At 41.9% G+C, this 517,536-nt stretch overlaps 35 protein-coding genes and 1 long non-coding RNA gene across 61 annotated transcripts; 18 read left to right on the plus strand and 18 right to left on the minus strand.

Moving 5' to 3' along the window:
* Window positions 1-116,314: 116,314 nt before the first annotated feature.
* Window positions 116,315-129,095, plus strand: cUnh14orf180 (chromosome Un C14orf180 homolog). Of its 2 annotated transcripts, XM_084014229.1 has the most exons (11): window positions 116,315-116,344; window positions 116,543-116,770; window positions 117,497-117,527; window positions 120,412-120,498; window positions 122,149-122,263; window positions 123,902-123,932; window positions 124,037-124,145; window positions 126,012-126,175; window positions 126,343-126,475; window positions 126,971-126,997; window positions 127,360-129,095. In XM_084014229.1, the coding sequence occupies exons 1-11, from the start codon at window positions 116,330-116,332 to the stop codon at window positions 127,563-127,565; spliced, it is 1,146 nt and encodes a 381-aa protein (XP_083870355.1). In that variant the 5' UTR covers window positions 116,315-116,329; the 3' UTR covers window positions 127,566-129,095. The 2 variants fall into 2 exon arrangements, with proteins under 2 accessions (XP_083870355.1, XP_083870356.1); XM_084014230.1 differs by lacking the exon at window positions 126,971-126,997.
* A 131-nt stretch (window positions 129,096-129,226) lies between these two features.
* Window positions 129,227-131,404, minus strand: LOC311016506 (transmembrane protein 179-like). The gene is made up of 4 exons (XM_084014231.1): window positions 131,061-131,404; window positions 130,517-130,654; window positions 130,353-130,431; window positions 129,227-130,273 (listed from the first exon to the last, which is right to left on the minus strand). The coding sequence occupies exons 1-4, from the start codon at window positions 131,360-131,362 to the stop codon at window positions 130,100-130,102; spliced, it is 693 nt and encodes a 230-aa protein (XP_083870357.1). The 5' UTR covers window positions 131,363-131,404; the 3' UTR covers window positions 129,227-130,099.
* Window positions 131,405-133,484: 2,080 nt separating this feature from the next.
* On the minus strand, window positions 133,485-142,322 carry LOC311016489 (uncharacterized protein). Of its 3 annotated transcripts, none has more exons than XM_084014203.1 (20): window positions 142,075-142,322; window positions 141,840-141,936; window positions 141,656-141,745; window positions 141,429-141,572; window positions 141,244-141,351; window positions 141,079-141,160; window positions 140,793-140,982; window positions 140,512-140,655; window positions 139,960-140,150; window positions 139,745-139,880; window positions 139,618-139,666; window positions 139,388-139,529; window positions 138,971-139,133; window positions 138,556-138,880; window positions 138,361-138,466; window positions 138,159-138,268; window positions 137,888-138,063; window positions 137,316-137,802; window positions 135,851-135,957; window positions 133,485-133,976 (listed from the first exon to the last, which is right to left on the minus strand). In XM_084014203.1, exons 2-20 carry the CDS (start codon window positions 141,928-141,930, stop codon window positions 133,866-133,868), a joined length of 2,952 nt encoding a protein of 983 aa, XP_083870329.1. In that variant the 5' UTR covers window positions 141,931-141,936; window positions 142,075-142,322; the 3' UTR covers window positions 133,485-133,865. The 3 variants fall into 3 exon arrangements, with proteins under 3 accessions (XP_083870329.1, XP_083870330.1, XP_083870331.1); XM_084014204.1 differs by having other exon boundaries at window positions 137,337-137,802; window positions 142,075-142,321; XM_084014205.1 differs by lacking the exons at window positions 141,429-141,572; window positions 141,656-141,745; window positions 141,840-141,936; window positions 142,075-142,322 and having other exon boundaries at window positions 141,079-141,158.
* Window positions 142,323-143,025: 703 nt separating this feature from the next.
* LOC311016517 (photoreceptor outer segment membrane glycoprotein 2-like) lies at window positions 143,026-146,799 on the plus strand. Its single transcript, XM_084014247.1, has 4 exons — window positions 143,026-143,162; window positions 143,453-144,253; window positions 144,755-145,001; window positions 145,645-146,799. The coding sequence occupies exons 2-4, from the start codon at window positions 143,673-143,675 to the stop codon at window positions 145,915-145,917; spliced, it is 1,101 nt and encodes a 366-aa protein (XP_083870373.1). The 5' UTR covers window positions 143,026-143,162; window positions 143,453-143,672; the 3' UTR covers window positions 145,918-146,799.
* Window positions 146,800-147,417: 618 nt separating this feature from the next.
* ubr1 (ubiquitin protein ligase E3 component n-recognin 1) lies at window positions 147,418-162,592 on the minus strand. Of its 2 annotated transcripts, none has more exons than XM_084014246.1 (47): window positions 162,469-162,592; window positions 160,884-161,143; window positions 160,065-160,143; window positions 159,720-159,824; window positions 158,526-158,653; window positions 158,298-158,436; window positions 158,111-158,173; window positions 157,869-157,992; window positions 157,643-157,750; window positions 157,459-157,547; window positions 157,273-157,371; window positions 156,985-157,142; window positions 156,801-156,900; window positions 156,578-156,706; window positions 156,254-156,434; window positions 156,103-156,161; window positions 155,884-155,994; window positions 155,724-155,789; window positions 155,524-155,625; window positions 155,365-155,428; window positions 155,152-155,276; window positions 155,007-155,059; window positions 154,814-154,916; window positions 154,677-154,725; window positions 154,416-154,570; window positions 154,215-154,314; window positions 153,994-154,097; window positions 153,798-153,878; window positions 153,075-153,256; window positions 152,778-152,986; window positions 152,550-152,649; window positions 152,287-152,439; window positions 152,102-152,202; window positions 151,704-151,803; window positions 151,472-151,620; window positions 151,327-151,382; window positions 151,155-151,251; window positions 150,986-151,053; window positions 150,656-150,803; window positions 150,470-150,554; window positions 149,847-149,983; window positions 149,658-149,766; window positions 149,506-149,562; window positions 149,338-149,415; window positions 149,071-149,241; window positions 148,755-148,856; window positions 147,418-148,400 (listed from the first exon to the last, which is right to left on the minus strand). In XM_084014246.1, the coding sequence occupies exons 1-47, from the start codon at window positions 162,511-162,513 to the stop codon at window positions 148,259-148,261; spliced, it is 5,223 nt and encodes a 1,740-aa protein (XP_083870372.1). In that variant the 5' UTR covers window positions 162,514-162,592; the 3' UTR covers window positions 147,418-148,258. The 2 variants fall into 2 exon arrangements, with proteins under 2 accessions (XP_083870372.1, XP_083870371.1); XM_084014245.1 differs by having other exon boundaries at window positions 159,714-159,824.
* A 386-nt stretch (window positions 162,593-162,978) lies between these two features.
* Window positions 162,979-167,466, plus strand: atxn3 (ataxin 3). The gene is made up of 11 exons (XM_084013567.1): window positions 162,979-163,089; window positions 163,628-163,792; window positions 163,881-163,925; window positions 164,024-164,109; window positions 164,199-164,265; window positions 164,341-164,428; window positions 164,510-164,639; window positions 164,736-164,899; window positions 165,047-165,188; window positions 165,464-165,528; window positions 165,614-167,466. Exons 1-11 carry the CDS (start codon window positions 163,066-163,068, stop codon window positions 165,664-165,666), a joined length of 1,029 nt encoding a protein of 342 aa, XP_083869693.1. The 5' UTR covers window positions 162,979-163,065; the 3' UTR covers window positions 165,667-167,466.
* Window positions 167,467-168,026: 560 nt separating this feature from the next.
* serpina10b (serpin peptidase inhibitor, clade A (alpha-1 antiproteinase, antitrypsin), member 10b) lies at window positions 168,027-170,095 on the plus strand. Its single transcript, XM_084013245.1, has 5 exons — window positions 168,027-168,158; window positions 168,336-168,962; window positions 169,048-169,321; window positions 169,528-169,675; window positions 169,763-170,095. The coding sequence occupies exons 1-5, from the start codon at window positions 168,122-168,124 to the stop codon at window positions 169,952-169,954; spliced, it is 1,278 nt and encodes a 425-aa protein (XP_083869371.1). The 5' UTR covers window positions 168,027-168,121; the 3' UTR covers window positions 169,955-170,095.
* Window positions 170,096-170,739: 644 nt separating this feature from the next.
* On the plus strand, window positions 170,740-175,325 carry ddx24 (DEAD (Asp-Glu-Ala-Asp) box helicase 24; the record flags this gene model as incomplete). Of its 4 annotated transcripts, none has more annotated exons than XM_084012929.1 (10): window positions 170,740-170,835; window positions 171,043-171,328; window positions 171,392-172,025; window positions 172,116-172,577; window positions 172,668-172,821; window positions 173,201-173,713; window positions 174,208-174,283; window positions 174,553-174,741; window positions 174,832-174,961; window positions 175,057-175,325. In XM_084012929.1, the coding sequence occupies exons 2-10, from the start codon at window positions 171,047-171,049 to the stop codon at window positions 175,323-175,325; spliced, it is 2,709 nt and encodes a 902-aa protein (XP_083869055.1). In that variant the 5' UTR covers window positions 170,740-170,835; window positions 171,043-171,046. The 4 variants fall into 4 exon arrangements, with proteins under 4 accessions (XP_083869055.1, XP_083869056.1, XP_083869053.1 ...); XM_084012930.1 differs by having other exon boundaries at window positions 171,413-172,025; XM_084012927.1 differs by having other exon boundaries at window positions 171,043-172,025.
* A 260-nt stretch (window positions 175,326-175,585) lies between these two features.
* On the minus strand, window positions 175,586-177,234 carry LOC311015586 (ubiquitin thioesterase OTUB2-like). The gene is made up of 5 exons (XM_084012936.1): window positions 176,967-177,234; window positions 176,743-176,861; window positions 176,576-176,660; window positions 175,915-176,106; window positions 175,586-175,795 (listed from the first exon to the last, which is right to left on the minus strand). The coding sequence occupies exons 1-5, from the start codon at window positions 177,048-177,050 to the stop codon at window positions 175,589-175,591; spliced, it is 687 nt and encodes a 228-aa protein (XP_083869062.1). The 5' UTR covers window positions 177,051-177,234; the 3' UTR covers window positions 175,586-175,588.
* Window positions 177,235-177,657: 423 nt separating this feature from the next.
* On the minus strand, window positions 177,658-180,268 carry ccdc197 (coiled-coil domain containing 197). Its single transcript, XM_084012934.1, has 9 exons — window positions 180,127-180,268; window positions 179,996-180,041; window positions 179,674-179,850; window positions 179,424-179,581; window positions 179,254-179,336; window positions 178,977-179,149; window positions 178,778-178,888; window positions 178,572-178,688; window positions 177,658-178,498 (listed from the first exon to the last, which is right to left on the minus strand). Exons 1-9 carry the CDS (start codon window positions 180,231-180,233, stop codon window positions 178,313-178,315), a joined length of 1,158 nt encoding a protein of 385 aa, XP_083869060.1. The 5' UTR covers window positions 180,234-180,268; the 3' UTR covers window positions 177,658-178,312.
* A 196-nt stretch (window positions 180,269-180,464) lies between these two features.
* Window positions 180,465-186,719, plus strand: LOC311015582 (ankyrin repeat and SOCS box protein 2-like). 3 transcript variants are annotated; one of them, XM_084012932.1, is made up of 9 exons: window positions 180,465-181,721; window positions 182,230-182,428; window positions 184,153-184,322; window positions 184,495-184,650; window positions 184,731-184,976; window positions 185,061-185,232; window positions 185,377-185,980; window positions 186,066-186,219; window positions 186,347-186,719. In XM_084012932.1, the coding sequence occupies exons 2-9, from the start codon at window positions 182,307-182,309 to the stop codon at window positions 186,475-186,477; spliced, it is 1,755 nt and encodes a 584-aa protein (XP_083869058.1). In that variant the 5' UTR covers window positions 180,465-181,721; window positions 182,230-182,306; the 3' UTR covers window positions 186,478-186,719. The 3 variants fall into 3 exon arrangements, with proteins under 3 accessions (XP_083869058.1, XP_083869059.1, XP_083869057.1); XM_084012933.1 differs by lacking the exon at window positions 180,465-181,721 and having other exon boundaries at window positions 181,888-182,428; XM_084012931.1 differs by lacking the exons at window positions 180,465-181,721; window positions 182,230-182,428 and adding an exon at window positions 183,638-183,866 and having other exon boundaries at window positions 186,347-186,718.
* A 71-nt stretch (window positions 186,720-186,790) lies between these two features.
* LOC311015584 (protein FAM181A-like) lies at window positions 186,791-188,382 on the minus strand. Its single transcript, XM_084012935.1, has 2 exons — window positions 188,085-188,382; window positions 186,791-187,971 (listed from the first exon to the last, which is right to left on the minus strand). The coding sequence occupies exon 2, from the start codon at window positions 187,908-187,910 to the stop codon at window positions 187,149-187,151; it is 762 nt and encodes a 253-aa protein (XP_083869061.1). The 5' UTR covers window positions 187,911-187,971; window positions 188,085-188,382; the 3' UTR covers window positions 186,791-187,148.
* A 4,248-nt stretch (window positions 188,383-192,630) lies between these two features.
* On the plus strand, window positions 192,631-203,955 carry prima1 (proline rich membrane anchor 1). The gene is made up of 4 exons (XM_084012895.1): window positions 192,631-193,115; window positions 193,990-194,131; window positions 196,511-196,643; window positions 201,501-203,955. The coding sequence occupies exons 1-4, from the start codon at window positions 192,834-192,836 to the stop codon at window positions 201,598-201,600; spliced, it is 657 nt and encodes a 218-aa protein (XP_083869021.1). The 5' UTR covers window positions 192,631-192,833; the 3' UTR covers window positions 201,601-203,955.
* Window positions 203,956-206,228: 2,273 nt separating this feature from the next.
* Window positions 206,229-236,265, minus strand: unc79 (unc-79 homolog, NALCN channel complex subunit). 6 transcript variants are annotated; one of them, XM_084012874.1, is made up of 51 exons: window positions 236,139-236,265; window positions 234,590-234,710; window positions 231,040-231,353; window positions 230,123-230,293; window positions 229,816-229,911; window positions 229,664-229,719; window positions 229,088-229,217; window positions 228,910-228,974; window positions 227,583-227,671; window positions 227,182-227,222; window positions 226,777-226,805; window positions 225,392-225,621; window positions 224,994-225,165; window positions 224,626-224,856; window positions 224,150-224,340; window positions 223,570-223,693; window positions 222,769-222,909; window positions 222,150-222,365; window positions 221,598-221,825; window positions 221,227-221,368; window positions 220,472-220,551; window positions 220,221-220,369; window positions 219,979-220,136; window positions 218,537-218,718; window positions 218,243-218,444; window positions 217,920-218,102; window positions 217,190-217,258; window positions 216,441-216,730; window positions 216,125-216,307; window positions 215,799-215,961; window positions 215,385-215,534; window positions 214,037-215,290; window positions 213,053-213,154; window positions 212,480-212,596; window positions 212,194-212,296; window positions 211,972-212,112; window positions 211,807-211,845; window positions 211,576-211,688; window positions 211,226-211,311; window positions 210,654-210,827; window positions 210,285-210,353; window positions 210,085-210,195; window positions 208,744-208,848; window positions 208,561-208,638; window positions 208,344-208,433; window positions 208,068-208,243; window positions 207,618-207,801; window positions 207,307-207,510; window positions 207,084-207,161; window positions 206,958-206,999; window positions 206,229-206,847 (listed from the first exon to the last, which is right to left on the minus strand). In XM_084012874.1, the coding sequence occupies exons 1-51, from the start codon at window positions 236,158-236,160 to the stop codon at window positions 206,659-206,661; spliced, it is 8,073 nt and encodes a 2,690-aa protein (XP_083869000.1). In that variant the 5' UTR covers window positions 236,161-236,265; the 3' UTR covers window positions 206,229-206,658. The 6 variants fall into 6 exon arrangements, with proteins under 6 accessions (XP_083869000.1, XP_083868999.1, XP_083868998.1 ...); XM_084012873.1 differs by having other exon boundaries at window positions 216,441-216,742; XM_084012872.1 differs by having other exon boundaries at window positions 216,441-216,778.
* Window positions 236,266-237,201: 936 nt separating this feature from the next.
* On the minus strand, window positions 237,202-238,125 carry LOC311015565. The gene is made up of 2 exons (XR_014597364.1): window positions 237,989-238,125; window positions 237,202-237,373 (listed from the first exon to the last, which is right to left on the minus strand). It is a non-coding gene; the product is annotated as an uncharacterized lncRNA (long non-coding RNA).
* Window positions 238,126-239,640: 1,515 nt separating this feature from the next.
* On the plus strand, window positions 239,641-260,099 carry btbd7 (BTB (POZ) domain containing 7). 4 transcript variants are annotated; one of them, XM_084012879.1, is made up of 12 exons: window positions 239,641-239,968; window positions 241,534-241,662; window positions 245,284-245,499; window positions 247,450-248,583; window positions 252,998-253,206; window positions 253,756-253,831; window positions 254,737-254,897; window positions 254,999-255,142; window positions 255,617-255,806; window positions 255,949-256,127; window positions 256,287-256,691; window positions 256,849-260,099. In XM_084012879.1, the coding sequence occupies exons 3-12, from the start codon at window positions 245,418-245,420 to the stop codon at window positions 257,623-257,625; spliced, it is 3,357 nt and encodes a 1,118-aa protein (XP_083869005.1). In that variant the 5' UTR covers window positions 239,641-239,968; window positions 241,534-241,662; window positions 245,284-245,417; the 3' UTR covers window positions 257,626-260,099. The 4 variants fall into 4 exon arrangements, with proteins under 4 accessions (XP_083869005.1, XP_083869006.1, XP_083869007.1 ...); XM_084012880.1 differs by having other exon boundaries at window positions 239,641-239,924; XM_084012881.1 differs by lacking the exon at window positions 241,534-241,662.
* Window positions 260,100-260,236: 137 nt separating this feature from the next.
* On the minus strand, window positions 260,237-264,702 carry LOC311015557 (putative E3 ubiquitin-protein ligase UBR7). Its single transcript, XM_084012886.1, has 11 exons — window positions 264,502-264,702; window positions 264,078-264,211; window positions 263,921-263,981; window positions 263,743-263,838; window positions 263,573-263,626; window positions 263,352-263,457; window positions 263,077-263,234; window positions 261,316-261,510; window positions 261,014-261,170; window positions 260,849-260,910; window positions 260,237-260,740 (listed from the first exon to the last, which is right to left on the minus strand). Exons 1-11 carry the CDS (start codon window positions 264,616-264,618, stop codon window positions 260,657-260,659), a joined length of 1,224 nt encoding a protein of 407 aa, XP_083869012.1. The 5' UTR covers window positions 264,619-264,702; the 3' UTR covers window positions 260,237-260,656.
* Window positions 264,703-266,136: 1,434 nt separating this feature from the next.
* On the plus strand, window positions 266,137-294,032 carry LOC311015558 (inositol-tetrakisphosphate 1-kinase-like). Its single transcript, XM_084012887.1, has 11 exons — window positions 266,137-266,323; window positions 266,826-266,975; window positions 270,850-270,874; window positions 277,606-277,731; window positions 282,197-282,314; window positions 288,546-288,644; window positions 288,761-288,801; window positions 289,109-289,274; window positions 290,481-290,548; window positions 290,630-290,792; window positions 291,531-294,032. The coding sequence occupies exons 2-11, from the start codon at window positions 266,881-266,883 to the stop codon at window positions 291,848-291,850; spliced, it is 1,221 nt and encodes a 406-aa protein (XP_083869013.1). The 5' UTR covers window positions 266,137-266,323; window positions 266,826-266,880; the 3' UTR covers window positions 291,851-294,032.
* A 428-nt stretch (window positions 294,033-294,460) lies between these two features.
* plk4 (polo-like kinase 4) lies at window positions 294,461-300,864 on the minus strand. The gene is made up of 15 exons (XM_084012883.1): window positions 300,680-300,864; window positions 299,752-299,847; window positions 299,307-299,402; window positions 298,662-298,776; window positions 297,574-298,549; window positions 297,398-297,489; window positions 296,635-296,972; window positions 296,434-296,538; window positions 296,195-296,297; window positions 295,933-296,082; window positions 295,593-295,821; window positions 295,400-295,502; window positions 295,147-295,284; window positions 294,955-295,061; window positions 294,461-294,847 (listed from the first exon to the last, which is right to left on the minus strand). Exons 1-15 carry the CDS (start codon window positions 300,707-300,709, stop codon window positions 294,736-294,738), a joined length of 2,790 nt encoding a protein of 929 aa, XP_083869009.1. The 5' UTR covers window positions 300,710-300,864; the 3' UTR covers window positions 294,461-294,735.
* Window positions 300,865-302,081: 1,217 nt separating this feature from the next.
* On the minus strand, window positions 302,082-308,988 carry hspa4l (heat shock protein 4 like). Its single transcript, XM_084012884.1, has 19 exons — window positions 308,569-308,988; window positions 307,570-307,627; window positions 307,330-307,470; window positions 307,059-307,181; window positions 306,875-306,974; window positions 306,564-306,697; window positions 306,236-306,480; window positions 306,072-306,148; window positions 305,837-305,988; window positions 305,616-305,722; window positions 305,295-305,428; window positions 304,886-305,082; window positions 304,675-304,749; window positions 304,295-304,438; window positions 303,775-303,900; window positions 303,589-303,696; window positions 303,316-303,435; window positions 303,017-303,178; window positions 302,082-302,929 (listed from the first exon to the last, which is right to left on the minus strand). The coding sequence occupies exons 1-19, from the start codon at window positions 308,673-308,675 to the stop codon at window positions 302,741-302,743; spliced, it is 2,499 nt and encodes an 832-aa protein (XP_083869010.1). The 5' UTR covers window positions 308,676-308,988; the 3' UTR covers window positions 302,082-302,740.
* A 1,706-nt stretch (window positions 308,989-310,694) lies between these two features.
* On the plus strand, window positions 310,695-313,541 carry chmp3 (charged multivesicular body protein 3). Its single transcript, XM_084012894.1, has 6 exons — window positions 310,695-310,844; window positions 311,377-311,437; window positions 311,732-311,911; window positions 312,043-312,164; window positions 312,287-312,401; window positions 312,538-313,541. Exons 1-6 carry the CDS (start codon window positions 310,800-310,802, stop codon window positions 312,675-312,677), a joined length of 663 nt encoding a protein of 220 aa, XP_083869020.1. The 5' UTR covers window positions 310,695-310,799; the 3' UTR covers window positions 312,678-313,541.
* A 1,082-nt stretch (window positions 313,542-314,623) lies between these two features.
* Window positions 314,624-322,717, plus strand: reep1 (receptor accessory protein 1). Of its 3 annotated transcripts, none has more exons than XM_084012889.1 (8): window positions 314,624-314,738; window positions 316,265-316,337; window positions 316,453-316,529; window positions 316,669-316,789; window positions 317,196-317,309; window positions 317,564-317,723; window positions 319,174-319,424; window positions 320,600-322,717. In XM_084012889.1, exons 1-8 carry the CDS (start codon window positions 314,707-314,709, stop codon window positions 320,669-320,671), a joined length of 900 nt encoding a protein of 299 aa, XP_083869015.1. In that variant the 5' UTR covers window positions 314,624-314,706; the 3' UTR covers window positions 320,672-322,717. The 3 variants fall into 3 exon arrangements, with proteins under 3 accessions (XP_083869015.1, XP_083869016.1, XP_083869017.1); XM_084012890.1 differs by having other exon boundaries at window positions 319,342-319,424; XM_084012891.1 differs by lacking the exon at window positions 319,174-319,424.
* Window positions 322,718-322,785: 68 nt separating this feature from the next.
* On the minus strand, window positions 322,786-324,542 carry mrpl35 (mitochondrial ribosomal protein L35). The gene is made up of 4 exons (XM_084012896.1): window positions 324,487-324,542; window positions 324,117-324,282; window positions 323,628-323,772; window positions 322,786-323,055 (listed from the first exon to the last, which is right to left on the minus strand). Exons 1-4 carry the CDS (start codon window positions 324,515-324,517, stop codon window positions 322,867-322,869), a joined length of 531 nt encoding a protein of 176 aa, XP_083869022.1. The 5' UTR covers window positions 324,518-324,542; the 3' UTR covers window positions 322,786-322,866.
* Window positions 324,543-325,910: 1,368 nt separating this feature from the next.
* LOC311015559 (uncharacterized protein) lies at window positions 325,911-331,830 on the minus strand. Its single transcript, XM_084012888.1, has 9 exons — window positions 331,659-331,830; window positions 330,082-330,255; window positions 329,820-329,958; window positions 329,613-329,701; window positions 329,281-329,344; window positions 328,161-328,249; window positions 327,942-328,054; window positions 327,682-327,838; window positions 325,911-326,648 (listed from the first exon to the last, which is right to left on the minus strand). The coding sequence occupies exons 1-9, from the start codon at window positions 331,705-331,707 to the stop codon at window positions 326,491-326,493; spliced, it is 1,032 nt and encodes a 343-aa protein (XP_083869014.1). The 5' UTR covers window positions 331,708-331,830; the 3' UTR covers window positions 325,911-326,490.
* Window positions 331,831-332,268: 438 nt separating this feature from the next.
* On the minus strand, window positions 332,269-336,151 carry cfap99 (cilia and flagella associated protein 99). Its single transcript, XM_084012885.1, has 15 exons — window positions 335,992-336,151; window positions 335,763-335,907; window positions 335,575-335,669; window positions 335,374-335,480; window positions 335,116-335,293; window positions 334,896-334,976; window positions 334,612-334,680; window positions 334,350-334,436; window positions 334,150-334,238; window positions 333,837-334,041; window positions 333,516-333,657; window positions 333,269-333,420; window positions 332,974-333,179; window positions 332,682-332,874; window positions 332,269-332,560 (listed from the first exon to the last, which is right to left on the minus strand). The coding sequence occupies exons 1-15, from the start codon at window positions 336,103-336,105 to the stop codon at window positions 332,468-332,470; spliced, it is 1,956 nt and encodes a 651-aa protein (XP_083869011.1). The 5' UTR covers window positions 336,106-336,151; the 3' UTR covers window positions 332,269-332,467.
* Window positions 336,152-337,871: 1,720 nt separating this feature from the next.
* On the plus strand, window positions 337,872-359,770 carry zfyve28 (zinc finger, FYVE domain containing 28). Of its 3 annotated transcripts, none has more exons than XM_084014265.1 (14): window positions 337,872-338,233; window positions 350,783-350,923; window positions 353,435-353,572; window positions 353,753-353,955; window positions 354,082-354,171; window positions 354,323-354,412; window positions 354,498-354,599; window positions 354,714-356,261; window positions 356,540-356,635; window positions 356,791-356,954; window positions 357,043-357,159; window positions 357,412-357,516; window positions 357,645-357,748; window positions 357,889-359,770. In XM_084014265.1, the coding sequence occupies exons 1-14, from the start codon at window positions 338,198-338,200 to the stop codon at window positions 358,018-358,020; spliced, it is 3,066 nt and encodes a 1,021-aa protein (XP_083870391.1). In that variant the 5' UTR covers window positions 337,872-338,197; the 3' UTR covers window positions 358,021-359,770. The 3 variants fall into 3 exon arrangements, with proteins under 3 accessions (XP_083870391.1, XP_083870392.1, XP_083870393.1); XM_084014266.1 differs by having other exon boundaries at window positions 357,415-357,516; XM_084014267.1 differs by lacking the exon at window positions 356,540-356,635.
* A 1,586-nt stretch (window positions 359,771-361,356) lies between these two features.
* Window positions 361,357-386,873, plus strand: LOC311016311 (fibroblast growth factor receptor-like 1). Its single transcript, XM_084013935.1, has 7 exons — window positions 361,357-361,647; window positions 362,288-362,383; window positions 377,426-377,698; window positions 383,374-383,460; window positions 383,580-383,864; window positions 384,578-384,931; window positions 385,298-386,873. Exons 2-7 carry the CDS (start codon window positions 362,299-362,301, stop codon window positions 385,744-385,746), a joined length of 1,533 nt encoding a protein of 510 aa, XP_083870061.1. The 5' UTR covers window positions 361,357-361,647; window positions 362,288-362,298; the 3' UTR covers window positions 385,747-386,873.
* Window positions 386,874-387,636: 763 nt separating this feature from the next.
* tacc3 (transforming, acidic coiled-coil containing protein 3) lies at window positions 387,637-394,272 on the minus strand. The gene is made up of 17 exons (XM_084012990.1): window positions 394,155-394,272; window positions 392,713-392,878; window positions 392,221-392,345; window positions 392,099-392,142; window positions 390,541-392,014; window positions 390,373-390,427; window positions 390,149-390,287; window positions 389,958-390,016; window positions 389,730-389,866; window positions 389,490-389,562; window positions 389,251-389,379; window positions 388,710-388,777; window positions 388,577-388,620; window positions 388,332-388,492; window positions 388,135-388,241; window positions 387,931-388,051; window positions 387,637-387,845 (listed from the first exon to the last, which is right to left on the minus strand). Exons 2-17 carry the CDS (start codon window positions 392,875-392,877, stop codon window positions 387,780-387,782), a joined length of 2,967 nt encoding a protein of 988 aa, XP_083869116.1. The 5' UTR covers window position 392,878; window positions 394,155-394,272; the 3' UTR covers window positions 387,637-387,779.
* An 830-nt stretch (window positions 394,273-395,102) lies between these two features.
* On the plus strand, window positions 395,103-406,422 carry kif15 (kinesin family member 15). The gene is made up of 35 exons (XM_084013755.1): window positions 395,103-395,229; window positions 395,551-395,581; window positions 395,875-396,061; window positions 396,201-396,277; window positions 396,398-396,435; window positions 396,532-396,629; window positions 396,726-396,905; window positions 397,196-397,405; window positions 397,503-397,628; window positions 397,887-398,009; window positions 398,120-398,267; window positions 399,334-399,413; window positions 399,517-399,726; window positions 400,179-400,356; window positions 400,451-400,592; window positions 400,777-400,918; window positions 401,112-401,279; window positions 401,366-401,494; window positions 401,599-401,704; window positions 401,852-402,017; window positions 402,104-402,254; window positions 402,341-402,426; window positions 402,523-402,601; window positions 402,691-402,777; window positions 402,877-402,981; window positions 403,087-403,209; window positions 403,488-403,634; window positions 403,734-403,820; window positions 404,163-404,327; window positions 404,551-404,651; window positions 404,752-404,818; window positions 404,903-404,940; window positions 405,056-405,188; window positions 405,680-405,811; window positions 405,922-406,422. Exons 1-35 carry the CDS (start codon window positions 395,211-395,213, stop codon window positions 405,994-405,996), a joined length of 4,134 nt encoding a protein of 1,377 aa, XP_083869881.1. The 5' UTR covers window positions 395,103-395,210; the 3' UTR covers window positions 405,997-406,422.
* Window positions 406,423-406,432: 10 nt separating this feature from the next.
* Window positions 406,433-425,121, plus strand: tdrd9 (tudor domain containing 9). Its single transcript, XM_084013757.1, has 35 exons — window positions 406,433-406,777; window positions 411,712-411,794; window positions 411,907-411,974; window positions 412,495-412,716; window positions 413,645-413,767; window positions 413,974-414,054; window positions 414,137-414,301; window positions 414,405-414,508; window positions 414,591-414,710; window positions 414,834-414,918; window positions 414,996-415,053; window positions 415,249-415,353; window positions 415,423-415,520; window positions 415,741-415,872; window positions 416,201-416,363; window positions 416,521-416,584; window positions 416,939-417,002; window positions 417,113-417,157; window positions 417,621-417,674; window positions 417,953-418,069; window positions 418,174-418,281; window positions 418,602-418,702; window positions 418,960-419,130; window positions 420,004-420,115; window positions 420,217-420,432; window positions 420,829-420,918; window positions 421,021-421,278; window positions 421,808-421,975; window positions 422,184-422,254; window positions 422,360-422,469; window positions 423,574-423,670; window positions 423,757-423,895; window positions 424,425-424,543; window positions 424,638-424,710; window positions 424,810-425,121. Exons 1-35 carry the CDS (start codon window positions 406,650-406,652, stop codon window positions 424,906-424,908), a joined length of 4,011 nt encoding a protein of 1,336 aa, XP_083869883.1. The 5' UTR covers window positions 406,433-406,649; the 3' UTR covers window positions 424,909-425,121.
* On the minus strand, window positions 407,858-410,978 carry rd3l (RD3 like). The gene is made up of 3 exons (XM_084013756.1): window positions 410,692-410,978; window positions 409,519-409,849; window positions 407,858-408,466 (listed from the first exon to the last, which is right to left on the minus strand). Exons 2-3 carry the CDS (start codon window positions 409,821-409,823, stop codon window positions 408,109-408,111), a joined length of 663 nt encoding a protein of 220 aa, XP_083869882.1. The 5' UTR covers window positions 409,824-409,849; window positions 410,692-410,978; the 3' UTR covers window positions 407,858-408,108.
* A 141-nt stretch (window positions 425,122-425,262) lies between the features above and the next one.
* On the minus strand, window positions 425,263-443,535 carry rtn1a (reticulon 1a). 3 transcript variants are annotated; one of them, XM_084014213.1, is made up of 9 exons: window positions 443,093-443,535; window positions 435,934-436,641; window positions 434,998-435,684; window positions 427,477-427,684; window positions 427,242-427,380; window positions 427,013-427,082; window positions 426,584-426,630; window positions 426,438-426,496; window positions 425,263-426,247 (listed from the first exon to the last, which is right to left on the minus strand). In XM_084014213.1, the coding sequence occupies exons 1-9, from the start codon at window positions 443,313-443,315 to the stop codon at window positions 426,205-426,207; spliced, it is 2,184 nt and encodes a 727-aa protein (XP_083870339.1). In that variant the 5' UTR covers window positions 443,316-443,535; the 3' UTR covers window positions 425,263-426,204. The 3 variants fall into 3 exon arrangements, with proteins under 3 accessions (XP_083870339.1, XP_083870340.1, XP_083870341.1); XM_084014214.1 differs by lacking the exons at window positions 434,998-435,684; window positions 435,934-436,641; window positions 443,093-443,535 and adding an exon at window positions 432,459-432,710; XM_084014215.1 differs by lacking the exons at window positions 434,998-435,684; window positions 435,934-436,641; window positions 443,093-443,535 and adding an exon at window positions 429,490-429,643.
* Window positions 443,536-444,497: 962 nt separating this feature from the next.
* On the plus strand, window positions 444,498-457,980 carry lrrc9 (leucine rich repeat containing 9; the record flags this gene model as incomplete). Its single annotated transcript, XM_084013314.1, has 31 exons — window positions 444,498-444,830; window positions 444,980-445,120; window positions 445,354-445,417; window positions 445,503-445,573; window positions 446,399-446,581; window positions 446,991-447,146; window positions 447,256-447,464; window positions 447,581-447,712; window positions 447,836-448,015; window positions 448,120-448,237; window positions 448,508-448,625; window positions 448,715-448,855; window positions 448,940-449,067; window positions 449,178-449,336; window positions 449,419-449,538; window positions 449,708-449,899; window positions 449,984-450,109; window positions 450,260-450,400; window positions 450,585-450,762; window positions 450,870-451,090; window positions 451,189-451,311; window positions 451,411-451,541; window positions 451,658-451,766; window positions 451,836-451,975; window positions 452,408-452,544; window positions 452,995-453,212; window positions 454,048-454,116; window positions 455,001-455,126; window positions 456,262-456,451; window positions 456,689-456,845; window positions 456,931-457,980. 31 exons carry the CDS (start codon window positions 444,498-444,500, stop codon window positions 456,962-456,964), a joined length of 4,545 nt encoding a protein of 1,514 aa, XP_083869440.1. The 3' UTR covers window positions 456,965-457,980.
* A 3,444-nt stretch (window positions 457,981-461,424) lies between these two features.
* pcnx4 (pecanex 4) lies at window positions 461,425-470,780 on the plus strand. Its single transcript, XM_084013106.1, has 11 exons — window positions 461,425-461,565; window positions 462,500-463,274; window positions 463,381-463,560; window positions 464,126-464,664; window positions 464,793-464,893; window positions 465,179-465,301; window positions 466,352-466,712; window positions 468,136-468,239; window positions 468,327-469,432; window positions 469,556-469,742; window positions 469,916-470,780. Exons 2-11 carry the CDS (start codon window positions 462,577-462,579, stop codon window positions 470,165-470,167), a joined length of 3,651 nt encoding a protein of 1,216 aa, XP_083869232.1. The 5' UTR covers window positions 461,425-461,565; window positions 462,500-462,576; the 3' UTR covers window positions 470,168-470,780.
* A 134-nt stretch (window positions 470,781-470,914) lies between these two features.
* On the minus strand, window positions 470,915-474,874 carry dhrs7 (dehydrogenase/reductase (SDR family) member 7). The gene is made up of 7 exons (XM_084013107.1): window positions 474,664-474,874; window positions 473,832-473,984; window positions 473,597-473,703; window positions 473,148-473,387; window positions 472,744-472,866; window positions 472,430-472,645; window positions 470,915-471,318 (listed from the first exon to the last, which is right to left on the minus strand). The coding sequence occupies exons 1-7, from the start codon at window positions 474,791-474,793 to the stop codon at window positions 471,277-471,279; spliced, it is 1,011 nt and encodes a 336-aa protein (XP_083869233.1). The 5' UTR covers window positions 474,794-474,874; the 3' UTR covers window positions 470,915-471,276.
* A 2,182-nt stretch (window positions 474,875-477,056) lies between these two features.
* Window positions 477,057-497,651, plus strand: ppm1aa (protein phosphatase, Mg2+/Mn2+ dependent, 1Aa). 3 transcript variants are annotated; one of them, XM_084012658.1, is made up of 6 exons: window positions 477,057-477,074; window positions 478,298-479,151; window positions 479,256-479,373; window positions 482,561-482,672; window positions 482,786-482,843; window positions 497,601-497,651. In XM_084012658.1, exons 2-6 carry the CDS (start codon window positions 478,315-478,317, stop codon window positions 497,634-497,636), a joined length of 1,161 nt encoding a protein of 386 aa, XP_083868784.1. In that variant the 5' UTR covers window positions 477,057-477,074; window positions 478,298-478,314; the 3' UTR covers window positions 497,637-497,651. The 3 variants fall into 3 exon arrangements, with proteins under 3 accessions (XP_083868784.1, XP_083868786.1, XP_083868785.1); XM_084012660.1 differs by lacking the exon at window positions 477,057-477,074 and adding an exon at window positions 477,115-477,333; XM_084012659.1 differs by lacking the exons at window positions 477,057-477,074; window positions 497,601-497,651 and adding an exon at window positions 487,386-487,943.
* Window positions 497,652-517,536: the final 19,885 nt, after the last annotated feature.

Raw genomic sequence — 517,536 nt, forward strand, 5'->3', positions numbered from 1 at the left:
TTTTATCTGAAGTAATAAACGTTTGATCCCAAACCCCTTTAACAAACGCATGTTTAAAATAACAAGTTACAGTCTGCCTCTTGACCAGTCGATGTCATTTGATGGTTTTCTAACTGCATTAGACAAATTATAGAAACAGGTGAAGCAGACAGAATACAGAGGTTCAGTTTCAGTTTGATGACAACCTTTGAAGTCGAACACAACCACCATGAGATATGGCATTCTTGACTGGCCCCTCTCGTGTGCTCACACTTGTTGCCGACACGATGACCCTTGTCCACAGCTCGACAACGTATGGTCGCCACCAGTCGCTCCATGTCAACAACGTCATCTCTCGGCAGTCTGACTTAGCAACTGCAGCTTTCATCTCGGTCACTTAAAAGTCTAACCTCTTTGACCTGTCAGAGGCACACACATCCACTCTCGCCACACCCCGAGGGGAGGACCTCTCACCACTGCGATAATGAGCCGGACTGCTGAAACACAGTATGGGCTTTTGGACGAGAGTGACAGAGATTAGGAGTAAGCTTGGATCTGTGCCATTGTATGAATACACATTTCTGTTATCCTTCTGAAGTAGTGAATAGACTTAACTTATATAAGAAGTGGACTTAGACATCATGACCTCACCCATTGGTTTAACTGCCCTTTTGAGGCCTCGAGTTCAGCATTTTGGCCATCGCCATCTTGGTTTTATGCAACGAGAGGCGACATGAGAGGGTGTAGCTAAATTCAACTGAACACTGAAGTGAGAAGTAGGGTCATTGTTTCATAGAATTATATACAATTTGCCTTTTTTTCAACCTGAGTCGTCAGCCCCTGCTGGCTGTGAGAAAGACTGCAAGTTTAAGGCACGTCAGCATTGGCAGACCCAGAGGTTGCAGCTAATACTGTGAATAACTTATTATGTTTGTGGGTGTAAATATCAAAAGATGCATGACTTTTATTCTACAGAAGCTACTACAGTTATACAAATTCCCAAAGGTATTAAAATCACAGAGCCTAGTAACTAGCCTCCTTTTTTTATGATTGTACTGTAGAAATAATAACTATTTAGTCGGCTGTAGCGAGAACCGTTTTTACGACAAAGTGCCTGCTATTTATTTTGTTCTGTGGTACAAGAAAGTAATTTGACTTTGCTTCTTGTTGTTACAGTAATGAAACTGGATGGAAACCCCTCTGAGGGTAGAACAAAACATAATGTCCTTGACAACGCTCAGCCCGTGTCTTTTCCAAATGAAGAAACAAGACATTGTTCAGTATAACAGCAGTGAGATTATTTCTGGTGCAAATTTCCCCAAGGTAATGTTCATTGTGTTTTAGTATATGTTGTTCCATAGCAACCCAGATGAAATGGTTTTATTGATTTCCTCAGGAGCAAATTAGGCCTCGACTATCCATGCAATTCACCCTGCACTGCCTCTGTTGCTCTATGAGCAAGCTTCGACAGATATTTCTTCCTCCTCTTTAATTACCACTGGTTACCTGGATGGCATGGCACGCAGAGAGTGGCCCTCGTAATTAGCCGTCAGCTGTTTTAAGGCACAGCTCATTGATTAGGTCATGATCGCTAATAGGACGTGAAAACCTACTGCCTTCTCTATTGATATAGACGAGAATGAATGGCGGTTTTAAATTGCCGCCAGACCTAGAGTTAAGTATTTAAATAGGCAAATGCGTAATATCAGTGTTTCACAATCCCATCTGAACATGTATAATGCACCTACTGGGGAACCCATTTATTATTTTTGGCCATATTTACAGGAAAAATAAATGTCTTAACAGCAGTTTATACATCAGATTTATATACTTTTTGCGTACCTCTTCACTGCGGTGTACAGTAAACCAGATCCTCTTGTGCATAGATGCCACCAAAACAATAGCATATAAGCTTCTGATGAATGCCAGCCAATCTAAATCATTTTTAAAAGATGGTTAAACTGCAGTGGTACTCATTAGATGTTGAGCCATATTGATCATTTAAATATAAACGCCCCTAACAACTATCATCTCTAAGCTTGTATCCTGTGCGAGTTGCAACAATGTAAGGTTTAGGTTCATTTGCACATTGAATATCCGGACCTCAGCGTGCTGTTTCTTTGTTCATAATCATTGGTCCTCACTCTGGGAATGTGACCAGTCTGGATGAACAGGTGTGCCAGTGCCTACAGGCATGTGAACTCAGGGACTCAGCAGCTCCGCCATCCACACTTTGTGCTCGGGAGACTTTTGGTGGACGTGTGGCAGTGCCTCCTCCTTCCATCTCCGCAGCTCCCTAAACACAGTTGTTCATGAATATGGATGGCAGGCAAGGCTCCCTGGCATCATTAACGTGCCACAAGCCCATATAAATCACATCACCATAAAACCTCCAAATGCTCTGATAGAGAAGGTAACACAATAAATACCAGCAGAAGTCAAGAACGCAAACAATTCTCGAGGAGAAACACTTGTGCCTATAGTTTCTATTTCTGCAGATTTGATTGGCTGCTATATTACGTTGCACTTGTGTGGTGCTGTTAACAGCCCAAAAGCTCTCATGTGACAAGGCTGGATACAGTTGCATGCAGACACAGTTTATGTTGGCTGAGATGTTGACAGGCACTTATGTACAGCTGCAATAGACTTTAACCCACAGAAAACTCCCTCCTCTCAGCACGGAGAAGAAAAGCCCTGATGTCTTTTACTTTGAAAAATGAGGGCACATATTAAACTCTCAGGTATCTCTTTTGTTGAAGTACTGTATGACATGGATTATAGGGTATAGAGTATGATGGTAACGTAATAACGTAATGTACAAAGTAGATGGTTGTTCCAGTATTAGTTGTCCAGTTCAAAGTTGTATATGTATTAGTTAAATCTGACAAAAGATGTATGTGTGTATGTGTATAATTTATTTATTTCTATGAAAATTAATTTCCCTCGTTTTCTCTCTGTGGAAAGAATGATGGGATAAAAGCACATTTAAATGGCACAAGCAGCAGCTGGACTTTGCACTGAGGACATTTTGACTGTCTGCTGGCAGCCATGAAACACACACGAATGCTTCGTGTGTATTGTAGCCCATTTTAAAAGACCTTCTAACCATCTGTACTGTTCTTGAATAGGAACCTTTACGACTTGGTTCGTGATACACATACAATAGCACTGCATCAAAAAACCCTGCCTCGTCCTCGTTCAAGGAGACCGACTGCACTGACAAAGCAGGGATGCTGCTGCAGAGAAGACAGGGTTGTCCTTCAAAAAAAGTTTCTCCTGGCCCAACTTTAGCCATGCTACAGTGCAACATCCTCTAACCTTGAGCTTTGTTTATACACGCGCGAGACACCATGGCGTGGGCTTCCATAGATGGTGTGTGAGCCACAAGCATGCAATTTAATGCAATTTTAATGTTCAACGTGTTCTCCGCTGTAAAATACTCACCAGGGGGTACGAACAAGATATACTGTGGAAAAGCAAGAAGTCAGTGAGTGTTACTGCAGAACATTAGTTTAAACACATTATCCAACATGGCTACATGCACTGCCCGGGAGCAGTTTTTTGCTGAGGCAGAATGAATCTGCTCGTGGCTATTAAAACTACACGGCGATGCAAAAGGAGAGCTGATTTGTGCTGTTGATGAGGAAATTCACTAAAGCTACTTTTGCATGTCGACTCCCTGTTTCTGAATGGCATTGAACCATACATGGAGGGAGTCCGTTTACGAGAGAAACTGGCTGTAACGAATAACTGTAAGGATCCTGTTGTTGCTAGCTAGCTAGCCAGCTACTACCTAGCTACTTGAAATGTAGCTGATAAATGCTCCATTTTCTCCAGTTGAGTCCAAATGCAGGTTAAATAAAATCCTCCTCTGTTTATAGTTATATTACTAGCATTAACATTTAATATATTGCACATTTCAACACTGTGGGACTAATAAAGGATTATCTTAACATGATTCAAGTTTAAATGTTTGTTTTGCACTATGAAATACTAATACTAGTATAGTATATTAATAACATTAGTGAAGCCTGATCTTTATTTGCAACTGTGTAGAAATATTGAGGATAAACAGGTTAAACATGCTAAAAAACCAAACTGTGCTGCATTCAGCTATTGAATTTCATGTCAAGAATGAAGCTTCCAGCTATTTGGTACATTGTAGAACTGTTTTATATTTAATGAGTTCCATATTTTGTTTAATGATTAGGAGGACATTTGCTGTCCATTGATGAGACAGCATCTGAGGAGGAGTGTACGTCTGTTAGATGTGTGTATCTGAATAATGCCGCCTTTAAATAGCAGGAAGATACTGTGCTTCTACGACTTTAGGCCAGGTGTTTGTTAGTCAATGGCGCGATTGCTTTCTGTTACCTCAACATAGCAGTGCACCACCAATGTGCGTGGCCACACCGCATTTTAAGACCGACATGCTCATGTGTGCACAGATGGGCAAGTTCATTTGCAACTTGCACAACGTGGGCGCTGGGTGTGAAAATGACAACTGCGTCGGTCTGAAACAAGCAATGATAGTTTTTTTTTGTTTCATGGACACAGGAGTAACTACAGGGGGACTAATTCTCTGCACCACAAAAGCGAACACATGTTGTGCCTGCTATTTTGTATTTTTTTCTGTGACAGTACACCCCTGCAAACTTCAAACAGACCCCCATATCCAAAACACGAGGTACTCTGAGTTTGACTTTTTGCCGTGTTTGATGAGTGACTGAGAAACCCCCCCGCCCTCAATCCACACATGAATATGGAGTAGCAGGGCCTCGATGAGGCAGGCAGGCATTTCCTCTCTTCTCAGAGTTACTTCAGACAAGGTTCCTGGTGGGGGGTCTGAAGTGGATTCTGGGGGCATGACAATGCCAGCCATCTTCACAAACCTGGCCCTTTTTTGTCTTTGCAGAGAAGCCATGCAAGATGTATTGTTTTCACCCAGCAAAGACGGCTGATGGATAAATATTTTTGAAGCATGCGTTTAAAGAGACAGGAGGGATGGTGCCTTAGCTTTGTGCTGGAACTTTTTTCCTGTCTGCCTCTTTCTCTGCAATAACAAGGTACTACAGATGACTCAAATACACTGTACTGATTTCTCCTCCCTAATCAATCGAAGATGTATGGAGAATTATTCAATAGGCTGGTACATGCTTGAACATGGGGCTGCAGCACTTTGATCTTTCATGAGATAATTCATACAAGTGGAAGTTGTATTTTCTCAGCTAACATTGCGTTACATTTAAAATTATATCTCTATGAAACACTACTTAAGACTTAAACAGTGCTAGATATGAGAAGGAACTACAATTATCCCTCAAAACATCAAAGTTGCGTAAACATTTTTTTAATTGGCAGATGTTTTATCTTAAAACGTGAAAATTACTATTGATAAAAAAACCACAATATCAAATAATTTCAAACTGGAATTCTAACCTTACAGAATCTCTTTCTGTTGAGCTGCTTCCCTATAATAAAGCAACGATGAAGAGCTCATTACTAATGCTATATACTTCATTTTAAAGCAGCTGTGAAACCAAGATGACTAATGTTTTATTTTGATGCATCAATTCTTTTGTCACTTTAGTTTCATGTTTTATCAGGCTCTGATTTCCTCGGGGACTTTGCACACTAGCACATCATCCATTTAGAGCTGTGCAAATTCAGGCGAATTTTCTGAAAACGATAGCCTGTAACTCAATTTAGACAACTTAAGAGCATTGCTCACCCACTTCATACAGAATTAGATTAACAGTAGGCGAATGCTGATATTAACCAAGTGATGTAATTACAACTACAGGTTTGGTGCTAAAGCAATTATCAAGCTGACTGAATATTCCCAAATCAGATCAAGATGGTGAACTTCCACCCCTATGAATTGAATAAAGCATAATTTATCTCGCACAGCTACACCTCACTTTGCCTTTGACTCGCCTTTTATGGTAAGATTAATATTCTGAGATCTTTCATTGACATCCACTTAAACCCACCTTTGTCATAACTTTGCTCCACAGGCTATATCTCATTCAATAAATTATATTTCATCTCTTTTTTTATTGATGCAGGCATGGATCATGTGGCAGGGCTGTACATCCTATAGCAGATATTTGACTAAATCCCAAACTAAATCGGATTACGGAAAAAGCCAAAACATTAAGCAAACAGTTCATTATTTTTTGATGAGTGAGCTATTCCTTTAGGAGAGGTGAGTAAAGTCTTGTCTTGGAGCTAATTTGAGGGTGGGCCCTTGTACATAGGTCATTATTATTGCTCTAGGTCAGGATTATGGAAACTCTAAGGCTAAGATATGCAGAGGGACGGAGGAAGTTTGAGCACGGATTGACTCTTTAATGTAATTACACCCGCTAAGGGGAGAGCGGATGACAGAAGTGGACTGGGAATTTGAGAGAGGGACGTGACAGCCTCACAATAGAGTGTCAGCAGACCTGTCTCTCAGGGTTGAGGGTCGGTCTCATGGCCTCGGGCCAGGCACAAGAGATTAAAACATACTGGCCATAGGGCCTGGAAACAGCACACCCTGGAATTGGAATAATGGGACACGAGGATGATGCATATAATTCATTGTCATTCTCGTGCTTTGCCCTCGGCTTGAAGCACATCCGCTGCGTTGACTTCCATACAAATTCTGCAGACGTTTTTGTTGCACACAATTTAAGCAAAATTGAGAATGTGGAAGTGTGTAATCGATGCATATTGTTGTTTGAGACTTTGGGCAAAGCTTGTTATTTTCTGTCAGGTGTGATTTCCAGGATAGACAATGTAGCTTTTACTTCTTGACATGCGAGCAAAGAATTGATTGCCCACTCTGGAGTTGGCACTCCCTCACACAGAAAAAGAGAGCAGGGAGAAAGAAAGGCCCTTTGATGAAAGGACTGAACCCAGCCCCCCACTTTCACTCTTTCCCTCCCTCCTCCTCTTCCTTGCCCTGTGGAGTTAATCTGGCAAAGAGGAGGCAGCAACAGCCAATTTACACAAGCAGCAGCAGCTTTTTTTTATGCTGTGCCTTCTCTTTCGCTCGCCGTGCGTGTGTCTCCACCCCCATCCACCTCTCTGTTCTTTGTGTGTATGGTTGCTTGCCCATGTTTGTGTGTGCGCTGTCTGTGTTATTCTGCATGCATTGGGCGGAGGAATAATACGAGTACAGTAAGGTGAAAGACAGTCCAACCCCTGAGGCTGGCAACACCTGCCTCGCACAAGCTGTGCAGCTGAGGTGTCATGGCACAGGTATTGCCTCCTACCTTCACCCGTTCTCATGTGCCCCCACTTATTGTACAATCTGTCACTTCTAGTAGCCGCCTACCTTTACCTTTCTTTGTTTGTTTCCATTCCGTCCTCATTCTGATTCCAGCCTTTGTGACTTCCTTTTGAACAAAGGTAAGACAACAAATGAACAGTTCTCCATGATTGAGCCCCGCCCTCCCACCTCCCCTTCATTTATACACATGCATACACAAACACACACTGATGTCGGTGAGCGTCCCTTTTGGGCACCTATGCGTATCCGACTCAACTGTGCTCCAGCAAAAGAGGAAAAAATTGGATTAAACATGTTTCAATTATCAACAGGGCGTATACAGCAATACAATTAAAAGCCTGAATGACGCTCATGACAGATTGATATAGGTGTTAATCAACAGTGTTTACTCGGTTTATCAGTGTATTTGAACAGTTATCACATTAACACAAACTCATATTAAAGAATATAAAAAAGTTATATTAGTGAGGTGCTTGTTTCTGCTTCCTGCTACATTCTGTTCAATAAATCCTTTGGCCACACTGATTCTCTTAGTAGTTTTCATAGTTTTAAATCAAATCCAAACGGTCTGGGCCATCAGCTTTTCTCATCCAAGCTTGACCAGATCAATTAAACCAAAGTTCACCTCAGCAGGATGTCAATTATCTGGTGTGGCTGTGCGTGCATCTGAGCTGTGATGGTAATGGGAAATGATGGGACATAGAATTTGATTTTTCACCTTTTTTTTCCATCTCAATATTTTGAGACAATAATGTCCTACTAATATGTACAGAGACTTGTCTGGCACAATATCCATGGCAGCAGAAGTTATTGTTGGATAAATGAGAATGAATGAGCGTGATGATCAATGGTCCTTTATGGTGAATCACAGCAAATAGGAAGATACTGATGGAGTGTAATGTTTGCGTCAGAGCTGTCACTGGCTTTATTTCCACCGTTCTCCAATTTACACAATCCACATGAATGAGAATTAAAGTTGAATACAGGCCTGTGTCTGCTCCAAGCAGTAGATCATTGATGACCTTGGCTAGAGCAGTGTCTATTCTGCATAGGGAGCAGAAACCAGACAGAACATTTTCAAAGATTTAATTGTTATTCATCAAAGAAATCCGAGTGGTAACAAGTTTCTCTAACATCTTTGATACAAATGTCAGCTTGGAGATGAGTCTAACATTACTCTAGACAGACCTAGAGAAGCCTTCTTTAAAAGGGGGTAAACGATGGCATGTTTAATATTGGCTTGAAAATACCAGTTGAGAGAGAGAGAGCAGTTCATAATAGCTAACATATCAGGATCTCTGAAATGTCTGAAATGCAGCTTTTAAAAAACAGGTATAATGCAATCTGAAGGGTTGGTGGGTTTTGATAGTGCAACAATGCATTCCAGGGGGGGGACAGACATTTCACTGAAGTGGGTTAAAGTAGAAGGTGGGCAGGCCAGTGTTGAAGTGCTGGTGAACCATTAATTAATTAATTAATTATTATTATTATTAATTCTATTTGATTCCTGATTTCTACAACCAATGGTGATGATTTCATCCGCTGCAGTGCGCTCCACAGCTTGCAGCCGACCACGAGTGAAGTCTGGCCCTCTCCTCTGCGCTCCAGGGTGCAGACAGCGCTTTGATTTGAGTTAGTTAATATCTTTTACAACTGAAAGGTGCTTATGGAATAGTTATGGCCCAATAGCATAAATAACTGGTTTGAATTATTTATGGTAAGGTGGAGCTATAAGTAACGTTTGATATGAAGTGAAATTAAATGCGAGAGAGAAATCATTATTTAATATCTACAAACTGGCTTCAATTCACCACCTCATTATCTGCTTTGCAAATTTCCCATCTCCATAATCCTGTCAAATTAGTTTTTATGGATCACAACTTTTGCTTAGGAAGAGCGTACACCTTTTTCAGGTCTTGTTTTCTGCTCCACAACGGTTAGGAATGAGACCAGACCCAGAACAGTTCTCTTATAGGTAATTGTGCTCATTTTTTTTTGTTCTGTGTTTTATTTTGTGTAAGATTTATTTTTTTGTTGTTACCATTGACAACCAAGAAACCATGACTGCAGTGTTAAATATACTCCAGATAGATGTAGTTTTCCCGCTGATGATCTGCCTCTCCTAAGATGTTGGTCAAATGTGCAGGAGACCAGTCTCATTCTAATTTAGACAATGATGCATCAGCACTTTGTGTGCCCCGGGTCAATAAAGGTCTGCTAGCACCTCTCGCAGCCTGTCAGAGTCAATAGACTGGCTGACATGACATGTCCTCCACCAGTGATTGAATTACTGGCCATTTGTCTGCCATGATTGTCTTGCTGTCATATCAACTTTAATCTCGTTGTGGATGCTGCCGATCATATCTTCATCAGATGTGACAAAGGAGTAAAAGTACATTTTGTAGTGACATTAGGTTTTTCTTTGTTACATAATTTGTGTATATCTATACGATACTATATATGACCAATTTGAAATATTAAGTACCATGATGACATATACAGACTTCTAATAAGGAACTGGTAATGTTCCGTAGAAAAGGACATTCAGTTTTCTGATTCCTGTGTGGTTTTAGTTGCAAGTCTCCATTTAAAAGAACAGTATAATTAGATTTTTGTAAAATGAAGGTTGTGCTGATGAAGTCCTCATTATGTTGACAATGATTTCCCATCATACTTTGCATCGCTGTACACTGTTGGCAGAAGCTAGGTGAGCCTATCAAAATGCCCAAACACACACAGCATGTTGCAGTGTAAATAGGTTTCATTGTATTGCACACAGAATCAATGTAATGTGTATGTTTCTAGTTGCTGCACCACATTTCCAGTGAATTAATTACCTACAATGCGCAGTATGTAGAAATTACCATGATGGAGTTGCGTGGACTGAATTACGATTAGTATGAGTAAATAAATAAGTCACTGGGGATATGAACTGAAAGGAAGGCTCTCAGAATTGCTTACATTTACAATGGAGTATTGGCCTAAGATGAACAAGAGTGTTTATATTTTGTGTTTATTGCGACCTGTACACTCATGTAAATTGTCTTAAAGTATTCTTGAACATAATCACAGCCCCTAGTTGTTCTAAAATATATTTACATTTCATAAGGAAAGCATATGAATTGCCACTGAATGAATGCCACTGGCTGAGACTTTAAATTCATGCTATTGCCAAGAGTTAATGTTGCTTTTGTCCTCTTACATGCCTGGTGTTATACTCCAAGAATACTAAGACAAACCATAGAATTGTTAATAATTCAGTCATGGTGGAATATGCATGCTTTTCTCTCATAGACTACTTAAAATGCACAGACTGAGACTCTTCAAATATTGATTTTCTCCCTCTCTTCAATTGTGTTTTTATGCAGGGAACCTCCTATTTAGCGCTGCCTGTGACACATGAAACAAAGGAGTGTGAAAAGGTAGGAAGGTTACAATAATAAATCTGTATCTTGTTGACTCTTCATCTAGTGTCCCTTTATGCTTTAGCTCAATGTTTGCCTCAGTTCTGACAACCAAAATGCTAATGTTCTTGGCTTTCTGTCATATAACAACACATAAATTCCATCTAACAGGATTAAGCAGCTCACTAATCTAACCACAGTAACTGCATCGCATGTGTAAATTTAGTTTTACAGCCTGTCGGGCCTTAGCGAGATGCTTGGTGGCACAACTTGAGAGGAACTCCTTGATGGCTATAATTCATCTGCTGCGGTTTTCAAATCCTCGTAGTTCACCTTGCTCCTCTGATCTGGACCCGGCCTGGCACGTATTATTTAGCAGGGAGATGAATGGCCGATTGGGCGTTGCTCATGTGTCATGGTGTAAGTCATGATAAATAACAGGAGAAGACTGACAGGTCACAGGACAGTAAAGAGTAGAGATATCAACATCAACACAGGCTCAACCAACCGCAATGTAATTTTGCAAGTCGTTAAATCACTGCCAGAGAAATATGAGTCCAAGGTTATTGAGCGCAGCGTGAGTGATGGGGACTTGGAGTGGTCCACGAGGCTCAAGTTGCTGCGGAAATGAGATTTAACACTGTGTCATGTCATAGACTTTTGCAGAGCAGAGGAGAAAAAAATCTGAGTGGAACTGAATTGTATCCGTTGACGCAATGTTTGAGATGTTTAGTGCGTTATATTGGTTGAAATTATGGACTGAAATTTGATCTGAAAATGAATCAACCCAGTAATGCTTCACCAGCGCTGCGTATTCTCTAAAGCAGGGCCTTTTTATTTACGAGGATGTTGTCTTTATTCCGATGGAGATCAACCATCTACTACATAATGGGGAAGGAGAAAGGAAGGGTGAGGCGATAGGGGTTGAAGATGTGAGGTGGAGGGGGGAGGGCGGGGTACACCATCCAATTTGTGATGGACCAGATGCTGTACCCTCAAGCGAGGTATTTTACCCCAAACGGTACCTGTAAAAACTCCATCTGTTGAAATGGGCCCTCGAATATGTCAGCACTAGCTGAAGGCTCTCTTGCTGTGCTCGAGCTGGCTGTCTGGCTCTGAGGATCATGTGTTGTCAGCTGTACCCCATGGGCTGAGAAAGGGAGAGAGATGCTGCTATGGCAGTCTGACAGCAGGGCTGTGGCAGCCGCAGCCTGTACCATCTCTCCAAGAGCCCAAGAGGGGAAGGGGGGAGTGGGGGGGGCGCAGAGAGGGAAAAAGAGATCCTATCATAACATGGAGCCCATGATGTTGAATGTCAGTGTGGTGGAGTGATTGCAAATCATCTCTTCTGAATGTCAGCGAGATACCATATGCATACCGGTGCAACATTTGCACTCTTTTGATGAAAATAATGGACGGCGAGCTTTTGGATGGATGGTGTCACCAGCTGATGTGTTCTCTGATGCTGGCGAAAAGTCAATAGGTTTTACAGGTGCAAACAAGTGTGTACGACTCTGCACACAATATGTATTTAAATTGGCGTACACATTTTTAATGCTATTAGGGCTTGTCTTGAAAATTGGCCTTTCGGTGTGTAGGTTACAATAATTCAGAGAGCATCGGCCCCGCAGCTTGCTCAAAGGAAGCCTGGGGCGTAGTCTCACATTGTATGATGATGTGAGTACTTGTAAACTGTGCTGCATGAAATTACAAACGTCTAATTCTTTTTTTTTGTATATGTGTTTTGTGGTTTATCTTGATTAGGGGAATAATGGAATGACAAAAATCACGGGATGGATCGTATCACCGTTTTGAGTCATGGATTGGATCAGAAGAAAAAATGCCTAATTTGCATTTATTGTTGCTAGTACAGATTGAGCCATATTGAATGATACAGATTGTTGTTTTGCTATAGCAGCTGGTATACAAGGCTTCAGACTATTTTATTTTAACCATAGACTGTCAAAAAAATTGTCTCAGATATTTGTATTGTGATGGGTAAAATCATAATACTTCCTTTAAAAAAAAAAAAAACAACAACAAAGAACTAAACATTGCAGTATAAGATATCTGTGAAGGAGGCAATTATCAAAAGAACATTACAAAGTACAGAGTGAGCAACGGAACAGCCAGTTTGTCTGTCCCTGAACTCTTAAAGTCAGGAACATATGATCTCACTTAACTCCTAACCATAAGATATTTAAAGAAGTGTCATTGTGGGAGCACATATTTATCTGGGAGCTGTTGGAAGGATGCAAACGCCCCTTCCATGTATAGGTCACCAACGCTAGATATTCCCATTCCCCTCCATGCATAAAAGCACCATCTGAATTGGAAGGAGCGAATGAGAGATTTGCTACTATGGGTAGTAAGAAAGACCTTGTACTGAGAAGGAAATTATGAAAAGTATTTATTTTGTTGAAAAATTAAGTTTTAAATTTAAATTGGCAAGAGCCAATCCTAAGCCTAAGCCCCCCAGAGTTGGTGGTTGATGAAATGTGGAAAGATGAATCAAGGAGTTTTTGGTGAGTTTTATTTTTCTGTCTGTTTTATGATTTGGTAAAACATTTTTTCGAAGGAGTCTTGTGTATTTAGAGAGTGACAGAGCTGCTGTTTCTGTTTAAACCAAAAGGATTTTACTCTTTAACAATCTATCTCTTTAAGGATCCCCTTTTTTATCTCTATTACTCAACTCATAATAATGCTAGTACAAATTGTAAAGGACTTAAGGGGAGACTAAAGCAAGAACCACTCTGATCAGTGACTCGAGGATGTGCTGCTGAATGACCACACGTTCCAAGCCTCCGATTCCTCCGCACTGGGAGGCAAAACATCACCTGCAATTTTCCATCCAGTCTCACTTGATTTAACCTAGCAATTTCACTCTTATTCAAAATGTCCATCTTTATAAAAAACTATAGATGCAACTTAGCTATCTTACATGTCAAGTGAAATGGCGCCATAGTCGGGGTAAATGAGGTTTCCTCCCCATCGCTGCAGTAGTAAATTGGTAATCTGTACACTGTGGTTCTGGGTCACCCCACAGTGATCCGGAGCTGAGACTGGTGATAGCCAGACATCTGTCCTCCGTCTGTCCTTGGAGGACATTTATACCCCCGCTAGCAAAAACTGATATTCATTTCATTTGCAAATGAGGTCAAATTGTAGGATGAAATCTGGAGACTGCACAGCCGACAAATGGATGTTTTCATATTCTAACTTTACTTTCTCTTACTTTTTTCATACAGGACCACATCAGATTCAGGAAACACTCCTAACTTCACATAAAAGTGTTGATGACCAGCATAAACATGATCAATGCCACATGTGCGTAAATGGCCGTGTGTTCACGAGTATTGTAAATTAGCATAATTAACGCCCCAATAATACCAATAAACCAAGTCCTGCTTTCAGAGATCCATAAAGAAAAGTCTATAATTTTTTTTATAGTTCCAGCAGCACAATCAAGGGACCTGCTAAAGCCAAGGACTGGGGAGAGATAACCAATGCTGTCAATGCTGAGGGTTGTACTGTTTCTAAGATAAAGAAGAAATGTTTTGATTTGAAAAATGTCTCGCCACAGCGAGGTGATGGATGACTGCATGTCGTTTTGTAGTTTGAGACATTCATATTGATATGGTAGTGAAAAAACAGGGATAAAATATAAATGTATATTTAACTTTGGACTACTTTTAAATTGTGTTCATACCTAAGAGAAAATTCTGATCTGTTTGTACGAGTTGTTCTTGCATTAGGCCCATTGTCTACAATTGACTTACATTTTGTTGTGGTTTTCAACTATTTGAAACACTTCTCATTAGAAGTAGTTTTCACACCTGCAGCAGTTCTGTGCATGTGTGTTTGTGTGGAAATAATCAATCCCCATAGCAGTAATCAATGGAGGGAGAAGTATGCAGTAATTTAGTTAATTAAAAGCTGGGGGCCATCAGACAAGACAGGGTGTTAGATCTCCATTTTAGAGGTAGCATAATTATGTGCTATACTTTGTAAAATGGCTGATAGGAATTTCCTGCCTGGGCAAGAGAACTCTGAATATTCATCAGGCATTGTTAAACGGTGTTTGTAGACATATTGCCACTTCGGGAGATTTATTCTCGCTCTTTGGTTACTCATCCAAAGAGGCATTAGTGGGAAACAATTCCATGGGCCGCAGTGTTAAACATAGTATTGTGTGTGCATGTTAACAACTGTACAGAAGCATGTCTTCAGACATTCAAACAACAAGAAATTAGAGGGGCTCCAGCAATGTGGCAGCCATCCTGGCAAGAAAAAACGCCAATTAGCAGTGATCTGTTGAAGCTAAGTGGACTTAGAGTGATAGCAAATCAAACAGGAACACGAGGGATGAATTCTCTCTAATTTGGAGTCATTTTGATGGGCAACCTGAGCATGGTGGAGCATATGGCAGACAATTCCGGTGTGTTTTGATAGTGTTCATAAACAGAGACCATTGCCATGCTTCATTTCAACCCAAGTGCACTTTGCTAAAGATAAATGCAGCATAGAAAAAACGAGGGGGTGTAAATTGGTCTGTAATTGCGTTCTCCAGGGAAAAACCTGCACACAAATCTTGTCCCATATGCATTTGCTATGTAACACCCACACATATATGTGCAAGTTATCTGCACTATTTGCTTTCAAACACTTTAATGCAAATGACAATCTTGTTCTACCTATTTTTCAAAAACACCTCTCATACCTTAACATTACAGAATAAAGTGAAAAAGAACTAAAATGTGTCTACTTTATCAGACTTGAACCACATCAACTACAGTAATGCTGTTATGATGATGTCATCCAGTTTACTCATTCGGTGTCCCAGATTATAGTTTTGGACTGTAAGATTACTGTTAGGCCTGATGAAGGCTGTAGTGTCTTCAGGTACCTGAGACTCATCTGTTTTTACAGTGGCTTTAATTCATTACAAGACTTTGATTACAGCTCCAATTATATATAATATATAATAAAATAATCAAGTGCAAATATCTCCCAGGTGTGTGTGGAACTACATCTGCTGTATTGTGTGATTGAATGACAACCAACCTAGACACTAATGGGCTATAACGGATCGTAAAACATACTTTAATGAAACTCAAAAACAAGCTGTGATTTATGCAAGCAATTGATTTGAATTTGTCTTATTGGACTGCTCACAATCTAGCCAAAAAAGTATCACTGCAAATATGCAAGGTCCTTGATAGAGAGGTGCACAGTTGCTCAATCACTCAAGGACATATACACATGATTAATTCTCATCTTATGACTATAATAACTGCATATATAGCTTTTTATAAACATTTTCACCAGTGAGCGTACAGATGAACACTTGGGCAATTTCTGTGACTGGTTCAAGGTGATCCTTCTCCATGGGAGGAGCGCTGCAGGGCATGCCAGTCTGACTTTATGTGTGGCTGTCACTCTCTGTTTGAGTTGTTCATAAAACATGATGGATATTGTAATTATTTTGCCAGTTCATGGGCTGACATGCCAACGTTGGTGCAGAAATCTGTGTTGGGAAAACTAAGATGAATTGCAGCTTCCCCCTATCCTTCTCTTTTTTATAATGTCATTAAATATCCTGTTTGTTTGCCTGTGTACGGAGTGTTTTCTATGGCACCAAGGGTGAGACAGCTGGACCACGGCCTTGTTTCCATGTCTTCAATCCACCCCACAGTGAAGTACCTGTACCATGTCTACTTTGATCAAATCTCTGTCGCGGTAGGCCCTGTGCATCCACTTCATCATCCTGCCCCTCTAATGGAAAGCGGGGCTATGACACACATGGTACAGTCCTTCTACAAGGTTTTAATTAAAAGACCTGCTTCAGAGGAGGGCGGCTCAGAGGGTGAGAGGTGGACCATAGGGTGAGGGACATCTGCCCTCACAAGCACAAAGACAGATGGACACCTTTTGTGGGGTCCTTTTAATGCTAATTAATATGGTGATAAGGTGTATGATGACCAGTTACCTGGTCTTAAAAGATAAGGATGGTGATATCTTATCTCTGTTATTGTCAACAAATAATATGTTTATATATGTTTATATTTAATATTAAATATTGGTCACAAATATAGTTTTATCGTTATAAAATGTTGGACAACTGGTGGGCGTATTTTTCAACAAATGTTACTCAAACAAGAGTAAATTGTTTACTCGTTGGGGACTATTTTCAGCAGTGGGTTAATACGCAAGTTTTGTCTCAATGTTTTTTTAGTAGGATCAAATAATTGTTGGTTGTGGTCTTTTCATGAGATTTGTTGGCAACTACAAGACAAATGTGTCATTATATTACACAGCAGGCATACTGCCCCTTTTAATTATAATCAACTCTACAAATTAATCTCTAATTTTATGATGTGATCTGACAATATATTCCATTTCCATCAAATATTAATGTTGTTTTTGTGCAGCAGTCCGTTTAGAATTATAATTGTGCAAGAAAATAAGATAATATTAGCGATGGTGGTTTTCCTGTTTTATGATGTAAAACATATATGGTGAGATTATCACATTATTAATTCATAAGATCTTCAGATGAATAATAGATTCTGTCCTTTGAGACCAGTGCCCTTGTTATTGAGAGAATTCCAGATCACATCAGGCCAGCACGTTTTCCTTTGGTGTCTTACCGGAAAGCCTTTTTCAAAACTGGCCAATGATCCATCATGTTGCCTTGGTTTGCACGCGTTATACATCATCATATTGGATGTTGTGGATTTTCTGTACTGTAAATTCTGAATTTCTGTAGCAGAGTCAGTCTTAGAGAAGGGTGACTCGACCCCCATTTTTGTTCCGCAGCAAGCTGGAATTAATTCAGGGTTTCATTCGGGCTGATGAATCGTGAACCTGATAAACATTTCACTACTTCTATATTTATATTACTAAGAAAATAATTACTCTCATTCTGTATGAAATATGTGATTATCATACTTGGTAATGTTTGAATGATACACTCTACATTAAGATCTACTGTTTAAAATGGCATTAATTAAACAACCGCTACATTTCAATTATTTCCACTTGTGGGTACGAACGGCCCCGAGCAAACGGGAGGCTGTGCCCTATGCATCTTGGGTATGAGAGCCTGAATAATCAAGATAATTATCTCCCTCAGCAACAGGGTTTTTTTTTTTTTTCAAAAGGAATTACCATAAAACATTGCTAATTTTAATGGGAGACCTAATGCAACTCAAATAATTATAGCAAGATAGGATGAGGGTGGAGAAGTTGAGAGATGCTTGAATCGTTCACCACCATTTAGAGGAAGAGGAGGGGGAGGAGATAGTGGTTTGTATATCAAAAAATGGAGCCTGTCATTAATTTATTCTGCTGAAATCCTGTATAGCAGGAAATAGTTAGTAATCAGTTAGTGAAATCATGTGATCACTCACCTAGTAAATTATTAGCTGTCTTTTATAGATTGTATTGTCTCCTCTTCTATGATAGATCTGTAGAAAAGGCATTATTTTGTAAGATGAATATGTTCCGTTGGTCATCTTTTCCCTTTTCTTTCACACACAAACATGGCCAAAAAGGTCAACCAATGAATCTAACCACAAACCACCATAAATGACCAAAACCAATTTTGCAGAATAATCCACAACACTATCAGTGTGGGGTGACCATACGTCTATGCTGTGATACATGACTGTGGTGGAAATAAACTCTTAATGTTGTCCCACAGTCAAGGAAACAGAATTCATGGTGAAGTTGTTCTCATTTACCCTCTTTTTTTTATTCTCAGTTGGTTTCTGGTGATTTGTTGAGTTTGTGTTTGGTGACATGTAATGCTAACGGAGTCCCTTTTGTTTTTCCCCTTCCTCTCTGTTCCCCTCCAGCTCTTGAGGCAATGATAAACAGCTCAGCTGCAAACACTGCATCGTTTCACCCTGAGGAGAATTTGAACCCGATAGGGAAATTTCTGCCAGCCTCACTTGGATAAAGGTTTTTACATGCAATCTTCTTTTCAACGTCTTTGCCATATCTTCTTAGGATTGTACAATCAAAAGAAGTCATTGTTTTTTCACAAGATCAAAGGTCATCAGAGAAGTGCTTTAACCCAGTCACTCATCGCTGACAGACCTGATCTTCAGTGAACGTGAGTTCTAAGTTGGAGACGAGCCCCCGAAGGCGTCAGATTCCAGAGCTGAGCTCACAATATCAATTCACCCCTTAATGAAGCTGCTGTAATCACACCCGTGCAGGATGGTCGTCTCTCATTAGCACTCCGGTTGGAGGAATGCTGTGCAACTCTTTGATGTTGTCAAAGATTCTCACCACTGTGTTCAGAACAAAGAGCGTCTTCCCCCTAAGATGAGGGGAGGAGGACGCTTCCTTCTGCTGCGCTGAGGATGTCAGGAAAGTGTTTGAGATATGGAACCCTTTGTTTTGGTTCCAAAACAAATTATAGAAAAACCCTGAATAGGATGTGATTTGTTCTGGGGAACCTAGTTTGAAAGGATGAATGGTAACCTAATATGAAAATGCACAGCACTTTTCCTCAGACAGAAATAAGTGTGTTGTCCCTGTAATGGTCTAGTGACCTGTACAGGTTGGTTTATGCCGAGGACCCTGAATGTGAATCAGGGATAGCTGGATGGATGAGAAGATAGTTGCTCACAGATGTCTAAATCACTTGTATGGCAGTTTTCTAAATGTTTTTGAACCGGAGGCATCTGAGAGGCATACCTGGCATTTGATAAGGCTCTGTTCTCAGGACCCGTTTGAAACAGGATCTTGTTTTCCACACTTTGGCACTCACTTCTCATGGCTGCTGTCTGGAGATAACACCGGGGCAAGAGTCGCCAACCTAATGCCACAGAGCAACTGGAGAAAGGCTAAGAAATGGGAGAAGGCAAGACAGGGAAAGCAGAGATTGTGAGGGAGTATGGGGCTAACTTATTTTCTCGACTCTGATTATCTGGAGGGCTTTGGTCACACATGGGAGCTTCCTACGTTACTGCTGATTAAAAGGCACCACAGCTCTCCTGCCTTTAGCAGAGCGGCTGCAGGGAATTATACCAACCCTTTTCTTTTTGACTTTCCTAATTGTCTGCGTACCTGTTGGGCAGTGGAAGTTACTCAGGCGCACACTGTTTACTCCCGGTTTCAAAGGAAACCTTTACAAGTGTATAAAATATTGACATGTAACTTACTTTTACTCATAAGAGGAAAGTAACCATTTGATAAAGCTAGCTTAAAAAGCTTGTTTCAGTCTGAGTTTGCTATGCTTTAATCTGATGTGAACCGAGGTAATGGATGCTCTTGGCTGCGACGGTCAGGGATCAATGCTCTCTGGATAGATCATCTGCCAGTGACCAAACACACCAGTGCACACGTTAGACCGGCATAATTACACCAGGAGGAAATCAACTCTCAGCTGAGGGAAATCAAGGTTTTAATTTAATTAAAGATAAGACTGCACACAATGCGATGCAATGTGTAGGTCTTTAGGCTTTACAAGGTGGCCCAGGCTTGGCATCTCCCTAGAGGAAAATTAAACATTGACTGCTTTACTGTTAACATGGAGATCTATGGGCTCTGCCACATAGTAGAGGTAAATGCTCTGTCTTTGAATAATCAGATGGACATAATAGTCCGGATTTTGAGCGACATTCCTGCAGATTGGTTTTCCCTTACGTTAATCTGCCTTCAGAATTTCAATCTCATCAGCGAGCTTTGAAAGTGCCTCAAAATAACTCTATTGACAGATGGCAGACCTGAGACCTGCCGTGAACAGAGACAATCATTTTATCCCCGTGGAAAGAAAAGTCTCATTTAAATATTTTTGCTCTCCCCCGCCTGCTGTGAAGCAGAATGCATTAAACACACATTCACAAACAGTCAAAACTTACACTCATGTTAGCGCTTGGATTGGAACGTCCATGAATGTCTGATGTTTGTGTACTTCTGATTAATTGCTAAGTAGGATGTGTTTCCACTATGTTTTCTTTGGTTGAATAGAATTTACAGCTTTAGATTCAAAATGTGTAGATCTCTAATGATTTGATCAAGAATTTTGTCCTCGCCATCTGTTTAAAGACATTTTTGAAAAACTACACTTATGTGTATATCCAGCATTAATGGTGGCACTAGCAGTGTGAGAGCCTGAGCTGCTGCTCTAATGTGGCTTTCTGCTAGTTAACCAGACCTTTAGAACCAGAGCGGAGCCCTGGATTTTACAGCTCTCAGTAGACAAGCAGGCTATCGATAGAGAGCAGGAGACTCCTCTGAATTCTGATTACAGGCACTTTGTGACACCTGGGGGACTGGGAAGGATGTCTTTAAACCTGTCATAAATATTCACAGCAACTTAATTGTGCGTGCTGAAGTGATATAAAGACCCAGCAGCAACACACTTCTGGGGGGATTGATGCCACAGAACGCAGTACTTTGGCACCACACTTGGACTCGACTTGTGAGAAACTCACAGGAACAGTCCGTGTCGTGACAAATTCCCAGTGTACAGTTTGCTCTGTTACACATTCATGGCTCCGGCCTCCTGCCTGCTGGTGCTGCCTTTCCTGAGTCCACCTCTCACCTTGCTCACCATTGTTCCTCCTTCATGCCCCCCTCCCCAGTTCTTTATTGACTCTTTCACTAATTGCAGCCTGCATAAACAAAGCATGGAGGGGACTTGGCAGTATAAAATGCTCAGATAATTAGTTTTGCAGGGGGGGGGAGGACTGTGTCCGTGGACATTGATCTGATGGTTTGCTGAATTGAATGCGTGAGGGAGGGTCTCCCGTGGTGCTGACAGGTAGCCTGTCTCATGGATCATAGCCCCTCGTCAATACTACTCCCCCTCTCCAGTGGTCTGCTGTGGAGCATTTTGTTGAATGACACAGGTGCCCATTGATCTGGGGTAATGCAAGGGAGGCATTTGTCCTAATTCAACATTATGTCAGTGTATTTTCATTGGTTTCTATTCTGTCGTCTTCTTTTGCCAACCTTGCATCATGTTTTCATTAGTGAAAACAGCTCTTGGGTAAAAACTGTAGAAGTAGATCTATCAACTGATCAACTCTGAAAAAGGTCTTCTGGTGAAATTGTCTTCAGTCATGTTGGCTTTGTTGTACTGCAGGTATTTTGTTGGTGGGGGTGGTCTTCAGCATTGCGTGACACGCACCAGCAAAATGTAAATGAGACTTATTGAACTCAAATTCAAAGAAGACTGGTTCCTAACATGTCCTCCCAGCAAGGAACCTCAAATCTAAATGACCTCTTATAGCCTACACTTCTACACGTCTATCTAATCATATGAACAATCCATTAAAAAAGTAGGATACCTTTAGCATACAGGCACATTGAACGTGTATGGCACTTTGTATGTAAAAACAAATAAAATAGGGACTAGCATGATGATGAGAATCTTCTCCTTTTAGAAAAAGTGCATTCCGGGAAGATTATTATTCTCTTCAATAAATCAGAAATGTATGTTGTCTCCAGGAGAACCGTTAATCGGTCTAGTCCAGCATTTGGTGATACCAACTCAAAAGGGTTATTTTTCTCCTCTGGAAATATAGGAGAGGGAGCGGTTTGCATCGTGGCGTATGCTAGGTGTAGAAGGAATAAAGATGATGATGATGGGAGTGTTGGGGTGCAGGTGCATCGAGAGCAACGGAGGTGACCTTGGCCATGGTGGCGACCGCAGAGAGGAGCCAGCCATCTGTCTTGGGCCATTAGGAGGTGACCCAGCATCATTGTTTAGTCTGACTGGGTACACTGGGGTTACTGGGAGGGCCAGACCTCCCGGGTGGGGAATAGAATGGGGTGTCTGAGCTTTGTGAACACTGACTTTAAAGAGAATAAAGATATAGACCAAAAGTCTACAATAAATGATGCCCTGAAATGTTCAAACAAGCTGTTATCAACTCTATTATTTTGAGAGAATACATGTATGAAAGATAAGAACTTCAACATCTCACAGTCCACGTCTGTGGACACAGAAAAGCCCTTCCCATAATTATAAGTCTGTCATTTTGATGTGGCACCCCATAACCCTTTACCAGTTTGTGAGGCATTTTAATGAAAGCATGAAGAGAAGAAGTGATTTTGGACATCATTTGCTCTCTGACTCGATTCAAAGTGGGCTTTTAATCTCCATTTTATATAAAAACTGTCATTTTTGTGTCAGTTCACCCCTGTTCTGTTCAGGCCTGTAATGATGGTGGAAAACATTTGCACTCCTGTTCCAGCCTGGTTTAAAAAAAATAATCATATTGAAACATCTGGAAATATATTGACTTTTTGGGCTTTCTTATTGGTTAGGGTTAGGGTTAGACAATGACAATGATAACATGTGGATGTTCTGCAGGTATGTTGGAGCCATGTTCCGGGGAGCGGGTTTAATGACACCTCTGAGTCAGTTAACATTTAGATGAGGGGAAACTCTGGGTTTTCAGTTTCAGAAACAGAGGTAACTTCAACTCTGGGTCAGTTACCATGGTAACTGACTCTGTGAACCTACCCTGCGTGCTGGCAGGTTTTCTTGAACAAACCCTGAGTTTTTTTCTCAGTCTCCTCCCTCTTACAGTGCCAGACGTGCTGTTTTATTTTCCTCATTGATTAAGTCCTTATAAAAGTAGTGCAGGTTTACTGTTAGACACAATCTCATTCTTGGTTGGATAATCGCGTTTTACTACTTTTATGTGTTAGCGTTTTTGCCCTCGCATTCAAATTTGTCAAGTCACCCTCAGCTCAGAATAAATCTTCTGCTTGTCCTTTCTTTTGCGAGTCGAAGTTCTTTTTTAAATGTATAATGCTGTGACTCAGACAGACAGCTGTGTGTTGATGTCTAGCATTGACTTCACATAATTCCTATAATTCTGGAGATAATATTCCTGAGCAAGATTGTGGTGCAGCTGCAGAACGTGGTTTGAAAGTACATTTTATTTAAGTAGGCTTTGATCTGTATATTTTATTTTTCATATTCACTTTGCGTCCGTCAGATTAAAGCTAAATGTAATGTGGACTACAGCCTAATACACAGTCAGATTCCACCACTTTATCATCTGTTAAAGAAACGTTAGTCTTGTAAATTATGAATTAATGGCCAACACTGAATAAAGCTTTATTATGTTCATTTATTGGCGCTTTTCCCTGCTTTGATTCAGGCTCTTTTGTCAAGATAAATGTGCACAGTCAATATATAGCATAAATATTAGTGTTTTATTTACCTGTTACCATGGTCAATTGTGGTACTGGAGCTCCATTGATGATGCAGATTTCATTCACCATGCATAACTCAGAGTGAAAAAACTCTAATCAGCTGTTCTCGAACTGATAACTCATCTCACGGTTAGTCATCTCAGACTTAAGGGTTAGGCTTAGACTTTGTTAAACCTGCTTTAGAAATGTAATATTTTCAAACATTGAAATTATAATAATTTTGGAAATGTCTTCCTGTCTTTTGAGGTCTCCAGGGCCCTGGACCAAATGGGGTACTTGTACCCAGACAAAGACCTTTTTGATGAAGCAGTCAGTCTGACGGGGACATGGCAGGCTTGCAATCAAGGTGTTGGATGATAGGAGGGCCATAATGTCTGCGCTTTCAGTTTAATCACAACCTCATAGCTCAAGTTTTACTTGGCAGTTTCAATCACCATCCCTGTATCCTTTCACACAAGGCATGACCCTCTCAGCTTACCCCTCTCATATTCTTCATTCTAATGACAAGTTTCACTTCTCACCTCATGCTCATTAGTCACCTTTGTAAGCAATAACACCATTGCAGCAGGGTCTATAAATTCACAGGGATATGGCCACATAAATGAGTGGCTTTTTTTGTAATGCTGTCACATAAAGCCAGGCCGGTCTGTGTGACTATGACCACAGTGCAGCTGTTTCATACTCTTGAAGCATGATTAGTTAAAAAGGAAAATGGAGTCATTATTATGTGTTAATCACACTGACTTCAAAGGCTGAGCTTTCAACTTCCTGGACTTGGAAGTCTAAGAAGAGGTTGCAAATATGAGTGAGGTCAGAGGTCGTGGCGGAGCTGTGGTCTGTCTGCTGCTTAGCAGATAAAGAGTGACAGGGGCAGCAACTAGCAAGAGCCTCATGAAAGTCACCATAAAATAGGTTTACAGCTTTGCATAGTAAAATGGGCCTCTTCACATCTCTTTACTCTGTCTGCGGTGTAATGACATTGAGTGCTACAATACCAACACACACCAGGGTCGGATGAGAGCAAATGAGAGGGAGGCTGAGCAGCTACGCCTCGCTGATATGGCTAAGCCTGGCTCATTCCTGTCACTTCCTCTGTTTTATAGGGAAACTTTCTGATTAATTGGTGCTGTGACTCCATTTAAATTGGAGCACTCCTTATTGAGTTTGAAATAATGTGGCCTTTTGTTTGACCCGTATCACAGATAAAAAAAAAACAGCATCCTTTTTCTCAGACTCATTTTCAACACGTCACAATTAATTACACCAGCATGTCGGCGTCGGCACTCTCCAAAAATAAAGGGAGGGGAAATTACGGTCAAACAGCGAGTTTCCATTGTTACAGTAGCATGTTATATACTTATTCGGACAAGTGTGCATACTATGAAGGAGAGTAAACATTGTTTTGGTTGCTTGGTACTAGAGCCCGACCAATATATCGGCAGGCCGATATTATCGGCAGGCCGATATTATCGGCCGATATTAGGCATTTTCCAAACTATCGGTATTGGAATTTATAATGGCCGATAAATGAATATTTTCAAAATAAAATAAAAACGGACGAAACACCCTTATAGAACTTAACAGAATTTGGCTCCAGTCTTGTTCGAAGTTATATTTATGAATCTTACCGTCTTTTAATACTGGTAACTTTGTGTTTGGTTGTTGTTGTTATTGTGTTTTTGTTCAAAGGACTTTAAGTTTTATATCTTACATTTGTATTTGTATACATTTTATTTATCAGAACTTTAATATATTTTGATGTTCCTCTGTTCTGTTGTGACAATAAAATAAACAAGTTTATATTTAAACTGCATTATCATATTATTTTAGTGAAGACTCATAAATAACTACAAATAACTATCAGATTTTTAAATCAACAAACATTTGTATCGGTATCGGCCTTCAAAATCCTTTATCTGTCGGGCTCTACTTGGTACTGCATCATTGTTATAGGTGCACTATAAGGAGGAATCGTCAGGTTGAATGAAAAGCAAACATGTATTTCTACCATTGTATATACTTTATGTTGCCATGTCCTGCACCTTTAGCCTTAAATGTGTGCAGCGACATTGGTTTCTTTAAGCTGATATGTCTGAGAAATAGTTAATTTCATGGTTGGCACACAGTGCACCACCCCCCTCTGCATTGAGTGAGGGTTAAGCCCGTATAAATGCATAGATTTCTAGAACAGCACATAGCTCTGACATTCTCTGGCTGCTCTGGGTCCAGCATGTGTGAAATGGTGTGTGTTGAATTCCATTCTTATTCTTTTAGCATGGCTAGCACCCCTTTTGATTTTTTTAAGGCTCCATTACCCTTTCACACTTGACTATGTTTAAAGGCAAAATGTATGTAAAGGGCTGCCAGTATATCGGAGAAAATGACAGTTTTGTTATTTATGTTTGAATACACAGTGGCATTGGTGTGATGTGCCCCTTTTTAGATGAGAATATGTAAACCAATTAGATTTGCTTTAAATAAAATGTGGATTTAAAATGTAATTGTGACATTTAAAAGCAAAAGGGAGGGAAAAACACATTGATGCAGTGGAGAAGTTGTTGTCTTGATTGGACAGTTTTATGTCTTGGATTGAAATTTATAGCTGCATAACCTACTACACTTCAATCCAAGGCAAGTATGAAAGCTGCTCATAGTGAAGCAGTGTTGCTATTAAATTAACGTGTCCGTGACCCTCGTGGCCAGCCCACAGATGGACATCCATCCACAACACACTGTGTCCTTTGACCGTAATCTTGACTCTTGACCAGGGTCATTGAACTTGACAGGTTCCCGACCTTGTGGAAGATGGAACGTGGAAGACATGAGGTTCACACTGACCCTGGCTTTTAGCACAAGTGATTTTTATATGCACTTCCACCTGACACTGACAGATGAAGAGCTCTCTTTTCTTTTGGGGGACGCAGACAACAATAACAGTAACGGGGCGCTCATTTATTCTGGGTGCCATCTATTTTCATCCTTACTTGATTTTTAATACATAAAATTAAAATGTTTCATGTAAAATTGGCAGATATTAATAAGAATTGGCAAATCCTACACACAGAAATAGGCTACCTCTCTGATTATTGTGTGTTCAGATAAAAATAACATTTGAAATGTGTTGATGCCAGACACTGGCAAACCGAAAGACAGCACAATATGAAACAGATGCCACCACAGATGGAGGCTAAACAGGCACATAACTTCCTGTTACAAAGCAGAACTGTCACTCGCAGCAGTAAATGATTATTGTGTTTGTGGCAGGGATTCAGAGCCTGGTGTCTCGTGGGTTTCATGGCATTCTGTACATCTGTCTTACTGCGGAAAATAGAAAATCTTTACCATGACTTTTGATATAGTCCATTCGACACACAAAGGTGGAAATAATTTCTGCCGTTTGATTTCTACTTCTACTATCTGTGGATCAAACTTATGAATCCTCCAGCAATAGAACAACGTTGCTGTACACGAGAGCTTCATACTGTTGTGCTAGACAAAGGCATTATTTATTAGGAATGATCAGTTTATGTAATGATTTGTGCATTAATTAGCATTTCTGTGTTTTTTGGTGCATAGTCTCAGAAGCCGCATTTAGAGATTATCACTTAATAATTAAAGCTTCAGCTAAAATCTTTTATCCTGTATGAGGATCATGTAATGAGTTCAGTGCATCTCTGTGGTCTGACTTTAATATGTTCACCTTAAGACTCACCTCTCCTCCAGTGGGAGGGTTGTATGCAGGACGTTTTGATTAACTGCCAGCTGAAATATGAGATTACAATAACTGTCATCCTGTCTCTGTATTTATTATGCAGAGTGTTAATATTTTTGGCTACTGTGTGTTCAGGGAGGATGTGTGTGGGGTACGTGAGACAAGGTCTGGGGCTGTCACCTATTGAGGGAGCCCAAGGGAGCACAGGCAGTGATTTACACTCTGGCAGGACAACCACAGTCTTCAGCAGGGTGTGTTATGACATGTAATCACAGATAGCCTTTTGGTGTTGCTGTTTCTCTTTGTCTCCATCCCCCGTCTCTCCCCCTGCAACCCTATGGCTATATGGTTTACTTGAAGATTTTGGAGGCGCTTTGTTTAACTGCGTTTCATGCCATTTGTAGTAGTAGAAGTACACACAAAAAGTTAGGAAAATTTGGCTTTCGCATGAAATTCATGACAAATGTCAAGATTTCACGATACAGTGCTATTTTATCATGAAAGTAGGGCATTTAAGTAGAAACATGCAATGGTGATTTCCTCATCTCAAGCAATTTATTGAAACAAAAGCCAGCAACAGTGGTGGGTTTACCACAACAAAACATGTCCATGTCTCAATACCTTGTCATGTGGCCAAAGGACGTCCACTTCTCTGCCTTTCTGTTACTCCTCCAGTCTCTCTGTGTCTGGCGAGGTACTGTTGATCAACTGTTAGGTGTCGTCTTGGTCTCATGATGTTGAAATGTGACCAGCCTGATGAAGAGGACTGTTTAAATACCATTTCTAATTGAACCAGAAAATCGATTGGTCGTTTTATGTATCAAACCTCTGTTGTGAATTTTGCCATTCAGCTTCTTGTTAGAGAACAGCAAGTTGTGCAAAAAGTAATGAGACATTGAACAGTTGGACATGTGCATTCAAAAGTTTAGAGAAGGTCAAATGAAGTTCAACTTTAAAGGTTATAGTGCGTTTTAGGTTCATCCTGAAATTTCACCTTAAACCAAATATCCCTAACCTTTTGTGAGTAGTGTATGTGTGATGGTATAGATACTTCCAGATCTGCATCTTTTTAAGTAGTATAGAAATCATGTCTTGAACTGTACATTTGTCCATCTTTCACATCATTGTTTAACCTTTATTCAATTACCTGATGTTTAATACCTTTCATAATGCTTTAGTATGTTGGTCTGCATCAGCCGGTAGTGCTATGTGTCTCTGACTGCCATCTCCTCTTTGCAGATCACTCTTCATGGAGCCATGGTTTGGCCCTGAGTCTAGACACAGCCAGCTCTCAACCCGGAGCCTGTCTTCTCCTCTGATCTGCTGACTCACTCTGCACATAGCCAACCATTCAGTCCAGGAGGGAGAAATACCAGGAAGAGGTAAATGTGTAGCTGAGAGGCTTGGAGACGATAGGTTCAGCAGTACAGAAGGTTTGCTGTGTTTTTTTTTTTTAAGCAAAGGGGCAGGCACTCAGGGGTTACAAACACCCACGCACAAATATTTTAGTGTGCAGACAAATATTTTAGTGTGGGTGCTTGTAAATGGAACACACATACAGAGAAATAGACACAGGAGGGAGGGAGAACATATTTTCTGTTTTCCATGCCCTGGGCGTTAGACATACCAGGAGCGACAGAAATCTTGCCAAGTGGGATAAGATCATAAAACTGCAAGGCACTCTCCTCTCATTTTGAACTAAATGGATAAAATGGTGTCAGCATGTTACTGCGAGCCCCTCCGGATCCCAAATGCTGGCAGGACTATAAACTAAAGCAGTTACTCCATGACAAGACAACGAAGCCTTTCCCATCAAGAACGCTTTCATTTGAAAAGGTATAGCAATTGCATGCTAATCACAGAAAATAAGGAAAGCTGGGAACTATTGACAAAATATTATATTATTTTATTACTATTTTTATACTTTTTTGAGGAATGAATTAATACGACGAACAGTTAGATAAAGCACAACTGTATCATTACTTCGCTCAACCACAAGTTAACTGTAATCAAGGGAACCTCAAAAGCCCTGAACAGACAAATTAAAGCTACTGTTTGTCAGGATATCCAATGATCTACAGCTACATACAGCTATACAGTGTAAGAAAAACATTTTAGTATTCTGTTCTGGTGGATCGGAGATATACTGACTAGTGAAGCAGAGGGGTGGCTTACAATGTATTGATTTTGAACAAGGCTCCCATAGGCTCTTCTATTACAGTGGCCTCTTTGGTAAATACTGTTACAGTCGGTTGTTTGAAGAGGTGTTGATAGAAAATTCCCTGTTGCGTTGTAAAGGAGTGCTCTGTTTAATTCCTTCTCCTCAGTTTCGCTGATCCTGTTCCATTTCATTTCAATTACCGCCAGCCCTTCTGTCTGCGCCATGGGTAGAAATGTTGAAATTTTCTAACTCGTTAGGTTTTGCGTTAACCTCCGGGACCAAAAGGGTCAGGTGTCACTTCATGGTCTGGGCATAGATGAGAAAGGGAGCAGGTGAAAGAAAGGAGAAGAGTGATGATGGTTAACTGGATTAAAGGACATCTCAAGGTGTTAGATTCTGTCAGATCGAGGTGTCAGTTAGCAATCTATGTCGTGGTCACTGTTTGGTGAAAAAGCCTCTGAGTCACCGTGAAATGGTTGTTGTGTCTCATCCTATTACTGAAACACATTACAGACTTCTGCACCATACAAAATACATCGTTGATTGTCAAAGTAAGATTGTTCACCAAATGTTTCTGCTGCATCCATCCTACATTATAAAACATCTGCGCTAGATCCATAATCCCTCAAATACTTTTCAACAAGCTTCCTGTAAACGGTTATTCCCTCGAGGCATCAAACTCGGTGTCTTCACTCTTGTTCTCTGCTTTTCTGTCATTTTGGTTTTGACAGTGCTGTGGTGTGCTTACACTGTAGCTGAAGGCAAGCTTAAACTCCACGTGCTGGCTCTCCACGAGGCCACGCAATTATCTGAAGGTTGATGGCAGAGCTCGAGTCTGACACATCCTGCGTCACCATGTTGAGTCTCAGTGCTGGGTGCGGATGGAAGCTACCTCTCAAGAACGTCCCCTGAAGGCACAATGCAACAGCAGCATGAAGATCAGCTGTTACGGCCATTTTTAGCATTAATTACAGAAAAGACACTCTCACACACGTATGTTTTCTTTCTATTTTGTGTCATTATCAACTTCAGCTAAATCTACTCTATTAAATGAAATGCTGTTCATAGGGGTATGTGCTTGTGTGGATTTGGGAAGGATAAAGGTGGAATCCGTCTTGCACCATCTGTGAAATGGACTCATGTGTTTGAGTGGCACCTGCTCGTCAGAGAGTTGCTGCAAAAAAATCTTGCTGCATTCGGGGAAGGCAGTACTCCACCTGCATGCCAATCAGGCTAATCCCCTCCACCGACATGCACTCGCACACAAACATGTGCTTGCACTCTCTCACTCTCTTCTCCGGTGTTTCTTCTGCAGCGTATCCCCTGTAGGTATGGACACACATGGCCACCGCAACATCCAGTCATGCTTTGACGACGCTTGCAAACAGGCACTAATTACATCGTCGCTGTGTGTACTTTGCTTTCGGTGTGGCGGATATCACTATGTTTTGTCAGTGGGATACATAGCAGTAAACTGACACCGACACTATTTAATGTCTGCTCACTCTGGCATGGCTGCCAGCATTGATTTACCCACTCTCACGTTGTTGGATGCGTGTCATACAGGATTTTGTTTTTCTGTTATTTAAAGTAGCTGGCATCTATACAGAAACACTTCCATCAATGAAAAAGGATAGGAGGGAACATGAGGGATTCTGTCTGCTGTTTTTAAAGCTATTGATTTACACAAGAGGAGCTGTGAAACAGACCTTTACCCAAGCTTCTGATCATCTGTGGTGTGTGTGTAGGCGTACTTGCTGGAGGAGTGTGTGTGTGATCATACAAGCATGCTCTCATGCATCTGCTTGACTGTTTTTATATGTATGCGAAATAACAGAAGTCTGAAAAAAGGGGCTTGTGAACAACTGTGTCAGCACCAGGAGCTCAGCTCGGCGCACACAAAGCACAAGCCCATTCTCCTGAGCATCTTCTCTGATCTCTGTTTTCTCTGTCATGTCAGTACAGTAACAGGTGTCCCACCTAAGGCAAAAACACTGTATCACCGTCTCCCCCTTTATCTTTCTGTAGTTATCTATTGCTGCAGCTCTCTGGGATAAAGTGGGAACATCACAACGTATTTGGTACCCAGGCTATGTCTTTGTCATGCTCTTCCACTGTGCGGCATAGTTTCATGGGAATAACCACATGGTGCTGCCTGATTTGGTCACATTCCCAGTAATGCACTCATGCTGGTCTCGCTGGATGAACAGAAGGTCAGGACATGTCACAACACTGTGTAATGCTGGCGACAGCGCCAGGCGGTGCCACGCACTGCAGACCAGATCAAGTGTATCAGCCCAGTACCTGGTTTAGGTGACTCACGTTTGTGTGTGTGTGTTAGTTTGTTCTACTAGTCATGTGGGGACCTGTTAATCTTTTTTCTAAAGCCAAATGGGGACAATTGCAAACCCCTATAATGTAAATCATCGTATTTATGAGTAAAGCCTCAGTTTAAGGTTAGGGTAAGGGTCAGGAATTGGCTGGTGAGGGTTCAAGTAAGCCTCAAGGAAATTAATGTAAGTCAGGGTAATGTCCCCAAAAGTCATAAAAAATGTGTGTGTCTGTCTGTGTGTGCTTTAGTGATTTTTATTAGATTTTATTCATCAAGGTATCACATAGAGAGCCTGCTCAGTGTAAATCTTTATTGCAAATTGGATTTGATCTGTGATATCATCTACCATGCCTAATGGTAGATGTGAGATTTCACAATGACTACAAATTACATGGTGGAATGTGACATTAACATGAAAATGAGACGATAAGGAGAGAAGAGTCTGCTATTATTTTTGAAGAAAACTGTGACAGAAATGCATCTCTTCCTTCCTCTGTTTACATTGTGCGCCGTAAGAGTCATCACGCTATGTGTTTCAGCCTGTCCTTATACCTCTGCACCCACTTCCCTCCTCCACATTCCTGCTCTCTGAAGCAGGTAGTCTGCCTGGGAAACAATAGAGCCTCTCTCCCTTGATTAAACACGGTAAGGTTAATTTACATTTCAGCGCTGTTTGACAGTAGGATGTGTCTTTCACGGGAAGCTGACATCATTATCTGTCTGACCAACCTCATTCTCATGTATTAGATATGCAATTTTTGTGAACATGATTATGAAATGTTAAAAAAAGTAATATCGTCAAACATTAGTCTGTTCCTTTTTGAATGCATTCATTTGTAGTTTTATGTCCTTGCATAAATAGAAAAAAGGTCAGATTTCCACCTTTCATACATGTTTGCCCTCTTAATATATCATACCAGTGTTACTGCATGTCATTGTCCATTGACAACGTCACCAACCTAGATCGTTTGTTTTCTTATGTCTGGTCCGTATTCAATAAACGTTGCAGAAAGTTTAGTTTAAACCCACCTCCTCATTAAAAGCCCCCTTCTAGCTCAAATTACAGTCGCTAATTAGATTCTGGTAAGAAACTATTTTTCCATCACTACATTTTTTAAACTTTCAGCTCAATGGCTTTCTTGGTATTGTTGTGTTTGACAGCTCAGAGGGCAGAACCAAAGTATAAAGGAGGTCAACGATTAGCTGACAGACTTATGTGAATTACAGGCTCAAACTGATACGGCTCAACATTTGCCATAAATTAATAATTTTCAACTTCTCCCAGTACGTCTTCTTCATATTCATAATCAAACATGTTGTGAAGTTCTTCTCTGAACAGTATGTTCTCTGAATTGAATTGTGGATCGTAAACCAACGTTGAGCAGCATCTCATACAAGCTTGTTTATCTCACCGCCTGCTGGTCCAATCAGAGCCAGCCAGAGAACTTTTGGCCAATGGGATGCAGCCAAAGGAACATGTGCAAAAAGAGTGTGCTTGTTATTGAGGTCGGCGTACGCTGCAATGAGACTCTTTGACTTGATACCGACTAGCTCCACCCGGGCCACTTACGTAGACTGGAAGCAGCCAGACATTAATAAGAAGATCACCCAGAACCTGCTTCTAGATTTGGACGCAGAGGTGATTTGATATCAATGCACACATTTGAATGGCTTTGATTAGAGTTATACAGTTATTTTAGATTGAATATGCAATGCATTCTCACAAAGTTGAATTATACCCACCGACTTAACAGTCTCTTAGAGTGTTTTAACACACAGCATCTTTTTACTGTGGAAAAAACAAGAAGCTAGAGAATGTATTTTTCATGTCCCTGGTTTTCCTACATCTTTACAAATGTTGGGTCATCCAATATTTTTAAAATTAGTTAGTGATTATGCCTTAATTAGAAGCATTGACAATCAGACGGAAGAAAGGAAGCGTAGCTCTGCCCCAAATCAGTTAAGTGGAGGAAGTTAATGATGCAGTCAAATCCCTCTCAAACCGGGTAGACGGGGACATAATGACCCATGAATACACAAATCATGGTTAAGTCCACGTGTGAATACATCGAAGACAGCATATATTTTTAAAATCTGATATTGCTTTCTGATTTACAGACGGTAAACTAAAGAAATAATCAGCAACTAAAGGCAACATTTCTAGCATATGGCACAGTATTGAATGTTATCTTGTCGCCAATGTAGTGTGTTTGGATAGAATGTCAAACTGTAATTGTTTGGTCATGTTTTTTTTGGCATTTTACAGAAAAGAAAATTGATATCTGCAGATTCAGCCTAAACTGACTCATTGTGCCCATACAGGGATTTCAAAAAGGAAAAAAAAACTTAAATCAAGGTCTGCTAAAAATGTCTTCCTACTAACTATAGGTTCTGTTGACGTTGCAGCACTGTTGTGTCCTAATTACCTTCAGTTAGATGAACAGTTTGCTTCCCGGGCATTAAACTAATAATAGCCTGAGCATTGTGAAGGCAAACACCACCTGGCAAATGTCACAGCCAAGTCAAGTGACAGAGGGGAGGGCCACGTTTACGTTGAATCAGCCGTAATTTTGGTTGATTGAGATATTACACACTAATTGTGTCTGCATTCATGGGATCCATTCTATGCAAACTGAAGCATTACTCCAGAGAAGCACTTAAGCAAAGCAGCATATTTTTTAATTATTTTCTCAATTGCTTGTTTGTTTCTGGAATTACAACTCAACTGTCAGGAAGAGGACGTACATTTAAGCAGTACTCAGGAATCAAACTAATTGTTCTAGAAATTGGCCAGAGATGGGTGTTTTTTTTTTCCCCCTTCCCCCTATATCTCATCTGAAGCCAGTCAATAAACAATCTGCATAACTTTACCGCATCAATATTTAATGTGCCAGCTAAAGGTCTCCCCTCCTACAGGTTGCAGTCAGTCTGCGTCTGTGGCGAATTTCAAAGTAGTAAACATCAAACCCAAACAGTCCCGAGGGCTTTTACCGGCATGTGTGTCTGTAAGTGTGCATGCGTGTTTGTCTGTGTGTATGCATAATGAAAAATGTTTGTGTTTAATGTTTTCCATTGTACTTTGCGAGTGTGCCTATGTGTGTGTGGGTGTTTCCATACATCAGAGAGAGAGAGAGAGAGAGAGAGAGAGGCCTCAAAGCCCCACCAGACCAGTAGGAACGATCTGCTCCCCCAAATTGCTTACAGCCGGTCTATCAGTGGGGAGGGGAAAAAATGGGGGTGAATTTTTAACGACGAAAACAAATGAGCCAACACAGGCACACAATTAGAGGGAAGTCATGGCTATGTGTCGTCTTTAGATGAGCAACATGATGGCCTCTTTACCCCTAGCGGGGGTAAAGCCCTGCCCCAGGAGATGGCTCATTAGGACTGGGGAGGGGAGGGGAGGAGGGGCTGCTGACAGTCAAAAGAATGGGCGTGGAGAGAGGGGGGAGCTGCCACTCAGGGAGAAGAGGGGCTCGGCTAAAGTCCTCTCATAACAAGGGTCATTCTGATTCTGTGGAAGACATTAGCTCATGGTGCGCCGCGCTGCTGCTAAATCATCATGTCGCACAAAGGACAGCTGCCATAAGGGCTGCATTAACTCCAGTGGCGAAATATTGCCTCATCAATTTGGATACTTTGTATTGCAATAAATTGTATTGTCTTTCATCTTTTGGCATTCTATTCATAGTTAAATCTCATATCATGTTTGAATATTGTGTAATATGTGTTTTTTTCTATTTACTGATATTTTCTGACCACACGTGTCTAATAAATAAAACATGTGAGGCTACAGAGAATTCACACAAACCATATGAGGAAAAATAACATTCCACTGATCATCACAAGAAGAGAAATATTATCTCGAAATTCAGAATGTTTGTCGATCAACAATCTTAAAAACACACGTCAATTAGGATTAATGAATTGTAATTCAGGAATGTCACTTACAGAGTTGGTTTTCATCACTGATACAATCATTAGATGATACATCTCATTAATCATGATATGGGCGTCACAGATCAAGCTGTTTTTAATTGGGTGCATTTGGACTCTGCGAGAGGGCTTTCAGAATCGCAGCACAAAGAAGAATGGGAAGTGTAAACAGGAAATGTAGCGTATGCTTTATCAGATTGTGTTGCTGGAAGGATGAGGTGAATGTGATCTCCGTCACAAAAGCCTTTGTTCAGTGGGCGCAGCAGCTTTTGGTCCCATTATGGAACTGTACATGTAGCGCACTCCTGGGTCTTTCAAAGCTGGAAGAGTGCCACCAGATGGTTAAGCGCAGAAGTGAAGAAGTCATTTTCCACCCTGCATCTTGTTTAATGATCCAGTGTATTGTATCTCATTCTGCCAATAATATAAACTAACTCACTGCTCATTACAATAGTGCTAATCACAAAAATGCATGTTTTCTGTATCGATACAGTTATGCATCTATATTCTGGAGCTCATAAACATTATTAAATGAAAAGTAAACTGATTGATTGCTTGGTAGATATACTCTTTGAGATTATATTTGACTGAAGACAGACTTTAGTTTGGTAACAGAATATGAATGATCGCAGCTCACGAGATGTTGTTATAAGAGCTCCCTGTAGAAAACAGGTATTTAATGATTTATCAAATGATTTGTCTTTGAGAATGACCGCCATGCTTTACTTCTCTGCTGATCAAAGGAACTAAACCCAGACCAATTAATTTGTTTTCTTTCCCTCTTGTTGAATTACCCTGTGCTGCTGTATTCAACAGCATTTGCATACTGGGTATTAGCTTTGGAACAAACTGGGCTTCATACAAACAATTGCATACAGCTTAATTTCAGCAGCTAATTGAGAATCGGGTAAGCATCTCTAATCTGTTAAACAAAAAGAAATGGTATTTCCTCATCCAATTAATATTCTCAGTTTAGCTAATTAAAATCCAAACAAGAGTATACACTAGTGAGTTATGTGTGAGACTGACAGGAGTTTAGCACGCTCATAATGAGACCACCTGGAGCTATGTAGAAAGTAACAATAAGGACTTATGGGCCATTCTGTGTGTGTTTTTTTATTTTTTTTAATTAATGTAATTTAAAGCATCGGTTAAAAAGTAGTTTACAGAACTCTTTTGGAAAGATCTTTCATAAAGATATTCCCAGAAGCCATAATAACTGTGGAAATTTGTATAAAGTTAAATTTAAACCATTTAACTTCAGCGCCTTGCCAACCGTGTTCTCCTGACATCTCCTTAAAATCATCATAACCGTATTATCTCACCATGAAAGATAAGTAGTGTAAAGTTAAGTGTTAGAAAGGCTTCTTTTCATCAAATGGATGCTGGGTGTCTTTGTGACTCTCACCCTGGCGGACACTACACATCTACTGTGAATCAAAGCTAAGTGCCATTTTCTCAGTTCAAATGGAAATGGATGTGGGAAGCCATTCATGCTTTGTTTCCAGGCTCACAGGCTCTTTATTTCATCTTGTAGCTTTTCACCGGTCAAAGTTGGACTCATTTAACAGCCATGATGTCTCATTGAATCTCACAGGAAAAAATCTGTTTGATTTTCCCATCCTTGTATAAAATCTCCTAGTTTCAAGGGTCCCTTTCTAACTGATGTTTCAGCGATCTCAACAGCTCAATAGTCATTATTGCTGTTTTGTTGTGGTGCACTTTCAAGGACACATACTGCACAGCAAGTTTATGTCTAACACTCTCGGCTCCTGACCTTGGACGGAATGGCTACCCCCTCTATCAATCACCAACTCAACCAAGAACATGAGAAAATGATTCTGCTAACAACATTATCGCAGCACTTGTTCACATCTCATTGATTTGACAAAAACCATCACTCATGTGTCATTTGGTTCAGTGCTCTATTGTAGAAGGGCGCACAAAAGATTGCATACTATAGTGGTCTCCAGTGATTTAAGACCCATTTCTTCTTGCACTTTTAAATTAAGACCAAAATCCCATGTAGTGTTAGGACAAATATTCACTTAAAATAGAGCAACGCAGCACAGTAACCTCAGAAATCTGATAATGTGCTGAGTCCAGCGTTCATATCAAACATATGACTTGGAGGACTTGCCAGAGAGAGGTTGAAATCAATGCGGCAGAGATGTTATTTTGGATCAAACTCCAGAAACAGAGTCCCTTACACTTCAATACCAACAATTTTAATATTTTTTTCCCAGCAAAATTTGTGTGAGCAGTGTCCAGTCAGGTCATAGGGGAAAAATGTGCCACGTCACTGAAAGAAAGTCTTTCCACCATTCTATTTATAAGACGGATGCTCCAATTGGCCTGTCAAAAACAGAAAATGCTTTTAATGTTTTGATTAATAATTTATCACAGCAGCGCCACACCCCCGATGCTCCATCTCTGACATAAAGGCCACAAAGCGCTCTGTTTTTCTAGGGGACAGTGGCACACGCCTACTCCCCCGCGGGACACTGATGTCACACTATTCATCATCGCCTATTGAGAGGTGATGAGGGAACGGGTTCACCTATGAGGCTCCGCAGCGGTGGCTCCCTGGAGAGCCTTCCCGCCCTCGCGTCCCCTCTGCAGTGTCCCAGGGGAGGTTTCAATTAAACCGCCTGAATGTTTGGGACATTTTAATCCCCCTTCCACCTCGTTTATCTCTGCATCCACACCGCTAGAGCCCAGACAGTGGAAGAGTGCATCCGCGGATAAAACCATCTCTGTGTTCACTTTGTGTACTCGTCTTCTGTTTGGAGATTAAAGGCGTAGTGTGTATGGGATTAGCCTTATTGTGCCCATTTACAGGCCGTATAGAGAGAGTGTGTTTCCAGAATACATTTTTGACACCGCAGGTTTTCTTAGGGTGGCGGCAAGGCCGAACATCATGTTTAACCTGTAAAGAAAAGTGAAGCCCTCCTCAGGGTTATTCATATTTTCTTTCAAAGCTCATTTTTTTCACTTATTTGATAGTGAGAAAGACGGACATAAAAAGCAGGGGAGAGAGAGGGGTTGACATGCAGCAAAAGGCCTTGGGCCAGACTCAAATCCTTGACACTGCGGTGAGGACTCTGACCACTGAGCTACCAGGATTCCTTCCAGAATAATAATAATAATAATACATCACTACATGTCAAAGTCAACTTGTTTAATTCAGACCCCAATTTTGGACCTTCTAATGTGCCCCTCCAATGTATTTACTAATAATACCCTGATACCTCTTGGCAAAGTGCACCTTTATATGCACCATGGAGCAAGTAAAATAGTTTTTTTTTTTAAAGAATTTACTAACTTCTACTTAGTCTTTGCTATAACATAAATAAAAGATGCCTATGTGCTCTCCGAAAACAGCCCCACCCACCTTTCAGGCAAAAAAATATCGCAATATCCCACCCTGCTGTGTGTATAACAATATTTAGCAGAGTGCTGTTAAAGCTTGATTCAGCTATGGAACAGGAAAGGATAAAACTCCACCCACACTTACATTAGTTGAGAATGTCTAAATAAATTGACTACTGAGTTTCAAGTCGTACATCATGGGAAGCATTATCAGGAAACTACTTTTTTTATTACAAGTCATCTATATGTCAGACATGATTTGACATCTGCCATAATTTATCCACTTGACTCCACTAGAAAAGTTGTACGTGCTACTTTGGTACCTGACTTCAGAGAGGTTTCTAGGCAATAACAGGATGTCTGCTCAGCCTGACTTAGAGCTCTTCTCAGGGTCATTAAATATTCAAGCTGAGATTGACATGTTTGTGAGAGGGAGAAAATTGATTTGATGACCTTTTAGCAATCACATTTTTAAGACTTGAGCTTGGCTTGGCTTGACTTGCGTCTCATATAATTGACTTGATGGTTTTACAGTGCCTGTGCGTGTGGAGACCGTCTTCGGCTGGTGATTTTCTGAGGAGCAGCTTGTTAATGGTCAATTGATTAGGGGTTAATGGGAGTATTGATTGAGGTGATCCAGAATGTAAATTTTTCATGTGTTGTTCTGAAGTCAAACTAAGGGGCTGGCGTGTCTGTGCAGGTCATGTGTTAAATGTACATCGTTAGTGTTCAACTTTCAGCTCCTCACTCAACTGCCAACTGAAGTGTGAGGAGATTAGGGCTGAAGAAAATTAACCGGAGCAATCTTCTGTGTAATCATTGAGTTCCTATCACGATCACCACACTTTTGTATTTTGCGGTGCTCATTAAAAACGACTCGTATTCTTGTTCTGTGCCGTCGCCATGCATTGTAGAAAGGTTATATCTTTTTTGATGGAAGTGTTTGTTTGTTTCTAGTCCAGTAGCAGAGACGCATGCATTTCCTCTGAGCTTTTTGAGCATGCATCGTTGCGTAAATCGATACTCAACGTATCTGTTCTGTTCATTTGCACTTTCCAATTCACAGTCTAATGCGCTTCATCAATGAGACCGACCTGGCGTAGAAAACAGCTGCAGCATTAAAGGGAATTAATTGTTAATACCCTTTTATCTCAAAGGAACTACATACAAACACAAACAATCAGATCATTTTTGTATTGTTTCCGTTTTGTAATTTTAAACCGCTCCATTCTGCCTCCCTCTAAATATACGTTTTGTCTACCAGTCTGCGTGGCAGACGGAGAACCATCTAAAGACAATCAACGTGTCTTTGGTAAAGGATGAGAATGTCCGGGAGCCAGAGAGATTCATCACTCATCAGACACTGTTAGTGAAATTTAGGAGCTTAATTTTGTCATTCTGGGCGGTTGATACAGCCAGTGATTCAACATAGTTATACCAGAGACTGATGTCTCCTCTATAACTGATGGGCACACGGGCAGCAATTTCTCAAAGAGAGGGATGGTCTCTTCTGCTGGAGTTAATGATGTCATACGGATGGTTTGTTCTACCCTTGGTTTTATTGTCAATGTAAAACGGTATAGAAGAAAACTTGTGATGAAGCAATTGCTTGAAAACGTCACAAACTTGATAATTGATTATTATCATTCATCAAAAAAATTCTGTCACCAGCATCTCAAATGTGAGAAGTTGCTGCTATTCTCTGTTTTATATGATTGTAAAGTCGATATCTGGAGTTTTGAGAAAATCAGCAATTTGAAGACATGGCCTAGGGCTCTGGGAAGATGGATATCTTCTTCTATTCTGTATTTTTGCCGACTAAATTATGATCAGTCAGTAACTATGAACATGGCCTCAGTTGCCAGTTTATTCGGTACACATATGCAGTTTAATAATCGTATTTCAATAAATCCTACCTTCATGAAGATTATAAAGTTCAGTTTTTTCTTTTTGGGAAGCTGTAAATTGTAGTGCTGTTTAATTGTACACGACAGGTGTTTCTATTATTTTGTCCACCCCATTTATGGAGAGGGAAGGCTATATTACAGAAACGCCCCTCTGTAGAATGTAATTCTAGTCGAATCAGCAAGCTCTCAAACAAAACAACAAAACCTGGACAGTATCCATGTTTGTGAAGGATTTAAAGCAGGGCTGTATGCTACTCATTCTATCTACAGTAGGTTTACCTCATAATACATTGGCAGCTGAGTATATGGGCATATTATAAGGTTGCGACCCGAAACAAAACGAGGGAAAAAAACACATTTTGTTAAATGCATTTCCATAAGCTGATATGTAGAGAGGACTCCATGCAGATGCTGCATGATGCCATATAAGTATAATTTGACTACAGCTGGGCAGTGATCTGATTGGACAATGTGACTGCAGTCTCCAGCTGAAAAGATGACTTGCTGGACAAATCCATTTTGACATTGCCCAGGGCTTAAGATATAAATGTGGTTGATCCTCATATTGCTGTTCTGCTTGTACCTGGATCTCCATATTAATAAGCTAATTACTGGGCAGCCGGCTTGGCGGTCTGCGTGTGCCTCAGTCAGAGGTCTGGCCCTGAATGGGCAGCATCCTCTGCCAGTAGACTGCAGACAGCTGGCTGTGTAGTGTGCTTTTCCAGAGATGTCAGAAGAATCCTCCTCTAATCCTTGGCTCCCCTGCTGGGAGCCTGTTGTTGGAGAGGCATCACACAGAACATATGACACTGTTGATAAGAGGGACTCCATGCGATTTAGGCAAATTAAAAAAGGATCACTTTGGGTTATGAGCTAACCGTTGTCAGGACGTTATCGCTCTCAATACGATACTTATTCTAAGATGGTTTGGTGACACTGATAGCGTCTGACTGTCACTGGAGGTTTCTCGCGAAGCAAGTGCAGCATGTCATGAAGTGGAGGGGATAGACGCTGCTTGGATTTAATAATTTATACTCCTCATCCCAGTCAGGATGAAGTGTGTGTCATTCAGAGGTGTGAATGGAGTCGGATCTCAGGGGGATTGCGGTTGAATTCTCCTGCTAGACCAACAGAAAGAAAAGGCTTTCCACATGATTTACCATGAAGTGCATTCAGACGGTACAGAAAGATCCTCTGTGTCCACTGATTTGTATCGTATCATAGCACTGCGTGGCAGTCAAGTGAATGTCTGTGCCCTATATTGGAAAATCATGAGTAGTATCTGAAAGAAATTGCCCGTTGGTGGCCTTTTTGTTTTGCGTTGATTTAAATTTGTAAGTTCTATTAGCAGTGGGATCAGATAAGCCGTACAGTGGAAACAGTCTGGGAGCACTGTGCTAATTGCTCTGCGGTGAGATAAGCATCTTGGAAGAGCTCCAGATGTGAATTATGAGCACAGTCAGATTTAACTACCTACACACCAGTGTGACTTTGAACGCGTGGAGGTCGGACCTGGGAAATATTTTATATTTTGGCAAAACAGACCCCTGCCTACTGTATACAGAACCACACACACAGATCTAAATAGATACACACCAAGTGGGTGGTAGAATATGATTTTCACCTGGCGAGCAGCAGCTGCATCAATCTCTGTGGGGGGGGAAAATGAGACTCATCAAGATTAGAGCGATGAGTTTAATTCACCGGTGGGCTTGTGGAAAATGATATAACATGTTTGATATTCCCAATAATAAGGGGGAAAAATGCTATAAACCTTTTTATTCTGAAGTGCCGAGGGAGATGGAGGAGGTAGCTTACTCTATAACTCATACACGATACAAAAAGCCCTCTGTACTGCTTTGTAAAGAATGAGGTATTCACAAAAAGAGTACATTAATGCCAGGTATAGGAATTATATCAGAGAAGACCCTGTGAATTAATTGTACCTTTTAAAATAGTCCCGTTTGAATAAAAAACTATATGATATATAACATATGTAATATATGATTCTTTGATACATCCCTGGTATTTAAAAAAAATGATCCAAGCCAGCATAAAAGCTTGTGTATCACAGACATGCACCGTGTACAGTCTGGTAGATACCAGGAGAATAAAGAAAGGTGGGTTCGGCAGTCTGATTGATTTGGCTGTAACAGTGACAACGGGCCTCCCCTGTGTTTCTCTTCGCATAATTCTTTGATTAATGCTGTGCATCCCAAAATCGCTCCGCTGCAACACAAAATCAAATTAAATCACCTGGATACAATCTGTAATTGATTGGAAACGTCAAAGACGAGGGGCAATGTCATTAATAATTTTTCAAAAAATGTGGATTAAGTGATTTCTTTTTACATTCAGTTTATTTGGCCCATAATGCATTTCATCATGCTGCCGGGTGGTATCAGGATCTCACATCTAAAGTATCAGTGGTGAATATCATCTTTCTTCTGTGACTCCCTATTTCACACTGACGGATGCATGTGTCACCGCTCCCTACAGGCCAAATTCAGATGCATGTTCCATTGTTGTTGGTTGTTGTGTACCAAATCAGAAGCCACAGCTCACTAAAGCATTAAATGAAGGCACTGTAGACCTCTATCCACTTCACAGTGTATGACTTTGTTTCAAATCAATACTGTAAATTATTGAAGGCACGGGATGGGGATATGCCAAATGATATTCATTGAAGGGAATCATGTTCCCCTGGGCTGTCAATAAAGCAGCGCATGTTCTTTCACTCCACACCTCTTGGCAAGCCTTTTGTGGAATCGGAAATTCCTACTTTGTCAGATTGTATTTTTCATGAATAACAATTACAGAGTTTCATAATTCCTTTCATGCATGAGTATACCTCCTCAGTGATTGATCTTCATAAATCTCCCTTCCTACCTTCCTATCCCTGTGATAAGCTGACAATGCACAGTAACACATAATACATCAGGAGCCTAAAGGTGTGTCTGTTTGTCCTATGTCAGGCTCTGCAGAATCAGGTACTATTCCACGCCCCACGCCGGCGACAGCCGTGGTGGAAGGCATTATGTGTCTGGGTTTTTGTCTGTCTGTATGTAGATCTTGCAGATATCTCAGGAATGCCTGGAGGAAATTATTTCAAATCGGGCACAGACGTCCTCTTGGACTTGAGGATGAACTGATTTGATTTTGGTGGTCAAAGGTCAAGGTCAATGAGACTTAACAAAACATATTTTTGGCCATAATTTAAGAATTCATGTGCTAATTATGCCAATTTGTGTCCCGTTATCCTGTCTTTAGGAGCCGTGATCTCAGAAATTAGAATTATTGTTTTGTTCTTTCAAGCAACCCAAAGTAATCTGACTTTCCAAAATGGGCATTGTATAACACTGAAATTAATATCCTATACAAGCCTTGATTTTTAACCCCTTCCTCTATGTCAGCGAGTAAAATCATGTCTTTTTTTTGTTGCGTTGACATGCTTTGAGTCAGGAATGCTTAAGATAATGTGTGGAATCATTAGTATCTGCCATGTCAGCGGCAGCGTGAGTCACCTTCCACTGAGCAGGTTCAGGTTTGATGAGTACCCCTCAAGCTCTGCTGACCCACCTTTTTTGAGACTCTATGCAAGGTAAACAAGTGCAATATATTCTGGGCTGTGAAGGTCCGACAGTTCCTTCACTGATGTCTGACAACCATTATTATTCTAGCTGTCAGTATTACACACATAAGTGAGCAGATGATGCCTCCTGAGAAGTAGTATTTTGATAGAGCCATCAATATACACATCCGTGGCCTCATTCAGTCCCTCACACCTTGTTCGTGTGTGTGTGTGTGTGTGTGTGTGTGTGTGTGTGTGTGTGTGTGTGTGTGTGTGTGTGTGTGTGTGTGTGTGTGTGTGTGTGTGTGTGTGTGTGTGTGTGTGTGTGTGTGTGTGTGTGTGTGTGTGTGTGTGTGTGTGTGTGTGTGTGTGTGTGTGTGTGTGTGTGTGTGTTCTGGGAAGGAGGGAGGTCAATGAATAAATCGACAGAGTGTGACATCTTTTGAGTGCTTTCTTCTGGAAATGGGTGACCGTGTGTGTGTGTGAGTGCGCCCCATGTACCCCGTCTTTATCAGAACATCATCATCGACTCTCACTATTACAGGCACTTTAGTGTCATGGTTTACTCGTCCTGATAGTTTGTCCTAAAGTTGAGTGAAAATTCTAAATATGAATATGGCGAGGAGATTCTTAGTAGGAGAATATCTCTTTGCATCATTATTTTTAAGGATCTAGATGTGTGGGCTGATGGCAAGCGCAGCATCAGGCTATATCTTCATTTTCTTTCTAAAATCCCTGTTCTCCTTGTACCTGAATTGGATTGTGTAATCATCATCTCCTGCAAGAGGTGCTTGCCACGTGCTGTTATACACGTTATTTACTCTCAAGCATTTTTCTTCTGCCTCGCTCTCTTTCTTCACCCTTTGTCCCCTTCCATGTGGAGGAGATAATTTCTTGTTTTTTCTCTGCACCCATCTCGAGTAAATCCCGGCTGATAGTTTAATGGCCCTAAGACGTGTGGGTATAGAGTCTATAGAGCGATGCCTGATAGCTGCCTGACAGATGAGCAATGGAGAAGGGATTGAAAGGAATGGGAGATGTGTGTGAAATGTGTGAAATATGTAACCAAGTTCAATCCAGGACACAGCAGGAAGGAAAAAGGGCAGGAAATAATGTCGACCAATAATCTCAATGTTAAGCTCCCTCAAAGTGACTGGGATGCCTTCAGTACTAACATAGTTTGTGAAGGGAGAAATGTCACTCTTATTAAAGGTATAGTTTGACATTTTGGAATATGGTGATGGTAAAGGTTGATACCGCTCTGTCATTTCTCAAGTCTAAATGTTCTGTTAATATTTACTGGCTTAACTCTACAGCCTCTCAAATGTGAGTGCACCACTTTTTATTCTTCTTTTCTTTTTTCTATCATTGCCAGACGGACATAACGTAATATGGGCTTTAATAATGTCTGACATTATGGTGTCTGAACAAGCAATTGATTATATAGGGCCAGGAAATAGTCCTGCAAAGACACCTTTTTTGGACAAATTAAACAAATGATATATTCAGTGTCAATTAGTGAGTAGTTTTAGAAACGCAGGTGCAGATTATGTAACCTTTGGACAGAGCAAGGCTGGCCGTTTCCACCTGTTTCTGATCTTTATGTTAAACTAAGATGGCATACTGTACGCTGCAGGCCAAGAAACTAAATAAGCATTAATGTCAAGAGATGTCTTTGAAGTATTCCGTGTGCCAATATAACCAATAAGGACATTTGAAGAAAGATATAACATTTCTTTCAATATGGCTTTACTAATTCCATAAAACACTGCCACAAACTAGCAAAGGATAACATTAACATAGAAATCCAAACCTGATTTTACTGCGCTGCAATAACAGGGTTTTAAGAGGGATTTGCATTGTTTAACGTTCTCACTCAGCAGCTCATTTTGGCTTAACACATGCAGAGTGACAGCTTTGGCCCAACATGCATCTAATCTCAGTTATGCTGTGCACATCAGCGCCTTATACTCCACCACACCGTGGAGATGAGCCGATGATGGTTTGATGATTCCAGTGAAACTTTCTGGATCCAGGGTCCTGTAACTTTTTGTATGTGGTCATGTTTGTGTGAGTCAGAAAAACCATGATGAGTGCAGTGTGTGTTTTTCCCATTGAGGTAATTGTTAGGGAGCAAATCTGTAACAGATTTTAAAAAAAGTATGTCCTCACCAATGAGCACAACTGGAGGCCCATGTTGTTTAACAGAAGGAATTCCTTTTGAAGTTTATTAGCTTTGTAAATGGCTTTATTATTCTTTGATCCCTTACGGGAGAAAGCACAGTAAGCTTTACTGTAAAGGCAAACTAGCATTACTAGATAACGTCAAGGCATGTCAACTGCATTGTTATGTTCGGGTTTGTGTTCCCGTCTTTGCAGGTAATTTAGTATTCAGATATTACATTATTGTGGCATTTGTGTTGGCTGCGATCCAGTTAGAGATCCAGGATTGCTGTGAGTGTGTTCTCTATGTGTCCCGTGAAGAAACGCTCAATCCCCCAGCTGTGTCAGAAACATGCAACTTGTCTCCAATGTTTTGGGATGCTGTCATTTCTATTTCTAATAAGAATTTAATACACATTCCACACATAATTCAACTCAATGTTGATCATTACAATGATCCTTCATTAGCTTTAGCATTCGGTCCTGAATGAACTTTTGCACGTTGAACACACTTTAGGTAATTTACTATAATTAAAAGTTTAAGGGCTTATTCGACTGGGAAATAAAGCAAGACTACAGGGCATCGAGTTTCATATCTATTTTGTAAATGGATATTTAATTGTTTGAGTGAATAATAACGGCATTTAAAGATTAGCATCACTTGGCTCACGTCCAAATATGTAGCAGTGTGACTCTCCTGCTCGTTCTTTGGTCTGAATGTCAGCGAGGACATCTTTAGCCCCAGCTCAGACCCCCTGCTGATTTCACGCAGTAAAGTCATAAGATTCAATTTGGTTTCGGAAATGATGCGCTGGTACCGTGGCTCCCATTCAAGGCAGCCTGGTTTTTAATTACCGTTAATTACAATTTGCATAAAGCTTTTTAGCAAACGACTCCTGAAGCGCCTGTAATAATTATACATGTAAATGAATGCCTGTCTGATAAAAGGTTTGAGTGTGTGTGTGTGTGTGTGTGTGTGTGTGTGTGTGTGTGCGTGTGTGTGTGTGTGTGCGCGCTAAATAAAAAAAAAAGGGATCTGCTTATAAAAAGCCATCTGATAGGTGGAAGTCAAATGGAAAAGAGCAAAATGAACGTGGTTCCCGTTTGTTCGGGAATGTGGCACAACCACTAAGGAGTGTTTATTTGCTCAGATGTTGTTTACAAAGAGCGGAGAAGGGGTTGTGTTCGTCACATCTCCTGAAACCCAATACATGTATTTTGCAAATGAAAAAATGAAAAAATGAAAAAGTGCAAAGAAACGTGGTGGAAGGCAAATATTATAATAAACAATAGTGGAAATAGTGAGTGTAGAGCATATTTTTGTTGGATGTTAATGTTTTTCTTTTTATGTCAAATATTGAATGCTTTTAACAGTCAGCATTGAACATTTGAAATTTGCCACACGTGTATTGTTACACTGTCTAAATCTGGGTAATCCAGTGTAAATATTGATTTCGTATGAATGTGCTTAAAAAGACCAGGAGGACTATTTATCCTCAACCACATCTAAACTTTTCACCATGAACTAAGCCCAAAATGTAATCTTGTTTGTCATATTGTGTGTAGACTCTCACCTCATCTACTCGTCACCTCCTCCTGCGCCATCGGGCTTCATATTGTAAATAGGAAACAAACGAGATACCTCCATCACTAGCCAATCAGCGCCGCTAATAGGAGATAGCCTTCACTCAGGTTTTCATCAGCCGTATGTCTATGCCAAACGCTGTAGTTAAAAGGTGACACTAAATAAATTGGGCTGCGCTGAGATAACCGCGACTGAAAACTGAAATCGCATTTGATGGCAGTCATTAGCTCGGCTTGTTGGCCGAATACATCATGCTGTCACAATTTTGGCCCGCAGAACCTATTAAATGCCATTAGTGAGGAGCATTTAAAGGCAGCAAATTGCCCAATTTCTTTTTACACAGGTCTCTGCATTAGTGTCTTCAACAGGTTTACTTGGTCATGGATTGTGAACTGTAAACACTGTATATCTTTAGATTTTGGCATACACTCAAATTAACATGGCAGTGCACTGCAGTCCAAATGCAAATCTAACAATCCAATCCACTCAGAAAGTATACTTAAAATCACAAGGCACACCTGCTGCCAATAATTGTTTTGTTATTTTGAAACATAAGAGGTTTTCTACTACTAGCCCTACTTTGCATATGGTGCTAACAGGTCACCCTTGGTGCATGCAAATGAAATGACATTTAAAGCGTGTCTCAATTTCTGAATCTTAACAACAGAGTTTGACATTCATAACAGCCTCATGGATTCCTGGAAGTCATCCCTTATCGCCAACCAATGGCTTTGTGCTTGAACTTCTTTGACATGGCTGATAAACAAGACAGATCTGACAGAGAGGAGCCTCTGTGGAGGCGATGTCGCCATGTGAACCTCTTTGGCCCCTTGTCCCATGTCACTGTTTGCAATGCCATGGTGACAGCCACTGTCAGGGGAGGAGCCTGCGACCTTTGCTTAACTAATGGATCCTTCATCATCCCCTGTGCCACTAGCATGAGCCCTGTGTTTATTGCTCTTTATTTTAAATTAAATCCACAGCAGTGCCCATCCATCATGCTCACCCATGACCTTTACTGGAGGTGATGACTTGGCCCAGGAGAAGGCAGTGTGCAGCTTTTAAGCGGCCGACCACATCAGAAGAGACAGTTTCTTTGAACTATGTTGCTGTCTCGAGCCCCTTTCACACTGCCTTCTCGTTGCGGGTTTATCACTTCTTTTTTATGCCACCGTCCACACGGATCTTTTGTAAACGCACTTTTGAAACCAGGTCCCAGGGTGAAAAAGTAAAAAAAGGCGCCCCTGTGTTTCATATTCATGTGTACAGCAATTACGCATACGATAATGTCATCACCCCACCCCTCGACCCTCTAGCCCAGTGTTACTCATTGCTCGGCTCGCTAGCCTCTTGCAGCTCGCCGTTATACGGCGTTGATGTGGTACATGTCACGCCCTCTCTGGTTTCGCAAAGCTGGGATCTTGTGTAAAAGAAGACACTAGCCCCCTAGACGGCCTTTTCGTTGCAGGAGTATTCCGGCATTATTCCGCCCCGTCGTCAGTGTAAACGATTGCCAAAGCGGAAAGGCGTTACAGAATATTCCGCCTCTGAGACGGCAATGGAGTTGATACGGCGTGCTATCTAAAGCCCTCCAAGCACCCGAGGCGGAAAAGACATGTTGTAGTGAATCAGTGTAAACAGGGCGACACGCTGCCGGAGGATTTAAGCTCAAAGCGCACATCCGAAGACGATAAAATGGGTACTTGCTCCTACGAGGCCGCCGTTTTACGCATCCACATGTTTATGATGCAAAGCAACTTCACTTGTTGAGTCGTCTAAATATGCGAGACGAGCAAAAGTTCACCTTTTGTAGTTGTTTTCATACATCGAGCTAATCAGAATTACGACGCTCATTGAATACGTCACGCAGTCGATGAGTCCTTATCTTAACGCTGCGGTTCACGGCATATTTCAACTCTCCTGTCTAAAAGGGGCTGTTGCACCATTACACCAACCGTATTGAGGGGTCTTCTTTTAAATTAAATTGTATGTATAGTGTCATATAACTACAGAAGTTATCTCTTTTTCAGAGTCAATACATTTTCAAAGTCCCAACATCACCCAGGAGAAAGTGTTACAACCCAACAGTGGCGAGATAAAACTGCCATAACAGACTTTTAGGCAGAAATCTGCTGCAGTCCAGGGTCTTGGGTTCCATCTGCCTTTGGTGTTGCTAGTAGAATTAGTAGTAATATTAACAGTCTGTGTTTATGGCAGAATCGTAATCGTAAGCTCTTGATTTTGTTGACGGAACTTATTAAGTTATTTCAAATCAGAACCAAGTCTAAGAGATGCCTGTCAGGCTATGCATGTATTTTTATGCATGAGCCCAGTTGCATCATAATTTGCTGGCTGTCCAGGTTTTAAAATATCAAAAAATCTGAACTGACATTCCACAAAATGTCTACAATCTTTTTTGTCGACCTTGAGCAAGAACATTTGGAAAGTTTGGAAATGAAGTGTGCATTGTTATGACTGCACTGATTTGTTTTTATCAGTGAACGAGAGCATTAGAGATCCCACCTATGGATACACTGTTTAGGAGCCGCAGCAAGAATTCTCTTTGAAATGAGCAGGTCAACTCAACCTTTCGTTTTTGCAGTCGAGTGATGTCCTAAATCGTTGGGAATGCTGATCGTTGCTGTACTTTGGTTTCCTTGCTGTATAAGAGAGCCCCAGTACTCCATGAAGATTCCCTCATTCCCCTGGCTCTACTGTAATAAAACCACATCAGCGCTTCAGGCTTTCTCAGCAAAATTGAGGGGCTAGAAGACAGTGCTTCCTTACTCCTTTGCTGTACTTCCCTCCAGTAAGACCGTAGTTATGTTCTATCCATCAGCACCTTTAATAGCTGTCTTATAGTGATCTAAAGATAAACACAGCGTACTTAGTTTCCTTGAATCAAAGAAAACATATCCGACAGAGTGATATAATGTGAGCGCTGCATTTTATTTAAGACCGAACATCTAATGGGACTTTTTCATCTCTTTAAAAGTGAGAACCTTTTTGCTTTTACGATAAGTATCCATTTTCCCTTTTGCAAATTGTTAAAATTGCAATCTTTAACTTTATTTTTCTGTGAAAGGATTTTTTTTTTTTGCCTTCACACACCAGGTTGTAAAAGCTAAGTGTTCTATGATGCAGAGTGCTTTTACTGTGCTTTTTTATATCAAATGGAACTCAAAGAAAAAGAACAAATTACAGTATATATTTGAGTGGTTTGATGTCAGATTGGAGGTTACAATTATACCTGTGTGGTGCAGTGATTTCATCCATAAAGCCCACTTTGCGGTGCTTTTGGGGGGTAGCGAGAAGTCATTATCTCTGTTAATGGAAATGTGTACAATGGAAAGCAAGATAATAATTGACAGAAAGCTGTGCATTTATCCCAGTCATCGCTGGGATGTGGAGAATTCTGTTTTTCTCATAAAAATCCCCTCGGGCTCTACTGAATGCTGCTGCTGTTCCAGCTGGTGCTGTGAAAAACAAATGTAACACAAATAGGAGCTTTCTGCTTTGCCTTCGTATGAGTTATCAGCTTGCAGATGAAGAGAAGTTCTCTTAAGTGCAAAAGCAACTAGAAAGAGAGGATGTTTTTAATAATGTAATGTGACAGGTTGAACAGTGGCTCTGGCTGTATAGCTATGGGTGTTGTTCATTGGAGCATGACTGCAGATGAAAGAACCTGGTGGAAGCTTCCGTCAGTCACATTTTAAAGAGCCTGCAGAACGATGAGCCAACAAATCAATAGCCCATCATCTGCACCATCAGGAGCTGAAGTTATAAAACACTCTTAATAAAAAACAGTCCAGTCTGACTGACTGTAAACCGCTGTCCACAGAAACGTTGACATTCAGCGTTATGAATGAGAGGAAATAATGCCACAAAAAATGACATTATGATGGCAGCTCTCTCTGTTTCTCAGGCACAATCTTCTGCAACAGTGTTTCTCTTAGGAAACTCATGAAAAAAGCTTTTTTTTCCAAGCTTTTGGCATTAGACATACAGTAAACTGAGAGGCTATTTGGAAAATCACCATAGAACCTGTAACATGTAAATAAAAAAACATTAAATTAGAGCATTATAAGCGTCATAAAAATAGGAGTTATTGCAGTGCTGTTGCATTGGATTTCATTAAATTGCTCAAATGCTACTTAATAACTGTAAGTGGTGTTGTTTCAGTTCATTGCAGGAGTAATTTGCAATAATATACAGTGCGAGGTATGTGCATAAAACCCTTTGAGATTTGTTTCTTGTTTTGTCGTACATGTCATTTTCAGTTTACAGTTCTCTAAATGATGCAACGCTCCACAAAATGTTAAGAATTCCTTGTAAAGGGCTTGTTCAGGCTCCCTGCTAAAGGCTAAATATTCAATGAATATTTTTCATTACCGTATATGGCTTTTTATTACTAATTTGCTATTCCTTTTAAGAGCTTGTTGCAAATTGCTTTATGTTTACAAGCCCATAGGTCAGTGGCTCCAAGGTCAGATTTATTGTTGAAAATTGAAACTAATGAATATGCGAAACAGAGTAAAAACCTTCCATAGTGCATATGTCCTTTTATGAGCCCCAGCAACCCCAGAATTAATCAGTGATTACAAGGTAATTTAAAATTGACAGATATCTGTTTTTCTCTGCAGTGGGATAAAATGTTTTCTGTGTGTTATGAGTGCAAATATTTTTGCCTTTTATACAGTTTTTAAGATTGTTAAATCATGCTAGACATGGAATATATTGCTTTCCTATTAAAAGTGTAATCTTTTTAAGTTAAAATCAAGTCAGATTAAAGAATATTCAACAAATAGATGAGAAATGACTTTTGTAGGAATAGTCTTTGAAAAAACTGATATAAAAAGGTCACACTGATTATATTACTTTTGTTAAAAAAAAAAACTGATATAAAAAGGTCACACTGATGGTCAGATATTGAGCTTGATATAGTGTCTTTATTTAAAACTGGCTAACCGCTATTGGAAATAATTTGAAATCCAAATATATATAAATATGATGTGTCTGCTGTTATTTTCGATGCATTGGTAAAAAGATATCAGAACAGGTCTGATAAGCCAGACACTGCAACAGAACACAGAGATCCCCAAAGCTTATAGGGCTGTCACCCTCACCTTTGGTGTAATCTCTCCGACCGTGGAGCTGGCATGTCTGTGCGGATGAGTCGGAGCGATAGCTGTCTGCTCTTATCTGACAGGATTTGGTCTGCTGGGAGACATTTGGCTGCATGGGAAATGGAGGCAGCCCAGTGGAGCTGACCATAACTCACCGTATGGTGTGTCCTGATGACCCCATGGCTCAGTCAGCACAGTACAATCACAGAAACACACACACACACACACACAAGGGCAGATACAGTAGATATACTACACACAATAACAAAGATAGTCCTACTGAAACATAAAGCCAGGTGGCCATGTTCTTCTTTGTTCTCTGAGCTGTATCTCTCTCCCCTATCAGCACTTTTTGCTGTCTTACCATAATGGACTCGCCTGGGATTTAAACGTGAGGTCAACACCTCGTTCCCAGACTCATCAGGATACAGGATATTGAAACAGATAAATGAAAAGGAGCTGAGGGATAGAGCGATGTCTCGGCTGTAGATTGTCTTTAAAAAGTGGTCCAGGCACACAAATGCAATATTCCAGGAGGACACGTGGAGATATATTGTCCTTTGAGTGATTGGGATGCTTACTGTAGCTTTAAGGCACAGAATGGCCGATCTTATCTCGTACGTTGGTTCTGCTATATTACCGTCGTGTCAGAATCAATTTTGCTGCAAAGTAACGTAACCTCTATGTGTTTCTATCAGTCAGATATAAACTGGCAAATTATACAGTAAAAATATCCTTTTATTCTGGGTTATAGTGTATAAAGACTGCATGAGAAGCCCAAATGTACTACTTGTGAAAATGGACATGACATCAGACATTTCTTTTTATTATTAATATCCATGAGAAACACTAAAATGCAACAACACTGTAGAGAGATTGCTATTTAATGAACTGTCTGGCTTAACTACCTCCTACCTTGCATAGGGAACACATTGGTCAGAGGTAATGAAATCAAAAGGGTAAAATGGGAACTACAGTATACTCCTTTGGCAGACACACCAGCCAAGACACTAAAAGGATCCAACACAGTCTTACAACATTATGAGTTGGCTGTATAAACCTCACAATAACACCTTCATGTCTCCACCCCCCATGATACAATGTATAATTTCGTTTTTTTTCCAAGAGTAAGATGTCAATGTGCTTCTTGGAACGGTTGTTTACATGACAGCATAGGCAAACCTGTCCTATTGTTCTCGGCCATGTTAGTTCCCAAGAATGTTGCTTGTACTCAGGCTCATTATAACTCATGCCCCGCAGCTCAATGATCCTCCTGACAAGGGATTCTGGGCTGGTTTGGTAGGGGGGGGAAAGGGTGCTGAATAATTTGTACGTCGAGCATGTATTCAGGTGAAACGGGAGAAGTGCGCACACACATCTGATCTGGCACAGGGCCAGAACCTTATGGGGGGAAGAGAGACGGAGGCTGAAAGGTCTAAGTGTTTCCTCCTTAGATCCAGTTTTAATGACACGATGCTCTGTGTATCCCTCTCTTGTGACCCTGGATGACCTGTTGCTGTTGTTTTACCATGAAGAGGAAAAATACTTACGTTTAGATTCATGTACTGTGCTGCAGTCCCTCACTTAACCTCAGGTCAGATATGTCTACTGTACAAATGCATCATTTAGAGCCTAGCTTTGGTTTAACATTGCAGCTGACACTGTAATGACACATCTTTAAGCATCAGCTTTTAATATCTTCTCGCTCTCTTCTCCTCAGTGCAGCCAACTGAACCATAACCTGAGTTATAGTAGTGAATAAGGTGTATATTCTATGGACTCTGTTCTATTTCTCCACTGAAATATCTCCCCATGCGGAGTCTTTAAAGCCAGAATAGCATTCTGCTGCTGCAGACCTCTGTACGTAGGTGTATGACTACAAATAACAAGAACTAAGAACTTGTGTAGGTTTAGACAACAAAGCCACTTAGTTAGGTTGAGGAAATACATCACGGTTGGGCTGAATATAAGTAAAACGTAAGTAGCATAACATCAGTATGGAAAAAAAGTCACAAACACCACATACGTATCTTGAAAATAACATCAACAACACTTTGGGACATGAACTCTGACCTCAAAGTCCGGTGTTTGTGTACCCGGCCCGTGTGGTCATTATACTGTGTCATCACTCTAGCAGAGCATTTTGGTGGAGCATCTAATAATGACATGAATGGAATGACTTGAAAGGCTGCTACATCTCATACAGATGCTAAAGGGTGCCTTCTGTATCGGAAGCCAGGGATTTTTTTTTATTATTTTGGGGTACGTGGCAGGCTAAAAGCACGATTTAATCAACGCAGTATTTACAATCACTTACTACTGTGTGTTTTCTTGAGGCCCTCTCAAAGAAAAGCTCTTCCTCCTATCATACATGCCATCATCATTAGTACTGCTTGACAGATATCTTGCTGCTGTTTCACAAGTCTGCATGAGGAACAGTGTCAGCTGTTGCCTACTTACTAACTGTTGGCTAACAGTAGTACATGCTGCCACTGTAGCAGTAGCTGTAATAATTGGGCAGGGATTTCTTCCTCCCAGTCTAGGGCATAAGGGTTACTATTCATGGTAATAACCTGGGCTATTAGCCTGTGGAATCACAGCTAATAAGACCCCATCTGCATTGGCACCACAGACCCCCAACAGCGGACATAGAGTCACAAACGCTCTCTGTGCTCTTAAGAAGCCCAGAGGTTTCAGTTAGCTTCTTCAGGGCCTGTGTCTCTAAGCTGGAAGGAGATCTCCTGATGTGTTTCCTGATATTTTGTGGTGATGTCTGCAGGATAACAGCAGCCACATGTCTGACTGGCAACAGGATCGGGAGATCCGCTGTTAGACAGTACCGACCCCTCGGCTCCTTGTTGATTGAATTCTCCCATGTCCAGAGGGTGTAATTAGTAGACGGGTCACAGAAGGTCCAGTGATGCCTGTTACCCCCAGTGGGGCACAAATGACCCATCATCTGCTGTGACCATAACGTGTGTCGGAGGAGCGTTGATGACAGGCAGCCAGCAGTCGTCATCATCATCATCATCATCATCATCATTATCAATGCCGCCACCAAACATTAGAAGATTACATGAATGTTTGCTGATGTCACAAATGGGGGCTTTAATTTTCAAAGTCATTATATTTGCAGATAAATATTTAAAAACAACTGCTTTTCTATTTATCATCTGATCCTAACATCTCAAAGTCCACCACTGAGCGCCATCGCATTTTCAATCACTAATTGTTGCCGAGATGTTTCCATTTTGTAACGTGTTTGTGAATTCTAGGTGTGGTGTGATCAAATCCCAATGGGGATCGAAGGCTTGACAAAGCAGCACGTGTGACCCCCGCCCCCAGCTGCTGCTTGCATACAGCGTAATTGGAAAGTGTTTATGCGCAGTTGACATTTAGATATTTGAACAGGCTTTCCCATAATCCTAGAGGGGAAATGGTGAATCTCCTTTATTGGTTTGTGACATTTATTCACAGTGTGCCATAGTACTAGGTGCTATATGGTGAAATATTATACGACTATGTTAGTATGTGTTGCTTCTTTCTACGGACTGTGCCGTTTGAAACGGGAATGAAGGCAGAAATACTTTTCTCTGAATGATTTGGAGTGTCTGGTGACGAAGATGCTTTCAACTGGTTTTACTTGTGTATAATATGTGATACACTAATGTGTTTCAAACACATTAACAATATCTACATATGCAGTTTTTATTCTATGACTATAACATTTCTTTGGATTCAGAGGGGAGAGGAGGACACACACGGATCATAAGTACTAAGTTCAGAGAGAGGGCACGCTGCTTAAAGCCAGCGGCATCGCAGCCAGTTCTGTCTACTTTTGGTGCACGTAATATCTTGTGCTGTTTAAATGAACCTTTGCTCCCTATTCCACCACTGATGGTACAAAGAGCTGTACTGAGACGGCTATTGGTATTTGAGGGATGATGATAACCTAACAAAAATGGGCTAATTCTATTCAACTGTTTTTGAATTAACTTCAATATTTTTGTACTGTTAAATTAATCCCAAGTCAATTTATTTTAGGTCTACAAATTCACTGACACAGCAGTCAAATATTTTATTGGATAAAATGTTCATGATAAACATAGAGGAAGATGACCAAAAACTGAATAAAAATAAATAAAATGCAAAAACCATAGATAGATCCTTGAAGTTTGAAGGTGCATTTACAGGTACATAACTCCAGCTCTAGCCAGGTGTGGTGCCTTCTTCTATCCCCCAATCTCTGTCCACCTCTCTGAGTTAAGACTTGTCTTTAAAAAGTAGCTGAAAAAATGTTTTTGTGTTCCTAGCTGTTTCAAAAATGTATATCCTTCAGAATCCACCTTCATTTTCCTGGACTTGCAACTATAAACCATACAGACTTTCGTATCGGTCTACTATCATATGTCTGATGATTTCCTTTGTGTAGCATCAAACAAAAGCAGCCCTACATAAAACACTGTCATGGCAGAACTGTGACTAATGCATTTCATAAGGAAATTTCTTTCAAAGATATGACCTACATATTCAAACGTACGAACGTGTGAATGACTTGTTGTCATTGTGATAATGACTGCCAATTTATCAATCATCAGGTCGTTAGTACAAAGGTTCGAAAAAAGGGAAATTGTTGCAGGCTGTTTTGGAAAAGACAGTTGCCAAGTTGTAAATCAGTAAGTAAATGAAAGCAGCTCCTGTTTCATTATGGGTGCACGCTCTCTAATAAATCTGTCCGAGGGAATAGTTGTGTATGCACCCAGTTCCCATAGAGCTTTTTATTTCTTCTCCCTTTCATGATGATAATCATAACATTTTGGCACAGAAGATGCCTTAACATGAATTCACCTCTTTCCATATTTAGTTAATGATCTGTTTTATTCAGTTAAAGTCCTCAATTTCAACTGCGATTTCTGGGTCACCTGTGCTCATCTTACTTTTTTTGCTTGATGTTCCATAAAAACAACAACTCATTTGAGACACTATGGCTACACTTAAATGTGACTTTGATGCTCCAGTGTCTGATTTCCTCCTATCTTCCTTTTTCTTCCTCTCCCATGTGGGGTGAAGATTATGCGAGACCTACGTTTGATAAATTGTCCAGATTGTGCCCACATGTGATCCACACCAACATCAGATCCAAACTCGATGTGAGACTCAGCAAGTAGTCTGGCTGATTGGATCCCAACGCGACCAGGATCTGATCTCGGAGCGTATACAGACTTGCCTTTTAATGCTTCCTGGCATGATCGGATGAGAAAAGTCGCAAGTGTAACCACGGCCTATTATGGGTGTGCTACTTGAAAAACCCTTCAAATGCAAGTGGAGTTTTTCCCCCCGAGAGCATCCACAGATATGATATACACTTGTATTTTCAATTGTTTGTTGTTTTTTTTCACCCTGACTAATGTCCAGGTCTGTACTGGCAGCCTCATCGCTCTGCAGCCCCGCTTTACAGCACAGCAGCCAAGACGCAGCACATAACAAAGAGCGATGATTACATAGCGGTCCATAGCTATTACCCAAGAGGTGGAAAACATGAGCCATTCCAAGCAGAAGCCCTTCAGTTCACCACCACCGCTGGCCCTGCATTTCCTCACAGCTTGGGCTGTTCTTCCCAGAAACACTGACCACTAATGATAGTGGAGCAACACCTGAGCATCCTGAATGACGGCATGCACAGGCTCTCAGGGGAAGGACACTTCCATAATATAATTCAGATGAATGGGTTGGCAGCTTTCCTTTCCTGAATTTCCGGCTACAGTATCCTCCTCCGGCTGTTGTCATATAGCACTCTGGTTTGTAGCCAAACAACGGCATTGCCATACCTGAAAGAGGGTTTAAATATTCTGTAGGGCATACAGATCAATACACTGTGTCAACTGAGTTAAAATTGATGCGTATGGAAATACACTAAATATATCATTTTTGTATAGTGTATTGACACTCCTGTAAATTTGTGATCGCTGGTGCTGTTGTATGATGACTCATGGGCTATTGGTCGGAAATCACATCGATTAAATGCTGGGTCCAATTAAGGAGATGGCCTCCACGTAACAGATAGTTTGTAATGGATAGAAGCAAATAGTTTTATTGTTTTGAAACGTCCATAATTTAGCGGTAAATTATCCTCAATTATTGACAGATTATTCTGCATGTTTTGTCCCAGCTGATTTCCCCTGAGAAGCAAACAGGCTGCATAGAAAGATAATCCTCTGCACCCATCCGAGTTCAATTTAAATGTATTCTGTTTGACTGAGATGTGTATAATCAAACGGAGAGCCGTTTGTGACATTCAGGCTAATTTAACCAAAGAATTCCATTTTACTTCAGAAGATAGATCAAACATCTTTTCAATTCAGTAATTGATATAAAAACAACATTATGATTTGGTCCTCATATAATATTTAAGCAGTAAATTATAGGATAGCATATGTGAACACCCCTGCCAGTTAAAGATATCCAAGGGTCATGGTAAAAGAAATGGCTTCAACTACTGAATGATAATGAAAAGTGCAGAGCACTGGGTGTTATTAGCACTGGAGACTAAATTGCCTCCAGCTGGACACCCATGTCTGATAGTGAGAGTGGATGGCTCACGGAGCACTCCTTTTGGAGCACTGATTGACACGCGAATGCAATTTATGTGTTTGTATGGCACTCATTGGGACTTCTGAGTACACAACATGGTACCTCTGTGACATCCTGCTGCTCGAAGATCCGTAATGGGCATTTTTCAGTATCTCATTATATGCACATACTGTATGTACACAAAACTAGTTATCCCTCATATAACAGTACATTGGACAGGTGCATGGTCTAGCCCAGTGTTACTCATGAGCCTCTTGCGGCTCGCCAAGCCTCAATTTGTGACTCGCATCAGATCTGGAAAAATCTGGGGAATGATTGACAAGAAATTAGAATTAGAACTACTAGGAAGTTATTTCAGTAAATTTCGTAATTTTGATTCATCAACCACATGATTAGAGACCATTTGATGGAAATAATGCTCTAAAGTTGTAAAACAGAATTTAAAACAATTTAAATGGAAAACATGGAATTTGGGAAAAAATAAAACAGAATCTGGTAAAATAAGCAGATTTCATAGGGCCCTAATTACATATACTGTATGTTAGGTGGGATGACAAATAAGTAAGCAGATAGTTGGAGATGGCTTTTGTGATTTTGCAGTTGGTGGCTCTCCTGTGGACTTTCTTTTAAGTGTGGCTCTACTGGAAAAATAGTGAGTAGCACTGCTCTAGAGTATAATAGCCCCTGCAGTATGTATCTGCTTACTTGCTTTACTGTAACTCCTGCATCTGTACTGTGAGGAAACACATGCAAATGCAAAAACAGTTAAGAAAACCCCCAAAAATCCATTAGAAAAGTCGACTTGTTGAGCCGCTTTAGAACATTTCTAATTTACATTGCCCTGAGGAATGTTAATATTTACATTAATCTTTGTCTACATCATTATATTAATTTCATATATTAAATTCAGCTGGCATTCATTTCATGATTACAGGAACATTTGGCGATGAATTGGTCTCGTCTGGATCCCATTTTTCTCAGGTGATACACATCACCGGGAATTGAATTAAACTTCCCTGATTATGCAGAGCAGGATTTCTGGTACATGGCTTGAAGCAAGTGTAAACATTGCCATATTGTGGCTCAGTGAGAGTCTCTGTACATTGTGTGCGATGTTTATCAGCTCCTCTGAGCTGCAGTGCTCTGGCGTCTTGGAGACTCCTGCCGCTGTCACTTGCTGGGATCAGCCAAGCCCAGATTAATCTAGGAGGCATAGCGTGAGGTTCCCCTTGCATTTTTTGCTCTGTTGAAAACGTGATAAGAAATTCACAATCCCCCCCCCCAATCATAATTTAGAACCGCAGAGGAATTCTACAGTAATGAGTTTCTTCCAAGGCCATTTGATTGCCGTTTTTCAGGTGGAAGATGGATATGGTGAGGATGCGAGTCCCTAAAGGCCCCAAGGCTATAGTCACTACACAGTCTGATTTAAAAGCCGACTTCTGCAGACTGAAAAGCAGACGACTGGCTAATGGGAAGAACCCATGGAGACGTAGGGCCGAGATAAAATGAGAGCAGGAGGAGAAAAAGAAGACTGTGAAAAAAGAGGGAAGAGCAGGGAAAGTGCTTGCAACTCCCCCGTGACACACAGAATGAGCATCGATCAAGGGAAGTGTGTGTTAGTGTCCGCTACTTCTGAGCAGAGTCACTCACTTGTGAATAGTGTGAACCTCAACCAGCCAGAATGCACCATGTGGGTCTGCTCTCATAACGGGTGTCAAGAAGTCCACTTCCTGCTGCTTTTAACACCAAGCTAAAACTACAGTGAACGCTATACTCCCCATCCATGTCTAATTTCTCCATTATTGCTAAAACCATAAGAGGATTTGCCAACATTGCATCAGGTTAGGTAAGGGTGCTGTTAAAGAAAGCAATCCATCTCTGAGACTTGCGTCAGCTGTCATTATCAGGGGGTTTGTCTGTTCTTGTCAGGAAGATGCTGGGAACAGGCCTTCAGAGGCCCATGGGTAAATCTGTCCATGCTCCTGATTCACTGGGCCATAAACATTGCAGGGACTTTGTGATTACAGGGCTTCAGTTTGAGCTATCTGGGTTTGGGTTGGGTGCAGGTCGGAGGGAAGTGCCAGGTTGCTGTGAAAGGATCCTCTCATAGAGGACAGGTACCGACACCACTAACTGTGGAGGGGGAGGCGCTGCATGATAGAACAGGACCTGAGGTTACCATCTGCACAGGCAATGACACCTTAACAAGATGGCACATTTGTAATTATCATTCAAGACTATCATTATCTATTGCATGAGCTGGGTTTTCATCCAAACCATCACACTTTTTCTGTAACCCAGCAGGTATTTTCATATGGCATAGTTTTACACACGGTAAAGTCTTCCTCCGGGGTAAGGGGAACTATCTTGCAGATACTCCTGCAAGTGAACTCTCTGAGCTGTAGCTTAAGCAAAACTATTATAGAAAAATAATTTCACAATCATTCACTCTATACCCCAGAGCGCTTTAGTTTGTATTAAAAACAAACTACACTGTTTTACACTGTTTGCTGTAAAAACTGATTCAAATTTTTTCTATAGAGTAAGACAGATCCAATTATTAAACCTGCTTATTCAAGTTTTAAAGTCTACACTGTTGATCACATATCAATGAAACACCTGTATCATAATAGTGTACCTTTGTTATTGAGTGCTAAAGACTATGATCACAAGTTATGGGGTGGATGAACATACTGCTAAATATGTGAAAGTTAAGTGGAAGAGGCAGTCGGTACTGCATCATGTGGTTGAGGTCACCACACAGAAAGGGTAACGAATTGAAAATCAATTTAAGGTTTTATGGCCGTTGAGCCAGGAAATATGATGTCTCCAAGGGTCATACAGTGAATGGACTGAATACCTGCTTTTGTTTGACTTAGTACCTCAAAGGAACATGTGCAGTATAATCATGGACACATTGCCCAGACTGGTAATAGCACAAAGGAACTCGCTTTAAGTGTCCATTTAAGCAAAGCTAGATACTTTTTATGACTGCAACAGATGCCATGCTAAATGATCTCAACATAAGAAACTCCTCCTCCCCCTTCACAGTGACGGCCTCTTTTCTCCAAATGGTCATTTTGACACCAATCAGCAGCATGTAGTGTGCCAGGAAACCCTGGATCGCTTCTTCCTTCTATTTGCCATCTCTCCATCTCTGCTTTGGCTTGTTTGTATTGGACACACGAAGCAGCGTTTTGCTGGATGGCAGCTGCGGAGCCCTGTACAGTAATCGTCCTTGACAGAGTGAGAGAGGAGAGTTCGAGTGGTGGAGCTCAGCATTGGGCTGGCCGTGTCAGTCATGTTGCTCCAACCAACCGGGCTGAAATAGATCGGCCAGAGCCGCAGTCGGAATAAAGTGACTCCTCTGTAATGGCCTGTCGCCACACCATTCTCTAGGTGACAGTATACATTTCCAAGAGTGGCAAACGCTCAGCCTCCAGTTGGTTGGTTGTTTGTGGCAGTTTGATTAAAAAGAGATCTATTTAGTACAACAAAACTATTTTTTAATGATACATATAACAGTTTCTATATTCAAATTCTAGATTTTCTGCATTTGTTTTTAATTCCAGACCTAAAAAAAACGTACATTATCGTTCTTGAGTCTGCTCTGGCATGACAATGACTGTGGATCAATATGTCTGACATATCTCAGCAACCATTTGACATTTAATGTGTTGCAGATATTCATGATCCCCGGAGGATGAGTCCTAATGATTTGGTCATGGCGTGACCTTTTATCTAGTTCCACCAGCGGGCCAACATTTTCACTTATCGAGTATCAGCTGTGTGGATGGAACATTTTGTATAGACATTCATGGTCCACAGAGGATACATTAATATGACTCTGTTGATTAGCAGACATTTCCTCTACAGGCACCATGAAATTCACATTGAGGTTGTTGGGAAAAATGATTGAATCATAAAAAAAAATTCCATGGAAGATTTCTATGACTCCATTATGTCATTTGTTTTACTACCATAATCCCATTTTGCCATCAATCTCATGCCTGCTCTGGGCCTAAATAATGTTGTTTTTACAGCACTGTAGATATAGCAGGGCAAGTCTCGGATATGTTGGCTTTATCTTCTTTGTGTGTCCATTTCTCTCTTTAGAATATCATTACTGGGGCAGAGACACAGGGAGCCATCAGTACGTGGGTGTAGGTGACCTCGTCTCTCCCCGCTGTGATTGTTTGTTGACAGGTCCTGTTCACGGCACGAGTGAGCAGTGATAAGAATCAGTGCGGGAGCCCGTGCACTGCAGATAGAACGACCCGCCGCAGTGAATCCGGGGAGGGTGACACATCTGACATCGAGATTCACTTTCTTTTTAATAATGTTTATAGAGGGAAGCAATGAGATGTTTTCATCCACCTAAAACAACAAAAACAGAGACACTCAACCCTAAAGACTGACTTTCACTCCGCTATTACCGTCTTATCTTGAGCCAACGAGGATGCGATAGGGGGAAATTACCTACTGATAGAGACAAAGGCTGTTTGTGTACTGTTCCCTAGCACAGGTTAGAGGATTCGGTTACTGTTCTGCTCTTGCTGCTGTGGCAGAGGAGGACACATCACTCTGTGTCACCGTGTTGGGTGGAGGGCGAGATGACAACATCACTTCCAGGCAGGAAGGAACTTGCTGGGGGAACATGCGTGAGGCAGAAGGCCGCTGAACACGCGTGAACATTAACACAAACACTGCCAGTCAAAATGACTGATTACCTCGGAGTGCGTGCTGTGAAAAGTCAATTCAGCATTCAAACCCCCTCTATCCCCCAGCCTTTACATGCTGGCCCACCAGCCTCCGTGCTCCCTGGGGTGTTCAAAATGTATAATCATTAAAATACGACCAGTGGTCGGCCTTCATTGTAATTTCTGCAGCGTAGTTTGAGACTCCTTGCGCCTAAGCTGTTGCCATCAGTCTTCCACAGCCACACCTACAAGAGAGAATGCATGTTTTTAAATGTTCCTTAGCTCCCTCGCTCCCTCTGTATTTATAGCCTTTTTTTTCTACTGGAGGAGGACTAGCTGTCCTCAAACTGCCCTTCACACCTGCAGAAACACTAGAATATCCCACAGTGCCACCACACAGCCAGATCCTGACATATCACATAGTCTTTTGTGAACTCCCTCATTCATGGATACTGCACAGCATCCTTTTAAATATTTAGGGGGGGAAACACTATACATATTATAGATGAGTCGGCACAAACCCTCTCTAAGAAGTATGGTTCACCACCATTGTATTTATTGTGTAATGTATGTTTATTTTTAAATATGAGGAAGATTTCTGCAACTACTTAGTAATATTAGCATCGTTTTGGCTCTCAAACTGGTGTTCAGCTCGGACATGCTGACAGTTATCTAATTGGATCTTAGGTGGGCTGACCAAGGATACACTGTAGTAACAGAACAGTTGCTATAAGAACATTATTAAAAAAACATTTTTTACATTTGAGGAAATACTGTTTAAAGCTGTCTTCTGAGAGTTAGAGAGAGCACAGATTTATCTTAAATATGAGAATTGTAGCTAATAAGCTTCTTTCCTGAAATGTTGAACTAGTCCTTTTAGAGAAGCCATGTTATAGTTACCTATATTGATATAATTCCAGTGTAAAGGTATTGAATATTTTTGGCAGGTCCACCTACGTATATTTGCTTTTCCTAAATTCTAGGGATGCAAATTTCCTCAATTGATCATTAGCAGCAATTAAAGACAGAATGAAATGTGCTTTAATCCACTTTAGTACTGACTTGTAGCTTATTTGCATTTACTAAGGTTTTACACGGAGGAGTAGAGGACGTTCAACTAAACCACATGGTCAACTCTTTATATTGTTACAGTTCAAATTTCTATTTCTCTGCTTTCCTGTTCATTTTGTATCCTTTGACACATGAGCCCTCAAAGAACTGACAGCGTATTGGGGTTTAATTTAATTTCCATTGTGATCCTCGTCGCCCCATATTGTTGCAATGTAAAACAACTCTTTAATTTCATGTCCATATGGCTTCTCTCAGTGGCTGTTTGCCTAAAGCCCTTTCCCAGTGACCGTGTCAAACTGCCTTCCGCAGATCATGGACCTTTGACAGGAGAGTAGATTGCATGTATTTATATGTCCCTGAAAAAAATCAGCAGTCTGTTGCCTGAGGGTTTGGTTGCCTACAATAACCTTCATGATTGTTGGAGAGGGAAATGTGTCACACTCATCTGTCAACATGAACAAAAGGAATGTTGTTTCAGGTTTCAAATGGTAGTGTACAGTAAATAAAGTCTTCAGGCCAGGGCTGCTGTCTTAGTCACCCTATCCATCTGCCTCCACATCTTGGATACTGGGTAAGCAGTATACTGTTATACTGCCTTAACTATCTGCCAGTTAGGTGAATTATAGTCTCAACTAAAACCACAAATTCTGATGCAAACTCATTCTGAGGAGCTCCTGAGAGGGGAAATAGCAGCTTTTATCTATATGATGTCCCTCTGCATCTCCTCCCCCATGCATCCTCTCTCTTCCAGTCTGACAGTGTAATCATGGACCACAACAGCGTTTTATGGGGGCTTCTTCAATAACCACCACACCACTTGACCTCTGTGAGTCCCCCAAAGGCACCACCGCCTGCAGCCACACCCCACCTCTGCCTCGAGACCAGGTTGACTGTCCCCTCAGCCGAACTCCCTCCTTCCTCCCCAAACATTCCCCTAGGCTCCATCCTCCTATGCTGACATGCTCAGATGCTCCAGTAATGTCATGTAGGTGTAAAGGTCATGCCTGACCTGTCAGGGTGCATCGGGCCTCAGCCCTAAAGGCATTCTTTGGGGACCACAGCAAGGCGTGCCTGTCTCCCTGTCAGTCATTACTCTCCACTAAAAGATTGAGTAACCACATGTCAGAGTTTAGACTTGTTGTCACCGTGTTGCGTTTGACACATGTAACTGATACTTTACTACTGGAAGTTATCCATCTAAGCTAATTAAACTTTCGGGTAAAAAAGCAATAAATTACGAGGCCAGACGTTTCCTCACGGACACATGGTTTTAGTCTGATTGATTTCTTCTAGAAATCTGAAGGGACTTTACCAGAACAAAGATCCAGTGGGTGATGGAAACTTGCTGCATGGGGGATGTTTGAAGAAAAAGATCAATTACTGTTTGGAGACATACTGTGCTGTGTTGCCTTTGGAAATGAAGTGGAGATCAAAGCTAAGGAGGTAAGGATTTCTTTCTTCAGCGCCTTCCACATCCCTCTGCTTGACCATTTTAGCATACACACACACACAGGATATCGAAGCAGCCTATAGCTTCTGTACTGAGGCCTTTGTTTTGTAACCCTCTCTTTCTGCACTAAGGATTATGAGTACTTGTCAGTATTTGCAGGAAAAAAACACCCCTGCTGTGTCTTTATGCAAAGCTTTAAAAATAGTTCACTAAGATGAGCAAAACTCAGAAAATCGTATTACAATAACATAATATCAGAACAGCTCGGCACGTACCTGTGTATGCTCTGCAACGCTGCCTATTAATAATTCAATATCGTTTTACAATCCTGTTCTTTTTGCAAAGTATCAGACAAATCTCTGTTTCTTCTCCACATGAAATGCTGTTTTTCAACTGTCTGATTCGTTATGACTATGAATAGTTTGTCTAATGACTGCACAAGAGGTGGTAGCGCCTTGGCACAAAGGCCCAAGTCGCCCCTGTTGAGAGCTGTTTGAGACCGAGTTTCTGTTAGTCAATACAATGAATGCAGAGCCAGATCCTGGCGGAGTGGTTGGGGGCTGAGAAAGTCAGCAGTCCCGGCGATGCTTGATGTACACAGGATGTGGGCCTGAATGTATGTGTTCTCTTTGGGTATATGTCTCCATTTGTGTGTGTGTGTGTGTGTGTGTGCGTGTGTGTGTGTGTGTGTGTGTGTGAGACAGACTCCCGGTGATTGATAGGGATGTTTCTATTTCCTCTGGACCTTCCTGACAGACCATCCATCCTTAAACAATTTGGCAGTGCCCTCAGAGCCGGAGATGGCCGAGAGAAAGGATGGGCCACACAACTGACAGTAGCTTTAATGAAAGACTCATCGGAGGCTCCAGGCAACCAGGAGGCGAGCGGTTTCACTGTCTGGGATGGATGGAAGAATAACATGCTGTCAGGTACGGGTGGCTTTTGAAGCAGGAGGACTTCATGAGATCCTGTAGGCAACAAGTATCGGGGTGGCAGAGCTCTGGTCAAGCATGGACGCTTTGGAAATGAAGCCCTTTGTCTGAAGATCACTGGTGATGGAGTAGTGTCATTTGAAATGGTCGGACAGGGAAATGGGAGGTAATTGCTGGGCACCTTACAGAGGCCATTCAGCTGATGATAGCAGGGCAAATTTGATATAGAAAACTGAATAGTTATTGTCTAATAGGAGCTAATATTTGGTGAAATGCTACAAGCTGAATTGTGATTCAGTTGTAAATCCTCCTTCGGTGAGATGGATAGTATGCTGGATATGTTGGAATCACAGCATGTCTGGTAGCACACTGGGTCGTCTGTATACATTCCAAGTTAAACCTGTGAGAAAAAGCTTTGGGCTGCTGTCATGGAGATTTATAGGGCGCAGCTGCACAGAGTTGTCTTTGGTCTCGGTGTCAGCCCTGTTACGGCAACCTAACCTCTTAGCACTGGCCGACTCTCTGTGATGGATGGATGTGTTTAAGTCAGGTTAAAAGTCCACTTCCAGTCACTGGCCTGGGCGACCAGACTTTAATCTTGAACCCTGCTAGGCTGCCCGTGATATAGCTGTTCCTTGGCCTGATGAACAAAGTGAGGAGGCTTGCTCCGCCGAGTCCAGGCTGGATGATGAAACCGTTGGCTCCTGTCCCACTCCTCAGATTGCCCACTCTGATCACTGTGCTCTGATCACGGCCATTGTGCACAATTACATTAGCTGTCCCTCTCCACTAATAAGCCTGGCAAATGCATGTGAACGATGCAGCGGAGTCACTGTAACAGACTCCCAAATTTGTTTTGACTCTCTGGAGTCATCTCCTTGTTGTAAGTCATCGCTTTCGTGTTTTTTCTCGAGAGCTGGCTGTGTTGTTTCCTGGTGGGAGCGGGCCACTGACAAAGCCAGGTAATAAAGGCGGCATTAGCAGGCCAATTAGGCTCCAGACCTGCTTCGGCAGAACAAATCATTTCATCACGTCTTTCACAATAGGGCATCGTGGCTCTTCTGAGTAGCTGTATTTCATAGCCAATTTCCTGGCCTCTGCTGTATTCACCAACTTTGGTCAATAAATCTCCCCTCATATCCATATTTATTGAGCTGAGAGTCGGAGGCCGGGAGTGCCGGGGCCCAGATAATGAAGACAATGTTTCAGCGTGGATTCAAATCCCTCTGTGAGGTTTAACACATCCCACTGATACTCATTCTACTACAGCCTGATGCGTACACAGGCCTTGTAAAACTGACTTGATGTCAGCACCGTGTCTTGGCTGTCAGAAATGCAATAAATTACTTTGACTTACAGTAGTGTGTTTGTTCATTCTCGTTTCTTGATTCAGTAAAGAAAAAACGTCCAGACCTCCATAAAGTACTCTGTATTTAGTGTGGAATGTATTCTGTATATATAAATATATTGTCTTGGTGTGTGTTGGGGCATTTGTTAGTCTCAAATAATTCTTGATGGAAACCACCTGCAATAGACACATGTGAACTGCTGTGTCCTCCCAGGAATGTGAGGAGTGTGAGATCCGCAGACCTGCCCTGATTGGATTTGGCAGAATTCAATCTTACAGTATCTTTGAGTGGAGATAAGCGGCATGGTTTTATAGTCGGTGTATGCCATCAGCATCCACACATCCATGCATGGCTGGTCCTGCTCTCACTATAAGAAAACGGATTGGTGTCTTAGCCTTTCAGTCTTTTTCTCCTCCATGCCTCTTCTGTTTTCCAACCCCGTCTCTGAGGAAGGTCACCTGAAGGAGGTAATCCCTATTCCTCTCTGTTTTCTCTCTCTCTTTTCATCTGAGGGGATTTGTGGCCAGCGCTGGAGCCCATCGACTGATCAGCAAAGCAAGAACCAGCACACAAACGGAGAAGCAGAGGGGAACAGCTCGATGCATGAGATTGCTGCCTTTTATCCCCTCGGTGTGAATAGCAAAATAAGTGCCTCACTATAAAGCTTAAGGCGGTGCTGAGATTTGAAATATGTATGAGTTGCGGTTTTCTAATATATTGTGCAAACTTACTTATAGGATGTGACCAGCATGTCGTGTGTGTGTGTGTGTGTGTGTGTGTGTGTGTGTGTGTGTGTGTGTGTGTGTGTGTGTGTTCTGGCTGCATTCTGAGAGGAAACCCAGGGGATCAGAAGCTGTATTTACATCAGCTGTTTTCTGGTAGATGTATGCCTTTTGTATAATTTGTTGACATCCTGTGTGTGCGTGTCTGTGGAGGATACAGCTGGAGAGCTCCACAGGGAAACGCCGCCTGCTGGGATGTATAGCTGTTGCGTGTGGCTGTGTGTACAGTCGCCGTTTGACCGGAGCTGTGCCTCAAAGCTTCCTTGTGCACTCGTTCAACCACAAGCAACATTTACCCCCCAGCGTGTGAGAATTTAGCGAACTCGGAAGCGATAATGTAATCACCACTAGACATCGGTTGTTTTCCCCAACTAGATTGTCGGAGCCATTTGCCGGCCTCCACTCAGCACAATGACTGATGGGATAGTAAAAAAAAATGAATCGCCTCCGCGGGGGAGGAAGGCTCGCCATCAGAGTTATGCTAGTGAGGCACATTACCCTCCTCTGTATATAATGAGACATATTTAAAACGGCAATCATCCCATCCTTTGAACTCTGGGTCACAGTGTGGAATCAATCCCTCAGGTGATTGAAAAGAAAGGCCATATGTGTGTAAGACTGAGCATATTAACCAAGGTCACACCCGCCGCACACGCTGTCTGCATGCGGATGTTCCCTCAGAATTGCTGAGCACGATTCAATCTGCGGCTTAGAATCACATTCAGACTCTAAATCATCGGTCAGGTCATTAAGTGGACAGCGGGTCTTTCTCTGCACTGTTTCTTTCAATTGAATTGGAGTATTATTCTGGATAATTTGGTTTGGAGATTAGCACTTCATTCTGGCTACAGTGTCCATAATTGCTTTAGCATGCACAAGGAAGGAACATTGGAGAGAGACATTTCAGTGGATGATTCATTCATGTCTGCAGAGCATTCGCTAAAAATGCATTATTTTTTATATATTTAAAGCATTACATTGTTGTATTTCATAATTTAGATTTATTCTAATTCTAATTAATCAGAGCATGTACTAAAATATTAAGTCATGAAGGCGCTTGCCTGTTTCTCCTTTGAGTTTTAGTATGTGTCAGTTGTGATTTGACACCGAAGTTGAGACGTTTCAGTCGTGATCTATGGTGGGAATCCATAAATACTTCTATGTGGGGTACTCCCGAATCACTGTTTCTTCATACGTATGAGAGATTTGCAGCTATAAAAGATTCACGTGGCTGTCGATGTCAGTTTTATATTTCCATACGGGTGGCAGCGAACACAATCAATCCATCATTCACTGTCACTGATATTGGCCAGGGAACTTTCATAACTGCATCAGTGAACCTTGAGCTGTTATGAAATAGATTCAGGGTTCAACGTTAATGTTGATGATGTCAAAAGTCAATGTTACTTGCCCTGATACAAATTGTTTTATTTATTGTTGGTTATCAAATAACAACAAAGACCAAAGTTAATTGTCATTTATTCTTTATGTAAGAGCCTACATCCTCTAGAGCCACCCAACTAAACTCCTGTTTCCAGGATAATTGAAAAGCTCGCTGGCGTTTCAGCTCATAAACATCGTCTTTACCCGATGCCTTCGTCTCCTGAGTGCCTGTACTGTGCAAAAGTAATTCTTACAAGCAAGATGGCTCACTCCTTACCTACTACCAACATCATCAACTTAAAAAAACCAATGGGTTTCATCATTTAAAACCATTGTGTTGGTTGATTTACAAGCCTGGCATGGCAATTGAATTATTGTTGAGCCCTAGAATCAAATACACCCTGCTTCAGTCTATGTTTCATGTAAAGTTATCATTCTTTTATTGTATGTATGTTTTCTGAAGTGAGTAGTGTGTGATAAACAGTTTACTGATACTGTAGATGTCTGAGAAATTAAAGTGATCTCAAAGGGATGTACCAAATGTGTGCATGAGTGTTAGCACTCTTTTTACCTTCGACATAGAAGATTATAAATCTATAGTATTTCCAGGCAGTTATTTGACATATTAGACAATTCCTCATTCGATTATATTACTTAATCCCTAAACCTTCTTCACATTTTGTTATCTAGGTGATTTAATCTTGCTGTGTGCCGATAGTCAAGTAGCATTATATACCGTCTGTTTTAAGGAAAAGTCCATTTCACTCTACCCAAGCAGTCCATATATACCAAACATTTGACGCTAATGACAATTGAGGAAGACGTTAAGCCTCTGCAATGTCTGATAAGAAGACGATAATGATGCAAGCATATAAATAATTGTGTAAAGGTGTTACCGCATGCATAGCTAATTAAGCAAGAGGGAGATAAAAGACTTGATTTTAGTAGAGGTCAGCGTCTGATGCTACTGGAAGAGGAAGAATGCATTGCTTCATCAAAAAAAGGCAAACCAACCAGGCAGCAAAATTCAAACAAAAATACTCGAGCCATCAGCGGTTTAAGCTGATCTCTTTGAATAATTCCCCTGCTTAGTGTAAGCTAATGAGTGAACACTGTGGAGTCTTAGCTCTCTGTTGGATAGGAAAGTCACAGTGACACATACACATCCACATCTCTGGAGATAAATCCTTGCCGAGTGAGCGGCCATCATGAAAACAGAAAGCTATACTACTGTGATAATGAACTGACAAGACCTGCTCCGCTACTGCACTCCCATAAACCCCAGCGGCAATTTATGAGTGCAGAGTGACCAGAACACCTCCGCCTGCTTCCACAGATAACTACCATAACCTTGCAGATCGCGGCTGTGGTGTCAGCTAAATGAGATGAGAGAGTCTGTTGAAAACATGCCGTGGGACTGCCGGGCGCACAGAGGTCAGTGGACTGACAAAAGCTCATATTTGACCAAGATGCCACCGTCATCCGTTGACTGTGCAGTAAAGGCTTTCCTCACTGTGACATTTTAAATGTCTCCTGGAATGACTGCCAGAGAAACAGCATGTAAAATATATGATATATAAAATGATATAATATTGAACATTCAGTTAGATGAACTTTCAGCCGGAGGACAGTGATTTCAATTATTCAGGGGAATGTAATTACAGACCTCACCATCCAGTGCTATGCCACAAGCAAAGATCATCCAGGGTCTGTTTTTATTGATATTCTCATTTCTGCCCCGGTCAGGGATTTCAGCAATTCTATGCCACAGATCTGCTGAACACAATTACGGCAGTGCCTCCCAGGAGGTGTTGGACACATAGAAGGCCTGGATAACAAGGCCATACTAAATTAGTAATATGGTAAATAAAACACTAGTAGGATGGAAATTCCAATATGCCAGGCCCTGGAGTCACAGAAAGGTTTAGAGGATCCGTGGGGTCTAACAAACATGTTGTGAGTGTTATTGATCTAGGATTGCCTAGGTAACCGAGGGGCCGCTGATATTACACACTCTCCTGACTTCTGTGTTTCGTTTGGAGTGAAATTATTGGGCTTTCAGAAGTGACCTGTTTCTGAATTTAATATGAGTGGGGTGAGGGATTTCATCTGCCTCACTAAAAAGTATTTTGATGCAATAAAATTGTACACACCATTAAAGCGCAACACTTTGGGAAATAATTGTATTCACTTTAGTGCAGAGAGTGTGAATGACAAAATTGATACCACTCATTTGTACGTAAATATGGCGCTACCACCAGCATCCGACTAGCTTAGCTTAGCACGGAGACCCGAAACGAGGGCAAACAGCTAGCCTGGCTCATCCATTCTTTCAATTAAATAGTTCTTTATTGCAGTATTTGTGGTGTCATGTACTTCAAGTCATAATGTGGGACTGCCAAATCTGAAAGCGAGACCGACTTGAATGTTGAAACCTTTAGTTTTACCCTCTGATTAGCTCTTGGGAATTTCCCATCAGTCTGTGTTAGGGTGATTACAGGGGAAAAGCCTTGAATCTCTAAATTGCCTTTGCCAATCTTGGCTCCCTGTTGTTATTGTTATTTAAAAGTAGCAATTGGATTTGATGCAAAGGAAGGAGGAGTTGAAAACAATGAGTGTCCATTATTGCAAGCAGTCTGCCTGCAGTGCACTGGGCATATTTTTTGTGGCATTAGAGGAGATCCTCATTGTGTTGTTGGTTTTTTTTACCTTGTACTCCCTCCATTAATACAAATAAAATGACATTATGCAGCCTTGCATGAAAATGTAATCTTACTTTTATACCATCAGTGGATGCTTTGGTTGATTCAGGACGTCGTCAGCGCCCGTGTTACCCAGGTTACTCGGGTGATAGACCTTGAGAGCCCCAGCACCGTAGCAGGTATCAGCCCTCTGTTTTTTTAGGCAATAATATCACTCCAATATGCAGCTTATGTCTGCGCTCACCTTCCAGCAGCCCATGCCTCTCTTTCCACTTTGCTTGCAGTGGCAGTGGAGATGAAATACTAGCCCCTAGAAAGCCATTTGGCACCTAATTGAGCAATCCTATTACTTTTCTCTCCCTTTAGACTGTGACTTTCATTGCTTCAAAGAGATGGTTGGAAGCGGGTGTAAATGATTGTTACAGTAGGTGTGAGTATATGTGTATTTAGGTAACTTTGTTGTGATAGCGTGTGTGTGTGTGTGTGTGTGTGTGTGTGTGTGTGTGTGTGTGTCCATCTGTGGGCACTCTCATCGCCTCTCCTCACCTGAGCTACCTCAAATATTAAACATTGATTGAGTTCAGAGATGAACCACATTCACCAGAGTAGACTCACTCTTAACTCCTCGCGTGGCGGCTCACGGAAAACCAATTCGCTATTTATGACCCAGGACATTACTTGTGGGCAGAAAACCGCCTTTGGTTGCATTTTCTTTAAATCCCAATGCATCTTCAAGAAAATATTATGGTGGTTTCCTCAGATTATGTATGTACAACAAACAATCCTATAAAGTATTTTATAGGCAACTCTGTCATGATTTTGGCACTGTGAGCTAAAAAAAAACACATTTCTGGGGCGTAATTCAACAGTTAATTTACTAATTCTGACAATTTCACACAAATATGAAATAGGATAAGATGCTGAAGTGATGACATCTGGACAGACATGTAAATCGCAACATGACTGATTGGAAGAAAGTACAACCAGGAAGCAGTAATTCTCTTTCACAATTTGGGCAGAGTGCATTAGAGCGACCACAAGTCTCAGACAAACAACATCATTAGCATAGAGCGTCTAACACCTGCTCATTTAGTCAACATCAACATCTGGACTCTTCCATAACAAAGATTCTGCAGAGTCTAAGAATCATGGCGTCAGTAAGGCTCGGATGTTGAGCTTCTTCTTTGTTATCTTTTAAAGTAGCCCTGACTACCTGTGGAAAAACATATAGGCTTGACACATGGTGGTTAATAAATTCCTAATACTGTTTCAGCTGAATCAAGTGGATGTAACTCGTAATTTCCTTTGAAGATGTAAATGACAAGTGATTAGTTCAATATTTCTTCTTGGGATTTCCATAATTAGAGTCCCTGACCAGAATCTTATTTAAATCTTTTGCGGTGTAAGATATGCGCAGACATTCTCTCGGAGATGATTAAATTATCTTCAATCAGCATTTAACCAGTGGGGCAGTAATCTGGGAATTGGAAATGGAATCTCTTGGGGATATGTCTTCCCTTTGTAGGGTGATGTACGCGTTGGCTTTATGCATGTGCATACTTGTGTGTCTGACTGGCTACGTGTGTGCTTCTCATTCCTCTTTGGATCAGTTGTTAGCTTCTCTAATTTTTGGACATGCTGGAAGGAGTGGGGGGAACAAAAGTGTGGAGGTGCATATTGAAGTCATGTGGGTTTTTACTTCAGTTTGACATATTAACCATTCAGATGGAAAACATTTCTTCAAATCACGTTTATTTAAAAAAAGAAACATTTTGGCTTAGCTGTAAAAACACTATTATAATTGCATGTTGCACGTAAAAAAAATGTTTTAAGAAAGGATACAAATAGAAATTTAGTAAAATGAATGTGATGTTATAATCTGTTTCATAGATCCATGCAATGAAGCAGAGCATTGCAGAACTGCTCCTTCAAGCTAAGAGATGGTGTCTATTAGTGCTCCTGCTAGACCATATGACTAATGTTGCATTCTCATGCGTGCTCTGGTTTTATCTCTGTCTCCATAGGGGACCATCAGGGCTTTAGATGGTGTGGCTACCATAGAGCAGCTGCCCATGCCCCGCTCCTCCTTTTGTCCTCCGTTTTATATAATCAAATAAATCACAGAGAATGGAAAAATGGACCTGTCTTTTTTTTCCTGTAGAAATAGCTGGTCCTGTCAAGCGCACAGCCCACCTTGCTGCATAATTCAACAGCCTTGATTAGTTTTAAATTTCCCAGGTTTATTTATTCTATTTAAATGTGCTGTGAGTTCCTAGTCATTGTGGATTGTTCTGAATAGGAATGCGGGTCCTTGCTCATTTGGCTTGTTTGAATTCCGAACAATGCAGAGCTGCACTATGGATGACTGCTTTCAGCTTCAATTTATTTGAACAATATAAATGATTTTGACTCAGCTCATTTCCTTTGCCCGTGGCTGCTAATGTCTTGATCCATCTATAGATAGCCTCGAACCTCTAATTACGCACCGTGCTATTGATGTATTAGCTCTCATTCAGTGACAGAAAAAAAGACTGGACTTCTAAATTGAATCGTCACCTCTACTCTCCCTGAAACATTAATGCCATTGCTTCAGCAAAAATATCCCTCAGTCTTTTCTGAACTAACTCACTTAATCCAAACCTCTTCAGGGTTGATGCCTGGGATTAATCGTTGAATTTGAAGGAAAAGCTATAGCAAAGTGTTGGGCCTCTGTGCACCCCACAGTGTTTTTGTGTTTTCACTCCAGGTCGGGGCTATAGAGGGCCAGCTTTGTCTCCAGGGGACCCAACAGATTTGGGTCTTATCAGACCCAGCAGCCTTGTTCATGGGCCACAGAGCGACTGTGGGCCTGGAGCTGCCCACATACTGGGACTGCTGCTCGCCCTGCTGGGCCTGGTGTGTCTGCCTAAGACCCCAAGCAAAACGTTGCAGAGGCTGCTGCCCAAGCAATGCCTGGTTATATAAATACTAACCACAGCAAACTTTACTTCTGCAGTCAAAATCCCTCATTTCCCAATAATATACTGTAAACATATTTGATCATAGACTTACTTATACATGAAAATAACCTATTAGAGGGAGGGGAATATGTCCAGTGGTAAAGCCATCACTGGTTATCATGTAGATGAAAACACACATTTGCAGTCTGGTCCGGTGGCTCTGGGAGCGTTTTGGGGCATCAATTATTTCAACCATTTGCTCATGGGCTGTGATTGTAGCGGAACAGGGGACAATGTTTATTCATGCGGTCATGCATTGGCGGCCTTTCACCTGTGCACATATCTGCTGAATATTTATTTCTGCACATCCCCCAAATCCAGCGATCCCAAGATACGCAGAAAATCTCAGCTAAGACCCCCTGCTAGGCTAAATCTGAAGATGCAACCCCCCCAAAATGTTTTACTCACACTGACACCATGACTTCATATCAGTGAAGCCGGGTGAATCTTTTTAACTGACAAATATCTGATCTAAACTAAACGTTGAGTTTCCGAACAGAGGAACACCATCAAACGAAGACATTGGTCCAGTTTAAAAAGGTTTTTTTTACTCCAATTTCAAAGTCATCCCATGTGCAAATACTGCTTTAAAAAAAAACTGTTTTCTAAAAAAACTACTTAATAGATAAACAACACGCCTGGAGTTTCCTCGCCCTGTCTGTCTGCATGTTGGCCCATGCTGGGAGTGATAATGGCTGGACATGATTCTTTCTCTGGCAGTCAGCTGCTCCCTGTGCTGAGCCGGGGAAAAGGATGGGGCCAGAGGAATAGGGCGTGGTGCCGTGTGCACAGTGCTGACAGCTGAGCTGGTCACTGTCCAGGAACAAAACCATCATTTATGGATTACCTTGTGTAACCCGACCCGGTGAGTTTTATAAACCATGAGGACATTAAATGAGCCTCCATCTGCATGAGAGAGGACATGCTGAATGAATGTCTGAGTAATAATGGTAACAAACAACTGACTCCTTGCTAACCCCCTCCCCAAACCAGCAATTATCAACATCCAATCATATCTGACATCACAAATGTTATTAGGCACAACAGGTCTATCAAGCTTAACAAACAAAGCTGCAAACTTTAGTATGTCTGGCAAACTACTTTATTGTCTACAGCAGTAAACTGACCCATCATAACTCCCCAGCAGTGTTTCCAACTATATTGTTTTGTGGGGCTCCAGGTTATGTAAAAGCTCCAATCACGATAGCATCGGTCTAGCATTTCACCATTGTTTGGGGACTGTTCCTGGATGCTTTGTACGTATCATTATAGTACTATGCCAGAGTGCAGGCTAACATTAGCGGCTCTGTACTAGTTCATCAGACTTGAGGATGTACAATATTTGCTACACTCATTGGTCCACCCAAATTATGAATGCCCTTTCTCTTAAGACAAAAGGAAACGTACTGTAGAGAAAAAAAAGTACAATAACGTGATGACTTTTTTCCTGGTAAATGGATTTTTGGCTTCAGTCTTTAAACACAATGACATGTATTTTGCTTCGGGTTACCATATTTTCAAACCCCCAAGCATGCACATTTTCCGGTGTTCAGGTGTTTCAGGTGTTTTCAATAGGGTGGGGGAATACAGAGCACACCTTTCAACACCATGGACAGTGCCTCTGTAGACTGAGAATTGTGTTTTTTTTTTCAGATAACCGTCTACAGTAATAATATTATTATTTTAATTGTTGTGAAAACAATTTGGTTAATGAATGAGTACGTTTTTTTTTATAGTTTTTCATGACTCAGGACACCCAGCGTGAAACAGGGACAATCTCAAACAGCTGGACACATTTAGCATTTAACCAATGAATGGAGCTAATGTTACCTTAATTGGCTAGCTAATACAGATGATTAAATCTACTCGCCATAGTCATAATTTAACCTACAAATTAGAAGCCTAGTTTTTTCTACCTCTGTCTTAAATCAAGGACTCAATATTTTGAAAATTATTACAAATGTCCAGTGGTTAATCCACCTAGGAACATGCATAAACTCACATTTTCTTTTGCAGATTACCTTAAAATGATTCCAAAATGCTTTATTTGGCAACCCGACTTATGAAATGCAGTGCTATTCTATTTTTCCCCCCCTCCTGAGTCTACCACGACTCACATCTGTTGCTTATAATTGGAGGGAGACGTTTTCGCCAACTGTTTATTCTCCTCCATTTCTTTCTTCCTGTGAGCATGTGTGATGTGCAATTCCTGGGAGAGGCCAAACTGGTTAAGGATCACTGCCGGGGGACTCGCTTTGCTCAGGTTGCCAGAAAACAGCCGTTTCATCTCCGGTGCGTTGAAGCAGTGCGGGTTAGCAGGGAAGGCAGATCAAAAGCTGGGCAACAGTTAAGGTGACAATGACAGAGTTGCCTATATAAATACTAACACACAAACCTTTGGTAAGGTCTACTGACAGTGGTATGGACATTATCTTAAACACCCAGAAACAAGATACATAATAATGTCAATTTTCTATATGGTTTTTAAAATCGAGATGTATAGAAAAATTAAAAGGAGGGTGTATTTAGAGCACGAGGCCAAATTTAAGAAGGGAAGTGGGAGCTGCCACCAGATGTGAGAGCATTAATTACTCCTAATCAAAGGCTGTGCCAGCCTGGTGACAGTGGCAGGCATGCAGGAGACACTCAAGGTCATTAGTGGCACACACACACACACACACACACACACACACACACACACAGATGCACACATGCCAGCAAATGCATGTTGTGTCTGAGACTGAGTTTGTGAGAGAGTTATGTGAAGATACTGTTTCACTTCATGAAAATAACTCCACATTTTGAGCAAACTGGTCCTGAAAAATGCATGATCCTGTCTTATGTCACGGCATTGTAGCTTAAAATATTCCTCAATGTCCACGGATTCCGAATCCTATTGATCCGCTTTCCACAAGCCTGAAAATGTTTTGGGGAAAGAAAAAAAACAGGGGAAATAAGTAGCCTAATTAAGTGTATGAGAGTTCTTGCCTCAGTCTGTTAATGGTGACATGGTTCTGTGGAGCCAGTGTTTTTCTACAGCTTTAAGAGGATTACAGGTTGTTTGTTACGGCTGCTGTCTGGGTAATGGTGATAAGACAGAGCAAGCGTGTTGCAGGTGAAACAGTCACTGCAGGCGAGGTGAGATGACTCCTTGGCCACAGCAGCAAGGACGAGCACAAGTGCCATAATGTGCCACAAGTTGTTTTCAGTCGATAATTTTAAAAAAAAGTATTCATTGTTTTTTTTTGTAGCCTGCTTTTTTTTATTTTGGGGATATTTGTATACTAAATTGGACAAAGGAAAGTATTAACTGACAATCTGGGTGATGAGATAAACTTGACGTGCTGTCATATTTGCAGTAGAAACTAATTGTCAACACATGACTGTCATATTGTGATTTCTTGTGAAGATGATGTAGTTAACATATAAGCATACAAACCGTTGCAGAGTGTTATGTTCACATCCAGCATATACAGAGCAACATTAGCATTAATTTGGAGAGATTTTTCCTATATTTTTACTTCTTAAGTTCTGCTTTTTTGTTTCCATTGACTCCTGAATTATCTGGCTCATTAGCAGCTAAATGCTGCACTGTTCACTAGCTAGTCGCTAACATTGACTACTTGCAAGATAAGGTAATTGAAATGGATCAAAACTGCAAAGGTGAGGGCCGAAAACCAAAACAATGAGCTGAAAAATGCTCACTGGAAGTAACTAATTTAATTAAAGTTGTTTGATCCATTGGTAATATACAGTTTACATATTGATTACAGCTCCTGTAATACTAGTGTGTGATTATTACTTGTCAATTCACATTCAAGCCAGTCATATGCTGTCTATTATAGATAATGGCACCGGTTGTGGGTAATGGTAGTATGTGCTCAATTGCTTTGGTATGGGACTCACCTGATATCTAGCCTGTGATATCCACTGAAATAAAACAGTCATGCAAATTCTGTCTGATGGATGTCCTGCATTTACCAGCTCAGTTGAGCAGAAGCACAAATAGATGGAGAGTGGTGGTGACTGTCATCATTACAGCTTCTCCTTTTTGCCGGCTCCCTGGGGGCCGCCGTATCATTGGGCTCACTCCACTGCTAATAGCCCTGTCTAAGAGCTAGCAAGGCACCTTTTCGGAGGTAATGCTCCCTGCTGCAATTTAGCTTGCCATTCAACTGTGGCATGTCCTGAGCATTGCAGGAAATTACTGCAGAGTGCTGATGTGGGGAATTTCCCCCCCCCCCCCGAAGAATATATCTTTTTGCAGACAGTCAGGATTATGAATGATGCATGCAGAACAAGTCAATCAGTCTACCATATGCCTTGAGATAAGTATGTGTGTGTGTGTTTGCATGTAACACACGTACATGCACCCAGTGTGGCCCCCAGTGTTTTCTGCTGAGCACACAACAAATGCCAAGTAATCAAAATTCCAACAACGTCCTACTGCAACCTCTCCTCTATCACCCATGTCCCTGAAATCTGACATGGTGCTTTACATGTGTGTGAATTTTAACCAGTTTCCAGAGCTTGTGAATGCTCCAGTCTATTTTCACCTCTCATTGACCCTGCAGACAGAGCAGGGAGCACTGTAAAATCCCCTCAGCCACCTCAGTTAGGCTTGGCTGAGTAAAGAAGGAGAGCTCTCTTTGACTGCTCAGCCTGTGGATTACTCCTCAATATGGGATTACGCTCCAATGAATGAGTGCAGACACAATACCGGCAGCTTAGCTCTGAACTATACAACAGAGATTTGGTTATAGAGCTGCAATAGAATATCTGCTGATCTGGTATCAATTGGCACAGACCTGCGCTGCTTACTGTCGTTTCACACTCATTTATTTTTTTTGCCATAATCAAGGTCTCTCAAGAAACCTACTTAATGAGATGCCATGTCTCCAGGATTTATAATCCTGACTGACAGGGTGTTTGATAGCCTCACTCCACGATGTAATTGTGTGTCTGTGTGCTTGAAATATCTGTCACAGTTTCAGTAAAAAGGAAGACTGACTTTAATGGCGGAGAGGCTGGTTTCAAGAACGTCGGCACCTGCTCTGTCTTTTGACTGCCGTGAATTCCACACTACCGGTTTTGTGCTGTTTTGCATTTCAGCCATTCTGCACTCTGATTGCCTCGTGGAGGGGGTCAAGGAAATTGAGAATTTAAATTCAATGAAGCAGTCAATAAACCATCAACATTATCGCTATGTCTGGGTTGGATAGGCTATTAGCCATGCTCTCTTTTGGGTTAAAGGGGTGATAATAAAGATCTCCACTGACCCATAGCACTAAATGACTATGATGTACTGTATCTACAGTCCTCTAAAGCATTGGAATGGGATAATAGTGCCTCACTAGACATTTATGTCAAATCATTGCCTTTATTTATTAACTTAATTATTGCAATCCAATGGTCACCTAAAGACTTTGATTATAGTCATATTAATTAAGAGTACATACTTATTTTACGCTGCACAATGAGCAGTTAAAATAAAAGAAATAATGCAGCCGAACCAGAGATGTTATCATTTCTATTCCATGCATTCCTCTTCCTTGTCAAAACCTGCTGTCTCCATTACCCACAATGCAACTCCATCACCAACAGTTCAGCCAGAGATTCGGGTGTGTGAAGCTAGTTGCTAGTAGCTGCTAGTTTCAAGCACGGCAACACTGTGCTCACGTTGGTTGCATCTCTAAAGTCATCCAGAGATGAACAACTTTGCCCAAGAAAGATGGTTTCTTCTGAAGCTCGATGGAGCCATGACAGGTTCAAAATATAGGATTGGTGTCTAACAACTATGCATAAAACATATGTTTTTCTCATGAGATAAATGTGTGAAGTCTCCGTATTAACAATTCTCTTTTACACGATGGACGGTGTTTTTAGTATTTATAATTAATACGTTCTTGACGTTGAGTTATGGTATTTTAAGGATTTGTTTGTGATGCCAACTCTGACATTTGTTTTAAAGTTAACCTCTTTCTTACATCAGTAACGTCACAAACATATTGATTTATTTAGAATGATGCTTGACATACTCTGCTGTGTGCTGTGTGGGTTGCACAGCTTAAAAACTTAACTTCTGGTTTCATCCCAGTAAAAGCATTTTAAACCACCATTGAAAGAAGGTAACATGTCAGAATTTCTTCAGCATTTTTTCAGGATGAATGTCATATTTGATATTTCATCCAATAAAATGTCAAAAGCTTATGAATGCTACAATATGACAAGTAGTGTACAGCACAAACTAAAGCTATTCTAGTATATCTGATGAGTAAATGGACAAGTGTCAAGAGTTACCATCACCTTCCTAAAAATAGAGAAAACAAGATGTTGCTCCAAATATTTGCCATTTTTATCTGAGGATTCAAGCGCTACTGTAAACGAGTTTCCGTTTATTTCTTGAGCATGCACAAACCTTAATGTTCTTATATTGAATGGCTCATACTGTAAAGAATACACACATAATATTCAAGCATATATCCAGAAGGTAATTCTAACTTTTTTCCCTACTGCCACCACTCTTTGTGTGAAGCGAGGCTGCTACGTGTTCCAGACTTCCCCCGGTGCTGAAGGAGGTAGACTTGATAATGATCTTCCCATCTAACTCGGTACGACAGCAATTTTTCACAAAATGTCAGAGCGTTCCTTTAAACTGACTTCCGCTTCCAGACTGGTGCAGTGACCAGACTTGCTGTCAGTGTTTCAGATCCAGGTGTGGTGTAACTGCTTCTGACCACAAATGAACCTGAGACAGTCGGGTACCAGTATGCTTGTTCACTGTCTCACATCAAACGTGGGATTTGTGGTTGAAAGTGGTATCAGAGAATCGAGAGACAAAAAAACGACTGTTGGAGAGCTCACCACCTTCTCTTTCTCACTCCTTCCTTTGATGTCTGTATTTCTCAATCACCCCGGCCGTCGTCTTCTCCCATCCAAACGGCGCTCTCTGCACGGTTTACGACCCACCCTCCCCATGTTCCTTCATCCCTCCAACCACTTCAGCAGATTTCAAAATCGTTTTGCATCCGGAGTTTATCACTCGTGATATGCCCTTTAAGAAGAAAGGAGAAAAAAACCCTCCATTAATTGTGCATATAAAGAATAATGAAGAGGTGCAGAGTTATCCTTCCGAGGTAGCTCAGGCCCTCCCTTTTGGTCACATAAAGGATCCAACTCAAAAGCAAGAGCAGAGGACCTTTGTGGTGCAAATGATGTTGCCTCTGAGAAAGGTAGCCTGTAGGCTTTTTTCCCTCCTTTTTTTCCTTTTTTTTTTTTTACATTTTATTATATCCAGATCTTGTACAACAAGCACCCCGCACTGTGAAATGTTGACTACAACAATGTCATTTTACAGAAAGCGCTCATGTAGCATATGTAACTTGTTTTTTTTTACTTCATATCTGCATCATATTCCATTTTAACATTTACTGCATCATGTGCCTCCTCTTCTTGCTCCACACACCACCACATGCGAATGAGTGTAACTCCTCATTATCATATAATTAATACGAAATTTAGATGAAGTCATGGGAAGCTAATAGCCTGTCATTCTGTTTGCCTAACACTCCCCTGATTTGAACCAACTGAAGCAGAATAAGCAAATGAAAATGTTGCATAATGAGGTAAAATATCACCTGGCAAGTGCACATCATAGGAGCATGATTGATTTCACTCCTACCCCTAGTCCTACCTGGCCTCCATGCTTCTAGACCCTGAACAGACAGCCTTTAAAAAGAACGCCTATAAACCTTTTGCATTAGTTCTTAAACCTTGAATGCTTCAAAGGTATCCTACACCTTATAATATTGAAATTGTTGCAGTCTGTTATTGTTATTTGATATACATTTTAATTGTCTTGGGTCCTGCGTCTTCTTGGGCCATTTATTGTTTTTCATATATGTATCCATACTGTATGTCTCTCTAGACTGCAATTGAGATGCTGAGATTCCCCCAGTGATATTGAATTGCAATGGGATTGAATTGAATGTATAAGGGAAGCCTCTACGAACAGGGGATTTTAAAATAACAGTCCAAAAGCACAGATTCCCCATTTGCTGCCGTCTGTCCATTTAATTTCCAAGCACCGGGTTCGAAAAATGGTATTCATATCTCTGAAATTGAATCTCAGGTGTCTCAGAAAACTTCTTGTGACATCTGGTTCTCTCCCCATATTTTTCTGCAAAGACATAGGTGGACAGCATACCAAATCAATCTGTGCAGTAACGCTGCAAACAGGAGAAACAGACTGTCGTTTGGCATTCCATCCTTCTGGCAGTCATAGAAAATCTGCCTTCAATCCCATTAAGCCTTAAGTTTCTCATATCATAATGATGCACTAATGCTTCACGCCGGCATCTGTAGCCTCGACTTCAACACAGACAGGTGTAGTCGAGTTAACCTCATAATCCAGTTGGAGGTAATGAGTGGAGGATGAGTTCATCTGTCATTCCCCATTTTGTTCACGTCAGCCTCCATCCATAAAACAATCAGTCAGGTGGACTCGTAGGGCAGTTGGTTTTGCCCACAGAGTGGCTGTGTTTTTAATGGCTGCTCGTTACTCATTCCCTGAGATTAACATATAATTCCCCGCACTGACACACTACCCCATTTATTTTAGATTAATACTGAAAATGCTGCAGGTTAGGGTAATGCGTGAACTCCTACTGTGAATGAAGCGCCTCACGGAGATGGAGGTTTGGAGGTACTCACAGGACAGCTGTCTCCACCCAGTGGCCACTTTGAGAATGTGATGTGGAAGCTCAATGCAAAGATGCATTGGAAATGGGTTTGACTCTGAATGATGATATGTTTCCATACGGTTGCATAATATTACTCATCTGACCCTTCAATACTTCTTACTTTCTCTCTCTCCCTCCTTCTCTGTCCCTTATTATTTCTCCGTATCCCTCCCTTGATGTCCCTAAGTCCGCGCCCGTAAACCCACTCGGGTGTGCCTAATGAACAGCATTCATCAAAGTCCCTTCCCTTTGATCAGAGCAAACCCACCATGCCATGCCTTGCTCCCTCCTCCCCTCCGTACTGTAGCCGTACACACTCCCTGTAAGCATCCGCACTCATAAGTCTTCATGTTCAAACGGAACAAGTGTTCGCACTACGCGACTCATTAGAAGACTGGCCTCTGCTTGTAATGCTTCTTCAGTGCGGCGCTTGTTACTTGATGATGGACTGCATCTCCGTACCACTAGCTGCGTCAGACGTGAGGCAACATGCATCTTAAAACAATTAGCCACAGAGGGTTGCAAGAGTATTTCCTTGCACATTCTTATAGCATAGTGTACTGAAGGTTTGGGCCGTGGACCTGCACATTCAAAGAGCCGCCTGCAGCCTCTCCAATCAGCTGTGGAGCCATTATGCCCCATCTAGTTTCCCATTGAGCAAATGAGGCTAAAGGAGAACGGAAAGAGTTTGACAAATTGTCAAGTGGTCCAAGGCTCAGGACAGGTGCAGGATGGCAGGATACATCTATTAGGTAGTTTAACAGTTACCCTTCGTTGCACACTCACACCCACCACGACCTCCACCTCCACCAATAATCTGACTCCACTCCACCATTAGCATTCATCAAGCTGTGAAGAGGGAGTGATGGTGGTCTGCAGCTGGAGGTGGTGTCATGTCTGGCAAGCGGAGCCATCGCTTGTCCGGCCAAACCCCCTAACAAGGATGGAGATACATGACATTAAATTAAGTGAGGAACAGGCAAGCCCAATGAGTAGGAACCACTAGGAACTTCTAATACCATCAATACCATGATTATTGTCATATTCTGGGCGCACCGTGTCAAATCAGAACACGTGTAAAGACAAGAACGAGTGAACACAATCTAAGAGACACATTATAACTGTTATAATCAGAATATTGTTTACCGTGATATTTTCACAATGATCGTAGATAGAAAGTTGTGAGTGCAGCTTTAGTCTAGAAGCAGAAATGTGCAGCATTGAACACATCCCTTACGTGTGTGTGTGTGTGTGTGTGTGTGTGTGTGTGTGTGTGTGTGTGTGTGTGTGTGTGTGTGTATATACACGTGAAGGACAGGGACATCTAGATCTGTTTAATGACTCCATGTTCTTGTAAACTGGTATCCAAAGGGTAAAAGCATAAATTCCGCTTTTTTATTAGATCCTGCACCGAAACCACATTGAAGCTGACAATATATCCAATAGGAACCGCTGGCGAGTCCCTCTAACAGCCCTGGTTGTACTGAGATAGGACAAGCTATTAAAATCATAAATAGAAAGGTTCTAATGAAATATCAATTAGGCCATAAGAGAAGGCCAATGCTACGTTTATGAGGACAGAGCTCATTAAGAGGACTGCTGGCAACGCGGTGAGATCACTTTGTAATTCTCCACTGATAATCCAATTAGTCCACAATGGATTTCTCCTGGTTGAGAAATCTTTGTTATTGGAGTAAAGTTTCTCTGCACAGGGGACGTATAAATCTCAGAAGCTCCTTAAAGATCAATTATGATGTCCTAATGGTGGCCGTAATCATGATTTGTACTTAATAATCATAGATTTTTAGTGAGTGATATGATGTATCCATAGTCCTGTGTGTCATTCTGATGGACTTCCTTTTTGTCTGAAGCTGACTTCAGCTTCTTGTTCCAATCCTGTTGCTCATATTTCTCCATGCCTGTTATTTCAAGGGAGAGGATTTTGATAGTGTTGACTCTGGGAATAATCACGTCTGCAATTTTTGATATTTCAGCACTTGGCATGGCAGACAATAAGAAAACATCTATTTTTAATCAGGCCTGTGGTTTTTTTTTCTCCCCTCGCTCACTGACCTTCAGTCCGTGAAAATTCAACTCAATAATTCAGTACGCTCTGCATTTCCCTTCCCCTTTGGTACACACACACACACACACACACACACACACACACACACACACACACACACACACACACACACACATGATGGGTTCAGGCAGTATGATATATGGATTGTGATTGCTGCTCATGGGGAATGTGTTTTCCTCCTGACAGCTGACTTGTACTTTCGCCTGCATTTTGTTTTCGATTACATTTATTTTCCTTTCTGTGTTTTGCTCCTCCTTATCTCCCTCAGCTGTGGCGCTGGCTACACAGTGGCTTTAAGCACACACATCCCGGTTAGCCCATTCCTTTCATTTTCCAAAGTAGGGATCAGAGAGTTGATCTAATTGACTTGAATTTGGGCGCATGTTTTGCATGGGAAGATGTGTGTTTTATTTATGCTATAAACCCTTGCTATTGGATCACGTACTTCCCTTTATAATTCACTGATGCATCATATTCACTTGGATTTGATGCACCGCACCACACACTTGAAATGTTTTCATCAATTATACATGCAGTCGAGCTGATCCATTTTTGTATTGCACAACCCTTGGCCATGTCTGTTTCCTGTTTAATTTCACACCTGACCGTCCCAGATCTGAACAGAAGTGCTGCAGTCTACCTCCGCTTTCTATTAATCTATAGCAGACAGCACGATCTCCCAGTGTCAATCCACTCGGATTCATCCATGACCTACTGTAACAGTATCCATCACTGCAACGGTGTGTCTGCTAGTCTGAAAATACAGAGTGTTGAGAGGATTGGTATCACATTTCTTTCGTTCTTTTCTCATGTTGACGTGTAGACAATAATCAACACCATTCTCTGTGCCATGTATTATTAATAAACACCAATATTGCAGAAATATGCAAGTAGTTGTGACTGTAGATTTAAAACATTTTGTTTGGAACTACTTTTTCACAGTGAAACCTTCAAACAAAATACTTTATTCACAATTTCACCATTGTCCTTAATGTTGATTCAGAACAATTAAGAACTTCACCTTTTGGTGGTAGACAGTAGACACGTCTGTGTGGAAGAACAGAGCAAAAAGCTCATTAGTGAAATACTTTATGTATGTCTCCTTTTGACAAAGTGCAGAGTCGCAGCTGCTCAGTGTAAATGAAGGTCTGCACTTTTGAATTTCCCAGCTGAACTTTTAAACTTTACTTTAAAATTGTCTCAAGGTAAAAAGCTACTCACTGCTCCTACGTCTCTCTGCGTTCACATTGAATTTATAGTGAGTGCACGTTTGCAGTCGCATACAAATTGATCTGATCCCGGCTTGGTTTCGCTTTTTCATATATTGAGAATACGAGGTGAAATGCAAATTCCCATTTGAGTGGAAAGGAAAAATGGAGATGATGGTCTTTGTACTGAATAAGCTGAATGCTGAAATAGATCATCTGAATAATAATATTCACAAAGAGTTACACGAGCACGTTGACAGCCCCACCACAACTCACCTGGAGCCAATTCCGGTCTTTGTGAGTTGGTATCAGGAGGCCAACCTTCGTGTTTAATTGATGGTTCGGGATGAGCTTCCTGTTTATGTGGAGGTGTTCCATGTCATTAAAGAGGCAGAAAGCTTTGGTGGTGAGTTTCCCTACAGTTATTGTTTTCAAAGATGCTACATCAGCAAACACTTCTGTCAGTGATTGACACACAGCTGCACCATCAGAAGTTGATTTTTTTCTTCACTTACCATTGAAAGTCATCTTAAATGCAATTAATGGCAAATTGTTTGTTCTAAAGAGCTGTTCAGAAAGCTGCTGAGAGCAATGGTTAACTTCATGTTTCAGAATTGATTTGCTTACTATGATGATAGGTGAGCATTTCGTGGAGGTAAATCCACTCACAAGTTGTATAAGATGAATTAAAGTACCTTAACTTTAATTTTGTTAAATGTTGTGTTGATTTTGGTAGTCTATGTGGACAAAACTGGTTCTGTTTCTGAGCACCAGAGTCGTTTTAGGATACCTAATTTTCCTGCAGCATGGTTTGACAGTCTGCCACATGCAGTCCCGGTCCTGGTTCTTCCTTCCCTCAGGGGGCCCAGCAATACAGCCTGAGCCTCTCCTGACAAGCACTTTATGTTTAGGAGTTTCTCCTAATTCCGCCAGTTAGGAGCTGTTAGATTTAAGATATTTTGTCAAGACAGCCCATGTTTTATTAAAACTGTCAAATTCAGCTGTGTGTCTTTGGAATTGGATTTCAATTAGACTCGACAGCTATTCCAACTTAATCATATTTTTACAATTTAATAATCCCTTTAGTCAAATTAGAGTCTGTGAAGGAATCTTGAACCCTATGAGTTCATAAGACTTGAATACCTGCCTCCTTATGGTGTAATAGGCCTTTCTATGAATATAAATTGCATTTCTGAAGAAATGTACAATGCAGGTTATGATTCAGAAACGTATAGGTTACTGCCCATGTCAATGTATTGCCTATAGTTACATGCTTTACGTTATTTGAAAGATATCCATTGGTCAAGGTGAAAATACATACAGCAGCTTCTCATCCATGTGACGGCTAACATCTCCGGTTGATTCCTGAACAGATTCTGCAGTCTTCATTGTGTATTTCCATCTCAATCCCTGACGTTTTATAGAGGCTTTAATGCCCATATGGTCGAGGATATATTCCAGGTCCCTTCTGCAACTTCTCCACAGACCCTCATAAAATCTACCCCTCCGGGGACAAACCGTGAAACACCAGAAGACATTTGGAGACCTGAGAGGAAATTTGATAGTTCATGCTCCACAGAGGATGACTGGAAATACACTTTCTGCATTTTGTGTTTGTGACACTTCTTGATGCTGGGTAAAGGGCCTGTCACCCTAATTTCCTTCATCTCTAGACTCAGTCAATACCAATTTAGATTTGATCAATACTTCACTCTCGGCTTATGAATTTGTGTCCATGGGGCCACAAAAAGAAAGTGATTGAGTGGAGTTAGTTTTCTGTAGGTTTTAGGGACTCGGAGCATAAGCTTACATTAACAGCTGTTTTTAGATGTGATTCATTTGCATAGTGTTTCTTAATAGCAAATAGTTTGCTTACATTGTCTTTAGCATCGTTAATTAATTCCCCCCTACATGGCCCTCATTTACTTAACCAAAATACAGATTCAGAATCAGACTTGTTGACATTTCTTGGAATATAGAAAAACATTTTTAGGTATAATTTGAACGAAAACGGCAACTTGGCCTAACTAAAGCTAAATTATAGAGATGTTGTTTACAACGGAAGCATATGTTTATTCATTTATTTAAATTTTGTATAGCACAGATGATTTTTACACCAGTTATAAAAGAGCCCAACAGAAATAATTGCTGGAGGGGAGGAGACATAATTGCCAGTCTGACAATGTGAACCCCCTCTTTCATCTCGCACATTATTTTACATCTACAGTCGGCAAGCTGCTGAATGAAACATCGGCGACAATATTATCTGAAATTGAACTCCGGGGTTGGTGCATGAGCGTTCCTACTATCGTCAGTTGGAGATGGGATTGACCCTGGAAGATAAATGGAGCTTTGTAATTATGTGTCTTTATCAGGTCCAGGCAGCCTAGTGCTGAAAGAAGTCATCTGAGCCGTGCCCTTGTCATCTCTACATGAATTGCACGCTGGCCATGAAGCACGATGCCAGCGTGGCCCCGTGGCACCGTGACAGGAAAGGTGCCTTTTAGGGTCTCGTCCTCCTATCTGATGCTCGCAAGATGGCACAATTTCATGTGACAACAGGTTACACAGGCTTCTTCGCATCAACAAACCACATCGGAGCAGATTTTTTAATATATATTGCACAAAATGTAAAGGCGTTTTCACTTGCAGGAAATATATTTATATATAGTTGCAGTTCTGCTACCTGTGATCTGCTTTCAAACACTGTTAAACCTGTGTGGCTTAATGGAGACCCTGTATGCCCCAACTAGTGGTTGAGCTGATTTGACCCACTATCACTCGCTTCTTGAGTGCAGTCTCACACACACACACACACACACACACAGGAAGCAGCCATCGTGTTTGATGCATGTGATTTGAGCTGACAGCGACACACTTAGTGTTCGCCAACGAGCCGCTCTGGCTGTCAGTAGGGGCACCGCGGCAACAGGATGCTCCTTCTACACTGTGTTAGAGCACTGTGCTGAAAAAACAGGACTTGGGAAATGCAGTCCGCTCCCCGAGTACAGCAGATTGAGTTGCTGGAACAAATGACATCATCAAGATCCCTGTGTGGACGGACGCACATACAGACTTTTACAAAGATGAAATCAATAATGGATAAGAACAGCATACGATGCGGAAGAGAACCCGCGGTATAGTTCTGCCTGATGTTTCCAGTGTTCCTGTAGATTTTGAACTGAGAGAGTTGAGTTACAGTAAACGTGTGTATTGCTTTATATCATAGTGAATGGCACATCTTTTTTGTTCACCTCTAATCCGTTTTGCTACAGAGATCTTTCGCCTCCTCCCTCCTTGGCTTATCTGTACCTGAGTAAAGGTGACAGGCCACTTTCCTGCAGCCAAAGCCAACAATGAAGCATGAGCTGAGCTTCAAAAACACACTGTGTGATGATACTTTGTAAAGATGAAAACCGTTTGAAGTGCAGGGAGAAAACAAAGGCCTATTTAGACCACACTTATTTTCCATCAAATGCCTCAAACCACATGGGGTTTCCCTTCTGCAAAGTAGCACTTCTCAAATTACCAATAGATTTGGAGGAAACATAACCATTCTCTTGGATATATTAGCTGTGTAATAACCCCTCTTTATCCCTGACTATCAGCTGAGTGCGAAGACACCCATTGAGATCAACACAAGCATGATTAGGCTATGAGCGTCTAGTCTTTTTCATAACACATTTTGAGGGGGCTCATTCCACTCCAGCTTGTCTTTGAGATAATGTCCTATTTAATTAGAAATTGGAGATATCGCATTGTTTTTTAATGAGAGGAGCACTTTACCAGAGCATATGAGGCATCAGAGAATCATACACAAGAAGGATAATGGCTGCATCCGAGGGCTTGAGGGATTCAGACTAGATGCATTTTCGCTCAACTGCTCTTTATTCCCCATTCTCTATTCTCAGAATGCTCTCCTCCAATATATCTTAACACGGAGATAGGGAGCACTTCAGGTGTAAAGTCCCAGATTCAATCATTACCATATCTATTTGAATGCTTTTTTCCCAATATTTCCTTTTGTCTTTGCTCTAAAAAGGTGCGCAGACGTACAGGATAATACTATTTCACCCTTGTATAATCTCCTTTGTACTGTGATTTCTGTCTCGGGCACAGCAGCAGGGTGGTATGCAAATGCTACGTGTTTGCTTGGGGAGAACATGGGAGGAGAGCGTTGAGCCATGAAAGCTGCATGGTGCAAGTTTTTCAGCAGGTCTTTAAATGGCTCTGCCAGCTCAGTGGTACGCTCAGGGGCTTTGACCTTATACCGTGTCACTGTCATGTGGTGAAGGGACGCAGAAATGCCTCTCAGAGATCAAGGCTTCATTGAAAGCACCAAAAATGGTTTTTATTTCTGTATCCAGAAGAAATGAAGCAAGCGGAACAGTCCTTCAAAGAGCTGTATTGGGGTGTTAAGGTCGCTAAATGCACCTCCGTCTGCCGATGCATCTCGGTTAAATAGGCCAGTTAATGACTTGTCAGCTGACAAAGGTTAATGGATGATGTATCAGTGGAGCAAAGGATAATTTATATTCTTAGGGGAAAGGTATGCACATTTAGATTTCATATGTGATTAGCAGCAGCAGCCAAGTGGAAACTATTCCAAGTGCTTAGTATTTTTTAGGCTGTAAACAGGATTTGAAAAAAATAATGAGGCTAATATGTAACATCTTGAGATGTTCTGCCCACACAGTTCACATGGAAAAATCTTGAGACGATTAAAACTTTACTCTTTTATTGATTACTCATTATTGTTGTTATTGTTTCCACCACTCATGTTCCCACTTTACCCATCTTGCATCAGGCAAAGCTAAGCTAACCGGGTGCAGGCTGTAGCCCGACATGTCTGATGCTCTTCTCATCTAACTATTGGCAAGAAATGATTCCCATAAAATAGCCTTTAAAAGACGCACCTTTTTACAGTAAATATAAACTCTCAGCCCCAAATGCTTTGAAACAAAATACAGAAGACATGGCCTCAGTGCCAATTGTGAGGTATGGAGAATTAAAGCTGTGCAGATGAATGTGTGAAAGCGTGCTATATTCCCACCGTGGTGCAGGAAGCTCCTCACATGTGATCTGTACTTGGTGAGGTGTGAGATATAGATGCTGTCAACGTAGTAAGAATTCTGTCAGGATGTCAGAAGGCTTGCTGCTAATGGGAACTGTGCTATCATCGCCGTAGCGTCCCACAGGCTCTAAAACGTCAATGACAGCATTGTGACTTGAATAAGAAATGTCCCTGTGAGGTGCGTGGCTTGAGCCATCAAACTGTGATCACTTGTAGTTGCAGGCAGAGGATAGATAAACCAGGGCAGCAGCCCCTGACAAGGTGCTGACAGATACTCCGCTTCGCCCCACACCACATTCCTGTGATTTGTCACTCACTGACACCATTGTGTCACCACTTCATGGGGAAATAAAATATAATTGACACGTGTCCCGGACAGAGAAATAACAAATGATAGTATTTTTTAAAACTACGCAATTACTTTAACTGTGTAAAAGTCAGATATTCATTCAGCTGCAGATCCTATGAATCCAATCGACATAGAGTAAGACGTCTGATGAGGATTTTAGCTATAAAATTCCATTTTCTTCCAGTTTTACATTTTTATTTTAGTTTTAAGGAATATTCTGGGAATCTAAATGGCATGCACTGCAAATCACTTCAGGAGAAACTCATACTTGACATCAAATTTCCTGTTTTGATTTGCATTGTAAACACCTTATTATCTGGATTTTGGACTCAGCCACCGCTTGTGTTTAGCCATCTGAATTTGATCTTTATATCGACATTTCCAGTGTGTGTGAGAGAAAATGTACTCCATGTACTCTTTTAGAGTCTGCAGAATGCTTCGCTTTTGCGAAGGGAAGTGTAAAACCGTGGTTCTGCAAGGCTGGTCACACGGACACAAGCTGACAGACAATCGTGATGTGGAATCTTGACTTTAGAAAATACCACATTTTCTCCAGCAGTACAGCAAACCATCGGCGTGTTGACTGCTGCCAAAAACAGCCACAAGCATCATCACAGCAGCCTTGACAATGACACGTGTTTATGTTGTGTATCTACAGGGTTAGGTAATAATGAGTGGGACAGAATATGATAAATGTCATTTCAGCCCGGAAGACAAATATTGTTATTTTTAATTGCAGTGCAAACATGAACAATTTGGTACAATTTAATCGTTTACGGATATTTATCAGGACTCGGGACACTCTAGTCCTCTAGTCACTACTTTAGAGGTGCTGATAAATACATTTACTTATCGTTGGACAGAGGCATCCCCATTTACATTCATCAGGCTCCTGGCTAGGTTTATATTCACCTTACAATAATGATAAAGGGATCTACCTTCTCAATTAATTTTCGTCAAGAAAGTGTATTTTACAAAATGTCAAACGATTCCTTTAATGGTTTGGCTTTTTGGTCCACTCTATTGACTTGAGTGTTCACTTTAGTGACCTGACTTCTGGGCTTTGTCTCCTCTGGCCCTGCCTCCCTTCAGTAAAGGCCTTCTCCACTGGCTGACACTGTTGGCTCTGTTAAGATTAGATTTGAATTTATGAAGATTGCCTCACCTGGAGCAGTGCTGTAATCTATGCCACTGTAGTAATTCACGTTTAGGCCTTCATTTCCAATGCGGTCCAGAGGAGCCATATTTCACCATGACAATGTAATCACAGTTCCACATTAAAAAGTCATTATTGTTTAAAATCGGGGGCCTGGCTGAGAAAACACTGACTATACTATAACTGTCTTTGCCATTCACATGGATGTTTACCCAAGAACAGAGGGCAGCGTGATTTAAATGCACGCTTACAACCTTATTGATCACAAGGGAGATTGAACACACACACACGCAGAGTAATATCATTGTCCGATGGATCCACTTGTGCTTTTTGTGCTGATTAGCAGGTAATCTCAGTAACAAGCTTTGATCCCTGCAGATTAGCAGAAGGATAAGTACACAACATGTTTGTTCTGATATCTTAGACATGCTATAATCCATTTCTGCTCTATTGCCCAGTGGTCTTAGTTGTGAAGTTTTCATGTAATTTTCTCTATTTAGCTTTAATAAAAGCCAGCTTTGCTTAATGCTAGAGGTCAGGCTATGGGCTTTATGAAGTAATGGATCCGATTAGGTGTTTTTTTATCTGGAAAACCAAAACATGCTGCTTATTAAAACAGGCTTTTAGAGAATTTTTTCAAACAATTGCTTATTAATGGTCCTTGTTTTCCAGTTAGTAACTCTCACCAGCTTCCAGCTGTTACTCCTGAATCTCATTTAATAACGTGTTGAGGGGGTTGAGCTTTTCATCTTGATTTCATTGCATTGACAGAAGGAAGAGGGAGTCATTTCTTCAATATAAGCCTGGATAAGTCCTCAGGCGTTGCATTTTACAGTTGACTGCTCAGCGCGCAAGACTAGCTTTGATCCCGACCCTGCAGGTCCTTGTCCCTGGCTCGACAAGGTAAAATTAAAGAAGAAAGAAATGGTAGACTCATCGTATGTGATCTTGATATCATCTTTCATGTTTGAAATCATGTCTTGCGGGAGTTAACTTAAAGAGATTGTGTTTTTGTGCATGTAAGTCATTTTAGATCAAGTCCGTGGTTGTAGTTCTTTCTTTTCTTTCTTTGTGCACATAAAGTGTATTGTTGAGCCCCACCCTGACCTTATCAGGATGCATTCATTGGTGAACCATTATTGAACTCCCTCTTGGCCCAGACTATAATCAGCATGATTTCAGTGAGGATCAATAACTTCTTTTCATGTCTAACACTTTTCACTATTTTTTTTTTTTTTTCACAAATCAATAGGGTGCGTGATGTGTTGTTCTGCTACCACCTCCCCATCCTCACACCAGTGCAACACATTACATCATTCAGCTTCTACTGGTTCCTGTCAAAATGACCCATACACGCGGTGACGTCTTCTCTTTCTTCGGGCCCCTGTGAACGATTTCTTCCAAACAATACATTTACTAAATACAGTTGATTTGAAAAGGAGATTAAAATTGCAACGTTATCACAGAAATTTCACGGTAGAAGAGCCATTCTTCCCTGGAAAAACCTCCTGTATGAAGTCATCCCTCACAGAGACTTTGATCATTTTAAATCCATTTCAACATAAAACCATGTCTTTAGTATTACAGCTGTATTATTTCTGCAATAGAAAGGCAATGTGGTTTCTCTGAAATGCATATCCGACAGCAGATCAGTGGGGATTGCAGAGCCTTTGTTAGTGCTGAAGCTTTGTTTTCCTCTAGATTTATGATCGTTGCAGGGAGTTGGCAGGAGCTTGTGTGATTACTGCTAACACACTGATTTATACCTCACTTTTAATTATCTGAGGGAGTCTGCAGCTTGCTGATGCCAATACACCCCTTCTTTTGGGACCAGGAGGGGGAAAGGAGCCGTCTCTGGTTTCCACCCCACCCATCCCCTCCCTGTCTGTGGTATAGGACCTGAACAGGGATCCACTGCACTTCTGGCAGCATCCCAGTCCTCCCCAGAGCAGAGCAGACGGATGTCTCTGACATTCATACACAGTGTGGGATCTGAAAGGAGGCTTTATGGAAATATGAAGCTGCTGTCCACTGGACATGTAACTCTAACTAACACTCCCCACCGTCCTATAAATTATATGGTTGTGAGAGTCACACAAATCACTTCCCCAAGCCCCATTTTCTCGACTTACACTCTACTTTTTCTTTTTTTATGGAGTCCTCTGCTGTGAAATTATAATGGCCAGGTCTCATGTCAGCAACAAGCTAGAGATTTTCCCAACTCATTTAATATTCCGTTTTCATACATGGCGCTTAGGATTTGACAAATCTATTAGTGTCTTAACTGTGCTCTTAATTCTGAAAGTTAATTGCATAGGGACGCAACAAGTGACAGGTTAAGTCATTCCAAACACCATTCCCATGATTCATGGCTTAATTGGCATGCCAACATACTGTAAGACTTTGTTTATTACTGGGAGCAGAAAGACTTGAGGGCCATTAAATATTTGGTAACAAGATGTGCATTATGAAATTAAATTAAGAAATCTATAGAGTCGTACTGGTCAAAGATCTCACTTCATTAACTACCCTCCAGATTAAACCCGCATGGAATGGAATAAGTATGCAAAAATACTAGTAGGCTTCACACTTGTTGTAGTTGGACCCTTAAGCAAATTAAAGCCTCATTAACTCAGTGATTTAAGTTGACTAATGATGTATATTTAAGTATATATCCCGGGTGAAGACAGCTAATTCATTGCTATCTTCCTCTTTACGATTTTTAGTCCCAATTACAGTTTTTCTTTCTAAATCCATAACTACTGTTTTGTGTTATTTGAGCCTTAAAAGCAGAGGAATTAGATTTAAATGGTTTTCCATGTAAATGTAATTTTGGAAACTCTGAGGACATCACATCATGAAAACAGATACATTTGTAATGACGTTTGAAGTGACGTCTCTATCATAACCGTCATGATTATAATTGAACAGCCTGAATGCTGCGCACAGAGGGACATGTCCTGGATTTAAGGAGGGTTAATTTTGAGCAGGACTGTTTTGTCTTTTCTAATTATTTTTAATGTCCTTCATTAAGCTGTCCCTTGGGGGAGGATTGCAGTCCTCTGTCTGTTTGGACCTCATATCAGCAGCCAGGCTGACTCCCCATTAATCCTCCTATTGTCCCATAGACCTGCTATGTGCCTTCCCCTCCAATGAACGACACAATGGAGCAACCATGAGAGGACGTTCAAGAGTTGAAGAGATGCAGCAAACAATGTCATATTTGTCATTCCTCTAGATGCCATTTCCCACAATTTAAATAAATGTGGAGCTGCAAAAGTAGTTCATAAACTAACAATAAAACTGAACAGATGTAAATCCACTAATGTCAGCAATATATAATCAGGAAAATTGGTATATAACGGAAATGTCTCAATTCATAATACAGATTTTTTTCATTTGTTTTAAGAAAATAAATGTAGACTTAGCATTTGATTTAATTATTTGTTAAGATAAATACTTTTTTTTAGGTCACTTTCCAATACTGCTGCTATCTGAGCCCTGGGATATGCAGACGACAGCAGACACGGGGAGTTGTGGATCTTGCATCGTCACACTCATCATTCTCATTTCCTCCTATAGTCTCTCCATCCCATTTTTTTTTTTTTCATCATTTTCCGTGTCTGTCTCCCCGTTTCAATCCACTTCAATCCTATTCAAAATCGTATCGTTGAAAATCAATGTCAGGCATATCAACTGATTAGATCAGTGGACGGGGCTCTGTTGTATGAGCAGGTGTGGCATCCGAGGGACTCTTCTGCAGCTCCTCCACATTGGGGGGGGTGTAATGTGATTAGAGGAGTCTGCAGGACCTCACACATGAGATGTGGTGATCTGATTAGGGGGGAAAAGGACACTGTAACTTTTAGAGGCCTGTGACTGCGAACACTCCCATGACCACACTGAAGCGTTTTCCCTGTAACAAAACGCAACCTAAGCAGAAATTCTCATTTTGACCCTGGGTTTGCAGTTTCACATCTTGGTATCGCTGTTCCTCGCTGTCCTAACCCACTCACAAAAGGCTAGGTGTGTGAGGTGAAGGTGGTGGGCATGGGGGGGGGGGGATGGTGGTGTCACATTGATGGATTAGTCCGCTCATTGCTAGCTCCAGCGATTAGGTCAGCGGCCCAAGAGACAGCAACGCGTCTTCTGTGAAACGCTGATGCTAGACTTACTTACCGATTAGAAGTCCCTGCATCGCTGCCAAGCGGCCGCTGCTTCACCGAGCTGCAGTGAATGATACAGCGGTCCCCCATCAGAGAGGAGGGCAACAGACTTCAGTCTGGGCCGTTTATTTGGTCAAATCTGCCCTCTCTGAGGAGGGCCTGAAGCTGACACATCCTCTCTGTTCAAAGCCCATATCCTCTCAACACATGCACGCCTCCTTTCTTTTCTTTCTGTGTAAGTGAGAAAGTGCGGCGTGGCGACAAAGGCTCCCACACCCATATTACCGCTCAGCTCTCGCAACGCCATCCTCTTTCACAATAATGCCATTCCCCTCTCCCCAGCAGCCCACTTTCATTTGTTCAGTAGTGAATTCTCTGGCTGTTAAACTGAAGGATTGACTGTGGTGCTTGTCAAGCTTTTATCTTTTGCCCTGATTCATTTTCATTTCCTCTATGAAAGAGAGGAGAGAGCGGCATCCAGTGCCATTATTTTTGCCCGAGACAAGCCGATCTCACCACAGAATCCAAAGACGTATCCTCTTGCGTGAGTCACACCATTGTTTCTCAAAGACATTGCAACATTACTGTACTAAGAGAAATGATTGCAGTGGAATTTTATGGACTGTTACAGTGAGAGCGATGGATCTGGTGACCACAAAGTAATGACGTCTATCTGCCCCACACCACCGGGTTTAACAATACAGAAGTGTGATTACAGACGAAAAACTGTTTATTTCCGTCATATTACTGCTTCAGAAATTACACTACTTTGTTCTCCATAATAACCTCATCCTCTATAAAAGGACCATTACGTAACTTAAGTAGCTTGTCTCCTTCAGTTTAAAGGACGGTCATTTTCTAATGGCCGGGTTCTGTTTTTGCTGTTTCCAGCATCTTTTTAATGAAAGAGCCAGAATGATTTTTCCAGAGATGTCCAATTGCCTTATTAGACTCTTTATCATCAGTAAAATTACAAGCAGGAGATCCTTGCAGTTCATTGCTCCCCTCTTCTGTTTCCGTAGCATAAAAACGGTCAAACGGTAGGTATTATTCTGGAAATTCATAATTATATGAAGAGGATTTGTTTCTCTGCATATTGAACAGTCAAGCCTAGCGTCCCCATATTGATGCGCCGGACAGAAAACAAAAGGATGTGAATGAGGGGAACTCCAGCTGTAGTAAAAGCCTCAGCCATGGAGACTGCCACCACTGCAGCTTCATAAAGATAAGAAGACAGGTGTTTTCTATCCTCTCCAGCCCACACACACACACACACACACACACACACACACACACACACACACACACACACACGCACACACACACACACACACACACACACACACACACACACACGCACACACACACACACTTCTTTGGATGGATGCCTTTTATGGCTCACATCACTTAGAAATACACTTCTATTTCGCCTGATTGTTGTTGCCTGCTGGGCAGTTATCGTGCTATTGTCATTGTTACATTGGTGGAACTAATAGATCTGATAGGAGTGTGGTGGTGCCAAGCCCCATGCATGTGAATACAATGCTGTTGTGTGTAGGTTTATGTGGCTTTGGTGTAGAGCCGCATGCGCTCAATTTTCCAAATCATTTATGATAAACGCTACAGATGTTGTAATTAAAAGACAGAAATGTATCCTCGTGATAAGCTGAGATACTTTGTATGACAAAAGCTGATTGTATTACTATATCAATATTGTACAAATGAACAAATACACTGTGGATGTGATAAAGACGGCCCCCTTACATGTTTTAAAGAAGACTCGTCTGCCCTCTTCAGGCCTAGGAAATAATTTGGAAATTCAAGCTGCCAGTGTTGGTAGATGATCAGATTCTGAATGTCAGAAAACCTAATTAACCCAACAGGTGTGGTGGCGCAGCATTGGGTGTATCTCACTAGACGTACTCCACCCCAACAACCCCCCCCCCCACCCCTCGCCATATTTTTCCTTTCCGTTTGAGGCCCTGAGGGGAAATATCTAACTGAACTCACCAGGTAACTTATTTGCAATTAGATTTGTTTTATTTGCCCCATTTCTCCCCAACAGCATCTGTAGCTGCTGCCAATTATTCCCTCCGTCAAAAGGAAGTGCAGAACAGATCTGGTTCTCTCTCTCTCTCTCTCTCTCTCTCTCTCTCTCTCTCTCTCTCTCTCTCTCTCTCTGTCTCTCTCTCTGTGGACAGAAAAGGGAATAAAGCTACATTGTGGATGTGCAGCAGTGCATCTATAATTTGTGACAATTCCCATCCAGGGGAAGGGATCCTCTGGGGGACTTCCAGGAAATTACACCTTGCTCTGTTATCACTCCATCCTCCCTGAGCCTGTTGAGCTTCCCACTTCCTCACCAACTTCCCCCCCCCCCACCCACACTGCAACTGACACAGTTACTCTCCCAGCATTTGCCACCAAAATGTTACAGCAGCCCAGTTTTTTGAAAAGCCATTTCATTTTTCACTCTTGTCTCGGCCTTGCAGTAATGTGCTCCTATCACTCCACAAGGTTCCATCTGTAAAACACATTCAACCCAATACTCACTGGCCTTCTGCGACCTCAGACGGCAGATGCAATTATGGCGGTCCTCATGACCTACTGAACCGCACTGCCAGACTGCTTTTAGAGTCTGGTACTGTGCTGAATACCCACCATGGAGGTTTCCCTCTCCGGTCCCTTCAGGATTTAATTTAAAATATGACATCATTGTCAGCCAGAAGGCAAAGATGGATCCTTAATGGTTGTCAAATCGTAAATACAATCTTACTCATAGTACAATACTTACTGATTTGTACAGGCATGTAGAGCAAAGCTGAAAATGTCAGTTCTTTCAGTTAGGATTATACACAGACCCCCTCGATCTCTGGTCCAGGGCCACGTAAGGTCTGGCAGTAAGCTGTGCGATTCTATAGAGATATTTATGTACAATCCAGTGGGACAGTTTCAGGGTCATGGAAGGTGGGAATCAGGAATAGTCTTACAGTAGATTGCTCTCCAGCGAGGGTTTCGGTAAGCGCAGGTCGTGCTGAGGTTTCCCTCATATTGGGTCCATTCTCTTCTGACGAGAAGTTAATCAGGCAAGAGGCATGGTAAACCCACATATTGGCTGGTGAGCAGGAAGTGACTTGAAAGTTAAATGCTTGGCTTTAGAATAAAGACAAAGAATAAATCAAGGAGGAAAGGTGTTTCCATGCCAGGAAATCTTGTGTGTAAATGAAGCGTACATCTAGACCCTCAAGTGGATCAGTCAGGAGAGGTTTTCCACAAGAGACTGCTATAAAATGAGTTTCTTCAACTCCTGTTGTGTTAAATCCTGGAGATATTTAGTGTGGCTATGTAGATGGAAATGTCAGAGTTGGTGGTCCATTTGGTCTTGGTTGATTTCCCACATGATGACTTTGGTGAAATGTCTGTTATTGGAAGACTTGTAATGAAATTTGGTTCAGACAACCTTTTCTCCCTCAGGGTTGCATTCTAATAACTTCGATGATCCACTGACTAGCACACGTTTGCATGCTAACACAGTAAACTGGATGGAGAACATGGTAAACACTATGCCTGCTAAATGCCTGCATGTTAGCATTGGCACTTATTAGCATGCTGACATTAGCATTTAGCTCAGAGCACAATGAATAATACATCCTCACAGAGCTGCTGGCATGGCTGTAAACTATTAGTCTTGTTTTAATTCAGGTGGAGATTTTAAAATGTTGGCAAATATGACTGAATTTTAAAGTAACATGTAAACGGATTGTTATAGGCATAGATTATTTCTATCTTTTACAGCCAAAATACACATACTGGGTTTGAATATTTGAATTGAATCCAAAAACATTGAACATAGCCGAGTGTGTTTAAGTGAACCTGCGGGGACATTTTAAGCGAAAGGCAGGTAACAACCTGTTTCAGACCAGGAGAATGTGCTGTGACTGAATTTACACGGTTAACCTACAACAGTGACTACAACAATACAGTAATGCAGTCGTTAGTAGCAGGAAAGGAATGCAGGATGTTTACATTTCTAATGTGAGTTCATGCCACAGCCGCTCTGTACAGTAAACAATACCACACAGAGTAAGTCTGGACAGGTCTTTTGTTGGTTTTGTGTATTTGTCCGTGGGTATAACCCTCTCCTCATGATTTGGCAGTGAAGTATTGAAATTATACCAGAAAGCAGCATGTGTTTGGGATACATCCTCCAGTAATAAAACCAGCATTGCATGATAATTATCATGGATTTTACAATATGCCTGCATTTCTGCTGGAGGGGAAATTGTCAAGCGTTTGCAGATGAATTCTGCTTTTTATTAGCTCACAGTAAAACACTGCCTCACTATCTTAGATGTAATACAATAGCCCAGCTTTATAGTCGAGGGAACTTGCAATAAAAAAATAAATGCATCGGTGGTTGCATACTAATGTAATGTGCAACATAATGCATATTATACAGTATGTACTCAGGGTTTTTTAATGTTTTTTTATTTTGTTTTATATGTAATTAATGTCCAGATGGCTCACAGTGAAGATGCTGACCGGGTTTTTCACACTGATACTGTTAACATCCCTGTTACAGATACTTGTGAACAAGTGAGCCACGTAACATATGGCACAGAACTCTACAGTTTTCTTCCTGAATTTTGACACACAAAGTGATTCTTCACAGTTCCATCTTCAAAATATTCAGGTAGCTTGATTTTTGCTTGCAGTCGGAGCTTAATAAGATATATATAACTCGTATTCTTGAAGACAAAGGGAACGACTACTCAATGTTCCTTATGTGCATTAAAAATAAATTCCTGCTATGCATCATGGCCGACTGAACTAAGGAATGGCTTTCTTTTTATATCCCTTAAAAAGACATGAAAAACCAACTACAGGGCACTTGTGGCTAATTATTTCAAACTTTTATAGCAGACACAAATGCACTAGCAGCTCTTTCCAGTCAGCCACGTGTTTTAAATTTACTGCACGGAAGGTAATTCTGCAGTTTTAGTACGTTTTACCTTTTATATTGTATGGCAGGAAAAGCAGCAGTACATCCTAAGACTCACAGGAGCAGCAGGTTAGTCTCTCTGGCTGTCTGTTGGCAGCCTGTCAGAATGAGCCATGGCAGAGCAGGTGGGCTTGTCCCACCACGGAGATGTATGCATCAGGAAGCTGTAAATCCTCCACTGCCTTCTATTTGTTTACGCCTCCTGTTTCCCGCCAAACAAACTACTAGATTTCCCATGAGAGATCCCAGCCCCCGCGCGACGTCCTCAGTGGACATGCTTTACGGGCGTCACAGTCAGATGAAAACAGTTAAAACACCATTTTTAAAAAAGGTGTGTTTGTGTGGAGGGGCGAGCAAGGCTTAGATACAGCTCAATTATTAGCACAAAATGAGAGGACGTGCTATAAATCGGCATGCCGATCGTGCCTGTCGTTCCTTTGAATAAATACCCTCATTCATTTTCGCAGACAAGCAATTATGCTCAAATTTTATTTTTAATCCATCTCCTGATTCATGCATCAAAACCTAGGACACCAGGGCAGGTGGGGAAGGAGTGGGAGCTGCCGTGGGATGGGAAAGCAAATTTGTCAAACCAATGATGCTAATACTACATGCGCAGTATATGTATAGTACAATATTACTCATCCAATAACACGTATAATGGGGATCAGGTGGATTTTCCACTTGTTGCTTGATACCATGTTAAAATGTCAGGCTTCTAATTTTCTGCTCTCCTTTACTATGGGATTATCGTTCATATTTTTTTTTTTTTGTATCTGAATACAACCTTTTCTTTGGTGAGATTTCCAGCTCGATCGCAGTAAAAGGATAATCAAATTATGTCAAAGCTGCCATACCAGATGGATTTTGTTAATTAGGTGCATTGAAACGTCATCAAAAGCTCCTCATTATATTTTTTTTCTACACTGGTTTGCGATAGCTACGTCCGGGTTACATCTTGCCTTAACCTCGTGTGTGGGTGTGTGAATGTGAACCTAATATTTGAGTTTTATGTCTCCGTGCCAGAATGTTTTATTAACATGGCGCCTCACAGACGAGTTGACGTATTTCACCAGTGAAGGACGTGACCCTGGTTGTTTATTTCCCATGATGAAATTGTCCAGAGTGTTGATGACTCCGTAAATAAACAGTTCATGGAGCAGTAGCTCTTGGCTTCCGGTGACCAATGTAATCATTAATGTGTAATCATCGAAGGGCAGGTGGCTATACAGGTGTCCTGCAGCTTTTCTATTGTCACAATTCAAGGAGACTTAAGAACACCACCTGCATCAACTCCACTTGAGGGACAGCGCCAGCTTGTCTCAGGGTGTCATTTATACATCTAAAAATCCAATTTTTTAAGTGAGCTACTACCCCCACCCCATCACTTTCAGAGTCATTTCTGTTCAGAACGGTCCCTCACCACCACCAAACAAAAAACTGGACAATTGGATAGCTAAGGCAGCAAAGGACAACACTCTTTAGTAGAAGAATATATTTCAGTCATAAAGTCTATATGCTATATTTAATTTTTTTGCTAAGAAATGTAAATACAGCCTCATCTCAGTCTCAGTTTTCTATCATTAAACTAAATGCAATTATTGGGTTACTCATTCAAAATATGGGGATTTTTATTTGGGTAATGACATTTCAGTTATAGCCTGCTTATAGAAGGAATAAGATCAGCATTATTATAATGTGTTATTTGCAGGGTCAGTATAAATATAGGCTCTCCACTTCTGAAATCAAACCTATGTCTTTGTTCCTCCCTCTTACATCTAATCCCGACTGGCTACAAGACAGACCAACATCTTCTCTCACATCAAAAATCCAACAATCTCCTTGCCGTGGAAGGCACGCATCATTGGGGCCTCACAGACCCAATTACACCCAATAAGCAGACCTGGTCATACAGAATTGAATCTAATTTATGTACAATTAATGGACACCATGTGGCAGGAGCTGTCTGCTAACACCAGAACAGCTGAAACCGGGGCTACGACCCAGAAACAGGAAGTCTGGTAACTGCAACTGTGGCATTCATTAGTGATTTCTCTTCTTGTTCTTCCTTCCATTTAGAAAGTCTTTTGTTTCACAATGACCTCAAGCCATTATCATCTTTTGAGAGTACATTAGTACTGTAGAGATATTGGAAAATAGCTTATTGACCACCAATCACATTGTGCCGTTTTAATTGAGCTCTGCATGTTCTATAAGTCACCATGTGATGTAGTTTTCTACCCCAGCCACCTCGCCATGCTTTGTCAGCACAATTTACTACCTATAGATCCATTGTATGGACAATCTATAAAGTCCTCCCTCCTCATCATGCCCACGCAGCTGTTAGAAACTGTGTTGCATAGGGAGAAATTAAAGGGCCAAGCAAACAGGGATCTATAAACATATTATGTCCTGTTGTTAATGGAAATGTCATCAGCAGAAATTTCACAGCTCTATTGAGCGATGAGCCAATTTCCCTGACTCTCTGTAAACCACTCGCATGTAAAACGACTGGAAATGCCCAGGATCGAGTGTGTACAGTAGCACCAGTTTGCCACCAAAAACAAAACTACCAAATTTTCCGAGCAATTAAATTTAAAAGCCTCTTATCCTGGTTTCGAATCGACCATAATAAAAAAGGAATTTGAGAGTAGAAGTGAAGAGCTTGTCTTGGAGGATGAATAATGACACATAAACATTTACTGTGTGTGGCCAGTCCTTCTCTGCCCTTCCACAATAACCCCCCCCCCCCCCCCACACACACACACACACACACACACACACACACCACCACCTATTGAGTTATCATGGAGAGAGCTGTGTGCTTCTGAAGCCTGTATCAGTGGTTGATTGACCGTGACACTGACCGCCGAGGCAGCACCACCACACGGTCATGGACATTTCTGTGGGTCACTGAATGGCGAAAGAGACAAAACGCTTGACCTTTAATTTCGGCATCGACGTCCCTTTAAATCTGTGATTCCTTTCCTGTGATATGAAGTCCTAAAGAACAGCGTTGCACTAAAAAGCAGGAGTTGTTTTCAGAGGGATGTTTTGCTCATCTAGACTATGCTACTCTGATCAACGGTAATATCCAACAAATTACCATTTTACTGGCATGTAATAAAAGTGGAGATGAAATGGGCTCTGCACAGAGCTTCAGTTGATCAGATTAGGAGCATGCAGTGCTCCCTGAGCTGAGCTCACAACACAGACAAAAGTAAAACACACATTTATTACATTTAACAAGACATCAACAGCTGAGAGGTAAGCAGCTCCGTGATGCTGCTCATGTGCTCACATTAACAGTGCTGACATGCTGATGTTCAGAAGGTACAGTATTTACCATGTTCCCCATGTATGTGTAAGTATGATATTTGCTAATGAGCACTAAAAAAAACTACAGGTGGTGGGAATGTCATTAGTTTTGCAGCTTTTTGCTCATAAACTTGTTGTTGATGGTGGCAAATCAGGGAAATTATTACAAATTACCCTGAGGGAACATGAATGTGTGTGTGTGTGCCAAATTGCATGGCGATCCATCCAGTAGCTGTTGAGACATTTCACTAAAAATCCACATTGTCAACCTCATGGTAGCACTAGAGAGAGATAATAAGAGGATCACATCCATCCAAATCCAAACGACTAGCTTGGTTGAAAATAAAAGAAATTGGCTTCAGTTATCTGATTCAATTTGATCTGTATAGCCCAAAATCACAAATTTGCCTCAGAGGTCTGTACAATCTGTACATGTTTGCTAAGCGAATAAGGAAAAGGAAGAAACCTCCGGGAGAGCAATTTAGGGGGAATGCCCTCCCAAGATAGAAAGTGTAATATATTTCATGTGTTCAGAATAAAAACATAATGAAATTACAACATAGTCAATCCATACGACAGAAATAATACATATAATGAGAGCAGTAGTAAGGTAATACATGCTTGTGTGTGTAAAATAAGTGAAAATAACTATGCTGTCAAAATATTAATGTTTTTTATGAACAGGAATTTGATTTAAAAATACATTTAATCAGATCTCGGTTCAAGACACATATTTCTATTACAAGCATTCCCAGTGGTTTGTTTGCAGTTGCTTCGAGGCTTAATTCCCATTGCAGTTGACTTCCTATAATATAAATTACTTAAGATTTGCCATGCAAAACTGTGTCAGTATTTGCTCTTACTTCGGAAAACCACATTAGTGTGATTCTATGAACATGAGCAGCTTTTCAGTAATGAGTAATAACCCACAGTAGCTCTGCTGTGGCTGCTATGTGGTTCTTTGTGGCTCAATTCAGACTCCTAGTGGAGAAAACTGAAAACAGCCTTACTGTTTTCCCCCCTCACCTCCGATTCAGCTGTCTGTCCTGTAGACTGTCTGTTTGTACTCGCCTTGTACCGGAAAAATCACTGGGCTTTGCTGTTGTTGTGAAAACCCTCCCAGATCTCATCATTATTTCCTCACTCACACCTTGAGGGGGGGGGGGGGGAAGCAGCCAAATGCATCCACTTTGATGGAGTGGCCCACACCTGCATGATTGCACAGGAAGAGGGGGAACATGGGAGAAAGAAAACGGTGAAATGATGAGCAGCAACAATGCTGGCTAGGCTGCAGGTGTCTTGTTGACACTCGAGCCTTATCGACAGGTTGCATGCAGTCTATTTTGAATTCAGTGCAGACATTAACCTTGTGACCTATTGCACAACTAGAGCGACGCTTCACTAGACGTATATCAGTTGGCATGGCAACCTCCTTGTTGTTGATGCTATGTGAACACATCTAAATCATAAAAGATTTACATGAGTATACTGTGAGCTGGACATCAGGTACTACAGAAGCTAGCTGATACAACTGCACCCAAGGCTGATCTGCTGATTTTTTGATGATCTCGGAGGGTTATTATCTCCCGTTTTGACCATGTGGTGTAAAGCAGGGTGAAATAGGGTTATGCCTAAGGTCTGAGATCTTGTGACTGTAAGCATCGTGATGTCTCTTTCAGAGGGAGTGAGCCGCTGTGAGTGTCACTGTTCCTATCATCATCATCATCTCATAAGCATTTAGAAAGCGCTGAGACATCACAATAGAAGAGAGCAGAATAGAACGAGAGCTTCCAGGACGGAGATGTAAGTGATGGTAAGTGATAGAGGAGTATCAGAGGACGAGTGGGAGGGAATGACAATCTCAAACAGCAGTCAGATCTGAGTGGTTGTCACCAGTGAGTTACATGTGACATATCAATTTAACAGTAGGATTAGAGTGCGTGTTCTCTCTTAGCCCCCCACACAGAGAGAAGAAACCCTGACTCTCCTCCTGCAGACGGATGTCCTCGTACTCCGAGGGAGTGAGACAGCAGGACCTTTAAGGATTTAAAGCATCAATCACTTCTCTCAGGTGATTACAGTTTTACCTCTTTTACTCACATCAACAGGCAGATTATTCAGGCAGATTCTTGTGTGACAGGTTGTTGGCATGCATGAATACAGGAGTACTAGCACCTGTGATGTATATTGAGTACATCCATCCATCCATCCATTTTCTTCCGCTTATCCGGTACCGGGTCGCGGGGGCAGCTGCCTGAGCAGGGACGCCCAGACTTCCCTCTCCCCGGACACTTCCCCTAGCTCCTCCGGGAGGACCCCAAGGCGTTCCCAGGCCAGCCGGGTGACATAGTCACTCCAGCGTGTCCTGGGTCTTCCTCGGGGTCTCCTCCCGGTGGGGCATGCCTGGAACACCTCCCGAGGGAGGCGTCCAGGGGGCATCCGATGCAGATGCCCGAGCCACCTCAACTGGCTCCTCTCGATGTGGAGGAGCAGCGGCTCTACTCCGAGCTCCCCCCGTGTGACGGAGCTCCTCACCCTATCTCTAAGGGAGCGCCCCGCCACCCTGCGGAGGAAGCTCATTTCGGCCGCTTGTATCCGGGATCTTATTCTTTCGGTCATGACCCAAAGTTCATGACCATAGGTGAGGGTAGGAACGTAGATTGACCGGTAAACCGAGAGCTTCGCCTTTCGGCTTAGCTCTCTCTTTACCACGACGGACCGATACAGCGACCGCATTACTGCAGCCGCTGCACCGATCCGCCTGTCAATCTCGCGTTCCATCCTTCCCTCACTCGTGAACAAGACCCCAAGATACTTAAACTCCTCCACTTGAGGCAGGAACTCCCCCTCAACCTGGAGGTACATGTTGTACTTAAATACAATTTTGAAATACTTGTATTTTAATGGACTATTTCCATGTCATGTTACTTCTTCATTATATTTCAGAAGGAAATATTGTATTTTTTTTGACTCAAATAGAATTATTTATCAGCTATGGTTACTATTTGCTTTAATATTGCATTCAAAATATTCAATCAAATGTTCAGATATGATTCATTATTATAGATTACAGGCCCTACCTACAAAGGTGTTTTGACTTGACTGCTTATGTTTTAGTTACGCAACGCTACATATGCTGGGATCAAAGTGCTGGAAAATCTCTGATGAGTTTTGAATGAACCCATGAAGTCTCCCCTTGTTGCATAAGATGTTAAATTGTGTCTCAGGACACTTCTCATCTCTTTCAGGACTCCATATTATTAGACTCTAAATTTTACATAATGAGTACTTTTATCTTTGATACTCAAAGTACATTTTGCTGGTAATACTTATGTACTTCTACTCAAATATTCTATGCAAGTGTTTTTATATTATAGAATCGCTACATATTTGGCTAATTTTATAGTATATCCTGTCTGAATATACTAGTATTCACCCTCTGACTGAAATGCTTCTTTTTTAGCACCTGTCTCTATAAGCCCCCCTCCCAAAAAGCCCACTCCACTCTGATCGGCTTGCAGGAAATAAATGGCGCACCTTTGCAAAGGTAGTTCTCAAGCCATGGCTGGTATATTGTAAAGCTTTGTTGAAAACAGTCACTCAGACTTTTTATCATCCATAAATTGTCCACTAGAGGGTGCAAGAGAGGAGCAAATGATAGTGAGACCAGCGAATGTGTCTATAAGGCATTCCCTTTAATCAACAGTTCTTAATGAACTGATTTTAACATACCGTAATGAAGCATCATAAACCAGCTTTAGAGGCTGTTTTCATTAAGCAGATAAAGATCTTTGTTCACAAGGTTAGTCATGCTCAGTGTGTAGTAGACTATGTACTGTATGTGACCCTTTCACAGTGAATCAGCAGTTATAACGGCCACATGATCTATGATTCATAGAATGTTCTGCTCATAACTGAAGCACTGCTGGAATGAGATCTGACCAAAAAGAAATCATAAAGAGTGATGTATAGATGAAGCTCGAGCTTAGCCGGGGGATTTGCGTTACTGTTTACCTGAACAGTGTTTGTCAGTAAAAGTCACTGGGTCAGATAATTGAGTAAAAAGAGACAGATGGTGGCAGCATTTACTGCTGATTACATGAAGGTCATAAACTGCCTTTCAGTAGCTGGTGTTGTCAGGTCCAAGCCTATTAAACTGCCAGAGCCTGAATCTTAAAGGGATGGAGAGTGGAGGGGTTTAAACAGTGGGCCAAAACTAAAGACTCCAACATCCAAAGTTCAGGCGTACAATATGAATATCTTACCAAGGATGGTTTCATGTCTGTAACGGTGCATGTCCCCCCCCAACGTTTAGATTCAGAAGACTGCAGGATCTCTGCATGGCTTATATCAAAAAGAGTACTTGATCTTCTCCTCGCATCACTGTAGCGAGGGATGTAGCTGCTGTCACTCATACAGAGTAAAATATTCCATACCAGAGGCCTCTAGGCTACAGCAAAATTGCATAGAGTAGCTGTATGTGCACAATGCAGGAAATATAAATAGTATATGCTGATGTAGGGCCATGCGCAGTGTTGTGAAAATGACACGAGGACACAGGAGAGGCAGCGTTTTTCTGTAAACCTGCTGGACAATGCAAAATGCATAATTCTGACAAATGGTTTATGGGATCGCGAAGATATATGACCTTATGGGAAGCCAAAAGAAGAGGAAATGTGCAAATATCCAACTATCCGGGCTCTGCAAACTTCTGACTGTGGAGATTTTTCTAAAAACAGAAGGCGACCTTTGATTTAACCCTCGGATAAAGTCTTGTACTTATTAATTAATATACTGGAGGAATACTGTGATATTAACACCAGCTCAAGATGTATTCAATGTAGCACAATATAAATATAGATTACACAAAGAGCACTAATGGAATGTATTGAGGTTTGCTATGCAATGACTAAACTTGATAACAGTGTAATATGTGGATAAGACACTGTTTCATTCTACTCTGCATTCTGATGCAGAGCTCACCATTCATTTGCATTAGTGTGTTGTATTGGTTTCCCTGGGATTGCATGCTGTGGAGAGTGTTTACTGATCACACTGATGTATTTGTCCAGCAACTACGCAGGACAGACGATCAATATTCCAATTACAGGTAGATTTCTGTTCTTGCATTGTAGAATACCAGCCATCAGTCAAAATCTGTGTCAAGATGACTGTCAGTTCATGTGCAAACATACGCTTAGAGCAGGATGTGAACCAATGACCTACAGCTTAAAGATGTGTGGTTCATTCACAAATGTCTAAATAAAATGATGCCATGATGGATTCCGTGACACAAAACTATATCTGCTTTGGAGTATTGACTGACTGACCAAACTAATATATGGACCAACTGTGTACTACCAGTAATTTGTTTATATGTATACATATTTTGTGTCTTCTTCTATATATTTTCCCCCTTTCTTTTTTGTCTCACTTTATTTCATTCATTGTGTTTTGTATGTTGCTATATATGCTAAACTGAGGTCATAAGGGCACTACTAGATCTTACGCAAACAGCCCCTCCCAACTTGGACTGCTCCACGTATTCTTCAATCTGATTGGCTCAGCCTGACCCTGGGCCGGGTCACTTACTTCCCTCTGATGTTACACAGCAAAAACGAAAAAATGTTGAAACGAAAAAAGGTAGTCAAGATGAGAAAGAAATGGGTAATTTAAAAAAAAATTTGAACAATGCACTCTCAGATCAATATTTAGGCTATCATTAGTGTATATACCACTATGCCATATACAAAACAAACAAAAACTTGTTTTGATTCTGTATAACAATGATAGGCCTATTTAATTCTCATTTTCATTTCTAGGAACAAGAGACATTAGATAGGGGAGAGACATGTTAGAATGCACCAGAATGCGGGAAATTGCTTTTACGTAATTAAAAATTTTATGGAGGAGGAGCCCCAGACCCACCCCCCCTAAACAGGACACATCCCCCACATATCAAATGTTGCTGACGCCCCTGAATGTGTGTCTGAAGGGGTAAAAGTGACTGAATGTAGTGTAAAGTGCCTTGAGTCGCTAGAAAGGCACATGCAATCTATTTACCATCTATCTCTGAAATCTTGCAGCTGTGGTGACATTTATAAAATGCCATATCTTTTTTTTTTTTTTAAAGTGACTTCCAAAAATTGGTATCATTAAACCTCGGATTTCTCTCAAAGTAACCTAAACCTAACAAGCACAACAACACAATGACATCTTGAAATACACATAACTGTATTGTCATCATATCAGAGATTGCAGGTTTTTTCACGTTGAAAGGGGTCCGGTCCTGCTTGGATGGGTTTCCTGTTGCATGGCTGTTGTCAGATGTCGTTAACATGATGACAAGAACATCCCGTGCCGCCTCCTCTCAGCTGATGTGTGTCTGTTCAGCTTGACTGGCCTGTAATGAGGAGATGGAGCCCACACTCTTTTTCAATTCAGACTGAACACTGAGAGTCGGCCAGTGGCCTTCCAGATCAATCACATCAGATGCTTTGCTTACTTTCTCCCTGGATTCTGACTCACCTCTACTGACGCCACAGTTAAGTGAGGAAAAAAAATCACCTGTCTGTTTTCTCCAGTTGTCCAGTTAGAGGAGATAAAGCAACCCTGCATCTGCAAGATGCTTAGTCCAAAATAAAAGTTTAATGCTCTTTGATCCCCCTCCCGTCCACTACAAACCCCATCTTGCCTAGCTAGGTGCATCGGACACTAATGGAGACTGACTCTGCCCGTTTGCTTTGTGTTGCCCCATGCATTTCCTCCAGCTACTGCTCTCCGTCCAAACGGAGGGAGGGCGGGGAGGAGTGCAGCTCTTAAAGTCGAGACTCATTCATGATCCTCTGGATCATCCGTGGATCAAGTGCTATGGTTGTATCTCCTCTTCTGCTTTTCCTCTCTTCCCCCCCAGGCACAGATTGGCCGCACATTAATGTTGATTAGCAGAGTGTGAAGGGAAGTGAGCACACATCCAGACGAGGCACTCCTTGTGAATAAATATTTGTCATCCTTGTTTGGATAGTGAGGAGTGCTTTCCCTCTATCTCATAGATAGATTGGCCGTTCCTAAAGACCCTATGTTTGTGACTGCTGTCTGGTTTTTTGAGACTTTACAAAAGCGTGTTTTTCCCTGAGGTCGTGTGAAACGTCCTCACACTATGTCGGTGCATAATTCTTATGCACTCCTCATTTATAAATCATAAGTGGGGCAATAATTATCTCACACACTGCATATACATAATGCACTGCTCTGTGAATACATAAAAGCAGGGAAAATATAGGTCAAAATACTAAATTAAATATTATTCTATAATACTACATTTACAGAATATTTACTATATATGGTTTTCATCATCAACACCTACAGCATTGCAATTTCCCTTTTCAAGGACTGGAGAGAAACCCAATGCACAGAACACACGCTGGCAGAACTACTGTACATGAGCAGAGCCGTGATTGGCCAGCAGCTCTGCCACTCAAACAGCAAATACTCCCCAACGACTTCCTCCGTCCTCCTTTCCTGGTGCAGCCTGGGAGGAGGGAGGGGAATGGATCTTTTCTGTGTGAGTCGCCGGAGCTCCCTCAGCTTGCTTCTTACCACCTGTCCTTGACTTAGAGTGCTCGTACGAGACTGAGAAGAAGCCGTGCTGCTCGCTCCTCCCTCTGGCTGCTCTCTGTCTGTGTTTATGTGAGCAGCTGCATTTTCTTTTTAACCTTTTCTTTCTGTGTGCTGCTGTTTCTTTCTACCTGTGGTGCTTCAGTGGAGTGTCGAAGCGAGAAACGTCGGCTGGTGGAGCTCTGATGGGAGGCAGCGCTGGCTCTGGCTGGGACTGGGGATGCTGAACAGGGGGAGGGAGGGCCTGTTCGAGCTGGGACAGCAGCTCCAGCAGCAGGGGGAGTATCAGGCCGCCCTCCACTGCTTCCTCAGCTGCCTGTTGGGACTGACCCATGTGCAAAGCTTCACCTATCTGCCCAACTGCCTGCACCAGGTGAGCCAGATGCCTCAAGACTGGAGACACACACACACACACACACACACATTTGTCTCCCTTTCTTTGTCCTACACCCACATACTAACATGCATGTTTATAACATGCTTCCATAAAATCTGCTCTATCGTGTATTTGCACAGCTGCATGAACAGATTTCTCCTTTCGAGCATCATAAACGATCACGCAGGTCCCATTCAACCTTGATGTCACTGACAGCAATGTCAAATCTTACAGTAGTCCATCATGTGTCCCTGTGTTGACACTGTTCCATCGTTTCAGGGTGAGTGGGACTGATAGCGTGCATGCTGCTAGATGAGCTGTCGGACTCATCACGTGTACACTGTAACAGTCACGTCGTTAAAGATACTGTAGGATCCAGCTCATGTCTGTCCCGTTGTGTGTGGGATTTGGTGTTCGTTGAGGTCACAGGCTTTATGGCACTGTGTAGCCAGGCCAAAGTCTTTGCAGATTACATAGTGGGGCCATTTTCCAAGGCTGCCATTTAAATTGTGTTTAGTAATGCCTGAAAGAATGTCCCTGATGTCAAAACAAACTCCGGGACTTTGGAACGCGTGGCACGTGTTTGACCGAAGCAATAGTGTTGTGAAGGGAGCAGAAGTACTTGTTATGACAGCCCATGACATCATACACACGCACACTCGGGAATGCTGTTGAAAATGAATGATCGAATAATTAATCCTGTCCCTTGTCTGTGCTTTACAGATCGCAGAACTCTTCATCACTGAAAAGAATTGTATCTTTTACTGACCCAGGGAAAGCCTCACGACTCATTTCTCTTCTGATACTTTTACTTTCACCGTCCCTTCAGGACTCTTAACTGTTAGCAAGCGGGCGAACTACAAAACTAGTTTTCTCTTTCTGCGACGTGAACACGCAGAGGATTGTCTGTGATGGAATGCGTGGCAAACTCCCGGCACAATGAAAGATGTAGACCCTTTATGGAAAGCAGTGTAAACGGAGGGGGATGAGTGGATGTCTCTGGACAAGTTCATAATCACACGTTTGTCCCAGAATGCAATACGTTTTGTGCGCAGCTCAGGCTGTGTGGCCGTCTCTTAAGAGGATTTGTAGGCTCTTATCGCTGCACAACAGAGCGGAAGAGCACTAATTAACCTGTATGTGCACCGACTAGCCCGTTCACCGCCACCTCACTGCTTCTATAAACTATAGCGCTATAGGACATAGAGATAATGGAGAGGTGCTGCGTTTCAGGATATATTACCTCTGTGGCTCTTCTCCCTGTTACTGAGACACACAAACACTTAACTTGCCAGCTCAGGTTTTCTATCTCAGCAAGGCTTACTGTCAATTTTCCAAAATAGGTCGATTTACTGAGGTCCCCTTCATCAATAGCTATCAGGACTCTTCTCAGCATGGACCGGTATCTACTTAAGTCCAGCATCTACCATGACAGGGCTCAATAATTTTAACGTACAGCACTTTATTACATAACGTCATCAATAATAATGTTTTTTTGTCATGTCAAACTGTGGCATAAATGTTATGGGTGTAGTTACCGTGTTACATAATTTTACTTTATAGCCATGAAAATGTAATTACATCATACATCGAGATTTTGTAAGTATAATTCATAATGTACTGACAAACTATGATATTTATTATTTTTATTAATACTATCATTGTGCACAGAGAATGAAAGTATGTGGTCATTTTCCATAATTGAGAAGAAAAAATAGTTCAATTTTCATAGTTCTCATGAGCATCATGAGCTGAAGTAGGGATGTGGTGGTTTTAGTCATGGTCCTCTAGGGAGGTGAAGGGTCAGCGTGCTCAAACTGGGAGAGGATATGGGAACTTTTGGTTTTCACACAAATGTTTATGACAACAGAAGGCTCGGTGTCTCCTCATATTTTGTCTGTGTGGCGGTCTAACCAAATTTCACGATTAGGTAATAAAGCTGAATTGACCGTAGTCAAAGCTTGATGTATGGTTATCAGAGCTGGCAGCAGCTACAAGTGACCTTTGTCCAAAGCCACGGCTGCTGTGTATTTACTGAAACGGTTTCATGCAAAGTGCTGACCCAGACAATTTGACTTTAGACTCAAACAAAGAGGAGTATGAGATGCAAATCCAGGCACATTGTATATTTACATTGTTAAAGTTGTTATGCAGAGCAGAAAGAGTAGTCATTCAGTCATATTTCATCACATTATATATATAGTAATGCTACTGACTAGAGTATTTTATTTCAGGGCACCCTTAGGTGAGTTGGTCAGCACGTGTCTTTGAAGGTGCCGGTGTTAATGCACGTTCTTGTGGAGTTTTGTGTGCGTAGAGTGGAGCACACATTCTCTGGAGAGGATTGTGTGAAGTTCCTGGTTGTAGCGTTGTTGTGGTCCAGCCAGGTTAAAAATAGCAGGCAGACCTTTAATGATGGCTGTTGCCCTAATCCTCCCTCCCAGATGGTCCAGCTCACACTCCCCTTATTCCCTGCTGCCAGGTGGCTCCTCTAGATTTGTCCAAAACATCACATTTGTGCTACGCAATAAAAATAGGGAGTTCCACTTTATTATTAAAAATGCCGGGTTTGATGACAGGACTTGCTTTGCCATCTCTTACTGTACTGTACAGTAAATTATTCAGATGTACAGCCACTAATAGCTTTTCAACATCCACCATCTATTTTAGTATCATGTGCTGCTCATCAGACCTAAACATTTTTAATGTTTAATCGTCTTTTCTGTATCTGTCTTTATCTGTCCTGTCCTTTTGTTGAGGATCGTATGTACAATAGGATTTGAACTGGTGGATCTGTGCCTGTCCTGCAACCCTGATCATTATTCTCCAGGTGACAAAAAATGAAGGAAACCAGCCGTTGTTGTTTTCAGTTCAAAGCTTAACTGAAAATCTACTGTCCATCTTTCCAACCCTTATTATAAAAAGTAGATATTTAGTTTTATGTAAGATATATTAAGGTATAATGGGCAAATTAGGTGAAGAATGAAACCAGAATGTCATTTATAGCGTTTTAAACATGGGACATCTGGTGTTAAGTAGGACATTAAGACAGGCAGGGCTGTGTTTATTTTAGGCATTCTCCTTCCCATTGGTCTCTAAATTCACCTGACAAGCATCAATGGTGTCATTTTACAGCGGGGCGGACTCTCAGTTCGCAGAATGCTTTAGACAAAGTGAAGAGGCTCTATTTTTAGGATTCTTTTTATAGGGAGTCTTTTCATGGAAACAAAAGTGGCATTCAGATCATTTAAAAGGAGTCGGTCCAAAACACAAAAACAAAATGCACTAAAACAGGAATATGATATGAGGCAGTGAGGTTTAATCAGATGCTATACTGTGTCCTTTTGTTCAGCATTTAGGATTTGTTTTGCATCACAGTTGCTCCGTACGAAAACCCCAAATCGGCAGGGAAGCTGTGGCACGTTGAAATCTGCATTGCAACATCCAGACCTCACCATCAACAATCTGCTTTGAATGATTACATATTCTGTTTTGCCTGGAGGGCTCAGTCATGAGAGGGATGGAAAAAAACAAAAACAAAAAACAGCGCTGAGCTGGGCAACAAGGCTGTTTTTAACTCTCCAACAACTGACTAATCCCGTTGACAACTGAGACAGATCCTTCACCTATATAAACAGATGAGAAGGCCCTCCAGTTCATCCAGGCTGAGAAAATGTTCTACGAGGTGGCGTTGATCGAGCTCACGGCTCTTCATGGCAGCACAGGCAAGTACTTTTGATATGAAGCTATGGATGAATACTTCTGGGAATATACTGTAAGTGCATATACAGTACGCATGTATCACATGTATATCATGCAGCCTTTGATGAGTCATCTTCTTTGAGTTTGAATGTCTTTTGGTAATGCTTTGTTTATTTGACTAACTTATAGGTAACACTGAGATATTGTTCATTTTTTATTTGATTCAAATTAATTGCTAAATCATATGTCTATAGAGGAATCAGAGTATTTTAGTCGGTGCACAGCAGATCAGCTGAAAGTATAAAAATGTGAATATATGAAACTTGTTACAGGCGAGTTCATTTATAATTCAGTAGAAGAAGAAGTTTTAAAAGAGATACAAAGAATTTGGAAATCATATTTACTTGAGTTTAACTGGAGCAGTTATTTTAAGAATATTCTCTGTTCTCAAAACATTGTCTAAATTTGTACCAAATTCCAAGTTTTCCTGACTTTAAGGATACAATTATTTAAGGGTTGAAGGGTGTGTAATGCAAAATAACATGGAATCAAAATTTCAATTCATTTTTTCATTTCATTTTGAGGGTTTATCAAGGCATCACATGCACTGACGCATTGGCAGACAGACTGTGTATTTAGTGAGCAGCTCTCCAACGTGACTTTTGTTTAACCTGCATCTACAAAACAACCCGCAAACAATACAATATAAAGACACCCTATCCTGTTAACTCACTGAGCTAATATGAAATGACGTCCCGTTCTACCCAAGTGCGTCTTTGTTTATAATATACCTGGCGGAGCTGTTAGCCCGCATTCGGAGCGAGGTCGCTCGTTCATCACCCGCTGCTCCAGACGTCTGGCCTTCCTCTGTATCTGCTGCTGAGGCGGCGGCGGCAGCAGCAGAGCGTGGGCACAGTGGAGGAGAACGGGGACAGACGTGGTAGAAGACAAATGGCCACACTTTGCACCATCTCATTAAGAACTGTGTGTCGCCATAGAATACTGAAGCTCCTGATTCAGCACTCGCTTGGATTGAACGCTGGACTTCCAGGGGCAGAGCTGGCACGCTTACAAGCTGTCTTTCCTCAAACGTAGCCCGTCTCGATATTTCCCCCGTGACAGCTCACATCACTCTAATGTTGTGGGTTTTGTAATGCAAACAAAAGACTTTACCTGTTAAATAAATCAGTGTAACTTACAACAATTTATTTGCACTGGCTTGTGGCATGGACTGCAAGCTGAACTCAATTCCACCTCCATTATTGTCTGCAAGTGTGTGTGTGTGTGTGTGTGTGTGCGGTGTGTACAGTACACGTTGCATGTTTGTGGTGTGTCACCGTGTGTCTCAGTGTTACAGTGTGGGCGTGGTGAGTGTGTTGTTTGACTCCCTTATCCGCTCTCTCCTGCCCTTATCTCTGCTCTCTTGTCTCCGGTCCTCAGTTGGCTCCACTCTGCTGTCTGGGCTTAGAGTCCGCAGCAGTGCTAGACAGGCTGATAGCCAGATACCCAGGGCTTTTTAGGTTTTATTTTTCAAACTGTGCAGCGCCACAGAGGGAAAGCGCTCAAAGGACAGTGAGGCGAGAGGAATAGACAGAAAGGCGAGCACAGAGGGAGAGACTGAGTGCTTTGCTGGCGGGCTGACTGTGATTCCATGCCCTGTGTTTGTGTAACAGGGCCTCAGGAGGAGGCGACGCTGGGCTCTGCGGGATGGAGCGAGGAGCTTTCGGAGCAGGCCTCCCAGGCACAGCACCTCGAGCGGCTGGCCCAGCTCTGCATCATGAGCAAACAGTAGGTAAAACTGTGTCCTGCTGTAGCTTCTGTTGTGGTGTAATTCGTGGTGGTTACATGTTCTGTGACTTTTTACTTTTGCATTTCTGCATTTGACCCTTCGTCGTCATTTCACAGAGCTGTGAAAATGGTGGAAACAATATATTTGCATTTGTGTCTCTTATCAGATTTATGCCGAAAGCAGCCGCTCTGAGCAATAAAATGCTAATTTGTTCATAAAGTCAAACCCTGAGTTTAACTCATATATATACTATATAAGTATATCTCAGACTGATATCATCTTGTGATAATTAACGCACGGTCACTAACAAAATTATTTGGCTTGCTTAGGATACATTTGTGCAACAGATTGCTTTTATTACCATGTCATGGTTATTTGTCGTGTTTTAATATTAATCATTGACAAAATGAGAAATGGGATAATAATGTATCCATGTCCACTTGCACGTACACACATCGGCCATTCTGGAATGGAAATGATTCGAACCAGATAAACTCTGGCTCCAAGTCTTTTTTTTTTTGCTAGAGTTGAATTTCCCTGTAGATGTGGAGAAAAGAGACACCGCACTTTACGTGAGTGTTTCAGAAGAAACGCCTTAACTGGATCTGGAGTCTCCTGTTGCAGGGGTACTTTGTTAGGCCGTAGCATGCACCTACTTTTTGTGCCTCTGTTGTCATTGTTGGGATTAGGCCATTTAACCTGATTGCCAGAGAGGGTGACAGAGGGTGGAAGGCTTGTTTGACGGAGGGCTGGTCAGAGAGCTTCACTAAGGCAGGGAGCATATAGTGGAGATGGTACTGACTATTGGTTAATAACTAAATAAGAACAAGCAGGAATTTGATTCCACTCTTCAAAATGAGGAACATAAAAACCCAGATTAACTTTGTTATCTATCAGTGGGGAAATCTTAATGCCCAAAAGCTCTTACTACCTCCAACATAAGCCTCAATCCGAGTCTTTCTGTCCTTCAGACAGGAAGTTGTTACTCCCTGACTCTCTCAGAGATGTCGTAGGAAGTCCTTTGGGCCTGCGAAGGGCTTTTCTGTCTTTTGCCGATCCGATTTCCCCTGAAAAGGACGTTCTAAAGCAGAGCAAACTGACACCTGGCCATTACTAATTGAAGGGAAGTGTGGGTTTGGAGCAGCAAAGACGACATCTGTCACACTAAACAGAGCTTGCTCTACATCTATAGGCACACGTGAGGGTGATGAATGTCCTTGGCCGGCTTTCTAGGGCAGATATGAATGGAACGGCTGGCAGATTCTCAATGTGCCACATCGTAGCTTAGCACTAAGCAGAAGAGTAGTGGAAGGTCAGTAAACCAACCTGTGAGCGCCATGCCGTCTGTAATTCATCCCGGAGAATAGAAAGGGGCAGTCAGGCTGGCAGAAATAGACGGGTTTCCACTTCCTCCATCAGGCGCCTGAGAACCTGCAGCCCTGCTCTCTGTCTAATCACAGCATGCGCATGTTTGGATTTCTCATGCAGCTGTAACCGATACGCTCGGCTGGCTGTGCAGCACACGCCACTACATTTGATTAAGGTCAGGTGTTGTTGTCTTCGAAAAATGTTTGCGTTTCAATGGAAGAAGAATGTAGTGTATTGTTAAACGGTGCAATCTTTCCTTCTCCTTTCAGGCCACACCTTGCTCTAGAATACAGCGGTAAGGTATGTACATCATTCTCCAGATTCTTTTTTTCACAAACGGAAAAAGTTTATGGCACTCATGCGTCAACTTCAGATCTCTGCTGTCTGTTTTATTAATCTGCCAGGCTGCAAAGATCCACCAGAGGGCCTTTGGTAATGACCACCCTATTACTGCCAGAAGCCTGGAGCTTATGGCCACCGTCTATGCTGAGATTGGCAAGACTGAATATTCAGGTAAACACTCACCTGGGATGATTGACTACTGCCATCCTGATACAGGATGCTTTAGAGAGCACACAGCACGGTGAGAATGTGGTTTAAAGCAAATCAGTTAGCCTTCGAACCATGTCAACCCTTGAAAACGTTAAATTAATAAACACTTGCAGTCACGTCGGACATGGGAGTGCTTTTATGCAGATGCTAAAGAAAAGAAAGCTTTGTGACAGTTTGAGGGCGGCGTTTTTTCCGTACAGTATGTCTGCTTGGCTTGCATTAAGAGGGAGGAACTCTCTAAACTCGCAGCATTTTTGTGAGAACTGCTGTGGTGTAAAAAGCAATATTCACAAAGCAGCCTCTCTGTCGAGTCAGCTTTCAGAGGCAGTGGTGCTGAACAGGGCGCGCTACAGGGAGACAGGAGTGTACAGCCTATAAAGACAGATTTACAACACTCCTTGTTGTTCTCCTCATATGGTGGTCAACGTGTTTGGTTCTATGGTGAGAAGGTGCAGGGTCAGAGCGCTTTTATCTGTTGTTGCAGATCAGGACACACAGGAGTTGCTTTGTGTGTACGACCTTTTATTTTGTACTGTACACACTCTTTGGCCCACACTAAGGCGCTTCATGTTTAACAGGTTACAGCCCTCTTCTCCTAAATACAGTTCCCTGTAATCTCCCTGTCACCCTCCCTCAGCTAACAAACTACGTGTGTGTTTGAAAGTCCAATTCGTTTGTCAACTGTAGTGCGTCATGTAGAAGTGTATGTTAACATTTATAAACTATAAGGGAACAGTCATTTTAACAATATCCACCAAATTCTATTTTAGATATCATGGTAATGAATAACTAGGAATAGGGGGAGGCTGAAACTACTCTCCTTTCAGAAAAAAGTTTCTTTATTATTTATTTATTTATTTATTTTAAAGTTTACAGTCTCTTATGAAATATGTCCCTAAATATATGACCCCTGATTTTATTTTGGTTGAATTATCTTCAAAACAACTAGCTGGAGTAATAGATAGGAAGTATTCACATTTGTATTTACCATTATTATTATTATTATTATTATTATTATTATTATTGTTATTGTTATTGTTACTGCTTATGTTGACATGAGCTTGAGCAGTTTCTTTCTGTCTTATAAAAACTGAAATGATCTCTCAGGAACATGTTAATCTATGTCGACTGATGCATCAGCCAGCATTGACAGACAGACAAGAGGAAGGCAACTTTATTTGTATAGCACATGTCATACATTCATTCAAGGCAGACTCAAAGTGCTTCACATCATAACATGTCATACAATAAAGTGACAAAAAAATAGAAGAAAAATAAAGGTAAAATTAAAATGCATTACAGAAAGACAAGGAGAATAAAAACATATTTGCAATAATTAAAAACAGTAGTAAGAAATATGAAATCCTTTCAAATAATTAATAATAATAAATAATAATAAATAATAATAATAATAATAATAAAATAAGGAGGAGCAACCAGAATAAGGCTCATTTTACCTCTTTTTTTTTTTTTTTACTTTTGGAGAAATAGATCTTTTTAAGAAACAAAGTTTGGAGATTATGACAAGATTTTTTTCTGAGATCCTGGAATAGTAAATAACAAAGCTTTTAGTGGAAATATATTGGGGGGAAGCAAGAAAACCGGATGTTTTTGACTATTTTTGCATCAGTCTGTGTAACTGAGTAAGCAGTGCTGTACCTGGTGCTGACAGAGTTAACGCTGGTATCTTCTCTAAGAAACATTTGCATATTTAACTTTGTATGTTTAACATCGCCTCAGTGTCTGTCTTCAGAGCAGGCTGCAGGCTGCACCTGTGTGAAGTAGCAGCAGGCATCTACTCATGTGTGGACATGGTCCTCTTATTAGACTCCCTGGGGCAGTGTGTGTCTGCACTCTCCAAGCGCTTCGCTGCTGCAGAGTCCATCAGAGACACCGTCAACTGTATTCCTCATTCCCACCACGAGAAACACTCAGAGGTCCGCCACAGAAAGGACGCCCACCATCAACAGGAGGACGCGCTGAAAGCTAAGGTACTGTCAACAACACCTGCGGGTATCTTCATGTGTAACGATGGCTAGGAGCTGTTTGCTTGTAAAAAAAAAAAAATCTGTGCCTTCCAGCTGTTTCTTGTCGGTCTTTTGAATTTTATCAGGAGCTTTGTTTTGGATACACTCATCCTCAGCTGTGTGTGATGCAGGTCGCCAACGGCAAAGTCCCCACCTCCATTCTGAAGAGGCCGAGCCCCATCTATGGGTCAGACACGGAACCCGGCCACAGACGGAAAGGCGAGCGGAGGGTTCGATTCAGGGAGCCAGAGACCACAGTGCATGGTGAGAAAACAAACAGGGAAACAAGTGTCACATGACCAGGCACAGATGTGTTTATGCTAAGAGAACATGCTGCCCTCTGGTGCTTTCACACCTCCACCAAACCGTCCCAGTGACTTCATAGCACACATATTTTCTTCATGTACATGCTTTACACGTACAGAAGGGTGAATGAAATCCAAATTTGCCCTCAACCCATATGTAACGTCCGTGTATGCACTTAGCAGTAAAGAGAAAGGAGAAGATGCTTTACAACATCCCAAGATTGCATCGTAAACTCTTATCCTTCGGGGATTAAGTACTATTTAAAAATAATGTAATGCTGTTGGACTTCCAAACATGAACAAGTGATTTACTCTTCCTAATTAATTATGCATGCAAATGAGGCACCATGGAGTCTGTTCCAGAGAGATAGTGGAGTCTATGAGGTGCAGCAGCTGGCTGTAAGCTGCTGTACATCACAGAGGTTGACTGGCCTCTTTTCTGTCGGCTTCACAGACTTTCCTTACTCTGACTGTTTAGGTGGTAAGTCTGTCTCCAAGTGTCTCATTCACTGCATTAATGTGCATGAGAAAATGTATTTTTAACTTTAAAAAATATTTAGTTTAATTGTTTGTTTGTTTTTTTAACTGTCACTTTTGATTGACTTTGTTGCCTGTCATGCAAAATGGAGTTAAAGCCGCTCACTGTCACCGTTTCTTTTCTCTTTTTAACGGAGTTTGAAACACAGAGTGCGCCTCCACTACACTGCATATAAATAGTCATTTTAAATCAAAACTTGACTCTCTAGTCTTGACTTTGTTAAGTCATCTGTGTGTATGTGCCAACTCAAATGATCATTTACAAATCAAAATAGTAAGAAACCGGTTTTGTGTTTTTGCTCGTAGCCTATGAGACGGCACCGTCCCGCCCCCACCTCGCCCTGTTCACTTGCCTCTTCCTGCTGATGTCATTCCTGGGTGTGGCCATGTACTGCACAGACCGGCGGCGCCCGCAGCGACTGTGCGAAGAGCTGGAGGACGCTCTGGCTGTCTACCTGCTGCATATGAAACAGCTCCTGTGGGGCTGCTGGATATGGCTGACCATGCAGTGACTGAGACCGTCCACAGGGGGAGACATGGAGCCTCCTTTATTTTTTTCAGATCCCTCTTTTTTCCTATCTCTGAAGCCCAGGACTACAAACACCTCAGCCCTTTGGCCAGGCTCCCGAAGGGAAAAATGTGTAATCCCAGAAATATGTAGCTTCCATGTCTTTATGTACATATGTGCTAAGGTGGTGATGCCACTCCTTATTGAAGCTATGATTTTGCACATCTGCAATGTTAATGCTCACATATACCGCTCCCTTATTCACCCCCAGCCATTCAGTTTTGCAAGTCATGACACAGTCTGTTGTATGTGAGTGAATGCTACCATGGAATGCACACATTTATTTATGTTCCAATACATGATATGTGTACATCAGATATTACACAAAACTGAATGTGTATATATGGTTCAATATACTATGGACACAATATTCAGACTTGTAATTGCACATATATGAATGTAGAGATGTTTGGAAGTCGCTTTGATCGCCAAAGCGTACATTCAAGAGGAGGCGAACGGAAGCACAAACGTGTGATCTGTTGGATAACGATCAGAGAGGAAGAAAACATAGGGCTGCATCACTTCACAGCACCAGGCTGACGGCAGAAAATCACCTCTTTCTTTACAGACTGCCTGGTCTTCTGTATGACTGACTGTCTTCTGCTCCACTGAGGAGAAAATCTGCAGCACAATGTTATGAATTTCCTCACCGTATCTAACATCGAAGAGAATATACTCTGAAAAACTGAAATAATACTAATGCTTTTGACAGTGTTCCTCTTTATAACCGCTTGAATCCCACAAAATACCCTTTATCCTAAATGTTATTTATTCTTCTATACTGTATATCTGCATCTACGCAAATATCCAACTTTCAATTAGTTTAGATTTTTTAACTTTTTGTTACATGTTACATTTCTATTTAAGGTAATATTCAGGTTTTAACCGTGATGTCAAATGCTCATCAAGCTTTGGACAAACGTATGGATGGACAAATACTTGCAATACATACAAAAAAGCAAAAAAAACAATATTCATTACCACACTTATATGAGGCCAAACAGAAATGTTGTTGTATGATTCCCTTTTATCAAATGAAGCAAAAAATAATAATAATAAAAAAAATTCAAACCACACAACTTGATTTTGGTAATCAAAGGGCACAGTGATGCACATCCCACAGACCTCATTATGAGCAATAACACACATCGCATAGTTTCAAGTAAAACATTGTTCTTTATATAACAGGTTTCAGGGAACTTAGAAGGAACATTGGATTTTGGAGTTTTTTGCATTTGAATGTCAAAGCAATATAAGGCTAATAACGCCCGTAACCTAAATCACCATTAGCAATAAAACAGCGCCCAATAAACTCATGTCCTGCATAGGGCGCATTTAGCTTAGAAGCTGCATTTCACAGCCATCCAGACGTTTATGGTCACTTTGTAAGAAGTGCCTTTTATGTAGCGTTTTCTTAGTTCCAACCGTTTTATGATTTCAGTTGTTTGGAATAAAACTGTCATTGCCTATCAAAGTGGAGCAGATGATGCGCTTTCTTCCTGTAAAGGCTGACGAGGAGTGAATGTGTGATGTGTTTGCAACAGGGGGGCGAAAGATGCATGCGGGTACATTTGTGCGTCTACTCACAGTAATACAGTATATTGGTTTGTAGCCTATAAAGTGTGAAGGAGAAGCCTGAGATACTATATGGCACCGGATAGGATTTGTTTTTATTCCACATAGATTGCTTAAAGCATTATCCTATTCCTCTATGATGCTGTACTGATAGACTAGCACCTCTTTGATGTGCATATAATTCATCTCTCTAACTTAAAGCACTTTTGGACCAGTTGCCTGATACATGAATGTCTGAGCTACAATTTGTCATTTTTATAAAACACCTTTTATATCTGCTGATAAATGTGTGAAAACACTGCAACAGCACGCATCTTTTTTACTTTGCAGCAGCATGCAAAGAATGAATCGCTTCATCAGGATGCGTCGCACATCCTACCAGAAGAAAGGAAATGTCCTTGGGAACACATTTATTGGTGTATAAAACTAAATAACATCCCTTTACATCTAAAAACCACCACCCTATTAATTTGTCATGCATTCGGTCCATGCAGAAGATTCACAAAGACATGATCCATCAGCCAATCTGTCCAACCCATTAATACTGTGTTGCTAAATAGGAGTTGAGCAAAACTGGGTATACATTTCCATTAAATGGTTTGAATATAGTCGGAGCTGAACTATGGCTGTGTGTGTGGGAGAGGAATGCACACAGGGGATGAATAAAGTCAATAAAGCAGCATTCCTCAAGGATTGATAACCATTGTAAGATTTTGTGAGGGAAAATTGATTACCTTTGGAGAAGAAAGCTAAAAGCTTCTGATTGATTCAATCGATGATCAATGGGAGCAAACGCTAATTTGATTGTCTACGGAGGCAAACATTGGTGCTTCTCATGGAAGGCAGGAAGGACTGTACGCGTGGGTGCGAGGGAGTGTGTGTGCTCGTGTGTCCGTCTGGTTTCTAGATCAGGCCCGTCCTGAAGTCAGAGTTGCGGTGTGAGGAGCGGCCGAGTAGCAGATCCTTCTCGTGGATCAGGCTGTCCAGCAGGTCTTCTTGTCTGTAGTTGTGGTAGACCTTCAGGAAGGCCATCACTGCAATCCCAAGCCAGGTGAGCCACGCAGCCCACAGGCCAAACTGAAGGACGGAAGGCAATCGTTCTAAATATGACCGAGATTCAGGATTTTTCTGTCTTGAACAATATCAACAGTCTTACCTGAGCTATAGCAAACTGGTCGTAGAAAGCGGAGTTGTCCAGGCCGAGTTCGAGATCGGTGTCCTGCAGCTCCTCGCAGCTAAAACACGACACACATGAGTTGGCATTTAAGAGGAATACTGCACTGTATCATGAAGAGTTCAGTTTGAGTGCTGCTCTCTCACCTGCTGGGCATGGTCCCTGCCTCTGTGACGGAGTCACACCACATGTTGAAGCCCACGCTGACGATGGTGCTGGACAGGAAGACTGTGAACACCACCAGGGAGCTGATCAGCAGGTTGAGGAAAGCGTTGAAGGTGGAGCTGCAGAATGAAGAAAGGATTAAAACTCTGCTTAACTTAATGTATAAATGAATTAAAAATGTGACTATAAACACAGTTATCACACAGCATGATCAACTTGTTGACAGGTTTGAAATACTGTATTGTGAGCCACATTTTTTTATTTTTCAAAGGCAACACAAGTCCCTCCATCTTTATAATGGACGACGACAGTGACGAGTCGTTTTATAGGCTCATTCTATGGCGTTTATCATCAGAGCACAGTTTGTATTACATGCAGCCTGTAATTCTTCCAGAATAGCGCGCACATAAGGGCGTGGGGTATAGACAGGACATGTTTACATTGAGCCGTTAGTGGTATAAAGCATGTCAGCTTATTTCGGGTTATTGAATTGCGTTGAACAAGCACAAGTGAACGGTCACTCACTCGTCGTGTCCTTTGCACAGGAAGAAGAGCAGCCTCCATGCTTGCACTGCGGACAGGATGAGGGACGCGATCCCCACGAAAGTGATGAAGCTGCAGGAGGACTCGGGTCCCCACTCCTCCACGATGAAGCGCTGCTTCGACACGGTGATGTTCTCGTTCTGCCACATCCCCCGCGTGAACAGCAGGCATTTCCCCCCGAAATCCTCCGTGTTTTCAGACAGAGGCACCACGGCGATGAAGCCGAACACGAAGGCTAAAAAATACAGGATGCACTGGGCGAAAATTAAATTGTCGAGGGCCATTTTTGTTTTTTACTGTGCGCTTCTTCTGCTCTCTGCGTGCTGGAGAAACTGCGGCTGCGCAGTGGAGGCAGCGACCGAGCAGAGGCGCAGCATCCGATGTTCTGCTGCAAGTTAATGAGCAGGATGAGGCCTTCAGGGCTCTCCCGTCTTCTCTACATCCAGGCTGTTGGGATCTGTTGGGATTTTTTGTATATATATATATATATATATATATATATTTAAAAAAAAAAAAAATTATATATATATATATATATATATATAGAACAGCTTATCTTATATATTTTAACACCATCACATACAAGTTGTGTTTCCGCTTCTTCAATCTCTTCATTGAAGCTTTATGTTTACAATGAGACACATTTTAAATCTACACTATTCCGTTTATATGTTTTGTGCCTTATTTTATTAGTGCAAATTCCTTAAAATGAAACCTGCCATATTTGCTGTTTTTGGAAACCTTATTAGCCATTATTTAAATTCTAAATCATTGTTTAAAGTCCTATAAATTTGTACTGAGCTAAATGTTAAAAGGTTAAATGTTGTTTTATGGTAGGTTAGATAACGGTGCAGCTCTTCAGATGTTCATTCAGTGGCGTTAATGCAATCATGCTCTTGTATACACACACACACACACACAGTGCACTCACAATTGAGAGTAATGGTTTGTTTATACATGGTGACAGTCCTTAAGGAAGTGCAGGTAGCTGTCACAAGCATCTGACACGCTTCACTGAGCCCATCTGGTGAGCTGGCCAAGGTGTCTTTCACCCTTCCTGGCCAGCCAGTCTCAGCGCTGCTCACAGTGCCCTCCAGTGGGCAAGGCACCTGCAGAGTCACACAATCATTGCCTCGGTGTAGAGATGCAGCATGCAAAATGTTGGGGTGAAAAACCATCAGTTCATGTCTTCAAAAAGCTTTCTTTTTTAATAGAAAATGTAAAAAAAAAAAAATTCTGTTTAAAAACTTTAGATATCAATAGTTAAACATCAAAGTGGGGCTAAACATATTATTATTATTACAGTAGTTTCCTAGGAAACACTTCATGCAACACAAAGACAAGTATTTATACAAGAGCTTTCCAGGCATCAGACGGCAATTTGTATCCATCATAGAAACTGCAGCGTTTTGCATCCTCTCCCTTGCACATGATTTATGTGTCATTTTGCTCCACCGCAGCACTCTGATTTCCATGATGTTATCAACGGTTAGATTAGCTTGAGTCATGGTGTGTGTGTGTGTGTGCTTGTGCACGTGTTTGGTCTTGGTGTGCTTAGCATCATTTTTACTTATGTTTCATGCTTCTTGGCCATTATTTTTGCTCTGGCAGATCTTTATTCTTGGGTTTATGATAAATGATCCAGGTGACTATTTCCTGTAACAAATCACTTTAGACCATTCTGTTGATGCATTATCACTGGAGTATTGTACTGCTGGTGAAACACCATTGTAACCCTTTTCCAATAGAAAAAAATCAAAGTAAAGAAAAGCAAAAAGTAAAATAAAACGTGGAAGGAACCATATGCAGCCATGCTCATGCTGTCTCTGGCTGGACTTCATCAGGGTCAGAGATGCTGCTACACCTGCAAGGTCACAGGGAAAGGCCCACCAACTCCATAAGGCATTCTTTCTTACAAAACAGGAGATTACATGCACATCTTCACAAACAGAACTCCAAACCACACTTTTAAATAATACAGCATGTGTGGGCTTGTGAACTGGGGGACCCAGGGGAGACCCAGAGGAGAAGTGTGTCAAGCTGAAATATGTGTTAAGTTATTCAGCCCCCGAACAAGCCACTGGGGGAGGGAGGTAGGAGGATGCTAACCCAAATGCACTCCCTTGGCTCTGTGCAAATATGGGGAGCGATGGGCAGCAGAAAAGCATTGGGAGGTCATCCATTTTTCATGAGATCCAGTGGCAGCAAAGCAAACATCCTTTTTTTTTTCAAGAGAAAAATAACAAGAATCTAAAGTGAAGAACAATTTTCAAGGACACCATCACTGCATTTTAAATGTTTATGTTTCAAATAGCACAAAATGCATAGTTGTGACCAGGTAATACAAATACACAATATAAGCAACTAGTGTGTGTGTGTATATATATATATATATATATATATATATACATATTATAAATATATTCCTGAGAAATTAATTGAGTGTTTCTGACATGGTATTACTGAGGGAGAACAAGGGTGTGGCAGGGCAATATCATCAGGTAGGAAAGGTTGCTGATAGAAGTAGAAGCTGTCAGAACAATCTGACCAGTTGATTAATGACGAAGGGAAGATGGATAACGTCAAGGTGAAAGTCTATGTGATCATCAAGCCTGCCGTATGATCAGCAAGTTCATTTTGGTGTGAGCTAATCCTTACAAATCCAGATTTGTATCCAAATATTTCTGAATCAAAAGAAAAGATCCATCACGTTAAAAGCCTTAGAGATATTTAGAAAATAGATTTAATTCAGTTCAGTGTCCTTTGTGTCATAGATGTGCTAAATATTTATGCTCTCTTCACTCGTTTTCCTTTCCTTAATATTGTTCTCCCGCCTCGTATGGCCCCTTGTGAACCCTTCACCAAATGACTCCAACCTGCAGGCTCCTCTTTGTCTGCCTGTAACAAAAAACAAAAGCAAAAACAGACACAATTACAGCCTCATATCCTGGGCAGTGATGTGAAGGACCTGATGAAATATCCTGTACCCATTAATCTTTCCCCAGGGGGGCTCAGGAGACTGGGAGCACTGATTAAATGCTCCTAATACAAGCCATTCGTCTCCCCTCGGATCTTCAATGTTTCAACATGCTACACTACTACGCCCCGCCTCTCTGTGTGCAAATATTGGAATTTTCATAAAGAACATCAACAATATTACATTTTTTAATATAATTTCAAACAGACATGATCTCTTTGTGATTTGATTCTTTGATTTGGTCAATTACTTTCTTTTCCACCATGAATATCTTAGTTACTCCATCCATCCATTGTTATCCTCTTATCCGGGGCCGGGTCACAGGGCTAGCAGGCGTAGGAGGGCAACGCTTTCCATCTCCTTCTGGGGGACCCGAGGCATTCCCAGGCTAGCTGGACTATATAATCCCTCCAGCGTTTTCTGGGTCTACCCCGGGGCCGCTTCCCAGTTGGACGTGCCTGGAACACCTGTAGCAGGAGGTGTCCAGGAGGCATCCTGATTAGATGCTCCTTTCAATGCGAAGGAGCAGCAACTCTACTCTCTACAGCCCACCGGTTTCCGGCAGAGCACTATGGCCTCGGACTTGGAGGTACACCTTCTGACCACAACTCCTAGCAGCCGTTTCCATAATGGAAGCTTTGAACATAGTCCACTCAGATTCCATGGCCAATCTGGTTGCCCCCGACAACACAGCCCCCAGGGTCACTGGGGCACACAAACCCCTCCACCACGCTAAGGTGGCGATTTAATGGAGGGGATCTTATTTACTGTGCACTGTTCATATAGGAATAGATACATATTAGTTTAATTAATAACTTTGTTTAATATCCTTATTTTGTTATCTTTACATCATTATCTTGGCATTAAATAATGTCGCTTCGATCGGCCAGGAAAGGTGCGTCTTAAACTCATTTTCACACATTAGTTTTGGACAAAAGCGTCTGCTAAATGCCCTAAGCATTAGTCATTAATATCTCTCTGTCTGCCAATTAAGTATATCCTACACTGCATCATCTCTGACCTTGATGAACAATTAGATAAAACTAATGGCACTTTTTTCAAAACACCCCCCTGCAAACACACTCACACTGAGACTGCGAGTTAATGGATGTAACGCCTTCGCTACAAACATGCACTGTACAACCAAAGTAGATCGGCCGTGAGAGACACAAATTGTTTGTACAGTATAGGGTACTCAGGCCTGAGGTATAATCATCATAAATTAACATGGCCTAATTACGTTTCACCTGCCAAAGCTCCATATGGTCCCCAATTCTGAACAAAACAATTAGGTGACTGCATCCCAATCAAACAATTATCCAATTAAACTCCAGTAAAACAATTACCTGCTCATATCCACGCAATGATATTACAGTGCTTAGCAGTGTAATGTTCAGGTCGATGCACAAAGGTAAATATTAAAAGGTGACTATGTTTTGACAAATAAATAATCACATCTGTCTCTGTATGTTAAGTCACAATACAATTGATTCAAATCCCCTGAAACACTGCCTTCAAAAAAGACGCCATTAGACGCCGCAGGCAGAGATCCTAAAAGCCTTGGTGTTAATGCTGGAGGACAGGATAAAGAAGGATGAAAGGTAGTAAAGAGGGCACTTGCTGGGTTGTGATGAAGCAAAATCCCCAGGGACTAGAAATGAGATCATCCAAATCAAAGGAGGCTGTCAAGCTTCTTGACTGGAATAATAGTGACCCCTACTGGCTAGTCTTTTATCTTCTTATGGTATAATACACCCAGCTTCGATGTACAGTACCTATCATTAGAAGAAAGTACCTGTTTGCCATCTCTGCTATCTCCTTTTTGCTTTGCAGTGAAGTCCTGGAGGTTCACTAGACTGTAGGAAAATGCTTGGCCGAGTACAAGAGAAGGCCTCTTATTATCTGTGAATAAACAAAAACAAAACTGTAAATATCAAAGTGTTACATTTCAGGTGTAAGGATCTATTGCTGCATAAAAACAGGGAAACAGCCTGACACTATCCTTTTAATTTTATGCAACATTGCTCCACTGTCTTTATCTTTAACCCTTGTCCCAGTGACAAGGTTGGGGCATCAGTGTGGGGCAATAGGCCGTGGATCCCTGAGGCCCAGTGGTGATCAGCACATTGAGCAGATGGAGGGAGGTCTGTTTGCAGTGGTAGACAGTTCACCCCCATAGAAAGTGTGGAGGAGGGGGGGGAAGGGGTTGTTTTATGGAAGACCAACTGCTGCAGCAAGGTTACGGGAAACAGTCTCTGACACTTCACTTCCTTCCTTCCAGTCTCCCTCTACAGCAGCCAGGATACACGTCAGTGTATGTTACTGTGTCCTGCACTCTGCAGTGACCTTTGACAATACACTACAACATTTAAATCAGTTTACTATGTTGTTGAAAATAAGGTCATGATATAGTGGGGCGGATGGATGGAAGATGTAAAAATGTCATGATATAGAAGATGTGTGAGACAGTAAATTTGAGAGTATATAGAGTTGAATTTTTCAGTGAGGATATAATTCAGATTCAAAATAATAAATTCAATTTCTAATTATGCTAAACAGATTTCAATGCAATCACTCAAGTTGAGCAATTCAGATTAAAATATTAATGATAGTTCAGTTTGTAGTGACACAAATGTCTGCCCATGTAAAAATGTCAATATATAGCATACCGTAAAAAAAAGTGATAGTAATGTATGTTAAAAGAAAAGTCTTAAAATAGTCACACTAAAGTAAGCCATAAAATATAATAAAATACAAATTCATAGTATTGTCATAAAAATGTAAATAGTATAATATCACAGTATGATATATCATAAAAATATAATTAAAAAGTCCTAGTCAAGTGTATCCAAAAAAGCATAGTATTGTATGCCATGAAATGTATGACATTTAGTATGTGGTAAAAAATAAATGTCATTAAAAAGTCATACTATTATATGCCACACAAAATGTCAAGAAAATAGCATAGTGCCATTACAAACTTGAGTATAGTATGTTCTAAAATGTAATAAAAAATATAGTATACCATAAAGAATGTAATGGTATAGTATGCCATAATAAATGTCAGTTAAGTATGACATTGTACGGCATATATCATGAAACATGATGTATGCTATACTAAAAACATCATAGTATAGTATGCTATAAAAATGTCATAGTATAGTAGGTTGTAGAAAAAATGGCACAAAACAGTCATAACATAGTGTCATAAAAAATACCATAGTATACTATTTCATAAAAATGTCATAATACAGACAAACCTGCAAACATATTGTCTTCACCTGGTTTGATAGCTGCTCCTGTCTCTGCAGCAGGTAGAAAGCCAGTAGGAGCTCTACAGGTTTCAAGGTCCTCTTTCCACCACGTGCCCTTTTTGCAATGATCGAGCCAGGTTGAGGTGCTCCGGTCGCGGGGTTCCTCCACATTTATCTGGGCTTTGGGGGAGCTTTCATTGGTGGTGTAAGGAACAGAGGTGGTCATGATGTTGCAAGTTAAGCTAGGGGGCAGTGAGCTTTCCGAGATCTGAAGCTGTGTGGGGAAAATAGAGCTGCACACGGGGGGGAGAGGGGCGCTGTCCTGCTGACTAGTATCTGCTGAGGTCCTTGAACTACTCTTTATAGGATCCTCTGACAGAAGGCTCTGGTGAAGGTCAGTCAGCGGGTCCTGAGTGGTTCCAGACAGAGCACAGGAGAGGCCTTGACCTAAGCATTCCACTGTGTCCTCTTGCTGGTGTTGCTCATCAGTTTTCTGGGCACATACAGTAAAAAGGTATTACACATTAAGAGTCCCATTTTGAGTGTGTATTGTTAAGCTAAAGGGACTTCCTGCCTACCTGATGAAGCTCCTTTTCCAGGAAACGGTCAGATGTCGCTGCTTCACTCAAACTGTAAATCTGTGAAGGGATGCAGTCTGATTGTTCTAATAGGTTGAGTGACAATGCAAAGCTCCACAGATCAGTGACATCTGGGGGACTGTGAGCGATTTCTTCTTTACAGCAGGCCACTTTCTCTGCAGATTAAAGTGCATGCAGTGGAGTGAACATTCAGTAAAGCACAATTCTGCGTGAAACATTTGTGTCCCTCCAGCTGGATGCACCTACCCACCATAGTCAGGTAAAAGGAAGCTGTGACTCTCCACCTGGGACTCACAGACGGAGGACACTGATTGGCTGACCTCATTCCGGTAGAAATGAGGGGTAAGATATTCCGTGTAACTGGACCAAATAAAAATATATAACTCAGTTTCAACTCACTCACCAGTGTTAAGTGCACCATAAGTATAGTGTGAGATAAGATGACCTCTGACCTCTTGTTTCCAGGATGGGATTTATCCATGGAAGGTGCTGAAACTGCATCAAAACTGTGAAAGTCTTTGCTTGAGAAAACATCAGTCTCGACATCTTCTTCTCCCTCTAGGAAAGAGTGGAAGTCTCTCTTCAAATTAAGTCTGCCTCTAACGTGATTTGTAAAATAATGTGAATAAAATTCAACACAAGCTTACCCTCTGCAGAAAGCACCAGCGCTACCAAAACGTCTTCGTTGCTCAGAAGAAGAGGGTCTGTGGCGCCATCTAGTGTCGTCGTCGGCTCAGGGCAATCTGACAAGGTATCACTTGATGAAGTGGTTCGGCTCTCTTCTCCTTCCTCCTCTTCCCTGCTTTGGTTCTCTCCGTCGGTGAGGAAAGTGGAGATCCTCTGCAGAGTCAAGGTACTTTCATAAACATAAGGATGGTCCCATCTCAACAGAGGCAAAGAGGCTGAGGTGAAGGAGTAGACGGACTCGGAGCTCAGATCCTCGGAAGAAATGTGCTCTGGTGATGCAGGTTGCTGCTGAGAAAAGAACCGTTGTAAAGGGCAGGGATCATTAGTTATCTATACCTTTTGTGGGCATTTATTAGGGACACTGACAATGCATACATTATGGACAAGCTGTTCTTCTTCTGGTTCATCTGTATGTGCTGTTTCTTCAACCATGTCCAATGGGGAGGGGCTGGGCGCGAGATGACGGAGAGCCTGGGTTGACAGAAACAACTCTTTGCTGTTGGATTTCCTCTCTGTGTGCTCTGGCCAAACCACCTCACTAGAATAAAGAACACGGAGAAATGCTCTGTTCCCTGAGCTACTGAACATATTTTACCATAATTCAACCTGTGTTGTGGGTATGTGTGTATAAATATGGGTGCAGGTTATCTGATGTCTTTCGGTTATGTTGTGCTGTATAATGTTGTATAATATATATGTGCCTATGTATTTATGTGAGACTCTGTAAAGACTGTGGCATACATTTCCTTGGAAAAGCACAATAAAGAATCTGTCCACATACAAACTCAGTACCTTATCTTGGGATGTGGCTTTCTCACTTCCATCACAGCCTTTTTGATGAGTTGGACTATCTCCTCTTGTGACAGCGTGTTGATTCGCTGAGCCTGATATAGGTTGGCAGACAGCGGACAGGGTGGCCTTCCTGCTGACTGGTCTTATAAAAAGAAATCTCATGGTTAAATATAATGCACTTTAATCTGTCCTGATGCAATGTAGTAGTGTATTCATTAAGTCTGCCTTACCTTTCTTCATCAGTGACCCTGTAGTCCCATTTACAATGTCCCCTTTACCCTGATAGAAAAATGTTTAGGGGGAAAGGTCATTTCGAGGCTCAATGTCTTTTGCTGTATTAAAAAGACATTCACCTACATTGTATTCTGCAGGGATGCACTTTAAAGCCTCTGCACACAGTCCAAATCCATCACAAGCCTGGAGGAAGTACGCGACCATGTTGTTGCTTTCTGTGTGGCCTCTCTTCAGCAGAGCCCAGGCTTCAGACACACAACTGGAGACCAACAACGAACAATAAGACCATTAGTGCGGATTCGACACGACGAGCAAGCGATTACGATACCAGAGGTTACCTGTTTTGAAGTAGCACATCTGTATAGAGCTTAGCATCCTCAACGCTCTCTATTGCCGGTCTGGTCCAGTGGAGGTACCTTAATGCCAACTGAGGCTGCTTCCTCGTTAGCAAACAGTCGATGATGCACCGATGCTGCCAGGAGAGACAAGGAGCAGCAGCCCTGGGGCTCAGCAATAAGTCAATGGAGGCCTGAGTAGGATGTAGGACATAAAGTAAACACATTTTTTTGACTGACATTTTAAAAATGTTGTCTCCTAACATCCATGATATATAAAAACATCAGTTACACCTTCTACTTGTTAACAAGAAATGCCCTGTATTATCATCCAGAAAGCATCTCCTCTAAGCGAGGTACACCGTAAATTCATCACCAATGAGTGGCAAGCGGAGCGTTATTGCATTCATTTTACATGATACTCAAGTGGCCCATTAGTGTCACCTGCAGACAATAATGGCTGCTGAAACAAGGACACTAATGTAATCAATAGGATGGTTAACTGGCCCTCGAGTCACACTCAATTGGACTTAATTTCGGTTCTTAGTTATGTACCTTGATGAGTCCATGATCAAGCATCCAGAAGGCCCTGATTTGTTGGGAAAAGCTGGAAGGAATAGTGAAAGCAAGGCAGAAAGACTGGAGGAGGTCGTCTTTGGGCTGCAAGAAGTTGGCCATATCCAGGACAAAGTACATGAGCTGTGATACATATAGGTTAGGATGGAATAACCTGAATCACATATACAGTATTTATCTAGAATAAACCAGAATATACAGAAGAAAAAGTATAGTGTGCAGTATATTCCATAGAAATTGTTGTTAATGTATTTGGATACAAGCGCTCGGACAGACATATTGTCGATATGAGGCACCAGCACAAGCTTTAGCAGAGCCTGTAGATTCGGAGGAGGGTAGCACTGGTCTATGCGGGATTCAGAAGTCCAAATGCACCCATGTTGTCTGTCCAGCTGAGTCACCATACCCTGTATCAAAGACCTAAATCTCTCTATTCCTCCCTCCTCCCACCTAGTAAGATGATAGAAATAAAGAGAGAAATTTTAGCAGGAGAAAAATAAGTACAGTGGCTCAGAATTCCTCCGTCATGTAAGAGTCAAGACTTACCCAGGTTTCTCGAGGCAAGCTTTCCCATGAAAGTGATCCATTTCCTTCCACATCTGAGAGATGCGTTTCACCTCGTGAGCCTCTGACAGCAACAGCAGAAAACACAAAAATTAGACACGGCATCACAGTTCATCACCTCAACATAATGTGTGATCATATCTGTACCATGGTACTTAGGTAGAAGTCCCATGATGCCCCACCACTGAACCAGCCGCCCCAGCCAGATGTGTTGCTTCAGGGCCCTGTGTTCTCGGTTCCAGCAGGACCCCACACCTACATAAAAACACTTTTGAATCCTAGTCAATTCTAGTGGACATGTCAACCAAACCGTGGTGTTCTGAAGTGTGTACCGTGCCAGAGGTGGGCAGAACCGAACCGCCTTCTTGCCAACTGGACCAACGTGAGCAAGTTCCTCAGTCTCTGGAGCAGCATGTGCACTCTGGTGAAAGAGCTGCGGTCCAGAAACATCCACAGGCTCTGGGAATGGTTGAAACCTGTGGGAAGACAAAAGAATTATAAAAAAAAAAGATTCTCAGTGTACTTTCAGATTGAAGTTGATGAAAGAACACCTTCTTACACAGTGATAATAACTCCTTTTTAGCAAGCTCTGATGTCTTCTGGAGCCAACAGCTGAAAGTCGGGAGGATTTCCTTCACATCAGCTTCACCTGCAGCAACGTATTCATGGATAAATGGAAGAGGGTGTTTAACAAGCAATAGCCAGAATTAAAATGTTTTGGTAGTCAAATGCTCCTGATGTACCTTTAGCTGTAAGCTCCTGCAGCCAGTGGATGATGGCTCTTATGTTGTTGCTGGCTAAAGCTTCAGACCACTGGCCCTCTCTATCCAACATGATGCCCTAAGACAGAGAAAACAGTTTCCATAATTAGATCCATGGGTTGCGCAAGAACAGATTAAAGCATTAATGCGGTAGTTATTATTAGGAGGATCCTCTGAGGAGAAAATTGTTAAGATTTGTTGATTTTCGAGTACTTACTTGAGATGTGGTTATTTTTGCTGGTAGCTCCACTCTTGTTCAGACAAGTTCCACTCTGTGCAGCGGTCTGTGTCCTGTCTGCCGTGTGGATTACTGGTGGCTACGGCAACATTCTCTTCTTACACAAGCTACTTTAGTACATGTTAATCCACTAATCTCACTCTCAGTTAACATTTCATTGGTTGATTTGCAGTGTGGCTGTGAGTGTGTATGTGTGTGTGTTGGAAATAGAAAAGCTATGAACAGCATGTTTGAGATGATGGCGGGAGGTGAAAATTAACTTCTGATATGACAGAGGGAGGAAGGGTGCCCTGTTCCAGCTTAACCCTTTAAGGCATTTGGCACTCTTGGCCACACCCCAGTTAATGATGTCACAACACACGTGTTGTTTTTTTCACAGGCTAAAAAACACCACATGCCTAGAAAGTTGAAGAATGATAAGTTGATTATTTAAATGAATTAGACATTTGAAAACATCACCTAGGGCTGTCGTAAAACTATAGCTGATATTTTACACTTTTGAAAAAAATACATTTTACAGGGAAAAAAATATGAATCAAGATTGCATGCATGCATTTAGTTTATGACCTTTATATTTTCTTCTCTAGATCTTGTGTTTGAGGACATGTTGACGTATTATTTGAAAAATAATTAAATCATTTTTCTGAACATAGTATAATATTCATAGTATTCAATTGTATTTGTGATTACAAGATGGCTTAATTAAAATGTGTACTTGTGATAATGCTGTAGATACTGCAGATTAAATATAAAATATCACTTTTTCAGAATGTGCAGTTAGATGTTCCCTCACAGCGCTGGGACAGTCAGATTTGCGTAGGTGGCAGAAGGTTGGACCAAATCCGTCTTGGGCCCAGAGGGCTGATTAATGACTAAAGAGGATTAGGAGGAGGGTCAGGACTTGGTTACTATCTCACCGATGCTGCCGTGGCTGCCCTCCTACTATCTGTGTCACTACAACCACTCGCCTCTCGCAGGAATAAATCAGAGGATGTAACCAGGAAAACAAACTGAAAACGTGAGGATGAGGATGCCAGATGTTCAAGGTGAATGCTGACCTGGATACGGTAGGCACATTGGGCTTCTTAGATTCTGTTTCACCAGTTATTCCGTACATTTTATATTAAGGAGCTTTGTCTGGAAAGACATGACAGAACATTTGAATTTAAAAGGGAAATATGTATTTTTAAACCAGATTACATCTTGTCGAACTTTCTCAGTTTGTCTCACATGTACAATGCTTCCTGTTTACATAAAACTGGTCACATGTCATTGTATTTTGTGTTTTCCATTCAAATAACCTGTGCTATCATGTGAGAAAGTTTGTTTTCATACTCTCACTATTGTATTCTCACAGACCTGCCTGAATCTACAGTGCAACCATAATGCAGCGTCCACAAGATATCGATCAAGACTACCAGGCTAAGCTGCTTATTAGAGGACCGTCAAAGAACTATACAACCAATCCGTCTTCCATTGGTCCCCCACACCCCCTGGAGGATAACCAGTTCCTCTCCCCTGCTTTACCTGTGTAATCCCTCCTGGACTTCAAAGAAAAGACAGAGGAGAAATATACGATGGCGGTGTTGAGGCTGAAGTTCACTAAGACCAAGAGAGACAAGCTGGCTCAGGTGCTTTGGATTCTGAACTGGATCTCAGTGGTGACTGGGATCATCCTGTTCAGCCTGGGTCTCTTCCTCAAGGTGGAGATCAATAAGCGAGGAGAGCTGATGGCCGGGAGGGACATCCAGTACATGCCAAACATGCTGATATCTGTGGGCCTCATCGCCTGTGCCATAAACTTCCTGGGGGGGAAGATCTGCTATGACTGTGTGGACACCACCAAGTTCTTGCGCTGGAAGCTGATCATGCTGCCCTACATAATATGCACGTTCTTCTTCACCTTCTGTGTGCTGGTGGGGGCTCTGATGTGTTACAGCATGCGTGGGGAGCTCGAGGAATCTCTGAACCTGGGGCTGACAGAGGCCATCAGGTTTTATAAGGACACGGACACACCAGGACGATGCTTCCTGAAGCGAACTGTGGACATATTGCAAATAGAGTTCCAGTGCTGTGGGAACAATGGCTATAAAGACTGGTTTCAAATCCAATGGATCAGCAACCGGTACCTGGATATGTCACAAAAAGAGGTGGTGGAGTAAGTGTAAACTACAGAATGAAGTCACTGATTTTGTTAGGAGTATATTCACACTTAAAGCTATGATCTACGATTTGGAATTTAAAAAAAAATCCATTCAGTCTATCAGCTGTAGGCCTGCATAGAAATTGACCAATGGGAGCAATTGCTCCGGAAGGCTCCCATTGGCTCGTACCCTCCATCCAATCCCCAAAACTCCAAAGATTATATAAACAACCCCCCATTATCTCAGAATGTGTTGGTATAACTTGTTTCATTCTTAATAAGTAATACAGAAATATTGGGAATATTTAGAATGAGTAAAAATTATAAGATCCTTCGCTGCTCTTCTAAAAAAAAAAGTGAGACTAACATCCTTTCAGCAGGATGCTTTTTCACTTCCCCCTTCAAAATACTAACTTTATTACAGTCCCACACAATGACACACTAGGGTCGAGTCTTTTACACACTGGTGCGTAAAAAGCATTAAGCTAAGCTTCTTATTCTTTTCCTGCTTTCTAGCCGACTACGGAGTAACGTGCAGGGGAAGTACCTGATGGACGGAGTCCCCTTCAGCTGCTGCAACATCAACTCCCCTCGGCCCTGCATCCAGCAGCAGATCACCAACAACTCTGCTCACTTCAACTACGAGCACCAGACGGAGGAGCTGAATCTGTGGGCGAAGGGGTGTCGCCAGGCGCTGCTGGACCACTTCACCCACATCACGCAGTCCATTGGCCTCACGGTCCTCATCGCCTGGCTGTTTGAGGTGAGATACGGGTTGATAGCAACGTTCTGTCTCCATGGCGACATTAAAGGGGTTAACGTTAGTACAGCATATGTGGGAAACGTTTTGGGCCAGCCTACATAACATTTGTGATAGCATTGCCATACCAAGTGACCCAAAATGAGGCAGTGTCGCTTGGGACTGAAGACTCATGTAAGAAGTTTGAAAATGCAATGTGATGGTGATAGAAAGAACTGAGCTCACCAGACCTGTTTGTGTTAAAGCTAGGTTTATGCTTGTCGTCGTGTCCCCAAATTCTGCTACCATAACACACCTGAATCTCTGACCTAATGTCTGCAGTCCAGTTGCATTGTAGGTATTGTAGGCGCTAGAGGTTTGACAAGCAAGAATGGTTATGCTGCGTAACTTTTTTAACTACTTTTTAGCTGTAATACTGTTTTTTTGTTGTGTTTTTTTACTTTTTTACTATACTTTTTTTTTTTTATAATATACTTTTTAATGCATATGAGCTGAGCTCCCACAGAGTGAGGACTGGCTCCCAGTATCTGAAAATACAGCAGCCTAATATTTTAATTACAAACTGGTACATCATCAATTTAAGGGGTTATGATTTGTGTCCACGTTTTGTGTGGTGTTGTCACTAATATGTATCTGTGTGTTTTAGCTGTCAGTGTTGACAGGGGTTCGTTACCTCCAGACCTCCCTTGAAAATGTGCTGAGACAGGGTGACCTCAATTCAGAGTCTGATGGCTGGCTGCTAGAAAACAGCTTCATGGAAACTGCCCGCATCAACCTGAACATCATTAAGAGCCTTGGCAAGAGCAACCAGATAGACACAGCCAACAACGGAGACCCCAACATTAACGTTCCCTCCACCTCTAAAGCACACTATGGCCCGGACAATGTGCCACCGAAGGAAATACCTGAAGCCAGTTGACCTCTCGGGTCTCAGTGAACAGCATCCCCTTAAGGCTCAATAAAAAGCCTCCTCAAAAAGGAGTTTTCACATTTTTTTTGTAATTTGAAAATTACAATTAAGAAATACCTATACAACAATGTTTTTGTGTGTGGAAACGAAAGTATATTATGGGAAATATCACCACAAATTGACAACTGTACTGTAATCTGTTGTTTACAAATGATATCTTGTTGCCTGTATATCGTGGTTTTGTCACGAGTTTCATACACCCGTCAGTTGTAACACTGAATTCAAAACTAACTTGAAATGTATTGTATGATCAAGACAAATTAGTGATGTGGTCAGACCTGATTTTGCCTCAAAGTATGATAGAAAATGCAATGAAGAGTTTATCGTTACTGAAGCAAGAAGTCTAGTCTAGTGGCAAGGTGCTTTGGTTTCAAGCTCAATAGGTCTTGCAATGTAAAACCAGGGAGCTTGATGTTTACATAGTTCAGGGAGTGAAGATCAATGGAACCTTTCTGTGCATTTTACCAGACTAAGGACGTTGTATCAATGTGATAAATAGAGTATGTGCATGCTTTTACATTAGTCTGAAGCACATAACCAGACAGGAATCTAATAGATTGCTCATAACAACACATCATTCATCTTCAGAATGTTTAAGCCATCACTACAATGACTAATGTGCCTCAGCAATGCCACCATGGTCTTATGAAAACACCTCAGTCATTTTCACTGGGATGAGCTACCAAAAACCCTTCTGAGCTAGTAACTAGAGTGAGTAATTTGGCTTTTATTATTTGTAATTGTTTTTTTAAAAGGCTCCAAACCAGAACATTGAAAACTAGGGAACTATATCGTACTTTGTTTTAATGATTAAGCCTTCAACATATTGGCTGGTGGCAAAACATTATCTTTTGGTCAGAGGAAGTCATATTAAAGCTTTGGGGGAAATAAAGAAACATAAAGGAATGCGGCCTATTTTTACTCACTTTATGGATGCTATTGACCAAAAATAAATCATTATTTTATTCTATGAGTGAGCAACCAAGAGATGTGTATTCAATGAAACCAATCAGATCCCGTAGCACATTAGATATTATTGACACTACCGTACTCAGATTAATTCAGGGCACAGGAGCAGTTCATCGGTATATAGGCTCTTTATTTTTTATAGCCTGGAAGTCATAAAGGACTGTGAAACAACACAAAAAGGAGGACATTTTATATTCACACATTTTCCTGAAAAGGCTGAGTGATAATAAATGGAGTAACTGAAAAGATATCATATACACTACCCTTTTTCAATAAAATTCAATAAAAAGTAAATTTCCTTCTTAAATAGAATATTGAAAGGTTTTTTTTTTTAACTACATTTCAATTTGTGTTAAATGGATTACCACCACAGATATGTGACTATTATATGTAATAATCTGTCCCGCAATGGTCCCCTCTGTACATTTTAATCATTACAAACATACAGTGGATATCTGATGATCACTTTGGCCTCATAGGTTGTTTTTTTGTAAAAGGGCATATACTATAGTATGTTAGCGATGTTTTCATGTAATTCACTGTCAAAATGTGGCTGAAATATTCAGAAAACTTTATAGTGTCAAAATGTCTGCTTATCATTAAATGTTACTCTATATTAGGACATTATGGATGCAGGCTACTGTATATTTTTCCCAGAATACATTGTTGATCTAACTTTGAAAATAATGTATATTCTATACATTTTGTATCCATTACATAGGCTTCTATATGCGAGTACAGATGGCACCACGTGGCTCCATGATTCGGATCATCTACATAGTTAACAGGCAAAATAAAAAATGGGTGAGACGTCTGACCATGCCTAATTTTCAAATGAAAGTATCCTCCAAAACATCATTATAACTTATAACAAGTAATACTTTCTAACACCAAAAAGAGAATGCAGAAAATTCACAGCATTACTGAGAGAAATCAAAATATATAAACTGATAACTGAAACATGTTGGTGTGTATCGGATGTTTGTCTTTATTTGAATGAGCCTCTTTGCAAATAACATTTTTCTAGCAGAAACTCATTCTCACAGCAGACAATCAAATTAAAACAAGGCTACTTGGGTTTACTCATTACTCATCACCCTCCAATATTCTTCCTCTTTTGAGTGTACCGCCTCTCTAGACTCCAGCAGGGGGGGTCATCAGGGAGGGATTGGCTGCTCAGGAAGGGTCGTTTGTGTTTATGTGTGTGCATGCGTGTCTGTGTGTGTGTGTGTGTGTGTGTGTGTGTGTGTGTGCGTGCACATTAGGAGCCCTGGAGCAGATTGTGCTCTTTACTTCCTGGCCACCACAGCTGGAGCAGTCATCACAACATCTGCCACTCAAAGGCAAACATAACATTGACCACTTCGAGGCTGCGCGCGATTTCTTCCAGGATGCAGTGCTGCTGCCACAGCTGGTTCAGCTTCCTGTAGCGCTCTGGGCAAAGGTGCAATGGATTGCCCCTTCTAGAAGTAAAAAAAAAAAAATCAGAGGGCCTGGTTTAGTCAAAGGTTTGTCCAAGAAACACAAAATACATTCGATATGATGAAATAATGTACTTTATGGCCATACATTACCTCCAGAAGCAGTTTCAAATGATTTATATGATAATTTGACTTAATTACAGTGTGTAACTGATTAAAAGCACCACGGGTGTCAGACCTGAAGTTCTGTATAAAACACTAATTTTCTGCAAATGGAGGAGATGGTAGCTTAAATGGCAGCTGTTACTCATTTGCCCTTAAGAGGGCAACATGTCTACATTTGCAATTCTAAGTAGAAGTTCTAACAGTTCAGCATCTGGAAAAGAAGATTCTTACCCGAGGTGAGGATCAGTCTCCCCATAATCGTCCAAGTAAGGAGCAGGATATGTACTTCCTCGAGTCTTACTGGCCATCAGCACAATTTCACACTCTCTTATCCTGTCAACATGAAAACAGACTTCAACAAACTACAACTACTGATAATGTAATCTATGCACACGGATCTGGAAAGCCAATATGTTTCGGTTGCATGTGTGATCTTTGGTGGTTAATACCCTCGCATAGCTTGACAAGCTATTGCTGTACTTCTGTTGCCAAAGTGTGCACACTAATGTCTGTCATCATTGTTTACAAACTGTAAAAGGCCAACCACCTGAGGAACATGCCCACTCCAGCACCACAGGTTGCAGCGTGGGCAGTGCACGCTCCCACATCTTCTCCATCCAGCTGGCTGAGACAGCAGGAGCTCTGAGAACACAGCATGGCCCCACAAAACAGGCACAGGGTCGGATGCTTCCTGTCATCATCTGTAGACTTGGGGCACCTGAGGAATAAGTACCGTGGAGACAAGCAGGTTGGACATCTAGCAGATTTTTTTTTTTACTGAAATGTGGTGAAAGGACTTCAATTCCTCACTTACTGAAAATGGCTGGCTTGATTGAGGAGAGCACTGTAATCCTCAGGAAGCTCGATCAAACGATTACTTCTCCTGGGGTATCTGGAGAAAGCGTTAATTGATTATTTATAAGGAGATGTTTTTTGTCCAAAATTAAAGTGGTACTGATGGAATTCAAAGGCCAAAGTTTACCTGACTGTCTGGATTTTGCCTTTCAGGGCTTTGGTTACAGCTGGGTTCACACACCACCTACGGAAAAAAAAGCATAGTCATAGAACTGTTCAGCTCCAGTAAATATGAAAAGATAACTGATCAAATACACTGACTTTGCCTCTATCACCTACCTTTGCAGCAGTGAAGTAACAGTGTCTCTGTGTTCCTGGAAGAGCTGGAACACATTGGTGGGAAGTGCCAAGTAGCTGCATAGCGCCTCCATCTGTCCTTGAGAGGTAACTGCAAAGAGCCAAAACACCAGCTTGAGTTAATTAAATCATTATATGCAATATGTTAGAATGACATAAAACTTCACCTACCAGCAGTACTGAAAAGCTCTTCTGGAGGCTGAACTCCTGTAAGGCAATTGAAAAAGAGAGCAGCACAGCGCAGGAAAGGTTCGATTCCTCTCTTCACTCTTTCTGCCACAGAGCTGCCGGACACATCTGGAATAAGCCTGATGAGCAAACCACAGAACAATCTGTCAAACTAAGCTGAAGTCAACAGTCCTGTGTGCATCTCTGGGCATGCAGCATGGAACAAGAAGCAATGTTTGTCTCTACTGAGAGGGCATGTGTTTCCATTACAAACAGGCAAGGTCGATTTCCTGTCAAGTGTGATTATGAAGTGGGATAATAAAAAATAACTTTCCCGCTCTGCCTGCCACATCAAAATGTTCACTCAGCGAAAATGCTGGTGGTTGTGTTCATAGAGGAGTATGGATGGTGTATTATGTTGGCAGGTTGTGTGTACAGTTTGTTCCCTGATTAAAGGACAGCCTTAACAATGGCAATGGTTTATATGTTAAATTTGTATATGTAGTACGGGCAATTAAACCAATAAATTATACATGGTGATATCTAATTATATTCCAATGTTAACCAAAAAAAGAACATTCTGCTCTTGTATTTTGCCTGAAAAATAATAGAATGATGAGAAACACCTTTCAGTATGTTGTGACACTGTAGAGTAAATCTCTGCTGCTGCTCTCGTCTCTTCTGTCTCCTCTCCGGCTACTGCAGGGAAATCTAGACGGACATTACACAATTATTTAATCATCTTTGTTATTGAACAGGATTCTGGAATAGTTCGGTAAATGAACCAGAATGTGTGGTTTTGCTGTTTGTACCTGTAGAGGAAAGGAGGACCTGCAGCATGTGAGCCATGGTGACCAGATGCAGGATGTGCAGGTGGTTGTAGGCAGAGCTGACAGCGGACGGCTGTAAGTCTACAGCCTCCTCCTGATACAGTGCAGGTATAGACAACACCAACCCCACCTAAAAAGACACACACCATTAACACAAAAAGCATATATTATAATCTAAAAATCATGTACATTTTCACAATTTGAATGCATCCATTAATAATAATGATTATCATTACAATAGTTGTATTCATCAACTGTAATTTGAGAGATGAGTCCATTGTTCTCAGGCTGTTCCCTCAAGGGTAAACCTACCATAAGATGGAAGAAGTCCACTTCCAGAAGAGAAGGGCTGTTCTTTCTGCCCATAACTGGAAGCAACACTGGGGAAAGACGTTGGAGTTGTGACCACAAGGCAAATGGACAGTAAGCTGTACAATTATATCCAATCAATAAATGTATGTATCCTTAAATGGTGATATACCTCCCAGCATTTCGGTGAAATGCCTTTGAATGACAGCCTGGGAGCTCTTAAGTCTCTGAGCTGCTGAAAACTGAACGATTGCCTTCAGACCTGCAAGCTAAAATAGGGAAACGTTTAAAACTGATGTCTGACCAAGTCATGATAGTTATTAACTAGTCATGAGGCATCCAACCTGTCTGTTTTGTAAGGACCCAAAGAGTGGCTTGCCCTCTTCCTGCAATACGTTTTCTGTGAAGAGGTGCAAACACATTTAGAGGATTGCAAAAGCATGAAAAGGGGCAGAATGACACAACAAAGCCTTTTATCTCTTATAGTACCTATGGCCTGAATCGTGAAGGCACATGTGTTCCAAGCCATGAGGGGCACACGTGGGCACAGCTCATTGGGTGCCGTCTGCAGTCCCACCCTGTGAACGGTGGTGGCACAAACGACCAGCATCTCCACTATGCTGTCTGAGAACTTCCTCCTAAAAAACACAGTAGCAGAGAATTCAAGATCCTGTGCTATGTATACGTGAGGAGCACTGAAGGTGCTGACAGGTTAACTCACGGTTCTTGTACTCCATAGCTGAGAATGGATCTGAAGTCTGGCTGGCCCTCTCCACACAGCCCTGTGTCCCCGTCAACACTACTGCCTTCTGTGTTGCAATCTGAGAGAAAAATCATAATTTATCTCAACAACTAGGCATAACGACATTTGATGGCAATTATAAGTAACTACTGAAGCAAAAGAGTAAGAGCAGATATTAAATGTTGTGGTAAGAAGGATTGGCTTTTATTTGCTAGTCTCTGCATGAATGTGTTTTTCAGTCTGACACAAAGACACTACAAGCCAAAGAGCTGCAATGGCCGAACCTAAAAACCTCTAACACACAACAGCAATGCCACATACCTTTCCATGTGCCATTGCTGTTCACATCATTGTATGTTGAGTATATATCTTCTCACCATTATCCTGAGTGACTGACTTGAGTCCTTTAATCCTGGCAGTGATAATCTGGATCCAGCGAGGAAGAGTCAAATGCTGTCCAATTATTTCTGCATTTTCACTGTAGACAGGAAACAAACATTCAAATAACTGCTATGCAATAGTCCATTGCAGAGTGGCCTGGTAGATGGTGGACTGGACTTACTAGTTGAACGTTAGCGTTTCAAACGGGATGAGGGGGACAACAGTGTTGCACAGAGACTTGCACAAGGGACACAAGTACTCCCCGTTCTCCAGGTCGATGATCAGCTCAGCATGGAGCCGGTTCCTGGTCATATTTTGAACAGCCTCAAAATATCTGAAAGAATCGAGACAGCAAAATGTCAAAATAAGTTTTATTGTGCCTCCAATTGGACCACACAAATCACTGAAATAATAATTATGTTTAAATGTGTTGTTATAACTTACTTCTGCCAACATGTGGCATGCATGACATGTCCACAGCTGCCAGTGTGGGTTCCAACTGCCAGTTCAGGAGGCATGAAGAGAGGATATGATGTCCCTATCCCTTTAAGACGTAAATACAATGCACATACAGTATGAGTCACATGATGTCACACATCTGATTCCCCCCCACCCCACATCAATTTGCAGGTTTTTACAATCCAATGAAATGACTAGTGAGTGGAGACTGACCATCTGCTCTATTGGCCGGTATCTTCCCTCGGCACTGTGTCAGCACTGTGGACCTCTGGACACACGCAGTCAGCACCATGGCTGGAGCCTGGGCCACGACTTCCTGTTCTTCCTGGCAAAGAATGCAGGTGAGCACCTCCCTCTCGGCCGGAGAGGACCCTCGCTGGGGACCGATGGCTATACACAGCTCCCCGTGATCCATGGCACAGCTAGAGGAATAAACACATCAGTTTGGTTTCCATCTTGATCTCAAGCTAACAAAACACACATTGATTATTTTGAAACGGTCCGCCGAACCTCTCAGTGGTTGTAACGGACTCTCCCTGTGTCCCGCTCTCAGGCATGTTGTCATACAGCATCTTGTTTGACTCGATGAAGTTTTTCTGCATCGCCGACATCTGGGCCATAATCTTCTGCCGGTGGAGTTTGGCTGCCTCTGCCTTTCTTTTGCGCTCAGCTTTCTCTTTGTCCTGAACACTCTGAAAGAACAAGTCAGACAGTAAACCTTCTTAATACTGAGAAGATCCCAAATGCATTTACATGTTTTGTTATTTCTCATAATTGAATGACTGACAGCTATATTGTGTTTCACACCTTGAACTCAGGTCCTATTAGGACAAAATTAATGGTAAATTGTCGGTGGGATGCTGCAACACACTCTTAGCTCTGATCTCTACAAGGTGCCTTTTAGTTTACATGATTGTTTATTTGGTATTTTGATACTTTTTTAAATGTTGTTTTAACATTCCTTGAAATATAGACAACTACATTTGTATTGTTGAAGGACATAAAGCTCTCTTAAATCTGTTATTTCATCTGCACCCATTAAACTGTCCAACTTTCTTGTTAAGATTGGGCAGAACTCTCTTTGAAAAAAGCCCAGTTGCTCATAATCACTGTGGCAGTATAGAACTTAACTTACTTAACGTACTCATGCAGAATAGTGCAGGCAAATGTCAAGTAAAGTCAATTGTATCTGTAAATGCACATTATTTTATTCATCATTCATTGTTCTTTTACCTCCTCTGGTTTGGTTGTATCCACACTCATGGAGGTTGTTGGACTGGAATTCTCTCGCAGACATTTGACAATCTCAAACATCTGGCAGAAAAACATTCATTGAAAATGGTGACGGTAATTGGAAAATAAATGTATCAGTCTTCAAAAATGATTGAAACTGTTATGTGAAAACATTTCATGTTGCTGAATTGCCTACCTGTAGAACCCATTTGACCATGTCCTTTTGAGCTTCCAGGGAAGGAACAGCCTTAATCTTTGACAACAAAAGGAAGACTGACTTGCCGTGTTCTGAGCCAATTCCTGGAACAGAATTACATTGTTGTCACAAAATCCACATAAACACTTTATAGCTTTGAAAATTGATGAACAGTAAGTGAATGATGAAAACATCACACAAAACAATTTGTTTTCACTCACTGCGGGCCTTGAGACTGAAATCAAAGGTCACTTCGTCCACAGAGCAATCCTCGAGCTGTGATTTCTCTTCAAGCAAGGCCTGACCTATCAAGTGCAGGGCCTGTGTGGTAAATGGATGCATTGTTACTGCAAGTAACAAAAGGCAAAGGCCAAGCATGGCGGACTCTGTAAAAGAAAAAAGCACATTAAAGTAAAGTGTACCCTCTGGATCATGGCTTCTGTCCAATGCGTGGCCTGGTCCTCTGCAGCTCTCTGCAGGGTGCGTCTCAGGACGTGGATGATAATGTCGCAGCAGAGCAGGTGCACTATGCTGGAGAAAGGTGGGCAGAAGGCTGGCGGCACCGGAGGACGCAGAGCTGAGAATACAACACAAACAGAGGGAATGTTAGTAAGCAACTGGAGTACAGATTATCACATCTTTGCGTTATGCAGAGGCCCGTGCAGAGCAAAGGTATGGATCACCTTTATCACTGCCCTCCTGAGACCTCCTCTTCTTCTGAGACTCTTCTGCCTTCAAAGAGTAAACGATAAGAATTAAATGGGGGAATATTCAACAAAAATTGTGTCAATTTAATGTAAAACCGATAAGGTTGCATTACCTTGCTATGCTGTGATCTTGAATAATGGTAGAAGAAAGGGTTGAATTCTACCAGACGCTCTTTCTTTACTCCATACAGTCCATGCCCTGACACTCCTGGTTTTCTAAAAACAGAAGCAGAAAAGACAGATTAAACCCACTCTGAAACGACTATTAAGATAAAACTCATAGGCTCTTTCACAGGATTTACATACTTGAAGGTGGCAACTTTGGTAATTACAGTCTCCAGGCCCGTTTCATTGCTCTCCTACACAGACACAAAATTTTGAACTTGTTTTCAAATGATTATTCATGAAAAACGAAGAAATTATGATTTAGACAGTGTACGTTTTTTCTTACGTTGTCCGGCAGACCCTTGACCAGGCTACTATGAGCCATGGGCTCGATGCACAGCAGGTGGATAACCTCCCTCATGGTCACATCCTCCTTGGTCACGCGACTGACTCCGGGGAGATAGCGCTCACCTGGAAACACAACCCTAGTCAGACACTATAGTATGGTACATATCCAACCATTTAACCCAAGATTGATTAGTAGAATGTGACACTGCACCAATGATGACGATAAGGAGGTACAACATCTCTTCTGTCAAGCGGTTCCACTGTATCAGTTCATCCTGCAAATTGTGTTACATTTCATCACTAAGAGGAGCATTTTTAATGGCACAACAACCATTTTTTTTTTCTGAAAGATTATTAGGGTGTTGCTTACCTGGTCTTTGCTTGAACAACTTCCATTAAAATAGTCAAAGAGCTCAAATCTCAACAGGACCAGTATGAGGAAGTGGTTGGGATCCATTTTGGAAGCAGCGATCTGTGAACATTTTGTGGGGAGGGTCATATATAACCATATAGTGTATGTATAAAAAAAGATGTGAGAGAATGAAAAAAAAATCTCAAAATGGCACCAACCTGGAGCATGAGAATGTCCTTATCGTACATCTCATCCCTGCATTTCACATCCTGATAATAGTAGACCTGATAATGTGAACCAACAATTAATTCACTTGTCATTAACAGAAGAGCATACAGACTAAAAACATGTCTTGACCAGCCAAGGAATGTAGTCTACCTGGCTGACTAATGACAGCCCGTTTCTCCGCCACATTTCAGCTGAAACCTGTGCAGCCAGCACCACGCAGCGCAGAGGATGCTCTGCCAGCTGGGTGTAGTCAAAGTTCTCCTGCAACAGAAAGGAAAACCTTAACTTTCTAATGCAAACAGTGGAAGTTAAGCTCATTAATAAACACAATAACACAGCACACACTGGATACTGAAACAAGCAGCTTACACTTAGAGGATCATCCAGCCGCTCAACTGCCCCGGTTCTGCACAGAAGTACATACAAGCCTGGGGACCACAATGTACAGAGAAGTGAGTTCACGGTAACAGAAAAATACCAATACATCAGACTCAAGCATCGGAAATAGATGTTCTCCCACCAGCCAGTAGCCTGGAGATGGGAAGATGTATGCTGACAGGCTCCTGAGACACTTTGTATGGACGAACGTGGAGGATGTGCTTGCACATGTAGTAGTCAGTGGCCTCCCGATGGAAGGGCTGGTTGCTGCACTGCATCAGGACTTTGTGGCACTCTTCAAACGCACGCAGCAAAATCTCGTCCTGATGGGGGAAACAAGCAAGAATTGACCACAGCTATTCACTCCTCGCCTTTTTAACTTCTGTCTATTTTCAGAGAATGCACAGGTTTATAGTTATGCTCTCTCTATTTGTGGGATAACTTGATTAGTTGATGGACAACTTACATCTGAGGAACACCAGTCCTGAAACATAGCAAGAGTGTGGCGAAGCTGGATCTGAAGAGAAAAGCCGGCCTCCCATTCTGGTTCCACCGCAATGTGTTGACCAAACTGGCGCTTCACCTCCTCCATACCCTGATATAGGAAAGTCAAAGGCAGCCAGGGATCATTCGATATAAATATAATAATAATAATTGTTATTATTATAATAACAAGAAGAAATGATTACCTGCATGCATTTGAGAAACCCAAGAAAGACTTTGAATCCCTCTATGAACTCTCTCCGCAGTTCTTCGGTCCATACTGAGGGTTTACTGATCAGAATATACCTGAGAGACAGAAGTCACATCTTAGATAAAGACCAAAAAAATGAGGAAGGAAGAGTGAAATAACGTCGGAGCCTGTTTAATGACCTGAGGTCGTGGAAGATGACCTGGATGCGTGTGAACTTGTCGGAGTTGTAGCCGAGGAAAAAGAAGCGGTTGTTGTCATCCAGATGTTCACGCAGCAAGTCCATGACCGTATCGACGATCACTTTGATGACATTGCTTTCTTCAATGAGTTGTCTGGCCTAGAAGAGGAACAGGAATGCGAGGGCAGAGATTCATATTAAGGCACATATATATAAGATCTTCTTAAAGTAGCTCAAATATTAAAAGACATAACATTTATCCAACTATGACCAAACAAAAAATACTTACCAATGTGGGTACAGTAAATATCTGCACAGAGAGAGCAGTGATGGATATACTCCTCTCGTGGTCATCAATTATGAAGTCCTTTTGCAACTGCTTATAGTGCTGAAAACACAAAGAATGGGTACGTATTAATTAAAGCAGGTGAAAGAATTGCAAAAAAAATCCCCCCAAAAATCCATATTTTTTTACCTTTGTAAACTCAATTGCAAAAAGCCTCTTGAAATCTGTCTCCATTAGCATGCTACAGAAAATCAGTTCATGTACTATCTTGCGAGCTCCTTGAGGAAAGAAGAAAAAAAACCTTCACGTTAGTGTCACGCAGAATCGAGTGGAGATAAAGCTTTTAGCCAAAATCAAACTCGGATCTACTTGCCTTTGAACATCCTGCCATCGTGCAGCATGAGTCTGCTGATGAGGCAAGGCTGGTCTCTACCCGTGTTGGTCTCTAGAGCCACCTGACAGAAGGCCTGTCTGAAGCCCACTGCACAAGACACACATAGGTGCCCAGTCACATGAAATGTTTTCTATAAATGGTACATGTCAAAGGTGCACAATCAAGGGTTACGGTTAGGGTTTGGGTGGTGCAAGTATGACAGCACCTGAGTAACCGATGATCTTTTGGAACCAGGGGCCAAGGCGCAGGACAAACGTTTGATGAGCCATTACTGCTGCGTGAAGGATCTCCACACGCAGCGGCTGCAGGGAAATGTGCTCGGAGTTGGACTGCAACACAGCAGTGAAGGATTTAGAGCTCATTTAGAAATGCAAAACTGGAGAATAAGAATTTCAGATTCAAGACTTAACGTTACTGCTAAATGTCTGGTGTCTCTATGGCGTTTACCCTAATGAGATCTTTTGCTTGCTGGCAGGAACGCAGGGTGCCTCTCTTTACTGCCCGCCGACCCTGTGCAACAATAATCACATAATGGCATAATCTGCAATAGATTTGATGAGTGCAATTATGGAACCTGGTTCAAATCAGCTAATGCCTGACCAAATTATAAGCAAATGGAATAAAAAAAAAATACCTCTTTGTCAATAAGTGCTGTGTGTGTCTGTGCTTCAGCCTGATCACAGTTAACAGAACGCTGTAGGGTGTAGATCACATGGTCGTAGGAGTGGTGCTCATCATTGTACAGTACACAGTAGTAGGCATTGTCTTTAGTCCTGCATGGATGGAGAAATACACTATCAAAGTTAAGTTGGGTTCTTTGCACATGGATTTATGTGTTTGCATATGTTTAAACGTGCCATACCGGGGCTGGAGCTCTGCTGGTAGCTCAAGGTTCTCCTCCCACACCAAGAAGTCGGTGACGTAATGCAGGAGTATCCGGAACAGCCTCTCAGCGCGCTCGTATATCTCTGGCTCCAAAACACACTCATCCTGCATAAAATGTGAATATCACACGGGACGCACGTTAGAGCACAACAAAAACACTGAAGGTTTTGTCTTCAACACTGAACCTACCTGAACTCATTTTATATCGCTACATGTGAAAGCGTCCTTTCAGATGTGGACAGCATTTGTTGCAATAACCTTTATTAATTCCCTATTTCCTGTATTGCCAGCATTGACTGTACAATAGGACAAGCAACTGGACTAAATATTTGCTTAACAAGAGCTTAACAGGCAGACAGAGCAGTGCAGTTAATATCAAATCCCCTGGGAGCAAACATTCCACACAGCAGCTAAGTATTTCATTTAAATGTCTGCCATTTAACACACAAACCAAACAAAACAGAGTGAGTCCGTGTAGCAGTCTCCATGTCACACTAATGTGTGAGAACCAGCACTGGAATCTACCACAATCTAAACAAAAAGGGGTCTAAATCCGCACGATGGGCTTTCATGTTCAGCGTGGAGATGGGTTCATGGTCATGTGATGCATCACTACTTGTTAAACACACGTTTGGATCTGGAGTTAAGACACAAAGCAGCCTGCCAGTGCCAGTGATGTCGCTGTTAATAGGAGCACCTGCTGTTTACGGAAAACAGGCACAGAGCCGTCAAGCCTGAGCAGGATCTTATCGGAGAAAAGCCCAAACACTGTGATTAGCAAAGAAAGGCCTGACAAACAACTGCTGAGCAGTACAATCCATCCACAAAATGTGTCCCAAGGGTTTAGTAGAAGGTGTAAACGCAATACATCCCTCAACACTTTAATTTAAGCAATTGTAGGAAGACGACTCTCAAACAGTCTAACCGATGACTGTTTTCCACCAGCTTTTAATCCCCTCAAACTCTCTTAACCTAGTTATTCATTTTCTCAGTTGGTGCGGGTCAACAAAGTGCTTTTCTTTCTCGTTTCCGGATCCAAAGCCACAGCCAACAGAGCAGCATCCAGGACTGAGATGGGAAAATAAGCATTCTGGGGTTCACTGACACAGAATGGGAGAAGTACACCCCTCCCACGTCCCTCTTTCCGCTCTATTATGTAACTCACCGTTACCATGGCAGTAGCTGCCCCGGGGTCGTGTTTGGAGCAACAGGGGCCAATCTTCCAGGCTTCTACATCTCCACAATCACAAAAGCCCCCGCCTGATGACGCATGCATCTGGGAAAATATGTACATATGTTACATTACTATGGGAGAGTAATGGTTACACACACACAAGTATTAAATTGGTCAATTGCTTCAGCTGTGGAAATGCTTTGTTAAGTAACTATAATGATTTGATGAATCAATCATATATAAAGAAGAACAAAATGATTTCCCATTATTCCCATTTATCCAATGGGGAAGAAGCTGACCCCCCCCCCCCCCCCCCCCCCCCCAGCTTATACTGACACCAACCTTGTAACGATGGCTTTTGTGCACACTATCCTGGAAGCAGTCCATGCAGAGGACACAAGTGGGATCTATTGCACAATCCCTGCAATAAATTGAAAAGGATTTTTTACTTGATGGAGCAAATGACAACAAAAGCATATTACAGTATCTGAGGCTGACTACATGACACTTACTTAATTCAATGTAAACATCTAGTGTAAAGTTGATGAGCTAATTAACTTTAGTTTATTTGTGTTAATATGGATTCACTTTTAAGGTAACATGCACACAAAAATATAAAACTGAGACCCTTTATTTGTCTTTTTCTGCCGATATTATGTTATTGATCGGTGGTACCCGGATGATCACCCTGCAGCTAGCTGACATAAGGGAGGTGAATCAGGCAGTAATGCAGGTTACCATCTACCTGTATAATTAATACCAATATTTTCCAAGTCATTTTGCTTGATGCACATCATTTTTGCCCTCCTTATTGCAGACAATATCAAGTCTCTCCTGAAGTGAAATTAACATATGACATACATATGAATTATTGTCCTATGGTGTATGCTCTTTATTAAGATAAAGTACTAAATGGCAGGGCTGTAGTACTGGAGTTGGCACGTGAGACCACTTTTTTTTAAAGTCTTGCACTCAGCTATTAAGAACTGCCAGTTGTTCCTGGTTGCAGATTTGGGATCAGCTGTACAGAATACATCTCTGCAGCACAACACTATTTCATTTCCAATGGTATTTTAACACTCATTTCACCTTTAAAAACATTAAACCTTCTGCAATTTCAGAATTTCAGTCGGCCATATTGTGATATGGTTCTATTCAGACCTGCAGGAGTAGACGGTCTCTCCCTCTTTGAAGACACGTCCACAGAGCTGAGAGGAGCTGCTACCCTGCTTGAGCTTCTCCAGACCCTCCTGGGGATCCTCTCCAAACAGGAAGCACTCGAGAGGGTGGAGGAGTCGGTTCTGCATGAGCTCCTCTTCCTCCTGAGGGCTGGACTCCTTCTTCAGGCAGAAGATCTGTGGCACCTGCTCCTTCAGGTAGCGGAACAGCTCCACCCTGCTGTCTGCAGCCTCCAGCCATTTCTGAAGGACAACAGAGAAGGGCATGACTGTTTCACACAGTCTCAAGACTAACCACATTTAACAGCCACGATTCTCATGTTGACACAGACACAGATAAATATTAACTCTAGCAAAGCATCATGTTTACCAATCAATTAAACTTCAAGTCTTGGTTAAATAGCATTAAATTAAAAATATTATGATGAAAATGTTTGCAATAAAGGTTATTTTGTACTGACTGCTGATGCTCCAACTAACTAAGCAGAGCTTTCACGCACCACAAACAGCCCCGCCTCAAAGTGAAAAAGATTAAGTGAGATAAATAAATAAGAATTACCAACAGATTTCTTAATATCTGAAGTTATTAATAAGGAATTAGCCACACTGTTTCCTGTGGATGTCTGCCAAATTATTGACGCTCACTTCAACACTTCCTGTACTGGCTGGCAGCTGGATGAAAAGCACAAAGTACACAGGGTAGTTTTTACGGGTGGAAATTGACATATGTGTAGCAAGATTAACTTAAATCGTAAAAGTCAAAAAGAGTGTTATTTTGGGTACCATCAGGAAAAAAATCCAGTTTAGGTAATTCACTGTTTGAGGCCTAAAATAGTAAGTGTGAATGAAACGAGGACCAACTTCTTTAAATATTAAAGGGTCAAACCAGTAGACCTTCTACAGAATAGCAACCACCAGCATTATTGAGATGATAACAAAAGGTGAAAATGAACTTCTGCACATTGAACGTGGAGACTCGAGTCACACTAGATATCAAAACATATTCAGGTTTTATAGTGTTGGTTCTGCCAGGTTTAGGCCAAGTCTTCTACAAACAATGGCAGTCATTTCTGTGTTCTGTTTGTTGTACGTCCATCAAGTGGATTCAACAGCAAGCGTTAATATCCAGTGTCAGGAAATCATATCCAGGTGGACAACAGCTTGTGACTGACAAAGTGAAACTGTCGGGACAATGGTGCCCAAAATGTCCAAATTAACGGAAAACTCACGACGAAGGGCTTTGGACAGAGCGCCCACCAAAATACCACAGGATGGAGATTAACACACTAGGGACAACACCTCCATTGCCTTTTTACCCGCCTGTATTATGTTCTCTAACAAGTACTGACCGCAAAACCGAAACATGATGAGCAGTACACGGCAGACTGTTTGAAACGTTAAGGTAGCTAGCACACGAGCTAACCGCGAATGCTAGCCTGGTGAATAGATGCCCTTTAACTGCACGGTCAAACTATTTTTTACAACGGACCTAACAAATTATATCTCAGTGTTTTGTCCGCGAGTCTCAGTAACAACTGTCAGCTATATTAGCTCTTTGAAAATCATACCTTGCTGAGCTCCAGCCCGTCTAAGGATTTATCACCCTCCGCCATATTCCATTTGCCGTAAAGGAGGGGGTATCACTAGGAGACTGTACCGCTTGTAATCAAAACCTTTTGCGACGTTATTAGACCATAGAATACTCTGAGGCTGTTAGTGTAGTTGAGCACTCATTGCCTAATTCATTACACAAATGGGATTCGTATGTGAAAAATTTAGCGTTTTTTCTTCTTATATTAGCAATATGCCTCTGGTCAAAACAAACATTTTGTAAACAAAAAAATCTGCTGCACTCGCCCCCTGGTGGTAGTCTTTAGATTATTCATACGTGATATGGCAATTATAAGGTGACGTTTTGAGTCCAGCTGTAATATTTTTGTAATATGTTGTTATATTAGGGGATACAGTGTATGTGTAGTAGTTGCATTGCTCTTTGTGCTGCATACAGTCAGTGATTTAAATGTCACTGATAAGGATTTGAACGTCGACAGCGCAGGTAGGATCCAGGCCACTAGAGGGCGATCGTTGAGATTGTCCCTTCTTTCCATGGCGACGACTGTTGCGGGGCTAAGGGTCAGAGTTGAGTGTTTGACAGAAAGCCGAATATGGATTCTATATTTCATGAGAAAGTAAGTTAAAAACCTTTTCATTTAATATATGAACCCCCAAGTAACCTGTCGTGTTTATTCGGAGAGACTTGGACCTTCTGCCGACGATTTGTTTACTGGCGCTATCTAGCCAATGTTGAGAGATGTTGGCAGTATTGTTGCCCAGACAGCTAAAATGTTAACTGCACCTGCTAACGTTAGTCAGAGATCATGAAAAGTTTATTTTCAGCCAGGAGAAACACATGTAGAACGTTCTCGAACAGCCGCAAACATTGTATTTCTGTCGGGTTGGTCAACCAACTGGCTTATCGTTGATATCTGGTCTTTATAAGACGTATTAAGAATAGTTGTGTGTTGTTCACGCAAGCTAGCTGTGTTATGTAGCTAACTTAGCTCTTATGTGTATGACTGTAACCGTGGGGACCAAATCCATCACGTTTTAGCATTGACGTTAGTTAATGCCATGCCCATGAAGCTACATTAAAAAGATTTCATCATGCTAACGTGTTAGAAGTGTAAACTGCGCCGTCTTATAAATAACTAATCCTTTTATTTGTAGCAAGAGGGCTCTCTCTGCGCCCAACACTGTCTCAACAACCTCCTGCAGGGTGAGTATTTCACGCCTGTGGACCTGTCCTCCATTGCTCATCAGCTTGATGAAGAGGAGAGAATGAGGATGGCTGAGGGAGGCATGGCCAGTGATGAGTATAGGACCTTTTTACAGGTGAGGAGATATACAAGTGCATTTTAGTTTTTAAGGCATTCCTTTAACACACCGTTTCTAACGTTATGTTCTGTGAATGTGTTTCTAGCAACCGTCTGGCAACATGGATGACAGCGGGTTCTTTTCAATACAAGTGAGAGAGTCCCCTTTTTTATTGTTACTTAATTACAGATCAATAATCATCATACATTTGTAATATAAATTCCCTTGTCTGTCATCTAATTCCGCTAGGTAATTAGCAATGCACTGAGAGTGTGGGGCTTGGAGCTAATCCTTTTCAACAGCCGGGAGTACCAGAGCCTGATGATTAATCCAATGTAAAGTTTGCAAGACTTTATTGAGTAATGTCTCTTGACTTGAAACCTTGAAGTTGATGGTGACAGCTATTCCTACTTTCATGTTTCAGAAATGAGAAAGCCTTTATTTGCAACTACAAGGAGCACTGGTTTACTATACGCAAACTTGGACAACAGGTATGAGGCACTTTTCATCATAAATAATGATAAAAACAGCTTGATTTACTAAAAACACTATGATTTCCATTGCAGTGGTTTAACTTGAATTCACTGTTGACTGGACCGGAGTTGATATCAGACACATATCTAGCCCTTTTCCTGGCACAGTTACAACAAGAAGGTATTGTAAACCTGACATTTATTATATTCTATGTTTAGTTATTGCAAAGCAGAAATCATTCTAAAAGTTGAATTCATGCAGGTTATTCCATATTCGTGATCCGAGGAAACCTCCCTGAGTGTGAAGCAGAGCAGATCCTTGGGATTATGAGGGTGCAGCAGCAGCAGCGACCAAGGCTTATTGGAGAGGATGAAGCCCAGACAAGTGCAGGGTATGAACTATATGCTGTGTGTGCAGACAGTACAATATGGAGTATGCTTCACATTGTTTACTTGTGGTAGCTGATTATGTTTTTTACTGTGAGCAGCAGGTCAGCAGCTCTGAATCAGACAGAGATGGCCTTTGGTGTGGAGGATGAGGTTGTGGATGAAGATGAAGAGCTGAAGAAAGCTCTGGCACTCAGCAGACAGGACATAGATGTGGAAGATGAAGAAGCTGATCTTCGCAGGGCCATACAGCTTAGCATGCAAGGTAAATGATAGGGTGTTAAAAATATAAGACCGTTTCTTTTCTTTGTCAAGATGAAATGAGGATGAATTAATGATTTAATAAATTACCATTGATCATATCAATGAGTACATTTTATTGTAAATGGAACTTTTGTTTTTATTGTAACAGGAGCAGTGATGAGCAACAAGTCCTCAGAGTCTGAAATGGTAAACATGAAATCAGGGAATGCTGCTGGAGGACAAAGAGGAGGCCAGAATGAGACACTCACAGCCGAGGAACTGCGGAAGAGGAGACAAGCCTATTTTGATCGGTAGGTTTAACCACATTGCCTGATGAATGCTTAACAGGGGGTTGGACACAATATTATAAACACTTATTAGCAATTCAGTCCAATAATCCTGCGATAAGCACTGCTTTGTGAAATGTTATGGTGTAAATGTATCCTCATTTAGGACTTTTTTGAGGCCATCATGTTTGTTGTTGAATTTAATTTATAGTTAGAACTGGTATTCATGATATTGTGATTGAGTAAACGGTAAAGAAATGCATGGATTCTGATGCAAAAGATCTCCGTTGACTTCTTAGGCAGCAGCAACAAGCTCAGCCGAACATTCCTCAACAACAAGACACAAAACCATCAGGTGGCTCAGGTATGAACATCTATGGATTTGATCAAAAAGTGTATCAGAGAAAGACATGAAATATACTAATTTAAGCCCTCTGCCCCTCATTCAGGATCAGTAGACACTGGCTCTGAAGAGGACCAACAACCAAAGCCCAGCCAGTGAAGGCGTTCAAGGTCTGCTGAGGTTGTTTACCAGCTGCCAGGATTGGCGACCCCATACAGGGGTAGTTTTGCTCCTTCCTCTAACCTTTTGCACATGCGAACATGAGGACAGTCAGAAGGCTGACACGTCTCCCCTGATTAGTTCGCTGACGGGCTATAGAGAAGAGAACAACGAAAAGGAAAAAGGCATCAGTTAGTCCAGTCTAACTGACCACAGAACTCATGATGCAGTTAATCCAAGTTTGCAATTGCCTTTTTACCATGGCGCCTTCTATTTCTATTGTACACTTTTTTATTCTCAGTTTTTTTTTTCTCTGCAAGAGATTGAAAGGGAGCTTCAGCATACAAAGGGTGTGTTTACTTGTTTGGGGATGAATACATACAGAGATGGGTGTTCTGTGAAAGCCAGGGAAGACCAATGTTAGGACCACAGATTAAAGTTTGATAGATAATGACTAACTTTACATTGGACTTGCATTTGTTGGAAATAATACACGATTCCAACACGGCCCCACCAGAACACCACGGTAGTTGTGACACAATTTCTTGAAGTGAAATATCTTTTAGCCAGCTGCATTAACACGTGTGGGTCATTTATTCCTGGCTTCATCAATCATTTTACTTGTGAACGTCTAAGCGTGAATTCCCAAGGTATTTAGAAAACAACATGTTTTTGATGTTGTGGCTTTGTTAGTACCTTTAAGTGTATAAGTAGGCATAATGAAACGTAAGGTTACACTGCTCATGCACTTAATTCTATGGGTGTTTCATCCATCTTTGGTGGACGGTGAACAAAATAATTCTATAGAACTATTTGCTGAATCTAAGATGCTTTTGACTGACGCATAGTTTTCATATCTTGGCCATAATAAGTAAACATGTAACGGGGAACAAATAAGCAATCTGTAAAAGGCATGAATCTGCAGCTGATAGATAAATACATAGTTAATTTTTCCAGCACAGTATGATCTCTTAAAACCAAAAAAGTTTGACGTGTGCAGCCAGCAACTCCGTATGTTGTTCCTCCTCATCATCAGTATTTAACATGAACCGAATACATAAAGAAAATAAATGATCATTCTCTCTTTAATGTCTACAAACAGTGGATAGTTTTACCCTGAAATTCTTTTTTTTTTTTTAAATTGCACTGATTTGACTTAACCTGTATTCCAGTAATACTTAGAGCAATGTTGTATGGATTAGTTGTAAAAAATATACATTAATTTGCACTGATGTTGCCTTGAGTTAAACCCATGGAAGCCATCAGCTGGTCGATGACCCCAAAATAATGAGAATAATGGGCGACTTTTATTTAACCTCACCATTTGTATAATTTAAGATCCAAAGATGGAGCAGAACATCACACACGAGTCACCGTGCTTACTCTTGGAAGAGTTTGTTCTCTTGGTGATGATGTTGCAACACACAACCACATTACAGCATTAAAATGGAGTTTGTTTACAGTTATCATGTTTTCTGGAACCAAATGACAGTTCAGCATGGATATGTCTTGACGCCTCCACAAATATATTGGATGTCATGCAACGTTTGACTTCTTGTGCTGGACGACTTCAAGAAAATTCCATGATTTCACGTTGGAACTGTCTTTTCTATTTAAAATGCACTTGCAAGAGTATAATATGTTGGTAGTTGGCTTTTTATCATTGCCTTATTTTCACTCACTACATTCTCACAATAAGTACTTGTCATTTTTCTTATATTCCATGTTACCATAGCACGTTCTTTCATTTAATGTATTAGTTCTTGTTCCAGGATTAAAGTGACATTCACTCCTCCTGAAGTTTGTCATGTCTCAGTTTTTTTTAACGCAGTTGACTAATAAGAGGCGGGAGACATAGTGTCTCAAAATAACAACTTAATATCTCAGAATAATACTACGCTAAGTCAGTTTTTTGAGATATGAGAGCATTATTTTGACAATGTATCATTATTTTGAGATTAGTCCATTTTTTGGGATCCTATCATAATTGTTTAGGTATTAACTCAATATTTTAAGTTTCTTGTTATTTTGAGATACTAAGTCAATATTTTTGGGATACTATGTCATTATTTGTTAGCTTTAAAGTCAATATTTTTGATAAACGCTCATTATTTGAGTTAGTAAGTCATTATTTTTAGAACGTTTCTGTTTTTTCTGACAGTGGCGAAAATGGGCTTTTCATAGAAATGAACACTATTTTTTTGACGAATGGCTTTTTTTTTCTTTTTCTTTTTTTTAGCTACGCGTTTTGCATATTATTGCGTCATCAGATGTGTGCGCTTGATTGCCATCACGTGCGTCTTCAATCACCTGGCTCGAAAAGAAAGTTCTTATGACATCGCCAACAGAGAAATGGCCCTGATGTTCCACAAACAGCTCAGACACAGCAGACGGCGTGTCGTAGTTAATATGTAACGACCAGAGTACACTTGCACTTTGTTTCACCAAATAGTAGATGGAGCTTTCAGAAGGGATCTTTCACAAGCTGAATGGTACGTATGACAGTTAGTCCGTCTTAGAATGAATACTTTTGAGTCGGATCTATTTAAAAACTGAGTTAACTCAAATAAGTTTGGTGGTTATTTAAAGCCTTAATGCACCTGATCATTTTATAGCAGATGGATTTGTTAAATTATCTTCATTAATATCTGCATCTCTGCATGTTTCAGGTTGTGCCATGACAACTCCAAATATGGTGTTACACAAAATGAAGATGGGATTCATTTTCATTATAGCCTACATGTGCTTCCTTGCTCCTGTCCACCAAGCGCGCAAACCAAGCGCCACCATCTCCGGTCTTTCCTTCCAAAACATGGACTTCGCCATGAACCTGTACAGGAAGATATCCTCCTCTCACGACAAGAACATCTTTTTCTCCCCCCTGAGCATCTCCAGCAGCTTTGCTGCTCTCTTAATGGCTTCTGATGGTGACACGCGCAAGGAAATACTGAAGGGACTCAACCTGGAGCAGCTGGAGCGGGCCGACCAGCCAGAACTGATCCCAGCACTCTTTCAACTCCTTAACGAGAACATCAAACAAAATGGATCACTAAAACTGGACCAAGGCATGGCCCTGTTTATGCGCGAGGAGTTTGCGGTGGAGGATGTATTTAAAGACCAGATCAAGACGTTTTTTGACGCTGATATTAAAAGTGTAGACTTTGCGGACACAAAGGGGAGTATCAACTTCATTAATGAGTATATCAAGAACAAGACTCAGGACAAAGTGAGAGATATGATTTCCACCCTGGAACCATTGACTCAACTCATGTTAATCAATACAATTTTCTTTCAGGGTAAGTTGGATCACTCCTTTTTGTAGTTTCGAACTTCCTCTGGGGTCGTTAATATAACATCTCAATGATATCATTCCCTCCACAGGAACCTGGCAGCAGACTTTCAACCCCAATTTCACAAACACTGCACCGTTCTACATCGATAACTATAATATTGTGCAAGTGCAAATGATGTTTATGGAGGATAAGTTCTACTCTATGGAAGATGTTGACCTCGGGGCCAGAGTGTTGACGCTACCATATCAGGAAGGTGTTTCCATGCTCATCCTGCTTCCCAACAGAGGCATGGACTACACTGTAATTGATGATGGGATCACTGCGAAGAGGTTCCTCAGCTGGATTAGAAGGCTGCACAAAACGTAAGTGCCTAATGTAACTGTGGAACATGTTTTACATTCAATACATATTTTCTATGTTTGGTTTATTTTAGCCATTAAGCACTTTTATGACATTTTCCCCAGAAAAATGTTTTCAAAACTCAATAAATAAACACTATCACATAGCTACAGCAACAGATAACAAGTGAGTCTACTCAACATGGCTGGCTGTATCTTCATGTTCACAGCAAACTGGAAGTCAACCTGCCCAAATTCAAGATGGAAGAGTCTTATTCCCTGCAAAATCTTCTACCAGATATGGGCATGGCCAGTATCTTCAGTAGTTCGGCCAATTTTACAAAGCTGAGTAAGGAAGGAGGTCTCAAAGTGTCAGAGGTTAGTATTCACTTTCACCTGTAACAGTACTTGCATGTTTCAATCTCTGCAGATATATATTTTTGAATCTCTATTGTAAAATCCCAGGTGTTGCACAAGGCTGTGATCGAGGTGGACGAGGCCGGGACCACTGCAGCAGCTGCTACAGCAATTGGCATTATTCCGTATTCCTTGCCCAGGACCTTCACTGTCAACAGACCGTTTTTCTTCTTCATATATCACGAAGCCACAAACTGCCTGCTGTTCATGGGGAGGGTGATTGACCCTACCAAAAACTAGCAGACATGACGGGGCTGTTTGCGTCCTGCACAAAGGACTGTGTTGATTTAAAGGCTGATGCATTTTTAAATCTTAAATTTAAAATGTGGGTATGTGCCTTTTCTGTAAGCCTATGCCTATATGTGGTGCTTATTAATAAATAATTTTCATTATTGCATCTTTTCTTTGGGATTTAATCACATCCTTTCAGCTCTTGGATAAAGATGTAAGTAAAAGGCGTACTAAGTGAGGGCCGTGTATATACATGTGAGCACCAGCACAGTGACACTTCAGCTTTTTGCCTCTTTGACCTTTATCCCCAACAGAATATTTATTGACATTTGCAGACTTGATGGATTATTGGGAAAAAAAACACGAACCAATAATAAATAAATAAATTATAACTAATAATTATAATAATAATTTATAATCATTTGACTCACAACCCTGATTGCTTCTTAGAAAATGAGAAACATGACCCTTTATTAATGCCTTAACATTTATGGGAACTTGGGTGATAAATCATGTGATGGCTCGCCAACAAAATACTTTTCAATGGCATTATAGAGGGGTTGCATCATAACTGGTGTATAAAAAATCTAGCATCATTATTATTAATAATCATTAAAGGTGGCTTATATGAAAGCAGTGCTAACATATAGAGATGTGAGAAATGTCTTTTTTAATTTTTTTTTTTATAAGAAAATAGGATTTTAATCAACATAGGACGAAGTATTACTGCCAGTGAAGAACAAATGAGAAGTCCCTTTACCTGCTGTTCGACTAATAAAGTTTTTTTCAAACCACGTGATCAACACTGTCATGGCTGCGCCCTCGTGTCGTGCATGGTTGTTATCATTTGGAACAACGTTTTGACACGTTTAAACCCCCAGGCAGCCAAGGTAGTACTGTTTGTGTCATTGTTTTTACTAATAGTTGTTGTATTGCTGTAAATACTTTGCTAAGCCAACAGGGTCTGATCTTTCGGAGTAGTTTTTACATAACGTTAGTATCGCGGCACAGAGCTGCCAGCTAACTTTACTTACTTAGCTTACTTAGCTTGACGGAGGCAATTGAATATATTCGCGTAACTCGGTATTTATTTGTAGGAAAATGAAGACGCAGAAGATGAAGCCCGGAAACAAGCGTCTGTCCTCCGGACTGCTAAAAAAGTACAAACGGAGCATCCACGTGAAGGGCAAATGGGCAGCTATAGAGCTCGACCCCAGCCTCTTCTCCGAGGAGGGCATGGAGGGTCTGGTGTGTTTTGAAGAACTGACAAATTACAGCCTGGTAGACTCTGACAAGGCTGCGGCGAAAGCAGCAAAGGAACTGGAAAAGAAGGTGAAGAAGAAGAAGGAGAAGAAGAAAACGAAGAAAAGGAAAGCCAGCGAGGTAGAGGCGGCTGGAGCAGAGGTAGAGGCGGCTGGAGCAGAGGGAGAGGCGGCTGGAGTAGAGGTAGAGGCGGCTGGAGTAGAGGGAGAGGCGCCTGGAGTAGAGGCAGACGAGGGGAGCAAAGAGGGAGAGAAAACAGCTGAACCGGCCAAGAAAAAAGCCAAAAAGAAGAAGAAAAATAAGAAATTGACTGCAAAGGAATCCAGCCAACCAGATGAAACACCTGTCAAAGTTACACAGAAGGACGGAGCTGCAGATGAAACGCCTACAAAAGACGCTTCAAAAGACACTGCGGTTGATTCAGGACCTGATGTTCGGTCAAAACTCACAAAGAAGAGCAACAAAAAGAAGAAAAAGAAGCAGAAGCAGCAGGTAGCAAATGATCAAATCCCAGAGGCAAAGCCAAACCAGGAGCCTCCATCAGAACTTCCGGCTGTGGAAGAAGGAAAGTCCAATCAAGAGAAAGTGACCAAACTCCCCAAAAGTAAAAAGCAGATCAAGAATTGGACAAATGCAGCAAATTCTGGCTCTACTGACCAAAATGCTGATGTGAGTGCATGGAACGACCTGTTCGTTCCCTCCCTTGTGCTAAAGGCCCTGAGCAGTCTTGGATTTAGCTCACCAAGCCCGATACAAGCCTTGGCTTTACCTCCAGCTATCAGGGATCGCATGGATATACTGGGGGCGGCTGAAACAGGTAAGAAACAAAATAACCTTTGTTTTTGTCCCATAATAATATGTTCTCATATTTCCAGAGGAGATGCTAATGTGAGCGCTGTCATTACAGGAAGTGGGAAGACACTGGCTTTTGGTATTCCCATGATCCATACCATCCTGGAGTGGAAGAACGGGCCGGAAAAACCTGTTGATGACGACAGTGAAGTAACCCCAAAGGCTGAGAGTTTATATTTACCAGCTGTAGATGAGTCCACAGTGGAAGAAGAAGAGGAGGAGGACCACATGGAGGCTGAGGGAGAGGAGGCTGACAGCGTGACAGAGCAGGATCAAGTTGACACAGATGAACACGACAGTGAAGACGACATTGAAGATGACGATCAGAAGCTCGGGTGTGTTAAAGTCATCGAAAATGTAGAGTTTGACTTTGACCCCACCACTGAAGCAGCAGCAGCAGAAGAAGAAGAACCTGCAGGAGGTCGGAGGCAGCCTCTGCTTGGGCTGGTGCTCACTCCCACCAGGGAGCTTGCTGTTCAGGTCAAGCACCATATTGATGCTGTCGCAAAATTTACAGGCAAGTCATCAACATTTTATGTTTACCTGAATAAAAAAATATAGACAGAATTATGAATGTGATGATACTCAAGATTTTACTGCTCTGTAGACATAAAAACAGCCATCATTGTGGGCGGAATGGCCCAAGAGAAACAGAGGAGGATGCTAAAGCGAAGACCAGAGATCGTTATCGCCACCCCAGGACGTCTGTGGGACTTGATCCAGGAGAAGCATCCACATCTGGAGAATTTAAGACAGCTCAGGTAAGTCACAATTCACACCTCCGTCTTATATGGTTTGGCAATATGGCAAAAACCAGTATGGCAATATCTTATTATTTATCTTATTATAGATACGGCAAATATAGAGTTGAATTATCAGATTCAGTATATTAAATGCTGTTGGTAACTATTTCATGTGTTCTGTTAGGGGTTTCCACATTGTGTAAAGATTCAGAGAGTATTTCTTTTTCTCAAGCTTGATGTAGTTCAGAAACATTTTGGGAAATATTGGGAATTTGACTTCACAACAGAAAGGAATATAAAAAGGTTTCATATTTCTATACTGCAGATAATTCACAGAGGTGTCTTAAATTTCTTCATTTACCTTTCATCAACTAACCATGGTTGTGTTATTCCAAAGGTGCCTTGTCATTGATGAAGCGGATCGCATGGTGGAGAGAGGCCACTTTGCCGAGCTGGACAATCTGCTGGAGATGCTGAACACCGTGCACTTTAATCCCAAGAGGCAGACGTTTGTGTTCTCTGCCACTCTGACCATGACCCGCAGCCTGCCCATCCGCGTCCTGCAGAAGAAGAAGAGGAAGGTGGACCAGAGGGGCATGCTGGAAGTTCTTATCGAGAAAATGGGCATCAAGTCCAAACCCAAAATCATCGACCTGACCAGGAAGGAGGCAACTGTGGAGACCCTGACTGAGACCCGAATCCATTGTCAGAAGGAGGAGAAGGACTTCTACCTTTATTACTTTTTGCTTCAGTATCCTGGCCGCACCATGGTGTTTGCCAACAGTATAGACTGTATCAAGAGACTGAACTCCCTGCTAGTTATCTTGGACTGTGCGCCACTGCCTCTTCATGCCAACATGCACCAGAAACAGCGCCTCAAAAACCTGGAACGGTTTGCTGAGAGGGAGAGGTGAGTTTTGCACGAGCTTGCAGTAAAAGTCTGAAACTGTTTTCCTCAAGTTAGGTTGGTTATTGTGTCCCTATGATGAAATATAAAAACCGGTTAGCTACGGCCTTCAGGCTTTTTCCGTTATGCACGGAAAGTCCTGCGTTATGTTTCCCATGACTAGTTCCTTTGTTGAGTTTCATAATCATGCATATTTAGAGAATACACAAGTTTGCACTCCTCAAAGGTGGAGAAACGGCTCGAGTGCACTTTGATTTGTCTCTACATGTGCTTGTGTTGCAGCATGTTTGGCAAGGTCTCTCTTAGTTAACAAAAAAACAAAAAGTGGAAGTTGAACTAAATAATTATACATTGAGATGTAATTAGTTTAAGCACATGACACGTTTATTTCTGCATGTTTGAGTTGTCACTTCCCTTGACATATATTCAACTTAAAACGTGACCATTTACTCATTGCTTACTGACCTGACACTTGAATTACAACATTTCATTCACAGTTGTGTTCTGCTGACTACTGACGTGGCAGCGAGAGGACTGGATGTCCCCAATGTTCAGCATGTCATTCACTACCAGGTAAGCCATGAGTATCGTCCTATATAAACTAGGTTACTAATGCCGAGCCATAGTGCAGGAGATGCTTTACTGTTATGCTGCATGTTGGTTACAGCTGTCAGAATTGGTTTTACTTTGCCAGATATGTGATTTGTAAGAGTTCAGCTGCATAGCCGTTAACATAAGTTGTGTATTACAGGCTGTTCTATGTAGTATATGCATAAAGAAAGCCTTGGTGTAGCTGGTACCTGGTGTAATTATTTCTAATGGCGTTCTCCTGTGAACATCAGGTTCCCAGGACATCTGAGACTTACGTCCATCGGAGTGGCAGGACGGCCAGAGCCACCAAAGAGGGTCTGAGTTTGCTGCTAATAGGCCCAGACGACATGATGAACTTCAAAAAGATCTACAAGGCTCTCGGGAAGGACGAGGACCTTCCCATGTTCCCCATAGAGACCAAGTGCATGGAAGCCATCAAGGTGAGATCCAGCATTCGATCCTGCCTTTACGGGACATTGAAGAGATTATATTCGATTGTTCATCGTTGAGTGCATTCATCCACCATTCAGGAGCGGGTTAACTTGGCCAGACAGATAGAGAAGATCGAGTTCCACAACAGCAAGGAGAAACAGCACAACTCCTGGTTCAAACAAGCAGCATTGGCCCTGGAGGTGGACCTGGATGAAGAGCTTTTAATTGGTGAGACTGACATGACACAAAATCTCTTGTAACAGGTTCCCTTTATTTAAAAATGTTAGAGTACAAACAACTGAATATGCTTTATATGTCCACAGGCAGAGGAAATGACGAGGAAGGTGACAGAGAGCAGCAGAGGGTGGTAAAGGGGATGAAAAAGCATCTGAAGCATTTGGTCTCCCAGCCTATATTCAAGAATGGGATTAAGACAAAGTACCCCACTCAAATGGGAAAGCTGCCCCTGCCTCTGACTGGGAGGGGAAATGCCCTGACCAGTATTTCAATGCAAAAGAAGAAACAGGATTTAAAGAAAAGTGCTACACCACAGCAAAAAAAACATAAGCAGAAGAGTGAGCAGCAGCAGTGACGTGTTATTGGAATGTGTATTTAGAGAGGCCATCTTTGATACGATTTATGTAATTGTTGATATATGTATTTTTTACATAAATGACTTTCAAATCATTTAAATACTTATTGCACAAGGTGCAAAACTGTATTTCCAAATGGTCCAAACTCTGTACACTGCAAGACTATAAAAATCTGTTTTCTCAAGTGTCCTAAAGCCCAGTTGGGATTTATTCAACCAAAGTCATTTTTCCTGAGTCGAGCCGAGTCCCCGTGGATCTCTGGTCAGTGTTGCGGTCGCGGGTAGAGAATATTATAATGTGATGTTTGGTAGAGGAGGTGCAGGGAGGGTTCGCCACCCTCGGGAATGACATGGTGAGCCAACTGCTGTTCGTCCCCCTCCAGAGAGACGATGTGGATGCAACTATCCAGGGCCTGCGACAGAGCTACGATGTCCACGTGGTTACACTCCATCGCCATGGCCTCCACTTCCTGAATGAAGGGAGCAAAGACGTTACCACACCTGACGGTTGTGTTCCCATCACTCATCGTTTGCAGAACTAGGATCTACTACTTTTCTCACTAGATGGCGGCAACACTTCGTTACTCACTTGCTGACAGTAGACCAGCAAATTGGGCGCCTCCACGAACTTGCAGAAGAAGTCGGCCTGGTTTTGCAGGTGTGCTGAGGTGAGCAGCCTGAGATACTGCACCACGCTGTCAGACGTCCTCTGCTCATTGAAGAGCCTGAGCAGCGTGTCGTCCTGCTCGTCGGCCTGGCACTGCTCCACAACGTTAATGACCTGCAGGAGAACACAAAGTAGTTCTCACACGTTGGTTTGACTAGTTCTACAAGTGGGCCTCGGATACTTTGACTTCCAGTCCCCTGCACCTTTTTAGGCAGAGATCTAGTAGCATGAGTAGACATGGGACCAATTGGTTTTGACTTGCACCACTTTGATCTGGATTACAGAGAACCTTCATGAGCAGCGGGGACGTGTTGCCAGATCAGAAGATAGCTTTTGTATGTTATTTGGTTCAGCAGCTGAAAATCACCACAACATTTTCACTCTTTATACGCCTTTATGGGTGTATTATGTCAAACGCACTTCCTTTTGTGGGAGCATTGTTGTGGCCTACCCAAAGCACCAAACTTACCACAGTCATGAGGGTCACTGAGTTGTTTTTCTTTCCCAGGCTTATTAGAACTCGTACTTTACTGACCCAATAAGTAAATAAAAAGTGTGACCGTAAAAGAAATGCTTAATTTACTGTGTTCAGGTGGCGTTTGAAGGAACTCTCGTCAAATCCCGCCGAGGCGAAGTCTTCGCAGGTTTGAACCATTTTCTCTTTGAACCTGGAAGTGAAAGCAGTCAGACGAGAACACCTTAAACTTGACGTGGCCCCAGTCTAGAGATGTGGTAGTAACGAGAACCGACCTCTGCAAAGCCCTGGCGTTTTGTAGGACCGACTCCAAGTGTGCGAAGCCGAGGGCTCTGTAGAAGCAGTTTCCATCTCCACGCACTTGTCGGACGGCGGAGAACTGGCCGCTTAAATCCTAACAAAGGACAATGATTGGGGTTATTATTATGCGGCGGGCAGTTGTTGAGCTACGAGGGATGGACATGAGTCATGACCACACCACCCCAACTTAATGCCCTACTTTATATTTGGCCTCCGGCGTTTGCTCGGGAAACAGCGAAGAAATGTCGTCTCGGCATGAGACGAGGCTGCCTGCCTCCTCCATCTGTCGACAAAACAAACACTTGGACTTCTTTCAGAGTTAACGGGATTCCGCGGTCGACCGTCCGCGCGACGAACTGTCGAAGCACAACACCATGGAAACGACGTAAAACACCCGAGTTTACAGTTTAGCAAGAATCCGCGCACGAGAGCTGTGCGTCAAAACGTTGTTGCAATCTGATTTCCATTTTTCTTAAAACCGGATGTTTGCAGATACCACGTGCTCCTGTTAAAGGGACAGTACAGGGTTTAGCTGAATGCTGATGCTGGAACTAGAAAACATGGCAACTTCTGTTACAAATAGAAATATTACTCTTATAAAATGTATTATCAGCCAATATTAGTAGAGTATAAAGTTATCAAAGTAAGTGCATTATAATGTATCTGATGTAAACTACTTTATACATAATAATGCATCATATTTATCTGTTTATATGTTTTAAATCTAAGTGACAAGCAGCTGAACTATAGCTGTCACATTATTGTTATAGTAAGTAAAAAAATGTCTAATAACGTATGGAGTATGAAGTAGCATAAAATGAAATGACTCCAGTAAAGTACAAAAGGGTCATTTCAAAATGTATTTGAGTAAATACCTGACAATCAAGAAGATTACAACAGCAAATTACTGACAATAATAAACCCCTAAAAAGTATGTCTCGATGTGTTTTGCTACTTTTACTGTGTTGCCTGGAGGAGCAGCATTGCAACATAGCTGGTGATCACTGTTCGCACGCAAGGGCTTTAAAAACACATGTCTGACAACGTGAAGCAAGCCAGAATGAGAAGTTTGCTTTTTCTGCAATAAAGGACTTACAACAGGAGAGTCAGATTCTGAAAGAAGCACCATATTTATTGCATTTAACTGATAGAAATTGCATGGATACCATTGCATGTACCATTTTGATGGGTATTCCTTCCTGTCTGATGCACATTCTCAAAATTCCAATGCTTGATGCTACACTTGATTATACCTCATTTTCAAAATCGTTTTGAAATTGTAAGTGCACAATTTGGTGCTTAGCATTATGAACACTCAAAACACATCAATATCTTAACACAAGGTTCCTTCAATTGTTTTTCCCAGAGTTTTAATTTCCACGCATCTTGCATTTTTCATGATCAAATGTAGTTTAATTAAGTTTTCATACTTGTTATGGTGTATATTTGCCTTATTAAACGACCAAGGTGAAAAACCAAATTACACACTCAACACATGTAATTTCTGTAAGCAGTGATAACGTGGCAAGTTCTAAAAGATCTTCATCAACTCATTGTTTCACTCTTTCTACTGACTTTACTTGAACTTTTGATTTGTTTTTTAGGATCGATGATTTTCGTTGACCCCTTCTCTCTTTTGTCCGTCAGAGCTGTTCGACTCATCATGGCGGACCCCGACTCCATCAGTCTCCTCGCTCTCCTCTCTGTGTCGGCCTTGTCCAGGATGTATTCCTGAAATCATACTCTTAGTCAGTTCAAAGGTAGGTAAAGGAACATGTTATACTACGAGTGACTAAGTTATTACCTTCACCATGTCCATCATTGTCAATATATTCATGTTTTCCAGGGGTCCATATGTTGCTATGTAACACTGCTCTGCAAGGTTGTTGATGGCCATTAGCAAGCAACCCACTTCCTCGACCTGATGATGGCACATTTGACAGCGTTTCTATACAAAACATCTGCAAATGAGCTGAGGATCAGTTCCAACTCATAATCTTGAACGCATACCTTCTCTCTGGACAGGCCTTGCTCCATCAGCAGGTTGGCCTCCGCCTGCTTGTTTTTCTCTTTGAGGGTTTCTAACTCACCCTGGAGTTCAGACAGTTCCTTACTGGCCATCTGCAACACACATGAAAACTCTTAACGGGTTGTCGAGCACTGCCAATGGCAGAAACATTTGCAGTGAATATCTGCGTGTGTGTCTGACCAATGTTTTAACACTGTGCTCCTGCTTCATGATCTGCAGTTGTCGCTGCCGCTGCTCCACCTCCTCCTCCAGGCGCCCCAAACGCAGCAGCAGCTCCCGGTGGGTGACGGACAGGGTCTCGTGCCGCCAAATGATGGGCATAACCGAAGATTCAGACCCATTGTCAAGGTAAGCTGAAAGAGAGCGTGTAGTTTGGTCCATATAGCCAGTGTGTATTAACTTAAAACAGAACAGGTTTGTGTAAAAGTGTGGAAGAATAGAAGTCAGTTTAACTCACTACTGGGGAGATAATCCAGCGTTTTCATCAAGTAGTCCTCATAGATTTTGTATTTTGACATCCTCTCTTTTAGAATGTGCTGTCTGTGAATTGAAATACGGCAAAACTGAGGTTAAAAATGACTTAATGAGCAGGATCTTCACATCAAGGCTTTGGTTGAGAGTTCTCACCTGGCTCTAAGCTGTTTCAACTCCTCCGTGAGTTCTTCTATCGTTCTCTGCTTTGAAATGTTAAACTCACGTGCAGCCTCATACTTCTTAAGGGCCCGGCGTCGCTTCACTTCATTTTCAGCCACAAACTTCTCAAACTTCATCACCCTCTCTTTAGTCTGGGTGGAAATACAAACCTCAACGTCATTTGTTTTAGGACAATGTCAGCAGTGAACACTCTTTCAAGTAGTTTCAAGGGGTTTCACTTCACCTGCTGTTGTTTTATTTCCAGTTCAGACCTTCTCCGAGCCAGAGCCTCCACACAGTTCTTAAATTCCTGCCGTTTAAGTGTCAGTTGCTGGTCCACCTCGTGCAACTCAGCCTGTTTCTTCAGAACCAGGGTCTTTTGCAAAGTGTTCACTCCTCCCTCAAGGACTCTGCTTGAAGTCTAAACACATTTTTTACATTTTTTTAAACACTAAAGCAATTTGTATACCCACATGTCTTAAAAAGCCACACTTTCATTTATTGTATTATTATTTTTATTTCGTGCACATGTTATATTTATTGCATGCTTACTTATTCTGTCTTACCTCTGTCACAACAGGTATGTGGTTGACATTTTCCTCCTTTCTGTGTCTGAGGAGAAATAGATTTTCAGTAATCAATAGCTTTATAAACGCTGTCTTCCATTACATAATAAAAAAGCACAGGCGTGAATTACCTGGTGTCCTCCGGTTGTGTTACAAAAATGTTTCTTATTCTGTTTTCCATCGTCAGTTTTAGACGGGGGTCGCTGCTATCTAAGGCTGGAAGGGAAGAAGTCATCATGTTTTTTCTGTTTGTTTGTTTGTTTTTGCAGGTTTATTATCCGGTAATCCTGGCGAGTAAACACGTCCTGCAGTTATTCCACGTTCGGACGACCAGAAGAACGGCAGTCTTTTCCCGGATGTTTTCCTGGTTTTGTGGAGCTGTTGCCTGGGAACACACGGCGAGACAACAGGGAATGTCCCGGGATCGTTTCTCCGTTGTCATGGCAACTGCCAAAGAGGCGGTTCTGTTGTACCGACTGAATGGGAGGCATAGAAATGAGATCGTTACAGGGAGAAACGAGGAGAAAATGAAGAGCGCTCACTCCGATATAATCCCCGTGAACCGTGGAGCGAATCCAAAACTCTACCTAATCTGTCGAATTAACCAGTAAAATATGTCCCACATTGAACCCAAGTGATAAATAGCATAATAATAACAATAATAATAATTTAAAACTTTCTATTGAAAATCCCATTCAGCCACCATAAGATAGTCTTTGTGTCATGAACATGAAAACAGTCCTCTGGGGTTACGCTCGAGGCCTACATCTGATCAGCCAAGGTCAAAGGTCAAAGTGAAGTCACAAAAACATAACACACACTCTGTGAAAAATGTCTATTATTATTGTGTTGAATAGAGAACAAAGCTTCATGTAAAGAGCACATTTGAACTTGCCATATTGTAATGATTTAACTTGTTGCAATGAAACCCCACTCCTCAGTTTTACCACTATGTTCTCTTATCTTCTTAAATAACAGCCGTGCACTAAAACCCACTTTTATGATGGTTATAATGTTCCGTTTTTTGTTGGAAACTAGAGAAGCGTTCTATCAACTTCCATTGTTAATGAGGGCAGAGGGATTAATATGGATTTTAGATCCACTATTTTGGATCTAATATATATGGAATAAACATATCTTAAATAAAGCATCACGCTGGTGCCAATGTACAACTTGTTTTTACACATTTATTGAGGATTAATTAGAGATATATAGGCCTAATACATTGGGTGTATTTTTAGAAGTAGGAACTAACAAATAACAGTGTGTCTGCAGTTCCTGTCACATGTTAAGTGATCATAAAAGTACTAAATTATTATTTGTTTTGTGGGTTCTGCTTTTTGTAGAACTACCTGGATTCAAAGAATTGGAAATCGAAAGAAGAATTTTCGCAACGTAAATTTGTCTTGCCAAATAAATGTGTGGCCAAAATTTGGAAACTGCGTCCGAGCCAGTCTACCCGGTCTAGTTCCTCCAGCTGTAAACAGACACGCTGACAGACTTGTTTGGGGTGAAGTAAACCTGAAGCCACTTCCAGTTTAGCTGCAGGAAGCATGTTAAACAGACGCGTCAGAAGAAGGGATTATGAAACAAACATCCCCTGTCATTGTTGTGTGCATTTGTCACACTTCATTCATGCAATAGAGCTGCAGAAGGATACTTCTCCACATGCATTTGCAATGTTCAAGCCATTTCTGTGAATGACGAAGAGGAACACTGTCGCGTGGTGAGTTGAAGTCTTTGAATTACAGTTGAGGGTTTCCAGACAATATTTAAAACTGTTTTACACTTGGTCAGCCAAAGTGTGCTCCTCTTTATGTGTATGTTTTATCGTTAAACAGTATCTTCTTGAACAAGTCATCTTTGAGCAAATAAACGGTAGCTTAGACTTTCTGCTGCATAACTTGGTGTGACACTACACACGACCTCACCTCAGCATTGCCTCTGGAGCAGCAGAAACAAGTGGAATCAAACCCAGTTGAACATGCCCTTAAAAGGCATCCATCCCCATTGCCTGAGCTGCTGCTCGCTGATGTCTGCCAGTGCAGATTTCAACTCCGTCAAATGAGCTGGTCTCTAATCCACACAGTATGACTGTAGAGTGTGTGTGTGTGTATTACACTGTGTGTGATGGTGCGTGAGCTTTTCCTTTAGGAGACTTTGCAGACCTGTTTTACATTTGCTGCTGTAAGTGTTCTGACTTTGGTTTTCTCATCGGTTATATGGACCATCAGCCTCGTTTCTGGTCTATGAAGAAGACACGCTGGTGGATGTCCCCGTCCTCAGACTGGACAGCACATCTCCTCCTGTGATGATCGAAGTCAGTAGATCCAGGTCTCTCTACCAGAGACTAAATAGTGATATCAAAGACAGGCTGGCTGTCTTCTCCCTGAGTCTCCACACTTCAGCTAACTCAACTGTAAACTGGCTCAGGTGAGGAAACATGATATTACTTTTTAAGGCACTTTTTAAAATCAGCAGTATAGTAAGCTCATGCCCATGAGATATATAAATAAATAATAAAACAATCCTGAGATATCCCTTTGACAAAACTAATAGTCGTTCTTAAAGTAATATGTTTTTAAATGGCACGTTATTAGTTGTCACAACAATAAATCAGCATGAATAGTTTTCTGTGCTGAATATTTGAAGTACAAACATTGGTGTTGGTTAAATTGTTTGAATATGTGTTGGCTTAGCTCAGTGGGGAGGGGGAGAAATAAGATAGATATATAAGTTATAATACGATTTACTCTCCTTGTAATATAACATTTTTACAGGTTGAATCGTTGCTCGACAGTATTTAAGTAGTTAACATAATAAAAATGATATTCCATTATCATCCGTTTTTACTGTAAGAGCATGCAGATGCATTAGCAGGTTTAAACTCCTCCTGCTATTACTTTAATTTCCTGTAGATGCCATAGATGAGTATGTGTTCTGTCAATGTAAAAACCCTCCCTCTTGTGGAGAAATACAGCTGCTAAAAGTGAATTAGTGAGGCAGTTAGAAAACCAAAAGGTGCTTCACGTTTTAGAAAAAAGGCCATGAACATGAATAATTATGTAATTGTGCCCATGTGACTCAAAGCAATAGGGAAAGACATGACCCTTAAATCTTTTAGGTGGCATATCAGGGGAAATCACTGTCTTAGGACAAGAGAAGCTTGTCTCGGAAAATTGAATTTTTTTTTACAGATTTCCTCATATTTGTGTGTCTTCCAGCAGGTGAATCAGGTGAAGCAGGTCCCAGTCTTTCTAAAATGGTAACTAGCCCTGGTTAGGCTCTATATTCTAGTTGTATGTTCACATAGTAAGATTCACACAAAGGTCAGGACTGCAGTCAGTGGCATTCAAAATTGAGTAGTGTCATGAATAATGGTGGGTCCATCTTTAATCTCCTGTACACATTGTAAACCATCACTTCATGTTTTCCCTCTTAGTCCTATATTGTTCCAAAAAAACCTTTAAGTGAGTGTTTTTTTTATTATGCTATCTGCTTGTTTAATGTGGAAACCAGCCAATGACATAATGGCTCCGTGCGAAGAAAGACATCCCGTCTGTATTATCTCCAGTGCTGTTCGCCTTATCTCTGCATGTCCGAGTCATATATGGATAAACCCGTCAGCCCGCCGCCTGACTATAGTCCCAAAATAATCTGAGGCGGCACAGCTGAGCTCCGCTCGGCGCTGCGCGAGGAGAGCACAGCCGAGAAAGACTCTCTCGTCCACAGTAATGACGAAATTCGTCTATTCCGAGTACCTGTCTCAGTTCCGTAACGCGGGAGGGAAATGTAAGAACGTTGTGTCGCGACTGCGAGGAGATGGGAGGAGAGGAGGAGACGCTCACAGCGACGTAACGTCAGAACCGGAGTGAGTCTTTTGTTATCGTGGCCTGTTCGACGCGGGGGGCTGCGCGCGCGCGCATTTGGGGGGGTCCATGTATTCAAATGCATGTATATGTATATGAGTCCGACAGGTTTGATCTTGATTAATTTAATGATGTATCACACCACTTAAAAATGCTTATTTAAATTAATTGAATCCCCTAAAAAATCATGATGATGTGAGATTTGCATCCAAACTACAACCGTTTGTCTAAAATGATACGTTGCATTTATGTATTAGTCAATTAAGGTGTTTTCTCTCTCTTTTTAAGGGATGTTGAGCCGGTGGTCTTTGCCATCAGGAGAGGGGATGTTAAGGCTGTTAATGATCTGGCAACATCCGCTCCTCTCAGCCTGCTGAAGGAGAACAACGACGGGTGGATACCTCTGCACGATGCTGCCTTCTGTGGACAGACGGAGTGCTTGAAGATCATACTGAGGGGTATGACACTGAAATCTTTACTGAGGGTCCCAAACGGTTGCTCAGTTTACTCACAAAAGACAAAAACACAGATCTATTCAAAGAGGTGTTTTTGATGCTCTTTTTGCAGATTCTCAAAATGCTAAAGGAGCCGCCTGACTGGTTTGTGTAATATGTGTGTTTTCTGCTCCAGCCCATCCAGCCTCGGTAGACAAACGGACCCTGCAGGAGCAGACGGCCCTGCTGCTCGCTGTGTCTTGTGAACACTCGTCATGTGTGCGGTGCCTTCTGGAGACAGGCGCCGACCCTGACATCAGCAGCAAGAACAAAGAAACCCCTTTGTACAAAGGTGCAGCTCAAATCAATTGGATCCAACTGAACTATTTAAGGAAACATGCGTGGATAACCAAAACAAATGTCTTTCTGTAGCCTGTGAGTTAGGGGATGTGGACATGGCGAGCCTCCTCCTGTCCTATGGGGCCACTGCGAACCAGCGGTGTGGTCAGGGATGGACGGCCCTCCACGAGGCTGTATCCAGGAACAACACAGACATCTGTGAGATGCTATTAAGAGCCGGGGCCGCAATCAATCCACCGAATACCTACAGCATCACACCACTCATTGTAGCAGCTCAGCGAGGAAAGACGAGGGCGCTCTGCTACCTTATTGGGAAAGGTACTTTTCTGCACACAATATTCCCCTTCTCATGGTTTTGAAGCCCATTTCGAGGTTATGAAGCAACAATGCTTTTTTCTGCAGGTGCAGATGTGAACATGCAGACGTGTGATGGTGTCACAGCGCTGCACGAGGCCAGTAAGAATGGCCACGCCGAATGCGTTGCAGTGCTGTTGACTAAAAACGCAGATGCCAACAAACCCACCAACTCAGGACTGCTGCCGCTGCATATTGCTGCCCAGTTTGGACACCCAGAGTAAGGACTATAACATGTTATGATTGTATTATTGTAAATGATGAAGTGTGGTACCATCAAGTGGTGATGGTGAATGGAGATAAGAGTGGAAACTGCTTTATATTTGTCGTCTTTATGTGTTTTGTGTCCTCACTTTGTGTCCAGGATCGCGTCCCTTCTTGTCCCAGTGACGAGTCGAGCCAGGCTCCGCCACAGTTGTGTCAGCCCCCTCCACCTGGCAGCAGAGCACAACAGACACGCTGTGGCAGCTGTGCTACTCAAGACAGGTGCGGACGTAAACGCCACACTGGCCCACAGTCACTCCGTCCAGTACGCTGATCGCCGAGCGACAGCCCTCTACTTTGCGATTGCCAACGGCAGCACCACGACAGCGGAGGTGCTACTGAACGCCGGCGCCAGACTGGACCTGGATCCGGTCAGTCCTCTGCTGATGGCCGTGCGGCAGGGCTCTGGCAGCACTGTGTCCTTACTGCTGGAGAGAGGGGCTGACGTCAACGCCAGAATCCCCTCTTATGCCACCACGTTCCCGGCTGTTGTTGCACTCTGCATGAGCAATCTGCCTCTGCTCAAGTGTCTTTTGGACAATGGCTGTGATGCCCTCTCCTGTTTTACTTGTACATACGGCTGCGCTTCTCACCCGACAGCAGGAGGATCCCACATAAGAACTGCTGGTAGCAATGGACATGTTTTGCAGAATGACAATACGCTTCCTTTATACAGCAGCGAGCCGCCAGAAAGAGCAACACAGGTGTGAAAATGAGCGAAAACAGTGTCATGGATTTCACAATAACTGGAATGTTCATTATAAGTTTTTCTGATTTTCTCCTCTTCAGTTCTGTGAGTGGATCTCAACGTCGGTCATGTGTAAATGGGCAGGACCAATCATAGACCTGCTGCTGGAGCATGTGGGTCATGTTCAGCTATGCAGCAAGCTCACCGAACTGCTGGACGGCCGAGAAGAGTGGCTCGCTGTGAAGAGGAAGTCATGTAAGCGTCTGACAAAATCATCCTGACATGCAAACATGTCTTTTTCTGTCTTTCACTTCCTCACACATGCAAACAAAGCACATTTTTTTCAATATGAAAGCAACAATCCTCTGTGTCTCGTCAACAGCGTCACCTCGTCCACTGCTGCACCTTTGCAGATTCACGATTCGAACCCAGATGAGGAGCCACAGACTGAAATCCCTCACAAGTCTACCTCTGCCAGACAGACTGATCAGATACCTGCGCCTGGCTGACTGACTTTAAAATGAACTTCAAGCAATATAGGCATAGGTGTGACTATATTTATCATTCTGTGTTTCTTTTTTTAGTGGCGTCTCCTATCTTTAATCTGTAAATGCAATCCTCAATGTGTAAAATATCTATTTATAACATGTAAAAATGTGACAGTACGTTTCTTTTTATCTATCTCAGAGTGTTTTGTAGTTTCACAGAAACCCTCCATGAAAGTAAAAAATAATCTAATGCCCAGAGGAGTTCTTGAGGGAAGTTGAATCGTTTATTTAAAAATAAAAGTCATTGTTTCAAATGCCTATCAAACATTACTTTGACAAAGGAAAAGCAATCTATGTCCCACAATCTATTCTCATAGTTGAAAGAGAAAACTAAAAACAGGACGTTCTTCATTCACTTCGTGACTTTTGATGCTGAAAAAGAGCAGTCATCCTCTGCAGGAACCTAAAAGTAGAAACCTTTTAACTTACTGTCAGTTTTCAGATACTTTGAAAGGCATCAGACTGGCATGAAAGTCAACACGAGTGCAAATTAGTCCTTTAGATTTAAACAATAAAAATAGATGAAGCGTCACAGTAAGTGCTTGATGAAGTGTCTCGTGTTGAAACGTCGGCAGATGAAAACTGTTTTGTCCTATTTACACATTTCCTGTGTGACTGCTCCATTAGCAGGGGGGGTTAAATGAACCCAAACACACTGAAGATCGGTGACTGGACGGTGGGCTTGGTCGGGATGGGTTTGACCACAACGTGCGTGTGAATGTTCTGTCCGTAAGGATGCTCGGGTCTCTCTGTCTCTGCTGCCTTGCTCCACAGTCCCAGGGGCGGATGGGGGACGACAATGTGACTGTGGAGGATCTGGTGTCCGTGGTACTGGAAGGGGCAGCAGCTGCACACGCTCACGCAGTGGTGAGAGCTCAGGTCCAATTTCAGCAACTCTTTCTCCGCAGAGCTGCGTCGACTGGACGCAGACAGAGTCGCCTTTGCGTCATCGTAACTCCTTTTCCTCTTTTCAGTGTCACTGCCCTCTGGTGTGCCTGCGTGGTTCCCTCTCAGTCCCGAATGTGAGTTAGTTTGGGTCAACTTAGGTTCCTCCCAAAACGAAGCCGGTAGTTGGCGTTCCCTCATAGGCACCTGCTCCCCTGCGCTCCCCGCGTTCTCCGCGCACTGAGCGTCCGAGCCGGGCTTCTCTGCGACCTTCGCACTCTGGTGAACGGTCCCCACCGGTTTGGCGCAGCCGTACTCCGCAGACCTGTGCGTGTGGCATCTCGGGACTCTGGAGTACTTCTGAGAGAAACGTTTCAGTTGTTTCTGCAGGTATTTCCTGTGATCCACGGAGCGTCGGCACGGAGCCGACTTGTCCAAGGCCGCTTTGATGTCGCTGGACGCCAAATTGACAAAATTCAACAACGTCTTGACCTCACTGTCTGCGTTCGCCATTTTTCAAAAAAGGTTTTGATCACATCAGTCCATGTTGGTGCTATAAATCCAACAACAAGATCTAAAAGGAAACCAGAAACACAGTTTAGGCTTTGCGTAATTGCGCATTTTTCTGTTATAGGAATTCTGCAACAAGCCTAAATTAAATGTGATATATTTTTTCAGATAACTCACCACTGCTGGATGAATCCAGACTCTCTCGACGCCGCAGTCCAATACTTTTCTCCAAGCTGCAGTAGGAGCACTTCAACAAGTTGAATGAATATAAACTCCTTGTAGTTATGGTGCTTCCCTTGAACCAATCAGCGACCCCAGGCCCCTCACAATGCACCCCAATCAGCCTCCAAGCGCCCCGGTATCGAATTCTTCACCATTGCAAATTGTTGTCATGGAGACCTGGAAAAGGCCGCGGAGGGGATGCGATATTTCTCCGACACGGTGATTTCCGCGCGTTGGCAAAATATCTCCTAAAATCCAGAGTGTGCATGAATAAAAAATGAGTGGAAGTTTTGCTCGAATATATACATTCTTACTTTATTCTGGAGCTGGTAAAGTTGGGTCTTTAACATAGATACCCTTCATACCCTCCCCAAGAGTGATGTCAGCTGTAGGATTGGGGGGGGGGGGGGGGGATCTAAAGAGTGCATAACCATGGAAAGGGTCTTGAACGCTCAAGAATCTTGTCTTTCTGTTTGCCCCCTCAATCGAGCGACACAAAGGCTGAATTACTCATTCAAACCTCGCGGAACAAAGGGAAAGGAGCTGGATAGCACTCCTGCATTTGTAGTCAAACATTTAGAGACTTAAATCGAGTCGTCATGAAGGAGAAAGAGTCGGACAAAGCCCATAGAATTGCCATCAGCAAACATTTTCCTGTGTCATATTATGGGGTCTCCATGGCTCCCTCTGGCCCGCGGACAATAGCACAAGTTTGCACACTCGAATACTGTCACCCTGCCAACGGCAACAAGGGCCCAAAACAGGACAATCCCCAAGAGAAAGCATGGGCTCCGCGGGGAAGGTTGCAATGGAGGAGGAAAAGGGGGACTTGTGAAATGCTAATTGAGCTTCATCCCCTTATTGAAGGGAGAGAAGAGTACCTATCGTCCCATTGAAGCGCAGCAGCGGCGGAATGAGATGTGAGGAAACTGTTTGTCTGGTAAGTAACACCTCATGCGTGTGCACTACCCTTACCTCGACCACTCTAGCACCAGGATAGAGGGCTTTTTCCAAACCAATCTGCAGTCTACGAGGCTTCAGGTCATTTATTCCGAGCGAGCTGCATCCAACATGATTGATTGCCTCATTCACTCCGTTTGGGGTTGTCTGAGGAGAGCCCTGCAGGTTTATGTGTGCTGGGGGACTGGGTCTATCTTTTTAGGCGGTGCATCCCTCTTGTTCTGGAGAGGCAATGGGACTCTATTGTCCCCCTCTCTCCGTCTTGCCTTCACCTCTCTGTTCGGCTGAAAAGGCCAATTAACAATGGGGCTCCCCTCCCCTGGCCTGTCACCCCACTCCTGTGCTTTTGAAGTGAGGAAGAAAAAGGAAAGAGGAAGCATAGTGGCAGCCACAAATCCACGTGACAACGTCCTTGTGCTGAGACAGGTGGATGTGTTTTTGAGCGTTTGAGGTGTTTGACGGATTGAGCTGATTTATGGAACTTCTGAAAAAACACTCGAATCAAATGACGAGATCACTCTATTTACCTCTCCACTTGAATCCAACTTAAGAGGGTCATGGGAGTCTGCCTTCACACACCATCAATCCATCAAGTCACTTTAACTGCATGCATGTGTGCACCAAAGATAACTTGCATATCTTTGGTGCACATGCAACCACCACACCCACACACACATATTTATGTTTGCTCTCTCTCTCTATTTAAAAAATATATATATATTTTAATTGTGACAAAGTGACAAAACTCTACATGTAGATATAAAATAAGTACAGAAGGCTTCACAATAAATCGAAATTGACTCTAAAAAAAAGTCAGCAAAACAAAAAATGTGTGAGACACCAATGCAATTTCTGCCCTTTTCACTACTTAATTTACCCACTTGCTCCAGTGATCTGTTAATAGGGCACCTTTCACAGTATGTGTTGCCATACTTCCCCACTAGATGGCAATCTAGCTCTACAATAATACAGCAAAGCTAAGTTGCTACAATATAAGAGAAAGATAGTAAAGATAGATGAAGTGGAGTTAATTTTCTGTGAACATTAATATTCCTTAAATGATAAAGGCTATTACAAGCTCTATTTGTCTGATGCAAGTATTTTGGGGCTCCATTTGTTTTTGCAGAATTGCTGATTAAGTACCTCAGCAAGAACACTAACACTGTAAGACCACGGTAATTTTATTAAGATGTTTTCTTATCTGAGTTTAAAAGGGGGCTGTGATGTATGTTGTGGCAGACTGCTGCTAGTTGGAATGAGGTGAGGCAGCAGGAAGGAACCAGGAGGATGTAGCGCTTTCCTCTTGTCAGATAATCAATACTGGGACAGACTGTAGGAGAGGATGGACGACCTGAACCGCCAGGCACACTCTATACGCCAAATCCAGGCTTGTTGTATACTTCAAAAACTAAAAAAAAAAAAAAAAAAAAAAAATCCCTGCATTGTATGAGCAAAGGCAGTTCAGCAGCAGATGTGGATTTTCCACTCTAAAAGTCATCCAGAGCTCTTGTGCATTAGCTCACCCCATTACTGTCTGTGAAGAGCTTTTTGATAGGCAAGCGATGTGATAAATGCTCAGTGGCACCGAAAGGCTGTAGGCGAGATGCTGAATCCATTGATCTTAATCCAAAGTTGTTTGAATAGTTGGCTTGGATGCATGTTTGAGTTACAATATTTGGAATAAGCAGCGTGTGACACAATTGGCTGTCACTTCTGTCATTTGAAAACCACAAGCGATACTTGCAAACACAAGTCCTTTGGGCAAAGCAAGTGATTGTGGATTTACGAAAAACACAAGTAAACGATGAGAATGGCACACAGGCCGAGCAGCGTGCTGGTGTAGTGAGTGGAGAAGATTACCTCAAAACGGCTTCACCATCATCCCTGTTGAAGTGCCTTTTGAACAGTGTGAGGGACAGTGCTGGGGCTGCACAACAAATATCCCTGTAGAGGAAAGTATACTGTGCAGAGCTTCAACTAATCATTCATTTCAGAATGAATGAAAGTCTATATAATGTCAGAGAACAGTGCCCAATGCCCTTTTCCCAACTCCAAATTCCTTGGTTTGTCCAATCAAAAGTCCAAAACAGAAAATATATTAAATTTACAATTATATAAGCCAAAAATAAAGTAACCAATTCATTTTCTGTTATCCCCTAATCAATCACTGATCAATAAAGTAACCCATTGGGACTTTTTGTTTTATAAATGTGAAAATGTAAAATGTAAAATGCTATTCTTCTACCTCCTTATTAATGTCACTTAAAAGGAGCACCGAGGTCCGCCCCCCCCCCCCCCACTGCCAGTTATGTGTTTTAGTCAATTCAGTAAACTGTGAATGTCACGTTGGCTAGCAAGTACCCTGAACAGGGCTGTGCGGTCATTTCATAACTGTGCCTTGTGAAGACCACCAACAATATTATGCAACTCTGCTCCTCTGGAAAAAAATAAAAAATACACATATATATACTCTTTGCACTCATACAGCATCACCTATTATAAATACATATCATGTATCAAATTCAGCTCGGGTTTAAAAATAAACATCTACTAAATATCTTATAAATGCATATTTTGCTGTTGAGGTTTTGGCGGTAGATGCCAGGTTACATCAGGATTGTTTAGCCTATATCTCAGCCCACTTTTGGGACATTGGACCGCGCAGAGTTTTTAGCAGGCACACAGCACATGAAACACTGTTTTCACTTGGTAGGCGTCTAACTCTCTCTCTCTCTCTCTCTCTCTCTCTCTCTCTCTCTCTCTCTCTCTCTCTCTCTCTCTCTCATTTCTTCATTGGCATTTCAGGAAAGTTTCGGTAACAATGTTACCAAAGCATCACAATATATATAATTTGTCCAAATATTAGGAAAGTACACAATAAACAGTAATACATAATAACATATCTCTCTCTCTCCCCCCTCCCCCTCTCTCTCCCTCCACTTGGCTTTAATTCGGTCTAGTAGGCTCCGCGTCATCCTCACGGACTCGCATCCACGCGTCGTGGGCTCTAGCCTACTTTCTGCCCGAACCACTAAAAAAACATAAACAAGCAAACAAAAACAAACAAAGCCTAGTTGACATAACCAACGCCTACATACTACATAACCTCCCCCCCCCGTGTGCGTGTGTGTTTTTGGGAGGGAGGGAGGGGGGGGGGGGGGGGGGGGGGGACTTTTAGAGGAGCGGGGGGTGAATTTGTTTGAGCACAAGCTGATGTGAGCGCTGCATCAAGTGCGCGGTGGTGATGCTCCCGTATAAAGCAGCCCGCTGTATTTTGGCACAGAGGGGGACGCGTCAGTTTAACCCTCGGCTCTGCCCTCCGGACTCGCCCATCCAGTCTTCAGCGTAGAGAAGTTGAGGGGATGCGTGATTCCGTTGCGAGGAATCCTGCCGCACTATATTCCTGAGGATCTGTCTCTCTGTTCGGCTTTTATTTATTATTATTTCTCTCTCTCTCTCTCTCTCTCTCTCTCTCTCTCTCTCTCTCTCTCTCTCTCTCTCTCTCTCTCTCTTTTTTTTCTCTCTTCAACTTCGATGGCTTGAGTGGCCCATTTGCACTCATGCTCGCAGCCGAGGAGGGATGTAAGGTACGGGCCGTCCACCGCCCTCACATTGCACGGGAGTACAGCGGCGTGATTCAGGTCGCTATCTGAGTGCCGTTAAGAAAAACAACTACTTTCGAGATGTGAATTATCGAGATTTTTTTTTTTTCCCCCCACTCATTCCACCTGGCTCGCCTGTCCTATGCTATCGACAACGGGATTTCAAGAGGAAAATGATTGTGGCATAAACTATTTCTGGAGACTCTTGGCACAGATATCGCCGCCGAACTGGACAGGGTGGATGGTTATTTCTCAAACAGTTCAAGCCTATGTATACTGCATCCGTGTGTTGGAATCGCTGCCTAGTGTCTTCGAGAACAGCGCAAGAGGAATGCTGGTCCAAGATCTAATGCCATTTACTTTAAGTTTTTGGCCTTTTTTCTTCGGTCATTGCCTCCTCTCACTGTTTTTACTCTCATGCCAGGTAAGGATCGCGTTCAGGCGCGCCGCTTGGCATTTTACGCATGATAAGATGTTACACGAATAGGAACAGGAGTTTGACTTACAGATGGATAGGAACTATATGCAACTGATTTCAAGTAACTTGTGCACCCGTGATGCTACAATCAACGTGCGATGCATTGCTCTGTGTGTTTACACTAGATGTTGGGATTACCAGTCGGGAAATACTGTCAGGCATCCGTGTGTAGAGTTTCCAGTAAGGCATGAGAAATATAGCTGCAGAACACACACACACACACACACACACACACACACACACACACACACACACACACACACACACACACACACACGCAGCTCCCTCGTAGTGGGAACATGGAGCTGTGTTTTTTATGATAACAATATTCAGTTATCCCACCAGGATCCCTGCAGCAGGCATATGTTAGTGATGAGTATTCTAACCTCTGCCCCCGTGCTGCTGCCTACAGATAGTGGTGAGCTGTTCACACGCACGCAGTGTTGCCAGGGTTCATGTGTAATGTGATCCGCTTGAGTTTCCAAGTCCACCCACGCACACTCCTCGGGGCAGCCTGCTGCCCACTCTGTTGGTGGGTGGTTTCTTACAGGCAGCGGGGCTGCAGCCATAGACGTGCTACTATTCTGCATCTACATATATATACACGGCAGCCCCGGTGACAACAACACCGTGATTACTAAAAGAATGCTGAGAGGATATCCACAGTGCTGCTAACCGAGAGGCTGCTGAGTGTTCAAGCATCCCCATTTGTGCCGCACAGTGATTTGCTGATGGCACTCATGAGTAATGCACTGAAGGGCAGCGCCTCAGTCGTTTCAATGCCTCTCTCCCTCTCTCTCTTTCTCTCCCTCACCATAAGGGAGAACTCCAGAGGTCATGCTCACGGACTGTGGCGGAGAAAGTTAGCGAACAGTGCCAGCTGGCATGCCCCTGTAGAAGATACCCTCCCCTCCCTCCCCCGCCGCCTCCACCGCCTCCCCCACGGCTACTGGGCACCGCAGGTAAGACTCACAGCTTTGCACTCCCCGGGTTTTTCACACCCGTCTCGCTCCAAACCTGTCTGTCTCACTCTCAGTCTGCTCTCACCCCACAGTTGGATCTCATTCCCCGGCCAAACGCAGGTGTCAAGCAACTAGTTAGTCTGAATGAACTGTTTTTGACGTCAAGTGTTCCCTCCCCCCCTCCCCCCCTCCCCAGATTACTGTGTGAGCGCCCATGCATGGGCACTGTTTTGCACGTGTGCGTCTGTTCGTGTTGGAGAGCCAGCAGGATGTTGACAGCTGAATACAGGACTAATTTATGCCGGGTCTGACCTTGGGGAGTTCCCAGCTGCCTGTGAAATCCATGCCTGCTGGGCTGCCAAGCTCAGTGGTTCAGTGGTAGGGTTTCCCCCCCGGAGGACCCCTGATAATACACAGATGAGTTAATTAAATTAGCTTTAACTCGATGGAGATAAGGGGCTAATGAAGCAGCCCAGTAGTTTTAGCTTTGTTTTGAAGTTGAGCTGGGGGCAATAGGGGTGTGTGTGTGTGTGTGTGTGGTTTGCGTGTTGGTGCTTTTATACAACAAGTGTGCATATCTGTGTGGGTCTGCTGCCTGTTGCAGCACATTTTCCCTCCAACACTCTCTTGAGATGGTAAATCCATTGACAGATAGGCGAACATATTTCACAAGGCGGCCCGCTGAAAGTTGATATGATTTGTATGTAGTCTCAAGCTCACCCTAATGAACAGCGCGCTGAAATATTGGACAGGCGTTGCTGATGATGCAGCCGTCCTGAGCTATTACTGTGACTCTTTAGAATCACTCACCCCGAGCCCTTAATATTATGAGTAGGGAGGAGCACTAAATCATCACAGTCTCAACAGGCAGCAGTGTAAAGGCTTTAATCAATCACTTCCAATGATTTCTTTCTGTCTGGTCAATTTCAATGACCCAACCACCACCACCACCACCACCACCATGTGAGCCACCTTTCCTGAGTTATTCTGTAAACGTTGGGCGCTGCATAAATGCTGTCAGGACCATCTGACTGTAAACGAAGGCGGGGGTTTGAATGCCCAATTACAGCCAACGCATGAGTGGAACTCAGAAAGCATCCATAAACAGCAGTGTGTCACGATAAATATGATAAGCAGGCCAATTTTTATTCCTTTTCAACTTTACACAGAAATGTTTGGAGAGGGTGGAGACATGAATAATTCATTTCAAGGGATTTTTTTTACCCCTGCACTTCTCAATTTAATCTATACAGGCGCATAATTATCTTGATATTGCTTCGGTAGCCCTAATTTGCAAAACGGTTAGAGCTGAAACTTCGCTTTAAACTGTAGTCTTTAAAAATGCATTGAATATGCATAGCTAATGTGGAAAAACTGGGACAGTGACAGAGACCTTATCTATCTGCTAAAAGTCCCCCCAAAAAAAGTGACATAAATGTGCACTCTTAAGTAAGTCTGTGTGTGCTAAAAATGGTTTCCGAAGTCCTTCAAAGGAGCATGCTTTATCACAATGAAGTAGATCCTTAACCACTGACTGAATTAAATCCTACAGCCGTTGAAAAAAAATAAAAAATGCAGGATTAAAAAATGGAAGTTTGGCTGAGAGGAGCTTTTAAATTCATAGTGACTTATGACGTGGTGTGCTGTACCGGGGAGAGCCGTGCCTTGTAATTTGCTCCGTAGAAATGTGCTGTGGTGGAAAATAGTCCACGGCATTACGAAGGAGTATTTGTTGCTATGGTGTAAATCCTTCCTCTCATTCATAACAAACTGTAAATTCAGGAGCTGTGATATTTACAGCAGAGTGTATTTTCTCAGATAGATAGATAGATAGATGGATAGATAGATAGATAGATAGATAGATAGATAGATAGATAGATAGATAGATAGATAGATAGATAGATAGATAGATAGATAGATAGATAGATAGATTTATAGATGCTGAGAGAGCATTAAATGCTGCAGAAAGAGGAGAGAAGTTCTGCATTCCAGACATGAAGTTGCTGATGCACATTATGTTATACAACGTTCCTAGTGAGTGGTCTTACACCACAAATCTAATGTGGAAAGAGCAGGAGGTTCCTGCAACAGTAATTGGTGCGGACAAGAGTGCTGGTGTAAGGAAGGCTGACTGGACCTTAAATGATTCATAGTGTCGGGTTGGATATCTTTGAACGTTGAACCTAAGACCTACAGAACAGGCGAGGACACGGCTACTTCCCGACACAGGGCAGGGGGGGATAAATCACTCCCATGCTGCTCTGTCATCTGATTGAACTAATAATGGTGAATGTTTTTTCTGCTTTGTTTTACATTCTACTCATTCTCTTATTCGGCATCCAAATCTCTTTCCTCCCGCCCCTTCTCTTCTGTTCTAAGTGGCAGAGCCCATGGTGCCCATGATGAGGCCCTGGTGGATGGAGATGGACATTGTCGTGCTCGGAACGGTGGGCTGCGCCTCAGTCGTCTTCCTGCTCTCAGCCATCATCATCTGCTACAAGGCCATCAAGAGGTTGGATGTCACTTTTCTCTTCTCCACTTATCCCTTGACATATATTTTTCAAGCGAGGACAAATTGAAATAGGAACTGTTATAGGCAAGCTGCTCAACATATCATGTGTAATCTGACCCGTGTGAGACTGCACGATCGCCTCCTGTCTTTGTGTGTGATGACCCTGTCATCACCCTGCACGGGTCACTGTGAGGTCAGAGTTTAGATAATGGAGTGGGCTGTAAATGTCACCGAGGAAGATCCACTACACTGAGTCACGTCCTGTAACTTAACGTATCGAGCTGCATGAAGACCCACCTTTTTACGATTACTGTGTTGATTTTTGCATTTGCATAAGTGTCTGACGTTTCCTAGAGCAGCAGCTGGATTCACGAAAGTGAAAGCAAGGAGCAGAGCAGAGGAATCCCAAGACGCCGCTGTTGCAGCAGGAACTGTCCCCCCCCCCCCCCCCCCCCCCCATTTGGCTTATAAGAGAAAAGGCTGCGTGAGGTTTTAGCCTGCAGCACAGCCCAGACCCAATTCTCTGTGTGACATTCAGGCGGCACGGTGTCACACATGCGCTCTGACATCCGTGTTAATGTTCGCAGACATTTAACAAAGACACACACATGCACGGAGAGGCATGCAGAGGAGACGGCTTGCGAGCACCCATCCATAAACTCACAACGTCTTTACATACATAGATGTGTCATCTTGGCATATTCACACATGCTATAAAATATGGCATGAACATCGTCTCTCACACACCCATGGGAGCCACAGATGCGTGTGCTAAATCAGGAGCTACTTCTGTGTTTTATTAACGCGTGTTTAAATTGATTTAGTATCATACCTTATTATATTTATGGAATTGTATTAAGCCTGCATGCCAGATATGGCTTTCCTCAGCAGAACTCAATTTCTCCTTTCTTTAAACAACAAATAGGCAAAGTCAGGCAGCGGAAGTAATGGGTGGTTGGCTCAGGAATTCATTATGGCAATCCTCCAGCCCCCTGTGTAGCCAAGGGGCACCTTTTTTAATGCAGCAGTGGTAAGAAAGTGTTGTTGCAATACGGGCTCTAGCCCCAAACCCAAGTCATTATTTATGAATTAATTTGCGCAGTCATTCAGTCGCAGGCCACATCTTTTATACATGCAAGCGGGTCGTGTCCTGAAGCTCTGTGGGCTCTAGACTGCAGACTTTGTGCCACGCCAGGCTGCCCTCCACTCTGAATGAGAAAGGGGGGAAAAATACACAGGTCCAGCCAGACTGGCCTCATTAGACATTCATTAGTCACCGGCCAATAGGAGAACGACAAAATGCGATTCCTTTATCATTTATCACGGCTGCTCTAGTCGTCCATCGCTCCCGAGTGGAAGCGGAGAGGAAACAACACAGCGAAAAGGATGGAGAGGAAAAAAAAAATGTTGTCTACGAAAGCAAGCAAAGGCAATAATTGAGCGTCTTAGTCAATAACAGTGTGAGACAGGGTTTGTCAGTGAGAATAACACAGCCAGTTATATATAGCCCTTCCAGCCCCCCAGTGCTTCGGGCTTTCCCAATGAAAATCAGCTGGCCGAGGGCCAAGGCCTGAGCACCACAGACAGCAGTGGAGCTAGCTGTGTGGGTCCCAGCCCTCCTGGCCTTTTGTGATTTTTTATAATCTTTGTCTGCCAGTCATGTGTCAGAAGCAAAAGGGCCGGAAAGGAAAAAACACTCGCATACAATTCTATTCAGAGTCCAGAGCACCAGGGAGGCTGGTGTGTGCAAGCATAGAGAAGAGGATTCAGACACACGCTGCGTTCCAGTGTTGCTGTGCCATCCGAAGCAAAAAGACATGATGCTGCAGTCCAGGCTGTCAGCCGTCCAAGAAGCCAAAACAAACAAAACTCCAACCAACTGACTAATGAAGCTCGATGCTTTTTCCCAATCACTTAGCGCTCTGGGAGGCTTGTCCAAAGACAGATAATACATCACAGCTGCTCCTGTCCAAGGGCAATAAAGTATAACCAAAATACTCAACCAGAGAAAAGGGGAACTACTTGTCGGGGTTTCAAATCCAATATTTGCTGATGCATTATTAATCTGGTTTATTTTCAAAAATGACTATATCAGCACCATCAAGACTGGTGTTTTACAGTCTGTTTTTAATATGTTTTCTTTGAACCATAGCATGTTCCTCTCATTTCCAGATGGCTGGAGTGACTGTAAACAGCTCGACACATGTCCCAATTTCGCCACGATCCATTCCCCAAACTTCAAACCGGGGAATGTGCGCTGTGATTGCACAGCTTTGATATGAAATATTCATCTAACCTGTGAAATGTTGTGTTGCCACCTGCCATGTGTCAACAGCATGGCATTTATTATTGAAGGCCTGGTTAGAAGTTGGTTCGAGGCCCCCGGTGCTTTGCCCTGTGTGGTGGCCCCAAAGCGACATGGTCAGTCTGAGCAGAGATTACGTCCTGTGAGAAATACACAGGGCACCTTCCAGCAGGCTGTAGATCACCAGTGTCAGCTGGCTTTTTTACAACATAACAGATGAAATACTGACCCGTCGGAAATATTCAAATTAAGAAACGAGGGAGCTGAAAGGATGTTGCATAACTTTAAACGAATATCGACCCAGTTGACTGTTTATTCCGAGTAGAAGAATTCCCAGACTGGCTGTAAACACCGGCGTCTGTCACTTTGTGAAAACTTTGGTATATCCCAACTCCCCGAGCTGCAGGTGCATCAGCCAATCATCATCCCCACGGCACAATGTGTTTCCACCCGGGGGCTGGACACTTTCTATTCTGAGGCTTTCCCAGGGCCCCAGGGGGACACAGCAAGAAGCATCTGTCCTACATGGCAGGCAGGCATCCCTGGCGTCCACAGCCATACGACCGCTCCCAGCTGACAGAGTCCCACAGGACGTCTGAGTCACTGCCTCTCCTTTTTGGTTTATAACTTTGCTCAAGAGCCTCGCAATCACCTCCAACAACAGATTAAATGCAGTGTGCGATGTTCACTAAAGAATTGTCACGCATTTTGGCAACAGTTTCAGTCATCTAGGAAATATTAAAACAAATATCATAATCAATCAATCTGAAGTACTCAGTCTGTAAAATGGCAAAGAAAGTACAGTTAAAAGTAAGGACAGTATTATTTCCATAAATGTTATTGACAACTTGATAACGAGAGCCCACAGACATTTATTGGTCATTGGTCATAAACCAGAGTTACTGCAGTTCATCCTGGATGGATGTCTGCACCAAATTTCATGGCAATCCATCCGATTGTATTTCATGAAAAACAACACATTTCAAACACATGGTAAACAGCTGTTGATATATTTCAGTCCAAAGTGGTGGACTAACAGACCATTCCTGGAGCCATGTTGCTATCTTTGCAAATATAATACCGAGGCAGACTATGGGTGTTTATTGTTCAGCCCGAAACGCTTTAAAGACCTGTGAAGACTCTGAGAGTGACTTATTTGACAGATATGTGGAACACAGGAGGTGAAGGGGCGGAGGTGGTTCACTGCACTGAAATGACAGCTGAAAAACAGCTGAAAAGCAGCCAAGACAGGAGCAGTTATGAAACCTGACAGCAACAAGATGGTTGAATAACAGGTGCGGCAGAATCAGATTGGCTTAAGTGTGAGGGAGCAACGAAAAAAAAGTAAGCAGACAAAATGAGTTTACAGCAGGGGGAAATGAGCGCGTGCATGAAAAATGCACATTTACTGGACTATCGATCCTCCTATCCTGCAATTTTGAAGCTCATATGGTGCAGTTTTCCTGATATCTTGTCAAAGGTGTTGATTCAATACAGTGGTAAGATTTTAAATCAATGGATATAATAGAGAAAATATAACGCAATAGCCTATAAGAGCAGCTGTCTTAAAATAAGTCTACAATCATGGTATACTGGCATACGTTAAAATCTCGTTCAAAAATAGTTATTATCCTCAACAAAAAAACGAAAGAAAATAAATGTAGTGTTTGTTGCAGAGCTGTTCTATAAGATTGCATTATGTGGAGTATGAGTCATTTCAGCCTGTAAGGATTCCCTCGCTGCACGATGGCCGACAAGTGAAAAGATTTGCACTGGACTGGACTGGGAATGACTGTTCATCAAAGTTGGACTGGCCAGCCAGTGCTTTCAGGGGAGGGGAGGGGAGAGGAGACGCCGAGCTAAGATGTCGCTCAAGGGTCCTCTGTGGCAATGGAGGCATAGTACAGTGTTGAGTGGGACAATGACTGTACTAACTGTATTCAGATCTGTCTCTGAGTTACATAAGCCTAAGCAGGGGAGAGCAGCTGAGGGGGTCGGTGCAGAAGCCACAGTACACTGGACAAATATAATAACCACAAAGGCACAGAGGAGTGCATGAAAAGGGCTGCATTGAATGATACCGCTCTTCACAGGCCAGCAGCAGCAGCAGCAGCACAGGGATCATGTGTTGCAGCTTCACTTTGCACCACATCGTACTCACAGAAAGGACAGGAGTACTCCAGATCAACCGGTGTTGAGACGTTATGTATTGATGATATTCCCGAGTTGTTTTGACAGCCACACGCGTACTCATTACTTGGAGGGAAGATTGCGTCCACCAGTCAGAGTAGGTAATTGCCTTATCCCCGGTGTTGCGATGTGTCTTTCTCTCTCCCGTCTCCTTCGCAAAAAGTGACCTTTGAACACTGAGCTTATTAGAAAGGATGGCCGAGGCCGACGTGTCCACCCAGAGCAGCCTGAGAAATCAAATCAGCCTAAAGGTTAACAGTCTAGAAACTCTGTGTAATGGCATGGCCTTCAGCTGAAGGCAACCTGTGACCCACATTCGTCAAGGAATTTGTCTTTTACTTTCTGAAAATGTTCCTTCGCAGGAAACCACTACGAAAAGAAGAGAACGGGACGAGTCGCGGGGAATATGCCATGAGCATCCGTAACAAGAAGGCCATGGGTACGAACAACACTGTGGTATAGACTACTCTCCTGGTAGACGCAGGAAGTGACATCACCATTACCATATCTCCCCCCCCTGCCCTCCCCTCCCTCCATACAACAATCCCTTCTCACCCCAGAATGCAACAGGGTTTTGCCCAAGATTTTTTTCGAGTAGGTAAACCTTTCCTCTTTGCTTGGCATGTTGCCCGGACTGAAGACACCATTCAGCTCAAGAGGAGCTGCAAAAGATGGAAGGGAGAAAAAAAAATGAAGTCAGAAAGGACGGAGAGGAAAATCTACAAACCCCCATGGTGTCGCAAGTGGCACAGCAGGCTGAACATTATGCTCTTAGTAACAGCAAGTGTTGCTGACAGGCTGGTTGGCTGCTGGCTGGAGAGGGACCGTCTGCCAGTCTGCCGCAGATCCAGACCTCACACACGGTTGACAACTGCAATGGAACAACAGACAATACAGCATCCACGCAGTCCCGAGAGCGGCCAGACAAGGACGAGCCCATAACACACAATAAATAATGTGCATGTTGTTTTTACAGAGAATGCAACATTTTTTTATATTCCGATCCCCTGTCCATCTTTTGTTCTGCATTTTTTGAGACGGATGCTTTGTGAGAGGCGTGGTGTTCCTGTCGGCTCGGAGATGTGGATTCATCTGACTATGCAATTTAAAGAAATCCATATAAAAAAAAAAAAAAAAAAAAAAAAAGGCGGAGCCACGATATCAACATGGGACGTTCTGGTTATTTTACCATGCCAAAAATGCCACAGAGGACTTAGGCTCAATGTAATATACTTCACTCATTCATCGAATTATTTGCTCAATTTATTTACTTACTTATCTACCTTTTGAATTTATTTTTCTACTTGAAAGAAAAAAAAACTTGTCTTGTAAGTTACTCACGTCTTTACGAATCTTGGAACATATTGATGAATTCTTTTTATTTCTCGATAGCTCTGTTTTTTAAGTGAATCATTTATAAACCATATCATTCATTCGTGATGCTCCGATGCTTTAAGCCTGCTGTCAGTTTGTTGAGACGCTGATGCAGAAAAAGAACGCTCGCTCTGCAAAGAGTTTTTGGTATGAGTTGTTTTGTCTCTGGGTGTTTCTCTGTTTTCCCCGAGACTTCCGGGGTCTCTATGATGTGCTATGTGAATGTGTGTTATTTCTGTGCTGCATCATATGCCAGTCCCCATTTTGGATTTCTTATTTCAAGGCAAGCACCCCCCCTGAAAGTTAAACCTGCTATCACAAGACACTCAGTTGAATCTGGTTGTTTCAGAGTTTTGGGGGTTCAGTTAGATGCCTTCAGCCATGCTTTGTTTGAAGTCGACAATCTTCATTTTTCTATCTGTCAAGAAGGGCTTAGCCCATCGCTATAGAAACAGGGGACATGAGCCCAGGGCTGACCTTGTGACTGGTGAGAGACAGGAGACTTAGCCAATAGCCGGAGATCAGGTTGCACAGAGGATGGCCTCAGCAGGGATGTGTGTGACTCAGTGCTGTCACAGGCATCCTCCACATCCCTGCTGGAACAACACAACTGAGCTGAACTGGAGCATCACTCAACACTGCTTTTATACGTTAAATCTGTGTGTGTGCGTGCGTGTGTGTGTGTGTGTGTGTGTGTGTGTGTGTGTGTGTGTGTGTGTGTGTGTGTGTGTGCGTGTGTGTGTGTGTGTGTGTGTGTTTGTCTGTGTGTAAGTGTGCATGCAGATGAGTGTTCTCAGTGAGAGTGGGCTGTACTCTGTGGCTGTCAGTTAAGTATAGATATTGGCTAAACTGTGGAAATTTGGAAAAACACATGCTTGCAACTAAACATACACAGATATTAGCTAACAGTATACCCCACCATGTACCTATATGAGAGAAACGAAGGATGCATGAATGTACATATTGATATTTAAATATCTGCCTTCTGGACTGTTAATGTACAGTGTAACAGAACATATGTTTCTACATAGTAAAACTTAAACAATGTGCTACCATTTAGAATTATGTCAGTGTTGTCATGTTGATGGAGCAAGCCATTAATGTATATATGGCAATCAATAGTACATACACAATGTATGCATTATACAAAAACAGATAGAAATATGTGCATAAGTTTGCTGAGTTTTTCAGTTGTAAATAAAACTGTACATAACAACAGACCTGCTGCCAAATGTGTTCCAAGAGGTATGTGTGCAAATGTATGTGGCCTGTGCGTGGCAAAGGGGTTAGCCTGTGCTGAGCTGCCCCCCCCCCACACACACACACACACACGCACACACCAATGTTCTCAGTCTGTCTCACACAGTGCATCTTTAATGAACTGCAATTATCTAGCATATTGCTCTCCATGGGGCATAATGACACCAATAAGAAAATGTATAGGTTGCATATTGTGCACGCTATGGGCTCCATAAATGATCGTGTGAAGGATTTCTGCTGCTGCAGCAACAAAACAAGTTGCTGTTCAAATAAAAGGAATCTAAAACTAATAGATGGTAGATTAAAAATCACCGCTGTTAATTTAATTTCTCACATGAAATCATATAGACATTTTTCCCATTCCTATTTTAATTTGCACATCACAAAACTGTAGTTAATGATGTGAAACAAACAAGTGGGACAAACCTGTACTACAGGCCGACGCCGAGGAGCACTGAAGAGGAATGTCAATGAATTATAATGTGAATGAGGGACCGTAGAGTAGTTTGCCTGCCCTGCTTTGGATGTGCCACTTGATGGTAATGCCAATGGACACTCTTAGCAATTTAAACATTCATGCATTGTCCAGCCAAGGCGCTGTGGATTTCACTGTAATAAAAGCAATGTGACAGCACTAGGCGGGGGGGACCAGGGATTGTCACTGTCCCAACAAGCTTTGTGAGGCTCTCAGAAGGTATTTCTGTCGAGCAAAGGGGTGATACACACATCCTGAAAGATGAGCATTCTTGAGCTTGTTTCTGTAGAAAACACGACTGCAGCCTCGCTCAACCTGCTCTTTAATCAAGAAATGTCACCAACGCACACACCTTGGCGATACACCACGCCGGTGCATGTGTGTCGGTCTGTATGGGAGCTCCCAAAGTCCTTTCAAAGTTGACCTTCATAATCTTTGAGGGCCCACTCACACCCTCTCTGCCTGAGAGGCTTTTGGTCAGCTTTAATTACCCTCACAACCTCCAGCTGCCTGCTCATCAGGTCAGCGCTCCCATATGGTCCTCCAGGAGGCGGCAGGCAGGCAGGCAGGGGCGGGGAAAGTGCTGGATACCTGTGGGACACTGATTACATAAGCTGCTGCTAATGAGAGAGGTTCTTTGGGAAAGGGCTGCGAGTTCAAACGATCACAACGGTGGCAGTGGCTGACAGATGCAGCCCCAGAGCAAGGGGGACGTGATTACACACACACACACACACACACACACACATACAGAGAGAGAGAGAGAGAGAGAGAGAGAGAGAGAGACAGACACCTGTGCCCATGCTGGAATACATGCACATGCACACACACACACACACACACACACACACACACACACACACACACACACACACACCCAGCATCACTTTAATACACACTCACACACAAAGGCACACAGCAGGAGAGGGGCTCTTTGATGAGCCAAGACTAGAGGTTGATGAGAAGGGGCACTGCAGCCTGATTCAGCTAGCTTGGGGTCACCAGGGAGTGTGTGTGTGTGTGTGTGTGTGTGTGTGTGTGTGTGTGTGTGTGTGTGTGTGTGTGTGTGTGTGTGTTCATTAGTCACATTGTGTGATATCATTACACTAGTGACTCATTTGGCATACACCTCTCAACATGGGTCCTCTTACACGTGCAGTGGCTAATTTCTTTTATGTATTTATTATTATTTAATTATTATTTAATTTTTTTTAAATAAAGGCAAATCAAATTTGACTTATTTTTACCCAATAAAGCAATTACTTCTCGCAGAATACATTTATATCATCGGATTTAATTCATCTTAAAGCCTGATAATGAAATCCCTGCAGCAGTGAAGATCAAAACAAAGATTAATGTGCTGTTCGGCATTCTAGCCCTGCTGTCATGTCATCTGTTATTCTCAGACAAGAGCTTCGTGGTAATGCGGTTAGACCTCACAACAATGCTTAATCACAACAAACCACATTAGGCCAAAGGTAATTGTGTTTGCTTGGTATATGCGTGGGCCAATCTGTTTCGCTGCTGCCAATGAAGAGGGGCATGGAGAAGTAGGGGGGGGGCTTTCCACTTTGGGGCAGGGAGGGGGGGGTACAACCGAAATAGTCTTGTTTACCTCCAATGTCTGGCTCCACCTTATCGAGTTAAAAAGCTGCTGCGGCAACTCAGATTGGCCTCTGATTGAGCCGAGATCTGATGGCGAGAGGCAGCATGACTGACAGTCCGACAAGGATCTCAGACGGGAGCTGAGTAATGCGTGTCATTTTCCCGGGCACACCTGAGGCTCAATTTCTCGTCCAGGAGACTAAACGAGAGAGACGATTTTATCGCCCTGCCATCTGCATTATGGTAAACTGGACATTTGCCACATCAGGAAGGACATCAAAGGGCAGTAAATGTCACATTTGAATTTTGAATGGGACCGCAATTGATATGAAATAACAAAAGTGTTCTCAACGTTTAGAAAAAACGTACTTTTTATTATCCAGCTTTCAACCAAGCAACTTATAAAGTGATAGAATATGAATATAACAGAGTGAGCATATCTAAGATTCAACAAGCATTTGCTTTCACACCCTCACTATTACTAACATGGGTCTATAGAAATTATCTCCGTCATCTACAGACTCTTCAAATCTGTTGAATACAACAGTTAGGCACCTGATGCAATTATCCCACATAAGCCTGCCAGACCTTTAATTATCAGCTCCAGTGACATTACTTTACAATAGCATAGATTTACTGTACATATGCAAGTGTTATAATAAAGTTGCTGAGAATGATCCAAATGAATCACACCATCAGTTTACAGAAGAGTCCTTTTTTTTGGTCAGAGGGTTCAGCCAGAGAGGATGCGCCCAGACTGGACCCAGGCCGGATCGAGACCGGACCCAAGGCAAACAGAGAGCAGGTCACATGGGGTAAAACTGCGAGGCAGCCTCAGACGACTGGATCTCCACCTGAGCCATCTTGAACTGAGTGCACTGCAGCCATTTGCGCAGAGCAAACGGAGGGGCTCCGGAGGTCTGGCCCTGCAGACACTGGTGGTTCACACGGTTCTGGATGGCCTGGAGACGCAACTGCAGCCCCGCGGACAGATGCTGATGAAGCAAGGAAGGGAAGATGAGCGAATGTCATAGTCTGAAATCATCTAACAAGTTGATATTTACTTGCTTATTATTAATCTGTACGTTTTTTTATTTATACTTGCCTTAAGGTTTGACTGAATCATGGGTAGCCACATAGGGATTAACTATAGGAAAGAATGAGATTAGGTATTAGGTTACATGTTAAGGTGATATAAACTGAGCAGAAAATATCAGAATGGACAGCAAACCTTAACAAAGATGGTTGAGTTGCACTCCTGCAGGGCTTCCATCAAACTAATGACATGAAGACACACCATCTCTACCATCTGAGAGAAAAAATGCCATCAGTCAAAACTTGGATTTTATATAACATATTTAGTTATGTAAAAAGGAAATTAATACAAAGGTTGAAGGTTTTCCAGGCACCTTGTTCCGTCCTTAGCTGCCTTAAACATGAGGCAGAGCACTCACCACTTTATTGTGGGCCATGAGCTGCAGGATGCTGGGTGTAACCCGACTCCAGAACTCCAGGCCTGTGAGGATGGCGTTGGAGGAAAATTCGGTCTGGTTCTGGTTCTGCAGGGACGGGGCAGCGGCCGCCTGCTCGCAGTAGATGGTCCACAGCTGGGCGAACATGAAGGCGTGGAACAGAGAGCACATGTGCAGCACCGACGTCTGGGGACAGAGATCAAGAACAAAGCAGAAAAGGCCAGAGAGGTGGTTATAGATCATATTAACTAAAACTGGGTGGGGTCACTTAAAGGGATTTGTTTCCGCCAGACCTTTGACTGTTCCGGAAAACCAATGAGGATCACTATCAGATGATCTGCGATGTGGGAGCCGGCATCGAGGGGGATGGGCATACAAGAGGTGGAGCCCTGGTGCAGGGCACAGTGTGTCAGGGAGCCCAATAGTAGCCAGGACAGCTGACGAATGTGGGACACACACTCGATGAATTCTTTTGGTCTGCAGAGAGAAAAACGTTAAAATTCAGTTTCACAAAAAAATGACGTTATCCTCATACTTCTCAGGATTATACTCAATGGTTCACCATCAGTTAGCCTTGCTAACATTTGGTTGGTCCGCCCAAGTTACATACAAACAGTTATTTTTCTCATTGACGAATAGCTCACAAATTGGACGAATCAAGATATTACAAGAGATTTATGAGTGGATAAATCTGTTTTTATGATATTTGGATGGACTGACATCTGTAGTTTTGTCATACTTACCCTTGTTGCATGGTGGAGGGCGGATGATAAAGCCAGGGAAGATAGCGGACCACAGCTTTGTTATCACGGTGATTGCCTTTGCTGATCTCCATGGCAGCGACTTGTGCCAAGCCCACTTTCAGGTTCCCTCCGAACGTATCTTCATGCAGCGGCTGACAGCAAGCCTTCATATGACTCTATTTGAAGCACCGAAAAGATAAGCCCCAATAATAAGCACAGTATTGGGGAAAAACTCTTCATATGAACAAAATACTCCACGAGGACATGGAGACTTACTTTAAGTTTGGTTAGCGTGTGCATATCTGCAATGAAGTCCAGGAGCTCACTTATGTACTGTCTCATGCATTCCATGGCTGCTGTTGTGCACTGTGGAGAACAGCAACACAAACAGTTTATCCTTGAGGAGGAATCACAGTGGGATCTATCGTTATTTCCTGCTGTTTTATGAGGCTAATTCTAATAAGATCCAAACACACATCGACGAGAGTCTTACCCCCGGCAGCGTTAAGATCATGTGCTTTTGGATGATGGTGGATTCTGCTAGCCGTGTACCGATATCTGCACAAACAAACTGAGAAATTTCCACAGAAGGTTTTGAGATTTGTATCCAGGATTGAACCGCTGTGATTCATTTGGCTCTTGTAAATTGAAGTGCATAAAATATATATTTTTTTACCTGGACCAGCAGTAACAAGTTTGTGTCAGGCAGAGGAGATTTGAACTTGAGAGCCTGCAGAAGCTCTAACACCACAATGCGGGACATGTAGAACTTATCTCTCTCCTGGATGCGAGGAGATAGAAAGTGGAGTAAATGTACTGATGCAGCAAGACTGCCTTTTTCTATTATCACTCTCCCTTACTCATGCTGCGAGGAGAGCATAAACTCTGTAGCCTGAATAGAGGGGGAAGGACAGGCAGCGAGAGGGGAGGGAGGCAAGGCAGGGAGACAGAGAATAGACAGAGAATAGTGAAGCTGAGGAGTAGATTTAGGCCAGTCCAGATCTCTCCTCCCAGAGTCCCAGGCAGCTCAGATGAGGCTGTCAGGCTGCCTTCTCCCTCCCTGAGGACAGGCTGCTCTCTTTGTTCATCCCTTCCACACAAAGCCCAGCTGCCTGTTTACAAACCACACTGTCATCTTCTGGCTTCCACTTTGCCTCTTTCTTTCTCTATGCAGTCATGTTTGCTTATGTTAGGCGCAGGCACACGCTGCTCCGCTCTTACAGAATGCAGAGTTGCTTCCCCGACTCGCACTGCGTGGCTTTGTTAATGCGCATACCTGTACGTAGGCACTCTCATAATCAAAAGTTAATGGAGCATGTCCGTTTGGTAAATAGCAAATCATAGGCTGTCCTTAAGCTAGAGGGCCCAGTCGCATTTGGCGTACAGTGCAGTGACTAACGCTGCATGGTGACAAACTTTAGTAGGTTTAGAGAACCTGACTATGTGTCCTTAAAACCTGCCCTCCAAAGATAACCACGCTTCCCAGAAACCTCACCACTCCATAAAACAGCTGCAAAGGACGGGTTCCAAAAGCAATTGCTCATAGTGACTCTGGGTTTTGAGAAGCGGATATTATACGGTGAGGAATTAAAGAGGATGTAGAAAATCAATACTGCAGGAGACATAAAGCATGCAGCGCTGACAGTGGTGGAGGACCCGAGGATCCATCTGGCCCAACAGTGCAGACAGCCCTGGCTCCATCTCTGTCTGAGACAGCCACTCAGAAAACACACCGTAGCCTAGCACACCAACTAATCATGTTAATCAATACTAGCTGATTGCCTACTTAATCATCGGCGACACATGGCCACATTTCTGGCTGACTGGAGAGCCAGGGAAGTAGGTGTATCACCAAAAGAGATGAGCAAGAGGCCTGAGAACAGGAGCTCAACATTTTTTTTTTTTTTTTTACATAGCAGATTAGTTTAAAAGGTTTAACTCTTTCAACGCCAGATGACAACACAGGCCTTATTCCTACAAATGAAACTCGATTCACACATAAACACACTCAGGCTACCTTGTTGAAGCCTTTGTAACACAGTCCACATAGTTCGACGAGGTAGGAGAGGCTGAACATGCCATACTGGATGACAAAGCTCAGCAGCTTAGAGAAAGGCTCCAGTAGACTCTGTAGGGTGGAGGAAGAGGAAGGGTTTGATATAAAAGACCAGAATTCAGACATATCAGTAAATATAACTCTGCCCCGGGCTGGCTTACCCGGGTTGCATTTGTGGTTGGGATTTTCAACAGACAAATGATGATCCTCAAACTGGAATCCATGGGGCACTAATGAGACACACAGATTGCAAAAAGAATAAAAACAGACACTCTTGACTGTCGGTAGGTTTTAAAATGTTGAAAATCATTGCATAGTGCACAGCTATATTCCTGGACTTTACATTTGCAGTGATAAATTGATTAGAGTTCATTAATTTGACCTCCAAGGTCAAAAGCGTCAGAGTCATATCAATTACATCTGTCCTATTGAACCCGACAAGGGCACTGCTAGATGCTTTTTCCTCCGGGCCGTAATCACATTAGACCATATCAGACCATGACTAAGAGAACGGAAGAGTCGATATCTACTTTGAGAGGAAGCACAGAGGGCAGTTTGGTGAGGAAGGTCTGGAACTGGTTGCAGATGGTTGTCCACAGGTTGCTAGGAGAGTCCATGGGAAGAGCCTCCATGAAGGTGGCGATGTTGTCCAGGCAGTGCAGCATTGTGCCCCCTGCTGGCAGACTCTTCTTGTTGTTCAAGCCCTGGAGGGCACAGAGGCATAAACCATAACAGGGTTACATAATGAAATTATAAGCTATAAGCGAAGATATTTCCATTTAACTGATCATTCAGTCCTGATCAATCACAGTGCTCATAAAGAGAGCGGGGATTTAGGACACTGAAGCACAAATGATTGCTTGGATGAACTCATGCATCAACGGGTTCTTATCTGTGTCATTTATTTAGCTTTAACAGTGACAATAAACTGTTACAGTGGCGCAGAGTAAGGCAGGTTTTCCTGAATGCCCCGTTGATTTGTTGTTTTAGATGGGCTTATGCTGTTCATGTAGCTGTAGCTACAAAAAGCTTTTGCCTTGACAAGAGCTCCTCCTGCTGGCTAAATGATGCAACACAATTGCATGAAGAAAATAAATCCCACCTCCAGCAGCATGTTGAGGGCAGCAACAGAACTCAGTTCATTAAAATCTATCAAAGCAGATGCAAGTGTTCGCAGAAAACTTCCATCTGCAAAAACAAACAAAGAAAGACATACAAAAAAATGAAAGTGACACTATGTCCAGCGGGAAACTAATAACTTAGTCTTATTATTATGGAAAAATAGATACATTTAAATAAATGTGTAAAGTAAAGCAGTATAATATGCATCTACTATAGGTTATATAATGTAAATATTAGTGCAACAAGGTCAAAATGCACATAAATACATGCTGTATGTCAATAGAAATAGTGAGGGACTTTTGAGTTTAGTCGTCAGTGGTATGAGCAGACCTTTGATGTTACTCTGGAAGAGTTGGGGCAAGATGCCATTAGGGGCCAGCTGGTGGAACATGCAGCGGAGGAACTGCTTGGCTACACCTGCTACATTCCCCGGGATCAACATACTGCAAAACATCACAGGGAGAAAGGCTGCGTTTGGACAGGCGGTCACACTTCACATGTATTATTAAACCCAGCCATAAGCACAGCGAAGACTGCTATGACAGCTTTAATGTCTCGTACCTCTCTGCTTGTCCAGAAAAATTGGCACTAGATGCCAACCTGAAAGAAGTTAACGCAGCGGATTAGGACTTGGGGATGAATTATGCATGAGTTCTGAGGATGAGTTATGAAACTTCAATTGAAGGTGAAGTGCCGTGGGGATGTAGACTGCTGGAGCGGCTCTACCTGCCCACAGACTGCATGATGTCAAGAAGCATCGGAGCTGCCAAATCAGGGCTTAGGTGGATGAACATGGAGAGAACGACCACTGCGAGGCCGAGAGTCTCCTCGTCGTACTCCTCCAGCACGGCTGCACAGTCGCGACACCTGAGACGTTGCATAGTGATAAAACAGGCATTCAGTTGACGTGTCTCATGGACAGGTGTAGCTGCTGAATGATTCATTCACCTGTCAGACATCGTGGTCGGCTGCTCTTCAATGAACTCCTCGGGTGCGGGTACAAACATGCTGACTGTGCTTGGTGCTGAGAGCAGACTGGTCTTTGTAGGACCTAGAAAAGGAAGACTATCAGTGATTACAAAGAAGAACAGAAGGCGTTTGGTAAGATTCAGTTATTAGATGCTGAATGAGGAGTATTGACTTTATTTTATTTATGTACATATGTTACTGCTGTATGTCCGCATATATCCACAAGGGGTCATTATGGGATAAAGAAATATGGAAGGCGACAGACCTGTCTCCCAGGTGCTGATGTTGTGTGGTGCACTGGATTGGTGTTCCAGCTGTCTCTTCATTAGCTGGCTCATGGTCAGAGCTCCCAGAGAGCCTCGCTTCACCTGACGGTACTGAGCTAAAGGTTAGACACAGAAAACAACACCTGAGGTGAAGTTCCTGCCAACACCTTTTCAGCAACACCAACAACTGTGCGTGTGGGTGTGTGTGTGGTTACATGTAAATAGGTAAGACACACATGAAAAGAGACGATCAATATGATTAGGAGGGCATAATTACCTCAGTCTTTTTGAGAAACTAAAACATTATACCAATACTTTAAAGTGAAGCTTATTTGAAAAAAAGTTTGTTTTTTTTCTGCATCTTCTCAGGAATTTCAATGGCTTTATTATAAGATGTCAAATAATAATATTATGTGATTTTTAAGTATTTTTTTGTTGTCTGCACTGGTTGTATATGAGATAGCAAACAAACAATTTAAAAAAGGCCAATTGAGGCTCTCATAAGGATACCACAACAGTCAGATTTATTGAGGTTCATAAGGAGACTAAGAAGCAAAGTATTTGGATCCTACTTGACACTGAAGAGCGGTGGCTTGTTTCAGGCATAGCAGCTTCGAGCGTTGGGGCTGAGGCAGATTCTCGTGGCTTTTCCAATGTAGACAGAACTTTGTGATCTGCAAGGCAATATTGGTAAAAAAAAAAAAAAATGGGCGGGGCATTGGCATCAGAATATATGCCGTTTAATGCCAATAAAAAACTGCTAAGATATGGGAATCCAGTAGTAATAAGCACTACTTTTGCTAACATTATTGTTAAAGATTATTTAGTACTAATTTAATAATTGGTTGCTTCCGTGGAGTTGCTTACGTGTTTTGTTTCTGGCACCACCAGTTTCAAATTTAGAAAAGAACACAGTTTGCAGTTTTGTGTGCTTCTTTTACGCTTAGTCAAATGATATAGTTACACAGCTTCTGGTGTGTGCTGAAAAACCTCTAAACTGTTAGTATGGAAGAAATGGAAGAGCGAACACATCCATAGAAACACACCACAGGACACCACAGAGCTGGAGTGATGATTAAATACAGGTTTGAAGCAGCTTACACATGTTCCAGAGTACACTTATATCATAACAACTTAAAGGAGCATACCCATGCGTTGGCACTCTTAATTTTTCTACTAAAAGTCATGTATCTTTTACCTTTATACGTTCCATTAGATTTTGTGTTGCATTTTTCCCAGCATGCCAAGCTGCCATTGACTTCTTTTTGTATATGGGGTAAGGTGTGAACAAATATCATTAGACTAGAGTTGAATTGTGTTATCCATCACCGTGCACATTAAGCTTGTATTAAATTGTCAATGCTACACTGTCATTATTTGGTAATGCAATTAAAGTGCAGATTGATGAGGAAAAGTCTGCACAACATTACCTTATTGATAATCAATAATAATAATAATAAAACACTATTTAAAAATTATTTTAAAAATAAATGACCCATCACCTGAACAGCACACTGGTAAAGTAGGGATTATCTTTCTCCATCTCTCCTTCTTACCGGTTTCTGTGGTCTGCTCACCACCCAGCTTGTCGAACATATTGAATGTGATGTCCAGGTATTCTCTCTGAATGGCGCTGACAGCGATCTTCCTCTGCTTCCGTTGTCGGGGAACAATCTGGATTTTAAACTCTGCCTCATCGTTGTCGTCCTCATTGTCAGGTTTTTGGTCGCTGTCTGCTTCATCACACATGTCATCGTCCTCCTCATCATCCCCGTCCTCTTCTTCTTCGTCATTGCTGCCACTCTTGCTTTTTTCTGGGGAAGAAAAAGGTTCTACTTTGTCTTCTGGTATGTCCAAGAAGATGGTCCTACCAGACGGACTTGTCCCCAGTGCCATCCCGGCTTTTACCTCGTCACACATGTCGTCTAGTGAGGTGTCGGGGACATGTGGCGTCTTCCTCAGCAGGTCTCTCTTCTGCTTCAGGGTCATGGGGCTTTCATGGCAGACATTTTCCAGGCGGTCTGGAAGATCCAGAGAGGCGCTGGGAGTCACACGATTTGGAATCTTTACCACAAACGGTTGCTCCGAGCCCCCTTCGTCCACAAGCAGGCCCTGGATCTTTTTGTCACTGGAACAGTCCTCGACACTCACCTGAACCACAGGGGACAGCTGCAAAGTCTTGCTGCTAGCAGGTGAAGCAGAGAACTTTGGACTCCCGTTGAATTTGTGGGCTATGATGGTGTTAAGGTCGAACTCCTCATCACTCTCTACGATCCTCAGGGGAGGCAAATGTTCAAACACCAAGGAATCGCTGTCGGACATGGAGAGCAGTGAGTGTTTTTCAGGAATGGAGGTGCAGTCGGAGGAGAGATCGATGAGGTCTTGGTCCTCCTTCCCCTGAGCTGATCCCCCAAGCGAGCCCACATCCAACTTGTCCTCAAACGTCTCCATGCAGCTGAGGCGGACCTCTGGGATGACAGGCTTGGAGCCTCGTCGGTCCACCGCATCGCTGCCCTCCACCCGAACCGAAGAGCCATCGGACGATCCTTTCCCATGATGCTTGCTGTGGGACACGGCTGAGGATGGCGGCAGGACCACAGGGGGCGCCTGCAGGTCACAGCGATCAATACAGGATTTCCGTCGGTGTTCGTCCAGATTGAAGAGGATGGAATCAGTGTTGGAGATGTCCAGAGACTTCTGCTTGTGCATGGCCTGCAGCCGCTTCTTCCTGGTGCTCTCCTCCCTCACACAGTGCAGAATGCTGTCCTGAAGGGCGCTGGCTTCACGGTACTCTGACAGCTCAATTTCACCTGATACACAGAAGAAAAATAACACTTAATGAAAGTAACACCCTCCTGCAATCTTCAAAATATGTTCTGCTGTTATACTACGTTTGCTTCTTACTTTTCTTGGCATTCAGCTCGACTGGCTGGTACTTCACAGACTTGCTACCACCAATCCTCTTCAAACGGGCAAAGAAGGTCTGTGACTCCTTGTTAGCAGCACCAGTCGGCGTGTCATGGACGTCTGACTCATCGAATACACTGTCCTCTTCTAAGATGGAGGAAAAAATTACATCAGCAGGCCTCTTGCATTTAAGAGGCAAAGAAAGCCTTCGGAAGTCATTCGCTGGAAAGTCATTTTCATGCCATCTTAACAAATTACATTTAAAGCTTAAAATGAAAGCTTCCTCTTCTAAAATGTTGGCCTAATTTGCCGTCATAAAAGGTGTCTTTAAAAAAGCAAAAAACAGTTCAGCACACTAGGCATTTCAGAAGTCTGGTGTTGAGGTAAACAACATCCTTTATTTTGGTTCACCTTTTTCTTTCTCGCTGTAGCGGCTCATGTTGGAATTGTCGCTGTAGAGTGGTCCCGCTGTTGCGTGGGGACGACAGCTGTGATACTGGGCATTCAGTGTGTTGATGGTGATGTGGATCAGATGGAGGACCACTTTACTCCCATCCATGTCCCTATAAGGATACTGTGGTGCATTGAAAAATAGAATAAGCTTATGTTATTCTCTTTGTAATTTATACTTATAGAAAAAAACAATGTAACAGAGAAATTCAGCAATCACTAGAGGTGAAAAAACATATCTAGAAAACTGAATGAAACGTATGACACATTTTAATAAGAAAGAATACCTTATAGAGGATAACTAGCAAGGCTTTCAGCCACATCTGTCTGATGTGTGGCTTCAAGGCCCAGAGAGAGCATCGAGGCGGCTGCTGGAAATAGTGTCTCAGCTGGGGACAGGTGCAGTACTTCAACACCTGGACCACCAGGGGGAGCAGCTGCTTCCCCAAACCAATATTGTAGTCCATCACCTGGAAGAAACAAAGTTCAGATCGTCAGCATTCATATTATACTGTTATATTCTCTACAATGTGCTACTAAATGCACCAGTTAATCTGTAGCCTGAGTCACAGAATACCAGAAAGGGTGATAAATGTCACTCACTTGTGCAATGCCAGCGATGAAGGCGTTAAAGCAGGTAGAAGTGCGCATCTTCTGAGGCGCAATCATGAAGCAGCCCTCCTGTTGGTCGTAACCCAGCAGCACGTACAGGTGACGCTTTACTGTGTTGAAAGCCTTGGCGCTGCCGATGTCGGCCTCGGCGCTGCTCTGGTCTTTGGCCATGAATTTCATCAGCACCATGACGAGCTGGTGAACCGTCTGGTGATCGATGCCGGCGTCCTCTGGAAGCAGGTCTCTGATGACAGTGTCGTCCTCGGGAGAGGGGGTCTGGCCTGCAAGAGGGGCTGAAGCGTCAGGGTTAAAGTGCGGGAGGATATGTGCTGCAGACACAGGAGAAGAGGGGGAGAGGGAAGGGTGCAGGACCAGGGGGACAACAACAGAGTCAACTCTGGACAGAGGAGCCGACTCACCCTGTCCACTTACATGCAATACACATATATCAGTGTGACATGAAGTATGTAAACAGGGTAAACACAAACATGACCAGCTGGCTGTTGCAGAGTGTTGCTTTTCAGCTTTTTTCACTGTCAGGTCAATTCTAATTAGAATTCATCTAATGCTCAGAATTGGTGTAATCAAGATGAAAAATACTGTCACCATACAGTAAACATTGCTTTTTTGTGTTTTTTCCATCATGAATTCATGTTAGCTTTATAGTTAACGATACTTCATTCTCCTCCAATGTGATGTGATTATGAAGACTAATGTTTCAGATTCAGGTTGTTATTTACCTGGCAGGACCTTCTCTATCATATCTCCCAGTGTCGGGGCAGAGTGCTCTTGCCTCGTAAGCCTTAGAGCTAAAAACCACATACGAAGAACACAATTTAAGATAATGTACAGGGAAGGTAGCACAGGACACATGTCTGAGCTTTACCGTCACTCAGCACATGTGCACACACAAACACATGAACACACACACACAAAAAAACACTACATGGCCACAAAACAGTATAGACTTCAAGTGTTATCAGGTATTATGGCTAATCACAAATGCCATATCACATCTGTGTGACGCCAAAACAAGTACAGCCTATTACAACCTACGCAGAGCCAAAGATAAAATGAATTGCATGGTTGGGAGTTCCTCCTTTATTAAATAAAGTATTCAAGTGTGATAAATGTTGGGAACAAACGAGTGAGGAGAGAAACATTAGGAAAATGGGTCAACTTTGGTCTAATAGTATTTGCAAATAAAAAAAAGCATTTGATTTCACCGTCAAAGATTAGGGAAATGAGCTATGATCACCACATTAGCACCGTGGAGACAGTGTGAGGTGCTTCTCTGCACATAAAGTGGTAATAAGTTGACTTAAAGATACAGTCATTGTCTCTGTAGTTGTATCACGAGGCACTTAAAGTCTCATTTGCAAACACTGCTCGACCACACACTGAATGAAAGTGACACAGGTTCATTTTCAGATTGATTGACAGACTGATTGGCTGATCTGTTCTACTCACGGATTCGGTTGCACAGTGACTCAGGGAGGGAAAAGGCCCGTTTAGACTCTGTGGGGCCTCCCTTCACACTGTCACGGAGGGAACGTACACTCTTCTGCCGATTCCTAGCAAAGCGGGCGCGTCGTATCTTCCACATTGCTGCATCACTGAGGTTGGCCACGTTGGTTCGCACGGCAGTGATGGCTGTCAAGAGAAAGATAATCATTTGAGACACCATTAGGCTGTAGTGATTATGTCACAATACATATTCTGCCAGGAAACATGCATGCAGAGCACGTGGAGCGCCTGTAAAAACTCTGAGTTGGGACGTAGCAGCTACATACTAGTAGGGAAAGGGAACTCCTTGTTGCAGTCCAGGTGTAACTGAGCCTCGAGAGACAATGTTTCAAAGCGGTTGACAAAGAACTCCCAGCTCAGCGCAGGAATGTCTTTCTTCAGGAAGTGCAGCAACAGGAGCTTGCTGAGGATGATGGGTCGATCCCTCACAACAGTGTCAAACTGGAAATCCAGACACAGGCATAACCCCTGTATAACAAACAACACACATGTAAATACACAACAGGGACGTGAATGATTGTAGTTAAGCACTGGACCTTAATGGGGCCAAACAAATTCACCTGCAGGGCCGGCCTCTTGATGGTGTCCAGCAGCAGTCTGGCCCGGGTGGCCACAGCTGGGTTGACGTCCTCCACAGAGGCCAGGAAGCAGCAGAAAGCGTGGGCCAGTGAATACTTCAGCAAGTGGTTTTTCGTCACCGCGCCGATGTCCAGGAACCGACACAGCACCGCGACCTTCTCCACTGGGAGTTTGATGAACAGAAAAATCATCAGCAAGATCACACAATGAGAAGAAACAGCTGATAACACCATTACTTAGTTATAATAAACAGAAGCAGCTATTAGTAAATGTATTACTTCTATTTTTAAGTCATCATAGTTGCATAGGTGTATCAAAATGAACATTCATATCTACATATCTTCATATATCTTTAGCTTTGATTTGCAAAATGTACAAAAATAGGTATAAAACAAAGTCATCGGTCATCTACTCTATGTGTGTCAGATAAAAATACAGCTAATATAATACTCATGAGTTATTGTGTTTGCAAGATGACAATACAATCTCTCACATCCCCTGTGTGTGGAATGACATTTCCAGTCATAAAAAACAACTCTTCACGTAATTGTTGCTTTTATTTATTGTGACTCACTCATGATCAAAAAAACAAAAATAGATACTTTATTCTGAAATCCATAGACTTTAACCCATTCTAGGCTGATGGACAGCAGTCAGTGTTGACCACTAGGTGTCAGTGTGGGATTAAGAGACCTCAGCAGAGCAGCGCCACATTGCCTTTTTGGTATCATTAAAGTTTTAAATTTGTATGATTTATGACCACAATTATATCTGTTTCAACACTAATAATAATTCTATAAGATTATTATTATTAAGCTCTAACATTAGTAGAGCTTGTGGTTGTAATAAAGTCTATATGCATTTGAACCTGTCATCATGATGCATAATTTTACTAGTTGTAAAGACTGAATGACTGAATTCATTTTACCAATATATCGGGAATGTATATGCATAATAGGCTAATCATTTTACATCTTTTGGGAAATATGAACTGTATGTTTGGGACGATTGTCAATTTGATAGTCCTCCTGTCTACCAAGGTTCATACATTGAGTCACCTGACCTCTGCCTCTGGCTCAAGGTCATACAGCCCCTCTCTGCCAATCACAAGGCGAGAAAACCATAATAATCCCGCAATTCCTCTTAACCGCCTGTTTAAGCCATACGGTAACCATGACAACAAAAGGAAGAGATGTGGGCAGGCAGTGGTTTACGTAGGTAGCATATTACATAAGCAGACCGGGGGTCTTACGGCTCATTCATACAGAACCACAACCACTATGCTAGTAAAATAAAAAAATAAAATGGATGGTTTAGTCACATCATGGTGACTGTGATGAGGTGTCAATACTTGCATACACGGTTATACACCGATATCGGACACACAACACTTGTAATTTTACACCCAAAGCCTAGCCCTTACCTGCTTCGAATCGTATTTTCCAGTCTTTGCTGTTGAAGTTTCTATTGATGAGGTTCCAAAAGATGTCCGCTCCATGCGACAGAGACAGGGCGTGGAGAAGCTGCAGCACAGCCAGGGAGGCCAGCTGGCAAAACTCTGACTTCAACATGGACCACAGACTGCAACACAAACACCAATTACACTCATACACTCACTGCTCTCAAGGAGTTAAATACAACAATTTAGAAACATAAAGCACATACCTCGGGATGAGCATCTTTTCCTGGATGTAGGCCAGAAACTGGGGGTGATCCTTACGGGCAAGGTACAAACATTCTCCATGGAGACACAGGATCTTCAGACAGTTCAGCATATTGAACAAGATGTCAGGCTCCTCAAACTTGGACATTTCCTGCATACAGAGGAGGTGTGTGAGTCAGGCTGTAGCACACTCAAATAAATCACGGACAACATTCTTGAATGCCTCCAGTTACTGCTCATGTAGTAGTAGTACCTGCAGAATGGTGTATATGAGCTTCAAAGACACCGGGAGCTGCTGGTAGCAGAACTTCTTATCAGAGTTATTCTTCATGGCTAGAAGGAAGAGTGTAACAACTCAACTTTCAAGTTACTTTCAAGCACTATAATAGAGCAGACATAGTTGAATGACGGGTATGAAAAATATCGATGCTAACAAGGGTGATAAATGAATACCACTCTCACATCTGTACAGTATATGTGGAGCTGGAGCTAGCCAGTTAGCTTAACTTAGCATAACAGGGGGAACCAGCTATTTCGTGGTCAGGAGCAGCACATTTCTGTTTGTTTTAAGATTCTAAGAAGTCACTCCACCTGGCCAAGAAATAGTCAGGTATAACCCTGGTGAATGACTTTGACTTCAGTTTCTGTATGGATTAAACAAAAGAGATATAAATTGTAAAATAGTTAGCAAAAGGCTGCTCGGACAGAGCCAGGCTAGCTATTTCCTAGCTACTGGCTCATATTTACTTTAAAAACATGAGAGTGGTATTTAGCTTCTCATCTTACTCTTGGCTAGAAAGGAAATACAAAATATCGTAATAACTATAATATTAAATGTGAAGCTACAGCTAGCAGCTTAGCTAAAAAAAAGTGTATTTTCACAAATGGTGACAACCTCTTCAAAGGATTATTGGTATTCTTCTGGCAGTAAACAATTCATGAAATTATATTTTGTTATGGCTGATACATTTAACTATTTTTAATATTGCGTACAGAACTGATACTTACACGGGTTATCAGGAGAATGGTTACTGGTGTTGTCAATGTGCACACCACTTTGGTTATCTCCTTCCACATTTCCATTCTCTGCACCAAGGCAGAAATCTTGCTGACCCAAGAGCAAGGTTTCCTCCAAACTATCCGTAGGTTCCTGTAGAGGAAATCCAACACTGTCAAAACTTCTCCTTTATATGTTTCATATACTCACCAGCAAATCCGCTGAGCGTGATATTCATCAGTGTCATTTACAAGTCATTTTCAGCTACCTATTTCGAAGTTGACAAACCATTGTAGTGGGGGACATGGGGGCTAAAGCCTTACTGGCTTAATGAACAGGGTTTATTTATATTAGGTGCATAATAATGCATGCTATTTCTCACCACAAGGCGGATTTCTTCTCGGGGGGTCAGCCTCTCCAAGAGCTCACAGCCCAGCTGGTAGCACAGGATACTGGATTGGCACAGGCTGCACTCCAGGGCCTTCTCATCCTTCTGGCAGGTGTGTGAGCCCCCCCATGGGGCCTGGAAGACGTTGTTGATGATGCCCACGATATCCTTCCCCAGGCTGCTGTCTAGACCCAGCATCACACCGTCGTCCTGGAGCTCCATCTGGGACAGCAGGGGATACGACCATAAACAGAGGAACCAAAAGTGGAGCACACATCTCAACAGCCCACCTGTGGGCAATGTTTTCACTATTCTCTTTATGGAAAAAAGCAATAATAATAATAATAATTGTCTTTAAACTGCGTACAAATAGACCTCAGTGTGTATCCTTGGCACATGTTTAGTAATTTGATATGAGAGTGCTTATATTAAGGCATGTGTTGCTCCCATACAAGAAACAAAATAATATTGTAGAAGTATCATCACCATTGAGAATAAAAATTAAACTTTGATTATTAGTATTTTTCATCAGGAACGTGTGGTCACCTGCTTTAGGATGAGGTCGAACATGAGGATGAAGCAGCCGAGGTTCATGTCATCATCTTCACAGTCCAGATCCAGAGCGCAGTGGCCAGTGGCGTGACCCAGGTTTTTAAAGGGGCTGCAGCGCAGGGGGCTGCGGAAGGGGCTCCTAAAGGGGCTGGGGAACGGACTGAGGGTGTTGTGCTGCCCACGACGTCCTGGATCTGACACCACGCTCACCTAGAAGCAAAGACCGCATCAAGATATTAAGTTGAATATGTGTGTCACTACAAATTTAAACCGTGTATGCTTCCGACAGTCTTTTAGTCTCCAACGTTTCCCTGTTACTGTCAGTTATAATGACTTGCTCGGCTACATATTTCAATGATAGATCTGCATCACAGTCAAGTTCAATTAAGCCCTTTAAGGGAGCTATATTTAGACATTGGCAGTTACCATGGCAACATGCAGTACATTCCAATAAATGGTATAAAATATGACAAATTGTCTAACCATCACGTCAAGATATGTTTTGAGTAGAGGGATGTGTTTTTCCTGGCTTATTACTGAACTAAACTGGAATAAAAATAAATGAAAATGAGCATTTGGACCCTTTGGGAAATAGTTTTGGTGTCTTCCTCACCCTGCGAGCCCCAGTGTTGCTAGTCAGATCTGAGGCGCGGGCCTTCCTCTGATTGGCCAGCTCCTTCAAAGAGTTCACTCCATCAGAGAACATCCCAATCAGCAGCTGAAGAGGCACCACAATGTCCAGTTCTGACAGCACCTGGGTCCAACCAATAAACATACACATTTAAAGAGTCCATTCACTATCATTACACCAGTACTCACCATGCAGATCGTTTTTATATTATTTCCAACGCTAAAGATCTGCAGTGATGGAAGTATTCAGATCCTTTACTTAATTAAATGCACTTATACTGTAAGAATACGCCACTACAAGTAAATGTCATGCATTCAAAACCTTACTTAAAATATGTAAGTATTATCAGCAAAATGCACTTATAGTATGAAAAGTAAATGTAGTCATTGTGCAGTAAAATGTATAGCGTTGCATCATATATCAGACAAATGTCCTACTAAGAGATATACCATGCAGAGAAAGATGTACGGAGTCAAACTGGGCACCACTTCTTGAATGTGACCTATAATAAGGATACATTCATGCCATCTCTTGATCATAATTGTGACAGAACATTTGAAATTGATCCATGTATACAGGGTGGCAAGCTGTGAGTGCATAAGGGATGAAAGGCAAAATCCCTGCTATCTCTCGGTCTCATTCGGTGACCCAGATCCATATTCAGCAGGGCCCCTGCCCAGACTCTCACACTCTATGACAACCTGTTCAATTCACACGCACTCTGGACAGAACCGCAGGATGTGAGCCGGACATGAGATAGTGTGTGTGTGAATGCGTGCTTACATGCAGCCACAGTAGAGCCTGCTCTTGCACAGACGCTGGGTAGCCAGAGAACCTGCAGCTGATGAAGCCAAACATTTCTTCCATGGAGAAGGGCAAGGGGCACAGCTCAATATCAAACATCTTACTGAAAGCAGAAAGGCAGAGCAGAATATTATGTTCCTTGGATACTGTTACACAAGCAGTGATTTTCAGTTCATTCCTATTATTTGTTCGAAGCTGCAATTGGATTGTCCTTGCATTGCCTCTGCTTTATTTCCCCCTTCGGCGAGTTGTTTCATTTATGCATACATTTTCCAGACTGATGCATACGAGTGAAACACCAGTGCTTAAATCAGAGATTTTTCTGTGCTGTAAAATGTCATACATTATATGCCATTGAGGCTGAAAGTAGTATTTTTGGAAAAGATTCTTCAATCATTACTTTTTTTTATATTTGGACTACTAAAAATACATATCTGCTATCGGGCTGTATATAAGCAATTATTTCATCAACCCCACCCCTGCTTGTATGCAAAAAAAAATGCCTTTATTTCAGGAATAACAGCTACAATATGCACACTCTTGGAGGTGGTGGATGTACCTGAGCACTTCTCGGAACTCTTTGAGCTGGTTGTCCGGCACCTCGGTGCGGATGGCCTCCAACCACTCAGGCATAAAGCACTCCCACAGTGGCTGACTGATGACATTGTAAGGTATCAGACACAGGATCCGGTTCAGGCCCTCCTTCAGCTGGGTCACTGTGCTACATGATTTGTCCCAGTAGCCTCCCACCTGGGGAAAAGTGTGCACAGACGGACTTAGATCAAACACAGCCAAGAGGGTTCAGATGGTGACCTGCTTCCATATGTTTTAATAAATGTCAGCCCTCAGTGACATATTGATATTCATAGCTGTCGCACGGTGCGACATTTTCAAAACTGTAACACAAGCTATAACTGAGACAAGCAGGAGGAAGGATGTTATAATCCTCATGTTAGTCGTGTGTTTTCTGAATATGACCTTTCCTGCACCCACATCCACATCTGAACCCTGTACACCCTCTATAATAGATCTTACCCTGGCAAATTCAACAGGCTTGGGCAGCAGACACATGACCATGACGTCAAATCGCACTTCACACACTGTTTTTAGCCACTTGGTGACAAACTGAGGCTTTAGCTTCTCCACCAGGCTTCCGACCTCGTCGTCCATCATGTAGGCGGTGGAGTGAAACCACTGGAAGACCATGCTGACCAACCGAGCCAGACTCTCTGTCGGCGTGTTCTCGTTCGGCGTGCACAGGCTCACCTGCAAATGAAGGAAACCAATCAGCCAGATAACCATTAAATTTGACAAGGTAGTGATAAGAGGCCCTGCACTGTAAACATTCTTATCTCACGACTCCCTGTTATTGACAGACGCAGCGAACGCCTGCGATTACACACCAGGAACCAGATGCCAAACTGACTGAGGAGCCGCTGGTCGTGCTGGTCGTCCTCCTTGTTGTCGAACTCGATGTTGTCCAGAGAGTGGTGGGAGGCGGACAGGCCCATCTGACGACGCCTGTTCAGCTCAAACTCACGCTGCTCCGCGTGAATTTCTGCCTCGTTAAGAAGGCTGGATGGATAAGAGAGGATTCACAGAGGCGGAGAGAAGTGTGAGTCATGTCGATGGAGAACGAGTAGTAAAGAAACTAATACACTGATGGAAAACATCATGACACAGCATGCACATTAATCATCTTATTTCATGCAGTATTGTTGTTCATGTAAAAACATGTTCCCCACGCTGGCAGGCATGTGACCTGTAAGTGTGGCTGTCAGTATAAACACGGTGAATGCACCTTATAACAGCTTCCACGGTGCACACAAGCTCCTCCGCTCCGCACTCTCGGGTGTTAATGGGAGGGGGCGAGGTCTGGTACAGATGGGTCTCCGCCGCAGCCCCCACCTCGCTGCTGTGGTGGTTGACATGGCAACGCTTGCAGTAGCGGACAGGCCGGTTGCCATGGCGCCCACAGCAGCCAGCCGAGAAGCAGGTGACCACAGCCCTCCTAACATGAGAGCTACAGTTCTACAAAGCCAAGAAATGGGAGAAAGGAGGAAGAGGAGGAGGAGGAGATCGGTTTATTTTTATTCTGGGCAGTAGGCAACAACATAAAAATATGCCACAATCACACCAACCCAGCCAATAATGCATTATGACAAGCCTCTAAAAATAAACATATTTTCAGGCCTCAAAAGCGACCAACTGCTCTGACTATGAATATCTTCCCCTCCAATATGCTTTTGTTCAGAGATGCCGATCTGTCCACATCTGCAGTGATAGAAAAACTCTTTATGTGTCCCCACAGTGTCTCGGGTTTCTAAAAATAAAAGGCATGGCACTGGAGAACCATCCTAATCTGATCAGCCTCTAATCTTGTACCATTAGGGGGATTCAGTGCTCCCTATCAAATTAACATATCTGTCCTCTGATGAGGAGTTCTCTCATTCACCCGTGATGTTAATGATGCTGAGGTTGTTTACAGTATGTTCTATCTTGAGCATCATGGCGTGTTTGTAAGGAGCTATTCTCAGATGAGGGCGACAGCGCTGGTGTAAATCAGTTTAAAAGGGCTTTTTGAAATGAGTGTGACAAAGCCTGATCAGAAAGGGAAGCTGTGGATTATAAACTGCTGGACAAACCAGGATAGAGGCCAGCTGTTTCCCCTGACAACCCCGGGGCGACTGCTCGACCTGACGGGAATACCTGAGATCATCTCACACTCAGTTTTCCTGGTGTCTCCCTGGAAACCAGCAGGGAGCCCTGGCCCTCACAGCAGCACGTCCACCAACGGCGAACAAACAACACGCACCAGCAGCTTCATTTGAAATGATATGGCCTTTATGTCAGGTACATAAATAGACGACCTTGCTATGTATCACAGGTAGTAGTGATAGTAGATGAAATGTCTTCCACAAGGTTAACATTTAATTCTGTTTTAAGTGATAAGACTATAAGATAAGTGATCTGAATCTTGTGTTTGAATTGTATTCAAGGCTGATCCATTATTCTTAAAAATACAGTGAGGTTAATCTGTAACAACAAATCATTGCAACTGTTATTAGTCCTAAATATGGAGAAGCATTAGATCATGTTCAATAAGACATCATGCTGTAATGGGATCAATCACAATAAATATGAGGGGATGAGAGAGTGTGGCAGCTGCAGCACAAATACACTTACCTTCTTTTGACAAATGGCAGAAATCTCCGCTGCAATGACAAATCAACAAAAATTTTCAATTTGCAGACAACAGAAGTAGCTTCTTAAAATGAGTCATATATTTCATTGGATATATGCTGAAATGATAACTTCCCCGAAAACTTTTACAGCTTTTATACATTAAATATGACAAGAATTAGTTCTATATTCATTTATATTACTTTATAATGGCTATAAGATAAGCATAGTGAAAGGACTAACATGTGTACCTATTCTAAACCTATTTGTCATATTATGATGCTTCAAACCCTTTCTTTATATTGTACATTATGCCAAATATATATTTCCTGTATGTCCTATTTACTGTATATTTCATTGTCTGTGACTGAGAGACACCCAAACACCTGTTTATTCGTGAACGCTCACCTTGGGGCAGGAGTACATCAACGAGCCATTCAGCATGGTCTCTGAAAAGGTCAAAGAAATGTATAAACAATGCTTCATTTATAGGCAAACTCAACATCACAGCAGTCTCAACCTTACAACACAAAATAATTTATACTTTCCTCAATATCAAAGAAAATACAAAACCATGCAATTATAACATGCTTCGCACACGCTGGAGAAAAGAGAAACAAGTGACTGCGTGGTTTCATGCTGATGATCTCATTATCAGTGGAGGGAATTATGTAACCATGGTGATGTATTTCCCCTGGGTTAAGGTGAGAAATAACGAGGCATGCAGTAGGTGTATGTTTTGAATGACATATTATTGCAGGAGGAGGAGAATCTGAGGAATGGAGGAAAGAGGTGAAAGAGATGCTTACCCTGCTATCCTCTGGCTGCACTCCTCGCATATATAAAGAGGAGGGGGCTTGTCTCCCAGGGCAACAGAAAGAGTAGGATCTATACACATCTGCAGAGTGAGACAGGTAGTGTTAGATTATGGATGTGGTATTCAAAAAGTGATGATATTTTGTGGTTTTATTTTCATACAAACAAGAGGAAACCATATCTGCTCATTTAAGGACTGTACATAAGTTATCGAGGTGTGCTTCAAATTTCAAAAAAGTAATATAACACTATGGAATTGGTCCACAGAATTTAGCCACTATTAATCAAAAGTGCATAAAGATGGTGAATTCCAAATTAAACCTTGTTAATGGAATAGCCACCAATTGAAGTTGAATAAAAATGAACCAAACGATGCATCCCCGTTTAACAAATATTCCAGATTTTCTTCATTTTTGAACCAAGAGCTGCCAATGTGTTCACTGTAAAATAAAGTCCTGGAGGGAGTTGCTCTAGAAAAGTGACAAATGATGTGCTCTCTGAAACGTTCAATCCATAAAGACCCTCCTACATTCTCCAAAAACCACCCTCCAGCAGAAAGGAAAGAAATAATCCCTCCTCTTTCCTGAATACTCCCTGAATTGTCCCTCTCATAAAGTACTCTCCGCAGGTAGTATATCATAACATTGCCCAAGAAACCATGTGACACCTTGAACCTTGAACCTATACCCATCTCCCCATGCTTCTGTGTGGATGGCTGCGTGCATATGCTGCACTCTGTTCTCTTGCAACCTGTGCCTGGCCCTGTAGTAAACCTGGTGCACTGTAATTTACTGTGCTCACTTGATGCCGCCCTTTCCTCAAGGGCTGCACGGGGTCACCGATTCCAATTAAGCCCCCCTCCCCCCCCGTACCCCCTCCCTGCTTGTGGTAATTGAAATCCGGCCCCTGTCCGTGCCCCTGTTCAAACTCTATTTGTCAGTTTTGAGCACAGTTGAGTAAAGGCAGGCAGAGAGGAGGAAGCCAGAGCCACAACAGCAGAGACTGGTGTAAAGTAGCATAGAAGCTGATATCATTACCCTACTCCCATAGCTGCCCAGGCATGCCCTGATTTATTTACCAAGGGGGCTCACAAAAGCAAACAAGCCGGCACGCACGGTTGAGCTTGGCAAGGCAATCTGGCACATACCATGTGCATTCCCCGAGACGTTCTCAAGGGGAGCAGCTTTTAAAATACAACGTGGGCTGCTAATCTATCTACTTGCAGCTATAACATAATAAGACATTGTGGACGTAAAGGGATGAGGGATCCAATAGCAATCAATGTACCCGTGATGTACGTTTTTTAAAGACTAAAGTCACCTTGACAGCAGGTTTATTGATAGCATTGTGGCACTCAATATGTTGACAGTGGATGGGGTTCCAGGCTGGTCCAGGAAATTGAAGAATTTGGAGTCGGAGAGGAGAAAAGGAGAAAACGGACGATTCGTTAGACTTTCAGTCAGTTCGAGGTCAAGATGTGATATTATAAGAATCAGACCTGTGTACTGAAGCCCCCTATATTCACTGATGGCTCCTGGCGGCTTCAGGTTGGGCCAGTAATGAAACAGCATCTGCACAGCTGGAGGCTTTACTTGGGATGGACCATAGGATATGACATAAAGAAGGTCCTGTACACAGTATACACATCAACAGTAATTACAAAGTGCAATATTTTATATTTGCATACTAATAATTGGAAGGCAACTTCTTGAAGGTTTCTTAACATGATATCATATGCTTAGAGATTGCATTTAATTAGAATTTGATTGTAGATTGAACAGTCACCCCATTTCTTGCACAATTCCAGTGTGTAAAAAAAATGACCTGATAAATAATAAAATTAAATATGAAATCAAATTAATTAATTAAAATATTAAAAAGGTACCTAAATGTTTTTTTGTAAGGAAACAAAAAAACCTAGTTTTATTTAAGGGACTACAAAAAATACTTAAAATATAAGATTGCACTTATTTGTCATGAGGGTTAATTAAATTAAAGTATAAATATTAATATTAAAGTTTCCAGAAGACAGGGGCAGTAATTGAACAAATGAATACCATTTTCATTTTCCTACCTTCCACACTTCCTGTTTGTGCTTCATTAGACACTCCAATAACTGACAGTGATACACTAGAAAGAAGAAGAAACCATCTTAAGGAGTGAGCCATACTACACCTAATTACATTTTTGGTAATATTTGGCAATATTTGCTTGCATCTGGTTTACCTGGATTTGTGGTGTACTGCATTGCAATCATTAGCATAGAAGAGGCAGACAGATTGACATAGGCCGGGACTCCCCCCTCCCTCCGAGTGGAGCCCACTACAGATAAGCAAAGAAGAGCGAGAGAAAGAATAAACTTCACTTTAACGCCTTGTTTAAGGTAGTATACTGTATATTTCATAAAAATAACATTTAATAAATAAATAGCTGAAATACATTTAATAAATCAAATGTAACCCACCATAAAGGTGCTGTTTCATTATGATGGGAAGTGAAGTGTTTGTCTAAATTGTACTACAACCATACTCACATATAGCCATGGGGAGGAAGGAGGTGCTCAGGTACTCAATGATGTCTTTGTGGAGGAAAGGGGGAAATGTGGCTAAAGTGGAGATCATAGTATAGGGCAAAGTGCTGAGAATATCATCACTGAGAAAGGGCAGGAGGCAAGTTGTTGTGTAAAATATGGACTGTCCCAGATCTGGTGAGAAAGGGAAAAGGCAAAAAAAAAAAAGACAGAGATACACAGACACTCATTCAATTAAGGGTACATACAGTATTCACATACTGTATGCAGCCACAGATATCAGTTACATTAAAAATGCAGTCTTTAAATGTCGTATATATTATCACAGCATAACAATTAAAGAAAAAGAGAGAACATTTGGAATATGAGCTTCAGCTGAGGGCAGTGAGCTTCCTTTAAAAGCCAGTGAAGTACAATTTGCCTTAAGGAAAAGTAGAGCATTCTAGTCAAGGAGATGGGTTTTCATGCTTTTGAGCTTTTTATAACAGTGGTAAAATATTCAAGAAAAACAGGAGCACTGACTGTTATGCAGCCTTTAGCCCGGTGACAACAGTGTGCAAATAAGTCATTCTCAGATGTAGAAAATAAAACATTACATTTGCCTATATGTGTTATACATTTAACCCATATTTGCACATGACAACATAAGTAAAACATTTCTCCCACTTTACATAACACACATGCAGTCAAGTATGATACACAGAAGAGAAGGCCTATGTCTGGTGTATCCAATGGCTTATGAACGATTAAGTTGAGAGGATCCAGCGTGCTCCCAATCACCCCATGCATCCCTCAAGATCCTCAGCAGGACTTCTCTCCTCCAGTTACAAAAGAGGCCAAAAAAGCAGCAGTGGCTTCATGCAGGCCAGACGGCTCGGGGATGATGATGACAAACAGTGGTGCACTGGGCCTTGACTCACCATGCTGACCATGCTGCAGCAGGGGCACCAGGTCAAGCAGGGTCACGAGGGTCACATAGAGGCCCTGATAGTCCAGAGAGGGGTACTCTGAGAGCTGAGCGTCCCGACTCTGCTGCCCCTGCCCCCCGCGGTCTGACGGGGCATCGCGCAGAACGCTGTAAAGGAGGGAGCGAGTAACTGTAGGGTTGATGGAACTGACTTGTGGTCTTAGAGATGGGGTGAGTGGGAATGGCACAGGAAAAAGACACATGGTCATGGGCACGGCCAAATTGGAAGCTTCCTGGTTCTCCTTCCTGCCTGTGCGGGACAGAATGCTGCTCCGGGGCGGGAGGGGAGGGGAGGGAGGGTAGGGGAGGGGAACAAGGGAAAAAAAGAGACAACAAAGACACAAAAAAACAGCACATTACATTGAAATGGCACTACAGAGACAGCGTAAATAGAAAAAAACAAACCCAGATAAACCCCACATAGGATGCAGTGTCTCACTATTTGACTGTTTCACTGAAGGCACGGGCAATTTTTCCCTGCTTTGTCTGTTCAGAGTGACTTGAATTCAATTTAACTCATTTTGCCTATCTTTGCACTTGGAAAACAAAAAAAACATGAGCACAAACTGCAATGATCACTGCATCTCATGCGTATCTGGTGACAAGGAGCAAAAATATAAAAAATGGCATGTTTTCAGTGGCAACCCCATACTTCTCCAAAAAGGCACAGTGCAAAATGACTGTCCCTCGATGGCTGCCATCTTCCAATCAGCACGGTCAGAGGCTACCATGCAAAAAGGCCAATGAGCCGTGGAATAAAAAAAAAAAAAAAAAAAGAAGAAGAAGAAAAAAAAAAAAGAAATTTCCTTGTCTTTAGTGGGGCTGTCAAGGATGGGAGTGACACCAAATTGGTTCGGGAAAATACAGAGGTGACACTTTTGAAACATGCTTCAGCCAGTAATAAACATGTGTGTGAGGTTAGATCAAGTGCTCCTAGGTCACAGCACATGTTTATTGCACCAGAGAAATAATGTCCGTATGCATACATTATGATACTGTATCAGTATCATCAGAAGAAATAATGAGATCCAACAGGCATATGGATTCAGGTTTCTAAAATAAATGTAACAACTAATCTACGGTAGAGGAGAAACTATAATGACAAAGGAATAGGTTGTATCAGGGGGAGATGACTGGTAGCATTATGTTTGTGAGCTAATGCAGGATGGACAATTGTGTTTGCTGTCCCCTGGGGAAGGTGGTGGACATATTCCCTTTTAAGAGAGGAAAAACAAAAGGAAAAACTAGTCGGGGGGTTGAGTGTGGAGCATCTAGGGTGGAGGAGGGGGAAGGAGGGGCCAGAGAGCATTGCTCTTTTTCACTGCACATTATTAAAGAGCTAAGCTGTTCTATCAGGCAAATGATTGGGATTTATCAAGAGAGCCCAGATTATAAATTCGGATGTATTTTTTTTTTTTTATCTATTTATTTTGAAAGGTCACTCAAAAAGTAGAGTTACAGCATTCTCGGCGAGTGAGAAAGGGGATTTCAAGATGTTTTGAAACATAACATTAGATTTCAGCATTTAGCTTAACAGTTTCTACTGTCAACAGGAGAATGTAACATTTTCTGACTCATCCCCTCAAAGTTATACTCTGTAAGATTTGAGTCCGTGTAGATGGAATCTTAAAGCTACGTTATTATCAACAGGAATGACTCACAACAACAGACCGCATCTCAGAGTATGACTTTTTCACTGCCCATTTCTCATATAGAAAAACATCATTACTTTAAACAATGAACATAGAGATAAACAGACACGCTCACACCCACAAAGACACACACACACACACATACAGACGACACGGGAAACTACATACGACACATAAAACACATGTAGAAATGCACTGATACGGACACATGACATACGTTGACTGTCAAACCCTGCACTGTCAATACAAAGCCGTTGACTATGTGTGTAACAGCAAAGCACAATCCGACTTCCTTTGTTTACAGAATTCGAGAAAACCACATCTAAACAACACTACCGTAAATACGACGTCTGCTCCCTACAGTCATTTTTCTCAGAGTGATGCAGTTTGGCATGAAGTCAGCTTGGCTCACCGATGCACAGAGCTCAATCTGACTTGCAGAACTATGACAACGCTGTGTCCCATCTTTAAGGAGGCATATGTTGTTGTCAGAAAACAGAAGAACGTAATTCCTCATGCTTTTCTTGTTCTGCACCTGACCTGCGCTGAACCTAAAAATCGGTGCATGAATCAGCAACCACCTCCTTTGGCCATTTCTGCTTTTCTTTTCAGGAACGTGACACATGCCTGCTCCACTTTTCAAGGCTCACTACTCCCACTTTCTCCTTCTCTTTTCTTTTGGCATATTCCTTTTGCTTTCCTTCTTCACCCCGGGCTTCAGAAGGCACAGGTGTATGGATAATCCTGCGCTCCCTGCTGAGATAACCAGACCCCTCTAATGGTGGGGAGAATTACTTGTTCTGCATATCTGAGGCTAAGAGGCTCTGCTTCGGGACAATATCCAGCATCTGTTAATATTGGCATAATGGCAAGCAGTTCCTTTCGCATTAGAATGACCCTGCCCCTCAGAGACAAAACCGTCACCTGAGTTACCACAGATTCTCACAGTCGTCACCCATGTCATGCTCCATCTGTGACAAAGAAATATGAAAGGCTAAGTTTAAAACAGCACAGTAGCCGCTGGAGCTGGAGAGCCATTCAGCAAAGGCTAAGCACAAAGCAACCAGGATACTCTAGGAGCATCACTCAGCATGGAATAATCCGTATGGGGATGAGGCATAAAGTGTAGAATTGAGGCCATATGCCAATCTCAAATAACTTGCACCCTAAGCTGATAATACAAGTGGGGTTTACAAGTTCAACCACCAGCAATCCCATCCTTTTTGTAAATTGGCTGAAACATTTGGACAGTGCTAATACTTTCTGTGAAGCCAGCCAGCAGTAGGAATAAACCAACCATGTGACATACCAAAAATATCCTGTCACTGCAGCGTACTTTGATATGGAAAGAAGCTCCATCTGGAGAAACGGGGACATGACACATAGCGAAATAATATGTGTCCAAAATGGCTGCCTACTTGACCTGTGTTGGAGGAGGAAATAACATGCTGTTCCTTCCTCGGGCTTTCACAGCACCCGGGGGATTAGGCTGACCCTGCAACTGCAGAGCTGGAGGATCTGCCCTCCACCGGCCCCCCCTCTGGGAAGGACACAACAGGCCGCCCCAGGGACGCGTTCATTTAGCAGGCGGCCACTGAATCAATAAACATCACTGAGTTGTCCATCTCCACTGCTTCTTTAAAAACAACACCACAGGAAATCTGCTCTATCTTCCTTCTTTTCCTCTTCACACGCTATATTCATATCATCCACTTAACGAAGGCACCGTCACCCCTTTCAGAAACTGTGTCAACCTGCCGTAAGTTCCCTCGTCTGACCGAGGAGGAAGCTAAATATCAAACATTCTACAGTCTGTTACTTCACCTGTTGGCTCCAGAGCAGGGTACTTACCTGAGCAGGGTTTGGGAAAAGTATTTCAGTGTGTTTGCAATGTCTGTTCCGGAGGGCACAGGGTAAATATTGTGTTGCACACGGTTGTGATACTCTTGCAAGTATCGTATCTTAGAGGCAACTAGACAAAATAAAGAGCAGAGTAACAGGCAAATCAACACGAGTGAGACTACGACAGGAATCTGAGTACACAGATGAGGCAGAACATGCATTAAGCTGTGTTTGTTGTTGTTTTTCAGCTAAGACTCATGAAAGGCTTCATGCGATGCAACACGGATGCTCCAATTATCTAGTTAAACAAAGAAGCTGTGTTCCCATGGCTCTCTGGCCTTCAGCAGGTGACCTTTTTGGTACAGCAGTTAGGTCACGGGAAACCCTAGAGGACGTAGCAACCTATTGCTTACAGAAACAAGCTCATGTACAAAAGGTTGTCAGTTCAAGTCCCATGACAAACTGGGGGAAAACGCAGTCAGCGTGAGCCATGAGCGAAGGCTTACTCATCCCTTCACAGATGATACTGAGGGACATTTCAGCAATGACCCCCTTGTGTTAAACTTCTCCCTCAGGTTATTCTGTTTTGGTACGGATGTGTTATTTTTTATTTGGTTGAATAAGAGTTAAATTAAGTTGGAGCGGGTGATCGCTGACCCATTTTCTGTGACTTTGGGAAGTGGTGTTTAGCTTCCATCCTGACCTGTAAATGACAAACCCCAAAATAAAAATAACAGCTGCAGGCTTTGAGCATGCGTGGTTCTTAAATCTAGACAAATTAGACACATTATTATATTTTTTTAAACACATTTGATGCCTAAATGCAGTAATAAATTAGCTAAAATTAAAAAATAGCAGCAAGTTTTTCGGTGTTGTCATTTTTTCTGATAGGCTACTAGCCGGATTCATTCTTTCATCTTGACCACAACGACACAACTTTTATCCAATCGAAATGGAAGCCTCAAACAGCAAGCTCGACCCCAGATTAATTTTTTAAATAATCATAGCGAGCAATATCTGAATCAAAGTGTGCGGAGATCATTCAGTGACATGTAAGAGGATGTGAAGATAGAGGCTGCTTTCCACCTGTTTCAATCGGAGGTATGAGGGGGAAATGAACAACAGCCTTCAGGACGGTGTGATCAAACCACATTATTGATCAATCTATTGCCACCATATTGTTCAGTAAAAAATCAGTCAGGTCGACCTTGAGACCATATGCCTCGCTTCTTCTTCTTCTTCTTTTTTAGCACGCGCCTCATTCAGCCGCGTCAATCAAAACATGAAAGAGATAACATGACGACGCGGCCATTAAATTGCTTTTTTCCCTTAACATGCCGAGAAATACACAGCGGCTTCCTGTGCGCGAGCAGCCCTCCGGCCAGCCTCTGCAGTGAGAGGGACGTGTTGCAACCTGCCATGGCAACCGCGGTTTCATCACCAAGGACAGCTCCCCTCGTTCGCTTTTCTTGGTTCAAACAAAAATTCACATTTCCAGTTCCCCAAACCTCCCCACCGACAAGACAGGTGAAACACACGCACACACAGCCGTACTTACACTGCTCCGCCTTCGTAGACATTTCGCAGACACTTGGGGAAACATAAAACCCAGACTGTCAATTGTTTTAGTGGTTTTTTTTTTCTCCTCTCCGGCGTTGTGTTTGCCTCGGTCGTGAAAAAGTGAACATACCCCCCTTGCAGCCCAGGCTCGGCTTGATTGTACCACTCTGCGCGATGGATTTATACACCGCGGCTTTTTAGCGGTGCTGCGGTCCCTTTTTTTGCAGAATTAAAACGAAGAGCCAATTTTGTGAGGCTGTTTTTATTTTGAAGGGTTTTATGATGTCGGTTACGGAGAGGAATTTTGATCTACATCTGCCACAGCGCACCTTTCCAAATGGACTGATCCGCCTTTGACAAATTGTCATTCAAGATTTCCAACAACCCCGTAGTCCTGTTTGAACTGGTGATTGGCCCGTACGAGGGGGAATCGGCGGATTTGCCTATTTATATATGCATTTGTGCATCTGCTGCATATTAAAGACACAACATGCAACAGATGGTTGTCACATTATCGTGACGTGTAGAAGAGAGATTTATATCTTTGCATATTTTTTTTTGTATTGAAGTTTTAGGATTTGCTCATTTCTCCTTTGTTCCTAATTTTGGTAGAATAAAACAATGACAACTGGTTTGTTATTTGAATATCATTAATCACCTGGAGGTCTTGAAAAGTTAATTATGATGGCGTTTTTTTAATCTACAAATGTACTTACATACCATTTAAAGGCCTATAATAAAGTACTGCATCCTTTTCTAGGTGCAACAAACTGAAAGATAAACAGACCTGAGGGTCTGAACCACTGACAGCCCCTTCCCATTATTAAAGTTTGTGCCAAGAACTGTTGGAGTATTTCCATCTCATCTCCAGCTGATTGGGAGTCACACCCTGTCACTGCACCCTGAAATAACCCCTGTGCTTCTACTAGTGTTTATCCTAGTGCACTGGGGCAAATATAAATATTTTGTACATACATTACTACATTCAAATCAGTCAGCAAATCATCCTATTTTATTAGTGTCCAACCCAAATGTGTTAGAAATAAAACATACAGGAGATACCACATTAAATACTTTATATTTATGTATACAATAAAACAGTTTCATCATCACATTTTTAACTTGACAACATTTTACACATTGAAGAACACTCCAACACAGTGCACAGGGCTTCTTCCTGAATGCAGAGTTCTAGAAGAAGTCAGGGTCGTGGAGGCGATCTCCGCTGGTAGTCTGGGATGTGATGCATGATCCATCCAGCCGGAGCCAAGAGAGTCACAGCAAACACACATATGGCAAAGAAAGATTGCTGTAAGAAAGTCCATGAGGACGTGAACAGAAATGCATGAGGAATGATTTTTGGATCCACATTTATATCGCCCTGCCACGATATTCCCTTTGTCCCTCTGCACTCTGGTTTTCCTAACCTGAGCCAGGTTTTGTAAAAGCCCCTGTGTATGTCCCCGAGGACAGATCAACAGATTTATAGTGGCATAAACACTAAATGTTGCAGTTCCATCATGGGATCCTCTTACAGAGACCAAAGCTTCATAGTGCCTTATGGGTAAGAAATAAATAAAACATCTCTCCCACTCTACAGACTAGGGTGCACAGTCCGCATGATTTCCTCACATTAGGGGCAATATAGTGAAGTACCACAGATACTGACTTCCCAAGACTGTTGCACTGTTTGTGTGCCAACATGATCTTCATAATTTGATTAATTGCAGTTTAACCCCCAGTGAGCACAGGTGTAAAAATTGCCACAGTCCCTTTTAGCAGCACATTTTGATACTGTCAAACAACCTGAGTTGTCATACAACTACAAACAAAGATATTAGGTCTTACCATTGGTCCAATCTTTTCCTTCGGCGGCTTGCTGTAGATGGTTGACCTACGATTTTGCCGAATGGCTTTTATCAACCTGGACCCGGTCAATGTGGGACTCCGAAGAAGGGAGAACATCTTTCTCGCTCGCCTCTTCTTGAGAATGGTAATGTTTATGTGGAATTTTTCCTCATATCCTGTGAGATGCTTAACAGATAGTGACTAGTTTCATCTAATTCCCTGGGAGGAGTTACTTCCGTGGGCCAGAGGCGCTCATGTAAACATATGGACTAACTTCTCATCAGAATAAGAAATCTGGCCTTGTTCGTGAGACTGTAAATTAACTAAATAAAAAGAAAAAACAAACTTGTGCAGCAACTCTGACAGCAATTTTATTTTGGGATGGATAGTCTTCAATTGAGTTAACAGTTATGAGCCTACACACTTTAAATTTACAACATATGTGGCCTAAGTACTTAATATAGTATTTACTTCCAATTCCAAAACTTGAATATTGGCATTTTTGAAGGGAATATTTAAAATAAAATAAAAAACATTTCAACAATTATATGAATGACTCTTCACTCATATCAACAAACAACAGTTGGTGCAAGCAGCAGCATGTTTGGCTTGACTTTGGTCTTGTAGGAGTCACATGCAGATGTTTTTCCAAAATGCTCATTCAATGTCACTCCACTCTTATGTTAATATGACAAGTTTCACGAAGCATTTATACAAATCGGGGATTCTGTTCATAGCAAAACTCCAAAAATGACCTTGGAGTCCAAAAATCATAATTAAAAAAAAAGAAAAGAAAGAAAAGCTTTAGGCTTGGTAGGTGCCTGAGACGTTTTAGCCTCCATTACATGGATTGTGTCGCCCTCAGCAGGAGGCCAAAAGTACTTCAACTAGATGCTATTACAATGGATATGAAACCAATTCAAACATTGCGGTAGACCCCCCCTCCCCCCCAGCTGCGCAAGGAGATACATAGATTAGATAGTTTTAAGCTTTGACACACATTTCCATGGCCTAAATTCGTGTTAAAGCCTACATCAAAGTAACCTGACAAAACAGACCTCTATGAAAGAGATACATTTTATGAATATCTAAAAAAAAAATGCTTCATTGGGGAATTATATTTTCATTCAACCACACTTAAATTTCAACCATAATAATGTATTTATTGACATATTGCAACTGGTTATTTAGCCAAATGGCTCATTCTCATCTTGAAGGTTGATAAAATACCTACGTAGCCCACATAACCCTCATTGTTACAAACAAACCACTAGAGGGCGTTCGCAAACGTGTTATTGCACAAGATGCTCGGAGTACTGACGGGCCTCTTGACCAGTCGGCGTACAGCATTGAGAACCTGTCAAGCTAAGCAAAAAACGGGTATGGGGGGAAATGTTATTACGCTCCCAAACTAAAGGTGCTGGGCATACCTACCTTATCTAGTATGACGTATATTTGAACGATTTTCCAACAGCTCTTTGCCGAAATTATTTTCCAGTGTATAATACCGAAAGTGTGACTGGAGGTGCTTTTATCTAGCACAATATATTGTAAAAAAAATGAAGGGCGGAAAATGTACATTTATTTATTTTGAAAGTCTTGACCGGAAGTGCAGATTCTTAATCTGGCTAGTTTGAGACGGTTAGCGTTGGGATAGGCCATAACAACCACCCAACAAGGCGTTATGCTACTATAGAGAAATACCGAACCGAATCGAGGATAAAACGATCTTGATTTAGTTTTTAGTCGGGATAAATGGTGTGAATTCGCCGGAAAGTCGATGCAAGTGGAAATATCCGCATATTAGTGATCAAAGGTGGACGTTGACGTCGAGCCGTGCGTAATGAGCAGAGTTGGAAAAAGAAGGTGTTGAGCTGCATTTTTTCTCCCTCTCTGCCAGGGACAACTTGGGTCGGAGTACTGTCCAAACTACGAGGTGATACGAACTAAAATAATGCCCACGAAGCTCTCCGCTTTCCGGTAAATATGTTTTGAGCGCTCTGTTTTTCAACAGTTGCACCGCATCCTGCTCGAAGTAAATTGCCGTTTCCGAGGGGTTAAAGTCAAAGCGACACAGCAGAGGTAGCATATCCTAGCCTCCTAGGATATGCTACTAATTGCAGGGTTGTGGTGAATATGACTCCTCTCGCTGGGGCTGTCGCTGAACATTTATACATTACTTCCCATTTTTATCAGCCGAGACGAACGAACCACTTGGTTTTTGCTCTTCCAAGCACTTTTAACCAGGGTTTCCGCTGAGCAGCGATAGCCCCCCCAGTAGCCCATAGAGCAACAATAGCTCCGCGTAAACGTAAGGCTAACAAAGCCACTGCAAATGATTGATTTCTTTATACACTGGTGGCCGAGGGGAGCCCTTCTTACGTTTTGTGTGACGCTAAATCGATAGAGAAATTCGGTATGAATGTGCATTTTAACTTTGCGGATGAACCTACATGTTGCTGTTTATTGCCTCTGTGTCAGATAGTTGTTGATAGGTTGTGCTATGGCAACATATGGCATCAGATATTGCAATCTGTAGCCAAAATGTGTGTCTAGGTATATCAAAGTGATAGATATATAGCAAATCCCAATAGCCAAATAATATCAATATTATGTTAAGCGTTAAGTTATAGGTATCCTGTCCTATTATTTGCCTAAACCACCCAAAGGATGTTTATTGTAATGCTATCCCACAAGGTCTCTCTAACAATCTATATATGTATTGGTACCACTAACTATATTTAAGTGGCGAGGAGCCATATGTCCACTGTGATAATCCTGTGGTAATCTCAATGAAATTCTGGTTAGATTCACCCTGCCTCCTTCTGAAAGACAACATGTGTGAATCTCGGTGCATTTACGTCACTCTCCAGCGTTTAGGTTTGTCATTTGTCCAGGTTTTAGTATTTGTGTCAGTGCTCCGGGGCAACAATGACATGTAATTATTGGAGTTACGTGCTCAGAAATCCGTGACTGGCATGAAAGGCTGTGAACTTGCCAGTACGTGCAACAAAGTGACTGAATGAGCCGGACTTTGGCCTGAATGCTGTTTACCCTGGCCTCTTGGATTGAGAACTCAACAAGGAGCATTGACAACTCACTTAAAATAAGCACTTATTGTTTCCTGGGCTGCCATTCATTCTCTGAATGTTGACTTGCCAGGCTGTGTTTGTATAGTCAGTAGTGTGTGCACACTTAACATTACTTTATTGAAAAGGTGGCCCTGTTCATTTGTTTTCCTAGCTGACCTAGAACATGACATTTATTCATTATCATTCTAGGTATCCTCATGTTTTCACTTGAAGATCTAAAAGAAAATAACATCGATTCAGATGGAATATAAGTGATATCCACGTTTGTGTATTATGGCCTCCCAGAAAAAAATATTTAAAAAAACGTAATCTGCTGACAACATGGTCTGTGACATGCTAAATATGCAGCACTATGGTTCATATTGTTGGTTGACGGGCTAATCCAGAGGCTGCCCACTATGAGTCATCATGGTGGGGACTTTTTGTTTACTCAATCTGTCTGTCTCGTTTCAGCGTGCTGCTTTTTCTAGCCTGTTCTGATTCCTGTAGTTTCCTGTCGCTCTCCTGGCAGAGTCTGTAATCAGTTGAATGGCCTGATTAACTGCCATACAGATTGACCTGATTGGCAAAAACACTGCAGAGGTAAGTATTTCCCTCTGCCACACAATTTTGTCTCTCAGCTATCATTTCAGACAAAAAACATGACATCGTTATTATTTTAAAGGGAGCGATTTATTCTATATTCTCCACCTGCGATCCATATTCCATTTGCACGACTTGTTGTGAGATGTATTCAGACATGTCAATACAGGGGAGGCCACTCTGTTTGAAAGTTCTGCTTTCTACAGTTGCTGCCCTATAATTCAGGCTTGACTGTGATACAGACACAGTGATTGCTCCTCTCCAGAAGATTAGGGTCTTTGTCATTGAGCCTAACAAAGATTACTGTCAAAAGGGGGTGATTTCATCATTTCATTCATTGGATTCAGAGTGGGACCAACGGAGAACACAAGACCTAGGTGTCATTGTGCCATTTGAGCAAAGCAATGTCAGTCTTTAGATTCAAACAGTTATACAATTACGAAAAAAGGCATGGAATATGCATGTCTCAATTATCTGCTACTCTATCCAAGTAATTGTTCACATCACGTACACTTGTTGAAGTCTTCTCAGGCTATCATAGCTTCATTAGAGCTGTCACTTTGATTCAAAATGTTGGCTGTGTGTGTGTTTCATTAGCAGAGCTTTGGTTAACGGGGTGATCTATAATAACCTAATTTAAAATAAGAATGCCTGAAATGTGTGGTTACGGACTGGGCAGGAGATTCATATATCTACTGCTTCCCTTTTTGTCTAACCATGATGAGGAATTCCACATAAATGATTGATAAAGTGCCTTTACTGTCATTTAAATAATGCATTGGTCCTGTTCTCGTGCCAAGCAGTTTTGTATGCTAATGTTCTGTGGAAGTCTGGGGTTCTTTTAAATCTCTGCGAGTGCCTGATTCAAATAACATAAAATGACCCGAGTGACTGAGGCAAGGTGAGCAGCCGTTTGAATGGGTCCGTATGTCTGTGTGTCTGCAGAGAGAGATTGGTGGGGGGCAGGGAGTGTCTCCTGTCACGTCTCATTAGGGACATGTAGTCCAGCTCTGCCGGGGCGTCTGTCTTCTCCCCCCGTCTGTGGCACTGTCCTCCTCTGCTCTCAGGCTGAACACAACACAGCAGCTCACTGTTTCAATCTAAAACGGCAGGAAAGTGTTAATGTTAGCCATCAGAAAGATTATGGCAGAGATGCTTCTTATTGAGAAGTGTGAGTCAGGTCTCAAGGAAATAGATGTCCTAAATTATGCTTTTAGAATTCTGCACTGCAGCTCGAGTTAAATATGGTTCACTCATTTGAATGAGTTAGAGCCGAGAGTCTGCCTAGCTGGGAGCCAGTGTATTGTTCAATTGATGTGTTGGTTGCTTTGTTTTATTCTGCCTCTGCTATGCTCCTTTGAGGACCCCCCACCCCACCTCCTTCTGTAAACAAGACAGTTTATATCTCAAGGGCTTCCTTTCTCTCTCCTACATATTCAAATTCAATTTCTAATTTTGCCCAAATTAATTCCCTGTGAAGACACTTATTTAAAGCAGTCTAATGAAATAAAGATCAACCAACGTTTTTTATTGGAGTGCTCCAGTGCGACTGCTTGGTGACTATTTGTGTGTGCGAAGTAAGAGGCTGTGGTTTTCCATTGAACCCTTGGGAGGCTGTAGAGTGCTGCTCTACAGGGCAGACATAATGATTTATTGGTGTGGCAGGCAGGAAAAACTAGCAGGCTGAAATAAAACAGATCCATTCAGTTGTCCATCTCATCTTGCATAAGAGAGACGACATGTATATATACATATGACTGCTTTTATATTGAGTTATTTGAAGGTCAAGGGCAACAAGAATTATACTTCCAAGTTAACAATGTTTATAAAAGTGCATACTTATCCAAAGTTACCCATTGTGTAAGTACCATGGAAAATTGAGAAGCTGTCCCACTGGTTTTACAAATAATTCTGATCCCCAGTGTACTTGCTGGTAGAAATAAAGTCTTGCTTTGTAATTAATAGCCCGAGGGGTTAAGGGTATGCTTAATTAATGAGGTGCCCCGTTTCTGTTAGATCGTAGCCAGTGACAGTACAAAGGAGAGAGCAGAAAAGTTACTGCGTCCTCACTGGTGCCATGTCTGGCAAGAATAAGCAGAGGGAAAATGGCTGTATGGAGCTATTTGGAGGAGCTCACCTCTGTTGCACAGCATTTTCTGGGCCACATAAATTAACAACCCTTAACAACAACAACAACTTAAGTGATCAAATCCTTTACCCTGTAGAATAGAATTAGGTTCACATTATGGCTTCAAAAATGCATTTTTTCACAGAAGACGTTTTGACTTGACATGGCAGTAAAAGTACAGGTGTTACTTGTAACATTAACAATGGTTCCGTTGTATTCAAGTGTCCCAGTAAGCCGTGACAATGAGCCAGCGTGAATTATCCCAGTACGCTGAAACTGAAGCAGCCAAATGTAAACCGGCCATCATTCATTTTAATTATTTACTGGTATGCCTTTCCTACTGTAATCTATTAAAATGTCTAATGTAAAAAAAAAAAGGCGTCTTTATACATTTTTAATGGAGAAAATAACCAGACAGGTTGGGCGGTGGCTGGGGCAGGCTGTGGCTCAGAGGTAGTTGTCCTCCAATTGGAAGATCTGTGGGAAGACTAGAAAAGCGTAGATTCAATAATCAAAAGTATTTAATCCCATTAATGCAAAAATCTAATATGCAACGGAGCGCCCACAATGACTGTGTGTTAATGGTACGGCTACCACTGTATAAATGACATGGCAAAATCTCCCCTACTGCACATAATGGGCTAAGATTACACCCACACGTGACATTTCATATCAACACTGTTGTGAAGCACTGAAAAGAGTTTCACTATAGAACTGCAAGTCATCGCATTTATGATGATGCAGTGCTAAATCTGGCTGTACTGACGGGAACTGAAGAGAAAGAAGATCCAAAACTAGCTGAGACATTTCAATAGTAATGAAATGAAAATGTAATACTAAGCTGCTTGGCTATAATTGACCTACGACCTTGGTCAATGCGTTGTCACTCAAATTGCAGTATAATTATACTCTGCGTAGATATATGCACACTGAAGTGGAAAAACGTCCAAATTGTGCATTAGACCGCAAATGTTTGAACTGCTTAAATGGACAAGATGGGCAATGGCAGACTGGGTCGTCCCTTCCTCTGGAAGACACTGTACATCTGCATTAGATTTGTTGTTGACTGCCAGTCAGAGTTTCCTGAGGGCAGAGCAGAGGAAGTCTCTGTTAACCTAAGTCACTGTTGAAGATTATAGATAGAAGCCTGAACACACACTCCTCAGATGAGCACTGCCAGCGTTTTACAAAGAAAGCCCCCTCATTACAATTTTTAGCAATTCTGGCATCTAAAATTGCCAAGGCAGCCTATGATTCATGATTGCACTGAAATCAATGTGGCTGAAACAGTGTGATAGATGGTTATAGATGTCCCTCTGTTCAGCTTAACAGTGATGCCCCTGGCCATTCATTATCTTTTAACAGAGTCCAAACAGTCCAAACTCATCATGTTGCAATCCCGGTGAGATGTTAGTCAGCAACATTTTTAAAAAGCCTTCACTCTTTGACTTAAACCTCTCTCTTTCTGTCCTCTGTCATCTTCCTCCCTCCAGGTATGGCAGGCCGGGCCCGGGGCTCTGACTATCCGTGCCTGACCCACGACTGAGGACCGAGAGGACTACGTCGTCTGAGCAGAATGACTCAGCAAGAGGGGGGGCCCCCGTATAGCAAGTGAAGAGAAGTGAGGATGGGTGCTAATGGATCCAGCTATCCTCACTCATGCTCCCCACGCATAGGGGGGAATGCACAGGCGCAGCAGACTTTTATAGGTACGTCTTTTTTTTCTGTGGTTTAATTAAGAGCGTTGTGATCGGTTGCACAGTTAACACAAAGTTCTGATGGATGATTCTGCCTTTTCAGTCAGCAAATGATAAAATGTATATGTGAAATGAAATGTTAGTAAGACACGTAATTGTCTCACTCTCTTCTGATATGAGAAGCACTGTGCACCCATGGTCCAAACACACAGTGGCGAGGCTAGCACGGCTACGCTCACATTTAACATTATATTAACCTGCTTCCATGACAACTAGTGGTGCAAGACGTGAGTATATTTGTGCAGGAATGCTCTTGAACTGGGCCATTGACTCATACAACTGACACAAATGTTTAAAAAGCAATGCATTCCCTGCTATATGGACTTTATGAAGTATTATGAGAGGCGGATATACAAAGAAACTTGATTCCTATGTGGGTGGTTAACCATAATATTACATTACCGCATTAAGTGTTCCACTTTCAGAGTTTAAAAGTATCTTCCACCATAAAAAGCCAAACGAGCCCTGCAGTATTGCTCCTCTCGGCTGTGTTGTTACTATGTGCCTGTGGTGTGATGCGATCATGATAAGGCTGCGGGCTATCAGACTGGATGAGATAATCCCGTGTCATGATTTTTGTGTCTGTGGCCACTGCCGGCTATAGGCTGCTTATTAGACTGTCTCCTTTATCTACTGAATGACACGGCAGCTACAGTCTGAGACCTTTTACTGCTGTTCCAATTTCGGCAGTGTTGACGTCATTATCAGAAGGCATTGCTGTACTACAGCTATTTTATTTCTGTGTGTTAGTTTGTCCCTGCATGCACTAACACAGGTGTATGAGGTCACTCTGTATTGCTGGTATTAAAGCAGTGTTTTTGAATGGTTGTTGGAGATGAGACATTATTAGAAGACTTAGTTGATTCTCCTAAATTGGCAATCATTGGAGCCTTTTGGGGGCTGCACAGTGGTGTAGTGGGTAGCACGTCGAGAGGGTCCCGGGTTCGATTCCCAGTTTGGGCTCAGGTTCCTTCTGTGTGGAGTTTTCATGCTCTCCCTGTGTAAGCTCGTGTTCTCCGGCTTAAGCGGTAGACAATGGATGGATGAATGGAGCTTTTTGGTTCTTAAATATTCCCCTACAGCTCTCAGGGACAGACAGTTTGGAAACTGCTTAATTTACATAAATCTGTTCTTAACATATTCATTTCACTTTCTAAATGACTTTGGTTCTGAGGGTTTTTTAGAATTCTTCTTAAAAGTGAGAGTATTGTTTAAGGAGCCAAATGATGTCCCCTGAGAGCAATGAGCTTTACTCTGGGCTCTGGAGTTGCTTGGTTTAGCTGGCTCGGGCCACAGATGATTCACAGTGTTAGAATGATTACTATTTGGGTCACACCGATGGCTGCTGAGAGAAGGGCAGGAAGAGAGGATCTCCTTGGCAGAGCTTCCTCTGACGTACCCGTCCCGTCTCTCAAGCCAAAGATGACTGCTCTTTAGTGTAATTGACTGAGCCCAAGTATGCAACCACATTTCACAGAGAAGTACAAATCAGAACAAAGTAAGCTAATTGGTTCTTAGTCTGTGATGAGCTGTAGTTTGATCCCAAACAAAATCGAAGTATTCTGTCTGTGTTCTTTCTGTTGCTGAACTCGATCCAAATGCTTTGGTAGCTGGGTCAGTGTGTGTTTGGCCTGACAGGGCTGGACACACTACCCGGGTGCTAGAGACGGATTGAGTTTCTACTCTGTCCTCAAGAGTGAACTGGTGTAGGGTTTATGAAATTAATGTCTCACCAGAATGTTTTTTTATATTTAAGTTTTTATGAAATATCTGCGAAAAACTGTCATAGCTTTTTAATAATGAGGTTTCTTACTTTATATTCAGTATATGTTGAAATTTTCATTTGTTTGAAGACGGAATACAATTCTTAAGACACTAATCGGCATTATGTCTTAATTCCAGGGACCTCATCTTACTCTCAGCAAGGGTATGGCTGGGAGTCTAAGCTATACAGCCTGGAGCATGGCCATGAGCGGCCCGCTGACAGGAAGAAGAAGAGCCTTGGTCTAGCGACCCTCAAGCGGAGGTTCATCAAAAGGAGGAAGTCCAGCCGCTCAGCAGATCATGCGCGGCAGATGCGTGAGCTTCTGTCAGGCTGGGATGTCCGTGACACAAACGCTCTGGTGGAGGAATATGAGGGCACAGCAGCCCTCAAGGAGCTAAGCTTTCAGGCTAGCCTGGCTCGTGCTGAGGCACCCAGTTTGCAGCGGGATCTGGCTGCCCTCTACCAACACAAGTACTGCACTGATGTGGACCTCATCTTCCAAGGTACTTGCTTCCCAGCGCACCGGGCCATCTTGGCTGCCCGCTGCCCCTTTTTCAAATCCCTGCTGTCGACATCCCCCGGCTATGGAGCAGAGGTTCTCATGGACATCGAGACAGCTGGCATCGATGTGCCCATGTTCTCTGCCCTACTTCACTACTTGTACACTGGGGAGTTTGGCGTGTGTGGGGCAGAGGATAGCAGGCTGCAGAACGTGGATGTACTGGTGCAACTCAGTGAGGAGTTTGGAACACCCAACTCCCTGGAGGCTGATATGAAGGGTCTGTTTGACTACATGTGTTACTACGACGCTCTGCTCAGCTTCTCCTCCGACTCTGAGATGATAGAGAGCTGTAATGAGCGAGGTGCTGTGGCTGCAGCACCAACAGTGGGCTCAGGAGGCCCTGGGACCCCAGATGAGGATCTTAGGGCTCATAAAGCTATCCTCTCAGCGCGATCTCCTTTCTTTAGGAACCTTTTGCAGAGGCGCATTCGCACAGGAGAGGAAATGACAGAGCGCACATTGCAGACACCCACCCGCATAGTGCTTGATGAGTCCATCATCCCGCGGAAATACGTGCAGGTTATTCTCCACTGCATGTACACAGATGTGGTGGAGCTCGGGCTGGTGCTGCGGGGCAGCCCCTCAGCGGGCAGCCTCGGCGAGGTACAAGCCCTGGTGTCTGGGGGCCGTGGAGCAAGCACACGTACCGAAGAAGCCATGGAGCTGTACCACATCGCTCTGTTCTTGGAGTTCAGTATGCTTGCTCAAGGTAAGTCATAATCGCAAACAGTTTCCACGTGCAATACACACAAATCAGGAGTATGTGACAAGATAAAAAGAAAGATTTTGTTGTTTGTAGATTACAACCAAGTTGTCCATACTTAATGGTGATTGTGAGTATGGCTGGGGCATTATTACCTTAAATATATGACATATTATCAGACCTTTAACGACTAAATGTTTATATTTTTTATGCATCAGTGCATGTATTTTCTCTCATGTTGGCTCACTGATGTGTTTTTCTTGATATATGATAGTTAAACTTAAAGATAGTGTACTGTTGTGATATGGGTACATTTAGGGCCGTAAGAATTCATAATATTTCTATAAATGTGTTTAATTGCTCAGCTCTACTTTTGAGCATAGCTGGCAACACAATTTGGTTTAATTTCTCAATAATGTGTCCATTGACTAATAGTCTTTTCCATGAATTCAAAGGTTATTTGTCACACTGTCATAATTACAGTATTGGTCTCTGTGGATAAAATAATAGGAGTTTGATTTTTTTCACAAATAGATAGATTTCATTGGTGAACGAATGCCTCGCAAGAGCCAGGCCTACTTTAATATCCCATCATGAATTAATATAATGCGTCTAACCTTCATTGCATTAATATTGCACTTTCCTTAAAACTGCATGTTGGTAGGCTTATGTGCAATGACAATGCACAGACCAGGCTAGTGTTAAGTAGTTTGGCTGACTGTGATGGGTGTTAGAGCTGTGGCTGCTAGCAACAGATTGATATAGGCGAATGGTTTGTCTGTCTCCAAGGGCAGACAATTTACTGTCTGAGCTATGCAGCATATCTGAGCCTCTGTCAACACTTTGTCACTGGCCTTCTGCTCCATCACAGGTCTATCTTTACTGAAGCCACTGTTTCAGAATGACCTATGTAACATGCAAAAGGTTAAAGACGTGGTTTGACATGACATGAGCCAGTTGCTTTGTGACTCTCACCTCCTCCAGAGTGGCATGTAATCAGAGTAACTTTTGCAAAATGCAATACTTGTATAAGTCTTCTTCAAATCCATTCAAAAAGTATTGGTCTGCCTGTCAGGACTATGTGGATCCACAGAGGCTTTAAGGCTCAACATTGTTAATATATCCTAAAACCATTTCATAGAGCCACGATGATGGGAATTAGTTTGTCAAATATTTTAAAGGTGTTAGGGACGTATTAAACATGTTTAGCGTATTCAATGTCCCATGCTGTGTAATGACATCAAAACCATATTATTTTCTATTTAAAAGCCAAGGTAAAATACTATTCACCGTATTCAACACTTTCGCCTGTGAGGCTCCATTTAATGTTTGTTGACTGATCACCAGCATCTTGTTCAATTGCTCCCAATGAGGTGAGAGTAAAAAAAGCACATTGGCATGTTTTTTTCAGAACGACCACCTCGAGAGCTTCCAGTTGAAAATGTCTGAACTTTTCAGAAAGTTGCTGAACTTGTTTTGAATCCAGCTCAAAAGTATAGATTCAGCAGTCAGCAGTTATTACAGTATTTTTTGTGCAAATTCCCACTGTAATGTTTAATAATGGGCTTAAATGTGTGACTAAAGCTTGAAAACAAAATGTCCAAAGAACGAGCTGTATGAACAACATGAAACATGTCTGGTAGACGATGGACACTTACTACGTAAAATTGTTTGTGTTACATTTTTCAGAAGCACAGGATTAGTTGTGGGCAGCTGTTGAATTGTCCGTATTGACTGATAGGCCAAGAATTGATTGCTTTTTCCAAGACCTGTGCAGTGATCTCCGCAGTACCATACACACGGATGGTTAGACAAGCAGCCAAATAGTGTCATCCCCACACACCATTACCCCCTCTTCCTTCCCATCCCCCCCGCTCAACAAGCCTCTACTCAAGGGTATTTTTATCCCCTCGCTTCCCTCTCCCACAGTGCTGCACAGCTCTAATCAGTTCCCATGAAACACAGTGTGGAATGTGGTTAGATGGTTGGAGTTGACCTGGTGTCATTTTATCCAAGTTCATTCTCTTTGTCTATTTTGCAACTTCCTAATATCTTTGTGGCGATTTATATATATAAACACACTCCAAGTGTCAAATCATCCTGGCATTTTTTCGTCCATCCCACCGCTTCAGACTTCAGTAGCTGTCTCTCCATGAGGCAGCGGAGAGGCTTATGTCAGGCGGTTCATATGGTGAGAGCCCTCTCATCTGTCACACTGTCTTCCCCCTCCCGTGCTCCTTGACTGCTACCGTCTGACTGTATGAAGTTTTGGCCCATGGAGGTTTTTGTGCAGCAGTTGAGCTCCCTGTGATTCTTGCTTATTAATTCTCTCGAAGTGTATCCCTTTATGACTCCATCTCGTTCAAATAGCAACCAATATTAAAAGCCTGATTAATTTTTCAAGTGCACCGCAGAGATGATAGCCAGTTGGTGTGGTTTCAGCTCGTGCATCAGGATACTTCCTCTCTCCACGCTCACTTACTGACCAACGCTTTCAGTTCCCTATCTTCTGTTTTGGAGTGCGTTGAGTGAATCCCAGTCCTTGAGTGATCATCAGACATGATTTACATGCACGGGCTTGTTTACAGGCCGTTGAGTGCAGCTGATGATTTAAGTGGCTTTGGAGCCTGTGTGCTCCATAAACAAGGAGCTTCAAATAATAACAGCAAGACAAAATGCATACGTCCCCCAAAAAGTTATTGTAGTGTAAAGCTGGCTGTTGGTGCTCCTGCTGCTGTTGATATTCTTGTCAGTCGGCTAAGCTCCAGTGAATGTGGTGTACCACCCGTGGAGAGAAAGGGAGGCGGGTTAGTATTAGATATAATGCTGATTCTAATCTCCAACTCATAATAAAAGTGCTGCGTTTTAAAAGACTGGCTGTCGCTGTGAATTCTAATGGGCTAACGCTGAGCAGAGCTGTTTGCTTTTCCTGGGCCACTGGTCCCAAGTGGGGGATTGTCTGCATTTGTGGATGTGTGTCTGCTTTTTCAGAGAGGGCAAAGATGCAAAGACTGACGTGAGCAAAAGCACTTTCTAAAAAAGACAGACAGCACAGGGACGAGTGATGGAGACAGAGGCACAGATGTTGTGAATCCATTCCCTCTTCCAGTCTGTTTATAGCAGATAAAAAAAAGGCAAAGTGGCTGGGTCCACATTTCAACTTCATCTGTCTTCTTAACGATGCAGAATTTCCACCCTTGGTTTTAAAACACTGCGGGTGTCTGCTTTGCATTTCGCCAAATTGCCATTACAATTTTAAGACGCCCAAAATAGGAACGTCATAAGTGGGAGCATCATAAGTGCGTCCATGCGTGTGTGTGCATTATTGCTTACATGTGTGTGTGTGTTCATGTTAAAATGTGTGAGTTGTGCTTGGACTGATATGAAGCCTCAGATTCAAAAGCATCGCTGGAGACATCACTCAAGTCTGGTGTCCAGTTTCCCAGAGTGTATGTTCAAAGTGGTTGTTTGGTGGTGGAAAGCCAGCTTAGATCTTCTACTTTAAGATAAGAGAAGTGTTTTCCCAGCGGAGAGTTGTTACTGACCCAAATATAAGCTGATGGACAGGGCGGCCTGGTATGAGGAAGTTTGCAAGCTTGTGTTTCAGTTCAGAGCAGTTCTAACTGGACGTCAATCTGTCTGGCTTTCTAGATGGATGTCCATTTTGTATTAAACAGTATTGATCAGAGAGAGGCTGAGAATAAGAGCCATTGAAGCTCTGATGTGTTGCGGTTTGGCATAGATAGCTTGATCTAGCCAATCATATGCTAATCTGAGCGGATGTTAGGGGTTTAATTCTGCCTAAATGGATCCCTCTTAAAGAAAGTTTGAGTGCCAGCAAAGGCTGGATTTTTAAAAAATAGCTCTTTTTTAAAAAATGGCTAGAGCAGCAGGTCCATAATTTCCAAAGCCTTTCGGTGTTTTTTTTTAATGCATTTTTTATTTATGCACAAAAATGTGTGCACGTGCACCGGCAGCACATTTCCTCAGGCCGCTGTGTTTATTTATCACAGTTAAGAAGAGGCAGCTTGAGACTGAAACACATCAAGGTATCAAAGCCATTATGTGGGTTGGTGTGTTACAGATGCAAACCACTGCCTGCTGTTCTGGTATGTGCTCTGATTTAGGAAACGCAGCAAGGCGGATGTGGGGGTTAGTAGAGGGAGACTCCCTGGGTCAGTGAATACAAGTCAAAACTACTGTTGGTCTAGCAGAGGCTGGAGGTTTAACTGAATTATTATTATAATACACGTGGTAAATCATTCTCTATTGTATTTATTTTCTTTTAGCTGCTGTTATTTTTAATTTCTGGCTTAAATGTCGGTTTTTTATTTATGGAATATGATACATTTGTGCCCATAAAGAGACTAGATTGAATATCATGATGTAAATTGCATATCTATCTCATTGGCTCTGGCAGGCTGTGAGGACATTGTTGTGGAAAGCCTGTCTCTGGACTCACTCGTCCCCATCCTGAAGTGGAGCTCCCAGCCGTACGGCTCCAAGTGGGTCCACAGACAGGCCATGCACTTCCTCTGCGAGGAATTCAGTCAGGTTGTCACCTCAGATGTTCTCTACGAGCTTGGCAAGGAGCACCTTCTCTGCGCAATTCAGTCTGACTACCTACAGGTAAGGGAGCCGAGCATCACCTGTCAATCTGCTGTCAGCCACCGTGACATCTCACAGTTTGGAGGATACGTTTTCAAGTGTAAACTTTCAGTAATGGGTGCCTGACATGTTCACAGTGACTACTGCTTGGTGGAAATACAGTTAACGCATACACGCACAGATGCATGAACACCATCTCCGTCACTCACACGCTATATTATGCATATACACCCATACTGATGACACTCTGGGTCTCCAGAGTTGAGTAACACGGTTCCCTAGAGGGAACTGCCTTCAAACCAAGAACCTAATCAAAGCTGCGCTGTCATCTGCACTGCCAAGCTACACAGGCATCAGACCAGATGGTTGAGGTGTTGAAATCCAACTCTACAAACAAACCAACCAGGCCTGAGCTTTGCTGGGACACCGCCTGAACATATTGCATTTTCACCTTATCCTCATTTAACAGCTTCCTGGGTTTTTGTACTCGAAAATATCTAACCTTGTCTTCATGATATTTTTTTTTTTTGTCTCTCTCTCTGTCTCTCTGTACCTTGGTCTCATTTACAGGCGAGTGAACAGGACATTCTCAAGTATGTTGTTAAGTGGGGCGAGCAGCAGCTTATTAAGAGGATGGCAGACAGGGGTAAGATAATACACTCTATAATTACCCTCTGAACAGCCCCCCTAATGGCTCTGAGGAAATTACCCACTTACCAGAGCCTCTAAATGCACTTTAAAGCATTTCAAAAAGGAACCAAACTTTACCCTAAAAAAGAACTGGTGTCATCGTTAGGGGTGACCCGAATAGACGGCTATTCTATGATTCGATCTAAGAAACCTGATTCGGCTGTCGCATCCATCTGGGAAAATGTGGTAGTGAGACAAAGGATCGTGGCTTTTTCAAAATCACTCACATAAGACATTAGAGCACTAGATATATTTTGAATGATTCTCTAAAATCAGCTGGGGAGGCCCGTAACCGCCGTTTTTGGCTTGAGTCTCCTCTCTCTGTTCCTTCACTTCCCCCCGTCATTTCCTTACTGCCTGTAGGGGGCGATATATTTGGGACCTATGGCTCTATTTACAATCACAAAAAGAAAGCAGGACACAAAATGGTGGTCTCATCTCCGTGTAAGGTATTACGGAAAGTTCTGCAACTACATACACACACACACACACTACACATAACAAACAGCCCGTTCCATTATTCTGACATGAATCGACAATCGGTCAACTATAGGCAAGACTTGATCAATCAGATTCAACTATGTAATTTCTTAGATGGAGACACCCCAACTCATAGTGTTTTGTGTGCTTTGACCTAGTAAGCAATTAGTGAACATATGTATGCAACCTGTTTTTAGCAAGCTGCACCACAAGGCGATGCAATCTGTGTCCATAATTTGTTGAACTTGCCTGAACAATGTGAAAAAAATAGCCAGCAGGTGTTAAAAGCATGAAAGACTTAATCATAGTTGCATAAATAGTGACTGTTATTTGCATTATATTAAAAAACTGCTAATGGCTGTTCTGTCCCCATTTACACAGAGCCCAACCTGTTGAGCGGCACAGCCCACAGTGTAAACAAGAGGGGAGTGAAAAGGAGAGACCTGGACATGGAGGAGCTTAAAGAGATCCTGTCTCCCCTTCTGCCCTTCATCCGTACTGAGCACATCTTACCTCCCAACAGTGACGTCCTCTCCGATGCGGTCAGTACTGCTTGTCTACCTTTTCTCAGCTGCTCTGTGTGCACCCGAGTCATCGTGACATATATTAACTTAGCATTGATCCAAATTTGTCTTGTTCACAGCTTAAAAGGGGGTTGATAGGGACCCCTCCTTCAGATATGCTGCCCACAGCTGAGGGGGGGAAAGCCAACGCCTGGTTACGGCAGAAGAATGCTGGCATCTACGTGCGTCCTCGTCTCTTCTCTCCTTATGTGGAGGAGGCTAAGGTAAGGCTCGTTCACTTCTGATTAATGGGACCGCCCAATAACACAGGAGACAGTGGAATATTTCGTCTCCATTTTTGCTATTATTGAAGAGTCTGGGGAGAGGACAACCTAACCATTAAGTGCCATGGGAAAGTTTGTGGACCCGTTCATGGCTGTTCAGATGCGCTAAAATCGTCCATGCCCAGTGTTGCTATGTATACTCATCATTTAATAGCAGCCTCCATCATCTTGACTGGAATTCATTTTATGTCCATTTCTACACTTTTCCTAATAACGTACAGGGCTTCCCAGCGTCATGAATATTTATGAACATTGCCCTCGACCAGAGGGAGGCATTATTAGATGAAGTGTCAATCAAGTGGAACTAATCTGCACACCCTCTCGGTGTCCTTGAGGTGCACGTAGGAGTTTTATTTCTGTTGTATTACTTTGTGGTGTAACTTTTCCCTCTTCCCGTCTCGTCATGCCCCTCAGTCCGTGCTTGATGAAATGATGGTGGAGCAGACGGACCTGGTACGTTTGCGATTGGTGCGCATGTCCAACGTCCCAGACACACTCTACATGGTCAACAATGCCGTGCCTCAGTGCTGTCACATGATCAACCATCAGCAAGTGGCAAGCAACTCGACCACAGCTCCATCGGTTGTGGCCAATGAAATTCCAGGTAATAAATAATCAGAAATGACCACACGGTAACAGAAACTGGTATTCATGTCACAAAGATCCCAAAAACATGATGCTAGCTTCAAGCTTGTATCAAAAAGGGAAACACCCACCAATGTATTTCTATTGTGTGCATCTTTCAGTGCCTCAGCTGTCTGTGGTAAAGGAGATGATCCGGAGGCTGCAGGAACTGCGACACACAGAGCAGGTCCAGAGAGCGTATGCCCTGAACTGTGGTGAAGGAGCAACAGTCAGCTACGAGCTGCAGCTGCGGGTGCTGAGGGAGTTCGGTCTCGCAGACGGAGCCACTGAGCTACTGCAGGTTAGTAGATAGCTTAGTTTGTCCCCAGGAGTTAAAGTGGAATGAGGTTGATATGGCTGTATACTAATAGAGGCTGAGGATACAGACGGACCTCATTAATGCAGCTGACACGGACCTTGAACAACCCCAGGCAGATAAATCATTTTTTCTTAATTTCAGAACCCATACAAGTTCTTCCCTGATGAACGGTTTGGAGATGAGAGTCCAATTCTGGCCCTACGCCAGGTGGGTCGGTGTCGGGTGAACAGCAGCCCAGCCATGGATAGCATGTTCACCGAGCTGGAAGGGGTAGTGGGCTTCCACCCTCCCCTACCTCCTCCACCTCCCCCATACCACCCCCCTGCCACACCCAGCCATGCTCAGCTCAAGGGCGCCTGGCGTCCTCGTGTGCCCATGCCAACCCCGACCCGCTCCTTCTCCTATCCCTGCAACCGCACCCTGATCCAGCGCCATGCAGCTGCTAAGCATGGCAGCTCAGACTACTCCTCGGTACCCAGGCCCCAGCCCCCAGACTGCACCAACCCACAGGCTATGGGCCGAGCTTTGCTTTCAGACCAACAAGCGGTGAGTGTGTGTCTGTGTGTGTGTGTGTTTCTTCCTAGATTCTATGTGCTACAATTTTGTTTGATCAAATGTGGATTCATGGTTCGTGCCTGGCCTCATGTGCAATCTGATCGACTGTGAGGTAACGTCACACATTTGTATCTGTTTTCTGATGCAGATGAGCATGGAGCCTGTTATGAGGGAGTTTATGCCTGACATTGCACTGGGTGTCTCTGTCATGTCCCTGAGGGAGCAGCACCTGGCAGAGATGGACAGGGAAGGCCCTCACAGCCCAATGGGTCCCTCAGGCCACCATCTGCCCCATGCGCCCTGCCTTCCTGCCCGACACAGCCATGGCCACGGTCCTGGACATGGCCACTCCTGCAAGAGACACGCTCCTGAGCCCAAGCTGGAGGCTCAAGCCGAATTCCCTGACCTCTATGACTTCTCCTGTCGACCTGCAACCCCGACCTCCGCTCACCCTCTGCCCTCCTTTGCAGGACCAGACCTCTACAGCCACAGCTGCACCCCCTCCAGCTCTTATCCACCCCCCTACATTTCTGAATCTCAGACCCAGGGCCGCCCGCAGGGACGGACTGCCCCAGACCCACTACGTCTGGATGTCCTCAGTATGACCTCTCAGAGGCACGATGGAGGCCTTGCCAGCCCCTCTGGGGCCCAGCCTAGGATGGGACACATCACGAGAGGACGATCAAATGAGACGGACCTGACTCATGGTTTAGGCCATTTACGTTCTCCCAGCGGAAACCTGGATGGCTATGAGGAGAGGCACACAGGAGCTAGAGACGCCACGGAGGAGATGGTTCTAGCTGGAGACGCATTGAGCCCGGGGTCCCTCCAGCAGCCTCACAGGAACAGTGTCGGCGAGGAGATCGCCAGAGACCGCAGGTCACCCAGCAAGCCTGATTACCCTTATAAGAAATCTGCACTTTAACCCCACTGGAGGACAAGGGGTTGAGTTAAGAAAAGGGAAAGCATGATGAGTAGCTATCCATCACTATGGATGGTAAAGCACTAAATGTGTGCCTGTGTATATGTATGTATGTGTGTATGTGTGTGTGTTTGAGAGGACCAGGGGGAAATGGCAGTCAATGGTTGCTATTTATAGGGTCAGTCCTTTTGTCCTACCTCTATCACACTGTGCTATCCACAGTCGAGAGTATGGAATGTGTAAGAGCTGTAGGCTACCTGTCGATGCTTGTAGTAATTGATCTGTGTGAGGCTGCCTAGTCTTGCAAGTTTAGAGGATACAGGCTCTACTTGGATGGATTGGAGTTTGATTGTAAAGAAAGAGATCATCTCTATGCTGTGTGAGTCCTGCACGAGGAGGTCACAACACTAGATGCCGCTCAGCTCAGTGAACTGAGAGTTTAACAAAGATTATATTCACAGGCCCTATTGTCTCTCAATTACTTTGAGCATAGAATGGAGAGATGGCAGGATAGGAATCTCACTTAATACAAGCTAACAACGGTACACAGTCTGGCACAGAGAGTATTGTGATAAAATCATATGTAAATACATCTGGCTGTATTCTTTCCCTCCCATTACTTGCATTTTTCATTTCTTCCTGTAGCATGCCTATAGCAAAAAAAAAAAAACTTGCTGATGAGTAATGGGCCATGACTTGGTCACACAAAGCAGGAACTGGATCCGACAGGAAGTAGGTCATCGGAGCTCGTCATTCTCCTGTAACCCAGTCTGATAATTGTTTTGGGGTTTACCTATTACATCCTTTGAATGTCTAGCTTGGAGACGGAAACCTGGGGTTTTCAGAGTATAGAATATTCAAAATATAGGGGTACCATGGCAACTGACGTACAGTGATCAAAAGGAGTGCTGGGGTTTGTTGGTTTTTCGGCTGGAACAGGTGAATGTGTGTTTGTCTGCGTGCGAGGATACATTTGATACACACAGGTGTTTAGACAATCTCGGTACTGTACACACATCTTTAGTCAGGTCTGTTTGTACATATCAGAGAGTTAGATGATTTAACCAGTCTTTGGCAAAGAGTGCAGGGGTCAGCGTGCTAGAGCCTCTTGTTCCGTTTAATCCAATAGCACCAAGTTATGAAATCTAAAGCCTTAACCAGCGCTTGGAAAATATTCAGTTTAAGCTATCTCTGTTCAATTAATTATGATGTCATTATATCGCTATCCCTGTTAATTGCTTATTTGACTGTTCTGTTCACTATGGACACACTATCTACTCCTAACCCAAATGCTAAATCCATGTAAATACATCAGGCTCCCATCACGCCACCTCTTGGGGAGAGTGTGGACCTGCATAGTCAGTGCTGATACTGTTAAATATACTGTTCAAGAGCAGCAGCAGCTGTAGCTCCAGCACCATGCAAGTACACACATGAAAGCCTGTTGCAGCCAACAGCTGGCATACAACCTCACATACGAGTATCATTGCACTGTAGGAGCCACCTGTCTGTTAACTGAAGGGAAAGGGAACAAATTAATTTTGAACAAAAGGAATATATTGAAGAAAAGTTGGCAATTGCTGGGTCATATCTCCAATAGAAATTGTACATAATTAATTGAGCTCCGTTCTGACAAATTTTTAATAGTTTCTATCACATTTTCGTGGTTGTTGAAGGTTTGACTTTTTACTGTAGTGGACAACACTGTGTACTTGTCTTTGTCATGAAATCTCACTAAGAATGTGTGGTAAAAAAAAAACAAAGATTGTGTCTCAGAATCTATTTTGTTCTTAAATGTTATGCATTAGGACCGTCTGTTCAATGTTGTAGATGGTGTGGATAACCATGTTTGTAGAGATGTTTCCTTTCTCTATTTCCCTTTACTTTTAAAGTAACAGGAATATGTAGAGGATCTGAAGATATTATTAGCTCTCTGCTTAGCAGTGATGAAGTTGCCAAGCAGAAAAATAAGTTTCCATCTAGGTTGCTTCATGGGGAAAAAATGCAAAGCTCCAGATTCCTCCCCATGTTCATGTTGGGTAGTTGTTTTATTTTCCAGGACAATGTTCCATTGAATAAAAATCCTTGTTTTGCTCTTTTGCTGTAGAAAAGTCAGTGCCTTCCCCTGCCTGCGGCTGGGCTTTTATTGGAGAAGTGACTTTGATGTCTATGCAAGCTCTTTTCTACCAGCTTACCAGCCTGCATCAAATAGTCCTTTGAAATCTCATGTAGCGCGTTTTGTGTACATAGTGTTATTTAGCACCTTTTTGGAATTGAACCATCTGAAATGTATGATTGCTTGTGTTGAATTATAACAGGTACTTTGTACTTGTACGATATCATAGAAAACGTGTTTGTAGATTGATATTAAGTTGCATTTAGTTTCACTGAATCTATTTTTCTACTGTCGCCTCAAAAGGTGCATAACAGTGGTCAACTTGGGCATCCTCAAAATAAACTGGTTTGATATTATGGAATTAATTTGATCTCGGTTGGGTTGTTTTGTACACTAAAACCATGTGATAACTATTTCGAACATTAATCCACATAAAACAGTGATTTGTTCATATGACTTTAACAAACAAGCTCGTCTTAACTGGTTGCATCAAACAAGTTTAACACAATGGTATTTAGCGCAGTCAAAATGACAAACTGGTTCACAGGAAGGAACATGACATTATCATGTGATATACAAAACAATATAACAATTTTTTCAAACGTCTTTTTAAAGCATACTGTGCTGAAATGTTTCAAGTAATATTCGTGATGAGCTTCAGAGTTAAGGCATCATTATAAATGAATATAAACAATCGGACATGAATCTAACTCAAACACTCACTCTTTCAACGTTCAACACTTCACAACAACAGCAAGTCAGTACTCTTTGCACTAATTGTTCAAGCTTTAGGATCACATTGGTTGCAGCAAGAAGCCCCTTTATTCAATAGAGGGGGGGAATTGGTCATCTTCCAAGTTACACATTCATTCAAAGCACCATATGAGCCAGGCATATGATGGCAGTATGGCCTCCTTGTTACTGGTGTCCTGCATTGGTCCTTTGTCTTTTTCTAGCCCGCAGCTCAGCAAAGAATTGGTGTACAGCTTCGACTGTGACTGTCTAATAGAAACAGAGAGGGAATAGTTCAGGTTGAGTCAGAGAGGATACAACTATTTTTCCCATGGGTAACGACTGAAATACTTCACAATTGGGACATCCATTTCTTACCTTTCCTTCAGTAACACACTGGTCTAAAAATGCCGTGATCGAAGTCGTCAGCTCATTGAAACCTGAGGGAGGAACACATGATTAATTAGTCTCGATCAATCGCCCCTCTCCGATAAATTTCACTTTGCACGATTACATCCTTGGAGGAAAACGGACCCCACGCACCGTAAATGACCTCCAGCTGCTGTACGCGGTTCATCGAGCTCGTCAGTGCCATCAGCGGGTGCTGCCCAAATGGCTCATCCAACCCTTTATTCTCATAGGCCAGAATGGTGTCGGACTGATCCATGAGAAACTGCACCTCAGAAGCTACATAGACCCTCTGCAACAATGCAACACACAGTTGTGTTTACATTAAGAAAAGAAGCCTATGTACTTCATAGACTGTTACATGGAACAGGGTCACATGTAGAGCCAAAACCTGCAAAAGTGGCTTTCTTGTGATCACATTATAGTTTGACGCCTACCTTGCAGCTCATGCAGGTGCAGAGCTGGGCACGCCAACTGTAAGGCCAGAACACCGCTCCTTGTCTCGGCCTCTCCGGCCCCTTGGCCTGCAGCTCCTTCAGCCTGCATACAACAGTTTTGGTCATGGCCTTTGCAGGGCTGCCTGTCATTTCCTCGTGGGTCCGTTTGCAAGGGGAACTCCTGTTTGCCACTTCCTAAGATACAATGATAGCAGAGGATGGGGTGAGTTATTGTGTTACTGGCAGGAGGAGTGGATATAACACCTGGGCTTTATAGAACATCTCCATACTGCAGACTCATCCGCAGTAGTCTCAAAGCAACCGACACCATGAGCTGATTGGGTGATGAAAATCACTCAGTTTACAGTAAGCTGTCCTGTGAAGCCTGGCGAAAGCCGGTGCATTATGGGTCATTTCTCCCCTAATTACCCAGAGGAGGGGAAAGTACAATAAAAGGAGCTGGGACATGCTCCATAAGCTGCTCATTACCCTCCAGCCCCATCTTGTGGCAACAAAAAACACCAGCTGCCACGGAGGGCATGTGCACAATGAGCAAATACTGGACATGAGGGCCCTTTTCCTAACAAATTCATGTTCAAGAAACCAGTTTGAGATGATTTGAGCTTTGTGACGTGACACGTTATCCAGCTGGAAGTAGCCATCAGAAGATGGTTACACTGTGGTCATAAAGGAATGGAGATGGTCAGCAACAATACTGAGAGAGGCTTGTGGCATTTAAACTATGCTCAATTGGTACTAAGAGGCCCAAAGTGTGCTAAGAAAACATCCCCCACACCACCACCACCACCACCATCATCATGGATCCATGCTGTTTATGCCAAATTCTGACCCTACCATCTGAAAGTTGCAGCAGAAATTGAGATTCACAGACCAAGTAATCTTTGTTATCGTATCTTCTAGTGTCCAATTTTGTAGCCTCAGTTTCCATTTCGTAGCTGACAGCACTCCACTGGTGTGGTCTTCTGCTACTGCAGCCCATCTGCTTCAAGGTTTAACAAGTTGTGCGATCAGAGATGCTCTTCTGCATACCTCGGCTGTAACAACTGGTTACTGTTGCCTGTCTATCAGCTCCAACCAGTCTGGCCATTCTGCTCTGACATCAACGAGGCGTTTTCACCCAGAGAACTGCTGCTAACCGGATATTTTCTCTTTGTCACGCAATTCTCTGTAAACCTTAGCGATGGTTGTGTGTGTAAATCCCAGCAGTTGCTGAAATACACAGACCAGATCGTCTTGACCAAGACATACCTAAATGCATTGAGTTGCTGCCATGTTATTGGCTGAGTAGATATTAGATAGTAGATAAAGTGGCCAGTCATTTTAGACAGGCAATGCCCATAGACTAACATGTCAAATAGGCCAGAATTGTGAAGCAAAGTTTTTTTTAGCCAATACCAACCAATGAAAATGTACCATATACGTAGTGTACTACACTCAGCTGATGGCCCACTGATGAAAGCCCTTGCATTTGCAGAATTACAAACTGGGTGTCTGTGGTGGCATTCTTGGGGAAAAATCACAAGCGAAAAACACAACTCCATTACCCGCTTATTGCCATAGAGATCTAAACGGAGACCATGTAACTTTAATTAATTGGGGGAATAGGAATGTCTTAAAATTCTAACCACATGATTTTTCCTGAATCTGCCGTGAGCACAGTTGGAAAAACACATCAATAAAAAAGTAACAAGACCTGACTTTAGTTTCCCTCCATCCAAACACAGAAACATGGTTTCTCACCTCCTGCTTTGTTTGCTCAGCACTGGTGGACGGCTCCTCAACCACACTTTGACTGGGCTCAGAGGCTTCTTCCTTTTCTGCTCCGTCCTCAACATTGATTTCCACCGCCTCTTCCTCCTCCTCCTCCTCCGGATGACTGACGCTGATCACAGGTGGCACTAAAGGGGAAAGACAAATGGATTGTGGCTCTCTGGATTTTACGGTTAAATGTTTGCTAAGTCATATGGATTTGTGTTTGCTGCCTGTGACAAAAGCAGTTCGGGATAAGGAAATACCTGCAAAGTGAGCAGCATACATCCACAAGACAGGAACCTTGTTCATGCAGGCCTCGCATATCATCTCTTGCAGTTCCTCAGGTTCCGCGGTAGTGCAACCAAGGTGCTGTCGATAACAGACAAAATAACTACACAATGAGAAGGATTTATAGTAGCGAAAAAATGTAAATCTGACTTAAAGAGCTCAGAAATGTCATTTCAAAAACATGACTTATGCTCACCCTGCTGTGAAACCAATCCTCACAGATGACACACTGAATCATCTCATCGTTGGCCTATAGGGTCATTTAAAAAGTTTGTTTTTGTGTAGCAACAGATGACACAAACAGTAGATTTCAGCAAAATATCTGACCAACATGAGAGATTGAATATAAATAAATAAAAGGCATACTTGATCATCTGTGTCTGGGTACAGCCGGTCACACGAGCAGTAGCAGCCATTGAAGTTGTGATTGTAGTGATTTCTAACATTTTTGTCATCCTTGACCTGTGAATACAAGCAATGGAATAACTTCAACAATCCAAAAATGAATGGCAGATGATTCTGTTAGAAATACTTGAGGACTCACAGGAATTAGCTGGCACTTGAAATCCCCAAACTTGCCATTTCCACAGTCGCAACGGAAATTTCTGCATCGGAAAAAAATGATGAAAAGGATAAAGCAAACCGTGGGATTGAAATTGCATGATCACCTCACAACATACAAAATACCTGGATCAAAGTACCTTTTGGTGTACAGTTCAAAGATATCATGTCCATCGTGGCATTTATTGGCACAGGCCAGACAAACCCCAGCAGGCTCAGCAGCACTGGGAGTGCATGTGTTGCAGGCAAACACAGCCTGCCTCTTCACGTAGCCCTGTAAGGTATAGTAATACACAGCAGTATATTTTAGATGACATGTCCTAAAGGTACTAAAGGACTATAGTAGTTATTTTGTATTGTCTGATTAGAAACTCTGCATTCATACTAAGCAAGATTACTTGCTCAGAAACTATAACCCTCTATGAGAAATTATACTAACATTAAAACTACTGCTGACTTGTTACACACACAACGCTGGCTCTAAAACTGCAGCACGAAGCGACCAGACAGTAGGCGGATAAAGGCGATGACTGCAGGGATGCGGCGCGGGGAAGCTTTTCTTACCCGAGAATAAGAGCAGTTTTCCGGGTCGCTTCCAGCCAGCACACACAGAGCCTTCTCGAGCTCCTCCTCGTTGGAAAGAATGTCGTCAATGTCGGAATCTTCTTTGTTTGCTGCCATTCTGGTGAGACGGGCGAAGAGAACACAAAGACACAAGGAGCGGCACAGTGTTGACAAACGACTGTTCCGGGCGGGAGGCAAGGAATGGTTTGACCACGTGGAGGAAGTGACGCAAGAAACGTTCCGAACGGTCTGATGTTATTTTTTTTAGCAGTGGTTTTTTTCTTCTTCTTCTTTGCGTTTTTTGGCGGTAGAAGTGGTTTTAGTTCAAGGAAGTAGTATTATCAAGGATTGAAGGATAGACTTCATACGTTGATTGCATTTTATTGGCTTTAAGTGAACTATAATAATGCGTCTGCACTAGTAAACAGTCAGCATAGTCTCACAGACTAGACTTTTTTAATATAATTAATATACAGTTTGTGGGTGAATGAAAAAGTGATATTTTTGATAATGGAAAGCCATTCGTGTATTTGGAGGGGGCGACTAGAAATTAATTTGGATTTGGTCCCCTACCAAAAAATATATATATATTATATATACAGATTATACTCTGAAGATTTATAATGTTAAATACCTGTCCTAACAGTCGGAATGGGGACTGGGGATCGGTTGTGTGTCTTCCCTCCATTTAGAAATATGTTCGCGTTTTATTATTAATATTTTTGTTATTATTATTTTCAAGACGTCATTGTAACGCGTTCAGTATCTTCGACATCTTTTAAATCATTAATTCACTCATTAATGCATATTGATAGACCTTTACGAGGGACATAATAGATTAATATAGGTTAAAATACAATGCATAATCGAAAAATAATAATGTACACATATTTGTCGTTTTGTCTTAGCTGTAGGTCTGGAGAAAAAAAACTCGCCTTTATGCTGCAGTGTTTTTCCAATGGGTGGCGCCACTGTAACATATTTCGCTGTTAAGGGGCGCCCGCCGAAAAATATGCGCCCATTGCTGCGCTGAAAGGGGTATCGAGGGTTCTGTCATTACGCAAGCCTCAACGGGGCCACAAATAGTATATAAATTCATTATGCAAACTGCAGCTGCTTTGTGCAGTAGCAAATTCACCAACCAGTTCACTCATCCACATATTGCCTTAAACCTTGTCAAATATTCATGTTTGAACTGTTGATTTTGTTGACAGACAGTCGTGCGGAACAAACACACTGAACTTCTCTAACCGCATCCCGGTTGCCTTTAGGGGCTGTCGGAAATATTAGTTTACCACCACAGTAGCCTATGATCCCGAGAGGAAAAAAACAGTAATAGGCCTGTTATTTTGTGAGAGCGTATAATCGGTGTCTTTCGCCCCAATGATGAAAACACATATAACTTTTAAAGGGATAAATATGAATGAGCAAATGCAATTTATAAATCATAAATTAAACTCTTCCGACCCAATAATAGACAACTCGAGACATCTATTAAATGGCCTACAAATTAATCGGTAATAAAAGCACAACAACACGTGAAACGAGGACAGACTTTAATTCGACAGTGGAATTTTCCGAGTGGCTCGTGAAGGCAACATCAGTCTCCTGTGCTCCTGGGTGTGTGCAGACAGTTCAATCTAGAGACTGAGGGAGAAAGCACCAGGAACATCTCAACGTGAGTCCAGCTGAGCCTGTCATCTGTCACCTTGTTTGAAAACTTCTACTCCTTCTCCACCGGACGGACCGAGAATGGGAAACTATCCGAGTTAGTTTCGGAAGAGGACACAAATTCAGGGGGGAGCTGTGCTAAAATTGCCAGGTTAGTGAATGCTAGCTTAAAAAAAGGCTCTCTTTGACGTAGTTACCTTGTAGTCAGTTGAATAATATTTTAGCCAACCAGCCGTTGCTATCCACTGCTAGTTAACTCGTTTGATATTTGAAACTGGTATCAATCTTTTCAGTCGGTTTACGTTGGTCAGAGTTGTTAGCAAGCTAGCTTACGTTTCCTAATTGCATGCCATCGGTTAGCTATGCAGATTGTCACTGTCCAGCTTGCTAGCTAACGTTAGCAGTCCGGGTTAGCAAAAGGGGTTCAGTGTGTGCCTATCGCTGATGCGGAAGCACATTCATTACGATATTACGTTTCCAACTAGATAATGTGAACCATGAGGGCGCTAAGGGCAGACTAGTATACAGCGCCACTTCTGGCTGTGTTTGAATAACGTAACGTTAACGGATCGCAAACCCGAGTGTTCTCTTCATTGCTTATTGTCGGCTGTTGTGAGATTCACGTCATGGTGTCCCTGTTTTCGCCTGTCCAGGTCGAGCCTTCAATCACACGTTTACCTTCAGGGAAGGAACAGGAGCACAGTGGAGATGCAGACCTTCCTGAAAGGCCGGAGAGTCGGCTACTGGCTCAGCGAGAAGAAGATGAAAAAGCTCAATTTCCAGGCCTTTGCTGATCTGTGCAGGTATGAGGCTGTGACACCAATTTTTATGTGTATAGGTTATGTGCTTGTAAAGAAACGGCTTCACATACATTCACAACGTCGGCTTAACATCAATGTATGTCATAATGAGTAAGTGTGCTGACAGACAGGCGCTTCCGCTTAATGACTCAGTGCGAAATGGAACGGATTATTATCTCTTGTCTTACACTACAACAGCCCCTTTGCAGTTTTAATTTTAACTTTCCCTTTCATGCATATAAATGCTGCATACACAGCATCAGCGGCTTCCCTGCTTATGTCAAAGCTGACAAGGCTGTGGTTGCGGTTGTGGTTTTATAAAATAGTATAAAACCTGTATGCATGGGAAGGTGGCACTAGCAAAAGTAAATTTTTAGTAGTAGATTTGGTTTGTTAAGTCTTGAGTCGGTGCCTGTTCAGACACAGTGGGAGGAGGGAATGTGTATAGGTAGGTTCGTTGTGTAACAGGACAAGCAGCTAAAACAGGTGTTAATATTTAGTTATTTGTCCCGAAGCATGTAAGGCGTGCGGTGTGGAATTTAAAAAAAATACCCTCTGCTATTCATAACATATCTAAACTAGAATATGTGCTCTTATTCTCACAAGTTTACCTTTGACCAATACAGTATCTTATAGTGATTGGCTTGGCTTTTTGTTTTTCATTGTAAGAAACTAACCTACAAAACCGACTAGTCCGTCCCTAAACATAGTCATAACATGAATGTGTTCAAGGGTGTATTTTGACTAAAGCAAGGATTTGCATTCTTGAGTGGGGCAGCTATATGAGTATGAATGTTTTCTTGTTGTAGCTTATCCTTCTCCAGGCCAAGTAAAATGTTATATAAGTTGTTATAAAGTAGGGCAGGAGGAGCGAACTCTCTCTCACAGATTTACAATAGCTGCTATACGGAATGGCTCCAAGGTATGGCAGCAGCCTTATCATCTCTCATTGCAACATTGCCTAACTGCCTGTGCTGTATGAGTTAACCTGAAAACACTAAACGTTACAGCAGCGAACAGTAAGAAGATAGAGAAAACATTATATAGTCCTCATTCATTTGACTCGGTGCGGTAGGTCAGGTGTGTTGTCATAGCAGGCAATTGCTTCCTTTCCTTTTTAAAGAGTGTTGTTGCCACACAAAGTGACCTGGTTGAGCCAGCACAGATTATCACACCGTAATCCACAAAACATTTTTAATCTCTTCATAAACCTCCATGTAACACCTCCTCTCTCGCTCCCTCCCTGCTTCCTGCCCACCCCTGTCTTCACTTAGAGCTGTTTAATATGAAGGGCGGGGGGCCAAGTGTCAGTGGCCTTTGTGACAAAAGATCTAGAAGATCAAGTCAAACTAATTGCCTTACAGGAAAAACAACAAATGCTCACACATTTACATTGAGAAAACCAACAAAGGGAGTGTGGCGTATATGTTCACAGCGTGACTGCCTTCCCCCAGTCAGTCGCTGTAACTTGTCGTCTGGTTCTCCTTTACCTGACAAATTCCCCTTAGCCTATACAATGTTAGAAAGCAAAGGTCAGAAAGAAGAGATGGTATTATGATAACCTTCCTATATGTGCTCCTGTGTAGAGAGGCACAACTCTCGGGCGTGTCTGTTATATTTATTAAGGAATGTTTTTTTGGCAATACCACACTCCTTGAATTTAATTTTATGCACCTTAATTTTACATAATAGATGGATATAATCAGGTCTTGTAAGGCTGTATTATCAAAACTGAATGTTCACCTTCACGTAATGGGCCAGTATGATACTCTAATAGTGCCCGAGCAGGTTTTCTCCTTCTCACTATGTGGCACGCAGCTGGTATTGTGAGTTCTTCAGTGTGGATTCTGGCCTGTCTTCTGCAGCTGGACTTACGGGACTCCCGCTGGTCAAAGCCACTCTGGTTTATGTTCCATGGTCTTGCACAGCAATTTACAGGCTTCCTAACGACTTACATATACCTGATATGGAAAATTGCAATGCCCTTAATAGCCAGCCTCAGCATATTTGGATTATATGATTTATATGATTATATGTCCTGGCAAGGCCATTCTAGGACAACAAGTGTGATGAGATTACATTGAGCTACACCCACTGTATGTATGTCGTCTTTCACTCAAATGATACAATCTACTGCATTGATTGGAAGACTGTTATTTAAAACATGTTAAGAACTGATTGCATCGATTTCAAGGAAAAAACAAACTATAACACCATTAACGGTTAATGCTGCTTCACCTGGTTGGCCTACTTTATCTGTCCCTCTCAACGCTCTATCACAGCAAAACATTCTCAAATACACCCACGTGTCCATTTTGTAATCACTGTCATGCAGCGCAGTAGTCATGTCTATGGTCGACAATAAATATCAAACTTTAGGGTTCGATTTATTGGATAAATGATACTGTGTGTTAGTTAGAAATGGTGTAATGCAATTGTCTTGTTATTCATTAAACCTCTATATTATTGTGTGTCAAGCCTATTCAAAAAGGCCTGAACTTGGCCTGCTTCTCTGTGGGGACTTCTTCGTCTCTTTCATTCTGCTGGCTGTGTAACAATATAGGAGAGCAGACTCTCTTCATATCCGAGATGGGACAAAACTAAAAGCCTCATTCACACCACATGAAACATGCCAGCTGCAGTATTAAATATCCACATTGTTGTGAAGCGGTGAATGGCTGCGCTGCTGTTACCATGGGGCTGTAACCTCAGAAACAACTGGGCTTGACAGGCTGAGTTGGTTGTGGTGTTGGACCGGTTTTGCACTCATTGTAAATAAAACAGTTGGCTTAAGTAATGCTGTGTGCTAATAGAGATAAGGAGAAGAGTCCACTTTTCACATGTGTACAGTGTTGTGCTGCACTATGTTGTTGATGTCACCTCTGCCGACAACTCCACTCATATAGTGGTCTGCGGGTTGCCAAGCAACCGATTTTTATCCAAAGACTAGTATTTCTGTGCCGTTGTTGAAAAGTAGAATATTCTCCACCTCTGGGATTGGATTTTTGTATTTTCAGTCACAGTAGGCCTACTTTGCTGTCCTGCTATCAGACAGTTTTACTGAATAATTCAGGCTCATTGTTCATTTGTTTTTGTCATCTAGGCCCAGTCTGAAGTGAGTTTCTGTTTTCTCTCTTGTAGTCTGCAATCACACAATTTGCGATTAGCCCACAGTATGGAAGTGTCACTCGAGCACCCATTTGAGTGATACTCATTTGATTGAAATGGCTCATTGATCAACAGTTATGTGCAGTTAGCGTCCAATTGCACATGTCAAAAGTTGATTGTGTTTAACCTTTCATGGCAGCCACTGACTCCTCTGCGTTCCGCACTACCCACATTTAAATGCTTTGGAGGACTGGCGTTTTCGCCGCCGTGCCTGATTTGGTGTGAATGGGGCCTTATGAAGAGGAACTACATTACATAAAGAGTAAAATGAACCTTCACATGATAAAAAAAACAACTCCAGTGATGGCAACTGATGTAAGCACATGGATTTAGGTCAGGGGAACTTGAGGGCCAGTCAATGGCATCAATGCCTACACACTCTGTTATCACTTTTATTTGTACCAAAGCAGGTGAAACTGATTCACAATCACTTGTGCTTCCTAAATGGACGCATATAGCTGAAGTCTAACTGACTTGGTGTTTTACTGTTCATTCAACTCTTTTCTTCCTCTGAGTCTTTGAGACACTTTTTTGGACACTGAAATGAGAGCACAGACATCCTCAACTGTAGCGTCTAACACACATTTATATAACGCTTTGCATCTTATACACTTAGGTACTTTCAAATCATAGCAGTGTCTTTTCATGACTGATAACCTTCAGTACATCTTTGGTAAAAATTAATGACTTTTTTTCACTTATTTTTCAGGAAAAGAGGAATAGAAGTTGTTCAGGTAAGTGGAGCACCTCTTTTGTATCATACTCGTTTTTGCTGTAACAAAAACAAAACTGAGCAGGCAGTCATTGTCATATTTGGGAAAGTGTACTGTATCCCCCTTCAGACAGTATTTTATTCTAATTTGATGCCTTGATGTGAGGCTGAAATCAAAACTACACATACATTTTTCAGATTTCTACTGTAAAGTATTGCAAGTTGTTACTTCTTACATACCCAATATAATTGAAAAAAGCAAGATGAACCAGTCTGTAAGTATCATCGGGGACAGTCTACTAAATCAGGCCATGTTCATTGTTAAGCTGTGATGTAGTTCAGTTAAAGTGCTTTCTGTAATTGAGGGGAGAATCGTCCTACCTTTTCTCTCAGTCGCTTACTCTGGTTTTTCTTTTTAAATGCTGTCCAGGGGACTTTTTTTCCCCCCCTTTGCTTTGACATTATTATTTTCCCCTCGCTGTGCTTACGATATCAGCACACCCAGAAAGAGCGTTGTCCTGGGAATAGTCCCAAAGTAAGCAGGGGCTTTGTTTCCCACTGTGCATTCAGTTGCTCCCGGGAGAGTAGATCCTCAGTAACCCTCATCTAGAAGTAACCAGGGACTTGAACAGCACTCTGGCCTTCCCCATTACTCTTTTTCCAGGACTACCTAATGCCCACTGAGTTTTTATCCTCATAAACTTTCTCATTTAGCTTGGCTGTCACTGCCAATTGAGAAAGCTCAGCTTACTCACATACCCAAAGGTGTTTTTTTTAAATTTACACCAGTAACTCAGCTGCCTGAGATGAACCCAATGCCAGTTAATGCCTGTCATGTCTGCATCAAGCGAAGATAATGGTAGCCGTAGCCTTTTCTTTGTTATACAACTGTGTGTACAAAGCTGCCATCTCCTATTGCACTAGTGAATTCAGAGCCCAGCAACCCTTAGACTTCCCCTTAAACTTTTATTATGCAATCAATGATGCGATTTCTGATGCCAGGTCATCTATTTGAAACGTTGTTATTCTATGTGTTTGTCTTCAATATTATTATTATTATTATTGAAGCCTACATTGAGACAGTTAAGTATATGAATGCATTCATCTTAAGGAAGAAGTAATGTTTTGTCTGAGACAGAGATAACAAGAGTGATGAGGAAAGATGGTAATGCCGGGATATCATGGGAAGGAAGTGATGGTACATAACACAGAAACATTGTCAGGCACCACTATTGCTTCACAATTTTAAAATTGTGTTTCATTGCAGATTAAGTGTTCAGCTTGAGTGTTCATGTTTTCCTTAAAAAAAAAAAAAACTTTAATAGTGCGTTGCTGTCCATTTAACCTTCCCTAGAAGGCTGAAGTAGAACTAGATTTATTGAACTCCTAACCTTGTCCCTGTGGGCTGACAGACTAGCTGACAACTCAACCTTGGATATCCAAGGATAAGGTAATCCTAGGCTTTTTTTGCTGGCAGAATAAACCATTAGTTCATGTTGTTTACAGTCTTATTACAAGCTTATTCATTTTTTTGTTGTCCCTGATTTGTTGGAATAATGGCTTTGTACTAGAGCTGAAACAGTTGCAGCACCTGTGGGTTTTGGATTGGGTTTTTCAATAATTATAAGTTGCTGTCTTATGATCTACTATATCAAAAATGTAAAAAAGAAGTAGAAATGAATGCACTTAGTGATATACGGTATGTGCCACAAGAGGTTAGATCCTCCAGAGGGTTGGTAGTGGTCATGACGTCATCCTGTGTGAACAGATCTTTGCTAAATCTGGAAGCCCCAGGGAGCTCATTTTATACTTCCATTAATAGTGTGGGAAAACCCTCTACATTTATACCCATCAGGACTGACAAAACTGAAGAAGAACAGATGGTTCTTTTGTTTGATGTTACATGTTTGGTCCTTTCGCCTCTAGCATATTTCCACTCTAAAACAAATTAGAGTTCAAAAAGCCATTATCACACTCACCTTTCATCCCTCCATGCTTCCTCTCCCTCCTCCAAGTGATTTTGCAGCAGCTCATCAATACTGGCCCCTTGAGCTCATGAAAGCCATCCTCCCGGTGCTCTGTACATTAGCTTGTCTGCATCACGGAGCTGATGAGATTAACTCACCAGGTTCGGCCTTGAGGAGACCAATATTCCCTCACCGAGAGGAAACCCATCACAGCAAATGGCCATCGTCGAAGTGGGCTGTCTATAGACGGTTATTGAGTTATCATTTTTATTATGTGTTAAGTGTGTAGGGATTTAAATGTAATTTCTGGCATGCTACTGCATCTCATCCACATATTGGCTTTTTGGAGCCTGACAAATAAGAGATTGTCTTAGATATTATTTATTGATTCTCTTGTGTACCACCAGCAAAAGAAAGCTGATTGGCCGCCTTTATTTGCAATTAGTATCTAGAACGGCCATTAGTCTAATGAGCTCCCTGTTTGACCTTGTTTTTTTTGGCTGGAGATTGACTGTGGTGTTGATCCTCTCTCCTGTTTAGACTTGTACTACATAAGGTGTGGCCTGCAGTCTCCAACACATGTTTCTTTTACACTAGGGTACCGCGAGTGCCGCATGCCATACAAAATGAATCATTCATTACATGTCTGTCTGCTCTCTGGGATAGTCTGACAACAAAGTGAATGCTAGGTGAGATCAGATCCAGCTGAGGAAAACTAGAAAGACACATCTAAAGAATGAGGCGGCTCTATGGCAAAACCTCACCGGGCACAGAGACAAATAACTGCTGCAAACAATGGTTGATACAGTTTGCGTTCACCATATTTGTACACAATTGTATGCGTAAACATGTTAGCTCTGTCCTTGCTGTCTGCCATTCTTAGATTTCCCTGGGGTATAGCTTGGGCCCACCATGAAGCTACATCAAAGCTGAAAATATATTGGCCCTGACCTACCCTTTCTCTGTAGGATCCAGCGAGTTTTCTATGCTGTCCATCACCACCATAGCCAACTGCTAGCACGACGTCCCAATGGGACTTGCAAAAAAGTCTGCTGACATTTCTGCTTTTAGCATTTTAGCTGGACATCAGTGACTTAACGGCTGGGTTTTTGGATGAGCTCTAAAGCGGGGTCATTTTGTCTACGCACAGGGGGAGGAGAGCCTCATCCTCCTCATGTGTCTTTGCCAGTGGGTGTTGAGCCCTACTATGTAGAGTCCTGTTTTTGTGGAGGGGCCAGGCTGTGGATGGGCCCTCTGTTTTGTGTAAGCAAGAGATTAAAAGCCGTGCCTCAGCACAGTGCCGACACATTCCCTTCCACCCGGCTCTAGCTAGGCAGAAAAGCGACCGCTGCGTTATTTACCGACCTCTTGTACCTCACGCAACAGTTGTGGCCCTGTCACCGCACTGCTGTTGATAGTGTCATCGACACAGCGATAGTTTGTCATTGTATCGTTATATGATTGTTGACTTACTGTTGAGGTCGTGGCAGCAAGCTTATGTGTTTTATGCATCTGCCATATGCCACACCTCTGTCTACCACATGATTTCTGATGAACCAGATGGACGGCTGAGACACTGAGTCACCAAAACGTCTGCATTTTATTTTAAAGCCTGAGCCGAACCTTTCTAGTTTATGTTAATATAGCACTGGTTGATTCTGATGAAATGTTGTCACTGCTTGTTCAGAATTCCTGAATAGCTGACCCCAACAGTGCATCATCAGCCACTGTCTTCTCAAGTAGCTGCTGCTGCTAATTAAAACCCATTTTGGCCTAAATCATTTGCATATATATAAAAAAAAAAAGGTGTCTGTCAATTCTTGCAAACTGGCTGGAGTTGCATTTCACAATGACACTTTCAGCACAATTGCCTTGTATACATTTTTGCAGCTCATCTTGGCATATTCCATCTTGAGCTAACGTGTTTCTACAGGCAGGAGGAATGGAGAATGGGATCCAACAGCATAGATGGGCAGGAAAAGACATGCTGTGTTGATGTATAGTGCTATTAACGAAATGCAACTAGACTTCAACATTACAGGGAGTGTTTGCATTTACTTTGCATGTAACCATACTGCACACAGACTGTGTGATGTGTAGTATGTTAAAGTACTTATTCCACCCCAGACACTGATGAGAGCAATGAACATACCTCTGTCAAAACAAGGTCACTCTTACCGAATGTGAAAAGGACCTAAACTGCATTTGGACCTTTTATTCTTTCTGATAAACCCAGTTCAAATAATGTAGTATCTAAATCAATGTAAACTTGAAGTCATATACACACAGGTACTTATATAAAATCTCTACATTAAACCCATCCATGCTCTACACACTGAACAGATTTACAACTCTGTGCAATTTACTTTTCAGGGCAGGATCAAGGGTATTCTAATTAGTCATCTATCCATCACAATTCTCACAATTATTAACCAGGAAATGTTAGCTTCTCTGACGGGTTTACTGCGGCCAACCCTAAACCAACTGAAACTCTGTACAGTTTTACAGTTCTTGCATTGATCCACAACAGTGTGACTAAGGTGTGGTCCCTCTCAGTTTGCATTATATCTAGAGAGCACAAAGAACAGTGTGGGGTCCTGCCTGGCTCTGGCGTATTGGCACATGTGTTCTTGAATTGTCTTTTGTCTGTATCGGGTGATCCACGTTTGCTGATTAACTAATGAGTGAGGGTATGACTGCATTATGCAACAGCAGAACACAATTAACTCTTTTTGCCACCGTCTTGAGTGAAATGTTGCTGTGTTTGATCCTTGCTGCAATGTGATTTGTCACAGTGTTTGTCTTAGTACAATAAAATCAATCAAGCTTAAATAAATCAGCCTATGGATTTATGATCATATATTTATCATCATGATCTCAAAATATACTTTCACTCATATGGCTTTTCAAATTTCAAATGTGGATATAAATTATTTATGAGTTCTGATGCATATGTTTTTAGGCGTTGTTTTGCAATGAAATTGGGGGAGCCGGTGGAAATGTTGAAAACAGATTTTTTTTTTATTGTTGTGTTGAGACTTTTTATACCTACACCATTTTCTTTATCATACACAACACACACGGGGCTGAACTATAAAAACGATTTGATTGTGAGAGAAGGCACCGCTCCGCTGTCTGCCTTGCATGCACTGAATTCACCCCTTGACTCGCATAACATCACTTCCATTAATTGAAAATGAAATGTAACGAGAGGTCGAGATGAACGTGAAAGAATTCAACAACAATTGCATGATGGGAGAGACCTCAGCCACAGAGACAGCATGTCCTAACAGCCAGTATCACGTTAAGTCATGTAAACAGACCATGTATCAACTGTGTGTGCGAGATCAGACTGGAGATGTAACCACCTAACAGATGGGCGAGTTGTACCTGCTATAGCCAACAACAACAAGGAAACCTCCAGGTAATCTCCTGGCGATCTCCACCCTGCCATGAATCCTTAAACAACAGTTGATACAAATCGCTGCTGCTAGGCTTTTTACACGTACTAACAGAAGTGACCACATCACACCAATCCTGGCTGTCCTTCACTGGTTACCTGGGAGATTTACAATTGTTTTACAGTCCCCTTTGTCCAAACTGGACCAAGTTCAGCCAAAATATAGGCCTTTTGTGAATTGGACTGAGCTATCTCATCAGCAGAGTACTGAAAATTGGCTGCTAAAGCCTAGCATTTCTCCTCAATCGCATGTAGTGTTTGTGTGCTTGTGCGCTAAGTCTTATCTCACTCGGAGAGCTGTTTTGACTGCTTGTGAACTACTTGGCCAGTGCAGTCTTTTGGCTGTGGTTAACTTCAAACAAATGCTAATGTGGCATTTTCTGTGGAATATGCTCAGACTGGAGACCTGGCCAGTGGAAGAAAAGTTTGTAACTCATAGTAAAATACATGACAACAGAAATAAATCCTGATGGTGAACTGTAATTCAAAACAAATAAAACCTAAACTCTGGCTGCATCCATGTTAGAGCTATAAATAAAATGGGGAGAGGATGATTTAGAATCAGTCCCAATGCTGGTTTATGACCAGGCAGAAAGAGAGTGTATGTTTCCTAGAGCAGATCTGTGAGCTGGGGGTGAGAGATTAGTCTTGAGGAGGGCAATGGCAGATTGATGAGTTTCCCAAAAAAGCAGTCCCTTTCTTAAAAATACTTCCCTATCATGTAAAAAGAGATTTATTTTAGTTTTGTAAATCCTGCAGTTACGAATACAGAATATGGTGTATTTGTTTTCTACACTACAGCCATGACTCAGTCTTGTATGGTCATTTTTGTACATCCTAAGTACATCTATAATGAAGCCCAATACATATGATAATCTTGCCCCTCCCATATTTTCAGCATGCAAGCAAGATGAATACCCAATTCATCTTGACTCGGGAATACAGGGAAAAGGGAAACAATTTTGACTTTGTTAACCAACTGCAGACAGCAATACGTTTGGCTAATATTTTTATATAATTAATCAAAAAAAGTAATATATACCTTGTAATAGAGATACGTGGCATTACAGGAAAATAATACTGAATTTATTTGAATTTTTATTGAACATTGCACATTTTTATTAGAATAGTGTACCAAATGCAGTATCAAAAAGCAATACTTTGCAACTAAGACACTCTTGTCTGTTTAAGAAATTTTAAAAAATCCCAAATGCTTTTTTTTTTTTGCATGATTGTTGTGGTAAGTCACATCTAAATGTGATGAATGAGTGTAAGAGTGTTTGTGTTGCCATAACCCTTGACCCGTGGCTGTCCTTCTATCCCCAGCTGGACCTCAGCCAGCCTCTGGAGGAGCAGGGTCCCCTGGACGTCATCATCCACAAACTGACTGACCTCATCCTGGAGGCTGATCAGAATGATTCACAGGCTGTGCTGCTGGTGCAAAGAGTACAGGTTTGCATCTTTATTACATTTACATTTAGGTCATTTAGCAGATGCTTTTGTCTAAAGCCTTGTTTCCCCTGAGTATGATGTGAAGAACACACGTACACAAGTCTGGAAAAGTCGGGCAAGGGAAATTGATAATTTCCACTTGGGGGTTGTAGACATCATTTGAAAATAATGATGTCTACAATATGTACATAGTAATTTAAAATTGTAACAAAGAATTTCAAATGACACCCATATCGTACACAGCATTTACATGATCCAGTGATCCTATGGTCCCACCACTGTCAGCATGTTATCAGTGTTTCCCCTACCATTGTACAGGCCTGGCGGCCCGCCAGGCCAAGGAGACCTGCCACCAGGCCAAAAAAAAAATCAATATACCAAAAATAAGCCACCTATCAATTCATTCATAAATCAATAATCATTTACATTAGGAGCGCCTCCGCGCAGCACAGCAGACTTGCTCCGCAAGACGCGCGCTCCCGCTACGTTCTTCTTCCGTGTACTTGTCGCTTTCTACTTTGAAAACACGGAACGTTGACACTGTATTTTGATAAGCTGTTGCACTCTTCAGACTCGCGGTGTGAGCGGAACCGGTCCATAGGGTCCATAATATTTATTTTATTACATTACATTATTATTTATTTTTACATAATAAAAATGCCGCTGTGTGTCTCCGTCCAAAACCCGCTGCGCTCGCGCTGTCTGCTCGCACAGATCCGCTCGTGCGCACATGCGCTGATGCAGGTCGAGTGTTGTCGAGAAATATAAGCAGAGACGGCGCTCCTTAAAAATAACATCACGCCATGTGTGTGTAGTATTAGGACGTGATGACGTATGTACAACCGGCCAAAGCCCGTTTGCCCCCCCTCCCCGGGGGGGAGGATTGTTTTTGATAAGATGTGGAACTTTGAGTTAACTGCTGTTGAGTAAACCTATAACTTATATTTTACTTGATAAAATAAGACAATATATGCACTCATATGTCGTTGGAGTGTTTTACAGTATCTGTAGCTATTAATGTGATGCTCATCATTTTCCAGACATATTTTTCTGGACCCTGATCATTTCCATCAACCAGCACCTTAATAAGTCACTCTCTCCTTGTAATCTTGAATACACTCTGGTTGAACAAAAATGTTGAATGCAAATATAATAATTGCAGAATTGCAGACTGCTTGCTGTGCCACCTGACTTAATCCAACTGCACCAATACACCATCCCACGCGTCTCGTCTGTTTAGGGTTTTTTCGGTGGGTACCACCGGGCCTGAAAAAAATTCTAGGGGAAACACTGATGTTATGGAACATTAGCTACACTCTTCAAAAGTCTAGAAGCTCTGGATAGTGTTGTCTGTACCACAGCAGCACAGGCTATAAACATTTATGGATGACAGAATTTTATGTTTGCATGTAAAGGTTACAGTTCAAGGAATCACACAAACAGACCAAAGGGCCGTTACTTAGCTGCAGGAACATAAAGGACGTTAGCGGCTATATTTGAGAATATTGTGAGTCATATTATCATAAAACCTCCATGCTGTAACTGAATGTTCTTAAAGAGTTGTTCTTCCTGAAGTGAGAAAAATCTCACACGGACAGCAGGTCACAGCTCCAAATGTGGCACTGTGAACACATTTCAGAAAACTGGTGTTTCTGTGTATGCGTGCGTCTGTATTCATTAATCTAGCAGTGTTATAGATGGTGTGAAATTAATTTTGTTCCACCAGCTCTCTCTCTCTCTCTCTCTCTCTCTCTCTCTCTCTCTCTCTCTCTCTCTCTCTCTCTCTCTCTCTCTCTCTCTCTCCTTCTCTTTCTCTATCTCCCTCTACCTCTCTTTCTCTATCTCTCTCAGAGGAGCTATAATCGTCAACGTCACGCAATCTGTCAACGTGTTCCTCCTGACTGCTCAATTAGGAAAGACAAACAGGAAGTCAGCGTGGAGCAATCACTTACACAGCAGAACCCGGTCAACAGATTAACACATGGCTGCATTTGCACAATTTTGTGGTACTATAGGCCAGTTGAAGCAAATGTACTCACCTTGTTTTTTTGTAAGGATCTGTGTGACAAAAACGGGGCTCTATCTTACCTTCTACAGATGGCAACAATGGTGCTATAACTTTTACAGTAGTTGGTACAAAACACCATGACACATCTCTAGTTGTAGCCTTCAATGTGCTTCAGCATCAAAGGTTACAGCTTTTCTGGCTTTGTCTCAGGAACATTACAGGTGAAATTTGAACCCTACACTTAAAGCCTCAACATTTGCTGTTTCCACCTTCTCAAACCTTTGCAGCGTTTCTCAGTTATCGTTGTAAATGTTTTTATTTTGTACTGTGGATCACCTTCCTTTGTCCCATTTTAAAGACTAAACATTAAATGAATCAATGTTGGATGATACTATGGTTTAGGAGAACAGTGGTAACTTTACTTAAAGGCCATTTTACCTAATTGTAGTGGTTTATGCCCTTTTAGTTCACTCGGTTGAACTCTAAATCCCTATTATTCCAGTATTCAGTGATTATAGGGTAGCCTAGAACCCTTTTGTTCCCAGCTACATTATTAGCTCTATCTGGGCCTTAACCTTACTAAAGTTCTCCTCTCAGTCTGCTGTGAACCATACATGTCTAAAGGATGGCAGCCTTGAAGCATTAATACCAAATCCTCAAACCACAAGGCAGGCTTTTCTCAGTGCAGAGGAACGGTGGTTTCAATCCCACGTCATTCTTTCACTCACCAACTAAAGCTTGTGAGAATAGATGGAGGTGGGTTCGAGTCTTTCAGCTTTGTGGCTCAGTCCTGTGTGCACCACTTTAGTTTTGGCTATTTACCTGAACACAGCTGTCATCTGTGATTACATTTTCGTTGAGATATAAGCATTGGCGCATTTCTAATATGACACAGCTGTGATCATAAATAACCTTTTGAGTGGTGGAGGGAATAAGCCTTCCTCTCTAAAATACCACTTTATTTAAAACAGAATGTCAGGCTGGGATATGCTCCGGTGATTCAGTGGCCTGAGGTGTGAACCATGTGTATAGCAGACCTGGGACATATAATATTAGCATGATTTAAGAGCTGCATGTTTAAAGGCACAGTCATAAGTGATTTAGGTTTGCTGACATTTGTGTCCTTTTTGTACCTTCTTTCATACAATTAAAACATTGTAATGACTTAAATGGAAAGTTAGTTACCATAAGGATTATGTCTGGGAGGCATACTTGCAAGTATACGCATTTGTTCACATATAAACATGGAAGAAGTAGTTTTATTATTTTATTCCCTGTAATGGTCACCTTCTGTCACTCATGCTGTTGTCATGAATCTCAACCACCTGGTTGTGGTTCATATAAGTGCTTCAGGTTTGATGCCTGTGGCATCTCAGACATGGTTTCAACGAGTAATACAGATTAGATCCTCTACTGACCATATTCTCTGAGATTCTGAAGAGGTTCTTTTTCCCTTAGAGATCTGCCCTGTAGAAAATGTGCACCCGTAACACCCACTCTCTTGCACCCACACTGACGTCTGGCTCTTTTCCTCTGGAACACCTGCTAGCTTGATGCTCATCTCCCTCTTGTCTGTGTTTAAATGCGTTTCTTGTTCTGGAGTGCAGAAATCCGCGAGTGACGGTCCTTATCAGCAAAGGATTCCTCTAAACTCTGAGAAGATTAGATGGGATTTATTTTTTGGCTGAAGCATACTTGCCTTACATAACCACTCAACTGGCTTTGATCAGCATTGCACGTTCCTAAAAAATCCTACAGATGGCTTTTCGTTGTCGAGGCAAAGGCATTTGTTTACATGCTGCATGTGTCAGTATATGGATGCACAATAAGGGTGGACATTTTTCCCCCCCTGTGTGTGTTTGATGTGTAAAAGTGTATGACAGTGGTGCCGTGGTGCGAGCGTGCAGGCTCCTTATGTAATGTACAGGCCAGCCAGCTCTACCTGACAGCGTTTGTGAGGCAGTTAAAATCGCTTGGAAGGGATGGTCGGCCGAGATATCAACAGAGCAGAGATGGAAACGTGGAGAGCTGCAAAGTGGAAAGGAGGTGGTGTGGGGACAGAGCCAGTGCAGAGCCGAGACGAGAAGGGGAGTGCAGTTATGTAAAATAGCAAACCTCACGCTGACCTAACAGCCGGCCATGCAGAGACGTAGTGATGTAATCCACACAGACCCTCTGGCATACATCTCATGCTCGCTCTAGCTCATACACACATGCAGAGTGAGGCAGGTTGACCCTTCAACTCAGTGTTTGTATTTGCGGTTTGCCTACTTCAATATATTTGTTTAACATCTGTATGGATGTATTTGTGTGTGAGTCATGACAGATGGTGTGAAGCCCCCTCTTTTTTGCATATTTTATGTAATTTTTCTGTTCTGATTTTCTTTTTTTATAGAAACATAAATAGTGTAAAAATATATAAATAAAAATGTAAAAATATTTGTGTCTGTGTTTCAGGACTACATTGATGCCCACCCTGAGACCATAGTCCTGGACCCCCTTCCAGCCATCCGGACTCTACTGGATCGCTGCAAGTCCTACCAGCTCATTCACAGGATAGAGAGCTGTATGCAAGGTAAATGTTTCATTAAAGTGACACTTTAGCACAGCAATCTCTCACTGACTGGCTTAGGGCTCGGTGAGATTCTTTTATATTGGGGGAAATTTGACACACCAATTAAAACTGCTGACCAATCAGATGTGCAGACCCTTGACAGAACAAAGAGAAATATAAGTCCAACATGGAGGAAGGTGTAACATTAACTCAGATGCAGCATGGTTTGCAATTGTTTGTGAGGCAAGAGTGAACGATCCAAAAACATTCCAATGAAAATAACTGTATACATATGTTCCAGTTAACAACAGCACAAGAAATCCCTACATCGCCAAGCTCTCTGCACAACAATTGTACACATAGTTTATTAGGTCCACATATCTTAAACTAATATGTCAGCACTGCAATGAATTCTAACTTAATTTCAATTTTTGTTGCTGTTTGAGTGCTGTTGAATCACTCATATTTTTGTCCACTCCATCTAAATCAACAGCACTGCTTATTTTTTTAAATCAATGTAAAATGTACTGCTGGACTGTATTGTTAGACTGCATGTGTTTTTAGCTCGCCGTACCTTGTGACCAGGCTCTTGTTCTGTATATAGTCAATACACAGCATGTCATGGGTTCAAATTAGGTAAACGCCATTAGTGTCTTTGTTCCTCTCCCAGTCCTTAATATTATATAAAAGCAGAAGCTGTCTAATGTAATAAAGGAACTGTTGATTCCATGGACACTGCCTTCTATCTTACATAACAAGTCTAATTTTATTAAAAGGATACGGTCATAGAAACCGCAGATTCTCTATCTTTCGCCTTCACTTCCAGAGGGGACACATGGATAACATATGACGGCGCTGTCGCCTCCCCCGTGAATCTAGTTACTCCATGCTTCCGAGCAGATGTTTAATTCTTGCCAGCTGATATCGTGATTCCTCTCGTCCCTTTCGCGCAGCAAATGCACCTTTTCGTTTCCCCCCCGTCTGATCCAGTATAAACTTGGCTCCGTGTCGGTAGCTCTCTGATGGATCACAACTTGCCTCTGAGTCAGTCCAACACCTTCCTCTGTCACTGAGACCATAAACCAATCGGCAGGAGATATCTTTTGGCTGGAGGCAGAGAAATGCAATGACGACACATTCCCTGCCCACACACACACACACACTGTAAACACACCTGTGACTCATCCACATTTCTTTTAACCCCCTACATGGCAGGCAGGAAACTTAAACCTTTTTAAGTATTACGCCACTGATGGTCCACGACGCTGTGAGGGGCCACAGTCTGGTGTCAGAGCAGCGGATCAGAGGCATTTCAGCATGTTGGCGGTGTCATTAGTTTCTCAAAATAGAACCACAAGAAGACGTCTTTTTATCCAAACAGACGTGATGGCTGTTACATAACTGAGCATAAGCTGCATCGTTCTGTCTAACGGCGTGTATTCGGTTTGAAGAGGAAGATGGCTCACTGGCTGCATTTATAGGAAGCCTTTTTTCACCACTGTGCCTTCATTAATGTAGTGCTCTGTTCACAATTAGGCGTGCAAACCAAACCTCCTTGCCAAATGTGTTTGGTTTAGGCACAAGCATAAGTGTAAGCCATTATAATCCTACACGTCACCACTGTGATTGTAGACTGAACAGCATGTGGCTGAGGATGAATGTATTTTCTTGAGTCTGAAAAAGCAAGGACTCTGAGAACTGTGTTAAGGTTAGAGTAAAATAGGGGATAGTGTGAGTGTGTGGAAGGTTTACCTCGTTTTCTTAGACACAGCCACATCCTCCTCCTTATTAGCATAGGCCATGGAGTCCTGTAGCAGCTGCCAAGGCAACCCAGTGCTAAAAGTCCACAAAGCCTGCGATGCTTCAGTCTGCATTACTCAGAATAGTACTCAATAGGAAGAAGCACTTGAGGTGCACTCATGCTTTCCCTGGAAACCTTATTTCATCACTTGAGTGGTCTGTCAATGTTAAATAGCCCCAGTTACAGCGCATTTAGCTGTTATTCTCTGAATTGGTTTAATTGATATAAATAAAACTGAAAAAATAGTGCATTTGATTGATATATTTAATAGAAAATAGCCAGTAAATGGCCACACCAGTTGTGATGGATCAGTGTCATTTATTCATACTTTTGCTTATTGAAACGTTTGTGCTACTCTATTGTCCAACTTGGTTTTGTGTTTCCTATGTGAGCCAGAACAAGGTAACTGTTTGTGTTACTTTGTGGAATCTACTGGTTCCTGTGTTTGCTTGAGTTGTGATATCTTGGACTGTTTTTATAGACAGAAACCGTTGTCAAGTCAACTCTTCTTAAAACAAATCCTCGCTCAAATTTTTAAGCTTATTCCTCTCCAGCTCAGGATAAAAGGATTCTGCAGACTACAAGCGGGATTCCTCTGGATCAAACTGAGTAATATACAAATAAACCCAAAAAGGTTTCAGACCGTCTTGAGGTCCCTGTGCTTGCATTAATCCACGCCTCTGCAAGGACCAAATGAACGAAGTGTCCTGTTTATGCAAGTGATCAATATTTAATCATAGTTTCAGTATGAGAACAAACAATGAGACACTTTAAGACTCAACCACTTGTCAAAGTCCAATGAACCAAGTGGGCAGGCAGGATTGCCCAATCAGAGTAAATGATTCCCATCCTGTCAGGTATATGACGTGGTCCTGCATTTGTCACAGTCATTAAATGATGAATATCTTATCAAAGTAGGATTTGCCTTTTGTGAGAAAACAATCTCGTTTTTCTTTTCAAAATAAATGCCTCATAATTGTAATTGTAAGCCTCTCAGAGCAGGATATTGAGAATTGCATTGCATCTGGGAGCATAGCTGTGTTTGGAGTTAAATTTAAAATGTTGAAAATCCTGCTGCTTTGTCTCGGGGGGGATGCAGAGAGAGCAGCGAGGGAGGATGCTGAGGTTTCTAGGAAACAAGCTCTAAATAGCAACAGGAGAGTTCAGCCTTCCACCTAAACATGCCACACTTCATGAAGCGTAATGTAACTTGGCTCTCTGTCATTCTCTGCACATGCAATGCGTGGAACCAGAGCCAAGTTATGATCTGAATCTCAGGTGTTATAACAGGCCTGCTTAGGAATTTCTTTCTGTTTATCCTCAGGCACACGCATCATTGGCTATGAGTTTAGAGTTGTTTTATTTGCAAGCATGAATATGATGTAACAGAGGAGACGGGGAGGGGGGAGGGGGGGTGAAGCGGGTGTCCCAATGAGATAAAAGAAAAGAAACTCCAACAAAAAGCAGTGTAACTGGATAATGACATTTAAAAAGCATCCCATTGAGGAGTCCCGTAAACGTCGTCCTCGGCTCCGCTGGGTCTGCTGTGAGCATGCAGTGTTTAGACAGAGCCAGAGATTGATCCTCCCCACCCTCCCCTTCACCCCCTTATCCCTAAAGCGTCCACCAGAGCCAAGCATGCACGCTATTACAAACTTGGCCACACTCTCTTATCCACAATTCCCTGGTCTCTTTATTATAAATCCTTAACTTGGAGCTCAAAATGTTTTCCGTTTGACAAGGCTTAGATTCTTTTTTGAAGGTTTTCTGTGTATGACAGAATTTAGCGTCATCTAACTTTGGGAAGTCAGTGATGTAATGGGGATATTTTTCCTAGCGGACTGTTTTCTGAAAGACATTATGCTGCTATTCCTGTCCTCGTAAAATAACAGCAGTATGATCAGCGTGGCTGGATCCAGTGCACAGATGACTGATGGGTAACCCTCCAGACTCCCAAAAGTGACTGGTTGCATAGCCAGTGTTGGAATAGATCCAGCTGCACGGGAAAAGGTTATAGAACCCAGAACAAGTATCCGCCTGTGAGAGAGAATAAGAGAGTACTCTGTGTGTTCATGTAATGGCAAAAAATAGAAATTTGAACCATGCTAGATCAGTTTGAAATGCTGATGTATTCCTTTTTGAAGGAAAAATAAAAGCGCACCTATTAGGGAATTAGTTTCGTACATAGTGGTCAAAGCACATGTTCAGCTGCAGTGGATCTTTAGCTGGAGGTCACAAAAACAACGTGGATACTTTGGGGTTATTCCAGGTTATTAAGTCTACGGTCTTTTTTTTATGTAGTTGTGTTCATCATTTCTATCAATTGTGCTGACCAAAGTTCTTATATTTTTGTAGAGGTCAAACAGAAATGTCAATATTAAACGCTTATCCAGTTGATCCTGGAAGTCGATCTGTGAACGATTGTAAAATGGCAAATTTTGAGCTGATTTCCCTGGAACCACAGTCGATGTTGAAGTCTCTGTGATGACTTTTGAAACTCTCTTTCAGCGTTCATTGTGGGGTTTGCAAAAGTTTTTGTGTGTGTCTGCACTATCTGTCTTCTGTAGATGTCTGTGGGGCCCAGTGCACACCCAGAGTTAAACACTAAGCACTGGACTTAATGTAGGCAAATGAGATTCTCCTGACCTCAGCACTAGCAGGAGCAGAGCCCTGCCACTGCTGAGGCCCACAGCACACAAAGACCGGCGTGTTTCTATTGTGTTTTTGTCATTAGCATTTTGCCAGCTCTTGGTTTGGCCCCCTCGCTGATTTCCTGTGGTGATATCTCCAACCAGCGGCCTTATCACCCCCGTGTACCTTCTGTAGAGGGGAAATTGCAGAAGGCAGAGCATTTAATGTAGAGGCATCCTGAGTCCTGATATGGTGAAATATGACGGAGCTGCAGGATGTTTGTTATTTTCAGTCTTATCGGAACTGACCGACCTGCCGCTTCAGGATGTGATGTATAAATATTATATAAACAAACGTGATGTGATGTAAAAACATGGTGGAGATGGAGGCTGAGTGTTTGTCCTGGCCTCCGTCATGATTAATTAATGGATTGCCAAGAGATTATATTTTCCAACTGCACCTGCATTTTTATTTTTTTTTTTGCTTTAGTGTCTAGTGAGCTATCGATAACACCTGTCTGTCAGGTGATCCGATGACTCTGCGATGTCTTCAGCTGGTCTGATCTGTCTTGTTCCTCAAGAGATTGTGTGTTTCCTGTATTTCAGCATTTTCCTGTGTGGTTGTGTGTACTGCTTAAGAGGAGCAGAAGGCCCTGGCAGCTCTCTGCTTTATTTATTTGAACAGGAGTCATTTGTCCCCCTGGGCCTCAGATGGCCTCTGCTGTGTTTGTTGTCTAAACCAGTCACAAGGATGAAATAAAAAATACAGTTTTTAGGGCCAAATTCAATAAGGTGTGTCTGCATATGTGAGAGATTCATCTGCTCCCCATGTTGAACAGGTCTTGAGGATTTAGTTCTACCGTTTGATGGGCTGCCCTTAATCTTTTTTTTCTAAGTAGGCTATGGATGATAACAGGACAAATAGCTTCAAGTGCTGCTATTTCAGGGAACAAAAAATTAAAAAGTTCTCCATATCACTTAAGCTATGGTGGACATAAATCACCATGCAGTGAAGCTTTTCTACAGACAGACCATTCTTAGATAACCTTTTTTTTGTGTCTTCAATGTAATGTGACAAGTGAAGAACCATTTGTATTTATACCATTTCAAGCCCTCACAGCCTCTGACCTCATCTGGTAAATGGTTGAGATTTAGTTAAGTCCCTGAGGGTTTGGGGTTTGGGTCTTAGAGGGGTCACTGAGATTGGGCCATCCATTGCAGAAATGAGAATACTCACACCCTCCGCTGGCGGAGAACATGCGGCAGCTCTGGGAGACGTGGTAAACCCCAGTAAGCAGTTAGCTGGAATTCAGCCAGCGTGAACCCCCAGTACCCGGGGGCCTGATCCTGGATCAGCAGACTTTCTTACGATACACAGGTTAAACCCAGAAGCCCACCATCCCGCTGTGACTCATGGCGCTGAGGTTTGCGCTAAATTCAAGTTGCTGCGGCCGCTGACTGGGCGTCTCTCTCCCAGCGGTGCAGAGTGCCGACTACACTCCTCCCGGCGAGTTGGTCTCCTAGGATGAGATGATGGTGCAGATCGTTTTCTCGTTTCTGTCACTTTGGATTTAGTCCAAGAAACAAAGTATCAAACCGACACCGACCGTACAGCCCCCGGTTGGTGCCACAAACACACAGATGGCAAACATAAACTAAAAGTTTGGTTGAATTTTGCGTAGTCTTGCCCTACTGTTAGTGACACATTTCACATTTTAAATGTGAACCAAAACAAAAAGTAAGTAAATCTACAGATTACTTGATAAATAATATAATCATTAAATGCAATTCCATCCTTCTTTTATGTCTGTTTTTTATTAGATGAAAGGATTTGCTCTCCTCCGTTCATGGTGCTGAACACGGAGTGCAGCCCAGATGTGCTCGAGCAGATCAAGAGGCAAGGACTCACATTCCCCTTCAGTAAGTGTTTTTTTATTATCTCAGTCTCTAGTTATCGAGGACTTAAATCTAGACTCCATATATATTACTTAGACCTAATAATCGTATTTTTAAATCGTGTTTTCTTTCTTCCTCAGTTTGCAAAACACGGGTTGCTCATGGAACCAACTCCCACGAGGTAAGAGGTCACAGGGCTCCGAGGTCACTCACACCCTCCACAGATTGCTTTGTGTGAGCAGTAACACTTTTACACACTTAACTCAAGTCCAAACAACTAAATCAGATAAAGTGCTGTAAGTCATGTATCTTTGTGTGTGAGCTGAAATCGATACCCCCTTGTCAGGCTGGCCAAATAGTCGTCATTCCTCCGCACTCACTCACTGCATTGACTTTAGTTAAGATTTAACTAGACTTGTTGGGTTGGACAACTACTTCAGTTTGATTATTTCTTTAAGTTTAGGCGTGTTTACTGTGTGTGTCCATAGATGGCCATTATCTTCAGCGAAGAGGACCTGAAGGACGTGAAACCTCCTTGTGTGATCCAGAGCTTCATCAACCACAACGCAGTGCTCTACAAGGTGTTTGTGGTCGGAGACTCCTACACTGTGGTGGAGAGACCTTCACTGAAGAACTTCCCTGCTGGACCGGCAGGTGAGGAGAGAGACAGCCAGGGTTGTTCAGTCGCTGCTACCAGCCACACTGGCCAGACTATGGAAGTTGAACAGCTTTTCCAAATAACCCAATAAAAGACCTCATAAAATGGCTTTATAGTCCCTGTGATTGGACCTATTCACCCTTTTAAGGGGTGCAGTAGAGTGCAATTGCTTTGCCCTATTGGTACCGTTGAAAATATGTAAGAGGAGCTCTGTGTTCCGCCGTAAACACGTCAGAAGCCTTACCCGTGATGCAAGTTTGAATACAGGGTTGTCCCCTGGCACAAATTAGTCCAGTATTTGCATGTGATATAGTGGAGGCCCTCATGTAAAGCCGTTCCACCATCAGCGTAGTTGTCTGCTTTGTGTAACGCTACAGAGAGAACGGTTGCCTTCAGCCTGGAATGTTGAGCAGTGCAGCAGAAAAAAGCACAACCCTTGTCAAACACATAAAGCAGCATACCACAGTGTTACATCTGCACATCGTTTGGATCACTGTGCTCCGCGGCCTAGAGCCATGCAGCGGGTTTAGTAAATGAAGGGAAAGACCGGATGAAAACGTGAGGCAAGGAGATAAAGAGAGGTGGAGGTTAGTGTTTTGAACACACTTAGAAATAACTGTGAAAGATGTCCTCTATCATCCCGCCTTCCTCCCCGTGCTTCTGAGTTAAACTGGTTGTTCATCCACTCTTAGAATGAACAAGCCCGTCTGCCTGACACTTCATTACCACGACCCTCTACAACCCGAGGAGCATATTTATTTGGACAGTGATGGAATTTACTTTTTCCCCCTCCACTGCCCGCCCCTCTTCCTTCCCTCAGGCACTCTCGTGTTAATTATTACAACGATAACAAAGAAAATGGGGCGATACATTCTGAAGTTCATCCTGTCACATTTATCACGGCTTCAAAGGAAATGCATGGTCCAAAGAAAACCACTTGGATGCTGATTTGGTCTTAAGTGAACCCTCAACATGACGTGGTTATGACTTAGAGGGTTAAATGTTTAAAGACTTCACACCAGGGTGCTTTGGTTTAAGGTTTCTGTGTTTTTTTTCACCAGGTGTTGAAATCGGTAAATTAACTTGAGGTCTGTTTCCTCATTGCACTGTGTAACCTGCTAAGTACTGCTGCCACCTAGTGCCCGATATGAGAAATGAATTAAAATTCAACCTCACCTTTTCCCTCTGTGTCTCCTTTACAGACAGGAAAGCAATCTTCTTCAACAGCCACAACGTTTCCAAACCAGAGTCGTCCTCAGACTTGACCACGGTACGTCCACAACGTCATGACTGCTATTCCGTGTGATGTTTGTGAGTTTTATTGCTAATAACCTTTAATATTGTATCTCAGAGAGAGAACGTAGAGGGAGTGTCTCAGCCACCCAGTGATGATGTCATCAGAGAGTTGTCCAGGTCATTGCGGCAGGCGCTGGGCGTGTCCTTGTTTGGCATCGACGTCATCATCAACAACCAAACAGGCCAACATGCTGTCATTGACGTCAATGCATTCCCCGGTAGGTGCAGGCTCCCGTCCACACGGGAGGGTTGGGTTTTATTTGGGTGTCGTTTTTTGTTTTATTGTACCTCCACGCTGGCGACAGTCGTGACAGGAGGCATTGTGTTTTGGGCTCGTCCGTCCCGTTCTCGTGAAATCGATACTTCAGGAATGCCTTCAGGGAATTTCTTCAAATTTGGCACAAATGTCCACTGGGACTTAAGGTTAGAATGTGGATCAGCGTGACCTCACAAAACACGCATGAGGGTAACTAATATGCCATCGATGACCATTTGAACAAATGTCTAGTAGGATAAAATGATGGAAGTGATGACATTTTGGACAGGCGTGGGTGTAAACTGGTTGGTGGAGGCATACAACTGTAACGCGGAAGTTGAAGTTTTAATTTCTATCTATGGTGACCTGGTATTTAAATGTCACTCTTTCTGGTGCCATTGTCTAAAAACTAAGAGACATAGTGATGTCCTTCTTTTGTGCAACCTGTTCTAAGGTGGTAAATGCTACTCTGTGTAATCCTGTACTCTGTTTGGTGTCAAAACATGAACCAGGTCTCAGCCACTCTGTTAACAAGAACTCCCAAAAGAGAGATTTTAAGTTCAGGTCTCTGAACCGCTGCATACACCTGCTTCTTGTACAGCTACATAGCAAGTACACAGGAATATAACTCGTGCAAACATTTGGAATGTGGTCAAAAGCTGAATTAACCGAACTGACTTGTGTCCCCCAATGTGATCAGGTTATGAGGGTGTCCCTGAGTTTTTCAATGACCTCCTGAACCACATCACCAGCGTGCTTCAGAGCCACAACCCAGACTTCGCCCCTGCCAGCGAGCAGCCCAAAGGCCTGCCGGTGAGCACCACGGTACCCAACGCTGCCCCCCCGGCCCCTGGCTGCTGCAGCATGCTGGGAAAAGAGGCCGGCGGCAGCCCCTGGATCGTAGAGGGCGACGCAGGGCTGAAGGGCCCCCGTCAGAGACTGGGCTGCAACTCGGCCATGTCCCCCAACTTCCAGCAGCATTGTGTCTCCACGATAGCTACCAAGGCTTCCTCCCAGTGACTGATCCCCTGTCCCCACTCCATTTGATCTCTGAACAAACAACGGATGACAATGGTGACAATAATAATAATCATAATAATTATGATGTTAATGATGATAATATATCTAATCAAAAAGCAAACCCTTTCCTATATAGTTATTGGAAATTATGGTGATTGAGTGTAAGCTTTTTTCTCTCTGCCTTTTTTGTATTTTTGGTTTCGTCTAATGAGACTTAACAGTACTGTAATGTGAACTTTTGGGAACTTTTGCCTAATAGCTGATTTTATTTTTCTCTCTTGTGTGAGTTCTCTGTAATGAAAAGGGTCCAGGTGAGGTAGCTAATGGGAATGGCTGAATCAGGACTGGAGAAAAATGTGCCACTAGACGTGCAATGTATGATCCCTTATATCTCACACACACACAAACACAAACAAAGGTACGTTTATATTGCAACGGACCGTGCGAGTGATGTGTGCCTGTATTCTGGTCAAGACCACTGACTCCTCCACAAAGGGTGAGGAGGAGAAAAGGTGACTCGGCATTTGAACACTACTCCACAGATCCTGGGCTGCTATGTGACTGTGGCCAACTGACGGCGGAGAACATAATGAGTCTGAACACGAACGGCAAGAGAAGTTTGGTTTTGTCGGTTTGAACAAACGGGTGAGCCGTTTTACTTTTCCGAGTGCCATCAAATTTCCTTTGAGGGTCGGAGGGACGCCTGCAGAAAGAAAAAATTCAAAGCTTCAACAGAAGAAAGTAAATCTCAATGGCCACGTGACCAATTTTTTTCTTTTAAATGATTGTCGCACCAATGTTTGTAGGTCTTTGAGTGTTTTACTGTACGTCAGATGCCATGGTGTTCCAACAAACCAACCATGTCCTTGTCAAGGGGCTCAGTTTGAGTTGCTCTGGTGCAGGAAGACGAGGATCACATTCCTTTTTCCTGTTTTGTGGATATCTTCAGAGAATTCCATGACTTTTTTCCGAATTCCAGTGGGATCTTGTGAGATTTCTCTCATCACTTCATGGGTCTGTAAATCGTCTTAATCAGACTTCTCCACGTGTCTTCAATGCTTGTTTCTGTGATGTGAGCAAACTACTCTCCTTTAGCCAACTTGACATATCAACAGACTTGGGGCTGCTTTGTTAATCAGATAATTGTTATTAAAAAAAAATCAATTACTCCACTAAAATCAAACTAAAATGTGTCTTTGAGTATTTACCATTATTATTTTTGGTATTATTTTGATACCATTAAATGGCGTTCTAGATGATTGAGGACTATGTCACTCTAACTGCTCTTTCTAACAAAGTTATGTTAACGAAGCCTTCAGTCCGGTTGGTTCATTTGCTTCACACTTAAACGCTCTGACCTGTCTCCTGTTCCAGCTGCTGTATTTGTCACGTTGAAATCATTTGGACGGGAAGTGAGGGGGAGACAGTCCAGCTCTTGTTCCCAGTGTTCACTGTGAGATTTTTTTACTCCAATTTTGTTAATATCTTTGTCCTGATATCTAATAAGAGCAACTTTATTTTATTGAGATTTTATGGGGAAAAGTTTTATATAAATGAAAGCACGGGGATGTTTTTGAACAAACGGTGGATATTTACTAGTTCTAGTAAAATGCTGGGTTTGGGTTGTACAGGTGGTGTCAAAGGCACAGATGGGCTTGTAGTTGATGCTGTCGTCTCCCTCTAGCATCTAGTGGGAGTGCCAACCTGCAGATTTTTACATTCCTCTGAGCGTGCTTCTTCTCTTGTCCCAGAGAGCTCCAACTAGTTGTTTTATGTCCTCCATCAGTATCCGAGAGAACTGGCTGTCCTCTTTCTCGCCCTGTGATCGTAAATAGTGTCAGCGCAGCGATCTCACAGCATCTCTCTGGGACAAAAGAATACCAATGATGTTCTGAAAGTTGGCCTTCATGGGACGCATCATATTGTGAGTTATTTCCACACGACGTCCTGTTATAATCTCTCACAACTTGAGCGTCGTGAAGCGACAGTATATTCAGAATGTAAAGGTATTGCAGCAGGTTCAGGGGAACTCCCTCCCCAAATCCTCATCTAGAAAAAGACGCAAAGTTTTGGATGCGTCCCTGTTAAAGCTGGAAAGGCTATCTGTGTACACCACTATATTGTGTGTCCTATGTTGTGTTCCTTATCGTGCTTCTTAATGGGAAATAAATGGTTAATCCTACCCGTGGTCATTTCTGCAACCCAGGCGGTGTTGTCATGCTCCCAGGTTCCACCTGAATGTTTACTTCTTGGGTGTCTTGTACAGTACGTGTATATATGCCTAGGCTTACATCCGTACAGTATGTTTTGTATCAGTTCTGTAATTGAGAGGAATCCACAATTTTGTGAATTTTTTTAATTAAATGGCCAAATCAACAGGGCGAAATAAACATGTGAAACCTTTTCTGGCTTGATTTAATTCGGCTGTTTTTGCTATCGGAGTTTCTGGGTAGATGCTGTCGTGTGCGCTCACCTTACATTAGACTCTAAATGGAAAACTCTGCTCAATCCATTCAGTTGATGTCTTGTGGTCATTAAATACTTTTAATTACTTTCTACAAAAAAAATAACCCTTCATGAATAGATCAGGTGCAAAGAGAACACTGCAAAACAAAGTGCAGCATTAGTCCACCGGCCTCCAGATGTTTATTGACTCGGCATTTATGAGATTCACATTTCATAGAATTGGGGAAACAGTAAAAACATTACAAACACCAAATGAGACAAAATGCTTATTAAAATAAAAAATATATCTTTTCATAATCTTAGTCTTCTGTACATGTAAAAAGGAAAAACATATTTACACACCGCTAGACAAAGTACACTGCTAATGCTACTTTTGATCCCTGCCAGGCCATCCCTGACTTTTTTTAAATCACCTATTGTTAATGAGGTTGTAGATGATGTGCTGTGGGGTTGGCCAGCAGTCCCAGGATGGTGGAGAGACAGTGCAGCTTCTCCTTCACGTGCTCTGGCAACTTCTCATTCTCTTTATACCTGTGGAGAAGACGAACATTAATGAGATCTGTCCCCCGGATGCCACTTCCTGAGTAACGGCTGACAAACCAATGAAGTGACGGAACCCATTGTGACGTGTTTTGCACCTGGTTATCCTGCCTTCCGGGGACGTGTAAGTGATGCAGGAGACTCCTGCCTGAACCACCAGCTGAGACCCGTCGTTGAACTGCACCCACACCTCTCCACTCGTCAGCTGCAGATACAATAACGGATTAAATCATTTAATCAGGACATTTCTTTGCCGTTTATAAATTAGCTTAATTCATTCAACCAATTACCTGGGATGCCCATCCAACATTGGGGACAAATATTGATTTAACCACTTTTCCTGTGTTTTGCACCAGGTCCTGTCGCAGTGGGGAGCTTTTCTTACTCAGGCTGGCCGTGGTAAAATCAGACCCATCGTAGGAGATCATCTGTAAGTATATATTTTTTTGAAAATCAAAGACAAATCTCGTCATATTCTAGCTGTTAAAGCCTCTATAAAAAATGTTTCATGCATCTTTAAGTGTAGGACTGTAAGACACTCACTGAAGGATGGATTTGTGGAGGTTGAGGAGGTGAGGCTGTATCAGGAGGCACTGGGTGGGAGGGGAGGGCCGATGGGAACGGGGAGTCTGGGTTGGCAGGTCTCCTAGGAGGGGTGACATATACAAAAATAGCATTAGCCACATGGGGCAAAGCTGAAAACAAAAACGTACAACGAACAGTGCGTTCCTCTCACCTGCCAATAGTTATGGGGAAGAAAGGGACCGTCTTTGTGCTGCGCTGCTCCTCTGCTGTGATAGCGGCCTCTAGGGACAAACACATGCTATGGCCCTCATCAGACAGCTCCATGCACAGCCTGCTCTCTGGGCTCAGGCCGCTCAGCCCCACCTCGCCCTTCACCGTGTACGACTTCCCGCTCTTCTCCACCACTCGCACCAGCTCCGATGTTTTGTGAGTCTTTGCTCCTACACAACATCAGAGTTTATGAAGCATTACATATTAACTCAGACACAAAAAGGTCAGTGCAGCTTCTCCCACAGTTGGATCAGAAGTTTCAGTAAACACGTTTGCCTCACCATCATAAAAGCAAACTTCCAGGTCTGCATTGGGAGAGTTCTCCATCAGCATGACCTTCGCATACTTGGTGTAAAGCGTCACTTTTGGAGTCTTGGATTTCACGAGCTGCACAAACTTGGAGGCGTACTGGTACTTCTTCCAGTATTTTTCTGTGAAAAAATAAATTGGAAATTAATTTAATCAATTCAAATCAATTAATGCATATTTTTTTTAATTTCGTACAAGCTAATGTTACAAGCTGATGAGATGTGATCAGAATACCTGGAAGGTCTTCGTAGCTACAAATCAGAATATCTTCTGGAGGAGCAGGAGGACAGTCCAGGACAGGAAAACCCTTTCCACCATTAGGCTGGTATATTGTCACCTAAAAGAGATGATTTATAATAAGCTTTATTTGTATTGTGCCAGCAGCCTTGTGTCATATCACGTTGTTATTCTACCCCCTACCAGTCACACAGGGAACATTTCAGATACGTAATAGTGTAATTCAATAAGCTCACCATCGAACCATCACAGGAAATCCGAAGGACTTCTTTTACCCTCTCTTGACCATTGTGGCTTTTTAACAACTCCATACACACTTCACCTGTGTCCAAGACGCTCACCTGTAGGAAATAGAAGGAAAACAAACTTGACAATTATCTAAACTGCTCACACAATGAACATTAACAGATTATCAAAGAGTATGTGCAATATCTTACAACAGCATTTTTGGTCTTCTGCCTGATAGCCTTTAGTCTGGAGGCGCACAGAGGCGGGAGTATGTCCCTCAGCGTTTTCTTCTCTTTATCCACACTAGGTTTGGCTGGAGGGAGCTTTAATTCCCTGCCGTGAGGAGGTTGGAACTCCGCTCCAGGTATATTTTCCCTATAAGAGTCAGAGTTTGAGGGCAGGTTGTGGTGCTGGTTGTGGTGAGGGTTCACACCTCGGCTCATGGGCTTGTCTGTCCAGGAATTGTGAACCCCCAAGGGTTCTCTGCTGCTATGGAAGCTGCCACTGCTGCTGTGAGTGCTGCCGTCTGCGGGCCTCTGCCCAGAAGCTGAGAAAGAATAGAATGTATTTATAAAGATCTGGTTACATAGAATGGTTTTAATCGTGTGCTAAGATTAATTTATCAAGTTTTCCACCCCATCATTCATATTCATTCTTACAAGGGTGGCTGGAGCCTATACTAGCCCATCCATCCCATCCATCCCTCCATTTATCAGGGCCCGGCCTTGGCACATGGCGCTCAATTCATATAGGGTCTGTATACTAGCATCTATTTGTATATGTAAACCCTAACAACTTCTAATACTACCACTGCTAGGTCATTTCATTCTCAGACATTTGTCATTTAAGAGTATCTCCAACCAATCAACTAAAAACCCAAAGAATGCTTGAATGAGAACCTAAATTCAGAGAAAATAACAATGCTGAAATCTCTCTCATACACACAAATAATTAAAAAAAACAGCATTTTACCCTCATTATTGAGCCAATTAGTAACTCCCTCCAGGTCTTGGAATTGCAAGTTTGGTGGATGTGCAGTCTGTGTGGATAATAAATACCCAGAACTGAAGAAGAAGAAAATGTAATCTGTTAGTCTCATTACATTTTGTAAAAATGAATATAAGCTCATGAATAGAGAAACGTCTTACTTTAGTGATTGTTTGACAGGCGGAGAGGGGAGATTTCCTTGTTCTGAAAACAGGCGCTGAGTGGAGGAAATGGGGAAAATTGGTCTCCCTGAATCAGTCAGAGTCTCCTCTGAGTGGCATCTCCCCAACTCGGCATGACTCAACCCCTGGCCTAATGCAGAAGAGCTGGAGCGATCTGAAGAGTGAGCCCTCCTCAGGAAGCGGGAATGAGGCTGCCCACCGTCTCCACTATGAAGCCCCCTGCTTCTGCCCTCTCTGTTAAACCTATCTGGCGGATGCTGCTGCCAATGGTCTCCGTCCTCAAAACAGGCACCGTTGGGTTGTCGTGGATGACTTGGAATAGGCGCCATTCGGTTAGGCAGGGCAGAGCCAATCATGTGTCTGGTTCTCCTCTGGAGGCGGCTGCTGCTGGCTGAGGTGGACGAGGTGCACCCTGTGGAGATGGTGGCAATGCCACTGTCTATGGAACAGTCATCCTCCAAGCCCAGCTCCTTGGTCCTGACCAGCAGACTGTGGGTCATGAATGGGTGGTCCAGCACCGCAGAGAGGCTGGGCCGATGGGCAGGGTCCCTCTGCAGCAGCTGGTGGATCAGGTCCTTAGCCTCTAGAGAAACGTGGCTCGGCATCTTATACTCCCCAAGAACCACTTTAGACAGAGTATGTTTGACTGTGTCCGTGTCGAATGGAGGACGCCCCATCAGGAACGCGTAGAACATGCACCCCAGAGACCAGACATCCGATTCAAGGCCATGAGCACTGCGAGTGGCCACCTCCGGGGAGATGTAGTTAGGTGTCCCGCACATGGTGAAGTGCTTTTCAGTTGGGAGTTTGAGCTGAGTGGCCAGGCCAAAGTCTGCTATTTTAATGTTCATGTTGCTTGTCAGCAAAAGGTTTGACAAGGTCAGATCCCGATGCAGGATGCCATGGGTGTGTAAGTAAAGCATTCCTTTCACTATTTGATGCATGAAATGTCTTGCTGTGGAACCAAAACAAACAAAACCGTTAAAGCACAGGCATCTCGTAATACTGACCTCACAAAACCATGTACTGCAGTATAATTACACAAGTAGTAAATAGTTCAGCCTGACCTTCATCCTCAGAGAAAGCCATCTTCTGCTCTTTAAGGTACCGACTCATCTCTCCATTGTGGCACATCTCCAACACCAAGTACACATAGTTGCTGTCCTCAAAGTAGTTATACAGCTGAAATAAAGACATGATATAATACAGTATTTATTTACACATCGAGGTGAGGAAGCACCAAAAATATGAGTGCAACATAACCTAGGACATCTTTGCATTACTGGGGTCCAGAAAAATGCAATCAAATTCCCTACAGTATGTAAATAAACAACTGAACAAAGTAATTATAGGGGCATGCTGTCCATATTACATTACCATGACAATGACAGCATCAAGCTCACATACACAGGCTCAAACACAACTGACATACACTGATTTTTGGGCGTAACTGTAGATTTGTTTTCATGTCCCAAAAACAATAGAATTGAGTTCCTACAATAAATGTTGTTCATCTTTTACTGTAAATTTGTCACATTGCAAAGTGTGTTCCGTTTCTACCCAAAGTGTATTTCACAACATATTTGTCTTAGGTTTATTTGTATATTTTACAAAGAAAAAAACCCCAAACAGAAATTCTAAATAAGAACAAATAAAGAAATTAATGTATGTACTGTAATAACAAGCCAAAGTATGAGTTGTGCCAAAGTTACCTCAAGTATAGAAGGATGTTTCAATCGGCACTGAATCTCCACCTCGTTTATCACACGCTGGACCATACCAGCTTTGTGCATTGCTTTTTTGTCAATCTGCGGATGGGAACAATAGGGATAATAATTATACACCTGCTGCCACCCATGGGATCATCATGCAATGTGTTACAGCGCTGCTATACGGTGGTTTAGTCTGGTGGATAATAGTCAATCTGTCGCCCACAAAGACGGTGAACTATTAAGACCTCGTTTGTGGAGAGTCAAGGGACCACAAGAAGCCCTTGGGAGACAAGTAAGGTGTAATAATCCAAACAGTTCTAGTTTACACTTCAACCGTCAACTCAATGGCAACAGCTTGGATGTTGGTTAAGCATCTACATTACAGGGTAAGCATGCTATAATTACCTCATTTCACTGACTAAGACACAAATGGTGGGATTCTTACCGTTTTGATGGCAACCTCCAGACCAGTCTTCACTGATTTTGCCCGGTAAACACACGCAAAAGAGCCTTTTCCAAGGAGGGTGAGGACCTTGAAATCCTACAGCAGAAAGAAACAAAGAAAAAAATAAACATTTAGTTTTACAAACAATAAATTGCATTTGCAGGATCCAGAGAAATTTAACTATGAGTGCAGATTTTAAATGAATTGCATTTGGATCCTATCAAATATGGGGTCTTTAAATAGGCTCGATACCTCAATGCTGGCTTGAGTGTCGGCAGAGAGATTTCGGAAGAAATAGTGAATCGTTTCCCCAAACATCGTCCCTCTAGCCTGCAACATGCTGTCTGCACAGCAGCAGACATACAATCACACATCTAACGACGTCGAGAAGGGAGAAATCCTCCCACAACAAACGTTAACTGTCATACAAGCCAGCGACACCTGACGCTGTCATATGGCCAACCAAAGCCTGTAATTATCGCGGCTCTCTTCCCGCTAACGAGGGTCGCTGGGAGCCGTTTCCAAGCAGCATGCTGAAGCACCAAACGGAGGCACCGAGGAGTAACGCAGGGTGAGGTTGTACTCTCAAGGACCGAGGCTGCAACACCATGGTAGCAGTGATAACACAAAAATGATAGCTAGTTAAAGTAAAAAACACGCTACGTCCGGGGTATATGATCAACAACAACAATACGAAACGACAAATAAGCTAACGTAATTGGCTAATTAATCGACGTTAACTGAGCACTGTATTAGCGAAAAGTTAAACATATTGAACATTTAATTTTTTCTTGACACTTTAAACGTAAGTATGTAGCGTAAACACGGCAAAACTAGCTATTTAACAGCTAACCCCAACTTTAATTCAGCTAACGTCGCCGAACAGTGTTGAGTGAGCTTGTGGGCGTTAGCCTGACAAAGAACTCACCTCGATTTTATCGCCGATCGAAACACTCATCGTGTCGGGTTTTCGCCTTGCAGATGCATGCAAGTTTGTAGTAATATTCCTTGATCGACTGAGTGCATCGATAGTCGGTAAATGGGTTCTCAGAGGGCAAATGAATGTTGTTCTTGTGTTCCCCTCCAAAACTTTGCCATATCTTCCATTTTGAAAATATCCGCCCGTTACTCTTGTGCCTACGTCACACGCAACGTAACACGACAACAAACTCGTAACCACGCCCCCTTTAGAGTCCCACCCATACTACTACGACTTCAATTTTACTCCTTTTTATACATACCAGGTTATATTGTGAGCTTTTACGTTTACATTTTTATCAATGCTTGTATTTGTATTCATATTCGGGTCCGTGCTGCGGGTTCATTGAAATCTAAACCTTCTCTTCACATATAATTAGTGCATTAATTCTTCTCTAATATGTCACAATGACATGTTTTGTTTTTGGCCATGACATTTTTTGATTAATCAATTAAAGGAGCAGGAGATGTCCAAAACCTAAAGAGATTACAAAAATGAAGTAAAAAACAACAACAAATATTTCACATTTCTGCTTCCAAAATTACCTTAACTATTTATAGATCATTAAACAAGTTTTTGATTAAATGTAATTAAATCTACTAATCAATTGTTGACTATTTCAGCACTAATTTCATTAATCCCATAACTGGCTCGGCCATGTTTGTCTTGATTGTTAAATACTTGTTGGCATTATGAAATAAAAGTAATTGGTGAACATGGCTGTTATAGAAAAACAGACTTTGGAAAAATACTTTTTGAAATAAAACAGCTGGAAGTAAATCAAATGATGGCTTATTGTTAAAAGAAGCATGATGGAAAATGTATTGGATTATTTAACAATGTCCTTGTTAATATTAGTATTTCTTAAAGTCTAATTTAATTTTCAACACTTCAGGGCGCATTGTCCCTTGAAGCTTAATACCTGCTCAGAGTCAAAGGGATTGGACCACAAGTGTGTGTGTGTGTGTGTGTGTGTGTGTGTGTGTGTGTGTGTGTGTGTGTGTGTGTGTGTGTGTGTGTGTGTGTGTGTGTGTGTGTGTGTGTGTGTGTGTGTGTGTGTGTGTGCTTGTAAACACAGACCTTCAGTTCACTCTGCAGACAACTGCACACGATCATAGTTTTATCAGCAACCAGGATCTCAATTTGTATGTTTGCAGATCAAAAGTCATAGCAGTAATCATATGTAACCTCCTTTCTACTTTTTTGAGCTGTCCTGATCTCATCTTCACTCACACACAGTTACAGTATATATTTGGCCAATTCCTTTCAGGTTCCGCTGCAGGAAATCAAATTTCAGCCTTAAGAAATGTTGTCTTACAGACAAATGTATTTATTTCTTGCTATTTTTAAATCCCATGATTTAAGTGTGGAAAAATGCAAGAAAACAAAAAAAAGGAAAAAGGCAACCAATCACTTCCTAAAGAGATTTGGTGTATCAAGCATTGCCACTGTACTCTGTACTTTCTTTATGTACATATTATATATGCTGGCCACTTTTATTTACTAAAATAGTATTTACAGTTTCTAGACATGGACATCATTTCAAACTCATTAAATACAAATATATATATCATTTGTATCATTGCATACAAATTAAAAGTTCTTTAATAGCAATTACTTGGACAGCACTATGTATTTCTCTTACGAGTGAAAGGATTTCCTGCTGATACTGGGCGTTTATGAGATACATGGAGCACAAACACAAAGGGTACCTTCCTGTGTGGTACAGAGGAAACAGTTTTAACATCAGAATCCGTTTAATCTATTGCATCATTCTTTAATTTATGAAGTATGTCAAATCTTTCAGAGAGTAAAGCACACCACTGTCACACAAAGGGATGAAAACGAAAACCCTAAAAGTTAAAGTCTTAATGGAGGGGAGCACAAAAAAAAAAAGAAATCCACAAAAGTGGCTGGTGAAGATTGAGAAATGGTCCCAGGTATTGATGTTTCTACTGTCTAAATGGTCGGTTGTGGTTGTTTGCAGAGTTTGCTTCTCAGACACTGATCTCAGTCCACCTCCATTTCTTTTGTGCCAGGCCTTGTCTGCTGGCTTCCCTTTGCGTCTCCCTTCTCCTCTGCTGCTTGCTTGGCTGTCGGGCCATTATGAGCTCCGCTGTTTTGGTCGTTCACTTCAGGCGCCTCCTCCACTGTGGGTTTTGGCTTGTTGATCACTGGACTACATGCATCCTCTAGTTCCTGGTGAGTAAGAAGCATATAATGTGTTGGCAAAAGATACCTGCACCTAATTTAAGTAATCATATCTTAAATAGTCAAATCACATACCTGTATTTTGGCCATGATGTCTGCTACTTTGACAAGGGGATCTTGAGTAAAGCCGAGTTTGCTCTGTGCGTTCATCATGCTGTTCATCCAAACCATGCTTTCTTTCACACACTTCTCCACGGTGCTCATTTCCTCTGCACTCAAGTGCAGGTATCGCTCATCCTAATGGAGAATTTGTCACAAGAAAATTACTCAAATGACATCTACAAAACCAACACATTTTTTAAAAACTCCTATTATTGTTAAATTATGAAAAAATATGTGTAAATGCATGACACCCTTGGATCAAAATGATTTACCATCTGCTTATAGGAATCCACCGACTTCATGTAGAGTTGCAGTTTCTTCCCCAGCTCTTCAAAAGCCCTCGGCCTGTCCTCGTGCTCTCTGTGCCGATCCTGAATGGGTTGACCCAGCCTCTGGAAAATAACAAAATGGATGTTAATATGACAGCTATTCTCACTTTAAAATCCTAAAAGCCTTTAAAATGCTTCTTAGCCTCAGTAGAGCTCAGAGCGTTGGTAAATATATTTCTAGTAGTTTAATAGTAGTTTAAATAAATAAAAACCAACCTTGAGTGCATCCAACTTCTCCTCATAGACTTGTTTGGGTTGGTCCTCTCCATCCTCATACAGCCAGGTCTCCGTGTCCTCTAGCATCTGTGTCAGCCGGTTACTGTCCTGTTAGTAACCAAACAAGATATTAAGTAAAGAAGAGTAGCAGTTCATTTGAAAGATATGAACAAAAGCTGTACTTACATCCTCAGTGATGTACTTTTCAAAGATCCCACAAAGTTTGTCCCGCAGATCGTAAACATATTCCTCAACAGCATTTTTAGCATCATTCTGCTCTTTCACCAGTTTGTCCTGGATAATCATCTGATGCTGCGAGGGGGAAAACACACAGGTCACAGGGGAGCAAAACAAAAGCAGCAATACCTTAAATATAATGTTATAATAACCACTGACACAGTCAACAAAAAAGTTAATTGATTGATTGGTACCAGCATTGTAGTCATCATTTCCTTTCTGTTTTTTTTAACATCTAGTAGCCTTTGTGGCTGGTTTAAAAACTATTTCAAGTCATGAGCTATACATATACTGAGAGGCCTATTGGCACAGACATAACCTGTCACAATGGGAATCAACCCCACACCACACCAGGATGAGTACAGCACATATCAAGCACATATCAGGTTTTAATTCCACTCCTTTCATTTGTGCTCGGGGTAATCGGCATTTCAATCAGACCATGACTCAGCACAGCAGGAGCACTGACCTCATACTCCACAAAGTCATTAAGGGCATCAGTGTCGAGCTGTCGAATGTTGTTGGCAACGATGGGCAGATCAATACTCTTCACTTTGACTTTGGGCTTGCTTCCCCCTGCTGCTAGCTCCTGCTTTTCTCCAGACGCCCCTTCCTAGAATTGGAAAGCAGAAAACACAACCATTGTTCTAATTTTCTGTGGAATATGTTAATTCATACCACTGTCTAATCTTTATTCTCTCAATTATATCTATATATGAATTATACTTTCTGAAAGGCCAAATATGTTGTGAACCAGAAAGATTGATGTCTGTATTGTATCTGAATATCAACAAATATGGCTTCAAATAATTATCCGCCCATTCTCAAATTCAATTCAGTCCAGCTGACCTTACTGCTGGAACTGTTGTCCTCATTCTGCTGGTCCCCCTGGCTCTGACCTTCCTGGTCCACCTGCATTTTGGTCTGAGAGAGAGAAAAATGCAGCTATTTTAGCAAAACCAGATTCAATTTGAAGAAACAAAATATTTAATATTGAGTTATAATTGTAAATGCAATATAAACAGTTACTGTTGAAAGAAATGGGAAAAAATCCTCTTACCTGGTCCTCTGCCCTGCTTTCATTCTGCACCAGCGGCTCCGAGTCAATTTGCATGTCCTCTCCTTCCCCTTTCTGCTTCTCAATCAGAGAGGCGCTGGACACGCTGAAGATGCCATGAACGTTAACACGCACTTTGACCTTCACTTTAGAGCTCTCTCCGTCTGGCTGGGGAGCCACATTCTGTACAGAAAAACATCCTGGTGGCAGATGGAAACACAATGAAAGCTGGACTTACTTAAAAGACAGATGGGAATTACAAACTGATATCCGCCATGAGAGTCTTCCCCCCCTCCACCACACACACTTGTTTGGCTGACTCATTAGGCCTCAGCCACAAACGGACCACCCATAAAAAGTGGGTTGCTGCGGGGTGTGACTGACTTTGAGAAGGTGGAATGAGCAGAGTTACCTATCCTGTGGTCTGGGTAGGGGACCTCTTGAGGGCTGCTGTAGAAGGCTTCAAGGTCAAAGGGTTCCTTCTTGTGAAAGGTGATCACTTTGGAAAACGGAGCAGCGTGATTCTTACTGAACACCTCACACTCTCTGTGACAAAAACACAGCAAGTGGGGAAAAAAAGCCACGTGTTGAAACACAAATACTGTATCTTCAAGCTAGCTGACCTAGCTTGATTTACCACACAGACACATGTCTAAACTGAAATTTAATGGCTTGATTTATGTATACTGTTACTGCCATATATGGCTAATTAATAAAAATAAAATGTCCTTACCCCAATCCATCCTCTGTCTGTGATTTCCAGCGAAGAGTAATGGGAAAGGGAACCACATCGGTGATGGAGAATTCACGCACCTTAAAAGCTGGAGACAAAATTGCACACTACATCCAAACAAACAGCACACACAACACGCAAATAAACACAGAGTTACAGCATTGCATTTTGTCAGCTACACAATACTTGCACAGTGCATCGATACAGGAGAGAAGTCCCACCTGAAGTGCACAGCCTCTAGCGACAGCTTCGTCTGCGTTGAGCGTGGTGCTGATGTCTTTGCCGAAAACCTTGCAGATTCTCTCTTTGACAGCTGGGATTCTTGTGGCTCCTCCGACTATCTCCACTGCATAGATATCATCCCGGCTCAACTCTGGCCACGAAACACACCCAAAGGGATTATTACAGAATTCAAGCGGTATACCATCATGCTTTAACCAAACTTGAGGCACATACTTGATTGTTCAAGGACTGCTTTCAGTGGCATCTCGACTTTCCCCAGAGATTGTGCACACAAGTCTTCAAACTGGCCCCTGTGGGTTACGAATGAAAAACAAAAAACATTTAGAATACTAGATTTCCACCATAAAGATGCACAATTAAGGAGGACAAAGTTGTACCTGTTCATCCGGCCGGAAACATCGATGTCATTCATGAAGCACTCTATGTTCAGAGGCAGATCAGAGCAGTTGGCACTCATTAGCTTCTTCAGTTTCTCGCACTCCTGGTGCAGCCGCAGCAGAGCCCTGGGGTTCTCCCTCACGTTTAGCTTGTACTTGCTCTTAAACTCCTCACAGAAGTAATCCACTAACGCCTCGTCAAAATTGCGCCCACCGAGGTCAAGGTCGAATGCAGTGGCGAGGACCTGACGGAGAAGAATGGACACTGAGTCGGGATTTAAAGGTGCATGTAGATGTGGATCGGGGTGGGAAAAGGTGAAAGGCTAACCTTGAGTTTGCCTTTGTTGAAGGCAGTGATGGAAACCTGGAATGATGAATGTCCCATGTCGACAAATACCACATTTCTTGGCCTCTCTTCGGGAGTAGGAAGGTCCTGTTTGTAGATCCCATAGGCCAAAGCCACTGTGAACCCAAATGAAACCCAAATGTTAATGCCAAGAATTTCTACTTTAGTGTGCACCTCCATAGAAACTTAGCGAGGGTTAGTGCAATTCACAAAGCTAAACACACAAACTAAATGTCCTTCCACCATAGTTCCTGTGCACCTACTCCAAATTCACTGACCACAAGAACACTGACCTGCAGTGGTATCATTAATTAGCCGTAAACAGTTCAGCCCTGCAATTTGAGTGGCGTCAAACACCGAGCGCCTCTCAGCGTCTGTGAAGAAACTCGGGACCTGTACGACAGAAATCAATATGCATCACTGAACCACTTTGTGAATTATGCTGATGGGACTTCTGTAATGTTTCCCCTCACTCACAGAGACGACACAGTCCACCACCGGCTTCTTCAGGGCGCTCTCTGACGTCTCCTTCAGCTTGGTAAGCAGCATCCCTGTGATCTGCTCCACTGTGAACACTTTGTCCTCATCCAAATAACGCACCTGTAAACACGATGCAATTAGGAGCTCCGTGGCCAATTAAAAGCTAGAGAGTTAGGCATATTAATCAGTAAGGTCAGGGTTGGAGAGAAAGGGGGGAAAACAGCAAGCAGTGAAGAAAAACATGCTGGAAGTTTCTACATTAATTCACCTTAATTCCAGTGTTTCCATTGGGGAGTTTATGTAAGCTGTAAGGCAATTTGGGTTTTGCCGCTTGGACAAATGGGTCATCAAATGCTCTGCCGTGGAACTTTTTGAACCCATGGACTGTATTTTTGAAGTTCGTTGTGATCTGAAATAATAAGATAATAATTACAAGTTGTAGCATCTTTTGTAAATGTGAATTTGAAGATTATAAACCCATAAGACAAACTGCCAAGGTTGATCTTACTTGACTTTTGGCTGCATTTCCAATCATGCGGTTTTTGGAGGCCAGAGATACACATGCCCTTGATGGAAGACAAACGCAGCAGCAAATTAGGAATCGTGTTAACAGATGTGGCAGACGAGGCAGAACTCTAATTGACTGACTGTTGCAGACAGAATCAAATGTTGAATGCTGAGAGGCAGATTTCCATTAAGGATATTTCCCACGGGGGTCTGAGGAAGAACCACAAACTAGGGAAATGAGCCTTCAGAAATTAGCTCATCCTGTCCAAAAGAAAAAAACATCTTCCAAACTAATTTACCTTTGTTCTTTTAGCATATACACCTGCAAACCATTGTGTTTACTGAGCAAGATGAATGCCTTCATACAAGGTTTTGGGATCCATCATACTGGTTAGCAGTGACAAGTCTTTCCCTAGTTTCACCTTGCCACAAAAAATTAAGTTGAAGGTGCAAAGCACATTCCTGTTTGCAGGATGCCGCAGCAAATGCACTCCAGAAAGCCTGTTATATGTCCTTCAGAATCAGAAAGACAAATGGAAATATCAGATTATTTCATCCAGTACATTCTCTACAAATAAAAACAGTATGCACATGCCTTTTTATGGGCTGCTCGCCATAATAGACGCACAATACAGTACTATTGACATTAACATGTGATCTAAATGACGTGCTGCCTTCTGTCTTTACGCATCTCAGTCAACTTTGACGCGCACTGCGCCGCACTGTGGCGCTTCTCAGCATCCTCGTCAACTAGTCTGTGAGAAGAGAGGGTCGTTTCAGAAAGCGACCGCTGCGCGACATTTTGACCTACGTTAACCTGCCGTGACTGTGAATAAACCAAGAGCTGGAGGCCGCATATCAGCTATACTACCTCCGCCACCATCCCTGCTGCGTGCGTACCATCCCCGCTCAGCCAAAAGCGCGCCCCTAGCCGCAAACATTGCGTAACGCACCCCAACAGCCAGACCACATTTCACGGGGATGATGACTTTATACTCACGGTGTGCATCTGTCACTGTATTCGTTGGCGATGGTTTCAATGCCACCGCTCCGGGCCACGCCGATGTAACAATTTTGGTAACCCACATCAATCCCTACCACTGACATAATGAGCGCTCTCAAAAAAAAAACACCTCCTCTAAATTATACTCAACAACGACCGCACTTGACACCTAAGAGAAAAAAAACTGTTACATACAATGGCGGTCTATCCCAAAATGAAATGTAATTACGCGTGTCCCCCCGCTCTGGAGATCCACGTTAAAGCTAGCTGGCGGAGTACTAACTGAATTACTAGCTGTTATGTAAGTCGAGCCGTTTATAGCGAACTCATTCAGAGTAATCCCAGGGAGCAATGATGTCCAGACCGGATTCTCTCACTCCTGGGCGGCCCTCACATCACCCAGCGGCTCTGGCTCCGACACACGGAATCTCTCAGTCCCGCCCCCGCGCGGCTATGATTGGCTGCGTCACACCCATTGCCCTCACGCTATTGGTGCGAAAACCGATCGATAACGGAAAAATCTAGAACTCCCTGGAAAGGGGACCGTGGAAGACGTCACAAGCAAGAGGGACAGCGGCCGCTTTTACGGACACGTTTGCCCTAAATTTAAATTGTCAAGTACAGTTCCACGGGACTAATGTGTGACGTCACAGTTCTATCTGTGAAATGAGCGCCACATGCACGTAGGAGCAAACGGTTTAAAAGCAAGAGCTGTCTGTCTGAAAGTCCCCCATACCGGTGACACAGCAGGTGTATCCATATAATAACTGTCCAATATAAAGATACTGATATAAATACATATGGAACAAATAAACCTTGCTGGTGCACTGCAATATGGAATGTCTCTATAACACGGGGTTCTCCATATATTATTTAAATGCATCATTGTTTAATTCAATAAAATATTTATTTTTGTTTATTTTAACGTGGCCTATGCCCAACTTCCCAAATGTACCATTGGCAGTGGTGTAAGAAGTACTCAGATCATTTTCTTAATAACAAAACACTATGTGTAAAATGTATAAGTCCTGCATTCAAGACTTTACATCAAATAAAGTATTATTATTTTTTCTTTGCAATGTATATGTTAGAAAAATTGATCAGAGCTTTTGAATGAAAAAACATAGTCTGCAAAGGAACTTGTAACAATGATCATGGAGTAAAAAGTTAACTACAAAACATTGGTCTTTTTCGACTGACATTTTGCATGTCAGTGTTTCGTATAATACACAAAGTAGGCTAACTTTGGGTGTCAAATAAACATTGTAGTATAAAATTGTAGTGGAGAAGAAAAAAAGTCGTAGAAAATGGGAAATACTCAATGGCTCTGCATACGCAGGTGATTTCACTTTTGGCTGCTTTCAGTTTGTATGTAGGCTACTTTTTGATCAACATCTCTCTCTCTGCACTTGATAGGGTGGGTTCATCATTGATATTAATTCAAAGAATTTGGTGACCTCGCATGTGTCTTGAGCAGAGGTCTAATCAGATAAAATAACTGAAAATATCTGTCGGGTTGTGCAAGGCCTTTGCATATTTGAATCATTATTTATTTTATTTTTTGCACTTTGTATGGGCAAAGAACTTCTGCTGTGTACAATACATCCACTTTTTGCATCAATGAGCTTTTGAACTAAAGTTTGATTTTGATCATGATTTTGATTATGGACTTTACCACAACAACACTTCCCACATTCAAGGTGTGTAGGGGAGTGACGAATAGTTAAAAAATTACAAACAAATCCTGCACACTGTCCAAGTTGCGAAAAAGTAGCCTACATTTAATTGCAGCATGTGGAATTTTTGTCTGATGAAGGTCTAGCACTGTAATGTTGTGGTAAAATGTACTTTTGCAAGTTGGACCATTAAATATCAGGACATTCACATTGCTAAATCAGAATGTAATTTTCATTTTGACGATAGTAAGAAAGAAAAAAAGTAAATATATCTTTAAGTAACATTTTGATTGTACATAAAATGCACTGTGAGTATATTGTATGTGAAATAGTACATCATTTTATTGGTTGTGTGTCTGGTTCGAGTTGATCTTCACTTGACCACTTGTCCTTGTTCCCTTGACGAGGACCAGATGGACTGAACGTTCCTTCGTGTTGGGACTGAGCCCGAGGGACCTGAGCGCAAGAACAGGAAGTGCTGGTTCAACACCCTGAGCTAGCTAGCTAGTGTTAGTCAGGTGGGTTAGCTTGGCATTTAACTCAGTTGTGACAATGGGGCTGTTCGGCAGAACACCAGATAAGTCACCCAAAGAGCTGGTGAGTACCGACCCCCGAAGACCAGGGCTGTCTTTGAGACTTTGCTCCGTAGTAAGAAAACAATGACAACACCTTTTGCTAATGTTAGCTGCCAATTGAACTCCGCTCAGTTTCTCCAATCTGTTGCTACTTCTTGCTAACTGAACAGCTGACGTAAGTCGTAATAAACCATTGCCAACAGCCCCTGTAATAGTACCTGGCTTTAAACCGCATTATTGTACCATATCTACGATTATACGTTTGTGAATGTACCTCATTAACCGATTAGCTAATCGTGTTTTTGTTTCTGTACTGAGAGCTAGCTAGTTAGCATACAAGCTAACACTCGTCTGCTGTCAGTCGTTTCAATGTAAACAAATCCTTATTGTGTTAGCTTTAGCGTAGCTGACAACGCATTCTGTTACAAATTTAGCTGTTAAACGTTTTACATTGATTTGGTCTAATATCACACGCAACGCCACGTTGATGTGGGTATTTAAAACTTACTGTGACGAACAACATTGTAGTTTGTAATGACAATGCATCATTTCAGGTGAATGAGTGGTCGCAAAAAATCAGGAAGGAAATGAGAGTGATCGACAGACAAATTAGAGGTAAGATACAGTCAGCATTTGAATTTATTTTATTTATTTTTTAAAAAGTATACTGTTATTGTAAAATGTCTTTATTTATACGTTTATAATTTACTTGTTTTGATATGAGCTGACAATTACTGTATTATCCATTGGCTAATTAGGCTGAACAATGTCATGTAGAATTTAAAGTTTGAGGTAGTGACTCCTTTGAGATAGTACATTTTGTGTTGTTTAATTATATTCTTTAGGACGTAATTATGTAAGTTATATTACTTGTTGTATAGTATGTAATGGTATGCCCTTTTGTGTCAGATATTCAAAGGGAAGAAGAAAAAGTTAAAAGATCCATCAAAGATGCTGCCAAAAGGGGCCAGAAGGATGTGTGTGTGGTTCTGGCGAAGGAGATGATTCAGTCAAAACGAGCTGTCACCAAACTTTATGCTTCCAAAGCCCACATGAACTCTGTGCAACTCAGCATGAAAAATCAGCTTTGTGAGTTTGGGAGTGCAGCAGCCGGGTCATTAGACAGGGGACAATTTAATGTCATTATATTTCAATAATTCTTTGTTGAACAGTTTTCTCTTTTATTATAGAACGTAATGTCTGTAATGCTCTGTTTATAGCTGTACTACGCGTAGCCGGGTCTCTGCAGAAGAGCACAGAGGTAATGAAAGCGATGCAGAACCTAATCAAAATCCCAGAGGTCCAGGCCACCATGAGGGACCTATCAAAGGAGATGATGAAGGTCAGCATTGATGTCCAACATGCATAGATTGAATTCACTTGCATTCAACTACAATAAATGGAATACTGTGGCTTACTCCAGTCACCATCTACTATTATCATGTATACATATTCATCTTTCAGGCTGGCATCATTGAAGAAATGTTAGAAGACACGTTTGAAAGCATGGAAGATGGAGAGGAGATGGAGGAAGCAGCAGAGGAGGAAGTTGACAAGATTCTCTTTGAGATTACAGCAGGTGAAGATATTTGTTCAACTAAACCATCACAATATGTTACATTCCTGTTTGTTTGGCGTCTAGATTTTCTAAGAATTTAGGTCTAACAATAATAATACTAAATGCTTTGTTTCATGATTTTTATTTGCTCTGTAAGGTGCCCTTGGTAAAGCACCAAACAAAGTCACAGATGCCCTGCCTGAAATCAAGCCTGCTGCTGCCGCTGCAGCTTCAGAGGATGAGTCAGAGGAGGACATTGAAGAGATGCAGTCAAGATTAGCAGCTCTGAGGAGCTAGGGTGAACTGCCACTTTTCTGTCAAAGTCTACTCACTCCAATAAGGACAAAGACAATTCTGGCGCTGGGTTTACAGTGCTGAGAAATCTCCATGCTTCATATTATAATTATTATTTCACATAATCATTTGGGGTTAACTTTGTGCTACAACAGTTAATGTCTTTACATTTTTTTTAATAGAATGTTTGGTCTACTCAGCCAGATGAAAAAGTGTTTTTGCTTCTTGTCTTTCGTTATCTGGGGTAAACATAGGTGATTCTTTATTATCCAAAGCAAACAGAAGGTTTAAGGAAGTGTATATAATGTAAGTATGAAAAGCCTGCTGTGCCTACAGTGCTCCTTCATATTGTTCTGTCCTAAGTTATGGACTTGTGGTGGAGGTATTTGGGTGTTTATGATCCAAGCAAACAATTTAATAACCACCCTGCACTTAAATCACTCCCTAGATCACCATTCAGTTGTTGGTCTACTATGTACTAGGATGCATTTAGTAAGCAACAGCTTCTGTTTACTGGTAACTAGCCTACATTATCTGAAACACTAAAGAGATGGTGGGTGGATTTCTCCTTTTGATAGTTAATTTTCTGTACAGTCAAAATTGTATCTATATGTGGTCATACATGTTAATTGCACTCATCAGAAAAATGCACGCATACTACCCTAACCCATTTTCTTTGCATTAACATTCAGCTTGTTCAATGTCTGACGTTGTATCATGACTAAGTTCTTTCCCAGCAGGAAGATGCAGAGGAAATTGAAAGGTTGGTTAGTGCAGAACCTATGTATTGTGGAAGTATTGTGTGTATACTTTTTTATGTGAATGGGGGCAAAATAAGGAAATAAACTTTTAAGAACAACATTTTAATTTACATCTAGCTCGTCAATGTCAAAATAAACACTAAATGCTTGGCTTAATGCAATCGGAACCTGCTGGGTTGCAACACTCTGCAGGTCAGAATCTGTACTGCATGGAAAAACAAATTCTGTTTCCAAACACTTGTCTGACAGATAAAACTTTTTGCTCAGCAGTTCTGAAAACAAACCAAACTGTAAAAAGTTGTCATTATTCTGCTGTTTGGGGGTTTCAGTCGAGCAGTAATTGGTTGCTGGAGCTATGAATCAGAAGCTAAGTCAAATAATTTATTTCTGGTATTTATCACAATGGGAGTAATTTTACATTATGTTGATATAGAGATTGTTTGTTCTTGTTTTTTTAAGGACAAGAAACGGTAAGGGGTTCGCGGTGCATTTTGGGCAACTTGTTTTGAAGCTATTCACTGGCTTCAAATGGGACTAAAGTATTGGATTTCTACTAGCAACAACAGCTTTTGTTGTACTTCAACAAAACCTACCCTCTGTTCTCTGGCTTCAGTATGTGGACCAGAGGCTGGACAAAGCAAAGGTAGGCATCCATAGCACTAATGGAACAGGTGTTGCCAGATTTGGCAATGGAATTCATATTATTAGGACACAATGTGATTATTAATAATTTCTGTGCAAAATGGCAACCTGTTATCTCCAGGATTCCCTGTTCTACTTTAAATCACTGTAAAATGAATAACGTGGTGTTGAACAAAACAATCTGAAGACATCACTTTTTGGGGGGTCAGCTGTTATGTATTTTTTCACAATTCTGTATTTTATATTTTATAGACAAAATGATTGATCTAGCAAACAAGATACAGATGTATGAAAATAACTTAATTTCCCCTCTACCATCGTGATGCATAGTTCTAAATAAACTGTTTAATCACATTTACTAGAATTGGTTTCTGGTCACTGGGCAAATAATCAAAGGCTCTGCTGGTGAAGCGAAATGGGCACCTGGGGCCTCAGGGTACACTCTCTCTGCTGACTGTCGTCTGAGCAATGTCACACTGCCATCTATGGGTAAGAGTTATAGTCCGCTCACCGTTTACCCTGCATCACGTTGCTGCCAGTGTGCGTCCAGACGCAGCCGCCTGGACGCGCCTGTCATCTGGAGGAAACTCCTCCCCGCCGACAGCGCGTCCTGTCGCCTTTCCAGCGCAATGGTCTCCTGGATCATCTCTAGACTTGTGGTGTAAGTCATTTTTATTCTTTCTTTTCATTCTAGTAATAATAAAGTGTGGTTCCGTGCCATTGCGGGTATTTCAGCCACTCATTGATGGTGCTGGAGCGGTGCGCTTTACAAGCCCCCGCGAATTGTCTAATAATCCGAATCAGACGTCAGTGTGTAGGCTGAGGAGAGCAGACGTCCGCCTGTTATTTATTTATTTATTTGTCCGATAAATTGTCCAAATACCACAGGATTGTACTTTGCCATTTCAGCTACACGAATGCTGAGCTATAGGCCCGTATTTGGGAACAGCGCTCAGTAGCCTGACACTCTTTGTGTTTATCAAATGCTCCTTTTTTCTATCCCAGACAAAGGGGTGACGTGATTGGTTGAATAATCTATTGCATGACATTTAACGCTCATGTGAGTCCGATCCAGAGATCAGAGGCGTCTCTCGCTTGGCAGAAAGCTACATGTCAGTGAACAGCAGGAGCGGTCTTTGAGTGGAGCTAATTCTCTGTTGATGTCCCATATTGAGAAGAAAAAACAAACAAAAGGGATGGGTCAGCTTTCTCAGGAATTGCAATGCAAGTTATGCATGTAATACGACACGCGTGCATATATACCCCCATATATTCCCTCATAGCTTTGAAACATTAAACAATAGGATGACATTTAAGTTCTGGTTATTTTTACACGCACAAAGTATGAATCAGCGCCATTGCGGACCGTGTGGAGTGTACCAACAGCAGGCCCAACCTCAAAATAGTGAGGCAATTAAATTTAGATTACCAGATCTTGTTACACACAACTGCCTCCGCCCTGACTCTTCACAACCTGGCTATGTGGGTCATTGTGTTTCCTATATCCAGCAAAACATGTTTAGTTGCGTCTCATACAGGTGATCTGTTTGTTTGTGTGTCCTTGTGTTGTTGTTGTTGTTGTTTTTTTTAACTCCTGTTAGAGAACAGTTAGCTGTCCCAGCCTGAGCAACATGATGTGGGTCAGTAATCTGATCAGGTCGCACTCACAGCTGTTGCCTGGCTGTAGCACTTCAACAGGGTCCTGTCTCTGCCAGGACACCCAGCAGCACAGGTGTCTACGTGAATAGAAATGTAAAGAAAAGACATGATGGAGGCACATTTTTTACCTCGTGGCTGGAAGTTTAGCACCTGGACAGATTGTTTTTAGCCAAATCAGACAGGGGACGATTTCACTTTGCCCGGGTTATTTGATAGTTTATTTCTGGAAGGGAAAAGCTATCGCACCTTTTCTGTTTGAGCTCAACTGACACCAACCTGTCCAGTACTTCAGTCACGTAGGCTGCAGCTCTGAAGACTAATGGGCAAAACGTATATTATATAAACCCATTATCTGGAACAGCATATGCTGTTAAGAGGGCTAATAATTGACAGTGACGATAAAACAGGGAAATATTGCTCAATATCATGATTTATTACATTTAAAATGTTTTTTTATGCATATTTTAAATATCTGAACTGCAGCGTTAAATGTTTCTGGAGTTGATGGGCACATTTTCTGTCTTCCAGACTCGTGTTTGGTACACTATATCCTGCGTACTCATCCTATAAAGCTGTGAAGTCGAAAGATGTGAAAGAATACGTGAGTAAAGCATTTGTATTTTTATTCACAAGATGATTTCCAGCCGCATCATCCTCATCGATACAAGATGTTGTGCGTAGTTACGTTAATCTTTCACTCTTGTTTTATATTTCAGGTGAAATGGATGATGTACTGGATAATATTTGCTCTATTCACTGCCGTCGAAGTGTTTACAGATATGTTTCTTTGTTGGTAAGTGACTTCAGATATTTCATATTAATTACTTGATTATACCTCCTCAATGTTTTTATATCATATACCATATATTGTCACTAAATAATGCTTTTTTATTCTGCTTTGTTAAACCAGTAATTTTGTGTGCTCATTGCAGGATTCCTTTCTACTATGAACTGAAGATCGCCTTTGTGGTGTGGCTGCTGTCCCCTTACACTAAAGGCTCCAGTGTGTTATACAGGAAGTTTGTTCATCCCACGCTTTCCTCAAAAGAAAAGGTGAAAACACTTCCTTTGTTGTATTTTTCTTTTTTTCCCTCCTGCTGACGCATTTCAAAGAAGGGCTTCGATGAAGATATTCAGTTGATGTTCATCCTTATGGTTTTGTATCTAATACAATTTGAGCTTTGCAGCTGTCAAGAGACCAAAAGAGGGCCTTTTTGCTTATTCAGTTTCCCACTCAAGCTGTTAAAGATGTGTTTCAGGACAGGAGAGAGGAAGTGTCATGGTGTTCCTCCCTTTCTCCTTTCCTTTTTCCTCTGTCAGAGTCAGGAAACTCGTTAGTGTGTCGGTGACGTTTAGTAATGTTATCAAACAGTCCAAGAAACACCTGTGAACACCACAAATTAGATAAGGAAAAGAGAGATATAAAGGTTAATGTGTATTTTTGTTGCCCTTGTTTCAGGACATTGATGAATATATCTGCCAAGCCAAGGACAAAAGCTATGATACCCTGGTGCATTTTGGGAGAAAAGGGCTGAATGTTGCTGCCACAGCTGCTGTCATGGCTGCAACAAAGGTAATGCAGACTGTGGATGTTTGTTTTGTATTGACCTGGGCGGGGGGTACAGTACAGTTGAAGGTCATTGTATATAAGGGTATCAAACATGTCATGTCATTTGCTATTCACATAATAATGTCGACATATTGAGTGTTTTTAACGTAGCCTATTGTCATTGTTTGTATCAACGTATTTATCCCCCTAAAGATGATCTGTGCTCTTACTGTCACACATAGCTGCTGACACTAAATCCCTGGTGTTACCTGTTCTAGAGCCAAGGGGTCCTGTCAGACAGGCTGAGGAGTTTCAGCATGCAGGATCTGTCTTCCTATCAGTCTGACCCCGTTAACACCGGCCCTGGCACTACGCAGCCTGCAGCAGCACAGCATAGGACCAGGACTATGATGCGCAGCAAGTCGGAGAGCCACAAGGGTGAGCAGACGTGACTGACCAGCACAGAAAAGTACAAGCGAATGGTGGTATACAGGAATATCAAAACTCTGTTGTAGTGTTAGGAATATTAGCCAGAATGGTGCCGCTATAATGCGATAGCTGTGACCGGTTCTTTTGTGTAAAACAGATTATCTTGTAGATTTCTGTCTTCCTGTTCAGGCTTGTTTAAGCTGGCAGATATTGTTGAGCCTCTGTTTTCCTGACTGGCCCCCGAACTTTGGTCCTACCTTCCTGTTTGGAGCAGGTCAGGCCTCACAGCGCTGCCAGGCCAACCACCCAGTGATAAGTCACTCATGTAGCTGCGGGTATTTGTTCCTAGTTTAACATCATTTGGAAACAGTTGTTGTTTGTTTCAATGGAGATTGGGTTTTTTTTTTTAGACACAGCTGATTACATTGGACTGAAATATTTGCACAGTTATGGCACAACATTTTTTTTTTAATAACGGACAAGCAATTGGGATTATTTCTGGAAATATCTGAGGATATTATTAACATAGCTGCTGTCATTTTATGATGACACTCAAGATGCTAGAATGGATGGTCTGGAGGGAAGCTTTCTCTGTTCTGTGCATGCACTTCCAATTCAATTCCCCTTACCGACAGGGTATCCTAACCCTAATACTATAGCCATCGCTCTCGACCATTTATTTGAGCATAACTATTATGGATTCCCTATGGGTTTTTTTTTTTTATTGCCAACAAATCCCATTAACTAGCCACGTTTTAGTCTCTCTCAAAACACTTCCTGACTACCACACCCTGCCTGTGGTTCTCAGCCCCAAGACCACGTGTTCCAAATGAAGATGTAAATCAAAAGCAGGTCACAAATATATTTAATGCTTTTAAATGTAATTTCCTAACAGCTGGGCACTTTAGTATTTTAGTAAATATTGCTAAAACAGGAATGAACAGTGAATTTGTTCGGGACTGTTAATACTACTTTTGGTGCTTTAGTGAGTTTTAATGGCAGCATGATGATGTACTGTATGTGGGATTGACTAAATATAAACTACAGTTCCCATGTTCATTGTAATGAAGGAACATGTCACTCAACAGTGTGGCTCACTGATGTGTGTGTTTTTAGTTTTTGGACAACAATGGATCACACAGAGGATACACTATAATCATCAATTCATTGTTTCTTTTGGTCTTTTCAGGGGATTTGTTGACAATATGAAAATGATATAATATCACAAAAATCCTCCTTTAAAACAATTGTGATATTTAAACATTTTTCCTGACTTATTATTTTTTGGGCTTCTGCTGTTATTGCAGAAAAGATAATAAGATAATGCGTTATAATGAACTTTCTTAATCTCTGCCGACTAAAATCAGATGCCACTCTACATGTACAGCAATTTCACTTTCAATTCAATCAACGGGAGACGTGTTATTCATCTCTTCCACCGACCTTTTCTATGGTGCAGGACAGGATTTTGACATGACTGAATATGAGATGTTGGGGTTGAACCAATGGGACTCCAAGGAGTTGCCGTCCCAGACCGAGTCTGAGTCCACTCCTATTACGCCCTCACTGACACCCCAGTCCTCCCCACCCTCCACACCCTCTCCACCTCCCTCTCCTCCGCCTCCAGAGCAGCCTGAGGAGGTGGGGAAAGTAGTGCAGATGGCGTCAAGCTCTCCACAGCTCAGGCTGTCTAAGAGGAAGGCTCCTGAGGTATACTGCCTCGCCAACGTGGCTGCTCAGCTGCTGTCTGATTCTAACTGCCCCTTGAGAGTGGTGATTTACTCACCGATTCACTAATTTTCTGTTGCTGTGTAGCTAAACAAATCATCATGGTTCAGGACTTCTGCACCAACCATGTATTGAGATCTTAGTGAAATTATTGCTCAGTTCAAATGGATGTGTGATCTTGCTCTCGCATGGTTGCAGTTGCTCACTTGTTTGGAAATGCGGCATGGGAAAAGTCCAAGCGATGGCTGGATGGCTGACATATTACATAACTACTTTTGATGTGATGTTTATGGAAGTTATTCTGCATAATCAGTCCCTGAAATGAATTGATTTTTTTATTAACACATTGCAGCATCTAATATCAGATTGATATTGTGATGCTAAATGAAGCAGCACTGTTTTAAAGATGGCACCAGCAATATTCTATTTTTTTCTAATTGTCAACAAATCCCATGAAAAACATAAATTATTTGATCCTACAAATTAGTATTGTCTGTACAGCTGAAGCCTGACATCTTGTTGTCCTTGTGTCAATAAGCCAAACTGTTGGCAATCTCACATACAGCGTTCTCCTACCGTCATCCACTCAGCAGAAGACCAAAGGTGTATTAATCCGCAGCTGAAAATAGTCCCCAACAAATAAACTGTTTTGCAATGTTTACACAAAAACAACTACAGTGTCCAGCTACTATTGACTGCTTTTTAAAAATAGGGCAGCTGTGGATCAGGAGGTAGAACGGAATGTCCTCCTTTTAGTCTCAAGGTTGGTAGTTCAACCCCCGGCTCTTCCTGTGCACGCGTTGAAGTGTCCTTAAGCAAGACATTGAACTGCAAGTTGTTCCCTGGGCAAGCGCCCAGCTACTGCAAAAAAAAAGTCAAATTTCATGTATGTCGAGGGTTTTTGTTGTAGTATTTTTTAAACTAAATAATTGTGCCTTGCTTTTAAGGATTTGAACCGATTTGGACCAAGACAGTTCATTCACACACAGAGTATGGAGGTCAAAAAGAGGTCAACACATTGTTATTTTGTTAGTTTTGGTCTCACCTTGGGATTTGTTGACAAGAAGAAAAAACACAAAATAACACCAGTTGCATCCTATAAATACTGTCATTGTAGTTCTATTTCTAACCGTCTTTGCTTGTTTCTTCCCTTCTAGCCTCCACTTAGAGTCTTAAGGCCTCTCACAAGATCCAGGAGTGCTCTTTCTTCGAACAATGAAGCCATGTGAAACTGTCCTCTTGACTACTCCAGCTGCCTTTGCTGCAAGAAGTAAAAATACTGAATGGCCAAAAGCTACATGACTGAAGCAGCCTTGCTTTGGAATAAGGTATTACCAAAGTGACCTATGATGACCCTTCTATATATACAGTATATATATATATAGTATATGGCTCATGATTTAAAAACAATGAGGTTTATGACATAGTGCAAATGAATGAACGGGCTCCGTGCTGATAGACATTTTGAGTTTGTGGGTTATTGAATATGTATTAATGTACAGTTTGTGTGTACTTCGTCTTTCTCATTTGATTGTTTTTATATATCAGGTTTGGGTAGGCATTTGCATGCGTGTCTACCCTGTCATTAGTACGCTGTTTAATGAACAGAATGTACTGTCTCTGAATAATAAAGCAGGCATTGAGAGTGAGATGCTCACTGTTAGAGAATGTGTTAAAAGCCAAGGATCAAATGATTGTTCAGTCTGGAGAAACATCTGTAAGCAGATTAATTCTGCACTGATTAACAATCACATTAGGTATTCAGAAATCACCCAAAAACCTGGGATGAGACAACCTACCTTTTAAAAAAATTAGGTCAGACAGCAGTGGAAAACAATAATCTCTTATTAACCTGTCTATCAAAGCCTTAAAGAAAGACATAGCAGACATAAAATTATGATGTGGTATTCTGACACAGGTATTATCTCATTAAACAATCATTTTTGCACTATGTTTAGAATATACAATGACAGTCTCAATACTCTTAAAAGGCCAAAAATTACAATAACATTAAATAATAATCATAAAAAATTAGTAGCCACCAATTAAATCATTATTGCCCATTTCTTCTGTAAAGAAATTATGACTTGTGTAACAAGTAACACCGTTTGCATCACAGATATATAAATTCCTCAGTGGAGCAGACTGTTTGACAATCTACTGTTCAGTTTGTAAGCGTGTTTTGTCATTTAATTGATTTATTAATCAGTTTAAGGCCAATTAGGAATATGTAAACTTTCAGCTGTAGCAGAAATATGAGCACATATTTACTGTAATAAACATGGTTCTTTTCCCATGTTTGAAATCACTGTGTAGTGCTCTGCAGTTCACTGAGCAACACTGGACCCAACGATCTTACCTTCTACTCACTTCTTTTCTTAGAAATTCATTCTAATTCATTCAGGTTTACAAACTTGCATTTAAGTTGATATATTGCATGTTGATACACTGTATGTTTTCATCCTGTACTTAATTCACTGAGCCCACAGCAACATCTGACACAAAGTATCACTGTGTTGGCTTTCGACGGGTGGAAGTCTGCTGTAGATTTATAATTTTCATTGTTGTATCTATATCATTTAGGGTGGTTTGAAGTTTGAGACAACAGCTTCTCAGGTACAACTGTTCTGTTTACACATCGTTCACTCTGATGTTGTAGATACACTCGTTATGCACACTTAATGGAGAACAAAAATTAAACAGGAAAAATCAGATTATGTGTTTCAACGTGAATAGTATCAGTGTTAGTGCTGGAGGTGATTTCCTTCCATTAAAATTCATGCAAAGTAAAACAGAGAAGAAAAAAAAAACATGTTGCTAAGTAGCAGATTTGTATACTTGTGCGTAGAATGAAACTCATCAATGCATGATGTTTGTTATTAATTTGTATGAAAAAATGGATTTCTTAAATGATTTTGTTCAGATGCCTTGCTGGTAAACAATGAACTACTTTTGTCATTATTAGTTGCTTTGTGGAAAGAATATGAAAATGTTACTATACATACATGTTGGCTATACATATATATGAATAACGTCTTATTTACTGATAAATTAGCCACTTTGACTTCGTTCATGAGGAGACACTACTTAAGTTATCGTAAGAAATTTTGTTCTGGCAGGCCAGAATATCAAATTACTTAAATTTCCACTTTATTGTGAAATATTAAACAAAATCGGTGTAGTGATGACAAGATGGTTCACGGCTATCAATTCATTGTTCTACTCGGTTAAATATTTGTTTAAATTGAGCCATTAAATATGAAGCAAAACATAAACTGTGTGTTAATCGTTTGTTTTTTTTGTTGTCTCAAAGCAGAATTCAAAAGAAAAAGAATAATTTAAGATGTATGATTTTATTACGTATATCACATTATTACATTATATTCAACCAGAAATCAAAGATGTCACTACATGAATCGGAAAATTACACTTTGAGGTTGACCCGATCGTGGTACTTCAGGTATGGATCATTAACAAACCAGTTCCTCCTTTTCCAAAAAGATGTCGTCATTCTATCCAAAAGTTTGCTCTGTGTTTTGTTACAGAACACATGCTCCCTCAGGCGCTTTCGTCTGGCGGGATTCTTCTTCCACAGTTTCTTCTTGTATCCGGCCTGTTGACACACGAAACCAATAAGTCAGATTGGAAACACTGTGATTTTAACCCTCATCATACCAACATGCTTAACATAGGGACTACTGACTGACGTCCCTGGGAACCCAATCAGATAAACATCACAGCAAAATTTTGACTTGTTTCACCTCAAAACACTATTAGTAATGTAATTAATGTATTCTGAAAATAACATTTAATTAAAGTCACATTTTCATTTGCATATTGTGTGCAACGAAAACAGATCACATGAGGAAGTCTGCTGTATCTGTCTGTCTCCTTCAAAATGACTGACAGCGTTCCTCTACCCCGCTGGTAGTGTATCATACTTTCTATTAGAACCCATGGAAAACATTTTATCTATCAAAACTAAATAAGCTGCAAAAGGGCACTTTTCACTGGGGTTCAAAAAACACAAATTAAAACAGAAAAGAATATTAAGTCATTAAGAACAAATTGATTGACCTATTGACCTAGGGTCTATAGCATACATCTGCAGGGACTCGGTTGGTAGGATGAGGGTTAGGTGCAAAGAAGAGCAGTAATGGCAGTACACAGTAAAAGAAAATGTACCTTGCGTCTGATCCAAAGGTCACAATGCAGCCTCATAAACCTGTCTGTCACAGATTTTACGCTCTTCCTCTTCCCCTTCTTCAGACTGACGTATGTCAGACTCCTGCTTGGTTGTTGAGTCCAACTGGGAATAAGTGCCGATACCCTGCAACAACACAGAGAAGCAGTTTATGGTCACATGACTCATTTTATTCACTTATATTACAGAATTATTTTTACCATGTAACAAATACATATTTCTTTCATTTGGAAAGGTTTTGATATACTGTATCCCCCACTTTTCTCACTCAGATACATTATTTGTGGCGATAAGACAGGAGTAGATATTGAACTTAATTTCACTTTCGTTGCACCTCCACAGATAATGTAATTCCAACTCTGTGTTGATATGAATTATTCATCTTAATATGAAGTGATTACAGTATGTATTGTTAATCGTATCCACATATTCATGTGAATATTAGCAGGAGTGCTCCTGGTGACCTTTACCGTTGGAGGATGTTGTACCGGGGTGTCAGACACACTGCAGCCCGCAGAGGAGCTCTGAAAGCGGCTGCAGCAGAGCCGTAGAGAGGCGATGGCTGGATGAGGCTGGAGAGCTTAGAGAGCTGTGGTGTCTTGGAACACAGAGAAACCGACAGCGGCCTCAGCAGCCCTGGAAAGAAAACAAAAAAACTGTCATGAAAACACAAGAGGAGTCCGAGAAAACGTTTTGTAGAAACGTCACGCGTTATCTGTGCTAACAAACACGTACGCACAGCTGCCCCGAGAGTTCAGGACACACGGATAAAACGCCAAACATTTACGGAATGAGGAGCGTGAAATGAAAAGATATGAATGTCAAATTGTGGATACACACCGCACACCCTCCTTGTCAGGGCAGCCGCCATGTTTGCTCCCCGAGTGCTCTGACGTAGGTACGGAGCCTTGTTTGGACAAATTTCAGTGTTGTCGCATCCGACGTTCCCTCAATGCGTTATCGCCACCTAGCAATTGTTACTGGACAGACTTGTCTCTTTGGCTTAAAAAATGTCCAAATATTTGTGGAAAATACTTTTTTGTGGTATTTATTACTTGACTTAAATATTTCCTATTGGAAATTATTGTACTTTCCTACCAAGTATACTAACTTGACTTAAAGCATGATGCATTGTTATAGGTCTATAATAAACTGCCCACCAATGGATAAAACTTGCTAGCTGCAACATTAAAACTCCTTCATAATTCATCAATAAAAACAATAAACTTATAAATAAATAAATATATACACTAAGCCATTCCGGATGATCAGTATGTTTACTTGTTGGACTTCCAAGTATTGTGCTCTAAATACTTACTGCACATTTACTAGTAACATTTGAATGCAGTACATTTTTTATTGTAATGGAGTATTTTTATATTGTAGAAACTATGGTCAAGTATCTTCTGCTACTGCTATCTGGTTCTAAAATAAATATTGTAGTAACAAGACAATCCAAAAATCAGTGGAGGCACGTTTCAGCCTTCATGTACTGGAGCTGCTCTCTGCTCAGCTTTCTGTGCATGTTATTACTTTCACTCACAGTCTTGTATGCAACTTCCCGCTGTGTCTGTCTCCCACTCCATGGTTTTCACAGTCTGTAAACATGTTTACTGATCCAGTGATGTGCCATTCGTCACAGTCTCCTAGGATAGTTGCATTATGTGGAAAGAATGGTTCACTGCTGTGTGACCAAACCACAGTCTTGTCAAAGGGACTTCTCTCTTTTCTTTACTGTCTGGTAAACTTTGCAGTATCCACTGAATGGACCTGTTTCAATTGTCAAGGGAATGCTCAGGTTCAACCAATAAAATGAACTATTCCTATGTCATATAGCCTATTCCCTTTGTGAGTACAGCCCTGAATTGGAATGCAGTCTAGGCCTATAATATTAACAATTACACCTACATTTGTAGTGCTATGATATGTCAAACACCTCTCAATCATGCTTTAGCATCCCATATTGGATTTTACTAACATTGTATAATAATTGTTTAAAAAAAAAAGTCAGGCATCACAGCTTATACACATGACACGTGGCATTAAACCCACACTTACATTAAAATGTACATAATAGAAAAATTAGATTTGCCACAAAAACACCTCAAATCATTACAAACAAATGTTTTCCATGCGTTATTCATGACTACACTCATTCAGGGTATGGTAAATTAGTTTAATATTGCCCCAGTGAAAATAATTTGGTCTCCAAATTTAACATAAGTAATTTCAAATGAGAACAAAACAGTAAGAAATGCTCATGTTAATCATTTTTTATTTATTATACTTTAAAACATACAAATACAACCTTTAAAAAAGCAGATGAAAACATTAAGCAAAGGTACGAATGAAACTACACAATGTGCTGAATTTACATTAAAAACACAAGGCACCAACCGCAGTGTACGCCTCTCTGTAACTGTGAAACTGCACACGTTAATGGAAGCATCCACAAGTCTACCAACACAAAAGTGCAAAGTAAATCAATTACCTTTGTAAAAAAAAAGAAAGAAAAAAGTGCTGGTTCCCACCAAGTCAAGACACGCATATCGTTTTTACAGTTCCAGCATTCCTCTCATAATCCAATAATCTAGTTTACGAAAGGAGCGTGTTTGTCCTTGAGTGGAACAACTGTAACATTGTCAAACTACAAGAACGCACATTTCTGTTTCTCAATAATATATTCAAATGTACCACATAAAAAAAGATGGTGGATTGTCATAGTACTCTCAAGGCACTCGTCCAGTGTTTTACCATCAGTCCTTTTGTCTTTTGTAGGGACCCATACGCAGATAAGACTTGTCCTACCAAGCACTTAGAAAAGCTGAGACGAGGTCCACTGGTTCACCAGCCAGCATATACAGGTTCTGCATCACACGGGATCCCATAGTATCGACCTTGAGGTCGCTCTTTGCGTAGTAATGGAGCTCGGGCTACAGACAGCTCACCATCAGTGTCTCTCCGTCGACGAATGACCATTAAAATGATGAAGAGCAGGGTCACTGAGGAGAGACAGGGTGGGGGGGAGAAATACCATGTTACAGGAAATGTCCATCTACAGTCGGGCTTCTTAGATATTCACAAAGAGTCTATTGGTGGTGTGTGAGCATGATTCTTATTTCATTTAATTTTATCAGTGTAAGAGGGGGGGGGGGTCTGTTTTCAGTGTACAAAAAGAAAAGTGTTTCTGTTTCTGTGGCAGCTATTGGATTAACAGTCTCTCTGAAATTAAATTGTCAATTTTCATGGGAATAAATACTTTGTTGATACATGAAGTTGGCTGTAAGAAAAAAAAACAAGCTCTGACCCTTTAAGTTACAGAAAAAAGGCTTAGCTAAGGGAGCTGTGTGTACGGGGCCCTGTAGAGGCCATCCGGAGAAAAAAAACTATATTGAGGCCACGTTTTACTACATTGAGTGCACGAGATACAACTAGTTCCCATGTTTTAATTCATTTGTGGCCACAAGATACAATTCATTCCCACATTTTAATTCATTTGTGGCCCCGTTTTAGTTAATTCGTTCCCACGTTTTAATTAATTTGTGGCCACAAGATAAGTTTGGGCGCACTCAGGGTGCATGATTACCCCCTCCTCTCTCCCCTCTCCCCTCTCGGCTTGCACTCACACTGCTCTCGGCCTGATTGCCCCTTGTACATACCTCATCACGTCATTATCTTGTATCTCGTTAATTAAAACGTGGGAAGGAGTTGTATCTCGTGTGCTCAATGTAGTAAAACGTGGCCTCAATATAGTTTTTTTCCCCGGATGGCCTCTACAGAGCTCCGTAGCTGTGAACCATTGCTATATCGAATACCAGCTACTAATACTTACTTAAAAGAGAAAACTTTATTTTGTGTGTAATCACATTATAAATGGTCGACATTGCCGTTTGAAGCTCATCAACTTTAAAGGCAGTCAGTTTGAAAAGCATAACTGTGATCCAATGCGTTTAACATGGTGTTAAGTAAAGATGCATTTCGAAAGAAGCCCTGAAATATCTAGAAAAACATACTGGATAGTTAAGTGTTACTCACCCCCTCCTCCAATAACTAAAAGAGCAATAGTGACAGGGGCCAATTCACAAGTGTCCCCTTCTTTGCGGAAGAAAGTCTCCATGCAGTAGCCTGGAGACAAGCTGCCCTCTGGACAAAACGCATCGCTGGGACACTGAATGGGGTTCACGTCCGGACTCTGAGACAACAACATGCATTTTCACCAAACATATGTGAGAAATGGAGAGAAAGCGAGGTTGATTTTCTCTTGTTATGCAGAGTGTGGAAGGTGCAGTACTCACAGGACAGTAGTGGTTCTCTGGGCATACATCACAGCTCTCCCGGCCCCAGTGGATCTGGTAGAAGCCGCTGCCGCAAATTTGACACATAGTCTGATGGGGAGCCTTGTGCATGCCTGTTCAAAAGCAGATATCACCTGGATGGATATTCATATGTCTCCTTTTCTGTCAAGAGCTGGAGTACGCATAAGCATGACTTATGAGGAGCATGATGTCAATTACCTGGCCGACACAGTGTGCAGTCTTTAGTGGCAGTCTGTAGAGCCTCTGTTCCTCCAGGACACATCTGACACTGACTACAACCAACAGAGCTGTTGGGGAGAGGGGGAGAGGGAGAGGTAACTTTGAGGCATTATGGAGAAATGTCAGCTGATTTAGATTAGAGGAGCTGCAGCTTGGTTTCACACTGCCAACAAACAAGGCAATAGTTTGATGTGGGTCTTAGTTTTCAGAGGTTGAGGTGATAAACGACAGGCAAAAACATAGTTTTTCATGCTCTGAACAGTTTTGAGATTCTTTTTTTTTTCACTTTTTTGCTTCCATAGCACGTCACAAAATATCAGCTAGCATTGGTTGCATATTTAAACTATATTTCTTAATGTTAGTATTCAACTTGGCAAGTTTCATGGTGATATATTTTTGTACTTTTTACCCTGTTTTTTATATCTAAATATCTAAAATTCCTTCTTTGACTCTAATACGTCAATGTATTCAATGTTCATATTTCTGTTCTAGATATGCACATTACAGTAATAACAAAAAGCCTTGTTTGCATATTGTAACATACAATATGTAATACAAAAAAGATTGCTTTAATGTCAGTAATCAACTGGAGAAGTCTTGTGTAGTTACATTTTGTACCCTATTCACCTGGGATGTCTCCCCTGAAGCAAATGTTTGAATAATAATACACACATAGCTACTTGTAAAAGCAATGTGAATATTTCACTGCCAAATTAGGATGCAATCATTGGCGTTCTTGGTCTACCTGTGGTCATTAGCTTTGAAAGTGCTGGGACATGATCATACAAACCTTCTGCTGATGATACAAAATAGCGACTGTGTAACTGGTCTGGTGTGTGTGTGTGTGTGTGTGTGTGTGTGTGTGTGTGTGTGTGTGTGTGTGTGTGTGTGTGAGAGTGTGTGTGAGAGTGTGTGTGTGTGTGTGTGTGTGTGTGTGTGTGTGTGTGTGTGTGTGTGAGAGAGAGAGTGTGTGTGTGTGTGTGTGCTGCCAAACAGAAGCATGGGATGAAAGCATGTGACGTTGTTAGATAAGTGAGATAGTTATGAATGTTCCTCACTGATTCCCGGGTCCTCGATACCAACCAAAACAACAACTTACTTGCAAAAAAGCCCGAGTGCGCACGGTGCACATGAAGTGGAGCTCTGCTGCGATGAAAAGAACCCTGAAAGTAGCAGACAGGAAATAACTCAAAAAATGTGATTCGTGTTTCCCCTTTAGATTATATGAAACTATGTTGAGATAATTGCAAAATCAAGCATCATTAGAGATAGATAATCTATTAATTTGCAAGATAATAAAGCTGATCTGGTAAATACATTTTACATACATACATCTAGTTTCCAACTACAAGCGTTCTACTGTTTTTGTCTGAATTAATCTGTCACTGATTAAAAACGCATGAGTTTTCCTCTCCAGCTAAATAAACACACCTGGTGAGCACGTTGTGCAACTGTCTCCACCGGTGTTATTGTTGAAGGATCCAGCAGGACAGGGGTGACACAACGGACTTCCAGTGAAACTATGCAGTAGTATAAAATAGTGTAAAAATACACACACAAAAAAAAGACAAGTGAACAGACAGAAGGGTAGTCAATAACATTAGAAGTCGATTTTATTGGCACAATCTACGTCCTTACTTTGTGTAGAAGCCCCGATTGCAGGGCAGACACTGCTGCTGTCCTGCTAGTGGCTGGTAGAAACCTCTGGTGCATGGCAGGCAGGCTTCAGGAAATAGACACAGCCCAGGGTCAGAGCAGCACGCACACAGCAGACTGCCTAGGAAGGGACGGAGAAGCATTTCTTAACTTATACTTGACCATTTTAACTGTTGCAGCAAGAAATCTTCGAGGCCGCCTTAAAGCGGTGACTTCATGTGGGAGGACGTGGCCGTTGACTCACTGTTGTCGTACTGAGATCCCGGTGCACAGGGCTCGCAAGTAGAAGTGTTGAATCCAAAGCAGCCCGAGGTCGTGCTGCTGAGAATCACGGGAGTTATAGTCAGACTGGTCACATTCTCCATGGGAGTGGTGTTTATCACAGCAGGAGTTAGTGTTGTCTGGCTCACCACCATGCCTGCAAGAGAAGGACACTATTTCAAATCTGACTTCTGGTGGTAGACTGATGCAGCGCTGCAACCCAAGCTCAACAAATTAATTTTCCGTCACATTTTTAATGGATAAAGCTAATGATTGGGGTAGTAGTGGTAGCCTTGGGGGTCGATTCATGACCGGCAGCTGACCTATCGCAAAGATCATGCAAATCTGTCTGTGGTTTTTGTATGTGGTCTAATCCCGATTGTTGAATACAACAGTGGAAGCGTATGAAGAAAAGTACATATTAAATAGGATTAACAAGCCTGGCTGAAGCCTTATTGGGGCCTAAGTTTTCCCTTTCATATTTTCACCCACATTCATTTCTCCAAATGTTCAAAACCACCAATGTTAGTCCTCAATGGTCACGGCTTAAAAAAAACCCCATTGTTTTTATGTAGGAAATACATTTACAACCATATTATATTAAGTAATAACTGTGATCTCTGTCTTCAAAGTGTCACAGTCTTGATATCTGTGTAGTCGCTGCTCACATTTTCACACACTAAACATGAAAATACATCACCAAAGTAAATCTTCTTCTTCCTTTATTTCACAGGGCAATGACAGAAGTGGTCTTAGTGGTAAATACTTGATCTAAGTGGATTCACTGTAGTAGATTCCTCTCCCTCCTTCTCAGACATGCACTGAACATGGATCCAGCCTCGGCAACACAACCAAGATATTCGTTAAACGAAAGCTTTGTTATTGTGATACCTTTAAATCACTCCACAAAATCTTATGTAACTCTTTTCTGACCATGGAGAACGTGAGGACAGGTATAAGCACATCAGCGACACAGAGCCCATATTGTGGCAGTAATCACATTAGCCATGTGCTTGAATACAAACCATCCTCCTCGTGAAATGCAATTATTCAGAATGAGGGTCATGTGATTCCTCTGGTTTGGCAACATTTCACTCTCAAACTGTAATCCTGAAAGTTTGCTGGGCTCTGGTTTATATTTCAGCAAAACGATGAAGTAAGACGCCATCATTTTACAGAAGATCAGTATTAATTCCACTATGTAAGTCAGGACATTAATCCCATGGCCATTTTTCATGAGAAGAAAGTTTGTTATCAAATTTGGGTGCAAAAAAAGTAAGATTTGAATGATAAAACTTCCTAATGAATGACCTTGTATTCTAGAAAGTATTTGTCACACATCTCACATTAAGTTTTTGTCACTATACGTACTTTTTTAATTCCATGTTAATGTTTTATACTTTGTTTATTCCACAACAAAAATCTATGATAAGCCACAATGTTTTAAATGAGGAAACACTATGCTCTCTATTATGCTCCATCTCAATAACAGACCTAGTGTGCCTTTCCTAGGGTGTTGTAGCATTACTGCAGTTCTTATCGAAGGAGAGTCTAACTTACCAATGAAACAAGCGGCGCATATCGCAGGCAGAAGTCCCCGGCAGTCCATCCTCCAGATATTATCGAGCACTACCACCAAACAATGTCCGGCTACAGCATCTCATCCCTGACAAGTGTCCGCTACCTTTGTTTTTACAGAAGTGACGCTGACTCGCAGTGGGATCAGTCCTTCTAACAGCGTCATATGACAAAATACACATCATGTGATTTTGCTTTACAGAGGAAAAAACTGAGGAAAAATGGGCCGGATTCAGGCAGATCTCCTGTTGTTACCTGGCACAGCCAGCAGGGGAGCTGTTGCTGCATATGTGTGGTTAAAATGTACAGTATATTCTACAGTATATGCCAATTATCTATTATCTATTTACACAAATTTTACACAAATAGTCAGATTTGTTTGGTTGATAAGGTTACAAATAATTCCATCATTGTTTTGAGGAAGTGAAATGAACAATGAGTCATAACGTATATTAAGTCATAAGAAGTCCCACTTCCCTTTTCCACCCACCTACACAGGTGGGGGGAATTTACTTTGTAGAGACATTTGTGACATTTATTGGACTTAACAAACCTCACTATATTAAAGTCAAGCTAAATATCACTGGATAATCATTCACAGTGAATCCTCAAGAAATAATAATAATCCTAGAATTAAATCATAGTGGCACTCTGATATTTTTCATTTTAATGCAAAAGATGGAACTACTAATCACCCCACACATTTCTTGCAACACATATAACAAATCATTCTGATGTAAAAATGAAACACTCAGGCTCGTGCAGCATGTTTGTGCATATTTATGGAGTGTTTATGTCTGAGGAACAACATAAGGAGGCTCCTTCTGGATGTGACGCTCTAAGCTCAGCTCCAATTCCTCCCAGCTTTTCTCTGCCAGGCTTTTCTGGCAGTAAAAGAAAGAGAGAGAGACAAAGATTACTCCTTTAAGCAAGAAAAATCTCACCACGAACAAAATCAGACAATGTTTACAACTTGTGAGAATTCAGTGTGGATTTCATGCTCACTTTCTTGTGTGCCTTTGTGTTTCTAACAGTGTGCACTGCTGCCTGTTCAGAGCTTTTGACCTTCTTGCTTTCAATTTGCTTCAGTCTTTGGCGCTCTAGTTGTTTCTCTTCAAGCTTCTTCTGCAGAGCCAAAACGGTCCCATCCTGAACGACTGCCTGCCGATAACCTGGCCTGGCTTTCCCCTCCTCTTTCCTGCAACATGCCAAAACTCTCATGAATGTGTGTTTGTGTTATGTATCTGTTTCAGACCCACATTTTCCAACTAACCACCAAGCCAAACGTTTCCCTGACCTGATGGCAGTGGCCTTTGCCAGCGCCCTTGCTTGGAGGTTGATGGTGTCCAGCCGCTCTGACAGCAGCTGCCTTTTCTTCTGCCTCTCCTCCAGGATGTGCTCCCGTTTCTCCTGCTGCTCCTCTTGCTGCGCCTCCCTCAGGAGGGCCAGCCGCTCCTTCAGCTCCAGCAGGGTCATCTCTCCCAGCAGCTCATGGCCTGCGGTCTGACACGGGATGACAGATTCACTGTGACACAAGAAGTATGTGAAAGTGTGTCAAATGTTAGATGGTACCCATGCTTTCCTTCACCCACCTCTGTGTCGTCATAATCCCGGCCTCTAACGTGAGGAAGCGATTCGATGGCGTGGATTTCACGGATAACTTCACATTTTCTGCTGAGCTCTGCTTGTGCTTCCTCCAGTGCTTGACGAAGGAGCTCTCGATTTTGCTCTGAGACTTCTTTCACTGTAGAATTTGCGAGGGAAATGGATGAGAATGATAAGGAAACTGCGAAAAAAAAGTGATCACTGTATCACGCATGTAAGAGGTGCGAGGCCTACCTATATGATGCTTTAATTTCTGTAACTTCTCTTTAGCTGTTTTCGAGTTCTTGTGTCCTTCTGCCACTTGTTGCACCAAGTCTCTCATTTCTTTTTCCTCCTGCAACCTTTTCTCAGCATATCTCCGCATCAGCTGGGCTGTCTGAGCCATGAAAAACACTTTATTTGTGCATAATTGTAAATTATTTTTAAATTACTTCTTTAAAGGGCGTTCAAAGAGAACAGACATTCTTTGTTACCCGTGGCATTACACACTTTAAAGCACTGTGTAATATTCTGTGAATGCCTTTTCATATCAGTTGTTGAGGGATCTTTACCCACCTCTTCTTTCTTCAGCAGAGCAGTCTTCTGGTTGCGTTCCATTAAGTGAGCGCGGGCCATAGCCGCCTCCTCGTAACTGATGCGTCCCTCCAGATGCCTGCGCTCAATTTTGGCCAGCTCCTCCTGAAGGTCCTTCTCGCGAATCTCCTTCTGCCACTGGAGGAAAGATGAGGGCTCACTCGCCCCCTCCACCAGACGCTCCATTCTGTCACACAAATACAAACACCAATAAATTACTCTTGGTTCTTCAGTTTAACTTATCTTTATGAGTGCTGTATGAAAAAGGTCAAGCATTGAAGGAAAGAATAATAACCTTTGCAGCTTCTCCTCAAGCTGACGGTCATATAGCGCCCCCTGCCTCAGGATGGCTGCACTGTTGAGCTTGATGGGCCAGCTGGAAGTCTACCAGAATCAGAACAGTATGCACATGCCAGTGGATATTACGCATACATTATTTGATATCCATCACCATCATACCGCTCCACCGAGGCAGGTAAATTAAATAGATCTCACCTTATTACTGGAGGGACATCCGGAGGAATGAACTGAATTGAACTTGAGTTTTGAATCCAGGTCCTCCTTAATCTGAGACATCACTCTCTGCAATGCAAATGATCATTCATCGGAAATGTGTGCTGACTTTGAACCGTCTACTGAGTCACTCGCTAGTAAAAGTTTCTCCTTCCATCTGGGTTTTTATCTATATAAGTAGCTTGGATGTGAATCAGTATAATATTACTTTGGAAATGCATGTAAAGCACAGACAAAAGCCCACCTTGGTGTGTTCAGACTTTTGTGGATTTACACATCTGAACTGGTTCGTATTTGCCTCATAGAGCAGTTCCTTTGGCAAAAACAAGAATGGTAAAAACAGAAGTGAATTCCAAAACATTGATTATAAAAAGCACTTTCGACAATGTTTTTCTGTTTTGTTTAGCTGTGATTTACTACTCTTTCTGTCAAACTTGTTTTCTTTTATATTACATTAATGTGAAAGACCTTATTATGCCTTTAGATGCCATAGCTTTCATCTGATAATGGTAAAAGCAGATATTGTACCTCAGTCTTTTGATGGTTCTTTTGTTTGATCTCCTCCATCATCTGCATCCCTTTTGGAGTCGCGTATGTGCTTCTTGGTGCCTATAAAACAAAAGCTTTTTTGCGTCCATACAACTTAATGATCCGTCTTGTCTATATTATATATGACAGTACACACAGAAACTAACTGCGTGACCATATTTGGAGGAAATATTGTTAATAACTGTGAAATGAGGCTGACTGGTTTTGACTTTTCCTGCTGTGGAATGAGTTCAGGCATAGGCAGAGGTCGAGGTTTAGGTTTGGTGAGACGGAACTCCTGGGGCTCGGTGGTTTGGATTGGAGCTTTTTTGACATCACTCGCATGAGATATTTTGACAGCAAGCTGGTCCATGAGAACCTCCATCTCAGGGCGCCATCTAAATGACAATATGCATTCAGTCCTTTCCTTTGGAAAAATTGATTTCCTAAAAAAGATATATTCCTGCTTTTTTCTCACCTTAGCAGAGGGCCGATCCAGTGTTTCTCCACATGAGCAGTATCATATATATGATTCCACTCCTCTTGTATCCATGTGGTGAGATGTGTGAAGAAGAAAGTCAGGAACTAAAGCCAAACACAAGACACATTTACATACAGGGCACAGTGATGGAGCTATTGATTGCTGGTTATGTCCAGAACTATGATCATGATTTCTTACTGTGTGCATTTTCTTGATGTCCAGAGATTTGATAATGTTGCTAAAACATTGAAGTCCGAGGGCATCAAGAGAAAATGTAGCGAGGTAACAGATAACTGTAGAACAGCATAGAAGGCCTATCATATGCACATCATCTTGTTTCATTCAGAGTCAAATTTGGAATAGAATTTAGAAGTTCATTAACTTACTGACAAACTGGCTGCGATCACCTCTGGATAAGCATTTCCAATTCTGGCCATAGAAGACTTCGATGACTACATTCAGTAACTTTTGGTGCTCAATGCATCCAGAAACGACATCGAGGATGAACTTCTTATGTAGAGAATTCATGTTCTGCAACACATAGCCAAATAACAAATGAGACATTCAGGGGTGTCAGTAAAAGAAACACCAGGGCACTGATCTGGCTCTACCTACCTGCAGATCATTTGAAGCATTTTGCATGAAGTCATCCAAACACTGTCTGCTTGTGCTGAACTTATCGAGCAGCACGATGGCCTCCTTGGCAAGTGATCCATAGTTCGATGCCATTTTGTATTGATCTGCAGAAAGCTCTGAGATTGATAACTCTGTTTAAAAGATATTTGCATGCAGAAAAGCCCGGAGAAGTAGCCTACAGTAGGCGTATGTTGGCCTATAGATTGTTTAAAAAAAAGGAGAAAAAAAGTAGTTTACATCTACAAAAACATCTACCTGAGAAGGTCCAAAAATGGCGCTATTAAAAGATATTGTTTCATAGAAACCGCATCGCTCCAAGAAAATTCCCGGAGCTCTTTGTTTTGTGTGCGAACCGTTGCTCAGCAACACACTAACAGCCTAAACACAACTGTAACCCGGCTGTTAACTCATAGATGTCGGGGAGGATTTTGTGACATTTATTGGTCTTAACAAAACTAAATCAACACTCAGTTTATAAGTGAAACTAAATAATACTGGATAATCACTGGCAGGGATTCCTCACAAACACTTACAGTTAAATGAAAAACAGCACATCTTGTTTATTATTTATTTGAATTCACGAGAGTCGTTGTTGTTATTGTTGTGTTGTTTTTGTTCAGCATATCCAAAATGATCATGTTTTTAATCCATCGGATGCAGATTAACACTGTGACAGCCTGATCCTTTGTTGGCTGCCATAACAATAATTATGACGTACATAATGTGACGCGTGTGCGAGTCATGTGCTGCCTTCACGTACTGTTGGAAATGTTGCTACAGGCACATCAACCTGATAAATACAACAAAGAAAGGAGAAATAAATGCTGATATAAACAGATTAAGGGAACAGGCGTATGTGTGATTGTTACAAATAACTGTGGGAGGAGAAGTGACTAACTTCCCAGCAGGCTTTTAAAGGGTTAGTGGGAAGCTGACGAATGAACAAATCACATGGAAATCTTAGTCCCACAAGGCATCATCTGATTTCCTACCAATATCTGGTGAACATAAATTATTTTAGGGACATGTAAGCAAAGTCACTAAGTTGTCACCAGGTACAACTGACTCAACCGTCAACTCTTTACTGATGAAGACTGTGTGATGAGGCTGAAAGCTCCAGAACAAGCGCGTGGACCTTGAGCTGAGATTGTTTTGCCACCTGGTGATTTTCCCAGTCAAGAGTGAATTGCCCAACTCAATTTACATTACTGAGTCACTTGAATTCAAATCCACCGCTCAAAAATCTGTTGTGTTACTTTACTTAAAGGCCATCGCTGTGCAGAATGATGTAGGTCTTCCTGTGCGTAAAGTTTGACACTATAGATATTTTTCACCGTCATCTGCTGGAGAGGGAACATCTCTCTGTCCTAACATCAAATTGGAATTTATGACCTGTACAGAAAAGTGTGATTTTATGAGTCACAGCCAATCATGATGGCCCAGTTTGCAATTTACACAAGTTTGCTGCAGTAACTTAAAACCTCCAGTGCACAAACGCTATTCTTGAATTTGCATTAAGGTATGAGACAACTTGAGTCCAGCAGTCAAACCTTTAAAATTCAAAAATATTTTTCATATTCACAAAATCTAGAAAGAGTAGGTCCAAATGTATTATTTTAGCTATAACTACTGAATATGTAACTTGGTAATTCAATTTTTTTTGGAAACCCATAACAGACACTAATCATTGTTAAAGTCTCACTGTAGGCCTTAATGCTTACATGCTCTGCTTTTTTCTATCATATTCCCGACCAAAGCGGTTGGGAGCACGATATTTGGGAGCCGCACGTGAAGGCATCATTTCCTGGGAAAGTGGGAGGTGAATGTTGTCAACGTGACTGTCATCAAGTAACGTTAGAGGGGCAGAGAACGGCAGAGCCGTCTGTGCTCCGCTCGTCTGTATTGTCGGGACTTGGAAAGTGGCCGGGCGGGGGAGACAGGCAGCCAACCTCGGCGTTCAGGGAAGATGGAAATAAGTCGCTGTTGACGAATATCTCTTTTGTACGCTTTCATTGCCGCGTTGTTACGTCCAGGACAACTTACCGTGCGTTGCGTTTTTGTACATTTAGCGTGTTGGAACCCACCAGCGCTAGCTAGCTTAGCAACCGACCGCTGATACTGTCAGACGCACAGGTACAGGAGAGGAGAGGAGGGCTTGGTGACAAAGGAAGGTGGCGAGGTAACGATGAACCGCTTTCGAAAGTGGCTGTATAAGCCCAAGGTAAGTTATCTTGGATTCGCACACTGTGTCAGTTCTACAGTCAGTCATTTATTTGAATGCATGGCTTTGGGGATATAGCTAGCAAATCAGCCGACCAGAGTGCCACACGTCTGCTAACGTTAGCCTGTGTTTCTGATGTTACACTGTATTAACCAGAAGCTATCCCTTTGTTGTTGTTGTTGATGCCCTTGTTTTCAGTCGCAGGGCTCACAATGTTACAGCCTGACAGTGTACACTGAATTGTACTGAACGAATGCCTTCAGCTGGCATTGTCATTAATGTTAAGTATTGTTGAAGGGATTTTCTTTTGGTATTATAGTCACAAATTCTAGGTAAAAACCATAATACTTATGATATAATAGCAGCAAGAAAAGCAACAATAATGCTAAAACACTAATACTAATAGTGTTAATAATGTCAATACTAATAAAGTCGTTATTTTACAGAATAAGAAATTAAAAAGTAAAATACCTAAGTAAATAAAAAGGAATATACAGGTTATTTTCTCAATTAACTGATTCATCATTAGGTGAGTAAAATGTCATAAAATAATGAAACAAAGAAGAAGAAAAAGCCCATCAAAATTGCCTGAGGATATTAATGGTTTTATATATTTTATTTATATAACAGTTGTATTCCAAATGGTATTTAATTTACTATCACATAAGAAAAAGACATGCAGCAAAATATCATAGCCGAGAAGCTGGAAGCTAGGTTAAAATATTTTGATAATTGCTATTAAAATAATAATGATTATCAAAATAGTTATTTAATTCTGATTTATTAACTTTAAATGTTTAATTAAATGTCCAAATTGTTTCAGCTCTGTTGCATTTGAATGGTTGTGTTTTGTTTGTTGACTGCGACACCATGCCAAACTGGAGAAATTGTTGTTAAAAGCAAAATGTATCGCATCAACTGCTGCTCAGGCCCAGGATATACCATTTATAGGCAAAAATCACCGCTTTTGGGTTGATTAGTAATGGATGTGCTAAGATTCTTTAAATAATGCTCAGAGTGTGGAAACCTGCCTGACACAGCAGAGGAAGTATTGAGGCTTGATCGCCTTGTTAAATGAACAGTTAATATATGCCAGCTGCAGCACTTTTTAGATTGAGTGAATGTGAATATTTCTCCAGGGAGGGAATTCTTGTTAACTTTTAGGTTTAAGGAGGAGAATTTGTAAAGCCCTCTACCTAATGCGACAACTTGCACGCACACTTAACTGCATAAATCTTAAGAAAGTTTTCAGTGATTATTATATAATTTATTTTCTGCTGTATCATCATAAAGCATTTAAAGTTACTTGCGTAATAAACAGTCACAGATTTTTGTTCCCAAGTTGGATTGAGAAACTCCTACTTGGTCTTCTCCTAGAGAATCGACCCAATTACTCATATGATGTTATGCAAAGTTTTACTGGGAAGTCTGAGCAAATGTTCCCCTGAAAAGCTCTTTGTGAAATGATGCACACCACTTGTACTACACAGTATTCTAATGCGGCCTCTTCTGGAGGATGGGTACGAAAGGTTATTATTATCAACTGCAGAGGATTTATATAAAAAAAATATAGATTAAAAAAAAGAATCCCTGAAATTTTTGTACTCAATTAAAAAATCTTGACTTTTAATAAAGTTGTTTGTTCTAGTCGACACATCCAAGTCCAGAGCAAGTCATGGACTACCATGGTGTATTTATACATAAGAGCTGCACATTAACATAATGCATCATAACTGCTGTACATTATGAATCCTGAAAGCAGATTTTTCTATTGATAGAAATGGAGGAAAATACAGACAGCTCTTAAACAAGTTGGTGGTGCATTGTTGTGTGGCATAGAAAATGAAAGTCTTGCTTTATTTAAAATATTTTCTAATAGGCACTATACATGATTTATTCACTGATTTATCCGTTTTTTGATAATAGAAGACAGCTGCGTTTCCATACCCAATAATAATTGGGAGTTTTTGCAACAATAATGTCAGACAGGGATACCATAATGGGCCTGTGATTATATATTACCCACCTGCTCTTTGCCACGCACATGCACCTGCTTCACTCCTTTTTTCTCTGTTTAACCATGCTTGCTGTCACAGCATTTTGATGGCCCATTGTTGGGGTTAGGCCTAAGTGTTGGGGTTCACCAGAGTATTGTCACATTCATGAATGACTAGTAACTCTGAAGTGCTGAGCTATTACATCAGAGCCTTTTCTGCCAAATCACAGCCATGGTAGGAATTAACTGAATTACACATAAGTCCGTGGGTTTTAAATGATCAGTTCTGCCTCAAAGTAGAGTAATGGAGAAAAGTGCTACATGCCTCTGTAATTATGCCAATCAGTATGAAAAGACAACAGTAATAAAAGAACGGTTATGATCACAGCAACCAAGCAAGTTGTTTCTCTTTTGCAGAGAGGGAGAAAATATTTCTGTTGTATTTAAAATGTGTGCCCAACCCACATAATCTGGCATTTACAGTTGAAACACCGCATAGCATCGTCATTTTGCATCAACAGTAAGCCGTTTATTATTGAACTATGTTCTCCTGGAGACAGAAAAGTGTTGAATCAGCATGTTCCCTTGACTGAAGTGGCGCTATTGATATTTCCAGAGCAGCTCTTTGCTTCCCCAGATAAGTCCCACTAAGGAGGACTTTCTTTTGCCCCTGCTACACAATCCCTTCCCAGTGCGTTAAAGAGAGTGCAGCTCTGTGAGGGACATTATGTACCTGCCTATTGACTCTGTCCTCAAAGGGCTGCCTTCTAGAAAAAAGATGAATGTGTAAGAATGGATTGTCCTGCTATGTGGCTGTGGGGGAAAGGCTGTAATGGTTACCCAAAGTAAGGGTATTTTTCACATTCCTTTTGGGCCTTTAAACTGGTTTATCTGTTTATTGTGTGAATAGTATTCTTCATTTCCTAAAAAATCTACTACTCCCTCTAGGTATTGTTTGTTTTTATTCGACTGCTCATTAGTTGAACTTTGACTGTACATTCTGCAGGGAGAGGTTTTAGATAAGTAAAGAGGCTTTAGAGAGGGTCAAATCAGTGGAGATGTATTCATCAAAAATCCCATTCAGCACACATACAAAGACGAGACCTGGCTCAGGTTTCTGCACTGCCAAAATGGCCAGTATATCCTCACCTCTCATTCATCAGCAGCAAACTTTAGGGTGACCGGTGGCAGGTAAGAGAGATGTCAGGAGGCTAAATCTGTACCCTTACTCTGTCGCTTGTGCTCCTCTCTTGGTTGTTATTCCATTAGGCATCCTGGAGCTGACCTTCAGCTCCACACCACCTCATCTGTCAGTGTGACAGGCTCACAGCTCGCACCAGGCCCCGTACACTCACCTCCATCTATAGGATGCTTATTATTTGCCTTTTATTCCCCCCCTCTCCCCACCGGACAGTTTAGTGCATGGGTAGCCGATCATTTCTGCACTCGTTGATAGCAAGTGTATGATCATATGTAATATTAATGCTGGATTACTTTGATGAGGTTATCCAACATCTAGCAGATTTGACCATTTAAGAAGTTAGAGGCAAGTAGGTTTTCAGTGTAACTTCCACAAATGTATTGCATCAAAGCCTACATTTCTGCACCTTGACTTCTTATGCTGTACATCCTTTTAGAGTAGAATGATGGATTCAGTTTGTAACATGTTTGTATACAGCTTTATCATATAATAAAAGGAAAGACCCATTTTGGCTTGTAAAATATCAAACTAGTTTACAAGGTTTTCTCTTGGCAGATCTTATGATTTGCACTGTATTTGAAGGTTAGGTGTATTGCAGGGCATTGCAATAACATATTGCAATGTATTTGCTTTTTTTTATGTTGTATCTAATTAGTAGAGCTGCATCTAACTACTATTTTTCATGATTAATCTGAAAACTAATTTTTTAATCCAAAGTATATATCAAAAACATGTCTGATTTTTAGTTTAGTACTTGACTTCAATCAAATGGTTGTGACATGGATTTATTTATTCACTGGATTGATATGCAATTAAGATAATCAAATGTATTTTTGCATCACTGTGGGGCACGGGAAATAATTGTAGCAATTTACAGACATGACATTGATTCCTTTTTTTCCACCGTACCCCTAATATTTACACTTATGTTTGTAGCTCTATCATTATTTTCTTTAGAAATTCAATTACTTTCTTGATTGATAAAATATCATGACATGTATTCTATGACATATCAAACATTTATGAAAAAGGCCCATTACAATTGCCTAAAGCCCAGGTCCAAAAACCCAAATGCATTTGATTTGCTAACCCCTAGATGACCAAGGAAACCAGCAAATATGTATTTGATTAAAAAATGGAACCAATCGGTTTTTGGCTTTGTGATTTAAAAAAAAATCAATCATTTCAGCTTGAAATAATAATAATCATTATCAAGCCTCCATAAAAGATGCTTTAGAGATGTCAGAAAGAAGACCTGACATGTTGACAGCTGATTGTTTCAACAAAGCAACACAATTTTACTCATCCACCCAAAAGCTACGTTTCCTTCTGTTGCCAGCTGTGTGGGCTCTACTTAAAATGCAGCAGTCCAATTAGATTTTGAAAGGAAATGTTCAACTATGAAGAAGTGGTTATGGCAAATTGTTAATATGGCAGTAAAAGCTACGTATATATGTCTAATAAAAAAAAAAGTTTCCAATTAGTAAAGTTTTTTTATGTTTTGAAAACCCAAGAAACATTGAAGTTTAAAATTGTTTGTAATCATGGAAGAAATAATGAGTGATCTTTTCATGATCTATTGTTCGAGTTTCTGTTTGTTAAAGAAACATTCCAGTCTAATTCTGACTTCTCGCCATTAGCAGAGATTTCTTCTATCTTCAACACATTTTGTGTGCATCAGTGTTTGCATTTTATACTTTAGTAGAGCTCAGCCTACCTGTTTTAACCGCCATTCACTGCCATTCATTTTGAAATGAGCTAGCTGGTAATATCAAGTACAAGAGAGTCTCATTTCTATATACGTTGACCTCAATCACAAGCACACTCTCTTTTTAGTTCACAAGGAACACATGTTCCCTTGACTGCATCCCATTGGACAAAAGTTTTCTCACTGGCTCTGATTGGACTTTGTAACCAGGAAGCGGTGAGATAAACAACGCTTGTATGAGATACTGCTCAACGTTGGTTTACTATACACAATTCAATGTAGAGAAGAAAATACTCAGAGAACAACTTCACAACATCTGAGCATTGAGAATTTGAGCTATAAGGGGCTTTTAATAAGAAGTTATACCTAACCTACCTTTTATAAACATTTTCAGTTGCATTCTGTAACGTTCATTGAATATGGACGAAACATAAACAAACAAACATCTTACAATATCTAAATTATATAACAATTTTGGTAGACATGGTAGAGGTTGATGTAAATGAGGTGGCCAATGTTGCCAATGGACAATAACATTTAGTAACACTGCTATGGTCCTTTTTAAATGTAATTTTTTTCTTCTTTCCTCATTTTTAATTTGAGATTCCTTTGTATTGGATGAATCATGGGAAGAAGTAGGTAATTTGAAGGCATCAACTTGGGCTCTAGGAACTTGGAAGGCATTTTTCACAATTTCTTGACAGACCAAACAATTATCCTAGAAAATAATTAAACTCTGCTCCTCTTTAAGTTGATTCCTATACATGTAGGTACTTTTACGGAATTAATATATTGTCATATTAAAAAAAAGTAAAAGAAAAGAAAAAAACGATAATGTTTATTTAAATCAGATCACCATTTTTCGTACTGGGACATATTTTGCCACAGTTTTCAACAACTGAGAGTAGTTGAAGCAATTAGGATCTTGTCAATTCTGCACTGTTGGCATGGAGTCGATGGAAGAGGGAACAGCAAACTGCTGAGCAGTGGCCAGTGTGGCTTCATATTTAGCCTTGTTTCTGGAATTCCTTGTGGACGTCCCATTCTGCTTACCCACCAGCCATGCAGTAATTGATTTGGTGTCAGCTGCCGGGATTTAGAGAGCCGACCCCAGTGCAGATTGAGACAGGCCCGGCGATTGAAGGCCTTTTTAAATTCATTGCAGGTTTGGGGAATCAGGGCCCACTGTCCGAGGCATGGGGAAGTGATGATTGGAAGAAAATAGCTGTGAGAGAAGAGAGAGATTTAAAGGTACCACAGAGAATCAGCTTGGCCTGCAATCGACTTGAGAGCCTGCATTCATTTTCTACACCCAATTTCTTATTGGTGATAATCGGTACCTTCTCTGATCAGAGGCTTACTTTCCTCTCTTCAATGGCAGTGATGAACATAAAGCATGCATTCAAGGTGTCCTTTCTCTATATTATGAGTCTGATTGTTCTAGGAAGAGCCAGCAACCCCTCCTGCTCTGCGTTCTGTCTTATCAGCAGGGAGGGAAGGGAAAGGAGGGTAGGAGGAGAACAGTAGGCCTGTATTTTTGGGATTAGATTTTAGCCTTGGTTACATTTGGCAGGAGATCCGTTGAGAAGATGTTGGTCTTTATCAGCTCTAGTGTTTCTTACTGGACTCTAAAACTTTGATATTGTAACTCATATTTTAATGGAAAACAGTATGTGTTAAATAGATTTATTTATTTATATATATATATATATATATATATATATATATATATATATATATATATAAATAAATAAATATGCCCATCCTGGTGTTTGATGTTCCAGAAGGGAGTGACAAAAGTCATTATAGTCTTACTGATACATTCTTTTAGTTGTGCCTTCTTCATGAGGGAAAGATGGTATAAATGACAGTGTTCATGCAAAGTACTTCTTTACCAAATAAAGGTTTGTTATGGGTAAAATCCTATTTTGAGAAGTGGAAAAGATGCAAACAGAACATTACTGCCCCTTGTTTATTGGTGCAGTTCCAGGTGCAATCCCATTTGCACAAGCATGTTGGCTCGCAAACATTTCATCTCCGCAGACAGATGTTTACTCACACAAGTACTGTTGCTGTCCACTGCTGTCATTGTGGGACCGCCGGGGCAACGCCATCTCTCAGTCACTGTTGGTAGCAAGGAAAGGTTTATGGTTAACATGTTCAGCCATGAAGAGGGGAAGCAGGTCAACATTTCATGGAGGAATCATGACAGGGCATAGTTGGGTTTGCTTCAGTTTGTTTTTTTTATGTTAGACATGCCAGTGTTTCTGTTGCTGGCGTTCATGTATAAAGGGCATGCATCTTCACCAATCTTGCCAGCTCTCCAGGGCTCATCCGCCATGAAAAATGTCAATTTTTCATTTTTAAAATTCCCCTTACTCTCTGTAGCTGCAATTAAACAGCTTTTTTTGGGGATTGTATACTCGGATTGGATCTTACATAAGAACATCCCTGTGATTGCTGAGAAAAGGGTGTCCCCATTTTTCACGACTTCTAGCCACCTAAATCCTAAACACCACCCCGTGTCATGCTAAACCATGTGCCAGGCACATGCACTGGTCATTGCTGAGTCCAAATGCCAGATTAGGGCAGCCTGCTGAGAGCAGACAGACACGCAGATTATGTCATCAGTCCAGATGGGCAGACCACTCTGAATATATTGAGTCATTGAAGTTAAATGTGTGATCTGCTGTGGATCCAACTCTCAGCTGGATAGTGCAGACATACTCATCTGCAGTCTGTGATCGGTGCCATTGATTAAATTGCACGTTTATTTAATGGAGAGCCTTGAAATGTAAATGATGTTAAGACTGTTTGTGCCTGAGTAGTCACCATCAATAACTTTGTACCTGCAGAAAGCAACACGGCGGCGAGAAAAGAAACTCCTGATGCAAGCTGAACATGAAAGGAATGAGTCAACACAACTGAATGCACTTCAGCATAACACTGCATTTTTAGAAAGATTCTACTTTTTTCTTCTGCCAAACTTAATATAAATAATGGTCGAGGAAGTTTCCTTGTTTGTTACCAAAATGATTGGCTCGCTCTTGCCTGGGCTTTTATGCTGAGTCCTGAATAATAAATAAACTGATGAACTGTATCCGGCTGCTTTTTTGCCAGTCTGCCAACTGACTGGATGAAGCCGAGTGAACTGGTCCCCCCCCCCTAAAATATTTGCCTCTCATCCTTGGAAGGCAGCCAGAAGGCAGCAAAGTGAGCCTGGAATAGAGTAAGGAGGGCAGAGGCAAGGTTTCTCATAAGTCCCTTAAGTGGGCTCAATGTGCACGCACTGATGCTACGGACGTTCATGAAGCATTAGCCTGATGGCCTCCATCATCTGCACACTCTGAATCGAAATAAAGCCCGGAATCAGTCGTTCAAGGAGAAAGCTGGCTGAGAAGATGAAAATGTTGATCGTACAGCAGCAAGCAAACTCTCAGTTAACACGCTTGAATAAGCATCACACTGTCATTGCCTGTCATTGATTTACTGTTAATCAAAAGGGACATATATTTTACTGAGTCATTGTGTGACACTGTGATTGAGGGGGCTTAACAGTAATTGTCCCCCTGGATGAAGTTATGGTAGCCTAATAGTCTGAAATGATGGGTTTGTGACCGCAATGGGTAAGAGTATTTGAGTCATCTGAAAGAGAGGGCACCCAGGACAGCAAAAGTATAACAGGAGAGTGGCATGCCACAGGGGACAAGTCCCGAATCTGCTGAATCATTTCCTAACTTATGTAATAGCACAACTGCTATTGGTGATGATGACACAACTTACAAGCTCAGGAGTCAGATTCCCAAATGTTCCAACACTTACTTTTGATTAACTGTTTTAATAACCTTGTTGGAAGGTGTCGTTTTCCACCTTTTAAATTTCATTGTCACAATATGCTTATTTGTTTCAGTCTGGAGGTTTATGAAGTACTTTTACAATACTTTACTCTGGACAAACCTATCTTATGTAAGCAGACAGCAAAGTATTTTTGCTTTTCAGAGTCTAACATCATCACTGACTCATAGTCCATGCAACAAATGAAATATTACCATTTTAGGTTTTACATTTAAAATTCAAACAACAGTCTGTATTTCATGAATTGTATGGCCTCACCTGTCAGAGACAGCTGCCATTATGGTAGCCCTGTTAGTCAGAGGTGTACTTAATGTGATTACATGTTACAGAAGCATTACTACTTTGACTTTTGCCGTGACTCAGGATTTGGCTGTACCAGCTGCTAGAAAGCTAGTTTAGCTAGCAAAAGATATTTAATGTGTAAGTTTGTTAGCAAGAAACATCTGTAATTCAGTCCAACAAAAGCAATCAACTAGGCCAAACAAGATATCAAGATATACTGCCGATACTTGTAGATATGGCTTTGATTAATTTATATATGTTTTATTAGTAGGGAATGGATATAATAAGTATTACAGTGTTTTAATAAGAGTTACATCAACTGGGAGGACTGGAATGGGATCTTTGCAGCAGTAAAAAACTATGGGTCATGGGATTTCGCTAGTACCAAAGAATGGATCATGTAGAACTCCCCTCAAAAAACAAGACAATAGCATCACAGCTCTCATTACTGACCAAATGTACAGATGACCTGCCAACTTTTCTGAATCTGACCAAGCATCTCCTGTAGTTTCTCATAATATTTAGCAAATGTAGTGATATAAATCTCCATTTAGTATACAATAATGTTACACTAGGCTGTTACAAACTGCTGTTGCATGGCTTTCACACTGGTGTCAGAAATGGGGGGAGTAGACTTAATCTTTTCATACCTTTTTTATTTTTTCAAGATTTGATAAATTATTATTCCACGATGCACCAAACTGGTAGACCAAGCAGCTCTAGCTTATCTCAAAGTAAATCAGCATGTCTTGAGCATTGCCTGCCTTTGACTTTTCCCCCATGATGCAATGCTGCAGGAATGTTCCCTCTTGTGTGAGGAATGCAGCAGGAGGCTATAGGATGGCGTCTGTCTCAAATACTTCTTTTCTTCCTTTTCTCACTGTCGGGCTATATGCTCCAGAAATCTTCAAATGAATGCCACCACTCTGTGGGCCTTGTGCCTGTGCTTGAAAAAGGTCTTTCACTGTCTCCCACTCTTGTTTCCTCTTTGGTCATTGTGACATTTGTATCATAGCCTCACTCATTGTTGTGTGGATTGTGTAAATTCCAGTCAAATCTGAGTCCTGACTGGTGATATCATTGGCTTTCTCACATTTCTTAAAATGTAAATATAAATACCTCCTTAGTGGGTTTGTTTGCTTCCTTGTTTAATTAAGATTTCCCTCATGCTCATTTCCCATTAGCCAACACATTCAGAGAAACCCACTCAAATTGATTTCCATTGTAGCGATGCCAAATAAAGCAATGATGACTCTACAGTCTGATGATATTTTCTTATTGGTGTGCTATAATAATGTAGCTGCCTATTCCCATTCTTTGCATCACATATCATTTTTATATATAGAGCATGCATGTGACCTTGTTAAGAAAGGACACTTGAGCAGAGAATAACTTACTATATTTGCCTGCTGTAGTAAAGTCAGATTTTTCTGCATCACTCTTCCAACATATTCAGTACATGACATGGCAGATGCATCAAAATTCACACCCATGAACAAAATGTGCAGTTATTGATTTTGCTCTGTGTGACAAACTGGGTTTTATGTCAGCAACCGAAGCGCCTTCAGCAAGAAAAGTACCACCAATCTGTTCTAATCCAATTCTGTAACTCACCTGAGTGCAGCTGTGATTGACCTGCACGCAGGTGAAAACACATTTATCACACGGTGAAGTCGTTATAGCCCTCCCCATGTTAATTATGATTTTGTGACATATCTCTGTCCTCCAAGAAACCTTTAAAATCTAAAAAAATATCCTCACAGTACTAATGCGACAAGTACGCCAGCTGTAGGTTATATCTCAGTGCTTTCTCCTTGCTGTTCGTTTCATTATTAATGAGAGAGAGTGAGGGAATAGCACCATGTATCATATTCAGAGAGAAAGGCGAGGGCCCACGGGGAGAGCATCACGCAACAGGAAGCACTGCAAACTTAAGGGAAAAGGTCCTGGGAGAGGTTTTCGGTAAATAACGGTATTCAGTTTGACTTCATGAAAAACATTTCCAGACGGTCGATGCATGGCAGGCAAAACAAGATGGTTTACTGGTGTAGTTCTCCCTTCTTCCTGGCTGCATAGTCATGCTGTCCTTTTTAAGCTCCTGTGCAGTCATCGGGTCCTTGTGGTTTGTAATGATGCACATTGGCATGTGGTTGCCATTTTCAAAACCATTAACCTTTTCGATGAAGCCCTCCATGGATGTTGGTGTGTGAATGCATGCGTTTGTTGGTGTTGGGATTTAAAAATTGGTATCTTGATTGTACTGTAAACATCATTTTTATTTTTGGGTAGGTCTAAGCTTGAAAGATTTTCAGTTGTTTCGTTTGCATTGTTTGCTGCTTTTGCGATAGTGTCTCTTACCTACCTCGTGTTTTGTAGCTGTATATGTGCTTCACGCAGCGGCAGAGTGATTTGCTGCGCTGTGCTGTTTCCCCCCTCACTGTGGGGGAGCATGGTGGGAGATAATGACATAAATCCTCTACCAGGACCAGCCTCTCTAATTACACTCACTCTTCTTTGCAGCTTTCACACTATAAAGAACCATTTGTTAACTCCACTTGTCAGGATTTATGCCATTTTTTTTTATATCATGTTACCTTCCCCTTGTTGAAAATGTGTGAATTTATATCACACATGCCTTGTGTTTGCTCATTAATCAACAGAACACCATGGCAAATGGTAGAGCAATCTGTTGTTAAGCTGACCTATACAATGCCCTACTTACCTGATTTTTATTTTTGTCCCTACAGATTGGAAGTATGTTGCTGTATTACGCTGCCTTCATTTTAGTGCTGCTTTGCCTTGATGAGTGGCCCTTCTACATCACTATGTCTCGGTTTTTAACTTCAATTCTAGCTGAATTGAATAATCCATTTAAAGTCTTTTAGATCACATCCCCGGTCATATGGTCAAAATGGAAATAAACAATTCGTTCATATGTTTATTTTAAAATCCACTATTTTTCTTTCTGGAAACTAAATATGACGAATGTTTACATCAGCTAGGACCAACCAATGTCCATCAATCAATGTGCAATGTGAAATGCGTCATAGTACAGAAGCTTGATACTCTTGAAATTACGTTTCAACTGGACTTTAAAGCACAAGGTTACTAAGAGTGACATTTACTGTTGGTTATAGTTGGTGAAATTATGCTACACCTGTGGACTCCAATGCACTGTAGTAGAACAGTATTGCTGCACATAATTAGTAATGAACGTGTTGTCCACAGTTAGAAAAACATCAAGCTGGTTTTCTGGAGACTGCAGCTGTCCATGCCTGACAATGTTTATTATCCCAAACACTACACATGGAAACTATTGTAATGAATAAACACATGATGTTATTCACTGTTTATTGTTGCCAGATTTCCTCAATGCATGATGTCAGTTTAGCATTTTTAATGTTTAGTGTTGTTTTCTGTGCATTGCTTCGTCTGGATTGTTTCTCATAAACAGCTGTACCGGTATGGAAAATGACCTCCTTGTGTCTCTTTGTGTTTTCTGTGCAGAGAACGGATCCCCAGCTCCTGGCCCAGTTCTACTACGCCGATGAAGAGCTGAATCAGGTGGCCACTGAGCTGGACGGGCTTGACGGCAGGAAGGACCCTCAGAGATGTACCCTGTTGGTCAACCAGTTCCGCTCTTGTCAGGTCAGCAGGGAGAAACCAATAAAGTCATCATATTTCTGTATTTATCATATCACGAGGAATTCAATTTAGCCTTGAATTTCCATTATTTAATTAATTCATCATAAGTTTTGTAAAAATAGCACTGGAGTTGGAATGGAGTTAAAGGATAGGTTCACAGTATTTAAAGGCAGGTGCTCATAAGAAACATTGACACAGGTTTTTGCTTGTTGTAATCATTCCCCCTTTTAATACTGGCCGATGGATATCCCTTCCCTATGTGCTTTCAATGGAATTGATGCGGGGGAATATATCCACTACTCCTCTTTTTGGGCAGAAATGTATTCAAAACTATATCTGAAGCTACTATAAGGCTTCAGCGATCTGAATTAGACAAACCAAGTGGGTATCTTCCAAAGTTACTCTTTTTAATATCACAATCCCTTTACGTTTCCAACTGCAGTGAAAGGATAGTAACAAAAATAGAACATTTTAGGAAAATGACCTGAAAGAAGATTTCTATGTTTTATGTGTCTTAGGTCAAACTTTGAATACATTTCTGCATGGAAGGAGGACTGTGGACTTTGTCCTCCATCACTTAAGACTATAAACAGGTGGAATGATTACAGCAAGCAAAACCTGTTTTACCTGTACCTGTCCTGTGTTTATTTTAAATACATTTTGTTTACATAATCACCTGAATGGACCTTTGGGTTTGGCCTTGAATATATAAAAATAGACACCACCCCCTTCTGGATAAAAGCATAATCTGAGTGTTGCCTTACTACACATTGCCTGGCTGGGTTCTTTCATCGAGCAGTTTTTCTGATAAGATGAGATAAGTAGACTTTGTTTGGACAGGGCTGTGTGTCATGTGGGTTATTAGTAAATGGTTACAAGAGCGGCTTCTTTGGGTAAGAGGCATTTTATAACTGTTTGATTGAGGTAACTGTGTTTAGAACAAGAATTACTATTATTATTTAGTTTTTACTCTATGATTAAACAAGTTATGGTATGTCGTGATACAGGTTGGTTCAGGTCTTTATGTGGTCAGGGCTGAGAGGGATTAGAACGTGGTGTTGTGCATTAGTGATGGCTGCCGTGCTGCGTCATGCTGAGACAGCTGGAGGTGGTAGAGGGAGGTCGTCATCCGGCCCATTGTGCCTTAGCCTCCTTCCACCGCCGCAGCACACGGGAGAACCACTTAATAAGGTCATCACTTGATCCCCGACTGTTCTGTCTCTCTCCCCTCTGCCAATCTGTCACCATGTTTTTATTCGGTATATCTTTGCAGTCTCTTTCTCTTGTCATTGTACCGATACTCTTCATCGTCTTTCTTTGTTTCTTACTTCGTCTTTTTAAAATCCGTCCTGTTATCATCCCATATTGATCGAGCAGAAGCAGATGAACGACTAACTCTTGTTAGGATGCGTCTCCACATCAAATTAGTCTCTGATTGTGTCACCCCACAAGTTGCAGTGAAAATGTTTAATGAAAAACTCACGTGTGTGTTCAGAGAAGCGTCTTTACAGTGGCGTGCCTCGTCAAGGGTTGTAGAGAGCGAATTAAGCAGTATGATACCCCACTGCCCAGAGGCCCCAAGAATAGAAGGCATGTGCACTCAAGCCAAAACTTGCACTTGAACCTGGCACTGCTGCTATCGGCTCTTATTCATGGCCCTCCGTGGGGGTCACTGGCATGCTCCTCGTATAATGTTGGCACGGCTGTTCTTACACCGTGCTCTGCTGGAACAGGCGAGTGAGAATGTGTGTGTGTGAGATGGGCAAAGATTGAGTAAGGTAGCGTAACGCACGAGACAGTGGAAGAGAATAGGTCAGGGATGATGAAAGGAGTGAGAGCTAGTCTTTTTCAGACACAGGTATCGCGTCAGAGTCGCTACCTCTTGATGATTTGAAACCAACGGCGGTAAAGGTTATCATTGGTGTCCCTTGCTGGGAGATGCTCACAGTCAGTGGGGTGGCACTCAGGCCGGGCCAAGACACACACACGCAGCACGCAGCCATAAAGGACCCAGTGGTTAAGCTTTCTTTCTCAAAGCTTTTTAATCTTTCTCCTCGGGCCAACAGCAAAAGACGCAGTGCTGTGCCTGACAAGATTACAGTGCACAGTGCAACTGCGGTTGAGTGAAAGGCTCATTGTAAGTCATTGTTATGGCTGTTGTACATGCCAGCGGCACATAAGCTCTTGATTAGCTCTTGCTGTGTGACACTGCGTTTTCGCTACTAGAATTATGGGCTTTGGTTTCATGTTTTTATTGAGGGAGAATGTAACTGCAAGGGCCATAATGGCCTCATGAACGTGTCAAATTGTTTCCATTCACTTCCTAATCAATGGTCGTTAAACGCTGCAATAAAATGACCTTCTTGAAAGAGATGAAGCCTGGATTATTAACCAACGTTAGTCGCTCAATGTAAACACTGAGAAAATAGTTTTTCCCATTATCAATGGCTCATGTTTATCCCTCCGACTCGTTTGCTCAATTTTATTTCCTGTCACTCTTGTGCTCATCTGCAGGACAGTGTGTTGAACATTATCAATCAGATCATGGATGAATGTATTCCCAACGACCGGGCCAACAGAGACTTCAGTGTCAAGTTCCCAGAGGAGATTCGCCATGACAACTTGGCAGGGCAGCTGTGGTTTGGGGCTGAGGTAGTATATTCCCTCCAGTATCAGTCCAGAAGAAAACAACCTTGCACAAATCCTACACGTGCATTAAATATTGTATTTCTCATTTACAAAAGTGGTGTTTCTTGGTGTGCTAATAAACATAATTTGAGTTTAACTTCTGCACAAGGGGAGATGATTAATAATGTACATGTTCCTGTGCAGTGTTTGGCCGCAGGCTCCATCATCATGAACCGGGAGATTGAGAGTATAGCAATGAGGCCCCTGGCTAAGGACCTTACACGCAGCTTGGAGGAGGTACGCAACATCACCAGAGACCAGGCCCTGAGAGACCTCAACTTGTACACAGACCGCATGAAGGACGCATTGCGACATTTCGACAACCTTTTTGCTGAGTTTGAGCTCAGGTAAATTAATTGCCATTATTGGCAATCAGCAATAGCAACAAGATGAATTTGTCTCCTCTCAAAGATTTTTGGGTGCAAGTTTGACAAAAAACATTCTCATTCCATTTCCCCCTCTTCTATTGCCAGTTACGTGTCAGCCATGGTGCCTGTTAAGTCTCCCAAAGAATACTATGTACAGCAGGAGGTGATTGTGCTCTTCTGTGAGACTGTGGAGAGGTGAGTTTACCGAAGAACGTTTGAATCAGAATAAGAATTACTACCTATGGAGAACTACTGACTTCACCCTTGCATTTCATTTAAGCAGAGTGACTTTCTGTGGAGATGATTTTGATATCATGTGCTTTTTGCCCATCTTCTGTTGTACCAGGGCCCTAAAGATGGGCTATCTCTCACAAGACATGATCGATGACTACGAACCTGCATTGATGTTTACAATTCCCAGACTAGCCATTGTGTGGTAAGTGTTTCCTTACATTCTGCCTCCAACTTCCTTGTTTTCTACCTTCTCCTGCCGTCTTATAGAATTATAAACATATTTTTAGTGGCCTGGTTGTGTATTCAGAGGGACCTCTCGACCTAGACCGAAAATCAGAGGACATGTCTGACCTCTTCCGGCCCTTTCGCACTTTATTGAAGAAAATACGGTACAGTCTATGAATATTTAACATTACAAAAAATACATTTTTATCTTCCAAATTATTATTATTATTTTTTTTTTGCTATCTCTATGTCACAACTATCATATGACGCTTTTGCAGAGACCTTCTTCAGACCCTGACAGATGAGGAGTTGTTGACACTGGAAAAGAACCTTTGTATCACTCAGGATGGGGATTTGCCCATAGACCAGGAGCAGGCCAGGGAGAGCTCGCCAACTCCAGTCCAAGAGGATCCGTCATCCTGCAGCCTCACTGATGACACCTCCAAAGGGGAGAGTGAGGGGGAGCAGGATCAGGAGCAGCAGGCTCTGTTTGTTTGTCCCGACCAGGAGGAGGAGCTGGCAGAAGTGGAAAAGGGCTGGGAGGAGGTGGAAATGGGAGGGGAGGAGCAGGAGCAGGGCCTACTGTGTGAGGAGGCAGAGGAAGCTGAGTTGGCCTGTTCCATGCAGTATGATGAGGAGGAACTAGAGCAGCTCAACATGATGGTGTACCGCGTGGGGGACGAGATGTCCACCCTTCTGTCGCCTCCCAGCCAGGGTCAGTCCCCAGCACACAATCCCCACAGAGGGGAGGCAGGAGGCTCCAGTGGGGCTTCCAGCACTGAGGCCTCTCCCCGCAGGTTACTGATTGGCCGGGGAAGGATAGGCATCTATTTAGAGGAGGAGGACAAGGTCTTCTTCATGGAGGACCTGGATGCAGCAGGAGACGGCATCACCAGCATTTCAAGAGAGGCCTGTCGTTGTATCACCTCTCCTTCCAAAGAACCAGAGTCTGCTCGTCCTGCGCAGCACAAGCCAGGAACACAGCCAGACTCTGCCATGAACGGTTGGTACTCTGAGGCCCAGTCAGAGCAGCCATGTCCACAGCCACGCAGCCAGAACACACACTATACTAATACAAAGCGCCCTCCTTGCACTTCCGCCCCTGGCTCTGAATCTCTGCCTTACACCAATGGGTGGGAGATGGGTTTGGAGGGGACAGCGTCTGAAACCGCTGAGGTCATCGCCCACCGCATGGGTGGGATGAAGCTGTCTGCCACGGTCATCTTTAACCCCCGCTCCCCCAGCTTGACTGAGCTGGCCGTGGACAAGCTGCTCCTGCCACGGCCCGCTCCACCTGAGATTGAGCCCTGCAGCCCTCTGGTGGCCACTCACTGCCTGCTCAACTCCTGTGTCTGCTGTGGGAGCTGTGAGGATGGCCATGAGGATGCCATCACCACAGAGACCACTGGACTCGGGTTAAGCCTCGCCCTGGGATTGGACAACCACTGTAAATCGGCAGCCCACAACACTATCATCCAGTCTTCTGCTTGCTGGCTGCCCCCGCGAGGTCACGAGCCTCACAGTAAGGGCGACCTCAACCAGTTGACCTCGCCTGCTTCCCGCTGCTCTGCAGAGACACTGGAAGAGGATTCAAACTCCCAGCTCTGTGAGAAGTGCCTGATTGTGGCTTCAGGGCCAGGGCATCAAGCTCGGGACAGTGGCTCCTGTGGAGGGGATGGACCCTCCCCTTGCAACCATCAGCTGGAGAATGAAAAGAGGCAGCAGGCCAGTGGATTCGAACAGAGAGACAAGGAGATGGATAAAGACAAGCCTGGAACTAAATACTCAAAGAGGGACACCAAAGAGGACAACAGGAGGACATCCAGGTGTGCTGTAATTTCTATGACTCCCTTTTAGACTTTTGATTTATTTCTGGAACGTATGATCGCTACACAACACACACATCAGCATAAATATCTGCTTTGTTTTACCATATTTCATAAAGTTACTCTGTTGCTTTCATCCATTGTCTATCATTTTGCACGTTGCCTTATGTTGCCTCAGTTATATACCTGTGTGTTTGTTGTGCCATTCAGTTTGTATATACATTATTCTTTACTACTTTTGTTTCTCATTTTTCCACTATGTATTTGGTTGTTTTTAGTTCTCAGAGCTCTCCCCTCAGCTCTGTGTCAGGTAGTGACTGTGAGAGTGTGTCGGTCACCACATGTACTCTGTCAAGCAGTGCATACTCTCCCAGGTAACTCATCACCCATGAAAGTATGTGTCATTATTTTCATTTTGTGAATAATGTAGCTAGTGGGTTTGGTTTCTTTATGTTTATTCATCATTTTTAATTTGAAGATTAAGATCAATGGATGAAATATGAATTGAATCCATCTCCTCTCCTTCCAGCCCTGTCAGCAGTCTGACCCCCAGTTCAGGGATGTCAGAAGACCTGGACCATCAGGAGATCCAACTGGCCCTCCAAAACGCCAAGTTGGCCGCCAGGAACAAGATCCGATCGCGTTTCCACAGCAGCGGCGACCTCATCCACCGTCTCTTTGTTTGTATATCAGGTAAAAGTTCCTTCGCTGTTAGTTGCACTCCCTCCGACTCTTTGTCTCTCTCCTGCTGACATCCATTATGTGTTCTGGTGTGATGCAGGTGTTGCTGATCAGCTGCAGACCAACTATGCTAGTGACCTTCGCAGCATCCTCAAGACTCTGTTTGAAGTCATGGCAAGCAAGTGTGAGGAGGGAGAGAACGATAACCAAAAGAAAGGTGAGGAGCAAGTGCATCGTCCCACATGAATACATTACAGACATAACTCAAAAGTCCCTTAGTACGACTAAACGTGGATCCAATTATCACAGTCATATTTTCTTAGCTCTGATGCTCAGAATATAAAATCTGCTTGTAAAGATTTAATATTTGTCTGTAAACTTTATCTGCACTGTAACTCTGCAGCAGGGCTTTTAACAATGATCAATCACATGCTACGCCGGTTTTAGTTTATTCTTCTATGGTGTCCAGCAGGGCCCGTTCTGCGTAGTGCCGTGCTGGAAGACTGTGCTCTCTGTCAGGAGACCATTTCCTCATCTGAATTGGCAGCCAAGGCCCGGGAAGGCCAGTTCGAAGGTCAGAAAATCCACAAACAAACCCACTCAGAGTTGTTATGTTGGCATGTTGTTTTTCTCCCTTTTCTCTGTAGCAGACGTAGTAATGGTGAGAGGTCAACTTTGTTTGAACTGTTTCTGTTTGTGTAGACCCTCCAGACTGGGTCCCAGATGAAGCCTGCAACTCTTGCATTGCATGCAAGGCTCCCTTCACTGTCATCCGCAGGAAGCATCACTGTAGAAGCTGTGGAAAGGTACAATAACTCTCAGTCTGACGGAGTCTAGGCGACAGAATTCTCGGTTTAATGTGTCGTTGATCAAACTTACGATTCATACATTGTGCGTCGCCATCATATGGATAGTAATTGAGGCATCATATGCTGTGTCATTTCAGATCTTCTGCTCTCGCTGTTCTTCCCATTCCGCTCCGTTGCCCCGGTATGGCCAGGTGAAGCCCGTCAGGGTTTGCACACATTGCTACATGTTTCATGTCACGCCCTTCTACAGCGACAAGGCCGGCATCTAACCCCAGATTGTCTCCGAAAGCACACAGTCCACCGCAACGAGCATATGCAACGGACAGATCCAGGGCTGTATACAACGTAATGGTAGACATTGTACCTGCGAAACAAGGCTGCGGTGGGAGGCCTTTACAGGTGACAAAGCAGAGAGACGAGACAAGCTGATTCTACCAGTTTCTGTTGCTTCTGAGACTCTTGCAAACCAAGGGTTTGATTTCAGTGCCCAGCCAACACACAAAAATGATTCACAAATGCCTGCCTATAGAGGTGCAAGGGAACGAGGGCATACAGGCAATTATAGATTGTTGAACTGGCATCGTGCAACAGTCCAGCATTTTGCAGCACAAATTCAGAACAGGCCACCTTGTTTGTTTTGTTGCTTTAGGTGTAAATGAAAGGACTTGTGACATATTTTCTTATGCTTTAGCGAGCTTCCTACATTTGTGCCAGGGCTCCCATGGGACTCGGATTACTCAAAAGAATGTAAGTCATGATAATCATGTAAATAAGGATAATTCTGGCGATAGCTTCACAACAATGTCTTCAGTAAACACTCGTTATTTGTATGGGAACTGGAAGGCAATCTTCACCAGGCTACCAGTCCCAGTAAAGCAAAAATGAAAAACGGACAGCTTTTATATTAAGATTCTTTCATGCTTTTAATGGCAATGAATGTGTAATTCTGTATCACCTTGTGAAATGGCATCTAGGTTCCAACAAGTTTGACCGTTCACCTCTTAATTCTTAATGGCAACGGGCTGTGCCCACCGCTTTTACAGTCGTACCATGGCATGTTACGTTTTTTTCTGGGGACGCCGCTGCACACTGAGAGGGATAAAAGGGATTCCCAAGTCATCACTGTCAGTTCTGGAAGGACCCCTAGTGGAGAGTGTACTTCTCTTCGCTCAGTGCTCTCATCACAATGTGTATATTTTTTTCTGAACCAGAGGCCTTCTTAGGTGCCGGCCTACAGACTCCGCCGATTATTGCCAGTTGATTTTTCTTCCTCACACTCGTCATTGTGCAATATTGGGACTACTAACTCCAATGGTCTTGCACTTTTTAATGACAAAACTATATTATAGTTATTTAAATTGTGCTTCTAAGCCATTTCTGAGACGATACGTTGTGCAGATTTGGGTTTTCACCAAACAGTTTTCACTAAATTCTATCCAGCTTTAGCTCTGGTTATACTGTCGGACAGGAACAGATATTTTGTTCCCAGACTGATCGTTTACACCAGACTTCCTTACTGCTCTTGACTCTGCTTCCATTGCAATGACCACATACAAAGTATCTTCCATGCTCATAATACACAGTCTGTACATCTGAATGGTCTAAAGTGGCCAATCTATAAATATGGACCTTTGGGCAACGACGATTCGATATCACATCATGTCCATTCTGCTCTGATGTAAAGCAGTTTCTCAGGCATTACATAATCAAAATCATCCACTAGTCTTGGATCAATCTTATTTTCATCAAAGGACATATAAATTCACTTTAAAAAAAAGCTATGTGTTTTCCTTTTATATAGAACAAAAATAATGTATGAAGCTATAATGACTTTTATGTAAGATACAAGGAATCATGCAGTAATACAAGGGCGGGGTATCCTATTATTGTTTCAGAGCTTGGTCTTATTTTGTAAAATTCCAGGACATTTCCATGATAAGAGCTGTGTAAAATATTCAACGAACAAATAATGTTATATAGTTTTAAATGCGATGTTTATTGAAATAAATTACTTTTTCCTCTTAATGTTGACTGATAACATCTCCTCTTTACTTTTACCAGTAAAGACTAGTACCATTGAATGTCTGCATTGAAATGTGTTCGTAGATTTGTGTCCTGGATTGTTGGTTTAATATTATAATCCAATAAGCAAAACATGTGTGTCCCCTAATTAATATCATCAGCTCGACAGAAGATTTAAAAGTGAACTTCAACTTTATATTCATCATCACATAACTTGTGTACATAAAAATGTTTCAAGTATTAGCAGTGGAGCAACATGGGGTTCAGTGTCTCAGTCAAGGACACTTCGACCTCCAACTTCAAACCACCAACCTCGAAGAGTTCTCTGAGTCACAGCTGGCCTGATTTAAGAAGGGCAACTCAAATGTGACTGGAAATGTCCGAAACTCTTTTTAACAGTTGACTTGGTTGAAAATGTTAGTAGTAGTAAATCATTGAAGTGTTTCATTTTAAATATTGTACGGCTGAATTTTCCAAAGATATTCATTTTCAGCGTCGGGCTATTTCCGTTGCTATTTGCAAGTTTTTCCTGCCACTTGAATTGGCAGTGTTGGCCCATTTATTATAGGAGGAACACCCTGTTTAACTGAATTTCTGACTTTTCATGAATCACCTCAGCTTGTGAAAACAGTTGTTGAATGTCTTCTGTGACTCTGGAGGGAGCTTTGAAAAGAAACTTTGCCTTATTTTAGCTATGTTATGAAGATTAAAAACAATCTAACAAAGTTGTGTTACAAAAATGGGGGAATGGAGTTTGAAAAATGTGGGTCTTTGTCAGACATGGCGTGTCCAAGTATATACTATTAGTTGTATTATGGAAGTGTAGGATCCAGCTTCCAGACATACTAGGGAATACAACGGTGCTGTTTTGTTCATCCACACATCTCTTGGAAGAAATGCTGGAGTAACCCTCTAAGAAAATACAAGATAGGGCTTTATAATAACGTTTTTCTTGGAGACCCCAAAATGTCAGTACTGCATTAGAGACAAAAACAGTAGTTGGTCACATATATGCTGTTAACATGATGAGTGAAACCGTTATCGCTGGTGTTACTTATCTTTGTCAACATAGAGACCACTAGGTGGCAGCACTTGTTCATGGCGTTGTTATTAAAATGGCATTAATCAGTCATAGCAAAATATATTACTGAACCTACTGAATTACTTTTAATTTAAATGAGAAAATATTGTATCTTCTCTACTAAATACTTCAGTGACAATGTGGATATTTGAGTCTGCGATGCCCAGCAAATCGTTTTTCTTATTATTTGTTTTAATCTAATATAGAATAATAGCAGTAACGTATTCCAATAGCCTCCCTTTGATAACGCCGTAGGACCTAATTGTTCTGATTAATAGTGATGTGTGTGTCTGTGTGTTGTATCCTTCTTTAATCTCCACAGCTGTTATCTCTTTTCTTTACACTGAGCTGACAGCGGTGCAGATATACTGGCTGTGTGATGAAGAGGTTTGTGTGGGCAGGAGATGAAGAGTTAAACGTGTCCGGCCTCCGCGCGCTCTGATTGGCCTGCAGCTGCAACGCTGGGACGGACAACAAGTCTCCGCTCTGTGCTCACTGGAAAAGTCGCCCGGTGGACGAAGCGGACTACACGGACGGGACTGCCCCCGAGTTCAAAAATAATAATAATAATAATAAGCATATGCTCCTTTTTATTGTGCTTTATGGAAGTATCCGGTTTAATTCGGCCTTTGAATCCGCTATTTTATCCCAGAAACAGGCGCGTGCTGGTCTGTTAGAGGTCGGTGAAAAGTCGACCACTGTCACTTAATTCATGGGCTCAAAACGGACTTTAGCTCAAAACATTTCTGTCAAGAGGCTGACACAAGGTTGACTTCATTCATTGAATATCCAGGTATGTTATCGACATATTTATACTGGCCTTTCCTCTATGTTTTGTTTTCTTTTAATGTCCCAATTTATCTGCATGTTTAACTACAAGTGAGCAGTGATAATGTACTGTGAGCAGAGATAAACTAGCTAAAACAGACGTTTAATTAAGTTGCTTATTCAAGACCTCGGTTAGCTCAATTTGAATATTTGCACGAGATGTAACGGTGATATTAAATACCAGGACTTATTCAACTTACAAGGACCCTAAAAGTATGTAAATTTACATTTACAGACAGACCCCAAACTTGACCAAAGGCTGTAGCTGGACTGAATATTCAGTCTCAAGGGTTAGCTATAGTGCTAAAAATATTACCATTAAATCTACTTCCTTTTGAGTTCATTTGAGACCCTAAATTGTCCCAGGAGTGTAGTTTGGGAACCATTTGAGGTCAACTCAACAAAAAAAACCGCCAACCAGAAAAAGGCATGAAAATTGACTTGTAATTAATGGTAATTTATATTTCTGTTCATAATGTTATATTCCATGTTTTTTTTTAGAGTATGTGAAATCAACTTGATAAGCAATTTTTGTAACTCCTCTGATAGCCCCATGAGATTAAAACGCATATGTACCCTGTGTCGTTGACCATGTGTTTTTTCAGATTTAGGGGACATGAAGTGGTCTTTGGACAGAATGGGCATGCTGAAGATTGTGCTGTTCATCCTCGAGGCTGTTTTACTGACCGACTGCGCAAGAGGTAAGAGCTGCTTCATGAACATATTTTCTTTCCTGCAAATATTGCGTGATTTAAAACTGGACGGTAACACTAGATTCATACATGGCTCATTATACCTCGTTGACTGGCTGGTTTCTGGTGAGCATGAAGAAAGTCTCCGTTGGCCCTTAACATTTTCATACCGAGAAGTAAGAGACGGAAAACTAAGAACGAAAAAAAATCTCTAAACCGGGCCCAAAATCAACACAGGGCAGGGGAATGAGAGAGGGCAAGCCAACCCCTACCTCCAGTCTGTGTGTGTTTCTGTCATGGCCGTGTGTGTGTGTGTGTGTGTGTGTGTGTGTGTGTGTGTGTGTGTGTGTGTGTGTGTGTGTGTGTGTGTGTGTGCGCAAATTCACTACAGCTAAACCAAACAAACATTATCCATCAGCTTCTCAGGGTGAAAGAACACAAGTCAGTGTGAGATTACAGCTCTGCATCCACGTGTGTGTGTGTGTGTGTGTGTGTGTGTGTGTGTGTGTGTGTGTGTGTGTGTGTGTGTGTGTGTGTGTGTGTGTTACATCTGAGAGGAGATTGGGAGACCTCAGTCTGACCACAATTCACTACACTGTTTATTGTGCTAGTATCAATACTTTTCTTTATAACGACAGCTTACGGTGAGCTTGTCAACAGGTTGTGAATAACTGTCGAGGCCATTTCAATGATTTCATCCTCCATCAGACTACTGAAACACGTCTGATGTAATACAGTGGCTTGATTCAAAGGCTGAGGTAAACCTTGAAATTAGAGAAAAGAGAGAAATCTGAAAGCCAGACACATTTCCCCCCGGAAGCCCAAAAACAATCACTCTAAAGCACTCTCTTTCTTCGCCAGCTCAGCATGGCAGTGAACTCAAGAGGCGTCTGATAGGTACAATACCTGCATGTGGCTATCAGGGCTCAAGGTAGAGGGGGGGTTGGCGGCAGTTGAGAGGGAGAGATTAGACCTGTGGGTCTGGAGACAATGCCTTATTCAAACGTGGCGGTCGTGCCTCCACGGCACAACTAAACTAAAAGTAAACAAGGCGTGAAGGCTCAATAAGATTAGACAGGCAATTTTGTATATTTACAGATTAACAGAAGGAAGGGATGTGAGGGAGGAATCCGAGGAAGAATCTGATGGGATGGTGGAGAGCGGAGGCCCAAATGGATATAGCGGACAAAAGGAGCATTTACAGCATGTTTCTCATGATTTCTCTGAAAGTGCTTGCAGATGCAGAGACAGATAGACACATCAGCAGATACGTTGTTGGCAGTGAGAGGATTTTGTATGATGCTTGACAATCTGTAAGGAGTAAATATTCCACAGTTCTCCCAGCAGCTCTGATACAGTGAGTTCTGTGTTACAGTCCAAAGGCAACAGCTTGACTCTGACAACCTGTGAAATACAGCCTGGGGGTTTTGACTCGAAGCTTGTGCTGTTATAGTGCAGCCAAGGCCAGAAAAGCCGTAAAACTGTTCTGTAAAATTTAACAATGTATGATGACATCTTTGACCAATGTACAGTCATTCCTGAAGGACAGGCCCACTTTGTCTTATCTGTATAACAGTAAAAACACATCGGACGCGTTACTTTACGGCTGTTGTCTTAACATTTCAAGCAACACACCAGAAGACGGGTGAATGATTTTAAGCCTGTTGCTGTCAGTCATCAGGCAACATCTGACCGTAGACCCCCTGTCCACACACACACACACACACACACACACACACACACACACATCCTGACCCTCCCTCTCTCCACTGCTGCGACTTCTCTACTGCCCAAGCAAGAATTATTTCTTAAGACCCCCAAAGGAACCCCTGCACTTCCTCCATCACAGCGCCTTCTTTCCCCCCCTTCGGGTGCTCGGTCACCCCCAGCAGCTGGAGGAGGTGCTCAGTGATGTGTCTCAGCAGAGCCTCTAATGTGGTGACAGGCCTGGGGACCACTGTGCTCCACTAACTGAGGAATGCAGCAGCCTGGACATATGGATCTGCAGAAATGCACCCTGGGAGAAACAGAGAGGCACCAGGTGTCTCTGTTATGCACAAGGGCTAGCTAACAATGAACACACACACACACTTTTGATGCATTTTTAATTAGAAACAGGCAACAAATACAGTCGTGCCTTTTTGCACATGTATGTGACTCGGTTTTATTTCCTATTTTCTAAACCATAAACACGTTCGCTTCGCCTCTGGAGCCCTCTGGTGAAGTTTAGAGCGTGCAATCTGTTTTGCAACCCCATTGGAAAATATACATTTTATAGGAGAGTTACATCATGGTTTCATAACAAGAAGGTACTATGAGATAAATTGTATGCCAAGGGCTTTTAAAATCACAAGGCTATTTGGCTCCCAGACAGTTTTCCATTTCCTTTTACCGTAATGAGGCTACTTTTTCAGTAAGCAAATGCCCCAAAGTCCTCTTTATTTGTTAAATAGCTCCTGAATAGTAAGAAGGTGTAACAATGGTGTTCTGGCTTGTGGGCCAAGCCGGTGGGATGCTGTGAGCTCGGCTGTGTGGCGTGTTCGTTTCTCTTTTTAAATCCTCCACAAACTCGTAGTTTAATGCTCCATTTAGGTATTTTAAATAAAATCAGTTTAATGTCATGTTTTGTCTTCTCTCTATCTACATAAATCAGTGCGGCTGTTCAGCGCATTGCCTCCAGTTTTCCAAAGGAGACACGTCTCGCCGCCCTTCTTACACTTGTCCCCCGTCTTTTTCCCTGCGTCCCTCTGCATTTCCTCCCATTTATTACCAGCGTTAAGTCGAAGGAAGTAAGTTAAGTTAATGTGCCATCGTTAAAACAAGGCATGAGATGACCTTTACCTCTCACCCAGCCTTTCTCAGCTCTGTACGCCCTATTTACTGAGTCTGGGTCCATTTGTGGAGAACAATGGATGGATTATTACGTACGGCGGTCCCCCAGGTTGGACAAGGCAGCAGTAGTTAATTTTAAACACTCCCCATCACCGGACTTATTTGCCATTTATTAGAACTCACAGTAGAAGGGGGACTCTCTTTGCTGAGGCTCTGCCATATCGAGGTGCGTGAGAAGAAGTTATGAGAGTGAATGAGCGCCGCTTTCGTGATTCTGAATATATGTGTGTGTTTTATTAAGCAGGCTGAAATTACCCTGAGAAAAAAAAGTCATGATAATGAGACATCCAAGGAGCACAGGGCAATTTGGAAAACCTCAGAGGTATAACAACAACTATTCCCGCTCAACCTCTTTCGCCCCCAAACCAGGTGGAAATAATCATCTTTCTGCAACGATCCCTCTGTTTCTATCACGGAAATAATGTTACCACCGCTCTAGCAATCCATGTTCCCCATCTTTCAGCACACACTGCCGACCCTGTCAGGCCGGGAGGAAACATTCGTTGAGAGGAATGTGTCAGACTTCACCCCTCCGAGGGGAAAGAAAGGAAAGGGCTGTAGCTGTAATAAGTAGCCATAATGGAGGTCAGTTGGTGTTTACTTTAGCAGGGTCATATAATCCCTGTGAGCGTCGCTCCCCTCATTGACTGACTTTAATGGCCTCTTCAATTAGCATTCATGTGGAATTTCAACAAGGCATTGTCTGCTTTCAGTGTTTGTCATTTCCAGCTGTATGCTAATGCTTCAATGCACATGACGGGAATTACATTTTCGAGAAAAAAACACCCCGTGGAATCATACGACGGGTCTGTTTGTGTAGAACGCTCATTAGTTTGTCGGGCATTTGGCCCCTGAGAGTGTTTTTCAGACCACACACACTCTTCCTGCTTCGCTGAATGGACTTGAGTTTGGTTAAATAGAATTCCTTTTGCTCCCGTTAACCTTCGCAAAAACCCACGGAGCCGCTTACAAAGTGCACACGGAGATGCCAGGCCGCCGCCATTCAGATGATAATCAACTTTATGCTCTGGTCTGACTTGTGGGATTTGCCAGGCGTACGAATAGCAGATTTATGTTAACTGACAGCATTTTGGTGTTAAATACACATCTGATGATACCGGACACTGTTTAGCCTCCAGAGTTAAGGCTGCTGTGGTACACCCCTTAGCCGGAGAGAGAGTGGACCGAGCCTGTAGGTGGGGGGGGGGAGGTCCGCCTTGCTTGACCCTTACAAGTGACCTTACAATAACATTTCAGCTCCACAGTGGGAAGTGTTTGTCTTTTGAAACCCCTCTTTCTAAGCCTCCTTCGTTTCTCCAGTCCCACTCTGTTTTCTCTTTTCTTTTGAGGAGCCAAGTCGTGTAGAGAGACGCCCGCTTCCTCCTCCTCCTCCTCCTCCTCCTCCTCCTCACTGTTTTGTATTTCACAGCTGTTCACTCGGTCTCTTTAGTAAATGAAATGATGAGATTCTAATTGCTCTCCTGTTTCACCCCTCAACAAGAGAAGCTGGTTTTGTTTTCCGGTAAATTTCAATTTGGAGATGATTCGGACCATGATTCTGTAGCTGCAGGCGCATTTCTTTCCTCCCCCTGCTTCTCCATGTCTTTTCTCTCGCATTGGCTCCCCTTTGTTGCATCTTCTGCTGACTCCTCGGTGTGGAGTAACCTTTGCCAAAACCCTACAAAACATGTACCATGACAACCTTTTGTTATGTCAGGAAAACATATCCGTACTGAATTCATGTGACGGTGGCCTTGAGGATGTTGCTTGGACTGCGCAGGTTTGGACAAGTTCAACAGTTGTCATTGTGATGTTAGTGAATAAAAGGCTGATTTAAACTGCAGAAATATTATCTGCTCCCATCTTACTGTATGTGCTTGTTTGCTGTACTTGCCACAACCTGCTGCTGTAGCCTCATGCAGACTTATCAGAATTCCAAATCGAGCAGCCAGGATGTACCTGTTGTACATAACTGGATGATGAGTGTGTTTTTTGTTTTTTTTTCACTTCTCGGTGCCATCAAGTCTTTCATTGTTTTCATTCTGTTCATCATCATCTTTATAATCTCATATCAGACGTCAGGTCAAAAGGATTATACATTTTCTCTCTCTCCTGCTCCCTCTCTCTGGGGGTTTCATTAGAAGTCACTTTTTGTTCTGACAAAACCTCACACACACACACACACACACACACACACACACACACACACACACACACACACACACACACACACACACACACACACACACACACACATTAACTCTGAGGCTCTGCAGTTAAAAGGTTGATTGAAAGTTATGGTGGTGGCAACAGTGATGGCTGGCTGAGCCTGAAGAAAGCCGGGCCAGGGGACGGCTGGGATAACGAGCTCTGAATGAGGCCTCCACTGCCTTCGACACACACACACACACACCCGAACCCTCCATCCAGTTTCTTCCATCCTCCCCTCCTCAATCCCCCTCTTTCAGTTCACCTCCGATGAGCTTCAATGAGACCCCACAGGCCTTTGAGACTTTTTTCACTTCCACTTTGTTTTTCATTTTCTTTTGAGTGACCTCAGGAAATCTTTGTGCATTGTCCCCCATTGATTGTGGTTATAAAGAGTCTGGTCTGGGCGGTTGCTTGTCCCAGTTAGTCAAAATAAGAGTTTTCATGAGGGAGTTTGTTTGCACTAATTTCCAGCAGCAGTCTCTCACAACACTGGAGGTGAGACGACGAGGCAAAGAAGCCCTGATTCTTCGTTCAGCGCAATGAACGGAAAAATATGTCCCGGCTTTGACTTGAAGAGTGGAGTGGGACAAGGGAGGAAAAATCATTTCAGAAGCAAAGAGTATAATCTGTCATATTTTATAGCAGAGCTACTGCTCTCCCAGAATGGAATTCTGCACCATGCAGTGAAACTGATTTGATTTCCTCATGCAAGGGGATGCGAGTTTGGCTCTTGGATCAGCCCCCTGAATGTACTTCGAGTTAGAGGCTTGGCAGATGTTGGCTTCATTTATACTTTTTTCTGTGTCTCGTTTGAAAATGAGTTGACTGTTCTTTTTGTTTATTTCTATCCACGCTAGAGGCGAGACTCTGGGGATACCAATGTCGGCTTGTCTGTGGGTTTTCTGGTTGGTTCCACTTTGGACCAGACTGAAATATCTCAAGAACTATTGGATGGATTTTCATGAAATGTGGTCATTCGCTGACTTTTTGCCTGAAGTGCCACCTAGACGTTGACATTTACCAACGATTGAATGGCCATCAATTTTTGTTCATATTCAGGGAACCTAGCGGTTGAATTCAAATGACTTTGAAAATTCTCTGACTTCCCTCCAGCGCCACCAGCAGGTTAAATGTTGCACTTCTTCAGTCTACATCTAAGGCATTCAACGCTGTCACAGAAGTCCTTGAAACAGGACATTTATTCTGGTCATCAGCCGCCTGTTCCTGTGCAGGTCACCTTGGTAAAAGCACTGCAATGTTGATTAACAAAGAGAGCTACAGCCAGACTGGCAGACAGAGATGGATAGAGGGCAGTGACCTTTGTACACCCGAGTAGTAAGGTGAACTGGGAAAGCACTGGACAAATTGTCACTGTGAAAGGGCGAGTACCACGTCGTAATGACAGGCTCAACAGCTCCACGGTGACAGATTGATTTCAGACAATATTCCTGGATTGTCAAGAGGCCCCATTGCTGTCAGTGAGAGCTTTGCCAGTTCCTCCACCCCGTCTGTCTGTCTCGCCTTGCCGCTCCCCCTTCTCCCCTCTCCGTCTCGTCTGTCTCACCCGCCTTTCTCTTTCCCTCACCCACTCCTCTCCGAGCTTCTCCCTCCCTCCTGCTCTGCTCTGAATCGCTCCATTCTGCCCGAACACTCCTGCTACATCGCAGTCTGTCAATGGCCCTTTCCTGAAAAGACCTTGTTGACAAAGGCGCTGGTGTAAAGCGCTTCCCAGTGTCATGGAGATTGGCTGATCTTCAAACTGTACGCTGGTGTAGTGTTGCTGGAGAAATGAGGGGCACTCTGTGCCAGGCTTGGCCATCATCATCCTCATCATCACACAGATGGGACCAAAAGACAAGCAGAGGCACACATACTGGTCCGCCGGTGACAGCATGTCTGGCTGAGAACCGTCTTGTTTACCGCCTCTGTGCTTCTCTGCCAGTCGGTAGAACATCAGACCAACGCAGAGCGACGGTGGCTCCGCGTAATGAGACATCTGTATCTCATTCAACACCTCCAGACTGGACTCTGACTGTGTCAACTGTACACAAAGAGCCAAACACAGGTTCGTGGATGGTTTCTTCCCACTGTGGAATGCAGGAAGGTTGAAGGAGGAGGAGGCGTGCAGGGAGTGGCAGGATGCTCCTCGCTGTTGACTGATGGAGGCCATGAAATAACATAAACAAAGTTCTTTTTATGAGGAGACGGTGTAACATGCCTCCAGGGTTTATTGTGTAGGAAGCTCTGGAGCCATGGTTCCCAACGTTTTGGGGGAGGAGATGTCTATTTCATTTGTACAGTATATAGGATAAACGGCCAGTACCTTTGTGGTACCAACTAAAAAGTGTCCGTAGAACAAAGCATCAGAAATGTTCAAGTATGAAAGCTGGTATCAAATGCAGACATGGGTATGTTTTAGTGCTAATACTTAAAGTCCTGAATACGCTCTCACTCGTTATATTATTTGGAGGATTATATGTCTAAAGAAATATACATATTCAGTATAAAGAGCAACAAATTAGAGTTTTTATTGAATCTGTCCTATATCAATTTAATCATTTTGGTATGTCTCATTTTATGGTGGAATCCATGTGAGGGTTTCAAACCCGAGGCTGGAAACCGCTGGATTAGAGAACCATCTAGGGGAAAATAATTGAATATTGAGGAACATAAATGTTATTTTCCCCTGCTTTCCTATCTTGGTGGATAAAAGGTTAGGGACCACTGCTATGGATGAAGATGTGGTTTCATATGAATCTATGGTAAGGGCTTTAATCTTTAACACTTTTGGTTTTCTGTGGCACGAGGCCTACAGTATAACGTTGCATTTCTCTGTGTGTGTGAGAGAGAGAATAAGATACAATACCCCCGGCATGTCCAGAGCAGCCAAACACATGCGAGCGTTCACACAATGTCCCTTTCTGTGCTAAGTGGTCGGTCCATCTCCAAACGTATGAGGCAGACAGTTCTAAACAGGTGCTGGTGGTGCCCTGCTCTGTACTGGAGAGAGAGCTCTGTTTGAGTGTGTCATGTGGCTGAGGCTGAGTCCGGGCCAGGGAGTGGGGTGTGAGATTGTTGGCATTCCTGGTTACTGCCGCCTGGGCCCACCTAATCCCCCTTCACTCCCCTATGCAGCCCTCCTCTCCCTATGAGCTGTGTGTTAAAGGAGGCCTCTCTGCCATCTTAGCCTCTGCTCCCTGCCACTCTCTGAATCAGCCATCCCCCGTTTAACCCTCACCCAACTTCTCGCACCTTTGCTTGATTTTCGTTCTCTCCCCTCCTCTGACCCCTCTTTCTCCGTCTCTGTCTGTCACTCTATCTGCCCTTTCTCTGCCTTCCCAGCCTCCCTCCTGTCGCCTCTTTCCTGATAAGTGGCCCTAAGCACACACTCAGCCCCTGTGTGTGCACCGGGCCTTAGCCTAATGGAGTGAGATAAAGCGACTAGAGTGCCACTCACTGTGCGCTCTTTAGGACCCGCAAGATCAGTGAATTACTGTCGCACATTTGCATGAAAAGCCACTGAATTTTTTTTGTTAGTGCATTTAATATGAATAGTGATTGAATATTGATGAATTTTACATTATACCAGAATGAGACTGTGGGTAATAATCTATATTTTTGTTATTGTCAACACATCCAGACTCAAACCAACAATGTTTTAGCCCCATAATCATTTCATGTAACTCTCAGACTCGATCCCATTTGTTCCTACTGAAGTAAATCTTTAAAAACCTTTTACACATATATCATTTCATGTTTTAAAGATCTTTAAAGAAGGATGGACTGTATATTTTAGTGAATTTGTCAAACGGTGAATTTGTTTGGGACTATTTTCAACTGCTTATTGTGACACATTTGACACACTAGTGACTGTTTGTGGCAGGATGGTGTATGTGGGAGGACGTTGTTCATGGTAATGAAGGAACATGTCACCAAGCGATGAGGCTCCTTAATGTTTTTGTATTGTTTTTGAACAATTGTGGTCTATGGCACCAAGGAATAACAGACAAAACTTTCATTTCAGTCTGGCTTTTTGTTAACAATGAGAAATATATTAAATATTTCAAGCTGTACCCTTTAAGTAAACAATGGCAAAAATGAACAAAATAAAATGTGAAGAAGAGAAGAAGAAACGAAACTCTCTCAATCATCCCAATATATACACAATAATATGTATGTAAGTACTGGTATTTATCACAAGGCTCTTTAAAGGTAATATTCATAATAATAAGCCAAAAATTGAGAAAAGAAAATGCCACTGTAACACTGTATAGTGGTAGACCAAGTGAAAAATTGGAAAAGCAAGCTATAAACTGTTCCACAGAAACTAAGATACACTATCCAGTTATAAGACAACATGACCACTCACCGCAAACATATGAAAGGCCTCTATTAATTCAAGGTAAGGACTTTCCATAAGAGCTCTGTCCTTTTCCAGGCTTGTGGAAGTATGGAAAAGTATGGCGCCCTTATGGGAAAACCTGAATGAAAGTGGGGTTTTCATACAATCAAATCTTGCTAAATATATAGCATTTGCTTTTTCTTGAATGTTAATGTTTTATTTAATAAAAAACATACTTATTTAATAGTCAGAAATGTATATTATTTACAAACACATGTTTCAGTCTAGTTGATTTATTTCGGGTGGAGCTACAGATGACAGTAGTAAAGCGCCTACAAACACACACACACACACACACACACACACACACACGCTGCTTTGCTCCAACAAAGGCAGCTGGGGCCGGGAAAAGGCAGTCAAGTTTAATGAAATATAGCAGCTTAGAGTTCAAAGGCTCCACAGTAGGGCCTGTTAAGAGTAGGCCATGTGATGGAGATGTTTCCAGAAGCTTTATGACGCTGGAGTAATTTCTCTCCATTTCTTTCCTGTTCTTTTGATGAAGGGTCGGCGGGAGCCTGTTGTTCAGAGGCCTTTTAGTGAAGGAAGCAGATTCACTGCAAACAAGCAGATAGCTCAACTGGAGCATCTTATTCTCTTTGCCTCTTTCTTTACAATCCACCCCCTCCTGTCTCTCATGTCACCCAATCGCTCCTCCTGTACCATTCCCACCATCGAAGCAGTTGCTATTCAGCCCACATCAGATGCTGCCGAAGAAAGAGCCATTGTCCCGGCTGGTCTTACCCTGCTCTTATCTATTGATTGGAAAGCCGAGAGAGGAAAATAACAGGTATTGATTACCACGCTGGGTGAAGCTGCTGGGCAGGTCGTCTGGAGGGGTAAGAAAAGACGGCATTCTTCACCCTTGGCTACCCCACGGCTGTCAGAACAGCCTCCACCGCCACCCGCACATACCCTGTCACTGCCTACCCTCCGTCCCTCACCTCCTTTCTTGATCTGCCAAGGTGGCTCTCCCCCGCTCTCTTTCTCCCTCGCCGTTTTATGCCGATTTTTATCTCCGCTTGTGAAATGTATAGCTAAGCACCGCAGCCGGCTCTGAACAGAAGCTCTGGCCTTTCACACACTCCCCGAGCTGCACAGTCTGCCTCACCTTTCCCCTTCACCCAACTCCTCTGGTCTCAAGTAAAGTCACCCACTCTGGATTTGGTTTCTTAGCTTTCATGTAGCTTTTTGTGATTTTTTTTTTCAATTCCCTCCCCATGTTCCTTGAACTCAACTTACTTTTTTTTCCCCATCCATTTTGTTATTATGTATTATACAAGTGCTCCTGGGTTTTTAAGAGTGTTTCCCTGGAAGCACAGGCTCCATTAAACATCCTCTGTTATGTTAGAGGTCTGTCTGCTCATGTACGGTCTGCTGAGCTAACACAGTGCTGCTGAGTAGGAGGAAGCATTCTCCAGCTTCTATCCGTCTCTCTGCCTCTTATCCTTTATGTAAATACTTTGTATTGAAGACACATTCAGTGTTTATCTAAGTAATGAATCACTCGTCTGGCCCGGTGCAAAAGCCTTTTCATGCGCAAGACATTCTTACAGTTGGCTGTGGATTGAAGGGCAAAGCCTTTTTATTCAAAGATGTTTGCGTGAACAACTCTGTCTTGTATTGGGTAGACGCTGCTGCGTGCATTATCAAGTTTGTTTTCATTGCGGTTGGTTAGGTTTCAGGTGTTCGCTATTGGAGTGGCTGTCAGCAGCCAAACCAACCCTTTATTCACATGTTTGCGATGACTAGAAAGCCCAAAGCACTTTGTATGGGAAGAAAAAGGCATGTACACATCATTAGATATCCACAGGTGTTTTGTAAAAGAGAAACAGTAAATGAGGGGAGAGGTGCCAGCACATCTGAACATTGCTGAAGTCTGGCAGCCTTTGTAGGCTCTATTTTTTTAAATTGATCCCTTCTTCCTAACATATTTCCCTCCACAGATGCCTGCACGTCAGATCAACAGTTCATTAACCCGCACAAGGTTTTGTAAAAAAAAATTGGCTATATTTAGTTTCAATCACAAGAATGCCTCTTTTTGAATGTGCCCCCTTCTCTTAAAATAAGCCATCACCAAATTGAGCAAAGAAAAACAGAGCTAATTCTGAGAGTCGCCAGGCCTCCTCCTCCTCTTCCTGCGCTATGAAAGATTCCATTCACACATGGAGCTCGGCTATAAAAAGGAGCACCGTACTAACGCTGCAATACGGGAAAGCCCATATGGTCATGTGTATCATTTTCCATTTACAGAACAGCTAACAATTCTAACAATTTGAGTAAAATACTCTGAAACGCTCACCAGTTTGTCATAAATCCTGTAGATTCCCTTTCATCAAAGCCTCAGTTGAGGACCATAATATTAGTTCAGCAACCACGAGAGAGAGCCTCAGAAGACAGCTATATATCTTACAATCTAGCAGATATGGCACAATTATTTTCAGAATTGCATTTTCCTTTCACACAGGGCCTCTGTTTGGTAGTTTCCGAGGTCTCCTCTCCAAGGTTAAGAGAAGGGGTTGACCGATATGGCTTTTTCCGGGCCGATACCGATTATTACTAATCTAGGAGGCTGATACATTGACCTATATTTGAAAGCGGTATTTGTTTGCAGTAAAAAGAAAAGTGCCAAATAAATAAATGCAATAGTTCCCTGAACTTTTATAAAGTAAATTAAATAAGTGATTGAACCTTAAAGAAAAAACTTGAGCTCACCGATAGCAGTCTTTTTATACCTACTTCTGCTGTGGGACGGTAGCCTCCACTGTTGGAAGGCTGGACTATCTAACAAATCAGGTAGCGCTGCCGCTGCTGTGGGCAGGACATTGCTAAAGACCAGAGAGAGTATGACTGTGGCTGTATCAGAGTCAAAGTAGCACATTTTAAAATTAAATTATTCAAACGAAATCGGTTTAAAAAATATTCATAAAAATGCTGAATATCGGTCGGGCTGATAATCGGTCGGAGTAAAGAGAACCTGTCCTTGAGAGGAAGGACGGGAGGAGGAGGAAGAGTCCCTGTTGAAGAAAGGATGAAGAAAGGATGGTGGTCATGCTCACAGCACAAATAATTATAAAGTTATTCAGGCGATGTCCTTGATTTCAGCACCTCTTCAGAGGACTTCAAAGCTTGTTTTTTTTTTCAGATGGAGGGAGGAAATAATTTGTTGCACATTCTTTGCACTTGGAGCTCCATCCAAAGGTTTCCTGGCACCGTTCTGAATAACCCAAGTCCAAGATCACGTAGACCTTTATCACAATTAAAGCAAAAGTTATTGAAAATATGTTTTGTTTTTTGAGAGCGTTAGATGAGAAGACTTCTAAGAACAGTATCAATCTCCTCTAACTCTAAGTAAGAAAATAAAGCAGCCTATTTCAGTGATTAATAACAGTCACATGGCAAAATAAAAAAGCATCTTAAAAACCATCACAGTCTGCCAAACAAGCAAATTTAGCCAGAGCTAGAAGACAGATTGAGTGTCAATGAGTGTCAAATGCAACAGTGCAGAGAGGTTTTGTAGTGCAAGATTATTTTTACGAATGGAAAAAAGAATTCAGATGTGTCCCTGTCCCCTTTCATTTTCTTGAGAAGACTATAACTCTCAAGAAGTGTTTGTTTGATAGAAACAGCACCTACGGTGGGTCATGAACCTTTGACATGAATAAGGCCTTATTTTTGTAAGTCATTTCCCTCCATTAATCCAGAAGGAGCACATGGCTGAGTGACTTGGACCACAAGTCAGAAGAGATGAATGAAGCCTGTTTGGTCAAGATTTGGCAGCCATGTATTTATGTTTTTATCAGGCAATTCTGTTTTTTGGGATCAATTCAGTCCAAATGAGCTCCAGAAGCCCCAAGCCAGCGCTGTGACCCGTCTGTGTTCCTGAAGCAGAGTCTTTAGAGTCAGAAACTGAACAGTGAGCCACTCTGTTCTGCGAGGAGCGAGATTTGGGCCGGCTGACAACAGCCAAAAAACTGTGGTCGCATTTTCTCCACAGACATAAACAATGACACTTCCAATTTCCTGTGCATGCTGTGGACCAGGAAAGGCCATCCACAGAGAGGAAGGAAAACTCTTGAGTTTGTGTGTGTATCTTCATGCATGGCTGAGGAACAAAAAAGGAAGGAGGTTTCCATTGGTTTTACGCTCACAAGTGTCGCTTTTTTACCCACTTTGCTTTGTGGCGTGACATAAATCTGGCCGAGTCTGGCTGTTTTAGCTTGAAGGTCAGCGGTCCAGATGTTGTACCTGTGGCTGAGATACATCTGTTGGCAATGTGAATAAAACAGCCAGATGGAGTTACCTGTGGCACCTCCCCCCTTCAGCCCCATCAGTATAATGATCTTCTTGTTTACCATATGTGTGAAATGCACCAAAGGAATGTGACTGTGTGTGTGTGTGTGTGTGTGTGTGTGTGTGTGTGTGTGTGTGTGTGTGTGTGTGTGTGTGTGTGTGTGTGTGTGTGTGTGTGTGTGTGTGTGTGTGTGTGTGTGTGTGTGTGTGTGTGTTGGAAGAGGCCATGTGTACTTACCCTCCCCTTGTTTTTACTGCTACCAGACAGGCCATTTGTTGTAAGGCACAGACTGTGTACTTATGAAGGCTGTTGCAGCTATAGGGTTCGGTTTTTACTTCCATCCCCTCTTTCACTCCCCCAATCTCTTGTTTCTCCTCGGTGTCTAGTCCGCTCAGCGATCCAGGGTTTTGTTTTGTTTTTGGTGCGGGGGGTTAGTTGAATGCCGGGTGCTGAACACCATCGCGGGCTGTTTCGGCCTGCTCCACTTCACCAGATCTGAGGGAGCAGACCTGAGCCAATTAAGAGCAGGGAGAACAGGCTGCTGTCCGTCTCACTGCGACCTGCCAACCCTCATCGCTTTGATCTCTTGCACGCAAAAACCAGAGCCAGAACACTTTACCCTCTCTGTGCAGGCAGTGGATGACTGGGCTCGCCCAATTATTACAATCTGGTTATAACATTTCTGGGTAATCAGACAAAAGGATGACAAATTACCTTTATCTCATTTATTCTGCCCCTAACTGAGCTGTTTTTAGAGCTGTTTTGGTCGAGGAAATCAAGATACGTTTATTTTATTTGCGGATTCCAATACACTTGTGTTTGCCAAGCTGTCCACTTGACGTTAGAAAAAATGTTTATGCAATGTCACTTGGTTAGTAAACCCATTCAATTTTGTAATGCAAAATTTTGTGTTACCTGCTACTTAAGAGAGATCAGTAGTTTCCCAACTGGGGAACATAGAAAATCCATTGAGATTCAGAGTCTTGACCTTGGAAACTGCAGTTAGTAAAGCAATTTCACCACAAGGTCCATTAAAGCTCCAGAACTACTGAATGAATGAGAGTTTTCTGCCAACAAGAAAAAAAAATCTTTCTTCCATAAATTGTTTCTCTTAAGAATTTGTTCCGCTCATTTTTTAATATACCTCTACAGATTATTAAAATCTAAAGAGAAATCTGAACTAGATCCTTCCGTGAAACCATATTAAGGCTTATGTTTCACAGACTTCTCCATTACTGTCTTTGTGTATCCTCAGGACCTCCACGGGTGTCTGAGAAGGTTTCTCACAGACAGATGGCCCGTCTCGGGAGTGCCATTAAGCTGCCGTGTCCAGTGGAAGGAGACCCCCCGCCCCTCATAATGTGGACCAAAGATGGGCGCAACATCCACAGCGGCTGGATCCGTTTCCGTATCCTCCGCATGGGCCTGAAGATCAAGGAGGTGGAGGCGGACGACACGGGATCCTACATCTGCAAAGCCACCAACGGCTTCGGTAGCGTCAACATCAACTATACCCTCATCGTCATCGGTGAGTGCAGACAGAGTCGAGTGTATCACACTGGAGTCTGTAGAACTGGTTAGCTCTACAGGTTCCTGAGATGAGATCATGGAGGGATGTAAAATGTGTCACTCTTGTTAAAAATTCCAGCTCCATTCAGCATCTGTAAAACATGAAGTCACCTGTCTGGTAACTCAATCCAGAGACCATGGCTGTGAGTCACTCCCCTGATTTGTACGGTCAGGCCACATCATCTCCCACGGTGGTGTTTTTGAAGTCATATTTGCAACTTTACGGCACCACAGTTCAAATGTTATAAGACAGCATCACTCACAGAGGTCAAGGTCTAACACAAGTGGATTTATGGAGGTTTAGCGGTTGATCCTCTCATCTATTGTATTTGTTACAGCCCCTACCTCTCCTCGCCCAAAGTCAACAGCGGCGTGGGATATTGTTTCATACTACTTCATCCTCTGTGACTCAGTTGGATCGCAAGCTCTTCCTTTTTCCTTAGGCTACACTCTGTGGAGGCAGGAGGTCTGCAGCTCCACAATAAGAAACACATTCAGTGTAATAGTGCCAGTTTGTCTTCAGACTCGAACACGGCTCTTGAATGAGGCCTGGAGGATTAAGCCACAGTTTGACCCAGTGTGTTACTCCTTTGTGCATGTGCATACAGTGCATTTCCTTTGCGCTAGAGCAGAGCATGATGAATGAGTGGAGTGGAGCGTGAAGGCTGTGTTTAGTCTAATTACTCTAAGATGCCTAATTAGGGCCAGAGTCTGCGCCCTCTCTCTTGCAGGAGGAGCTGCAGCCTAGTCTTATGACAGCCAGGCTTCAGAAGAAGAGCCATAATCAGGCAGATGTGGAAAACACCGAGCACTTCAGAAAGCTTTGCTTTATGTAGTAAAGAATTCTCATGAGATGGGAATAGTCTTGACCAAAGTTTATTTTCGGGTCCCCCTCAATATGAAGTTGCCAGTGAGTTCAAAGAGAGGGTGTCTGCTGATTGTGCTAAAATGAAAGGTTGGAGATGAAGGCACGGAGCCAGCTGTAATGTCAAGGTTCATGCTACTGTTGTCTTATATAGTATCAAAGATAGACGTGGCTATTTCTGTGTCTACATTGGACTTAAAAGACTTTCTGAGTCTTTATAAACACTAAACACATCCTTGTGGAACATGTTCAGAATCAATCATGTGATGGATAACTACCACCATGTCATTTAAAGTTTGTTTGAAGGCTCCGTTGATTGGATCCTTTCAGAATCATTCATTTTGATGTGATGGATTATGCCTATTTAATGTTTTTCCCACTGTGGAAAGTAAATGTAGATGATTTCAATAGGGAGTGGAGCCTATTGATTATTGTAGGGTTGCAAGATTAGATGTTATAACATTAAGGACATCACTGTCGAAAATAAATTGAAAGGAAGGAAGATTTATGTGTGCTCATTGTTGAAAATTCACCGTTTGAAGTAGCTGAAATATTTGTAGTTGAAATGGCAGTCGGAATACAATTACCGAAATCAGATGAATTAATCTTAATTAATCAATCAACGAATCAGTTAAAATGGAACTGCTGCGAGAAGGTGAAGTTCCAGTTCAAGTGGAAGCACTGAATGAAGTTGAAGTTCAGTTGAAGTTCAGATGAAGTCTGCATGATCATTTGACTAGGATGTGTCACTTGAAGTGGATGTCATAGATCATTAGACACATTACATTAAAATGGACAAAAGAAACAGCCTGTTCATGACAAGCGCAGTCACACTTTCCGGTGTTGATTGTTGTTATTTGGCAAAATTTTGACTTGTAAATTTAAAAAAAATGCTCCAAATAGTTACCATGCATTTGCCTCAACTTTTATAGAGGCTGAATAATACCTTAAAATATACGAAAGGCAAACTAGAAAGAGTGGTGTTGTTGAGATTCTGAAAAAGATGTCTCAAAGAAAGATGCAAAGACTCATCACTATGATGTAATGTATTATTACATAGAATCCTAGGAATAGAAAATAGTTTATGCTATGACATTCTTGTAAGAGCTTGCATGAAAATAAGCAAATACAAATAAGGGGAAAATGGTCCACAAAAGTTCCCTGACTACTGAGCTCTTTAAACAGCTGTTTTGAAAATAATAAATACATTTAAAGATAAAAACTGTGCATGCACACGTCATTTGTTTTTGGATTAAATATTGCTTTAAAGCTGGGAGCAATAGACTGATGATTTTGATACATTACCACCTAAATTAGGCAATTAATCTCGGTGATAAATAACATTTTTTCCCTGCGATGTGTTTACGTGACGGATCATTTGTCTGGTTTGGCCTCTGCTGCCGTACGACTGAGTGAGTATGAAGACTTCAATGAAGACAGTTTAAGACTGATGTGATGGAGCTGGCAGGGATCGCCGGCGGATCAGTGCAACCTGACTGCATGCGTTGCTCCCACTCGGTGATTACGTTAGGAAAAAAATACCATTGGAAGTTCAATCATAAGTCTTTCTTGGAAGCATATTTCCATGAGATTTTTATCAGAGTTTTTACCCTTTATGGAGTTACTTTGAGACTTTCTGGCCAGACTCTAAATCCTGATCTGGTTTGTTCCATTTCCTAGTTGTCCTCTGGTGGTGGCGAGTGCATGACAGACCAATTCGAGACACTCAACAGCCTAGTCTTCAACTAGCAAGCTGCTCTCTTGTCCATCATCCAATTAGTCACTGGCAGACCATCGCCACAGCATTTGTTTTTATAGATAATTGTTTCAACAGGGCTGCATTGCATTCTGGGTGCCTTTTTGCCTTAAACATTAGGGGGCCTCATTGTCCAAATACTTCTACGATTGAAGTCAGCTTAATAGAGCCAAATAGTCTGCAGTTATCATGAGCAAGACTTTCCATTAACATCGAATCACCTAATCGTTATCCATTTGAGTTGTGTGCAGTTCACTGTAGTGACCAGAGGAGGCCTATTGTGTTGCTCAAAGAGATCAGAGGAGAGAGATTATTTATTTGGAATACTGTAAATGAGGGTAACTCCCAGCATAGCTCCACATACAGTATCCCTCAGGTCAGTTTATTATTTTTACTGGATCAGAGTGAAGAAGTAAGAAGAAGCAAATGCAGTCAGTCGTAGCTGCCGGTCAGGGGACAAGGGGTCGGACGAAATCCTGGCTGCTTTTCAAGTTCAAGGCCCAACGTGGAAAGCATAACTTTAAACCTCGCCTGGGACCCGGCGGAGGAGCCAAAGCAGAAGAAAGATAAAGAGACAGCAAAGACTTGGAAGTGAGAGAGTGAGGGGTTTTGCTGGGTGATGTAAGGAGGAGGAGGTGGAGGGGGGGGGGGGGGGGGGGGGGGGTTCCACTTCAGCTGGAGAGATATCCCTCCTCCCATCTGCCAGCGGACAGCCTGTCCTCCCCTGAGCTATCTGAAGAATCTGGTCAGTCAGTGCAACATGGCGCCTCCTCAATCCCTCCAGCTGGCTGTTTGGGCCCTGTTTGGGGTGGTCTCTTGACAACTGGCCACATCACTTCCCAGCACCCCCACCAGGACAGACTGATGGATGCAGCAACTGGGCTCCTACACTCTCTGTCCTCAGCTGCTCAGTCTACAGCAGGCTTCATATTAGCATTAACATGGGATTGTCATATTAACATTTACAGGATTGGATTTTAATGTTTATGTCTGCACTGATATTATATTACAGGGCTAATACAGGGCTGGCGGCGCTTATTTTTTTTCTACATGGAGATTTTGGCTCTCGTGGCACATTTTTTTTTATTTCGCTCCTCTCTGGAGACCTGGTCAGGCCAACTATTGGATAAACTGCAGTGTGTGACTGATCACATGTGGTAGCTGTTTAGAGATTTCCAGAGTGTGATGCAAGGTCCAGGCGCATAACTTTCCCTGGACATTATGATGTCCCCAACAACATCTGGAGCTCATTGTAACCTCAAATCATCAGTCTTTTCCCTGCGATTCAACTGGCACAGGAGACCAGCAGAGAGAGTGTGCGTAGTGACCTGTTTCCTGTGGCTGGATTTGTGAATGAAGTGGGAGGGGGTGGTGTCAGACCCTAAACACTGTAGTGAGACCATGAATGGATGTATGGAAGGACGCTGATTGCATTTAAACACCTTTCTCATTGAATATCCGTTTGCATAACAAACCTTTGATTTCATATAATACATAAAGTATAAGGATTTTTTGTTTGATCACTCAGTTTTTCCTTATTTTCCAGTACACAAGAATGGGCCTCTTAGTCACAACTTATTTATTGATTATTTTACTTTTCAATCTTTCAAACATAACAATCATAGGGCGACCATACCTTGCACCTATCTGCAATCAAGTGAGCCAATATGGTGTAAAGACAATAGTGGCAAGGGATAGCTTCAACAGGACAGACATATAAAGGGCCCCATTGTTCACTCAAATCGCCTAAAAGTAGAGAGGAAATAGATTCAGGAAGAAAAAAACTCAAAAAGAAAACCCCGGCAGTGTGGGACCATGTTCTGTTTGGATTGGGAGGTTCAGGAACCAGGAGGAATGTGTAGAGCCCAAATGAGCAACAGAGAAATATTTCTTCCAGTGGAGGCTGTTTTTTAAAGGAATGGGTTATTATAGTTGGCCAGTTAAACCCCTTCAAATAGCCATGACATCATGACTGGCCTTGGTGCTGCAGGGGACAAACAAAGGAAGGTTTGTACCCGGAGAACCCTGGAGAGCTTTGAGGGTTTCGGGGAGACTCGGAGGGAGGCAGAAGGAGGGGGTTAGAAGTCACATCTGGCCTCTTTACCTGACCTAATCAAACCCGGAGAGGGAATCAAGTGTGCCAAACTACATCTCGAAAAAAATCCAACCTGAGGCTGCACTGAACTTTGAAATCAAACAGAGGTACAAAAGGGTACAGAACTGGCAGAACACTAAGAATGACTTGGACTAGTGTCTGATGTGAGGTGACAGCTCAGTGGTGTCACATAAAAGCATTTAACGACAGCCCTTCTTCAACAACCATCTGCTTAACATCTCTTCACGCAGAGAGGGGCAGATATTGCCAGATATTGGCAAGGAACCCGATCTGCACCGTTAATTCATCAATGCTTAACTCGAAAAAGTCGATACGCATCACAAACCTTCGATTGGGTTTCACTTATTATATTTTCTCTAAGCCCTGTCTTAGCTTCGCAGCATGATGTCAGCAATTTACATAAACTCCACAGCTGTCTCCTGGAACGTGGCTTATGAAAACTGATCATATTACTACCAAATGCTACAGACTATGACCTGAGCAATACACCCCCACGCAGTGGAGCCTCTCTATAAATGCTAGATTTATTCAAATAGAGCCAAGATCACTTCGCTGGGCCGGTTTGGTGTTGGGTCGCTGCCATAAGAGCTGTGACGGTGAAACTGTTGACAATTAAGAGCGGGATTCTTGTGACGTTAATGCAGTCTTTAAAAGTAGCCATATACTTACAATATCATACAATACATAGAATACACTGCCTTTAATATTGTCATACAATCTGAAAAGAGCATTTATAGTGAGAAATAGTGAGAAGAAGCATGAGATTGATAATAAATTACCTTCTAATGCTTCAGATTAAAGTCCATTCTTAATATGCACGCAGGATTTTCCTTTATCTTCACTGCTTAAAGACTCCACCTGGCTGTTGACTAACTGATCCTCCTGCTGTGTTAACAGATGACTCGGGTTCTGATAAAACCGGAGCCGGGGCGGCTAATGGAGCAGATTCTGACCTGGACGCTGATGGCTTGTCAGAAAAACTTGGTAAGAGCTCTATTGACATGCAATCAGTGGTGCAGTGGTAAATGTTCTCCATATTTTGTCCTATTTACTATAGATAGTAAGTAAAGTAACTAACTGAATGTTTTCTCCGGCCCATAAAGTGCGTCCCCGTTTCACACAGCCAGCTAAGATGAGGAAACGGGTGATAGCTCGTCCCGTCGGCAGCTCGGTGCGGCTCAAATGCACGGCCAGTGGAAATCCTCGACCGGACATTGTGTGGCTGAAGGACGACCGACCGCTGACCGAGCAGGAGGTCGGCGAGGGCCGTCAGAAGAAGTGGACTCTGAGTCTGAAGAACCTGACGCCAGAGCACAGCGGCAGATACACCTGCAGGGTCTCCAACCGGGCCGGGGAAATCAACGCCACGTACAAAGTTGAGGTCATACGTGAGTATCCCACAGAGATGCTGAGCTGTACGCATACCGAACACAATTCACCTGGAAATATTAACGCAGACAGATGAGGCAGAGGTGACTCATTTAATTGATTGCCGCGGTTTGTATGGATCATTTTTTGTCATCTTTTATACATCACGGCAGGAAATGAAAACAGCGTAATATCGGTTCTGATTATGACCGAGGAAGATATGTTACCTTTAAAAAAGAATCTGCTCTCTGATCTACCTACTCCTGATGTCTGATTGCCATCAGCAGGTCTTATTCATATCCTTGCTGCATGGATGAATGTGCTTGTGTAATCATCTATATGAGAAGCATATTGAGGAAGCAGGCATGAGACTGAGGGCTTGTGCCCTGGTGTTTGCACAGGGGGGAGAGAGAGAGGGGAAAGAGACTGTTCAACTCACAGACCCTCCACCCAATCTGGAGCAGATTAAAGGCCAGCTGTCTGCCAGACCCCCCCCCCCCCCTTTCCCAGGAGAAATGTGTGCTGTACAACCAGGAGCAAAGAAAGAGAGGAAACTAATCACACATACTTCTTGTGTTACATGTGGTATTCCTCCCTCTCTGTCAATTATAAGTTCTAAGCCCGAGGCTGGTAACAGTATAGACAACTAAGACTTTTTCTATCTGCAGAAGGGCTGTCATGTAAAAAAAATGCCCGTGTGTGTCTTGATAGTTTTTCCTGTGTGTGTGTGCAGAGAGGACAAACTCCAAGCCAGTTCTGACCGGCACTCACCCGGTCAACACAACGGTGGACTACGGAGGCACCACGTCGTTCCAGTGCAAAGTGAGGAGCGACGTCAAGCCCGTCATCCAGTGGCTCAAACGCGTGGAGTCCAACGAGGAGAGTCGCTACAACTCCACCATCGAGGTGGGAGACCACCGGTTCGTGGTGCTGCCCATGGGGGAGGTGTGGTCGCGACCCGACGGCTCCTACCTCAACAAGCTGCTCATTACCCGTGCCAAGGAGGACGACGCTGGCATGTACATCTGCTTAGGCGCCAACACCATGGGCTACAGCTTCCGCAGCGCCTTTCTCACTGTGCTGCCAGGTGAGCTCTGGGGAATGTTTACAACGTTCCACTCACAACCGTACTGCAGGGAAAGAAATCAGCGGCTTGGACGAGGATCTGTGGTATCCCTATGTGGTTGTTAGTGAACTTAAGACAGTAACATCAGAGGGATATCAAACTGAAATGACACGCAAAAAAGTACTGGTGAGGACTGAATAAATGAAAACATGTCAAATTCAAAAGGCAGTCAAGCTATTCAGTTGATTTTTTAATTTTGCTGTAGATAAACCGAAGGAAATAAATGACACTATAAGCATTTAAGAGGTGAAATGATTACTCGGTTAATCAATTATTCAACAGAAAATAATCATTTGAATGATTTTATTTTGTACCTTTCCTTTGCAGACACGAAGCCTCCCATCATGCCCATGTTCTCGCCAACCTCCAGCTCCCTCCCCTGGCCCGTCATCATTGGCATCCCTGCTGGAATCGTGTTCATCTTTGGCACAGTGCTGCTGTGGTTCTGCCAGAGCAGAAAGCACTGTCCCCCTCCCAGCGCTCCAGCTGCCGCCGCGCAGGCAATGCCGAGCTCCCACCGGCTGCCGTACCGAGAGCGGGAGAGGGGCTGCGTGGCGCCGTCCTCCAGCTCCTCCAGCCCAGACAAAGACTGCATGAGCTCCATGAACTATGAGGAGTACCTGACGCAGCAGCAGCAGCAGCTCCTCCTCACCCAGGGAGGACCAACAATCCCCCCGAAAATCTACCCCAAAATCTACACTGACATTCACACACACACTCACTCTCACGTGGACGGGAAAGTACATCAGCATCAACACATTCACTTTCAGTGTTAGCCTCGGTGCCAAATAACCCCTCCCCGCACTACATACACAGCATGAGCTCTGGACTGAACAGCAGCTGCTCAGTGGCATTACTCTTTAAAGACTCTTCTCATAGGTGGAGATTGTTAGGAGGATGTGCATGTGGGGAAACAAACAGTGGCCAGTGATACACACCTTGTGTTTTTACATCCAAACATTCATATTTGGTGCTTATTTTTTACCAGATTCTCACACCACTAAAAATCCATTCATCCTTGTTGTGCACTTAATACAAAAAAAAGGACAAGGACATTTTTGTGTGTGAGTTTGAGCAGCTATTCAGGCCAGCTGAAAGGTCTTCCTCAGCAGTGGAATTTTGCATTTTCCTACTTGAGGTGTAGCTGAAAATGGAGGTCAGGTTTTACCTTTCACTTATTCAGCTGTTGGAGCGCTGAGGGCTCCGTATGTTCTGCCTGGTGATGAAGACAAAAAAATGGTACTCAAGATTCACAAAAGGGCTGGTTCTGTGCCCTACTCAGGTCGTTCTTGTTTGTTAAAGATGCATAATGTTTGGAATGCTGACCACTATCCTGTATATGACCTTTCTCCATCCCTCACTTTTGTTCTCTGGTAAAAGTGATTGTGTGTAGACTGCTAGGTCATTTCTCACCTTTTTATGGCACGCCGACCTTGTCTGAGACTGCAAGGGATGGATGAATTGTGTTCCCATGTTAACTGAATTGGTCTTCATTATCATTTCATCTTTTTTTTTTTATGGTAGGTAGACATGCTGAGATAAACCAGCAGAGGATGCCACCTTATCCAGCCACAGTATATGAAGCTACAGTCATTTATAATCAAAGTCATGAATACTTAATTTATTTTGCAAAAACAAATGTCTCAAAAGTTTATTTTTCAGAGTGAGGCGTTTTTTCATATCTATGTAATATTATTAAAGTATACTGTTGTGTATAGTACATTTTGAGTACTTTGTCACCCAGTTTAATCACATTTAGATCATGCCAATATTTAGGTATTTCTGTATGTAATTGGTTATATTTGACAATCCTGTATGATGTATTCTGTTGAAAGCTCAAAAACTAAAATCATATAAAAGTTCGATGGTTTGCTAGTTTGATTAAATGACCTGAAACCAAGTAGTTACATGCCTCACAAAGACTAATACATTTGTTCCATCTGTGAATATTCTTCAAAGGCTGCAGTCTGCGCTTGTTAAAAGGTAAAAATCGTTGGGAGTAAGAGACTCTAGTGGCGGTTACCTGTCCTAAAACATAAGCGCTGGGCACAGGCAGGTCAGCTTTCGTCCTTTGAACAAGTTGAAGTGTCTGCTCTGGGTGATGCAGAGGGCAGCCAGCAGAGGGACGACGCTGCTGGGATGAATGACTGGATAGATAGACACAAGAGTGGTCTCTCACAATCCTTTTTAGATGAGTGATGGCCCCTGCAAGACTACACCGAGTGACCAGCATCTTTTCCCATTTAAGTGACTCGACCCTCTCCGCCTCCCCCTTGGTCCGCACTACCACCTCATTCAACTCCAATCTAGGTAGGATTTCCTTTCACCGTTTAGGATGTGCATTGTCCTGCCTCTGGGAGTGATGTGACAGGCCCCTGTGATTGCTCAGGAAAGAAGGGGAGCATTGTACCAGGTGAGCTCTTGTTTTGTTGTAAGCAATACAGGATGGGGATGAGCTTTGGCTCCAGACAGATGAGGGGTGAGTGCACTGAAAAGCTTTGTGCGTTTAAAGTTGAAATTCTGAACAGAACATAACTTGTTTAGGCTTCAAACGTCCCGTTACTTCCATATCCATTAATGATCCAAACCCAAAACCCAGATCACAAGATTCAAAAACACTATGAAGGCCAAGACTGCCCCCTAGTGGTTTAATATAACAGCTAATACAACTTGTAAATTATCTTTATTAACGTTTTACAGTATTATAAGAACATTGACATGAGAACATTGATAAAGACAAACAAAGAACACAAGAAAATTATCTGGACACGGAAACAGAAAAAGAAATATACAGCATTTACAAATGAGCTCATCCCTTCTGGACTTTGGTGATAAGTTCATCACAAAGTTTGGTGAGCTCTTCAGCCTCCTTCTCCTGCAAAGAAATAGTACGTAGATTATATTTAGTTGTTATCAATATGTCTGCAAATGCACACCATCTAATGCACATCTTCACTCACCTTCTGTTCCAGGCTCTTCTCCTGTGACTGCACCTTCATCTGCTCCCTCCGCAGCTGGGCCTGAAGTGCAGATACCTCAGCCTTGTTCTTGGCCCGCACCTCAGCAATCTCTTTATTTGCACTGGAGAAGAACACGAAATGTCGGTCAGACACTGTGAGTCTTGCGATTGACATGGTTAAATACAGTATAATCCACTTTCTTACTGGCCAATTTTCTCCTCGGCATGGGCTTTAAGGGTCTGGTAGCGCTGCTCCTCTTTTTTGATCCTTGTCAGGTAGTCCTGAGCGCAGGCTTTCAGAGTGCCTTCATTCTGGGGACATTGGACAACAAAACAATTTAACAAACTACTACAGCTTTTGTTAAACCTTCGAAATAAGTCATGGATTTGTGGTTTTCTAACCTTTTTGTAGCCTTCGATTACATCCTTGTACTTCTCCAGTCTCTTGAAAAGGTCAGAGAAAGATCTTTCCATGGTGTTGAGGTCACAGGATACTTGTTCCTTCTCCAGGAGAGCCTCGTTGAGCTTCGCCTGGGCCACCTCCTGCTCCGTCTCCTGATCAGCTGAATACAACATTTAATAGCTCTCGTTAATACATCGTTATATCAAAAATAAGACTGAGGTGTACATTATTATATCAAACTTACCAATCATTTTTGCAATCATTAGCTCAAATTCAGCAATTATTTTCCTGTGTGGGGGAAAACAGATGTCAAATGTCTTGAAACACCAATGTTAAAATGAGAGGAAAAAAAAAACCTGAAACAAAGCACAGCTTACCTCATTTCTTGACCATCGTCAAGTATCCTGTTATATTTTGCACTCCATTGCTCCTCTTTTTCCTTTCCCTATTTGAGAAAATAAACATTTAGTTATTTGTTAATACCAAGGGCCTTTTCCTGTAAATTGTTTCAAATCAGGGGACACATTTTTATTCCATTCATCAATAATTTGGAGAGTGGACTAAAAATAGTCAAAAAACAATGCAATCAATGACATTTCTGATGATCACAATTGCTACTGAACCACATTTAAAACAGGATATTATCCCACTTTTTGTGGAATATTGATCTCACTTAATGGTGGAAGATGACTAAAAATTGATTCAGCCGACACCAACAACCCTGTAAGCTTAACGACAATCATCGACATTTGGCTGTTAAACACATTTCTTTGGAATTAGATGCTTGTGTTTAACCCAGAATGCATGGTGGTTTGATTAGATTACCATTAACTGCTCCTGCTTTTTTTTGGACTTCAAATTGAAAACCTCTTCCACCACCATCATTCGTCAAATCCCAAAACATTGAGCAGGACATACTTGTGCCTGGACTCTGGCGATGGCTGCATCCAAGTCTTTCTGACTGTACTTCAGCACTTCAATAATGGCATCCTCAGTGTTTGCTTGCTGGGGGAAAGGAGAGACGAGGTCCCCAAGGATTGGAGTAACCTAGACGACAGTTCCAGTGTAAATAGATCAAGTTAGGAGAAGTATGAATGTTATCTTTGCTTATTTAAAAAACAAAAACTGTCAGTAGTGGCATTTCCAGAGTTACTTACTAGTGCTGCAGCCCCAAACAGTTTGAAATCATCCCCATTTGTAGTCTTTTCCACCATCTGTGGAGTTTCAAGCCTGAGTTGGGGGAGAAAAATAAACCTTACTTGTAAGGTGGTCAAAGTGGTTGCATTTCAGATAAATCTCATTTCGTTTAACAGGATTTTACGACATGGAACAAATTCAGCTGTAAGGTCCAGTGACAACAGCCATTAAAGTGAATGGAAACAGAACGTATGTCTTACCGGGAAACAAAGGAAGCAGGGTGAGGGACGTGGGTGTGTGGGCCTGGGACTGGACCTGCAGATTTTTTTGGGCTCTCTCTCAGGAGGGGGTCAAATTTAAGGTACAAGGATTGTTTCCTCAATGCAGATTCCTTGAACTATTGACAGAAAAAGTAAACGTTTAAATATCTTTAGGTCATGCACTGACGATTAACCGACTCATTTAACATACAGGAAGTAAGTACTTACATTGCTGGACCCAAACTGTTCAAGGTAATCCATTTGCCCCTCAAAGTTATTGGCCATGACTAGAGATAAAAAAGATTAGATTAGATATATGCACAGGTAAAGAGATTTCAATTTAAAAGGTGCTTCATAAATAATAGAAGAAGCCATTTCTAAAAATGTAGAGATCTTTGCGTTGTCTAACTTGTACTTACACAGAGTTCCAGGAACAAACTCGTCACTGAAGTCTGATACGGTGGTCTGCGACTTCTGCTCAGGAAGACTCTCCACGGGTCGTTCAGCTTCAAGTTGAAATCCCAGGTCAGGGTCAGAAGCAGCTGCGTCTTTAGAGTTCTGTCATTCCACGGTAAAAATGTATGTTTGTGAAAAATATACAACCACAGGAATGATATATAGAAAATGTATCAAACTGCATTACCTCTCTCAGTACTCCAGGGTTGGGTTCTGCTGCAGCTGGGACATTCTCTGCAGCACTACCGAGGGCAAAAGCATACAAACTTAGAGTGAAATTAAGGGTTGCTCACACATGAAGCGTCCACTGCAAATAAACACTTGAAAACGCTCAGTTAAAAAAAGGTAAACATACCATGACGATACAGCCTCTTTCTCCACAGGCTTGTCCAGTTGCTCTGGAATTGAAGTTTCCTTGAGCACAGCGCCAGATTTTGCGCTACACTTTGGAGAGTTGTTCATGCTTGCTTTTGTGCCAAAGGGATTGAAATTTGGGTCGTCAAGCGTGTTAAAGTCAATTGAGTAGGACCCTTTTGGAGCTGGAGCATCAGCAACATCGCTGACATCAGGCTTCACTGGAGTTTCTTTTGGTGGTTGGACATCACACGCCGGCGTTCCCGCTTTAGGTTTTGCAACAGCTGGCCTTTTGCCAAATTTCTTGGGTGGCTTCCGTTTGACCTCGCTGCAGTCATCGAAATTAAACTCAAGTTTGACTGGTCCTTCCTTGATCGGGCCTTCAGCAGCCGAAGGCTTGGCAGCATTAGATGACATTGGGGCAACTGCAGCTGTTGGTTTCATCTCGGGCTGAACACGCGCCTCTTGAGCCACCTCAGGTATGTCAACATTTGTGGGTTTATTTTCCTTTATTGGAGTCTCCTCAACAGGTGAGTTAACGTATGCCACCTTACTCCCAGGGACAGGTGAATTCTGAATTTTAGGACCACCCGTTTGGAAAGGATTCATGTCATCAAGGTTGTCGAAATCAAAGGTGTAAGAACCTTTTGTTGGCAGTGGAGCGTCTTCCACAAAACTACCTGATGCTCTGCTTTGATGGTCATTTGAAGACAATTGAGCAGATGGCTTTTTATCAGGTGTGGCACTGCATGAACCTTGTTCCTGGACTGCTGGGCCTTTCACCACTGTGACCTCGACACTCTCTCTGGAGCTGATGTCTGTGGAGACGTCAACCTCGACCAGCGCCTCTTGAGCCACCTCAGGTACGTCAACGACATTTGTGGGTTTCATTTCCTTTATCTGCGTCTCCTCGGCAGGTAGGTTCATGTCTGGCACCTTTCTCCCAAGGTCAGGGGAATTCGGAATTTTAGAACCGCCAGTTTGGAAAGGATTGATTGCATCGAGGTTGTCAAAATCAAAGGTGTAAGAACCCGTCGCTGGCAGTGGAGCATCTTCCATAAAACTGCCTGACATTTTGTCTTGATTGACATCGGTACGCATGTTAGCAGGCTGCTCATCAGGTGTGGCAGAGCATGAATCCTGATCCTGGACTTCTGAGCGTTTCACCACTGTGACCACACTGCTTTCCCTGGAGCTGATGTCGGTGGAGACGTCAACCAGTGAGTTTTCCACGGATGGGACGAATGGAAGCGTCTCATCTAATGCAGATTCTATTTTGGTGTGCTCCTCCAAGATGTTCTCTGGTTTTGCAGGTTGAGACTCGGTAGGAGGGTTTTCAACAGCAGGCCTCGCAGGGGAGAGGACCAAGTTAGTAGAGCCCAGAAATGGATTGATAGCATCGAGGTTGTCAAAATCAAACTCATAGCCTCCTTTGCTTTGGATTGGCATGTTATCATCGGGGTAAGATGACATTTCTGTAGAAAATTCAAGAATGACAATCAGCAATTCAGAGATATTCAAGGAGAATAATGTTTTGTCACTAATGTTGGATGAATTACCTTGTTTGGGCTCATTAGGCAGATCAGTGACTTGCAGTGAAGTACTAGAAAAACAAACACGGTTACTTAAATCGATAGTCATTTAATTGGAGGCATGTTGCAGTATGAGAAGTGTTACTTACTTTTTATCCAAATTTAAGGACTCCAATGCTTTTGTACACTCGTCCACACTTGTCATCTTGGCAGATTTGGTGGGAGATACAATCCTTTTAGTCACAGGGTCTCTTCGTGGAGTCTGAAAGCAAACCTACGCACAAGTAATTTGATCAGTTTCCTAAATGTTATCTGGATACTAAATTATATACTGAAACAATGAATAGGAAAGTAATATCCAGCCCTTTCACCATAGTTATACGCAACACAAGCTATTACAAATGTGACAAGAAACATGTATAAAACTGTTCTTTTTGTAGCTTTGCCCACCACACTCTTCCGTTTTTGTTCAAATACAGTTTAGAGTAAAAACCAATAAACCACTTCAGGTTAACAATTGTCAAATAGCTGTAGAAAAGGCTTCTCACACATACTAAGTGTATATAATTATCAGCCTGGTGGCCTTATGGTGTGTGTAAAGAATCGAGAGGGGAAGGGGGACACAACATCTGGTTCTGTACCTTTATCCCCTTTGGCACAGTCTTGCTGGGCAGATTCTCTGTCTGACGCAGGATGGAGGGCCTCCCAGTTGGCTGATCCAGGGCAAAAAGGTCATTAAATGAGTTGTTCTCCTTTGCTCCAGGGCAGACCCCACGATTCTCATCATTCACATCAACGGAATTCATCCTGCGAAAGCAGAAAAACAAACTACGTTACGGGGGCTGCAATGATCTGATGACACTCTGAGGGAGGTGTCATCCTGAAAGCTGCACCCGGTTGATAAGACACTTTTAGTTGCGTGGTTTACCGATGTGTGTAAAAACGATCTGCACAGAGAAAGATGACACCATGTAAAAAAAACAGAATCAAGCAAGACAAATGTGACTCCAAATTTAATTCTATTGGTAAATCCTGGTTGGCATGTGCACATAGAATTATTTCTAAAAAAGGTGGGAAAGTAAAGAGGAAAATAACTGCATGGTGATCCCTGAATGTTGACAAAAAATGATAAAGAAGCTACACAGGCAATGGCTCTGTGTGCTAGGCCGATCTGTGGGCCGATGCCAGCGTATTGCTCATATGTGTTGGCATCTAGTGTACATGTTGGCCAATAAGTAACATGTATTTGAGGTGCTGCCGTTACATAGTTTGTCCACCAGAGGGCACTAACAGGTTCATGTTTCAACTGTAAAAAGTCCAGTTCAGTGCATAAAATTCAAAATTACCATCTGCCACAACAACATTAACTAATTAAAAAGAAAAAAACATGTCAATGTGTAGGATAACAGTTTTTTTTCAGGCTACAGAGGCTAGAACTGTGAACTTTGGCTGAGGATGTAAAAGACAAATGCAAAGAGGACCTTATTGGTCAGCCCTGATGAGACTACAGATATTTTGACATGTAGCAGGAGAAGCACAGGTGTGACTAGTTCCATTCCATTAACAATGGTTCCATTTAAGGGTGCAAGAGCCCTTGGCGTGGCTACGCTTACTTTTACGTAACTGTGTGTTAATGTCATTAATGACGTAGGCCAAAAAAGGTCACACTCATCCACAAGGTCTGAGTGCACACGCAGTTAGTGAATCACACCTTTGTCTTATTCTGGTCTTGTTTGGGGACCAACGTTCCCAACGTTTTCACCCATTCGTCACGAGCAACGGACTGCCAACGTGAACGTTCAGTGCCACATGTAATCCGTGGGCAAAATACTCAATGTGTAATGTGAGAGTATAGACATTATTTTAAACAAGATGAGATATACATTATTATATGCACAATTGGATTTTCTAACTGTATCCTCCCGAAAGCTAGCTGGAACGTGGCTCATCATAAAAGCCACTAAAGTTACGGTCGACTAACGTTACTATTAACATAACATTCAACGTAAATAACACAAACTTGGGAAGAGACCACACAGCAAGGTGTAAAATAGGATATTATTAACCTATATTCACCACCTACCTAAAAAATCCGATCCAGTTGGCCGAAATTACAACGTCTTTCGTCAAACCATCCAACTGCAGGGCGACCACGAATGACTAGTGAACTTTGAAAACCTCCTCCTCGCCTGGTCTGGGCGACAGCCGTTTGGAATTTAAAGTCTTGAAACCTACCAATAAACTCGCGAGAAACATTCAAAGGAAACGCGCTTCCGGGTTGAGCGGCCAATCACGTAAAGAGCGGATGTGATCCAATCGACAGCCAACGTCAAAGACCATAGGCATGGCAAGATAACACGAGAACAATAAAAAACAAAGAAACGTAACGCCACGATGAGGAATAAAAACGGATTCAACTTGGATTTATGTATTCCAGTGACTGTCAGGCATTTTCAGTCTGCTCATGTGCGAAACACGAGGCTTGTTTTTCCTCATTGACGAAGTAGCCACATGGGAACGTTACATATAAACGACAACACTGATATTAGTGTTGAAGATAGACAGACTTGGGGCACTGTGTGATTTTTGTTTGGGGGTTTTGAAAGCGAAGTGGCAAGTGAAGCCGTGAGACTTTTATTTCGACCACCTGCGAACGACGAACGAACAAATCTGTTGCTTAAAAGAGACCAGAAGAGATTCCCCAAATAGGACGTGTATCACACCGTCAATTCAGGATAGCTATGCATTATTTAATTTAAACCCATTTTACTTGAAATACTCATTCATGTTAATTTGTATGTTTGTATTAAAGTGGCGATATTGTTTGTCATGTATGTTCAAACCTGGCTGCAAATAACGCTGGGGCTGTTATTTAGCTTCTAACTGACATTCAAATTACAGTGTAAAGAGAAAATTAAAGAAATGATGTTAAGTTCAACTCTCCTACAAGTAGGCGGCGCTATGCAGCGTTCTCGCTGGTTTGTAGCTCGGCATTAAACGAAGAAGAAGTAGTAGTCGTACCACCAGCAGGACCTGCCCGCCAATTTTAAAGGATGTAAACAGTATCGTCCTTTTTGTGTGTGACTGCCATGAAGCAGGTTATTTTTACAACATAACGACGAACACTTCTTTGTCAACAATGAATTCCAGCGGAAGAGGTAACGTTAGCGCCCCGAACAATTGTTTGGCTAGCAAACTAATATGCTAACTTGTACACCATATTCTGGTAACCTTAGCAAGCTAGTTTAACGTTACCTACTCGAAGTACTCTAACATGCATGGCTAGCTAGTTCGCTAACGCTAACGTTACTATCTTGATATCAATTGTTTTCACGCGGAGTTATAAGTCAGGTTTAACTAATGAGCCTAATTATTGATACTTACGTTAGTATATGTATAGAGACACTATTTCTATAGCCACATTTTACGGAAGTCAGGCTATCATCTAAACGTTAACAGTCTTATAATTTTGTTTACAGGATCTGGCGACTCAAGTCAACTTGCTGTCAGGTAATGTAACGTTACCTTTTAAGACGCTTTGCCTATTTAATCCACACCCAAACAAAAATGTCTGTGTTGTTTTATTTGTTGTCTTACGTATATTTTTGAGCTTGACTATCGGGTTTACTAAATTGACCGAGGATCACATCTACAGTGGAGTAAATGTTTTATGTCCTCCCAGCTTAATTGGCAACTGTAGTAAGTTAGCAAGCAATTGACGTAACAGATACATACTTTTCATCGTGACGTTTAGTTCGCAACACCCTCCAATTGATTTTATTGTTTCATTTCTGGTCCTACAGCAATGATGGCGATTCCATCAAAGTTTTTGTGCGAGTACGACCTCTGACCCAGTGCACTGGGCTGACCACTGATGGAGATCAGAAGCTGTGTCTAACAGTCACCTCACCCAACACTATCCGTCTGCTATCAAAACCAGAACCACGAACCTTCACTTATGATCATGTTGCTGACATGGATACAACTCAGGTTTGGAGTATACAGTTATTGTGTTATTAAAATATGACTGGCATGAGTACAACTGCGTTGAGCCACTAATAATAACATGATTTAACAGCGTGGGAAATAATATAATGTGTCTGTGTCATATTTATTTATTCTTCAACAGGATTCTATTTTCTCCAGTGTGGCCAAGGATATTATTGAGTCTTGCATTAATGGATACAATGGAACTATATTTGCCTAGTAGGTGGTCTTCATGTTGCTTACTAACAGTATGAAATTAAAAAATATTTTATGGCACAATCGTACTACGTATGCAGCAACCGTTCTCTTCCTTATTGGATTCCTCTCTTGCTTCTGCAGTGGACAAACAGGCTCAGGGAAAACATTCACCATGCTTGGTGAGAATTCAATATATTATTTACATTTTATACCCCAAATTATTTTAGATCCAGCAATATAATAATTGTAGTGACTTTTTTCCTCTCCCACTCTAGGACCCTCGGAGTTGGATAACTTCACAGATGAACTAAGGGGGGTTATTCCTCGAAGTTTTGAGTACCTGTTTTTTCTCATCAACAGAGAAGTGGAAAAGGTGAGCTGTAACATTTCATCACCAAGAAGTTGTTGTAAACCAATATTTCATGTTTGTTATTAAATTAATGCTTTGTTTGTTCTTTTTCCCCAAAAGTCTGGCCAGTCCAAGAGTTTCCTTTGTAAATGTTCATTTATTGAGATATACAATGAACAAATCTATGACCTTCTGGACACAGCCTCAGCCAGCCTTTTCCTCAGGGAGAACATCAAGAAAGGCTTGTTTGTTGAGGGAGCTGTGGAGAAGTTTGTCAACTCAGCCGCTGAAGCCTACCAGGTATAAAATCCTTGATTGTTTTTGTGACTTAGAAGGCTATTGTACTGTATTATACATGGTAACATTCATGTCCGACTAGTTCGATTGAATGACACCCCAATATTACTATGTATCTAGTATCGAGTTTCATTATCATAATGTACATTTTTGTGGAATGTGTGTTCTTTGTTGAGCAGTGTCAAATTATTACGCAGTCGATATCACATTAAATTGATAAATTAACAAATGCAGGTGCCATCTTAAGACATGTACTGTGGAAGTGTACAGAATTTGTGTTTGAAACCACTCAGGTCTTGTCTATGGGCTGGCGTAATCGACGGGTGGCCTCCACCTCCATGAACCGAGAGTCTTCCAGATCTCATGCAGTGTTCTCCATGACTTTGGAGTCCAAAGAGTCTATCAATGAAGTGGTGAACATACGGATGTCTCAGTTGAACCTGGTAGATCTGGCAGGGTCCGAGAGGCAGAAAGACACACACACAGAAGGCTCCAGACTCAAGGTGAAGCATCGACCATTAATTCAGTCTCATACTGAGGTACCTTATTTATGATTTTTGCTGTTGCTAATAGCTGTTTTCTGCATTGCTTCTCTTTCAGGAGGCCAGCAGTATCAATCGCTCCCTCATGTGTCTCGGGCAGGTGATTATGGCACTGGTTGACGTGTCCAATGGGAAGAATCGCCACATCTGCTACAGAGATTCCAAACTCACCTTCTTGCTAAGGGTGAGTGATTCTAAATATAAAACCATACATACATTATTGTGTCTACTAAAATAAATCATTATCGGAACGTGTGGATGTGAAATAGTTCAAATTAAATCAAGTATTGATCTTGTTTTCAAGTATTGAACTTTGCTTCACATTCATATTCTTTTTGCTTTGGTAGAATATAACACAATAATACTACATCTAAAGATGCGATTGATTGCACTATTATTTGAATAAATTCAATGAACTGTAAAATTATCATTGTTATTTCAGGACTCTCTTGGTGGAAATGCAAAGACTTGTATCATAGCCAATGTGCATCCTGGTTCAAAGTGTTTTGGAGAAACGCTGTCCACCTTGCAGTTTGCTCAGAGAGCAAAGTTGATCAAGAATAAGGTATCACTCATTACCATTACTCTTTATCAAGGTTAAGACTTAACCTACTTCTGGTAATTTCAAAGACAACTTTGCAATCTCATCCAATTGCAATTATTATGTTTTGCCAGGCCATTATCAATGAAGACACAGAGGGAAATGTGAGGCAGTTACAAGCTGAGGTGAAGAAGCTCAAGGAGCAGCTTGCACAGGTACTAACTTCTCAGGCAGTGGACCATGGAAGAGATGTAGCGCCAGGAGGACCTGCACTCCCCGCAGGTAACAAACATGTTTACCATAACTCAGAATTACATCCTCTTATGACAGCCTTTCCTTTCTTATTTTGCAAAACTGTATTACCGTATTTTCCGCACTATAAGGCGCACCACATTATAAGGCGCACCTTCAATGAATGGCCTATTTTAAAACTTTTTTTATATATAAGGCGCACTGCATTATAAGGCGCATAGAATAGATGCTACAATAGAGGCTGGGGTTACGTTATGCATCCATTAGATGGAGCTGCGCTAAAGGGAATGTCAACAAAACAGTCAGACAGGTCAGTCAAACTTTATTACCGTAATAGATTACCGGTACAAACCAGCGTTCTGACAACTCCGTTCACTCCCAAAATGAACAGCTGTTTTATTATTTTCCCCGAGGTAAAGTCAGTAACGTAGTATTTTCGTGACAGTTTAACTTTTAACAACAGCAAGGTATAACATGTAGTGCAACATTTATATCACATAGTGGAGGGGAACTTTTCCTCGATTCAGTAAACACGTAAAAAACGTCCGTAAAAAAAGTCTGATACACCGCGCGCTACTTCTTCTACGGGGGAAAATCGAGTCTGCAGCTGCTTACCGTAGTTGCGAGACCTGTTGCGGCTCAATATTGATCCATATATAAGGCGCACCGGATTATAAGGCGCACTGTCGGCTTTTGAGAAAATTGAAGGTTTTTAGGTGCGCCTTATAGTGAAAATACGGTACCTTCTCAGTCGAGACTGGGATGCAAGATGTGTCCTAATTTTACCCAAACTATGCCAAACCTGTCATTATTCAACTTTTCCCATACGGTTTTGGCTGGTTTGCTTACTTTTTATGTCTTTTTGTACACTTTTGTTGTTTAATGCTCTGGCTTACGAAACCTAAAAGATGTAAACCTACTTTGAGCAGATGACAATGAGATTTGGTATATACAATTTTAAAATCAAACCATTTACATATGCTGAAAAATCTAACACATTAATGTATTAAGAGCAATTTTGGTTATATACGAAATTCTAATGTTTTCCAGTGTGTTCAAAAGAGTAATTCAGCTTTTCTCATCATTTCATCCACAGATATTCAACATGATGTCTCGTATAAAGCAAAGTTTATGGCTGCTATCCGGCTGTGGAAGAAGCAGGAAGAGGAGAAGAGAGTATGGGAAACGTTTTTTGTTTTGTCATTTATTTGGGGAAATAAATGCTGCTACAATGAAATACTGTGCAGGAAAACTTACAATAATGTTTGACTACTCTTAGATGCTGCTCAATAAAGTGGCTCAACTTGAGGAGGCTTCGACCCATAAAGACAAGTTCATCCTTTCAAGCCAAATGATTGTCAGGTTTCGAGAGGACCACATCTATCGCCTTGAGAAAAAACTGAAGGCTGGACAAAGCTCGCTGTCAGACAAGGGGTCTCAGACTCTAATTGACCAGCTGAAAGAAGAGATACAGATATTGAGAGATCAGGTACAAAATCTTATACCATTTGAACACCCTAACCCAGTATTGATGACTGTATATGTGTCTATAATCAAGATCAGAAATACTTTGTTGATCCTGGGGGGGAATTGGTATGTTAGTCTTATATACAATTATACAGAAATATAAGAATGTATGTAAAATGATGCACATAATGTTATATATAAACAATATATGTAGATGATGTAAGTAAATAATAAAAATAAGGAATACAAAATATGTGCATCAAACACAAAATGTGTAACCAGTGTAAATAAGTTAATAAATTGCTGTTTTTTTATATATATATATATATATATTTGCTACTCTAAAAGGCACAATATAACTACATTAGATTCTCTGAATTTATTATTATTTTTTCTTGAAACAATGGATGTAAATTCCTCAAATGTTGTGGCCGTTCAACACTGTTTTCCCATGTACACAACTGCACCTTTTAGGTTGAACATCACCCAAAGATGACGCGATACGCAGCAGAGAACTTCAGCCTCCGAGAGGAGAACCGCCAGCTTCGTTCCCTTGAATCAGTGGTGAAAGCTGAAGATGCTGCAGTCAGTGTTGCTACTGAGCTGGAGGAGACCTTCCAGAGGGCCATGGAGACCGAAAGACTAATAGAGAGTAAGAAATATATCCGCTTCTTCAGAGAAAACATTGAGTTATTGTGTCATATCCTATATCTGTATGATGTCAATAAACTCATGTTACTCCACAGAACCAGCCGCCTCCTCAACCCCTGTGCCTGTAGATACTGTCTCCATAGCTACAATTGAGAAGCTGAAGGGTCAGCTGTTGCAGAAACAGTCTGACCTCAGAGGTGTCCTTCAGGCCTTTGAGGAATACAAAGAAGTCACCAAGTAAGGATGCTATTTATTGAAGAAAACCACCAGAATTATATCGGTGTATCCAGAACAGCTTACCCGATGTTAAGGAACAAGCAAAAAGCAAAATAATATATGCCAATAAATATATATGCCAATATACAATCCTTTTATTTTTACAGAGTTTAATGTGTTTTTTGGACGGTGTTTTGTATTCTAGGAAACAGATGTCGCAGCTAGAGTCTGAGAAAAAATACCTTGACAAGTCCAACCGGCATCTGGAAAGGATTTTGGAAGCCACAAACGATTACAATAAAAAGGGGGTCTCTGAGCTGAACAGAATTCACGTTGAAACTATAAAGGTGAGTGGATGTTGAAATTTGTATTTGGATCACTATGACGCAAACCTGTCTTTATAACCTTCGCCAAGTTTTCACTTTGTTGGTTGGTTGGATGGTTGGTTTGTCTGCAGGATTACATTAAAACTACTGGTCTGATATACATGAAACTTGGAAATCCATTTTCTATTTTTCCTTCAAATGTCTATTCTACCAGATACTCACCACGCCCACCAAAGCATACAATTTGCGGACCCGTCTGGTGCCTCTCTCTAGCCCGGACCACCTGAAGGGGGCAGACGATGGCACAGATGACTTTTGGCTCGAGCAGCCTTCTCCAGACATGACTGGGATGGCCTTGACTGAGGAACTCCGTCAAGTGCAGGTCTGTCAATGTAGATTATGCTGCAAATGTCTGTACAAAAACACAAATTGTTATCGTCTCATATACTGTCTCTAAATTCTCAACAGGAGCAAGCTAGCCATGTTCAGACACAGTTTAATGAGGAGGCGCTAAAAAACAGCAAGCTGTTGCAGCAAATTACAAAACTTGAGGAGCAGATTACTGTGATATCAAAAGAGTCTGACTGCAAGGATAAGGTAAAAATGTCCTCATGTTCCTCGTTCACAGTTTACTTTTATCAAAATGTAAGGCATTTTCATTAACTATTCTCTTTTCTTATTATTTTTTATACCTGATGCAGCTACTTTCTTCTGAGCGAGCTAACGGGAACAGAGATCTCCTCAAACTGCAAGAAACTGTCAGTGAGCTGCAAGAGAGCCTTCATTCTGAAAAGCAAGCTGCAGGAGGTAACTATGTGTTGTTTCACAAGTGTTGTTGTTATTACCTTTTTACCAATCTAGACTTCTGCTGGTGTTGAACTTGGACATTAATGTGAAATGGAGGTAGGGACCAGAAGTACCTATATGACCACTCTTTCTTCCCCCTCCTGTCAGTGCTGAGGAGTGAGATCTGTGATCTACGTCTGGTGCTGCAGTCGTCCGATCGAGAGCTGGCCGCTGTGAGGAACGAGCTACGAGATGGCCAGAGTGAGAAGCAGAGAGAGATGAGCCAGCTGTCCAACAGTCTGATCAGCACACAACTCCAACTTGACAAAGTCCAGTACGCACAAGTTTAATACCTCTTCACGGTGACTCTTCCTGATCTGATGTGTTCATGTGCTCACAAGTAGCATGTCTTCGTTACAGGCTTGATTGGGAGCAGCTTCTGGAGCAGCACAGGACACTGCAGGATTCATATGACCAGCTCCAAGCTGAGGGAACGTTTGAGGCTGACCAGGCAAGACAGCAGCTGCAGGACAGGCAGGAGGAAATTGATCAACTGAAGGCAAAGCTCACGGTTAGTGAACTCATAACCCACTTTTCGGCGTTTGGTATCCTGAAATGTAGACTGTGTTCTGTCTAAAACGTTTTTTTCTCTTGTAGGAATTGAATAATTATCTGCAGACTGAGCAAGAGCACACAAGCACCCTGATCTCCCAGTTAAGAGAAAACAAAGAGAGTGCATCAAAGTGAGTTTGTCCAAAGCTTTCTCCTTTTTTAGAGGTGTTCAACAATCAAAATGAAATAACTTTATTAACATGGGTGACCTTGGTGTGTGCCTTCAGAGAACTTATTGAAACAGTGGAGCATAATACACAGCTGAGAAAGCAAGCCTCAGACCTGACAGCACAAAATCAACAGCAGGTCAGTTATAAGAACAGCATTCATGTTTGAAAAGTACAAAGTAATTGCAACTCAGTTGTTAAACCGGTTGTCTGATTTCTTTTTTGAAGGGATCCAAATTGATCGATCTTGAGCAAAATGTTAACTCTGCCAATGAAACTGTAAAAGGCTTGGAGCAAAAGATTGAAGAGGACAAAGTAAGTCTGAGTGAATGTTTCTGTATCATGTCTTATTTCTTCAAATATTATTGCAGTGTTTATGCCTGCCTGCTGAATCCCAACTGTGTATTTTGACAGGATGTTGTTTTAGATCTGATCAACCAAACCAGAGACCTCCGCAGTGAGCTGAGCCAGAAGGACCATACCATTACCAGCCTGTCTGGAGAAATCAAAGACATCACAGTACGTTGTTCATTGTTTGCTGTTGTTGCCTTTATCTTTACTCTAGCACGTCATACTGTAGAAACGCTCAATGTAATAATAATAATAATACCATTGCTCTTCCAGGCCAAGTACGATGCTGCCTGTCTTGAAAGGGAGACTATCTGGGAGCAAAGTTCTAAGGTTCAGGCAGAGATCTGTGACCTGAAAGAAAGTTTAGACAGGCGGGTAGCGTCGAACCAAATAGAGGTAAGTTTGATCATGTTAAACACAGTTTAAGCCCTGTTCCTCTCTGTACGGCACAGTCCTCATCTCTTAAACTGTTTGCATTCCCTTCTTTATGCCCCCTCACTAGGGCAAAGCAGCTTATATGGTTCAACTGGGCAGTAACTTTGGGTTTTGTATTCTTTTCATGGATGCCGTGATGTTTTGTAGTCCTTATTGCATCCACCAGCAGGGAATGTATCTTCCCGTATATGACACTACCTCTTGTGACATCCCAATATAATGTGTGTCTCTGTCCTCAGGTGGAGGTGTTGCAGGAGGAGGTTGTTTATGCCACTGAGGAGGTTGAGAGACTCACTAAGGTCTTAGACGAACAGAACAGCCTCCTACAAGCATCTCAAGAGCAAACAGCCCAGAAGGACATCATGATAGAGAATCTGCAGCAGAAGGTGAGTTTTTTATTTATCAACTCAATACAGACCAGACAAATAACCAGAAAAGTCAAACAAATCTAAAGGATAACATTTTAAACTCTCTTTTTTTATCAGGTGCAACAACAACAAGAAGCTGTTGAAAGAAATGGCAGTTTCAAACCTGTTGTTGAGCTGACAGGAACACCAAAATCATTAGCTCGGGTAAGGCTCGTCCGTTTATTTGCTCTTTGATTCTATATTCACATATAAAACACTTGTGGCCTGTTTTTTTTATTTATTTATGTATTCTAATTTGCTGTAGGGCTAAGAGGGGGCTCTTAGTTAATTTTGATCTTAATCAATGTAGATCTCTTTAGTCGATTAGTCATTTTTAAAGCTTTTTTTCATGCTGAATGATTTAAAACTTATATACACATCTCTAGTAAAAAAGCAGGATGTGGAAGTGGTGCTTTTGTGAAACTCAGTTTCATATCTCGATAAAATCAACTAATCTATTAGTCGTCAAAATCATATGAGTGTTATCTTTTTTTTCTGTCTCTCAAGACACCTTGTACTCCAGGAAGTTTCAACAGGGACTTGACCCAGGTGCTAGAGAGCCAGGATAGGGAGCTGGAAAATCGACGCTCCTCCATGATGACAATGGAGATTCTTTTAACCGAGCTTAACGCTGAGAGGGCTGCCAAGAATGAGGAGATCCAAAGGCTTAAGGTATGTCTTTGCAAAAGTTTAATTAATCTATATCTATTCATCAGTGGAATGAAATATTGGTTCCGCATGGTAAGAGCAGACTATTATAATTGTTTGTAATTTTTTTTCTTCTTCTTTTTTAAATATTAATTTCATTTTTTAATGAATGTGTCTTAATGGCCTAAAAGTTTCGTTGGACGTTTCAAGTCCATCAGTATTGATAATGTGATCAATCTGTCCTCAGATGCAGCTGACTGAGAAGGAGATGGTCCGAATTGAGATCCAAGCTTTACTTGACCAGTTTTACACCAAGCAGAGCCAGCTGACACCGAATGGAAATAACTGGTTGAGTTGAATCATCCAGTCATTCAGCCATCCACTGCCTTAAAATACATTACATCATCAATTGTTAATGACAACGTTTATTTTATCTCGTCATTTTCAGTGAGGAGTTCAATGGAGCCATCAAGCAAACCATGCTTAAAGAGCTACAGGAGGAGAGGGCGGAGAAGGTTTGTATTTGTTTATCTGTTGGTTTTATTTTTCCTCTATCGAATAATCATTTCAAAATGTGTTCATCTCTTATTCATTAACAGAGCAGAATAATGCAGATGCAGTCTAATACTCATAAAAGGTAGGACCTGTGGTTTATTTAACTGAATTAATTGCATGTTATCCTGACCCTTAATTAATACTTGACATTTGACAAGCTCTGTCTGTGTTTTTTTCTTGTGTGTCCTGTGGATTAGACTGCAAGAGCAGGAGTCAATGTTGGCCCAGTCTCAAACCTGCGTCCAGGAGCTGACCAATGAGCTGAGGAACCGCTGCATAGAGCTGAGGGAGCTGAGCCACAGGATACAGGAGGAGGAGAAACTACTCCAGGTCAGAGTAGTTTAAGTAGATAAGTATCTTTCACTTCAGAAAGATTTTCAGAATGATGCATCTATAAATTATGATGAACTGGAAACATCAGTCATCAGGATTCACTATACATATTCACAATCCCCACCCCACAGAATCTGTAAAGGAGTTCCTTGTTTTACTTGGAAGATAGCCTGACAACAAGGTCACACAATGTAATAAACATGACACTAGATAGTTTACCATCTTTGATGTGCCAATAATGTGGACATTTACTAATTGTACTGTAAAACGTTTTTGATAAAGATGTATTATATTTAATTCATAGTGGGACATTCCAATTTAAAATGACTGGGCTTGAGGCCAAACTAAACACTGATAATAACTCTGTAGGGCTTCAACTATTAGCGATTTAAATATTTATTGCATAAAATATCAGAAAATTGTGAAAAATGTCTGTTATAATTTCCTCAAACCATATCAAAATGGCTACAATAATTTCTATTTTACAGGAGAATGAGGTTCTCCGCAAGCAGAATGTTAAGCTGTCTGAGGAGAATGGAAAACTTGTGGGGCATAAGAACCACAAACAAAGGATTGAATATCTGGTGAAGCTGAAAAAGGACAACACCAAACTTAATGAGGTAACTAACTAATTTCTTCTACCATTAAAGGATATTTAACTTTGGTCAATATTGTCAACACATCGCGTCAATCAAATGTGTGTTGTTTTTTTCTTTCTTATGTTTTACAGGAAAATGATAAGCTCAGAACAGAGATTACCTTAATGCGCGACAACGGTGGATGTCTGCCACTGGAGATGATGTAAATCCCTGGTTCTTATATTGACTTGACTCTAGGATTCTTCTTCCATCTTTCCCAGGGGGTTTATATATATATTTCTTTTATTATCTTTAATTCATTCAAATTGTTTTCATTTAACATTTTTTTTTCAGGGAATGTGCTGTAATGCTGCTCATGAAATTCATATTTTTACACCACTTCAAATTTTTTCCTGGATGCATACTGTACCTTCACATTGCAGTAGCATGAAACCCTCAAAGTGTGGAAAGACCAGCTGTCACAAGACTTCCATAGTACAGCTCGTGCAATCTGAGTTGTATCAATGGTATATTTGGTTTCTTCTATTGTATCCCAACATATTGAGGTGTATATGTCTTTTCTTTCATTTGTTTTAGCTTAATGGAATTTTACACCATTTCAATACTGTAATTAAAAGAAACCTTTATTCGTATTTTGTGGTGTTGTTTCCTTAACAGTTCAAGTAATGGAATGGGTAAAATGTTACATGCATGTGTCAGCACTGATGGGAAGTACATTTACTGAAGTGCTGTACAGTCCAACCGCCAGGGGGCGACGTAGAACGCATTCCTCACTTGCAACACACGCTTCGACCTTGCAGCTACCGTTAGCTGGTGTGCGAGAGACTCTGAAAATGCAATAATTGTCAGCGCCAGCAACATGAAGAAAGTGTTTACTGCAGAACAAATTTCGGATTGGTTCACCTCGGGAGCGACGTTTGCTAGCATTAAAGTCACAGAGGAAGTGGTTGAACCAAAGTCCGATGAAGCGTCGTTGAAGCAGACCAGGTAAGAAAAAAAAAAACTGAGGCTAAGGTAAGCTAACATTAGCTTAAATCTGACTGCGTAATTTAAACTCATGCTAGCTCTCAACCTTGAGTCCCGCCTGACCTTTTCCAGTAAAGTTAACACTAGTTACATAAAAGTAACCCAGGCTACGTGTATCTCGTTCTCGGTCAAGGCCCCAAACTAACTTTTTAATGAGAATGGCAGCCTGCGTGGGTGCGGGTTTAGCTAACATTTATACCATGAACGCCGAGCTAATTCACGTTAATTAACTGCACAAGTCTTTACTGGAATGAGGGTTACTGGTCTGTCGGCAAACTAAATGTTATAACCGAGACCTCTTTGCATCATGTCATATGTTAAATTGATGATGGCAAACATTGTTTTTAATATTGGCTAGTGTTAGTGTTTTCCAGTACCTGACTCGGCTCCGGTCTATGAACCCCTAAATATATTGACTTAACTAAAAGTGTATGAGGTCCAAAATCATGATCTGTTAACAAATTTACAGTAATGCTTAAATATCAAATTGCGATTGTTTGTAACTATTTAATGTTCTTATTCCCAGGAAATAAAATACTGAGAACATGATCTTAGTGCCAAATATAGATGCACTGAGGCATTATTACATATAAAAGGAATAATTATTACATATAAAAGGAATAATTATTTCAGCCAATTAGTTTAACACTGGTATGGGGTCGGTACTCCATATCAGCTGATATCCAAAGCACAGGTATTGGGATTGAAAAAGTCGATTGTTGCATCCTTCAAACCTGGGGGTCACAAGGTGATTAACTATTTAGGAGACAACGAAAACATCTGTGCAAATTATGTTTGTTTAGTTTTCCATAATCGCTGCTCTGTTTAATTAACTACTTTATTCTACCTCTTAAGGTCTATCTAAAACTTCACTCTTGTTTGAAACCCAGACATTTTCAGACTGTGACCAGCAATCACAAGCAGCATTGTTATAAGACTCACGAGCCACAAAAGCTGGGATCCATTGGTCCTGGTCATGCATGTCTTCACATCCTTTGCCCATACAACATCACTTCCACCATCTGTATAATTGTACAATGTCTAGGGTAACTGAGGTTTTTATTCAGGACTACAGAAAAACTATTGAATAGGGACTAAAAAGTGCAGGTGTTATTGTGATGAAACTTAAATATATTGTCCACCTAGCCGAATGTCGTTTTCATATTTTTGGTCACAAGCTATGATATCTGCAACTAATAATACAAATAATCAGGTTTTGCTTTCTCTTGCTACACATGATTGTAATAACTGTTATTCCGACTGTTCAAACATAACTACAGCAGTGTAACCTCTCACAGTGTAGTGCTGTACGTCCCTGTGGGCCTGAGAGGAAATGGATAGTAATATGGAAGGTCCCAGTCCTTTTTGAACCCTGTAACCGAGTTCCGCATGGCTCGATCCACATATCCAGAGATTGTTGGGATCTCCTCTCTCGGGTGATCTTCACAGTTGGGGACGGTCGGTGTGACAAAGCCCTGTTTCATTATGTAGCGGCTGGTCCAAGTCTCCATTGGTCGGAGCTGTGCTGGCTGCACTGAGAAGTCATCCACTTCATATTCCCTTTGGCTCAAGAAGTCGCTCAGCACCTGTCTGAAGACAGATGCCAGCTCCCAGGGCCTTATGTTGTTGGTGGCAAGCACCTCACGAAACCTGCGGAACCAATAAGAGTTAATTAAACTCCAATTAAACTTGTTGAAGTAGCAAGGATTTGCCACACAGTGTCAGTGTCCCAAAGTTGTATTTTCTCATTTTCAATATGGCAGTGTTTCCCATTAATTACCAAGACTGTGGCAACACGCCAACGTCTACTTTTACTCGCCACAGTTTCATAATGACCCATAATGTTTTTCTAGTTTAGCTCTAGTTCAGTGAAAGTGCCCCACAGCTCCAGCCATATCATCCTAGACTTCATTGCTTCCCAGGATGGTGAACTTAGTGCTCTGTGCCCTCCTCCTACAGGGAGGGACCCCACCTGTCTTGAAACACAGACCCCATCTCGTTTACCATGCTTTTGTGAGCGTGATTTTTTTTTGTGCCATGTCCAATAATACATTTTCAGTAGGCCTATATCATTGTTTCTTAATTATTGATGCATTCATGCTAATTTGAACTACTTTATTTCCTTAATAAAAAGGTTTATTAGATTTTTCTTCTTCTGGGGGAGCATGCCCATGAACCCCCTATGGTCTGAGGTCAACCTGCCAGTCTGCCTAAATCCTTTATTGTATAATTCAACTACAAGTATCTTCAAGAATGACATCTAGAACAGCAGCACAGCTTTTGGGAAATGGAACAAACCTAACACATTTCTTATTAAATATATTATTCTTTGGTAATGTGGTTATGTCAGCGCACAGTAGTGACCCATGAATTTAATGGGAAATGAGTAAGTAGGTCACAGTGCTCAACCATGTAGAACGGCATGGGGCAGGGCTAACATAGAGATGATGAGTGGGAACCCCCAGCAGCCTGGCTTCACTCAGCCTTACAGGGCATCTTTCACCTTCACATGTTAGCACCCTACACCGCCCGCCTCTGTGACACTAACACATAATGGCTTTCTTGGCAGCTTGCCCTGCCTCCCTTTCCCTTTGGGTCTTCTCTGTATGGCCTGCTGTCAGGCCTTGTGTTACTGCATCAGCAGCGAGCCACTTTTGACAGCAAACTAATATGAAGATGGATGCTTTGCCGCTACCAAACACCTTGAGAGCACAGTGGCTGCATGGATGGGTGGGATCTGGGCACACAGGAACTCCAGCTGGTGTATCTCCGATGTGGGGATGATGGTCCGTAGCCTGGAGTACTTTTGGAACCATTGGAGACCAAGGGCCAGCCTCTGCTCCCACTCCAGTTCCCTCACCAACTGCTCGCGCTCCTCCACGTGCCACAGGAGCTCTCTGATCAACATGTGACTGGGTACGACCCCCGACGTCTTAAGAGGTTCCACTTCGTCCTGAGGCTGCACTCTTCTTTCATGGGACCATTTCATCCAGCTGAAGAGGGGCATGGCATATAGCAGACAGTCCTGAAAAACTAAATTAACAAGAATTATTTGTTATTCTGGACCACGGAGCCATGATTTACCCCACAGCACTGTTTAATACAGATTAATAAACTGGTATATCTGTTGCTTTGAATGATGTGATGGTCAGGGTAAAGGCAGGTACAGCAAAAACAAAAAAATAACATGAGAGGGAGAGTAATGGTTAAGGAATGGAGGAATACAACTTTTTTTCCTGCTCCTAATGATGAGAAAAAGAAACATCCAACCTTATTTCTGACAAAATTGCACTTGCACTTTTGCTGACATGTTCAGCTTCAAAGTGCAATAACAAATGTGTGAGAATATCACAATTCAATTCAATAAATGTATTGCCATGTCAACAAGTTGATAGGAATTTGTCTTGGTACAACTCACAAACAAAAGTAACATGAAGGACAGACATAAGTACAGAGAACAGACAATGTACAACAAACAACAGACAATAAACAATACCAAGCAGACAGTAGTACAATAGACCATACAAACCTCAATTCTCTGAGAGAGGACTTGTTGATTTTGTATCTATAACTGTGTGTAGCTCTTATTATTTTTTTTAAAGTTGACAGTGAAAGCTGCTCACTCTGTTACCAAGCTAGCGTCTGGTCCCTGTCTGGGTGCTCTGATTGCCTTCAGTTCAAGCTAAACGTCCACCTGGGATTGGGATGGATAACAGCACTGTATGTATGGCTTCATATATCTTAAGATTGCAAAACAGGACTTTTCAGGTATCTGATTAGATTCCAGTAATTATACAACTGTCAGGCTTCCAGCATGTGCAGAATCAGTTATCTTACTAATATCTGGAGAAAAAAAAAGAAAGAACAGTACTTACAGGTGAAAATGCAACGCTGTGATATATTCAGAAATTGAGCAAAGACGAGCTTTTCACAGAGAACAGCCTCCAGCTCCTCGTCTCCATGGGTCAGTCCACGTGAACTTCATTCCCTCATTCGCTGTTCACTACATCCCTTGGCGTCAAATGTCACCAAAGGAGCATATCATCCGTGCGTCGGCAGTAATCCTCAAATGTCTTGGTTGTTGGAAGCTCTTTGTGTAGTTATTGTTTTGTCCCCATCGTCCCTCCCACTGCCCCCGTCATGCTGACTTTTTCCCGGCGAGTTAGTCACACTGCTAAATAAGAGCTGTCACCTCTCCTCTCTCTTCACCCCACTCTCCTCTGTGCAGTGTGCAGCTTTGTTGTAAGGTCAGCTGCTTTGTAGCGTGCACAAAATGTGCATTGGAGAGAAAGGAAGAGGGCGAGAGTGCATGTGTGTGCACAAGCCGTCGGTGTTTTCTATTCGCGCTCCTCTTAGTACTGTCAGGATTTGTGCCTGCTGTTGCGCCAAAATCCTTCCCCCACTAGGAGAGAGAGAGAGGCGGACACGACTGGGTATGTACTCCTGGCTACAGTGCTGTGGGCCTGGTCGAGCTGACCAGAGAGAAAGAGAGGCGATAGAGCCTCAAATAGGCAAAGTAGTACAATGGTACCAGTAGTGAAGGCAGAGCTGCTGGTATTTTCAACCATTCTTTACTTTTAATGATGCCTCAGTGTTACTCAACTTAGAATTTGTGCTTTTATGTGATTATAAAAAAACATCTCCATTGCTAATGTTTGCCAATGTACTGTAACACCCCTACTATTTATCGCTGTGAACAATTCTTGATGGACTTGTCCATCACATATACAGTACAGAGAAGGAAAGGAAATACATTGCTGTATGCTCTATATTAATTAACGTGTTTTTGTAATTTGAGAGGAGACTTGGTCAAAAGGGTTGAAATCCATTGTTTAATAGTAACCCTAACCCTAGAAAACTATAAACGGCTTATATCTTTTTGAATTTTGTTTAAGCCCATCAGGGGTTCCCGGTGAGGGCTGCCTGAAAAATGTCGACTCTGAAGGAGTGCTGCTTAAGAAAACAGAACAGACAAGGAGTGAGTATTAACGTTTGTGTGAGCTTTTTCTTATCTCACACATAATCATACTTACAGGAATCTACTTCCGGCCCTTTAACCCTGGCTCTTGTGTTTGACTCTGTATCCTTAGGCACTGCTCCTCCTCCACTTGCCAGCTACGAGTACCCCAGCTTGCCCATAACCAAAAACAGACAGAAGGTAAAATGTACCATCCATACAGCACATACCCCAAACCTCACAGCTTAATGGTCTGAAAGTACACTCTCATTCTCCTGTAGGACTTTCTATTTTGGTCATGTTAGGGGTTTTACTGAAATTACCATTATGTCCTGAGGACACCGGTGCACTTAAGCTTTTACTTTTATGCTCAATGTCATTTTATGTTGCAGAACAACCGCCAATTTTAAATTCACCAGTCTAAAATGTTCTGTTGTCTAATAAGGAATAGTGTGTGTAAATGTTTGGAGCTCATGCTGTCATTTAAGCTGCAATTTCTTAATGCAGATTATTAAGTGTGGACTTCCGGTTACAAATCAGCTTAGCACACCCATCTGCTCTCAGATTTCATGACTTATTTTTGAATGTATTTTATTTCTGTGTTATGGTACAAATGGCCAAATGGGGTTTCTACTTCTGTTAACGGTGTCCCTTTTTAACTGGGCGCGTTTCTGTTTTTGTGTGTGTGTCTGTGTGCATGCTTGTGTGCGCCTGCTTCCAGCTGATTTCCCTCATAGAAAACAACTCTGTAGTTATCATTCGAGGAGCCACGGGCAGTGGCAAGACCACCCAGGTGCCACAGTACATTCTGGACCACTATAATGAGAGGAATTCTTCATGCAACATTGTGGTCACCCAACCACGCAAAATTGGGGCCACCAGCATTGCTCGTTGGGTTGCCACAGAGCGGAAGTGTACCCTGGGTAGTCTGGTGGGATATCAGGTTAGTGCAACATTTAAACAGAATACAATATACTTAAACTACAATATAGATACACGCAAGCCTTTACATATGATCTTAGCTCATAATATCTTTTTGCTTTTAATAAAAAAGGGTTTGAAAAAAAGTAACTCCTGCGCAAAAATCACTAACTCATCACCCTCTCTCACAATTTGTATTTGCTTGTATGCAGTTGTTCAAAGGCTACTGGATTTGCATTGTTGTCAGGCTGTCTGGCCGTGTTGTACAGAACTCTGAAACAGCATGTCTAATAATAACTGTTGTCTCCGCCGCTTGGTGGAGTTAAGGATGCTGTTTCTGACAGTAAGAGCTAGGGATGTAACGACATGTATTTATAATTGATCTTTGTCCAGTTAGTTTTTACAGTGAAGTGTTTGACTACATGAAAAATGATTTATAATGGTTATATGGTAAGAGGCTAAACAGAATGTAGGCTACCCAGACAGAGAGATAGAGAGACAGACAGAGGGAGAGAACGACAGCCCCATCAACAGTCCTCAGTTGATAATATGATATATCCGTGAGATTCTGAGTCAGTGCATTGGTATTCTTTTATGCTCAAAGTTGAGTCAGCGAACTAAAAAATATTTCCCTGAGGTCAAACACCAGGCAGCAATGGATTTCATTACAGGTCACTTTCTCCACAATCAGAAATAGTCCCATTGGCATTGCAGATATTAGTTTTTAAGACACTGGAAATAGTCCTAAAGCTACTGTAGAGGAAGCGTATAAGAAAAAACATTTATAGTAGTGGTCTGCTCTTTAAGTCGATGTGCAGTGCTGCAGTGCATCAGCATCGTACAAAAACACCAGAAGTTCCACGACACTAACCTGTCGTTTTTGGTTGTCAGTGCCAAAATAAAAGTACATGTGGTGGATATATGAATAAAATTGAGTATTTGTATTTCAGGTTGGACTGGAGAAGATGGCTACTGAACACACTCGGCTCATCTACTTGACTACAGGAGTGCTGCTGCAAAAACTGGTCTCTGCCAAGTGCCTCACAGAGTACTCCCACATCTTTGTAGATGAGGTGCATAAGCATGAGACGGATCAATTTCTCTTTTAGCTGTGTCCTAAAAAATATACAGTATATATATATTTTTGGGTTCTTATGTCATTTTGGTTCTTGGGAAAATGCAGTTTCCTCATGTAACACCATGTTTAATTCAAGTTTTTCATGTATTTAGGTCTATGCTCTTTGGTCCAAGTAATTTAATTACTCTGCGTTTGCCCAAGGTTCATGAGCGCACTGAGGAGATGGACTTTCTCCTACTGGTTTTGAGAAAACTTCTCCATTCCAACTCATGTTATGTCAAGGTAATTAACAAGATCAAGTACAATCCCTCTTTTGTACTCATTTTGCATCATTTCAACTCTCACAGGACCTGTGTTTTTTCAGATCATCCTCATGTCAGCCACTATTAACTGCAAACAATTTGCTGAGTACTTTGGCACCCCGGTTCGTGGCAAAGTTAACCCAGCCTACGTGTTTGAAGTGGAGGGGACACCCTATGCCATTGAGGAGTTTTATCTGGATGACCTCCAAAGACTGTTTCCATCTGGGGTAAGAAGATGGTACATTTTTGCTGATGCTATTATTCTCTGTACTGAAGCCAGATAATTATTGTGTGAATTTGTGTGTGTGTGTGTTTGTGTTTATCTATTAGATTGAGTCATCTCATCTAGAGGACCCTCGCGTTTCAGTGGATATGTACAGTCTTGCCATCAGCCTCATCCAGAGCTTTGATGAGATGGAGGGCAAATATTCCAAGTTAGTGTTTTAGCACACTTGACTGTTTTAACGAACGGGCAGACACGTAACGTAATGGTAATGTGTGTTTGTGTTTGAGCAGCAAAGCAGAAAAAAAAGATGGCGTGACAACATCAGAGCGGGGCAGTGTGCTGGTTTTCCTTCCTGGCTTAAGCGAGATAAACTACATGCAGGAGGCCTTGGCCAAGCTGGTCCACAAAAGGTGAGCTTTTGAGTGTATCTTTTGGGTGAATTTTATATCTATATCTTCTTGGTCTGTTTTGCTGGCTTCCTGTGTATCAGTAATAATGATCAGAATATGCTTCATTGTGTTGCTGCTGTTCAGATTGCAGGTTTATCCTCTCCACTCCACTGTGACTCTTGAGGAGCAGAATGGTGTGTTTCTGTTCCCTGTTCCTGGATACAGGAAGGTAAAGCCCATTTTTCTTAATCTGTCTCACATGAGCTCTTAGTACCAGCCGTGCTGATGATCTCCTCACCTTAACAGGTCATCCTTTCTACCAACATCGCTGAGAGTTCGGTGACTGTTCCAGACGTCAAATATGGTGATTTTTTTTTATCAGCTTGTTTTTATTCATTAGCTTAAAGTGGCAGTCCATAATGCCCGCCTGCAGTTACATCTACCGCCAAAGAGGCCGCTAGAAGCCAAGTATCTCAAATCTTACAGACTGCCACTTTAATCCGTGTTTTATAATGAAGTATTATAAAATCTTAATGGGTATTGATGTTTTTTGTCACAGTGATTGATTTCTGCCTGGCCCGTCGCATGGTCTGTGATCAAGATACCAATTATCAGTCTCTGCGTCTCACCTGGGCATCCAAAACAAACTGCAACCAGCGTCGAGGTACAATACTTTCAGCACAGATATCGGTATCGGTTCACATCTTTTACACTTATTTGCTCTCTCTGCCAGGTAGGGCTGGTCGAGTGTCTAAGGGCTACTGTTACCGTCTTGTTACCAAAGAGTTCTGGAGGAATGAAATCCCAGACTACATGATCCCTGAGATGCTGGTGAGAGAATGTTCAAAAGTTCACTGCCTCTTGTGTGCTGTTTGGGACTTCCTGTCTTTCCCTCTTTTTTTCTGCTTCCTCAGTTTTTGTTCCCTGGAAGATTTGCTTCATATCTTGTAATTAAAGCTCACTTTCTGATTAATTTCACTTGCTTGCCTCCTTTTTTTAAAAATGTTGGTCCTTTTTGTATTCATCATCCGTGACATACTGTTCCTCTCAGCTTGCGCCGTTGACCACCATCATGCTGAAGGTGAAGCTGCTGGACATGGGGGATCCACGCTCTGTCCTTTCCACGGCCCTCTCACCCCCCAACCTTGGTGAAATAGTGAGGACAGTGCTCCAACTCAAAGAAGTAAATATGTGCAGATTGATGATTTTCTCTGTGAGAGCTGTTAATATCAAGTCTTGCATGCATGAATGTGTGGCTGTAATGATGTAATTGGGCATGCAGCTGACCACGCAGCTCTGTCACTGGGTATTACACCAGGAGTTGTTTGTGTCAGCCAGTGTTTGCATAAGTCTGTTCGGTGATCGGAATGAAGGGCAGTGTTACTGTAGGTCATTATATTGTGTAAGTTTATGATAAATCTGGTATATATTTTTCTTCTATACCATTTTTCTTCTTTCAAAACCAGGTAAAACCTATTGTCTTGATAACAGCTGGATGTTTAATTTTGTAGATGGGCGCACTGTCTGTGAAAACTGATGGCAGCGGTCACAACGACGATGGTGAGCTAACGTTCCTGGGCCGAGTGCTGGCCAACTTGCCTGTGGACCTGTACCTTGGGAAGATGATTGTCCTGGGTCACATCTTTGGCTGCCTGGATGAGTGCCTCATCATTGGTCAGTCTGTCATTATGCTTGCAGTTACAGCATATGCACATTTTTACAGTTGTATAGACATACGACATATCAATCTGTCATGACTGCAGTCTTGAAAATGTGTATGGAACGACAACATAAATAATGGCGTAATGTGTTTTTGTGGGCTTATCCTCAGCTGCCTCGCACTCTCTGAAGAGCTTCATTGCCATACCGTCCATGCAGCAGTTTGCCGGCCAGAGGTGAGTCACATCCAGCAGCTGTACTGATTTAAAGACTGCCAGGCTGCCAGTAAAGATGAAGATATTTGGAACATTATATTGTCTTGTAAATATATTGATTATTGACTCACTCAAGTAGCATTACAGTGTTTTGTGGCTAATAATATTCCTTGTTGATAGTCCAAATACGATGCCATCTCTGGACATCCAAAATACTGGAAAAAAAAACAGAAACGGTGTAAAAACATCTTTTATAATAATAATATAACACACAATCCTGCAACATGTTGTGTTCTACATACCAGCCAGAAACATATTGGTTGTATGTATAGTAAATGTTTTTCTTTGTGCACTGAACAATATGTGTTATTCCAGGAGCAAGTTGGCCTTTGCCCACGACACACCAAGTGATTCCATAGCTTTTGTCAATGCCTTCAAGGTAATGTGTTTTTATGCAGGTCAGCAACAAGTTGTGGTGTCCAATGGAGTTACGTATTTGCCTGATGGTTGTTATTTTTAAAACCCTTCGCTATTGTCTCTTACTATCAGGCATGGCAGTCATCCAAAAAGAAAGGACAGCTGAGACACCCAAAGGTGAACAAAACAACAACCAAACAGTCACTGACTGAAACAACATAGACACATAGAAATATGAAAGAAAATGTTTTTTTTTACATGTAAAAATAAGAATAGTCTGCTGCTGTTGTACAGAGCCACCTCTGGACCCTGCAGTTATTCGTCTTAAATAATAATACAAAAAAAATAGTATAGACATACAGAAATTGGTCGTATTGATAATTAATAAACATAACACATCAACAACATAACAACATGCATGTGCCAGAATGCACTTAACACTTGGATTACACCAACGCACACAGGCAGAAGTTCATTCACTTTCCCCTCCATGAGTGAAAAGTGTCTCTGCCTATGTTAACATTTAAACTATTAACCAAAGCAAGAAAAAGAAAAAAAGAAAAAAAATCAGTTCAACACTCTCTTCTGTATTTTTTCTTGAAGTATACGTTTTCTTTGTCTTTGCTGTTTCTCCTCTTAGGACGAGTTGGACTGGGGAAAGGAGCATTTTATTCAGATCAAGAGGATCAGGGAGGTACAGAGATGAAGCAGAGCGCCCATCAAGCCACATTATCTTCGTCATCACCCATCCTAGTCTTAACATTGAACAGGCCTTAATCCTTTTTGTAGTCATTTGTTATGAAGAATGACTGACAAGTCCTGATTTTTGAGAGGCTTTACTGGAGTTGTTTTTTAGCAGGTTAATTATTATAGCTGACTGGAAAACATGCCCTCCATGTTAGTCAGCTTATACTTTGTAAATTAAGCCATAACATATCGTGGCTCCAACCTTAGAAATAATTGACTGTCCAGGTGGCAGAGCTGTATGAGGAGCTGAGGAAGCGTGTGTCCCAGTTCAACATGCATGTGCAGGAATGCACTCAACCCTTGGATTACACCAACGCACACAGGCAGAAGTTCATCCTTCAGGTTAGAATCAGTGCTGCACAATCGTCACCAAAAATATTCAGCAACTGAATGTACAAACGGTTTATAAATATCAGTTTGATTTGGGTTACACGTCTCTGTCTTAGGTGGTCATCGCTGGTGCCCACTACCCCAAATACTTTGTCCAGGGAGAAATCGATGACAACCTGGCCTCCAGAGAGTTGAGTGGCTTCAACCCCAGAACAACAGTGATGGTATGACTCATAGTGTCGAGTATAGGGATGCTCCGATATCAGGCCAATACTGACTGAAGTAGCTGGATCGGGTATCCGTGACATTAGGGCCGATCTAATCAATTCTATGTTAATAAACTATATACTAGGGATGGGAATCACGGAGTAAGAGTGGAGCCAAGAACTGATTACTGTTCAAAATTTGTATTGACTGACACTTTTTTTGGTGTGTAATGACCATCAGAACACTTATGGGCCTTGTATTGCTATAGTCTTTTAGCCTTATCATGTAGAAGGGAGGGATATTTTAAAATAATACCAGACCACCTTGTTTTTTTCAGCTGAGGAGACTCCCACCCTACTCTTTCCTGTATTACAAGCAGCTGCAGTCTCTGTTCCGCCTGTGTGGACAAGTCAAAGCCATTTCCTTTGAGAACTCAAGGTATTGAAATCCACCATTGTAAATCATCACCTTTTTTATATTTGCTCTAACCATTTTATCTAAAGAATAATGTGAACACTAATAATTGGTGTGTGTGTGTGTGTGTGTGTGTGTGTGTGTGTGTGTGTGTGTGTGTGTGTGTGTGTGTTTGTTTTCTTTGTTTGTGTGTGTGTGTGTGTGTGTGTGTGTGTGTGTGTGTGTGTGTGTGTGTGTGTGTGTGTGTGTGTGTGTGTGTGTGTGTGTGTGTGTTTTCTCAGAGCATATGTGGAGTTCTACAGGACGTCCCAAGACTCAGGGGTGCTGCCTGAGGTGTCGCTTGCCCTCCTCCTGGCACAGCAAAATTCTCCCATGGAGCTGTCTGTCATCCCCATCGAACAAATAGAAATCTCTGCTGGCTCTAGAAACACAGCACACATGAAATCTGCACGGTATGGCACTATTTACACATTATGGTATGGTAACAAACTATGATCCCAGATTTTTTTTAACAAATTGGCATCAATATGTAGTTATTATGTCCTCTTTTTGATCCGTTTATTGCAATTAAATCACAACAAAATTGTTTGTTTTGGGTTCTCTACTGTTGTAGTAAACCAGTTGATGTGTGGCTCCTTATTACAGAGAATACAGCTCCTTTAAAATTCACAATAAATAGACAATTTAAATTGAATATTATTTATAGTGTCAAAACAAAAGTTATCTCAGGACACTTTTCACATAGAGCAGGGCTAGAACACGCTCATGACTTTCAGTCAATTCATTTCAAAGTCCCTACATCACCCAAGAGCAAGTGTTACAGCGCAACAGTAGTGAGAAAAAACTGCCTTAACAGATTTGGCTTTAGGCAGAAATATCAACCTAACTTCAGTCGATCTCGTGCTACTAACACGAGGCGAAAATTAGTTTTGGGTTTGGTGTGAACATATGATTTATTATTTGGCATGATTCTTTTATGCTCCACCCAAACCAAAGGAACTGGATTCAAGCCCCTATATTGACAAGTATCTACCCCTCTGAAGTACACCTATCTGTTAGCAACACAAAGAGGCTCTGTTCCAATACTGAGCCTAGTCTAATAAAATAAATACTTGTGGGAACATTGGGTCAATTGCCGTCATCACTAGTAAACTAAATAGACTTTAATCAACTTAAAGTTACTGTGATGACCTTTTAACTAGTTATGAAACAGACTCAACATATCACTGATGCCTCTTTATGAACTACATGAGTAAACAAGACCATCAGGGAAGAAGATTGGCTGTTTCTATATAGTTATTTTTATGCTTGCTGTTGCTGTCCAGGGTGAATGTAGACTTCCAGAGCCAGTCTGTCTACCCTGTGGGAGCGGTGAGTGGGGCCATTGACACAAGCAAGCTACCCCCCCACCACTTGTTTGTGGTCAACATCACAGAGGTCAGCCCTTTACATTTAACCTCATCTAACAGGTCTGAGAAAGAAATGACCCATGTGTTGGGTTTCTGACTGACTGTCCACGTCTCTGATCCGTGCTTCAGGTGGTGGATGTGGGTCATTTCTGGGGCTTCCGGGCAGACGAAGCCAGCCTGGAGAAGCAGCGCCATCTGACGGCAGAGATAAGCTCGCGTGTGCTGCATCCTATCACGGTGTCGCTCTACCCAAACCTGCTGTGTCTTGCTCCTTATTCTGAGATCAATGAGCAGCACATGTACTACCGCGCCAAGATCCTGCACATGCGTGGCAATTCAGTGGAGGTGATTATCGCACACGCGCTGCAGCTCTCTGGTCAAGATGTAGTGCCCCCATTTCTCATAACATCTCCTCTCTTTTCAATGTATATTCAACTGTCTCTTATATGATGCTGTGCCAAGGATGTCACACTCCACCAACAGTGTGTTTAGTGGTGCTGATCAAAGAATGGAGGCTTATTTTAGATACATTTCTAATTCCATGGATTTATATTGCCTTAACGTTGACTTTTTATGGCCTGCCTATATTTAATTGTATAGTATTTAGGTGATTTTGTTGGAGAATTATTTACTTTTTGTATTCTGATTTGCAGAATTCAGGCTCATAACCTCAGTGTTGACATCTAATACTTCTAATGCTACTTTATTAACTAGAGCACAGGATACGTTGTCATCCTGCAGGTGTTCTTCTTGGACTTTGGCAACACAGAAGTTGTTGCCTGCAGCAGCCTCAGGGAGCTCCCGTCTGACCTCCTGTCTCACCCATTCCAGGTAGCAATAATATGAGTGGTCAGAGAATAATTGCACAATTACTTGTTCGACTGTCCAATCTGTAAAATAACAGTCACATACAACTCCTGCTCATGGTCTCAGGCTCAGGAGTTCCAAGTTATTGGAATGCGTCCTTCAGCCCAGTCCATCATCCTGGGGAACAAGTGGAGCAGCCGTGCCCGCGAGCGCTTCATCACACTGGTGAAGGGCCATTCGCTCATCGTGTCGCTGTACTCCACGCTCCATGGTGTTGTCCGCGTGGAGCTGTTCGTCAACACGGAGACAACAAACACCAGTGTGCTAGACATCTTGGTGGAAGAAGAGCATGCTGTGAAGGTTGAAGAGAGCTTTGATTCCCAGGTGACGTAACGGTTGGGAGCTGACATTGTGTGTGTGTGTGTGTGTGTGTGTGTGTCAGAGAGAGCGAGCACAGTGGCTGTGGTCAGCCTGGATTAACATCAGTTACAGTGTCCTCCAAAGTTTAACAGCATCCACAGAAACTCCTTCAACTAGACCTGCAGCATATTCCACTTCATTGCAACCCAAATGCTTTGTATGTCCAATCCATAGTTTGGCAGAATATAGCCAATGCCATGTCGTTTGTGTTCTAACAGCATTTCACTGCCTATACAGTGACACTTTTTTACAATGTCACCCTGTGTACCTGCAGTACTGATTTTTCCCCAGCAGATGTTGTGGTTGGACGCCATGAGCAGCATTTATTATGTGGCAATGAAGATAAAAGCATGAGTCATGAAATGTATTGGGGTTTTGAGTCCCAGCTGACTGTAAGCACGAGACAGTGTCTCAATCATGCTAGCCCAGATTCAGGAAGGTCCATACAAATGCTTTGTGCCCTTAGATGTCTTATTATTGTGTGCTCTTGCAGCAAAACCATGAGGCACTGATGTCCCTGTACAAGGACATGGAAAGTGGTACATACGTTCCCAACACTGCCAGCAGCTCCTGGAAAGATCGCAACAAAGAGAATAAGCAACTCATTGACGACCTGCTGGCCCGCTTTTCCAAGAGCCGCCAGTCACAATCCAAGATGAAGGTAACATACACTGCTGTTTACAGAAAGGTTTGATATTTGTACTAAAAATATTTTTGAAAACAATATTGCAGAGTGGTTTATACATTTAAAGAAAATCAGTAACATGGATAAAAACATGATTATTTATTATTATTATTAAAGAGAGACCCTTAAGATTAAAAAAATAAATGTAAAATAATAAATGTGTTGTGATCTGATCACACCACAGGTTTGTCTGCATGGACCGTACAGTCCTTATAAGATAAACTTCCACAGCTTCAGCCACAAGACCTTCTACAAGTAAGGAATTACATTACATACACAATAACCAAATGAAACTTGCATTTTATGACTTCCCACCCAACCGGCCTCCTTTCATTGCTCATGTGTGGTTTCCTCCTGCAGGGCAGTGTGCATCGACAGGAACAGCATCAACTCGTTGACCCTGAATGAAAACCCTCGCTACCAACATCAGAGGATGCTGGTGGCTGGGACCGTGTTCGTCAACGCCGCAGGTGCCGTATACATCATCTCCTCGTAAACAACCTCAGGGCCATGTTTTTACAGCTCCAAGCTCAAAAGCCCCCATGTAACTTTATACTTCTAGTCCACTACATCTTAGAGGGAAATATTGTGCTTCACTTAATGTATTTGATATTAGTTACTCTACTTTGCAGATTCAGAATCTTAATACAAATTATAATTAAGACAACTTAAAAAAACATCATGTATTATTAAGAATATAGGTGTTCAAATTAGTGCCACCTTAACACATTAATTCATCAATAATTATAATCCGCTGATATAGGCCTACCTTAAATACATTTGTTTTTTACAATTGGAAGTCCTGCGTGCAAAAGCTATTAGCATCAAAATATACTTAATGTACCAAAGTGCTCATTATGTAGAGTACTTTACACTGTGCTCTGGTAAACAATTTAGTCATTAACACATCGGTTGTAAAATATGAATGGTGATGACATAGCAAAATTGTCACACTTGCAAAGCATGGTAAAAGAGACGCGGTCTGTGTTTCCAGACGGGTCGGGTGGGTGTGTGACTTTGCTGCAGTCTGCGTACTGAGGACACTCCACCCCGGCTAACAGTCCCGCTGGGAACATGAGGCTGGAAAGCTGACATAACAGGAGCCGCTAGTCACTATCACTTTCAGAGCTCACTACTGAGGAGGAAATGTGCCCGGAGAGTGCCAGCCAGCCCACCTATTGAGACGCGTTAAATATTTTTGGTTCATTATGAAATGGTGGGACAAAAAATAGATTTTGCAGGCCGCCACAGTCTAGGTAATTAATGAGAACGACTGCAGAGGATTAAGTCTCTATAAGCTTATTGTTATGGTTGAAAATTTCAGTAGAAGGCAGCTGTTTTTCTGTTATATACCCACTCTTCACTACCTGCCCAGGACAACTAAGTTAGCGACTAGCGCTGGTGTAGATAATGGAGCATCCAACAGGCTAAAGACCCAGATATTTTTCTCAGGTGGCCGGAAACACCAACTCAATATGAATGCTAATGGTTATGGTTATGATAAACCAGATTTTTTTCTTCTCCTTTTAAATATTAAACACTTTTGCAGTTTTAAATGTGTGGTTGTGTTGCAGGGACATGTATTCTACTGAAAGATACCTCCATCATGCCAGACATCCCCGGATTACCTGCACTCCTAACCATGCTCTTCACCCCCATCATGGAGTTACGGTGAGTCAAACCCACAGACTCATCACTGCACACCTTACACGTTTCAGCATAATCCACACATGTTAATATATCCCTCGTTTTTGTAGCACCGATGCAGAGAGGACCTGCTACACTGGTGCCCTCTGTGGCCTGGGCATGAACACTCAAACTCAGGAGGGCACCCTACCTGAGCATGACATCGAACTCACCTTTGACGTGAAATTTGATGTTGAAGACATCACTGAGGTAACAACTGATACCAGAGTGTGTTGTGACTGACGGCAGTAATGAAGTAGGCAGGAATACAGACTGGTTGACAGGTTGAATGTTGGTGTTTGACAGGGGATTTGTACCATGACTCCCCAAGATTGTTATTCTGTTTTCCCCTTATGCTCTGTGATAATAATAAAAAAATCGCAGTTGTGTTACAGCACTTCCTTTTCCCTGAGGTAGTAGGTGGTGCCTGAAAAACATGCATTTAAACTGCGTTTCTCCTAGGTATTACTGAGATAGGGCGACAATTTCCCAGTATGTTTTTTTGTTCGTCAGCTATTAATACATATCTAAAATAAAATGTCGGTAATAAAGTCAAGAACATATTGTACCTTGTGATATTGGCACTGGTGTGCTATGGATTGATAACCCTGGGTCTTGTGTCTATTATATACTATAATACGACTATAATATCCTATTTGATGCTAATGCTTTGATGCCGATATTACATTATGTATCATTCTCTTTTGTATATAAGTTCTGTGTTTTCTTTCTTTCTCAGATAAATGCTTTGAGAGTGGCTATAAACCGTCTGGTGTGTGAAGGGCCCAGTGGCACCATGCATCTGGGGCCCGACAGGATCAACCACCTGCAGGAGGACTGTCGGGACCGCCTCACAAGGTCACTTACACACACACTCACAGAAATCAGTCATAACTTAGAAGTTTGATCAATGTCTATGCAGTTATTGATCCGTTTATATTACGTAATGCAGGCTGTTCTCCAAGTCACCGCCGAGGGAAGCTGTCACTCCAGCGTACTACGAGAAAACTAATAAGTGGAACCAGGTATGGTACACGTTTGAGCTGAAGCATCAATATTTCATGTGATGATGCTTCACATTTCAGTAATGCATGATTTAAAGTATTGGCGTGTTGAATGTGCAGGTGGATCCTGCTGTGAGAATGGATATTATCGAGCCTGGAGGAGGAAAGACCAGAGCTGTCCTCTTCCAGCTGCATCCCGTCACACTCCTCAGCAGCTAAAAAGTCACTGTACTTCTTGCATTTGTGCTGGAATCGATTCTAATTTTGTTCTATAAGCAGTCATGCAGAATTATTTTCATTTATATTCAGAGGAGTATATATTTTTTCATGTTCAGCACAGCGAAATCCTCAATCCTTTGTTTGCAGCTGCTACGAGAGGTTTCCCTGTTTGAATAAGTTGCTGCTAATAAGAAATGTAAAAGTTAATTGATGGGAATCATTCTGTATAGTTTTTGTTACCGCATTTCAGCAGTAGACCATTAAAAACAGTTCATTCAAACTAAATTGACCCTAGCATCAAGTTAAATATATCTCCACAGCACACACACACACTCAACTACTATGAGATGAGAATTCATTGGCTTGTATTTATAGCTCATCATTCCAGGTCTCCCATCCAAAGTGTTATCACATCAAACTTAGCTGTGGTGTCACACACAAACTCAACTCCGCTCTCTTACGAATGTGAACTCCTAAGTAAAGCAGCCGAGAAGATGTTATACATCAAGGTACATTTATTTTTCTTATTCATGTAATTAAATACATAGTGTAAGTGCAAATAGTTAAAGAGTCCAGGGTCTAAGCAACTACAGAGTATAGTTGAACATAGTACAAAGTTGGACAGTTATTCAAACAAGCTAAATATCACTAGATACTCCTTGTCTTCATAGTAGTTGTACAACAGTACCTTAAACATGAGCCTGTGTGTGTTGTTCCTTATGGTTATACAAAAGCAAAAACCCTACAATTACCACATCTAAGACGCATATTGTTAAATTATGTTGTGCTTGGAAACACCAAAAGGAAATCCTTTTTTTCTATTTATATATATGGACATATACTGAGAACATCCTGTCTGCTAACCCAGAAACATGAAGCAGTATTTATCACTGGCAGCAGAGCACGTCTGTGGGTATTTAGCTTCTTTTGTGCTAAACCACAGCACTGCAAAGCAAAAATGTAGCGTGATTTTAAAAACTGCACAAAAGATATCAAATATTATTTACCCAAGGCTTGACTTCATGCACTTTAATAATAAGCAACACAAAAAAAGTCAGTTTCTTTTTTTGTTTTTCTAGTTGTGTACTTGTCTACCTAGAAACAGGATTATGTATGTGTGACTGTGTTAGTGTTTAGACTGTTATAGACAGGGTGAAGGTTCTCCAGTGGATGCTTTTAGAGAACACCAAGATGACATAAGCACTACGCCGCACAGATGACGACCAGGCTCTTCAACAGTGACCAAGCTGCCTGACTCTGAGCTGGACTGTCAGCTTCGTGGTGAGACAGACGGGTCTACTCTTCCTTCCTCTTGGCCCCGGGGATCTTCGCTTGGATCCTGTGCAGAGAAGACCGGCTTTAATACCACGTCTGACAAGGTACATTTTAATTTTTTTTTTTTTTTTTTTTTTTTTAATATACTCTGTCCTGGTCCTATGTCAGTGGCTCAAACGTGGTGCTGGCAGTTACATTTGTTCATACAATAAATCAAGAGTTAACTACAAAAAGTATGAATGGCAAACACTCACTTCCCAACCACAGAGTTGACCTGGGTTCGTATTAGTCCCACATACTGATCAATCTGTGCCTGGAAAACAAACAGGATAGTGTAGGTTGTAAATACCTGACAACATTTTTGGAAACTTGACTTGAGTAATGATGCTCAAATTCCTACCTGATGTTTCTCATAGACCACCGGCATGGTGAACATGGAGACCACGGCTGTACAGACACGGAGAGAGTAATGATTAATGTTTAAGTATTCTAATGTACGGTGGGAATATGTGCAAACAGGAACACGCTGATGTCAGCGGGGCCGCCAGAACGGCAACAGCCAACACTTATCTAGGGTAAACTGGAAAAGTAAACAGATCATGTGCATGCTGGATGGGGAGGTACACATTTATTAATTGTGGTTCTGGCAAAGTGACAGACATGCTGTTCTTCTTATTAATGGCACATGTGATATAATACAACTTTGTTATATATATATACTCTGTTCATCCAGTCCCCTGTAGATTATTGAACTCCTAACACTCAAAAGTGTGTGGAAGTCAACAACGGCGCGTTGAGTCAGACATGTAGCGAGTCAGGATGACCTCACCTAGGATGAGCAGTGTCAGGCCATTGAAGAGAGCGCCCACGTAGGTCAGCAGCCACATCAGAACAGCAAACTGAAACACACAGACAGCATGTTTTAATTGTTATATGCATATCTGACAGTATATACATAAACCATCTCACGCTGTACATGAAGGTGGTGCAGTATGAAGTAACTGACAGATATTGTCGTACATTGCTAGCGATGCTAAAAGGCGCGTTTAGAGGCAAACCTTCAAAGAGTCGACGAGGTCTTGTACGAGGAACAGCCTACGGAGCTCCTTCATACAGGTGTTGGTGTACAGCAGGATTTTGTCAGCATATTTACTAATCTGGTCCTGGGATAGAGCCATTTCCACCTCCAGGTAGGCTCTGGTAACACATACAGGGTCAGAAACATAGATCAGACCTTTCAGTAAGTAAATGCTGTAGACATTTCAAAATTGAACAATCTATGATTTTGCTCACTTGAAAGGATGTCCCTCATCGGTCTTCTGCACAGCCTGGAGCACAGACTTGTAGATCCTGAAGCTGATGGTGGCAGAGAGGGCCGCCAGGGCTAAGTAGGCGCCGACACTGACCACACTGAATTGGGTCAGGGAGAAGAGGAGCAGAAGCACGCTGCTGAACACGGCCCCCGACTGCTTCACATTCCTCCAGTAGAGCAGGTCAATCGCTGGAAGGGGAGAACAGGGACAAGCAGGGTTAGGGACCGGCATGACCCGGCCGCTCACTCTGTGAGAAGTAGGCGCCGGCATCCATGGACGTATCCGTTTCAAAAGTGGATCAGGCTGCTGCGCGCTACACACCACACATTTGGGTCAAATATCTGGAAGCTGTTCACAACCCAACGTCCTCTTGAGATCTCCGGTTGTCACGTGATCCTGTTCTAACCCAGCTTCCTAACCTAGCTTTTGATTAGACCGAGTTGTGGAGCTATAAGGTAGTGTGAAGGTGTCAACTTGTCCGTTCATCCGTCCGTTTCTTTACTCCTATATATAGCTCGACCTTTGAAGAAGATAATACCTGACTTGGTGCAAGAGTCTCGGTCTGTGTTGGCACACTCCAGACCAGTGGGGACTTCACATCTAAATCTGACGTGTACTTATACTCAGTGGCATCTGGTCTGGTCTCATACCTATACAAACATACATTCAGGCAGAGGGAACTGTATTACGCTGGATTTACACTTGCGCTGGTTCCACACAGCACAGAATTAATGATTGACCTATAGCTTGGTCGAGGCAGCAGCAGGAATAGAGCGCTATCAGCAGTTAGAAGATAACGGTTCAATGTGACCTGGCCAGACTAGGACCTCAGTGGTCAGCGATGAAGGATAACGATGATTCAGTCTAATTAACCAAAACAACAAAAGTCCTCCGAACCGTGTCACTTATAGAGGAACAAACTATCGAAATACACAACATGCCTGCAGGCACTTGTGCATCTCAGAACACCATTTTCCTTTTATTCTATCGTTTTCCTTTTCCCTCTTCTTTGGGTGGTGGGGCCTGTAATACAAAGCCACTAGCAAAGATGAGAGACAGAAGTCATAACAGAGGATTAGCCCAGTGTACCATTACAGCCGACATGGTCCTCCTCTGGCAGTCGTCTGTGTCGGTTGGAAACACAGGCCTGTTTCCATGAGAACTGTGGGTTGCTTGTATCACCTCTTGCCTCCACTACTGCACGTCTAACGCTACCAGGCTTCACCGTTCCTTTGTTGGTACATACACCTGGAAACCCTTCACGTGAATTTGGCCGGCAAGCAGAACCGGTTTGTTAATGCAAACTTGTGTGCCTGGGAAGAAAAGAGATTTGTGGCCGAGGTCTCTTGGGTGTCTTACTCTTCCTCTTTAGAGCTGCCCGCCTGCCTGCTCTAATTTTAGCCGTGGAGCTGTGAGCAGCATAGTGATGACGGCCATCTTTACTCTCCCACTGAAAAGGCATCTGTGGATGCCAAGAAGGCAGGCTAAACCTGGGTGGCAGGAGAACAGATATTGTGACTCAGTGAATCTCTGCTACCCACACACTAACCTTCCTATACCGGGAAATAACATGTTTAACCAGCCCTTTTATTAGCAGCAACCCACAGTGACGTAATGTACCTGTGTGCCACCGTCAGCCCCACCTCACTATCAGATCAAAGACACCACTCATTCAGAAACAGTGGGGACAGGATCCACGTGACCCAGCTGCTGTACATGCACCTCTCCCCACACACAGAAACTATAGCTGCTGCCTCCACCGGCAAACTGGTCCACGTGGCTACTGATTTGCATGGGGATGCTCGCACACAACACACACTTGAAAGGCACAGGTAGCAGCTAGAGCAGCTGCAACAGCACATCAACGACAGACAGCTCCGCTAGAGACAGGTGTTTGACCGGCAACAGCGAGACTGGACTTTGTGATGTGCTGCACAGACTGCACGCAGACTGAAAACAGCTTTTAGCTAGTGCAGTAGAAGCGTGTACTGACCTGTGGCTCCCATGGCTGAACAGGGAAAGAGGCAGCTGCTTTATCCACGGACAAAAGGAGAGCACTGAAGGGGGGAGTCCCCCCCCCCCTGCACAGGAGGGGCGGGGCCACAGCCACACCAGCAAATCAGCATCCGCTTGCGCAGGGGGACTAAGGAAGGGAAGGGGGGGGCTATGGGGTGCGGTTGCCAAATAATCACATTGCAATCCAGCACACACACACACACTCTCTCTCTCTGTCTCTCTCTCTCTCTCTCTCTGTGAGCTCTTTTGTGCTCAGGCTTTTAAGCAGTCCTGCTCACACGTGACAACAGCTGCCAAGCAGTGACTAAAATAAAAGACGGCGAATCAAAAATGGAAAATGAAACCATCTTTCCATCTTTTTTATTTGCATCATGCGACTCCAGTGGCAAAAGATGACGCGACTGCATGTTAAACAGCACCGTTTCCAGCCATATTCAACTCCTCCGTTCAGCGGCGACGATCTGCTAAGCACCTGCCTGATGCAGTTACCATAGTTACCGTGCTCCATTTTCTTTCCAGCGCTCGCTGAGAGATGGAGAGAGAGAGGGAGGAAGGGAGGGGCCGAAAGTAGAAGGGAAAGGGAGTGTGTGTGTGTGTGTGTGTGTGTTGGGGGGGCATTATAGAGCCTTCCTTTGGGAACGCAGATTAATTTGCTCCAAATCTGGGGAATCAGCAGCCCATAATGTGTCTCCACATCCCGAAAAATCAAGGCAGCCTCCCCCTTTATTGTGTAGCACAAAAGGACAATAGCAGGTTCAACACGGAGCCTCGACACTTGTCGAGAAAAGGAGCACGGTGATGTGTATAAACGGCTAACGTTTTTAGAAATTTGAGTCCGATTGTTATCCGGTTATTAGAATAAAATGTTCATGTGTGGTGTAGCTTGTTTACGTGACAGTTGGGCTGACATTTCAAGTGTTACCCCGATTTGATTAAAACTTTATATTCATATTAAGGCAATCCAGACGCCCAGGATGTTGAACCAGAGCACAGAGGAAGTACGACTTGATATCACTCTTGCTTCTGATATTCATTCACCGAGCAAAAACCAGTGCAAACGATTAACACTATAGTGACAATGATATGATCCCCCCCCCTCCCCCCTTTTTTTTTTTATAGTGAAACTAGTTTAGCCTGACCTCATTAAATCACTGAAGACATCCTTGTGGCCTCAAACAAGCCATCAGCCAGAGTGAGCAAACATGCAAAGAGACTTCTGCTTCCAACAGATTTAGGACTTGAGTCTCAGACTTGGAACCTGATCTAAGGGGTGATACATTTAGATTTGGGTGTGATATAACAGTTATGAATGTTTTTTTAATATAATATTGTATGAGTTACTCACTTGATACAACGACATTTGCTAGACCTGATGTAGACAGAGATATCTCAGCAATCGGATAGCTTGTCAAAGAGAAATATGCACAAGGGGCCCTTTTTGAGGTGTATTTCTTAAGTTTGCTTATTCTATCAGACCTCTCAATATCATTGAACTTACTTGAATAGATGTATGCATGCATCAATATCACTAGCTGTAAGTAAGTCGTACTGTGATTGCTTTCTTTCTGAACTATCCCAAAGTTTATCTCTCAAAGACAAACGTCTGCCACATAACAATCAAACGATGATTTAAGACAACCGGCAAAATTAAATTTGAGTCTTCCTAAATGCAAGTTATAGAGACCACTAAATACGGACTACACCACAGCAGCCAGTATCTACTGCTGGTGCTGACCTGAGTTCATGTGTTTGATGAGATATACAATATGGCAAAACTGATTCAGCAGCTGCCATGTATTCTTCATTTTGTTATTTGTGTGTTTTTGGGACACCGTTATGCTATATATTTAAGAATTTACTTTATTGATAAGAAAACCTGGCTTTTGTTTGTCATCTTGATTCCTGTTTGAATTAATCACGCATTCCTCAGTTTTGGATGCATCATTGTTTGATCATTCTTGAGTAGCGTGCTGGCAGTGAGTCAATACTGTGCACGTGCAATGACAATGACTAAACATAAAAATGCCTATAGCTTTAAGGTGATGTGCAAACATTAAACTGCCGAAAATAAATCTTCTCAATTTCATCCTTTGCTGTACAAACTGCATCAGCTTCTGTGTTCCTCCCGTTGAATGATGACTCAGTAGAATAATGATATTTGTCATCAACTTTTACAAAGCAGACCATCCGCAATCAGTGACACACAATCATCATTCTATTGCATTTACACTGCTGTAAGCTAAACCAAAAAAAATGGCTGATAATAAATCTCAACCAGTGTGGAAGAAGGGACGCCATTTTCTCTCTTGGTCCCCCATGCTATGCAAACAGACAGACGGAGGATGCTCTACTCCGGCCCAGTCTCTGCAAGGTGCCATGACAGCCAAGGAGATAGGGCTGATGTAATCGGGATGGGTGTGCCCTGGTTACCATGGAGACAGTCTGTCAATACCGCCCGGATGCTCTCACTGCCTCGTTCCACAAAAACAGAGCATGCAACATATAAAACCGGCACGATTGAAACGTGGGACGGCTGACGACACGCCTTAGTCCTCAACACAATGCCGGTGTCCATATTAGCGAGCACCCAAAACAGATGGCACATTCGTGTGCATACGCTTATTTTCCAAAACACCCACCAGCTCCCTCTACTCTGTTTTTTTTTGGGGGGGGGGGGGGGGGGGGGGGTAACCAGACGCACACACATGCAGCAGAAAAGATCTGTCAGGGCGTGTCCGTGGGAAAGGAGGTGCTGGTTGAGTCCTCTACACTTGACAAATACAGTTATATGACAAATGTACACATGCAAAGCACACATACACACATTGAAGAAATACACGCCTACAGTGGGATGAATATTTCACCTACGTGCAGCGATAACAGTCGCTCTCTCACAGCCACAGAACACAGACAGACTAATGAGCAGATGAGAATAATCAGTAGTACCCTGGCCTTTCCAGCCGCTCCAGGAGATTTCCTTCTTGGTGATGTCTGCAGTGGCCTGCATGCTGGTGATCAGTTATGTCCCTGTTCTCTTTCTCTTTATGGGTCTCCGTTTTCCTCTTTGTCTCCCTCTTCAGTAGAACTGATTCACTCACTCATCCCAGAAAGGCATGAATGGTTAAAAAAAATGGATGCGAGAGATAGGCTGAGATGGTAGAGAGGGGGAAAAGGGAGGGAGGGAGGAAAGGTTTCCAAGGTGCTGCCGGCTCGTGGAGCTCGCAGACTGATGCTGTGAAGCAGCGCCGGCTAAAAAAGAAGGAGCGGCGAAAGTGCGTATGCGTGTGTGTGTGTGTGTGTGCTGGGGGAGGGGGAGGGGGGGCAAATTGTAAACATCATACCACAGTTGCTGCTGCAGCAAACCATCCGTGCAATGATTAAAGGCCTAGGGGGGTGAGAGGGTGGGTGATGGTTGTTGGAGACTAAGCTTTTTTTTCGTAAAAGGAAAGGTAAACCGGCTTTCACAATAAAAGCTGGCTAGTGGGTACAAGCAGTGGGAAGGTTATCCCTCATATACCAGTCATATACTTTCAAGCATGCCACCCTGGCTTTCCATGTAGCTTGTTAAGATTTTTTTCAGTGTAATTTTGCAGAACAATGTGTATTGGTACAATAAATAATATAGGCTATAAATATGGCATATTACCACATTCTGTGCATTGAAAAAGCCTGATGTCACGTTGCACATCAGACAGGGTGCAAAAACAGCTAGCTGGCTAACATCCAGGTTCATTATTCTTTATTTGAACGGTACGTTTTATAAGGTTGTAGCCAGAGACTCAGCTGTTTCACTATGAATTGAAGTGGCTTTAATAATTCATAACGATGGACACTGTGCATTACAGCCCAATGTTCCTTGTTTAGTGCCCTCAGGATATGTTTGTGGTTTACAATTTCCTGTCTAGAACATTTGTCATGTGGAGGAGACCTAGGACTGAAAGAGACCTGGGACTGAAAAAGCAATGTAGGATGCTTAAAAAAGAAGTGCAAAAAAAAAAAAAAAAAACAGCACAGTCACTGTATTGTCAGCACTGAGCAGAAAACAAATCCTTTATAGTTACGTCATATATCAATCCAATCAAAGCCATTAGTCCTGTCCCCTCCGTCCTCCCCCCTGCAGACAACCACACCTCACACCTTCTGCTCACTGCAGCCTTGACAGGCTTCGATGCCAAAACCAACCAAGGGGAAAGGAGAAAAAACAACAGATTCCCTGAACCAGACTGAACATGCTCCCCCATCACTGTTGCTATGGCAACTGATGTGGAAGCAGCACAGACTGATGAAAACAATACCTGCTGTACCTCATCGACACAGCAATGACAAAGGTGCACTACGCCATCTAGTGGTAGACGAGTTCCTGTGACCTGCTTTTTAGCATTTCCAGAACCTTCTTCCGATCCGAGTAAACAAAACAAGGCTAATCTCTTATTTATGATTTGATCACACCAGCTTGTATATATGTCAAATTTGTAACTGACTCAATCGTCCTGCTCGACCAGAGAACGTCAGTAGCTGTGAGTTTCAGGACACCAAAACCAAACAACATTCATTAAGATGATTTTTTTCAGCCCTGTAACTGTGAGAAAGCCTTCAAAGCCCCTAAGTAGGAGTGTGCCCCAGTTTTGACTTTACAGGATTATGTAAACCCACTGTTTACAAGGGTAGAGAGAACAGCCAATCGAAGTCAAAATACCAGCTCCAACCCCGAATGTGCAGCTTAGACGGCATTAACTGACAATGTCTGACTCTAGTCACGGAGTGATGTATGAATCCAAACACTGTCAAGATGCAGAAAGGGTGTTTTTACTCAGCATCAGCAATTCTGTTTTTTGAGATAGTAATGTTTACACGTCAGGGCTCTAGAGTTTCCGTTTAATGCATTATCATAACTGTGAATAAATGCATCCTCACTCTGCCTTTTCCCGTCTCAGATGTACCACCAGGGGGAAGCAGACATCACACACGTACAACACGTCCAACCCACCCCAGGCCCAGACACACACTCGGCAGTGGATCATCCCATTTCTCTCAGCGATCCTGTTTACATTCCGGGCCTTGTCAACAAAACAGTGCCGAAGCACGCCATGCAGGTATTTACCACAAACAAACAAGTTAATGAATGACTTGATTAGAAAGGTGCCGTCAATCATTTTCAGTTTTTTAGTTCAACAGTTTTCATCCCTGGTTTTATAAATAAATGGACGTGCGATAGCTGTTTCATTCGGCCATGAAGACACATCAGCGTATGCAGCGCTACCTGTTCCACAGCCCTATTTCTGGAAAGCCAATACCCGAGATAGCAGCTTTTAAGCCAAGGTGAATGCACTGCAACAATGAAAAGATTACAGACATGTTTTCTGAAATCCTATTACTTCCACAGAAAGGCAGTAACAATGTGTATTCTAACATTTTTGTGCAGTGGTTTTACTTGATAAAATACCACATACTGGGAAAAAGAGAAAATAATTTTTTTAAGACAGACCTTTTTGTTTATCAAAGCCCTGCAGCATGATAGGGGCAGCAGGCTTTCCCAGGTCTCCTTTGCCCTCATTGGTGTGCTTGTGCATGTTGTCGTGGTGGGGCTTCTCTGGTCGCACCTCTGGGGGCACGGCAGCAGTGGGTGGCTTGGGCTTGCTGGGGCGATCCTCCTCTGTTTTCTCTGGGGTCTTGGCCTTTTCTGTGATCTGGGGCTCGACTGGCATCGCCTCAGCCGTGCTGCGGGGCGGCACGGCACTGGGAACCAGGGGCGAGGGAGGGCTGACTCCCTGTTTGGGGCCACTGAAGCCCTGCTCTCTCTTTGGGCTCTCTTCAGACGCAGACTCAATGAAGAGATCGCTGTCGAGCTCTGCTTCCCTCTCCTCTCTTAGAATGCTGTAGGCTGTGGGTGGAGCATGGTTGCCTGCAAGGCCGAAACCACTCTTGGCGACTGGGGGATTGTCAAAGGGATTGTTAGGCTGGCTGAAAGTGTCCTTGCTTTTAGGCGGCTGGACAAATGGGTTGCTAGTGGCCTTTGGAGGCTCCTCAGACACTAGCTCAATCTCTGAGTCTCCAGACTCTGCACTGCTGCCATCATGCTCCCGGTTGCCGGCCTTTGTGCTGGGACTGCTCTTGGAAGCTGCAGACTTCGTTGCATCAGCCTTGAACATGTCGTGGGAAGGGAATTCTTTTTCTGTTCACAAAGAAATGCAGAGAGGTCATTCATGTCTTCATTCACACCAGAAATTCAGCATCTGCACACACAACTTAAAGCTACATAAAGAAATAACACAATCTTCTAACTGCATACTGATCATTTATCATCGTGTGTGTGTGTGTGTGTGTGTGTCTGTGTGTGTGTGTGTGTGTGTGTGTGTGTGTGTGTGTGTGTGTGTGTGTGTGTGTGTGTGTGTGTGTGTGTGTGTGTGCGTGCTGTGCCTACGTGTTGGTGAAGCATTGGGAGTGGAAGCAGGGCTGTCATCCTCAGGCTCTGATAGCGTCACGGTGGGAACCCCCTGTAAGCCCACGCTGAGGACGTTTTCACGTTCAGACACACTGACTGGAGTGGGGTGTGGCGGCAGCTCGGTCTTAGCAGTCGGAGGCTGGGACTCAGTCAAGGTGATCTTCACCGGACTGGCCGTCTGCGGGGTGCCACCCATGTTCCTGTAGGAGCGGTAGTCCGACAGCTCTTCGTCAGATGGGTCCTCCACGTAGGGGAAAGAGTGGGAGCCCAGTGCTGGACCCAGGTTTTCCTCTTCCTCCTCATCCCTCTTGAGGTTTTTATCCATGTAGCCGCCTGAAGACTCGCGATCAGTTAAGCCTGTGTCCACCAGGCTGTGCTGGTCCTGGCGTTCATCCCCGTGGCTGATGTCCATGTAGTTGTAAGATTCTGTCTTATCTGAGCCAAACGGAGATTTTGGCATGTCGTCAACCAGGTTGGAAGTCATCTTGGTGCTGGAGCTAAAGCTATAGGTGTCACTGGAGAAGTGATCCAGGCCAGAGGAGCCAGAGGAGGGCTTGGACGGTTTCAGGTCGTCCGACAGGTAGGAGGCTTCTTGACCCGATGCGAAGCTCTGATTTGACATCAGGGAAGTGTAGACATCACCATCATCACTCATAGGCTTCCTGGACAGGCTGGACATGGGATCATCTACAGAGATTGAGAGGAAGAGGGAGAGTTGAAACTCACACAGGAAACTGATCATGCAAAATGACAGCAAGTCTCTGCGTCACACAATAATCAAATCCAAGCTGTTTGATTAGTGAAAACATCCACTCAAACAAGACTACGCTTCAGCTGGTGCCGCTGCCTGGGAGAGGGGCTGTGGCACTGTGAGGGCAGCACAGTCAGACGGGGTGCTGGGCTGTGAGGATCAGTGAGGCAGCAGTAACAGAGGGTACTTGTACCCACTGTGGGACAAAGGGGGATTGTTCATACCCCCCAAAAAAAACACAACCGGAGTCTGTTCTGAATCATGCAAGCAAAGGGGTTTCTCTAGTCACATCTCTGCTCTGTAATCACTAGAATCCTGCATCTCCCCTGACAAATCAGTGTGATGAAAACAAACTCACACATGAAATATGAACAACACACTGTATATACAGGCTTCCCTCTCCAGATTATACAATGCTAAAGCTAGGCTTTACAAAAGTAACATTTCAAACACAGCATGCATCTCTGTGGTATTCAAGACGCATGCAAAACCAGAAACAATGCTAATTACAGTGATGCTGCGATCGTAGAGCTGATGGTGTTTTCAACCACAGTTAATAATGCAAAACCAACATATGCTAGCTGTGAATTTGTGTGTGCTCTGCTGTAAAATATCACCCAACATCTCACTGAATAATTTGTTACAGTGCCGCGTGAAGGATCCTCACATAACATGACTTGCAAAACAGGAAGAGACGCACTTAATGGGGAATGTTATTTCAAGTTATGGGGTCAGAAGTCAAGGTCAAGTCAAGTATTCTGATTTCTTGACTTCCTCTTGAAGTCCTGCAACTCCACCAGTAAACACACACTCATACACAAAAACACGAGCATACATTCAGTACTCGCACACTACACACTAGCACAAATCTGACACCAATGTTTGTATTTTGCTGTGTACAAGTCAGAGTTTATACTTCCACAAACTGAGCTCCTCCTGCTCTATAGCCCTGCTTCTCCCAGGACAGCGGTGGTGCTATAAATAGGCTGGATCCAGCTGCTGGGTTAGATGAGGGGGGAAGATTTAAAATAGCAGCCTTAGGGGTTAGCTCTGGAGGATGCAGACTGACTGACAGAAGACCCAACAGGTCAGGACGTCCTGTCCCTCCCTTCGCTTCCTCTAAAAAAGCCCCGCCACCCTTCCCTTCTGCTGTCCTTCCTACTGCTGCTCCCTCATCGTCATTAACAATACATCATACCGCAGTACAATGTGGCATAAACACGACACACCCATGCTGGGACATAGGGGGAGGGCTGACGTGATATGCAGGGAAAAACCAAAGCAGGCCCACGTCTTGAGCTTTTGGATCCAATAGACTCAAATGTCTTGTAGATCGACATCTGAACTGGCTATGCAACATGGATGGGCACAGCTGCTCAGCCACGTTCAGTTCAGTGACATGAATGCCCTTGATGTACTGCTAAAGCCAACGAATAATCCTCTTAGTGTACTGCCATCGCCTAGGCCCCATCAGCTATCACCCAGGCAACATCATAATCTAACTCTTTCACGGTACAAATACCTACTGTGCAGATGTGGGAAGCACTCACAGCCACTACAAACTGTGAAGAGATGTGATCTCTGGAGCTGTGAACTGCTTGTAATCCTGTTGACTGTAGGCAACACCCCCCCCTCCCGTTTCTCTGTCACCCTTTCCACGTACCAACACAGAGAAACTCACAGTTGCGTGAGGCATCTGTAATGATAAAGAGGCTGGTGTTTGGCTTTAAATGCCACGAGGGCGGCCAAGCCGGGCAGCTACTTGACAAAGTTTGTGTGTTGGGATTGAGGGCATTTTGAATCTCTTGATATGGCTTAGCACCCAGACACTGGCAAAAGAGAAAAACAACCCACAAGGCCGAAACAAATGCTTTGCTGCACTCAGATGGGATTGGATGTGACAACAGAGGAATTCTCAGCTCACACTCGAGCCACACAACATAATCATGCCACTGAAAGGATGGTGCAGTTAAATAAATAAGTCCTTGGGACAGTCCTTTTGTTGTCCTCTGTGCAGCCAGTGAAGCCCCGAAACTAATGCAGTCTGACAATCTGTGCTACGCCAGGGCATGGGCTCCTAATTATCAGGCTACAGACAAAAACATGTGAGCACGGACGATATCAAAAGAGCCGGAGTTGCAAAATGAATATATTACCGTGTTGAAATTAAGGGTTTACTGAGCTGCATGTGGGACTGTGTGCAGCAGGGTTCATTCCCTTGAAGACACTTACTGATCCACTCCAGTTATTCAACATGGAATAAAATTAATGTGAAAAAAAGGATTTTAAAACTGATGAAAATGTTTTGCACATGACAGCTGTGTTTGCTTGGAAATCATGTTGTCTCACTCCTTGCAGCCAGTGATTCAGTGCAAAGAAAGAACAGAATGCTGCCGACTTTCTTTTCTGTCCAAACACACTCCATCATTATCATTCGTAGTTCAGCTTTACTTTTTAAACGTCTGAACTGTAATGATTCCATTACTCGGTCCATGACCCTCTTTAGGGTGGTGTTTCCTTTCAGGAGTTCTCTTTCCCTCCGTGACCTTGTGGAAAACAATCCATCAAGACGCTAACTTACTGTGCTCTGCCATCTCTGCCTTTTACGTTCAATAATAGGCTGCAGCTTTATTATTTTAGGGATAAATTGTCCCCTTTGCTGGGAACTACACAAAACTTACTGTTTATAATGATAAAAACAAACGTGGTTTTTTTTTGGAACGTGGAACATGGAAGATTGAGTTGGCTGTGCACATATTATGGGTCATGTATTTAGAGCTAGTTATACTACTTGGGGAAAGTCTTGGAGATGAGGGGAAAAAATAACATTTATCAGCATATATAGAGGCTTGCTTTGTAGTATTTACTTCTCTTTTTACTTGTTGTTAATGTATTTACAAATGTTCACCTAAATGTTATTTGAAAGTTTAATATTTGATTTCTATATCAAGTCCCTTACTTATTTGTCACACTTCAACTGACGCAACGGTCCGACTCTTAATGATCTCTGGCTTTTTCAAAGCTTTGGTTATGACATTTCTGTTCATAATGTATTGATTACAATATCCTTGGCTGAACAAATACACGACTATTAGTCACCAAATGTTCCACTTTAAAGAGGAAGATAATGGAGAGCCAAAGACAGTCTATACCAAGAGCTGAGGTACAACAAAACTATTAGCAGGGGTCGATAAGAGAACAGCTGTTCTGAGGGATTCTACTGCCCTGAGGTGCATTGATCCGAAACAACGAGGACCTACGATTACTGTAAGAAACATCAAGAGTATCCGCTAATCTTAAAAAAATCACTGAAGGCCACACAGGACAAATGTTGTTATTCCAGTAGCCCATTGTCAAAGATCAATCAATGTAGAGGCCGTTTAAATAAAATCTGTCCCCATTCACATACAAGTCATGGTACGGACAGTACCTGTCTTCCACTGTATTGATTGTATTTTTCTTGCTCGGATGGAGCTTAATGGATGAACAGAGGGGATGTGGGAGGATTCAGACCGAGTGTCTGCTTTTGGTCAAAGCTGTCAATTCAGTGTGACTTTGGATTGGCATTTCGCTTTCATTGTACAGACAGAACTTGGCACCAAAGAGTACAGAAGTATGCAGGAAGGCATGTGTAGACTACAATAACCAACACAGAAATCGAATGGACTACGCTGTTTAAAAGCGTCTCTGCTGAGAGTAGCTCGAATCCCATGAGGGGTTTTGCAATATTCAGCGATGAGGCAGGACAGCTGGACTGAGGCAGGAAGATTGTGAACATAGAATCATATTTCACGTGCTGGCTCTTAATTGTCTTCAGGGTAAACACAGGGGATGAAAAGATGATGATTTACTAATACAATGATAGCAGTAATGCTTTGCTTTTTGGCTCCTGCGGTATAGAGTTGTTGGGGCGGGGTCTGTTGCTTTTATCTGGTCTGTTATAACTCAGCATGAGTTAATTGGTTGTGGAGACGGATGAAGATGAATGAGATTGAAAACCTGGCAGGTAACACGTGGGTTGAGTAAGCTATGGTATATTTGACACCCTTTAAGCTTTATTTTATTATGTAAGGTGCTGGACAACATATTTTCAACCACAATAGCTAACGGAAGTACCTGCAAACACTGCAATAACTAAGTGCTTTGGTCGGAGTCAAAGGTATTCTTTTTATTTCTGTTTTTCCTTGACAGACCATCCATTTGAACTATCAGCCTTCCCATCACAACCTCGCCTCTCTTGCCATTACGCTACCCCCCCCCCCCTCCTCCTCCTCCTCTTCCTCCTCCACCCATGTATTATCTTGCATCTTTATCAGCTAGTCTGAAAAGGCCTAGCACTGCTCTGCCCCCTGGGAACGGGAGCTAAAGGCACAAATGCACTGTGCTGGCTTATGCAGCCCAGCGGAGTCCTAAGTGCTTTCCTCTATCTAACAGATACGGCAAAAGAGCCAGACATATGCTGCCTCATCCTTGTCACTGGTGATATGCTGAAATAGAGAAGGAATCGAGTCTAATCCACCTATCAGGGACTAGATTGGGTGGGAGGACGTTTCTCGTGACTGATGCTCTTTGATATGTGATGAAGTGACTAAGATAATGCACTATAATGAGTTTCAAATACCTTATTGGAAATCAAAACATTTGTGTATAACAAAGAACTGTTGTTTTGTTTTATGCCAGACAGCATGGGAGGCTATTAGACAAAATGTGTGAAAAAGCACACAAGATGCAGCAATATCTTCAACAACCTTCTTACTCGTGTCTCTTTAAACCGTCACAGGATAGGACACTTTTGAGGATAAAATGTTATACTGCCCGGCACTTTCTGTGATACACGGCTAAGGTTCCCTTCTCTCGTAATTTAATACAGCTGAGATCAGCATTATCGGTGTCCTGTGGGTAGATCACTGTTGTGAACAAGATTTGACAGGCATGGATCAATTTCCTAGAGGCAATTCGAGACCTATTGAAGAGATGGTATTTCACAGTTCACACTGTTCAAGGCCAGACTATTTTCTTCTGCCCTCAAAATCAAATAAAGTTTCCAAATCTTGAAATTTTACGATCATCCAAAAGCACGGCAGAGAAGAAAAGTTTGTAACAGCGGGGGTCGTTGGGAACGATGAATAGACTATAACAAGTGTGGTCAAGAGGAAAATGTCCAGTCTGCCCTGAGATCTGATCTGTTCCCACCAAGATCATAAGTGACAGAGCAGATTATTTCACTGGTATGGACACGGCTCAGCGGGCGTCACAGCAATAAGAGACAGCTATTCTTTCCATCTCTAGGAATCAAAACATAATCTGTGTGTGTCTGTCTGCACCTACAGAAGCTGTAAGCTCGTCTGACACACTGTTGTGAATGTAGAATAGAGCATGTGCTTTGTTTTCTTCTTATAGTCCGTCATTTCATGTTTTACATGCAGTCTGCTTTAAAAGGATCATTTTTAACTTGTATAAGTTATGTAAATTTCGCAATGCCTCTTTTCATTTGCAACCCTTTTAGATTTGGATGTTTTAGTTCTCCTTTCGTGCTAAATGTTGTGCCTCAAAGGAAAAGTCTAATTTATGCATTAAATAAAATGCTCTTGTACTGAATGGATATTAAAAACAAACCCCTCTTTTTGGTTGTTTTGGACCAGCAGCAGCAGCCAGCTGAGAAAGGCCTGAGCAGCAGAGAGAGGAAACTAGTCGGAGTGTTTTTTAAAAAAAAACATTATCTCATGAATTTTTCAGTGAATTCGTGAATGAAAGTGCAAGGCTCTAGTTTTGCTAGCCACGCGAATAGTGAGCTCTGTTCTTTCAGGATATAAAAATAGCATGAGCCGAGCTGTGCTGAGGAGAGTGACGGACTTAGACCTGAGGTCTGCATGATGTTCCCACAAAAACCACTGCCTCCAGCATCCAGCACGATAATAACTATATCATTACCAATATATTACCGAAAATAGGAATCCTGTCATCATGCAGTCTCCTTGTCTATAAACTATTGGATTTATCATTTTTCTTGCAATCTATGTTTAAATCCTCTACCACAGCATATAATAGGTATAGCCTATAGACCTGCACGTGGCAGCTGGTACAACAGTGAACGTCCATCGGCCATTTAAAGTTCAACAGGCTTTTATTTGCATGCTGCATCCCATCTGTATCCTCCCTACAGACTAAAGAACAGAGTAGACCGGCGAAAACAACGGGTCATATTCATGTTTCATAAGCTCTAACCAAGTCAGGATGCATTCACTTTTGAAGATTATTCCCCTTAGCATCACTGTTGATTTACAGACAGATGATTTACTATCACCTAAATAGAAGTATTGTGGCCGAAATGGGCGACCATAAATTGGTGAAATGTCGAGAGTTTACGGCCATAACTGTCCGCTTTACCTGTAGATGCAGTTTCCATAGCAACGGGAGGCCTTTTCCCGTCGTCCTGGAAAGGATGAAATTGTTGATCCAGGTCGCCCACCACCTCGCCGCCTCTCGGCTTAAATTCTTCACGTAGCTCGTCGAACCTTGTCGGCGTGTTTCCAAACAGGCCGTTCCTCTCGTAGTCATCCCCAAACCACCTCCCCTCCGAGCCAAGCTCCTCACCGGGCTGAGCAGACATGCTTTTTTTTTTTTTTTTCCTGTTGTCGGACAGAAGATATACTAGCTAACGTTACAGCGCTTCTTCTTCTTCTTCTTCCTCCTCTCTCTACCGGGGCTGTTGCTGTAAATGAGCGCTGGCAACCCTTTTAGCGCTAGAACGGGTGACGGAGACACACACACACACACACAACAACGCAGCTCCTGGCCGGCGTCTGTCAGCTGAGCCTGGGGTTTGTATACGCCACAGATGAGACGGTGCGGTCGGTCGGGGAGCAAGAGGAGCGAGGTTGATTGTTTTAGTTCACGGCTCCTACGGTGACGTCATGGTGTCCGCGAGGCTCAGGGCTGGCACTTTATTTGGAGCGGAGTCAAATACGAAAGGCATTTTCGGGCGTATAAATGAAGCCAAGTCTTTGACATTGACTGGCTGAATGACAGCTAGATGATGCTTGGTGAAGGGAAACAGGCTACATTACTGTTGCGTACAGATGAGTCCGGGAAATTGGACACATTATAAAGATATTCCAGGGTAAATAATACGAACTGAATGTGTTATGAATAGCTATGATTGAGTTATTTTTTATTTATAAGTGTGCACACACAAAAACAAAGCAAAAATATATGTATTTTGTGGTTTTGTGAAAAAGTACTGTGGCGCCCTCATGTGGTAGCTCCAGGTATGACCAGCACCGCTGAAGTTTCAACATGGCTCCTTAGCAACCACACGCTCCTGCCTGGACTCGGACTGGTTGCCATCGCCAAACATTGCTGAGCTCAGACGGTCCACCAAGTTTTGACCTCAGAAGTATTATCGTCCTGGAAAGAAGTATTATTTTATATCTGCCATGTAAGGTTGAATACAAAATATAAAACTTAATATTGGCATTTATGATACTAACCGAACTGGCAGTTCCTGTTCACCTGCGCGTGTCGTTAGCTAGCTGGTAAGTAAACATCACTTAAAAAGCGAAGTTAGCATTAATGCGAGGCGACATTTAGCATGTCTGCTTACGTGCTAACCTCGGCTATTTGTCGCCACACACGCTATCTGGCAGACTAATATCCACTAAGACCATTTTGTCTCCACTTCAGTTTATTTCAAAGCAGAAAAGTTAAAGTTATGACACAGAAACAAAAGCAGCGCGGTGACGAGGAGGTGGTCAAAGAGCTGGTGAGTACGAGATTCTCATTTATGACTAAGATGTTAAATTGTTTGTACGGTTATCATTGTGACGTTAACAGCTTCCAACGACTGAAGTCATTAGCTGACATTCTGCGACTACCTTCCCCTGCTTTTCCATGTTTTCTTCAACAGTGCATTGCCAATGGGGTCTCCTATGAAAACATTGCACAAGAAGGAAGCAACGTCAGCTCCTTGGAGATCTTTTTCTTTGGTTTTCCCCGCATGGCCGGGCTTTCCTTCTTCCCAAGGCTCTGCCAGTTAACCATAGCGGGCCAGAATATAAGACACGTCGAAGGACTTGAGTGCTGTCCTCTGCTTCGGGAGCTCTGGGTTGTTCAGTGCCATCTGACAGTAGGTTTGACAGTGTTTTTCACACACACACACACACACACACACACACACACACACACACACACACACACACACACACACACACACACACACACATATATATATATATATAAAGACAATAACATGTCCCATTTTTTTTTATCTTGCAGGGAATATCTGGACTACAGAATTGTCTACAACTAGAGAAACTCTACCTTCATGATAATCAGATCTGTGAAATAAAGAATTTAGAATTGCAGATCAACCTAGAAGTCTTGTGGCTCAACAACAACTGCATAACTCAGATAAAGGTTTGATCTGCATCTGTCTGTCTGCCTGCCTGTCTGTCTGCCTGTTTATCATACATTATACAATATGTAACTGTGAGTTTTATTTCCAAATTTCTATTGACTTGCCTCTCAAAAATTATATTTTTACACAATTTAGCACAGTATATGACAGCATGTTATGTCAAAATAGCATGCTCCCATTTTTGATCAGTTGTCTGTTATGTGTGTGCGTGTTTTTTCTTTTTCTTCTAAAGGGCTTGAACACGCTTCAAAACCTCAAAGAACTAAATCTTGCTGACAACAATATTGAAAAGATTGGTAGGTTTGATAGATTCCTCTGTATTTTTGGTACCAAGTTTGATTGTGAAAAAATAATAAGCAAATAATTTTAAACTTCTTGAAGGGCACAGCCTTGATGCTAATAACAGCCTTCAGAATCTTAATCTGTCCGGAAACAAGATCAACTCCTTTAAGGTAAGAACAGAAATATGTTATTGACATTTCTTCTGCAAAAATCTGTCCTACATATTTGTAAAATCTTATTAAAATACTTAGTCTTTTAAGGGCTTTTTATCATTTTTCTGACATATTGGGGTCAGGTCAGATTTTCAATTAATTCTACAGTTGCTGGCTACACAAGACCTTCAATAAGGTCAGTATAATTTAAATTGATGTCATTCACCATTCAATCATATAGATTAATCACTGCATCTCAACTCTTAAAAGACTACATAAGACTTTGATATGCAGGTTTTTGTTAGACAGTAATACATTCGAGACATATACTCCAGCTGACAAAGTAATTGCATTACACTGAATCATTTTCTCGTTCAAGGTCATTCTGATTGGCCGTTTTGTGGCTCTAGCTTTAATTGGATGATTAACACCTCGATCACATTCTTGCAAACCACCTTTTATTCCCTTTACGGAATGCAATTATTGTCATTCACTGTACTGGGAGCCCAATATATTCTAACTGCTGGGAAATCAAAGAAAAATTCCTTGTCTTTACAATGTGACATTTCCTTTCAGCTGATGTGTGGTGACGAGTATGGAGGGTGAAAAGAAATGTACATTTCCCAAAGGAAGTCTTTGGCTTATTGTTGCATGTATTTAAATTGCTTGTTTTATTTAACAAGACACAAGCAGTTCACTTAGCACTAATTATTATTATTTATTTATTTTTTTGCCATAATACATGTGTCTTTTTGTGTTTTTAGAGCACAACCTAAGCCTTAAAATGATGAGAAACCCTAATGAACTAGCCTGTGTGTTTGTTTGTTGTTATTGATGTAACAGGAGCTGACCCTGCTTGCCCGCTTACCCCAGCTAAGAGAACTAGCACTGAAGGACCCCACATCAACCCCAAACCCAGTGTGTCTGCTGTGTAACTATGCCACGCATGTACTGTACCACATGCCAGACCTCCAGTGTCTTGACACCTTTGATGTCTCGAGCAAGCAAGTGAAGGAAACAGCTGAGGTATTGAGAAGACCAGCAGGATCTCTGTGTTTCACCAACAAAGCTCACCTGGATTTCTAATGAGTTGCATTGAGACCTAATAACATTTATTTTTAATTTCCCTTAGCTAGTTTCAGAGATATTAGGGAAAAAATTACATCACACATATTTGTTTTATATTTGGTTGTTATACACTGGAGCTACAAATCATAACATGAGTCAAATATTTAAATCCAACACACAATTTTGTGATACATTTATTTCATTAAAAATTCTCTGTATTATGCATCACATTTGCACATTTCCCTTTAATTTACACATTTAATATCATCAGAAACCTTACACTGTAATATAAAATGAGGTTTTGTCGGACTTTAAATAATGAAATACTTTTATTATTTGTTTCATCTTTGTCTTTTCCCCCCAATAGTCCATAGTAATGAAGAAAATGATGTACTACAACATGCGTGTACGTACTGCTCGGAGGAACCTGGCAGAGATCCGACTCAGTCTGATAGAGAAGAGGAAAACTATGTTACAGTTACCTGGAGAATGCATCAGAACACTGAATTACACCCTCAAGAGTGTATGTACATTATTATTTTTAGCTTTAAGAACATAACACTCATTTAGCTGTAATCTCCAGCTTCAAGTTGCTGTTCAAAGTTAAGGGAGCTGTTTCCATGTACACCTAGCTTGAACGGGAGCTGTCCATGGTGCCAGCTAGTTGTAAGAAGTCTGCCTGCATGTTGGAGGACGCATCGACCCACCTGGCTGAAGGTTCAACTGACAGAAGTGATCCCGCCCCGGACATCGGTCGTGACCCTGCCACGGAGAACAAAATACTCAGCAAGATTGAAGCGCTGCGGGAGAGGCTGGCGCTATGGATGAGGAGGCTGGATGAGTCCGTACATTTGAATAAGATACAAAGATAATTTGACTTTGCTCCACAGAAGCATAATATATAAATAATATATATAATGTATGAATAAAAAATAATGCTCCCTCTTCTGTATTCAGGATTGAAGCCTGGTATGAACGGGATTTGACACAAGCCACGAACACCATGGAATACACTATCCAGTTTCTATTGATGGAGCTAGAAAGTGTTGGAAATATTCGCTGGGAGGAGGGCTGCTCCACGGACCCTTGGTACGTACTTGGTACGGTATTATCAAATGCAATTCCAATGATTTTCAGTTCACGGAGGACAAATCAGAGGCAGACTTCACTTTGACTCATCTGTATGACATATCTGTATTATGTACCCAACAGGTTTACTTCTTGTTGCGACCTCCTGCATTCCCGCTTCTCGCATTCAGACTTTAAGTTTTACAACATTGCTGACATTAGGATCAATAGAGTCGTCCGCATTCACAACAGTGCTTTGAGGCTGCGCTTTGAGGACAAGCTTCACGCCCTTCAAGCCAGCGAGGAGTCTGCTGCCTCGTCACAGTGAGTTCATCTAAACTGTAGTGAAATTCAATGATAATTGAGTTTTTAACCGATTTTTTTTAACCCTACCACCAATTTGTAACTAATTTAAAATGTTCAAGCAGGAATTCCAGACGTCAGCTGGATCACTTGTTCTACATAGCTGACCCCGAAAAAAATAGCGAGAAGGAAGAACTTTTGTGCATTGTAGAGGAAGGCTTCAAAACTGCCGTACAATATAAGGTGGGTTTACTTCTGTCCACTACAACACTCAATCATATCACCCACAACTTATTCCTCTGAGCACTGAGGGAACATTTTCAGCTAGTTAGTCATATATTAGTCACTACTTTACTTGCATTCGTTACACAAAGAACAGCATTTACAAAAATGCATTTCTACAAGTTAACTATATATATAATAACTATATATGAGCAGGGCAACAGAACAAGATCTGTAATATTTTTATCTTGTTTTCACATGATTTTTATTTTTGTTGATGATTTGAACTAGGCATTAGGAAGAGAGGGTGCTATACCTTTATCCAATAGCCTGATTGTGACTGAACAGCCCAGAATTGAACACACACTACGTCAGGCCAACAGTACGGACACAATCCACTTCAGGCACGGTGAGTCAGTTTTACTCACAGTAATATATTCCCCTTAGCTGTGACTATTGTTTTTTTTCCTCCAAAATGTTAATGTTTTTTGCCTGTAGGTCAGATTATTGTTTCCAAAGTGTTTGTGGGCCACAGCATGCCCATCAAAGAGGGAGACCCGGTGGACAGAAGCAGATATCCTAGAGTCTACTCCGTTTACCGCAACATGGACACTAAAAACAGAACTGCAAAAAGTGAAGGTATGTGGCATATCAAACCAAAACAATATGTTTTCAGTCAGCATTCATACAAAGTGTTTGCATCTGTGTATTTTTTCCATTCAGTGAGACCCAACTCAACCAAAACACACGCAGGTCCAGAGTGCAGTCCCAGACGAAGACAGTGGTTTGTGTTCGACCATGAGCTTGTCCTGCCTGAGTACATCGTTTATTTTGAATATTTGACCACCAGGGTAACTAATTGTTATTGTTTGGCAACATGCTTCACTTGCTTTATGATTCATTAATAATTCTTGGACCAGTTCTGTTCTCCTTTTAAATGCTTGTGCTATGTTGTTGATAGGCTCAAGAACAACCAGATGATAATCCATCCAACAACATCATCCTAGACAGGGAAGTCCTCAACATGGATCCTGTGCTGAAACCGCCCCCCAAGTTATTAAGTTTGGATGACAAAATCCTGTTAACGGTGGCCAAATCCAATGTCCTCAGTCAAATCACTGTAAGTATTCAATCAACCGATAACTTGAATTTTGAAGCCATTTCATACAATCACGATAATCTTCAGTTTGTTGAATGTCCAGGTGCTGAACCTTCATGGCAACAGTCTGAGTAAAATAAAGGAGATTTCCTGCCTCACAGCTCTGCGGCATCTTACCATCAGCTTCAATGAGTTCACACACTTGGATGACTTTTCTCACATGGTAAAAGTAATAGGAAATATTGATTTTCAGATTAAAGGAATGAGTGTGTCTGAAGTCAAATGAAAGCAGTATTTTCATAGTGAATTGTCTTTTTAATATGAGTGACATAAAACAGAGTGACTGTGTTATGCACCATGGAATCAAGTTGAAACATTTCTGTTACTTAAAGCCCAACCTTGAGTTTTTGGATGCTAGCTGCAATCGCATCGTAACCCTGGATGGTCTGAAGGGTTTGGGACGGCTCAAACAGCTCGACCTGCGCTGGAACAAGTTGACCAAGGCCAGAGAGGATACGGCTGTGCTGAGAAAACACGCACCTGCTCTGCTGAAGCTCGACAGCCGATACAACCCCTGGACCAGGGTGCGAGTTGCTATCAAATAAGAAATATGTGGTACTTGGAACAATAAGGAGTGATATACAGTGATGCTATTTTCCTTTTTTCAGCCCAAAGCGGTTCGAATGACCATACTGGGCCGTCTAACAACCCTCACACACCTGGACGATATGATGGTAGCGGAGGACGAGGCTGCTTGTGCTGTTCAGATGGTTGCTGGATCCATAATTAACGAGGTTGGCTGTTTTTTCTTCATTTGAATAATGACTTATTTGGTTAAAAATAAGCGTTAACATGCTCCATTGAAGGAAGCAGCATGTGAACATCTAAGTGTATATTTCAGGACGACTGTAATTCAATCAGACCTGTTGACACTCTGCTCGCAGGCATCTCTTCTGGCTCACTCGTGTGACGACAGTGACCGTCCCCGCAGTCTCAGCCTGCTGTCAACAGCCCAGCTCCTATGTCCTCTCAGTCCTGCTCCCTCGCGCCTCACCCGAGCACTGGAACTTGACTGGACTCAAAAGGTGAGCTCCAGACATGTAGGTTTCTCCCTAAAGGTGTGATTTTGCTTTTTACGTACTCAATTTTCTTGTTTCGAAGTTTTTTTTGTTGTTGGAATATTTAGAATGTTAAGCTAAGGCTTCAAGCTTTGGACATCTGTCATCATTTATACATTTGAATGTATTTGTGGCCCTAAATATTGACCAGATCACTGCACTGAACCTTGATAACCAGAGGATTTCCAAAATGAGCCATCTGAATAAGCTGGTCAATCTTCGCTGGGCTTCCTTTAATGATAATGACATTTCTAAAGTGGACGGTCTTGACAACTGCTTGAACCTGGAGCAGCTTTCCCTGAAAAACAACAGCATTACCACACTCAAAGGTTAGTCACACAGTCAACCTGACAATGAAGTTGAAATTACAGCATTGAGATACACCTACTCAAATCTAGCTGTTATTTCTGTCTGTCTTTGCCCTCTGTTCCTTCAGGACTATCAAAACTGCATTGCCTGAGTCATCTGAGTGTAGATGGGAATCAGCTAGCTAGTCTGGAAGCCACAGTCCTAGATCAGCTGACGAACCTGTCCTTTTTGTCCATGGAGAACAACTGTATCGGTTCACTGCAAGGCATCCAGAGAGTTCGCTCCCTTCGAGAGCTCTACATCGGCAACAACCACATTTCTACATCACGAGACATCTACTATCTGAAGGCAAATGGGAGAGAAATAAGGACAGTAGGTTTCAGGTTTCTCCACCGTTTTCCATGCGTATTGTCTGAGCACATGTGCTCTTCTTTTATTTCTTTCAGGGATTGACAAACCTCATCATTCTGGATCTTTATGGGAATCCTTTATTGGAGAAATTCGAGAGCTATCGGATTTATGTCGTTTTTCACCTACCCTCCTTAAAAGCTCTGGATGGCATTGCAGTGGTACGTATCGACGACAGAAACCAGTCAAAACGTTCAGATGTTGTAGCTTTAATGACATCATTACATCCAGTGTTTTGTGTTTGCTGTTGTTTTCTCTAGGAGGCGACTGAGTGTGAAAGTGCAAAAGATATGTTTGGAGGAAGACTAACTTCCGACATGGTAACAGAGAAGCTGGGCCACTCAAACTACACAGACATCAAGTACCTCTGCCTGCAGTTGAGCTCCATTAGGTAATAGCACAGCTTAACATACATATACACACAACACACCAAAAAAAATGTGCATGATTATAGAAATGTACGTAGTTTGAAACACAAGGCTAATAAACTGGGTGTGTTTCCCACAGAGTTGTTGATCTGTCTCCAGCAGACCTGTTCTCTAGCCTACGCAGTGTCAACTTGGACCACAACAACCTCACCTCTTTCTCTGGCCTCATCTACCTGCCCAACATCAAAGTAAATAAATCAAATAAATATAATTCATTTATGAATTAATATAAATAATGTCCAGTGTTTTCTTTCCAGGCACTGTGTTTGAACTACAACCACATTGAGTCCATCCTGCCCAAACAGAAGAATCAGTCTCCTCTAACAAACAAACAGATGCTGCACAGCAAAGTTCACTCCAGTGGTTACGGCCAACAGAGCTCGTCCAAATTCAAAGGGTAACGAAGTTTGTATTTCAATAATTCCTGCATTTTTACTTCAGCTGAATTTGTAGACTGTCTCCATTAGGGGGCAGCAGTGACCATCCAATATGAGAACCATCTCTTGACAGTCAGTGTTTTTGTCACCGCCGTTGCCTATAAACCTTAATAAAATCCAGTTGTAAACATATTTTCAGGGTGTTGATTTGATTTAAAACAATGTTATATTTTCCACACTAAATATTTCAATATTTTCAGTGTCAGTATTTCATGGGAATAATGATATAATCTTCAAATCTCATTGTCCTTTTATAGAAACGCCTGACTGCCCTGACTATGATTGCCTTTAGGTGGTCTGTGTGTGTGAGGTCTGGCCAGGCAGCTGGAGGGAGACAGAGATGTTCATTTAACCACAGAGGTTTCAACTGTCATTCTGTGACTTTGTTTAAGGGAAACCGGGGCCACTGGCAGTCTGGAGCCACTGATGGGCAGCCTGGAGGTGCTGCATTTGAGTCACAATGGCATCTCCAATATGGCCAATCTGCAGCTCAGCAGGCTCACCAATCTTAAAGCACTCTTCCTCCAAGGTATGCATGTATGGTTGGTGTACCAACCCTCCCTCACAAAGCCTGTTAAAAGTGCAGTGTATTGAGCCTGTGAAAAGGCAAGCACTGAGAGCAAAGTCTCCCATAGACCGGAGGCCAGGTGGGAAATGAGACCGAAAGAAAAGAATGACTGACTTTCTTTCAAATGCTTTTGATGGCTTTTGATTGAGTTTATCTTTGTCAGGGTGATTTGTCCCACAAAGCCGACCTTCCTTACATTCTTCCTTTTTGCTTCGAAACCTTTCGAAGCTGTCTCTTTAATTCCACTGCTTTTTACACCGGGTTACCCTACAAATACCTAACAAATGTTTCTTTTGCCTTAAACGCTGCCTTTTATATTATTTAGAGCGTTCCACTCTTATTTTCTTTATATAAATATAAGCATTTTTGAGATATCCCCCCTTGTTTTGATGATGTTTTCTCTCTCCCAAGGTAATGAGATCAGCCAGGTGGAAGGATTGGAGGGGCTTCACCAGCTCAGAGAGCTTGTCTTAGACAGGAACCGGATCAAAGCTCTGGCCAATGACTCTTTCATTGCCCAGAATGTCCTGCTAGAACTGCACCTAGCAGAGAACCGGATCCGGGAGCTCAACCATCTACATCCTTTGACTGAGCTTCGCAAGCTCTACCTTGGCATGAACAAGCTGCAGGTATCCTCATGCAGCAGAAGCAGTAGTCTCCTCAAATGAAAAATAACCTTATATTATGATTTTTATAAACATCGGCAAGTTTTTCATTGAAACGGCCTTAATGACCCGCACCACAGTGATTTCCTGAGGTGACCACCAAGGTCGTTGAAGCTTTTGTGCAGTTTATGTTTTACCACACGATTTTACTGATTGGTTCATATGAAAAACGTGTCATATGTTTAAGAATGTATTTTATTCATCGCGCAGCAGTATTACTTTTCCCTGCATTTGCAAAGTAAGACATGAAGTATAGTAATCATGAGTCATTACCACCCCACTGTGGCATGCGAGGGGTAGCATTAAGGAGAATCAAGTTTGATTGAAGGTCAGGAACGTGTGTATGAAGAAAGAAGGGAACAATCAGGACAACGTGTAATCAGCCTCTCAGTCTGCATCTGCTTCTCACCCGGGGAGTGGGATTTGCAATTTTGTTTCTAGTTCCTTCTTTTCTTCACATCCTTAATGTTTCCACGCATTCAATTAAGATATGAAATACAGCAATCATCCCAGCATAATAGTTCTCACAGTGGGGTGGGGTGGGGTGGGGATTTGAATCACATCCAAGTGCAACTATAAACCTGGGAATGAGAGAAAACAACCCCATGACCTGTTGCGTGCCCAAACTCTCATGAGATTAATGAGAGCTCACACATGTAATCTCTCCCATCAGCTGCTTCCATCCTTCCTACACCAAAATTATGAAAGGTCCATCTCTAATGCAAATCTCTCCACGATGAACACAGTGTAGTGAATGACCAACACTTTAATGTAATCTTTGTTTCTTTACTTTTCATAGGAAATCACAGAGCTTGACAAACTAGGAGGTCTGTCTTCGCTGACGGAGCTTTCTGTTGTTGGCAATCCTGTAAGTGTTAAACACAATTCGGTGATGTTATTAAAAAAAAAAGGGATTTTCCTATTATGAGCCTTGCCTAGTGATGTGAATCTACTAGCTGTCAGGGTACTTTGAATTCTTTCACTCGCAAACAAATTATCAAAAGCACACTCACAGGCTCAATTTCTCACTCGAACAATCCAAAACACGATCCCAATGTAACTCTGTTTCCAAATTAAGCGATTACATGATGGGCCATCTGCTGTCCCTCAAACTGGCCGGCATCAGAGACAAATCCCTTGACCAAATGGCAGGGCGCTATTGGCCTGGTTACATCACCCATCTGGAGCTCATGGAACAGGCCTGAGCAGAGCCGGCAGCCCAGGGCCTCCCTACCGTCCGCTGGGCAATGCTCAGCTGTGGTCGCCTCTGTTCTGCTGGACACCATCCCCCTTCTCTTCCCATAGTGGGGGTTAATCCTGCCAGGGGGGTAGAGACCAACAGCCACCCTGGAGACAATACCTCCTGCTGTTGACGGCATGAGATTGCTACTTCACCCATGTTCCCTCGGCAGAGTCTGTCTCCTCCTCTCCAGTGTACATCCATTGGCACACACTCATTACTTAATCACAGCAGCAGGGTCCTGTAGCCACATTAAGTTTAATGATGGGACAGGCTGAACCTGCACCCTGACCACAGGGTGCCCTCAGCTGGGAGCTAACTGCTGCTGTCAGCTGGGTCACTTGGATAGCTGTTTTGGAATATGATAACTGCATTGGGAGCCACATAGCATCATATTTAGGCCAGATGTATCAGGGCAAGCTTCACTGATAATCCACAGTTAAAATTGCTGCTCTTTTTTAATTTATCAGTGGGTTTTTTGATCAAACAGATGCTTTTTTTTCTTCTTCCAGATGGCCAAAACGTCACTCCACAGACCGGCGATAGTGCTTTGTCTGTCCCAGTTGCAGGTCCTAGATGGAGTGATGGTCACCCTGGAGGAAAGGACCAGGGCTGAACTCCACAGTGCTGATCCATCTGTGAGAACTTATACACAACATGCATTGTCACTCAGAAACACTCATAATGTATATGCACACACAGGGTCGTAGCTACCATTGAGGACAGAAAGGTTTTTGTAGTATGCAGCATTTTTAATTTGTTTTTGTTTAAATGTGACTACTTTAAGGACAACAAAATAACAATAACTAAGGCTTCAGCATTTACCCTGCACAACTCCTTTCCTGGTAGTGAGGCAAAGCATTGGAGATACGCGTGACCTTGGTTCTTAGCACATTTGTAGGATTAAGAATAGGGTTTGTTTGCAGGAAAGGAATCTTTCATTCCAACACTCAGTCTACAGTACTTCCCTGTCTGTATGAACTACATATTAACAAAAACTATGGCTGTTTTAAAAGCTCATTATGCACCTTATCGAGAAAGATGCAGCCCAACTGAACAAATCAAAAATGTCAACAGCTGAATTTCAGCCAACAAAAAAAGGGGAAGAGCTTGGATCAAACTCTTTCAGTGTGACTGATTTGATGTTCATGTAATGAGAGACCAACGCAGTAATTCTCCTGCAGCTCTGAATTAAAAGCAGCCTAAGCCTACTGGCATCATCCTGCTGATTAGATGAAATGTGCCCGGCCGATAATGCACCAGTGGATTTACCCCCTATTAGCCAGGTCAACGCGACCCCCTCTGCTTGTTAATCGTAGATGTGGAAATGACAGAGCAGAGGTCCCGGGTTTTCTCATTAAAAACACAAACTCAAACCTCCCCCTATTGACTCTCATAACTGCCATCTTGGTTGTCGCTGTTAATATACGCCTGTTCCACTGCTTCTGTTTGAGTTTGAACATTGTTATTGATGAGTAGTAATGACTATATCCCTACAAGATGCTTTCATATGTGGAACAATAAGCAATCCATGAACCAATCTCCTGCTGAGTGTATAGGAGGAATGGACACAGTGCAGTGGCAGTAGTGGCCATAGGAAGGTAGCGAAAAGGGAAACAATTAGGATGCATATGTCAGTAGGTCAAAGACATTGAGTTGGCCCTGGAGTCGCACATTATCTGAATATCTGCTTATGTTTTTTTTTATAATCCTGTCCTCGAGTATTTCTTTCTATCTTATCTTCCTGCTCTCTTTTGAATATTTCTCTTAAAGGCATGCTGCCAATGCCCTGGAACGTCTCTTCCTACCACAGACATAAACCTCCCTGACCTGCTCCCTCTCATGCCTCGAAACATCCCTCTAAGAGCAGTGACTATAAGCGGAGGACTGCAGAACTTTATGCATGGGCACGATATCCTGCCAAGTAATGTGGATGAGACTCAATCCCATTGCACATACAAGTGTGAGTGTGACATTTCTCCTGTTGAAGATCATTTCTTGGTGAATATAATTATGCAGAACAACAAGATTTGGATTGAAACAGACTGTTCTTTACGTTATATACGGGGGAAAAAAATGTGGCTTCTGCAAATGTATTTATTTATTATAAATAATATATTTTTATTTTATAAAATCCCCTGCGACCCACATTTGGGAATGACTGCTCTCACCCACACCCTTGTTTTAATTCCCAATTCAGACAAGAAGCACAAGAATGGTAATGCTGTTCGTAGTGGCTTCGGTGACATTCCCTTTAGACATATTCGAAGAACAGGAAGCAACCTGCCACCCACAGGTCTCCTTCATGATGGGAACAGATTCATTGTCAAGTATCCCAGCCAGGATCAAGACGGCAGGTTGGTTAATCCCAAAACCAAGAGATACGTTTGTGCTTCTTTAAAATGTGAGAGATATGTTGTAATACACATTGTTATTTTCCAGATTTCCAAATGGTGGCAAACCCCCACCCATGTAGCGGCGAAGAAGTGGAGCCCAGACTGGTGAAAAGTGAACACATGCGACAGCCATGTGGTGCGGTCGTATATCATAGTATTTTAGGGCATCATAATTTGAAGGTGATGTTTTTGTAAGTGTGCCTTTAATCTATATGAGCGTATGCATTACACGTCAAGTATAGGTGCATATTTAATGAGGGGAAAAGCCAGAACATTGGGCAATTCAAGTGCTTTTACTTTTTAAATAAATAACATTATGTAAACCTTTTAGACGTCTTTTGCTATTTGCTAAACAATAATAATCTCCGCCACTCTTTGAATTTTAGTGTGAACTAAAACATGTTTGGGGTTAAAGAAAATTAGGCTACTTGAATGTTGCATGTAGTGCTACCCTTTCAAATGCATTTAGAATAACTGTGACCTTATTTCTTTTATCCACATATGTGGCTCACTAACCATGGTAATCTGAGGATGAGAGGTTTTGGTGTCATTTCTACTGCTATTCCATCCTTGGCCCCAAACAAGTGAAAAAACACCCACAGATGTAAGGGCGTGTGAGGCTTCCATGCTGCTTCCATGGGGTCAAATGCATCCCCAACAAGTGGATAATCCAGCTTTAGCACACCTCTCTGTGGACAATAATCTGCAGTCACTCAGATAAAGATGTAATCTTGAATGAGGTCCAAATGGATTGCAGAGATTGTCAGTTTCATCATGTTAGCCTCTTTTCGAAAAGCCCACCACAGTTTCGACTAATAGGCAAATCTCGTGTGTTGTAACTGGAAATGAACCTACTCCACTTGATATTGATGTTAACTCTGCTGAACATGAGATTATAATCCTTCCTCTCTTCCTATGAGTTTAATCTGGAGTCCTGTAGTTAACACCACATCAGCCTGAGCCTGAAAATGAGGAGGATATAGTCTATGTTATTTGATCTAAAACTTTTTCATTCTGGGACCTCAAAACTGATCATCAAACTGATTTAGATAGGGCATCTCTTTTCATCAATCAACCTAAGAATAAATGTTATATAGCAGGGAAAGAACACTATTCTCATTGTAACTGTGCAAACCGTTATTTATCTTTCTACCCAATTTCTTAAATTGTTGTCTTAATTAACCTGAGGTTTTTTTTTTTTTTAATCAAAATGCCTTCGCCTTGAAAGAGACACAACAATCCCACATAATTACAGATTATTATGCTTAATTTGCAGTGCAATTCCAATATGTCCGATATAATGCATTTTACATTTTTGCATGAAAAAAAATTAAATATAGGAAGAGGGAAAAAAACAGATGTGTATAGATACATGTAAATGTACTTTTTATAATGACATAAACAATTGAACAAAAAAGAAAGAAACGAAACAACAAATGAAAATCAAACACCCCACCCACCTGTATTTCTCCCAAGAAGCAGCAACATTTTCTTGTCATATTTCTTCCACAAACGTGAGTTCTGGACTTTGAGGGTCAGTGGCGTTAATGTGGCCACTAGGTGTCCTTAGAGCTCCATTAGCTCTCCCTTATAGACACTGCTAATCAGTCCTCAATTTATTTAGCACTTGCCCTGTAGGTAGTAATTTATCGGCTGAAGGCAGTTACGTGTGTATGCTTTAATTTTGTGTTTCCTGCCTGTATGGCCTTTGCTGAACATGCCAGGCAACAGTGGAAAGCTCTCACCGAACCAGCTCCTCTAATGCATGTACTTAACTTCACTTAATTTGTGTTAATTCCCAGCATTAAGCGGGGCTAATGACTGTGCAAGTGGGTGCACTGTCATTACCTTCCTCTGCCTGACATCAAATGGCAGCTGATGGACTCACATAAAAAAAAAACCCTCTAATGCACAGATTTGGGAGCTCAGGGAGAGCTCTCTAATGCATTAGATATTGCAAAGGATAATTACACACTTTATATTTGTGTACAGTATGTGCAGTATGGATACGTTAGAAATATATGTTTTGATGCAATTGCATGTCTGTGGGTAGTGTAAGTTTCTAGTGGGCATACCACTTCATACAGTATTCTTCACTTTGCATATCTGTCAGTATTTTTAACATTAAAATGACATTAGCATAAAGATTGTGAATAATTCATCAGTCCTGAGTGAACCCAGATGCACTCCTCCCTCTGTCTATCTCTCTCCCTCTCCTCCCTCCTCCATGTGAGTGGACCACATGGTTCGTAGCTGGTTTAATGGGATGGAATGTGACAGGTTATGTTTTCATCTGCCTGATATGGAGCCTGGTTTGGAGCGGGAGGGAACGAGAGCGCGAGAGAGAGAGACAGAGAGAGTGTGGAGAGGGGAAAGTGAATTGGTCTCCACAGTTGTAGTCTGGATTCATAATTAGGCATGTTTTTGCTTGTTTCAAATCAGTTATAGATGATGCTCTTCCTCCCATCCCCACCAACACAGACACACACACACACAAACACATGCTCTGTATGGGGCCATTACTTCTAGTCCACTAACTCCCTACATTTGCTGTGTCTGTGCATTCGGAGCACCATTTGTCCAAGACTCTGTGAATAATTGCTGAATGGACCATGTTTTCGCTGCTATCTACTCAGGTTCCAGTGTTGGCTGATGTTGTGGGTGAATTGAGAGGGATGAGGACATTGATTGATGTTTGATACTGAAGATAGTGCAGCATCTTATGCAATAGTTGTCAAAGCATTATGTGCAGTAATGGATGAACAACATTAAACTCCATGAGCATTACACATTCACCAGCTTTTATTAACTTTATAAGCGCTTCAGTAGAGGTTACAATTGCATCAACATCATCACTTGACTTGGAATTGCTGTTAAAAAAAAAAATCTCCACATTTGGCTGCCGATGACAAACAAATTCAGATAATGAAAATATAGATTATTTTGTTTTCACAAGGTGCACATTATGTCTCTGAATGCATTTTTCATCCCCATAAATACATCCTCTATTCAAAAACAATCTTGCCATATTGCCTCTCTTAAAATCTGTCACTGAGTTATTGTTGTCACTTGTCATTTCCCTGTAATTTGTTTTCTGTGAGGCTCCCTAGGATGAGGAGTGAATGTGGAGAGAGAGAGAGAGGAAATACAGATAAAAGAATGTAGTAAGAGTGACAATTAGACTGAAAAGGAAAATGCTTTTATTTTGTGTAGATATTTTGGTTGAGAGCATTAAATGTTAACTGCTTTTCATTTCTAGACTTGCGTGTGATTTATCACATTATTGAACTTGTGTGTCATTTATCACACCATTTCAATCAAACAGCATGTGTGGTTATAATGGTGAAAAACAATGTAACCAAACAACTGACAAATATCCAATTTCCTTGTAAATGTAACGCAAATCAATTTTCAGACCATCGTCATATGTTCTGCTTTGTGGAGATTGTAGCCAATTTGGTATCGGCCCTTTTGATTTTATGGTATTCACTTGTGCTTCTACTATAATGACTCTTAAGTCTTAACTCAAGTTGATATTTATGGCAGCTATGACAAAAATGGACTAATGGTTTTGAATAAATGGTGCTATGGGAGGATTACAGGGCGCAATACATGTTGTCGTGACTGATGGGCTTTTCTTTTGTTATTGTGTCCTACACAGAGCACAAATTGCTTTTTCAAGATGACAAGGAAACACAACGTCCTGCTCACCCTTATCCCCTCAGTCTTGGCGAAGAATAACAACAACAATTTAATCTCCTTGCCTCTGGATTATCTTCTTTCTTTGTGTTGATATTGTGGCCCTTTTTGTTGATCACTTCATGATCCTTCTTTTCTCTCTAAGCAAATCTACATTTTGGAGAGGCACACACTTGACTGCAATCACCTTCAGTATATTGAAATAATAAAATACTTGTAGGATTTGCTCTTTTAGTATTAAGAACACGACGACAAGGATTTAGCATGTAATATTAAAATTTCTAATCCTATGTCATATTTTGGGGTCGATTAAGTGCATTAGATTAAGGCTACTGGCAAGTGAGAGGTTAAAAAATGTTCAGGAGAAGGAGGATAAACAAGCCCTTAATGTGTCATTTAATGTAATTATTGTTGCAAACAGCCAGGGATGGTCTTTTCATTGTTCAGTGGGAAGCAAGTTGAAATTATAAAATCCCTTGTTATTTACTGAGGAGGGTATATCTGCATTTTTCAGTTGACTCAGCATTCATGCAGCTTTGTCAATTTTTTCCCGATAATACAGTTTCAAATATCGGCACAGTTCCACTCACAAAATCGGACAATTACCTATATCTAGTACCTATATAATACTGACAAATGTCGAGGTTTAATGATCGCCTATTCAGTCAGAGAGAGCGAGAGAGAGACTACAAAAGACAACACTGTTTGTGTTTTAATGCCGTGGGTTGTTGAAGGGGCGGGTTGGGTGCTGTGGGGGTGGGGCCTGTGCCTTTAAATCCAATCACAGCACGTGCTTTCCAATTCTCTCTACTCCTATTGGTTACAATCTGTCTGTGTATTATGCCTATGTTACTTGGCTTTGTAGCGGTTAGCTCGCTGCTAATGTTAATGTTGGCGATTTCCACCCGCTTCCCCACAATTCTACCTATATCGTCACATAATACGCTGAACTCACCTGCACCTTGTCATTCTGCTTTTAACGGTAAGTCTGTCTCACACCAGTGTCAACGCAGGTTGCTAACCTGCTGTTATTTACCTGTTAGTACTCACGGCTAACAGTTAGTCAAGCTGAAAAGACTTGCTGGCATCGCTAGCTAACAGAAATAAAACAGCTAGCTAACGTAAAGCGACGAGAGCAGCCTCAGGGAGGTCCAGAATAAAATACTTTTAGCCAAATACCTGGGTTGGTTATATAAGTTATACGAGTTACTGGAAATGCCCGGGTACTAGCTTCTCAAACAGGTTAGCCCACGTTAGCGCATCCATGGCTACTGGTTCTGTGGTGTGTTTTCATGGCAACTGCAGCTGTTGCTCTTTTGTTTGTGTGTTTGGTATTATTTCGTGCTATACATTATAAACCGTGACATGTCCGCGTTCCATCCACTTTTAACAGAACCTTATTTTAGGTGCTAATTACAAATTCAGAAGATAAGTTAACTCAGAGTTGCAGGGATGCCCTGATAACAATATGTTATCAGATTGGTGAAGAAATTAGTCGGTGCCAAAAGGCCCATGCCTGTCCTGTAAACGGCTTTACAATTATGTTTACGATTTATTTAGGAGAAGGAAATAATAATACACATTTATTCTGTTATAATAATAGTAAATTATTGCTCATTACCATTCATGCCCTGGTTGAAGTGACCACATTTACTCTTCAAACTATGACAGCTGTAAAAAGTGTATTGGGAGAAATTCCATAATCATCCAAAATGTATGCAAAATGCCTGCAAAAGTAATACATTGCAGTTTAAAAGTTGTATTATCTACTACTTATTTACCTTCAGTTTGTGTAACATTACTGCATGTGAGGCACAGATTGTTTGACAATGATATATTGTATTAGAACATCTCTTATTTGTTGGGTCATCATTATTTCTCCTTTACCTACTAACTGAAGATGTGCTCCATTGCAGACAGCTTCAATGTCTGCGGGATGATGAATGGACCTCCTACTTCAGCTGTGTGGAGATGACCTGCCACCCCTTCGGGAATGGTCAGAATGGGGCCAGATGTGCCCCTTCTTAATGAGTACAAGCAGGAGTTCTTCTGGAAGCGCTTCCCCCAGACATTGTTGGGGGGTCCACGCTTTAAGTTGGGCTACTGTGCCCCACCATATGTCTATGTGAATCAGGTAGTGTTGTTTTTGACACCATGGCTTTTGGGGGGCATTGGTACTCTGCTCTGCCAGCTGCAGCTGCTTCAGGAGCTCCATGCCACGGTGCTCTCTGGTGTGCTTATGTTTGGGACTGCAGTGGGTGTCCAGGCCCTGGCAATGTATGCTGTTCGGAGGAGTGGCACAGTGGAGAGACTAGGGGTGCCCAATATCCTGGTTGATGAAGAGGAAGTGGAATTCACCCACTGTGTCAGCCCAGAGACGGTTCGTTTTATTGCCCCAGGGAAGCGGTTTGGACTGAATGTGGTGCTGCATACAGTACTCGCTGGGGTGCTCTGTGGCTTTGGGACATGGTACGTGTTCCTTGGCAGGTTGACTGCTCTCTATGGGAGCATTGGCATATCCTTGGTCGTCTTTGTCCTGAGTTGGGTGACACTGTGTATAGCTGAGTATTCCCTCATTGTAAATACAGCCACAGAGACGGCCACCTTCCAGGCACAGGACACTTATGAGATCACCCCACTCACTCGGCCCCTCTACATTTTTATTTTCATTGCTGTGGACTTGGCTGACAGGTGAGCATCAGCAACGCAGTTGAATGTTTATGTCCTCTTATAGAATGCTACTGTATTTTACTATGCTTGCTGCCATATTGCATCTCAATGCCTTGCTCTGATGTAGGTTCTCAGGCCCCGTCCCTGAGCTCCAACTGGCCAGCCAGGTTCTCCATGTGCTGTTCCTCTTCCTACCTCTGCTGTGGGCGCTAGGTATTCTACCTCCCCTGGATGCCCTGCTCCTCTGGGGCATGGAGCAGGCTCTTGTCTTTGGCTTAGGAGGCTCGCCCATGTCCAGCAACCTCAGGTACATATTGAAAGAGCATGCCTTAGCTTTCATCAGACGATTTACACTAGAAAATCAACAACCACAGCGTTGTTGCAAATCATACCCGTGGATCCCTTTGCCTCAAGATTAATATAAAGAAACTCTGGCTCTAAGGAAAGCTATGGCTCTATTTGTAATTTCATATATCTAGTACTCTGTGTGTGTCTGTGCAAGTTAAATATTTAGATAAGTCATATTGTCAAGCAAATCAAATGTACCTCATAAAGTTTATTTTGTCATAATTAACCATTTAGCTCTGATTTCAGACATAGAAATGGCATCTGATAAAATACTATTAATTGCTTCACTGCAAACTACATATAAATCCAAACATTGTGTGCCTGATATCAACAACAAACCAGTAGCGTCAGTGTTTTTGTTTTTATAGAAGCAAACTGAGCAATACACAATTTTGTTTATTCACATTATGTATTGTATGGGAAACGAGTTCTCATCAGATTTTACTGGACCCATTGAAATGACAAGTGTGACAGTAGGCTGTGTATCATCAGCCATGTCTTATTGTGTGTCTGCTGTCCCACAGGCTACTGTTGATGTTCGGTATATCTGCCAGCGTAGCTGTGTGTAATTACTTCATCCCATCAACACTGGGTGTGGTTCTCTTCTCCATCTCTACGGGATTTCTGCTGAGCCTGGACCTCAGCCATGTTGGCACACTCTGCAGAGGTCCCACGGTAGCCTTTGGGGACCCTGGATTTCGCAGAGGGACATCGGCACCTCCGCTTCACAGTTCCTTTGGCTGGAATCTGGGCTGGAGGGAGCTGTTGCTCTATATTACAATGTTTCTGGTGGCGATGGCAGAGGCAGGGCTGTTGCATCATTTCCTCGGTCCAGCTCAGTCCCAGAGCTTGGTTACAGGACCCCAGGCTCCTGTCAGCTACCTCCTCCTCGTACTCTTCTGCCTCTGTTGGGCTCTCAGAGAGATCCAGGGGGCCTATATGTTTGGAGGGGTTTTCCTCAATCCCCTGTACCCTAAAGGCATGTCCAGTGTGCAGACTTTTAAACAGAGGAACAGAGGATTATACATCGCTGCAGCAATCAGAAGAGTCCTTCTTTATCTTGGTGAGCTTGTTATTTTGTGTATTTTAAGGATTATGTTATCCAATCTTAACATCTTTCTCGTGTGAAAACAACAGTGAATATGTGAATGTGTGTTTGACCTGCACATAACGGTGTGTTTTACTTTACAGTGTCTCCATTTGCAATGATTGCTTTCCTGTCTATGGACAAATCTCTGCAGCTGCTCCACAGGGCTTCCCTCAGTGTGGGATTCACACGAGCTTTCAGAGTGGTATGGTCGCACTCACTCTTGCTCAACATCTAAGTGTCAAAATGAACATTGCACGCAGAAAATAGATATTACAGTAAATACCTTCTTTTTAATGTAATTAATCAGATTCTTAGTAAAGCAAAGAAATCACAGATCTTTGTTTTAAATGAAACCGAAAAGCATGAGAATGTAAAACATGTCTTCTTGGTGCCTCGCACAATTTTCTTTTTTTCCCTTTAAAATAAACAGTGATTAATTCCAGGTTTGCTTGATTTTATGCTCAGGTTGCTTTTTGTTGCTGTGCAGGTGTGGCAGAATTCAGAGGATGCTCTTCTGCAGATGGTGGTGGTGGTCTTGGTACAGCTTGCAGCTGGAAACAACATACTGCCTGGGTGGGACAACTTGGGCACTGGAGTTCAGCTTATTTTGGTAAGGTCTATACTAATGTTCCCCTTATTTTAACCACACATTAGATCCATCTACATTGTATATCATATCTGCAGGCTTACATCTGACCTAAGCAGTGCTGTCAAATCTCTCAAATGTATATGCTATAACTGTGAACAGAACACTGAACTGTTGACATGCATGGGATATTTAAGTTTCTGAACCTAAACAAAATTTGCCTGAAGCATTTATACCATAACGGGCCTATCTTTTCGAAACTTAACATGGAACATCATCATGGGTACTGATTTACTTTTTGAACATTTTCCATAACACAAGTACAGATTAAAGAAATGGCCACTTTATGAGGTATGCCAGTCCAATTTAATGTTATCCAATTAACAGATCTGCCACAAGTTGAGGACAGTGTAGAAAATGTTTCTGTTTACACTGTCAATAGATATGTTAATATATCTCTTATATGTTAAGTTGCTTCAATACCAGTATCAGAAATACCTCTGATAAAGCCTTAAATGTTAAATCGGGTATCAGCAAGCATGCAAGTCTATGCACCAACCCAATATCCCGTTATCATAACATTTATCAGCTAATTTATGCAACACATGACCAACGACATGTGTCACTCGCTATCTGATCTGTACAACTTTCCCGATCTACACTGGATGTGCAACTTCCAACAGAGATGAGAAAGAAGCATGATGGCTCACTTGTTAGCTACTTTCATCATCAGCTCAGGAAAACTCAATCATTGCGCTACTTTTTTATGCTGTTACAGTACTATTGTTTTGCTATTAATACTTCTCTGAAAGTGTCAATCAGAAAAGCACATTATGATCCTGCAAAGGTAAACATTTGTAAATTAGCTTTTGTACTATATTTGCGTTTGCATCTACAGGTGTACCTTATAAAGTGGCCACTGAGAATATACATTAATAATATTGCAGTAAAACAAGTAAAAACACACAAATCACTCATACATATGGTATATTACACAGATATCAGCTGATAATAACTGATGACAGGTCAGTAGATCACTGCTATTGCATGTTTGCCTGTGTGCTTCTGATCCAGGTGGGCCTCCTGATTGATAGACTGACCCAGTTCCTCGCCAAGCTAAAGTTCACCCTGACTGTGTTGGTGACATCTTGGACAGAGAAGAAGCAGCGGCGTCAGTCGGCTGGAACCCTCTTGGCTCTGAATGCCTCCCTATGCCCACTGCTGCTGCTGGTGGTGACCCTGTCTGCCCTGCTCTCTGCCCCTCTGCTACCCCTCTTCACCCTGCCCATCTTCCTGGTGGGGTTCCCCAGGCCTCAGCGCAGTTGGCCAGGCCCCGTAGGTACCGCTTGTCCCTGCCCGGACTCAATCTTCTACCAGCAGATGAGTGGAAGTCTGGCCTCTGCTCTGAGGACGGCCTTTGCAAGAGGATCACTGGGTTAGTTGTCCATTCTTGACATGTTTTCTGTCTATGGTGTCTTCCTTTTTAAATCTTTCTTAATGTTATAGACATTACATTGAGACCATTCAAGTATATTTTAATCAGATCTGAATAATGCTGTACATTTTACTTATTTTAAAAAAGTAAATAAAAAAATCTGTGAATAGCACAAATATTTTTGGTATAATAATAATATTAAATTTCTTACATACTCAAAATATGAGTATGGAGGTGGAGAGTGAGTCTGTAACCATAAATACAAAAGTGTGACATAACAGGCTTATTACTGGATTATTGACGCTATATTATCATGTGTATTATTAACATGGTATCAATATTTAATTTATTTTTTTAAATATCACACTTATCGTCAATACCAATACATCACAACACCCCTAACGTATACTATAATTGCAGTGACTGAACATCCCTATGGGTGAAGTAGGGGCAGTTTGTAGATCAGAGCCTACTGAACCGTCACCTCATATGGTTTAATAGTAAGAGGAATGTTGTTGTGAGCAGCTCTTTGGAATTACTGGCAGTAATGCAAGCTTGCATGATCCAGTTGAGTTTGCTGTGAAGTGACCCAAAAAAAATAGCTCTGATCTGTATTCATTACATCCAAATCTTTCCACACCATTAACCGCATAATACTCTTAGGCCAAACGGAGCTGCTGCTAGAATTTTTGTTCTATGCTCGATCAGAAGGGGGCAGGAGGAGAAAACAGTTCAAGTAGAGATCATTATTTATGGATTGATGATTCAAAATTGAATATAGCTGCTGAGGTGATGTCATCACTCAATCTTGGGATGCTGAAGCTGCGATGTATAATTCAGAATACGTGCTTGTTTGGTTGATGCTCACAGTCTAGCGATGGCAGTTTGTAGTGTTCTCTCGCTTTGCTCACACTGGGGGCCGTGGAGCAGTGAGCGGGAAAGGAGTCTGCCCAGCTTGTCACTTCCCATCATGAGGTAGCGACTGGGACTATTCCGAGATGTCGTTATGGGACATGGCATTATTCTTGAGCCAAGCGAGCGCTTGTCAACTTAAAACAAAAGCCTCCATCACCTTGCCATTTCTTTTCATCTGCGCTGAAATAAACGTCTGTCGTCTGCCCGCATTGTATAAAGGAGTGAAGTTTCAGAGACTAATGGAAAGCTAAGGCTAGCAAAATATGTAATATTTAGATCTCTGTGCAGTCAGCCAGTTAAAACGGTATCATGACCTTCCTGTAGTACTGTGATGATACACGTCTCCCTGCAGCTCATCCAGTAGCCATGTTATCCATATAGTCAGAAGAGGGATGCTCAGCTGATGCAAGATGAAAGGAATGTGCACCATTACTTATGTGCGTTACATGATGCATCTCTTTACATGCTCGCTGAATGGATGGCTGATGATCTCCCCGTCCCCCTGTAGGTTCTTTAGCCCCAGGCTCTCATTTTCTTGGGCGCTTTCAGGACCGTATGGTCTGGATAATGATCCTGGAGAGAGGATATGGCTACTGTACAGTCAACATTAAGGTACTGTATCTTACTGTTTTGTCCATAGAGAATCACTGCATTGTCATGGAAACACAAGATTAAATAGTGCCATATGGTTTGTTACAGGGTCTGGAGCTGCAGGAGACATCTTGCCATACAGTGGAGGCACGGAGGGTGGATGAAGTGTTTGAGGCAGCTTTCGAGCGGCCTGAGCGGCTTGGTTTCACCCAGGGCTTTAACCTGCACTGGGGGAACGCCCTCACCCCTTGTGCTGCCCTTGCGGTGCAAGTCTACTCTGATGCCCGAAATGTGCTCTCTGGCATCATTGACTCGCATGACAACTTAAGAAAACTTCAGGACGACTTTCTGAAAGCACTGGTCTGGTTGCTCCTCCGCTACTGTGTGCAGAAGCATAAAGGATTCCTATGGCGTAATGAAGAAGGGCCAACCGTTGGAGGCAGGAAGTCCCAGTCTTCCCAGTTGGCCCAGACCACTTGTAACCAGCCACCTGAGGCTGTCATGGTGAAATCAAACGTGTCTTCTCTCAGGATCAGACAGGACAGCTCCAGTTTGACCTCCTTTGGTGATTGGTCAGATGAGGATGACTTATTTGGACCTCAACCAGCCAGGCGGACGGTGGCGTTAGTAACCGCGGAGGCCCAGCCTGGACACACAGTGCTGCAGACAGGGACCTCTCTACCAGGCTCTGTGGAGATGGACAGTCTTTTTGAAAACTTGGCTCTTTCTGCCCTACAGCCGCTGCAGCCTCTGGGCCTGGGCATCGGGATGCCAGCAGTGGATAAAGGCTGTAACTCCGAGGTCTTCAGAGAGAGTCCCGGCTCTCTCCCCCAACTGAACTTCAGCTGCCCCCAATCGGAATTGTTCAACGTACCGACGGGGTGGAGGACTGCCCCTTTGCTACCATCCCGCTTGCTGCAGCTCAGGCCTTTGTTTCCTGAGGACTGGTTTCGATTCACCTTGGGGCATTTTGGGCCTGCTGTGCAGGTCGAGACCTCAGAGGACATGACCAAAGCCCTGAAGGAGGATGAAGTCTTGAAAGAGCTGCATGCGCAGGTCGCACTTTCATGTCTGATCTCACTGGGGGCAGAGTCTGCCTTCACCAGTCCCAGTTATGTCTACAGACTCTATTGTGGAGATATACCATGGACGGAAGGACTCGACTGGCTCTCCTCGAGTAAAGAACTTTACCAGCTCGCACTTCGGGCTTTCAGGTAAAGTTGTCAGTTAAGAGTTTCTAGGTTTTGGTAAATGATTACTAGATCAGCATTATTTGTCAGAAAAAAAACGTTTTTATATCCTTGAATTGTGCCTCTATGGTTTCTCTTCACCATCAGGTTCAGTTTCAAGTTGCTGTTTGATCAAGCAAGTCTAGGGCCCATGGAGTCCCCAGAAGAATTGTTCAGCACCTTGGAGGAATATGAAAGGGATTGGTACATTGGCCTGGTGACAGAGAAAGGCTGGCATGACAGTGTCCTTCAGGAGAAACCCTTCCTTTTTTCTTTAGGACATGACCTTGCTATGGTAATTACTGCATCAGCTTTCTCAACCACAAAATATGAAAGTAGATCTGTGAATACAGCTTATTGTTATTGAGTCTTATTTAGAACTTTAAGTGCATTTAATATTGCCCTTTCAAGCCAGTCTCAGTGAAATGTGTTTATTTCATTTCTATAATTTACTGTCCTTGTTCACAGGGTACCTACACAGGGCGAGTCCTGTCCCTGCAGGAACAACTGGTGCAGGTGGGTCGTCTGAATGGAGAGGGGGTACGAGGCCAGTGGGCAAACCTTTCCTGGGAGCTCCTTTATGCTACTAATGATGACGAGGAGCGTTACAGCATTCAGGCTCACCCCTTCATGCTAAGGAACCTAACTGTTCAAGCAGCTGATCCCCCTCTAGGATATCCCATTTACTCCTCCGCCCCCCTCCACTTCCCCTGCCTCTGACCTGTGGCTTCTCCTGCCCTTTCTGCTGAACATACTCTGGAGGTAGGATGATGTCTTTCAGTCGGTACTACCACAGCAAAATATTCATTTCATATTAGGAAATGTATGTGGCACTAAAGAAAGCTTTTGAAAAATGACTCGCATGACATCAGAGAACTCATTTCTGTCGGGAACCTAAGTTGTTTTTCACATTAATTTGACTTTTCTGGTGCTTCATGTCCTGCACCACAGAGGAAGAGTTGTACAAGTTGCAAAATGTGGTTGAAAGATTTTACCTGACAATGTGGACTACCTCCTAGAACGGCACATCAATGAAGAAAGAATCCCGGATAGATTTCCATTGAAGCACATACGTTTTGTGGTTTGTTTATTAATGTTTGTGCTTGAAACGAAGTGAATACATTTGCCCACCTCCCCTCTAGATGAAACCTGCTGAATACCTCTGGTCTTATTGTAGTTTTTAGGTTTTCACAATTTTCAGGTGATCCCCCCTTTAAGAATTTTAATGTTTTGTTAAGATATCAAGGATGTGCCTTGAGGGTGTCTTCCTGTACGTGTAAGGTGTTTAGTGCTATTGTTTTGTTTACAATTCACTTGTTTACAATTTAGAATGAGGTAAATGCATTTGTCCATATTATCTTGTACATATTGTTGATTTGTATGTGTATCTGTATATACTTATAATAAAATAGCTTGGCAGAAGCACTTTTGTTACGTTTCACTCAACAAACTTGCCAGTACAGAACATTGATCGTAACTAAATTTTATGAGGCAATCAAAACGTTAGTGCTCGTGCTTCGTTACATGGAATACATCCTCATAAATTCATGAGAGCTTTTGGACAGAAATTCATATAATCTGAAGAAGCTGAATATGTCAATAAATGATTTACTTTACATTTGAGATGAAAGCATAATGGAAGAAAAATGTACCTATTTTTCTAAGACCCCACCATGCTCCGGGAAGAGAGCTCTAAGCCTTCAAAGCAGTTGTGTTGTTAAACGTTTTCCTTCGATATGAAGACAAAGTTACCCACATTTTCATCTAGTATCACTTTCCAGGTGGAGCATCAGGAATGTATGCATTTCCACTACTAGAGGATGTGATTCTCAGGAGGTCTTGGCCTTTGTGAAGTATGCAGCGTCCGCATCCTGTAAAAGAAAGGGCTGGCTGTTACCACTTTTTGACAACTATAAATTTAATCAAAAATATTATTTAAGACCTAGTATTGATTTTTTTTTTTTTTTCTTTTACATCTGTCCACTTTTAAGAAGGTACAATTTTTATATTGAAACTGTGCAACATTTCCCAAATTTCTGAGCTTTTCTGGAAATTTGCCAACCCTTTGCAACCATAGTCAAAAGCATAACCGTGACATTGCCCGAACCCCAGTGACTTTATTGTTTGGGAAAACTGTAAATTTAGTCTTTTGTCTCAAAAGGATATGTCACAAACCCCTTACTGAAGTATAAGCCCGTGACGCTCCAATGTCTGGCCAGTAAGACATGACCTTTCTTCACGGCCCTCAGCTGTCACTGCCCAGCAGAGGCCAGCAGGCACCTTGGTCAGTCAGTCAGCACCAAGGGGAAGTAGTCATTCTCACTGTCCTACCCTGGCCACCGTCGTCTTCTTATTAAACTCAAGCAAGGTCAGTAACAGCTGAGGCCCGCCAGCTGTTAAGACACAGCTCTGCAAAGTGTCTGCCACATTCTGCTTTATCCAAGTATTTTCAGTCATTGGACGCAGTGAGAATCCCCCAGTCCCAGGTCTAATAGAGTACGGGCAACTATACAGAATGCAATACAAGGCCAAACGTACAGAAACAACAAACTGGCTAGGGTGAGCCGTTTATCTGAATTTTACCAGGTGTATACATCTTAAATATGAGAAATGATTTTTCAGTACTACAGGGGATGTTTTTAAAGGTCCTACGCATCCAAACGGGTGTCTCCACTCACAACAAATCTAGACCTAGACTATGTGGCTGATTGGCATTAAGTATGAATCAGTGACCTAGCAAACTCCCAGCATAGTTGCACGCAACTTTAAAAGAGTATAAGCTTATTGTCATGTCTGTATGGTAAATATGTCACTGGCTTAGCACAAAGACTGGAACGAAGAAAACGGCTACCCTGGCTCTGTCCAAAGGTAAAATACACCCAATCCATCCAAGACAAAATGTAAAACATCATCTAGCCAATGCATTGGTTTAATATGCACCATACTGACTTTGTAACATGTAAAAGCAGATTATATACCTACCAGACCAGCTTTGAAATTTCGCACCCTTTTGCTGCCCAACACGTTTGTCATGTACCAGGCCAAAGTGGGAGCGTACTGCCAGACATAGTAAAACAGGAGGAACGGCTGCTGGGCAATCCACATTTCCTTGACCCCGTTGGCAATTCCCACCAGCACTAAACGCACACAGCGACCTGTTGGCATCTTGTGCTCCTGGTTACCGGCTGCAGACACAGGCTTAGGTCATGGAAGGAAAACCACACGTTTCGTCATATCACACACAAGTATAAATACAGGATTTTTATTTTAAAAATCAACGGCTCTATTACAAATACCTTGTGCAGCTCCTCTGTGAAGGCATTGTGGACAATCTGTGACTGCACAGGCCCTGGACACACTGTGCTGATGAGTATGTTTGGAAAGTCAGTCAGCTCGGTTCGAAGGGAATTAAAGAAACCCTGTAGACGATACAGTAACCATCAACAACAGGGTGTACACAAGCTCGAACAGCTATTCACGTGGAGAAGTATTTATTTCACATTTAGACCTAATAAATAAATAAACCAGACCTGCTCCTCTGGGTTAAGAGTAAGCATTTCTAAAAAAAAAAAAAAAAAAAAAAGTAATCGACAACTTGCTGATAGAAACTGTCTGAGGACAATGAAATCCTAGAAAATAAATAATGTTATGCTACTATTGTAGCTCTGGTCCAAACAGTTGCTGTCTGTATTCCCTTCACCTGAAGAGCATGTTTGCTGGCAGCGTATCCTGTTGACAGGGGTGCCCCGGCGAGGCCGACTATACTGCTGATAGTCACAATGCTCCCAGTGCCTCGCTGCGTCATGTGAGGCAGCACCTGCTTGGTGAGGGAGACCGTACCCAGGAAGTTGAGCTCCATCAAGGCCTGATACACATCGACACTGGTCTCCAAGCACAGAGAGCGCTGGCTTCGGCCGCCATTGTTAATTAGGACATCAATCTGAAAAGGAAAAGCAGACAAAAATGGAGAGTGGGAAAACCCCATGGTTTGAATTTGAATTCATTTTGAGTTACAATGTCAAGCTGTGCACCGTAATAAAAACAGTAAAGTAAAAAGCCTGATTGAGTTGTTAATCAAATAGACATGTTTCAATGAAACTCATGATGAAAGCACATTGTATGATAAAAGAGCAAATGTAGTGACCTTACATGTCCAAAGTACTGAATGGCAGCTTGTGTTTTTTCCTCATGTGATGTCCTCTCCAACAAATCGAGTGGAAGAACATGAATATCTCCATCCTGGAGGTCAGAGCACTCTTGAGGAATAAATGACGTCACAAGTGAGTAAGCCTGAATGAAAGTTCTACTGCAAAGTAATGTTGTTATTACTGTGTTACACTGCGGTGTTGAAAGAGAATGTTTTAAAAAAGTTGAATCATCTCACCTAAACAGCAACGTTTCACCCTATTTAGCTCATCCTCCCGTCGAGCAGACAGGATGAGACGTGAGCCACACCTTGCTAGCTGCTTGGCCAGCTCCTCTCCAATTCCACTGGAGGCTCCAGTGATCCACACCACCAACCCTTTGAGCTTATTCTCTGGTTGACAAAAAACAACAGTCATCAGTTCATGCAATATGCTGCTAGGTCTGAGATTACTCCATGTCAACACGAGCCTAGCTTTAAAAAGAAAAAGAAGAACGTGGATTGGACCACCATTGGTTCTGGTCTTCCCCGAGGACTTGAGAAACATTTACAGGAAATAGATTTGCTTTATTACATATTTTTTGCTTTAATAACTCCCTGGAAGCAAAGGTCATTGTTGTGTTTTGTCATTGACCTCGTTGTGGAAAGTACCATTTACTTTTATCCACTTTATAAACTTCACACTGCATACCTTTGCATTATCTTTTCTTTTTTTTTTTCTTTTTTTTTTACTGCTACTTCGACCTTAGTAAAATATTTGAATGCCTTTTCCATCCCTGATGTGACAACCCTGAACTGGAAAACTTTAACTGCATATAAAAAGTGGAGTTTGACCTTTGACGAGCTCATATGGAGCATCATGTGAGTGAGAGAGGCTAATTCTTGTTTAACGATTTACTTTGTGCGACGATAACTCGTTGAGAGCTTATGTGGCAATAGAAACGTTGTCGCTGACTGCCCCTATCTTATGACGCAACGGATACAGTTCCTGTTTTTTTAATATATATTTTTTATATAGACGAGGTAAATCCCAAGGACTCAATGAGACACGTGAAGACAGGTTTTAACTCACCTGGCCTGTGTCCGAACACGCTGGACCACAGCAGAGTAAAGTCTGCATCCGCAAAAATGAAACCCAGGAGGTGGACGAGTAGATAAAGTGGTAGAAAACACCACAGTGCAGACACAATGCAGCAGTCCATTTAAAGAAAGCGAATGAATAGCGTCTAGACTTCTTCTTTCAATCAAGCGTCTCCACCAAAACAAAACAGCAGCAGCAGGATATAAACGTCACTTCCGCTTGGATATTTTCAAAATATAGGCACATGTCAATTTTGGGAGAAGCGCCTCGCAAAGCCAGAATTAAATGGATATTTATGGTGTAAAGCAAGTATCGTTTGTTTTTACTGTTTTCGTTTGTTTTATATATATATGTATATGTAAATGACAAAACCCAACAATGACCTTTGCTTCCAGGGAGTTATTAAAGCAAAATAAAAAATGTAATAAAGCAAATATTTTCTGTAAATGTTTCTCATCTCCCCAGGGAAGACCAGAACCAATGGTGGTCCAATCCACATTTTTTTTTTTTATCTAGCTTTTAATTACGTAGGCATAGAGTCTTCACTCTTCAGTTTGCAGAAGTCATCCTCTTTTTTTTTCTCTGTGGTGAATGTCAGCTTTTTGCAATAATGAACTTCAACAGTTACAAAGTGTTACTCTGACATGTGTTGGTTCTCTAAAAGTGATTGCTGTTTCCAAACACAATTCACGTTTAGAACGGAGATGGAAACCAAAATAAATCAAGCTCGACCTAACTATGTTAAAATGGGCAGCAATGCAATACACAAAATATCGTGTAACCAAGAGTGAGATGGGGGGAAAATTGACCAAAGCCTCTAATGTCACAATAATGGTCAACAGAGAATGAACAGGAGACTCTAAAAGGGTGACCGTAACATTGGGCTCTACTAAGAGAGTTACAGATTGTAGAATCATGAATATATTAAGAGGGGAAATTGCAAAATAAGAATTTCATTGCTGAAATTTTGAGTGAACTATGTTTCTACTGTGTTTGTGACAATAAAATCTTGAATCTTGAATAGTCGGAAGGCTTAATGGACTTAAAGACTAAAAGAGATCCTGAATCACTTCCTCTATATTGAACTAAGTGAACAAAATATCGGTCAAATTACTGCTTGTGCCATTAGCAAAATTATTTTTGCTGGGTGGCAGTGCTTATTATTTTAGGCACTTTTTTTTACTTTGCCATTTGAGTCTGCAGCATAGGGATGTATCTAATTCTTAATTTTGCACTTTTCCCACTTATTCCAAAGGTTCCCGACTGTGATATTTCCACTTACAATGTAGCTTTGTTCTATTGTTATGTTACAAATGTCCCTTTCTTGTGTTTTTTCTTAATGCACAAGGGATAAGAGAAATAATCAAAATTTGGCATCGATCTTTGGCTTATGTCTTGTTCCCTAGCAACCTCCGTATGCTCAAGCAGGACTATGTCCTATCTAATGCAGAATATAGTAACCAAAGAAGTCCAGGATACCAAATAAGTATTCTTTCCTTCAATAATCCTCCTATTATTCAGGCATTATGGAAATCATAAAGCTTCATATACAGGAATGATATATCCTCTTTTTCTAAATGGGAATTATTTAAACTTGAATATTTTTTAAATATACCACTTCCAAATGATGATGATACAATAATATTGCATTACGGTATCTTCCTTCATATTTCAATCGTGCACTTACTAATGAAGAGAAGACAATCTCTGTTTTTTAAAAGCTTTATCGTAGGCAAGTTGGAATATTATTTTAAAAATGTTTAAAAAAAACAAACTCTACAGGGATGATGTCATGTTTTCGAGTACGCAACCTGCAACATCCGGGTCCTGCCTCTGTGATTCTCTGCCATGGAGGTATTACCGCGTTCAAAGATGGCGCTCCATTTATTTCAACGAAAGTCCCTCATTGGACGCGTTTAGTCCATGGAAGTATAATTAGACCATCCTATTACAGGTCGAGTCGGAGATTTCCTGTGGGTTCCCCGCACACACGAATGAATTTAAATCATTTAATCACGCGACTCATCTAGTTTTTCCAAATGGTATGGGACTAAATGAATGAACTTCTGAAAATGTAGAAAAAATAATTTGCGAGGGGATTGTGGCGATCAAAAAAAAAATCATTCACCATTTTACAGCTGCTTCTTTTCAACGATTGTGTATGGGGAAATGGGCCAGTGTGCATCACGTGATAATCCCGGAAGTTGTAATTACGCAAGGCAGCCACTACGCCAAAATCGCTTCAGCGCATTGTCGTTCCTGGGGGCTCGCTCGGTCCTCCTCGGAAGCTAACGTTAGCCAGCAAGCTGTCAAGCTGTCTAGTGGAGAGGCTGGGACAGACGTTTCAGCTTCCCCTGGCTTGGCCACACAAAGATCCGGCCCTAAAATTCCCAAGAAAATCCGTAAGAATATATTTTAGATCTTCCGCTGAGATAATGTAATGCTTCACGGGCGACCGCAAAGAGGGACCTCCGCACTTTCACCATTTATATGCACTGAGTTTTGAGTGACGATTTCTCATTGCTAGCCAACTGGCAAGCTAGCTTAGCTAAACCGCCGCAAACCACCTAGTTTCGTCGGTGTATTCTCTGTGAACTGAGGCCAGCCAGTCATTGTAACTGTCGCAGTTCAGTTGCTGTCAACTGGTATTTTGGATTTGGGGTAAGTCATTTACATGTTTACTCTTAAGCCAGCAACTGTTGAAGAACGTTGGGCAGCTAGCTTTCCTAGCCGTGTTAGCATGTAACGCTAGCGATAATACGTTAGCAAGGCCGAGGGCTCTCCTTAACATAACGTTAGCAAACCATGGCAGAGGGAGGCCTGTCAAAGTTAGCTATGATGTACAAGGGTCAAGGCCCACAAGTAGCCAAGGCTGTTTGTTTATTTGGGTTGTGGTCTGAACTTGCTACAGAGCTAACTTTTCAATTAATCTAACAGTAAAGTCGAGCGTTAACCCCAATGAGCAGGTTCCCGATGTAAATAGGCGTATCGCAGCGTTAGCATAAATGTTGGGTTTGTCAAATCTTCTGAAATTGTTTTGTGGTGGTTATCGAGTAACTGGTCGTTTAGCTAGCGTTAGCTCTGCAGACATGTAACCATAGCTCTTATTAAGATTACCGCTAGTAGCTAGTCTGGTGAAGCGTTATTTCTTTCGAAGGTCAGAGATGCTGCCCAGCGGTGTAACGTTATTCAAAATACACTTAAATTACATACTGCATTACACTCACTGCATATACTGTTAAATTTGATTAGGCAGTGTTTTATGGGCGTTTCAAACTGATCCACACCAGCAGGGTTTCCAATATGCAGCCAAAATGTGTACACGGGTCTACTATTTTTAGAAAAGTGCAGGGGGCCTAAACTGGGACCCAATATGCTAATCTATTACCACAAATGGATGGCACACGTGCTATTTGTTTTAACCCCATCTTAAGCACTAGATCTACAGTTTGTATATTTTAGGTGAAATTATTCTGTTTTTTCCCCCCTATAAAATATACCTTTTGAATATTGACTCAGAAACTTCATATTTCTACAAAGTCCACAAATGATTGGCTATATTAGAAATCACCACATTTCTGTCATAGCTTGTAAATACATGCATTTCTTTTAATTTGTGTTACAGGTCTTAATAGGGACACAATGGGTGCATTTCTGGACAAACCAAAGATGGAAAAATACAATTCCCGTGGTGAGGGCAACACCCTTAGGTATGGGCTGAGTAGCATGCAGGGATGGCGGGTAGAGATGGAAGATGCACACACAGCAGTAATTGGTCTGCCCCATGGTCTTGACCCCTGGTCATTCTTTGCTGTTTATGATGGGCACGCTGGCTCTCAGGTGGCCAAGTACTGCTGTGAGCACCTGCTGGAGCACATCACCAGCAACTCAGATTTCCAGAGTGCTCTACAGGAGAATCCCTCTGTGGATAGCGTGAAGAATGGGATCCGCACAGGATTCCTGCAGATTGATGAACACATGCGAACCATATCTGAGAAAAAGCATGGCGTGGACCGCAGTGGTTCCACTGCTGTGGGAGTGATGATTGCGCCGACCCATACCTACTTTATAAACTGTGGTGACTCACGGGGACTCCTCAGCCGGGGCGGAGCTGTGCACTTCTTCACACAGGATCACAAACCCAGCAACCCTTTGGAGAAGGAAAGGATCCAGAATGCCGGTGGCTCAGTCATGATCCAGCGAGTAAATGGGTCCCTCGCTGTGTCTCGGGCCTTGGGAGACTTCGACTATAAGTGTGTGCACGGAAAAGGTCCAACAGAGCAGCTTGTGTCTCCTGAGCCCGAAGTTTATGCAATCGAGAGATGCGAAGGGGAAGATGAATTTATTGTACTAGCTTGTGATGGCATCTGGGATGTCATGGCCAATGAAGAACTGTGTGACTTTGTCAGATCAAGGTTAGCGGTGACAGATGATCTTGAAAGAGTCAGCAATGAAATTGTTGACACCTGCTTGTACAAGGTATGTCCACAAAACCTACATTGATGTTTTGTTACATACTTGTCTGTTATCGTGTCATAGATAATATGCATGACCCCCTGTTTTTGTTCTTTATTTTTCCACAGGGAAGCCGAGATAATATGAGTGTTGTGTTAATCTGCTTTCCTGGAGCACCAAAGGTATCTCCAGAAGCAGTGAAACGGGAGGCTGAGCTGGATAAATATCTGGAGGGCAGAGTAGAAGGTAGGAGAGAAATTAGCCAAGGAAACATCTAAAACTCTGAAAGAAAGCAGCTGTTTTCATTAAATTCCCTTATGGTCAGAGAGCATCTCCAGTGACCAGGAAGGATACAATTTGGGGAAAAAAGGCAAACACTAGACTGAGTATTGAAATGTTTTTGTAATCTGCTATAGACTTATTATAGATAACCGCTGGGGATTATTAAATATGTGAACCGTTTTAATTAGATCACACATAATATCTCAGATTTATCATAAATATTTGGAACTGTATCAGTAGTTTACGGTGTTCTTTGCATTATCATAAAAATAGGAATTGGTTTGAAAGATTTGAAGGACAAATTCTCATTATATTTAAATCCAAAAAAGAGATCCATCGAGAATTGTTTATTAATTGAATCGTGACCCTCTGAATCGTAATCAAATTGTGAGGTGACTGACGATTCACAGACTTCACATTGAGTCTCTCGAGTGAGATACTGGCATTGCCTTTGATCTGTTCTGTCGGGGAATATATATATATATATATATATATATAATATGACGCCTGACATTCACTCTGTCAGTTGAGAAGAAGCAAGGAACTCATGACATTTACTCATTTTGTCTTCTTGCAATTCACAACCCATGTTCTACAAAAAATGAAATTCTTTAATTTTATTATTCTGCCTTTTTGTCACCAAACTCCTTCCACATTTTTCAACATAGAAACTTGATTCAATCAGAATTCATGTAAACATTTTTACAACTTTAAAACTTTTTTCAAATATTCAACTTTCTCGAAATGCCCTTCTTACATTTTTTAAATATGTGTATTGATCGGATTGTTCAGTGCTAGAGTGGGGGAGCCAACGTTAAGGTGTGTTAACGCCAGTGTTGAGATTCTCCTCCTCCTCACTGATGTCCTGATGTTGCTAAATCACAAATGGAGGAAAAATATTGTATCCTTCAGTGGCCACCCAGAGCTCTACGATAGTACCTCGTATTAGTACAGAGACCAGACGAAACTGTGTGTAAAGAATAGACGCTCAATGGTACGAACAAGGTCGCTGTTGCTGTATTTATTTATGATTGATAAAACGTTGATGTCTACATGGAGGTAAGCGCTCCCTCCTCTCCAGTACTTGTAGTCTGATTGATGGGAATAAACGCAAACTATGCAGCAAACAAGTAACACAAGCTGAAAATGTGCTTTGTGTTTGGTGTGAACACACCTTTAGAGTATCGTATACCATCACCATGGTAACCTTAGCTTGTTGACTCAAAAGTTGGAATGACCAACAGCAGAAAAGTCTGTTTAAAATTATCTTCAAATTGCTTCTATTCTCTTTCAAAGAATGTTGCCTTGGAAGCAAACTGACTTAAGCATTTGGTCTTAGGAGCCTGAAAGTGAGAGGATCTCCAACCAACTGTTGCACAGGCACTTCCCTACCAAACATTTCGGGAAGATGGCAAACTTAACCAGTTTTCTAACTTGCTCCCATTTTCGGAAAGATAAAGCTGGTTGAGATGAGCTATTTAGTGTAGTTAAACAAACGCCAGATACTCACAGGCAACTGACATTTCCCTATCATACATCCTTTTCATGGATTAACCATAATATTCAACTTTTCAGTGACATTCATGGAAATTAAACCCATTACCGGTTTTGTCCAACCATTCCCAATGTTTAAATTTCTTCATACAGATGAGTCATCATGCAGTGTTGTGTAACCTTTTCAAAAAAATATCTCGTCATTGATACACTGTTGGTATTCTTTAAATTTTCAATGACATTCAATACAAATCAAACCCATTCTCACTTTTTCAACTATTCCTACTACTTCATCGTCTTCATACAGATTACAGCCACCAGTGCAGTGTAGCGTCAGCTTTTAAAAGAAATCCTCATATTTTATACACTATTGGTATTATTCAACTTTTTAACATTAATAATTCAACCCATCCCCACTTTTCCAACTATTCCTACTATTGCACCTTCTTCTTACACGTTTAAGCCAGAAAATCTGTGTATCGTCAGCTTTTCAACAGTCCTTGGAATATTCCAAATGTAATTAAACTTTTAAAACAAGCAATTCAGCGTTGCGTGAGCCTGTCAACAAACCTTGAAATATTCCACATATTTCATACATTATTGGTATTATTCAACTTTCAAAGCGACCACTTCAGTGTAGTGTCAGCTTTTCAGCATCCACTATTCACACTTTTTTTTCCAAAAAAATGCCTTTTCTACTTGGATGTAACGTTCAGTATATTCTCATCAATACATCTTGGGTCTAATATTTGAAAAACACAACTATCAATTACATTTACTTGTTTGAGCAATGAACTTAAGTCAGCTAGCCATCAACTGGCAAATACTTGCTAATGTAAGGTGTTTTTGAAAGAACGAGAGACCCGTTTTCAGATTGGAGGCCATTTCATCTGGGAATTGAACTGAAATTGAAGTTGTTGAATTTTGACTTGACAACCAGGAAACAGTGCCATGTTTATACAACTTCTCCAGTTAAAAATGTTTCTACTGAAGGTACAGTCTTGGCCATAATTCTCAAAAATGGTTACCACTCCCTTTTTAGTGTTTAATTGCTAAAGCCTTATACTTTCTCAAGAGGTCACAAAGTGAAGTGAAAAAAACATTTCAGCTGGAAAAAAGGGTGAAGAATCAGTAGGAGCAACAGAGGAATAAAAACACACTTTACGTATATAGCGCATTTCTTAACAATATTAAAACGTGCTTCACAATAGGAAATAAAACCAAAGGATGCCGATATAATGAGAATAAGGACACAAGCACAGAGTTTGTAAAGACAAGATAAATTGGATCAGATATTTTTTTAAGACAATGTAAAATTAGCTAGGGACTTTCATGTGTTGGAGTTAAGCTTTAATAGCAAAACCCTGATCACCTTTTGGGCGGCAGGGAGGAAGGCAGGAAGACATGCAGTACCATTGATGTTGTGTATACTGAGAAAATATTCAATTTAAAATACATTAAGTATTACATCAGTGAAGTGTTACTAGTACAGTGCAATAGTATTAAGTGCAATATAAATGGTAAATCTTGTATCAATTCAGTATGATAAACTTCTATGCACGGGAAAATTAAAAAATATTTCACTATGGTATGTTTTTGTGCACATATACATATTTCTCTTGTGAAATTATCTAAAATATGATTTATTCCCCAACAGAGATTATAAAAAAACAGGGGGATGAAGGTGTCCCAGATTTGGTCCATGTTATGCGGACGTTAGCATCTGAGAGCATCCCTAACCTCCCTCCTGGCGGAGAGCTGGCAAGCAAGTGAGTGAGCTTTTTGTTAGAATTGATGACGTTTTTCTTTTAGACAGTGATTGGCATTTTAATAACTTTAATGAAAACTAATGTCTAATATTTGTATCCTATCTTCCCCTCAGACGAAGTGTTATTGAAGCAGTGTACAACAAACTCAACCCCTACCGAAGTGATGACACAGTAAGTATTCCAGCTTCTCCCTGTAGGTTTGCTTGGCTTGGAGCATGCATGTTTTTTGACGTGTGACCAGCAAATGTCAACCAATTTTATGGATGTCATTAGTACTAAACATCAAACAAGGAAATATGCTTATTGCCTAGTCTGATTTACCCAAAATGCAGCTATTACGTACTAATTCAGCAATGACATAGTTACCCGTCTATGGGTTCTCTTTGCATTCTATCTGGTTTATGTTTTGAAAAAAAAACGAGAATCGATTAAAGCACAATTTATGGTGGTGTTATATCACAGTTTTCTTTATACACCAGCAGAAAATGATCTGATCGTTTCCCTTTTTACAAAGTCTTAGTAACGCATTTTGACGAAGGACCACAATTGCATTGTGGGTCCTCTGCCAAAAAGGCTCAGTTTCATATGACATGAGCTGATTTCACTAATTGGTGTTCTTTTAAGAGGGAAGAGCTAATTAGTTAATAAGTTAAATTGTCTGGTATTTGTATGGATGGAATAAAAACCTGCACTCTCTCACATACTGGTTTAAAAAGGGAACATTGCTCATCATTCCTTCATATACAAACAGACCGCAAAACTATTGCCCTCGTCCACTCAGATATCGTGCTTTTGAGTTTTAATCTGATAAGCTCAATGGGTCGGATACATTTGAATTGTGCACATCATTGTCCTTGACAATGAAATTTGGCACTTTGTTTCAGTGTTTCATGTTTCTATAAAGATGTACTATTCAAAATAATTTCACACATTGAGTTATTTCGGAAATGACTTCCTCTGCATTATGAGGTGCAGTCTGAATACATAATAGGCTAAACTGACACAAAGCTTTCCATAGAGGAAGATAAATTAGGTTCTTTAGAATATTTGCAAATATATTCAAAGTGACTCATAGAAATACTATACAGTATTTGTTACTATATTCAACCTTTTGAGTGAGTTATTTAAGCCACCTTTGGCAGCATTTGCAATTTCAGTGTTGCTAGGACACATTTTTATCGTCTTTGCCCATCTGGATATTATCCACTTGTTTGAAGATTTACTCCAGCTTGGTCAAGCAGGACACGAGGTGGAGGCTGTGAACTCTTGAAACACATTGAAATTAAAATTAGAGGTTTGGTGTGGCCGTCAAAGGATTTAAATTCTTGTTCTGAAGCCAGTCTGATGTTGATTTTTGCCAGAAACGTAAGGTTGGGATGTAACACTATATTGTTGCACAGTTTTTGTAACGGATGAAAATATGATATGAAATTGTGAAGCTAAAAAAAAGATAATAAAATACAAACGCATTAATTGTGGCTTAAGGTGAAACAAATGTGACATGTTCTTTACAGCCAAACCAAAATTTTATAAATTGTATTTTTGGGCATCACACCACCAAAATGTGAGGTGACGGTACCCCCTGTCTGATACTGTCGGAACCATGCTTGGTGGCACATAGTACTATGGCTGAAGAGTTTTGTGGTATTTTCATGAGGCCACAGAAAAGAGACCAAAAGTGGTTAAAAAGAAAAAAAGAAAAATACAGAAAAGGTCAGGGATATGTCATTAAGGCAGTGTAATTTATGACATTATTTAGTAAAATTGTTGTGGTTTGTTAACTGGGTCATAGTTATTCTGGCAGAAGTTGTGTATGCCACACCGTGTTACTAAAATCCTTCTAAAGGATGCCAGAAGTAGGCATGAACACAGTGACTGCATAGAGTGGTAGGTGTCAATAGGTCGGCGCAATTCTATTTTGCGTTTCTTTGTGTGTTATTTCTGACTCACCTTGGAGATTCTGCAGTAGGCATTTTTGCATTACGGGTAAGGGTAATGGCACTTACACTTTAACAACTTCTAGTATTATGTTCTTAAATTCATACAGATGGACCGTAAAAAAAAAAAATAATAATAATATATATATATATATATATATATATATTACATACATACATACATACATACAATTTTAAAAAGGACGAAACATCTCTTTCTGCATTAATGTCACCTCTGTTTTCAGCTTTTTAACAAAACTGAGCTACTCCATCAAGCAATTACACTTTTGGAAGTTTTGATTGTTTGTATCAAGGGAAAACATTAGTCAGAAGGCCTCACTAATAATAATGGCTATTCCTTTCCATAAAAATCACAGCATTATAAGAGACTAAAAAAGGTAGGAATAATAACCACAATGAACAAAGAATGTATTTTAGCCATGAAGAAAAGTTTATACAAAATGTTACCTGGACAAGAAATTAAGTTTACTTGACACCACATTGCATGACTTAATATGTAAAGATAATTTAGTCAGAATTGTTTAAAGGTTACTTAAATTTCCTTGACTGAAAGTGTAGTGACATTCTGACTTTATAGGTTGGTTGGTTGCAAACGGCTCACTCATTGTACCCAGATAATGTCACTGCATGCATAAACATTATCGGGTCCTCATCAGGTTTTTTGCCCATGATCAAAGTCTGTTGATATTGGTAATGGGTGTCTGCCGATACCAAGGCCGATCTGAAATGTATGGCCTTCTGAACAAGTGTGTGGCCATTCAGAAGAAGTGAGCAGGGTGATAGTTTGGCCCCCGGAGGTGCTGCTTACACCATTGTTGAGAATCATTCAGTTTGGTTGTAACTTTGTTATATCAAGCAGCAAAGGTGAACTGCAGTCAATGAACCGTGGCCTGTAAAGGCCTGCTGCAGATGACATGTCCCATATTTTAGCAGTACAAAGAGAAATTGTCTCACGTGTTTTGTCACATCTGATTGGCCCATATAGAGAGCACCAATCATATTTTTTCCTACGAATAAGGGCTGACAGTAGCACCCTTAGATAACAGGTTTAGCCTACTAAATCTGGCTCACTTTATCTTTCACAAGCTATTTGCTCCAAAAACTGGTTCAAAACGATTACCTTGATATGATGTTAATTTAAAGTTTAACTGGGAGAGCTGAAATTGATATGTGATCAGATGGCTGATTTTTACCAAAGATCTACAAAAACACTCGGCTTCTTCCCTCACAGATTCATTAGTGTCTGATTATGATTCTTAGGATTGCCTTTTAAACATGATTGTTGGTGATGCTAGGTGGTGCTAAAATAACATGGCATTTACAACACGTATTTGCTGCTTAGTCTTCCTCCCTGCATCATCAATAGACTTTTTTCGTTGAAGAATAGCCACCAACGCATTTTCACTACACACATTTTCCTATAAATTATTCGCATTAAAAGTCCCCAGTTATTTTGATATTTAAAAGCTTTTATTTTGAAGCGGCAAAATCAGGAAATGTTGGGTTTTCATCAGCAGTAACCTGACTGACAGTGGGGTCTCAGCTGTGCACTAGCCCTGTTTTCCCCCCTCTCTTCTTGTGTGGGAGGGGGAGAAGATGTGAGACGTACATTTGATAAATTGTCCAGATTGTGCCCACATGCTGTCCTCACCTCGCTGAGCCAGACAATCTCAGTAAGCGGCCTGACTGATCGGATTCCAATGCAAGCAACATTCGATCTTGGAGCGTCCAGACATGACAGTTAATGCTTCCTGGCATGACTGTATGACAAATCAGAAATACTTTATTATTGATCCCTGTGGAGACAATTCTACATTGCAGTTGCTCTTAACCTATATATGAGAAAGGACAAGTGCAACAAGGCCTGTTTTTCTAGAAACCTTGTGGCAAATTGTTTGTCAGTAAGAGGTTCCTGACATTGACACTTCCTTACAAATCTAAAACATGAAACCTGAAATGGAGGAAGTGTTAAATAGATCAAGAACATTTTGTAAAGTCTGAAGTAGAAGCAAGTCATCTTTATCATTTGGTTGGCATCATGTATTTTAGACTGATTCCAGTTTTATGACGGTTTGTTTTTATCCGTTTTTGGTTGTCTTGAGGTCTGCCTTTTGAATACATCATATCCTGAGCTAAATGAGTCACATAAGGGCATAGAGTACATGTAAATACATTCCAGCTGATTTTTCACATTTTCCAGTTTGATTAGCTTGTATGTGTTGTTGTCATATTCATAAATAGGGCTTCCATATTTTCAGGGTCATCGGTCGCCAGTATAGTGTTTTGTTATTGGTTAAACAAACCTCAATCATATACTTAACAAAATATTTCTTTTACCATTATTATTAGAGACAGCATTTATATCCTTATGAGATTATGCGTTATTGCGGCATCATGCAGTAGCCTGGCACAATATCTGGTCAAATGTATAAAAATATATGTACTCCATTCTAAATAACCCTACTTTTAAGTCAACCTCATTAGATTTGCATTGTTGTACAGTGTAATTTACAAATGTTGCTTATGGTTTACTGTTTGGCTGAAAGTGTTCTAAAATGATTACTATACTTGCAGTCAAAAATCTAAAAAATAAATAAATTGGGGGGAAATAATGGTTTTAATGCACAAGAATCTCTGTCAAATCCTGGATCATTTATATTCTGTCAGTTTGTGTCATAGATGCTTAAACCTGTCCAGCTCTCATGGATGTAGAGCCAGTCTGAAGGGTTTTTCCTTCCTCTCCTCTCTTATCAAGGACTCTGCGTCCACAGACGACATGTGGTAACACAACCTCCTACCACTCACACAGCATAGAGTTTACAAACCACCATCCTCTCAAGACCCACAGCAGCTCAGCTCAGCAGTCTGTTTCTCCGTCACTCTGAGCTTTTGGTTTCTAAGAAGGGAATTTCATGGGAGGAGGAGGAAGAAGAAGAGTTGCATGCACACAAACCTGGAATAGTGCAGCACCAGTCCACTCTGGAGTTCAGGATCCCCACCGTCTTGTCTCCTTTTTTATGTTCACCCACTTTAATACTCTCCTCTAAAGTAAACAATAACAAGTGAGTCCCCGAGGTTTTCTTTCTTTTTGTTAAATAATCGGCTTAAGTAGTAAGATTTTTTTTTTTGCTGTAATTAATTTGATTCACATTTCCTTGTGTGTGTTTGTATATTTCTGTTTTTGTGAAGTGCAATTGTCCTGTACAAACAGCCTGTATTTAATGCAGCTTGATTTTAAGTTAAAAAATGAAAGAAATGAAAAAGAGAACCTTTTATGCACTATCTGCCTTTTCCTGCTCTTCTGGAATTGTAACAAATGTCTATTCAGTGAATATTACTGCTTGTCCTCCAGGCACAATGTCTCTGCGCTTTGACTTTTCTTCTTTTTTTTTTTTCTTTTTTTTTCTTCTCTTTTTTTTAGTTAGTCTATGCTCCTTTAAAAAAAAAAGAAACGGGTAAATTGTATAGTTGACAGCACAGTAAGCTCTCTATATCAAACCATTTAAATCTAATTATTTTTTTCCCTGTGCTTTTTTTTTTTATTGTATTTTATTTTTGTAAGTGGTTTTCTCTACATGCTCAATAATAATTGCAAAGTGTTCCTCGGTTATTTTGGAGGTTTGTAGTGAAAAATCTTTTTTTTTTTCCATCTTTTCAAAGCATCTGATGAAAAAAGACCCCTGTGAACATGTTTGTCTGTGCAAATAGATACTTGCAAGTGTGCGTGGGTGCTTGTGTGTATGTACGTGCGCACTTGTGTCGGTATAAAGGCAGATCTGTATGTGCAACGCTAATTTAAATTTGCTATGGTGGTTCAGACAACAGACCAGGCTGGAGTTAAAGGGAATCGCTCTCCCAACGCTTACCCATTCTGTCCTTTTTTTCAACCAATGTTCCATATCAACCCAACATAAGCTTTCACTACTTCTTATTCCAAAAAGCTTTGGATAACAGAGTTTACATGCTGTTACGCTATTTGAACAACTTCAAGCTATATATCAGAACTATACAGTAACCTGAGATGACACAAGTGTTCAATTTAACCCATTGTGTACAATGCATTGCAGCTAGTCAAGTCTAGACTAGTTTACACATCTATTGTGTCATATTTAAATATCAATTTCTAAACACGCATCGTTACCACTGCCCACTGTGGATGCCATATGATTTATACTCACTTATTTCAGCTTTATGACAGCCTATGCCAAGTTTATTTTTCATGAGATTCAGTTTTTGTATGTGGTACAGATAGATTTTTAGCTTCTACCTTCAACATCTGGTAATTTGACTGATGTGAACAGTTTAATCACTGACTATTTTAGAGAAACTCAACCATTATCGGTCTGATAGGACAAACCGCTGACTCTAAAACTTACAAGGTTATTTTTTATTCTTCACATGGTCTTTAATTGGACATTCAAACCAAGAACAAATTTGCTTACCGCAATGAGTTCTCGTGGTTGTATAGCACCTTTTTATTCCCATTGGGTTTGCTCTGCCTCCACCACGGCACCACAAGCCAGAGCACAATACAGTTTGCTGCTATAGTGTATGAACTGTTTTTTTTTTTTTTTTTTTTTTTAGTTCCCCGTCTGAAAATGATTCCCTAACTAAATCTATCTTAAATACACACACCAATGGTAGATATATTTCTTGAAGAGAAATTGTTTTGTTTCAGATTTATTTTCTGCCAATTGTTTGGTCTAAAATTGCATTGTTGGAAATTTATGTATGTATATATTTTTGACTTAAACTTCCAAGGAATAAATCATGTCGCTTGAGTTAGTTTTTGCTATGGACAAAATGTGATTCTGGTTCATCTTGGGTTGGCTGGTTAAATGTTTGTGTGTTCTGGCAAACCAAGGTTTCCCCTTAATCACTTTGGTGTCCCTCCCATCAACACTGAGGGTTTGAACTCTTTCCTTTATATTATACACAATAATGATGTACTAAATGTAAGTCTTCATTTATCTAAATGACAATCCTAATTATTTCACCACATTTAGGTATGTGGTGGTAGCAATTCATTAAAACCTTAACAAACACACTTTAATCCTAAATGATACAGCTGTCTAATGGTTTTTTTTTTTTTTTTTTTGGCAATAAGGCCAAAGACACTCCATTTTTTAATTGCGATACCTATATCACACAAAGTAACATAAAAGAGAACCGAACTGTAACCCTGTAAATAATGTTAAGCTATTAGAGAGTGATAGCAACTTTATTTGGAGATGCTATTGCAGGTACTTTGGAGTTTTAAAACACTGGTGTGCTGTAGAGACATGTTTTGTTAAGTGGGTCCTCTCTTTGGTAACATGGCTACAAGGTTAATATGATTGCAGGGGGCAGTCATTTGTATATCAGCAGTTGACAGAAGACGATACGACTGTGTGCTGATGTAAAAAAAAAAAAAAAAAAAAAGTGCAGATTGCAAAAACAGAAAAAAGCCAGTGAAAAATCTTTTGTGATGTATGAGATAGCATTGAACGTGTTTGTTTGGCCTTAAAGATACACAATGCATTGTTGAATGTAAACCTGTGTGTTTACAGTGGAAACTCCACGGGGTTCCTAAACAGTCATCTGACAAATAATCATAATAAAGTAGATTTATTTTGTGCGTGTTGGCATGAAAATGTGGTTCTACTGAATATACCCTTTCTTAAAAAGAAAAGCAGAAAACAATAGTGCAACAAAAAAAGACAGAACAGTAAAAACATTTGGTTTAAAATTACAGTATTGTATTTCTACCACACTACTTACTAATACCTACTGTGCTAACGTGTAAGATGAGAAGTCTTCAAGTTAGTTTATTCAGTATGTTTGAGGGGAAAAAACTTAATGTGTATGAAATTGCCTTTTATTTAGATGGGCAGTTCTAATTTGCAAAGCACTGCTTGTAGTGCACTAAATATCTCTCTTTTCAAACCGTTTTCAGCACCGAGCTGCTAATTGCAAACCTGGTAGGTGTTGGTAAATCTTAAAGCAACATTTCATGGAATTTTTCTTCACACTTACATAAGGAACAAATAATATTTCTTTGCATCTTCACCCCACACCTGGACTGTCCTGTGTTGCCCTAGAGATTTACAATTCAGGATGTGTCCCTTTTAATGATGCTGGTTAATTACCCATTTATATAACAAGCCACAGAATGAAAAATGTAGAAATTAGCTTTTTAATATTCCAAAATTGCTGTAGCTGAAACGCCAGCAGATATTGACAGTGGCTTTGCTGTGACTTTTCACATCTTGGCGTTTAAATATTGTAGAATGTCCATTGCATCCCTATGAAAAGAAAAAAAAGAACAACAAAAACATATCCCCAGTGTCTATTCTCTAGTCTCATGTTTTAATTTTTCATTAACTGAAATACCTCATAGCATTTATAGGATGTCTTTTTGTCTGTTATCTAGATTTAAACTGTTCTGCAAGCAGTTCACGTGTGGAGACTTTAATGATAGCAGATTGGTTTTTGTGGTTGTCCACCAGAACTTATGATTTTAACACTGATCTATACGTGGAATAAGCCTGTGCTCATGTACAGTATTTGACTGAATTGTGTTTATATTATCAAAACAAGTAAGGATCCAAGTGGCTACTGCAAATGAAAATTTTAGTAACTATTAACACTATTGGCCTTGTAGAATACGTTGACCCCTAAAATGTCCTTATATGCTCACTTGTGTAATTTCCCCAATTTGTCAACTTGTGCGATGCTCAAATAACTCAAATCTAGAATTGTACCGAGAGTTCAGGGTTTTAGTGTGAGAAGTGACTAAATGACAAAAGTCATATGCACTTATCATCTGTATGATTCACTTTTCTTTATTTTTTTTTAATTGTTATTGTAGAAAAAAAGATTATAAAGCTATTTACAGAGTTACCTTTGGTTGCCTGGAATGCATCCTGTATATTCTTGTATGGAGGACTACCTGGCAGATGTTGAAGAGATTTTAAATGCTTGCGCCCTATTGTACATATTGATGTACCTCAGTTGTGGCGTTTACTGTGTGACCCTTAGCAGTTGTAGTTTATTTGTCCCCTCACAGGGCGACCTGAGCCTCACTTTGCTGACCTTTTTCAGCTGATAAATAAGCTCACCGATTTGCCTTACCCAATCTCATGTTGCCCCCCTCCCCCCCCCTAAAAGTACTTGTTCAACAAAACACTATGAAGAGAAGTAATGCTGCTGACATTACACTCGTGTAGATTCAAAGCTGTCCCCATGTTAGGGTACTTAAGCTATTGACAAAGTTACTTTGTCCTGGTTGTCACATGGTACAACTTTTCAACCATCGCTAGTTTGTATGCTATTTTTATTTTCCCATGTTACCTTATTGAATCTCGGTCTTTAAAGCTTATTTACCTTTTTTCACTGCAGATGATGTCATCCTCTAACTAATGCAAGTGTTTTAACATGGTAACCTCGTAGGCATTCAAAATGTGCATACATACATTCATGTCTGCTATATTTATGATTACATTCAAGAATAGCTTTAGAGTGCTGTAGATAAGTATTGTCAATGTTGATTCAAATGCTTCTCAGAGGCCTCTGTGAGTGATTTTACAAAGTTCGATAACTGTATATTTTGTATTATGTTCTAGCTCCAAAGGAATGGCAGAAAAAAAGAAAATGTTTAAAAAAGCTTTGTTCCCTGAACTAAATTGTACTACTTGTGTTGTCGATTGAACAAATTGCATTCCTTGCTTGTGAATTGATGCATTTCTCCCCCTGCTCCATACATTTTTTTCCCTTCTTTCCCTCCTTTCTTTCATTTTTTAGCCTTTGAAGTTTGAATAAAATTTCTAGTTTGCAGAATGTATTACTAAATAAATGGGTTGTCATCTTGTACATCTTATTTCATCACTTTGTATCTGTTTGGGCCCATCGCACAAGCGAAACTTTCTCTGATTGTTAAGAAACAAAACTCGACAGATGGAAACAGCTCTTAAAGGAAAGGCTACATTGTATTACTCCGAAGTGTGTCTACTGTAAAAGCCAGGACTGAATGGAGGTTCTGAAATCCAAACATGCTTCTTAGTATCAGTTAATATTATCTATTGGAAAAATGATTTTGCTTTGCACCATCCTGCCACTTAATCATGCACTACAGTATGCTTAAGACTGTGTAGATCCTCTGCTTAGTGATGCTTATTACCCAGTAGGCCATGCAGCGGGCTTTTATTTTGGCGTCACACGACTCCAGACAGTTTAAATGTTAAAACGTAGAAGGGAGTTTACTGTAAATTACTGGCAGGCTCTCCTCATGTTTTATCATTACATTGGAGTCACAGAGCTAAGCATAGGACGATCCATCTAACAATACTTAGAGCTGTTCTGAAGGCTTCTTCAGAATCCTTGAAGACTCGTTTTACATCCGCATGAGAAAGTTTTTTTTTTTCGTGGTAAAACGTGTTCAACCTGTTTCTCAAATGGCACCGAAAGAAGGGTTCCTAGAAATGATACATGTCCTTGCTGCAAGTTGTACAACTAAAATGTATTGCCGGTTACATTGGTATATATTCCAGTATTCTACGCTTTATGCAATATAAAGGATTCAAATTTGAAGGACGGGTGACGTTTCGGGAAGTATAGTAACCTGGTGTTAACAGAATATTTTCTCATCCACATGTTGGAAGAGTTCAGAATAGTTTTTGCGTATTAACAAACATTGACAACTAATTATGTTTGTGTAACGATGAAAACATTAGAGGCATGAAAAGGAGCTATCCTCATGTCACACACATTACAATCTCTGCCTCGGTTTGTTTTAGGTTAGCAAGACTTTTCACTGGTGCATGTTTTTGAAACGGATGAGCTTTCTAAAGTACAGCGGCTGCGTTGATCATCTGGTCGTCAGAGTTCTGTTTGTCTCCCTGCCTATTCTGTCCTTGTATGGTGAGTGCTTGTCAGGGGTTTGAGCTCTGAGGAGGGGTCAGGGCGGTCCACAGCCACTGGGATTAAGAACCGTAGGAGGGATTACTTCAAATGTCAACATAATGTCATGAGCTGTGTTAGAAGGTCAAACGTTCAAACGGTGCTCAGTGGCGAGCAGTTAATAGATCAGGTACAATTTGGATTGTTGTGGCTCCTGTGATGAGTAGACTACCATGTTAAAACAAGCTATTTTTGGAGATGTTTTTGTGCGTTCTTTGAAGAAACTGCAGCAAGGTTAGATGTGTTATGTAGTTTGGAATTTGTTTTTGCTACTCCAGCGGCTGTTGATGTTGCCGTGCCAATATTTAAGGGTCTATTTTACAGATTTTATTTAACCGTTATGTTTTTTTTCTCATTGAGTGGTTATGTGTTATTAGATATGAAACAAAATGTCTCCTTTGCTTTAGCTTTCTCTTTTTACTGAATGTCTGAATGATCAATGCAAAAACAGTAATTAAGAAGCCTGCAGGCCAGAGGGGGGCAGTGTTAATAGCTGAGACAGCTGAGAAACACAAGCCATTGCTTTCACACTGAGAGAATAGTCCTGAAAGTTAATGAATGGAAACAGTCATTAAGTAGACGTTGATGACAGCTTTTATTTGCATGAAATAACATAATTCAACACTTTTGAGCTGTTAAGTCATAACATCCTCACTTTCATTTTTAGCCTTCTGTTGTATTGGGGCCCTTTTCTATTGGCTACTGCTGTGTTAGGGTTTATTTGTTCTGACCCACCTCACCACTAAATTCTGAATAATCACAACTGTTGTCTAAAACAAGCTTGCTTTTTTTAAGCACGTACATCCCTCGTGGAGGCACTTGGACGTTAGAACTGCACAAAATGTGACTCATTAGATCCCAGGCCACCTGTGCCCTTCTAATGAATCATGCTGCCCTTATATTCCCCCGTATAAAAAAAAGAAAGAAAAGCGGCCACATCGGCAGAGGCCATCATCAAATGGAGCTGGCTTGTCATCTGCCGCCATTGTTTAGCGCATGTCATGCTCTGCTTCTCATGGCGGAAAAACCCATTTGAGCTTGACTAATGCAGCCATGCAGACGCAGCAGTAAGAGGTGGGGGTGGTGGGGCACACCACATACTCTGTGTGGATGGTCTCTCTCGCACTAAGGTCACTGAGCTCCACATTTGCTAATTTGCTTTGGAGTGCACTATGAGCCAGATTTTTCAGGGTTGCTCAGTAAACAGGAGGGACATTTTTTGATCGAGTGAAGCGCAGGGCATCAGGGGAAGGGATGTCTTTGCCGGGTGTTGCAGCTCGATGTGCTTCTTCTATCTCCCGCACCACTACCCGCCATGCTTTCCTTCTCCATATCCTCTTTACTGTGAGTGTTCTTGTTGCCCGAGGTCAGTTTGTCACAGAGAACACAAGCTTTTCGCACTTGGTTGCAGCGATTCAATGATTGGTGTGTACAAACAAGCATATCAAGCAGGGTTGACATGTACCCACCTCCCCTCCCTCCCCCATCACGCCCTCCTCTCTCCTACGGACATCCAATATGTCCTTCCTGCTCTCTCTCTCTCTCTCTGTCTCTCACTTACACTTGGTGGGAGTGAGCGTCCTCTTGCATGGAGGTGTGTTACACAAGCTGCTGCCCTGGGAATCCCGGGCCAGCTCATTATCCCGCACCCCTGAGACAAAGCTCACTGTAAATTAGGACATCAACCGATGCAGGCTTGTTAGAGAGCCACAGATACACTCATTAGCATCAGCACCTTTACTCGTTAGAGCCTGTATCAGCGTTCGCTTCCACCACCACCACCACGTTATGTCCTGACATTTCTCTGCACTGACTGGAAGATTTAGGATTAATGTCAACTCCAGCCAGCAGGTCAACACTGTTATGGCTCTGATTGATCGGCGGTGGCGGGAAGCTGTGGAATTTGTTGACAGCTGCCCACTATCCCCACCACTCTTATCCATATTTCATTGTGACGAAGGGGAGAAAAATCCCTGTCTCAGAATAACTTGTCTGGCAAGTGACTCGTCGTGTGTCAAGGCTACAGGGGATGGACTAAATAACTGAAACCACATGATGGTTTTTAGTACAACAGTATGTTTTTTTGTTGATTCTAAGGTATATATGAAACGTTATGGTCATTTTCTAAAGGGATGGAGCAGTAATGTGGGCAGGCTTTGTATGTTTCTTTACATTGTCCTGGAAACAGATTGTGTCTGAATGTCAGACAGACAAAGAGGCACTCTGCCAATACCACACATCAAAGCCAGTTAAATCGTCGTATACAGCTCAGCCTATAATAAATGCTGCATATTGTCTTCTGTGGCTCTTGAAGGGCTTTTCAAAGTTTAAAAAAAAAAAGAACCCTAATGGTGGTCACGATGGTCCAACAAAAGATGTTAATCCAGTTATTCTGGGAAATCTAGGATCCAGTGTTTTCAACCGTGTGTCATAGAAATTACCTTTTTATATCTTCCTGAATGGTTTTACATTGTGCTTACAAATGTTATCACTGCTTGGATTATGTTCACAGAATGTTTTTGAATGAATGAATGGCTACAGGGTGGGCATACAAAGTGCAGCACTTTAACTCCAGAGACCGGGATTTGGTTCCTGTGTCCTTTGTGTGGTTAGGTTGAGACAACAAAAACACTTTGTAAAGGGAAATACTCTGATTTTGTTAAATGTTGATAATCACCTTGTGGTTTGTGATTCAAGTCACTAACTTTTTCTGAAGAAATGCTTTTTTCCCCAAACCATAACTGCTAATTATGACCATAAAAATAACCCTAAAAAGTTGAAATATACTGTATGATATTGTAAGATATTGTATTGTATTATGCAAGTTGGATAAATTGGCTATTTTGGCAGAAAACAAATAAACAAACTGCATAATTTCTAGGAGACGGTTGGTTTTCTGCATTTTTTTTCATCTATCTCTCGCAAGTCCCCCAACTTTATGACGTGCAATATTGAAATCACTGTAGTTGCCCTTTAAATTGAACAATATATTCCTCATAGCTGCCTGTGTCGTTGGAAATAACACCTGAATTGCTTGTTCATCACAAACAAACTGCAAAACTGTGTCGTGTGGCTAGAGAAATAAATTGCTGAACTCTATTAGGGTAAAAAAGGAGCATGGAGATGCTTGGCAACACTAAAAAACATTTAATGTTGTATTTACTTAGACATATCACAAAGTACAGCCTCGACAATGGTCTTTGAGGTGTCGACAAAACCCTGCAGAGTTCACCGCTAGTCTGGATGGAATTGGGTTTTGTCTGTAAAACATAGGTTAAATACCCAGTTAACGATTACTTCTCGATGGTTAAGCGCTGCTCATACACTGCTTGTTCTGTACCTTCGATGCCGTCTTCTGTCAATCCATACCAGCAATTTTCTTCCTTACTCTGTTCGTTTAAGACCAACTATTGTTCTTCGCTGTGAAAATGTATTGATGCGACTGCTAGCAAATAGTTTTTCTTTTGTACCTGCACAGCCTTTTCTCGTTTCCAGCATGCTCTCTTGTCTGCCATTATGCTGTGGTGAGATGGAAACTGTCTGTAGGTGTCTTTTCATCATGTCGTCTTCAGTGCGGCCTCAACCATTTATGGCCTTTTTCTTCTTTTTTTTTTTTTGTAAATCATAATGTCACAAGTCAAATAAATTATATTTATGTAGTCCAATATCAGAAATCACACATTTGTTTCGGGGTGCTTTACAATCTGTGCAGCATACTCTTTTTCAACCCTTGCACCTAAAGAAACCCTTTTAATGGGGGAAGAAAATGGAAGCAACCTCTGGAAGAGCAACATAGGGATCCCAGGACGAGCAGGCTTGCAATAGATGTTGTGTGTTCAGAATAGACCACAAGGCGTTGATCTCCTTTTTTTTCCGTAGCGATCTGTCTTTTTCATCTCTTCTGCATGCTGTCTGACATCTGGTAGCATGCAGCCTCTGGGAGATTGAGTCATTCCCCCCTGCATGCCGTCACTTCACTTTATCAGTATCTTTGAACTTCACTTCATCTGCATCCTGCTCTTCTCCTCCCCAGGACCCAGACATCCTCTTCTTCCGTGGTTTCAGCTAAATCAAGAACTAGTCAGAGGATGTCAAGCAAGCATGTGTTACATTGTCCATCACCATAATGAATGAAGCTACTCTCACTTCATCATTTATTAAATGAGGTATTCATCCATGGGCACGTCTCATATACCCAACTAGTCATTCATCATTGGATCTCCTTTGACTATTTTTAAGACAACTTATCCACACCAGTCATTGCATAACATCATTCCAAACAGTGGCCTTACCTCGTTACCTCGTCCTCTATTATGTAGCTCCATTCATCTGATCATACCAATGCTAATTATTATGGAGGACAAGTAGCAGCCAGTTAGACAAAGAAATCAAAGCAGTCCGTTAAAAAAAAAACCAGTTATGGTGTATGACTTCAGATTGTTCATAGTTCAGTGTTCATAATGCCTCTTGGCCACTCGTTGAGTACAAAGAAATACTTTTACAGCCAAAATGCATTTTGGCTGTAAAAGATACATGCATACTCAGCCGACCTACCCTGTATGAATAAAGGTTAGGTAAAAAATATATATATATATATAAAGACATTTGTGTTTTCTGCAAAGCAGACATTTGAGTTATTAAAGGGACAGGTCACCCAATAAAAATTTTAAATACAGATTTTGCCTCTTACCTGTAGTTCTACTTATCAATCTAGATTGTTTAGGTTTGAGTTGTCCAGTTTTGGACATTTTGGCTGTAGAGATGTCTGCCTTAAGTAGGAACTAGTTCTACCCAGTTCTGGCTGGATACTGCTCACAATAAGGTCTGTGGATTATCTTGAGTAACCCATTCATGGTTTCTGGAAAGAGACGTTACTGTCGAGCTTTTCAATTTGTCGAAAGTCGAGTGCCATGTAGCTCAATTATATTGGACAATAGGAAGACGCCTCTACGGCTGATATCTCCAAAACATATATAACGGGACAATAAGGCAGATTGATAAATAGCAATACAGGTAAGGCCAAATCAATATATATGTTTGATTTAGGGTGAACTGTTCTTTCAAATACGGTGTTATTAAATGTGGTGACGATACGTGCTTCCAAAGGCTCAGTTGGAGGCAAGCTGGGTCGAACAAACCTGTGAAATTCACCTCGACTAAAAGGAAATTATATAAGATACCATCATCATGACCTAGAATTAGGGAAACAACACCTGCAGTGAAAGTTTTGCCCCATACCCCTCAAACCATTTGTTTTATTCCATATTCTAACTTTCATGTCTGACCTTGAATCATCCAATGATGTGTATGAAGGTGCACAGGAGTTTCTCTGGAGTTCTTATATTTTACTGTATCATGGCTCCAAAGAACTAATACTTGGAATATCTATATGAGACGTATTGGATTTAGCCTTCGCTGCTATAAAGCTTTATTTATTTGTCTTCACAGGTCCTTTGTTTCTAATTAGATTGTGTACATGTCTCTCCCTCTGTCTTTGTACAACACACCCCAGAAGCAGTAAATCCCATCAAAAGAACCAAGCCAGCAGATAACATTTGGTGCGACTCTAGCTGAAGTGTAGCGTTTGCCGCAGGGCACTGTTGAAAAGTCATTACTGTATCTTTCCTGTGACCGTGTATCTGATCTCCATGTGTATGAATTCTGTTTGTAATCGTGTTCAATGTTAACAGGCATTAAGCAAGGCTTTACGTCGAGTTTGTCAACGCCTTTTCATTCATGCTGTTATTATGTTTGAGTCAAGAGGAATCAAGTGGGTTGTGCTTCTCAGTTTTTTCCTGGTCCATCGCACAACTCTATAGGGGCTTTTATTATTTACTGACCTCCCTTCACGACTCATAACTGAGCCGTCTGTGGTAAACAAAAGGTGCTGATCAAAGTTGCTGGTGCTAGTAATGAATCTCTCAAAAGAACAAGTGTTTTTCTTCCTGCTGTGTGACCACAGATTATTACACAGCCTGAAGATCAGAATTTCAGTCCAAAAGCACAAAAACACTGTATTGTATATCTGGAGGCCATGTTTGTGCCTTGATTGATAAAACATCTCAAGTACCTTGAGTGACTTAACATCGTTGTGTGAAATGTGTGTCCACCAATAAAACCTTATACACAGCTCTATTCTATGTTGTGTTATGTGAAAGCCATTGTGTTGCCGCGTGTTAATAGTGAATTAAGATGACGTCTCCTCCAAGCTGTTAAGTGCCTTTAGTGTCTTTATCCTATATTATTATCTACTACTATGTTTTTCCTCCTGCAGTCATTCTCATATAACACAGTGCAATGTACATTGTACTGTGTGTTTGTGCTTTTATTGTTTACAAGTACAAATACTAAGTCTGAAGAATTTCTGCTACGTATCGGTGAGGTCAATTGTTTTCCCAATTCATTAAGGTTTGCATGTATATGCTTCTATACACCACGCAGCATATTCCACGTAAACTTTATATTCACACAGCCATCAACTCCAGCTTTCATATATCATATATCATACAAAATGCTTCATTTTCTTGATTTATTTAATTACTGCACATTACCAAATGTGTCAGTTTTTTTAATAGTTTCAATAGTTTGGGTATGGTTTTGTTCGATATTTTGATGAAACAAAAAAAGCCCCTATTTGAATCCACATTTTCCTCAATTTTGTCTTAACATAATAATGAAAAATTGCATAATTTCATTAAAGTACATACAGTTTCTTCAGTCTCCAGTCAAGCCATTGATACCAGGAAATCTTTATGTTAGAAGAGACCAAGAAGTAACCGCACTGCCGGCTATGAAATTGTTAAATTACCGAGCCTTTCAATCTATATAGTTTTGAGCAGTCTGAGTGGTAAGGTCAGAGTGTTTGTAGTTTGTGGCCTTGTGATGGTAGGTTGTATAACATGTCATACCCTAAGTACACAAAGAGTTTGATTGAGTAGTAGAGTTTTGCTTTTGAACTTTATGCCTATAGGCTGCCAATACGCTCAAGAGTTAATAACTTTTTTCAATAACAATGCAGATATTGTAGGATTTCTATTTCTTTTGTGAATAACTTGCATTCACTTTTGCGTTGACATTGCTTTGGGAGAATATTTGATATATATTTTTTAAATCGTCAGTCCAGTTCAGGTTTAGTTCTGTTGCATAAGTCGTTAGGTAAGTAAGGGGAAGAAACTTTAAAATGTTTAAAATATATTTTAATGTTTTAAAGTTGTTCCTTTGTTACATTTAACTGAATACAATAAAAGTCTGACGGAGTTATTATTACATTTTAAAAATCTGGTCCTTGAGTCAGTAAATGTTTGTTTATTTATTATTATTGTGTTATATTTTGTATTCAATTAAAATCATCTGCATTTATAAGCCATATGATTGTATCAGACTTTTACTTTTTTACGTATGTTTATGGAAATTAAACTCAAATGCAATGTAAAAGGGTTCGGATGTGGTTATGAACCTGTATTGTCCCTCTGTATTCTTGGTATAATAAGATGGGTTCATGGGGGGGCGGCCTGTGTTGGCAAGAAATCCACCACCATTCAGCCTCCCACCAAACAGCACAAACGGCCCTTTTTCTCTCTGCAGCAACAGCCATTAAGACATCTTATGACTTTCCTGCCTAAACCAGGAATTATTTTCAGCTCGTCAATGACGATCACTTTAATTTTGAAAGGGTCTCCTCATTCACCACTATCCGTGTGAGAAAACTACTATTTTGGGACTGTGCCTCAGTTGTATAAAGACACACATGTTAGTTATTGCTCTGTCTGGGCCTTACACACAAAAACACAATTCATCAACAGGTGTGGGAGGACATTTTTTTTCCGCAAAGGATGTTACGTTTGGAGTGTGTGGGGTAAGTGTGAGAGAACAAAAGTCGCTGGCAAGCGGCATTCAGCCTGCAGGAGGATTTCCTCGCTCAGCAGAGGAAAGAAGAGAGGGAAGCCTTGATACAGCTGGTTATGCAGAAGCATATATAAAGCTGAATTAACTGCACGTCTTTGCTCCTCAATAGATGTGGAGAATTGACAATTATCAGTAAAGCTTGAAGTAATTTGCAAGAGAATCAGTTTGAATTAACCCTTGTATTTAATCTTCACCTTCACCGCCTGTTTTCATGTAGGATAAAGTTAGTCGTGCTATTTAATAATACTTTTACAGGTTCAGTAGCACTAAGCCTATTGTAGGCTGCCTCTTAAAGGCTACATAACTTCTCTTTTACAAAGAATGATGGCTACAAAGGAAAACATTAAAGTACTGCATATGGCCTGAAAACCATTCAGGTGGAATCTTAAAATGTACTTTGAGGAAGGATTAAAGATGCAGCTTTGGCTTGCTAAGGTGTGACTTGAATTGGGACGGAAGATAATGGGGAAGGCAGATGAAGCCATATTAGTGGTATGTTGATTTGTAATGGTTTTGCTTTAATCTCTTTGATACCTTTTCATTTGAGAGTTGGGATGCTTGGCCTTGCCATCAGCAATATTTTATATATTTATTTCAAACATCATGCTTCAATCCCCTTGAAGGATGTTTTATGTAAAATATGCTTTTTGTACCCTGGAAAGACATTTAATCAAGATTAACCTTGGTATTTTAGTAGCCAGTGGTCTAGCTTTGTGAGGGTTCATAATGGAAGACAATTAAGCACTACCTGCTCTTGTGGGGGAAAAAAAGAATATTTATAGCGAGTTTTGGCAGGTTTTTAAAAGGACTTGCCGGGGAAAATTATACATTGTATTATTCGTGAAAAGATCATGAAGCATGTTGAACAGCCCGATCTATAGTCTGTAGATTGACTTTTCTGCTACATTCAAGATTTTACAAAGCTTTCTTTGCATTAGGAAAATAAGGTTAGCTCTAGTTATCATTTTCTTTCTTTAATAAATGTCTTAATGCAAAAAACAAATTCGGAACTGGAGGGAATTTCATTTATGCCAAAGTTAGTGGTGATTAATCATTTATTTGCTCATTAAGGTTGGCCTTTATTAAGACTTTGTTCAACCTCAAAAATCTTGTGTCACTCAGGCTTCATGCTCAGAGCTCAGCAAAACAATTAAATAATGATAATAATAAAAACACATGTAGTGACCCTAACAACAAAAATTGTCTCTGTTTTGTCCTGAATACTTCACCTTTAAAACAAACAACAACAAAAACAACTTTAACCAGTACTTGTAGCAGCCATTAGCCTGCTGGAAATGTGGCAGCGGGGGAGCACTGCTCTTGTGAATGTTCATTCATGGTTTTCAGAGCATGGCAGACTCGAGTATCCTCAAATTGTCCGCTAAGAAAGTGCCGAGAAAATAGTTTTCCTGGGTGGTCCGACTCATTAATACACTCCGCACTTCTTGATTTACGGCTCGCAGTTCAACTGCTGCTAATTAACGTGAAACACGTAAAGAAAAAAAAGGAAGAGGGAAACAGAGAGGTGGGAGGAGGAGGAGGAGGCCTTGAGTTTCCTCCACAAAACTCGAGTCGGGATGAACCTGCCCTCCACATCAAGGTAGGACACCAGAAACGATTTAAACTTACAGAGCGGACCCCAAAAGAGTGTATCTGGTTATGGGTTTAGCATGTAGCTTTTAGCTATTTTAATGCTAATGCTACAGCTTTAGCAATGTTCGGGCCTGCTAGAAGTGCAAATTAAACTGACGCATGGAATTACATTAATAAGTTTGAATGACATGGCATCGTTTCATTTTTGCCTTTAGAAATACCGTATAACATACTTAGGCTATTATGCTTTAATTCAGTGACTTATTGAGAAGGAAATAAAATGCAAAACCAGTACCGGTATGCTAATTAACTCTGTAAACAAAGTGACGCCACTATAAAGGCTAACAAACGTCTTTGTAAGCACCTACCGGTAACCGTTTTTTAATCAAACTGGCCTTTTAAAAAACAGCATACCCCTCCGCTTCGCTCTCTATGTAGTTTGGTTTAATTATATGCACGTACATGACGTTAGGCCGATTATGTACAAATGGAAGTATGTGATAAAACGCAAGCCTGTTTATACATCATAAACGGATAGGTTTTGTATTTCTGAAGTGTTACAATAGTCAGTATGGCCTATAAATAGTGTTCAAGGATGTCATAGAAATTTGTCGTCTAATGTTAAATAAAAAGGCCCATTAGTGCTGATTGAATGAGCCAGATGTAGTTAAAGTGAATTATTCTTCGGCCTACTTTGCTATATAATTTAATAGTTTGTTACATTTGTTTGTTCATGCTCTTTTGGTTTTACATGCTGTGTCTCAAGGTTGTAATTAAGTCTTTTGCTTAAATTACATCCTCAAAATAAAACGCATAGGTTGCAGCCATTTGAGTTACTCTGAGGACAGGATTCCACTGAAATCAAATGTTTTAATAAACTTCACAACAGCAACAACAACACCTTAAAGAAAGGCAGTCAGGAACTCATTAAATACTGAAGCATACATTTGTATAATGTTGTCTTTTGAGAGGAGATCCGCAGCTTCATGTCTAAAAGTGGACAATTCATTAGGTTGTTATACTCCTTCCAGCCTGCTAGTGACTGGTTGAAAGTGTATCTGTCTACAGCGGCCACTGTTTTTTTATTTTAGTGTGGTGTCTCAGTGTGCATAAAGCGAATATTTTCTTTTTGTTTGCTTTCGTCCCTCGGCAGCTTCCTGTTGAGGTTGTGCACGGTACCCTGTGACCTTGTCAAAAGCAATCACCGTGGTAACACAGGGCTATAGTTTTCCTCTCATCTTAAGACATAATCTCTTTAATTGGTGTCAAAGTTGGGTCCTTATGGTGAAAGTCCTGAAAATACCCACACAGACAGACACGCTCACTTGTTGACACTTAAGAAAAAAGCCATTGAAACAGGCTCTTGTCAATGTGGTGCTGAAACTTGTTAATCTATAGTGGGAGGTGGGGGTGTCACAGCAGGCCCTCTAGCCACCCCAGTCTGACAGGGTCCATCGACTTAAGTCAGTCTCGTCTGACCTCTCAGACTATCCAACCCTTACTCTTTATACCTGCTCAGTCCCAATAACTCAGACCAAGGTAAAATGACAGACGTGTTGCTTTGTGTTTCACAGTTATTATAATTTGAGGAAGAAATGTATCTCATCGTGTGAAATGGCCTTGTATCATTTGGTCCAAATTAGGGTTGGGCTTAAACAAGTGTTTATTTTCCTTAATGATTCATCTACTAATTATTTATTTGTTTGATTGACTGATTAATCATTCAGTCTATAAAAAATGCCATTTTTAATTTCCCATAGCCATGTCACTTTTTCAAATAGCTTTTTTTTTTTCTAACAATCAGTGCAAAACCCAAAGTCATTCAATTAGTATTGTTTTGTCTTGCTGCTTGAAAAACCTTGTGTGAAAAAAAGAATGGATCATCGAACTTGTGCCTGATACATTTGATGTCAATTGACAAATTGATTAATCACTTAATAATCTATACAGATTTGTTATTTGTTAATCAGTATTTTGCTATATTTTACAACCAAGCATTTTTATTCATTTTTTAAGATCGCTGGTGGAATAAAACGATTGTAGATAATGTTGCAAAGCAGTGAACCGGACTGCTTACAGGTATTTTATAAAGTATTTCATTTGTCAGGTATTTAATTAACTGGAAGAGCGAAACCAAGTCAGGTAAATGCTTAAATATATACAGTTTAATACAACAGTCTTGCCTTCATGAATATACTTTTTTTTTTGTTGCTGTTTTAAAGAGGTGTGGATTCAACTGTATGATAATTTTGGAGGGTGCAGGATATATTTAGTCTCCCATCAATGATTTAAATGCAGCGGTCGAAATATTAGAAACACCTCTTAGTATAACAAAATACAATTGAACACGATACAAACCACAGCCCCCATAATGACTATAAAATTAAATCAACGGCACTATAAAACAGTTTCTCATTATAATATTCAATCAGTAATGCAGGACTGTAGTATTCGACTGCATAGCCTTTAGCTAACAGGATTTTATCCACCGTTTTATCTCTCCATCCCTGGTTGAAATATTTTGTTATATATGAAGATAATCAGGAGGACAGCAGTGAATAGCAGGCAAATATTTATCACTGCCTGATGTGATAATGAAAACATGCTGGTTCTCACAAGCTATATGATTCTATAAATGCTATGAGATTTAGTAACATGAGCCAGGATCATGAGTGTCTCTGACATTGGACCTGCAGATAAAGGTGCTGTTGTTTGTTGGGGGAAGCCACAGATCACTGTAAAGGTCACATGAGTCGACCTTCCACCCAGGCCTCCTAGACTAAAACCTAAAGATTACACTTGTAATATCAGCGAGGTCAACCCAGTTACTTCTCACCTCTGACCTCTCGGCAGACTCGCGCTTTATCAAGGGGTTTCCTGGGAACGACATGGAAAATGTGACACTGACTTAAACCAATTAAATCACTGAATAGGTGTAGGGAGGGAGGGTGATGGGACACCTTGTTGGATTCAAAGACATATCAGCTTCGGACATAAATCATATGTAACATGACAGAAATCGCCAAAGAAAGGTCACATTGAAGTTATCAAAGAAGGTTTTGGTAGGCTATTTTATCTACAAGGCACAACATGTAACATAGGGCAACCTCTCAAACTATAATTAAACCAACTGGTCGGTCTTCAGCTTTGAGAATGTTTAAATGTTCTCTTTTCCAGGCGTACACATTCACCTGAATGCTCCTCACCTTTGCCACAGGAAAGCAGTGAGGAGAAAAAAGGGGAAAGCCAGATGAATGTGGAAGACACACATTAATAAACCTGGAAATTGGGGGGCTAAAAAGTGCAAATAATCACTGGATGTGAATGTGTCCGTTGAAGCACTCTTTTGGGTGCTCGCCCGATGCTCCCACTAATGGTCTGTTTCACTGAAGTAGCACCAGGAATGCTAACCTTCTCAATGCTTCACAACTCGGGGCAAGCATGGCAGCACTCCCATTTGTGTATGTGTGTGCGCCTGTGTGTGCCTATCTGTCATTATCCTTTCTCAAGGGGAAAAAAACCCTCATTCTAGTATACTCTCCCATCCTGTAATGAACAGGGTCTACATATTTATGTTTTTGCCAGCGAACACTTGAAACACAAGAGGGGTTAAAGTAAAGAGTGGCGAGGTCTTTGGACCATTTTCAATATTTCCCCCCCCCCTGTGCCCCATAGGGCAAGTGAGGGATTGCTGCTTTACAATAATCAGGTGACCAGAGGAAAATAGTGTGGCCTTAACAAGCCCAAATTAAAAAAGAACATCATTTTCATTATGCAGTCAAACACAATTACAAGCAAATGTTTTCTCTGTGGAGCTGCCCCTGCTTTCAGGGTCTTTGTCCCTCACTCCTAGTGTGTGCAGAGAAAGGCCCCGGTGGTCAATGGGCAGCTGAGTGGCGTGTTCAGCGGAGGCCCACATCCTTAGCCCCCAGTGCAGAATGCGTTTTGTTAGAAGAGCAGCCATACATTCTGAGCAGATTTGTTGAATTAGAGAGCGCAGCGGGAGACGGGAAAGCGGGGGGTAAGTGATGGGGAGGACTTGTTGCTAGGTGACTGACATACAACTGCAGCATGCCAGTTTTCAGAGCTTGGCACCCCTTGTCTGTTTTCCTTTTTTAATTTAGTTTTCTTCCTTATCACCACTGTCCCCCCTCCACCTCCCATCCCTGCTCCACACTGCCGTCAATTCACTTGCCTAGCTCCTCTCGTTGCTGAAGTGTAGATAATAAAATGAAGAGAAAATAGACAAAACAGGGTGAATCATGGAGGATTCTACAGTACACCTCCAGCATCTACTAACCTAGTCATCAGCTTTTCAACCATGTCAATACTTTAACACCTTGCTTAGACTTGTGGGAGAAGAAAAATGCTTTTATAAGGAAAGTAAAGGTGGAATATTCCTTTCTAACGTGCTTGTTAGTATAGAATCTGACATAAAGCATTAACCTCATGGAGACACTTTGCGCTATCAGCAATAAAAAAAGTATTTTCCTGGGGCCGGTAAGTGACACACAAGGACAGGCAGGATTTCTCTGAACCCCCACCTCCCTGCAGGCATTGCTGCTTGGGAGATTTGGCATTTGAAATACTGATATTTTCAAATTTAATCCAAGTGATCACCATGTGTATTTTGAATTTCCTTGTTCCAATCAAAATTCAGTCAATAACTAAAGCCCAAATTTTTCTGATCGCCTCAGAGTTTTTCTGAGCAAACACTTGGCAATCTCCTCATTCAAAAGGTGTGTCGTCCATCTCCTGACTGCCTGACTTAGCAGTCTGACCACTTACCTTGTCAACCCTGTCACTGCATGCAGCCACACCGACCCTTTCACATTTCAATCTGCAGACAGAAGTTAAGAGTAAGGTGGAAATGGAGGGGGAAGAGTTTTAAGGAGTCTAATTTCCATAAATATTTATACTGCGTAAAGGTGGAGGAATATTTTTCTGCTTTGTGGTAATACATTTAAGCTTCCTAATCTCAAATATTGATTAACAGTAGGTTTACATTAAGAATGACAGAATTAAGAATGACAAATATGTTCTTGCATGATAGGCGGATGCTTACTAGTGTATGTTTGATTAACGTGCAGCACTTCTGTCTTCGAGAGTGTGAGTAAATAAAAAGAAATGACTCTTGCCTGCTGGTTCTGTCGATTGTGGAGAGGCATTACCCGCACACTTCGTCTCTCCATTTGTTTGAAAATGTATTACACTTTCAGAATTAGACTTTTTTTTTCCCTTCCCAGTCATCTTTGAACATCACGTATTCATTCCGTGCCAGCGTAGGGCGTATAGAGATTCAGGGTCAGTGGGATTTTTGATTTCCCCCTCGGTGTCGCATTTATTTGAAGCTCTGTCTGAAGGTCAAAACCAAATACACCCAAACGAAAAAGCCATTGTTGATCCGTTTCTCCACCTCGTGCCTCCCTATTCCTTTTCACCAAGAAAGCATCTTTCTTTCTTTGTGCTGCTGGGGCTTATGAGACTATCAGGGCACACCTGTGCCCTGAGGAAAATTCCCTTGCTCTCTCTAAAGCTGTATTATTCAGCACAAGGCCATGACAGTCAGTGTTTCTAAAAGCAGTTGGAAGATTGCAAATGGTGATGCTAAAAACTGTCAGGAACCCACCAAGGTACAAAAAGATAGAAGGATCCTATACACAATGGCTTCCTTTTATACGTGTTAGGCCAACAAATTGTCTGGAATTAGATACAGGCTTCACATTTGATAGCAAAATAACCCTTGATGCAGCTTCCATAGGCTAAAGAAATGGAGCACCTTGTGTTTTACTGAGAAGATGTTGTTTTTTATATAATAAGTAATGAGGTCATACTACAGTCATTATACCAGTTATTTATCTGGATTTCAAAATATTTTAATTTATTTATGTTTAAAAAAAAAAATCATGTTAGCAGTTAAATATGTATATGGATTGATATGGATAACTGATGATCATTGTCGCATGATAAATATTTGAATAAAACATTAAATCAATGATATATATTCATTTCGACGTATCCATTAATACATCCATGTAAATACTATCATTTTATATCATGTGTTTTATTCCCTTGACTTTCTTTGTTTGTTTTTATTCATTTACAGAAAATGAACAGTTTCTGTAGCAGCTTGCGTTGGATTTTTTTTACATTCATTGACACATTTTGTGTTTAAATGATGCAGGTTTTAATCGTGAATAAATCTTTTGGCTTTGGTCAGCTTGTGTGTGTCCAGCCATGTATGAGCCTGCGTGTATGCGTAGCAAAGGAAGAGCCACAGCAATTGATTATCTCAGATCAAACTAAAGCCTTCATGGTCTTGTGTGTTTTAGCTGATTGGATTAGCAGACACATCTCTTTAGCCAGGCTTCATACGACTTCAAGCTTAGATATGTGATGCTACCGTCCGTGTCGATGTGCTGCAGTGTGCCAAGCTATTTGGCAGGAGTTTAATGAGACTGAATGCCGATGAGAGCACAAACAAACTCGCATCAAATTATTTAACGATAACAGGACTTGTTTGTTCAGGATTTATAGCTGACTTCTCTATATTTTTTTGTTTGTTTTTTTTACCTTGGAGAACTGAAAGTGAAATGTTAATTGCACCAAGCTTGGACTGGTTTCAGCGTCTGAGTGAGCGCTTCCATATCACCATCTCCACAGCCGCCCTCAACACAGGCTTACAGCCAGAACTCGTATTGATCATATCCTCTCCTTTTCTGTGGTATTGTTTTTGCATCTTTAGAAAATCCACTGCTGACTTTTGGTGTCTTACAGCTTGCTCATTTACATTGACCTGAATCCTCAGCATGTCTGTTAAGTAGAATGATTTAATCTTCCCTGGCAGGAGCACCCAGAGCACCCCTCTGCTTACTCTCTAAACATGCATTTTTAATCAGTATATTAAGATGTCACATAACAGTCTGAGCTCATCACCAGTGCCGCTGGCCATAGCAGATATGGATTCAGCTATTTACAGCAATATTAGTTTCCAGCTGCTCTATTAGAGTGTAATGTCTGATTTAAGGATCTGTATAATGTATTTTCCTTATATGAGGAAATCAGGAGCAATAGTGTCTATCCAGGTACAAATAAGATGTAATCTTTGTGTATTTTTAAATGGTTGCAGGATTTACTGTGTGCCAGGGAAGAGCAGGGACCAGGGTGGAAATCATTTGACTCATCTTCTCAAGGTTCCTGAAGTCTCCACAGGGCCTTGTCCTTGTGGCACAAGACTGCTGATGCCACGCAGTGCACTGAGAGGGCTGCGCATAGATAAATATTTGAGTATGTGTGAGTGGCGAAAGCGAGATGACTCTCAGCCTGTCAGTTGTGTTTGGAGTCGTGGCATCAAGCAGGGACCTGCTCAGTGACACCGGGTAACTCAAGCAATGACATGAACCCATACACATACACAAAAAAAACTTTCTCTCTCTGCACTCCATCAGCCTCACTCACCCCTGCGATGTGTATCACACACACACACACACACACACACACGCGCGCACAGATAGCCCTGTCAGCTAACTCCTGTCAGAGGCATCACCCTCTAGGTACAGTGGTGAGCTTTGTGCACACAGTGATCAGGCAGCTCACCAGCTCTGCCTTCTCCTGCCTCTACCTAGACAACTCCCTTCATCCTAATGAGCTCTGTCAGAATGGCATTTGACATAAGCCGTCAATAAAGCACAGCTGACAGACATTTAGATTGCGGAAATCCAGGATATCCCTGGCTGCTGCCCCTCGTAGTGGAAACAACTTCTCAAAAATCTGGGTTTGTGCTTCATTTGCAATTAGAAGATAGGATATTAAAGTTTTGACCTGATACTGATATCTTTGACAATCTCCTTAATATACAATTTCAGCCAAATCTGCAAGCAGTTTTCACTCTGACGCATTGCAGTTTTCTGCTAATTTAAAAATAAGCTGCTCTCAATAGAACACCAAATTTACAGATAAGGACAATTGGTAGTATACCTTTTATTTTAAACAGCCGTTAATGGATAAAAATGCATAAACTCTTTGATTAAATGACAGCAATCTTAGCCAATGAAAACTTATATTTTCAATAGGCATGGAGTGTATTTTGCTGCATTTTACCTTGGGGCTTTTCTCGGAGGGAGCCTCGTCGTACCTCATAGATTGCTTTCCTTTAGTTTAATATGGAAACGAATCAACTTAAAGGAGTCTTTTTGATTCTTATAGTATAGTAGTGTGTGACGAGTGCATCATTTGCTATAAAGTAATTCTGAGCTCAGCGTGAAGTCACTGCGCTACAAGGGTCTCGGTATGAATCGATCCCCGGACAATATGCACACAGTTCAGGCTGTCTTTTTTTCCCTTCTCTGTCAATTTTCCTAAAGATGAATGGGTAGGTATTACAGGAAAAAAACACAAACACATAACATTATTATAGCTTGCTTTTTATGTATAATACAAGAAAGGTAGCTGTTTTTCTATTCTCATAAAACACATTCAATTGCACACATCCGAGAGAGAAAGGTCACCAGTGTGAAAGCTGTGATAGTGCGGACAAAAGAGCAAAGTCTGTTGCTAGAAGAGACATTTATTGACAGTCTGTATGTGTGTGTGACTATGGAGCTCAGGCTCTTAGACAATGTGAAGTGGAGGTGAGGCCCAGGCAGCATGGCTGCGGCATTGTGACCTATGCCCTGACTCACGCATCATGTAGCTCCCTGGCGCCAGAGGACCTTCTGACCGTGATGAGTTTTGACTCCTGTCACCTTTGGGTGTCGTCAAGATCCTCTGACATGGAATTTTTTCTTTCTTTTTTTGATAGGATGCTTTGCTGCAGCCTAAAATGCTCTACGGGTGACCACTGTACCCACCAGTGAAGATTACAGAGGAGACACCAAGTAGGCTTTCTAGACAGAATCGAGACACCAGGAAACAAAAAAAAGGTTTGCCGTTGTCACACGCAGGCAGAATAGTCGGATAACTCATAGAGGCTTGTTCTTTAGAAAACGCTGACAATACGCAGACAATAATGGTATTACAAACTCCGACAGAACTGTTGATGCGCTGGTATCATAATAGACGTACATGTTAGGGTCTTTGAAATCTTGTGTATCGCAAGCCCTCCTTTTTGTAAAGTGTGTTCGTTAGTGTATAAGATAGAAAAAGAGAGACAGAGATAGTGTGTGGGTGTTTGCAGAGGAAGGTTTAAAGACCAAGAATTCAATCAACCCACCTGTTTTGACAGTGCCTGTAGCTGTGTCAACAATTCACCGAGGAGGGTTTTTTTTAATTCATTTTTGTTGCATTGCGTCTCACACAGTACTCAGGTTTGACAAGTGGACCATTGTGTCCGATTTGAACAACAACGGAAAAAAACCTCCATCCGTTTGCATCCATTCACTATAGCACTCTACAGGTGCAGCTGAATGTGGCTGTAGACAAGGATGTTTTGTATGTGGAAAAAAAAAAAATCACTTACTGCTGTGTTCAATTTCAAGCATGCTGTATATGGCTGCACGTAAACACGGAGGATTTACTGTTCATAATTACCAGGTTGGCATTTTAGCTCTTAACAGCCAAATGCTGCCTCGCACATACAATCACTTTGTTGTGCAAGTGCTATAGGTGATGCATGCATTTGTTCATTTGCAATTTCTGCTCTCTTGCTCTGCCTCTTACACAAACACTCACAAGCACAGGTAATATATAGCCTGGCCACGAGCAACATGCACTCTCTCTAGTTCCATTTAGCCCAGAAATTGACTGCATTCAAGAGGGGAATGGATGTAATAATTGCACACCCCCTGTAACATGCTCTGTAAATGTGTTTTTGAAAAAAAAAAAGAAGAAGAAAAGAAAGGGGTAGGTTTCAAGGTATTGCTAATGGCTTTCTCCCAAGGATTCTTGGTTCACTCTCACTGTATTGTTTTTTTTTTTTCTTTCTTTCTTTCTTTTTTTTTTTTTTTGTGGCAGCCCGATATAGTTCTCTCACTTACATTTGCAACCTGCGGGGAAGGTGAAACCTTCAATATAGGATCTCACTTTTATACTACATCACAATAGCAGGATTGAATGAAGTTGAATTTACAAACTGGATAGATTGATAAAGTCTTGTAATATGCAGGAGCACTACAGACATTTATACGTCGGCACATCTCCTTGATAAAAGTGTAATGGCACCCCTGCTTTTGTTTTGCCTCTATATGTTCTGCACTGCTCTGTAAGTAAAAATAGTCTTTTCATAGCAGCATTGAGAATGGACACGCCAGTAAATATTCAGTGCTGTTGTCAATCTCAGGTTTGAAATGGGCATTATGGTATTACATATTCACCATAGTAGCTTGAATTGGCTTAGTGGATATAAGGTCAAATATCACGTGCACTGATTATAATAACCGTAGTCTGTGCTGTGTAGTATATGCCCTGTGAAACAAAAGCTTGGGGGAGGAGTATGTGTGTCAGGGCAGGGCTGCCCATGTGTGTGTGTGCGCCCCCACACTGACTGCTGCAGTGTACGTTGGCTCCTCTCTATCCGTGTCAGCAGGGCTGTGTGACTGAGAGGCACTGGATTACGTACACTGGGGGCCAACGGGTCAGTGGATAAGAAGTCTTCTCTGTTACCGCAAATCCACAGATTAAACGCAGTGTCGAGAGCTAGTGCTGCCCCCGGGGCAAGTGGGTCTGAAACCACATTTCTCAGAGAGCTTTGGCGTAACCATCCTGTCACTGTGTAGCCACGAGGCAATGTCTTCTCTTTAAGTCCCACTGAATAAGCCTGGCCTTTAAATACATCCGGGTCATCTGGGGGTTATGGTGGTGTGTTGCTGACATGATATCTTAATTGGAAAGTTAATCCTTCTCGCTGGGACAGCTGACTAAGTTAAAACAGTCTGTCGTGCACAGAGAAGTCAACAAAGCACTGAAGGCAGTGAACGTAGTAAGGCATGCATCCTCCATATTTGCTAAGCAGAAGTGCCCCCCCCCCCCCCCCCCCCCCCCCCCCTCCTCCAGGCAACTAACTGCAGACATTAGCATTGTGTGTGGCACTATTTTACATCACTACCCGCCTTCTTGATGCTGTGTAAGTGCTCGGTGCCTACACACACAGATCAGAGGATATTTATACTAATGGAGAATGTTAACATTAAGATGATATTATTTGTTGCATGTTCAGATTGGCTTACCTGTGATGTTTGGAGTGAGTGCTCTGATGTGCATGCATGGTGGTGTAGAATGATGGAGAGACAGAAAGGTATTGTAGGTCTCTGTGTATGATAGTGGCAGGATGGCTGTTGATGACGGGCTCTCGTAGCGTCTCATCTGCCGCGGTGATCCGAGGGAATCTGGGTCATTTCCAGCCTGTTCACATGTAACTATTCCCCAGTCTTTCCCTCCCGCTGCCCAGGGCAAGCTACGGCCCAGCTACATGCTAATGATTGCACATAGTAAATGCACTCGTCTCATACATTTTGAGGAAACTGAACGGTGGTCTGCAGCAGGGTGCCCAAACACCTCTGCGCTGTATCAATCCTCTCTTCACCTTGTAGTCCTCTTTGTGTTGCCTTTTGTCACTGAGCTTCAGAAAGAAATGCGTATCAAGATTTTTCTCTCTGAAAATAATCTTCTTCAATTGTTCGATGGGGTGAAGGATCTGTATCAGAAGGCATAACAGACATGGCAGCTAGAAGCTGCTGGTTGTGTCCGTGAGAGCCTTAGATATTCCACCCATTTCTTACTGTTGTAATGTACATTTACCTACGTCTGCATAATGATAAACGGTAATCTAATGTTATTTTACCCTAATTTGAATGTTAATTCATATTTTTGGGGATTAAATGTTAATGGATATCAATTGAGAAAACACTCTCCTTTCATGAAAGGTCCATTTAGTAGGTCTACTCGAGCTTTCAATCATATCGCATGAACTTTAACACCAGCTGGAGTTTGTAAGTGATTATGGAATAGAATATTTCCATTTTTCCAAAACCTTTAAAGACTTCTTCATATGTTGCCTTTTTAGATGATTATGTTAAGAAACCTTATGGTCCGCATGTCAATCATCTGTAAAAGGCTTTACAAAATAACAGGACAACCTGACATTAAAGACATAAATGCAGTTCAGTGCAATGACCCTGCAACAAGTGTTGAATTAAATCTTTTCAGGTCAGTTTGAGTTGTGCTGGCCTGGGTTGTATTGTCAGACGTTCCTGTTATTTTGCCCACATTTTGTCTGTCACTATAAGTCTTGTTCACCTGAGCTGCACACGAAGCCTCCAGGCATTTCAGTGGGATGAAGTGATTACAACTATATTTAAATGAGGCAATCTTTATGGGGATAGAACAAAAACCGACAGTAGTCTTTTAAATATCAACAGGTCTAATATAGACTCTTACAACCACATGAAAATCTGTTTTGACAGAGGACTGGCTGCAGGGATGCCAGCGGGATCCATGAAACAAATGGCTTAAACAAAAGAGGGGAAACAAAGATGTGTTTGAATGAGTTCCACTGTCTTGCGCTGCTGAATGTGCGGAGATATTGGTGTCAGGAGGCCTACTATCTCCTGACACAGTGACATAGGCCTGGACACGTTGGGTTACAGTACACCACTTCGGCTTAGTAGGCCTATATTTAAAATGTCATATAATATTTATCATTTCATATGGATGGTGAAATGATAGCTGCATTGAATACAGAAGGAGGGGGAGGCATGCAAACCGTTTTAAAAAGATACAATAATTGGTGAATAAAAAGGGCCTTTCTTGCGGGGTTTCCCATATATGGATCTGGCACTTGCTTATTAGCGCAGTGATACGAAAACACGAATTCCCAATGAGAAAAAAAAAATCGTGGCCTTTTCCCCTTCTATGAATATTTTAACAGCGCCTCCAAGCTAGACGTGTTGCTTACAGAGCATAGTCTACAATTGTTATTTCCAGCCCTCCGTTTAAGAGATCCAAAACTCGCCTATATTTTATTGATGCGCGCTTCCTCGAAAAAGTATTGCAGTCCTTGTAAATTTAGTTTGGGACAGGCAGCCTGCAGGAATAAAATATTTACACACAGCTAAATATTTCAGACCAGCACCTTGTCAGTCGCCCAACGGAATTTACTTCCACTGCTGCATCCGATGGCGGTCTTATTCTTTATTTACCAATATTTAGCGCTTGGTGTAATAATATGGGCGAATGAATGGCGACACCTAGACAGAATCGTCGGAATCTGCTCCTTGGTAGTGGCCGCATATACGTGCAAATTTGATAATTTCATAAAGATGAGGCGTCTTATTTATTTGTCAAAGCAGAGCTGTTTCTGGCGTCCATCGTCGCGAAGAGATTATATGCAAATATGCATCTTCGTTATTTATTTATTTTTTATATATAAACATGCAATAATGATGCTTTCTCCAGTAAACCAGCAAGAACAGCTTCCTGTGCAGAAGGCATTTCATAACCCCGCATCAAGTCTATAATTCATGCAAAAAGAGCCTGAAGGGGATTCAGCTCGAGTGGGTGGTGTGTCTGTGCGTGTGCGTGCGCGTGCGTGCGAGAGAGACAGAGGGGGAACGGAGTGAGTGAGTGACTGTGTGGGTGTGTGTGTGTGGGTGGGTGTGGGTGTGTGTGTGTGTGTGTGGGTGGGGGGTGATCTGTGAAAATAATATCAGGCTTTTCCGTCAGAATGAACTTTACTACTGTATCCAGCCATGAAATAATCTGACCCGACACTTCAAACCATCTGCGCTATCTATCCGACCTCTTATTTACGAAATCAGCCTGTGCACAAAACGGAGTGTGTCTGATACTAAAGCCGAATAGCCTGGCAGGGCCATGATAATCCTATATAAACAAATATCACGTTTATTCCCCGCTATGCTTTGCAGCCATCACAGAAGCAGCCGCCCCGTTGCTGATGCCGCACTGATACAAGCACACTGTAAATAAAGGCAGATACTGTATAAGCTACTGTATGAGCTCCAGTCTGCTGGGATCACGCACACACACACGCACACAATCCCAGCGTCAATATAAAAGCAATCAATTACCCTGTTTTTAAAAAAAGAGCATTTATTCATGCCCCCCCCCCCCCCCCCAAAAAAGAGCATGCACCCTCATAACTTATTCTCTGATATAATTGTATTATAGTTAATAAATTAGCACCTTTTGTGAAGTGCAGGGAGACTCGACTAAATTTGGTCAAGGTTACGAAACTGAGGTTGGCTGCAAATTCACAGTCCTGTTAAAAAAAAAAAAAAAAGAAAAGCCCACATTGACCATTTCTTCTTTTATTTGAATGATTTCCACAATTCAACATCGATATGAGCCTTAAGGAGTATTACACCTAAAAACTGTATTCCTATTTTAAAGACATGAAGACATTCAGATTGTTTATAAACATTTAGCCACGTGGTGATATAGGAACATAAGTCTATTATAAGCAGATGTGAGGTCACTTTGAAAGCCACAATTCGACAGTTTGTGGTTAAAACAGTATA

The sequence above is a fragment of the Eutrigla gurnardus genome, assembly GCF_963514095.1.
Source record: "Eutrigla gurnardus genome assembly, chromosome: 7".
Taxonomy (NCBI): Eukaryota; Metazoa; Chordata; class Actinopteri; order Perciformes; family Triglidae; genus Eutrigla; species Eutrigla gurnardus.

Coding starts and splice junctions, on each gene's coding strand:
- cUnh14orf180 (XM_084014229.1), top strand. Junction 116,771..117,496: donor TGCCCAACTGCCTGCACCAG/GTGAGCCAGATG, acceptor TGTGCTTTACAG/ATCGCAGAACTCTTCATCAC. Junction 126,176..126,342: donor AGGACGCGCTGAAAGCTAAG/GTACTGTCAACA, acceptor TGTGTGATGCAG/GTCGCCAACGGCAAAGTCCC.
- LOC311016506 (XM_084014231.1), bottom strand. CDS start 131,362: ATGGCCCTCGACAATTTAATTTTCGCCCAGTGCATCCTGTATTTTTTA. Junction 130,655..131,060: donor CTGTGCAAAGGACACGACGA/GTGAGTGACCGT, acceptor TTCATTCTGCAG/CTCCACCTTCAACGCTTTCC. Junction 130,274..130,352: donor ACCAGTTTGCTATAGCTCAG/GTAAGACTGTTG, acceptor TCCGTCCTTCAG/TTTGGCCTGTGGGCTGCGTG.
- LOC311016489 (XM_084014203.1), bottom strand. CDS start 141,930: ATGTTGGATAGAGAGGGCCAGTGGTCTGAAGCTTTAGCCAGCAACAAC. Junction 141,746..141,839: donor GCAGGAGCTTACAGCTAAAG/GTACATCAGGAG, acceptor ACGTTGCTGCAG/GTGAAGCTGATGTGAAGGAA. Junction 138,064..138,158: donor CTTCCTTTTACCTGACTATG/GTGGGTAGGTGC, acceptor TTTAATCTGCAG/AGAAAGTGGCCTGCTGTAAA.
- LOC311016517 (XM_084014247.1), top strand. CDS start 143,673: ATGGCGGTGTTGAGGCTGAAGTTCACTAAGACCAAGAGAGACAAGCTG. Junction 144,254..144,754: donor TCACAAAAAGAGGTGGTGGA/GTAAGTGTAAAC, acceptor CCTGCTTTCTAG/CCGACTACGGAGTAACGTGC. Junction 145,002..145,644: donor TCATCGCCTGGCTGTTTGAG/GTGAGATACGGG, acceptor TGTGTGTTTTAG/CTGTCAGTGTTGACAGGGGT.
- ubr1 (XM_084014245.1), bottom strand. CDS start 162,513: ATGGCGGAGGGTGATAAATCCTTAGACGGGCTGGAGCTCAGCAAG. Junction 161,144..162,468: donor ACGGGCTGGAGCTCAGCAAG/GTATGATTTTCA, acceptor GTTGTCCTTCAG/AAATGGCTGGAGGCTGCAGA. Junction 149,242..149,337: donor AATCAAGCCAGCCATTTTCA/GTAAGTGAGGAA, acceptor CTTATTCCTCAG/GTGCCCCAAGTCTACAGATG.
- atxn3 (XM_084013567.1), top strand. CDS start 163,066: ATGGATTCTATATTTCATGAGAAA. Junction 163,926..164,023: donor GCGGGTTCTTTTCAATACAA/GTGAGAGAGTCC, acceptor TAATTCCGCTAG/GTAATTAGCAATGCACTGAG. Junction 164,640..164,735: donor GAAGCCCAGACAAGTGCAGG/GTATGAACTATA, acceptor TACTGTGAGCAG/CAGGTCAGCAGCTCTGAATC.
- serpina10b (XM_084013245.1), top strand. CDS start 168,122: ATGGAGCTTTCAGAAGGGATCTTTCACAAGCTGAATG. Junction 169,322..169,527: donor ATTAGAAGGCTGCACAAAAC/GTAAGTGCCTAA, acceptor TCATGTTCACAG/CAAACTGGAAGTCAACCTGC. Junction 169,676..169,762: donor GAGGTCTCAAAGTGTCAGAG/GTTAGTATTCAC, acceptor GTAAAATCCCAG/GTGTTGCACAAGGCTGTGAT.
- LOC311015586 (XM_084012936.1), bottom strand. CDS start 177,050: ATGGAGGAGGCAGGCAGCCTCGTCTCATGCCGAGACGACATTTCTTCG. Junction 176,862..176,966: donor CGCCGGAGGCCAAATATAAA/GTAGGGCATTAA, acceptor GTCCTTTGTTAG/GATTTAAGCGGCCAGTTCTC. Junction 175,796..175,914: donor TGCTGGTCTACTGTCAGCAA/GTGAGTAACGAA, acceptor CCCTTCATTCAG/GAAGTGGAGGCCATGGCGAT.
- ccdc197 (XM_084012934.1), bottom strand. CDS start 180,233: ATGATGACTTCTTCCCTTCCAGCCTTAGATAGCAGCGACCCCCGTCTA. Junction 179,150..179,253: donor GCTGGATTATCTCCCCAGTA/GTGAGTTAAACT, acceptor GCTCTCTTTCAG/CTTACCTTGACAATGGGTCT. Junction 178,689..178,777: donor AAGGCCTGTCCAGAGAGAAG/GTATGCGTTCAA, acceptor TGCCATCATCAG/GTCGAGGAAGTGGGTTGCTT.
- LOC311015582 (XM_084012931.1), top strand. CDS start 183,730: ATGACGAAATTCGTCTATTCCGAGTACCTGTCTCAGTTCCGTAACGCG. Junction 183,867..184,152: donor GACGTAACGTCAGAACCGGA/GTGAGTCTTTTG, acceptor TCTCTTTTTAAG/GGATGTTGAGCCGGTGGTCT. Junction 184,323..184,494: donor CTTGAAGATCATACTGAGGG/GTATGACACTGA, acceptor TTTCTGCTCCAG/CCCATCCAGCCTCGGTAGAC.
- LOC311015584 (XM_084012935.1), bottom strand. CDS start 187,910: ATGGCGAACGCAGACAGTGAGGTCAAGACGTTGTTGAATTTTGTCAAT.
- prima1 (XM_084012895.1), top strand. CDS start 192,834: ATGCTATCGACAACGGGATTTCAAGAGGAAAATGATTGTGGCATAAAC. Junction 193,116..193,989: donor TGTTTTTACTCTCATGCCAG/GTAAGGATCGCG, acceptor CCTCACCATAAG/GGAGAACTCCAGAGGTCATG. Junction 196,644..201,500: donor TGCTACAAGGCCATCAAGAG/GTTGGATGTCAC, acceptor GTTCCTTCGCAG/GAAACCACTACGAAAAGAAG.
- unc79 (XM_084012872.1), bottom strand. CDS start 236,160: ATGTCTACGAAGGCGGAGCAGT. Junction 216,308..216,440: donor TCATCGCTGGCATTGCACAA/GTGAGTGACATT, acceptor TGTTTCTTCCAG/GTGATGGACTACAATATTGG. Junction 208,244..208,343: donor ACACGCTAACCAAACTTAAA/GTAAGTCTCCAT, acceptor TGCTTCAAATAG/AGTCATATGAAGGCTTGCTG.
- btbd7 (XM_084012879.1), top strand. CDS start 245,418: ATGGGTGCTAATGGATCCAGCTATCCTCACTCATGCTCCCCACGCATA. Junction 248,584..252,997: donor GTTCAGTATGCTTGCTCAAG/GTAAGTCATAAT, acceptor TGGCTCTGGCAG/GCTGTGAGGACATTGTTGTG. Junction 256,128..256,286: donor GAGCCACTGAGCTACTGCAG/GTTAGTAGATAG, acceptor TCTTAATTTCAG/AACCCATACAAGTTCTTCCC.
- LOC311015557 (XM_084012886.1), bottom strand. CDS start 264,618: ATGGCAGCAAACAAAGAAGATTCCGACATTGACGACATTCTTTCCAAC. Junction 261,511..263,076: donor CTGAGCAAACAAAGCAGGAG/GTGAGAAACCAT, acceptor ATTGTATCTTAG/GAAGTGGCAAACAGGAGTTC. Junction 260,911..261,013: donor GCAGCTGGAGGTCATTTACG/GTGCGTGGGGTC, acceptor TTCCTCCCTCAG/GTTTCAATGAGCTGACGACT.
- LOC311015558 (XM_084012887.1), top strand. CDS start 266,881: ATGCAGACCTTCCTGAAAGGCCGGAGAGTCGGCTACTGGCTCAGCGAG. Junction 270,875..277,605: donor GAGGAATAGAAGTTGTTCAG/GTAAGTGGAGCA, acceptor TTCTATCCCCAG/CTGGACCTCAGCCAGCCTCT. Junction 290,793..291,530: donor TGACGTCAATGCATTCCCCG/GTAGGTGCAGGC, acceptor CAATGTGATCAG/GTTATGAGGGTGTCCCTGAG.
- plk4 (XM_084012883.1), bottom strand. CDS start 300,709: ATGAGTGTTTCGATCGGCGATAAAATCGAG. Junction 298,550..298,661: donor GGCTTTCTCTGAGGATGAAG/GTCAGGCTGAAC, acceptor TTGGTTCCACAG/CAAGACATTTCATGCATCAA. Junction 295,062..295,146: donor ATGTTGGATGGGCATCCCAG/GTAATTGGTTGA, acceptor TTGTATCTGCAG/CTGACGAGTGGAGAGGTGTG.
- hspa4l (XM_084012884.1), bottom strand. CDS start 308,675: ATGTCAGTGGTAGGGATTGATGTGGGTTACCAAAATTGTTACATCGGC. Junction 306,698..306,874: donor AATTAATGATACCACTGCAG/GTCAGTGTTCTT, acceptor TTGGGTTCACAG/TGGCTTTGGCCTATGGGATC. Junction 306,149..306,235: donor GTTTCCGGCCGGATGAACAG/GTACAACTTTGT, acceptor CGTAACCCACAG/GGGCCAGTTTGAAGACTTGT.
- chmp3 (XM_084012894.1), top strand. CDS start 310,800: ATGGGGCTGTTCGGCAGAACACCAGATAAGTCACCCAAAGAGCTG. Junction 310,845..311,376: donor ATAAGTCACCCAAAGAGCTG/GTGAGTACCGAC, acceptor GCATCATTTCAG/GTGAATGAGTGGTCGCAAAA. Junction 311,438..311,731: donor GATCGACAGACAAATTAGAG/GTAAGATACAGT, acceptor CTTTTGTGTCAG/ATATTCAAAGGGAAGAAGAA.
- reep1 (XM_084012889.1), top strand. CDS start 314,707: ATGGTCTCCTGGATCATCTCTAGACTTGTGGT. Junction 316,790..317,195: donor CGCTTTCCTCAAAAGAAAAG/GTGAAAACACTT, acceptor CCCTTGTTTCAG/GACATTGATGAATATATCTG. Junction 317,724..319,173: donor CAAGTCGGAGAGCCACAAGG/GTGAGCAGACGT, acceptor TCTATGGTGCAG/GACAGGATTTTGACATGACT.
- mrpl35 (XM_084012896.1), bottom strand. CDS start 324,517: ATGGCGGCTGCCCTGACAAGGAGGGTGTGCG. Junction 324,283..324,486: donor CCTGACAAGGAGGGTGTGCG/GTGTGTATCCAC, acceptor TTTTCTTTCCAG/GGCTGCTGAGGCCGCTGTCG. Junction 323,056..323,627: donor ACCTTTGGATCAGACGCAAG/GTACATTTTCTT, acceptor GTGTGTCAACAG/GCCGGATACAAGAAGAAACT.
- LOC311015559 (XM_084012888.1), bottom strand. CDS start 331,707: ATGGACTGCCGGGGACTTCTGCCTGCGATATGCGCCGCTTGTTTCATT. Junction 328,055..328,160: donor CTGCACACTGTGTCGGCCAG/GTAATTGACATC, acceptor GCTTTTGAACAG/GCATGCACAAGGCTCCCCAT. Junction 326,649..327,681: donor TTTAGTTATTGGAGGAGGGG/GTGAGTAACACT, acceptor GTCTCTCCTCAG/TGACCCTGCTCTTCATCATT.
- cfap99 (XM_084012885.1), bottom strand. CDS start 336,105: ATGGCATCGAACTATGGATCACTTGCCAAGGAGGCCATCGTGCTGCTC. Junction 335,481..335,574: donor ACATCAAGAAAATGCACACA/GTAAGAAATCAT, acceptor GTTTGGCTTTAG/TTCCTGACTTTCTTCTTCAC. Junction 333,421..333,515: donor GAAATTAAAGCATCATATAG/GTAGGCCTCGCA, acceptor CAAATTCTACAG/TGAAAGAAGTCTCAGAGCAA.
- zfyve28 (XM_084014265.1), top strand. CDS start 338,198: ATGAACCGCTTTCGAAAGTGGCTGTATAAGCCCAAG. Junction 353,573..353,752: donor AGCTGTGGTTTGGGGCTGAG/GTAGTATATTCC, acceptor GTTCCTGTGCAG/TGTTTGGCCGCAGGCTCCAT. Junction 356,955..357,042: donor TCTCTTTGTTTGTATATCAG/GTAAAAGTTCCT, acceptor GGTGTGATGCAG/GTGTTGCTGATCAGCTGCAG.
- LOC311016311 (XM_084013935.1), top strand. CDS start 362,299: ATGAAGTGGTCTTTGGACAGAATGGGCATGCTGAAGATTGTGCTGTTC. Junction 362,384..377,425: donor ACTGACCGACTGCGCAAGAG/GTAAGAGCTGCT, acceptor GTGTATCCTCAG/GACCTCCACGGGTGTCTGAG. Junction 377,699..383,373: donor CTATACCCTCATCGTCATCG/GTGAGTGCAGAC, acceptor CTGTGTTAACAG/ATGACTCGGGTTCTGATAAA.
- tacc3 (XM_084012990.1), bottom strand. CDS start 392,877: ATGAATTCCGTTGATGTGAATGATGAGAATCGTGGGGTCTGCCCTGGA. Junction 389,563..389,729: donor CCTGCTTCCTTTGTTTCCCG/GTAAGACATACG, acceptor CCCCCAACTCAG/GCTTGAAACTCCACAGATGG. Junction 388,778..389,250: donor TCGCCAGAGTCCAGGCACAA/GTATGTCCTGCT, acceptor TTTCTCAAATAG/GGAAAGGAAAAAGAGGAGCA.
- kif15 (XM_084013755.1), top strand. Junction 396,062..396,200: donor CTGACATGGATACAACTCAG/GTTTGGAGTATA, acceptor ATTCTTCAACAG/GATTCTATTTTCTCCAGTGT. Junction 403,210..403,487: donor TAGCGTCGAACCAAATAGAG/GTAAGTTTGATC, acceptor CTCTGTCCTCAG/GTGGAGGTGTTGCAGGAGGA.
- tdrd9 (XM_084013757.1), top strand. CDS start 406,650: ATGAAGAAAGTGTTTACTGCAGAACAAATTTCGGATTGGTTCACCTCG. Junction 414,919..414,995: donor CTGTTCCTGGATACAGGAAG/GTAAAGCCCATT, acceptor TCACCTTAACAG/GTCATCCTTTCTACCAACAT. Junction 423,671..423,756: donor ACCCCCATCATGGAGTTACG/GTGAGTCAAACC, acceptor TCGTTTTTGTAG/CACCGATGCAGAGAGGACCT.
- rd3l (XM_084013756.1), bottom strand. CDS start 409,823: ATGCCCCTCTTCAGCTGGATGAAATGGTCCCATGAAAGAAGAGTGCAG. Junction 408,467..409,518: donor GCAGCCACTGTGCTCTCAAG/GTGTTTGGTAGC, acceptor TTGGTTCCGCAG/GTTTCGTGAGGTGCTTGCCA.
- rtn1a (XM_084014213.1), bottom strand. CDS start 443,315: ATGTCTGCTCAGCCCGGTGAGGAGCTTGGCTCGGAGGGGAGGTGGTTT. Junction 427,083..427,241: donor ACCTCGTCGACTCTTTGAAG/GTTTGCCTCTAA, acceptor TGTGTGTTTCAG/TTTGCTGTTCTGATGTGGCT. Junction 426,497..426,583: donor TGGTCTATGAGAAACATCAG/GTAGGAATTTGA, acceptor TTTGTTTTCCAG/GCACAGATTGATCAGTATGT.
- pcnx4 (XM_084013106.1), top strand. CDS start 462,577: ATGGTCAGAATGGGGCCAGATGTGCCCCTTCTTAATGAGTACAAGCAG. Junction 463,561..464,125: donor CCCATGTCCAGCAACCTCAG/GTACATATTGAA, acceptor GCTGTCCCACAG/GCTACTGTTGATGTTCGGTA. Junction 466,713..468,135: donor CTTTGCAAGAGGATCACTGG/GTTAGTTGTCCA, acceptor GTCCCCCTGTAG/GTTCTTTAGCCCCAGGCTCT.
- dhrs7 (XM_084013107.1), bottom strand. CDS start 474,793: ATGGACTGCTGCATTGTGTCTGCACTGTGGTGTTTTCTACCACTTTAT. Junction 473,704..473,831: donor GGTGAAACGTTGCTGTTTAG/GTGAGATGATTC, acceptor TTATTCCTCAAG/AGTGCTCTGACCTCCAGGAT. Junction 472,867..473,147: donor CCAGCAAACATGCTCTTCAG/GTGAAGGGAATA, acceptor TATCGTCTACAG/GGTTTCTTTAATTCCCTTCG.
- ppm1aa (XM_084012658.1), top strand. CDS start 478,315: ATGGGTGCATTTCTGGACAAACCAAAGATGGAAAAATACAATTCCCGT. Junction 479,152..479,255: donor TTGACACCTGCTTGTACAAG/GTATGTCCACAA, acceptor ATTTTTCCACAG/GGAAGCCGAGATAATATGAG. Junction 482,844..497,600: donor CCTACCGAAGTGATGACACA/GTAAGTATTCCA, acceptor TCTCCTCCCCAG/GACCCAGACATCCTCTTCTT.